Source organism: Trichosurus vulpecula, chromosome 2 (genome assembly GCF_011100635.1).
Source record: "Trichosurus vulpecula isolate mTriVul1 chromosome 2, mTriVul1.pri, whole genome shotgun sequence".
In the NCBI taxonomy this organism is placed as follows: domain Eukaryota; kingdom Metazoa; phylum Chordata; class Mammalia; order Diprotodontia; family Phalangeridae; genus Trichosurus; species Trichosurus vulpecula.
Genome location: NC_050574.1, coordinates 111,136,281 through 111,712,996, shown reverse-complemented (window position 1 = coordinate 111,712,996; position 576,716 = coordinate 111,136,281). Strand labels below are relative to the sequence as shown.

Below are 576,716 nucleotides of genomic sequence, written 5' to 3'. Positions count from 1 at the left end.
AAAACAGAGATAATAACACACTTACCTCTCAGGGTTGTTATGAGGATCAAATGAGATGATATTTGTAAGGTACTTTACAAATTATAAAGCATTATGCAAATGTTATTAGGTAATTATAATAATAATTACTATTATTGGTTTCCTTTGTAATCTTACCTATCTTATTTTATGCATTAAAAACATTAGTCTAATAATAGCTCTATTGGTTTCACCAAATGACTAATGGGATCCATGGTACAAAAAAAAAGTTAAGAATCCCTGTGCTAAAAATATAAGTTGAAGAGAAAGTGGCAATCTGAATTCATGAAGGGAGTTGCCTCACCTGGGAATTCCCTATACAAATGAAACCACAAGTACAATCTTTTTCCACTTTGTTCCTGGCCCTTATTTATATTTAACTTTTTCCAAAAGTTGAAATAGATTGATGAGTGCTAACCATAAAATAAACCCCTCATTAATTACTTGGTTATTGACATGTATGGAGAAAAAACACTCACAAGTGAAGAGAGAAGTTGCTATAGAGAAAGGACTATTGGATGAGGTCTTATGTTTTAAACAAAAAAATCAGCCACACACCTAAAGCAACTTTCCCAAATTTGTCCTTGTAACTATAGATAATAATGACAACTAGCATTTACAAAGCACTTTAAGATTTCCAAAGCACAAACACCTTGTTTTAGCCTCACAACAACCCTGGGAGGTGGGTGCTATTATTAATTCCATTTAATAGGTGAGGAAACTGAGGCAAACATCAATTAAGTGACATGCCCAGAATCATACAGTAAGCGTCCAAGGCCAGATTCAAACTCATGTCTCCCTAACTGCTGCTTCAGTACTCTATTCACCTAAGCTGCCTCTGATGACAAAATATCTCCTTAGAGAGAGCTATATGTCATCATTAGATGGAGTAGGAGTAGGAGCTAAGAGACCCAGGTTTTACTACCAACTTTACCACTAATTTACTGAGTAAACTTAGACAAGTCACTTCACCTTTACCAGCCTTAGTTTTCTCTTCTGTGAAATGGGGAGTTTGGACAAGATGAACTGTAATATTCTTCAGCTTTAAATCCTAGAGCTTTCCTTCTTCTAGACCTGACTTCCTCATCTATAAAATGAGGGATATGAACAAAATGATCTCTAATATCCTTTCTAGATCTAGGACAGGGTGTCCATAAAGTCTGTGTGCAATTTAAAATAATTGTAACTTTGTAACTACATGTGATAGAAAGAACCTGTAAAAAGCAAAAGAAAGAAGAAACACTTAATTTTTTTATTGTTCTTGTTAATTTTCAACACATCCACCATCATTACTAATACAAAGGGCAATACGATTCTGTAGTTCGTGGAAAGCATTTTCAAGCTGATTTTCAGTAATGCCGGCAATCACATCAGTTATCCTAGCTTGCAAGTCTTCTTTAGATCGAGGTTTGGTTGAATAAACATGAGTTTTCACTTGTCCCCATAAAAAGAAATCCAATGGAGTCAAATCTGGTGTGTTGGCAACCAAAAATAGGCTCCTTAGCACTTAGTCAACAAGTGGCCTTGACTAGTTTGGCTTTTTCCCCTGAACTGAATGCTGTTTGTATGTTGGACTGGAGTAAGCTTGTCGGCCCCTTCACCTTGCTTCCCTTGCTTAAGCTGATGGAAAGAACCTGTGCTTTCCCGGTCAACCCCTTCACCTTGCTTAAGCTGATCGAAAGAACCTGTGCTTTCCTGGTCAACCCCTTCGCCTTGCTTAAGCAGATTGAAAGAACCTGTGCTTTCCCCGGCGTACCTTACACCCCCGCAGAAGCCGGATGGTTAAAAACAGCTTCTGTTGGAGCCAGAGGCTGCTATAGCCACAGCGACAGCCACAGCCGAAGCAGGAGCTGCCAGTAGCAGAGCTGACCTACGGGAGGAAGCTGAACAAGGACTTGAAGCCAGTGTGTAATCTTTTTACCATAGAGGGGGAAGCATGATTTTGTTTTACACCATCATGCTTCTCTGTAGCCTCCTGGTTACTCTTGTAAGGTGTACTTATTGGGCCTGGAAATTTTTCATTAATATGTCAAAATGGGGATGCTGGTTCATGGGTTGGTTACTGTGGATCCTAAATATATGCTTTGATTCTTCTGCCTCCTACTTTGAGAGTTTCTTATATCCGGCGGTTCCGAACCTTTCAGACAGATATATGATCCTCTTTGAGATTATAAACTCTGCCCTCCTAATACATCTGGCGAACGTGGAGGCCAAGAAAATGGTAGACTTTGGATGGCGGTGATAGATTTTAGTTAAGCCAACCAAAGAACAGTTTACTTTCTCTTCTAGTGAAGCCATGGGTCAACAGTGCTCCTGGAAAAAAAAAGTAATTTTTAAGTTGAATTTCTAAAAATAAAATAAACATAAAACTCCTAAAGACAAAAAACTAGATACATCAGTCTTTCTAATCCTTGTTACAGATTCTTTCTATCACATATGGTTACAAAGTTACAACTATTTTAAATTGCACACAGACTTTATGGATACCCTCTATGTGTGTGTATATGAATACATACACACACATATGTATATACATGTGTGTGTGTATAAAATTCCTCTGTCAATGTAAGTCAGTACCTTCTCAAACACTTACAGACTTAGCTGGGGCATTGAGGTTAAAGTGCCTTGCCCAGAGTCACCCAGCCATGTGTCAAAGGCAAGACTTGAACCCAGGCCTTCCTGAATATGAGGCCAGCTTTTTATCCACTACATCAAATAGAAACAGATCCCTACAGATCCCATGTGGATTAGTAAACCACAAATTAATATTATCTAAGTTGCATTATATATTTAATTTGTTAACCATTTCCCAGTTACCTTTTAATCTGATTCTGGCCATAACATGAGTTTTGCAGCCTGCAGAGCCATGAGTTTCACACCTCTACAGCATGCTGCCTGTCATGCTATGATTTTTTATGATTGTAAAAATTGAACTAAGCTGAAAAAACTCTCCATCCTTGCTGTAAAAGTGGGGGCGGGGCAGGGAGGGAAATAGAATCATGTTGTTAATTAGGCTCTACCTCACTAGATCATTTGGTCCAGACACCTCTCTCTAAGCAAGAGATGCTGAAATGTATGTCTCTCATATTTCAAAAGATTTCCATGGATTTTAGTCAAGAAAATCCTACTTTATATCCCATTCTTTCCTGTGATCATTAAAAAGAATTCTCATTAGACCAGTCTTCTGTGGCGACAGAGCAGTCAGAGTCATCCTTTTAACAGCCTTTTGCAAACTTGGGACCAGTTACTAAGTCATCTTCTTCATTTAGCCAAGCACCAGCCCTTTCACTGGCTTATCAACACATTCTTTTTTTCTTTTTTAGCACATCCCATCCCATGGACACATTTACCAGAGGTTATTTTTTTTTTCTTTTAGCCGCATCTTTGTCTCTGCACTAATGTTTCAGAGTTCTTTTCATCATGGTTCCCTCTCACCTTTGGATGTTCTGCTACTTCCTCTCTACGCGTAGGAACAAATTGAGAGGAACATCTTCCCCTAATTGATTCTTCTTCTTTCAAGAGGGAGAGACTGCACCTGATGGACTTAGAAAGCCAGGCCTGATAATCTTTTAACTGAATCTCTGCCGAACACAACAATTAGGAGTGATTTCAGGGCAATGGAAATGCCCTATGAAGTAAGACTGGCTTGGTGGCTTCTGTCCAGCCCCAGGCCCTGAGGTGAGGAGCTTTTTCTAACCTTATGCTACCTGACTACAGTGACGGTAGTGTGCTTTTGGATTCACTTACAAAAGCGATTTGAACTTCCTGCCAGAATTTCCTTGTGAGAAGACACCTCAGAGCCTAACCTATTGTCTAACCTATAGTTTTACAAGTTACCGGATAAGAATTCACTCAGTTTTGCCTCAAAGATCTTCAGTTAGAAAGAATCTACTAACTCCTGGCACAGCCTATTATATTTGGGGGGAATTTTAATCTTGAGTAAGTTTTTCCACACGTGAAGATTATTGTGGGCTATGCCTAAATCTGGTGTAATCCAGAAGGTTCAAGATTTTTGCCTTGAGGGAAAAAAATTCAATGGAAACTCATGAATCATAAAATCCAATAAAACTTTAAAAGCTGAAGATTAAAAGCATGTAATGTGAGAATAAAAAAGGATATGAAATGCAACTCCCATTCTGTAGACACTAAATCAGGAATCACAAAAAGCAATATACAGGTGTTTAGAGTTCAGGGTTAAAAAAAAAAGTCCAATAACATTTCCTGTTCCCAAGTTAATAATCATTTTGTAGTTCATATACCAGGTGGTTAAATCACCTAGTAGGGTCAGCATGCTTAAGCGACCCGGTCGAAGCTAGTCAAGCTATTATAGCTAAAACAGCTACAACAACAAAAAAAATAGCTAAAAATCCAGGAGACCACCCAAAATTCCACTACCAAGGCCAGCTCTGCCTTGTGCTCCTAGTGCTGACAGAGCAGAAAAAGTCAAATCCCTCTTATATATGACAGCCCTTTACATTCTTGAAAACAATAGTCCTGTTTCCCTGAAATCTTTTCTCCAGGAAAAATGTTCTCATTTTCCTCAAGTGATTTCTCAGATGTCAGGATCTCATGTCTCTTCACCACCCTGGGTGCCCTCCAGTGCTTTCAGTTCATCAACATCCTTCCTAAAATGTGGTGCCCAGAAAGGATGACAATATTCCAAATGAGATCTGATCAGAACAAAAAAGGATTCAACTCTCACCTCCATGATCATAGAAACCATATTTTCCTAACACAGCCTAACCAAGAAATAACATCAGGCTGCTATATCATACTGTTAATGCATATTGAGCTCGCAAGCTATTAACGCCATCTTTTTCAGAAAATTTGCTGTCTAGCCATGCCTCCCCCAGCTTGCACTTGTGAAGTTGATTTTCTGAATCAACAATCAATCTTTTATTAAACAGTGCCAGGTGCTGTGCTGAGAGCTAGGGAAACAAAGACCTTCTAATTATTAATAATAGCTAACATTGATATAGCGCTTACTATGTGTGGGGTACTGTGCTAATTGCTTTGCAATTATTGTTTCATTTGATCATCATAACCACCCTGGAGGTTAGTGCTATTATGATCCCCATTTTACACATATGGAAACAAGCAAGCAGCAGTTATGTGACTTGCCCAGGGTCACACAACTAGTAAGCATCTGAGGCCAGTTTTGAGCCTGTATCTTCCTGATTCCAAACCCAGAGCTCTACCCATTGTACCACCTAGATACCCCAGCCACATAAATGAAATGGTCTCACCCCTCAAGAAATATTATATGGAGGGAAGACTACATATGTGCGCAGCTATGTGTGTGTAGCTATGTATATACATGCATACATACATATATGTTTATACATATATATTATGTGTGTGTACATATAGATTATTATATGTGACTATATAAAATGCATAATTGGAGTAAGTAGGCGCTAGAAGGAAATCAGAACAAAGCTCAAGTACAAAGTACTTAGCTTTGAAGGAAATTGGGAATTCAAAGAGGAAAAGATGAGGATGGAATATTCCAGGCCTGAGGCAAAGCCTATGTAAAAGTACAAAGATGAGGAGTCATTTGTGAGGAACAGCAAGAACATTTTGTCTGGACTAGAAAGCGTGTGAAAGAGGCTGAAGTCAAGCTATAAAGGGCTTTGGATGCCAAACACAGGAGTTTATATTTGATCCTACAGGTAATAAGGTACGCCCTGCATTTACTGAGCAGACAGGCAACACATTCAGATCTGTGCTTTAGAAATAATAGATTGGGATGGATTGGAAAGGAGGGAGAACTGAGACAGGAAGACCAAATAGGAGGGCATCACAAAAACCCAGGCAAAAGCTGATCTCAGCCTGAGCTATGGTGGTGGCCAAGAGAGAGGGAAGGGTGTGAGAGACAGTGTGAAGCTGCACCTGACAAGACTTGACAGTGATTCAATATAAGGGGGGAGGAATTGAGAAAGAGCCATCTAGTGTGAACCAGGACAACTGAAAGGATGATGTTGTAGGCCTCAACAGAAATGGGGAAGCTTAGAAGAAGGCTTGCAAGAGAGAAGTGGTGAGGGGAATGAGGAAGGGGGGCAAGATAATGAGTTCTCTAAGGGACATATGGAGTTTGAGATGCCTGCGGGAAACATGTGTTTTGAACCCAAATGTGAACATTTTCACTTATCCCAATCACATTTTATCTTATTAGATTCAGACCAATGTCCTTGCCTGCCAAGCTCACTTGGATCCTGATTCTGCCATCCAGCATATTCAGTTTTGTGTCATCTGCAAATCTGATAAGCATACCATCTCTGCCTTTACCCAAGTCACTGACAAAAATGTCACACAGCACATGGTCAAACCCTGATCCCTGGGATATTCCACTGGAAACCTCCTCCCCAAGCAGACACTGCACTCGTTTTATCCAATGACCTCTGAATCCACTTAAGTGGACTATTGTCTAGCCCATGTCTCTCCATCTTTTTCATAAGAACAGAATGAGATACTTTGCCAAATGATTTAATTATATTAGCTGATATTTATATGATACTTTAAATATGGCAAAATTTACACACATTATCTCATTTGCTAAAACCTAGATAAACTATATCTACGGTATCCCCCAATCCACCTAATAACCCCCCAAAAATGAAATAAAGTCATTCAATTAGATTGTAAACTCCTCGAGGACAATCTTTTGCTTCTTTTTGTATCCCTGGCTCTTAGCACAGTGCCTGGCATATAGTAGGTGCTTGATAAATGTTTTTTGGTTAACTGATTTGGGAATAAACTATCTTTGACAAAGCCCCGCTCCTTGGGATTATCACTTCCTTTTCTAGACGTTCATAAAGTATCCCTTTAATAATAAATACTAAACATTTTCCAGGAATCAGACAAGATGATTGACCTATAGTATGTAAGTTCCAGTGTCTTCCCATTTTTTTAAATAAGATTTACCTTTGCCTTTCCCCAATCCTATGGCCCCTCTCCCATTCCCAGCTAGGAGACACCATAGTGCACAAAGTGCTGTGCCTGGAGTCAGGAAGACCTGAGATCAAATTCTAACACAGACACTTAGCTGTGTGACCCTGGGTAAGTCACTTAACTTCTGCTTGCTTGTTTCCTCATCTGTAAAATGGGGATTATAAAAGCACCTACTTCCAAGATTGTTGTGAAGGTCAAATGAGATAATTGTAAAGTATTTAGCACAGTGCCTGGCACAAAGTAAGTGCAATATGAATGTTAGTGATTTATCATCCTCACCATCATCATTATTGTTATACACAAACCTTCAAAGTTCACCCACTGGGGCCCCCTCTCACATTTGCCAGCTCTTTCAGGACCCTTCCATTGTAGCTGTTCTGAGCCAGGAGAATGGGATTCATGAAGGGCAGCCAGCTAGTCCCTCGCTATCTCCCTCCTTACTTTGGATATTGCTTCCATATTAGCCTCATTTTATTTTGTCCTTTTTCTGTTTGAAGGTCTCAGCAGAGGAGAAAAAAAAGGAGCCATTTTGAGTGATTTTGTCTTCCTGTCTTCATCTACAATCATCCTCCCATTCTCCCCAAGGAGGAGTGATTAACATTTACTTGATCCTTCTCTTTTCTACAAAATTCTCTTTTTTACCAAAAACAAAATTCATTTTTTGTTTTCCTCACTATTGTTACAGAACCAGACTGTGCTTTAGTATTTGCCACCTGTTACCTCTCCCTTCAGACTTCTTCCATCCAGGCTTTTGTAACATCTAAGTAGATTAGCAAATTCCTCAAGTCTTTATCAGTCTCTTGAGACATACCTAACACCTTCCACACCCTTCTTTGTCTCCAGAATTTCTTTCTTGAGAGCTTCCTATTCCTCCTGAGATGACTTGTCCTATATCTATGGAATCCTGCCTACCTTTTCTTGGAACTCTATGAAATCTTGCTCACCTAGAACCTTTAAAAATGATAATAAATAATAAAAATAATAATAATACATATGGGTCTGTAGGGTAATTTAAGATTTACAAAGCACTTTATAGATGCTATTTCATTGGGGCATCTAGGTGGCATACTAGATAGAATGATAGACTTGGAGTCGAGAAGACCTGAGTTCAAATCTTGCCTCAGACACTTACTAGTTGTGTGACCTTGAGCAAGTCACTTAATCTCTTTTCATCTTCAATTTGCTCATTTGTAAAATGAAGATAATAATCCTACTTAGCTCAGGGTTATTGTGAGATAATATATGCAAAGTGCTTTACAAACTTTAAAGCACTATACAAATACTAGTTATTATAATTAACCTGACAACTGCCCTGTAAAGCAGGTGCTATTATTATCCCCATTTTACAGATGAAGAAGCTGAGATTTGAAAGAGATTAAGTGACAAGATTATAGCTACACAGTTGGTAAGTATTTGAGGCTGGATTTGAACTCATGTCTTCCTAACTTCAAGTCTAGTTCTCTAGCCACTACACCATCTAGCTGCCTTTAAGTTACCTAAATTTCTTCTTATATTTTATTAAATGTAATATGTAGTGACCACTTCTCACCAAAGTTTTTATTATTGCTACTTTGGCAACCAGTTTCTCCTTGTTGGTTAAAATGAGGTGTAGACTAGCAGTTTCCCTTATTGGTTAGTGAATCAGCTAGTCAATAAACATTTATTAAGCACCTACTATATAACCAGCACTGGGGATACAAAGAAAGACAAAAGAATGTCCCTGATCTCAAGGAGCTCACAGTCTAATGAAGGAAACAACTTTGTCTTCTCCATTTAACTGCAAACAATTATATATAAACAAGCTATAGACAGGATATATTGGAAATATTCAACACAGGGAGGGGACTAGAACTAAGAGGGATCAGGAAAGACTTCCTAGAAGAAGGGGGATTTTAGCTGAGACTTGAAGGAGGCTTGTTTTTTGTTGTTGTTTTGTTTTGTTCTTAAGATAAAAATAAACAAGCTAAGAAATCACTTACTGCTACTTTTCCCCCAAAAATGAGCTTCAGCAGACATCTTCCATTACTACTATTAGTCAATTAATCAACAAGCATTTATTTAGTTATCATTATGTGCCAGGCATTGTGCTAGGCCTAGAGCTGTAAGTACAAAGAACGAAACCATTTCAACCTGCAACAAGCTTACATTCTAATGATGGAGTGACCAAGTATATGTATAAATATGTATAGCCTAAAAACAAAGTTAATAAATACAAATATTCAGAGTATGTAAACACAAGGTAGCTTGGGTAGGAGAGCTCCAACAGTTGGGGTGATTAGCGAGGGCTTCATGCAGAAGATGGTGGCAGAGCTGTGTCTTATATGAAGAGAGGGACTGCAGGAAGTAGAGGGTAAGAAGAGAGCCCCTTCCTCTTTTGTTTTTGTCTTTTTTTTTTTTTGGTTTTGTTTCTTCTTTCTCATGATTCATTCCATTGGTCATAATTCCTCTTTACAACTTGACTATTGTGTAAATAAGTTCAATGTGAAGTCATTCATAGAAGATATATTGGATTCCATACTGTCTTGGGGAGGGAGGGGAGCAGGGAAGGAAGAAAATCTAGAACTCAAAGTTATGTGGAACTGAGTGTTGTAAACTAAAAATAAAACATCTTAATCATAAAATAAAAGAAGATAGTCCTTTGTAGGCATGAAGGACAACCAATAGAAAGGCATTGAGAAGGGAGATTAGTATTCTTTCTGAGTAAAAGAGAGAAATGGAGAACAGGGTCTAGGGTGCAGGAGGAGCCATGTCCAATGAGCCTGGAAAGGGAGGTTGGGGCAGGCTGTAAAGGACTTTCAAAGCTAAGCAGAGGAGTTTAAGGGTTTATATTTTATCCTAAAGCCAATAAGATGTCAGTGGATTGCCTGAGTAAGGGATTCCCATGGTCAGATCTGCCCTTTAGGAACATTACTTCAGCAATAGTGTGGCGGAGAAGTGCAATGGTGAGAGACCTGAGGCAGGGTAGACCAATTGGGTGGCTATAGCAATCATCTAGGTGAGAGGTGCTGCCTGAACTAAGGTGGCAGCTGGGTGAGGGGAGAAAGGGGGTCAGAGGAGAGAGATTTTGTGAAGGCAGAAATGTCAAAATGGGAATTGAGTGGATTTGTGAAATGAGGGAGTGAAGAGTAAGAGTATAATTCTGAGGTTACAAACCTGAAAGACTAAAAGAGTGATGGTGCCTTTGATGTAAATATGATCACCTGCTAGGCTTGTGGTCTATTTCATGTCCATGTGGTATACCATATACCCTGATTACAGTAATTTTTCTGTTTCTTCAGTGAGAAAATGGAAAAAATGTTGGATTTGGGGTGAATCTGGATTTAAATCCTGGCTTGGCCATTTCTCTTTTTTGTGACTTTAGGTTACCTTTAAGCTTCCTCATCTGTAAAATGAGGGGGTTGGACTAAATGATCTCTATCCCTTCAGGCTCGAAATCTCTGACTATGCTCTTCAACCAAATGCTTTCCAGGATCCCCATCCTTGGATCACTGAATTTCCCCTCCCTTTTTACTCATCCCTTTTAAGGTATATGAGGTGTTCCAGGAGGGCTAGCACCTTTGGTGTGAGGGTTTGCCAAGACCTTTTCAGGGCTGCCCATCCACCTTTAGTAGCACTCAACTCTCACCTGTGGTTCCAAGAAGCTGGAGCATTCACAGCAGCCATAGCCCAATAAACCATCTTAGCAGATAAGCTAAACCATGTTGAGGGTAACCAACTGTAATGGCAAGCAAAGTGGAACTTTTTGCTGTTTTTTTCTTTTGGATTGCTTCTCAGCACTAAGGCAATCAAGTGCCTTTGATTGAGTCTTGCCTTTGTTTGAATCAAGAGTCTTTGATTGAAAACAGTATATATAATCTGAGGTTAGCATTTTGCTTTGGGGCTCACTCATTGGAAGAGTGTTTGTGTAATTTGACCATACAAGACTCTGGAGCCCCCTGGCTTTGAAAACCCAGATGCTGTTGCTTCTCTCTCTGGTAACTATGTATGTGTTGCTATGGTCAGACAGTTTGAAGCCTGTCTCTTGATTTGTATTATTTTCTCTGTTTGTATTTGCTATGAATTTCAGGGTGCTAACTTTTTCCCATGAACTAAGTGAATGATACATGTATATTTAATTAAAGTAAGATTGTTAGCCCCTTAAAGTTGCTTTCCTTTAGAAAAGCAGATCAAAGAACCTGTGCTAGCAGCCTTCCTGTGTGTTGGTGTTATTGACCTTACACCTCCACAGTAGCTGTGAGTAACATTGTTGTTACACCAATAGACCTCAAACCCATGGGTGAGTTAGAGAGGTATCTTCCCCAAGCATGTAAAGACTTCCCCTGGTGGAATGGGTAGATGAGAACAATTTGTTCCAATGGCAGAGTGCTTGGTCAGAACTCAATGACAGCAATGTCATCCACTGCATCCCAGGGCACTGGCAATCATCTTGCCTTTTGTCTTGCCCCTGGACTTCAATGACTCTGGAAGAGAGAGGGAGGCTGATGGCTTTGTGCAACTCTGCTTCACTTAAATCCAATTCATGCATGAGTCAAGGCATCACTGCATGACATCATTGGTCCTCTTTGAAAACAAGGGATGGACAACAACAACCCATGCTTTTATCTACCTTTACCCATTGTCCCATGGGCTGCTTCACGGGGTAGTGAGGTGCTCATCACTAGAGATTTTTTTAAACAGATATTGGATAACCATTTGTTGATGATATAGTAGAGAGGATACAGGTGACTAAAGAATTTTGGGGAAGATTGGACTCTACCTCTCAGACAGTTGTCCTGTAATTCTAAAATTCTATGAATTAGAAGGGGAAAAAATTCCTCTGGAGCCAGAGGTCCAATCCCCATCCTTGGTGCCCCAGATGTCATACTTCTTCCCTGGCAAATGGATTTGAGAAGCTTAGAAGACCATACCCCTTCCAGCCAGCCTCTTCCCCAGGATGTTCACCCCTTTTTTTTTCCTGAGCTGGGTCCTATTGTAGCCAAGGAAAAGATCATCAAACTGAAGAGCACTCAGTTGTCAAGGTTAGACAAGTGTTTCTGGGTTGACACACAATGCAAATGTAAACTTACACCTGCCAAGTGAAAAGAAACCACAAACAATTTGACAGCTTTTCTAATACCTATTACCGACTTTCTTCTGAAAGCATGACATGTGGGCTTTTTATTTTCAAATTTGATCAAAAGTACACATAATTCTGTGGGGGTCAGGAGGTGGGTGCTATATTGCTCCATAAAAGCCTATTTTAAGCTTTCCCTTTCATAGTGCTATTATGTCATTAGAATCAACCAAATTGCAAATAGGGCATGGCAGAATACAATCTAGAAATAGAAAAATAAAAAAATCCTGAAGTCCACAGCAAAAACATAAAACTTGAATAAAACATCCATCAAAAAAATTTGCCTTCCGATTGATGATAAATGCCTCACTCATCACTTTTATTGCCAGAGTCAAATGAATACCAGATGGTTTTAGCGATTAATTTGCATTCAGCACTGAAGGATTGAACATTTGACATGCATTTAGTGCAGTTTTCATTGGTACTTTCTCAACAAAATGAATGTGAGTTTAAATAATCCATGTTCTGTTATTCTTCCCAAAGATCATACCCTTACAATTCCTCTCTCCATTCAAAGCTTTCTCTGCTTCCTGTTAGCCCTCTGTTGTGATTTTGCCCCCATGTTTAGGACCAAAGGAAAATCTTCAGGTAGTACATTCACATAGTTTATCCCTCTGATACCACAAGTGTTATTATTATCTCACCATTGTTATTTTGGATAATCATATATATATATATACACATATATTTACATATATATTTACATATATATATACATATATTTACATATATATTTACATATATATATATGTTTGTCAAGTGGCATCAAGGAGATAGTGCATGAAACATTGTGCAAATCTGCAAGTGATAGATAATAGATAGATAGACAGACAGATAGATAGACAGACAGATAGAGTTAACAAAGAGACAGACAGATAGATAAACAGAGTTAAGAAAGAGACAGACAGAGTTAACAAAGAGACAGAGAGATAAACAGAGACAGACAGACAGAGTTAGCAAAGAGACAGACAGATAGATAGAGTTAACAAAGAGACAGACAGACAGATAGCTAAACAGATACAGACAGAGTTAACAGACAAAGAGACAGATAGACAGATAGACAGGCAGATAGACAGATAGATGATAGTATACTGGGGCAGTTAGGTGGTACAAGAGATAGAGTGCTGGAATCAGAAAGACTCATCTTCTTGAGTTCAAATCCAGCCTTAAACACTTACTAGTTGTGTGACCCTGGGCAAGTCACTGTTTGCCTCAGTTTTCTCATCTGTAATATGAGCTGGTGAAGGAAATGGCAAAGCACTCCACCATCTTTACCAAGAAAACCCCAAACGGAGTCACAAAGAGTTGGACACAACTGTAAACAACTGAACAACAATAACAGAAGCTAGATGGCACGATGGATAGAGTGCTAGACTTGGAGTCAGGAAGACTTCAATTCAAATCTGGCCTCAGACACTTATCAGCTGTGTGATCCTAGGCAAGTCAATCAGTTTCCTCATCTGTAAAAGAGGGATCATAAGAGCACCTCCTTCATGGAGAAGTCATGAGTATCAAATGCAATAACTTGTAAAATACTTTGCAAACCTTAAAGCACTACATAAATGCTAGCTATTATCATATGCATAGATTACATGTTCTATCTCCAGAGAGAAGCAACTAGGTAGTGTAACAGCTAGAGCACCGGACTTGGAGTTGGGAAGATTTGAGTTCAGATCCTGCCTGAGACTTTTCCTATTTACATGCAAGCACCTTGTTTAACCTCTCTGATCCTCAGTTTCCTCATCTGTGAAATAGGGAGAATAATAACACCTCCATCACAGGGTTGTCCGATCCACTATAATGTATGAAAATATATGTAGAGATACTAAATAAACCTTAAAGAACTCTAAGAATATTAGCTATCATCCTTCATAACAGCTCATTTTGTGGTTAGAAGAGCCCTTTCATTTGTATACTTTCAGGTAGATGATACAAGCATTATTATCTCTGTCATATATACATATTGTAAAACTCAGCCTCAAGAATAGGAGTGACTTGCCCAGGGTCACATGTAGAGTCACTTCTATAGCCAAGATCTGAAACTTGGCCTCCTAATGGGAGCATGCTCTCCACTATACCAAACTGTGCCATATACTTGTAATATAAAGCACGATGTAAATAGTAGTTGTTATTATCATTAACCAAAAATATATTTCATGACTTGCATTAAATGTAAGAGAAATGAGAAAAACCTGACAGAGGCAACATGACATGGCAGATAGAGAGCAAGACTTGGAGTCTAGAAGACCTGGGTTCAAGTCTCACCTCAGACATTTACTATTTCAATGACCTGAGACAAGGAAAGGAAGGAAAAGAAATCAATATTTATTAGGCACCTACAGTGCGCCAGGCACTGTATACTAAGCACTTTACAATTACCATCTCATTTGATCCTCACCACGACCTGTAAAGTAGGTGCTATTATCTCCATTTTACAGATGAGAAAACTGAGGCAGACAGAAGTTAAGTGTGACTTGCCAAAGATTATTGGGCTAATAAGCGTCTGAGGCAGAATTTGAATTCAAGTCTTCCTGACTCCAGTCTCAGTACCATATCCACTGTGCCACTCTCCACTTAGGTCCTGTCCATAAAAGTCCCTTGATGAACACAAGGTCCTATGTTGAAGAGAAGCTTTCACAGACATGCTGAATTAATCCACAGTGTTCTTGACTAACACCTTACTGAGCATGTCTCAAACAAACTGGATAATCCACTGGATGACTTCTCCGATTCTCTGCTTCCAGCCACCACTGGGCTTAATGCTCAAACGTGACTGTACTATCCATTACTTTCTGGTTCAAGTTTAGTTGATACAATTCTGAAATCTGTCCTATCCCTTCTCTCTGCCGTCTTGTCTTCCTGAGTTCAGATTCTGGGTTCTCTCTGGGAACAAGCTCACCTTAGTTTAAGGTTAATAATACCAAATTCTCATCTTCTGTCTATAATCAGATAAGTTATACTTATCTCACACTCAATGCAATTCTGGGGTCCCTCTCAAAATGAACAACTGTCTCAGAGCTCTGAATCACTCAGCAACAAACTACTTCATATGAATGGACAGTACTTGAAGAAAAAACAAAAACAATCCCATAACATACACATAAAATGAGGGAGTGGGATTGGAGAGACTCTGAGATCTCTTCAGCTCTAAATCTATTTTCCTATGTGCCATTAATTAAAAAACCAATTGACAATAATTTATTAAGCACCGACTATGTGCCAGGCACTATGCTAGGTTCTAAGGATGCAAAGATACAAGATGAAAGATGAAAGCCCTTGAAAAAGCATGGGGAGGAAGGACAATCCCCATCTGGAACTGGGATGGCAAAATCAGAAATGGAAATAGAGGAAGATAAGCTAAAAACCCAGACCATCGGGTTTCAGGTTCCAAGGACTGAGACAGGTGAGAACTAGCCAGCATGAAGATTGAGATGAGAGAAGTCCATATGAGATTTAGGAAGCCAAAATTCAAAGTGTGCCAGGAAGGTTGTCATTGGTTTGACTTAACCTGCTTTTGCAAAGCTTCCATTTTTCCCCTCACTTTGGCAACTTAGAGTCCCCACTTGTAGCTAGCACTGACATACTGGTTTTTCAGAAGTGCAGTATTCCCAGAGGTTCCCAGAGGTGTGCTGGAGCCAGCTTGAACCAGTTCTGCAAAGCCAATTGTTAAATTTTTAATATGAGCATTTACACCTCAGAAATCAGCAAATGCTACGAGTCGAGGTTTAATTTAATATTTGGGGAATTACCTAGATTTAAGAAGGTGATGAAGAAAATATTAATAACGCAGATTAAGCTTAAAAATGTGCTGTGTGGGGCAGCTAGGTGGCACATTGGATAGAGCACTGGCCCTGGAGTTGGGAGGACCTGAGTTTAAATCCAGCCTCAGACCCCAGGTAAGTCACTTAACACCAATTGCCTCCCCCAAAAAAATGTGTTATAAATACATTTTTCCCCCAGAGAGCTAGTAGTTACATATTTAGCAGCATAGCACCAGTTCTTCCAAAGCTCACTCTGACTCAGCAACTCCCTGGCACATAAATTTTTAGTTTTCATTCTTGGGCCTGCCTACTGAGTTGTTCCAGTTCTTTTGGGCTTTTCCAGTACTTCCATTCTGGATGACATTCTAGCTTTTAAGTATCTTTTCTGTAACTGCTCAGTTAAGTCTTGGAACTTCTATTTTGTCTCCAATCTTAGTTCAACCACTCTTGTTCCTTTCTTGGGTTCCGAACAGCTGTCAACAGCCCCCTGAGTGGACATCTTCCGGCTGCTAACCATTGACTTCTTGCCACCTACAGGAAGGACATGACAGGTGGGAGCCTCCTGCCCTCTTTTATGGAAATATTTCATAGGCTCATAGATTTAGAGCTGGAAAGGATCTTAAAAGTTATCTAACCTAACCCCTTAACTTGATAGTTGAAGCCCAGAGAGATAAACTGATTTGCTCAAAGTACCACAGATAATCATAGTTTCTGAATCTAAATTTAGCACTCTTACTACCACTCTATTCTGTTTTCTATGCTTGCATAATTTAGAATATTCACGCAGTGGTGTTATACCTTCACCTTTCCCCTTCTCTGGATGTGGGATTCAATTCTTAAGGTAAAAAATAAAATTCCTTAATAAGATACTTACCTTTAACCAATCACCAATCGTTGCTAAATGCCTACCACGCACCAACACTAAGCTTGGCTCTGAGAATACAAAGACAAGAGCAAAATAATCCCTGCCCTCGAGGAGCTTACATTCTATCCAAGGAAACAACATGTGTGTATGTATGTGTGTGCTTATATGTATATATTTGTATGTGTAAATGTAAATACAAAAGACATACAGATGATAGTCTGGACAAAGGCAGAAGGATGGGAGCTGGGATGCCATTCCATGTTGGCTTGACATTCTCCTCCACAACTCCCTGTACAGAACACAGCTGTGACCACTATTTTACCTCAGCTCCCATCTTTGCCTTTCTGTTCCAGGCTCTGAACACAATTCAGGAGATTGAGCCACTGCTGCCTCTTAACCACTGATTCTGGCCATCTAATAGTGGGTCGTGACAAGCGGAGCCTTCTGGGAGTTTTTATGGGGAAGTATTTCGTGAGATCCTAGATGTAGCACCAGAAGAGACCTTGAAGGTCATCTAATCCAAGCGCTTCATTCTGTAGTTGATGTAATGCATCCAGAGAGGTGAGATGATTTTCCCAGCATCCCCCAGATAGTAAAGACCAGAGCTGAAATTTGAAGGCCCATGTCCTCTGAATCCAAATTCAACACCCTTACTATTTCTTGTCGTCGTTATTGTTTAGTCACTTTGGTTGTGTCCAACTCTTCATGACCCCATTTGGGATCTTCTTGGCAGAGATGCTGGAGCGGTTTGTCATTTCCTTATCCAGCTCATTTTACAGATGAGGAAACTGATACAAACAGGGTCAAGTGACTTGCCCAGGATCACACAGCTAGTAAGCGTCTGAGGTCAGATTTGAACTCAAAAAGATGAGTTTTCCTGACTTCAAGTCCTGTACTCTATCCACTAAGCCAACTAGCTGCCTCTACCCTTATTACTGCATGCTGATTTTCTCTCTGCCTGAATCATTTAAACATTCACTTGTACTTCATCCTTATCTTTCCCTCAGTAGATGTAAAATCCATTTTCTAAATTCACAAAAAATAAAAGTAAAATTCCCTAGTAGGGTAGCTAGCTGAAATCCAGCTCTCAGAAGCACCACTGATAAGAGATTGCCCATCTGTGCCAAACGGCTACCCTAGGTTGGTGATCCATGTTCCTGAAGTACCCAAGGTGATGAATTGCACCAAGCCAGACAGCATGGCCCCAGCCTGGGTGTAGAAACAGGCTGATGACCATAAGAGCAGAGTTGGGGTAATAGCAGGAGTCCTGGGCCTGGGTTTAGAGGAACTGGGATCAAATCCAAGCTTTACTACTTACCAACTGTTAGTAGGGCCAATTGTTCCACCTCTCTAGGCATCAGTTTCTTCAACTCTAAAATCTGAGGGTTTACAAAGCTCTGATTTCCTCTCCCTTTCGACCTGGACCTCCTAGGAGCCCCACATGAATCTTTTCCTACTTCAAGATTTACCAAAACACTTCCCAGCTGTTCTGATTTCATAGCAATAGCTCCCCAACTAAGCCTGCAAACCTCCCTAAAAAAACAGTGAAGGGCTGGGACGTCAAAGAACTACAGAGAGTCAGAGACAGAAACAGAAAGAATAAAAGTGTAGAGACAGAGAAATGGAGAGGAAGGGAGAGAAGGAAAGAGAAAGAAGGAAAGAAGGCATGCGGTAGGCAGGAGTCAGGAAAGTCTTTGCATAGGAGGTGCTAGATCTGAGTCCCCTGAGCCAGCACATTCCCCTTTGGGATAGCTCTAGTTGTTAGAAAGTATTTCCTTAAATAGATCCAAAATTTGCCTCTTGACAACTGCCATTCATTGATCTCTTTGGGGTCAAGAAGAAAAAAGTGTGTTTCCTTTTCTAATGCTTCAAATATTTAAATATAGTTGTCATACTCCCCTTCATCCCCTGTCTTCTCTTCTCTAAATTTTCAAGTGGAGACTAGGTGGGCTACTAGTTAAGAAAATTATAAATATTTATGTCTTGGGTAGGAGTTGGTCTATGATCTCTTAGATGATTAGTCCTTTCCATTCTAAGAGCCTAGGATTCTGTAATTTTACAAAAGAAAATGTGAAGGACTCAAACAGGAAGTAAAGAAATGTGGGTGATGTTTGCAAGGAATGTAGCTATCTTAGTATGAGAAATGTGGGTGGATGGTATGGGAGGGAGAGGATCTAGGCCTATATTCATTTGTCTTCTAACCACTCATCCCTGCCTCATGTGTTTACTGGATGGCATCTGTTCACTGGTTCCCCTTTTTGATTTCACTCTGTTTAGGAAAGGCTGTGCTTGTGATAAATATCTGTTATGGATCTCCAGGACCTTCTTCCAACAAACTCAGGAAGTACCAACAGCTGAAATATTATTCTCTCCTTCATCCAGAGGCTAAAAACAAGCTTTCAGAACAGTGTGTCTCCCATCATCGTCCAAGAGAAAGATGCATGATAGAAAACAGGGGATTTCTCCATGATCCAACAAATCAATTTTCTAAATGGCAGGAAAATCACCAATGTATAAACACCTGACTTCCAAAATATAGGCAAATGCAGCTGTGTGGTACAGAGGACAGAACAGTAGCTTTGGAATCAGAAGAATCTAGTTCAAATCATCCCTCTGACAGTTATTGCCTGTGTGACCTTGAGTCTTACCTCCCTGGACCTGTTCCCTCAACTGTGAAATGAAGGAGTTGGGCTACAAGCTTCTGAAGTTCTTTCCAGTTCTAGATCTGTGCTCCTATCCTCTTGCTCTCAGAACCTCCCTTTGTTCTGATTCATCACAGACACAAACATTCACACACACATACACACGCACACACTCACACACAACTAGCAATTGACCCTAGAGAGTCAACGTAAGTGAAGACATCTACCCTCTGCCTCTTCCTTATTCTTTCCCGTTGCTGGATGGAGGAGCAATGTGTGCTTGACATTGTAAGGTGTAGCTCAATACATTTCCCTTAGGAACAATGCTCACAAAATCCAGTTTTGTTTGGGGAGCAGAATGGTGGTTTTGTTCATATAGGGAACTCCCAGAGAGAAGATTCTCTCTACTAGTGCCGAGTAACACCTACTTGACAATTTATTAAGAGCCGCCTGGGTATCTGAGAAGTTGTTACTTGCCTAGAATCATACAGGCAGAATAAGTAGGAGGCAAGACTCAAACACAACTATTGCCGACTCCAAGGCCATCTCTGAATCCACTACACAACACGAATGTTCTCTCATTTAGAAATTAATCTCATTTTAACTTTTATTGGGGGAAGACCTATGATTAAATTGGTATAGGGAGTTCTGGTGTGGGAACTCCTTCCACCAGGGCAGATAGACAACTGACCAATAGTTATAGAAAGTTGCCTGAGTAATTAAGAAGTTCGGTGACTCGTCCAGTAAGCATGTTTCAGAAACCAAACTTGAACCAGGCCTTCCTGATTCCAAGGCCAGAATTCTATTTACTCTGACATTCAGCTTCTGCCAATAGTATTACCAACGATTAGTAGTAATAGTGTTAACAATATTAGTAACAGTAATATTAATAGTATTAGCATACTATTGCAATTAATAGTACTAGTACTATTATTACTTAGTACTAGTATGATTAGCATGCCATCAGTAAGAGTAGTATTACTATAATAATACTATTAATAATTATTAATATTCTATTAATAGCATAATATTATGGGGCAGCTAGGTGGCATGGTGGAGTCAGGAAGACATGAGTTCAAATCTGGCCTCAGACACTTACTAGCTGTATGACCCTGGAAAAATCACTTAACCCTGTTTGCCTCCATTTCCTCAACTGTAAAATGAGCTGGAGAAGGAAATGGCAAACCACTCCATTATCTTTGTCAAGAAAACCTTAAATGGGGTCACGAAGAGTCAGACATGACTGAAAAAACTGAACGACAACAACAAATACTATTACATTAATAGTATAATAATGCTCTTGATCATTATAATAATATTAAATATCATTAACAATCAATACATTATACAACGTTCTATTGTAAGATCCTTCTCCAGTGACCAACGAGGGGGCAAGACCTCGGGCAGGAACTGTGCCGTTTTTTCTCTTTGCCTTTTTATTACTCAGCACAGTTCTTTACACAGAATAAGAATTTAGTGAATGTGAGCCAAATGAATAAATCAATAATAGCCATGTAGTCAACTCTTGCGTTTTCACTTTATAGATCATCTGTAGTAAACACTTTAGCCTGAGAAGGCATCCTTCCACCAAACACCCACCTCAGCTGGATCTCACTTGGATGGCCAACAAGCATGTGCTCAGGAAAGACAAATTAAATTTAATCTTAGCCAAGGCAAAATGCAATTAGGAAGGCAAATATATTCCTGCCCCAAATTGCATAATGCATTCCAAACTGCAGCATGAATGATTTTTTGGATCATCTGTTGTTTGGGTTAGAAATTAAATCCAGCTCAGCAAACACTTCTTAAAAGCCTACTATGTGCCAGGCACTTGTCCATGTCCCAGTTCTCTGTCAATACTAAGGATAGGCAGAATATGATTGTGTTTCAAAAAAAATTTGCTATCAAAATTCCAGTTACACTGGATCAAATAGCAAACTATGATTCAATGACAGTCTGTTAAATTGAAGTAAAATTACAGCATCTCAGAGTTTTAAGGGAAGCTGGAGGCTATTTACTCCACCCCCACCTGAAGCATTAATCCCTGGTACAACATCCCCAACAAAGGAACACCCAGTGAAAGGGAACCTCCTGTCTCCCACAGCAGCAGCCCAATCTATTTTAGGACCTCTAAGTAGAGAGCCATTCCAAGGTAGAAACAACTAACTCAGGAATTCTTTTTTTCTCTAAATGGGAGGGAATATTCAAACACTTAATATCTTCCATACTGCTGTGAGAGAAACAGGTGGAATGAATCTCATTTTGCAGATTAGCCAAAATTTTTATTGATCAGTTTGCCCCAAATCACCTGGTATGCCTCTTTTCTTGCAACAATTCGGTGAAATAAAAAAGGCTCTGCATGCTCATCCTCCGGAACAAAAATGTATTTTAATGCTGTGTTTTAATTTTCTTTAATTTCTTTGCTTCACAGAATAACTACATTCCAGGAGAGCAGGAAAGGTATGTAAATCAGATTTATGCAAATTAAATACATTATTTTCCTCCTCACTGGCATCATAGTTTCATATGTGTATTCCCAGAGCAGAATCACAGCACCAAAATATAAAATTCCAGAATTCAACAAACTTTTAAAATCACACTTTCAACTGAAGATGAATGGCTTTCAAAACTCAGGTAGATATGTATGATCTTAATTTGAAAGTTCCCTCCAATGCTGGTGATCCCAGTCCATCCAAAATTGCCCATCTTGTATAATTCTGGTCCATTTCTTCCTGTAAGCCTACCACAGAAAGCCTACCCAAACTGCTAGAGTGATGGGCCTAGGATCAGGAAGACCTCAGTTCAAATTACAAAACCTCTGTCTACATCAATTTCCTCATCTGTAAAATGGGGATAGCAATGGCCACTTCCTCCCATGGTTGTTGTGAAGAACAAGTGAAATAATATTTATAAAGTACTTAGTAAACCTTAAGGCACAATATAAATGCTAGCTTTAATTTCATTTAATATTTATAACATACTGGAGAGGTAGATAGTAGGAGCCATTTTTTATTCCCATGTTACAGACAAGGAAGCCAACATAAAGATGCAGAGATGGTAATAGATTTGCCCAAGCTCACACATGTGGGAAGTAATAGATCCAGGTCAAATCTGATGCCAGATTTGTTGGTCTTCTCCAGTGCTATAAAATTCCATAAACCTTGATGATTTCAAGTGAGCTGTGAAAAGAAACAAGTTTGGTTTTATTTTGTTTTGTTTTTTCTTACAAGATAAGCGATCAGGGTGTTCTTGCCAAAAAAAAAAAAAAAGGAAAGAGAAGGGAAGGAAGGAAGGAAGGAAGGAAAAAAATTCGGAGCTAGTTGGTTTGAACAGTTTTTCCCTCTGAACAGTACCCATTAGTCATACATTTCATTTTTTGTTCCCATTCTACATATCGCTCTGTATTCTGCTCTGCAGTAATGTGTTTAGTCTGAGGAAAGACAATGATAATGTGGAAAGCATCCAGAAGAGCACAACCAGGATGAAGAAGAGCCTCTGGATAATGTCGTATAAGAACTAGATGAAGGAACTTGGCAAAGGTGTACTGGTAAATGTTTAACAACTGACTCTTGAGGGGTTGGGGGGTATAACATAGCACACTTTTAAGTTTAATCTGCATTATTAACATTTTCTCCCTCACTTTCTTAACTCTAGACAATGAACAAAATAATAATTCAAGCCCTCCGACTTGCAGCATTTGCTGATTTCTGAGGTACAATTGCTCACACTGAAAATTTAACAGTCAGCTCTCCCAAGCTGGTTCAAACTGCCTCTAGCACACCCCTGGAACTCAGTATGTCTAACCTGGAGAAGAGAATACTCAAGGGAAACCTGATAGTTTCCTTCATGGTCTTGAAAAATTGTTACTTGGAAGAAGGATTAAATTTGTTCTGCTTAGCCCCAAAGGCAGCAGAAGGAAAAACCAGTAGAAGAGACAGGCAGATTTAGGCTTGGTGTAAGAGAGAAAGTCCCTAATAACAAAAGTTGAAGGGAACTACTCAGGAGATAGTGGATTTCACATATTTGAAGGTCTTCTCGCAAAGGTTGGATAGTTATTCAAGTATTTGGTAGACTAGAGGAAATTCTTGTTCAGGTAAGGGCTGATGGCCTCTGCCATCCCTTCTAGCTAAGATTCTGTGATTCTGAAATCTTTAACACTACAGTGTTTGAGGAAACATTTCAACATACTTGCATAGGGACAGCACATCCCTTCATTACTCAACAATCAAGTTAATTCTCCCCAGTCTGTACCTTCCTCTCACCCCCAAATCCAACCTCCCCATTACAGCTCTTCTCTGCAATATAGGCACAGCCTTCTCCACAACACATTTCTACACAGACCAGTTCCTCCCATCCAGAATTGGAAGCTGCCTAAGCTAATCCTATGGAGCAAAGTCCCTTTGCCAGTCCAAAGTAGAGAGCCATGATTTTCTATTTGCTAGCAATTCAGGTATTGCCGACCTCCATAGTACAAGTGTCATGGAACCGGGACTTGATACCAATAACTCAGAGTACACTAAACATACACTAACACTTTTTAATGATTTTTTTGCATGTGTCATTTCTTTTCCCAGTTTTTCTTCCACCTCCCTTATTTAGTTTTTAAAAAATCTTTTTTGAGCTCTTCCAGGAATTCTTTTTGGGCCTAAAGAGAATTCACATTTTCTTTGAGGCTTTGGATATAGCAGTTTTGACTTTCTTATCTTCTGAGTTTGTGCTTTGATATTCTCTGTCATCATAACAAATTTCTACAGTCAGATTCTTTTTCTTGTTGTTGTTTGTTCCTTTTTCCAGCCTATTCCTTCACTTTTAACTTTATGTTAAAGTTGGGCTCTGCTCTGAGGTTTCAGGTTTTTTGTGCAGTTGTTCTCAGAACTAGTTCTGGGGGTTTGTAACTTTTCAGTTCTTCCAAAATGGTATGATCTAAGGAGAGATATGTTTACTACTTTCTTGGCCTATGCTCTGATCTATGAGTGACTATAAGCACCCTTTTCAGCCCTGGAATTGTGACCAGTGTCCCTGCTTCCCTTTGACCTTGAGTTCTGGTGTTCTAGTGCTCCTCCTCACCCTGGGGCTGTGTCCCAGGACTTCAATCTGGATCAGAGCATGGGCAATGCAACAGAGTCCTGCACCAGTGCCAGCAAAAGGACCCCTGTAATTTCCTGCTTACCAGTTGTCTGACCCCCTTATCAGCTATGGACTGAGAACATGGAAGCTGCCACTGCTGCAGCTGATTCAATCACCAGCTCCTGCTGCTAATTTGCTGGTGCAGCCTGTGTTAGGCTACACTCCACTCTTACCCTGGTGTGACAGACCTTTCTTGCCAACTTTCTAAAGTGCCTTGGCCTGGAAAATTGTTTTACCCCATCATTTTGTGGGTTCTGCTGCTCCAGAATTCATTTTGAGGTACTGTTTAAAGTTGTTTGAAGGGGAATTTGGGAGAGTTCAGGCCTATTCTCTACCATCTTGCCTCTTCCTGTATTAGGAGGGCAGAGTTTATAATCTCAAAGAGGATCATATACATGTCTGAAAGGTTCGGAACCGCCAGATATAAGAAACTCTCAAAGTAGGAGGCAGAAGAATCAAAGCATATATTTAGGCTCCACAGTAACCAACCCATGAACCAGCATCCCCATTTTGACATATTAATGAAAAGTTTCCAGGCCCAATAAGTACGCCTTACAAGAGTAACCAGGAGGCTACAGAGAAGCATTATTGCGTAAAGCAAAATCATGCTTCCCCCTCTATGGTAAAAAGATTACCCACTGGCCTGAAGTCCTTGTTCAGCTTCCTCCTGTAGGTCAGCTCTGCCACTGGCAGCTCCTGCTTCGGCTGTGGCTATAGCAGCCTCTGGCTCCAACGGGAACTGCTTTTAACCATCCGGCTTCTGCGGGGGGGGGGGGGGGGGGGGGGGGGGGGGGGGGGGGGGGGGGGGGGGGGGGGGGGTAAGGTACGCGGGGAAAGCACAGGTTCTTTCAATCTGCTTAAGCAAGGTGAAGGGGTTGACCAGGAAAGCACAGGTTCTTTCCATCAGCTTAAGCAAGGTGAAGGGGTTGACCGGGAAAGCACAGGTTCTTTCCATCAGCTTAAGCAAGGGAAGCAAGGTGAAGGGGCCGACAAGCTTACTCCAGTCCAACATACAAACAGTATTCAGTTCAGGGGAAAAAGCCAAACTAGTCAAGGGCACTTGTTGACTAAGTGCTAAGGAGCCCATTTTTGGTTGCCAACACACTTCCTTCCCTCAGAGTGCATATAAAGCGTAATTTTTTCTTTCCTCTTTTTGTTTTTTTCAGAATGTGGCAGATGCAGAAATGTTTTACATGCCTTCATATTTGTAATGGGTTTTGTATTTCTTGTCTTCTCAGTGAGATGAGGGGAATGAGAAAATCTGGACCTGAAAATAAAATTGAATGAAAAATAAAAGACTTTTTGTACTGAAGAAAAGATTTTTTTACTTTTCTTAGCCTAAAAGACAATTTTCCCTGAAATATATCTGAACTGTGCAGCAGAAGCTGCTGGTTTAAATAAAAATCAAAAGATGGATAGGATGATGGAGCATAAGGAATATCTTGCTCTTATGGCACCCTCATCAAGCTTATGTACAGTGCCTTGCACATAGTAGGCACTTTAGCAAACAGTAGCTAAATTCTACTGAATTGTCCAGTAAAGACAGAACCAAGTCTTGAAATAGGTGCAGCCTTGGATTTTGACTTCTGCAATTCTGAAGTATTTTTTCCTATGTGGGATCTCTCCCCAGCAGAATTGCAGGACACATTCCTTGTGGCAGCTGCTTTCACAACAATAGCCAGCCTTGGAAGAAAATGTCATGAATGTAAGAGCTGGAACGTGTTCTTGAATTGCCAGCCTGAGCTGAGAAGCTGAGAGGGCTGGTTGCCTTCCTCAGCAGGACAGCAAGAACAAAGGCATAGACCAAACAAGAAGAAAGGAAGAGAGGAGCAAAGCAAACCACAGCACCAAGAAAACACATGTGAATCTATTCAAATCAATTCAACCAACATTTACCAGGCAGTCACTGAGCATAGTGTTGGATGCTAGAGAAATGGCATGGGCCCTGTTCAGTCAGTCAACATTTATTTAGCACTTATTATATACCAAGCACTGTGCTAAGTGCCATGGATGCAAAAATTTTTAAAAAAGACAAAAAGAGTCCCTGCCCACAAGAAGTTCCCAGGAGACAGAATGCAAACAATGATGGGCATAAAAGATGTATACAGAGTGTATTTTTAAAAAATAGAGAGGGATTGGCACTGCCACAGATGTAGAATGTTATGTGGACTCTCAATTGAGCTTTTCATATGGTTCATTTTCCTTTGTTTCCAGTGGTCTCATAGAATGAGGGGTAGGGAGCCAGGTCTAGTAGCAATTAGATCTTTCCCACCCATTAATAGGTCATAGGATCTGCTATGTCACAGGAAGCCTAAGACATTTGTGGTGGGAGGAGCTTCCTGACAGGAAAAGGAAGTTATGTCACACAAAATGCTGAGAGAGAAAGATATTATGGCTACTAATGACTGCTAATGGCCACCCTCATGATTGTTAGAACTGAACAGGCTGACTTAGTTGCACTGTGAGTCTGTTTTGGGGGAGACCCCAGCAGGGGGTCAGAGAGGTTTTGGGATGGCCAGGCTCCAGGCTGTGATATGGTATTTTAAGTTGTGATAAAGTGGGCTGACTGGCTGTGGGAGCTGAACATTTGGTTATGGGATATGATTTCCTGGTGTCTGAATAAATGTTATACTTCTTTTACCTTCTTTATGGAGAGTCTCTCATACCTTACAATACAGAACTACATAGGCATATTCATGATTATCACTGATGTTTCATTTATTGCCTTACTGTTTCACAGGGGTAACTAAGATAGTGTAAGAGATCTGAAAGAAAAGGGTAGAGGGGTGGGAAGACTTGCCTGAGAAAGACTTCCTGTAAAAGATAATATTTCATCTAAATCTTAAAGAAAGCCAAAAAGGCCAAGAAGTAGAGATGAGGGAGAGTATTCCAAAAATAAGGGACAGAGAGTGAAAAAGCACTGAGTCAAGAGAAAGGGATTGTCATATGCAAGGAATGGTGAATAGACCAGTGTAACTGGAATGTAGAGTGTTTGGAGGGGATGAAAGTGCAACATTGGAAAGGTAGAAAGAGGTCAGTTTTTTGAAGTGTTTTGAGTACCAGAAGACTTTATATTTGATCCTGGAGGCAATAGGGAGTCAATGGAATTTATTGAATAGAGGAGAGGAACAGTGTGAAATAATCAGACCTGGACCTTAGGAAAAATTGCTTTGGCAGCTGAATGGGGAGAGATGAGGCATGTAGACCAATCACAAAGGAAATGAAAGTCTTACTACAGTGTGTCTTTACTTATCACTACCCATGGAGGGAGAGAGCCATCCAAGAGATTCTGTGAATGTATAAATAAGATTGTGCTGTGAAGTAAGTACACATGAGGAGTAGAGCAACCCTGAGGTTGCAAGCATTGGAGACTGGAAAATTAATGTTGCCCTTGAAAGTCATAAAGAAGTTTAGAAGAGGATAGGGTTTGGAGGAAATGTCTTGAAGACACTGAGTTTGAGATATCTACAAGACATCTAATTAATCTAAGAAGTCCAAAGATTAGTTGATGATCCAGGACAGGAGCTTCAGAGAGAGGATAGCATTAGATGTATATAAACATGGTAATTAAGTGCAGAAAATGATCATTGAACCCATGGAAGCTGATGAGGTTACCATATGAGAAAGTATAGAAGGAGAAGAGAAGAGAGTACAGGACAGAGCCTTGAGGGACATCCACAAATAGTGAGCATGTCCTGAATGAAGATTCTGCAAAGGAGATTAAGAAGGAGTGGTCAAAAAGGTTGGAGGCAAACCCAAAAAAGACAGTGTCAGCAAAATGTAGATGAGAAATTATCTAGAAGGAAAGAGTGACTAATAGTATAAAGTCTGCAGAGAATTCAATAATGATTAAGACTGAGAAGATATTATTAAATTTGACAATTAAAAGAACATTGGTAACTTTGGAGAGGGGAATTTCAGTTGATTGATGCAGTCAGATGAGCTTATAATTTAAAAGAGGGACAGACATCTGACACATCTAAAAGATTATGTCCAATACTGGTATAACAACAATCTTACTAGCAGCTACTGTGGCTATGTAAGACCAACAACAACAGCACACAGGAAGGGCTGCCAACACAGGTTCTTTGATCTGCTTCTCTGAAGGAAAGCAACTTTAAAGAGTTAACAATCTCAGTTTAATTAAACATACGTATATCATTCACTTAGTTCAGGGGAAAAGATCAGCCCCCTGAACTTCAGGGCAAATACAAACAGCAATTACAAGCATCAAGAGACAGACCTCATCTGATTCAAATCACAATTCATAGTTGCCGGAGTATGAAGCCGGGGCAGGGGAGTTGTTTCAATGGTTTGCCCAGAGTCTTGTCACCCTTTCAATGAGTATACCCCTAAAAGTTAAACACTAACCTTCCAGTACATATACCCTGTCCAGGACCATGAGGGCTCAAGGCTCACCATTTAGGGTATGAGAAATCACTAACACCAGAGTGTGGGAGAGCTCCAACCACCAGTACCACATCATATACAATTCAATGATTCTCGATTGTCTTAGTGCTGAGAAACATTCCAAGACAAAAAAGATCCCACTTTACCTGCCCCATTCAAACAAAGGCCAGACTCATTAAAGGCACATAAGAGAACAGCAAAAAATCGTTCCCTGATTACCATTACAACTAGACACAATTTAAGAAAGATATTGACCATTGGAGCAAAAGAGAGTGACTATTATGGTAAAATTTTCACTGGGGACCATTCCACATGAGGATCATGTGAAGAAAACACATGTGTTTAGGCTAGGGAGAACAAGGCCTCATGAGGACAGCATCACTACCTTTAAGTTTTTGAAGGCCTGTCACATGAATAAGAGACTAGATTTGTTCTTCTTGGGCCCAGAAGACAGGCCCCTGGGAGAAATTGGTGAAAGTTGAAAAATGGCACACATTAGTTCAATAGAAAGAAAACTTCCTAACAAGTAGAGTTATCCAAAAAACACAACAAGCCATCTCAGGAAGTAATGTCTTCGCCCTCATTGGAAGTCTTCAAGGAAAGACTAGTTGGTATCTTGAGATACCAGTGAGGAATGTTTTGGAGAAGCTTTTTGTTCAAGGACAGAACTAAGCAACTAGTGCAAGCGCAAGTGCAAGACTAAGTAACACCACTTTAAGACCAAGTATTTGCAACAACTTTAAAGGGTTAACAATCTCAGTTTAATTAAACATACATATAACATTCACTTAGTTCATGGGGAAAAGATCAGCTCCCTGAACTTCAGGGCAAATACAAACAGAAACTACAAGCATCAAGAGACAGACCTTGTCTGATTCAAATCACAATTCATAGTTACCAGAGAAGCACCAACATTTGGGTTATAAAGCCAGAGGGTGGTTCTGCTATATGTACAAATACCTATGATATAAGAGAGTGATATAAGTAAAACGCAACTGTCCAGATAGAATGCAGAAGGGAGAAGGCCATGAGGGAGAAATCACTTTCACCAGATGAGTCAAAGCAAATTTAGTAGAAAAAGTGGCATTTAAAGGAAGGGAAAGACTTCAAGACAGATGGTAAAGGAAATGGTGTGAACAAAGACACAAGGACAAGAAACCAAGATGAGAATGAGGAGAAGAGTTTGGCCGAAACGTAGAGAACATGAAGGAGTAGTAGAAAGTAAGCTTGGAAAGTAAAATAGAAACAGAACGTGGAGGGCTTTAAGTGGTTGGATCAGGAGTTTGCTCCTCTTTGGGGAACTACTGTAGGTTTTTGAATTGGAGAATGTTATAGTAATGAAAAGAAGAAGTACCTTCCCAACCTGGTGCTCACAGATTTGCAGGTTGGGTTCCCAGAGAAGTGACTACTCCCAGATTCAAAGTTACTCCATTTGTCCACATTCCTAAAACTAGAGCTCGGGAGCCCCTACCTGTGAGTTTACCTTTTATAGTCAGCTATGGAGAAAAACTAATTTTTGCATACAGCAAATGTGCTAAATAAAGTTTCTTGCGTACCTCATCAGAAAAAGTATTAACTTTTTTCCAGAGGAAGAAAAATCTTTTATGGCTAAAGTAATTCCTTTTAAAAAATGATTTTCCTTTTTCATTTAAAAAATGTACTTTTATCAAGTGCATTCTGGAACATGATTAGAAGAAAAGTGAAGCTGTTAAAAAAGCTTTTACAACTTTCCTTTTCATCATCTTATTACAGAGAATAAAATCAGTCCTTATTACATACCAAACTGAAAGCAGCTCTTGCCTCCTGAGTTTGATAGCTTTCAGTCCCTCGTGTTGTTATAAACAATGATACAGCATGTTATTCATGAAAGAAAATTACTTTCCCAAAGAAAATACTAAAGCAGCCTTCTCAAAGGTGAAGCTTCAGGTTTATGAAGGTCACTTAGCCGAGGGCAAAGTCACAAGGCAATCTTCTCAAGCATCTGTAGGGCAATATATCACAGGAGTGTCCAGGCTCTGCATAAAAAGCAGTGGGAAGGCTTATGTGCTGGAGGAAGATCATCTACTCAAATCCCCATTGGCAAAACAAAACAGATAGAGGAAATTACTGCAGTCTGCTTCAAGCCCACCCATTGAAGAACTTCTCTGAGTCCTCAGAAAGAGGTCATGACCCTGTAGCCAATGAAATAGGAGAGGGGGAGAGGCAGTTTCCATTTCAGAAAATCAGACAAAATTGAAGTGTATACATCACAAATTCAGGAGAACAAGTAGCTGAGTTCATTTTAATCACCACTTTTAGATTTTCTAACGTGTATCAATAATTATACTAATGAATAAGACTATTTCATCATATAGGTTTTAAGTACTGCCTTTGCTATTCAAAATGCAAAGTAATAATAATGCCTTATATAGTGCTTGTTAATAAAGTAGTAATAGTTTGTATTTATAGGACTGCTTTTAAAGTGTTTTACATGCATTATCTCCTTTGATCTTCATGACTCTGTGAGGTAGGCGTGATTTTTATCCCCACTTTACACTGGAGGAAACTGAGTATCAGAGAGGTAATGACTTGCCTGGAATCACATATCTTCTAAAGGTAGGGGGCTGGATTGTAACCCAGGTGTCTCCTGATTATAAGTATAGGGCTCTTTCCACTAGACTATGAACTAGATAAAAGCCATAGTTGTACTATAGACTATATTAGGCTGGGTAAACTAAAAAAAAATAGTTATAACTTAACCTGTCATCAATAAAAACTTATCTTAAATACTATAAAAAAATGAAGATTTATAGGTATCATCAAGATCTATGTATTAGAAAAAATATAATCAAACTATCTGAGAATATATATATAATATGTATATATATATATATACATATGTATATATATATATACATATGTGTATATATATATATATACATATATATATATATACATATACATATACAAATGAGTGTAAAATAGTAGGGAGTTGACACATTTACTCTAATGGCCCAAAAGATTTCAAGAACTCCTTTAAAGTCACTATCCATGGTCCTTAAGTGGGGCCTCAGACCTACATTCTCCAGTACGAATCTGCTCATGATAGTTTAGGGTCAGTCCTCTTCAGTGACCATATCACTCCTTCCGGATAACCTGAAGGGTATGGACTATTTCCTTATCTCCCTCTTTCCAACCACAGACGCTGACCAATAGGACCTCACCAAGGATCCCTCTTCTCTTGAGGACGCTAGTACCTAAATGCAGAAACAGGAGACAAACGTTAATAATAAAATGACAAGGTTGTATCCAGTGTACACTGAAAATTACAAGAACAGAATTTCTCAGGGCACCATGAGCTTCCCTGCTCTATCCATGTATACAAGTACCAATCTTTAATGCCTCTCCTGGAACACAGTACAGTTACTAGAAAGAGCGCTGGATTTTAAATCAGAACCCCTAAGTTTGTATCTTGGTTCTACTACTTCCTAAAAACACGTATGTCAATGAGTAAGTTACTTAACTTCTCTAGACTTCATTTTCCTCATATGTGAAACCATGGAGCTAAACCGGATGATATTAAAGATCCATTCTCACTCAAATCCCATGATCCTATGCATCAGTATCCCCAACCCCAGGAAATCCTACATGCTGACTTGCAGTCCTGTTTCTGGCTGAAGTTGGAGAGGGGGGTTAGCAGGTGATGTTTAGGTGTGATTAGAGCTTCAATAAATGAGAGATCTATGACTTTCTCAAGCAGTCTAAGTAGGAAAAAAAATACACAAATACTCAATAACCTGTCTCTGACCTAGCATAAAAGTCACGGGAATATAGAAGTTCTGAGTAAGTGTTTAACAACTAGCTCTCCCCCCAAAAAATATTCACAATATACTTTTAAGTTTAATATACATTAACATTTTCCATCACTTTCTCAAGTTTGTATAATCAATGAAACAGTAATTCAAGCCTTGATATAGATAGAGGAAATTACTGCAGTCTGCTTCAAGCCCACCCATTGAAGAATTTCTCTGAGTCCTCAGAAGAGGTCATGACCCTGTAGCCAATGAAAAAGGAGCATTTGCCAATTTCTGAGGTGTATATACTCACACAGATATTTTAACAAACTCTCATGGGTCAGTTTGAGCTAGATTCAATACACTATTGTGTAGTAACCATTTATTAGCAAGTTCACTATTAGGAAGTGTAGTTTTTCCATCTAGAAGAAGGGACTGGAGGTTCATGAGAAGGAGCAGGAAAAATCTAGTTATCCCTGAAGGGGAGAAAAAGACAGGGCAGACATAGCAGTACTACCTTGAACTGAAAATAAGCATGAGCAGATGGATCCTTGTCTGGCTCACTTAAATAGTGGCCTGCCTTTATAAAAATTTGTTGTTTTTTATATATGTCTGTTTCCTACACTGTGGAACATGGTGAAGTTATCCCCTCTTCACTTTCCCTTGCTTCAAAACAACCTGGCCAACTAGAATTTCCTGATACATATAAGTATATGTGTGTATACATACATACATACACACATACATATATATGTGTGTGTGTGTATATATATATATATATATATATATATATATATATATATATACTTACTATCTGTATTTTAATAAGGAGTTTTGTCTCTAGACAGTTAAGCTGGTTTTGCTGCCTTCCAAGCAATCATTTGCTACAAAAAATTAGACCACAAATGGGAGGGAAAATCAAAAAGGGATTTGAGATCAATTGCCTTAGATCTACATGAAGCTCCTATAATGACTGTATAAAGAGGGGCTTCAATGAGGTGAAGGGTCATGCAGCTGGTAAGTGGAAGGTAGAACTTGAACCCCAGTACTTCTACCTGCAAGTCAAATGCTCTAACCAATACAGCAAGCTGCCTCTATGCCAGAACAAAGAGAAAAATAAATTAACATCCCCTTCTTCATCACGCAAATCAACTTAATAAAATGTGAGAGCGTCGTTGTGCTTACCCATTGTCTCATTTGCTCTTTCCTGCTAGCTCTGCTCGATAACTTAGAGCATATTCTAACTGATTGAATGGAAAGTTATATTTAATTGGTAAATCAATGAGCAGGAATGGGGCACCAAGGTCACACAGACTGTATCATCCTGACCAATCTAACTCACTTGCCCTTTCCATGGGTTCTTCATCATCATATCAAACTTGCCAATTCCTCAGCAGTCTTAATTACAGACACAGCCATTTGTCTTCAAGTATCACACACAGCAGTGAAATCCATGCATCGATAAATGCAGCTCAAAAGCTGTTTTCCACACTGCTGAAGAGTTAATTGCTTCCTTGCTAAAGCAAATGTGACCATTTCTTTTCTATTTTTTTCACTTGAGGGAAGATTTTCAAGGTTGTCCATGTGGCCCATTCATAGAACCAGAGGAAAGGAAACATGCCCAATAGAAAATCTACCTTAAAGACCAAGTGTTCATACCGAAAGTAAAAAGCAAAAAAAAAATCTACTTTAATTTAGTTGAAATGTGTTGGGGACCAGACAGAAACAGATAATCACGTCAGTTCTGTTTGCTGTTGGCAACAGAAGCCTGTCCTTTTTCTAACAATCATTAAAATGTACAAAGGAAACATTTCAGAAGTCGTATCAGTATCCAAGCAACAATATCTTGGCTACTTCTCCTTGCTAGACCAGCTGTAACTATCATCATCATTTTCATCTTTTTCAATATATCATAGATATGAAGCTAGAAAGAGATTTAGAGGTCATCTGACCCAACCCACCTATTTTACAGAAGAAGAAACTGAAGTAACTTGCCTAAGCAGGAGAAAGGGAAGAGAAGAAGCATTATTAAGTACCTACTATATGCCAGGCACTGTGCTAAGGGCTTTATGGATATTATCTCTTTTAATTCTCACAACGACCCAGTGAGTAAAGTAAAGTAAAGATCATAACGATCCCATTTTACAGTTGAGGAAACAGAGGCAGACAGAGGTTAAACGACTTGCCCAGGGTCACACAGGTAATATGTATCTGAGGTCAGATTTGAACTCATGTCTTCCTGACTCCAGGCCCAGCAATCTACCTAGCTGCCTCTAAGGTCACACAGGTAGTGAGTTAGGAGTCAAAGCAAGGTCCTCTGCCACCTAATCCAGTCACTCTTTCCGGAGTATTACACTGCTGCTGCTGCTTCCTCTTCCTCATCTTCATCATCAGATCATCCATCTAGAGTCTGAATACTTTGGAAACCATCATTATCATCATAGCTTCCATTTATATCAGTTTGTAACCCTTACAGAACATTTACATTGCCCACAGTCCAAAGAACCCAAACAAGAGGAACAGGAGGAGTTGTGAAATATTAATATCCCTTTCTGACATGAAGAAAATGAGGCTCAGAGTGGTTAACATCCTAGGTCATACAATTGGTAAAAAATCAATCCCGGAATCCAAGAGAGCAGAACCATCTCAATACATAGCTACTTGGACTCCAAATCCTTGTCCCTTTAAAAGGCAAGGAGGAGCACAGGTGATTAATTGTTCTCTTTTTCCTCCCCAAAGTTAATGATGTTTCCCTTTTGGAACCAACATGGCATTTAGTTCTAAACCTCTCTAGTGCACTTAGCATGTAACATTTTATGTTTTAGTTAACTTTGAATATATCACGTTCTGCTACTCTATGGTAAGCTTCATGAGGGCAGATGATGGGGTTTAAGCTGAGTCTTGAAGGAAGCCAGGGAAACAGAGAGGAGAAGGGAGGGAGAAGATTCCAGGCATGGAGCTGGGTTAATGACAACAATAACGATGATAACTAACATTTATATAGCAATTTAAGGCTTGCAAAGCACTTTACAAGAAATGGGGTACCACATAAGAGGAATAGCAAGAAAGCCTGTGTGACCAGATTGTAGAGTGTTCAGAGGGAAAGTGTTGAAGAGTAGCAATAAATCACATGCATATAATGTTTGAAGGTTTGCAAAGTGCTTTCCTCGCAATAGTCACGAAGGTATTATTCCTTCACTAAAGTCCTACTCCACTACCTCCTTGGATTCTTCCAGTTTATGTCAACCTAGGGAGATTCAAAAAGGGTCATCATTTGGAGGTTGGCCATCGGGGTGGGTGGAAGCCATCTCTTCATTGCTGGACCCAGTCATGACATGTCTGACTCATGACAGCATTTGGGGTTTTCTTGGCAAAGACACTCAAGTGGTTTGTCATTTCCTTCTCCAGCTTATTTTTCACATAAGGAACTGAGGCAAATGGGGTTAAGTGACTTGCCCAGGGTCACACAGCTGGTAAGTTTCTAAATCTGGGTTTGAACTCAGGTCTTCATGATTCCAGGCCCAGCACTCTATGCACTGTGCCACCTCGCTGCCCATAGAGGACCTTAGAAATCATCCAATCTAACCCCATTATTTCACCGATAAGGAAGCTGAGGTGCAGAGAGGTTAAGTGATTTGACTGATCACACACTTGGTGAATAGAACAAACTGGATTTGAATCTGACCTCAGACACATACCAGCTACATGGCCATATGCAGACCACTTAATATCTCTGAGTTCCAGTTTCCACATTTGTAAAATGGGGATAATAGTGGTACCTACATATCAGAGTTGTTGTAAAAATCAAACAAGATAGCATATGTAAAATACTTTACATAGGGCTGGGTCCCAAAGAGACCATAAAAAATGGGGAAAGGACCCAGATGTACAAAAATATTTATAGCAGATCTCTTTGTGGTGACCAAGAACTAGAAATTGAAGGGATATGCTCATCAATTGGGGAACGGCTGAACAAGTTGTGGTATACGAAGGTGATGGAATACTATTGTGCTATAAGAAATGATGAGCAGGCAGACTTCAGAAAAACCTGGAAAGACATATATGATCTGATGCTGAGTGAGGGAAGCAGAACCAGGAGAACGTTATACATGATTACAGACACACGGTATCTGTGGATGACTAACTTTGATAGACTTGGCTCTTCTCAGCAATACAGGGTTCTAAGACAGCTCCAAGAGACTCATAATGGAAAATGCTATCCATTTCCAGAGAAAGAATTATGGAGTCTGAATGCAGATTGAGACAAACTATTTGTTCTCTTTTTTCCTTCTTTTTTGTTTTTGTTTCTTCTTTCTCACAATTCATTCCATTGGTTATAATTCTTCCTTACAACTTGACTATTGTGTAAGTAAGTTTAATGCAAAGGTATATGTAGAACGTATATCGGATTACATACCATCTTAGGGGCAGGGAGGAGGAGAAGGAGGGGGAGAAAATTTGGAACTCAAAAACTTGTGGAACTGAGTGTTGTAAACTAAAAATAAAATAATTAGTTAAAAAATAAAATACTTTATAGACTTTAAAACACTCTATAAATGTGAACAATTATTAAGTAGAAGAGCTAGGGTTCGAACCCCAGTCTTCTAACACCAAACCAAGTGCACTTTCTACTGCACTACACTCCCTCTCTAAGTAGGACTTACCTATATGAAGAGAGGTGGAAGGAAAGGTAGGAGCTGGTGATAACTGACCCCAAATATACAAAGTAGGGTGCTGGGTAACTATCCCTAAGAAGAGTGAACCAATTAGACTAGAAATATCAAGATATTATCGTCACAAATATTATTTTAGTTTGATTATTGCAATTCTTGTAAGTGAATAGTGTTCCAAAAGTCCATTTTAGAGTATGTTGTTTGGAACTTTAAACAAACTAGAGAACATCCAGAAGGGGACAAGAAGGCACAATGGATAGAGCACTGGCCCTGGAGTAAGGATTTCCAGTAAGGAAATGCAGCCTCAGACTATTATTAGCTGTGTGACCCTGAACAAGCCACTTAACCTCTGTTTGCCTCAGTTTCTTCACCTACAAAGTGGAGATAATAGCACCTACTTAGCAGGTTTGTTGTGAGGATCAGACGAGAAAATATTTGCAAAGTGCTTCATAAACCTTAAAGTACTATACAAATGCTAGCTATTATTATAACAAGGATGGTTAAAAAACATAATTGAAGGGAAGGAGGACAGGAAGTCTGGAAAAGAAGACTTGGAGGGGGTATGATCGCTGCCCTTAAATAGTTGAAGACCATCATGTGGCAGAGAGATTAAATGAGGTCTTGCTAAAATCTACTTTCCCACCAAAGGGAATAAACAACTTTCCTGTAGTGGATCATTGTGGATGATTATCTTATTTTCCTATTCCAGGGAAGCCCCAGCTATGCTTCATTTCATTTCTTCCTCTCTGGTTTTGTCCTCCATAACCTCCTTTCCTCTTCCTTCCTCGCTCCAATTCCTGTTCTAGAACTATGAACCATAATCAGATCAATCCTGCCACAGTTTCTGCATGATGAGTGTCAAAATGGTCCCACTCATCATCCTGATAAATTTTCAAACCAAATGCCCCTCCCTGGCTACCACTCACCTGCGTTTGTTATTTGGGGAAACAGGGCAGGGACTGTCTTTGCTTTTGTATGTGTATGTCTGGAACCTATAAGGCACAGATCTTGGCATTCAGAAAGCCCCTAACAAATGGTGCCCCTGACAGTAATAGAGAAGTTAGGAAGAGGACAAGGTTTGGGAGGAAAGATAATGCGTTCAATTTGGGATATGTTGAGTTTAGGATGTCTACAGGATATCTGATTCAAGGTGGCAGTTGAAGATGCAATGCAGTTGAAGTTTGGGAGAAAGACAAGGGCTAAAGTAACAGATTCAGAGGCTCTCTGAACCTCAGGCAACTCCTTAAGACTTGTCTATTAAGTTATAGATCATTGATCTGCTGTTTTCACATTGGCAAAATATCACTTTACCTATAAACAAAGTGCTATGTTTTCAGTGTCTCATTTTATGCTCTAAATTGTCTCACCCAATCTTCTTTAGGGAGACAAGAGCTATTTTTGTTCTCATTCCATAGACGAGGAAATGAAGCTCAGACCACTTAAGGAGTTTGTCCAAAATCATACAGAATGATTTCAACATGTCATAGAATAATAAATCCTGAGCTGGTCGGGGCCTTAGAGGTCATCTAGTCCAACCCTCTAATTTTATATATGAGGAAACAGAGGCCCTGAGACAAAAGTGACTTGCCCAAGGGTATGTGATGGTACTGTGGGAATTCAAACTCAAGTTCTCTGATGAAAATCTAGCATTCATGCTACTGAATGCTGCCTTTCATGCTGCCTCTCAGATACATATGTCACTATTTAAATTCCAAGTTATAAGAGGTTCTACCTATCTTCTATTTCCATCATAATTTTCATGCCAAGCTTCTTGTGATTAATTATTTTCATACAAGGAGCAGTTATCTGAATTGCTCTAACACTTCAGGCATCTCCTGAAAATTATCTCTCCCTTGAATTGCTAAACCACATGTAATCAAATCCCATTCTCATAAATATTTGATTTAACAGAAAACAATTGCTATCCCTCTTGGTTAACAGTGTTTTTTCCAACTTATCTTTGACTTCCTTCATTATCTGTTATCATGTAGGGATTCCAGGCCTCTCTTCTTTCTGTTATCATATCAGTATTGTATTTTATGAACTGACATCTAGGTATCTATTTCCTGACATCTGAAAGAGTCTTAACTTGGTAAACAACTCTCCTGGATTCATTAAAAGTTTTGTACTCATAACGGTTCTGGAAAAACTTTCTCCATTGTTCCAACACATTTGGGGTTTGTGAGAGTGTCAGTTTGGTGCAGCTGTTTCTATCTCTATGCAAGAAAAATCAAAATCATCTAATATCCCCAGGCTTTTGTTGAGAGGGGAGATTTCCCAGGGTTTCTAGGTACAGCACCATCATAAGAAATGAGAGTAAAATTCCCTAGAAGAGAGGTGAGCCAGGCAATCACACAGACATGCAATATTATTCCCAATGTGGACAATCCACTGGGTCTTGTCCACAGAATTCTGTTCTGTGCCTTATTCACAGAAAAAAATATATATAAATGAGAGCAGAATACAAATGACATAGAGATAAGGTGTTTGACAATGGTAAAAGAAGAAAGAAAGGGAAAATGCTATTATTAAAAAACAGAGAAGTTGGCTTTTAAAACTCATCTAACCATGTCACCCTTCCCTACATGGTAAACTCAGTGGTTCCTTAATACCTCTAGGATCATATATAAAATCCTCAGTTTGGCATTTCAAGTCTTTCACAACTTGGCCCCACCTTGTCCAGTCTTCATGTGTTTTCCAACCTTCTACACACTCTTTGATATAGCCATATTGGCCTACATGCTGCTCCTCAAACAGGAAACTCCAGCTCCCATCTGCTTCTCCATTGGCTAGCCCCAGTACCAGGATGCTAGCCCTCCTCACCTCTGCCTCCCAATTTCTTTGGCTTCTTTCAAGACTCACCTCAAATCCTACCTTCTACAGGAGGTTTTTCCCAACCTCCTCCACCTGTTATCCCCCTACCACTACCAAGCAACTTCCCTTGGAATGGCCTTCCATTTACACTTACATTATACATATACTTTGTACATACTTAGTCCATTGTATGATGTCTTCTCTATTAGAATGTTCTATTAGAGCTCTTTATATCCCTGGTACTTAGCACAGTGGCTGAGACCTACTAAGCAATTAATAAATATTTATCTGACTGACTAGATGATTTACAGGAAGAAAGTGGGAAGTTTAGCATAGTGCCTCGTATAATCTAAATGCTTATTAAATGAATGGCAGAAGGAAGGAAGGAAGGAAGGAAGGAAGGAAGGAAGGAAGGAAGGAAGGAAGGAAGGAAGGAAGGAAGGAAGGAAGGAAGGAAGGAAGGAAGGAAACAATCATTTATTGAGCAGAAATTAGACTTGTGTTTGTGCAAACTGTCATTCCATTAGCTTACTCCATTGTTCTGCCCAGGCTCTATTATAAAGATGTGATCACTGTCACCAGCAGAACCAAGTGCTGCTACAAGGACCCAAGGTCTAAAAAGAAAGAAAGGCAGGCCTAGTGAGAATCAGACACTACATCAAAGGTTCTTTATCTTGTTTGCATCATGGACCTCTCTGGTAGTCTGCTGAAGCCTATAAACCCCTTCTCACAATCATGTTTTCAAATGTTTAAAATCAAATTCATATGATCACAAAGGGAAACTGTTATACTGAAGTAAGTTATTAAAATATTTTAAAATGAACCATATTCATGAACTCCATGTTAAGAACCCCTGAATTATATGTAATAAGAAACAGAAACAGGTCATGGCTCCCTTCAATTCCTCTTTCCCTTTGACCTTCAAGAAGATGAGTGCTCAGGGGAGAATCCTAAAGTTTTGGGGTTTTTTTTAAATAGGATGATCAGATATGACCAAATCCAAAAGTTCCCATTTGATCTGGTTCATACCTGAAGCCATTTAGACATGGATTGAAATCCTAACATTCTTGAGGATGAGTCTAGAAATTGGCAGAAACAGCCCCAGAAATCCAGGTGAACATGTAAAATCAGAACTACGAGTTAATGGCTCAAAACATTTAGATTGAGGGACCCACAGAATGTTAGAGCTAGAAGGAGTCTTAAAGCATAGAATATAAGAATGAGAAAGGACCTTGAAATATAGAATGTCAGAAAATAGAACATAAAATCTTAACTCTAAAAGGATCTCAAAGGTCATCCAATCCAATCCCCTCATTTTAGAGATGAAGAAACCCAAAGGGATTAAAGTACTTCCCCAGAGTCATTCAGCTAATGAGTCCCAGTCCAGTACTGTCATCTCATGTAGCCACATCCTTAAAGGCATATCGACATGCAGACCAAGTAGGTTTCTATTGATTAAACTTCCTACATGAAAGAAATTGAAAAGAATGACAGAAATAATTACTGTCAAGTTGGCCTAGGATTTATGCTTATCAACTACCATTTCATGCACTTCTTTGTCCAGACTATAGAACCAGAACATAAATTCTAGCCTTAACTTGAAAATAAATCCACTCTATCTGAAGTAAAAGGAAAGACACAGAACCCAGCCAAATATACAAAAATAAATCGCTTAAGTGTCAGCAGTCATTTGTTGACTACAGCCTACTGAGCTAGCCAGTCTCCAAAAATAATTCAAGATGTCCTTGAATTTAAAAAAAATAAAATAAAACTCTCTGCTTGAAATATTGCTACATATTCTATCAAAGCAAAAGTAAAATACATTTATGGTACTGTATAATCTGACTCCCTTGGAGCTTCTGAAATAAACTGTGAGAATACCAATTTCTTGGGACTAGGGGGTAAAGGCAGATGCAGGCTTGAATACCCTGTGGCTTTGCAGTTCAGACACCATTTAAAGGGTAGATATTTTCGGATATTCCTAAACAAATATAACAACTGACAAATGGTGTTGTATTGTTTGTGGAATGGAACTATGGAGTACAGTTTTCTAATCTATAAAACTAGGAGGTTGGCCAACACAATTTCCAGTCCCCTTTCTGTCACTGGCATTCCATGTTCTAAGATCCCTTCTAGCTCTAACATTCTATATTCTGTGTTCTAACACTCCACATTCTGAGGTTCCTTCCAGCTCTGCTCTTCCAAGCTCTGTGTTTCCAAGTTCTACGCTCTAACGTCTCTTCCAGTTCTAGTGTTCAATGGTTCTATGATAATTAATTCAGATGGCTTTATAATGATTAATTTAACCAAATAATTCAAATGGGTTTGGTCCCACACAGTAACATCAAACTAGTAAAAATAAAATGCTACTTGTTTCAACTGACTCAGTAGTCTTTAATAGTAGAACAATTCATAGTAAACCTGAGATTATCTCATGGAAAAGACCAATAGTTTAAGGGAAGTAGGATAATAAAGTGGGGAAAGCACCGCTCTATAATCATTGGGCCTGAATTCTAATCCTATGCCTAATGCTTACAATTTATTTGACTGGGCAAGTCATTAATTCTCCCTAGGCCTTAGTTCCCTTATCTGTAAAAGACGATGGGACCAGGTAGCCTCTGAGGTCCCTTCCATCCAGGGGCAGCTAGGTGGTGCAGTGAGTAGAGCACCGGCCCTTGAGTCAGGAGGACCTGAATTCAAATCCCACCTCAGACGCTTGACTTACTAGCTGTGTGACCTTGGGCAAGTCACTTAACCCCAATTGCCTTGCCTTCCCCCTCAGGAAAAAAAAGAATCAATTTTTAAAAAGGCAATTGGACCAGGTAGCCTCTGAGGTCCCTTCCATCTCTAGATCTATCACTTTTTGATTAAATTGCCTATAATCCTCCTGCTTCTAGTCCCTCTCTTCATCTCTGTCTATGGCCTTCTCTGGCTTCTTTCAAGTCCCAGCTAAAATCCCATCTTCTATAGGAAGCCTTCCCCAGTCCCTCACAATTCTAGCTCCCTTTTTCTTTTAATTATTTCCTATTTGTCTTGTACATGGCTTGTTTGTACATATTTGTTTGCTTGTTGTCTCCTCCATTAGATTGTGAGCTCCTTAAGGGCAGCAACTGTCTTTTGTCTCCTTTTGTAACCTTAGTGCTTAGTACCATGCCTAGCACTTAAATGTTCACTGAATGAATGATAAACTTGGAGAGCTGGATGCAGAAAAATTTCCTGCAGCTTATCCCCTTGCTTCAAATAATTAAATTGCTACCAAATTTACACTGCTTCAGCTAAGTATAGATAGGGTGATACTGTGTAACACAGCTAATAAAGATACATCTCATTTGGCCAGCTAGCATTGGCTAGGTAAGATGCCAGAATATAGGAGGTCATTATACATGCAGAGGGGGTATGGAGCAAGAGCAGAGAGAAGCCATGCAGTGGTTAGAATCTGAGCTTAAGGTCAAATGAGAGAGAGACAGAGATAGAGACAGAGACAGACAGGAAGAAAGAAAGAGAGACAGATAAAGAGACAGAGAGACACAGAGACAGAGACAGAGACACAGAAGCAGAGACAGAGACAGAGAGAGAACCCTGGAGATCAGATACTCAAAACAGGGAACTAGAATGAGAACAACTCAACAAGTCACAACTGAATGATAATTTGCCATGTTTCATACAAATCCTCATGTAGTGTCCTTCTGACTGTGTCTTACTACTACTGCGTCTTGGCACATGCTGGCCTAGCTCCCTTCTACTTCTTAAAGGGGCAAAGCTTTGAGAATCCACGGTTCATAAGAAAATAAAACAAACAATTCACAACCAATAAAAACACTATCTCAATGATGATGGGAATGATCCCAATAGGAAAACATGCTTGGACTGAAGTCTTCCTCCAATGCCTCTTAGAGACACAGAGCTAACCCTAGGTTCACAGAGGCCAAGACTAGTAAAATGCATTATTCAACATTCAAAAATTAATTGTTAAGTGCCTATTTAAAGAGACAGTGAGACATAATGGATAAAAAGCTGGCCTCAGAACCAAGAAAACATGGGTTCAAGTCCCACCTGTGATATATTTATATATATATATATATATATATATATATATATATATATGTGTGTGTGTGTGTGTGTGTGTGTGTGTGTATGTGTGTGTGTGTGTGTATGTGTATATATATATATATACATATATATATATGGCAAATCATTTAACTTCTCAATACTCTTAACTCTCTAAAACTCAAAGTTTCGAAGAAGGTTACAACCTACATTGGATAATTAATAAATAATAAGAGCATTTATACAGCACTTTCAAATTCATGAAGTGCTATACCTCATTTTATCCTCACAACTCTAGGAAGTAGTTGCCACCCACTTTAGCCATGAGGAAAATGAAGCAGACAAAAGTTCTATCGGCTCTCTTTGTGGTGGCAAAGAACTGGAAACTGTGGGGATGCCTCTCAATTGGAGAATGGCTAAGCAAGTTGTGGTGTACGATTGTGATGGAATACAACTGTGCTATAAGAAATGATTAGCTCAATGATGTTAGAAAGCATGGATAGACTTGCATGAAATAATGAAGAGCAAAATGAGCAGAACCAAGAGACGGTTGTATACAGTAACAGCAATATTGTTTTAAGAATGACTTTGAGTGACTAAGTCATTTTGACTATTATAAAACTCAAATTACCTACAAAGGACCTATGAAGGAAGATGCTATCTGTATCCAGAGAAAGAACTGATAAATAGAAGTGTGTATAGAATGGTTTTATATGTGTGTGTGTGTGTGTGTGTATACGTGTATACATACATTGTGTCTAATGGTAGCTGTCTTTCAAGTGGGGGAGAGGGCAGAAAAAAGGGGAAAAAGTGATGATAACTATTGTATACTTAAATGAAATAGCAAGTTGTACATAATGGATTTATAGTTTCATGTACAATCATCTTTTTTTCTATTCTACTGTTATAGAAATGCTTGTTTTATTTCTTAAGTTCAGAATAAAACAAATTAAATTTTAAAAAAAAGTTAAGGAATTGGCCCAGAGAGCTAACAAGTGTCTGAGATCTGAACTCAGATCTTCCTGACTGTAGGCCCTGATCTAGTGCTCTATCAACTGTACCCCAGATGAAGCTTCTCCACCAGGGGGTTCCCTCTACTGATGAATCACAGATCTGGTCCATTTAATATTCTGTATTATCCCTGGGAAGACAAAGTGTTTACTTATAAGCCCAATGACAAATTGCCTTTATCCAAGGAACAGGCTACCTAAATGAAGAGACGTTCATTACCAAAAAGTTAACCAATAGGGTAGGAAGTGTTTTTCTTTTGTCCACAGCAATTCAAAACAACCTTCTAGTAGTACAAGGAAGGGTTGCCAACTGTATTCGGTACCCAATGATGCCCCCTCCAGTGTACTTTGGGAAGTACATCCCAAAAATTGGGCAGCTAAATGGTTCAGTAGAGAGTTCACTAGGCCTGTAGTCAAGAAGACCCAAGTTCAAATCTAGCTTCTGATACCAACTGGCTGTGTGAACCTGGGTGAGTCACTTAAACCCTACCTACCTCAGTTTCCTCATCCATAAAGTGGAGGTAATAATAGCAACTATCTCCCAAGATTGTGGTGAGATAATATTTGTAAAGTGCTTTGCAAATCTTAAAGGACTATATAAATTCTAGCTACTAGAAAGAACTCACAATTCAACCCTGTCTTTAAAAACAAAAAACCAGAAGGTACTGTCATTCAAAATACATTTATTAAACATCTTTTCTATGCAAAGAACTGCCAGAGAGCCCAAGAACCTATGGGGAGTAGGACAGATAGGAATACATCCCTCTAGAAAGAGAAAATAAGTTTTCAGTTTCATTTCATTTCCCATTCCTACTGATACTAACTTCCAGGCAGCAAAACATATTGCAACAGAGTCATGGGTAGACTGCATTCATTAACAAAAGCTGACCTATTAAGGGTCCTGATCAGCAAATCTATGACCAAAGGCTTTGACAGATGGCTAGGCTCAGACCAATCACTTCACTACTCCCTTTTTTTCCTCGAAGTGTCTCCATCTGTGAGATAAACTTTAGTTTTTTGCTGTCATAATAGAATAAAAATGTCTCAGGCTCTGAGGATGAGATCTGAATAACTCAGAAAGTGACTCTGGACAATCATTTAAGTTCTCTGGGCCCCAGTTTTGTCATCTGTGAAAAGAGGGGAGACTAGACAACCTCTGAGGCCCTTTCCAGCTCTAAATCAATGAATGAATAAGTGGGTAATGTCAAAATGTCTTTCTATTCCATGATCTGTTCTAAGACTCTATGTTTGAAGATTGATTCTAACTCTAACAAACTATTCTGTAAACTACATTCTTCAGAAATCTTCAGATTTTCATCTTCAGAAAATCATGGAGTCTCAGCCTTAGAAGGGCCCACAGTGACCATTTAAGCCAACCAGTACCTGTCTACAATGTACCCAACAAGAGGTCATCCAAATAAAGAAAAATCCCACTGTTTATATAGATATACACATATACACACATATGTGTACACATATGTATGTATGTATGTATATGTATTCATATTATATATATATATGTATGTCATTCTTCTTTTGGAGAGCTCTCATTATTAGCAAGATTTTTCTTATGTAAATTTTAAAATTATCTCCTTGTAAATCCTGTTCATTGTTCCTAGTTTGACCTTCGGGGCCCCAGAGGTATGTCTACACTCATTTCCACATGATCCTTCAGAAACTTGAAGATGCCTCATTGTTTCTCCAGCCCCAAATCCCTTCTCAGTCAATCAGTTGACAAATACTTATTAAGTGTTTACTATGTGACCGGCACTATGCTAAATGACAGGGATACAAAGAAAGATTAAAATGTGGTTCTTACCTTTAGGAAGCTTATATCCTCCCTATTTTATGTAAATAGCTGCCTCCACTACATGGTCTCCAGTGACTTCATCATCCTTGTCATTCTCTTCTGGAAGGGCCCAAGTTATCCATAAGGCTGCCTGAAATGTCGATCCCAGAAGTGAGTGCAATATTCTAGATATGGTCTGACCAAAGTAGAATACCATCACCTCCTTCGTTCAATGAACCTATATTAAGGTCTAGATGAATGATCCTTGCTCAACATGGTACTCTGCTCATCACTACAGATGTTTCCCTTCTAGTCATATCCATTTATTTACCTTATGGACTTTCAAGAATTTGGTTAAACTTTCTAATTTCTCTTCAAATAACAATAACAATAGTTATCATACAGATAGCACTTTAAGGTTTGCAAAGCGCTTTACAAATATTATTTCATTTGATCCTCACAACAACCCTGGGAGGTAGATGCTAGTATGATCTCCATTTTGTAGATGAGGAAACTGAAGCAAACTGAGGTAAGTGACTTGCCCAAGGTCACACAGCTAGTAAGTGTCTGAGGCTGGATTTGATTCAGGTCTCAGGTCCAAAGCTTTATTCATTTCGAAATTTGAGAGGAAGTTTGTTGACTATCAGGCTGTGACCATTCGTCATCAATGTGTCCCTCTTCTCCTTGCGCAAGCATTTCCACTGCCATTGGCCATTGTTGTTCCACTAGAGATACTGCCATCGTTCAACTCTGACCCCTAGTGAGACCACTGGTGAGACAGATTCCTGGTTCTTCAGAATTCAACAAGTCACGAAGACACTTAACAATAATAATAGTATTTCTATAGCATCAACTACGTGCCAGACACTGTGTTAAGTGCTTTATAAATATTATCTAATTTGATCTCAGTATACTTATTCAACTAAGCTTGAGAAAGGAAGAGAGAGAGAGAAAGAAAGAGAGAGAGAGGAAGGAAGGAAGAGAGAGAGAAAGAAAGAAAGAAAGAAAGAAAGAAAGAAAGAAAGAAAGAAAGAAAGGAAGGAAGGAAGGAAGGAAGGAAGGGAAGGAAGGAAGAAGGAAGGAAGGAAGGAAATGAAGGAATGAAGAAAGGAAAGGAAAGGAAGAAAGGAAGAACAAGGAAAAAGGATGGAAGGAAGGAAGGAAGGAAGAAAGCAAGGAAGGAAGGAAGGAAGGAAGGAGGAAGGGAAGGAAGAAAGGAAGGAAGGAAAGAAAGAAAGAAAGACAGAAAGATAAGACAAAGAAAGAAAGAAAGAAAGAAAGAAAGAAAGAAAGAAAGAAAGAAAGAAAGAAAGAAAGAAAGAAAGAAAGAAAGAAAGAAAGAAAGAAAAGAAAGAAAGAAAAAGAGGCAGCCTTGTGATCACATCCAGGAGGGAGACAGGGTCCTTGCTGCCCTTCTCCCACTAGCTCTTAGATTAGCAGTGCAAAGTAGTCTTCTTTTATGAGAAGCAGCAAAGAAAAGGAAGAAATCAGGAGGCATGCTGTCCCTTTTGTATATCCACTGAGGTTTGGCTAAGCCACCCCTAAGTCATTAGTACTTTTGGCTTCAGCCAATTAGAGAAGTATTCACATCTCTCATTGCAAACCCTCAAGCCATCTTGGCCAGAAGAAGGCTAACCCCGAGCTTTCACATGGGTCATTTGGCTTAGAACCAGATGGGAATCAAGCGCACATACTCCAAAGACAGCCCCCACAAACCATTTCACCCCCACCAATTATAGAATTAAGTGGAAGGAATTAATTATCACCGTTTATTCTCATTTGGATGAAGAGGTTAAGGCTTGGCTATTTTAAGAGAATAGCACAACTAGTTAGCAGACCAGGATTGAAATGCAGATCATCTGCCTCCAAGAAGAATGCTATTTTGCTAGGAATTTAGGGAGAAGAAAAGATGGATCCTTGTCCTGATTTCTTTGATTTCTTTTAAAGTCTTGATCATATGTTAATCAAACACCTAAAATGCTGAGGTACAGAGGTGCAAGGAGAGAGTCAATAGATGGATGGGAAACTCATTTATCTACATTAGCCTGAAACAAAGGAGACCTGTATACGTGGATGTTATTGACTTCACCGACAAGGATTAATGACAAGAACTCTGACACTGTGAGGACTTGTCAGGTTGGGGAAAAACTGCTGTTTCCCAAAAGGGATTGTCAATGTTATCTTAGAGGGAATGTCCTTCACTTTCATATTACCAAGTGAAGGAGATATAGAAAGATCAATGGATTGTAGGAGAGCAGCCAGAGGAGGACAGTTCATAGAAATCCTAGATTTAGAGGTGGAAGGGACCTTAAAAGCCATATAATTCAAATCCTTCATTTTGGAGATGAGGAACGAAGGCCTAGAGAGGTTAAGCTTTTGCCCAACTTCCCAAAAATAGTAAATAGCAGTAGTCAAGATTTGAAACCTGGTTAAATATGGGATTCTTTCTCCAGACTACCAGGGTGGCACAATAGGAGAATCATTTGAAGGAATTTGGAGTGATATTTAGGGACTTCATTCATATGTGCACATTCTGTCCTCCCAAGTAGAATATAACGTTGTCTTTGTATCTCCATCACTGAGCAGAGTGTCTTACACGGTGGGCCAGACAGTGATTTCATTGATGTGGGGGACCTTCTGGTTAGGGAACCCTTACCAAAGCAGACCCCAAATAAACCTACAAGTGTATAGAGGGCTAGTGTGAGGGCTTACCAAGCTGCTCATCCACTTTAGGTGTCACCTGGCACCCAACTCTCACCTGTGGCTCCAAGAAGCTCTAGCATGGGAAGTGGCCACACTCTAGTAAAACCATCTCAGCAGGTGGGCTAAACGAGGTTAAGGATAACTGACCAGCCTCAAACCTATTGGTGAGTTAGGGAGATGTTTACCCCAAGCATGTGAAAACTTTCTCTTGGATGAATGGGTGGGTGAGAATAATTTGTCGCAGTGTTCATGAAGGTGGCTGTGGAGCTTTTAAAGTTTGGTCAAACATTGAAGATGCCAAGGTTGTCTACTATATCCTGGGCCATTGCTAGTCATCTTGACTCTTGTCTTGCTGTTTCACTTCAATGACTCTGTAAGACAGAGTGAAGCTGACAACCTTGTGCAACTCTGCCTCACTTAAATCCAATTTACATGTGAGTTAAGACATCACCCATGATGTCACTGGTCCTCTTTGAAAACAAACGACAAACAAAAACACCACCAAAACAAACTTAGAGACTTACCTCGGTCATTTGGAGGTTAAATCTTGCACAGGGGCACATAGACAATATGTATTCTGAGGTCAGTTCTAGATATACTATGCCAGACTCTAAGTCAGTCAGTCAAAAAGCATTGCTTAAATGCTTACTGTGCCAGGCTCATTCTAATTCCCAGGAATACAAATACAAGCAAAAGGAAAGATGGTCTCTGGCCTCAAAGAGCTTACATAGTAATGAGGAAGACAAGAGTTAAAAGACAGATGAAGGCAGAGTGCGGATGGAATAGGGTTGGAGAATAGTAGGCCTTCGACAATTTTTTGTTGCTCCTTGGCCTCTTCCAGTGGGTAGAGCTAGGAGCAATGGGGAGAGAGAGAAAGGAGCTGAAAAAAAGCATTCTCAACTTGATGTAAAGAAAAAGTTCCTAATTTTCAAAACTATCCAGAAGTGGAATTAATGGACTGCCTCAAAAATAGCGTGTTCTCCTTCATTAGAGACCTTCAAACAAAGGCTAGGGAATCATTATATCATATACGTATTCTTGTTCCCTAGGAGATAGATGTGATTATTATCTCCATTTTGCAGTTGAGAAAACTGAGACCAATAGAGGTTAAGTGACTTGCACAGGATGATACAGCTAATAAGTATCTGAGACTGGGTCTGAACTGAGTTCTTCCTGATTCCAAGCCCACTGGTCTATCCACTAAGGCACCTGGATGCCTCTTACAACCTAAATAATTTCCAAGGATCCTCTGTGATTCCAATCTCTTTGAGTATCTAAGAATGACCTTGGTTTCAGTCAACTACTGCAGCATCACCCTGAATACCCCAGTGAGTATCTGAAATTCCTCCAAAGTGTCCATATCATGGTGTAACATCCTTTAAATGACATCATCATCATAGTCCATAAGTCCCACCAAAGCCAGCTCCTCAGTGAGGGCCAAGAGCTGCTTGAGCCCCACACCTGCAATCACCAAATTCACTCCAGCCCACATTTTAACTGTAAGAAATGTCAAGACCCATGCAAGGCACAATGATAGCTGAATCGTGTCCCTCCACCATTATTATGCAGTACATTTAAGCCAAGTTATATTTGACTTCAACAAAATTGCTGCTACCAAATATACAGTGACATTTCAGCAAGGTACATACTGTCATTTCAACAAAAAACAAACCCCAACACACAAGGACACTTCAGCAAAGCAGGCAATGTCACCTTACCATAATTATGCACTGGTTCCTTTAATCACCGCCCCTGGAACACCAGGGAGACCCACTCTGGAAAAAGAATCTTTGCCAAATTACTTCTAGACTCTGAATGAAGAAAATTTTTAGATTGTTTCAGCATAATCTATAGACATTGTCACCCCAGATGCCCCTTTCTCAAACTGTAATGTATGTCTTAAGTCCAGAACCCTTTCCCACCCCAGATTCAGTGAGTGTTTGGAGGGAAGGGGAGAGGAGTAAATCATATTTATGTATCTATGACTCAAGCCACCAATCCAGCATGTTCTCTACCAACAGATGAGAAAGGAACTATTAATTCTTTTTAAAAAGAAATACATCTAATTAGGAAGGAATAGCAATGTAAATTATCAAAAAATTAATAAATTCAATAAGCATTTTTAAGCACCTACTATGCATCAGATACCATGCTAGAAACTGGTAATACAAAGATAAAAATTAAAATAATCTCTATATTCAAGGTGCTTACCTTCTGCTAGGCACAAGTAACATTTCTGCAGATTGAAAAGTTATACACACATATGTATATATATATATATATATGTATATTATATAATATAAATTACATATATATGTACATAGAGACACACAACAAATGCAAAGTAACTTCAGTGAAGGTGGAATCCCTAACAATTGGGGAGGATCACAAAAGTCCTCCTGGAAGGGGTAACACCTAAGCCAAAGTATGAATGGAGGGAGGCATTCAAAAAGAAAGAGGTGATAAGGGTGAGCATTCAGGCATGAGGTTTTCCTGTGCAAGGTCAAGGAGGTGGGAAACAGAATTTCGTGTACAGGAAACAACAGGTGGAGCAATTAGGCAAGAATATAGAGAGAGTCAAGTATCTCTCAGGAGGCTCTAAAGGCCTACCTTGCCTACAGAATGGCCCCCAATCCTTACTACTAGATGAACATAGTTGGACCATGAAAGTATAATTTAAAATGATTATATTACTTAAGTGAATTTACAGACTTAGGGCTAGAACAATCAAAATACCAAAGGGTTACTTTATAGAAACAAACAAAATAATAACAAAATTCAGTTGGAGGGGCAAAAGATCAATAATCTATAGAAAAAAAATTAAAAGCAGGGAGAGGGGTTGAAGAGGCTTACCAGTACCCACCCCAAATCGTACTATTAAGTAGTTACCAAAAACTATTTTGGTAATGGCTAAAAAATAATCAAGTTGATAGAGGGAATGGATTGGGTTCACCCCCTATTTGACAAAAACTGCTTGGGAAACTGGAAAGTAATCAAGTTAAATTTAGATTTAAACCAATATTTTACCTTATTTTATACAATAAACTCCAAATACATATATTACCTAAACATAAAAGGTCATATCATTTAACAAATTAGAGGAGAAGGAAGCAAACATCTTTCACAATATGGATAAGGGAAAAATTCTCACCTAAACAAGGGATATAAGTGATCATCAGAAATAGTCATTTTCAATTATATAAAAGTAAAAACCTTTTGCAAAAACATAACTGCAATTAAAATTAAAAGGGAAACAACTATTTAGGAAAAATCTTCACAGCAAACCTCTCTAATAGAAGGCTTCTATCCAAAATATGCATAAAATTAATACAAATCTATATAATAGCTAATATTTATATAGTGCTTACTGTGTGCCAGCCACTATAATAAGTGCTTTTACAAATACTGTCTCATTTGATCCTAGGTGCTATTACTTTTCCCACTTTGCAGACAAGGAAATTGAGGTAAACAGCAGCTAAGTGACTTGTCCAAGGTCACAGAGGTAGTAAGCATCTGAGGCAAGATGTGAACTCAGGTCTTCCTGATTCCACACCCAGCATTCTATCCAGCACAAGAATAAGAGCCATTTTCCAAAAGCTAAATGGTCAAAGGTCAGCAATAGGCAGTTCTCAACTGGAGTGCAAACTATTAACAGTCACATGAAATTCCCCAAAAGAAAAGAAGAAGGAGAAGGAGAAGAAGAAGGAGAAGGAGAAGAAGAAGAAGAAGAAGAAGAAGAAGAAGAAGAAGAAGAAAAGGGGAGGAGTAGGAAAGAAAAAGAAAGGAAGGAAGGAAGGAAGGAAGGAAGGAAGGAAGGAAGGAAGGAAGGAAGGAAGGAAGGAAGGAAGGAAGGAAGGAAGGAAGGAAAGAGGGAAGGAAGGAAGGATGAAAATCAAAGAAAAACAGCAAGTGTTGGAGGGTTATACAAGAATAGTCATACTAGTACATGACCGATGAATTGCAAATTGGTTCAAGAATTCTGGAAAACAGTTTAGAACTATACTAAAAACATGTAAAATTTATGTACCACTTGACCTAGAAATACTACTATTAGGCATATATCCCAGTGAGACCAAGAGTAGTGGGCAAAGACACATACATAAAAAATTTCCCAAGTCTTCTGCCCCTGGGTGAAGTGTTCTTTCTATAATACCAGACTGTCACTGGAAAACAGGATCATAAAGGTAAATATGGCTTGGCAGTTGAGTTGTGAGTATCCCCAATATTTGTTCACTGTTTAAGTAAATCATCCAAGTTTGCCATTTCACACAAAAGTTCTGCCAAATGGCACACAAACCTTCAGTAGCTCCAATCCTGCTCCTCTAAAGTTGGCCCCTAACTAAGGGCACACAGGCACTGAAATAAAATGAATTCTAGGTAAAATTCTACTCCAAATTCTGGCTAGTAACTACAGTATGACCTTATTTTGCTCACCAACCCTGGGGATCCTGGGATCGATTTATCAAAAGGACAGCTTAAGCCCTTTTGGGGTGGCATGGAGAGTACCAGGCTGACTTCTAAGGCCTAATTCTGGCCACACTGATTTAAGAGGCTGCCAGATGGCCACATCTAAGATGGAAGGGAGGTCAAGGTTTGAGAGCATACTGGAATGAAGCTGGCATACATGCACTTGGGCAAGGAGCCCCCAAGTGTGACTGCCAACCAACTCTCCACACCAGGGTATAGGGAAACAACAGAGCACAGCTGCCATTGGATAACAGGGGCTGAGGCAGAGAAGCAGAGAAAAGGACATAAACAAGAAAGCCCAATGCACCCAAGTTACAGGGAGCTATGCATTTAATGTCATACCTAGAGTAACACCTTACAATCACGGAGAAAATCCTACCTTCAGTAGCATAAATCTGAAACTAGGGCCCTGAAGAAACATTTGAGAAATAATTCTTTTTTTCCCTCTCTTAATTTTCCCTCTTTTCAACGTTCTAGCCCAAATTGCACTGTATTGGAAACAGTGCTAAACTGGGTTCTAGTCCAGGCTCTGCCCTGAACTAGGCCCTGAAGTCTTGTTTTTATCACTACCATGCAATGGAAATTCTTCTCTGAAATTCAATTCAACAAACATTTCATATTATGCAGACCATTCGGACCACTTCTAGCCTGGTCCTCCAACTCTAGTCACACTCTTCTGATTGGTGAGATTCACCATGTCTGGACAGACCTAGGTCCAACATACTGCACTCTAGCCGTCTTCTTTCCATGACTCTGCACTCCACTCTCAACCTCCAAACCAATCCTCCAGCTCCTGTACTGAACACATATCACCCCTATCCCTGCTGTGATCACTACCCTCTTGTTCTAGGAGCAGCAATTAAATCAGTTCAACCATTCCTGGAAATGGTGCATCAATAAATTTCCTTATGATTCCACTCATCATTCCCTTGACTGTCCTAACCAAAACACTTCTCCCTGGCCACCACTCTTCCTCTGGATGTTGTCCTCTATTAAAACACAAGATTTTTGAGGGCAAGAATTGCCTTGATTTTGTATTTCTATCTCCGAGGATTAGTACAATGCTAAGCATATAGTTCTTGTGGTTGTTATACATCCTTTTTCAAAGAGGATCAATGACATCATGGGGTGATGTCTTAACTTGCACATGAATTGGATTTAAGTGACATAAAGCCGCTAAATGAGTTGTTCTCTTAGAGTTTAACAAGCTAGTCATCTGGCATCAAGTTTGTTTAAGTACATACCAGACCCACTCATGCCACAGATCTGACCAAAAAGCAGGACTCTGAAAATCAGGTGCCCTAGTCCAGCCAATCAGATGATCAATAAGGATTAATTTAGCATTTATTATGTACCAGACAATGTGCAAGCACACTTGCACACTGTGCAAGATTCAGAATATCAAAGCTGGAGCCATGAGTGTAGAAACATGGATACATGTTTGGAGGGCTCTCCCTGGACTGGATCTTACTCTGACCTCAGCTTTGCCTTACCCATATGATGCTAGTATTTTCAGGTACTGAAGCCGTAGCACCTGTTGGACATTGGGGCTTTAGTGCAGAAAATAGCAAATGCAGGATAATGAAGAATTAAAGTCTATATGCCAAGAGACAGCAGTGCCCCAGGCATCAAGAGTTCAGCATTCATCAGCTAGTCCAGTCACTATAGCTTTTCCCCCTAGCTTTAAGTGCTGTACTGATAATGTAGAATGGGGAACAGAGATGAGGAAACCTCACCTACCCAGGACTGGAGGCATGGGAGAAAGTAATTTTAGGAAATAGGGGATGGAGTACCTGCTGTTCATTTTAATTCCTTGTTATTTACCTTTTATACTGTATTAAGTAGAAATTATTTTCCATACTATGATACAATATGGACAATATCACAGAGTAGGTATAGCAATTCAGCTTATATAAATCAATTGTCATAATAATACCAAGACAGATTTAAAAGTACCTTAGTCAGCAAACCCCTGACCCACTTGCCAAATGGGAATATATGGCAGCCAGAAGCAATGCTGGTTTAAAATATAAACTTGTACAAATCTTTGACAGCAGAATGATAGAAGATTATGACCAGTAAAGCCTCACCAGAGAGAAGTAGTAAAGTATAAAACCAACTTAAATAAGGCTTGGCAAGAGATCTGACTAAACAAAGTCATTCCAAAGGCATTTAAGGATGGAAAAGGAAGAAGAGAACAAACTGAAGAAAAATGGAAAAGATCTGTAAAGATTTAACAATCCTTTTTACCATCAAAGACAGTAGATCCACCACACTTGGACTCTAGAATCACAGTACTGGATGTGTTGATAGAGCAGAAAGAAGTAACATTAAGGGAACAAAGATGGGAAAGGCAACCAGATACAATCAAGTATACATAAACAAGATCCATGCTGGATTGAGACATTCATGAGACTGCTGAGGAATTGATTTGCAAGGTACGTGAAGAAGGAGAAGATATCAAAGGTGGAGGCAGGGATATTGGACCTTATTAATATTGGGAAAAAAAGGAAACATGAAGTATATCAATACCTGCCATCTATATAGATTTTTATGAAAATTATTTCTATGTACATCAAGGAGTATTCTCAGCTGGTATATTATCAAGCATTTAATAAGCATTAATTATGTGCCAGACACTATGCTAAGCTCCGGGGACACCAAAACAAACACTACAGATTCCAACCTGTCCCCACCTTCTCATCCTGTGTGATTCTTGCTCATGTCCACTCATAAATGCTCAACAACATCCATGATATATAGTTATCTAGCCTCCACTGGAAACCACCATGACCAAAGTAGCCATTTCCATTGCAGGACAGATAACTTAATAATAGCTAACATTTCTGTGGGGCCTTAGAGTTTTCAAATATCTTTGCAAATATTAACCTTACAACAACTCTGGGATGTAGATGGTACCATCATCCTCATTTTACAGATAAGGAAACTAGTGTGACTTCCTCAGTTACACAGCTAGTAAATGTCTGAGTTAGGAGTCACACTTAGGTCTTCCTGACTCCAGGACCAGTGTTCTCCACTGTACCACCGAGCTATTAGGAGGCTGGTTTTTTTTTTCCTTTATGTTAAGCCAATAATTTTAATTTCCATCCATTTGGTCCTAGGTCTACTCCTGAGGCCCAGAAAGAACAAATAGAATCTCTCTACCACATGATAGCCTTTCAATTACTTCAAGAAAACAATCAAGCACACACCACCCACACCAGACAGTCTTCTCTTCTTTAGGTTAAACATCCCCAATTCCTTAATTCAACAAGTGTCTGTGGAAATGAATTGAATGAAGGGGAAATGAAGTGAATTACTTCGGACAGAAAAAATACAAAGCTAACTGCTTCTTCCTCCCTTTATGTCTTTATCATAATAACGTTCTCATCCAAATTCACCAGGGACCTTCAACCTCACTCTTTACTAATAAAGTCCTAGACTGATCTAAATATTGTCTATACCCCAAAATGAAATTTCTCTGAAACTAAAACATATAAGCATGTATGTAGGTGTTTTATATATACATGTGTGTTTATGTGTACATAAGTATTTATATACACATACACATACACATACATATACATATGCATATCTCTACTACAGAGAGCGAAACCATGATGGGCTGGCCACGTTGTTCAAATACCAAGCATACACTTGCCTAAAAGACTATTTTATGGAGAACTCACACAGGGCAAGTGCTCACACGGTGGTCAGAAGAAGCAATACAAGGACACTCTCAAGGTTTGATTGTGTGACATGAGAGACATTGGCACAGGACCATTCCTCATGACATTCCTTCATCAGAGAAGATGCTGTGTTTGAAATAGCTCAAAAGAAACACAAGATGAGCAAATTTAGAGAATCCACCCCAAATGTTCACTTGGACTATTTGTGCCCAACCCGTGGCAGAACATTCCCAGCTTGTATTGGCCTGATCAGTCACAATCAGATGTATTGTAACTTGAATCTAACTTAGTGGTGCCATTTTGGTCCTCTTTGAGAATGAAGGGCAGCCAACATATGCATGTGCGTATGCATATACATACTGAGTCTTGTACCAGGAGCTGAGATGCTCAGGAGTGGCTGGCTATAGGAGCTTCAAGCCGTGGCTTAACCAACATAAGGGCAATGCCAGAAGAGGCTGAGGAGGAGAACAGGAGAAATAAACATATACACTGAAAAATAACAGATTATTAAGGTGGTATTGTTGGGTTTCAGTTTTGATACTTTCGCTTTATTTTGGTTAGCAAAAAAACCTATCTCTTAACATGTATAAACCATTTAAGTATGGAAAGTGTAGTTTATATTCAGTCTACCAAGGAAACTGCTCCCTCCAGGAATAATTACTAATAAAACTAATAGAGAGGTGTGACACCTACAGGGAGTCATTGAGAGCAAGGGGATTTTTGCCACACATAACGCTGAAGTAGGAGGTCACACTTGGCAGGAGGAAAGTTCTCATTTTCTGAACACTAAAATCTTCATTCTTCCCAAATTGAAGTAAACAGTAAGGCAGAAAGAACCAAGCAAAAAAAGGGGGCGGGAGGGAGCGGGGAAGGTTCAGTTCAGATAGCCCTTTAAACAAAGAAAAATCAACTCCATGATGTCTTAACTGGCAAAGTTCTAATTAAAACTTAAAGGGACACTCCTTCCTATTTGGGTATGCTAAACCTGCCCCCCATCACCTTGTGTCTGACTCCATGTTGTGTTCCCTGGTGGCCGGCAGAGCAATCAATGCTGCCATCTGGTGTCCACCTTGCCGCAATACAATAGACCTAATCCAAGTGGTTAAGTAATTCTCCCAACACCCGGCCTTCCTTTGCTGCTTACTGCTGTTCTTTGCTGACACATCAACACAATTCTCCCAGCATCCTCCACATGAAGACACCAAATTAGCAAGCTGATGGGGTCCTCATGTTTGCCAGCCCCCCATTAAAAATGCTCATTCATTTTTTTTTTATTTCACCCCCAGGTCCTTACCCAACCTCCTACCACCACAGGTCCTACCTCTTATTCTGGGAACTTAATCAAATCAATGCCACCATTGCTCCTGGACAGCGTAGTCAATGCTCAATTGTTCCAACTCACCAACCCTATTACTGGCCAGAACAAAACACCCTTCTCTAGCTATCCCACCCGTATATTGTTGTGCTCCCCTCTTAGAATATACTATTATTCCCCAAGAGCAGAGACTATCTCAATTTTGAATTTGTATCCCTAGCATTTAGTAGAGAGCCTGGTACTTAGTAAGCATTTATTAATGTTTTATATTTATTCATTCCCCTCTTGGCACTTCTGGTGTTTCCCTTCCAAAACACATATTAATTCTACATTTAAGTTTCTTCTCATGCTTTCTGCTTGATTCTCTCTAGACAGCTGCCTCATTTTTCTTCTTTAATTCAAGATTCAATGGCCAGAGTTTATTTCATAGCTACAATTTATGTCTGGAAAGGGACCATGTTAAAGGGACTATGTCCCTTTAACCCTCTCCCTCCACCCTATCCTCACCCACAAGTTTTAGCTAACAATGGTTTAAGGTAGACAGATTTAGGCTCAAACAGTCATAATTAACACAGGGTGAAGAGTATTTTGTCTCAGGGTGCCCATATCTGGGGGGGAAGGGGAAGCAAACTTCCTCTTTGCAGTCATAGATGACCATCCTCATACTTCATTCCACAGTGCTCTGTTGTTTTATACTCCCGTGTTTTATACTGCCAAATGGCCTTCAGGCCACTTAACACACTGTATTGGTAATTAAGGTGGGACTTTTTTACTGTTTTCTCTTTTAGAATGCTAAATCAAGTGCCTTTGATTAAGTCTTACTAGGTGCAAAGCCCCAAGCCCATACCCTTTTGCTGATTAGGTATGAAGCCTTCGGGCCCTAAGGAAGGTATATAAATTCAGAGGTTAGCATTTTGTTTGGGGCTCTCACTCACTGGAAGAGTGTTGGTGTGGAGACTCTGGGTAGCCATTAAGGAGCTCCCGGCTTTGGAAAACCCAGATATTGGTGATTCTCTGATAAATATGTATATTGTGATTTGGCTAGACAGAAATGTTGATCTGTTTATATTGTCTCTGTAATTCCTGTTCATGTTTGCTCTGAAGTTCAGGGTGCTGGCTTTTCCCCCTTAACTAAGTGAATTATATATGTATGTTTGGTTAAAGTGAGATTGTTAACCCCTTAAAGTTGCTTTCCTTAGAAAAGCAGATCAAAGAACCTGTGCTGGCAGTTCTTGTTGCTGGTCTTGTTGGGTCTTAAACCTCAGCAGCAGCTGCAAGCCACGTTGTTGTTATACACATCCTGTCCCCCCTCCCCACACTCCATAACCCTATCATGCAATCCCTTTCCTAGGCTGTCTTCCCTGCCCCCAATCCCCAGTGGATTGAGAGCTGGACCGATCTACACCAATCATAACTACACCTGAAAGCTGTTACTCTGAACTATCAATCCTCCATACACACACACACACACACACACACACACACACACACACACATATACACACACACATACACACACACACACACACACACACACACCCTTCTTTAGGTTTTCTCAAAGAGAAAAAATTTCTAGTGACAGCTCTGGTCTTCACACAAAGCACAATCTATTAGAGATAGAACTGTTCAAAAATGAAATGGGCTGTTTTCTAAAGAAAGAAATCCCCTATCACAAAAATTGTTTAGCTTGGATGATCTCTTGTCAGGTGTGCTGTCCAGGAGATTCATGCTTTAGGAAGAGGTTGGAATGGATAATATCTTTCCTAAATCTGAGATTCTTTGATTGTTATAACAAAAGAGTTCAAAGTCTGATAGGGGATACAATATGCAAACATCTATATACAAACACGCTATATCCAGGGGAAAATAATTAGCAGAGGGAAAGCCCTAAGATTAAGGGAGCTCAGGAAAGGCTTCCTGTAGGAGGTGGGATTTTAGCTGGGACTTGAAGGGAGCCAGGAGGTGGAAATGAAGACAAAGGGCATTTCAGATGTGGGAGCTCAGTTTCTCTCTCCTCTGTAAAATGAGGGAGTTGTATTAGATTGTTTCTAAGATAAGATGATTTCAATTTGAAGTTCTCTGGTCGTTATTATTATTAGATGGGTTTCAGTTTGCACTGAGGAAGGGAATACCCACACCCATTTATCCCTTAAAGGGCTGATGAATTATTATCTACTCTAATGCTGATGCACAGAGGCTTCCACATCATTGTGGACAATCCACATCCAGATGTTTGCTGAATAAATAATGACAATGCCTTACATTTGTCTAATGCCTTGTAGGTTACAACGTGCTTTCACACACATTATCTCACTTTATACTCATAATAGCTCTGTAAAGAAAGCAAGGTAGCCTTCCCTTCCTTCACCGTCACTGCCGTCCTGCAGTTCCCACCGAAAATACCCTCAATAAGAGCTTCTTTTTCGCTGATTTTCTTATCCAGTTCTCTTTTTCCCTTTCTGAAAAAGAAACACCCTAGTTTCTCCACCTCTTTCAGAAGAAATGAGCCTCTGGATTCCCTATACCAGGCTATGATATTTAGCACTTAGGCTACAGTGCCATCTGCTGGTCACAGAGTACATATACAGTGTTGCCTTTTTTGTTGGTCAGTTGTGTCCACCTTACATTTGCAATATAAACCATTGTTTCGTGGGGAGGGGCAAGGGGGGGAAGAATAACTGACATTTATATAGTGTTTTAAGGCTAAAATGTTTTTATATACCATATCAGTTCTGTTATAAAACAAGAGTCCTGGGAGTGCTGGCACTCTCCAGACCATCAGTCCTGCTTCCAGGTCAGAACTCACTCAGCTCCATCACTGGGAGAATCAATTCCCAAGGAGAAGCCAGCCATCCCCACCACCCACTACTTATGGGGCAGGCAAGCCAGGCTCGCTGAAGCAGCAGGACACCCTGAAGGAGACACAGGAGGAAGCACATATCGAGCAAGTCAAACCATCACCACCACCTTGACCACCATCTCCCCTCTGATCCAAGTGGAAACAGCACGGGATTGTGAACCCAAGAGCCTTGGGAATAGCAATGAGTGCCTGCAACTGTCACCCTGGGGAGCAACACCTGCAGATATGCAGCCTGGCGATTACTCCTAGCTACTGAAGACCCAGAAGAGAAAGTCCCTGCCACCAAAATCCTTGGTGTTGTCAAATAATTCGACATGAGAAACTGATACAGTGCTACCAGTGGAGATAACGCCAAAGAATCATATTAACATACGCTTTGCTGATGCACCCGAAAGACCACAGGACTCTTCCATGTGACTTGCCGCTGAAAACTTCCATCTATGTTGCCATCCCCATTAGAATGTGAGCTCCTTGAGAGAAGGACTATCTTCATCTTCTGTTTGTATTCCCAGCCTCTATCACAGCAATTTGTACATAATCAACACTTACGAAATGCTTTTTCATTCATTCATTCTAATCACTCTGTGAAGTAAGTGGTTATTCTCCCCATTTTACAGATGGGAAAACTAAAGTTAGAACAGGGCCCAGGGAGGTCTTTAAGTCAGTTCAAAGGTTTTAGAGTTCTCCCAAAATAGGACCCTACATATCTCTATATATGCGCTTTATTTATATTCACATAAACACATATATGTACAGATACACAGATATATACACACACAGACCTAGACCTGTAATTTCATCACTATAGAGAACTCTCATTGTGAAAAGTCATTTCACCTATATGTGTATAATATATAGTCTTAGAGAGTTGCCTAAAATGCTTAAAAGTTAAATGATTTATCTAGAATCACATTTTTTATTATTGTTCAGTCATGTCTGTTTCTCTGTGACCTCATTTGGAATTTTCTTGCCAAATATATCAGAGTGATTTGCCATTCCCTTCTCCAGCTCATGAGGAAACCGAGGCAAACAGGGTTAAGTGACTGGTCCAGGGTCACACAGCTAGTGTCTGAGGCCAGAGTTGAACTCAGGCCTTCTTGACTCTAGGCCCTGCAGTTCTATCCACAGCACCACCTAAGCTGTCAGTATCACACAGCTAGTATGTATCAAAGGCAGAATTCAAACCTAGATCTTCTAGACCCCAAGTCTGGGCCACTATCCAGTAAACCAAGGGGCTGTCAATTTAAAAATAGCAAATGCTAAAAAAGTTTTTATTCAATGAACAAATGAATGGTGGACAATCTTTAAGACAAGGCTGATGAATCTGGACTTGAAATAGGATCCGATAGACAAGAGAGTCAGATACATATATTGTTTTTATAAAATAGTATTGATTTCTATTGAGCAATTTCATGTCCATGAAGGTTGGTGGCATTTATTGTAGATGTTATGCATTCAACTAATGATATTTTGCCAAAAAAAAAAGACAAAAATGATAGTTTGGGGAAAAAACTGTGTCACAGAAAGTAACTTCTTCTCCCCCTACACATAGGACAGCATCCAAGATGATCCCACCTTGACTGAGCTTCCAATCCCAGCAGAGCAATGGTCTCTCCATAACAACAGGGGCTCTGGGTCTATATGCATAAGGCTTGGGCCCCTTGTATACCCAAATTATTCATATATAGGTAAAAAGCAACTTGATATAATAGAAAGGCCGCTTGCTATAGGAGAGCTATCACATTAGGACAAAATGAACTTATCTATTAACCATGGTTATTTAATGGAAGAAGAAAGCTTATGGGAATGGAATGAATGATTCATTCAATATCTAATCAATATTTATAAGGACCTACTATGTTCAAGGCACTATCTGTGCTCAGTGCTGGGGCAAATACAAAATTCTTTAAAGACAAGGGCCTGACCTTCGTGGAACTTATTGTCTAGCAGGTGAATGAATAAGTTTTGATAGAAGAAAAAAAAAGTTTGGAGTATAGAGCCCTGTGTGAAGGATTACTTTAGGAGAATCCTGAAAAGTCTGAGAGAAGCCTGGGGGTCCTGGACACTATGGAGAAGAGATTCCTAGAACTTTAGGACTAGAACGAATCTTAGACATAGTTTTATAAATGAGGAAACTGATATCAAAATAGATGGAGCGAGTTGGCAAAGCATCACTGAATCACAGAATAGAACATCTTCTATCCCAACCTCTTAATTTTACATATGAGGAAACTAAGGCAAAAAAGACAAGAAGTTTGCCATAGTGGTTTGGAAAAAAAACCTGTGATTTAGGGGAGCCTCAGATTCATAAGGCCCCTGTGGGACAATTTAGTTGTCTGAGCTCTATACAAGCTCCCTCCTCCAACCTGGCATCTTATCTTCTTTTTCTGGAATTTTCCAAGTAAGAATATTCTGTACTAGAAACTTCCAGGCTCATTCAGTAGTCTGGCATCTCCATGCCTGCAACATCAGAGGTAGGTAAGCAGAAGCATGTGCTAAAGTCTTCACCCCTTCCTTATAAAACCTAGGCCCATTTAAAGGTAGCTAAGCTCCCCAAATGTGTGGAGGACAGATCCCAAGCTTCCCCACCTGGAACTAGGAAGCACAACGACAGCCTAGCAAGACTTACAAACCAGCTCCAGAGGACAGCTTCATGCAGGATCACTAGCCCGCTTCCTCTAACTGCTGTGGTCCTATGATCATTGCCTCCAAGGACCCTTCCAAAAGCTGAGTCACAGCATTACCTTCATCTCCTCCATGACTGAGATCTGGTTGTACCTCCGTTGACCTGAACCCCTTTTCCTTTCCCCAGCTCCCTTACACATGACTCCGGGTCAGGAGTGGGGAACCTGTGGCCTCAAGGCCACATGTAGCCCCCTGGGTACTCAAGTGAGGTTCCAGGCTCCTCACCCCTGCCCTGGGTGTCTCATCTGGGGCTTCATGCCCTCCCTTGCGTGAACCAAAAACACTCCTATAACAAAGGCCTATTGCTTTCAGAATCACTGGCCAATCTGCCTCTTCTTCTGTAATACCTCAGTCCAAAAAGGAATTGTAGGATACTTGTCTATATAGCAAGTTCTAACCACCTAGCAAGTGGCAGAGCTCAAATTCAAATCTAGGACTTCAAAGCCCTAGACAACCAGGCACTACAGTAGTTAGAATGCTCAACTTAAAATCAGGAAGACCTGAATTCAAATCCTATCTCAATACACTTACTTAGCCATCTGATTCTGGGCAAGTAATGTAATCTCTCTCAACCTGTTTCCTTGTCTAGAAAATGGGGATTTTAATGGCCCCTATCTCACAAGGTTGTTGTGAAGATCAAATGAGGTTACATATGTTAAGCTCTTAGCAAACCTTAAAGCTTTTACTATCTACTCTCTCCCTGCTTAGATTTCATTTTAAGGTTGGTTCTTTTAACCTCAATGGAAAGACCAAATAAACAACAGATATGCCCTCCAACCATGAATATTTACTGATTTGATTTTAATCCAAATGCCCCCTCCTCCATGAAGGCTGTTCCACTTACCCCCAGCTGGAGGGCTCACTCCTACTAATCCCCATAATGCTATTTCTGCCTGTCTTACAGCACCTCTACTGCTCTTTTTAAATGGGGATGGTAATTCTTGCACTCTGGAAATGAAAGTTATTGTTATCATTATTTTTGTCCGCATTATATTCCCCCCTTTCTGGAGTATCCTTATGATTAAGGGCCATGAGTATTTGTCTTACAGAATTGTAGATGTGGCCCTGGGAGAGATCTTAGAAGTCAACTCCCATATTTTACATAGAGCCCAGAGAGGTTGTGGTCTTTGCTGAGATATGTGTGTATGTATATGTATATGTTTATGCCTATGTGTATGTGTGTGTGTATATATATATATTGTGTGTGTATTATATGTGTTTGTATGTATATATCTATATATGTGTACATGTATACCTCTATCACCTAACCCAATGCTCAGCAGAAATATTTGTTGAACAGAATAAATAAAAATACCTAATATTTATAGCACAATGTGCCTTCCAAAAAAATTTTACATCCCTCTTTTGATTATCCCTCTAGCCCTGAGTTAGTCAAGATCAAGGCAGCTGTTCCTCTCTTACAGTTTCTAAGCCTATCACCCCTTTTTCATCACAGCATCACAAAATCTCATTATTAGATCTAAGCTGGTCACCAGCCTGTCAGCTCAACCCTCTGCTGTGGGTTACCCCTCCTTTGACATGTTTGTCTAGTCTTTGGGGTTTTTAAATTTCTTTTGATTCTTCTCTAGTCAGTTAGCTTTATCTTCGGAGGTGAGAGGAACACTTAACTCTGAGACTTGGGCCTGAGATCAAGTACTTCTCCCAGAGTCCCAGGGGAAGCCAGAACTAAAGGCTTTTATCTCTCTTCCAGGAGCCTGAACTATTATGGACAGCAGCTCTGTCTGACCCAAGAGTAAATTATCCCAACAAAATGAAATCAAACTAGAAGAACAGCAAGGAAGGGATTTTACAGCTAATCACCATGGTGAGTGAAAGTACCAATTAGTCACTCCTCTCCATTGCCACTGAAAGTTCTGACAGAAACAGCCAGCTACATTCTAAAGAATTGGGCCCTAATGTTCCAGTGGAGACCATGCTCCTGGATAAGTGTATGAAACAGTGAGAAGGATGGAAGTTTTACTAATAAATGCCTTGCAATCTAAAAAAACAAACAAAAAAAAACTGTTCTCATGACCACTCTGTAAGGAAGTTAGAGCAAGCATCAGAGTAGTCCCATTTTACAGATGTGGAAACTGAGCTTCTGAAAGGCAAAGTCTTCGGGGGCCCTTCTTACTGCCCACATCTTGAGATTAAGGCTTTGGAGGCAGAGCACTAAGAAGTTGAAAACAAGTGTTCTGATATGCCATCTCTACACTACATCATGATTTTTCAAAGGAGCATACCCTTTCAGAGTTAGGAGAGAGCTGTGCTTTTGTATCTGCCTCCTGTGTGTGTGTCCCCTCTCCCTCTGTCCTTTTAGATCTCACACTCCTTTAGATTAGGAGCCAAATTTACATTCATCTGCACCATAACCAAAAACACAATAAAGAGGGTTTCAGGATGTTGGAGAAGGATTTATGCAGGGATTTTGGACATGAAAGACCTCAGAAATAATTGTGAGGAAACAGAAGAGTGTAGTCAGAAGACCCAGCTCTGTCCCTGTGACTTGGGATCATCTCCCCTCCTGCTATGGTGATAGAGCCAACTGTATCAACAATCCAGCTAGCAGCTGCTGTGGCAGTGTAAACCAACAGCAACCAACTCACAGAATGCTGCTAGTCCAGGTCCTTTTGATCTGCTTTACTAAGAAAAGCAACATTAAGGGGTTAACAATCTTACTTTAACCCAGCATACAAATATCATTTACTTGGTTCAGGGGAAAAAAAAACAACACCCTGAACTACAGACCAAATACAATTCATAGTTATCAACATCTGAGTGTTCAGCCAGGGAGCTCATTACAATGGCTGGCCCAGAGTCACACGCCACTCCTGCTGTGGCGCAGAGCTCTGAGAGAGAATGCCAACCTCTGCACTTATATATCCTGGTCAGGGCCCTGAGGGCCCTGACCTCACCCAGGCTGGGTGTAGAAAAGTTCCCCACCCCCAATATCACATCAGATACAAATCAATCAACGACTCCCAATTGTCTCAGTCCTGAGAAATACAAAAACATCCCACTTTATCTGCCCCATTCAAACAAAGGCCAGAATCATTAAAGGTCAACAGCAAAAAGTCCCACCTTAATTACTATTACACCAACACAGGCTGGTGATGGAAAGCCATTAGCAGATCCAATGGAAGAGATTCTACTGGAAGGGGTCCAACCTGTGAGACAAGAGAAGAAACAAAATTCTGAGACCTCATCAAAGAGTTTGCTGGCATCTGGCAAATCCCAAGTGCCAGGCAGGAGTAATCAGGTTGGGAAAGGGAAGAGGGTAGAGGGAAGGGAATGAGCACCAGAGATCACAGTGAAGGGAACAGTCAAAAGAGCTGGCGGATGACAGCTTGTCACCACTGGCAATGTCAATGCAGCATACTTATGGCAGCATATTAGCCACACTTCTTCCTTGATGTTGCTGCCATTATAGGTCTTTATACAGAATTATAAGTTCACAGCCTAAATTTTCTCATCTGTAAAATGAGTGTAGTAATCATTGCACTACCTACCCCCTGCTCATAGGGCTGTTGTGAAACAAATACTTTATAAACCATTGAGTGCTATAGAAATGCGAACTATAAAAATAAATTAACAAACTGGAATTTACTACAGTGGGAAGAAGAAACTGCCTCTCCCTTTTTCTACCAGCATCGACAATTCAATCAGCATCAGGCCTAGCCAGTCAGTGACAAAAGATACAAGAACTTGGGAATATGCTTTCACCCACCCCTCCTCCTCTTCCTCTTTTCTGGTTCAGCACCAGAAGGATTGTTCTTTCTTAGCATGCTAAAAAAGCAAACTGTGTGCTTCACCTCTGGAAGGAGAGGGCAAAAAGAGACAAAGACAAGACAGATAGTGAGGATTTGGAAGCATATGTTAATGGAGACTTTGGGGCTTCAAAGTTTTATCACCTGTTATCTGCTGTTATGCAATTAAGACATGCAATTAGCCAATGACCTATTGTTGGAGCTCCTTACCTACCCTAATTCTTTAGGCTCTAGAAGCGCCATGCTGAATAGTACACACCAGATTGTTCTTAATATCTCTCCCTTGGTACCTCACAAGGTGGGAAGAAGGGAGAGAAGGAAGAGAGGAGCTTCCAGCTAACTCCTTCCCAGGAGACCCCAAATGGCTAAAACAATAGCCACGTAAGGCAAAATTCTAACAGAGGAAAGGAAGGAAAGAAGAAAGCTAAGTGTGAGGAGAAGGAGTACATTTCAGGGAGGAGCCAAGACATATTTATTTTGGGTAACCAGAGCATCTTGATAGATAAACAAGCATAGGTGGGCCGGAAAGTTAGGGGACCCTTCTCACTAAGGCTGTACCCCATAGCACCCACAGAAATGCCACGAACATTCAAGATATTGTTGATAATTAAAAGAGTGATGTGTGGTGTTGCATGAAGACCGGGCCTAAAAGCCAGGAAGTTGTCATCCTATTTCTAACCTATACTGACTCTGTGACCCTGGCCAAATGTGCTAGGAAACTCTTGAAAACTGTAGGTTGAAGAAAAAGTTACCCTATATTGGTAAAGGGGCATTTCCTCCTCCAGAAGTCCCCTATACTGATGAGCAGTGATCATGAATCCCACAAATTATAAAAATAAATCATATTTCTCAATCAGTTTAAGGCTTTTCCTCATGGCAACCTTGTGAGATAGTGCAAGCATCATTACGCCCATTTTACAGATGAGAAGATTAAGGTCCAGAAAAGGGAAATGACATTGGAGTTATGATTTGAACCCAGGTCCCCTGACTCCAGAAACAGTTTCTTTCCTCCACAGTTAGGTGATGCAGAGGATACAGCACTGAACCTAGAGTTATGAAGGCTTGAATTCAAATCCAGCCTCAGATACTTGCTAGCTGTGTGACTCTGGGCAAGTCAGTTAACCCCTGTCTGCCTCAGTTTCCTTGTCTGAGGATAATAATAGCACCTACTTCCCTCAGTTGTTGCAAAGATCAAATGAGAAAGTATTTGTGAAGCATTTGGCAAACCTTAATACTCTATATAAATGCTAGGTGTTCAATCCTTTTTCAGTCGTGTCCAAACCTTCGTGACCCCATTTGAAGTGCTGGTTTGCCCTTTCTTTCTCCAGTTCATTTTACAGGTGAAGAACTGAGGCAAACTGGATTGAGTGACTTAGCCAGGGTCACACAGATAGGAAGTGTCTGAGGCCAGCTTTAAACTCAGAAAGATGAATCTTCCTGACTCTAGGCCCAGCACTCTATCTACTGTGCCACCTAACTGACCAACACCATAACACTTAGCAGTTATATTAAACCTATTATTGCATCATGTGATAATAATGATGACTGAGAGTTTCTGACAAGTAAAAACATTTTTCTTTTGAAGCCATGGACCCAAACAAAAATAATCAATAAAGAGATGTAGATAAAAAAACAAGTTAATTTGGGTATAAGGCTGTTTTTTTCTTACAGAGGGAATTAGAAAACACTCAATCTATCTGCTTTTAAAATCATAAACAGGAAGCATAAAAACTTTAATTAACAGAACTTGAATTCCTCGGTGGATATCACAAGAGTGGGCCCTCTCTCTTCTGGAACAAACAACAAATAACCTTTTCTATCTAAGTATCTTTTGTCTGTGTCTTTCCATGAATGCCCTCCACAGAGCATCTTTGCAGTTTCTAAACACCTTCCTTTGGTTTTTTTAATATTTCATATATCACCAACTTCCTTTCCATACAGGTAGCCAAGAAAAAGATGGAGAAAGACAACAAAACAGTCTTTGATGAAGGGAGAGAGAGAGTGAGAAATGGGAGAAAGAAATAGACCAAAGAGAAAGAGATAGAACAAAAGGAGGAAACCGAGTCAAATAAGAGTAAAAGAAAGGAAGGAAAGAGTTTTAGTTGCTCAGTAATTTGGGAGGTGAGTTTTAATAAAGACTGTGAAATTCAAAGTTTTATTCCTGTTAAATACAATGTTATAGAGGCAGCATAACATTGTAGATACAGTGCTAGATTCAGAATTGAGAAAAACTAAGTTAAAATTCCACTTCTGGTGATTAATAGCTGTGTGTTACTCTCAGTAATCAGTCAACAAGCATTTATTAAGCACCTACTATATGCCCAATACTGTACTAAACACTGAGAATATAAATACAAGTAGAAAGAAAGACAGACCCTGCCCTCAATGAGCTTACGTTCTAATGGGGGTGGACAACACATAAAAGGAGGCAGTCGGGAGGGAAGGGAAAGGGACAGGAGAGGTAGACATGGTGGAGAAAGTCTGGAGCACAGTAGAAAGGAGTGAGACGTGGATGGCCTGGGCACCTCCCTTACTAGGGGGTTCTGAGAGGGAGAGGCTGAGGGGGAAGAGATTACTTCCAATATGTGAATTCCAGATCTGGCATGAACTTCAGGATGAAGAGCTAGTATGATAGAAGCTATAGGTCAGTCTGGGCAAACCACTTAGCATCTGGATCCCCAGGAAACTCCCTCAAACTTTAAGGAATGTTAAGGGGTCCCCTGAACTTGTCTTTTTGAGTTGTCATATTTTCCAGAAACACTGGACCCAGAGCATGCAGGAGGCCCTGAATGTGTCTAGGACAAAGCCCCACCCCCCCACCCCCCCAGATGACATAATTTGTTGTTTGCATCCCAGGCTGGACTCCCTGTGAAAAGTCAAGATAGGCACCAATCAGTCTGCACTAGGCTGAGAAACTGCTCAGTTAGCTGGGAGCCTTGTAGATAATCAGACCATCCTAGCTTCATAGTCTAGCAGTTCCTAAGGGAAAAGAATATGCTTTTACTGTCACCTTGTTCCTCCTCTCTAGGAGGGGTTTTGTCCTTTTCCCAACTTTACTGCACTTTTCCCCTCTCTTGCCACACCCCTTTGGGTAGAGATTTTCGTTTCCTCCTTCTTCCCTTTGTCCTGCTATCATAAATACGCAAATGTCTGTATGTATTGTGAACTCTTTGGGTTCCACACGCATGTTCATTTGTCTTGTAATAAACCTAGTTTTCACCTAAGTTTCATGAAGTTATAATTCCCCATTGACATCCACTCCATCATAGGCTGGTAGAAGAAGTCCCCATGAAATTATCACGAATTCTAAATAGTGGAATAACGCTGTATTAACTATTATTCAAGAGTCTTCACCTCCTCTAATCCTTAAGCCCTGATAGCTCCACTCAGCATCAACCACGGCAGCCATAACGGTGGCAATCACTACATAGACCACAGCAGCAGACAAGAGCCTGCCACCGCTCGGGACGATACGAAATCAAGACAAAGGTCACATCTTAGTCCCTGCTTCATGCAGGGATTTATCATCCACATTACTCATTTTGAAACTTCATCCCACATTGCCTTGAATGGCCATTTCACAACTTCCTGTTTACATGTCTTGTCTCCCTGAAAAGATTTATGGAGCCCTTCTTGAGGCTTGGGGCCATCTCTTATATTTACTAGGAGACTTAGGTGATCTATGATCTCACCTCCCCATGCACACATTTCACACATCCTTTCTCACCTTGTAGAATATGCATCCTTGCCTTTCTGTAAATCCTCCAAAGAGTAACTCCCCAACATGCTGGTTCTTTTTGATACCTTGGGGGTACCAATGTACCCCCTCAAGTTAGCCATCTTTTGTCCCTCAGATTGTTCTTCATTCCATGAATGCTCTCCCTCCTTGCTTCCATCTCTTAGAATTAATTAGTCCTTAGTTTACTTTAAGATTCAACTCAAACACCCTCTCCGGCGGGCCTTTCCCGGTAACATCCCCTCTGCCCTCCCCAAAGGTATTGCACTCTAAAATTATCTTCCATGTACACCGTTTGCATTTTGTATATCATACCTATTCATTTACATCTCCCCTACTTAAATGAAATCTCCTTGAGGGCAGAGAAGTCTTTTTGCCTTTCTTTGTATTGCTACCACTTGTCTAGTTAATAGTTCCTGGCACAAAGCATTAAATAAATGCCTGTTTACTGATGACCAGCATGCTTCCTTTTCTGTCACTCTCATCTTTTATACCCCTCTTCTGAGGCAATAATATTGCCGCTTTTGACAATAGGCTGTGCCCAGTTCAGCCCAGTGCTGGACACAGAGAAGATGCCAAATAAATCCTGTTCCTAGGAAATGAACAGCACGTCTCCCAGTGGTGAATTCAAATCCATCAGCAAAGCCACTAACACCCAATGAATATGCAATACACATGGTGCCCATCCTCATCTGGTGCCCAGATTAACTCTCAGGGAGGAATTTGTTCCAGGATCTGTTGTCCTGCTCCACTCCCACCCTGTGAATTCTTTTCTCGTCATCAGGACTCTTTGATTAATTGAGCCTTCTTGCCTTCTTTGCTTTAGTCAGGGGGCTTTTAGACATTAGTCCATTTCCTCATACCCTTCAACTCCTGTTATTGATCTGTGTTGGCATAAGTGATCTGTTCCCCTGTCACTACCTGGATGGCCCTAAGGATTTAGTCATGCGGCATCCTGAAAGTCAATGAGTCATCACAGAGCTTCCTGCCTGCCATCTCCTTTCACAAAGTTACAGTGGTTTAGTATGGCCTGAGCACAGGGCTGTAGTTTGCTGGGCTAGCTTGGACTGAGGTACTGGAGGTGTCCTTTCTCTGACCCAGGAAAGCATAAAATGGGCCCGGAGCAGGGGAAACATCTATGGAACCCAGAAGGTCCAGGTTCCGTTGCTTTTCCTTATGTGGGGTTAAATGGGGTCCAGCAAGCGCTTCATTTCTCTGAAGCTTAATTTCCCCATATAATAATAACAACTAACATTTATATTATGATCACTATGTGCCAGGTGCTGTGCTAAGTACTTTATAATTAATAATAATGATGATAATAATAATAGGTGGCCTTTATATAACACCTCCTATGTGCCAGGCCCTATGCCAAGCTTTTTTTATCTCATTTGATCCTCACAACAACCCTGGGAGGTAGGTGCTATTAAACTGAAGCAAACAGAGAGTAAGTGACTTGCCCAAGACCACATAGACAGTAAGTGTCTGAGGCAGGATTTGAATTTTGGTCTTCCTAACTCTACTCCCAGCACTCTATTCACTGTGGCACCTAGCTATCCCACAAAATGGAGCTAATATGGGCTCTGCCTACCATCCAGGGCTATTGTGAGGTTTCAGTAAGAAAATGGAAGTAAAAACCATAGGAAATGATAAAATGGTAAATAGATGTGAGTGGAGGCAGGTTGGCCAAGGCCACTTGTTAGGGATATTGTAGAACTTGGGACTTGGGCTTCAGGTAGGGGCTGGATTGGAAGACCTCTGCCATACCTGCTAGGATTCACTTGTTCCTCCCAATGCTCAGCAGCCAGGCTAATGAAGACTGGAGAACATCCCCAGAGTATTTCATAGGACGTAGAACTGAAAAGGAACATAGAAGACATCTAACCTTACCCCGTGCCCCTTTTGCATTTGAGGACACTGAGTCCCAGGGAGGGGGAAAATTTGCCCAAGGTTAAATAGTAAGTTAATAGCAGAGCCAGGATTTTTTGTTTGTTTATTTCACATCTCTCAGAGAGTCTTAACTTGGAGTCTCTTAACATTTTTTACAAAAATATTTTGTAAACTCTTTTCCAATATGATTAAAAAGATTCCTTTGTAATTCTGGGAATTTTATTTCATGCATTTAAAACTATTATTCTGAGGCTTCACCAGACTGATAGCCAAAGGAGGCCATAACAGACAAAAAATGGTTAAGAGCCCTGCTCTGCTCTATCCTTCAGACTGATGTCAAAACAATCTCCCTCATGCACAAGCTTAGCCATGACATTCCTCTGTTCAAAACCCTGTAGTGGCTCCCTATTGGCTCTAGGATGAAATAGAAAGTCATCCTGACATTAAAGGCCCTCCACAGATGGGATCTACCTACTCTTCCAGACCTCCTTCATTTTACTCTCCCTCCATGCACTCCTAGGTTCCAGTCAAACTGGACAATTAATTATTCCCTGATCTTGTCCTGTCCTTGCCTACAGGCAGGTGTTTTCTGGTACCAGTTCAGCTCAGGAGAGTTGACTTAAAATTTCAGCATGCACGTTTATACCTCAGATATTGGCAAATGCTACGGAGCTTGATTTATTGTTTCACTAATTGTCTAGATTTAAGAAAGTGGTGGAGAAAACATTTGCCAGTATACTTCTGCCTGGACTCCGCCTAGAATTCCTTCCCTCCTCATCTCCATCTGTTAAAATCTTCCTCTTCCTTCATGGTCTATCTCAGGTGCCACCTCCTCCATGAACCTTTACTTACTTAATCTCCATCACTTGAGAGTAATCTCACCATCCTCACAATTTCCCAGAGAACTTCGGATCTCCCCTTTGCCCTCTTCAGTCTACCCTGTAACATCCTTCTTTATGGGTGTGTTGTATCCTTCCTACTAAATATCCCTCTCTCATGCTGAATCATTATGCCTCCTAGTGCCCATCACTAGGCACTAAATAAATGTTTGTTGTTTTGTCAACTCAGGGTCACAGAGCTAGCAAGTAGCTGAGCTGGACTGCCACAGACTCATACCTGACCTTCTAAGATGAGAAAATGTGTTGTCCATTGGTTAGCAGCTGTGGTTACTGATGAAAGAGATTGGGAGTGAATTAGCCCAAGGATTACCTATCAGTTCCCTTGCTTCTCCAGCAATCAGCAACCATGCTACTAAAGGTTTCAGAATAGCCTGGGGGAATTTCATGGGCTCATAGGTTTAGAGCTGAAAAGGTACCTCAGAGGACATCTATTCCAGCCTCCTTATTTTACAGATGAGAACACCAAATTCCAAAAAAGGAAAATGACCTTCCTACGGTCACATATTAAGTAAACAGTGGAGCCAAGATTTGAACTCCATCTCCTGTCTCCAGATCCAAGGCTCTGCTACATCTCTCTTTTTATCTCTCTTTACCACAGACACTCTCCATCATGCACTTTTTTAGGAAACCTGTTCTCTGTGCAAGCTAGAAGTATGAGTAATAATAGTTAACAGTCCTGGGGGATGAAGAGGGGAAGAGGAGGAAAGGAAGACACTAATTTCTACAAGCTGTTGAGAGCAAGGACTGAGGGTTTTGTTTGTTTGTTTGTTGTGTTAATATTGCAAGAACCTAGTAGAGTGTCTGGCTCAGGACGGGAAACATGTAATATATTTGTTGAATTGAATTGCATCATGGCCTATAGTCTTAGAGAGATGTCTGGGGGTGCTAAGAGGTTAGGAGATTTAAACACTGTCACGCAGCAAGTAAGAGTCAGAGGCAGGACACGAACCCAGATCTTTGAAGTGACCTATTCTATCACAGAAGCCACCAAATTGAAAAGAACAAACACATTCACACTCTCCTTCCCTTTGATCCAGGTAGCCACCTTCCAAGGAGGTAGTTAAACTTCTTGTTGTAGATGCATGTTTTTATTCTATGAGAGTTACGCATGCCACTCGGAAGATGGCCCAGCCACCATCTGGCTCCGTCAGTAAAACCTGCCAAAAAACCAGAGAAAGTAGCCATTAACAAAGTGAGGACAATTCACCATCAGCAGTTGGCTTGGGCCTCCTGGTGCACTACACACCAATTAAGAGGACTAATTAAGCTTCAGTGGAATCCCAATGGGATTTATTAAAGGAAAACCTTGTAAAACATTTCATTCCAGCACATGTATTTTGATTATCCAGAAGAATGTTTTAATTAAGGGATAAAAAGCCAATTGAAATGCAGTCCATAATGGAATTGTTTCCATCAAAGCTGCATGGAAATGGCTGTCCCAAGGCTTCTGCTTCAGAGATAGATACAAAGAGAAGGGCCAAGACTTCCCAGTGCCTGGGCCTCCTTTCCTTTTTTTTTTTTCCTTTAGTGGACTGATGGCTGAAGCAATAGTCATTTCCCAGCCATTAATGTCCATGCCCAGGAAAGTAACTTTATTGAATCCTTCTTGTCCTGTGTTGAGCAGAGTCCGTAAGGATAAATGTGGACTTTTCTGCCTAGAGCTGCCTCCTAAACAGGTCCTCTCCTTAATAGGAGTAAATGGGCTGCCCTGGGCAAAATTATTAAGTGGGCAAAGTTTTTCTTTGTCCCTCCAAAGGAATCACAGAATGCACTTCAGAGAAGGATCCTCAGAGGCCTCTTAGATCCTAGAAAGGATCATTTCTTGAATGCTTAAGACATCCAGAGTGCCAAGCTAGGGGTGGGTGAGATGAAAACTTCAAGACAAAGGCAGATCACATCCTCAAGAAGTTTCCAAACAAATCAGGACTCTTCTATATCCACTCCCTCTGACTACCATTTCCTGTCTGCCTAAGAAGCCTGAGAGGCTAAACGATTTGTCCAGCAGCTAAGGTAATTTGTCCAGGGTCACACAACCAAGAGATGTCAGGGCTGGTACTTGAACTCAGGTTTTTCTGACTCCGAAACTAGTTTTCTATCCACTAGCTCAGCAGTTCTCAAACTTTTAAAATCTCTGACCCCTGAAAACTCTTAAAAATTATTCCTTCCAAGAAAGCTTTTGTTTATATGGGTTGTATCTAGCAATATTTACCATATTAGAAATTAAAATGCACTGGTATTATTGTGGAAATAGTTATGATATCACAGACCCCCTGAAAGAGTCTCAGAGACCACACTGACAACCAGTGCACTAGATATTTGTATGCCGCACATTAACATTAGGCTCTAAGTCCCTAAAAGAGCAAGGACTATTTTTTTTTCCTTTCTTTGTGTCTCCAAAGCTTAGTAGGTACTTAATAAGTGCTTGTTGACTAGCTGGCTGCCCTGGCTTCAAGCTTTCAACTATGCCTCACACTTTCCCTTCTCTCTGCTCCCACTTGGTTTTCTATAACTGGCACCTTCTTCCTTCCCACTGTGGCTAGCCCTCCTGCAGAACTGACCTGGGCACTCTCCCCATGGTGCTCCATCCATTGTGATCGAGAGCAGCCTATTGACCAGCCTGGAGAGACACTTGTACTGCTGTCTGCTCTCCAGTTACGACAACACTAGAAGTTCCTGACCTTCTTGCCCAAAACCCTGAAATCTTTCTTAGGCCAAGGGTGCCTTCACTCCTCCACCTCCTTCTCCTAGCTGACATTAAAAATCACATTCGGGATTCTTTCAAACTTAGCATAGTATGAAAGAAAAGTACCCTGGACTCCATGTCCAAAATTCTGGGTTCAGGGGCAGCTAGGTAGCACAGTGAGTAGTGCACCAGCCCTGGAGTCAGGAGGACTTAAGTTCAAATCCGGCCTCAGACACTTGACACATTTACTTGCTGTGTGACCTTGGGCAAGTCACTTAACCCCAATTGTCCTGCCTTCCCTCCTGCAAAAAACAGTTCTGGGTTCAGTTTCCTTCCCTGCCTTTGACTGGATGCATGACTCTGGGCAAGGTTCTTCCCCTCCTTGATATTCAATTCCCTAATCTGTAAAGTGGAAGTAAAAATAATTACACCCCATACCTTGTAGAGTTATAGATTCATTAAAGCTCTTCATAAATTAAAAATTGTGATGTGCTTGGGATTCATCCCATCACAAAGGCTGCAAAATTTTTTCATGAGAGGATCATAGATGTACACCTGGGAAGGACCTCAGAGGCCACATAATCCAATGCCCTCATTTTGCTATGACTTGCCAAATGTCACATGGGCTGTAAGTAATGGAGTTGGAATTCAAACACAATTCCTCTACCTCTAAATCCAGCACTCTTTCCACTTAAAATGGGAAGGAAAGAAAAGGAAGGAAGGAAGGAAGGGAGGGAGGGAGGGAGGAAGGGAGGAAGGAAGGAAGGGAGGGAGGGAGGGGAGGAAGGAAGGAAGGAAGGGAGGAAAGAGGGGAGGAAGAAAGGGAGGGAGGAAGGGAGGGAGGCAGGAAGGGAGGGAGGGAGGGAGGGAGGGAGGAAGGAAGGAAGGAAGGAAGGAAGGAAGGAAGGAAGGAAGGAAGGAAAGAAGGGAGGAAGCAAGGGAGGGAGGCAGGAAGGGAGGGAGGGAGGAAGAGAGGGAGGAAGAAAAGAAGGAAGGAAGGAAGGAAGGAAGGAAGGAAGGAAGGAAGGAAGGAAGGAAGGGAGGGTGGAAGGAAGGGAGGGAGGAAGGAAGGGAGGGAGGGAGGGAGGAAGGAAAGAAGGAAGACAGGAAGAAGGAAGGACGGGAGGGAGGGAGGGAGGAAGGAGGTGAGGAAGGAAGGAAAGGAGGGAGGGAGGAAGGGAGGGAGGAAGAAAAGAAGGAAAGATGGAGGGAAGAGGAAATAGGCATTGATTAAGTACCTACTGTGTGCCACGTGGAGTACTAAGCCCTTTACAAATATTATCTTGTTTGACCCTGGGAGGAGGTGCTCCTGGGAGGTATCTTCTTCTTGTATTTCTCTCTTTGGAATATACCTATTATCTATTTCCCTGCCGAGTGACGGGGTATTTGGAAAATGTCAAAATGAATTGACAGAAATTCTCAAAATACTTTCTTGAAGTGTCTTTTATTAGCCATTTAGCAAATTGCAGTTTTGCCACCACCCCTAGGGGGCACCATAATGCACAGAGCATTGGTGCTGGAGTCAGGAAGACCTGAGTTCAAATTGCCCCAGACACTTTCTACCTGTGCAACTCTGGGCAAGTCCCTTAACCTCAGTCTGCCTGTTTCCTCATCTTTAAAGTGGGATAATAATGCCTAGTGAACATCAAATGAGATGTTAGTACAATGCTCTACGAACCTTAAAATGTTATTATAAATGCTAGCTATTGTTATTATACCAGATCAAATTTCAGAGTTCTTTTAAGAAAATACACTGCCCTCTTTTTCAGCAATCTAACTACTGTGATGTTGAATGAAAAAAAATTATACCTTATACAGATTAAAAAGAATGAAATAGGTACAGCTGAGAGCCATATGTTTACTTCTACGGAATGTTGGGGGGTGGAGTGAGGCTCATTGCATTCTCCTTATTGTTTTGAAAAAGGAAGCAGAGGTGTCAACACCAGGGTGAAAATTTTAAAAATCCCTTCATTATCAATGATTGTGATTTTTATTTGTCTTTAGAAAAGGAGGGATTCACAAAGGTGGATGATTAATTGTACTATGCCCCCCACCCCGCTCTGAGAGTTACATCCCATGTAGTTTGATATCCAAGATCCAAAAAGATTCTCCAACCCCATCGGCCTCTTAGAAACTCACTAATTATTGATATGAGCAGTTAATTTTTTCCTGCTATTAAAGAAAAGGATGGAAATGTATAACTTCAAATCCCATTCAACAAAATAATATAAAATAATATTTTAGGAATGTCTCTGAAACTTTTTTAAAACTTTTTTTTAAGGAATGGATTTGTCTTGTGACGTGGGGTAGTAAAAGAGTGGTAGTTCTAAAGCAGGGCAATGACTATGAATATTAATATTGGAGAAGTATTAATAGAATCTGGATTTAATTTTTCTAGCCCATTTTATCTGACAATCAAGTCATTTCTTAGAATCCCATGGTAATTTTGAATCCTACTTGATTTTGAAAGTCACGACTATCTTCATTTCAAAGAGCTCAATTGTGCATCTATTGAGTGTTAACAAAATCCAGTGCTAAAATTATAGTTTAATTGATATGTCAAATTAATTTTCGGAAACTCCTCCTCTAAATGTCTTTTATATCAGAAGGTACCTCTTTCTCCCATCCCTCACTTCTCCAAGCAGCCAGGTAATACTTATTATTAATAATAATTAGCACATAACAATATTTACAATTTAATATTTATAAAGTACTTTAACGTTAGCAAAGTACTTTATAGATATTATCTCATTTGGTTATCAAAACAACTATAGAAAGCAGGTATTATTATCCCCATTTTACAGATAAGGAAAGGGCAGCCCAGGCTCACACAACTAAGAAGCATGTGAGGCAGGATTCGAACTCCCTCCTTCTTGACTCCAAGTACAGAACTCTAACTACTATACCACCTAGATGCCTCAGAGTTGATTAGTGACTAAAAATCAAGGAGAATCAACTCTTGTCAAGGAATCTCCTTTTTCTGTCTACCTCCAATCCATGGTATAAGAAGAGATGAAGAGAAAGGACCCTGCCCTTCTCCTATGAACCCTTTTCTCATTGTCCATGATTTTCTTTCCCTTAAACTACCAATAAGGGGACAAGGATGGAATTATTCTCCTCTCTCCCAACCCCAATTATAACAGTGGCTTGTAGCATAAACACATAGCTATGGGAGCCATATACTTGCTTAGTGAGGTCTGAAACTACATCCTGAACCCTTGGCTATTTTATTTTGCTTTTCAGTTTCTTTATCTGAGTACATGAAGGCAACTAGCCATGCTAAGAAACAGACTCAACCTTGGCAACTTCCTCACAGGATTCAGGAATCAGCTAACCAGAGAGAGGGAGATTTCTTTAATATCACACTTCTCAGAGAAGATGACCACTTCTGGATCATTCTATTGCCTTAAGAAAAGCCATATATTGACACTAAGCATTGTTGGTGGAGTTGTGAACTGATTGAACCATTCTGGAGAGCAATTTGGAACTATGCAAAAAAAAGCTATTAAACTGTGCATACCTTTTGATCCAGCAATACCAGTATTAGGTCTGTATCCCAAAGAGAGCATAAAAATGGGGAAAAGATCCACATGTACAAAAATATTTATAGCAGCTCTTTTTGTGGTGGCCAAGAACTGGAAATTGAGAGGATGCCCATCAATTGGGGAATGGCTAAACAAGTTGTGGTATATGATTTAATGGAATACTATTGTTCCATAAGAAATGATGAACAGGAAGACTTCAGAAAAACTGGAAAGACTTATATGAACTGATGCTGAGTGAAGTGAGAAGAACCAGGAAAACATTGTACACAGCAACAGCCACATTGTGCAATGATCAACTTTAATGGACTTAGATCTTCTCAGCAATGCAATGATCCAAGACAACTACAAAAGAGTCATGATGGAAAATGCTATCCCCATCCAGAGAAAGAATTATGGAGTCTGAATGCAGATTGAAGCTTACTATTTGCTCTCTTTTCTTTCTTTTGTTTTGTTTTGTTTCTTCTTTCTCCTGGTTCCTCTCATTGGTTCTAATTCTTCTCTATGACATGACTAATATGAAAATATGTGTAATATGAATGTATATGTAGAGCCTATATCAAATTGCATGCCCTCTTGGGGGGAGGGGAGGGGGAGAAAATTTAGAACTCAAAAGCTTATGGAAGTGAATGTTGCAAACTAAAAATAAATTAATTAATTTTAAAAAGGAAAAGAAATGATGAGCAGGTGGATTTCAAGAAAACATGGAAAGACTTACATGAACTGATGCTGAGTGAAGTGAGCAGAACCAGGAAAACATTGTACATAGTAACAGCAACATTGTGTGATAACCAACTTTGACAGACTTAGCTCTTCTCAGCAATGCAATAATCTAAGACAATTCCAAAAGAGTCATGATAGAAAATTCTATCCACATCCAGAGAAAGAACTATGGAATCTGGATGCAGACTGAAGCATACTGTTTTCTCTTTTTTCTTTTTTGTTTTTTCCTTCTTATGGTGTTTGCTTTTGGTTCTGATTCTTCTTTACAACATCCCTAATGTGGAAATATGCTTAATATGATTGTACATGTATAGCCTATATCATATTGCGTGCTGTCTTGGGGAGGGGAGAGGAGAAAGAGGGAGAGAAAATTTAGAACTAAAAATCTTATATAAGTGAATGTTGAAAACTAAAAATAAATAAGTAGATGATAGATGGACAGATAGGTAGATAAAACTGTGTGTACCTTTTGACCCAGGAATAACACTACTAGGTCTGTTATCCCAAAGAGATCAAAGAAAAGGGAAAAGGTCCTCCTATTTATACAAAAATATTTACAACAGATCTTTTATGTGGTGGCAAAGAATTGGAAATTGAGGGGATGCCCATCAACTGGGGAATGGCTGAACAAGTTGTGGCATATGATTATGACAAAATGCTATTGACTATAAGAAATGATGAGCAGGATGGTTTCAGAAAAAAACCTGGAAAGACTTACATGAACTGATGCAAAGTGAAGTGAGCAGAACCAGTAGAACATCATACACAGTAACAATATTGTATGATGATCCGCTGCAAATGACTTAGCTATTCTCAGTAATACAATGATCGAAAGCAGTCCTAAAGGACTTATGATGAAAAATGCTATCCACATCCAGGGAAAGAACTAACAGAGTGTGAATGCAGATTGAAGCATACAATTTTTTCCATGAGGTTTTTTTGTCTGTATTTTCTTTCACAACATGACTAATATGAAAATATGTTTTACATGACTGTACATGTATAACTTATATCAAATTGCTTTCTGTCTCAGGGAGGGGGTAGGGAAAGGAGAAAAAAAGAATTTGGAACTCAAAAATTTTTTAAAATAAAAGTGATTTTATACATATATATATGTATACACATATACACAAAATTTGTGTCTAATGGTAGCCATCTCTAGGGTAGAAGGAAAAAGAGAAAGTTATATGATAACTTTAATATATATTTTAAAGATATTTTATTTATATTATATTTATGTTATAAGTATAAAATGAATATATCATAATAAATATATTTAAATAATATATACATATATTATAAATAAAATCTGTTATAAAAATAAATAATATATAAATCAAAATAAATATGATATATTCTAAATATATATTTATAATTGTATTATAATTTATATTTAATTTATTATATTTATATATAAAGGTACTTTATTATATTTTAAAGGCATTTAGAAAGTAAGATATACATAATAGATTTGCAGTTTTATGTGTAATCATCTTTTTTCTATTCTACTATGTTATGGAAATGCTCGTTTTATTTTTTAAGTTCAGAATAAAATAATTTTTTTTAAAATATGATCAATTTATACCTAACAACAGAAAATTAATGTGGCATGTTATCCTTTGTGGCAATAAAAAATTGTTTTTACATGTAATTGGAAAAAATCAAATATTAATATTAAACATGAAAAAGAAAGAAAGAGAAAAGAAAGAAAGGCTGACCAGGAGACTCAGATATTATGAGTTGTTCAGACAGTGTAGGTCCAAGGCGAATGTAAAATATCTATTCAGGAGTCCCACAGAGTTGTCTTTAATTTCCAGGGAGAGTATAACAAACAGCTTATAATGAACAAAGGGCAATTAGGTGGTGCAGTGGATAGAGTTCCAGGCCTAAAGTCAGGAAGACTCCCCTTCCTGAATCCAAATTTGGCCTCAGATGCTTACCAGCTATGTGACCCTAAGCAAGTCATTTAACTCTGCCTCAGTTTCCTCATATGTAAAATAAGCTGGAGAAGGAAATAGCAAAACACGCCAGTATTTTTGCCAAGAAAACACCAAATGGAGTCACAGTCAGAAACAACTGAATAACAACATAATGAGCACAATGGAATTTTTAAGTGGTTTCTATTGTTTAGATTTATTTCTGTGTGGCTTTGCATCTTGTGCATTTTCCACGAGATAAATTATGCATGTCATACATTAAATATCCTTATGGAAGAAACCTCTCTAGGTCAAAGGGTATACTTTTTGACCCATAAAGCTCTGGCTAATGACTATGGGGGATAAGCTCTAAGAGTAAAGTATAATTATAATTGCCCTCACCTCCCAAAAATCTAGGATTTCTTATTTACTAAGGTACTTTTCCCCCTTCTGATGATGATGAGAGCCATTATTCCTTCCTCATCTCTACCAAAATGCCTCAAACTAAGTTCCAGAATGCCACATCTTTATTATTTACCTTTATATCACTGGCTTACTTTTACAAAGTCCTGTATATACCTAATTCAAGCTTTGGGGAAGAAACTCTTCTGTCAGGAGTCAAAGGAGAGAAGTAAATAAATGGGGGACGGGATAGGATGGAGGGAAATAGAGTCTTTCACAACATGACTATTATGGAAGCGTTTTGCATAATGCTACATGTATAACCTATATTGAATTGCTTGCCTTATCAAGGAGGGTGGGTGGGGAGGGAAAAAGGGAGAGAATTTGGAACTCAAAGTCCTAAAAACAAATGTTGAAAATTGTTTTTACATGCAACTAGGAAATAAGATACACAGGCAATGGGGTATAGAAATATCTCTGGCCATACAAGAAAGTAAGGTGGAAGTGGATAAGGTGGGTGGGGAGTGGCATGATAGAAGGGGGGGGGCAGACTGGGCAAAAGGGCAATCAGAATACATGCCATCTTGGGGTAGAGGGGAAGGGTAGAGAGGAAGAGAAAATTTGTAACTCAAAACCTTGTGAAAATGAATTTGAAAACTAAAAATAAATGAATAAATTAGTGAAAAGATAAGCAAGACCTCTTTCATATGCCCACCCTCCCCGTCTTGGGATCCCTGACCCTACTCCAGGAGCTTCCCTGAGGCACTTGCCAGTCTAACCCAGGAGTACATAATCCTAAATCAGACAGTTCATTTATCGCTACTATGTAGGAACTCATTATTGTTATTAATGAAATCAAAAGCATAAGATTCTCACATCAATTGGCCCAACCCTCATCTAGGGAAAGAAAACACCAATATTCTGGAAGAGATACAAACACATGCCGTGTTTAGTTCTGGGTATGTCAAACTAGTTATTGGCATCCCCCATTTTGCTCCCCCAAATGCAACTAATTAATAGCTATGTGTCACAATTTAATTAATTATGTTCAGTTGTTTTCAGTCACGTACAACTTTTCATGACCCCATTTGGGGTTTCCTTGGCAAAGATACTAGAGTGGTTTGCCATTTCCTTCTCCAGCTCATTTTACAGATGAGGAAACAAAGACAAACAAGGTTAAGTGACTTGTCCAAGTTCACGCAGTTGGTGTCTGAGGCTGGACTTGAACTCAGATCTTTCTGACTCTAGGCTTGGCACTCTATTCTCTGTGCCACCTAGCATACATTTAATTATGACTAGTCACAATTTGTAGGATTCAAAAAATAGGAAATAGAAATAACTTTAATAAATAGAGAAAATCTTTTGTAAAGTGTCTTCTTACTATAGGTACAAGAGAAGGGTGCTAATCAGTATAGTCCTTTCATTGCTCCAAGGAGGAATAACAGCCAAATTTCAGTTCAATTCCAATTACATACACCCTCTCTGGAATTTGAATGGGTGGAGCAGCAAGCAGGGAAGACTGGCCACATCAACAAACCTATCATAAGTCTCCATTCAAAGTCCCCAGTGGAACATCTCTCTCTTTCTAACCCTCATTATACTATTAGCCCTGTGCTTGCTGCTGGTGACAAACATCCCAACAGCCAAGTGCTCATTATCTCGGCTCCAGGATGGATTAAAAGCTTCCGTTGCTGTGGATGTCTACCCCTGGCTCAGAGCTTGCAAAAGTCTTGCTTCCAGGGTCCTGACTTGAGGCCCAGCATTCTATCCACTGAGCCACCTAGCTGTCCTTGACATCAAGAGTCTGCATGAGAAATAAAAAGACCATTGTGTCCAAAAAGCTATGCCTCTTCCTCAACATTCGAACTCCCACTTCCACACCTTTGTGCTAGCCATCCTACAGGCCTGGAATGCCACCCCTCCTTATCTTTACCTCACAGAGTCTCTATCTTCCCTTAAGTCATAGCTTAAGCGATATCCTCTACACCAAGCCTTTTCTGATCTCTGCAATAGCTAGTGCCCTCTCTCCCTAACCACCTTTAACTTAACTATCTTATACTTATTTGTATTTATTCACTATATATTTGCACTATATATACTATTATATACTTATTGTCTGCCCCAATAGAATATAAGTTCCATACGGGGAGGGATTCTTTCATTCTTCCCACTTTTGTCCCCACCTATCACAGTTCCTGACACATACTAGGCACTTTAAACATGCTTGTTAATTGATTGATAGATTAATTGAATGAATAATAGTTTAAATAGGATTTAACAAAAAAAAGTGGTCCTTAATATATTTAGTCTATCTTTCCAGGTTTCTATGACTAAGGATCACACATGTACTTTAAGTGATTAACAGCATGCATTGTGTTGTTTTCTTTGTCCTACCTCTTGCATAGAGAGACCTTTATGTGTAGGGGGCACTTAATATCTGTTGCATTGAATTATAATGAATGTAATGGGGCTTTGGCACGTGACCTAGGATGGAGGCACCTATGCATGAGATATCAAGGACCTGCTCCTGGGAAAAGATAGCCTGTGTTTGCTTACCCCATGAGTGAAGGCAGCCTCTTACTACTGGTTACAGGACTGGGAACTGGCTAAGTCTTTAGGTCTACCTGAAGAAGGGCCAGTATCTCTCTTTTTCCTGGTGCCATCCAGGGTTGAAGGTCTCCTTCACTCACAGCATGGACTAATCTGGGCAAGAGGAATGGCCAACTGCCCCTTCCTTTGAATCCCATGGCCCCTGAGAAATGAACTTGGGGTTATATTCTGCTTCATTTGTCCTTTTTGGTTCTGGGCACAGGAAGTGGAGTCCTCAGTCCCTAGAGCTTGGGCACTAGCTTGGATCCAGGATTTCAAACCAGAGGTTGCAACTAGCCCAACAAGGAAGCCCTGAGAAACCAAGATGCCAGGAAGCAAGCCCTCGAGAGCTTTGGACTTGGGACTTGATGGGACCAATGCTATACAGGAACTGAGTTAAACTATGAACTTAAGGCCCCTCCCCTTCTCAGAGACCAAGCAAGTTTAGGAGGATTATGCCCCAAGTGCTAGCAAAGAATGTTTGTTCTTGTTACATGTTTGAAGTAAATATTCCTTTGTAAAAGCTAATCTGGACCCCTTAAATTGAAGGAACACAATCAATGGGAGCTTAAGTCAACGGGAGAGATAGGAGACAACCCCCCCAAGGGTGCTGGACAACCCTGGGGAAAAGGGGAAATGTGACCTACCTGGCCTTCAGGCAGTGGGTGCCACTGTTGTGTATGTTTACAGCCAAAGTCCTACTGGATGACAACTGGCTAATGTGTCAACCCTCCCAGATAATATTGGTTCTTCAGGTTCTATTAACCTAAAAGAGGGAATACTGTAGGAATTTCTGTCCCAGCATCATGGGATATAGGAAATGGGAGAAATACAGTCAATGCCACTCTTCCTGAATAAAAGAATGCCATTGGGGGCAGCTAGGTGGTGCAGTGAGTAGAGCACCCGCCCTGGAATCAGGAGGACCTGAGTTCAAATCCAGTCTCAGATACTTGACACACTTACTAGCTGTGTGACCTTGGGCGCATCACTTAACCTCAATTGCCCTGCCTTCCCCACTCCAAAAAAAAAAAATAAAGAATGTCGTTATAGCTGTTGTTCTTCCCTCAGTCAGCTTCCACTCTCACATCCTGGTTTGCCTACCCTTGAACAATGAATTTTACCTGAACTCCAGTACCTGCCTTTTGTCTTGTCTTGGTTATGTCATGCCAAACCGCTAGTCTAAACCCCAAACTATACACAGTTCCTGGGCTCGTTCTCTGATATGCTGCATCAACCCGCTTCATTATCGGTGAAGGGAATGTGATGTCTGGTACCGTCCCTTATTTATTCTAGGACTCAGCTGCCTTGCCCAAGTTCAGGCTTTATATCAGAATTGTCCAGCAACACGGGAGAAGCCGAGGCTAACATGGCCCCATCACTGATCCTGCCAATGCCCAAACAAACAATTCTCCACACTACAGCAAGGCTAGGGGAGGTGGGAGTAGTAGGAAGTAATTGAGTGGGGTGGGGTGGGGTGGGGAGAGATTGTGAGACAAAAAGACATTCTTCTAATTACACCAAATCCCCAATATAGAGGAGAACTGTGCAAAAATACCTCAACATTTCAAGAGATCTGACATTCTTCCAACCTTAGATGGGTTTATCTGAGATCAGCATGGTGCAGTGGAAAGGATAATGAATGTGGACTTGGATCTAAGTTAACTTTAACTCCTCTGGGCCTCAGTTTCCTCATCTGTAAAATGAATTAGATGTGGCCCCTAGGGCCCCTTCCAATTCTAAATCTATGATCTTATGAATTCAATGGGGTACCCATACAACTGCATGTCAGATGGTGAGCAATAGATAGTCTTCATCCATTTTGATTTTCCCACGCATTGTTAAGCAAATCTCTAGTAGTCTTGAATTCCATTGAATAGGACAGGGAGTAATCTGCCGCCACCAATTTCATTGATGTTGGGAACTTCCAGATTAGGAAACTTCCTCTACTAATGTAGGTCAGCACCTTAGAGAATTGCCTAGATCCCCAAGAGGACAGGTAACTTTCCCAAAATCACGCATCCAGTATATGTCAGAGGTGGGACTCGAATCCAGGCCTTCCTGGTTCCAAGGCTAGTTCTCTCCCCACCACCCCATTAAGGGAGCCTTGTGGTGTTCAGGAGCTTAATGCAATCACCTTGATATCATCTGCAAAGAGGGGCATTTGGAGCACATGGACCAGGAGTCCCACTTCTGGTTGAATTCTATAGATGGTGCCCTCCAGGACATAAACAAACATATTCAGCAAACTCATCTCCTTGATTTATGGCTCACTTGATGGTGATCATCAGAGGACCATTGAACAATTAGCTCTGAGATTAACTCTATCAAGGAATATAATATGATTTTCACATTCTTAGGAGACTCTTCATTAGGAAAAAGCATTTCAGACTGTATTTCGCTCTACAGAGAAAATGTTTCACCTTTATAATTGCAAATATTGAACACGGCAGAATCTAACATTATTTACACTTTTCCCTTTAAAAAATGTATTGATGTCTTTTGTTTCCAAATGATAGTCATTTCCAGCTATAGTCCTCCCCTTCCTCCCCCCTCCCAGTGAGCCTTCCCTAATAACAAGGGGAAATTTTATTAAGCAAATCCAACCAGCATATCAACTATCTGCCTAAATATGCAACACTACACACTTAGGGTCGCCCACCTTTCCAAGAAGAGGAGAGTGATAAATTTTTTTATTTCTTCTCTGGGACCAAGACTGGTCACTATAATTGCATAGGATTAAAAACTTTGGAGGAGGCAGAGGGAGGGCAGGGGGGCAGAAGACTGGCTCTTTCTAAGTCATCCATGCAGGAAGTGCAGTAGCGCTTACTAACCCAACCTCATAGGGGTTTTTATCAGCTCTACTTCTGATCTGGGTCAGTTCTCTCCTCCTTAGGCATCCTGGTACCCAAAGCCCATTCCCAAGGAGGGAAAGGAAAAAAAGAGGGAAGAAAAGAAGGAAGGAAGGAAAGAGGAAGGAAAGAAGGAAGGAAGGAAGGAAGGAAGTAGGGAAGGAAGGAAGGAAGGAAGGAAGGAAGGAAGGAAGGAAGGAAGGAAGGAAGGAAGGAAGAAGGAAGGAAAGAAGGAAGGAAGGAGAGAAGGAAGGAAGGGAGGGAGGAAGGAAGGAAGGAAGGAAGGAGAGAAGGAGAGAGGGAAGGAAGGAAGGAAAGAAGGAAGGAAGGGAGGGAAGAAGGGAGGGAGGGAGGGAGGAAGGAAGGAAGGAAGGAAGGAAGGAAGGAAGGGAGGAAGGAAGTAGGGAAGGAAGGAGAGAAGGAAGGAAGGAAGCAGAGAAGGAAGGAAGGAAGGAAGGAAGGAAGGAAGGAAGGAGAGAAGGAAGGAAGGGAGGGAAGAAGGGAGGGAGGAAGGAAGGAAGGAAGGAAGGAAGGAAGGAAGGAAGTAGGGAAGGAAGGAAGGAGAGAAGGAAGGAAGGAGAGAAGGAAGGAAGGAAGGAAGGAAGGAAGGAAGGAAGGAAGGAAGGAAGGAAGAGGAAAGGAAGAAGGAAGGAAGGAGGGAGGGAGGGAGTGAAAGAGGGAGGGAGGAGGAAGGAAGGAAGGAAGGAAGGAAGGAAGGAAGGAAGGAAGGAAGGAAGGAAGGAAGGAAGGAAGGAAGGAAGGAAGGAGAGAAGGAAGGAAAGAAAGAAATAACCATTTATTGAGTACCTACCATGGTCCAGGCACTGCGCTAAGCACTTTACAAGTATTATTTCATTGGTTCCTCACAACAACCCTGGGAAGTAGATGCCATCAGTATCACCATTTTACAGCTGAGCAAATTTACAGTTGAGGGTTAAGTGATTTGCACAGGGTTACACAGTTAGTGGCTGAGGCTAGATTTGACCTCAGGTCTTTCTGACTCCAAGCCCAGCATGCTATTCACCATGCCACTCGGCTGCCTTCCTTCTTTACTTCCTATGAATATTTTGGTAGATATGGGATCTTTCCTTCTTTCCTTAGTTTCTCATCTATGTAGCCTAAAAACAGGACCTCTGGAGCAAAAGGACAGTAATGGTGAAATGATTTTTTTTACATAATTCCACATTGTTTTCCAAAATATATGGATTAATTTGTACCCTCAACAACTGTGCATGAGTATGCCCATATTCTCACAGTCCCTCCAACATAAACTATTTCCACCTTTTGTCATCTTTGACAAATTGCTGGATGGAAGGTAGAAACTCAGAGCTGTTTTCTGTTTTAATTTGCAATTCACTTATTATTAGCAATTTGGAACTATATTGTATATAGTTATTAATAATTGTCAATTTTTTTAAGAATGTTTTGACTATTTTTATAATGGCTTGGTTTTGTATATTTGTTTTATTCCCTTCATATCTTTAATGTCAGACTTTCATCCACATGCATTTGGTACAGATATTTTTCCCAAATGACAATTTTCTTTTTATCCCAACTGCATTGATTTTATTTTAATAAAAGCTTTTCATCTTCATATAATTAACATTATGTATTTTACAATCATCTCTATCCCTTGTTTGGTTAAGAATTCTTCCCTCCCATCCCTACCCCACCAGTCATAGTTGTTAAAGGTACTTCTACCCATTTCCTCCAATTTTTTATGATGTGTTCTTTTATGTTAAAGTCATTTATGTATTTGGAATATATCGTGGTATATAATACTGTACCTTTTAGTCAACTGAGTAACTACAACAATTTGGTCTGCTTAAAAAAATGCTTTTAAAGGCCTCCTGGTTATTTATTTTCCTTTCAACAAAGATGTCATGAATGTGTGGGTATAGATCATTCTGAGATGGGAAAATCTGAATATGTGTTGGTAGGTTACTGATGTCTAACTCTTTAAAATAATTACTGTCATAAATAATTCTTTCCAATTAGGTATCTTTCCCTCTTTCAGGTATCATGAAAATATATACCTCAATGCCTTCAGAGAGAATTCACCTCTTGTTGGTTGTTGTTGCTGTTTGTCCTTCTTTATTGAAGAAGACAATGACATCAGAGAGGCAATGCCTCTTGTACAGATTTCTTCATTGTATGCTAACTGGTTCTCATCTATCTGCTCAATTCATCTTCATTTTCTGAATTGCCATGGCCATTTCCTTTGCTAACATGTATTGGACTTCAAATGTGCATGGTGCCACTGTTGTGAATGAAATTAGATGACTGTAGAAATGATGGCACATTTGTTTCCATTTTTCATCCATTTGGTGTCCCTCCAGTCCCTTCAGTTTCAGAAATGCTATTGGGATAATCTGGCTCAATTGCATCTTACCACAAGTGATCCACAGCCTCATTTTCACCTCCATCCCTTCCCTCCCAACTTAAGGAATCCATAAAACTAAAACTAAGAACAAATTGTGTTTTTATTCTCATTGCTCACCCCAGATGTGAACAATCTCCCAACTCCCAAAGGACATTGAATGGGACATTCCCATTCATTCATTCATTCATACATTAAACCAGCATGTATTGAAAACCAACTTCATGCAAGATCCTGTTGTGGACACTTAAAGATAAAAAGAATAGGACAGTTACTGCCTTCAAATATTTCCATGTAAGCTTAAATTGTTTTTTGTTTTCCCTTTTTATTTTCAGGTCTTTACACATGGATTTAATACATTCTTTTTTTAATTAAGTTAACTTATCTATTTTTAGTTTTCAACATTCACTTCCATAAGTTTTAAATTTTCTCCCCCTGTTCCTTCCCTCTCCTTACCCAAGACAGCATGTAATCTAATATAGGTTCTACATATACATTCCTATTAAACATAATTTCACATTAGTCATGATGTATAGAAGAATTAAAACAAATTGGAGTAACCATGAGAGAGAAAAACATAAAACAAAATATAACAAAAAAAGAAAATAGTCTGCTTCAATTCACATTCAGACTCCATATTTTTTTCTGGATGTAGATGGCCTTTTCCATCATGAGTCTTTTGGAATTGTTTTAGGTCCTTGCATTGCTGAGAAGAGCTAAGTCTATGAAAGTCAATCATCCACACACTGTGGTTGTTACTGTGTACAATGTTCTCTTGGTTCTGCTCACTTCATTTAGCATCAGTTCGTGTAAGTCTTTCCAGGTTTTTCTGAAGTCTACTTGTTCATCATTTTTGTAGCACAGTAATATTTGAGCACATTCATATACCACAACTTGTTCAGCCATTCTTCAGTTGATGGGCATCCTCTCAATCTCCAGTTCTTGGCCACCACAAAAAGAGGTGCTATAAATATGTTTGTACTTGTGGGTCCTTTTCCCATTTTTATGATCCCTTTGGGATACAGCCCTAGAAGTGGTATTGCTGAGTCAAAGGGTATGTGCATTTTTATAACCCTTTGGCATAGTTCCATATTGCTGTCCAGAATGATTGGATTAGTTCACAACCCCACCAACAATGAATTAGTATTCCAATTTTCCCATATCTTCTCCAACATTTATCATTTTCCTGTTTCGTCATATCAGCCAATCTGATAGGTGTGATGTGGTAACTCAGAGAAGTTTTTACTTGCATTTCTCTAATTAATAGTGATTTAGAGCATTTTTTCTTATGACTATAGATAGCTTTAATTTCTTCCTCTGAAAACTGCTTGTTCATATCCTTTGACCATTTATCACTTGGAGAATGACTTGTATTCTTGTAAATTTGACACAGTTTTCTATATATTTTAGAAATGAGGCCTTTATCAGAGACAGATTCAATACATTCTTGTTGAATGAATGAAAACATACATAAATAAATACGTATCCCTTGAGTCAGAGGTTCCCACAGAGACATTGAAGACAAGGGTAGAGGAAGTATAGATTTTCTTTTTCCTATTGGCTTGTATGTTCCCACCCAGGAAACCTGAGATAATGAATGATCTGATACAATATACAGAGATCAAGTCCCTACTTGGCTGCCATACAATTCACAATATTTTAGAAGAAAGATTTATCCAAGTATCATTCAACAAATATTTATTAAGCATCAACTATGTGCCAAGGATTATACTGACAATACAGAGGAAAAGGAAAAAAGCAAAACAGAAATGCTTGAAACCATCAGTTCCAATGATTTCCAATGTACATCTCAAATTCAGTGTCCCAAATATAAAGATTTCTCCCATCACAAGCTTTAGGTTCAGATACAGCGACCAAAAGTTTCATGTCTTTTTCCCTTCTGACTCAAAGAATGGGTGCTAGACTCCCATAGAATGGGAATTTACTCCTCTTCTAGATAAGTGTCCCCAGTTCTTTTAACTAATCTTCATACGGTATGAATGTAAATCGTTTCCATTACGGTTGCTTCCCTCTGGATGTTCTCCCATTCATCATTCTCCTTTTCCTGGATACTATGTCTCCCTTTGTGCAACCTAAAGTTTCCATTGGTTTTTATGTGTGTGAATGTGTTTGCATTTGCTACCATATCATTATCTTGACTCATCTTGCACATTTGCTGCTGTTCAGTAGTTTTTCAGTCATGGCCGACTCTTCATGACCCCATTGGGTGTTTTTTGGCAAAGATAATGGAGTGTTTTTTCCATCTCCTTTTCCAGCTCATTTTACAAATGAGTAACTGAGGCAAACTGGGTTAAGTGACTTGCTCAGGGTCACACAACTAGTAGCTGTCAGAGCCTGGATTTGAACTCAGGTCTTCCTGACTCCAGGCCAGGTACTCTATCCACTGCACCAACCAACACGCTTAGATCTTTTTCTTTTCTCTCCTCTTCATCTCTCTTTTCTCCCACATTTATTGAGAACATGGTGGCTTCCATATGTCCCTTAACACTCTGAATTCACACTTTGCTGAGTTTATGACTTGGTAGTACCCAGAGTTGGTTTCCCTCCTTCTATACTAGATCCCTACTTCTTCAATTCTTTAAAAGTCTACCACTTCTACTAATATGGGGAGCTAGGTAGCACAGTGGATAGAATGCTAGGCCTGGAGTCAGGAAGATCAATCTTCATGAGTTCAAATCCAGCCTCAGACACCAACTAGCTGTGTGACTTCAGTCCCTCATCTATAAAATGAGCTGGAGAAGGGAATGACAAACCACTCAAGTCTCTTTGCCAAGAAAACCCAAATGAAGTCATGAAGAGTTGAACACAATTGAAACAACTGGATAATAACAACAACAATACCACATATATATATATATATATATATATATATATAGTGTATGTGTACATGTACATGCATACATATAGATATTCATAATGCTATTAAAGTTTTAAAATGCACTAAAACTATTGAGACATTCTATATACATACACATGTGTATGTATATATGAATACATACATGTATGTATAGTATATATGTGTATATAAAATTTCATTTGACCCTCGCAGCCCTGGAGGGGAAATACAAAAAAGCATCATTCCCATCTGACTTTTGATGGAACTGATCCTTAAAGAGGCTAGTGATTTGTCCATGGCCACACAACTAGTAACTATCAAAGGTAAGATCTCAACCCAACTTTCCCTGACTCTAGGTCCACCATTCCTCACCACACCATCATGACCTTCATGGATAGGAAATTTGGCCAAGCCTTCACTTGTCTGTAAAAGGACAAGAAAAGAACAGTGAAATGAATATCAGGAGTCTTGCGTCCTGGTCCAAATTTTGCCACCAACTACCTGCATGACTACAGGCAAGTCACTTCCCATATTTTGTGCTGCAACAATACAGAAGTGAGGGGAAAAACCAAGTCCGGCATGATCTAGAGTCACCATCAGCGGCTAACTGGTTTCTCAGTCAGCATCAACCAGCACAGTATAGCAACCAAGAACAGTCACCTTCTGGTCAGTGAGTCAGACAAAAAATATTTATTAAGCACCTACTATGTACCAGGCACTAGGGAGACAAAGAAAAGTAAAAGACAGTCCCTGTTCTCAAGGAGCTCACATTCTAATAGGAGAGAAAACATGCAAACACAGTTGAAAGAGTTACATACAAGATAAATTGGAAATAATCAACGGAGAGAATACACTAAAATTAAGGAGGATCAAGAAGGCTTTCTGTAGATGGTAGGATTGTAGCTGGGAAAGTAAAGGAAGCCACTGAAACCAGGCAACTGAAATAAGGAGCTGGAACATTTCAGACATGGGGGCCAACTGGTGAAAATACCCAGTTGAGAGGTAAGAGTTTCTTGTTTGAGGAATAGCAAGGAGGCCACTGTCGCTGGATCAAAGAGTACATGGGGTACTATAAGGTGTATAAAAACTGGAAAGTTGTTGGGGAGGGGAGACTATGAAGGGCTTTGAAGGCCAGTGGATTTTATATTTGATCCTGGAGGTGCTTTAGGAAGATCGCTTTGACAGCTGAGTAAAGAATAGACTGGAGTGGGGGAGATACTTGTTGTAATAGTGAGACCAACTAGCAGACTATTGCAGTTGTCCAGGCCCTGATAAGGCCCTGTATCAAAGTTCTACCAGTGTAGTAGGAGAGAAGAAGGCATATACAAGAGATACGATAAAGGTAAAATCAACAGGTCTTGGCAATAGACTGGATATAAAGGGTGAGAGGAAATGAGGAATCAAGGATGCTAATGTTAGGTTGAGATCCTGAGGGGCAGGAGGAACTCTACTACTGGAAATCCAGTTGAAGATATCTGAAAGGTAGTTACAGATGCAAGACTAGAGGTCAGCAGAGAAGTTAAGGCTGGACAGGTAGATCTGAGAATCATCAGCATAGATGATTACTAAACTTATTGGATCATTAAATATATGGGAGCTGATAAGATCACCAAGTGAAGTAGTATAGAGAAAAGAAAAAAGGGACCAGGACAGAGCCCCGTAAGACACACTCAGTTAAAGGACATGACCTGGATGAGGATCCAGCAAAGGAGGCTGAGAAGAAGCAATTAGATAGATAGCGGGAAAACCAAGAGAGAAGAGAGTATCAAGGAGAAAAAAGTGATTGAGGGTATCAAAGGTTACAGAGAGATAAAGAAGAATGAGGATTGAGAAAAGGCCATTGGATTTGGCAATCAGGAGATCATTGGCAACTTTGGAGAGGGAAGTTTTGGCTGAATGATGAGGTCAGAAGCCAGATTATAGGGAATTAAGAAAAGAGTGAAAGGAGAGAAAGTATGGAAGCATCTATTTCTGAAGATAGTCTTTTCAAGGAGTTTAGCCACAATGCATTCAGTTTTGAACATTTGAGTTTAAGATACTGAACATTCAAATCGAGGTATTCAATAGACAGCTGGAGGTGTGAGACTGGAGGTCAGGCAAAGAGGTTAGGGCTGGGTAAGTAGAATTGAGAATCATTAACACAGAGATGATCATTGAATCCATGGAAGCTGATGAGATCACCAGGTAAAAAGACGAGAAAAGGAAAAACAAAGGGAGCCCTTTCGACCACACTGTCCTACTACACGACTACATTTCTTCCTCCACAGAAGTTCTAACTTCAATACTATGCCTCAGCTGTTCTCACCCTGGAACTTGCTCCAGTGCCTGGGGACTGTTGGCCCTAGAACACCCACAGAAGTCCTTCTTATCCTGGAATGTCCGCCAGGCTGGCCCCTTTCTCTCACTGATGAGTTACTCAAAGGGCTTTCATTTTGTTCAGAGACCCAGGCTGGCTTTTTGAACTTAAAAACCATACCCCTCATAAATACTTCCCTCCTCCATTATCTTTTCAGCTACCTCTTATATGTTGTCTTCTCCCATTAGAATGTGGGCTCCTTGAAGGAAACAACTGCCTTTCCTTTAGTTTATATTTGTATATGCAGTTCCACAGAGGAACTATAGGATTATATGAATTAATCATTCCTCCCTCCCCCACCCCATCCCTTCCTTTCCCTCCATGAATAAATCATATTATTCAGAGTTGAAAGTGACTTCAAGAAAGTCAACATCCCCAATTCTTTCCTTATAGAAAAATGAAGTCAACCAGTGACATTCTAGCTACATTTTTATGTTGTCCCGGACTGGTTGTTGTTTTCAGCCTGTTTTTACATATCACCTACAGATGCTTTTGCTTCATTCATATCAAAAGAAAATCTTCTAATCAGGAGGAAAAAGATCCGGCTTGTCTGTCCACAGAATGCTGATTTGCCAAGTGATTCCAAAACAACAGATTTGACCTTTCCCATCAGGACACAAACCTGAAGAACAAAATGTGTCATTTCCTCATTTCACCACTAGGAGGCTCTGTGGGTCTTTGGTCTGGGTCACTGAAGTGTGCTGGGAAGGTGAGGTGATTTCGTTGAAACAGCAGAATAGGATTTTCCAGTCATTTGAGCAGGACTATTAATGGCCTTTTCCCTCCGAGGCCTCCTCCAAAGAAAAGGCCTGGTCTCGCTTCAGCCTATGCCAGAACAGTCCAAAAAGAAAAGGAAAGTCAGCTCCGTGAAAAGGGCTGCTCAGCCAGTCAACTGGAAGCCTAGCCCTCCCAGCCCAGGGGCACTGGACTGAGAATCCAAAGAAGTGGGTCCCAGCCCCAGAGCCTTGCCACTGACACTCTGAGCAACACTTCAGACAAGTTAGCTGACCTCACTGTGCCTTCATTGCTTCATCTACTAAACAGGGACAGGAATAATGATTTAGAATCATGCTTTGTAAAGCACTTTAATTTATACTTTCTTATTGGATCCCCTTAACAACTCTGCAAAGCAAGCAATGTAGACTTTATTATGTTTGTTTTACAGATGAAGAAATTGAGGCACAGAGCAGTTTACTGATTTGATCAATGGTGGACTTGGGAATTAGATTCCAGGATTTCTGACTCCAAATTCAGTGTATTTTGTTACATTTGAGGTACCACATTTTAGGAAAGGTATTGATAAATTTCAATATGTCCAGAGGAAAACAGCCAGAATGTTTGGAGGACTAGAGACAAGAGTGTGCTGGTAAATATTTAAAAGTCAACTCTTTGGGGACACTGGCCACATTTTTTTCAATTTAATCTGTTTCATTAATACTTTCTCCATCATTTTCTCAAGTCTAGATAATCAACAGAACAATAAATCAAGCCCTGATTTTGGATAGCATTTGTTGATTTCTGAGATGAAAATGTTCACACTAAAAATTTAACAATCAGCTTTCAGGAGCTGGTATAAACTGGCTCCAGCACAGCCCTGACTAGAGAACAGGCTCAGTTAATGGAAACAGAGATGTTTTGCCGAGAGAAGATTTAGTGATGACATAATCCTGTATTCAAGCTTTCTCAGGATTATAATCTGGAAAAGGCATTAGACTTGTTCTGTTTGATCCCCAAGGGCAGAACTGGAAACAATGAGTGGAAATTTCGGGAAGACTTTGACACAATGTGAGGAAAAACTTTTTAATAGTTAATTTCTCCAAAAGTTGAATGAATTACCTAAACATATTGATTTCCCCATTACCGGAGGTTTTAAGGTAGCAGCTAGATCAGAGGTGTCATGGCTGTTAGGCCACATGCGCCAGCGAAGCCATTGTTTTGTTCATATCAACAAGCAGCACAAATTTAGAGCTGGAAGGGACCTCAGAGGTCATCTAGTCCAGCCTCCTGATTTTACAGATGAGGAAACTGAGTCCCTAAGAAGTTAAGGAACTTGCCCTACATCACACAGGTGGGTAATGCAGGGCTGGAAATTTGAACACAGGTCCTCTGACTCCAAATTCCATATACTTTCCAGTGCCTAATATAGTGCCTAACACATAGTAAGAGCTTAATAAATGTTTGTTGAACTAAACAGAATTGTTGAGAACAAGACTGGTCATAGAGTGGTCAGTATATGTCATTAAGAACATACACTAAGTAAGCATTAAGTCAGAGCCAGATGAACAGATCTCAAATTGTAGAGCGGAAGACCCCAAGTTCAAATGAGAAATCAAGGTCCAGATATGTGGTCAAAAACTAGATTGCCAACAAATACAGAAGAGACGGGACAGGCAGAAACGTTGAGCTAGAGAAAAAAAAGTTTTAGAATCAAGTGGACTTTACTTACACCAGCCTTTACTGCCTTTATTCCTGCAATATAGTTGTGAGAAACAAGTGTAGTGAGGCATGAAGCAGGGGGTAGAGCTGTTGTCACTCTGGACACTATGTCCTGTCCCCCGTAGGCTATGTCCCTTGTCCATGCCAGGAGTACTGAGAACACCAACCAGACTAACTCTTCTGCCTGGAAATGTGGCAATGGGGTATTTGAGGATAGGAAGCAGTGCAAACAGATCGCTACTTCTTTTGAAGCAACAGGCAGATACAACTCGGCAGCATACAAAGAGAAACTGGGTAAGAACAGTGAGATCATGAACCAGGCGAGGCTTATAGGTGTGGCTGGACCACATAGTTAAGATGGTTGGGAGGCCCAGAATCATGGGACTTTGGAGCTGCAAGGCACTTTAGAGATCATCTTGTCCGCACTCATTTTAGAGATGAGACTATCGAGATACAGAGACATAAAGTGACTTAACACATAGTCACCCAGCTAGTGACAGTTGGAATCTGGACATGAACCCAGGTTTTCTGACTCTTAAGTCCAATGTTCTTTTCCTTAAGCAGCGTTCTTTTGTGCATTTTTGAGTTCCTCCAATTTCTTTTCCTCTTGGAACAGCAATTAGGGGAGGTGGGCGTGTGTGTGTGTGTGTGTGTGTGTGCATCATTTGAGAACTTAATATGAGTTTAGGGATAATGTCAAGAAAATTTGGTCTGCACTTAGAGGGTATGAAATTCAATATTAAGTTGAGTAAAAGGGAAAGAAAGGATTAACAAATTTGTCCAATCCTGCAGTCACTCTGTAAACGAAAAGAGGAGTGTGGCATGGTAGAAAGGGTCCTGGAATGGAAACGAGGAGACCAGAGCCTCAGTTTCCTCACTGATAGCATGAGAGATCTCTTGGGCCACCAAACATCTGTCTCAGCTCTCCTCGGCAAAAAGACACCAGTCACCTCCATTTGGCTCTTTTTCCTCTGACCCCTTCCTCAGTTGAACACTCCTGGGGCCTCAATCATCATTGCTTAGAAGAAAACCAACTCCTTCCTCAACAGTAAGAGCCTCAGATTTATTTCATAGCTTCCACTATTCAGTATTTTTTTTTCTTATTTGTGCAACATTCTTCCACTCCTATGTTTGTATGTTGGAGAGAAGGGTGTTCACACACACACACACACACACACACACACACACACACACACACAGTCTCTTAAAGGGACAGCCTTCACCTGATTGGCCATGAGGGCTGACTACCATACCCCTTGGTTATTATAAAGACATATGGATTATACTGATAATTCTGAAATTGAGCTTTACAAAAAAATTTAAATAGTATTAAAAGAAACTAGACCCAGAAAAATTTAAGTAATGTCATTCTTTAATGCCCAGAGACAAACTTGGTAAAGCACAGTCTCTAGCAGGCAGCCACAAGTATTCGATCATCAATTAGGCTGGTGCTTGAAGAAAATACTGAATGATCTTTTCAGCAGCTATCTAAACTTGGAAAGATGCAAATGTCCATAAAATTAGGCTGAAAGAGAAAGAGATAGAGAGAAGGGGCAGCTAGGTGGCACAGTGAGTAGAGAACTGGCCCTGGAGTCAGGGAGACCTGAGTTCAAATCCAGCTTCAGACACTTAACACATTCACTAGCTGTGTGACCTTGGGCAAGTCACTTAACCCCAATTGCCCTGCCTTCCCCCTTGTAAAAAGAAAAAAGAAACATGAAAGAGAAAGAGACATATTAGAACAAGGACATTTACATACATCCCTACTGTAGCAGAGTAAGGAAGTAGTACCTACCTTTTCCACTTCTGCAGCATAAATACACAATATGCATGGATGTGTATATATACATATTATATATATATATGCAAGCACACACATGCAGATATACATTTGTGTATATATGAATCATGAGTCAGAAGGAAACTTAGAGGCTACCAAGTCCAGCCTGCTCATTTTACAGATGAGGAAAGGGACGCACATGTGACCTGACCAGGGTCAAATAGCTAATAAGTGTCTGAGTCAAGAGGTGAGCTTGTTTCTTGATTCTTAAATCAGGTAATACCCTATCTAACACAAGCCCACATACGGAAAAGTAGAGGCAATTTTGATAAGGATTTATTCCTCTCTCTCAATCTCTCTCTCTCTCTCTCTCTCTCTCTCTCTCTGTCACTGTCTCTCTCTGTCTCTTTCTATGTCTCTCTGTCTGTCTCTGTTTCTGACTCTCTCTCTGTCTCTCTGTCTCTCTCTGTGTCTCTGTCTCTCTCTGTCTCTCTCTGTCTGTCTCTGTCTGTCTGTCTCTGTCTGTTTGTTTCTGACTCTCTGTCTCTCTGTCTCTCTCCCTTTCTCCCTCTCTGTCTCCCACCACCACCACCAATTTGGTAGTGTACACAGCTTCTAGCAGGCAGCCACAAGTGTTCCATCGTAAATTAGGCTGGTCCTTGAAGAAGTTACTGAATGAACTTTTGAGTAGCTATCTAAATTTATAAATGGAAAGAAGCAACAAATATGCATAAAGTCAAATTAAAAGAGTAATGATTTTCAAAGGAAGATTTGTTCAAGTGGAATACAATCTTCCGAGAAGCACTGTGGCCCAAAGCTAAAAGATTCCAGTTTCATAAACGTCCAGAAATATATTTAAGATAAGCATTTGTGCAGAAGAAAAGTCATGCTAACAAGCCACAAAAAGCATCTTCTCTCTCTTTCGAACAACAGGCCTCCAAATATTTGAGGATAGTGAACGTGTTCCTCAGTCTTCTCTTCCAAGCTCAGCATCCCCAATCACATGAATTGCAGATGGGCTTACACAGGGACCTTATATATAATAAAGAGGCAGCATAGCGTAGTGGATTATGCTGGCCTGGGAATCAGGAACACCTGGGTTCAAATTCTGCCTCTGAGACATCCTGAATCTGTAACCCTGGGCAAATCATTTAACTTCTCAGTGCCTCCAGGAGCTCCTCTAAGATGAAGAGAAGGTGCCATCTGCAGAGGTACATAGAATGTTCCTGCACGAATGAAAACACAAGTTTAGACCCCCCAAAAAATGTGTGTGTATTTTATGTGTGTTTGTGTATGTATATACATAAATCCTTCCTCTAATGGTTCCTCGAGGTGGGAAAGCGACCAGATTCTCAAAGGCCCTGCCAGTGGAAGCCACAGTCTGATAAATCCTACCAAACTAGAAAAGTTTTGAATATTATTCTGTCAATGACTTGTTCTATAATTTGTACAAGGACCAGCCTTGGTACTTCTAAAAGGACCTGACAACACAAGGTCGGCCTCTAGGCAGTGAGTTTTTTTTGCATGGATGGGGTGTGAGCTGCTTTAGTAGAGGGAGCACTCACACTAATTGAATCATTGAAGCCTATAAATATAGAGACATCATTTGGGTTACTTGTCCCTTGCATACAACTGTTATGCAAAAAAAAAAGTTGCAAATGTAAAGACTTGGCATCCTTCAGTAAAGGGGCCATTATTGGTGTCCCAGTACTTCCTGTTTCCTGTCTCCATTGTGTGTGTCCACAATGCCTTTTCTTACAATGTTCTGGCAGCTCCACATGACCCAGGAACTGAGCCAAGGTGATTCAGGTTCTGTCTGAGTTCTGGGAAGCCGTTCAAGTTTGTTCTGCATTTCTCCAGGCCAGTTCAAACCCGGTCGTGCTTTAGAAACCCTGTTGTTGTGAGATGAATTGATTAAGAGATCTATCTCTGGGCAAATTTCTTCACTCCAAGCCCTGTGTGTCCATCCTCTGACTAACAGAAAGCAAAGATCACCTGTGCACCAACCTTACACCTACCCTCTCCTTTCAGATCTGTCTGGAGGCCTCCCCCAATCCACTCTGGGAAAAGAAAACATAAAATTCAGATGTCTGCCAGCATATACAATCCGCAGCTTCCAGACCTGAATTTTTGGTTTTTGTTTTTGTCTTCCATGGTAAAAGGCAAATTATGTGCTCTTCCTTTACAATCCAAGTAATCTAAAGAGAACTTTTAGTCATAGATTCCCTGTTATTTTTGGAAGAAGAACATTGTCTTGGCCAGTGCTTCCATCAGCCTTTAAAATATTGAGAGGAAAATATCCACTTCATCACTAATTCACAATGAGTTCTGTCTTGTTGGACACTATCCGAAAAAGAGGTGAAGAAATCCATGGCTCATTTTCTGCTTCCTTCTTCGAGCTTCACTGCATAATTTTGTGTATTATTATGGTTTCAAGACTAGGCTACATTTTTATTCCATATTTACTTCCAAATTCACAAGTCAATTATATATGTGGGTGTGTATGTGTGTGTAGTGTGTGTATATGCATACACATGTATACATATATATGAAAATTTTATTTTTATGTGTGTATATACATTATATGCATATGTAGATATATACATACACATATAAACCTACTTTTTTCCTTTTCAAAAAGATATGAAAAAGAGAAGACTTAGGAGGAACATGGCAACTGTCTTCAGGTATTTAAAGTGTTTTCAGGGAGGCAGCTAGGTGACTCAGCAGATAGAGCACCGGGCCTGGAGTTCCACAGACTTGAGATCAAATCTTGCCTCAGATATTCATTAGTTGTATGATCCTAGGTAAGTCACTTAACCTCTGTTTGCCTTAATCCAATGGAGAAAGAAATGGCAAACCATTTAGTATCTTTGCCAAGAAAACTCCATATGGACTCATGAAGAGTTACACAAGGCTAAATGACTAAAGGACAACATGGGAAACAGGACTTAGATTGGTCCTGGTGGGAAGAACCAGGAGGAATAGATGAAAACTGCAAAGGGTAAATTTCAGACTACATATTCCTCAACTATACAGCTTTGACCTTGCCATCACCCACAAGTCATCGATGATCTAGAACTCTGGAATTCCTTATCTGGTCATAATATTGTATTTATCCCATCTCTCCCTATATCTTACTCCCGATCCCCATAGCGATCTACAATATCGATTTCCGATACTTTCCTAGGCTAATCCCACTACTTTCACTCTGCTCTCCTCTCTTCCCAATCTTCAGTTACCAGTTCCCCTCTACACTATCCTCCACTCTCAAGTGCCTTGCCCCTTTATCCTAGAGTGGCTCATGATGCCTCACCAAACTCCATTCCTAGACTACTGCCACCATCTTTCTCCTCTTCTCCCACTTAACATGCAACTTGAAAGGAGATTGGGATCAATACACAGTAGTGATAATTGAATCTGCCACAAATTTGTTAGCTCACTTGACCTGGGCCCTGACAGGCAGCAAGGCAATCCTTTAACTCCTCCCCAACTGATTCTTGATTCTGCTCCCCGAAGCAGCTCTTCTCTTCTCTTCTCTTCTCTTCTCTTCTCTTCTCTTCTCTTCTCTTCTCTTCTCTTCTCTTCTCTTCTCTTCTCTTCTCTTCTCTTCTCTCTCTCTCTCTCTGTCTCTCTCTCCTCTCCTCTCCTCTCCTCTCTTCTCTTCTCCTCTCTTCTCTTCTCTTCTCTTCCCTCTTCTTCCCTTCCCTTCCCTTCGCTTCCCTTCCCTTCCCTTCCCTCTTCTTCCTTTCCCTTCCCTTCCCTTCCCTTCTCTTCTCTTCTCCTCTCCTCTTCTCTTCTTTTCTCTTATCTTCTCTCCTCATCTCTTCTCTTCCCAAGGTAGCATGAGAATACCACCCTTTCTTCCACTCTCTTAGCTAAAGTCCTAATCTCATACATTAGCAAGAAAATTGAGGTCAGTTGCCAAGAGTTCCCTCTTGTCTCTGCCTCCACATCTCACGATCCTTTGATTTAGCCCTCACCTTTCTTTTCCTTTCCCCCAGTATCTGATTAATTGGTGTCCCTTCTCTTCTCCAAAGCTAATTCTTCTATATGTATCTTTGATCTCATTCTCTCCCCATTTTCTTCAAGAGATTTCCCTGCAATCATCCTTCTCTCCCTTCTAATCTATGTTTTCTCTTTCTCTATTTGTTCCTTCTCTCCTTCTTTGTCTCTTTTGCTGTGTCACTGTACACATCCTACCTTCTAAATATGGGTGTACCATACTTAGGGGTATGCAGGTAAATGTTTAACAACTGACTTTCTAGAGGGAAAATGTATGCATCACACACTTTTAATTTTAATTTACTTTATTAACATTTTCTCCAACACTTTCTTAAATCTAAACGATCAACAAAACAATAAATCAAACACTGATTTGTAATGTTTGCCGATTTCCAAGGTGTAAATGCTCACACTGAAAATTAAACAATTGGGCTGACTCCTGCACGCTTCTGGATGTACTCCAAGGTTCTACACTGGGCTCTCTTCTTTCTCAATACTCTATCTGGTGACTTCATCAACTCTTATAGATTCAGTGATCATGTCTCTGAAGAGGACTCTCACATTAGTATATGCAACCCTAGTCCCTCTTCTGACCTCCAGTCCTAAGTAACTAACTCTTATTAGATATTTGACACTGCACGTCCAGGGCAGCCAGGTGGCACAGTGAGTAGAGTACTGGCCCTGGAGTCAGGAGAACCTGAGTTCAAGTCTGGCCTCAGACTCTTGATGCACTTACTAGCTGTGTGACCTTGGGCAAGTCACTTAACCCCAATTGCCCTGCCTTCCCCTCTCAAGAAAAAAGAAAAAAACTACATGTCCCATAGACAACTCAAGGGAACAGCCAGAGAAAAGGCCCAGAGTTGAGAGATGGAGTGTCTTGTTTGTGGAACAGACAGGAGGCCTGTGTCACTGGATTGAAGAGTATATGTTGATGTGTGAGAAGATTGGAAAGATAGGAGGGTGCTAGGTTATGAAGAGCTTTGAATGCCAAACACAGTATTTTGTATTTGATCTAGAGGCAATAGGAATCTCCTGGAGTTTACTGAGGACCTGGGGAGGGGATGACATGATCCAACCTGTGTTCTAGGAAAATCACTTTAGTTGCTGAATGGAGGGTGGATTAGTGAACTAAAGTGGGGAGAGACTTGAGGCAATTAGACCCACCAGCAGGTTATTGCAAAAATCCAGGTGTGAGGTGATGAGGGCTTGCACCAGAGAGGTGGCAGTGTCAGAGGAGAGAAGGGGGCATATTCAAGAATTTTAAAGACATTAAATTGACAGTCCTTGTCAACAGATTGGGGTGGGGGGAGGTTGAGAGATAGTTAGGAATCCAGGATAATTCCTAGGTTGTGAGCCTGGGGACTGAGAGGATGGTGTTGCCTTCTTACAAAAGCGGGAGCGATGATTTAGGGGAAAATATGATTAGTTCGGTTTTGTACATAATGAGCTTAAGATGTCTGCTGGACATCCAGTTTGAGATGTCTGAAAGGCAGTTGGAAATTCAAGATTGGGAGTCATCAGAGAGTTGGGGCAGGAAAGGTGGACTTGAGAATCATCAGCACAGAGATGGTAATTAAATCCATAGGAGTTGATGAGATCACCAAGTGAAGTGGTCTAGAGAGAGAAGAAAAGAGGGCCCAGGACAGAACCCCAAGGGACACTTTCATGTCAGAGGGCATGATCTGGAGAAGGATCCAACAAATGAGACAAAGGAACAATCAGATGGATAAGAGGAAAACCAGGAGAGAGTGGTATCCTAAAAATGTGGAGAGAAGAGAGTATATCAAGGAGGAAAGAGTGATCATCAGTGTCCAAGGCTGCAGAGATAAAGACCGAGAAATGCCCTTGGATTTTTTTGGTTGTTCTTCACCCAGAGCCTTCCATCTCTGACCTCGATGTCTTTGTATAGGCTATCCTCCAAGCTCAGGATTCATTCCCTCTACATTCTCAAGATCTGTAGTTTCCCTCAACATTGAGCTCAGGTGGCATCTTCTGCATGATGCCTTCCCTGATTTCTAGAGCTGCTAGGACAGCTAGGTGGCACAGTAGTTAGAACTCTGGGCCTGGAGTCAGGAAGACCTGACTTCAAATCCTGTCTCAGACACTAATGAACTGCATAAACCTTGGCAAGTCACTTAACGTCTGTCAGTTTTCCTCTTCTGTAAAATGGACATATTGACGCTACCTACTTTCTAGAGTTGTTGTGAGGATAAAATTAGATAATAATTATAAAATTCCTGGCATATAGTAGGTTTTACATAAATGTTAACTATTGTTACCCTATCAAAAATTAACTTTTAATTTTATTTTGAATATGTTTATTTTGTATATTCTTCTATGTAGTGCCTCCTTTCTAAAGAATGTAAGCTGCTTCACTTATTTCTTTGCATCTTTGCATCCCTGGCACATAGCACATGGCTAGACACAGAGTAAGCATGAAATAGATGCTTGTTGATTGATTGTAAGACACTACTCCAAGCATCAAGGATACAGAAACAAAACAAGAAACAGGCCCTAGCCTCAAGGAATTTGTGCAACAAATATTTGCTGAGCAACTCTATCGGGCTAGGCCCTATGACAGAAAGAATGAAGTCTGAGATACATCTCTGACTACAAAGATCATCTAAACTAGGAGAGGAGATAAGATTTAAACATCATCATCGTAAAGGTACAAAAGCAGCATGACTTTGTCAGGGATGTAGGAGAGGAGATGCCTACTCATGTATAAGTCAGATTAGGGGCAGCTAGGTGATGCAGCAGATATGGCGCTGGCCCTGGAATTAGGATCAAATCTGGCCTCAGACATTTACTAGCTGTGTGACCCTGGGCAAGTCACTTCACCTTGTTTGCCTCAGTTTCCTCATCTGTAAAATGAGCTGGAGAAGGAAATGGCAAATCACTCCAGTATGTCCGCCAAGAAAAACCCAAAAATGGAGTTGGACATGACTCAACAACCACAAAAAAAAGTCAGATGAGGTAACTTTGGAACTCCTTTCCATCCCCAAAATTCCCCTATTCTTTGTAAACAAATCTAATCCTTCTCCTATATAGCAAGCCTCCAGGGATCTGAAAACTAACTTCTAGTCATGTCTCACATTGGACACTGAGTCTATTCTTTTCCAAGATAAATACCCTCGGTTCCTGCAACTAAGTCTTATATGAAATGATTTGAAGGCCCCTCTCCGCCTAGTCACCCTCTTCTGGACACTCTGCTGCTTACAAACATTCATTATAAATATGAAACTGAGAAGCAAACTCAGTACTCCAGAAGCTGGTCAATGAGGGTGGAGTAAAATAGGGCTATCACCTGCTTCATTTTGTACCTTACATTACTATTAGCAAGAGCTAGCATTAATATATCACTTGAAGTTTGCAAAGGACTTTATAAATATCATCTCAATTGACCCTCAAAACAACTCTGGGAAGTAGGTACTATTGTTATGGCATTCACTTTACCGAAGCAGAAAGCAAGGCACCTAGCAAAAATATCTGAAGCCAGATTAACTCAAGTCTTCCTGACTTCAGGTCCAGCATTCTATCTATCTATTAATACAGCCTAAGACTGAATTAGATTTTTCACCACTGATTCGTATATAACTTGTTGTCCACAGCTCATCATTCCACCAAAACTGCTCTCTCCAAAATTACCAATGATCTCTTAGTTGCCAAATCCAATAGCCTTTTCCCAATCCTCATTCTCCTTCGGCCTCTCTGAAGCCTTCGACAATGCTGATCACCCTCTTCCCCTTGGTACTCTCTTTTCTTTAGGGGTCTCCGTGACAATTGAAAGGAGGAGGGGACCACAGTGGTAAATTTCATTGTCAGCTAGTGTCATGTCCTTGGTCTGCTAGTGAAGTCAGTCTAAACGAGTTCAATCAAGTTCAATGTGACCTAATCTGGTCCAAACCAGTTCAATCCTGTGTAAACCAGCTCAATCTGCTTCAAACTGCTTCTACCCATAAACCTGTTTAGTTCAATCTGATCAATTTAATCCAGTTCAATCCAGAAGGAGGAGCAGGTTTTATGAGGAAAAAAAATTGTTTTATTTTAACATGCTATCTAGATAGAGATATCCAGTGGGTAACTGGAGGTCTGTCGTTCAGGGGAGAGATCAAGGCTGGAAGTTTTCTGAATAGCCATGACAGCTAAAGCCTCGGTTATAAATAAGGTAGGCTGACAAGAGAGATAGTATACAGAGAGAACATAAGAGGAGCAAGGACAGAACCTTGGTGCACGCGAGCGCGCGCGCACACACACACACACACACACACACACACACACAAAGACAAGGAGTTTGAGAAGAAATAGTTAGAAAAGACAATGACCAAGAAAATATCTAAAGTCTCTAATACAAAGAGAGAAGATACAAAGGCAGCAAAGGTCAAGTGCCAAATGTTACACATGGGCCAAGGAGAGAGAAGGCTGAAAAAGGCTATTGATTTCATGATTTAGTCATTGGTCACCGATGCCAGAGAAGTTTCCAGAGAGTGGTGAGGATGGATGCCAGATTATAAGAAACTGAGAAGAGGGTAGATAGTAAGAAAGTGGAACCATCGGATGTAGAAAACTTTTTCCAGTGGTTTGGTATTGGAGATGAGAGAGATGAGACAATAGCTGGGTGACATGCAAAGATCAAGGGAAGGCTTTTTTTATTTCTTAATGACTGAGGCATCCCTAATTACCACTGGCAAATCACTTTACCTTTCTGAGCCTATTTCCTCATCTCAAAATGAAAAGGTTGGACTTGGAGATCTTTAAAAATTTTTCCAAATCTAGACTTGTGTTTGAGGGAGGAAGTTTGGTGGAATGGGAAAACACTGGGTCGGGAGCCACAGGCCCTAGTTTCATATCCTGTCTCTGGCACTTATTACCTATGTGCCTCAGTTTCCTCATCTGTAAAATGAAGAGTTTATACTGGAAGTCTGAAGTCTTTTGGTCTGAAGTCCTTTTCAGTTCTGGATCAATAATCCCAGTGATACAATTAACTTGTAGCCAAAACTGTTAAACTACCAATCTCCTCACGGCCATACTCCCAGAAAACTATCGAGGCCCTTCAATATTCCTCTGGGAGATAAATAAAAAGCAATATGCACTTCCTTCTCTGCTGAATTAAGTCTCAAAGTTATAGAATGTTATTGCTGAAAGAGACTTTAGAGACCGTCAAAGGTCATTGCCCCACTTAGCTTCCCATTATTTCTGAACAAATTCTGTACCCCTAGCCCTGGCATTCAAGGACCTCCACAAACTGTTTCCATCCTAACTGCCTGGCCTTGTCTCCTACTACAACCCTTTATATATTCTCTCCTAGTTTAACTGGACTCCTCTTCACCCTGTGTTCATCCTGCTCTTTCCTATAGCCACAGCTTTTTTTCATATTGTCCCCAGTCCAGTGCCTGGAGTTTATTTTTCCATTTCCATCTATCGAAGTCCCTCCCTTTCTTCCAAATCTAACTAGGGTCCCACCTATTTAATGAAGCCTTCCCTGGATGCTCCAGATGAAAATGATGTCTCTCTCCTCAAATTCCTCCCAGCACTTTCATAGAACTCTCCTGATCTCTCTTTCTCTTACAACATGGCAATTTTCATATTTGCCTCCACCCTCCCCAACACCACCACCACTCCCATCTTACAAACTCCTTGAAAAGAAGGGGATGTGTATATCTAGAAGCTAGGTGGAAGGGTGAGCAGAGTGGTAGACCTGGAGTCAGGAAGTCCTGAGTTCAAATCTAGCCTCAGACACTTCTATCTGTGGACTAGTCACTTAATCTCTGCTGCTTGTTTCTTCATCCATAAAAGGGGGATGATAATAATAGCACCTGTCTCCCAGATTTGTTATTAATATCAAATGAAATAAAATTTGTAAAGCACTTTGCAAACCTTAAAGCCCTATGTAAATGCCAGCTATTATATTATCTATATCCCCGGGGTGTAGCACTGTGCTCATTTATCAAGACTTAAATGTTTATTGAATTTAACTGTCATTCTCAGAGAGAAAACCAAAGCATACAGTGGGAAAATGATTTGCTCAAGGTCACCCACTGAGTCTGTCATGGTGGTGGTGATAGCAACTCAGTGAAGAAGAAAAGGGGAAACTTGCACATGTATCAAGAACAATCTTGGGATTAGAGCAGGAAGGAACCATAAGGATTATCTAGCGTAATTCACCTCATTTACAGATGAGGAAGCAGTCCTAGACATGAGAAATGACTAGCTTAAGGACATGAAGCTCATTACTGGCACAGCCAGAATTCAAATCCCAATTACCTGGTTCAAAATCAATACCCAAAACTTAGAAGTCATGGGAGGAGAGATGCTGTTTTGCCTTTTGCCCTGAAGCAAGCTTTCAAGGAGAGAATGAGAGGGAAATAAAAAGTCACAACATTGTGTCTCCCCAGAGCCTCCAGAATCACCCTCTAGACTCTCAGGCTCCTTATGTGCAACTTTATTCATGCTGAATTTTTTTTACATTAGTCAAATGATTATTGGATAATATCATTGAATCCCTCTTGTCCCCTAGGCTTTCCAAGATCTTCCTGAAAGAAATCCAGTGGAAATCACTTTGTTTGAATGGCCTGCTGCAGTACTACAGAGAGAATGTCTATGTTCCTCTGATAAAGGAATTCAGAGCAGCAACCCTTATCCAACATTCTGAACATGCATTGTCCTGTTTCAGAAGTTTGGGATTTGGGAATAGAATTTAAAATTACTTTTGGTGTTCCTTTTAATTGTATGTGCCCAGTTTGTTTCCACCACCCTAGTGCAGTCCCTCATCCTCTCACACCTGGACTATTGCAGTGACCTTTGAACTGCCTCAAGTTTCTCCCCACTCTACCCTATCCTCCACTCAGCCATTAAATTAGATCTAAATCTAAAGAACAAATCTGACCATGTCACCTCTCTCCCATTCAATAAACTCCAGTGGCTCCCTATTACCTCCAGGATCAAAAGTAAAATCCTCTGTTTGACTTTTAAAGCCCTTCATAACTTGGCCCCTTCCTACCTTTCCAGTCTTCTTACATGTTATGCCCTGTCACATACACCGGGATCCAGTGACACTGGCCTCCTCGATGGTGCTCACACAAGACACTCCATTCTGACTGCATTTTCACTGGCTAATTGTTAGCGCCTTTCCTTTATTGACTATCTACCATTTATCTGGTATGTAGTTTGTTCCTACATAGGTGTTTGCATGTTGTCTACCCAATTAAACTGTGAATACAGAGAGAACAGAGACAGTTTAGGTGGTCTTGGAGAGGGTTGCCTTTCTTTGTATTCCCCAGCACTTAGCACAGTGCCTGGCATATAGTAGACGGTTAACAAATACTGGTTGACTTGATTTAACATGTCCCTTCCCAAAAATATTCCCATGATTTTAATCAATGCAAATACCAATGGAGAATGTTTAGATTTGCCACTTCAACAAATTGCTTTAACTTCATGTCATGTGATTTTGTTACCATTGGTCTAGCCCATCTTTAAAGAAAGCCCCTGTTTGCATATGTCATATAACATATCAGACAGTAATATCTATATTATCTTTACTTAATGACCTTAGTTGCTTCTGGGAACCACAGAGCTCACCAGGCAGCCAGCTAGGCACCACTATTGTTCTACTCCTAACTTTGAAACCATAACTCTGCCCTTCTTCTGCCAACCGAAAAGCCCTGCTGGTGCCCAATTTGGGAAAACTGAATGCTGCCCAGCAGAATACTTCCATGGCAAATAACAACACTCCCCAAATCTTCCATCAGAAGGCAGGCATCTGTACTCTAGCCTCTTCTTGGAAATAGGAACTACCCTAATTCTTCTGACTACTAAAGCTGCAGGATCAAGATGGAGCCACCTTTTTATAGCTAAACAGAAGACCATCTACCACCACCTACCTGCCTACCAGTGTTAGAGTTTGGGGGGATGTGGTTCAGAGAACTTTCCAAAGGAGGTCTGAGCCCAAAGCAGAGCTAGGAGGAAGATACAGGAAGAAAGGAAAAGAGTATAAAAAAGAGCAAATTAATAATGGAGAGGGATCCACAGAGTAAGCAGGATAAGATGAAGAAAAAAAAAAAATAGAAATGTATAAGGAAAAGGTCATTGCAGAAAATAGGGAACAGAAATGAAGAATGGAGGAAAAGGAGGAAGGAAAGAAGGAAGGCAAGCAGGAAAGGAAGGAAAGAAGGAAGGAAGGAAGGAAGGAAGGAAGGAAGGAAGGAAGGAAGGAGCAAGAGAAATAAAGGAATGAAAATAGAAACTGCTACAGGGAAGAATGAAAGAGAGGACAAAAAAACAGAGAAACCAGTAATAGATAAAATACAATGGCAGGAAACAGTGAGACCCAAAACAGAAGGAACTCTGTGACCATGAGACTTTCTTTATCTGGTAAAACATCTGCTCTAATCAATATTAGGAATAACATGTAAAACTACCATCTAGGAAAACACTCCAAGAAATAAAATATTTCTTTTTATTATTGTTCTAGTATGTTGAAATTCATAATCCACTTGAGGTAAAAACCACCACCACACATACACATAGAGCAGTGCACTAAATTGGGAAAGGAAAGGAGTTAAATACAACCGAACTGGCCCTAGGTTTCTGGAAATCTGGAAAGGGCAGGTAAAAATTTAAGGCCCTCCCCCTCTCTGCCTACAAACTCTAACTGCATGTACTCGCAATTTGTTTTACAAGAAATATCTAACTTATTTTTATGCTTTGGAATGGGGTGAGTGTAGATGATTATCAGTCTTCTCATATTTCCTTTCCAAAGTTTCTCCCACCCACCCACCCAAAAAAAAAAAAGTCAATTTCATTGTCACGTCTACTTTTTAATCGATCTTTTAGCTTAGAAGGGAGAGCGGCGCCTTTTCGCCCACGGCCGAGTTACGAGTACATACAAGGGAGTTCATGTTACACGATTCCTCCCTCATGGAGGTCCCCTCTCCCCAGAGTCCAATCTCTAAAGTCCAGAATAAGCAACCCGGCTGTACCCCACCCCGTACTCATAAGGCATCTGGTGGGGAGGAGGTGGGGTTGGCAGGGCACAGTCTGGGAAGAACTGGGCGAAAGGCGTCAGGTGGCCCGCGGTGTCCTCTCCCCCAGGGGAACCCAGACTGGAAGCAGCGGAGTCTGAGGTGCCAGGGTACAAGGGGCGCAAAGTTTCGTTCAAGGTCAAGCTGCCGCCCCCGCGGTTGGAAGAAGGGGCAGGCTTCTTGGCTGGGGGGCACGGGGTGCTCCAAGGCTCTGAGTATAGCAAGCCTGCGACCACGGTGGGGTGCGGATCATACAGGATGTGTTCCAGCTCCTGGGGGGCCCGCACGGCAGCCGGGAACAAGTCGAGAGGCTCAGAGGGCAGTAACCCCCCAACCTCTCCACCCACACAGTAATCAGGACTCAATAGCTCGAAAAACTCCACCGCCTCGCTGCCTTTCTCCAGCTCGCGAAGGGTCACACCGCCCCCCGACGGGCCGCAACCACCTGCCCTAGACGGTTCAGTGAAGAAGGACGGAGGCAGATTGCGATTCCGCAAAGGGACTTTCTTGCCCCCACCGGCCCCAGCCGCGGCCACAGGTGGACCGCCTCCTTCGGCTCCCACGCCGCCGCCTCCACCTCCTCCTCCAGCCGCCGTAGCCAAGGTTCCAGCTCCTCCTTTCTCACCACCGTTGCCTCGAACCTGGTGCAAAGAGTCGAAGAGAGCAGCCAGGCTCTTGCTCTGCAGACTGGCGGCCGCCTGGGAGCCCTCCCGCCTCGGGGGCGCTTTACCCTGGGGACCCGGGGCTGCTGGGGAGGCAGCAGGCAGTCGCTTCGGGGGTGCCTCGGAAGCCCCAGCCGGGACAGCAACTGCGGGGCCAGGGGACGGAGAGACGGAAGGTGCAGGGCCCGAGGCAGAGGCCGAAGAGGAGGTCATCATGCCAGTGCAGCGCTTGATCTGCTTCTGGAGATATTTACGGTGGTTCACCTTCCGCTTGGACTTGACGGGCTTGTCCAGAGCCAGCTTGATGTTGCTGGACGCCGAGTCAATGAAGCTCAGCAGGTCCCGCGTAGCCTCTCTGAAGTCCCCACTGCCACCCCCTCCGCCGGCTCCCTCGGCAGCCACAGCTTCACCAAGCAAGGCGACTCCAGTGCCCCCCGCCTCGTCCTCCTCGTAGCAACAGCCCTTGTCCAGGTCCCCAAAGTCCATCCCTAGCGCCCCGGGAGACCCAGGGAAGCAAAAAGGGATGAAGTGATGGGGACTAAGGATAGCCGCCTGTACAGCCATCCTCGCGGCTGCCCGGGCCCGGCGCCGACTCTCTCTGTCTGGATCTCAGTAGCGAAGTTGGCGCCGAACTTCGCTTTCCAATGGGAGCTTCTTGGACCCCAGGCGGTTGCTCCCTTGGGCGTCCACAGCCACTCTCCCACTCCCCAGGCCTCAGTTCAGCTCACGCCCCGTCCAGGATGGGCTTCGCCGCAGCAGGATCCTTGCTCCCGCTCCCGAGACTGCCTAGCGCTGCAGACTGGAGTTCTCCGTGCGCTCCGAAGCCGGAATCTTTTCTCTAGCTCCCAGGGGAGCTCATTAGATCTTGTAAACGGGAGGGGAGGGAGGGAACGAGCGAGCGGGGCGGGTGAGAGGGAGATGCGTGCTGACACTGTGAAGAAGGGGAGGAGCCAAGAGCGCCTTCTTTTAGTTCAATTTGAGTCTCTCCCCCCCGTTCCCCCCACCCTTATCCTGTCTCTCCTACTCCTTGTATTAACCCTTTGGTTTCCCACTCCTCTGGAATTTCTCTCCACAGCTCCCAACGGGAAAGGAAAGGAGATGGAATCTCCTTGTCTCCGCCTCTTCTCCCACCCTTAACCCCCTACCGTTTACCCTAACCTAGCCTTACTTAAGTATCCTTTGCCCTGCTTCACCTCTGTCAAAGAGCATCTTCAAGACACATACATTCCAATTTTCGAACAGGAAATTTTCCTGCTCTCTCCCCCTATCCTTTCCCCAAGCCAGAACAACTGTACCTAACTCTGTGGTCCACCCAGCCCAGGGCCCCAACTGAAAAGAGAATCAGCAATAGGTTAGCTCCAGAGCAGCACAACTGGCCCTGGAATGGAGAGACACAGGCCTCTGGCCCTAACCCCAGCACTTTGGCCATAACTCTGCCTTTATTCCCAAGTGAATCCATTGCTACACGCCTCTGTACCTAGCGGTGTAGTCCCCGCCACAGCTTGGAAACCAACAGGATAGAATCCCACTCAATCATTTTTAGGTTAGTTTGAAAGATCTTCTGGCCGTTAGCATCCCCTCTTGATAGGTTTTGCTCTTTCTCACTCACACCTCCCATAAGCAATAATGTATGAAACATCTGTGACTTTGTCAATAACTACAGGGAAAGGAGTTTCCTGTACACATAGAGGTCACAAACAACTCCTCGATGAGGAGTTTATTCCTAGAAAGTTATTTGAAGCACATAGAAAAGTTATATTACTTGTTAATCACAGTGTAGCATTGTAGTGTAACATGGGTGCTAGGCCAAACTGTGCAATCTGCTGGAGGATACATCCCTCCCGGCACAGCCAAAGTATACATGCTCTGTCGGAGGGGAGGAAGTCAAGGAGGGTCTGCACAGTCCAGTAAATCAGAGGTTCTATTCTTCAACCCTATTATACTCAGAAGTGTAAGAATGGGAATTTTAACTCAGAGCTTCCTGACATCAGTCCTAGATCTCCATCCACTCTGCCATCATCACCTGACTGGATTGTTCCAACAGCCCCCTCCCTACCTCCACTCTCTCCCCTCTCCAATTCTTCTTTCACACATCTACCAGATAATTTCCACATACATAGATCTGGTCATGTCATTCATCTCAGGACCCTTCAATGGCTCCCTATTCCTAACACTGTCAGGTCCAAACTCATTCATTTGATATTCATGAAACTCCATGGTCCAGAACCACTAATTCTCTAATCTTATCTCACACTTCTCCACTCTAAGGATTCTATAATTCCTCTAAATTGCACCACCGACTGCCACCCACCACTCCTATCATGCTCAACCTTTGCTTGCCTGTCTCCAAGAGCAAAAAAGACCGAGAGAAGTCTGTATGGGAGAAGGGCTGGGGGAGCTATAATTATAAAATGATAGTCCTTGAGTCTTGATTTTATAATAAAATGGAAGAATCAAACAAAAACTGAGATAGCTGGTTGGGGGGAGCATGGTGTAGCAAAGACAGTTGGCAATATGAGTCAAAGCAACTCTTAAGTACTCCATTTGAAAAGTGAAAAATCTTAGTCTTAGTGAAGATTGGTATCTATTTATCCACTATACCATGCTGCTTTTCATATTAATACTGATAGCAATAATAATAATAAGTCAAAATACCTGTTGGTAGTTTGCTTCTATAAATCCAGCCTCAGTTTCCAATGGCCTTATTACAAAATTCACCCTTCCTAAGCTACCTCCATGCATCTTACTTTTGCACAGTAACATCATACCAGGGTTGCCTAAGTTTAGATAAAAAGACTGCCCATTAGCTCCTTCCCCTGTTCGTTGAGTGAGCATGCTCAGTTGAGTGGATGTGACATTAATACGTTTCACTTCCTATTGGGAAGAGAGTGACTTTCCGATCCAGCCTGCTCAGGGGGCTGTTTACAGAGCCTTCAAGTCGAAGCTCTTCAACACCAGTGATGCATAACACTGAGCAGAGTGAGGATTAGTTTCCTTAGGAACCAAGCCCCACAGGGGCCCAAGAGAGTGCATTCACCTCCCAAAACAATTTTGGAGAATTGAGATTTCACATTGTTCTTTCACACTTGGATTTTCCAAATGTCCACCTGGAATCTGCCTTCTTTCTTGCAGCTCAGTAGGGCAGTAGCAGCAAATTGTGGCTTATCTATTTGATTTTCCACTTTGCAACCTGGAAAATATTCCGTAAAAGACAGTGAATTGTGACTGTGAGTTGTGGGAGAGGGATCACCATATGAGCCCTTTTTAGACTTCCAAATAGTTATTTCTGAAAGAGCTACATCAGTTCATAGTTAAGAGTGTACTTTACATCATAAACTTTGGAGAAACAGTCCAAAGTTATGGGTTTCCTCAGAAAAGTGAAATGAATTCCATGAGAAAACAATAGACTGAGAATCTTATAATCAGAGAGTTTAGAGCTAGGAAGGACCTTAAAGAACTTAGATCTCCCTCCTTGTATAAATGAAGAAAATGAGGCCCAGAGAAGGGCAATAACTTGTCTAAGGTCACACAGCTAGTATATGGTTCTAACTCAGGTCTTTTGAAACCACACTGACTCTCCCAAAGCCTGAGATTCCAGTCTTTTGTTCTTCCCGCCACCCCCCCCCAAACCAGAATAATATAAAGCACTTTTACAGGTTTACCAATCACTTTCCTGCGGCAGCTAGGTGGAGAAGTGAATAGAGCACCTGCCCTGGAGTCAGAAGAACTTGAGTACAAATCCAGCCTCAGACAATTGACACTAGCTGTGTGACCTTGGGCAAGTCACTTAACCCCAATTGCCTTGCCTTCCCCCCTCCAAAATAAAAAAGAAATGGAAATTAAAAGAAAACAAATCACTTTCCTCAAAATAACCTTATTTGGTACTCCATTTGACAATGGAAGTTTCTGAGTCTTAGAAAGATGAAGTCACTTGCCCAAGGTCTCAGACCAATTAAAAAGCTAAGACTGGAGTCCTGACTGGCCAACTTTAAGTCCAATACTCATTCCACTGCACCAATACACTGCTTAAAGGTTTGTTTCTAGAACTTATGTGCTTCAGGGGCAGGGGAAGGCAAGAAGACTGTGTGAATTGGTTTTTTCTAAGGTTTCTTAACTCTTTTCATGGGCCTCTTTGGCAGTCTGGTGAATCCCAGGGACCTCTAAAAATTTTCAAGGCATAAAATACAAACAATCACAAAAGAAATCTGTTTTATTGAAAATCTATTATCAAAATATTAAACCAGTTCATGAACCCCAGGTTAAAAACTCCTGGTCTATTGGGAAGGATTGCCTGTCTCAGGCTAGAAGGCCCTAGGCCAGGGAATCAGGAGACAAGGATACCAGTCCTAGCTTTGCCAGAAAGAAATTGCATGACTTTGTGTCAGTCATTTCACATCTAAGGGCCTCTTTTCCCACAAGGTTATTGTCATGATATTGAATAAAATCATTTATCTTTAAGCACTTTGAAAAATCAAAACTGCATCTGATGTTCCATATCTCTCCTCTGCAAAGAAGGGATAGAAGTGAATTTCATAATCTCTTCCCTTGGGCCAAGCTTGGACATCATAATTAAATATCATAATTAGCTTTGTTTTTTTTCTTCCCATCCACATTATTGTAGTCATTTTCTATGTTGTTTTCTTGGGTCTGCTTACTTTTTGTTGTTCAGTCATTTCAGTCATGTTCTGACCCCATTTGGGGTCTTCTTGGCAAAAATATTGGAGTGGTTTGCCATTTTCTTCTCTAGCTCATTTTACAGATGAGGAACTGAGGCAGAAAGGGTTAAGTGATTTGCCCAGAGTCACGCATCCAGTAAGTATCTGAGATCACATTTGAACTCGGGTCTTACTACTGACTCCAGGCTCCGGGCTCTATTCACTGAACCACCTGGATACTTTCTTTAGTTTGCAACAATTTATTTCTTTCCATGCTTCTCAGAATTCTTCACATTCACTGTTTCTTATAATACAGTATTATATCGTTAGCCTTATATACCATAATTTGTTTGCCCATTCCCAATACATGGGCATCTACTTTGTTTTCAATTCTTTGCTACTACAAAAAGTCCTGCTATAAATTTTTTGGTATACATGGGACTTTTCTATCTAACTTCCTTAAGGTTTGTACCTAACGATGGGATGTCTGGGTCAAAGGAGATGGACATTTTAATAAAAATGTTTAGCCCAACTCCAAATTAATTTCCAAAATGGACCAATTCACAATTTCACCAACAATGTATTAGTATGCCTACATTTCTGCAGCCCCTCTAACATTGGCTATTTCTATCTTTCATCATCTTTGCCAACTTGCTGAATATTAGTTAAAATATCAGTTATTTTGATTGTATTTCTATAATTTAAAATTATTTAAAATAATCGTTCATATGGTTGTTAATAATTTCCTTTTTTCTTTTCAGAACTATCTGTTTATATTCTTTGACCACTTTTCCATTAGGTAATGGATCTTGAGATTATATATATTTTAATGACTTTTATATCTTGAATAACAAACTTATCAGAGATATTTGACACTAAAGGGTTTTTTGTCTTATCTTAGTCACACTAATTTGGGGGAATTTTTGTCTTATCTTAGTCACATTAATTTTAGTAATGTAAAATCTTTTCAATTTCATGCAATCAATATTACTTATTTTATCTTCTCATTCTTTGTTTATTAAGAATCTCCTAAGCAGCCATTGTGGTAAAAAAAAAAAAGCACTTGACCTAGTTCCCTTCAATCATGTTTTATAGTGTGACTTTTAATATTCAGGTCACATACCAAAATAATTTGCTATATGTTTTATAAAATGATCATCTAAACTTAATTTTTGCCAAACTGTTCTCTAGTTTTCTCAGCAGTTTTTGTCAAATAGAAAGCTCTTCCTCTAAGTGGTTTATGTTCTTGGGTTTATGAAACACTGAATTATTTAGTTTAATTGTTTCTGAGTCTTATTTGTCTAGTTTATTCCACCAAACTACTTTTCTATTTTTTAACCAATGACAAATGGTTTTGATAATTACTATTTCATAGCATGTTGTGAGGTCTAGAAATGTTGTACCCTCTTCATTTCTACTCTATTATTTACCCTGAATTTCTAGGCATTTTATTCCTCCAAATGAAATTTTATTATTTTTTCAAACTCTAAAAAGTATTCCCTCAAACATTTGATTGGTAGAGTATTAATCTGTAAATTAAATGGCATTGTCATTTTTAAAATATGGTACAGCCCAATTATGTGGCATCATTCATTTATTTAATGAGTATTTTATAATAATATTTACATAAAGTTTGAGTATGCCTTTGTAGGCAGACTCCCAGATATTTTATGCATTTCCTGGTCATTTTGAGTGGGACTTCTTTTCCGTTACTTCCTCCTGGATTTTGTTATTGCTATATAAAAATGGTTTTTTATTATTATTGTGGATTAATTTTGTATCCTGTTACTTTCCTAAAGTTATTGTAGCTCTTCTAAGCTCTGGGAATCTTTATCCCAACCCCTTTTCACACTAATGAGTTAGTTAGACCCAGAACAGGTCTAACTACATCTTCCCTTCGGGGTTCTAGGGGTATCCTTATGGGATTCAATTGTATCTTTCAATTGCTATCAGCTCAAGCCCTCATTCTAGTGTGTCCTCCCCAATATTACTCAATAATTATAGTTAGTATCCCCCTTATCATTGAAACCCTTCAGTAATTAATACCCCAGCATCATTTACCCAGTTAAAATCAATTAGCTTTTTTTTAGTGGGATATTTACTGAGAAGCTACAGAAGGAACACGAGTACAATCATTCCCTCCCTCCTCAGCATCCAGGGGCACACTTTCCTCTATGCTACCATAGTCCCTAGGAAGAATGGGATCAAACTGAAAGCATTTTCTACATAGCAATCACATCATCATGTTCACATCCACTTCTCTTCTGCATCAAACAAGTCACTTCAAGCTTTTCTCCTCACCAGACTCAGTTGTCCATAAAATCTGTCATGGACACAGCTCCTGGACCTGCTTGCTTTCCCAGCTTTCTGAAACTCCCAAGGTCTCAGCCTAGTCTGTTGTGTCTCCAACGCCACTTCACCCAGGAAAGGAAAACTAGATATAAAAGAAACCATATGTTTGTGGTGACCCACTGCCACTTGTGCTCTCTCCCTCTCCCTCCCTCCCTCCTCTCTCTCTTTTCTCTCTCTTCTCTCTCTTCTCTCTCCTCTCTCTCTCTCTCTCTCTCTCTCTGTCTCTCTCTCTCTATCTCTCTCTGTCTCTCTCTCACTCTATCTCTCTCTCTCTCACTCTCTCTCTCTCTCAAAAAAAAAACACACTCCTCTCTGTCTCTCTGTCTCTCTGTCTCTCTCTCTGTCTCTCTCTCTCTCTGTCTCTCTGTCTCTCTCTCTCTCTCTCTCTCTCTCTCTCTCTCTCTCTCTCTCTCTCTCTCTCTTTTCTCCTCTCTCTTTCTTTGTCTCTCTACCTCTCTCTGTCTCTCTGTCTGCCTGTCTGTCTGTCTCTCCTCCCTCCTTACAGTAGTCCTTCTTTCCTCACTCAAATGCAGTCAGGCAGGAAAGAGAGGCCAAATCATCCAATTAGTGCCTTTTAGGAGTGTTAATATTCAATCAAAAGGCTCCTCTTCTTAATGTGTTATGCAAATTGGAACTAATAGCTGCACATGCTCTGAAATCCACATAGGGATTGTATCAGCAGAGCATTCTGCACAGCCTTATAAGAACTGGACTCTCTCTTATTGACCAATCCACATTCCCCATTATACTGTTAATTTTTTCTTTGATGATTCTCTGGTAATATCTGATAATATTAATATGATATTAATATTATACTATAATATCGTTAGCAAGTAGATACAACTTTGTCTCCTCTCAGCTGATGCATTGGTTTGCTTTGCTGAACTTTTCTTATTCTTCATTTTTAAATTCTTTGTTTACGAGGGATGGCTTATCATAGGATCTCCTGATTTAGAGCTTGGTGGTACCTTAGAGACCACCAAGTAGGAGCCCCTTATTTTGCAGACCAGAAACTAAGGCCCAGAGAAGTTAAATGACTTGCTCAGGGTCATATAATAAATATCAGAGGCAGGACTAAACCTTGTCTTCCTGACTCCAAATTCAGTTCCCTGGTCATACCATGTGCTTGTGGTGTAGGGGAGAGGAAGGAATACATCCAGAAATGGAAGTAATGTAAACACAAAAGATAACAATAACAAATTTAATTTAAGGAAAGTCTGAAGTGTTACATACATATAAATATGCATGTTATTTTATGCTTGTAACTCAGATGAATCTGTTATAAATTACTTTTAACAATTTGGTCAGCATTGGTTGTTTCTGAGACTCTTTTACGTGTATTTACAATTTTCCTTTTTAGTTTCCTAAACAACGTGTGACTTTGTGGGTACCCTCTGCTACTCAAAGCTCTGTGATACAACATTCTCAATGAAACAGACATGCCCTCCCTGCTTAGTGACCTAGACTTTCTCTGGTCTCCTCCTTCCTTTCAAATTCTTCCCTCCCTACTTTGGATCAACAGACCAATTGGATACTTGCTCTGAGAGCCCTGCCAGAAGACAATTGACTCAAAATTGGAGAGGAGCCACTGGGTACCACCACTTAGGGGAGTCAAACTTCCTCCCTAGAACAGCTTCTTTCCTTCCTGATGTGTCCCAGAGACTGCCTCGAGGAGACAACTGTCCTGGTGCTTTATGGTCTTCCACCACCCTATGTCTGGCAGTAGGATCTGGCTCCCTATCCCCACAGACCCTTTGTCTCCCTCACCCAGACTTGCCATTCTGCCCTCCCAACCATTCCTGCAGTGCAGATAGGTCAGGAGTGGGGAGGGGAGGGCTGCATCCTTTCACCCTTTTTCAGAGAAAGTTCAAAAGCAACTGAACTATCTTCTGTCTAACTGCTGAAGCCACCCTCACTTCACACTGTAGGACTGTCCTGTCCTCTGTGATGTGACTCACACCACCACTGCCTTCTGCGCTTCTGTTGCTAACACTCTTTCCATTATCCCTCTCCCCATTATCCAATTCTCTACCACTGCCTACCACCGGTTTCTTTTTAAAAAAGAAAACCTACATTATAATCAAAGCTGAACTTGGTGGGGGGAGGGGGAAGAGGCACATTTAATAGCCAGTGTGATCTGTGGTTTCAGGATGAATAAAGAATTTATGGCGAAAAATTTGTGAACTCAATGCCAGATAATGTAAAACAAGTGATTACAGTGAAAGGAAGATATAATACATATTAAACATTTTTAAAGATGTAAAAATGTAAGTGTTTCGCAAATCTTTAAATCCTTCTTGAGTCAGATATTATTACTACTACTAAGATTCTGTTAGTAGGCTTGTTTATACTCCTTTAATCTAAGTGGAGACCATACATCTAGGCATTGGCCTATATAATTCCTAAGGTCTCCAACTCTCCAGTTCTATGATGTTACTACAAAGGACAAGAAAAAGGCCAGAAAAACTGATTTATGAGAACCTATCAAGAGAAACAAACACAGACTGTCTAGTGTGGTTTTTCACCTAACTTCTTCCCCCAATACCACATCATAGCTGGAGGCAACCTCGGACTCTCAGGGGCACATACGCTCTGGCAGGTCCCACCAAGTTGAAAGGGTTTCAAAGCTGAAGAAATGATAGGTTCTGTGTCTGTTATCCAAGAACCAGTCTAGCTTGGTTCAGAGAAATCACCCATAACACTATCTGCAAAATGAAGAGCATTTTTGGCCACAGAAACTCATGGAGCACATCTGTAAGGTTCCTTCCCTCTAAAACTACCTCTGTTTATCCTGAATATGTCTTGTTTGTACATGGTTGTTTACCTGTTGTCTCCCCCATCAAACTGTGAACTCTGGAGAACAGGGACTGTTTTTTGCTCTTTTTTGTAACCTCAGTGCTTAGCACAGCACCTGGCACATAGTAGGCATTTAATAATTGCTTATTAACTGATTGACTCCATATGATCTACCCAATGGGCTAGAAGACTTCCTCTCACTACATCAGTGTCCTACCACCTGTTAGCCATCCTGACCTCCATGGATCTGTGATCTCTTAAGTGCAGTGATCCCTTCCAATGGTATCACACAGCCTATCCAGTCCTTCTTCCTTACCTGTCTTATTCTTTTCCAGGTCCTCTTATCAGTATTCTATAGAGGATCTACCCAACGTTCTGGGAGCTTTCCTCTAGGTTGTTTAACATTCTTTAGGCATCAATGTCCCTTGATTACTCATTGGTGTCACTGCAGGGGAGATTCTAAAGGTCACACCCATAGTTCGCTGTTGTTGTTGTGCGATCATTTCAGTCATGTCCAACTCTTTGTGACTCCATTTGAGGTTTTCTTGGCAAAGATACTAGAGTAGTTTGCCATTTCCTTCTCCAGCTCATTTTACAGATATGGAAACTCTGTATACATAGCACAGAAAGGCTTCAAGACAGCAATGACAGATCTTATATTCAGAGCCTTAGAAATAGGGACTAAGCCTGTGATTTCTTCTGTCTGGTGAGGAAATTCCCTCTCTCAATGCAAATGACACCTTCTCTGCAACTTATAATCTTAGAGAGTCACCTAGATTATTGAGAGGTTAAATGACTTGCCCTAGTTCACACAGCCAATAAGAATCATAGATGAGACTTTAATTCATATCTTTCCGGCTTTGAGGCCAGTCCTCTATCTGTCTCTTTGTTCAGAGGCATTAGTAGAAATATTTCTACCGGGGACAAAAACAATAATTGGGGTGTGGGGGGAGGAAGGAAAGAGAGGAAGTGGAAGGATATAGCTCAGGTGCAATTATATGAGGAGAGATCAACTGAGCCACATAGTGGCCTGAGCCATTTGAGGGACTTTGATTCAAGACACTAGAAAGCAAAAGGACCAAGAGACAAGAGTTGAGGCACATGAATGGCAGTTTCCAAGGAGAAGAAGCCCCATGGAAGAAGGAAGCCCTCCAGAGAAGGAAGGGCATAGAATTTAGCGTCAAAGGACCTCGGTTTGAATCCAGCTCTGTTACTTACCACCTACCTACTAGGACTGTTTCCCCCCCCAGGAAGGTAGCACAACTCACCTAATGTTTGGTAGATAAATCATAAGGAGTTGCCCAATGCTCAGAAAGCATTTGTGACATTCTTAGGGTCTGAGGTTTTCCCAACTCCAATGTCAGCTCCCTAACCATTACATCATACTGATTCTCAGGGTAACCCTAAACCTCCACATAAACTTGAGTTGTTATTACTATATTGCTACTTTACTAAATGAGAGATACAGCTTTCATTGTACTCTCTTTCCTGGAAAGCAAAGAGCTTAGCCTAACTCTTTCATTTTAAAATATTTTATCCAGACAATCTCATAGAGATGTTGTTGCTGTTCATCCTTCATTCTCAAAGGCTTCAGGAGAGTGACATCTTGATTTGAGAGTGAATTGCATTTCCAAGTGAGGTAGGGTTGTGCAAATTCATCTTAACTTCTGTTCATCAGATAACTTAGTGTACTGTGACTAACATTTACAAAGCACATTGAGATTTGCAAAATGTTTTACAAATGTTAGCTCACTTTATCCTCACAACAATCCTGAAGGTAGGGGCTATTGTTACTATCCACATTTTACAGATGAAGACACTGAGGCAGATGGAGGTCAAGTGACTTGCTCAGGGTCACACAGCTAGTAAGTATCTGAGAACTACTATAGATTTGAACTCACATCTTCCTAAGATCAGGTCCAGCACTCTCTCCGCTGCCCCACCGAGATGCTTATATGCTTAAGCCTCACAGCTAAACTTTGAAAGTTCACAGAAAAGTGTGAAGCAATTTCACATCCCACACTGGAATTCAAGAATCTCTGAATCTAAGAATTGCTTTAGCCTAGATGTACAGACCCAACCCCCCAAGACAATGAAGGGTTTAATGAGTCGGGTAACATTGCATCCCAAGTGCCTGAATATCCGGTATATCAGAGAAAACCACTTAGATCCTAGATCCTATTATATGAGGTTGGATTCCATCCAGCTTAAGGAGCTCAGCTAAAGTTTGTTGGAAAATTTTAATGTACCCTAAAAATTGTCTAGGATTAAAACAATGGCCCAGCAGGCCATCAAAAGTGTGCATTCATTTGAGCTCAGCAGCTGGATTTACATACCATAGACAAGATCTGGAGATTAAGACTCCAGCATAATTGCATTAAACATTGCATGTTCTTTCTCCAGCTAACCCAGCTGGTCACCTCAAAAGAAGAAATGAATGCAGGCACATTTTCAGGATCATGTGATGTCAACCTTAGCCTCACTCCACTCTGCAAAGTATCTTACAGTGAAGAAATAAATAAATAAAGCCTTAGACTACCTTGTCTTTGAAAGTACCAGATAGCTTTTTGCAACCATGCATACCATGCAACCTCGTTGACTCTTGAAAACAACTCAATTGGACGTTTAAAATCATACTCCTTTGACTCTTTTTTAAATTAAAACTTTAGCTGGAGGAAAATAAATTTTTGTTCTCTCCTAGAGAATACCTGACGGTTCACAGTCTCTTTATGTAAATATTCTAGATGGCCTAAGAAGACAGAAATAGAAGGTAGTTTGGCCCAGTACAGAAATTACTGAACCTGGAGTCATGGGATATGTGTTTGAATCCCAGCTTACACACTTACTCCCCGGGCAAGTCACTTTACCTCACTGGGCCTCAGTTTCCTCATCTGTAAAATGGGGAGATTGGTTCCTTCTCGCTCTAGATCTGTGTTCCTATGATTCCTATATGAACTAGGGCCAACAACAATAATAGCATTTGTATAGCACTTTACATACGTTATCTCATGTGGCTTTCACAGTGACCCAGTGGGGTAGGCAACATTCGTATTCTCACTTTATAAATAAGAAAACCAAGCCCGAGAAGGATTAAGCGACTTGCCTAGGGTCACCCAGGCAGGATTCAAAGTCAATTCTTCCTGACTCCAAATCCAGTGTTCTACCACTGCACTACATAAGCTGAGAGTTATGAGAGGTATACTGAGGCAGATGCTGGCTCAGTATAAAAAATCCTTAACAAGCAGAGCTATCTTTCAATTCAATTCACCATAAATTTGTTGAATATCTACTATGCGCACACCACTGTGTTCAGCAATGTATGTGAAAAATGGAAATAAGATGAATGGGGGAATGAAGCCTTTACTACGCAGTAGCTAGAGCGCAGGGCCCGGAGTCAGGAAGACTCATTTTCATGAGTTTAAATCTGGCCTCAGACACTGACTTGCTGTGTGACCCTGGGCAAGTCACTTAACCCTGTTTGCCTCAGTTTCCTCATCTTTAAAATGAGCTGGAGAAGGAAATGGCAAACCATTGCAGTATCCTTGCCAAGAAAACCCCAAACGGAGCCACAAAGGGGCAGACACAAGTGAAAACAACTGAATGAGATGACTTACTATGGAAAAAGCATTTTGATAGGCACTGGGGGTACAAATAGAAAAGTCAGATGGTCCCTGTTCTCAAGGAGCTTACATTTTAATGGCTCCTTCTCCAAAGGCAGATACAGATCATGTCCTCAAGGAATTTACAATCTAAGGGGGTGGGGGGTTTCAGTAAATATGCAGATACGTATAAATGGAGCAATGGACATAGAGTCAGGAAGACCTGAGTTCAAATCTTAACTCAGATACTAAACTAGCTCTATGATCCTGGGTAAGTCACTTATCCTCTCTCAACCTTGGTTTTCTCATCTATAAAATGGGTTTGATAATAGTAACTACCTCACCTACCTGTTGTGAGGGCCACACAAAATAAACTATGTAAAGTGCTTTGCAAACCTTAAAGTGCTTGTATAAATGCTAGTTGTTGCTGGTATCATTACTATTACATGACAGGGACCTAGGACAGACCCAAAGTATCCTTCAACAAAAATTTGTTAAGCAACTACTATGTTAAGCACTTGAAGAGATCCACAACAACTAAAATATGGTCCTCTGTTCCCAAGGAGCTCATAATCTACCAGGAAGAAAGCCATACATGTCTCTGTATATTGCAATAACACTACTATACAACAACTATCTGGAAATGGTATGGGAAGCTAACATGGAACAATATAGTGGCCGTGAGGGTCTGGCTGAGATGAGATTAACAAAATTTGAAATGGACCCCGTCAGGGTGACTATTTGACTTCCTCTAGCACCGTTCAACAGCATGTAAGTGGGAAAGAAGAAAGAAGATGGTGAGTGAGAGTAATACGGAGTCAGAGCTTGGTGAGACATGAGCTGCTATAGGACAAGGGGAAAAGAAGATTTAAGATTACATGACAATGTATACTTAAACCAATCAATCAACAAGCATTTGTTAATCTCCTACTATGTACCAAGCAATGTGCTGTGTATTGGGGATACAAATAAGAAAAAAAATTAAGTTATCCCTACTCACCACTTACCTATGGGGTCAAATATGGGAAAGGAAGAAAGTGAAACCAGAAAAGAAGTGATGATCTGGGAAAACACCAAGAGAAATACACATTGGAGTCTCCATAAGGAGAGAGAGAGAGGGAGACAGCGAGAGAGCAAGAGAGAGAGAGAGAGAGAGAGAAGGAGGAGGAGGAGGAGGAGGAGGAAAAAGAAGAAGAAGGAAGAGGAGGAAGAAGAGGAGGAGGAGGAAGAAGAAGAGGAGGAGGAGGAGAAGAAGAAGAAGGAGAAGGAGAAGAAGAAGAAGAAGAAGAAGAAGAAGAAGAAGAAGAAGAAGAAGAAGAAGAAGAAGAAGAAGAAGAAGAAGAAGAAGAAGAAGAAGAAGAAGAAGAAGAAGAAGAAGAAGAAGAAGAAGAAGAAGAAGAAGAAGAAGAAAAATTGGTAGAGTATGGTCACAGAGAGGAATTTCAGGGTTCCAGTTTGTGATGTTTATATGTGATAATAAGATCGAGAACATGAGCATCCTTGTGTTTGAGTAAGATAGAGTGAAAGGAAAGATCATGGGAGTTCAGGCGGTTGATGATATAGGTGCTTGAGGAAATACTCAATGTATGTACTGATGTTTCCAAGTATAAGGACAAAGCTTGGGGTGGAAAAGAAGACTGTGAGTCAAGTACTACACTCCATGAAAAAGGAAGAATGATATGGATGTCGTTATGTAACTGTCACCAGGGTCTGCATAGAGTGACATATCTGGATGGGGTGATTCTCAAGGAAGAGAGGCTGCTGAGTGATGATGGCAGAAGAAGGGCCTGGAAATGGCAATGGGAAGCAAGATGTATGCTTACTCCTCCTGATTTCACTGCTTAGCACAGCACCTGGAACCTAGCAGGCATATAAGATCTGTTTATTAATTGATTGATTCTTTGTACAAGAGAAGGTATATCCAGAACTAGAAAATATGATTAGGGATACAGTATTTGAGTACAGGAATAAGAAGGAACAGGTCTCCATATGGAAGGGCAAGGGAGGACAAGGTCTAATATGTATGGGATGAAATTCATTCTGTTGCATTAGCTTTCTTTGCTGCCTCGCAGTCCTGACTTTTATTGTGCTTTGCAGACCATTAAAAACTCCAGATCTTGTTCAGATAAACTGCTTGCTTAATCATATTTCCAATATCATTGAATCAGAAACTTAATTTTTGAAAACCAAACATAAGATTCTACATTTACCCCTAATGATTTAAACTCACTAGATTAATTAAACATGCATATTCCAGCTTTAACTCAGGTTAAGTGACTTGCCCAGGGTCACAGAACTAACTGGGAAGTGTATGAGGCAAAATTTGAACTCAGATTCCACTGCCCCACCTAGCTGCTTCTATGAATGAAAATTATACAGAGGCAGATTATAGATCAATATAAGAACTCCCTAACAAACAGAACTATCTTTCAATGCAAATTAATTAACATTTATTAAATGCCCACTAAGTGCACAACAATGAGCTTAGTTGGTATACTCCTTGCTCCCCATTGCCATTTCCAGGCTTATTACACATTACTCCCCTTTACACAGCCCATGGTCCAGTCAAATTGATTTTCTAGCTGCTACTCAAACATGAGATTCCATATTATAAAACAACTAGCTAGGTGACACAGTAGGGAGAGTGCTAGACCAAAGTCAGGAAGATGTGAGTTCCAATTCCACCTCAAATTACTTATTAGCTCTGTGACTCTGTTATTTAATTTTTCTCAGTCTCACTTTCCTTGTCTGTAAAATGGAGAGAAAAATATGACCAGCCTCTGGGTGGTTGTGAGGTAATATATGTAAAGCACTTTGCAAAATTTAAAGTGAAATATAAATGCTAGTTATTATCTCATCTCCATTGGTTTTTCCAGTCTGTCCCTCTCATGCCTAGAATATACTTCCTCTTCTCTCCCCTTCTTAAAGCACCAAGCTTCTCTGAAGCTTGAGCTCAAGGGCCACCTCATACATAAATCCTTTCCTGTTCCCCCCCACTCCAGCTACTAGTACTTCTCCTCACTCCCCAGCAAATTATACTGTATTTATTTTATATATAATTATGCACATAATTATATATATTTATAGACATAATTATACTGTATATATATATATATATCATATATACAGTTATCCCTTCCACACCACAGGGGTTAGGGGCATGGCACTCCTGAAACATGGAAAATCTGTGTAAAATTTTTTGGCCCTCCATTCCTACCAGAGAAGAAGATAAGATACGTTGATATTATGCAATATTATACATATATTTTATGAATTTCTGAGTTTCTAAACTTTTTCTGTGTCATCTGCTGGCCTTCATGTGTCATCTCTGGTTTCCACAAAACTCCCCCAAAATTCCCATCCAATTTCTCATGCCAACCCATAACATATCTAAACCGTGATGGGGAAAGTTGCAATGTGGAAGGGATAACTGTAATATGTGATTCTATATTACATGATATATGATACAATACATAAGTTATATATAACTATGTGTACGCATAGTTTCCCCCAAAAGAATGTAAACTCTTGGAGAGAAACGATTGCTTCATTTTTGGTTTCGCATCTTCACTGCTGATCACAGTCCCTGCCACTAGCAAGCACCGCTTTTTAAATGAGAACGTATGAATCACCTGTTATGTGTCAGGTACTACTCTAAGCACTGGGGATACAAAGACATAAGTGATATCATTACTAAATGCTTATTGACTGACTGATTGAATGATTAGTCCTATCATCGTTGCTCACCATTCTGACCTCTAGCAATACAGAATAAGTGTAATTCCTCTTCCGCTTCACAACTTTTCACATATTTCAATAGAGCTTCATGTTTCCTTTCTTTCAACTTTCCCAAGTTTTCTCTTCTCCAGTTTCTAAGGAAATCCTTTAGGTTTCATGCACGCAAATCATTGAGCTAACATGCTATAACTTTTGTTCACCATTCACCTTCTTGTTGCATGGTGAGTTATTATCCCTCACAATTCTTCCAAGAGGCAGGGTGGCTTAGTGTAGAGAGCACTGGCTTCAGAGTAAGAAGGTCCTGGATTCAAATCCTACCTTTGACACCAACTGACTCAGTGATCCTGGGTGAGTCATTTAGCTTCTTAGTGCCCTGGGCAATTGTTAAGAACTAACTTTTCAGAGAGATGGTGCGCATCTCCCTTGAAGGAGTTTCTTCACTAAGAAATTCTCTGTATAAGGGAAATCACAGGTCCAGTCCCCATCTCTGGCCTGAATTGTTCTGCAACTGTAGTTGTTCCATGATTCATGTCCATATCAATGGCCATCATTGGAAAACATCACTGTTCAAGGCTCCTCATTTTGTAGTGACAACCTATATCATTGAAAGCACTGAAGCTTCCCAGTTAGGATCTAACTGAATTTCCTTCTATTTCTTGGTTCTAGGCCCAGATCATTGACTATTCATAGTATTTGTCCAAGAAATATCAGCTGGGTGAACTAGATTAATAGGCTGCCCTTCTAGTTGTATATCATGCAACGTCTGGGAAATTTATACTTTTCATCTGTTTCTTTTTCCCAATGCCAAAGCTTATAATGCTCGATTTCTCTTTTCTGTTAGTATGTAAGGGTTGACAGTAAAGTGGTTCTTGTTTTTTTCTTCATCAGCATAGCACCTGGAACAGTGTCTCATGTATATATAGTAGGTGCTTGGTAAATGTTTGCTGATTGACTGATTTCGATTAATAGGTCTGCACCTCCTTTCCTGTGTATCCCAACCAAACTGCCACTGCACAGATTTAAATCTGGAATGGATCACAGAGGTTATCTAACCCTACTCTCTCATTTTGCAGATGAGGAAACTGAGGCCCACAGAAGAGAAGCCCCTTTTTTCCATACTTGCCCCTATATAATAAGAGCTGGGATGAGAACAGGTGACAGGGAGTAGTTCAATTTGGCTGGCATTCATAGTAACACAAAGCATAGTTCAAAACCAGATAACAAAAGGAAGCTTCTGGTGAAGGAGGATCATCAAGAAGTATTCTACTTGCATTATTTATATCTACTTACATGTTAGGTTGGAATCAGTGTATTCGTGCCAAAAAGGCCAGTAGGTTTCTTTAGCATAGATTACATACAGTTGTAGAGTTTTGGAGTTGGAGGAATGTATGAAAAAGCATTTTAAAGTAATCATTATGTGCCAAATACTGCACTAAGCAACAAGTTACAAAAGAAAAAAAGCAAGACAGTCCCTGCTGTCAAGAAGCTCACCCTCTAATTGGGGGAGACAACATATAAGAGAAAGTTCAGCTGCCGGTCAGATGGAAGGGTCAGTAGGTCAGATGACAGGGCAGGAATTCTGGAGGGTGTAGAAGCAAAACAGAAGGTAAGGCCTAAAGGATCTTAGGCACAGTGGCAGGACAGATGTTAAGGTATGGTGGTCTTCCATCTCACCAGAAAGAAGACAGTGGGTGAATCTCACCTCATTCAAACTATGTGAGCAGTCTTTGCATCCTGGGTAGGTTATGGCCAGCCCTAGGCAATCCAAGGGAGGGAAATGAAGGGAAGGTAAGCAGTAAAAAGTGCCATAGAAGTGTCTGTTACCAGTGGAAGTAAATCTACAACACAATGCTTAATCACAGAATTTGGAATGTTCTCACTACAAGAGACTTTGAAACACAGAATACTAAAGCTGGAAGGGGACAGAATACTAAAGCTAGAATACTAGAATCCATGAGGTACTTATGAGTAGGGATTGTTTCATTCATTATACCTTCATTCCCAAGGACTGGCACACTACTTGGCACATAATAGGCACTTAATAATACTTTTTATTGATTGAACACGGTATCAGAGCTAGAAGAGACTGTAGAATGTCAGAGCTGGAAAGGAACCCAGAAATCAACTAATCCAAGGATCCTTAATTTTTTGTGTGTCATAGACCTCTCTCACAGTCTGTAGGAAGCATATGGATCTCTTCTCAAAGTAATGTGTTCAGATGCATAAAATCAAATGCATGGTATTACAAAGGAAACCAATTATACCAAAATAGTTATCGAAAATATTTTAAAAAACCAAGTTCACAGAAACCAGGTTAAGACCCCCTGATCTAGACTAATACCCTCATTTTACAAAAGAGGAAACCACAAATCAGAAAACTGAAATTTGTTTCCTCTGGTCCCACAATTTGTAAGGGACAAGACTCTGATTCAGAATTCCAGGTTCTCCCACTAGACCAGACTGGCTCTGGTCTAGAAGGCTAAAAAATGAATTCACTTTTTTCTTCTCTGTGTAGCATAGTCCCAAAAGAAGGGAAACCTCCTGGGTACTCTGGTAGATTGTCCTGTTGTTGTTGGGTTTCTGTTTTTCCCCTCCTGCCCATCCCCCCACCCAGTCCCTCCTTTGCTCCCCAGTCTAACCATGATCGAGTTATGGGAAAACTGCTCTGCTCAAACAGGTGTCACTGTTCTAAACCTACAGTCTCATTTCCTGATCGTGTCTTAATCTGCTCATTGGTTGTGAAAGTTGATTTCTTGCACATTCTTATATCAGTGGGAATTTCTGCCCTTCCCTGACAAGCATTATAGACCGCCTTTGACATACAGCCCTATGGGACCTAAATAGGCCGCTATTCTTTTCCTCCCCTGAAAGGGAGCTTTGTGCCAGGGATTCATTAAACTGCACTGCACAGCCCTTCATAAATGGGGCTCAATAATGAACAGTCGATTTAACTGGAAAAGCTGCTGGAGCCGTTAAATCGAAAGGAAATAAAGTGCACTTCAGGCTCAGTCTGCCAGAAGAAATGTTGACCTAAAAGAAAAAAAATCTTCATTTTTACTGAAGCTCAGTTTAAAAAAAAAGTCTCAAATGTACAGGAAGGTCCCTCATGACGGTGCGTGAGATTTCCAGGCTTCTCGACAAGTAGAGTTGTGTGGTGATGGTGGGTGATGTTTTTGTGTTTGTTGTCTTTTTTTTTTTTTGACTAAAGACATCCAAAAGAAATCTACTGCAGGACTGGAAGGCATAAATTTATCCTGCAGTCTAGGAGACAGTTTGTCTGGCTTAAAGGAGAGAAAAAAAGGCATTCTCCAAAAATCTGACTCTGAAATGCAACTAGGAGAAATGTGTGAGACTTTCCCTTTCCTTTTTTTCTTTTTAAATATAACTAGTCATGGTCAGTCACACTCTTTCATGCAATACCACTTTGGAAGTTTCCAGAGACTATTCTTCTTTTAGATGTATTCCTCCACAATGTAATCTAGCCAGAAGAAATATCAAAAGCAGGAGGAATAATCATAGTGGATATCTACATAGTGCTGTTTTAAAGTTCAAAAAAAATGCTTGAATCGACAAAAGAAGAAAAGGATTCATTTGTACAAAAATGTTTGTAACTTCTCTTTTTGTGATGACAAAGGACTGGAAACTAAGAAAGCGCCCATCAGTTAGGGAATGACGGGACAAATTATAGTATATGAATGAAACAGAATGCTATTGTGGTGTAAGAAATGACAAAAGGGATGGTCTTTTTCAAAGAAGACTTTTATGAACTGATTCAGAGTAATATGAGCAGAACCAGGAGAACATATTTTTTATAAATAAAAACAACATTGTAAAGGCAAACAACTTTGAAAGACTTAAGAATTCTGTTCAATGCAATGACTAAATATGATTCCAAGGGACTGATGATAAAGCATGAAGCATCTCCCGACAGAGAGGTAATAGACTCAGTGTATCAAATGAAACATACTTTTTTGTATATGAAGAATGCAGGACTTTTTTTTGTTTGGTTGTGCATATTTGTTACAATTTCTTTTTCTTTCTTTTTAAATTGGGAGAAGGGGTAGTATTAGGGACTAACACCAGCACCTTGTTAATTCAGCTTCAATTTTGGGATGAAATCAGACACTCATGAATCATTGAACAGTTAATAAAAGGAGGTTTACTTTGCCCTAACATGGTAAAGATATGCAACAAGAATACAGTGGCCCTGAGACGGGCCCCTTCCCCTTTTCTCCATATTGAAATGTGTCTGGTCGGAAGCCTGCTGGCTTGTGTCTCCATAGTAGGAGGGAGCCCTATCCATGTGCATGGGGCTTTTTATGTCCTTAGGTCAAGGAAGCATCAAGGAAGGAAAAAGCCAATCATGTCAAAGGAAGGCTAAGATACCTTTCAGGGAAAGCCAATCCCTATTACCAGAGGAGAAAGGAACCCTGGCATTGATATAAATTCAATCCAAGATTACCACAAATATTCAAATACCTACAATATGCAAGACCCCTTGCTTGTCCTGGGGAGACACAGAGGAAAAACGAAACAGGCCTAATTCTTAAGGAGCTTAATCTTGCTGTTTCTAACTCCAGAACAGCTCTGGCATTTGACCCCTTCTTTCTACTCACATAGCAACCACCTTAATTCAGGTCCTTATCATCTTTTACCAAGATTATTGCCTCAGCCTCCTAACTGGCCTCACTTCCTGTGTCTCCCCAAATCAGTCCATATTCCACACAACTGCCAAGGGGATTTTCCCTGTGCTCAGATCAGAACATGTCGCTATCCTATTTAGTCACCTCCAGTGGCTCCCCATTACTGATAGGATCCTATCTAAATTCTTCTGTTTAGCTTTGAAAGGGCTTAACAACCTGACCCCAACCTATATTTCCAGACGAATTGAACATTTCTCTCCCTCTAGCATTCTGCAATCCAACAAAACCAGTCTTCTCTCTGTTCCTCACCAATGACACCTCCGTCTCCCAACTCCTTGCTTTTGCACCGACTTTCCCGGAATGCTCTCATAAAATCCCTCTCTTCTTTTGAGATACTTGCTCAAACACCACCTCCTACGCAAAGGCCCTCCCTGATTCACTCAAATGCTAATGCTTCTCCTACCAGTGCAGTGGGTAAGATTTGGAGTCAGGGAGACCTGAGTTCAAGTCATGCCTTGGATACTTAACTAGCTAGGTGAATGTGGGCAGGTAAGTCACTTAACTGCTCCGCCTCAGTTTCCTCATCTACAAAATGGGGATAATTATAGTCCTACCTCACACAGTCATTGTTTGCAAACCTTAAAGCAATTAAAGCTATTATTACTTAACCGTTCTGTGTAGATTTGTATTTATTCTCTTTATATTATATACATTTGTGTACATATGTATGTACATATGCAAACACACATGTATACATTTATATGTATATATACATATATATACATATATATACATATACACTTATCTTCCCCATTAAAATATAAACTCCCTGTGTTTCAGTTTTAGTACTTGTATCCCTATTACCTAACACATTGCCAGGTACATTGTAGGTACCTAGTAAATGCTTGCTGACTGAATGATTACCATCTACTGGGGCAAAGTATTGTCTCAATCATTAAGAGAAGATATCATTACTCAACATCACCACACAACCCATCCTTCCCCAAATATAGCTAATAAGTTCCAGTGGATCCCTATTGCCTCTAGAATTGAAAACAAACTCCACTGGCATGTAAAGCCCTTCACAAATAAGCTTCAGCCTTCCTTTCCTGATTTATTACCCATTAATCCCTTATAATTGTCTGTCATACCCTCTAGAGGCCAGCCAAAGTGGCCTTCTTGCCATTACTCCTGCACAATATTACATCTCCCACTTCTGTGTCTTTGCATGCCGTCTTCACCTCTCCTTCTTGGATCCCCTTGTTCCTGTCAGGACTCAGCTCAAGCCCTACCATTTATATGAAACCTTGCTTCATGCCCCTACCACCACCAGATGCTAGTGCCTCCTCCACCAAAAAAAAAAATCTGTATTTACTTTGTAGAAATTTCCTGTAGACTTATATGTGTATATGCTACTTCCCCTAATTGGGCAGGCACTGTTTCATATTCACCATATCCCAAGTCTCTGGCATAGTGCCAACACATAGCAGAGACATAATAAATGCTAATTGACTAATTTATTAAGACATATCAGTCTTCTTTGTTGGATCATCATTGGTAATAGACACACACTCCCCCCAATGTGAGTGCTCCCCCAGACTCTGTCATGAGCCTTCTCTTCTCTCTCTACCCTCTCTTGGTGACCTCAGCAGCTCCCACGGGTTTATGATCGTTTCTTTGCTGATGACTCACAGATCTACACATTCAGTCCAAGTCTCTCTCATGAGCACCCAGCCCCACATTACCTACTGCCTAATGGACATTGCAAATGGGATATCCCTGAGACAGAACAAATTTAACATGGGGTCATAGAGCTGAAAGGCATTTTTTAGGTCATTGAGTCTAACTCTTTCATTTTACAGATGAGGAGATCTAGGACCAAATAGGTGAGGTGACTTGCCTAAGTTCTCACAGCTAGTTTGAGGCAGAATTTGAACACATGTCTTCCTGACTTCAAGTCCAGCCCTCTATCCTGGCCTATACTGCCTCTGCGGTACAAAACAACTTTTTATCTTTTTCCCCAAACCTTGTCCTCTACCAAACTTTTGTATTTCTGACAAGGAAACCACAGTTCTTTTAGTCCCCTAGATCTATAGCCTAATTGTTATCCCTGATTCTATATTCTCTCTCCACCCATATATTTGATCTTGCTGCTTCTAACTCTAACTCATTTTCTTTTTTCACATAGCCACCACCTTGTTCAAGCCATGTTGGTTTTATTATGAAAATACTATTGACCTCACAACCCTCCCCAAAGGTCTTGGAATCTTAAAATCTCCCTAGGAAGACAGTTTGAGAACTGATGCCTTAGACCAGTGGAGTCAAACTCAAATAGAAATGGGACCACAAATGGGACATAAAGATTCCTACAGGTCACATATTAACTAAGAAGACCACACACATTTACATATTTCTTTATTTACTGATACACCAATACATTAAAATCAGATGGGAACCACATTTTAATCTGGTTTGGACCACATTGGGGAGTGTTGTAGGCCACATGCTGTCAGCTGGCCCCATGTTTGACACCTAGGCCTTAGACTAATGGGACAAGCATTGTCGCCCACAAAGAGGCATAGCAAGGGGATGAAGGCAGTTGTTCTGTGAAAATCAGAGAGCTTGGCATTTTCCAGGAGCTCCCTCTGGCGTTGGGTGAAGTGCACAACAGCTAGGTTAGGCACTCGGCCAAGAACATTGGTTGGCGATTAAGTGAATGAACTTTTAACTCCTATCAAAAGGTTCTTCTCGTTCATAAAAATAAAGTCAATCTTTGTCTCTGGACGGCATGATTTACACCACAGGGAGTGAAGGAATGGAGAGGGGGGGGGGGATTGTTTAGTCATATCCAGCTCTTTGTGACCTCCTTTGGGGTTTCTTGGCAGAAATGCTGGAGTGGTTTGCCATTTCTTTCTCCAGCTCACTTTACAAATGAGGAAACTGAGGCAAATAGGGTTCAGTGACTTGCCTAAGGTCACACAGCTAGTAAGTGTCTGAGGTCATATTTGAACTCAGAAAGATTTGTCTTCCTGATTCTAGGCCGGCCGCTCTACCCACTGCACCACCTAGCTTCCCACAGATAGATAATAGCTAATATTAATATAGTGCTTACCATATGTCAGGAACTATGCTAAGCCCTTTATAATTATTATCTCATTTGGTCCTCACAAACAACATTATGGAGTGTTATTATCTCCATTTCACATATGAGGAAATTGAGGCAACAGAGGTTAAGTGACTTACCCAGGGTCACACAGCTAGGAAGTATCTGAGGTCAGATTTGAAGTCATGTCTTCCCAACTCCAGACCCAGTGCTCTATCCACTGTACCAAAAATACACATATCAAGTGCAGGGCACTTAATAAGTGTTTGCTGACTGAACCAAATCATCGATAGCATCAACGGTCCTTTAAACTGAAAATGTTTGACAAGGATTTAGTTGTTCTTAACCAAGGCTCTTCTGTTGTGATGGTTCATTTCATTTGACACACCTATATTATTTATTCTACCTGTATCTTCCATGGACTTCATTTTCCCTGCCATAGTCAGGACCTTTTTTATTTTCATCCCCGTGAAACTTATATTAATCAATCAATAAACTAACAAGCAAGCATTTATTAAGGGCTTACTGTGTGCCAAGTACTGTGCTAGGTCCTGAGCTTGCCTTCAAATAGAGAAGACAATATAAATAAATCAAAGCACAGAAGGAGATAAATACAGAGTAGATTAAAGGTGATCTGAGAGAGGAAGGCACTAGCAGCTGGGGTGAGAAGAGGAGATACAAAAGGCCTTCAGGAGATGGTGCTTGAGCTGAGTCTTAAAGGAAGCCAGCCAAGAATGATGAAGTCACATCTTTGGGGGACTTGAAAAACAGCACAATGAAAGTCCAGTGACTAAGAGACAGATAATCTGCGTTTGATTCCCGGCTCTAACATTTACTAGCTGTGTGATGAGAAATGCACTTGGGGAATTGTGTTTAATCAACATTATCAGACTCGACTTTTAGCTGAGGACTTCATTAAACTAGCTTGTATTAGTAATTTGTTAGAGTTTAACTTCCCCACTCCTATGAGCCTAAGTCCCTTGATTTATAAGCTTTCACCTTTTCTGTGTGAGTCAAAGTTCTTTTTTATATGAGTTAATTCCTCATTTGGACTCAGAAAATCACACTTTCCACATGATGCTAAACTCAGATACTGAGGTTGTTAGTAGCCTATTGATCAATAAACTTTTGAAATGTCTAGCTAATCAGAGAAATGGAGTGTTTAATACTCAGAGACTAAACAGTTTTTCAGTTCCCCGTTCCCAGAAATAGGTTTCTTGTTCTTAACCTATATCCAACCATAATTTCCCTATTCTTGTCCTTGTTCAAGGTATCCCAAGATGTGTTAGCCCACCTTGTGGCAAACTGACACCACTTGTGTTTAGCACCCGCTGCACCCACCAATCAGGAATAGATAACACCCATGTTACTCAAGATTTTGTGATTTGTCTCAGGTCCTCTTTATCAACCATAAGATAGTTCTCTAAACTCTCCATGGGGTCCTTGGTTACTGAGGAGCCTTGGGTCCCACTTATTGGCAATGGCTAGTGTTGCTAATAAATGGAATGTGCTCAGATCTTTGCTGCCTCAGTTTCTCTTTATTGCATATTTCAGTTGCAACAGTGATACTGAGCACGTCTAAACCTCCCTGTGCCTCTGTTTCCTTGTCTGGAAAAAGTCTTTCTAATGTTCGCATTCCATACCTCACAGGCTTGATGTGCACAAATCACTTTGCAAACCTTAAAACTCTACAGGAATATAAGTCAAAGGTAGTATGCCTTCTTTTAAAGGAGGAATAAGAAATGGAATAACATCTTTCAGGCCCATTTTTCTCCAATCTCTGATTATTTTTTCATAGCAACACTTAAGTAAAGATATGATTTTCTTTCCAGACAATTTAATTTTCCCCTCCATTAACTATTAATCTGAAATTCACACTGACCAAATTCATTTTTAATGAAGCTTCATTATACAATTTCAAGCTATTGTCAAAATACTCTTTTGTACAAGTGAAAAATTACTATCTTCATTGTGTATTATCATTATTGGGACAATTTTTAAGAGAAGCAGTAATACAGCATAGTGGATTGGCCTGGGTTCAAATCTTGCCTCTTAGGTATACTAGTCATGAAACTCTGGGCAACTCACTTGACCATTCAATCAGTGCCCTAGGCAATATGAACTCCCTACACTGATGAAGTCACTAGTATGATACGGGTGTGGGTGCATATGCATATACATACATATATACGTATATGTGAGGAGGAGAGAAACGAGAGACAGAGGGAGAAGGGTGATGTCTTTGTTTTAACCATTTTCTGCCCAAAGCACCCTATTAATGATTCAGGAGTTAGTCCTAAATAGACCAGTATAAACCACCATGCCACCAGACTTAACATTTTTTCATCAGGGCTAAATGTCCCACATGTGATAACTTCCCAGGGTTTCCTTTTTGAATGGCCAATCGTAACAGGCTTCAGGGGCTTGCAGAACTTCAATGAGATGTACCCACTGCCTCCCGAGGCAGCCCATTTTACTTTTGCACAATTTAACCTAGTCCAAATCCTTCTAACTGTACTGCCATCTAGTCTAAAATTCTCCATCTTTTGCACAAGACTAGCTTATGAAATATCACTAAATATTTTGCTGAAAACAAAGGAACTATATCTATCAACCATATATATCTATTGATACTATGAATGAATGATAAAGCACTTATTAAGCACTTATCATGTGCTAAGCACTAGGGGTTCAAAAGTAAAAAAAAAAAGACAACTCCTTCCCTCAAACAGTTTACATTCTAAGGCAACATATATACCTGCAGCATAGTGTCTTCTATTCCTTGTGCAACTCCTTGAGAATATTTATTTCCACCAAAACAAACTTCAATTCTACCTTCTTAAAACTCCAACCAGATCAGTTCAATATTCAGTTTAAGACTAAAAAAGTAGAATATAGGCCATTTGGAGGACAGTAGGAGTCTCCATACATAGAATACTAATACTGGCCTACTTTTGGATTTTTTCCATCAATTCAATTCAGCAAGCATTTATTAAGTGCCTACTATGTGCTGGGCACTCTGCTTAGTGCTGGGAATACAAAGAAGAAAAAAAGGCAGTCTCTTCCCTCAAGGAGCTTACAATTTAAGAGGGGGATGTGGCACCTACATAAATAAATACATTGAAGCTACAGTCTAATGGGGCAAAGAAGGGTTCCAGACAAAGTGCTCTAGGAAAATTAGAGATGGAAGAGATCATTTTCGGCCTGGGGAATGAGGGAAGGGCTACATGGAAGAGTTGGCATCTGAGCTGGGCCTCAAAGGAAAAGAAGGATTTCAACAGGCAGTGACAAAGAGTGATTCCAGACCTGTACCAATAATATTGTAAATGCAACTTCAAAAGCATAATACAATACAATGTAACAGTTACAATATATACATATATTTTATACATATACATATGCACACACATATACATATACATATGTATGTATGCATGCATATATACATATGTATATATTCTTATTTATATGTATATGACATGGCCAATGAGGGAATTTGTTTTGTTTGACTACACATATTTGTTATGAGTTTTTTAAACAGGGACGGAGAAATGGGCTGGTGGTCCCTTTTGCACGCACACTCTGGTCAGGCTCAACAGCTCCTGAGTCATCAGCTCTTCCAGCTCTGCAGCCAGTTAGAAGACATGTCATCTTCACATATCAACCCTTGAATCTCTCATGGTTGGAAACTGGCTTCCCAAAGTTACTGCATGGCTGTACTGGAAGCAAGTAGAGAATCTGTGCATGCTCTAAACACTAAAACTGGGCAGCAGATACTTACATATACTGCATGAACTGGGCCCTCTTTTCCAGTCCTCCCATTATACTCTTATCCCTTAATTCCATGATTAGAAGCCCTTAAACTCTCAGGCCCCTCAGCACAAGATCCATTCCTCTTTGGAGCCTTCTCTCAAGCCCCTTCTGCCATCCCACACTTCTCTCCCAGTCTGGCCTTTGTTATTCACTTTCCTTCCCACTTAACTCCTGGGTGTTCTTCACCAAAATATGCATTTTGCTGTCTCAAGGCAACTCTATTTAAGATCAGTCTTGCCTTGGCCAATAAGGGATGCCTTCAAAGCACACATTAAGTGAAGGCAGTCATTTATTCAACCAACATTTATTAAGAATCCTCTATTTCCAATGTACTGTTATAGATACTGCGGCAGGAATAAAAAGATAACGACACAGTTCCTACTCTCAAGAGGTTTACCATCTAATCTGTCAAACAGAAATATGATGCAAGATAGAAAATAAGAGCACAAAAGAAACATTCTAACATCAGATGAGGGAAAGGCCACTTCCCAGTAAGAAAATCAGAAAGAAGCTATATGAATGAATCTTGAAGAATGAGCAATAATAATCATAATAGATAATCTTTAGATAATGCTTTATGGTTAGCAAAGTACATTCAATCTAGCCATACTGGCCTGTTTGCTGTTTCTTACATGCTACACTCCACCTCCCATCTCTGCCTTCATAGTTGCAGTATCCCACGCCTCATGCCTCTGGTGAATAATGAAATAAACAAAGCATTTAATAAAAGCATGTACAAGGTGCTAAGCCCCAAAGACACAAATGGAAAAGTAAAAGGTGATGCTCTCAAGGTGTTCACATTCTAATGGTGGAGGCAACACAAATGGAAGGTTTCGGTTGTGAGTCGGATGGAAAGATCCCATGGTCCTTAGGGATTAACAGCAAATCAGGCGACAATGCTTCTTCTTTAATGCCATTTCCACGAATAAAATCACATCCATTTCTGGTGCTGAACCATCTGACAGTGCCAAGGACTTTGGTGAAAAGACCTTTCTTTTTTGGGTTCTTGGGCAGCTGTGTCTGTAGCACCTGCAGGGGCAGTTGCCAGGCTGCATCTCCACAGGAATTGCTCCCCAGGATGACAGCTGTGGACAATAGGCTGCTAAACCAATTGTTCTTGGGCTCAGAGTCCTGGGCCATCTCCATGAGGGCTCAAGTGAAGATGGTTTTCAAGGCAGTGGTTGGTGGGGGGTAGTTTGACTTGCCTGATACTTGCTACCACTCTGCTCTCCCTCTTCATCTCAGCCTTTTAGTTTCCCAAGTTTCCTTCAGGTTTTTACTCAAATCTCATCTCCTCCAGGAGGCCTTTCCCAGTCCATCTGATATGTGTACCAAGTACTTTCACCTCACTATCCCAGAGTACAGCTGGCTACATCACCTCCTCAGAGTTCTAGGGGTGCCACTGAGGGATTGAGGATGAATGACATTCACTCAAGCCCCTATTCTCATGTTTCACTCCCACTACTAGCCAGCAGTGAGTAGCACCCCATTCCATTTATCTAATTAGCATCAATTAGCTTTTACAAAGTGGTATTTTAAGATATAGCAAGAACAGAAGTACAAACATTTCCTCGCTCAACACTTGGGAGACACACTCTCTCCTTTACCACCATAGTGCCTGGGAAGACTGGGCTCATATCTGATGAAGTTTCTACAAAGCATTGGTCCCACTAAGTTCACATCCAAATATGACATCACTACTGGATGCTGGATGAGCATCTGTCTCAGCTCCTACTGCTCTGGATTCCTAAGGCCACTCCTCACTTCTTAGGGCCACAAACTAGACTGGCTGTCTGTAAATAGTGCTTTGGACTCCCAGTCCTAGAACTCCAATAGGCTCCCTTTACTGACCTTTCAAAACTCACAAAGTTGGAACTTCCATTCCTTTTTGTTCAGTGATTTCAGTCACGACTGATTCTTTGTGACCCACTTTGGGGTTTTCTTGGCAAAGATACTGAATCGGTTTGCCCTTTCCTTCTCCAGCTCATTTTACAGTTGAGGAAACAGAGGCAAACAAGGTTAAGTGACTTGCCCAGGTCCTACATCTAATAAGGGTCTAAGGTTGGATTTGAACTCAGGTCCTCCTAATGACTCCAGGCCTAGCACTCTATCCACTGAGCCACTTAGCTGTTCCCCATTCTCCCTTACCAAAAAAATATAATAACAACTACAAAGGCAAAGAACCCAAGCCTATATTCATGTGCCACATCGCAGTCTTGGATGAGAAGGGCTTAAGGTCCCTTTACTCACTTCATTGCTTCTCTTTTTCCATCCAGCATGTTATTGGTCAAGAAGAAGTAAAACTAAGAGGAGGCACAGGTTATGGTTAACTGATGTCTCTTGAACACACCCCCAGTTCTGGCTTCACAGCCATCCAACCACCTTGTGGTTTACAGACCAGAGCCCAGTTGCAGAATGTCTGCATATTCTCCAAAGTCCACATGGAGATTCCACCAACAGAGCACTCTGCACAGTCATAAAGACCGGGCTCACTGGCCAGTTCTCTACTGGAGCTGTATGTCATCTTCTACGAACTATTCATTTAAATGTTATCTCACCACCACCCCCCAATTAGAATGTAAGCTTTTTGAAGGCTGGGACTGGGTTTTTTTGGTTTGGGGGGGTTTTAACAGAGCTTAGCCCAGTATCTGTATATCCCAGTCTCTTAATCAATGCTTATTGATTAATTAATTGATTGCTTGCATTGTCTAATTTGGTGCTCGCAACAACCTTATAAGGCTGGTGCTATTATTTTATCTGTTTTCCAGATAAGAAACCTGAAGTTCTTCTAAGTCAAGAGACTTGTTAAAGGTCACACCCAAGTAGTAAACATCAAATATGGGATGAGATTTGAACTCAGGTCCTTTTATTCTAGTGCCCATATTCTTTTCAGTATATCATATGTAGTGCTTTGGGGATTACAAGATCATAAGAGCTGTAAGGGACCTCAGAGGACATCTAATCCAACCCCTCATTTTACAGTCAAGGAAAACGAGGCTGAGGGAGATTACATGACTTGATCAAGGTCACGAACACAACGAATGTCAGAGGAAGGATCTGAACCCAGATGCCCTGGCTCCAGACCCAGAGCTATTTCCACTGTATCACGATGGACTTTCCTTACTCTCTCTTGTTGGAGCCTCTCTGACAAGGATGATAAGTATGACAGGCACCCATATTTCTGTAGTATTTTAAGGTTTGCAAAGGACTTTAATCCCAACCCTGTGAGGTTGATAGTGCAAGTATCCTAATGCTCATTTTACAGATGAAAGAGCAGAGGCTCAGAAAGGTCAAGTCATTTGTCCACAGTCCTTAGGCTAGTGGGACTCATCCAGACCTCCAGATTCTACCTCCAGCATTCTTCCCACCATAAACTGAACCCCACATTCAGGAAGAAGCCTTTGGAGACATATGACAGTTAGTTGGCATAGTGGATAAAGGGCAAACCTAGCTGAAATCCTGCCTTAGTGTCTGACTAACTTTGTGAACCTGAGCAAATCATCCTCAACCTCAGTTTCTTCATCTTTAAAATGGGGATGATAATAGCAAGGATCAAATGAGATAATAAATGTAAGGCATTTTTAAAACCTTAAAGACCTATATAAATGCTAGCTATTATCATCATTGTCATCATCATTATATTTGCTGCAGTCATTTAAAAGATAGAATGCATCCAATGTCCAGATTTCCCAAACCAAAAAACCAGGACCAGGCCTGACAAAGGATTGTTTTCTGATGTGTATCCCCAACAGGCCTCCCAGAAGTATGTTTTGAGCCAACTTTGCATCCTGATTAACCCCAAAGAATGCAAACCCACATCCTCCGGATCATGACGAGCCATCTCTGAAAAGCCTGAATGGGAACAGAGAAGCTCGGCTGCCCATTCGGTTTCCCTCAATACATGAAGCGCACGTTCAATAACAGCCCCCCTGATCATGACTGCAGCGGATGCAAACCACCCACAAATGGAGGGGAGGGCCTGCCCTGTTTGTGGGTGAGTCCCCAAGTGACCGCCTTGAGGGGGGAAGTTGGGGTTTGTTAAAGGGGAAAAAAGAGGAGTCCAGACTGCCATTCTCATGTAAATGGTCCCCGGAGGAAGAAAGGACAGGGAAAGGGATGGCACTGATCTAATTATCTGCCGGCCAATATCGCCCAGTTACTGAAAGGGACCCACAGAAAAGACTGACACAGAAACACAAAAAACGGCCCCAAAACAATCCGGAACTTAGCAACAGTGTACAAACCCGCTCCTCTCAATGCAGAAAGAACCATTTTATGAGCATTTCTTCTTGCCTGCAATTAGCCTCCCTGCTCCCCCTCAAAAAAAAAAAAAGTTAGTTTACATTACCACATTTTAAAATACATGTCCTGTTTCCCTTCTTCCCTGAAATCTTCCATGCCACTCCAATTCCCTTTCTTTGTTCTCTAAGAGATCTATCGATCAATACCATTTTAAGGAATAGTTTTAAAATAGGCATGGTGTGCTTACAGGGCCATATTTTCAGAACCAAAAGTAGGACATGAAGAATCATAAAATTGTAAGATACAGAGCTGGAAGGAACTTTAGAGTCCAAACTTCTAATTTTATAGATGAGTAAATTGCGGCCCAGAGAGATGAAGTGACTTGCCAGGAGCTTCGTTGTCTGACAAAAGAAGGCTTCTCAATTTGTGTACTCCATTTCAAAATTATTTCACAAGTTTTTACATTAGCTCCAGCAAGGAGGCACCAAAAGGGCCAAGGCATTACAGCCAATTGTTAGCACCACCACCTGGTAATGCTACCTGGCAGAAATGCAAATAGGCATGTCATCAGGTGCAGAAAATTCAGTTGAACTGGAGGTGAGAGGAGTAGGAGCAAAAGGTCTTAGGTGTGATCATTCTTCACAAGTCTAAGATAGATCAGAGACCAGGGTCATGGGAGTCAGGGAGCTTGAGGAAGTGAGGGGTGAGGGGATTTAAAGAAGGCAGGGTCTTATTTTAGGGCAGTAAAAATCATTTGTAGGTCCGTAGGCAGACACGACAAAGAACGGCATTGCTAGAATCTTCTAAGGGAAAAATGATAGTTGTGGTGATAGTGGCAGGAGGACTTGAAAGTGGCAGCATCCTGGGAGCAAGGAATATACCAGCTCCTCCCCTCGGCCCTATGGGGATAAAGTACCAAGAGTTGGAGTGATTCCAGGAGAAAGCTATGTTTCAGAGAACACCAGAACCAAAAAATAATATGAGAAGAAAGCTAGGGAATTCAACAATAGAGGAAGATTCTAGAAGGCATAGTGGAAAGGGAGAGTAGAGGAGAACAGGGTCTGTGAAGGCCTAGGTTGTAGTTTTTAGGGGGTGGCGAATGGAGTCATGGCTAGCTCTTACTGTCTTCCCTACTGATCCCTCCTATCTCTCCAGCCCATTGTGGACTTCTGCAATGCCACAGGCCCCTTGACTAGGAGAACCCTTCAGTATGATAATCTGTCAAGGAGGCAGAGGGAGTAGGGCTGGGAAGCAAGCACATCTCAAATGTCAGCACCTGAGACAAAGCCCCTGCTGTCCCATGATACTTCTTGTTCTGCCACCCAACTACCTCCACACACTATTTGCATCCATTTTCTAAGTATGTTTCCCTATCCATGATACCAAGGCTGTCTCTCAGCAAGCTATTGTAAGTAATGTAATTTAAATTCATTTAAAAACGCTATTGAATCCAGTAGCTTTTTCTCATTGTGTATTTTTGTATTGTATAGTTGTATTATTAGCATCTGTTGATGCTAATAATACAACTATCACATGAGAGTTCATTTAAATTTTTTATATTTCAAAAAAGATCCTGATATTCAAAGAGGTTGGGGATCATTGTCCTATATCAGAAGATTAGTAATAACTAATATTTATTGAGTTGTTCCTACATGCCAGATGCCTAGAGGGACACAAAAATACTATTTCTACCCTCCAGAAGCTTAGAACCTAGCAGCCTAGCAAACACACATTCAAAGATAGATAGAAATACAAGGCAGTAAACAGTCAGCGCTGTAGGGCTTCTCAGGAAGGAGGAAAATCCTTTGGGCTGGGGTGCTCAAGAAAGGATTCCTAGAGAAGACTCCAGATATGCTAGAGAGCGTTCATTCAGAGGAAAGCAGCAAAGACAGTTAAGGACCTCAACCCTTGCCACATGAGGGCTGGCTAAAGGAGCTAGAGTTTGGTCTGGAAAAGATAAGGCTCTAGGAGGATGTGGTAGCTGTCTTCAAAGATTTAAAAACCTTTCTTATGGAAGAAAATTTTGATGTGTTCCATTTGGGCTCAGAGAGTAAAACTAGGAGTGAAGGAAGTATCAAAGGTTACATTTGGGCTAGATACAAGGAAACTCTATCTCTGATGTAATGGGCTGCCTCTAAGGGAAGTCTTCAAGCAAATACTGGACAATCACATCAATCAATCAACTAGTGTTTATCAGGTGGCAACTATGTGCCAGGCACTGTGCTAAGTGCTGGGACATAAAGCCAAAAGTTAAAATCTCTGCCCTCAAGGAGTTTACATTCTAACAGGAAGGACGTATACAAATACAGGTATACATAACATATGCAAAATGAATATAAGGTAGTTTTGAGGAGGGCACAAGCAGCTCCAAGAATCAGGATGGGTTTCATGTAGAAGGTGGTTCCTGAGCTGAGGGTTGAAGGAAACCAGAGATGTGAGAGAGGTGGACTGTTAGCAGTTAGGAGGGGGTGCATTCCAGGCATAGGGGGCAGTGAGTACTCAGACACAGAGCCACAGGTCTGGGATGTCAACTCTCTTTTGACCTAAATGGCTGAGCTCCTTTCCAACTATGGAATTCTGTGATTCTTTAATTTATTTCTGACTACAAGATAAGCTTCAAAACATTCATTTATCGAATGCCTGTAAAGAACACAATGGGGCAGAGTACCGGGCCTGGAGTTAGGAAGACATCAGTTCAAATCTGGCCTCAGACACTTGCTAGCTGTGTGTCCCTGGGCAAGTCGCTTAACCCTGTTTGCCTCAGTTTCCTCATCTGTGAAATGAACTGGGGAAAGAAATGGCAAACCTGTCCAGTATCTTTGCCGAGAAAACACCAAAAGGGTCACAAAGAGTCAGACATAACTGAAAAACCACTAAACAATAAGAACAAAATATCTTGAACATGATAGGTACTTTATGTGTTGTTGATTAATTCTCTCTTTTAGTAAGAGGAAGGCCCAATTATGGTTAGTGACTGTACCTAGGCAGTCAGATTACTGTCTCTCTCCATGAGTTTATAGGGAAATAAAAACTCTAATTCAGTTAGATTCAACAAACAATTATTAGGTGTCTGCCACATTCTAGGCAGTGGGTGAAATTCTAAGATAAAGAAGACAGGATCCAAATTATGACTCTCTCTCACAGGTAAGTCCCTCCCTGTCTTAGCTCCGCTCTGATCCCTTGGCTTTGTGTTCGCTCCCCTCCTCCTCTGCCAATGCACCAGAATTCCCGCTTGTAGAACAGAGGCTCAATGGGTTTTGACAACATTTTGTTGTCAGCATTCCTTTACTGTGGGTCCCCTCAGCTCATGACCCAACTGCTGCCATAAAAAGTAAAGCAGGTTCCCAATGGAACCCAATCACACTCTATTGGCTGCAACTTCAGTAAATTCTTTTCATCCATTCTAAGAATGAATTGAGATGTGAATTGATTGTTTCCTTTAATACCTGGCCCTCAAAAGGAAGCTCTCAGAGAGGTTAAGTTCTTACTATGGAACAAACAATTAGAGAGATAATCATAAAAGTGAGACAGATGTCCTCCCTTCCAACTCTTATATTATATGTAGTGGCAGGTCAATAGTGTGAGAGAATGATAACAAGGGAATGGCCATGGCAGCAAATAACAGGGACTCAGTTCCTAAAAGGGAAAGTGGGGGGGGGGGAGTAGATGGGAAGTTAAGCGACAGGAAGTAATGTGTTCTATCACATAAAGTTTGAAGCTCTCTGCTTATATAACTTTTGTATCTAAGGCTCTCACATCATCATCATCATTGCTAGTATTCATATAGGAATTAAGGGTTTGCAAAATGTTTTACAAATATTATGTTATTTGATCCTTACAACAACTTCAGGATATAGGCACTATTATTATCCCTGCTTTACAGTTAAGGAAGCTGAGACAGAGATGAAGTGTCTTACCCAGGGTCAAACCCAGATTTGAATTCAAGTCTTCTTAACTTCAGCCCTCGTGCTCTCACATAACACAAAAGGCCCAGGTATGCTTTTGGGGAAACTCTAGCTCATAGCTCCCATTCAGAAAATTTAGGAAACTTACAATATGGCACTACCTGATGTTTTGTCACCAACACCCCCTCGGAAGCTTTCCCAAAGCTCAAAGAATATAAGTTTTATTGACAGTTGGAAAAAACAGAACCTACCACATAGCTCATGGAAAATAAATATAACTTAATAAGTAATCTCTTTCCAGAGACCTGTGTAACAATTACTCTTAATAATGTAGAAGGTCAAATTGTTAGCACACATCTTCTTTTCTGTTTCTATGATTGGCTCCTGTTGTCATTCTGCACAGTTCCCATCAGGTGACATCAAGCCATGAATGCATGAATAAACGAAAAGAATTTATTGTTTTTAATATGTGTAAAGCTCTCATAGGGGATCCTCCTGTAGTTTTTCAAAGATGAAGCAAGTTACATCAACATTATTCTACCTTGCTTTACTGACTGCTCTATTCAGTGTGGCCTCTCAAATGTGGCTCCTTTTGGAAAAAAAAATAACAAAAAAAAAACATTTCTCTGTCATGGGAGCTACCCAGTCCTGCAGAAAGAAATACTTAAAAGCTTCCTTGTCTTGGCAAGAAACACACCTCTCCTTTTGTCACCATCCTAAAAATACCAGATTTCTTTTATTTCTCCCTCTTGCCTTGGTCTCCCTCAATTGAGAAACATAAATTAAAACCTGGAATGGACCTCAGAGGTCTCAACTCCCTCATCTTTAGAGATGAGTAAACATGGACCCAGAGAGATTAAGTAAAGTGTCCAAGATCACCCAGGTGGAAATAGTATATAGCAGAGCTGGGATTCAAACCTCTGGTTTTAAAATTTTTACCTAAGAATCAGGAACCCTTCCATCTCCAAGTAGTGCTCCATCATCTTTACCATTGCATCCTGGGCCATCCTGATGAATATCTGGTCACTGGGCCAGATGGCTCTGGAGGAGAAAGTGAGGTTGGTGACCTTGCACAGCCCTCCCTCACTCAAATCAAAGTCAACTGCAAGTCATGTCATCATCTCCCTGATGTCATGATCCTCTTCAAAAACGAAGGACAAACACAACAACCCACAACAAGTCATCTTTACTACATTCAAATATGGTGTCTTCCAAGCCTGGTGTCCTCTGTCTATCTGACACCTATCTCAGAGTATGTTTCTCTCTCTCCTAACTAGTATAAGTACTTGACAGAGAATTCCCATTTCTTCCCATCTCTCTCTCAATGCCCTAGAATCTTCCTGGGGCCAAATGGGTAGAATTATTCAGATTGCCCTAGGCTGCTACCCATCACAACTAGGATAGGCAAGTTATGGATTTCCTAAAGATACTATCTCTATTAAGCATGGAGAGGGAAAACAATTCTCATTATACAGCCCTCCACAAACTGACACCACCCTTCATTTCCCACCCTATTTTACATTGCTACCTTCCAAAGATTCTATGCTATATACTCCAAGTGAAATGGATACTTTTTGCCTTTCCCAAAATACTCTGCTTCATCTTTTCTAATCTCAATGCCGCCTATTCCTCCTCTTCAGCTGTTAAATTCTTACCTATTCTTGAAACCAGGAAATTCTTAACCTGGGGTCTGTGAACTTTTTAAAAAATATATTTTGATAACTATTTCAATGGAACTGATTATTTTTTGCAATCCTATATATTTTACTTTATGCATTTGCATTGTTCTGAGAAGTGGCCCATAGGTGTCACCAGACTGTCAAAGGGGCCCATGACCCAAAAAACGCTAAGAATGCTTACTTTAAACCTTAATTCAAATACCTAATTCTTTTATAAAGAACTCCCAGCAACAAGAATCTTCCCCCCTCAGGATTCACAGAGCTTTTTTCTCTTCCTCTGTAATGAATCTATCATGGAAAATTTTGTCTTCTACCTGTTTATATTGGTGCTTTACCTGCTCCCAGAATATAATTTATATAAGAGCAGGTACTATATTTTAGTTTTTGTTGGTTTTTTGAGATTGGGTCTCCCTGTCTTGCTCAGATCAGAAGTACAGTGGCCCCTCACAGGCCCAATCCCAATAATAATCAGCAGAGAACCTTTCATTTTCTCCACTTTTTCAAGCTGAGTTGGTTTGCCCTTCCTTAGGCAGTCTGGTAGCTCTCTGCTTCTGGGGGCTCACCACATTTGTGCCAGACTTAAGGTGGACACCCAGTTGGCTTCAGGCCTACTGCAGCTCACAATTAATTGCTGAATTCATTTGATACAGTTTCACCTCCTTCAGCAACCAGGATAATAGACATGTTGCCAACACACTGACTATATCTTATCTAAACTTTTTTGCTCCCCCAGTGATCTATACATATTACCTACCTACCACAGTCCTCTGTACAAAGCAGTCATCTAGGAAATATTCAACTGAATTGATTGATTGATTGACTCTGACTCTCAATGGCACAGGGAAGATATATGGTGCTGAACTTACACTGGGTATTCTTCAGAGTATAAGGTCTGAGTTGCCATGAGTATCTTTCCCAAGACCTAAATGAAGCAGAATTTACTAACTAGCCTTTCCACCATCAGTTGCCAACACTGCCTTAAACAAACAACTCCCTGAACTCATCCGTGGAGCTCTGTAAGGCATGGGGGGAATGGCTGAAAAGATTAGGGAAGAGGGAGTGTTGGGGTTGAAGGCAACAAGGGGGCTGTGGCTAACAAAGAAATACCCTCCAACTGACAGAACAATTTGATATTCTCATAGGGTTTTTAATTTGACAAAACAATTGCTGGTGAGAATGGTCTGAGATGAAAAATTGGCTGCCTCTGATCACTGTTAGCCATGGTGATTATCTCCCAGCCAATGTAAACAGGCAGCAGGAAGATAAGAGATACTGCTGGACCAACTCTTCTATTTACATTTTTTGCATATATGGGGAATTTAATTTATGCAGGCTTTGAAAGCAGGCATCTAATCACCATTTCCAATGGGCCCTCAATTCTGGCAGTTCCCTCCCACCTTTCCCACCAGGGAGGGGAAAGGGCACGAGACTCTTCCAGCAATTTCCAGTCCTATGTGAAAAGAAACAAGAGTAGCAAGTCCAATGAGAGCATCATTTCCAGGGCTAAGCATTGAAGGAAGCAGCCTCCATTTATAACCTGTGCCTCACATTCACGTCCCCCACCAACACGACACTGGGCAGCTGCTTCCCATCTGCAATGACCGCCAAAATGACATCATGAGAGAAATAGCTGACATTTTCCCTGGTCGACATTCAGAGTCCACTTGGGAATGAATAGAAATGTTGAGAGAAGCACAAAGATAACTATGAATTATTGAACACCAAGAGGGGTTTCAAGGGGCCCTTGGATTACTAAAGAAAATCGGTATAGTGCAGTTGGATGTCTAGCTGGAAAAATAAATCATGTGAAACTTCTACCTCCTCTGCTCTCCCAAAGCTGCTCTATCAAAAGTTTCCCAATAATCACCTCCTCACCCAATCCAACAGTCTTCCCCCAGTTCTCCTCCTGAACTGTTGACTGTCCCCCTTCTACTGAATACTCTTTCCTCCCTTTTCTTTGGCGACATCACTTTCCTGCTTCTCTAACCACTCCTTCCCTGCCTCCTAGTTCTCTTCCTAACTGTAGGTTGGAGGGGGCACTTAAAAGCTAATTTCTGATTAGATAAACCCACAAATCAATATATACATTGCTAACAAGTCCATGTTGCTAGATCTCAGAAAAGAGGATAGAAAGTAGCTGACTCTAAGAACAGAGAGTGCATTCTCTGTCTCTGTCTCTCTTTCTCTCTCTATCTCTGTCTGTGTCTCTGTGTCTGTCTCTGTGTCTCTGTCTCTATCTGCTGTCTCTGTCTCTCTGCCTCTCTGTGTCTGTCTCTCTGTGTCTATCTCTGTTTCTCTCTCTGTCTCTGTTTCTCTGCCTCTCTCTGTGTCTCTGTGTCTCTGTCGCTCACTCTCTCTCTCTCTCTCTCTTTCTCTCTCTCTCTCTCTCTCTCTCTCTCTCCCCAAGTACACCCAAGTACAAACCACCAGGGAATTCATCCTGGTGAATCCACCTAGGATGAATCTAGCTCCTGAGCCTTCCCTTTGAACAGGACCCAGATAGCGGCCCATAGTATCAGATGCTAGTTAAATATAGTCTTTGTATTTAATCTCTGAGGTAGCTAGGAGGTACAGTAGAGAGTACTGGATAAATGGAGTTCAAATCCAGGCTTGGTCACTTACTAGCTGGGAGGCCTTGGACAAGTCACATAAACTCTATCACATAAACTCAGTTTTCTCATCTATAAAATGTGGATAATAATAGCACCTATCTCCCAGGTTTGCTATAAGAACAAAATGAGATATTGGTAAAGTTCTGTATAAAAGCTATTTTTATCACTATTATTATTACTATAATCTCCACTCATGCAGACCACATTACCCTGTGCACAGTTAAGTGCTTAATTAGTTTTCATTATTCAACGAATGAATTGTAAAAATAAGAGTTTACACTTAATTTTATGGTTACAGCATCCTTTATAAATATTGTCTTATTCAATCCTCACAATGTCCTTATGAGTCAGGTCACAAAGATATCATTATCTTAAAAATGCGTATTTCACAGAGCAAATAGGACTCCAACCCAAGGCAACAACATCAGAGAGACACACTTCCTCCCCATGTTGACCACCATCTCAAGACCTTGCCTCAAAGTCTCACACAGGGAGGGCCATACTGCCACAGAGCATGTCCACTCCTGGGCCACCAACCCCAAAGTCCTATAACTGTGGCACGCATCTCCAACAACCCTCTTAGGGGCATGAGCCAGGCTCTTCTGGGAGAATGGGGAGTGGAGAGGAAGGAATGGGCTACTGCATGACTATACCCAAAATTGGATTGTCCTCCATGTCAACCATGCACTGGTGCCACCAACTGAATTTGACCCAAGTGTAGTAATTCTCAACTCAGCATTAATCTCATTTTTCAAATGAGGAAACTGAAGCTTAAGTGATTTGCCTAAAGTCACAAAAGTAATGTAACAAAAGTGAACAGGGGTACTTCCCATAGATCTAGGTATACACTCTGGCCCCTTTCTGGGAGAATATGTGCTCTGGACCCTTGCTAAAGGATGTATATGATCAAACAATTCCTGATTGGTCTCCATGACTTGTATTTCATCAAAGATGATTGACCGTTGAAGAATGTTTCATCTCCCTCAACCCTCTCCCCCCTCCAACCCGCCAACTGTCTTCAATGGGGTATATGGAAAGCTGTAGGGAGGTATCACTTTATTTGGAGCACATGGCTTTGGGACTCCACCAGCTCTCCCAGTCATGAGACTTCCAGTGAAGAAGAGAAGAGATTTCTCTCCCCTACTCCCCATCCCCCATGCAGCAATTCTCATAAGATAATAGTATTATACATCTAGACTTGGAAGGAAACTCAGAGGCCTTCTGGTCCAACCCATTCAACTTACAGATGAGGAAACTGAGGCTCAGAGAGATTAATGTGTTTGTCTAGGTCATCCTGATGTCCTCTTCTGACTTTGTCCTCTTCCTGGAACACGTCTACAATCAGGAACCAGCAATCCTTGAGAGATGGCTGTTTCCATCCATGGTGGTAAGCCAGTAAGTTCAAGAGACCCCAACTTCCTGAACTGGTGCCAGCTCCCCAAAAAGAGGTAATTCCTTTAATTGTATTGATTATTGGACCCAAAAGAACTTGAGAATGATGCCTGGCTAGCTAGAAGATCTGGACTTTCTGAGGCATTTGGAGAGTACAGGGTAGAGGCAAAACTGAAAAATTTATTCAGACTCCCAGCAAGTGCCTTTACCTTATAATGGGTTATTGTTTTATATTTTAGGTATCAATGTCAATGTACATTTCTGAGTCTTCTGTTTATAAACATTTCTTTTGTGTTTAAGGTAATAAATATCTGTCCTATACCTGATATCTATTTAGTATACTAAGTTTTTAAGGATAAAACCTGCTTAATCCTTCTCACAGAGACCCTAAACATGAGTTACACAAGTGGGCATCCAGAGAGTTCCCTGGAGTTCCAAGTTCTGCTCTATAACAAGTCAGAGAGACTGAGAAAATCCTGATGCCCTCTCTTTGGGATCAAGTCACACCCAGTATGAATCAACATGAACTTAGGAAGGGGCCTCCCCTGAGCCATGGATCACACTGGTAGGTTGCTCAGTTGGGATTCAAACCTATGTTTTCTGACTCCAAGTCTAGATCCTTGTCACCTTCCCCTACCCAGTTTCTCAGAAAAACAAAGAAAGTGATGAAGAGGGAAGCCTGCTCCCTGATAGATCTGGGAAATCTGAATATCTTCCAATGAGAGTAGTAGTGACATCCAAGACTGGGTGAGATGGTTTTTGACAAACGCAGAGATGCAAACTATGAAAATGGGTCAAATAAATAATAGACTAGGAGTCAGAAGTCCTGGTTTCTAGTTCCTTTTCTGTTATTAAATTTCTATGTGACCCTAGACAAATAATTTCCCCTCTCTGGACTTCAGTTGCCTCCTTTTTAAAATAAGGAAGTTGTATTAGATGAGCATTAATATCCCTTACATCTCTAGTATTCTGTGGCTCTATGGGGAAAAATAAGAATGAAACCGAATCCTTTGAAATTGTCGTGGTTTTACTTTGCACATTGGCTCCTAAAAGAAGTCTGTCAAGTTGAATTGAAATTGAAATGGTTCCTTCTCCCAATATACTAGCATCCATAAATCGCCCACCAAGTTTCATCTTATAAAATCAGAGGATTTTGAGCTAAAAGAGAGCTTAGAGACGATCTACTCCAATTATCTCATTTTGTAGATAAGGCAACTGAAGCCCAGAGAGGGAAGATGACTGGCCCAAATTCACACAATAGTAAATAACACAGCTGGGATTTAAACCCAGGAATCTTCTGACCCCAGATCCTTCTGACTTATACGCCATAAGAATATGGGTCACCATAACCATTTTTCTTTATTGCGCCTGTTTCTCCAGAGAGTGTTCTATTGAAGGCATAGTTTGGGAAAATTACAATGTTACAAAAAAAGTTTCAATAAAACATGTTTTAAATGGCTAACCTTAAATGATCACCAACACCAGTGGAATTTCACTATTTTTTTATATGTTGCCTTAAACATTTCCTGAAGATTGCCTTTGATAAGAACTGGCCCCAAACTATTGACCTACATTTCCTCGAATTTCTTAGTATGCTGCTAGAACCCTGTATTCTACAAGGAGGAAAAATTACCTTTGTCTCTACGCAATCACTTACCTAAGCCTTCAGTTTATCAGAGCTATAAGGTACAGGTTAGAGTAATGGACCTGGAGTCAGGAAGACCTGAATTCAAATCCAGCCTCTGACACTTACTAGCTATGTAACCCTAGACAAGTCACTCAACCTTTCTCAGCCCCAGCTTCTTCATTTATAAAATAAGGATAATAATAACACCTACCTCACAGGGCTTTTGTAAAGATCAAATAAGATAACATATGCTAAGGGTTTTGCAAACTTTAAAGAGTTATATAAATACTAGCTACTATTATTGAGGTACTAATGAATCCTGCTACCTGAATGGAACACTTTTTAGTGACATGAGAATCAGTGTGGAAATAGTAAACCATTTAAGATAGACCCATATATATATATTACTCAATATTTCCTATGTTCAAGAAAGATACTGTGTGAGAAACAGATATTTCAGTAACCTACAGTGACACACATCTATTAGGCACCAAATGTAGACAATACACTACAACAGGCAATGTGGGAGATGCCAAAATAAATAACCAGCAATGAGAAGAAGTTATGAAGAGGCAAATTTAAGCAGGATCAAGGAAAATCTCCCTAACAACTAAAGCCATCCATAAATACAGTAGGCTGCTTTGGAAGGTTAGGGGGTCCGCTAACTAAAGATCTTCAAGCAAAAACTATATGACCTTTTATAGTGTGGAGGGGATTGGATTCTTTTTCATGTAGGAGTTGTGCTAGGTACAACCTTTTCAAATATGAGCACCTGTGATTCTGTGAAGACAAAACACCTCTGTCTTCTGTTGTTCAGTTGTTTCAGTCACGCACAAGTGTTTGTGACCCCATGTGGAGTTTTCCTGGCAAAGATACTAGGGTGGTTTCCTTTGCCAGCTTGTTTTACAGGAGGCAAACAGGATTAAGTGACTTGCCTAGGGACACACAGCTAGTAAGTGCCTGAGTCAGGTTTGAACTTGTGTTTTCCTGACTCCGGGGCCAGGAATCTATCCACTTTCTAGGAGTTTACAATCAAGGAAGAAAGATTCAAAGGTACACAAATAACTCTGATAAAAAACGGAAAACAAGTTCACAAGACAGATACCCTCCAAAATTTTTCTTTGAGAGTTCTAAGGAAAGAAAAGAAAAGAACAACATGCCTGACTAGAGAAATCAGGGAAGTCTTAGTGGAAGGGTTAGCAGAATCTTGAAGGACTGCCTTCAAGAAGATTGCAATCTGACTGGAGAAATTCCAGTCACAAACACATAAAAAGACAATAATAGTTTGTATTTAACAATACTTTATGATTGTAACGTTTTAAATTCATCATCTCATTTGATCCTCACTCAGCCATTCAAAACAATTAATTCCCCCACGATTTCTAAGAGAGGAGGATTTATTGTCCTCTCTTGCCTGAAAATGAATTATTCATTTGTAGAAGGTTATTCATGTGGCTCTGAAAAAAAATGGGAAAATGGAAAACATGGAAAATGAAATAAATACTTCCTTTTTATCTTTCCACAAGTGAGTTACAAGCAGTTCTCTGAAATGCAGGCTTCACTCAGTGCAGCTACAACACCTTGTTTGTCAGAATTCTTGAAGTCTAAAATGTAGGCATGCCAATGAGACAGGTGATGATGAGATCTGTAAAGTACTTTAAAGTCTGCAAAGTGATTCCTCTGTATCAGTTTCCCAAACTATGGGGCATGCTCCTGTGATGTGAGGGATGGGATGAAATCCTCCAGACGTGAAGGAACAAACAAATATGACTAAAGTTATTGAATATTTAAAATATAGTTCCCACAAAAATTCAACCACTTTTTTCAGCAAAAACAACATTCAGATCAGAGTCAACAAAAGTAAGATAATATGGTGAATTTGCTCTAGCTGATAGTAAATGAATCACAGTGGTTAGTTAACATAATATGCATAAATGAGGTTATATATGAGTTGTCAGGTGTGGAATCTCAGGGGAGGCGTAATCTGTCATCATCACCATTAGTCAGTTTGCTTATGACACCAACAGTATTGTGTTACTTGCTAAATTTGAGTAGGAAACATATAAACTCAAAGTTAAACAATTGTTTGTGGAAGTCAAAAGTACTGTAATATCTATTATATTTTTAAACGTCATTCATTTTTATGTGTATGGTATAAGAAACTGATTCATTGAGGGGAAAATAACTTGGAAAAATTATAGATTATTGTTTCAAGTTTTAAAAAGTTAAATGTCTTAAATTTCTTATTATCTCTGACTTTTGAGTAAAATAATGTCCTTTTTTGAAGGATAAATATATAGGTGGTTTGAAGAGAAAATCCACTGGAGCAGATAAAACTAGTACAAGCAAAGAAAGGAGACAATTTCAATAGCAGAAATACGGAAGTACAAAGTTAAAATGCACACAAACACAAATACAGAAAATACCATCAACTCTATCTGTAATAGGGATTCACAAGTATTATTACTCATGGAGATGAAATAACCTCTGTATTTGTAAAAAAAAAAAACCTGTATTTGTTTTGTCTGGATACATTAGCTGCGTATAACGAAACCTGATCAATTATGACATCTTGAAAGTGTACAAGTAGAATTCTTTAGCAAGATGAAATTTTTTTCTGTAGAAAATAAGATTCTTTTAATAAATAGAAATAAACATTTTCAAAACTGATGTCTATGATAACAAAAGGATTGCCTGAATAACAGAAAGTTGATTACAGAATTAAGAAAAAAAATCTCTCATTTAATCAGAAAAATGTGCTACCTCCAGGTATTGAGGGTTTTTCAATTTCTTTTACATAACCAGATAAGGGGCAACTAGGTAGCATGGTGGATAGAGCACTAGCCCTGGAGTCAGGAGGACCTGAGTTCAAATCTGGCCTCAAACACTTACTAGCTGTATTACCCTGGGCAAGTCATTTGATCCCAACTGCCTCCAAAAAAATACATAAATAGATACTAATATGGTAAAAATAATGCTTGTCAAATAATATGCAAAACTTATTGTTCCATTTTCAAATAAGGCAGTAGGAAGGAGAATTGTTCATATATCTGAAGCCCTTTCTTTAGATTGCTACTTTCGGAAACCACTGCATATATTATCTCATTTGTTCCTTATAACAACCCTATGACATAAATACTACAGATATCATAACTCCCATTTTACAGATGAGGAAACTAAAGCTCAGAAAGAGCAAGTGATTTTCCCATAGTCAGCCAGCTAGTGTTAGAGGTGAGATTTGAACTAAGGTCTCTTGTGACTCCAAGTCCAATATCTTTTCCATTACACTAAGTGAAATGTCACTGATGGAGTTTCAAAATATACACTCTCTGCCATTTTCTCTACATATAAATAAGTAGGTAGGCAGGTAGGTAGAAAGCTTTCTAGATTTATGTGGATATAGAAAGATATATACTATAGGTATGGATATATGTGTGTAGATATACATACATATACATGTATTCAATGATAAATAAAGGGAGAAAGAGTGGAGATGAAGTCCAGGACTTTTGAGATGAAGAGTGAAGAAAAAGAAACACATGTCTCCATTTTGTCTCTATTTTCTCAGTGAAGATTAAGGTGAGGAGGAGAGAAGGATGGAGGGTTATATCAAGGAGTTTTGGGGTAAAGAGTATGAGAGAAAAGAGAGCTCTTTGAAAATTGCCTCTATTGATTAATTAAGAAACTAAAATCCTGATATTTTGTAATACAAGTTAATAAAGCAACAGATATAGGTACAGATGCTCATATCATTACATGTGTATGACATTGTAGAAACTAATGTTAGGAAAGATTTGTTACTTTGCAAACATTAATGATAATGGCACATCAAGAGATATTTTCAATAATATTTAACATGTTTTCATTAAAATTATATAGCCTAGAGGAATTGCATTGTCCTTTGTACTGACAGATATCAAGTAATGTCAAAACTAAATACAGGTCTATAAGCCTAGTCAAAAATGTGACCTTCTTCTGCAATTTGGACATTACTTATTTCACAGAAATTCAGTTTTAACAACAAATGAGTCAAGAGCTCATCCTGTTTGTCTGTCCCATCAAAAATTAAAATGGGATAGGAGACAGGGCTCTTAAAGAGCCTGCCTGCTGAAGCTCTCCTGGCACAAGGTGGAACTAGATAAGCTAGGAGGAAGTGAATCTTCCTGAAGGCATCTGCATGACTGTTGCTATAGATGTAGCGATAGCAGTTAGGTTGTAACTTCCCTGGCCAAGGATGGGGGAAAGATGAGAGCCTGAATAGCAGAGGAAGGCAGGGAAAGAGGGAGAAGGGGGGCGTGTTGAGAGATCAGAGTAAGAGTGGTTGTGATGGCTATCAAGAGAGGATATCCTATTGGTTGATCATACAACCTTTGGGATCATTCCATACCCCCTGAGGGGGCAATAGCCCCTACTTTGGAGACAGCTGTACTGGGAAATAGATCATCTGGGTCTGCTAATGAATTCATTGAAGGCAAATCAGTGTTTTCTTATTACCTCTTTCATCTCTGGTATCTATTCCTTACTAATCATTTTGTATTTAGTCTTCCCAGTGTGAAAACCATTTTTAGTAGAGAAAATTGAGATGAGGGATAGCTTGTGGAGAAGGCATTTAGAGAAAGAGGTGAGACTTCAAACTTAGAGAGAATGGAAAAGGTTCAAAAAAGTCTATGTGGGGAAAGAGAATCCCAAGCTTCCTTTTATTTGCTCTATACATTTTTTTCTCTTGCATATTTAAACATGTGCATACTGTGTCTCCCTGGATGTAATGTAGGTTCCTTGAGGGCAGGGAATGTTTCTTTTAAATTTTTCTATCCCTAGCACCCAGCACATAACCAGCACTTAATAAGTGCTCATGGATTGACTAAGTGAAATAAATGAAAGCATTGTTGAGAAGCAAAGAGGATCCAGTTAAAGTAAGGTAAAACAAATGTAGTATCTTTTCCCTTTGCTTACTCATGTTTACTTTATTTTATTTTATTTTTTTTTTATTTTATTTATTGTTGTTGTTGTTAGAATCAGCATCAAGTTTTAATTCTGAATTCTCTCTAGGGGCTCAACCTCAGAGACTTCTCTCCTAAGCCACAGTTAGGGTCCTCATGCAGTCCCTGCAGCCCGCAGCACTCACTGGGCACGTGCTCCCTCCTCTCGCTCACAGCCACAGCCAGGGATCACTTCTAGTCAGCACCGCCAGGCTTGGCTTCTGGAAACAGCTGGGGAGGGGTGTCCTTCATTCTTGCCCCTCTCAGACTCTGCTGTTCCTTAGAATGGATGATAGTTTATGAGGTCAAAGTTTGGGAGGTGAAATTTGTTGAGGCCTAGGCCTCCTCCCTCAGGAGCTATACTCAGGGCCTACTGTTTACTGATTTAGTGGTGGTACCTGTCTACACTTCATTCAGGCCAAATCTCAGCCCCTAGAAGTCCTGTCTTTTCTGAGGTCCTCTCAAGTTATCTTAGGAGGACAGCTGCTTTAGCCCCACCCCCCTTATTTTTGCTTCTCTATGTTCATTTCATTGCAGTTTTCTGTCTATTTGTGGAGGAAATCTGGAGAGCCTGGAAATTTCTGACCTATTCTGTCATCTTCCTAGAGTACCCCTCAAGATAGATAGCTACTTTAATGTAAAAGAAGATCGGGTTTCATATTCAGAGGAAGAAGATGAGGTTTAAAAAAAAGCCACTCCTACCTCAGAGAGTAACATCAAATGGTCACAAACCCAAAAAGAATTCTTGGAAGAATTTAAAAAGGAATTAAAAAATCATATAAGAGAAATTGAGGAAAAATTGGGGAAAAAAAGCAACCCAAGAAAATTATGGGAAAAAAGGTTAACCAGTTAGAAAAGAGATACAAAATCTTAAGGAAGAAAATAACTCCTTGAAAACTAGAATTGGACAAAAGGGATCAAATGACATTATAAGATACCAAGAAATAATAAAACTAGAAGAAAATCTGAAACATCTCATTAAAAAACAACTGATCTGAAGAATCAGATCAAGGAGAGACAATATAAGAATTGTCCAACTACCTGAAAGTTATGATAAAAAAAAGAATATGAATACAATATTACAAGAAATTATTAAGGAAATTTGCCCTGAAGTTCTAGAACAAGAGGGTCAAGTAGAAATAGAAAAAAAAAATCAACTGTTCACCACTTGAAAGAGATTCCAGGAGGAAAACTTACAAAAATGTCATAGCCAAGTTTCAAAACTCCCAGGTTAAGGAGAAAATATTGGAAGCAACAAGAAAAAAAGCATTAAAATACTGTAGAAATACAATCAGGATTTCACAAGACCTAGCAGCTTCTACTCTAAAAGACCATGGGTCTTAGAACATTATATTTCAAAGAGCTGGAGTTTCGTCCAAGAACAACTCACCCAACAAAGTTGAGTATAAGACTGAATGAAAAAAATTGATATTTGGTGAACTGACTTGTATCAAAAAGTATTTGTATCAAAAAGATGAGAACTCAATGGAAAATTCAATATAAAGATCCAGAAGAAATATGAGGAAAACATTAAAGACAATTATAAGGCACTCATTAAGGTCAAACTGTTTACTTATTATACATATGAAAATGTTATCAGTATTCTTAAAATTGTCATCAATACGAAGGTAGTTTGAAAGAATGGTTGGGGCTAAGTTGGGTATGATGGGATGATTCTAGAAAACAAAATTGGATAGGAAAAGGCAAAGGGCATGAAACAAACACAGATGAAGCAGGTGGAGGTGGAGGGCTGGGAATATTGGAACCTGACTCTCATCTGAGTTGAAGAGGAAACAAGTACATCTGGATGGGTTTAGAAAACTTCTGAACTTGTAGAAAGGTGAGAAAACTCGGGGAGAGGGTGGAAAAGGGACTTTTAGAGGGATATGTAGATTGGGATTGGGAAGGGTGGGGTGAGAGGGTGTGGGGGGATTCTTGGAGGGGTGGGTGGCGTGGGCAATGAGAAATTGAGGGGAGAAGATAAGGCAGCAGGGATAGCATAAAAAGGCTGAGAAATAAAATAGTGAATAAAAATAGGTTGGAGGGAAATTCTCAAATAGTAGTTATAACTTTGAATGTGAATGAGATATTTATAGCAGCTTTCTTTGTGGTGGCAAAGAACTGGAAATTGCAGGGATGCCCATCAATTGGGGAATGGCTGAACAAGCTCAGAATAGGGTTATAATGGAATACTACTGTGCTATAAGAAATGATGAGCTCCATGATCTTAGAAAGGCATGGAAAGACTTATATGAAATGATGAAGAGTGAAGTGAGCAGAGCCAGGAGAATGTTGTATGCAGTAACAGCAATATAGTTTTAAGAACAACTTTGAATGACTAAGTCATTTTGACTATTATAAATACACAAATTAAAAATAAAGGACATAAGAGGCAGCTAAGTGGCACAGTGAGTAGAGCACTGGCCCTAGAGTCAGGAGGACCTGAGTTCAAATTCGGCTTCAGACACTTAACTAGCTGTGTGACCTTGGTCAAGTCCCTTAATCCTAATTGCCCAACCCTCCCCCCTCCAAAAAAAACCAGCCAAAAAAAAGGACATATGAAGACACTATCTGCCTGCAAAGAACTGATAAATAGATGTATAGAATAATTTTACACACACATACCTATTTGTGTCGAATGGTAGCCATCTCTAGGCCAGGGTGGGGGGAGGGAAGAAAAAAGGGAAAAAAGAAATTTATATGATAACCTCATTATATATTTAAAAGGCGTAGCAAGTTGTACATAATAGATTTGCAGTTTCATGTGTAATCACCTTTTTATCATACTATATTATGGAAATACTTGTTTTATTCCATAAATTAAAAATAAAATGAATTTTTAAAAAAATTTTCAAATGTGGTAGGAACATAATGGAGTATTATCGTGGAATGAAATATTATTCACCTCCCCTTAGCTTATCCACCTCTTCCCTTCTAGATCACCTAGGGGCTGTACCAGGAGTTCATCAGCAGCCATTAAAAAATGATGAACAATTTCAGAGGAAACTAGGATGACTTCTATGAACTAAAGTAGAGCAAAGTAAACAGAACTAGGAAAATAATTTATGAAATGACAACAATATTATAGATGTAAACTGCAACTCCAAGTTCATTTGCATTAGACTTTACTGATTGGTGGAGATTGTACTCAATGTTCCACACCTACATGAGAAGTGGAGTTGGTGAGAGCTTGGGAGAAGAGAAAACCTGGTCTTCTGGCTTCCAACTTCAAGAGAAAAGACATACAGTTTCACACTTTCTTCAGAGAGAGAAAGACTTTGGGAAGAAGTCGACTGTACAAACAGCCAATGACTCCATCTCATGTCCCTATCCTTAGTTCACTAAACTAAAGACTTTGAGGAATTTTCCCCTTGGGTGAGAACTGGGATTGTCTCTTGGTTCACCTGAGATAATCTCACTCCCAGGGGGAAAGTTCATTCCCCTTGTGTACTGAGTGGCATGTATTCATATGTGTATACTTAATCTGATTCCTGTTTTAATAGTGACTTGAACAAATGGGTTTATGCATTATCCATTATGCATGTTCATGGCAGAACTTGCATTTGGTTGGAAGAAATCAAGTCTTTGGTAAATAGCTTGGGGCACGCCTTCCTCATTAAGGGATGATGATCAGGAGGGCATCTTGAATCTAAAATTATATCTCCTAGATTAATAACATTTAAGGGAGCAGATAAATATGGTTCCAACCTGGTACCCCATCTCTCTGAAGAGAGCAGAGTGGTCAGCCTCTGAACCTAACCACCTCCTTTACTTCCTGGTAGGAATCAAAATCTCTCTTGGAAGAGGTTAAAGGGGAAGAGATACTACAGTTGTCTAGTTCCATATTTAGTTCTTGTTATGAAGTTGTTTTTTAATCATAATCTTAAGTGTTTAGACTCCTTCCTTCACACATGTAGTAAGCACATAAGATTTGAACCCAGACCCTTTGCCTCCAGAGTCAGTGGTTCCACTGTACCATACAACCTCCTCTACTTATTCAAGGTCACAATACTAATAAGTGACAGAACTAGAACTTGAACCCAAGTACTCTAACTCCAATTTTAGTGCTCATTCCACTGTCATGTTTCCTTCCACAGTCTCATTATGCTTCAGTTTCTCTATCTGTAAAATGGGAACATACTTCCCACTCACTTTATTCCTGGGTATGATTTGAAAATAAACACCTTCAGAATAGCATATGACTAGAGAGGTGGCATGAAGCAATGTGGGGCTGTGAAAAGCATACTGGATTTGGAATCAAATGACTGGGGTTCAAATCTTCACTTTGCCATTTAATGTCACACTGCCGTGTACCTTTGGGCAAGTCACTTAACCTCTTTGGGCCTTAGTTCCCTCACCTGAAAAATGAGGGGGCTGAACCAGTTGATCTCTAAGCTCCCTTTCAGCTTAATATCTGTGATTCTGTAAATATAAAATGATTGATAATAAGGTCCCCAGAATGTCACATGCTTCTTGGAGAACCATCCAGGTAGCAGGAAATTCATATGGGGTAGAAGAATTGAATGAGTTAATAGGGCATGTGACAAACTGAAGACCCAAAAACCTAATCTCAACCCCCTCTGCCCCCAATCACCCCAACAAAAGTTCCCCTTTCCCCTCACATACACATACCACCTCTTTTTTTCTCTTTCTATGGGAAGGTTGGGGGCTATTTCCTATTTCATCCAAATTGCTTCATTCATGGCCAATCACTGGCATGGGCAGGGGGGAGTGACTAACTCTTGTCTTGGCTCAGACTGTTGGCAGGTGTCCTAGCTGCTGTTCTAGCCCATAGTTTGGGGGAGGAGGGGTGGCTATAGATCATGGTCATGGATAAAGCCTGCTCCACTATGTAAATAGGATTAATGGCAATGTCCTCCTGAAGTTTTATTGGCTCTGGGATCTCTGGACCAACCTGCTTAGGAGAATGTACCATCCACAAACAAACTTATTTTCTTTTCCTCTTCCTCTTCTTCTTTCTCTCCCTGGTTCTCCTCTCATTCTCTTCTTCCTCCTATTCTTTCCCCATCCTTATTCCCCTTCTCCCCCTCCTCCTTATAGTCCTGGGCAAAAAAAAAAAAATTAGGAACTGGGTTTGCCTGCTCCAGATCTCTCTTTTTCTGTCCCCACCCCCTCCTTCTCTCTCTTTTTTTCTGGTGTGTGGTCTGATTCTCCATTTCATCAGGCAGACAGTACAGGGACTCAGGGTCAGCCAGGTCATCAGAATGCTAATAAGAAATCTGATTGATGAGCAAGTGTCTGGAAAAATGAATGGGATACTTAATTAATGACTTCTGCTGTGTTTAAAAGAAACTTTCCTCTATATTCATCCCTCTCATTTTCTGGGGAAGAAGAAAAAGTGGGGGTAAGAAGGAAAGGAGAAAGGGAGAAAAATTCCACCAATAATCCCAAGTTTTCCAAAGAACATAGAGGAGACTTCAAAGACAGACATGGTCAGTTTTTTTTGTTTTGTTTTGTTTTTCTTCTCTGTTAGGCTGGTTCAATGATTCTTTCCTCCCTTTGTTGACTTGGGCAGCCAGGCTTGATTCCAAAGCTGGAAAATAAAAGAGGACATTGTTCCTGGGGAATCTGGGATTTTACAAGAAATTTCTTCCTCCCCAATGAGGCACAGTAGCTGCTTCAGCTCTGGCTAGTTGCAGGGCACAGGGCCAGGAGGTAGTTCAAATAGCATGCTGGTCCATGGGGAAATCTTTGCAAAGACCCAAAGTGGAATGGATCATCTCACCACCATATGTTGCCTCTCATATTCAGGAAATAGGCTATGGGCCACTGGACAGACCCATTCTATTTAGAGAGATTGACCCGGATTTTTCTCAAATAAAAATCCAGGTTTTAAGCTCAGAAAATGACAGAATCTCAAAAATAAGAAGGAACTCTGAGGACTCCCTTCTGCAGCATCCCTGAAAAATAATCATCTAGCCTCAGCTTGAAAAATTTCAATGATAGGGAACCCACTACCTTCCAAGGCAGCCTATTCTAAGCTACAGTGGTTTAAAAGATTTTCCTTATATCACACCACAATCTCTATGACTTCCAAAGATTGTGGCCAGAAATTGGACTTCTAGCTAACTCCACTCTGCATCTACAGCTCTGCTTGGTTTCAACCCCATGGAACAAGGTGCCTCCTGCTATCTTCCCTCTCCTCACCCCTTTCCAGTTTCCTTTTGTGTTGCTTCCCCCATTAGATGATAAGGTCCTTGAGGAAGGGACTAGCTTTCTTTTTCTTACTTATATCCCTAGCACTTAACACACTGACTGGCACATAGTAGGCACCTAATAAATGTTTATTGAATTGAATTGCTGTTGCCTAGATACAAGTCAAAGAACTGAGTGATGGAATTTTAGAACTTGAAGTGGTCATTTGTCTAAGAAAGAGTTATTCAGGTATGTGTCTTATCTCCCCTAGAACTACAGAATCTGAGTTGGAATGTACTTCTAGTTAAATTCATAATAGAAGAGGAATTTACGACATTGTTGACAAGGAATCATTCAGCTTCTACAAAAAGGAAACTTATGCCTCCCAAAGTAGCTTAGTCCTCTTTGGGATATCTCTAACTGTTCAAAAGTTTTCCAGGCTGAAATCTGTCCGTTCTGCTACTTCTACCTTTTTCTCCTCTAGGGAACGTCCATCAACCAACCAATCAGCAAACATTTACCACATGTCAGGCACAAAGACAAAAGTGAAACAGAATCTGACATCAGGGAACTGACATTCTATTGTTTCATAAAGAAGTATACACAAAATAAAAATAAGGCAATTTTTTAGGGGAGGCACTAGTAACTGGGGTGGGGTGGGAGATCAGGAAAAAAGCTTATGTCAAAGGTGGTACCTGAGCTCCATTTGGAAGGAAACTTGACTTCCAAGAGACAGAGACAAGGAGAGAATGTATGTCAAACACAGGGCACACCAGGTACAAAAGCATGAAGATGGGAGATGGAGTGCTGTAAGTGACTAAGGGCAAGAAGTCCAGTCTGGCTAGACCACAGAATGCATGAACCAATCAACTAACAAGCATACATTAAGTGTTTTGTATGGGCCAGGCATCACTTGACGCTAGTGAAACAAAGACAAAAATAAAACAACCCCCACCTCCAAGAAGCTTGCATTCCATCAGGGGAGACAACATATATAAAATATATTCAAGACAAATATAAGGTAAAATATTTAGGGTAAGGGTACTAGCAGCTGATGGGATAGGAAAGGCTTAATGTTGGAAGGTATCACTCGAGCAGAGTTTTGAAGGAAACAATAGATGCTAAAAGATGGAGGGAAGGTGGTTGCATATTCTAGGCTTAGGGGGCAGCTATTGCAAATGTCTAGAAATGGTAGGGGGAATGTCATGTGTGAGTAGTAATAATCACTAGCATTTACGTAATGCTTTAAGGTTTGCGAAGTGCTTTATAAACATCTTATTTGGTCCTCACAACAACCCTGGGAAGTAGGTGCTATTTCTATCCCCATTTTACAGTTGAGGAAATTGAGACAAATAGAGATTAAGTGACTTGACCAGAGTCACAGAGCTAGTAAGTATCTAAGGCTGAATTTGAACCGAGGTCTTCTAGACTGCAGGTCCAGCACTCTAGCCACTATAGGATCAAGCTTTAAGCAAGAAGGCTGCTGGTCTGAAAGGATTTATAATGCTGGAAGGGGAGTAATGCATAGGTTGAAAAGATAGATTAGGGCCAAGTTATGAAGGGCTTTAAAAACTAAACAGAGCTTATAACTAATGCTAGAGACAATTTTAGAAGCTATTGAAATGTATCGAACACAGGAATTACATAGCCAGAAGGCAAATAACGTCTGGGAGGGTAGTTTGGGGTCAAGTTGGAAAAGGATTAAGATGCCAAGCAGAGGAGTTGGTATTTGATCCTAGAAGTAATAAAGGCACTGGTTTACACTGAATAGGGGAGTAACATGAGCAGACCTCTGCTTTAGGAATATCATTTTGGTAGCTGTGTAGAGGACAGGCTGGAAAGAAGAGAGACTTGAAGAGGGAAGAGCCGTTAGGAAGCCATTGTCATAGACCAGGAAAGAGGGTGTGTGATGAGAGCATGAACTAGGCTGGTAGCCATGTTCATGGGCCACCATGAGTAGAAAAAAGGGGAGAGATGAGAGATTTATTTTGGAGTATAACTTCTCTTCCCACTTGACAATACTTTGGTTGTTTAAAAATAGCTATCATGTCTCCCTGTAAGTCTTCTGTTTTCTGTGATAATTATCACTACAACATAACTTTAGTACCCTCACCATCCTGGCTATCTTACTTGAAATGTTAACAACCATGGATGGATGGATGAATAAATGAACAGGTGAATGAAAAAGCATGTATTAAGAACTTACTATGTGCAAAACACTCTAAGCACTGGGAATTAGAAATAGAAAAGCAAGTTAATCTCTGCTTACATTCTAATAGGACAGAAAACTCATACCATGATGGTATATTAATCTTCTCTCTACCTAGTTCAGTGTCTTACACAGAGTGGGGACTCAATATCTGCTGCATTGATCAATGAATGAATAAAACTTAGAGATCACTTAGATCTTCTCAATTTAACAGATGAGGGCACTGAGACCAAGAAAACTTAAGTAATTTTCCCAAGGGTCACTATTTATGGGGTACAATCAATTCTAGAATCCAAGTCACCTGATTCCCAATTCAGTGTTCTTTCTAGCATATTCCTTCAATGAACACAGTAATCAAATAATAATTATATACTATTATAATAATTATTATAATATATAAGTATAGTTAATTATAGTTAAATGTAATATAGTATATTAATATATTAATTGTGCATTAATATGATCATATGATATAATATGATAATACAAATATAAAATAATAATTATAAGCCAATAAAAATGAGAGTTCTTACTCTTATCATTGGCTTAACAAAAATTTATACCATTTCAAGTTATTGCTAAACCTGAAGCCAGAGTATTCAGTACAGAAGTATCAAGAAACCTAAGACAGTCATCAAGATCCCTCTAAGCATGGCCTATAATTTTGTAGCCAGGATCTTGTTTGGTACAGAATTTTACAATCCTGTGCAAAAGAGAAGTGACTGGCAGGTTCAAGCCAACAGACATTAACTAAATGTCTGCAATATGCATGGCACTGTTCTGGGCACTAGGGATACAAAAGAAAAACAAAATTATCCCTACCCTCAAGGAGCTTACCTTCTACTGGAGTGATACACGTCCACAGATAAGAAAACACAAAGTATATGCAAAGTTGGGAGAAAGCAATAACTAACGGGAGAAGGAAAGGTCTCACTTGGGAGGTAGCAGCTGAGATGTGCTTTGTGCCACCCTTGAAACAGACTCAAAAACATGTATGCTGAACCTTTGGCTGAGTATGGCTAACCAAACTATCTTTTCTGTTCTGAATGAGGAAAAAAAACATTGGAAGTGTTACCGAACAATTTAAATCAAGTAAATGGATCTAATCTCTAAGGCAGGAGCCATTAATTTTTTTAATAGAATTTTTGGCAGTCTAGTGAAGCCTACAGACTCTTCAGAATAATGTTTTTAAATGTATAAAATAAAATACATAAGATTAAAAAGGAAATCAATTATATTGATATCATTATCAAAATATTAAAAAAAAAACAAGTTTGCAAAGCCCGTGTGAAAATTTTCTGATAGAAGGGAAATGTAGGATATTTCTAAACCTCTAAGGTAACCTCCCTTCAAACTTTGGGAAAGGAAAGAAGATGAAAGAAATGGAGATAAAACAAGAGCTCAGAAGAATGATCTGTTAACATTCTGGCCAAAAAAAAAAAACAAGCTGGTTGATGTCCCAGGGTAATTTGCATTTCTATTGGACACTTGGAGAATACTGATAAAACTGGCTTTTAAATTTTTTCCTGGACAGATGGAATATCATCTCCCACATCTGTGCAGAAACACAAAAGGGAGTAGGGGAAAATATTTCAGTGATGCAATCCTTTTGCAGTGGGGCTGCATTTTAGAAATACTATAATTGCTCCAAATATACCATTTCCTCCTTGCTCCTCTCCCCCAGATCATTTTGAAAGAGAAAATATATACAGGCATATGCTGAAAAAATATCAACAATTGTAAGCTATACAGGATTTATACAAGCCAGATTTGCAGAAGGAAAGCAAAACCTATATTCAAAACAGTATAGTATATACATATATATTTACACACACATACGCACACATGTATACTTATTATGCCTTGCTCTTTCATCTAGCTTCAGAACCCCCAAAGAAAATCTATGTGATTATTTTGTCCATGGAAGAAATCTGAGCGGCTACTTCCAATGATAATCTAACAACTAGCATTTCTATAACTCTTCAATGTTTTTAAGATGCTTTCTTTCTGGCACTCCTGTGGAATATACAGTACAGTATATTTATTCTTTGTACATCATTTGGTAGATGAGAAAGCTGATGCTCTGAGACGTTAAGTGACTTGTCCAGTAGGATTCAAATCCAATTGGTGGAAGAAGTCCAAGAAAATGTAAACTTAATCAGCAGTGAGGGGCAAGGAGTATAGGTAATGGGGGCTCTGGAGATATTGTAGCCATCAAAGCTGTAACAGGGAAACCAGCTTCTTCTTTAGTGGTCTTTCTATCTGCTTACCGAACATTTTAAAAATGCCTCCCTCCATTGGCACAGCTTAAAGAAACCTTGTGTGTGTGCCTGCACCCTGAGCCAGGACAATGACTCACTACCATTCAGGCCAAACATTAGCAGAGCCAAAAAGGGGCCTCTAGTGATCCAAATCCTTTGAAGAAAGAAAATAAAGGCAGGAAGGCAGGTGGTACTTTCAGAGTGTTTATGGGCAGCCCCTCTGTCCATCTCCCTTCCCAAGTTATCTTTGTGGGATCTAGTTATGACCACCCCCTTCCTTTCTTGGCTCCCTGCAAGGTAAAATAAGGCAGTGAGGAGGGGAGAAAGTATCAACTCCCAACTCCATATGGTACCAAAGAGAAGAAATGTGAATTATCCTGGAAAATGAAGATTTTTCAGCTGGGTTAAATTTCTGTGTTCTCAATCAAGTCAGTCACACAACTGCGCTCAATATATGCTAAACTTTTCTCAAAGCTACTTTGTCTAGCAAGCCAATTGTTTCTATAGAAATTTGGAGTTTCTTGTGAGAGAAGAGGCAGCCTAGGCTGGCTATCATGGTGGAAGAGGAAAGAATTGGACATGACAGTGGAGAAAACCGGGAGCTCAGTGAGCCTTTCAATTGTCTAACCAAAGTGGAGCACATGGTAAGAATCCACATGGTTCACTGAAATCCTCTTGGGTGGATTCCCTATATTGGATAGACTCCCTATGGTATACTTACAGGAGCATATGAACTAGAGTCTCTCAGGATGAGCAAGCATGGGCATTTGGGTCTACATAGTTGCAAGGAGTACTCATAATAGCTCACAGATCCCTTGGAATATTGGAGGGCATCCAGAGCAGGAAGTCTGTATGTATTCTTCTTGGTAAGACCCATCTGGAGTATTATGCTTAGTTCTGCTCCTTAAATTACATTTCAGGAAGGACATTGACAAGCTGGAATTTCTCCAGAGACGGATGACCAGAATTGTGAGGAGGCTATAAACTATGCCACACTTCTGTTCTTATAAACGTAGGATCCATGTGGACAATCTATAAATTCAGCCATCATCCTGAGTCTTCTTCCAAGAAAGCAGACAAAAACTTTTTAAAAAAAAACAACAATAAATTGGAAAGCATTTTTTAACAAATGGAAAGTAATCTGCTGCTCTACTAAATAATATCTATAAAGTTTGTAAAGTTTTTAAAAATCAAACAGATTAGAAACATCAAATAAATGTGGCAGAATTAAACTTAGACACATATTGTTTAAAGGAATAGAAATGTTTAGTCTGGATAAGAGAAAACTCTGGAGAAATGGTTTCTTTCTTGAAATACTTTAAGGATTGTCCTATGGAAAAAAGTTTAAACATATTTTGCTTGGCCCCAGAAAGTAAAACTAAGAGCAATAAATGAAAACTCAGAAAAGCAACATGATTTAGTGGGAAAAGATTAAAATTTGAAGTTAAAGAACTTCAGTACATATTGTATCACAGTCTCCTTAATATGTGTCTTTTCCCCTTAATGTATTGTAAGCTACTAGGAGGCTGCAACTGCCTTCTTTTAATTTTTTATTTCTTATGGTATCTAGCAAATGATTGCATACAATAAGATCTTAATAGCTGTTTGCTAAATGGTCAAGTTTATCACCTGCAGAATGCAGATAATAATTGTACCTAAAGCAGGCTGACCTAACAGAATGTTGAACTTGGAGTCCAGAAGACCTGGGTTCCACTATGACCCCTGACACTTTCTAGCTGTGTAATTCCAAATGAGTCACTTACTGACTCAGATAAGCCCCAAACAGTGATTTATTATTTTTATGGCTCCATATAAAGATTTTCCTATCAATCACAGTGGTTCAAATGTAGACTGGGTTGCTGCACAAGGGCGTGTGGGTTTTTTATCACTGGATCCTTTCATGTGTGAAATGGGGTGGGGGGGCCACTTGTAGGTGAGGGTGGAGCATCGGGTTAAACTTTTTGCTAGATCATAAGATCATAGATTAAGAACTGGAAGGGACTTTAGAAGGTTTTCTAGTCTAACCTCTCTCATTGTAAAGATAAGGCAACCCAGGCCAAGAGAGGATAAGTGACATTCACACCCTCCCCAGCCACCAGTCCCTTCCTTATATTAGTTGTCCTTCCTTCTTAAAATATAAGCTCTTTGAAGAAAGAATTCTTTTATTTTTGTACACCCAGCACTTAGCACAGTACTAAATGCTTTTCCATTCATTCATCATTCATCATTCATTCATTTCTACTACACAGATAGTATTTAGAAGAACTAGGATTTGAATCCAGGTCCTCTGAATATTTCACTCTAACATTCTGTCTCTCCAGGCTAACTCAATGATGCCCCTTCTAAATCTCAGATTTAATGATTGTGTCTTTTCATGACTGGTTCTCCTTTTCACTCCATCACCACCACAAGCAATCCCTCAAAAAGTGAGTTTCTGCCTACCTTGAAATCTTCAGGTTATACAATTCCTCTTCTTCCCACCGCAGCCAGGAAGAGTGTGGCCTCCATAACCTGCCTAATCGCTCTTGTTGGGCATCTGTATTTGAGAATTCATTGGAAATTTCTACATCCTGAGGAACTTTTGAGGCTTATAGGCCCAAGGTCTCATTCAAGGAGAGAAGCCAAAAGTCAGCCTTCACCTAGTAGAGGAGCAGGAACAAATCCCCTATCTTTTTTTGTAGACATTAATTCCATTCAATGAAAATTTATTAAAAGTCTATTGTATACATATCATCAGTCTTGGCAAAATGCAAAATTTAAATAAGTTAAATGTTATGCTTAAGGAGCTAGGATAAGATACATGTACAAGAAGCTTTAATATATAATATCAATTTATTAGAGAGGTGCAAAACAAAGCGGTGAGATAAAAGAGGCAAGAAAATGCTTTTACAATGGAGGGGAAGAGGGAGGAGATGAGGGTGAGTGAGTGAACCTTAGTCTCATCAGAATTGGCTCAAAGGGGGAATAATATACATACTCAGTTAGGTATAGAACTCTATCTTTCCCCACAGGAAAGTAGGAGGGGAAGGGGATAAGAGAAGGGGAGAGGGAATATAGAAGGGAGGGCAGATGGGGGGAGGGGGTAGTCAGAAGCAAAACACTTTTGAGGAGGGATGGAGTGAAAGGGGAGAGAGAATAGAATAAACAGGGTTTGGAAATATGATAGAGAGAAATAGTTAGCAATAGTAACTGGGAAAAAATTTTTGAAGCAAGTTTCTCTGATAAAGGCCTCATTTCTCAAACATATAGAGTGCTGAGTCAAATTTGTATAAATAAGAGCCACTCCCCCAACTGATAAATGATCAAAAGATGTGAAGATTTCAAATGAAGTAATCAAAGCTAACTATAGCCGTATGAAAAAATGCTCAAACTCACTATTGATTGAAGAAGTGCAAATTAAAACAATTCTGAGGTACTATCTCATATCTATCAGATGGACTAATAGGATAAAAAAGGTAAATGACAAATATTGGAGGGGATATGGGAAAAATGAGACATTAATGCACTGTTGGCGAAGTTGTGAACTGATTCTACCATTCTTTAGAGCAATTCGGAACTATGCTGAAAGGGCTATAAAATCATGCATACCCTTTGACCTAGCAATACCACTACTAGGTCTCTATCCCCAAAGAGATAAACAACAAAAAGTAAGCAATTTTCTGGTGACAAAGAATTGGAAATTAAGGGGATGTCCATCAACTGGGGAATGGCTGAACAAATTGTGGTATGTGATTATGATAAAATACTATTGTGCTATAAGAAATGATGAGCAGGATGCTCTCAGAGAAACCTGGAAAGGCTTACATGAGCTGATGCAAAGTGAAATACACTGTGTACAAAGTAACAGCAATATTGTAAGATGATCAGCTGTGAATGGCTTAGCTCAGGGGTGGGGAACCTGGGTCCTCAAGTGTGGCTGATTCCACTTGGATTCAGTCAAAGGGCCACACTTGAGGACCTAGAGGGCCACACGTGGCCTGGAGGCCCCACCCCTGGCTTAGCTATTCTCAGCAATACAATGATCCAAGACAACTCTGAAGGACTTATGATGAAAAATGCTATCCATCCCCAGAGAAAGAACTGATGGTGTCTGAATACAGATTGAAGTGTACTTTTATTTGCTTTCTTTATTTTTCTCAAAGCTTTTTTGTCTATATTTTCTTTTACAATGTGACTGTTATGGAAATGTTTTGCATAACTATACATGTATGACCTATGTCCAATTGTTTGCCTTCTCAATGAAGGGGGATGGGAAGGGTAAAGAAGGTAGAGAATTTGGAACTCAAAATTTTAAAAACAAATATTAAAAATTGTTTTTACATGTAACTGAGGAAAGATAAAATACTAAACAGAAAAATTAAAAATTTTTAAAATTAAGAAAAAAAACAAAGTGGTTAGGTAACAATAGAAGTAAGCTTGAAAAGATAGGTAGGAATTAATAGACAAAGACTGGGTAGAGGTTACTGCAAGCATAGGAAACCATAAGAACAAGGCACAAAGGTAGGAAAGTTCAGAGAGTATTTGGGGGACAAAGAGTACTTCTGTTTGGCCGAAGCACAGGGAATATGGAGGGGAATAATGTGAAATAAGGATGAAAAGGGCAAGTAGCCCCATATTCTGGAGGGCCTTGAATGGCCATCAAAGGAGATTGAACTTTACTTGGTAAGCAATGGGGAATTGCTGAAGCTTCTTGAGCAGAGGAGTGAAATGATTAGCTCTACGGGTAAGGAAGAGTAGTCTGGTGAGAAAGAACAAGACCTTTATAAGCATCTGATATGTTCATGTACTCAGTAAAGCTACAAAGATAAAGTTAAATGTCATCAAACAGAAACGGGAGTTATCAGAGGAGGTAAGAGCACCAGGGGACAGGAGATGAGTCTGAGTGTTCTCCTCCTTCCACTCACTAAGTGTATGACCTTGGCCAACCAAAATCAACAAATATTTAATTACCTCATATGGTCCAGCACAAATTACAATTTATTATTGCTATCACAATATTATTGCTTCATCTACAAAATCGCAATTAAATCAGACCTGCCTAAAAGCAGAATAAGTACATCTACAATCTCTTCTATACTTCAAATTTCCACTCACACAATCACCACCTTAGCTCAGGGCTTCATCATTGATTGCTTAAACTACTGCAACAGTCTTCTTCTAATTGGTCTCATTATGTCAAGTCTCTCTCCACTGGAATCTATCCACTTAGCTAACAAAGTGATTTTCCTTAATTATAGGGGTGTTGCTCTCCTCTCTCCTCTCCCCCTCTCCCCCTCTCCCCTCCTTCTCTCTCTCTCTCTCTCTCTCTCTCTCTCTCTCTCTCTCTCTCTCTCTCTCTCTCTCCCTCCTCCTCCCTCCCTCTCTCTCTCTCTCTCTCTCTCCCTCTCTCTGTCCTCTGTCTCTCCCTCCCTCCCCCCCTCCCCTCTCTCCCTCTTTCTCCTTTCTTGTCCTCCTCCTTCTATCTCTCTCCCTCCTCCCCCTCTCTCATCCATTCGGCTCCCTATTACCTCTAGGATCAAACATAAAGTCAATTGTTTGGCATTTACAACTCTTTATAGGTCAATATGGTAATTTCTTTTGCTTGATGATGCCTATTTGTTATTTTCTTTTCTTCAAGAAAAAGTAAATGTTATAAGAGGCAATGATAATGATTAAGCTGATGATCTTTTGAGATCTCTTCCAGACCGAAGAGAAATGATTCTGTGAAACCAATGAACCCTAAAAGGCAAAAGACAACAAGGCTGTTATAATAGAATCACAATTACTTACATTTATTATAGTTCCTTAAGTTTTACAAAGGCCTTTTGTCAGAACAACCCTGAGGAGTAGTGATACAGTTCAAAAAAATGTTTTCTATTTCTTCTTCCTTTATCCGACAGGTTGTCCATTCCCTTGATGCCTACTTCCTTTCTGCCCTGCACCTTCTAGAGAACCAGCCATAGCTGTGTAAGGATAGGAATGGGTTGAATCAATCCCTTCTCCACTTAACTAACAAAATGATCAAGCCCTCAGGATACCATTGTTGGGTGAGAACACCTCTAAGAATAAATCAAGGGAAATTTAAGTGTGAACAATCTGCATAATCAAGGTAGAAAGGAGCGAAATACTTCCAGTCACTGGATGGAACAAAATAACTCTATGAACAAAATGTATGTTGGAACTGGCTAAAGAGTTCAGTCAATCAGTGCCTTATGACACTTATATGAAAAAGTAAATCAGTTTGGATTCCATCCTTAATAATAATAGGCATGTACATAGTGTTTTAAGGATTGCTAAGTGCTTTACAAATCTCTCATTTTATCCTCACCACTACCCTGTGAAGTAAATGGTTATATAATCCCCATTTTACAGATGAAGAAACTGAGGTTGAAGACAGTTGTGTGATGATCCCTGGTTCACACCCATAGCGTCTGAATCTGGATTTGAACTCAGGTCTTCCTGACTCCAGGTCCATCATTCTATCCATTGTTTCACCTGAGAGGGAGTCACTTGGAGATAGACAGAGAAGATCTTCTATCTCCAATGCTCTCTCCCCGACTCCAACTGGAGGAAGACCTTCAAAAGGTCTAGGACACTTGGAATTCCCATGCATCATGACTCTAGAACATGTGAGAGCAGTATCTGCCTCTGGAACCAGGGACAAATTGGCACATTAAAGAAAAGCTTTAGGATTCTTCAAGGAATCCAAAAAAGTTATAACATGCCTAAAGGAAACTTCATACAGAGCTCCACAAAAGGCAAAAAAAGGACCTCCATTGACCAGGAGTTGTGAATTATACTCCATTGCCACATAAGCTCTCTAAGCTTGTTCCCATTTTCCCCCTGCTCTGTATTTGCTTTGCAGCAGTGAGTCCCATACTTTGGGGATGATACTTGTACCAACTATTTTTACTATATCAATTTAATAAATACTTTTTTCCAAAAACTAATTAAGTCAGTCTGGTTAATTTATATCAATGGATAATCATCGAAGAAGCATATCAGTGGGGGCTCATGAACTACATAGTATTAGAGAACCCCCTGCCCAACCCTTCAGAGTTAACCCTTAGCATCCTAAATGGGAAAGTAGGAGACCCCCTCTGAGGACTCATCCTGCCAGTGTGAATATTTCAGAGCATTCACTATATCTGAAATCTTTTACTGGGGGCCATATACTTCCAGTCTCATGGTTAATTGGTGTTTCCCTATCGGTAACCTCAGGGATGAGAAACTAGAGGCAGCTAGGTGATATACTAAATAGAGCTCTGGACCTGGAGTTAACAAAACCTTCAAATTCAGCTTTAGACATTTACTAGCTGTGTGACCCTGGGAAAGTCACTTAACCTCTGTTTGCCTCATTTTCTTCATCTGTAAAATGGGGATGATTATAGTACCTCTCTTCCAGGATTATTGTGAGGATAACATGAGATTCATTAAGGACTTTTCAAGCTTTAAATCACTCTATAAATGCTAGTATTTGTATATTGTCCAATCCACACACAAAAGGAATCTCTACCATAACATATCTTACAGATGGTCATCCAGTCTCCCAAGGTAGCACATTCTATTTTGTTGTTGTTGAGTCATTTCAGTTGTGTCTGACTCTTCATGACTTCTTTTGGGGTTTTCTTGGCAAAGAAACTGGAGTGATTTGCTATTTCCTTCTCCGGTTCATTTTACACATGAGAAAACTGGGGCAAATAGGGTAAGTGACTTGCTCAGGGTCACATAGCTAGGAAATGTCAGAAACTAGATTTGAATTCAGGTCTTCCTGACTCCTGGCCCTGCACTCCATCTACTGTGCTGCCTACATTCTATTTGGGGGGAGCTCTAATTATTAGCAATCTCTTCCTGACAAGCCCAAATTGGCCTCTTTGCACCCTCCCATCATTGTTTCCGGTTTTTCCCTCTGGAGTCAAATAGAAGAAGCCTAATCCCCTTCTACATTACAGCCCTTCACATACTTAAGGACAGTTCTCACATTCCTACCCAAATCTTCTTTTCTTCAGGCTAAATATCTTTTGTTCCTTCAGATGATCCTTAATTGACATGGACTCTAAGCCCTTCACTATGCTCGATGCCCTCCTTTGGACACTGCAGCTTATCAACATCTTTCTTAAGCTCTGGTACCCAGATAAGGTACTATGCTACAGATAAGGTATGATGAGGAGAGATTACATTGGAACTCTCACCTCCATATTTCTGGAAGCTCTGTCCCTCTTAATGCAGCCCCAGATCGCACTAGCTTTTTTGGGTGTCACAGCACAATACTGACTCATATTGACCTTGCAAGCCCACGAAAACCACTAGATCTTTTTTTTCAGAACTTCAGTCTAACTAGGTGTCCTGTATCTTGTATTTATGAAGTAGATTTTTTTATGCCCAACTATAACACTTTACATTTATCCCTATCACTTGCTCACATAGAGAGGTTTGCCTTGGAAGGGAGAAGGGTACCTCTTCTTTGAGATAGGAGTGAAAAAGAAGAAAGTGGAAGAATGCATTTGGATGATTTAAGCAGAAAGAAGAAGATGGAGTTCTCAGCAACTGGCCTAACTTTTTTCAAGGAAATGTAAGACAGCTGAGAGGGTGGGGGAGGAGGAACCATAGGAGGTTTGAAGAGGAAAGAAGCCACTGTGATGAGTGGGATAATGAGTTAATTTGAGGAGGTATAAGAGGATTGCCTTGCCATACTGACAGTAGAGTTGAGTTTATATAACATAAATTTGCAGTGGACGCACTCAACATAGTTTTGTGATTTTCTTTAGCTTCATTCAGCCTCTAGGAGAAGTAATCCAAGGCTGAGGTTAACTAGAACAAGATTGGTAATACCATAAAAGAGCAAGGGACTTGAGGGAAAAGGACAGTGTAGTTGAACTGGTTCACAAAGGAGTCGAGATGGGCAAAGGAGGTGAGTGTAAATAGTTCAGGGGTGATGGCCTGGGAAAGAAATGAACAGTCAAGAAATGTGATCTTGCCAAGAGGACAAAAAACAGGGTTTATGGTGGCAAGGCAGAAGAGGAGGTGGAATTGTGATCAAAGAAGGAGATTTCAAAGTTCAAATACATGGAAGTAGAACATTTGTGTGTGGTAGGGTGATCAAGACCATCTTTGTGTGTAGCTGAGGTGACATAGAAGAGTAGTTCATTTGAAATGAGTAAATTGAGAAATTATGAGATTAGATGTTTGAGAGAGTATCAAAATGAGTGAAGTCTTCCAGGATGAGAGCAGGAGTTAAGGAGGAAAAATTATAAGCCAGCTCATTGAGCAAAGGCAAGGAGTATCCTGGGGGAGCATCCTACCAGATTTTGATTGGGTAATTTAAGAAATCAATTGAATGAACCTCAAAGAAAGAGAGGTCACTGGGTGGTGGTGGTAGAGAGTCTGGATGTGGAAATGGAGAGCAAAAAGTATTCCAATTCCCCCACTATGACCAGTGAATGGGGGGATGAGTGAAAATGCAACCTTTGCTGGAAAAAGAAGCTAGGGAGGCTATGTCATTTCATCAGGAGGGAGTCAGATGTGAGTGAAAGTCAGAAGATGGAAGGAAAGTATTTAAGATCGATGTAAGTTTCTTACAATGGAGCAGGCATTCCACAGAGCAAACTGGAAGGTCTGGGTAGCTTGAGAATTGGACATTACAGGGTTTGGGTCAAAGGGAATGGGAATAGGGACAGTAGGAGACAGAGAGTGGAGTTTTAATGACAGCCTATGTTTCAGAATAGTATCCAATTACAATCATATACAGCCATTCCCCAATTGATGGGCATCCCCTCAATTTCCAATTCTTGGCCACCACAAAAAGAGCTGCTATAAATAGTCTTGTACATATAGACCTTTTCCTCGTTTTTCTTCTTTTTTTACTATCTCTTTGGGAGACAGACGTGCTGCTGAATCAAAAGGTCAAAATGGCTTTATAGCCCTTTGTGCATTTCCAAATTGCTCTCTCGAATGGGTGGGTCAGTTCAAACACCATCATTAGGACTTTAATGTCCCAAATTTTATTTTTGGATCTCTTTCAGAAAGTAATGAGTGGATTATTTCAACTTCTATTTTACCCTCTGGTCTAGAAAACCAGGTCAGTTTTCCTTGATAGAAAGATAATGTCTAGGTTCTTTTTTCTTTTTTTTTGGACAGTGGCTTTCAGGCAGTCCAATAATTCTTAAATTATCTCTCCTCAATCTATTTTCCAGGTAAGTTGCTTTTCCAATGAGATATTTCTCATTTTCTTCTGTTTTTCATTCTTTTGATTTTGTTTTATTTTTCCAGTGAGCTTTTGTACCTCCTCTTCCATTTGGCTAAGTCTACTTTTTAAGGAGTTCTTCTTTTCAGTGAATTTTTGTATATCCTTTTCCATTTGGTCAATTCTGCTTTTTAGAGAACTGTCTTCAGTGGATTTTTGTGCCTCTTTTACCATTTGGCCTATTCTATTTTTTAAGGTATTATTTTCTTCAGCATTTTTTGTACCTCCTTTACCAAGCTGTTGGCTCTTTTTTCATGATTTTCTTGCATCACTCTCATTTTTCCCCCATTTTTTCCTCTACTTCTTATACTTGATTTTTAAAAGCCTTTTTTTTGAGGCTTTGGATATAACAATTTTGACTCTATTGTCTTCTTCTGTTTGTGTTTCGATCTTCCCTGTCACCAATGTAGCTTCATATAGTCAGGTTCTCTTTTTTTTTGCTGTTGTTTGCTCACTTTTTCCAGCCTATTTCTTGACTTTTAACTTGATGTTAAAGTTGGGTTCTGCTCCTGGGATAGAGGTGGCACTGTCTCAGGCTTCACTGTTTTTGTGCAGCTGTGTTCAGTTAGTTCTGGGGGCCTGCAAGTTTTTCCAGCTCTTCCAAGGTGGTATGATCTAAGGAGAAATGTGGTCACCACTCTCCTGGCCTATACTCTGCTCTGACTGATGCCCTAGAACTGTGACTAGAGTCCCTGCTCCTCTGTGGCCACAAGCTCTGGTGTGTTAGTGCTCTTCCTTGTCCTGGGACTGTGACCCAGATCTGTGTATGGGCAATGCAACAGAGTCCTGCACCCAGTGCCAGTAAAAGGATGCCTGTAATCTCTTTCTGACCAGTTATCCAACCCCCTTTATCATCTGTGGGCTGAGAACTCTGTAAGCTAATTATTCAGTAGCCCCTAAGACCTGATGCTGTCTTGCTGAAGTGCAGCCTGCTGCTGCCCTCCCTGGGCATTGCCTGCACTAGACCATGTTCCACTCTCACCCCAGTGAGACAGATCTTTCCTGCCAACCTCTTAACTTGCCTTGGGCTAAAAAATTGTTTCACCCTGTCCTTTTGTGAGTTCTGCCTCTCCAGAATCCATTTTGAGGCATTATTTAAAGTTGTCTGGAGAGGAATTTGAGAGAGCTCAAGCAAGTTTCTGCCTTTTCTCTGCCATCTCAGCTCCTCCCCTCCTAAAGTGATTTTCTGAAAATGTAGGTCCAGCTGTGTCACCTCCCTACTCAATACACTCAATACTCAATACAGGCTCTCCACTGCCTCCAGGATCAAATACAAAATACTCTATTTCACATTCATATCCCTTCATAGCCTTGCCCCCTCCCACCTTTCCAGTCTTCTTATCCCTTACTCCTCTACATATATGCTTTGACTCGGTAACACTGGCCTCCTGGACATTCCACAAATAAGACACTTCATCTCTCAGGAGGTAGTTTCTCCAGCTGTCTCCCATATCTGGAATGATCTTCCTCATCAACTTTATCTATTGGCTTCTTTAAGTTCCAACTAAACTAATATCCTCTACAGGAAGCCTATCCCAATCCCTCTTAATTCTAGTTCCTTCTCTCTCTTACTTCCTATTTATCTTGTACATAGCATGTTTGTACATACTTGTTAGCTCCCTCATTAAACTGTAAGCCCCGTGAGGGTAAGGAGTAGGTACTTAAATGTATATTGACTATCTATTGACTTTCAAACCTAAATTCCTAAAAAAAAAAAGCCATCTATATCCATAGCTTCCATTCCTCACCTCTCACTCACTTATCTACTACCCTTTTCCATCTGGCTTCCAACTGTACCACTTGACTAAAACTACTCTCTCCAAGATTATTAACAACATCTTAATTGTTAAATCAAATAGCCTTTTCTCAGTCCTCACCCTTCTTAACCTTAAGTAGCTTTTGAGACAATAGTCACTCTTCCTCTGGAATACTATTTTGTTTTGGGTATGTGTGTGCAACCCCATTCTCCTGATTCTCATGCCACCTCTCTGAACAATCCTTCTTAGTCCCCTTGTTAGAGTCCTCATTCTTGTCCCACTCCCCAAGTGAAAAGGCTGCAAACCAAGACTAAAGCAGAGTGTCTGTTTGCAGATGATTGTACACTCAGTGCAGCCTCTGAAGCTGAGATGCATCAAAGAATGGATCAATTTTCTGCTGCTTCTGCTGATTCTGGCCTAACAGTTGACACCAAGAAAACATAGGTGCTCCATCAGCTACCACCATATCATCCATTCATGGAACCACTGGTTACACAGCAAATGGAGAAGTTTTGAATGCTGTGGATAAGTTCACTTACCTTGGTAGTGTACTTTTCAGGGATGTACACATTGATAATGAGGTTGACCCATGCATTGCTCAGTGTTTGGGAGGCTCCGATGGAAAGTATGGGAGAGAAAAGGCATTAGACTGACTACCAAACTGAAGTTCTACAGAGCTGTGGTGCTGACCTCATTGTTGTATGCCTGTGAAACCTGGACAGTCTACCAGCACCATGCCAGGAAACTGAATCACTTCCATCTGAATTGTCTTAGGAAGATTCTGAAGATCATCTGGCAGGATAAGGTACCAGACACTGAGGTCCCTTACTCAAACTAAACTGCCAAGCATTCAAACTCTGCTTCAGAGGTGCAAATCCGATGGGCTGGCCGTGTTGTTCAAATGCCAAATGTATGCTTGCCAAAAAGACTATCTTATGGAGAACTCACACAGGGCAAGTGTTCACATGGTGGTCAGAAGAAGCAATATGAGGACACTCTCAAGGTCTCTAAGAACTTTGGATTTGATTGTGTGACATAAGAGACACTGGCATAGGACTGCTCAGCATGAGGTACCCACATCAGAGAAGGTGTTGTGCTCTATGAGCAAAGCATAATTGAAACAGCTCAAAGGAAATGCAGGATGTACAAATTTAGGGTATCCAACCCAAATGTTCACATGGACTATTAGTGACTAATCTGTGGTAGAGCATTCTGAGCTCATATTGATCTGATCAGCCACAGATGGACACATTGAAACTTGACTCTAGCATAGTGATGTCATTTTGGTCTTTTTCAAGAACGAAAGACAACAACCAACCAAGTAAAGGTATACTCTATAATGAACAGATGCTAGATCATCTATTCTCCTCCTTCTGACTCTCATCCTTAAATGCTCTCAAAATTATCTGCCTTAATTGGGCCTCTCACTGAACATTTATATAAATTTGTTTTTCTTTCTACTGCTTCTTATTAGTTTGAGGCAACAATGTTCTTTATCTTCCATCATCCCCGCTCATAAGATTTTACAGAGGAGTTTATATTCTAAAAGTGTTGCTCTTAAGTTGCTATAATTTCTATGCTTGGTGAGGAGATCAAATGTTTCCTAGGTGGAATGATTTCTAGGCTCATTGTGGCAAGTGGCAAGGTTAATCTGTATTGATGTCTATTCTTTTATCTATTTCCTATTTTTTCCCATCAGAAGTCAATTGGGAGTTGTCTCAATTACATGCCATATGTTCTCATTTTACTCTTATTTTGTATTATCATCTTTGCTTGAACAAAAGTTTGACTAAGCACCAGAGCTGATTCAGAAATAACTCTTACATTGGTAACTAGTCACTTTTTGTTGGTTAAAATACAATCGATTTCATTTTTTATAATACTCTTTACTGCTGGAAATAAAAACTTCAAAATTTCCTAGGTCTTCTTTGTATATTTGTTTGAGCAGAAAGAAGGTGAGGTTTGAATATGACACCCTTTCCCATTGGCAGATTCCTCAAAGGTACATCTGGGTTAACAAAGGTTGTGATCTCAGCTGACTAAATCCCTTAGTGGACACCACCAATTACTCTGATCCAGTTAAAATGCTAGGGCCACTTATTCCCACACTATGTCAAAGAAGGTCTGACATTGTTCCTTAGATGTTAATTTAAATTATTCTGAGGGGGGCCTAGAAACCATTTTCCATCTGTCTCCATGGGGCCTATTGCAGAGAGTCTTTGATATAAATTAGTTGACATGGATGGCTCTGTTTCCTCTCCACCAGCCCATCCCCCAAAGCCATCCTCCTAAGCAGTCTGCACTGGTACCATAAGGGGCAACCAGTGATAAGGACTGACTTGCACAGGCTGGGGGGTTTTTTGTTGGGATTTTTTTTTGGTTACCCACACAAACAGCCAGTTAATATTGCTTTTGGTTTTGTTCATCAGCTTGGTTGCCTGTTTTGTATTTCTTTGCTTCACACCAACATCCTGCTGTTTGTTGATGGTATTAATAACATAATCAGCAGGACGCTCTGTGCCCCCGGAGTCTGGGCTGTCTGAATAATTACTGAATGGCATTAGGACCAGTCTGTAAATTACTTTGTGACCTAGGAATTCAGCAGGTTACCACGATAACTCAGGCCACTCACTTTATTGCTCCCACCTCCTGCTGCACCAACATTTATTAGTCTATTTTACATACAGAGTGCTGACTTCATTTTTCCTCCTCCAGTAGAGAGAAAGCCATGGGCTCTTCTTTGGGGTTGGTTGGTACACAGGGCAAAGCAGGTAGGGAGACACTGGGCATGAGATTTCCTTTGTGTAGATGTATGATCTCCTTGCATAACAATAATTATATAGTTACAATATTTAGATGAACCCATAACCTCATCAATATGGATATTCTCTCTGCCAGTGCAGACTGCAGTCTCTTCATATCTTCTCATTTTGTAAGGTTCAATAAATCACTATATATACATATACACATACACACAGATGTATATGTATGTCTCTATATGTAAATATGAGTATGCATGTGTATATGTGTGCATACACACATGTATAATACATTGATATTATTAAACCATTCACTAAGCAATTATTTGTTGTTGTTGAGTCATTTTCAGTTGGGTCTGACTCTTTGTGACCCCATTTGGGGTTTTCTTGGCAAAGATACTGGAGTGGTTTGCCCTTTCTCCCACTCATTTTACAGATGAGGAAACTGAGGCAAACAGGGTTAAGTGACTTGCCTAGGGTCACACAGCTAGTGTGAGACCAGATTTGGACTCATGAAGATGAGTCTTCCTGACTCAGACCTGGCACTCTACTTTACCACCTAGCTGCCCCTGCCACTTAGCTGCCCTAAAGAATTGTTAGCTATCTACTATATGTAGAGTACAGTAGTAGGGGCTGGAGAAGCTAAAACTATCACTATCCTCATGGAGTGTACAGTCTGGCAAGTAACAGCCTATTCATTTAGGTTCATATCTTAACAAGGGGCAAGTGAAGCAAAATGGTTAAAAGGCTGGCCTTGGTATCAGGAAAACCTAGGCTCCAGATCTGCCTCTAATACCTAATGGCCATGTGATTATGGGCAAACTACTTAACCTCTCAGTGCTGCCCCCCACACAACTCTCCAAGACTATAAGTTACAGACAAATTGCTCTTCGTTGGAGAAGGGAATTTGTACATTGTTTCCTATAGTCATAAAATCACAAGTCCAGACCAAATAAGTCTTGTTACCTACGCTAAACTTATATAGTGTCATGAAACAAACTATTCAAACCTCAAATACATTTTATCACATTAAACATATCCAAGGTGGTAGCCACTCCCATTTAAATTATTGAACATATTAACCTGACAGATGGGAATAAATCTGGCAGAGGAAGTGAATGAATAAACAGAAGGGGTGCTATCTTTGAGTCTGAAGCTATCTCCTCTACAGACTCAGCTGCAATTTAATAAAGATAAAAGCTAAAGCCTGCTTTAGGTTAAATGAGTTAATAGCATCAGGCTAGAGAGCAGATCATATAAAAAAGACCTGAGAGATGTAATGGGCTAAAAACAACAGGGTCACGTGACTATCAAAAAACCTAATCCAGCTTCAGCTTTACATCCCAGGAATGCAGCATTCAGATAAGAAAGGTGCTAGCCCTACTGTACTCTTCCCTGGTCAGACCTAATGCAGAACTCTGTAGTCAATTTCAAACTCTAGATTAAGAGGTACATTAAGAAATTAGAGCATGACCAGGAAGGCATGCTGAACAAAAAACATGCTCTATGGGGTCTTCATGGGGCTATTGTGGGAAAGAACTTGGTAAGCCATAAAACATTATATGAACCAACTATTATTATTATTATTGAAAGATGAAAGGATGGAACCCTACAGAGTACAGACTTGGACAATGCAATCCAAGCCTTTTCTTTCATAGACGTATAGATACTTGGGAGGAAGACATGATAGCTATCCTCAGTTATCTGAAGGGCTGTCACATGGAAGAGGGAGTGCATTTCTTCTCAAAATCAAGAAGAAACAATGAGAGTCATCTAATAGGCTGCCTCAGGAGACAGTGGGTTCCCATCACTGTAGGTGCTCCAGGATTAGTCAGGTGACCATTTGTGAGGGAGGGTGGAGATCAGAAGAAATTCACAGTTTGAATTAGTACTAATTAATGTCCTTCATGATTCCTTTCAAACCTAACATTGCATAATCATGACAAAAAAAAATGTGCATTCTTAGCTCAATAGCCCACTAAGAATTCAAGAAATATATTTAAAACCTAGGGATAAGGGACTTAGTTAACATTGTAAAATTCTAACAGCCATTCCAGTAATTTTTGCAGGTGGTGAGAATGAGAATTTAGATATATTCACTTTTAGCAAAAGAGAAATATGGAAGGCCATAGGTCACAGAGTAGAAGGACAGGATGAACAAAAAAAAAATCTTCACAAAAGATGAATAAATGACCATTCCTTAGCAATTAAGCCTTTGAATTTCAAAGAATTATGCGTCCATCCATCCAGTACCTAACACTAGCAGGAGCTAGGTCTAGTGCTTTTTTCATATAACAGTCTAGTCACATCTGTGGCAATTGCTTCTGAGATGTTTCATCTCCTAGTAGCTGATGATGAGGCAGAGAAAGCATTTGCTCCAGAGTAAGTTTTGCCTTTGGCTATCACAGGAGAAGCTGTCTTTCTGTAAGCTCTTGGGTCCCTTTGGGTTTTCCCTGTGCTTTTGTGCTCTTTAGAAGGTGAAGCTAAGAGTATAAAGTGCTGCAAACAGTCCCTACCTCTGGAGACCAAGCATTTACTGCAAGAAAGAAAGACCAATAGCTTCCCAGAGCATTGTTCACCCACATTAGAGAAAGGATTAAGCAGATACATTCAGCTATTCTAACAGATTTTCTTTAAGCCTTCAATACCCCTCTCACAGTCACTCGGATAATCACATTAGTTTTGTCATTAAAAGATCCCTTTTATAGAAAGTACCTAAACCGCTTAAACCACCCAGAGAGGTTGCATATATTATCAAACACCAAGACAAACGGAAGGGATTTTCTGTTCCTCATTTCAGTTTTCCCTATTCCTACTTGCTAAATTCAGGAAACCAAGTTAAAAGATTTTGCAAATTACCAGTAAAGGGAAAGCAGTTCTCTCTCGTTCCCTCCCCCAACTACCCCTACTCCAAGGCTGAACAGCAATGGACTGAGAACTCTTGTCAAGAATGGGACTGGATGGAACACACAAGATAAAAGTGGAAAACAGCAGGGGAAGGAAGGTGTAGAGAGAGTCACACTAAAGAACACTTAACACCCATACAATTAGAAATTGGGATTTTTTTTGGCCTAGGAAAGAGAAGACAGAGGTATGACTCAATAATAGATGTCAAAAATAAAGTTATCACAATATGCAGTATATAGATGATATGGAGTATATAGATGATAATGGAAAATGGAAAGAAGGCTGAATTATGCTGTTTTCTCCACCAACGGCTCTTCCAGGGAAAGACCCAATGATCTCTAAAGTTCTTTCCAGCGATAAAGACTGTAGAAATAGATTGTCATCCTTTGATCTTTATATCTAACAATTAACCCAGAGCTTAATAAAAGTTTGGTGAAGGTGAAATTATTTTTATAATAACTTAGGATCTAAAACCTTTCCTAAGAAAATTTGGCCAGTCAGCAGAATATCCCTCCAATAAAATTGTCTAGAAAGTAGATTTAGCTAAAAATTTCTGTCTATTTGGAGTGCAAAGGATCAGGAAAATTGGCCTTGGCTCAAATTAATCTTATACTATCCAACTTGTTTTGTAGTTAGAAAACAATGGCCTTTTATTAATAATTTATAATCACGTTGTTTTCTGATTTTTTTTCATATCTTCCTCTTTTCAAGCTAAACTCATTTATCCAAAAGAATATAGGCCTCTTTATAGCAGGGACCATGCTATACATTTATTTTTGATCCCCTGCAAACACCAACCACAGTGCAAGGGACACAAGTAAGCACATATTAAACACTTGTCAGATGGAACGGTACAACTGAACAAAATCTGAAATTTATACTAAAATCTAATTAAACTATCACTTTATACAAAAATAGCATCTAATTTGAAGCAAATGATATTCATTCATTCAACAAATGGTAAGTGCCTTCTGTATGCAAGATCTGTGGAAGGACACAGACAAGAATCTGACAGGATGGAAAAAGCATGCGTGGGTCATAATCTGTACTGCTCAACTAAGTATTCATGTTAGTAAGAACATGGACCCATTGAATTATTAAAGTACTACATGTAGAGTTCTCATTGAATTTTATTTCCCAGCCCCACACCCCCCAAAAGGCTGCCCAATGTTCTTAATCTTTAAAAGATAACAGATAAGCCAAATCTGATTTGAAATCTACTTTTCCCATCTTCTGTAGAGTATATAGTTTTTCTTTCAAAAACTCTTCCCCATTAAAAGTCCCAGCATCGCACATGTCAACTTGAAGTAGTTACTACATTATATCAGTACAAACTTTTAATGACGGCAAAACTAAACTGTGAAAATCTTAACTACTGTTAAATGTAAAACTGTCATTAAATGTAGTATATTTAAACCACATTTCAGTCAACGTTTTCATCTGTTTCAAAATACACAGGAAAATTCAGACTAACTAGTAACTTGGGTAAGTCTTTCTTCACCTCTTTTGGCCTGTTTTCCTATACATAAAATGCAGTGGTCCAATGAAATGATCACTAAGTTCCCATTCCCCTGTTATAGTCTGTTCCAGGTCCTAATATTCTGCATATTGATGGATCTAAGGTTCTTCTCTGCTCTAACAGTCTATATTCTGTGTTCTAACATTCTATATCGTTAGGTCCCTTCCAAGTCTAACAACATATGAAATTATTGGGGATTAAATAATATTTACTGGGTCTTAGAGTATTTTAAGATTTTCAAGGTTCTTTTTTTAAGGGGAGAAGGCAGTTGGGGTGAAATGACTTGCCCAAGGTCATACAGCTAGTAAGTGTGTCAAGTGTCTGAGACGGGATTTGAACTCAGGTACTCCTGACTCCAGGGCTGGTGCTCTATTCACTGCACCACCTAGCTGCCCCCTTCAAGGTTCTTTATACACATATTTCACATGCTTCTCATAAAAATAAATGCTACAGATATTAATAGCCCCATTTTATCTAGGTAATGAAACTGAGAGGCTTGGTCAGGGTGACACAGTTACTAAGTATCATCTGAGTCAGGATTCACACCCAGGTTTTTCCTAACTCTAAGCCCAACACTATCCATGATGCCTAGCAGCCTCTCAAAAATACCAGGTTGTGGAAAATATTATTTAAAGGTTCCCCCACCACCAAAAGCCACTACATTCAAACAATATCAGTCGAAATAACAATGTTCTAAGGATGGTTTTAAACTGTGCTTGGTAAGTGTGTGTGTGTGTGTGTGCGCGCGCGCGTGTGTGTGTGTGCATGCACACACACACACATATATTATGTGTATGTATGCATGTACAGGATTTTTAACAAAAACTTTCTTGGGCCTAATTTTCATTAAAATTCATGGGTGCGGGGCAGCTAGGTGGCGCAGTGAGTAGAGCACCGGCCCTGGCCTCAGGAGTACCTGGGTTCAAATCTAGCCTCAGACACCTGACATACTTACTAGCTGTGTGACCTTGGACAAGTCACTTAACCCCAATTGCCCTGCCTTCCCCCATGCAAATAAAAAAAAAATCATGGGGGTGTGTGTGTAATAGAGAGAGAGAGAGAAGGAGAGAGAGAGAGAGTGTTTTTAATGAAAACTTTCTTAGGCCTAATTTTCTCAGGTAGTTAATAGGTAAAAATTTTCTTTAAAAATCCCATTTATATATGTGTATACATATATACATGAGTGTATATGTGTATATGCACACATATAATATACACATATACTACGTAGGTATAATATATAGTATAAAATGGACATTTTAATGAAAATTCTCTTCGGTCATTCACACATGCATTATGGGAAAAACTTTAATTTATAAACTCTGAATTACATAACTACTCATGGGTGACAACAGCACTCATTACACTTTGGTCATAAGATCCTCATGTCATAGAATTGTGCTGAATTTAAAATGAAACCAGTGACTAAATGATTCAATACAATGTGGAACTGAATGCTTCTAAAAAAGGACAGTTATCTTCCTATAGTTCCTAGATCACACACACACACACACACACACACACACACACACACACACTTGTCCTTGTATCTGAGATAGAACCATAAACTGGCATCTTTTTAAATGATTAAGCTTTTTTAAGTGATTAGTACATTTTTTAAAGAACAGACATTGTTCCCAAGGCAGGGCAATGGGAAGAATCCTGAAGAAAGAGAACAGCAGAAATAAGAGAAAAAGGCTTTCAACAAAGTAGAAGCTGTTAAGAGAGTCCCTCTCTGTCCCTGAAAGGTTTTGATCCGGCCCTATTTGCTATCCTAAAAAAGCTCTCAGAAAGAAAGGTTTCAGTGTAAGTGCTGCATGAAAGAAGCCAAAAGCCTGAAAATAGGAACAGCTCAGCCATTTATTAATGTCAAAAATGCTGTCTCTCTGAATTGGTCAGTTGGCCTTTTTGGATACCAAACAGGAAACTTGTTGTGCACCTGCCCCTGTGTGCTGCAATACCCCGGGCTTTCGTGACACCATCCCAACCAACAACAAAAAAGGAAAGGTAAATGTAACTGATTTTGAATAGTTAATCCATAATTTTAAGGTCTATATTGAAACTTCTACAGGTGCCAAATCATATATAAACAAGCCTCTCAAAAATATAATGGGCAAAGTTGAATCTTTTTTTTTAAACCAGCAGAGCCTATCAAAAGTATCCCAAAACTGAGCTAAGAAACCAAGAGAAACGGAGCAGAAAATAGTCAAATTTCTCTCTGGCAGAACCACTGTGGCAAATATCCCAGAATTAAGAGAAGATGCCAAGAACTGAGAAACACATAAAAGAAAAAAAAATTACACAACCAACCAAACTAAATATGTGCCATGTTAAAAGACAACTGGCATGTCCTTTAATATAAACAAACAGGTATAAGGTCCAGCCCTATTCCTTATTTACAATAACACAACCCAACTTACATCCTTGGCTAACAACTTTAGAACAAGAGAAATGTTTTCTATGTTCTAGATGTGGCCTAATAAAAGCCTGTTAAGAAGATTTTCACAACAGTAGGCATCATTTTTTTCATCACCCCTCTGCCCTTAATAACATTTTTGGTTTGTTTGTTGGTTTGTTTTTACAAAATTCCCTGGTTAGCAGTGACAAGTAGCCCCAAAGTGATTTGAAAAACTTAACCAGTGAGGAACCAAAAGCTATCAAGCTATCGCTCAGAAGAGTCATTCCTTTTTCCTAAGACAATCAGGAACCCTGATATTCAGGGAGGACACACCAAGTTAGGTTTTTGGCAATTTGTAAAAACTGAAAAGAACCTCCTTATGGACATGGAATATGGAAGTCCAGCACCTGCAAAATAAAAATCGTGCTGAGGAAATTTTATTACAGGTACTTTTCCTCTCTTGTCCCCAATCTAGTAACGGAAAAAGACTACACAGAAAAAGTACAGAGGGTGATGTTTGGGGAAAAAAAAATCATGACATTATTATGTGGCATCCATGTCACTTTTCAGCGATGACCCTGAAACTGTGTGATCCATTTCTTCATGTAGTCAACTTCCATGGTTCGGGCTAACAGCACTGACTCAGGGTCATCAGCATTCCTGGCACGTAGATCTAAGTGATGGGCCCCATCTGGGATGACTATCGAAATGAGAGTATCTGTGATGTTCTCATTCACTCCACCTGCATACCAAGGATCCAGGGCACCATTGCTGCAGGAAGAAGTAGGGAAAGACGATTAGTTTAACATCTTGACAAGTGGTATTAAGAACCTACTATGTATTGCGGTAAAAAAAAAACTACATTATAATCACAACTTCATCTGGGTCTTCCTTGTTGCTCAGAAATTCATTTACTCTTCACCTCAAAAGAGCCGTTGTTTTCATCCATCTTCTGCTTACCTTCCCCTATTTCTGAGGAAGAGTCAGTTCTAAGTCTGGTCAAGGTTAATTCTTCCACTTATACCCCTAGTTCCCATCCCCTCCCGTCTTCTTCAGTCAGCTAACAGCATTTATTAAGCATCTATCATGTACCAAGCACTGTGCTAGGTACTGGGGAGATAAAAGTAAAACAGTCCATCCTCAAGTTTACATTCCATTGCATATGAAAGTATATACAAAATAGCATAGGGGGAATTTGGAGGGAAGGCACTTGCTGCTGCTGAGGAGAGATTAGGAAAGGCTTCATATAGAAAGCAGCCTTTCAGCTGAAGGAACTCTAAGAAGCAAAGAAAAGAGAATGCACAGGAGACATGAGGGATAGTCCAGGGCAAAGTCATGGTGGCAGGAAATGGAGTGCCAAGTATGAGGGAAGTAAGAGGTCAGTTTGACTGGATCACATTAGGTGTGAAAGGTAGTAATGTGTAATAAGACCAAAAAAAGAGCAAGTTGGGGCCAGGTTCTAAAGGATTTTGAAAGCCAAATAGAAAAATGAATATTTTCTATCTCTACTGTTGCATCTTCAATCTCTCCTTCATAAATTCCTTTTTCTATGCCTGAAAAAGTTTTCTCTATCATAATTTTTTTTGTCTCTTGACACCATCCCCTCAAATGATTGTCCCAACTCATCTCTTTTCCTATTAATTGTTAAACTTTCAGAGTCAAAGTTTCTACTCATTGCCTGTACTTCCTCAGTGCCTACTCAATCCTGAGTTCCTTGTACTCAGTAACATCTGCCCCTGAGGACTATTGGAGCCACTCTAAAAGCCACTAAAGGCTTTCTAATTGCCAGGTCCAGTGTGTTTTTCTCAGACCTTATTCCCCCTTGATCTTTCTTTTGACCAATCCCTTTCTCCTTAGGATTCTCTCCTTCCCTGGCTAGAGAAATACACTAGGACCTCCAGAGACTACATCCTTGGCAAATGAATCCCCTCAGCTTTATATCTCCTATCCTGAGGATTGAGCCATTCAGACTGGTGAATTAATGAGTGCAAATTCAGAGTCCACTGTATCTGGACAGCCTCAGCCATGCTTCACATTTCACCTAAGCTATCTTCTTAGCATCCACCCCTACCCCTGCCACCATTAACATAACCTCCCTCCTCCCACCCCACCTCCACTGCTCTTAAATAGCTATCAAATCAACACTGCCATTTCCTAGAAAGAGAATGTCAATCAGTTTCCCCTATGGCTCCTCTCACTATCCCAAACACCCTTCCCATAAACAGAATGTCCCATGAGTCTTAGTGCAGTTTTAAGCTTTAATAGCTTAAAAGAATCCTAAAGGTTTGTTTTAATAGCTTAAAACTGCACTAAGATTCATGGAATGGCCTGTATATGTGGCCTTCCCTATTAGATTATAACCTCCTTGAAGGCAGGCACTGTCTTCCTTTTGCTCTTATATCCCCAGTGCTTGCCAAACGTTCATTTATTCCTAATTTTCCCAACTATTGTTCCTCTTTCTTATTTGTGCCTTTAATGTAGTCATTCTCCTAAGGTGTTGCTTAGTTGACTTTTCAACTTTAAACCTGTTTTCCTCCTAGCACTTCTCAATGTTTGATTATGTGAAAATGTAAACAATCTTAGGATCATAGAATTAGAGCAGGAAAGAATCCTAGAGGCCATCTAGTACCATAATTTTACATGTGAGGTAACTGAGGCCTATCTTTAACCATCCTTTATATTCTAAACCATTGCTATTCTTAGCTGCCATCTCTTTCCATGTGGAAAGAAAATCAAGTATTTACTGGCTAAGAAAGCTTCTAGGCTCTTTTTAGTCTCTTCATTAAGACAACTGAGTTATATCTAAACTTCTATGGGAAAACAGTATGATCAATCTTAAATAAAGTTTATGAAATATAATTGAATTATTACTCTGAAATGGTTACATACTAGTTAAAGCATAGTACAAATGAGGCCAAGGCAATTAGTTTAGTGTCAACATTAGATAGTTAGCTTAACATAACAAAAGTCTCTACTGTACAGCCACAAGCTGTATCACACAACCAAAATCACTACTGAAAGAGCTAAAAAGTGCCAATCCTCCTGAATTACACCTAATACAATGCCTTTACACAAAGGTATTTAATAAATGCTTGTTGGATGATGGAATCTTTGTAAAGAGACAATGGCACCTTTTCTACTGTGTTCTCAAATATGTATAAGATTATGTCCCTTTGAAAAGGACCTACATGTACAAAAATAGTTATAGCAGCTCTTCTTGTGGAGGCAAAGAAATGGAAATTGAGAGGATACCCATCAATTGGGGAATGGCTTGAACAAACTACGGTATGTGATTGTGATGGAATCCTATTGTACTGTAAGAAATGATAAGCAGATAAGAAATGATGAGCAGACAGACTTCAGAAAAACCTGCAAAGACTTGAATGAACTGATGCTGAGTGCAGTGAACAGAACCAGGAGAACACTGTACACGGTAACAGCCACAATGTGAAATGACTAACTTTCATAGACTTAATCTCTTCTTAGCAATGCAAGGATCCAAGACGACTCCAAAGGACTCATGATGGAAAACACTACCCACATCCAGAAAAAGAACTATGGAGTCTGAATACAAATTGAAGAATATTATTTGCTCTCTCTCTCTTTTTTTCTTTTTTTTGTTTGTTTCTTCTTTCTCATGGTTTCTCCCATTAGTTCTTATTCTTCTTTACTAACTTGACTAATGTGAAAATAGGCTCAATATGAATGTAAATGTAGAGTCTATATCAAATTACATGCTATCTTGGGGTGGGGGAGGGGCCAGATGGGAAGAAAATTTGGACCTCAAAATCTTATGGAAGTGAATGTTGAAAACTAAAAATAAATAAATTATTTTTTTAAAAAAAGAAATGACGAGCAGGCAGATTTCAGAAAAACCTGCAAAGACTTACATGAACTGATGCTCAGTGAAGTGAGCAGAACCAGCAAAACATTGTACACAGTAATAGCAACACTGTTCGATGATCAACTATGAGAGACTTAGCTCTTCTCAGCACTACAATGATCCAAGACAAATTCCAAAAGACTTCTGATGGGAAATGCTATCCGCATCCAGAGAAAGAACTATGGAGTCCAAATGCAAATTGAAGCATACTATTTTCACTTTTTGGGAGGTTTTTTCCTTCGTGTTTTTTTTGTTCTATTTCTTTTTTCACAACATGACTGATGGAGAAATATGTTTAACATGATTGCACATTTACAACCTATATCTGATTGCTTGCTGTCTTGGGATGGGGGGAAGGGAGGGAGAAAAATTTGGAACTCAAAATCTTATAAAAAATGAATGCTGAAAACTATCTTTACATGTAATTGGAAAAAAAATAAAATTCTATTTAAAAAAAGATTATGCCTCTTTTATGGACAGTGTTACAAACAAACCTAAAATGAAATTTTCAAAGTCAAATTGACAGATAAGTAATTCCTATAACATGTGTATATGCTTATATATGTACATCTCATGACTAAAATCATGTTTTAAGTACCTAAGTTTGTATGTATTACCATCATGCAAAATAAAGATAATTATATGTACCAAGTCACACTGCTCTTCCCTATAGAATACAGACCTATATTCTTTTTAAAGACCATTTAGTCACTATTACTCGCTGTTGTCCCAAACAATTCACTTAACTTCCTTATAGCTACTTTGCTATGTATGGGTGACAGACAATACTAACATTACTCAGAGGTAAAAAAAAAAATCAACACAAATCATGTTATTTGAGCCCTACCTCTATCACTTTCTGAAAATTGTTTTAGATAAACACTAAGTTCTTAACATTAAAAATACAGCTAGTGAACTTCTGTGTGGAATCATTTTACTTTCTCTTTGCAAATTCAAGTAGCTCTTAGCAATAATGAGTTTTCAAAGTGCTATTTTCAAATTCCATTAAATTATTATCATGTTCCCTAAGGAATTTTCACTAGTAACTCAATAGTACACAAGAAAGACTAACTCCAAAAAAGAGCACTGTTCTGCTTTTGTCACACACAAAAACAGAATAAAACAAAGAGTGAACTGCCCCCTTCAATTACCCAAAGAGAGTTCTAAAACAAAGAGGGGCTCTGGTTTTCAATTATTTTTTAAAAATGGAAAAGTAAACTATACATCCACAGGGCTGGATTCTTTTAATTGACAAGTAACCTTTATCGTCATTCTAATTTCACAGACCTAACATAGATAGGAAACACTACATTATTTGCAAAACAAAAAGGCCATCCCAAAAGCAACATAATAAGCTAACTGCATTTGATTTCAAAGGTCATCTGAACCAACCTAGTGGCTTAGCAACACTGTTTTGAGTTGCTGAGAGACCTAAGATGTTCATGGACTTGATTTCTTGGTCCTAGTCATGTGAAAACTAAGCCAATCACAGAGAAATATACAAATGTATTTGCTTTCATGGGGGAATCTGGCTGCCCTGTGTAAAGATTCCTATCATCCAGCTAAACAGAATAACTGGCAGCAGTTACTGGGCCTGCGAAATGATGGCAAATGAGGCAGTTCAAAAAGGAATCCCTCTCTCATTTATATTTAGAGACTCTACACAGACATAAGTGAAGTATTCCTTTTAAGATGTGTGAAAAAGAAATGTTTAGCATTCTATTAAGCTATCTAATGGGAAAGAAAAATAAATTTAAAAAAAAATTCTGTGCTCTTCTTAAAGCCGAGTCACAGAATGGGTTGTGAAAGTAATGGGTAGTAACCAAACACAGGAATTAAGTGAGAGCAAAAGTGAGAGATACATTCTCCACATGCCGTTTTAGAGCCATGATCCTCTGATAGGAGGCCATCTGGTTCCCCAAACACAGAGTTAAAATCATGATAATGATGATGATCCTATTGGACCTTTTCATACTCCTTTCTTTTAGATGCTTTAAAAAATATATCCTATAGCTGGTGGCCCACACAGAATGAAAACAGAAAATTGTGAGCTCCAGAAAAGTATTCCCAAGGTTGCTTCCCTTCTGCCTTTGGGGAATGTGTACTCCTTAGCACAAAGAGAAGAGCATTTGAGTTGATTAAAAACCACTTCCTATGATTATGAATGTTAGCTTTTAACTGATCTACTAAACTATTTTTTATACTTGACATCCAATTTAAAGATACTTTTTTGACACCCATGAAAAAAGCACCAATTTTCTACTACCATGCTGTAGTCTTTCCATCTGTCTTCTTTCCATCCTACCTTTCTTTATATTAAAGAATGAAAAGCATTTACTGTTTTTCTGGGATTATTTCATTTGAAATATTAATGGTGCAGTAATAGAAATGGCACTGTTCACGTGAAGAAATCTTACAAAACTTGTGAATCTCCCCATGGTCATTTATATATACTTGTTTTTGTCCCTCAGTAAATGCTGCTGGAATGCAGTGTTGGTGTTCCAAGCAGCAAAGGAACCCCGCAATAATGAGATACTCTGAACTGGAGTCTAATAAGGGCCTGCTCCATAGAGAATTTCTGTTCTATAATAAATATCATAATATCCAGTCAACACGACAGTAGAAAGTTCATGGAATTTGGAGTCCAAGGATTTTGGCTCAAATTCCTCACCTATGTGAACCTTAGCAGATCATTTCACCTCTTTTGAGAGTCTCAGTTTCATTATCTGTACAATGGGAAAGATTATCTAATCCAAATCCAAGTTCATTTCCACCTTTTAATCATATGATTCTAAAGTTATAACAGAGACATATATTTGTGATCATCCGGTTCCCATTAAGTGATAAACTCTTTAAGCTCAATGGTTTTTGCTTTTCCTACATCCTTTTCAACTAATGCTTTATATTTAATACACAAGCTATCAAAATGTTGGCAAAAACAATGGAGAAATATGAGGCCAAATTCATTAGCTCTTAAGCTTACACAGGGGTAGACAGAACTTTGTCATTTGAAATTGGACCATGATGTTGACAATTAAAAGTGGTAAAACTCACCTTGGTGCTTACCTAACAGAAAAATCACTGTACTGACATAGTTCAAAGATCACTTGATATCATCAATGAGGTCTCTTCTTTACCCATGCAGATCAAAACAGTTCTAATACTTGTTGAGTTTGAGAATGGCTACGCCCTCATCACCACCAGCTCCACCCCAAAAAGAAATCTACAGTTTCTTGGGCCCAACCATTCCAATTGTAGCAAGGCTGATCTTAGGTGATAGATAATACTCTTAATGTCTCTCTGAAGAACTTTGGAATTGATTTGTGACATGAGAGTAACTGGCAAATGACCACCCAGCATGGTATACACACATTGAAGAAGTCACTGTGCTCTATGAGCAAAGCAAAATTGAAGTAGCTCAAAAGAAATTTGCTAGATGCACAAATTTAGAGGCTCCACCACAAATGTTCACATGGACTCTTTGTGCCTGACCTGTGGTAGAGCATTACAAGCTCATATTGGTCTGATCAGCCACAGTTAGACACACATAGTGATGTCATTTTGGTCCTCTTCAAGAACAAAGGACAACCACCAATTATAGAAACACAGACAGACAGACAGACAAGATAAGATAAGATAAATCACTTAAGTTAGAAAGGCTTTCCTTGTGATGGAGTGTGTTTGTGTGTACAGATATCTTGATAGAAATAGATATACAGATATCTATATATAAATATCTATATATCTAAATAGATTTATCTATCTAGATATACAGATATAAATTATACATACATATATATACTTAATCACAAAGATCATGCTTAAAACCTCTCTAGCTTAGTAGGGCCTAACAAAACTTGGGTTTTAAGAGCACAGAAGAATCTTTCAAGATCCTAGGGTAATATCCACACCAAGAATAGGTATTACAAAGAGCTTAGTTACTGCAAGTTTTCACAAAATATACTTTGTGTTTTTTTTAAACCTAGACTACTATTTAGACACTAAAAACATCAAAGTCTATGGAAAACACAGGAAAGTTTGGGAGTATAGTGATATTTTGCCCAGAGAGAATACCCCATCTAAATCCTCGTGAAAGTTATCTATTATCCTCCAGATCTTTCTTTCTCCTTTACCTCAAAATTTAGTACCTGCCACACAGTCTTTCTCTCCTCTCTAACCAATACTCTTACACTAGGGAACTTTGACATATGTGTTGATGTTTCCTCAATCACCCTGGCCTCTCAATTCATCAACATCCTCAACTCTCCTGACCTACATCATAAATCCAGTTTAGCTACACAAAGACACAGTCACAACCTGTATTTTGTCATCACCCAAAGTGTTGCATTTCAATGATCAACAATTCTGAAATTCCTCCATAAAAATGGTATTCTATCTCCCTCTATGCTTCCTTCCTAAACTTATTCATTCTCACCGTGACTGTCAGTCCCTCTACCCCTCATCTTGCTTTACTTTATTCCCTTCTTGATCCTGACCCAACTGTTAACCAGTTCAACTATATACTATCCCCTTCTCTCAAACCTATTGCACCTTTTTTCTATATCTGTTCACACATTGTCAAACCTCCGCTGTGGACTAATCCACTAATAACAATTCTCAGAGCCTGACCCGCTTGTCAGTCATGTGTTTATATAACAGCATAGTGCTCTAGATAACATAATTGTGGACAGAATTTTTAAAAGTTGAAGTTAGATTACATCCTGTCATTCTATCTAGGCTGCCACTTTATCACAAAAGGAAATTAGATTATTCTGATGTGTCTTGGACCTTTGTAGAGCCATTCTGTTTGTTACACAGTAGCTTATCTTCTTCAAATAGTTTAAATTTTATTTTGCTATTTATTTTATCCTGTATCCCACCATCTACCTTTTCTGCTCCTCCTCACATATTGCTGAATGGTTCTGGAGGAAGACATACAACTCTTTTGACTGAGTCTGCTACAAATCTATGCTACACAATCTCAAGTGGATCTCACTGCAATCTCACTGCAACAAGGTAATCCTTTGACTCCTCCTTAATTGATCCTCTACTTATGCACAGGAGCCATTCCAAATATTCTCTTCTCTCTATCCTGTCAATAGAGAAGTCTCTCTTTCTCAGCATTAACCATTTGCTCTCTCTTCTCCCCTATTCAACATGATGTTATGCTCCATTATTTCTTTCTCTACTCCATTCAATGATGATGAGGTGGCCCTTCTCCTTGCCAACGTCAACTCCTCTAACTTGTATTCTTTATCTTTTCTCCAGCAAATTGTCCCCATAACCATCCCTTCTCTTCAATTAATTTTCATTTTGTTCCAGTTTTCTGGCTTCTTGACTGCCATCTACAAATACGCTAGTCTTCCCCATCCTTGAAAAACCCTTGCTTTCCCTGATCATTTCCTCAAGCTATCATCCTATATTTCACCTTCCTTTTCACAGACAAACTTCTAGAAAAAGCTCTCTATACTCACTGCATCCATCTTTTTATTCACTTCTCCAATCCTTACAATCTAGCTTGTGACTCCATCATTTAACTGAAATTGCTCTCTCCAGTCGCTCAGTCAATAAGCATTTTTTAAGTGCTTATTATGTATAAGGTATTGTGCTAAGTGCAAAGACAAGAAGCAAAGAAACATATACAAACAAGATGTATACAGGATAAACAGGAAGCAATTAAAAGAGGGAAGGCACTAGAACTAAGAAGTGTTGGGAAAGACTTCCTGGAAAAAATTACAGTAGGTAACTGCAGTTACCAATGATCTCATAATTGCTCTAATGGCTTTTTCTCAGTTCTCATCCTTATTGATCTCCCCTCAGAGACTGAGGCTGTTGACCACCCTCTAGTTCTGGATACTCTCTTTTCTATATATAGTTTCTATAACACTACTCTCTTTTGGTTCTCCCCTTTTCTTTTCAGGGTCCCTTGCTGAGCATCACCTATGTTCAATTCCCTAAATGTAGATGTGTCCCAAAGCTCCTTCTTAGGTCTTCTTTCTCTATATTTTCTTTCTTGGTGATCTCATGAGCTCCCATGGGCTCAGTTATCATCTCTATGCAAATGACTCGGATCCATATATCCAGTCCTAGTCTCTCTCCTGAGTTCCAGATCTTCATTACCAACTTCCAACTCAAAATTTCAAATCAGATGTACCCAAAGCACTTCAAATCAACAGGTACAAAATAGAACTCATTATCTTTCCTTGACCCCCCAAATCTTACTCCTCTTCCAAACTCCCCTATTTTTGTTGAAAGTACTGCCATCTTTTTAATCAATCAGGTTTGTAACCTAGCTGTTATCCCAACTCTCCCTCACCCCACATGTCCAGTCATTTACCAAATCTTATCAACTCTAATTCTATAACATCTCTCACATCCATCCTCCTTGTTTCCATAGCCATCACTCTAGTTCAGGTCTTTATCACTTCTCTCCCAGACTATTAGAATGGCCTCCTAATTGGTTTCCCTTCTTCAAGTCTTTCCCATATCCCATTCATTCTACACAAGCTGCCAAAGTTATATTCTTAAAGAACATGTCTAGCCATATCACTCCACTGCTCAGAGAGCTCCAGTGGCTCCCTACTGCCTCTCAGATACCTATTCCTGCCTTCTCCTCGGTCTAGCATGTCAAATTCTTAACAATCGGGATCCAATTTACATTTCCAGGCTTGTGAGGTATTCCTCCCCTACATGCATTCTGTGGTATTCAAAATGGCCTCCTTGCCATTCATAATACATAACATCCCACTTCCTGCCTCTATGCCTTTAACAAGAGATTGCTCCTCACAATGGAAAGGCAGTCCCATTTTAATTTGACCTCTTAGAATCCCTGACTTCCTTCAAAACTCTACTAAAGTGCTGCCCTGATCCCCCTTCCGGCACCTCCCTATTCCATGTATTTAGTCTGAATATATTTTATATTTGCCTCTGTATAAATGTCATTTCCTCCAATAGAATACTAGCTCCTTAAAGGCAGGATCTGTTTCATTTTTGTCTTTGTAGTCCCAGCACTTAACACAGTAACTGATACATTCTCGGCAGGCACTGAATATTTGCTGATTATAAGTATCACCAGTAATGCTTGCACTAAAAAAGAATGAGATGGGCATGCAGCACTTCCTACATGAAACTATCATACAAAGGCCTACGATTCCATTTCAATCCAACCATGATTGCCTTTTGGCAGGAGCAAATGAAATATAAAACTTATATTCACCACAAAGATCCCTGAGGAGGAATTTGAAGTGTTAACCTGCTAAACTGTTAGCTTCTTGAAGGCAGGGACCATGTACTTTACATATAAGCAGATACTTGTAAGAACTTTGGTTGAATATATGTATCATTCAATTGATGTTAAAATGGCATTCAACCACTTTAAAAAAACAACCACCAGACAGATGCTGTAGTGAAGGTAGGTATCTGCCTCTGAAAGGAAAAAGGTGAGCTCTGAGTGTGGCAGTGTTGTGTTTAGGCACTTACTTCTTTTCTCATTCATTTGGTTGCTTTCAGGCTTTTCTAGTTGCAAACACCCTAATCTGGCATAGACTCTTTAAATACCTTACAACAGGTTTATCTGTTCAACTGCCATTTTATAAAGCTGGGTAGTACAGTATAGTTTTACAGAATTATGATGAAGACAAGTAACTCAATTTAAAGAAATTCAACAAGATGGAGTCGTAAGTTTTCCATCAAAGTAATGCAGTTTTTAGTTTGGGGCTGAAACCCTGCTGAGCTAGTAGCAGCAAGAGCAAAAGAAGACAGCAGCTCTTTAGCAAAACCAGCCAATGCCTGCCTCTGAAAGCCCCAGAGTAATCCTCCAATTCAAGGCAGTACTTCTCACTTTTAAAAGACTTGGCTATTTCCTATGACCCAACAGCTAATTTTGACTTTTGTTTTAAGAAGTTTCAAAAAGAAATGAATTTGCAGTTTGAACAAAGACCCTGAATTGGAGGGTCTGTGTGTGTCCCTCATAGTGTATTTTTTACAAAAACAAGGAAATTTGCTGGAGGCCACGGACTCTAAGTGTGTGGTGAAAATATGCTTAACTCTTACCTTTTATTGGGAACTCTAGTGTTCTAGGCAATACTTAGAAATTCCAAATTCCCAACATATGTACTCATATATACATTTCACTCTATTGACTTTGACATAAACACATCCCAAATGCTTAGCTTGTTAAGACAAAATGGGAGGAATACATGATGCTTCGATTTAATGTGACATGATATTTGGCCCCTGTAAAGCTATGTAAGCAAATGGGGTAAGAAGTACAAAATATATTTATTTTCTGCCTCTTTTATCTTTCAAGGAAAAGGAAAAGATAGCAAGATTTCTAATCCAAACTACACTGCTCACTAGTGTTTTCCAAGGCATATTTTCTCAGCTGTTTTATTAATGTCTTATTAGACCAAAATGCCTCTGCAGTTCATGAATATACTCACCTGAAGATGATGTTACTGTGTGAACTGATGTTTTTACCACCAAACATAGTTGGAATCCATGAAAGTCTAGGTCTCACACCCCATTCTTGGAAACACTGGTCAGAATATGCAGCAAAGTCCCATGCCTGAGGTTCAAACATATCACTGATACCAGTAGTACAAATGGGCATTACCATTTCTGTGCAGGCCTGAAAAGCAAAGACAAAAGAAATTAGACCTGCTTTACCCAAATCACTATCTTTGGTTTTGTCTTGGATAAACTTTGCAAATAGGCCTTCAAGTAAAAACTAGGAGCAGTGAAATGATAAAAATTAAGTGAAGTTATTAACATAGCTTGTAATATCTTGAACTGAGAATTAATAGCAGCTGATATTTAAAGAAGGCTCTTTTGTAGGAAAATTATATATCTTTACCTGATAGCTCCAGCCCTGGATCCCAAGATTGCTTGTTGCTGTTTGTGAGGTATTCAGGCAGCTTGCTTCTCCAGAATAATTGTAATAGATATTCACTGCTTGGAAAATATTCTGTACCAAGACTTTATCTGATGCACTGGGATCTGTCAAATATTTGCATACCTCCTATTGTTTTAAAGAGATTAAAAAGGAGAATATCAGGAAAGAGAAAAATATGAATGTAAAATTGAATTTTGTGTAAACTATATGGAAAACTTGCCATTAATTCTATGGTGTCTTTTGATGAAGATAAAACATATTATTATTTTTGTTATTATTATTATGTTCTAGATTTCTCTATGGTGCTGAGGCTACTGAAATAAACAAAGTTCAGCTTCCCACTTTGATAAGTAGCCACAAAGCTAATTTTACATATAAGGACTTGCCTACTAGATGTGATTTCTGGAACATTAAAAACGCCCCTTGCCCCACAACTATCTCCCCTACTATAACAAATGCCTGGAATTCCTTCATTAAAGGTCACAGAATATATATGAAGAATGCAGAGAAGCATGGAAAAATTTATATAAGCTGATGGAAAAAGAATAGAACCAGGAAAATAATAAACAAAATTACTATGACAATATAAAAGATACAATGAAATCGTATAATGCTACGAAATGTTGTATGATTAAAATAATCAAGTTTGGCCCCATAAAGAAGAGAAGATGCATCTCTCTCATTTTTTTGGTAGAGGAAAATGAGTGTGGAACACTGAATATTCTATCAAATTTAGTTGATGTATTGATTAGCTTACCAACAATGCAGTTTTTCTCTCCTTTTTTATTCCCTGTTATAACAGATAACTCTTTAGAAAGGGGAGAGAAGAGGGCTATAACTAGAAACTGGCTCTAAAGGAATAATATATTTGGAAATGAATGTGAGGCAAAAACAAAAGATATAAAGGTCACAGAATCATAGAACAAACATTACCCCTACTAAAATATAATGAGGAGGGCAATACATTAAGCTATTATAAACTATGAAGACCTCAACACGAATTTGTTTCTCAGCTCTTTCCAGTATGGCAGCTGACTGGGAACAGCTTCTTGCTGTGAAGTAAGTAATAGGGAAGTTTGGAAAAGAAGAAGGGAAAAGAGATAAATCTGCAGTCAACTGTTTTGCAAAGGCAAGTCTGAGTTAGGGATGTATAAGAGATGAGAAAAAATTTGCTGCAAGGGACTAGAGGAAAAGCACAGAAGACATATTTTGCACATTGCAAAATTGTGCCTTTCCTTAAAAAAAAAAATTAGTTACTAACCTCCCCAAATGAGGTATCATTAAGGCTTAGCCTGAATACCCCCTGCTCATACTTAAAGGTCTTAAAAAATTAAAGAAAGAAAAGCAAAAACAGAAAAATTAAGAAAATCCAACAAGCTGAGGGAAATTAGAGGAAGGTTCCACCAACCCTTTGGGGACAGGGGCTGTGTCCCATTCACTTCTGTGTCCTTTAAACTTTTAAGTGCAGTACAATGCTAAAGTAGGAGGCACTTGAGTGGCACAGTGAATATAGAGTGCTGGCCCTGAAGTCAGGAAGACTCATCTTCCTGAGTTCAAATATGGCCTCAGACACTCACTAGCTGTCTGACCCTGGCAAGTCACTTAACCCTGTTTACCTTAGTTTTCTCATCTGTAAAATGAGTTGGCAAAGGAAAAGGCCAACCACTCCCATATCTTCGCCAAGAAAACTCCAAGTGGAGTCACAAAGAGTCAGACAGAACTAAACAACGACAATGCTAAAATTCTATTAAACAGAGTTGACTAAAATCAATGTTGCACGATCCATTCAGCTGTGGAATGCAAATGAGAATGCGATAATAAAATAAGAATTAATCCTACAAGGAAATGAAAAAGTTTTTTGGGCAGATTTTCATTTTTCTGGCAAATCTTTTTTATTTGGAGTAATAATACTAAGTCCTTATATTTTACACAGTGTCTTTAGAAGAAAGTCTGGGCATGAAAAATGCCAACCAGAACTTTTCAGTAGCATTTGAAAATTAGGAACTAATCACAGAAGTTATCAAATGTTCAACTACTAATTAAGGTATATACTTTTTGAATCTGAACACTAACACTTGGCTCAGTTGTCTCAAAATGGAGTAATTAAAAAAACACTCACCCAGCCAATTAAGCAAACTTCCAAAATCTTAGACTTTATTAGTAAAAGTATGATGTCTACAATGAAGCAGATGATAAATAATACCACACTACTCTATGATCGTAAGCCTACATTTGGAATAGTGTGACCAATGCTAGGTGTCCCATTTAAGAAGGAAAACTGAAGAGTCTAGAGAAGAACAACTAGAATGAAGCATAAATGGGAATGAGGGAGAGGAAGGTATTCGGGAATGGTTGGGGAGATGACAATGTGACAGTTCCATATAAGAAAATTTGCCTCAAAAAGAAGAGAGCTCTCTATAATGGTGGGTGTTCAAGCCTTGACAGTAATGTCTGTAGTATTGATGTGATCAAAGATCTTCCCCACCCATCCAAAAGGCCTCTGGTGGGGCTAGGTGGGAAAGCTGGATTATATCTTTGTTTGTAAATAGGCCTAAAGCCTCTACTTAACAGGTACTAAGCTGATTTGGGCGTGAAGCCCTCAGGGCCCTAAGGGGAGTAGCTAAAACCAGAGCCAATGGTATGTGCACTGAGTTCTAGTCAATCATGAATTCAGCCAATCAGAGACCTGAGTTCTAGCCAATCAGATGTTGGCTAGGACTGTATATAGGGAGATCCCAGAGTGTGAGAGAGCCAGAACTGAAGATGGACAGAACTGAGAGCAGTAGAACTGAGAAGAAGACATTGAGGCAGCAGACATTGAGAGAGCCGGCATCAACAGAGCTGCAGGAGAGAGTGCTGAGGGAAGAGTTAGGATTCGTGAGTGATTGTTTACAGGAAGGCCCTAGCAGGAGGGAAGGTTACAGGACGGCTTGATTCCTCTCTATAATACTGTGTTATAATTTCCTTGTTGCTATATTGAGGTGGGCTTACTGGTTTTGGAATATAATTACTACTATATCAAACTGGAGTAGCTGGTCTTGGGATTTCATCCTCTGGAATCTAAATAAATGTTATACTTCCTCTGCCTTCTAGCTAGGGAGCTTTTCGTACTTTGTGATTCTCAACCATACAGGCATGTTCATGGTCATCCTCAACGTCATGAATCTTGCCTTACTGATACATTCTCAAAGAAAGAAATTGTGTGTTGTGAGAGAAGGCAGCCTTGCTTATATATACACACATATTTTATAGAATACTTAAATACTTAAATCTTCCATTTCTCATTAAAAAGCACAAGAAAGGACTCTGCCCTCAAAACAAATTTGAAATCTCTTGTGATAAAATGGTTCCTTGGGTAGTGTTCATCTAAGGAAAGGGAAATAGGATACAATTGTCTGGGTCCTTCACCCTGAATTGGATGACCTGGGTTGAAGTTCTGATCCTTTAATTTTCTACCTATGTGATCTTAGTCAAGTTCCTTATCCTCTCCTTTGGACTTTCCTCATTCATAAAATATAGATGATAATGATATCTGCACTACCTTTCTCACAGAGTTGTTGTAAGAATCAAATGAAATAAGGTATTTAGATGATTGGTAATAAAGTGCTATATAAATGTGAGTTGTTATATATACCTCTTATGTTGAAGTTTCTATATAGTAATATATAACTTCATGAATAATTCAAGCATCCCTTCAGCTATTAAACTAATTTTGAAAGCTTTTTCACTTCTTAGATTGTTTGGCTATTTTCCTGAGTAGTTCTAGGTATGCTAAGTGAAAGGGGCACTATGTTGTGAAATAATATAAAAGACATTAAAGTTATGTATTACTAGAGAATGAGGCACGTCAATTAGTTGTACAGTGAGAATGAGAATGAAGAAGTACTAACCAACCAAGGGCTCTCCTGTTATCCTTGAAACATTACAAGAACCAGAGGATCTTACACTATATTCCACAACAAATTCTAAGTGAAGAAAGAATATAAATATAAACAATTGTACCATTAAAAGAAAATTGGAAGTTATATCATTCACAACTTTGAATAGGAACAAATTCATACACAAGTTGCAGGATGGAGAAAATAATAGATGATTTTGATCATATAAAATTTAAAAGCTTTTTTCCAAACAAAACCATTGTGTCAAAAAAAAGAAAAAATTATGGATAGGGAAAATATTTTCACTAAGTATCTAGGATAAAAGTTTAATTTCTAAGATGTGTAGAGAAATTACACAAGTCTATACTATTTGCAGCCCTTACCAAATAGATAGTAAATGGTCAGCAAATATGAACAGTTTTCAAAAGAAGGAAAACATATTAGCAACCATCAGAAAAACTGTTCAAAATCATTAATAATCTGAGAAATGCAAATTAAAATAAGCCAGAGGTAACACTTTGGATTCAAATGGGCAGAAATGATAAAATAAGAAGGAAAAAAATCAGCATTGGAGAAATTGTGGGAAGGCAGGTACTGCAAATGTAGAGCTGTCGATTTGTCCAACCACTCTGGAAAACAATTTGGATTATGGAAAAAAAAAATGAACAAACTTCAGATCCATTGACCTAGAAATCCCACTAGTGGGTTTATGCCTCAAGTAAGTTAATGAAAGTAACAAAGTAAGAAAGTTCTATGTGCAAAAAATTAAGTAAAACAACAACATTTGTAAAAGCAAAATCAATTATATCTCCAATGATTGGAGAACAGCTGTTTGATCAAAGTGACATATGATATCATGCCATAAGAAACAACAAATAGGAAGAATGCAAAGAATTTTGGTAAGAATTACATGAAGTGATGCTGTGTAAAGGAAAAAACACTAAGAGAATATACAACATAACCACAGTAACATAAATAAAAATATATACTATATAATATAAAATGTAAAAAATAAAATAAATAAAAGACTAAACCGAACAATACTCAGATAAAACATAATGGACAATATAGATATCAAATAATTCAAATTGAAGGGGGCGGAGCCAACATGGCAGCTGGAAAGCAGGGACTAGCGTGACCTCCCTGCTGAGTCCCTCCAAAAACCTATAAAAAATGGCTCTGAACCAATTCTAGAACTGCAGAACCCACAAAACAGCAGACGGAAGCAGGGCTCCAGCCCAGGACAGCCTGGATGGTCTCTGGGTGAGGTCTATCCCACACGGAGCTGGGAGCTGGGAGCGGAGCGGAGCAGAGCCCAGCGTGGGCTGCGCAGACCAACCAAACCAAGAGCCGGGCGGAATGTGCCCTAGCGCCCTGAATCAGTGAGCTGCGGCAGTTACCTGACTTCTCAACCCACAAACACCAAAGACAGCAGAGGTTAGTGGGAAAAGCTGCAGGAGTGGAAGCAGTTCGCTGTTCGGCTACCAGCCCTGGGGGCAGCAGAGGTGGGGCAGCTACAGCTGTTGTTGCTTCCGGCCCCAGGCCCACCTGGTGGGAGGAATTAAGTGGCAGATCAGAGCAGGAGTGCACAGCCTGCTGAAGATCTAAGCCCAGTCCGGGTTGCGGGTTCTTGGGGAAGGAGCAGTGCTGGTGTGGCAGAGCTGGCACATCCCCCCCCAGACATGGAACATAGAACTCTCTAGTCTACAAGCACTCATACCCCACTGAAAAACTCAAGGGTCAAGTTAGTTGGTTGGGAATATGGCCAGGCAGTGAAAACGCACCCAGATTCAGTCTCAGAGTTTGCATTCTTTCTTTGGTGACAAAGAAGACCAAAACATACAGACAGAAGAAGTTAACAAAGTCAAAGAGCCTACAACAGAAACCTCCAAGAAAAACATGAACTGGTCCCAGGCCATGGAAGAGCTCAAAAAGGATTTGGAAAAGCAAGTTAGAGAAGTAGAGGAAAAATTGGAAAGAGAAATGAGAAGGATGTGAGAAAACCATGAAAAACAAGTCAATGACTTGCTAAAGGAGACCCAAAAAAATACTGAAAAATACACTGAAGAAAACAACACCTTAAAAAACAGACTAACTCAAATGGCAAAAGAGCTCCAAAAAGCCAATGAGGAGAAGAATGCCTTGAAAGGCAGAATCAGCCAAATGGAAAAGGAGGTCCAAAAGACCACTGAAGAAAATACTACTTTAAGAATTAGATTGGAGCAAGTGGAAGCTAGTGACTTTATGAGAAATCAAGATATTATAAAACAGAACCAAAGGAATGAAAAAATGGAAGACAATGTGAAATATCTCACTGGAAAAACCACTGACCTGGGAAATAGATCCAGGAGAGATAATTTAAAAATTATTGGACTACCTGAAAGCCATGATCAAAAAAAGAGCCTAGATATCATCTTTCAAGAAATTATCAAGGAGAACTGCCCTGATATTCTAGAGCCACAGGGCAAAATAGAAATTGAAAGAATCCATCGATCGCCTCCTCAAATAGATCCCAAAAAGAAATCTCCTAGGAATATTGTTGCCAAATTCCAGAGCTCCCAGATCAAGGAGAAAATACTGCAAGCAGCCAGAAAGAAACAATTTGAATATTGTGGAAACACAATCAGAATAACCTAAGATCTGGCAGCTTCTACATTAAGAGATCGAAGGGCTTGGAATACGATATTCTGGAGGTCAATGGAGCTAGGATTAAAACCAAGAATCACCTACCCAGCAAAACTGAGTATCATGCTCCAAGGCAAAATATGGATTTTTAATAAAATAGAGGACTTTCAAGGTTTCTCAGTGAAAAGACCAGAACTGAATAGAAAATTTGACTTTCAAACACAAGAATCAAGAGAAGCATGAAAAGGTAATCAAGAAAAAGAACAAGAAAAAGAAATTGCAGGGGACTTACTAAAGTTGAACTGTTTTGTTTACATTCCTACATGGAAAGATAACATGTATGATTCATGAGACCTCAGTATTAGGGTAGCTGAAGGGAATATGCATATATATATATATATATATATACACACACACACACACACACACACACACACACACATATATATATGTTTATGTATATATATATAAGTGAATGTGTATGTATGTATATATCTATGTGTGTGTATATATATATATATAGAGAGAGAGAGAGAGAGAGAGTTGAAGATGAAGGGAAGATATCTAAAAGAAATAAAATCAAATTAAGGGATGAGAGAGGAACATATTGAGAGAGGGAGATAGGGAGAGATAGAATGGGGTGGATTATCTTGCATAAAGGTGGCAAGAGGAAGCAGTTCTGTGGGAGGAGGGGAGAGAGCAGAGGGGGAATGAGTGAATCTTGCTCTCATCAGATTTGGCCAGAGGAGGGAATACCATACATACTCAATTGGGTATCTTACCACACAGGAAAGAAGAGGGAAGAAGATAAAAAAAAGGGGGGGGATGATGGAGGGGAGGGCAGATGGCGGTGGAGGTAATCAAAAACAAACACTTTTGAAAGGGGACAGGGTTAAGGAAGAAAATTCAATAAAAGGGGATGGGTTGGGAAGGAGCAAAATACAGGGAGTCTTTCACAAAATGAGTATTGTGGAAGGGTTATACGCAATGATACACATGTGGCCTGTGTTGAATTACTTGACTTCTTAGGGAGGGTGGGTGGGAAGGGAGGAGGGGGGAGAATTTGGAACTCAAAGTTTTAAAAAAAAATAATTCAAATTAAAGTCTATATCCTTCTTTTCCATTAACCAGCAGTAAATGAAATATGGAAAGTAACACATATTATCTCCATCGCAGCCATTTTTTTAAGGAAGTTTTGGAAAACTGTTTTGAAGGCATACATTTTACAAGTTGTGGGCTTGCTGGAGTATATGTTTTTTTTTAAAAAAGCATCAATTAAAAAATAATAACTGAAAAGAATACTGGGAGCAATACTTTTAACTTAAGATATTTTCAAGCCAATATACTTCAATCGGTAATAAGGTGAAATTGGCTATATCCCAAAGAGATCAGACAAGTGGGAAATGGACCTGTATGTACAAAAATATTTATAGCAGCTCTTTTTGTGGTGGCAAAGAATTGGAAATCAAGGGGATGCCCATCAATTGGGGAATGGCTGAACAAATTGTGGTATATGAATGTAATGGAATACTATTGTGCAACAAGAAATTAGAAACAGATGAACTTCATTATAACCTGGAAAGATACATATGAAGTGATGCTGAGTGAGGGGAGCAGAACCAGGAGATCATTATATACGATTACAGACACACTATATCTGTAAGGACTAACTTTGATAGACTTGACTCCTCTCATCAATACAAGGTTCAAAGGCTGCTCCAAAAGACTCATGATGGAAAAAGCTATGTATACCCAGAGAAAGAATTACAGAGTCTAAATGAAGATTGAGGGAAAATATTTGCTCTCTTTTTTTTTTCCTTCTTTTTTGGTTTCATTTCTCTTTTCTCATGATTCATTCCATTGGTTATAATTCTTCTTTACAACTGGACTATTGCGTAAATAAGTTCAATGTGAAGGTATATGTAGAACCTACATTGGATTACATGCTGTCTTGGGGGGTAGGAGGTAGGAGAGGGAGGGAGAGAAAATTTGGAACCCCAAAACTTATGGAACTGAATGTTGTAAACTAAAAATAAAAAATAAATTTATAAAAAATAAATAAATGAATAAATTGACAATTTAACCTCAAACATAAAATTATAAAAGAAACTGAGAAATGCCACCAGAATGTGTTAGTTGGACCATTTATGGATGACGTATAGAAAGCTAGGGGCAAGAATCAAACAGTATCACAAAGTTGTAGCAATCCGTACTGGTGGAGGGAGGACCCATACCCAACAAGGACACAGATTCCAAGTATCAGAATGTTCTAGGTAAACACTCAAAAAGGAGAGATTATTCCTTGTGGCTACAATAGTAGGGACAGTACCAATACAAGGTAGTGAAGGGAGTGCTAAAGGCTTCAGGCATCACCATCTGAAATGACTGGACTTAAGTTTATTTTACCTTCCTTTTACAAATAATTATAATGCCACTTAGCATTTCTATAGCACTTTACATGGGTGATCTTTTTAGGTTTTCCTTCCTTCTACAGCTATGAAGATGGAGGTAAGAAGAGCATTCAAAAGCCCACTTTATTAACCTCCTGATCACAAGGAACCAAAAAGGTTAAAGGAAAGGAAAATTCTAACTTGAGACAGAATCTAGTCAACTTTACACCCAAATATCAAAGAGATAATACTTGTACAGTGCTTAAGAACAGTGCCTTGAATATATTAGGCATTTAATAAATGCATGTTCCCTTGCCCACAAATGTATAGGGTTCTATCCTTATTCCCATTCATGCCATGAAAAGCAAAAATAATAATTATTTTTAAAACTTCCAGTGGTCCTACATCTGAGAATAAGTGTTTGAATAAGATAAAGGGGTGGGAGGAGGCGGGAAGGGAGGAGAGTTTTAGAGAGACAAGAAGGAAAGAAGATAGTTGTTTTTCTTAAAAGCTAGTTTCTTCCCTTTAGATTATGGTCCATCCACACTGCAGAAAAGATTAAGCAGATACATTCAACTATTCTAACAGATTTTCTTTCCCTCAGCCCTCAATACCCCTCACTCTCACTCAGATAATCACATTAGTTTTGTCATTAAAAGCTCCCTTTTCATAGAATGCACCTAACCCGCTTAAACCACCCAGAGAGGTCGCATATGTTGTAAAACACCAGGACAAACGGAAAGGATTTTCCATTTTGTGTCTTATTATTTCACTGTATCTATCTGTATGCTCAGAAGACTAAGCTAAAAGGTTTCATGAGCTATTCCCTAAGAAAAAATGCAGGGGGAATAAAATCTGTACAGTGTCCCTTAAGCTGTTATTTAGCCTGACAAGAGATCCAGTTTTGAAGGTGTTTATGTTGATTGAACAATCAAATGACAGGGGTATTTCTATTTTCTCCTCTCATTTTATTTTTAATCCATCAGCCCAATCCATGATTATTTTGCATGAATGCTATGGAAGCTTTTGTTAACAACAAACAAAAGGAAATTGAACCCATCTACACCAACAAAAATGTACAAAACCAATCAAAAGGAAATTATTTAAAATGAGATGGAAAATGAAATTTGGATACTAACAAATAATGATTCCAAGCATGTGATATCCAGGATTTGAATTCCCCTGTACTTCAGAGATATTTAAATATGTCATCTGTAACATGCCACCTTGAAATTCTGAGTTCACAAACCAGAAAAGGATAGCTGTTTGTCAACCTTTTAAAAAGGAGGAAATGGATCAGAGGGAGGAGGAGTTCTGAATAAATGGAACTATTCAAGTGAAAGAATAGTCACCAACTGGTTAGTGTTCCAGGGCTTAGTGGAATAGGAGAACAACAGAAAGAAGGTCAGGAATGGAGAAATGGAATGAAGAGTTGAGAGAAAGTGATCCAAAACTAGAAAACTGGAAAAAAAAGCCGGCATTTGTGATTTTTTGAAAAGCAGGAAAACAATACTGAAACAAAATTGAAAATATACAGAAGCAACAAATATTTCCATACATGAATACAAGAATAGAGTATGTCATGGGTTTTTTAAAAATTATATCAAAAAGTGTAGTTCAACCACTCAAGAATTCCTTCAACTTTGAAAAGTTAGGATAAAGCTAGTAAAAATGGACTGAAATGAGAATGATGAAAGCTAGATCTGATCAAAAGAAGTAAAAAGAAGACACACATAGAAAAACAGGAAACAAAATTTTATGACCTTAGAAAAAAATTAAGAACATCAGCAAGAAGAATATTGTTAGATGAGGAAAAAAATGTAAAATGTATAGAGTATACTATATTGGCAGTGGTGAGAGGCTTCTGAGAGCACCAGATTATCCTTTTATTTGTAATTAGTACACTAATGTCTTAATTTTTTTAAAATGAATATTTAATTACACAGATTATAAAATTTGGGGAAAACAAAAGTCAGTAGTCTAGTCTCTTACCATAGGACATCATGAAGCTGGACCAACTAACTCTATAAAACAAAGTCCGCTAAGTTTGTACTTTTAAAAAGAATGACAGTACATTGTAACAGCTCCTAAGCACTGAACATACTTTTATAATTGCTGTCTTGTGATTATAACATTCCCACGAGGACAGAGAAGTTCAAGCATTACTCCCATTTTATAGACGGGAAAACTAAGAGAAAGAATTTAAAATTACCATCCCACTATGGTGTGTTGTAATGCAATGGTTACTAAAGACTGGCCTAACTCTCAATTCCAAAGGTCTATCCACTGGACTATTTTGTACAGAGAAATACTCTACTATGAAAAAAAACTAGCTAGTTTGAATATTGCCCCCTCATTATTTTGATGCCAGGTCTCCTACAAGAAAAACTTTTTACAATCAAAACTCACTGGTGATTCTGCTTCTCAGATTTAAGAAACATTGAATCTATAAGAAGTTGAATAGTTATTCCTTTCACAAGTCAGCCTCTCAGAGCTAGAAGTTACCAACTTCAAAGACCATGTGGTCCAAAAGTTACCTGAGCAAGAATCTCTTCTACATCACTATGAAAAAGCTGGTTATACAGCTTTTGCCTGAACAGTCTTGATGAGGAGGGAAATCCATTAACCCTTGATGCAACCCATTACACTGTGAAACAGTTCCATTTGTGGGGAAGGTTTTCTTTTCATTAAGCCCCAATCTGACTCTACAATTTGCATATATTGCTCCTATTTTTTGCCTTCAGTGAACAAGCAGAAAAAATTTTAGCCCCTCTTCCAGGAATGACAATCCTTCAAATTTTTGAAGATTACTATCATATTCTCCACCCCACCTTCTAAGCTCCCCCTGTGCCTCAAAGTTTTCTCTTCTCCACATTACACATTCCCATTTCTACTAATCAGTCCTTGCATTCCAAGGTCTCCTCTCCCCTATCCTGGTAAGTTTCTTCTAGACATGCTCAAAACTGCCTGAATTCTTTCTGAAATGGGCTGAAAGAACTGAACAGAACACTCCAGATGTGGTTAGACAGAGTACAGCATGATTACCATTTCCTTTACCCTGGACACTATACAGGAAGTAGAAATAATATTAAAGAAAACCAAGTTGGAAAAAAAAGCCAACAGGTCTAGACAATGTATACACAGAAGATATCTGGGCTGGAGGCTACACAGTTCTGAGGGTGTTCATAGATTGATTCTCGAAGTATACGAATAGCAGGCAGTAAGATGGCAAAGCCATGAAAAAAAGATCTCAGACCTTACTATAAAATAAAGGCGATTGAGAGAACATCTATACTAATTCATCTATACAAAGTTTTGATGAGAACAAGCTATACTCTCTCATAAAGGGAATCACTGATGAGGACATTAAAGAGAAACAATCAGGTTTTTGCAAGTGATATTCCCACAGTACAGGACATATTTACCATCACACAGCTGACTCGAAGGATGCAGAGAATACAAGATCTCACTGTGCTTCTTGTTTGTTGACTTTATAAAGACATTAAATTTTATAGAGTAAAATACCACCTTAAAGGCTCTTCAACAAAATGTCTTCCAAGCTAATGGTGACAGTGAGATGCATATTAAACACAAAAGTATCACTAAGAATGACTCAAGAACATGTTTCTGTTACCTTAATAGGCCAAGCAGGCAAAGGCATTAAAAAGTCTGAACTATATGGGTAATCCACCATTGCCAGGTTCACCCACGTTTCAGCTAGCCATGATTTCAACATGATTACATCAGTTTGGCTTCTTAATGGGTTGCACAGGTGAAATGCTTCAGAAATCCATTGCAATCCTTCACCTGTGGGAAAGAACAGGATCATTTGCATTTATTTCACTTGGTAACTACAAGTCAGCAAAAATATTTGAAAGATGGCAGTTCATTTCACAATGCTTTATGGCAAATGTTGCCTCAAATAATAGAAGATTACAACCTCAAAGCTACAAAGGACCTCTGAGGTCCTACAGAGTGTCCCAGAAGTCTTAGTTTGGTTTGAAGTTCTAATAGCTTAATCCTAGCCACTCCTCTTCTGTGTTTTGTATATTTGAGATTCATGAGCTTGCCATTATCCTGAACTCCTCACTCTTCCTTGCCCAACATATCAAATAAGCTGCCAAATGTCATTTCTATCTCCTCAACATCTCTCACATCTTTCCCCTTGTCTCTTACAAAGCTATTACTTTAGTTCAGGTTCTCATTCCTTCTCACTGGCATCAGCCTCCTTCATTGGTCCCAGTCAAGGTTTTCCTCCTCTCTCTAGTCCATCCTTCATTTTGCCGCCAAAGTCATTTTCCTTAAGTGCAGTGCTGATCACACAAGTCCCCTACTCGCCCAACTCCAGTGGCTTCCCATTGCCTCAGGACAAACTATAAGTACTTCCATTTGGCTTTTAAAGGCCTACACAACTTGGTTCCAACCTATCTTTCCAGCCTCACTGGACATTTCTCCCTCTCTGGAACTTTCTGATCCAGCCAAACTGGTGTTCTCTCTTTTCCTTGCACAAAGCCCTCCCATCTCTCTTCTCTGTGCCTTTGAACTAGCTTTCTGCCATGCCTAGAAAACACTCTCCCAGCCCCTTACTTCTACCTCATAGATCATCTTTCTTCCTTTAAGATGCAGCTCAGTCAACATCTTCTTCTTGAATCATCTTTTTCTGATCCCTTCAGGCTGCTAGAGCTCTCCCTCCCAAAACACACATTTGTATATGCTAACATTATTTTTATGTTTTATGTATGTGTGTGTAAAACATATACTATATGAGCTTGTCTCCCCCATTAGAACGTAAGCTCATTCCAAATGGTGATTTTTAAATTCTTTGTACTTGTATCCTCAGGAGGTAGCACGGTTCCTGGTATTTAAATACTGTTGACTGGTTTTGTTTTTTAATCCAAGTATAGAATTTAGATTCATCCCTAGCAGATTTCATTTTCTCCAACTCAATCTTTTTAACCTATTGAGATCTTTTTGGAACCCAGACTCTATCAGCCTCCAGGGTATGTGTCATCTGCAATTTGACAAGCATGCCATCTGTTCCACTAAGTCACTGATAAAAAATGTTGAACAGCACAGGACCAAGGGCATATTGCAGGGCACTTCTCTAGACAGAGACTTCCCTCAAAGTTGAAACACTACATTTTGGGTATGATCAGTGGCCTTTTTTGGGTAGTGGCAGACTCTCCAGGCATCTGTTCTTCTGTTTTCATTTGGTGGGTTTTGGGGGAGCAAGGGGAGGCTGAGCCAAGGGGCAGGAGTAAAGAGAGAGACCATAGTACTATACAGTAGAGTTAACATAGATTTTTTTTTGGAATTCAGACTTCTTTCAGAATTCTTTATGTAAAGTTGAATTTGTGTAATACAACTTTAAGTAATGTGAGAACTGCCCATAATAATAATTATAATAGCTAACATTTGTGTGGCACTTATTTATATAGCCCAATGCTAAGCACTTTACAATTATAATAGCTAACATTTATAGAGCACTTACTATGTGTCAGCCATTGTTCTAAGTGCTTTAAAATCAATAATAATAGTTAACATTTATATGTTACCTACTATGTGCCAGGCACTGTTCTAAGTGCTTTACAATAAAAAAGAATAATAATAATTAACATTTATATATCACCTACTATTATCAGGCACCATGCTAAGAACTTTACAATTATTATGTCATTTGATCCTTGCAGCTATCCTGGGAGATAGGTGCTCTTATTATCCCCATTTTATAGATGAAGAAACAGAGGCAAACAGAGGATAAGTGACTTGCCCAGAGTCACGCAACTAATAAGTGTCTGAGGCCATATTTGAATTCAGGTCTCCCTGATTTGAAGCCTGGATGCTCTGTCCACTATACTACCTACCTTCCCCTTTATCAAAACTGACTCCTGGGCTGGCAGAATACAGAATGTAAAAGGTAAGGTGCCACAACAGATCGTCTTTGGAGAGAATCAAACAAGCAGAATAAGAGAATCCCAAGGAAACGCTAAGAGAGAGAGCCTTCCGTCCTAGCAAGGAGGCACAAGACTGTCCCTGATGTGACCTGATTTGATCAGAAGTAGTAGAAAGGTCTTCAGACAAGTGTCCTGGGTCTTCTCCCTTGACCATGTGGTGGTGGTAGACAACGAGAGGCTCTATATTTTCTATTTCTTGATAGATGTAGCTCCACTTTAGAAGCGGTCTCCATTGGCAGTCACATCTAGACTCTATGTTTTGCCTTCCTGTACCTCAATTCTTGTGCAAGGTCAGCTGAAAGATGGAGTCCATCCTGTCTCAGCCCCGCAAGGCCAATAACGATACTAGCAGATCAGGATATCTCTGCCTCCCTTAACCTGAAACACGACAAATGGCTTTCAAGGTCAGTGACTAACCAGTGGTGAAACCAGCAGAACCATGTGTTCCCTGTGAAAAATGTCGCATATTCAGAAGCTCATTTGCTCCATAGAAACATCCTTCTCTATGTAATTTAATCCTTCTTCCTACCTTGGCTTATATCTATGAGTAAAATAAAACCTTTTACTTGTGTCCTAAATTGTAAACAATGGGTTTTCTATGACAACCCTGACCTCTTGTCTTTCCAGTCATCCAGAAGGGAGCAGTAGCCTGACCTTGCTCTCTGTTCCAGCTCTCTCTACTTCTAAAAGATGAATCACTGGGAAACCTAAAAGTCTCAATTTTTCTGTGGATCTCATTTTCTTTGATTTTCACTGTGTGGCCTCATATCAGAGTATGCCCAAAAGACAATTCTATAAATCTTCCTAACTTTGTAGTGTTTCATATTCCTAGAGTTGTTAAAGTTTTTTTTATTATATCACAGTCATTGTTTCATAGATTTCCGCATTCATTCATATTGAGCTAAGGAGTTCCCTTTATAATCCACGTGCTTGAATACTAAATTAGGTTTACTAAACCTAAACTTTAGAGGTTCATCATTGAGATAACAACTTTCCCTCGTAATTTGAATGCTTGATAGTCATTATAAATAAATCTCTCAAGCAAAATGGGTCTATATTTTGTGAGGGTCAGTCTCCAAGTCTAATGCCTAATCTAAAGACCATCAATAAATCTGGGGAGCAACAGACTAGACAAGAATGGCAAAAGATGCCAAGAGTCTCTTGACCAAAGCTTCCTCCTCTTCTAGCAAGCCTAGTAAGAGTCCATTTTTTTTAAACAGTACTTCTGATCAAGAAAAAATTTATCTCTAGACAAATAAATAAATAAATTCTAGATAGGTAGAGTGAATTTAAGCACATAACTATTTCCATTTTTTAAAAAAGTTCAAGAATGAATTCAGCTGATTAAGTGTTATGAATATTATTATCAGAGTAAATAATAAGCTAAATTTCCCTCCTCTTTAGAGTAAAAGGTTCAGGAAATGAGGATATATGTGCTTTTACAATTTTTAAAGATCCAATGAACCACCTTTTCCTCATCTTTGTTGCTGCCATTATCATTATTATTCCCAGCCACCGTTTCTAAACTATGCCCTCTGCACTCTGGCCATCTCCCCCCTCACCAGAACCTTGAACTCCTCCCCCGGAACCTCCCAGGGCTCCAAATGGTGAGTTTTTGCCTTATTTCGCCCAGAATCAGCTCTCCACCTCACTTCCTGGCACCTTTTCCAAACCATGCCACAACACTTGACTCTCCACTCCCCAGACTTCCAGATCCCTGTTATGTGTTGTCTTCTCTTTGTTAAAGAATGTAAGGCCACGGAGGCCAGGGGCTGTCCTGTTTGCTTGTATTTTTATCACCAGCACTTTACACAGTGTTTGACACACAGTTAAATGCTTAATATTTTATCTATACTATATATTGATGTCAAGTACATTCTCTACCTTCCTCAATAACTTCAGCTTTCTTTTTCTTTACTAACACTCCTAGCACCATCCTTAGTGACGTCAACATTTACTGAATCTTTGATGACATTTCCAACAATTTGTTCTCAGTTTCTTTACCTTCTTAACTCTAATGCCCTCCATATATTTGTTTTACTTCACCCACACCTTGAACATTGTCATCACTCAAAATGTCTCCACTTCCTCAAATATAAACTTTGAAACTCACTTCTCAAAAGACAATCACCTCATCGATGCCTCCCTCCTACTGAACCAGGTATTAGCTCTCATCATAACTTTCATTCTCTTGATCCCTCCCAGCTCACTACATTTCCCAACTCAGTTTACATTCATAGCCAATTCAACTATTTCTTTACCAGCATCCTAAAATCCCTCATCCCTTCTACTTTCAACCATAGCACCCATCCTTGCCAACTCTGAGTACACTAACTGCCAGTTCTTTCTTCAGCAATGCTCAAGCACATGGAGGCAAAGTTACATAACACTTCTGATTAATGCCATTACAAATTCCTGTTATCTAATCTGCTGTTTTCAATGCACTTTTGTATTCATTTACTCAAATTTATGTTAGTGTACATAACATGCTACCCTGAGCTCCAAGGAGCTAACTTTACTAACTAGTGACTATTCAAACATTTTCCACTATCCTCGAGGCACTAAAATCACCCCTTCCCACATCACTGTCTTCCCACTTTAGAGGAGAGGGAGGGAACATGTGTTTATTAGCACACAGCACCTGCTATGTGCCAGAGATTATGCTAAGCACTTCACAAATATTATCTCATTTTATCTTCACAGCATCCCTAGGAGGTAGGTACTATTATCCCCATTTTACAGTTGAAGAAACTGAGGCAGACAGAGGTTAATTGAGTTTCCCAGGGTCACACACCTAGGAAGTATCTGAGGCCAGACTTGTACTCAAGTCTTTCTGACTCCAGACTCAGCCCTCTGTCCACTGTGCTGCCTAGCTGCTTCAGATAAAGGCTATCAAACACAAGCTCTTTCAACCCATCACCAGGCAGTCCTCATTCCCACAGAAATTTTTTGCATGACATCTCTTCTCCCCCCCCCCACTATCACAGAGGAAGAAGTGTCCTCTACACTTCCAATGGTAATCCCTCTGACCATTTCCTTGCTCTCGTGTCCTTCAATGATCTCATCCTCCAATGACCTCGTACCATGAAGAACCCCTTCTTTATGACATTTTCAATCTGTTAGTCAATGAGTCAATAAACAATAAGCATCTCCCATTTCCTTAATGTTTAATGTCACTGTGTTAAGCACTGGAAACACAAAAAGAGTTAAAAGATAGTCCCTACCCTCAAGGAGCTCACAATCTAGTGGGGGAGACAACATGCAAACAAATATATACAAAGTGAGCTATATAGAAGATAAATAAGAAAAAATTAAAAGAAAGAAGGCACCAAATTTAAAAACTAAAAGAAGGAATTACAAGGGGTTAGGAAGGTTCCTTGCAGAAGGTGGGATTTTAGTTGGGATTTCAAGAAGATAGGGAAGTCAGTGGTCAAAGCAGAGGAGGGAGAGCATTCCAGGCATGGGGGACAGCCAGATAGAACGGCCAGAGCCAAGACATGGAGTGTCTTGTTTGTAGAACAGCCAGAAGGCCAGTGTCACTGGTTTGAAGGGTATGAGCCAGGGAGTAAGATGCAAGAAGACTGGAAGAGGAGGGAGCTGAGTTATGAAGGCCTCTGAATGCCAAACAGAGTATTTTATACTTGCTCCTGGAGTCAACAGAAAGCCACTGGAGTTTACTGGGCTGACAAGATCTGACTTGCATTTTAGGAAAACCACTCTAGTGGCTGAATAGAAGATGTACTTGAGTGGGAAGAGACTTGAGGCAAGAAGATCCACCAGCAGGCTATTGCAATAATTCCTCTCCACTGACTTTTTACCCTTTGGCCATATATAAACATTCATTTCCCCTACAGTTAAAAAAAATTCCTTCTCTCTGTCATGTTAAGCTACTGTCCCATCTCTCACCTCACTTTCACTAAAAAAAAAAAACCTTCTTAAAATAGTTTATACTTAGCTGCCTCTACCACTCCTTCAATCCCTTGTAATTATGTTCTAACATTTACCATTCTCCAAAAATTGCCCTAAGATCACCATTGATCTAATTGCCAAATTTATTGGCTTGCTTTTTGGTTCTCAGCCTTGGCTTTTCTCCAGCACTTTCCCCTGACCACCACTTCCTTGAAACATACTCCTCCCTTAGCTTCTGTGGCAATGTTTTGTTTTTCCTCCTACCCCTCCAACTTTTCTTTCTGCCTCCTTTCACTAGTTTGTTTTCCTCTTCCTCCCCTTTCAAAACTTCAATTGTTGGCCCTCTTCCCTCAACTATCTTTATATTCTTGCCCCAGACAACTTCACCAACTGCCAGAGCCTCAGCTATCATCTCTATTAAATGATTCTCATATCTTATATCCAGTACTAACATGAGCTCCAGATCCATAATTCCAACTGCCCATTTGACATCTCTACTATAAGCACCTCAAATTCAACACAGCCAAAAAAAATCAAACTTGCTCACTAAACTTGCTCTTTTTTCTACCTTTCTTTTCTTTGTTATTGGCATCATCATTCTCCTAGTCACCTAAGCACAAAAGATCAGTCATTTTTCTTCCCTTGCCTCTCCCTTGCCCTTAATAATACATTCAATTAGTCATTAAATACTATTAATTTAATTTCCAAATCTTTCTGGCATCTATCTTTTCCCTTTCATTCCCACTGCTACACTTAATTTAGGCCCTCATTAGCTCTCACTTAGACTAATGCATTAACCTTCTAGTCAATATTCTTGACTCCAGTTAGTCCTTATTCCAATATATTCTATGTACTGCTGCCAAAGTAATTTAAGGAAAAGCTATTAACATGTCATTCTCATGATGCAGACTCCCTATAGTCTACAGAATGAAGTCCAAGTTCCGTTGCATGATATTCTAGATCCTACATACTCTGGCCCCAACTTGGAAGTCACATTGCCCACTATCCACCTTCACACATCCTATTCTTTGGCTGCTTTGAACAGCCTGCTGTTCCACAAATAGGCCCTATGACGTCCTACCTTTCTTCATGTTACTGTACCTGGAATGTCTTCTCCCATCCCTAATTTTAAAATCCTACCCATCATTCATGGCTCAATTCAAATATCAACTGTTCCTTAGAGTTTCTCTAATTCTCTCTCCTTCTCCTCCCCCTCCCATTACCCATAATCTCCTTCCTCTATATATGTCTTATGTACATCTTACTCCAATGCCTCACTGTGTAACAGAGGTGACCCTAGGTTTTTGGAGACTATGCCAGCAGGGTATATAACCTCTGTAGGTTAGTCCAGAAAGGTTCCAAACACAAGTGCAACAACAGGCTACATGTCTGTTTCCAAGGTACAGCTTAGCACTGTTCTGAAAATGTCATCACCAGAAAGTAAGCCATTAGATAAATTTTTGGGGACCACAGCAACTTATACAGGCCATCTACTAAGGTCAGTAAAGGGATAGGAGATTGGGGAAGAAAGAGGAGGTGGAAGAGGAAAGCAGATTTTGATCTACACTGGTAATGAGAATACCCAAATTGTTGAAATCTCACGTTTGAAGTTTTGAAAAAAAGTATGACTTAACTCCCCTATTAAATTAAAAATCTCCTTGACAGCAGGAACTGGTTCTTGTTCATTGTTAAACCACAGTATCTTAAACACAGAAAGAGATTAATAAAATCTGTTTAATTGAAATTGAACCTGCTTCATATACGGCTCTTTGCCATATCTATCAATCAGATGGCCATGTTTGATATAAGCAGAGGATTTCAGAGAACTAGAAAAGTGTTAATCAAAGATCCAGGAAAAAACAAATACATGCAACATCATTCTATAATTCAAAATCTTTTCTCAGATTAAACCTCTAGTTCTTAATAAAAATCACTGAAAACGGATTTGGGTACTTTTAAAAAAATCTTCTATTTGACTTGGAAAATCAATTTCACCTACTCACCTGTAGATGTTAGCCTATCAATTGCTTTCCAGGAGCCCTGGATGGTTTCTGAACACTTAGAGCCACTTTTTTTGAAGTCATTGGTTACAATTTCAAAAAATTTTCCACAAGAGACCAAATCCGCAAATTGCCAAATGGGAGCGGAGGCTGCAAGAGCTCTGAATAATTAAAGGAAAAAGAGGGAAAGTAGAAAAAAGGAGGAGGGAAAAAAAAACATTAATTAATCAAATTTTAACTTTAAAATGTCACATGAGATTGTATAGGTGATGAAATAAGGAAAAATTATTCATTGATGGAATCTAAACTAAGATCTACAATACAAATTAGAATGAATAATTCTTAATGTAAAATATATCTGTAGATTTGCATTTAAAATCTTTAAAATGTACCACCATTCAATGAGTTTGCACTCACCCAATCACTACATGAGGATATTTCATTCTGAACCAGGCGGCAAGCATCCCTCCATATGAGCCTCCTATAGCAATGACAGGACTGTTTTTAGCACCTGGGATTGTTTTTTTCAAGTATTCAATTAAAACTGCAAAGTCAGCCAGAGCCTGCTCTGATGTCAGATAATTCAAGTGCTTGGAATCCTAAAGAAAAATTACAAATAGGACTATAAATGGCAAATAAAGTGCAGCTTTAATCTAGCTAAGAAACAAAGGATCACTGAGAATTTTGTGCAATCAAGTCAGGGTAGCTGATCAATGCAATTAGTATCCTTAATTAAACAATTGCTATTGCTAAAGTACTTTAGGGTAATGAAACAGCACATGTATATGATACTTAGACGTAAAATCTTTGTTATTGACGAAGTTTCAGTTACACATCAGTGTTAGTAAGTCTTAAAAAAAAAAAGTTCTAGGATACTTTTAACCTGTGAAGCTTTGGTAGATTTCAGGAAAGAAACAAAATGTACACATGGCAAAAGCTGATTCATACAAAAAAGTTTAGAGTAACTTCATCACACAATTGGTCAAAACATATTCTTATCAGATTCTGAGAAGTGAAAAAATAGATATTTAGATGAGAAAGTCAAGAAGGCTTTCCCAATCCTCCAAATTCAGGCACTTTAGCTCTGTCAATTAGCTCTGATTTATCTTGTGTATAGCTCATCTGTACATAGTTGTTTGTATGGTGTCTCCTCTATTAGACCGTGAGTTCCTTGAGAAAAGGGGCTGTTTTTGCCTTTCTTTGTATCCCCAGTGCTTAGCACAGTGCCTGGCACACGGTAGGTGCTTAATAAATGTTTATTTACTGATTGAGTACTGAAACTGATTTAAGCTGTGAAAATAAATTTTACCAAAAAGATTACAGATCACATTCACATCATACCTAAAATCAAGTTTAAAATTTCACAAGGACTAAATACACAAAATTTCTCATAAAGATCTAGAAAGCTTCATATAGAACACTCCAGAATATTATACAAAAATAGTTGAACTTGTCATGTAATACCAGAAAAATTTCCCAAGCTACCATGTTAGTTTAATTAAGCAATCAAATATCTGTTCAGGAGCTGTCTCTCCCTTTGATGACCTGGTTCCTCCTAGAACCTCCATTTCAGTTAGGACACCTCAGTTCCCTTCCACCACCGCCCTGCCATTCCCCACCCCCAGTCTTCATTCTTCCCCAGGCAGCCCAGAAGATTCTCCACTGGGGTTTCTCTACTCTGCCCAAACTGGATGCCTTCAGTTCTCCCCACCTCCCTTTTCATCTTCTTTTCTCTTGTTTTCCCCCACTGGAATGGAAGCTCCTTGAGGGTGTAAAGGGTCTTTCTTTTCTGCTTGTATGTGTATTCCTAGTACTTAGCACAAAGCCAAGCACTTAAATGCTTGTTGTCCCACCAAAGGCTCTACGCTAGGCACCTAGGGACTACAAAGTGTAAGCTATGACTGAGAGATTACTACAGCTTTCTAATTACTATGTCTGCAAAATAGTTCATCTTTTATGTATTTTTTTCCACATAAAAAGACCTAAAGAAGGTTTCTAACAGACTGGGTAGATGCTCTATGGATCTCTATAGGAGAAAGTGAAAAAAAAAGTGAAGAGGACAAAAAGGTTTGGTCAATTTGCAATCTACACCAATGTTAGGAACACTCACATCAATGAAATTACAGATTCATTAAGTATTGGCATATTTTCACACTTCCTTCAAGAGCACAATCAACACTTTAACAGGCTCTTGAATAAATGTCTCAATGATAAGGACCTCTGGGCAGGTACATGTAAGTCACCTACTACAGAGCTTGAGTATCCAGAGAGAGTAGAGAGGTAAATTAGAATGCGGGTGAAGCCAATGGACCCTTTCTCAGAATTATGTTTTTAAATGCATAAAATAAAACATATAGGATAACAGAGGAAGTCAATTAAGTTGAAATAGCTATCAAAGTATTAAGCAAGTTTATAGACCTCAAGTTAAGAACCCCTGCTTTAGAACCTGGAGAACGTTGTACACAGTAACAGCCACAGTGTGAGATTACTGACTTTGACAGACTTAGCTCTTCTCAGCAATGCAAGGACCTAAAACAATTGCAAAAGGTTCATGATGGAAAATGCCATCCACATCCAAAGAAAGAAATATAGAATCTGGATACAGATTGAAGCATACTATTTGCTCTCTCTTTTTGTTTTGTTTTTTCTCTCTCATGGTTCCCCCCATTCAAATTCTTCTATACAACACGACTAATGTGAAAATATGTTTAATAAGAATGTATACGTAAAGCCTATATTGGATTGCATGCCATCTTGGGAAGGCAGGAGGAGGGGAGGGGAGGAGGTGGAGAAAATTTAAAACTTAAACAAGTGAATGTTGAAAACTAAAAATGAATAGACTAATTTAAAAAAAGAACCCCTGCTTTACAACTTCATGATCACATATTTACCAATCTAGGGGACAATTTCATTCCTATCTTTTTGATGACTCCCATTATTGTATGAAGCTTCCTTCACAACTTTTGTTATCTTCCTTCTAGTTTTAACCTCTATTCTTTTGCAATTAACATTTGTCCTTTGTGCCACCTTCCTGAATCAAGAAGTATATTCCTGTACTTCATTGTTTCTATTCCTTTTAGACCACCTATTTATTCATTTAGTTCCCTTCTATATTCTCTTCTGAAATCCTCCTTGTGGCCTGACTTCTGACCTCCAAATACTACTGTTCTTGCTTCATCATTTCACGGAAATATACAGCTGATTAAAACATATTTCCTAATTCTAAGAAGATATTATACAATTCCCCTCATTTTGCTGATACCACAAATTTTGTTACCACATGAATGATAGAAGAGGATCACCTCTAATGACAACATGCATAGCATTTTATAAAATCATGTAACTTTGGCAATAGAGCATGTATTCTCTGAGTATATGATGCACAGAGCTTTTTTTTTATCCAAAATGACCATATAGTTTCCCCAACCATTTTTAAGGCCCATCAACCTCCAACCAATTAAATGGTTTTGTAAGTCAACAAATAATAGAGTGGATGTTATTTCAGATTAGTATATAATGATTTTTTGGTGTTATAATACAGAGATGCTTCAATTAACTAATCTTCAGGGCATAAAGCTCCTTTTGCAAACTGAATGAGCTAGCCTAGACCAGTGATGGGCAGGTCTGAACACAGAGTGGCCCTGTTGCTGAGGGTCAGGAATGCATCATTTGGGTTACAGCCAACTAAAGCCTCTGGATTGATGAGGGACTAATCCACCTCTTCTGGAAGGGAGACAGGAAGGAAATATCTTACAACATTAGAAGTAGGAAAAAAGTCTTCCCCACCCCACCCCAGAAGAACTAGTTACTGGCAAAACTGGGACAAGAAGCCAGGTTCCTGAGCTGCATTAAACAGTATCGCCAAGTTAACAAACATACACTTACACTGAATGACAGGTTACCAAAGGGTAAGGACTCTCCGTAGTAGCGATGTTCAGCAAACACCAACATGGCTTTCAGCTCCTCAGCCACATCCCACATGAAGCCCTAGAAACAGTTTATAAATACACAAGATAACAATTGGTTCTAAGAAAAAAGCTAAATGCATGTACAACAAATCTAAGAAGATCTATTTTGAAACTGTAATTCCTTAAACACTCTGAGAAGTTGCTTGGTTTGTGCCTGTTCTACAGATGAATGAAACTTCAATGCCTCATTTTTGATCACTGAATTCATATTATAATGTGATCATTTAAAATTACTACAATCTGCCAAATATCTCAACTTCTGATTTTGACCCACAGCAGAACGATCAGTGTAAATAAAAGATCCAGTCAAAAAATATTACTAGATGCTTCAGGGAATCATTGAGAATGCTGAAGACAGTTCCCATGCTCATATTTATAAACCAAAGGCAAAGGAAGTATAGATATTAAGCTATATTTGAAGCATTATAGAAATCTTTTAAAAATGAGCATGAAGGATTATAAGTCCTCAGTCAGGAATGTGGGCCTGTTAAACTGGAAAATTTTAAAACATCCACTTTGGCGACTCCAAAATAAAAGACAAAAGGCAATTATAATTTATCCTTTAATATACTCATGTGCCTTAATGAAGTCTAAGACCCCTATCTTTTTTACTGAAAAAAACTATTAGAGCAGTTCAACCCATCTGGTTGAGTTTAAACCAATATCTACAAATAAATTCTTTCATTACTTCAGTGATCCCTTACCTTCTTTGCCATCTACCTAATTACAAGCATTCACCTACTCAACTGTTCTTCTTCCTCAGCTTAGTTCATTACCCACATACTTTCTCCCCAACCGACTGAGCCACATTCTCACCCCATTATCCGTTTCCCCTACTAAGTGTGTGATGTGTACCCTATCTATATACCTACGTGTTTATATACATGGGAATTAACTGAAAGTGAACTCAGGAATCATCCTGTCCAATATTTTGGGGAAGAAAGTGAGGGCCAGAGGGGGAATGACTTGTCCAATGTCACAGAGAGAGTAAATAGTAGAGATGGGATGTGTGCATATGGTTATAAATGTGCACGCACAAGTGTAGAAGTGTGTATATGAGCATATATATGCATTTTTGTGCATGGGGTGTATAATACTCTCATATACTACTGCTTGTCTCTGATTACAGTGAAAGAGGAAAGTGGAAATCAATCTACATCAATAGCTCAGGATGAGGACAAGTTCATTTTTTCCCCAAACAAATTAATAAAAACTATAGAACAAGACATCCTTTTAAAGATGTAGTCAGCTATTTCCTGCTTTTTCCCATTCCCTCTTGAAAGGAAACCTCTATAAATAAGTTCAAACATTTATATTCACCATACGTGACAAAAACAGAGACCAATGTTTCTTTCATTCCAAATACAGAAATAGGGTCAAGAAGGTTAGGAGTGATTGGCCGTGTGAAAATAGTTGGTCCTGCATAGGAATACCAGTACTTCAATATGCCCCTGACTGAATTAGATATACAGTCAATTCCCAATTATTCATACTAATTGTAAGGCTTAGAAAGTTCAAAAAACATAATGTAATTAGCTTTTATAATGTGTTTTTGTACTTAACATTTGAATATGTGTGTACAGCATTCTGGGATTTTGGTCTAAAACAATCACGATGCCTTAGACTGAGGAGATTTGACTGAGGAGCTGGGAAAGCATCCAATTTCCCCATCCAGGCCCCATGCAGAGAATAAATAAATAAATTGTATTCCCTTTCATGGCTGCCTCCTCCATTGCCTCATCATGGCACAGAGATGACCCTGGGTTCCAGAATGTTATTATAGCAGAATGCAAGTTCTGGCAGATTCTACCAAGCAAGAAAGGCATCAAATACGGACTTGGCAAAAGACTATCATCTTTCGAACCAGACAACCAGACTGGCTAAAATTCCATGAAGTTCATCACCAGAAGCTTAGCCATTGGGTGATAATTTTATTGGGGGGCGGGAATCACATCAACTCACAAGAACCACCTTCTAAAGTAAAGAGGAATTGCAAGGTATGTTGGGAAAAGGAATACCCCCCTCCAATAAGTCACATATCCTTAAAGTATGTATTTGCCTGATCTAACTTCCTGAGAATGAAGCAGGTAGTCAGATTTGTGTAACAGACTAAGTTTCTCTGTAGAAGAAGAGGTAACTGAGACAATAAAAATGTGATCCAAAGTCTAAATCAATTCACATTAGTTCTGGCAAACGCTTACACCTCAGAAAAGTGGTTGTTTTTCTTTAAAATGATGGTTGTTAACCAAAATGAATCATTAATTGGTAAAATCTCAGGAGTCATGTGAGGGAGAGGGAGAGGATGCCAGCATTGTGTTGGAAGAGATCTGGGGACAGGACACCACAAAATAAACAAATCAGTCCAGTCTGAGAATGTATACTGTCCCTTTTTATGGCTCATTCTTCCTTTCACTATGCCCTAACCAACAAAATTCTCTAAAAGATTAAAGTTTTTTTTCACATGGAAACGAAGTATGTCCTTCTTACCTAATAAAGAATAAATATTTATGGAAGTACTTGGAAAACTATAGAGCACTTTATAAATGTAAGGTAGTGTCACAATTCACAACTGCTCCCCTGGCAGTGGCAGAGGGTTTTCAGTACTGTCGGGGTGGAGTGAGGCAAGGCAGAGCACCCCTCTACAATGTTCAGTTATTTGTCAGATGGAGGCTTTAAACCTAGGACTGGCTGCACTGTCAAATGCAGTCAATAAGCCTGAAAACAAAATTTACCAACCATAAACTAAAATATAATGACCCTGTTCTCACTGTCAACAGTCTAGTCTATATGTGTACATACATACATACATAGGGCAACTAGGTATTACGGTAGATAGAGTCCCAGGCATGGAGTCAAGGAAGATTCATCTTCCTGAGTTCAAATGTAGCTTCAGACACTTACTAGCTGTGTGACCCTGGGCAAGTCTCTTAATCCTGTTTGCCTCAGTTTTCTCATCCGTAAAATAAGCTGGAGAAGAAAATGGCAAACCATTGCAGTATCTTTGCCAAGAAAACCCCCAAATGGGGTCACAAAGAGTCATACACAACTAAAACAACTGAACAAGATACGTACGTGTGTATACATATGTGTATATGTATACATACACATATATACACACAGACATACTTACATTTTAGTCATTCTTCAAATATTAAATGACACGTATGGGATTTAGCACCACAAGGGACCTTAGTCTTCATCTAATCTGACCAGATAAGGAAACTGAGGCCCAGAGAAAACAAGTGATTTACCCAAGATTACACAGAAAGGAAGTTGTGGAGGTGGGTTTTAAGCCCAGATCCTCTGACTCCATGTCCAGTGTTCTTGCCACGAGGTGAAGCTGCTTCATGGAAGTAGAAAATCATGTAAATGGGTTCCTAGAGAAGATCAATTGGGTCTGAGAAGGTGCATAAAGAAGTTAACGAGAATTTCTAGTAGAGGAAAAAACTTAATTTCTTTATCAAGTGATCTAATACAATTGAATAGCTTTTCAACAAACATAATAAATGTGAGGACATTTGAACAGAATCTCATAGTTCACAAAAGTTTATCTCACTTGAACTACACAATTACACTATGAGGTAAGGAGAATAGGAATTATGCCCAAAGATGAATAAACTTAGGCTTAAAGTGGCTGAGTGATTTATCCAAGACCAAAAAGCTGACAAGTAAATGAAAAGGTACTCATCAAGTGGGTTTTGGGTTTGTTTGGGGTTTTTTTTGAGATTTGATTAATTTTAGTATAATTCCTTAAATTCTTGTAATTATAATAAAAACAAAAAACAAAATTCAAATTTCTGGTTTCAGTACAATTACAATATAATTAGATTCACATCTTCCTATAGAAAATAGAAAGTTCTAGTTTTTCTAAATGCTACTGTGGGAAAATAGAAATCAGGGCCCTTCCCCAGCCCTGGCAGTCTCAAGGCTGTGAGCAGGTGGCAGCTGAAGCTCCTGTCCTGCCCATGCCAGCCTTGGCCTGGGTATGTAGCTGCCTCTTCTGCTTTGCTTCTTTTCTGAGTGTGGATGACTGAGTAGTGCCCCTAAGGTGCATTTCTAGACTTACAGGCATCTTTGTGAGTGATCTAGAAGTCTTGGGTCCCTCAGACAGAGGAGACTGGTATAGTTGTACACTGGTCAGTCCCTTCTAGCTCAAAATTCTATGATCTTATAGGTGTCATTTAATAATTATAGAATTTCTTCAACTTCTACGACTATTCCTATGTTGGAGATGACTGCAGACAGGAAGAGGAGCTCCAAGCAGTGGCTTGGACAGTGAAATACACATTAGCTCCTATTTGCTCAGGAAAAGGCTGAAAGGGGTCTGACTTGCTGGTGGACATCAGAAATGTGTGCAGAGGTAGTGGTGAAGGTGGAGGTCAGAGTCACTCCTTTTCAAGGAGGATTGCTTCACCATTTCAAACTAATTTACCACTTTCATACCTACCATAGTAAATGCCATGGGAGCTCTGGCCCATGCTCTATGAGATGGCCCCTATGTACCCATCCCCACACATGCTCCCTGAAATGCAACCCCCCAATACACGTAAAATGAAAAGTTTGGATTAGGTGATCTCTAAGTACCCTTCTACTTCTAAAACTTAATCCTACAAAAGCAAGCTTGTAGTTTGTTGTTATGAACTTGCTACCACTAAGTATATAAATAAAATTATAAAACAAAACATATTAAGTTAAAATGGAATCTGCACATTCCTGCCTTCATCCAGTCCTATTAGAAAGGCAAATTTTATAAACATGATAAGTTTCATAAGCTTATGCATACCGTATTTTTGCAAAACCAGGTAATGTCCCCTTCATTTCCGGTGTAGAAAAGTATTGCACCATTATCATTCTTCCAGTATTGATCTGCTATTAGGTACCGTTGTTTAAATGTTAAATTAACATCAAATCCAAAATGATCAACCTGTAACCAAAATAAATAACATTTCAAAAAAGTATATTAGAATCAAATGTAGTTGAAGTACTTAAATAGCTATCTTTCATAAAATTAAAGCCTACAGAAAAAGACATATATACACAACGACAAGTCCATTTTTTTTCTTAATTTTCCAAAATGAGACTTTTAGATGTTCTTTCAAGTTTAGTTGTCCCATCAGGATAGGAAATTCAACACATTCAAAACTGAACTCACCATCTTCTATCCTACACCATCTCTCCTCCAAATGCCTCTATTTCACTGAGGCCAACAGTGTCTCAGTGCTTTAAATTACACTTTGCACACCCAATAAATGACCATTTGTATGGCATATACACCGTAAAGATCTCTCTCTCTCCACACACACACACACACACACACACACACACACACACGATACTCACCCCTAGCCTATGACTATACAAAAACACATAACAGAACATTAACTGAAAATGTAAGGATTGAGTTAAAAAGACTTAAAAAGATTCTATTTTCTAAGTGACTTTGCCAGAACAATAAAATCAAGAAATAGAGAAAACGACCTCTTATCCATACCAAACACCAAATTTGTTTGAATTTCTCATTACCAAAGATATGTACCTGAAACTACTGAGACCAGCTAATAATGAACTGTCTCCATTCTCCAATTGATAGAAAAGGGCTGGGACTAGGTGGGAAGAGGCTGCCCTCTGCTGGCAGATTGATTCAACCTTTAGCTCTTCAAAGATAGCTATAATAAACATTTTCTTGATTTTGAAAAATAATTTTGTTTGACTCAAAACAGAAACCTACCTCATTTAAATATAAGCGATATAAAAGCAGCATCAAAAGAAGAAAATATAGTTCAGTTCCAACAGAGTTCTTCCCAAATAATGATGTACCCTTAATACTAAAAATTAATCATTAAGAATGATTTGATACAAAAAAATAAAAAGGGAAAATTCAATAAACATGAAGTATCAATATAATACCATTCTAGTTCTACTCTGAAGTCTCATTAGGACACAGAATTAAGCCTGAGTTCTTGAAGGCAACATCAACCTACCTAAGCTGTGGCATCTCCTTCTATGCTGAAACACCTTGAAATATGTGCCTGATGATCTGAAGTCCAGCCCAGCTAACTTTGGAAAAGATCATCACTAAGATGGCTCTATCTTGGTAATTACTATTTCAGTCAAAGTAACTCACACAGAGGTCCTACAACATAGAAGGCTTACAACCTGCAACGTGGAATGAAGGGAGTTTTATCTACAACAAACAAACCACAAATTCTTTAAGTGCTAAAGTCGTAATAAGAATTTTAATTATAAAACTGCTAGAAAATAAATTTCACAGAATATGTCACCACATTCAAATCCAAAGTGTTATCTACACTTTGGGGGACAGTTACTATTCTTGTAGCCCTTGAGAAGATAGTGATGAAGAAGATCATAGTACTGAGGGTGCCATCATTAACTTGTGTGAACAGACACACTTCTACATGATCTGAAGACTTCTAATAAACTATGTAAGGATCTAGTAAACCAGTTAATCCCACTTTCCATTATTTTACTCCTGACCATCACCCAGTCTTAAAGTTATTCCATAACTTCTATAAAACAAAAATGAAATTCTAAATACCTCACTTAGTTGTGACATCACATTATTAATTTTAACTGGATCTGTGATTTCATCTCTTATTGAGAAACTCCTCTATAAGTGTACCTTCTCTGAAGCCCACAGTTTTATGGGGCACTTCAAGGTTAAGTGACTTGCCCAGGGTCACACAGCCAGTATGTGGCAGAGGCAGGACCTAATCTCTCTATCTGCCTTTCTCATATAATTCTCAAATAATTCTTACTTCTAAGAAAAAAATATATGGATATTTATTGAGTAGCAACTATATAATGAGTTTTGTGCTAGACCCTGAGAAGGATATATGTCCCTGGCCTCAAATGGAGTTTTTAATCAGAAGACACATTCACCTAAAAAGACAACAATATAAGGCTAGTCATCAGTGTCAAATTAATTAGATAATCAAGCCATTGGTTCATTTAAAAAAAAACATATGTAAAATTTTGCTGAATAGCACAAAAATACGGAACAGATACAGTGATGTAGGTTGGATAATAGTATAATTAAATGGACTCAGAACTAATTCAATGGCCAGAACCAACAACTAGCAATTAGTGGCTTAGTGACAGCATGGAAGGAGGTTTGCAGTTGGGTGCCCCCGGGATCTGTCCTTGGTCCTACAATGTTTAATATTTTCATCAGTGACTGAGATAAAGGCATAGATGGTATTCCTATTCAATTTGCACAAGAAATAAAATTGGGAGGGATGATTTACACACTTAATGACAAAGTTGGGATTCAAAAAGATACTAACAGGCTAAAAAACTGGGCCAAATTGAAAAATATGAAATTTTATATAAACATAATATAAACAGTCCAAAAATTTGCATTCACAAATATAAGATGGGTAGAGAAGTAGTTTACATGAAGAAGATCTGGTTTTGGTAAACTGAAAGTTCAGTAAGAATCAACAGTGTGACAAGACAACCAAAAAAATTAATGGGATCTGGAGCTGTACTGAAAATCAGAAAGCAGTCAGAAATACACAAGTGAAAGTACTGCCCTGGTTAGATCACATCTGGGGTACGTAAAGGCAATCAGTGAATGGGAAGATCTTCCCCGCCCATTTGAGCGGGCTTTGGGGGCAGGGCTCTCAGGGTCCTGGGAGGGATGGCTAGGACTGGAGCCAATGGTAGGCACCTGAGTTCTGGTCCATGTAATGACATGAAGCCTGTGGTGGGAGGAGCTTGCTGAAGGGTTGAAGCAGAGCTGTGAGGCAGTTGGTGAGAGCAGTTAAGAGCTGAAGGAGAGAGGAAGCAGTCATCTAGCTGGAACACAGCTTGGAGATTGAGGCAGAAGTGGCAGCAACGGCAGCAGGCACTACAAAAAAGCAGGACTGACCCTCGTGGAGACCGGAGAGTGCTGAGCAGGGGCTTGAGGCCAGTGGGTGGTCTTCTTGCTGGAGGGCCCTGGCATTGGGGAGGGGAGGGGAAGGACCAGTATGGCTTGGCTTGCTGCCATAATGTTTTTCTGTGGCCTCCTGGTCACTATTGTGAGATGGGCATACTGGTTTTGGAAGGTTCTTGCCAGGATGTTGAATTGGGGACACTGATCCATGGGTGCTACTTTTGAGTTTCAATAAATGCTTTAACTCCTCTGCCTTCTACTTAGAGAATTCCTTATATCCTGCGATTCTGGACCATTCAGGCATATTCATGGTTATCTTTGAAGTCATGAGTTCTGCCTTAATGATATATCTGGCGATGAGGTGGATGGGATCGCTAGGTATAAGATCCCTATTTAGAAGCAGAAGAACTTCAGAGGAAGAGATGAATGTCCCAGGGTGGGAGGATCCATTTTATTCCTTCCTAGGAAAGGAATGGGCTAAAAGAGCCAGGCTCTGTGAAAACTGAGAACCAAGGCTACAGAGAGGAGATCCTAGGGATTTGGAAAGATGTTTACAAGAGGTTAGAATTCAGTCAGGGGCATCACTATCTAGGCAAAGCTGGATAGTGTTATCAGCCTACTGACTAGTATATGAAAGATTGAGATTAAGTGAAAGAAATGGGGGCACTCCTGAGCTATGGCAAGAAGGGGAATCTCAGATAGCAGGAGAACAAACTGTTGCTCAAGAGTCTACTAACTCAAATGCGAATTTTTCCATTAATGTGGCTAGAAGCAACAGGAGGCCATATAAGCCAAGAGCACATTTTGACCCAGTCCAGGTCAAGCCTGACTACCTGCTTTGTCCTTGCCATGGTGGCAGGGGAAAGGAGTGGAGAGAAAATGAGACAATGTCAGGGGCTGAGGCACAAAACACTACTAGGGTTCAGGATGTCCCTCGCATAGAGAATAAGAGATGGTCAAATACTCAGACAGACGTTCGTCCCACACAAAGGAGGAGGACAGAAACCCAAGGTGACAATTCAGTTACAAGGGAAATTCAGGAAGATTTTTCACAGCAGGAAATCACAGACATTTTGAGTAGATTCACCCAAAGAATGGGAGGACTGTTAATATCTTGGATGGTAAGACTCAGTAGTCAAGGGGCCAGTGGAATATCAGTAGATAGGGTGGACTGTATGAGATTCATAGGTATCAGCCACGATCCTCTAGTTCAGCAAGCATTTAGGGAACATCATCAGCAAAGAGATGGTGATAGCAAGACTAATCTGTTGGCGTTAGCCACTGAGGGATGTAATAAGAGATATGCTACTGATTCTATGTGGCCCACTGAGAATAAACCTTGGTATTCACTTAGAGATTGTATCATAAAACTAAAGGAGGAGGTGATGAAGACTGCTATCATGACAGGAACTGCAAACACATATTACGACAATTCTTTGGAAGTCCCTCTTAGGAATTTAATAGGACAGCTCCTCCTGCTTACAAACACCTAGTTTTGACTCTGTTACTTGGGGAAATACGGAGCCATCTGTCGGTGGTGATAGATAAGATTTTACAGTTAAGTGACTTAGGAGACTGGGGAAGGGATAGATCTCCCTGAGAGAGGAGAGTGAATAGCCAGCAAATTTGGTGCCAAAATAGAGTGACCAGAAAAGAAATGTTCACTGCTCTATTGAGAGCAGGGGTAGACTTTGAAATGATAGATGGCATTCCAACCAATGAACTGTACAGAATGTACCGAGACAAAGGACTTGATAACAGAAAAAATAGGGAAATAAGAACTGCTCCTGTAGATGCTACAGACCCCGAACCCTCATACCCAAGTGAGTCACATGTTAGGGAATACTAGGAAACAGGCCAAGACCCAGTCCAAATTAAGGAAATACACAGGCTGGATTGCAGACCTCACATTAACTTGACCATATATTGGAAAAATGGGTCAAGTATGGTAACTAGGGCATTAATAGATAGATAATAGGGCAATAATAGATAATAGAGGCCACCCTTATATATGGAAATCCAGACAAGTTCAGCCATGGAACTCCTATTACCATCACAGGATTAGGAGGGCCTGAAATATCAGCCAGACAAGTTAAATTGATGATGAAAATTGGACAGTTGCCCAAGAAAGAATATACTGTAGTTGTTGTGCCAATTCCTGAATACATCATTGGGACAGATGTATTGAATGGTATGACCTCAAATTTACCTGAAGGGAAATATCAATTTGCTGTGAGGAAAATAAGTGTTAATGCAGTTTTAGTGGGGAAAATAAAGATGGATCCAATCACTTTGCCCAAACCTTCTGAAGTAATTACTTTGAGGCAATATCATGTGCCAGGTGGGCAAGATGAAATTGCCAGTACTATAAAAGAATGTGTTGAAGCGGGAGTGTTAGTCCCTACAACTACTCAATGGAACAACCCTGTCTGGCCAGTTTGAAAGTCAGATGGAACGTGGAAGATGATGGTAGATTATAGACAGCTGAACAAAGTGACTCCTCCCCTGTATGCTGCTGTTCCAGACACTGTTACTTTAATAGAGAGGATACAGAAACATGAAGGGACTTAGTATGCAGTTATTGATTTGGCCAATGCCTTCTTTACGATCCCAATAGACCCCAAGCAATGGGACCAGTTTGCTTTTACTTGGCAAGGCCAACAGTATACATTTACATGCCTGCCACAAAGATATCTTCATAGCCCAACTATTTGCCACAGGATGGTAGGTGAGCATTTAGATGAATTAAAGTTACCTGGGGCACAGCTTACCCACTACATAGATAATGTCATGATAAGGGAGAAAATACAAAAGAAGCAGAGAAGAGTTTGACACTATTAATTGACCATATGAAAAACAAAGGATGGGAAATTAACCCCACAAAGGTTCAAGGGCCAGCTCGAACTGTAAAATTTTGGGGGATACACTGGAATAAAGGACTGCAAGAAATTCTCTCACAAGCTCAACAAAAAATCCAGGATTTTCCTACTCCTACTAATAAGAAAGAGGCCCAAAAGTTCATAGGGCTATTTGGTTATTGGAGACACCACATCCCACACTTGGGACAGATTTTGAAACCCTTGTATAAAGTCACCAGGAAGAAATACGAATTTGACTGGGGACCTGAACAAAGTAGAGCTTCTGAGGAAGCAAAGGCTGCTATACAATTAGCCCTGGATTTATGGCCCATACAAAATGGGCCAGTGGAATTACAAGTGACTGTGCAAGATGAACACGCAAATTGGAGTTTGTGGCAAAAGCAACAAAGACAAAGTGTACCTTTAGGATTTTGGTCAAGGAAACTACCTTTGTCTGGAATGCAATATACACCTTTTGAGAACCAGCTGTTAGCTGCATATTGGGCTTTGGTAGAAACTGAGCAACTAACTCTGGGTCATGAAGTGGTATTAAGGCCTGGAATTCCAATTATGACTTGGATAATAAGTACCCCAGCTTCCCACAGAATTGGACATGCGCAAGAGGCAAGCAGAATCAAATGGAAGTGGTATATTTGGAATAGGTCAAGAGCAGGCAAAAGTGGAGTTTCTGCTCTACATGAATCTGTGGTGAACATCGACACTGAGGGAAATGAAAACCCCCCCTGAACCTAAGCAACAGTTGGTACAATCCTTGGTGAAATGGAATAATGGATATGATGGGCTAACTGAGGAACAGAAGAAACATAATTGGTTTTACTGATGGGACAGCAAAATATTTGGGACACAAGAGACATTGGAAAGCAGTAGCCTATAACCCCTGTACTAGACAAACTCTGGAAAGTTCTGGGATAGGTGGAAGTAGCCAATATGCCGAACTGATGGCAGTGCATCAAGCCATCAAAACAGAGAAAAGGAGGACAGTGTCATATATTTACTGACTCATGGGTGGTAGCTAATGGGTTAGCTATGTGGATGCCTATATAAAGGAATCAGAATTGGGAGATTCATGGCAAACAAGTTTGGGGTAAAGAGTTATGGGAAGATATATGGGATATGTCTCTGGTTACGAGTTTGCCAGTTTTTCACGTTGATGCTCACGCAACCCTGACCACACCAGAACATGAGTACAACGCACACGCGGATCGGCTAGCAAAGATTGCTACTGAACGTATTGTCCCTACTCCACCTCCAACTGATGACCAAGCCTTAGCAAAATGGGTCCATCAGACTGCCGGCCATTTAAGGGTCCAGGCCACCCATCTATGGGCACAGGATCAAGGTATTAGTATCTCTCATGCATTGTTAAAACAAATAACAGAAAAGGGTTGTATATGCCAATTGGAAAAAGAACGAACTGTTCCTAGGATAGTAACTGAAGAAATAGCAAGGGGAAAAGTTCCAGCCCAAATCTGGCAGACAGATTATATTGGACCACTACCCCAGGATAAAGGATGTAAATATATATGTACACGTGTTGACACCTATTCAGATGTACTAGTGGCTTGTCCTTATAAGGATGCAACTCAGAAAAACACCTGTAAAACCCTAGATATTGTAAGTTTATACTATGGAACCCCAATGCAGATTCAAAGTGACAATGGGTCACATTTCAAGGGTAATGAAATGAAAAGATATTGTGTATTGAATAATATAGAGTGGATATATCATATTCCATATTACCCACAAGCATCTGGGCTAATTGAAAGAATGAATGGATTGTTGAAAGAATAGCTAAGAAAATTAAGCTCTAATAATTCATATTGACATTAGAAGGATAATTTGTCTATTGCCTTACATAATTTGAATAACAGGCCCTTAGGAGGGAGTACACCTCTAGCCAGAATGATGACTCCAGATCTGCAGATTAGAAAACAGCAAACACGTAAGATCCAAAACATTGAATTTTGGACTGTGAGGGAAGATGTCCTACCACCATGCCCAGGAACACCTGGCTTGGCAGGATATGATTTACATTGTATAGAGAATTTTCAGTTGAATAGGAAAGAGATAAGAAAAACCTCTACTGGGGTATGTATGAGAATCCCCAGGAATCATTTTGGATGGATATTACCTAAACCAGGATTAGCAGCTCAAGGAGTACATGTATTGGCTGGAGTGATAGATTCTAATTATCAAAGAGAAATTTTTGTGACACTCCAGAATTTGGGTAAAAAACCTGTACAATTTTGTAGAAATGATAGGATAGTCCAAGTGATTATCATCCCCTGTGAAAAAATACCCTTTGTGAAAACTGACCCTCCTTCCAAAATAACTCTCAGAGGAAAGGAAGGCTTTGGTTCTACTGATGGAATAAAATTGGGAGCTAAGGTATGGGTAAAACAGAAGCCAGATGATATTCCAAAGGCTGCAGAAGTCATAGCCCATGGGAAGGACCCTAGTTAGACACAAATTCATGTCTATTCAGGGGAAGATAATTACCGAATCATACCCCTGAACCATATATTTTACCGTGAATAGGGTTATAATAATAGATTCATGGACTCCAGAAGTACAGCTGATGCTGATAAGTGCCACAAGCCACTCAGAGAGAAGTCTTGGCTTGACATAAGGAAAAACTTCCTAATGATTAGAACTATCCAAAGATGAAGAAGACCCACTTGATTAGTGAGTTTCCCCTTATTAGGGCCCTTCAAGCAAGTGATAGATAACCATTTCAGTGGGTAGCTAGTTTGTATTCTGTCAGATGGTTCCTTAGGTCCCTCCCAACTCTGAACTTCTAGAACATGAATTTGTGTCTAACTAGAGTCAATACATACAACTTCTTTGTGATATCTGTGATTGTTGTTAACATAAAATTCTATGCATTTACCTTCTACTCTCTTTTCTTATCTACTCCTAAAACTAGGAACATCTCCTTTCTGGCAAGAAAGGAGATTTAAATTGCAAGTAAAAGAATAAACTTTTTTTAAAAGTAACAAAAGTAGAAGGATTAGAGTTTCAAGGAAAGAAAAATAATGACATGGGGGTGGTGGAAATTTCAGGATATAAGAGGCCTTATACCATTCTACAACATAACCATTTTTTTTTCCTGATATGAATTCCTTAAAAGAAAAAAAAACAGTCAACATAGCACAACTGGTCTTACGCTAAGTGGGTATACAATAAATATTATTTCAATTTAACATGCATTTTAAAATTTTAATGGTTGCAATGTTCCAAAATAAGAACAACCTATGTCTACAATTTTCTGGATACAAAGTGGACAATTATCAAAACCAGGAAGTAGCAAGTGGAGCCAAATAGTAGCTAAGTATTTCAACAGATGAAGAAAGCCATCATAGTCTAACTATACAGTCACTTCCAAGGAAGAGGAAAAAATATGTTTTTCACTAGAGAGCCTGACTAGTAGTAGGAAACAGAAGTAGTAGGCTTATAATTAAAAGCTGAAGCTTTAAAAATTAAGTTAGAAAAATAATGCCCTACATACACTAAGAACAAACCTAAGATCAATGGCCCCTCCCCCAAAGGCTATTACTAAATAATGTCATGATAAATATTTTGAAGGAGAGAGGCAGTGAGTATAATGGAGGGAGGATGGACCTCAGAGTCTGGTTTCAAGTCTTGCTTCTAATACATACTGTCTATGTAACACTGGCAAGTCAATTAACCTCTCAGCTCTCCAGGCACCTCTCTAAGACCATAAGTGACAGAACAGGCACCAATCTGCACCAGAAGAGGGAGTTTCTTCACCAGAAATTCCCTACATCAACAAAATCAGAGAGTTGACCTCTATTCTCCCCCAAAAAACCTTTTAGAAGCATCATTTGTGTCAACATCCAAAGAAACAAGAGTCTAAATCTGTGATTATTAAGTCTTCATATTAAGTAACAAGAATACACAATTTCCAATGACTTCAATAAGCTCTGAACCAGTAAATTTCACAAATGTTAAGCCCACAAGCCAATAACTATGGACCTAGCACATACACCACCTGTGATAAAATTAAAAGCAAAGCAAAAATGCTTTTAAAAACCACAGGGGGGTGCTATTGCACAATACAGCTCTTCAGATAACTAGAGGAAAAAAGATGTTAAAGCTCATTGATTTGGATTTTTGTGGAGTGTTTTGGTTTATGTTTTGGTTTTGGTTTTTTTTGGGGGGGGGGGCTGAGGGCTTGAGTAGGGAGGGAGCCTTAGAAATACTTTATTTTTATTTATTTTTATTATTTTAGGCCAAAATATTTTTAAAACAAGATGTCACATAATTCAAATATGGCTCAATTAACCTGACTAAAGGGAGACTTTAATAATTAAATAGATTTATATCTAGATATAATTACATATCCAGCTGGAAAATGTTCCAGTATGGCCCATTATATGCCTATTGTCCAAGGAACAGCTTTGGCAAAGTCAGAGGCTCCTCATTAGCTTAGCTGTAAAGTGATTAATTTTTCAGCCACAGTAACTCCAGAAAACCATTTCCTAAGTTATAGGAAGGTCATGATATGTTCCATAATATGTTTCATAATATCCTTGGAATACTTAGTATATTTAGGAAGTTGGATTATACAATGTTTGTATATACTATGATACAATTTTGCATATAGATATATTTAGGTATGATGTGTTTAGATATTATTTACATTTCAACATATTTCATTTATAATAATACTACATAACGATACATAACAGAACTGTGATCTTGTTCACGTGAGTACTTCCTCCACCAAAACAGATCAAAGTCATTCTTGACTTAGTCTGGAAGAGTGGCTATGTGGGAAGAAATCTTTACCCCACAGCCAACCTAGTGACTTAACTAGGCAGATCTATAGACAACAAATACACATTAAGTCACTAGGCCTATACTCAAAGATTTGCCAGTTTAGTATGACCTGCCTAAATCTGCATTCTGCTACATAGCATTTAAAAATTCAGGTTCACTTCCACAATATAATGAGGTACCACATGAGGGCTTTTTTTTTTTTGAGGCAATAAGGGTTAAGTGACTTCTCCAGGGTCATACAGCTGGTTGAGGCTGGATTTGAACTCAGTTCCCTCTTGACTCCAAGTTTGGTGCTCTATCCACTGTACCACCTCGCTGCCCCCACAGGAGGACTTTCATGGAGGGTTTTAGAATAACAAACTAAATACTTGCACATTAGAGTCCAACCAAACTGGCCTTTTTACCATTTCTCATACTTGTCGCTCCATCTCCCATCTCTATGACTTTGCTCTGGTCATCCTCCATGCCTGGAATGTATTCCCTTCTCACCTCTACCCCGTAAGAATGCCAAGCATCCTCAGCAGCTTAAATGTCACCTCCTATATAAAGCCTCTGTTCATCCTCCCAGCTGCCAGTGTCTCCCCCTCAGTATGTCATATGGTGCCTCCCTTCACTCAGTGGGAAGCTCCTCCAGGACAGGAACTATTTCATTTTGTCATTGTATTCCCAGGACCTTGTGCTTAACAACAGGGGTTCCTATTGACACGTGCGTGTGCGTGTGTGTGTGTGTGTGTGTGTGTGTGTGTGTTTACACAACCTATGTCTGAAGAGAAATCTAATAAAAATTCTCAAAACTAAACCCACCATGAACAGATCAGGTTCGTGACTATTTTTATAGTCTTATATAGCATAACATTAAGAGGGCACTGAAATACCTACAATAGCAATGATGGACACAAAAAATCCCTAGAAAAATCACTTTCACAAATGTTTACTATGTGATTCTGAGTTGGTGGTGAAGTAGATTGGTAGGGCAGGACCTATGTTTAAATGGCGTTTAGGGAGATAACACAGGTCTAATGAGGTTGGAGGAGGGAAAGAGGAATGTTGTTTTGCCCACTGAATTACGTGCCTAAAGGAAAGATAATAAGCAGGTAGGATTAAGAATTGAGAAGTGTCATTGCCAGAACATCTTTAAAAAGGCTCCTAGGAAACAACAGGACTCAGAGGAATAGACAGAGAAGTGTCAGGAGAAAATTAACTAAAAATAAAGCAGAAAGAAGCACGTTAGGAAAGCCTAAAGACTCCCAATTTATGGCATCAGCACGATGTATGTACCCCTAAAATAATATGGGTGTGTGTATATTCAATCCAAAGAACAATGCATAGAGTAAGAGTAACTACACTGGAGACATAAAGGGGACAGAGAATGTCTGGAGAAGGGATCTCTTGGGAGTATAATAGATCTTACCAGGCAAAGTAAGGTAGGACCAATATGAGATAGAGGTTACAGAGAAGAAAATTTCAGCTCAATACAAGGAAGAACTATATATAACTATAAGAACTGTCCAATAATACAATGGGCTGCCTCCTGAAGGAGTGCATATTCCCAGTCACTAAAAGCATTTAGCTTACAGCATAAGTATGATGATTTGTTAGCCATGAACAAGGTAGAAAAAAATACTACGCTAGGTGGGATGGGTGGTACATAATTAGGCCTCTAAGGTACCCTAGGGCTGATTTGATTGAGATATGGCATTTGTTTGCCCTAGGCAAGTTTAAAAATCCATCCTTGCTAAATCCCTACCAAGTGTTACCATCTCTAGGAATGCTGAAGCTTCACTTTATAAATAGCTATGTGCCAAAGAAGTAAGTTTTTCTGACATTAAAAATGTGCTATTACAAAAAAGTAATATGAAAACATATCTTTCACTGTACTCTACTTTGGGGCCCTAGTCAGATACTGCAGAGGCATCTGTACCAGCAAGGCAACTCAAGATCCAGGGAGATCTCCAAAGGGTGGAACTGAGAAGTCACAAGGAATAGCAAGGCACTGTGCTGGATCTGGGGCAGCTAGGCAGCACAGTGGTTAGAGCACTGGCCCTGAAGTCAGGAAGACTCATCTTCTCAAGTTCAAATCTGGCTTCAAACACTTACTAGCTAGGTGACCCTGAGGAGTCACTTAACCTTTGCCTCAGTTTCCTCATCTATAAAATGAACTGGAGAAGGAAATGGCAAACTACTCCAGTACCTTTGCCAAGAAAACCCTAAATGGGGTCACGGAGAGTCATATGCACCCAGAAAAAACAATTAAAATAAACAATGAATGTGTGGCACTTGAGGTTGTAAAAACTCCAACAGGAAAGGGAGGCCAACTGCCAGGCCTTTTTCCCTTAGAAGCAGTGAACTTTCCCCTTCCCCTTTCCCGGATGAGTGAGGCTGTGGAAAATTGTACCCTTTCCTGTATGGGGAGTCTGGGGATTGTCACATTACTGGATTTCCTCATTCGGTTTGCTTTCTGGTCCCAATTAAATACTTTGATACTTGAATTATAGTTTCTGTCTGGTAAAGCTGGCAACAAATGCACTGAATGGGGGCTCCAGTTAAATATCAAACTAAGTAGTAGTATGATTCCAAAATTGAAAAAGATACCCATTACATGCAATAATTTTTAAAATCAAAACAATGTACAATGAGTAGCTGAGAGAGGTGCAAATACCATATTATATAAGGTACAAAGGAGGAGAAAGAAAGGTCACTATCAACTTAACGGATGATCAGTGAAAATTTCCTAGAGGAAGCAGAATTTGAATTAGCTTTCAAGAATGAGTAGGAAGTCAACCAGGGCCATTTTAGAGCTACTTTGTCATTTTATCTTGCAGTAGATGTGAGGGGTAAAGCAAAAACACCAACAAGAAAGACAGCTACTTTTAAATGACAACAAGGTACAAAGGATGAAGAAGTAAATAAATTCTATAAAGAATTTTGTAAGATCCTCCGAACCAAAACATAGGTAACAGAGCTAGAAAAGTAGAATGAGCTATTTCAGGAGGTTCCCCCTCCCTAAAGATCTTCAAGCAAAGGCTTGTCAGGTACATTTTGTAGAAGGAATATTTCCACGCTCAGGTTGGATGAAATGGCTTCTGAAGTTCCTTCCAACTTGGAGATTCTTCAATACTTTGAAACTCCAGTGGCTCCCTCATCTCTCTAGCACAGGACTTTGTCATGTTCCCCTCTAGGGAAGCCTATGGATCCCTTCTCAGAACAAGGTTTTTAATTCATAAAATAAACTACTCAAGATAAAAGAGGAAACCAGTTATATTGAAATGTGGTTATCAAAATATTTTTCAAAAACAAGTTCCCACACCCCTAGTTGAGAAGCTCTACTGTAACACATGATACAAACTCTTTTTTTTGGCTTTTAAAAGACCCTTCCCAACCTAGCTACAGCTCTCTTGTGCAATTTACCATCCAGCCAAACCAGCTAACTTGCTGGCCCTCACAGACAACGTTCCATCTCCCATCTCCATGACTTTGCACAGATGGTCTTCAGTTCCTACAAAGTAATTCCTCCTTATTTGACCACTTAAATTCTAGCTTCCTGCAAAGCTTCAAAGTGCTATCTTTTACACATCTGTCCTTAGGCCACCCCTACCCTCCAGCTGCTAGTGCCTCTCCTCCAATGAACTTGTACAAGTATGTAGTTTATATTTACTTAAATGTGCATGTGTTGTTTCACGCTATAGGGCTGTTTTGTTTTTTCTTTGTATCCTTAGCTACTGGCACCATATGCATTTAATACATGTTTGTTGATGGAGTATTGCAAACACTTGAAGGAATAAATGAACAATGAGCCTCAAAATACAATCAAGGTCTAGATTACTCTGTATCACTTAGATAATATATGACTCCTTGTTTTAAGATAAATTATTTGATAAAATAAAACCTATACATGCCACCATCAAGGCTTTTAGTACTCTGAAAAATAAACACTCCACAGAGTTCTGATACAGTAAAAAAGAAAGCAAATGTCTACGGGGAATTCCACAATAAAAAGTACAAGTCTGAGTCCATTGTCCAAAGGTCTCAGGAGGCTTACTTATAATGTCAAAAACTATACCCTACACCACAAAAACACGAACCTCATTGTTTTAAATCTTCATCCTGCCTGAATGATAAGGTCACTGTGAAAAGATACAGGAAGAAAGGAGGATATCCTCACATGAAATCAAAAAGTACAGCACAATGGCCACAAGGTAAAGAATTAGAGAACAGCTTCCTGTGATTAGACTCTGGTTCCTTTGCTATGGGATTACTATCTTTTCGAACAACTGTTGGCTGTTCCTGAAGATAAATGGAGAATTTCTTTTAATGGTTATGGATTGCTCCTTAATTCCCACCAGCCATCTTATTCAGGGTGTCTTAAGGTCAAAGGGAGTCACAGGTGACTCCCCATGTGTGACCCTGGCAGGCCAACATGAACTAGACTGAATAGAGTCCAATTCAACAAAGACAACATTAAGGACCTAAGACTTGTACTAAATTAGTTAACTCAATTCTGCTTCCTTAAAAATCACATTTTTGACTCTATCATCTTACCTTTATATTAGAAGTTTATCATTGAAAAGTACAAACCAACCCTGAAACGATCATGGTATAGTTCAAATTATATTCAGAAACTCAGAAAGGGGGGGGGGGCAAAAATTAACTCAAAAGTTTGTTTTCCTTAGAGGAAAATTATTGTCATAGGTTTATTGTCATAATACTTAATTTTTCACCACACAAAAAATTTTAAAACTATGCAGGTATCTTCATGACACTTTTCGATACTGAACCATAGTACCATGGTATTCTGTATTCTATTAAAAATTCTAACATTCTACTAATAAATTTTTATCACACAATTCTGCCATTATCTGGCAAACAATGATAAATATTTCCTTGATTTAAGGTACCTTTTCAATAAAGCACATTTTAAAATAAAAAGAAAAAACATTTCAAAAATTATCATGAAGACAAGTTTCAATTCAATGTCATTTCTTTTAAAATATCTCAGTAACTTTAAGGCTGGAGACTCAAATAGAGTAAGGCAGGTGTTGCCACACAGCACTCACTCACCCACCTGAGCAGTTTATGCATAAGGGCTTCTTCCAGACCACCCACAAAACCAGAACTATTTTTGCTACAGAAGTAAATAGGCCCAACGAAGGGCAGTCCTCCAGTCCCATAAACAATGCCATCCCTCCCATCACCTAGAAACAAGCTCTTTAAGAAGCAGCACATGTCTTCTAGCCATCTGCTAGTTAAAATCTTAGCTCACTGGGGTTATTTAGTATACTGACTCTCAATCTCAAACTATCCTTGTAGTTATGAGTGACCCACATCAAGCCCCACCTCACCTCTTATGACGTGAATTTTATACAACTCAGCCAGGTTCCAGAATTTTAGTCATTATCAGGACAGAGTTGTCTTGTTCTTGTCCCTAGAGAACTAGTTCCTACCATGAAACTTCACTGGTCTACGGGTTCTATTGAGGAGGGGGCAAGATTATCTGAAGAAATCTAATTTAGCAGAGCTGTGGCATGAGAGATAACTGGCAGACTGTTTTGTTGTCTGAGGAATCAATCTGAAATATAAGCAAGGAGGGGGGGTAAAGGAATGAAGAGTAGGGGGAAGAGGGAAAGCCTGGCTAACTATAATAAATACGAACTAAAAACAGCACCTTCTAAAGTAAATTCCTCAATTATCATAATTATAGTATCTGGTTACTATAACCATATTCCCTCCCTTTACAATTATCAACTTTATAGCCTGAAATTACATGGCAGCTAAAGCTACTCGCATGTGATGACTTTATTTCAGACCCTGGAATCCCCAAGGTTTTCTATTTTAGAATATTCCTTTTCAACTGTTTTAAATTAATAAAGAGTGTTTAAGAACACTGGACTAATCATCCCTTCACAAAGTCCTGGTTTCCCTTCACTTGATTAGAATAACCACTCAAAAGGAAAACCTCAGCAAGGAACCCTGCACCATAATGTAAACATATGAACAGTGCAGGAAAACAATGCGAAAGCCCAAGGGAAGCCAGGAAAAGGAAAGGCACGAGTACTATTCATGGCTGTCACTGTTTAAATCACAATGAAACACAATCTAATAGAAAGATAATTAGTGTGTAAACAAAAGTAACCAAGAGCTGGGGAGAATCTAAAATGATCCTATATAGAACTAAGCATCTACTGTAATGGGAAACACCAGGAGACCTTAAAGATTATTTTAAAAGTTTTCCTTCCACATCATATCTATCATTTTCTTTATCTTGCTTAGTCAGTCAGTTAGGGTTTGTTAAGCACCTACTACGTTCTGGAACTCCAGGCACTGAGCTAAGTGCAGTGGATACAAAAATAAATAAAAACAAAGACATTCCCAGCCCTCAAGAAGCTTACTTCTAATGAGGGAAGTAAAGATGTGAGGAAACTGAAAAGGGGAGGGGAAGGGGAAGGGGAAGGACCCAGAGTGAGGGCATGCAGGAAAGTTCCAAAGAAGTGCCAAAGCAGTACAGCTGTGGGAAATGGGGAGAAAAAGCATGCTGAGGTTCCTCTTTAAATAGAACCCATGGCCCTACCCTCCACTCAAAGGGAAAAGGGGGTACTGATGAGATAAGTACCAGGCAGATTTAATTCTGCAGCATGATGAGATTTCCCAATGATGAGTTCTCTGGATGGAAAACTAGTAGATCTATTATGACAGTTTATTCCTCTTTCCCATTTAAAGCTCTCTTGATCACACAAATATATTGCTGCTAACCTTCATTAGATGCATTCCATTAATCCTCCTTCAGGCGAGAAATTCAAATCACATTCTTTGATTCCATATTCAAAACCATATCTTCCTTTCTCTTCTGGAGTCCTATCATCTTCTATTTAATAGTAATGATTAAAAAGCCACCACCTATATGCTTCCTGACCAGGACTTCATCTCTCTTGAGAGGCTTGCTAAGTCCCTTCTGGTGACATTATTTATGTCCACATGAATCACTGGAAGTGGGCTTGGTCATCAAGTTAAACAAGTCTTTCTATCAGGTCCCAGATACATGATAACAGGCCAAAGTGTCAGCAAAGTGGTCAGATACATGGGATCCAGGAAAGTGGACACCAACATGAACAGTGACAAAAGTAAAGGAAGGCCCAGAATAGCCTTTTTGCTTACAATAATCTAGAATTGACTGGCCTTTCTACATTGCTGCCAGCCAGGCTGCTGGTGATCACCGGACAACTCATTCCCAGGGAAGGCTTAGAGCAGTGGTATCAAACTCCAATAGAATGGAGATCCATTACCGGCCACCACATACTGACTTAGAAATTATTATTTATTATTATTATTAATTATTATTATTATTAACATTACTATGTCCTATTGTATTTTGATTTATTTTCTTAAATATTTCCCAATTATATTTTAATCTGGTGAGCCTGTGGGCAACAGCCTGTGTTTGACACCTATGGCTTAGAAGAATATGGGTGGTGTTGGGAAGCAGCTTGATTTCTAGCAATAGAAAGTAGATGAAATGGTCTACCCAGACACCAAAGAAGGAGGCCCCAGTGGCAAAGGGAGGACCAGTGCAGTTGTCCCTGTTTTATTACTGTAATCTGGAACTGATAGGTCCCATTCAGATTGCTACCAGCAGTACCCAGGGGTTGACCATTAGGAAATTCTTAAAGGGTAATTCTGGCCATTGACCTTGACAGTGGGACATGCTGTATGTGAGACAGTAATGACCTTTTAGTTACATGACTATAGAAAATTCCTGTGATGAGGACTGGTGAATGTACAGGAAGCGTCATGCTTTTCCTAGTGCTGCTCTTATTCATGGTCATCCATTTTATCAGCAGGCCTACTATAAAGGGCAAAGACATGGTATCCTTCCAACATGGAGAGATGAAGCCTGGGGCTTCTGGTCTTTGTCTTCCTGTATTCAGTCACTGTTTAAGGGGGTAATTAATTGTGCAGCCTGTTTCTTTTTTTTTCTTTTTTTTTTTTTTTTTTTGCTGTATTTAGTTTTTCCCTCTCCGGTGCTACTTAGGATAGGCTTTTTGCATCCCCAAGGTCAGGGTTGTCCAATAATAGTCCTAAAACCATATAAGTGGTTATTCCAGACCCTGGAATCCCCAAGGTTCCCATATGGATCCCATAAGTTACTCTGAAAGAGCTTTAGAGCCTTGTCACCAAGGGTGAGTAGAATGGGGTCAGTGTAACAGCTAGCAGAGACTCACTGCACACAAGCTGGGCTAGTTCTTTTCCTTAAAAAAGGGAAAAAAAACATTGAAACCATCTTTCAGACCTTAGCTCAGGGAATTAAAAGTTCAGTCCATTCCTAAATAGAAAAAAAACCACTACGAGCTCCAGCTCCTTCCTGACATATACCAGCAGACCACCACAACAATGGGGAGGCAAAAGAACTGTGATCAGCTGAATCAACAGTGTCCTTGAATATCCTTCCCCCAAACACAGATGAGTCAATCTTCTGTTAACTGTCAGACCTTCTATGAATGTTCCATTTCATTCCAATATTGAACCAAAGCTCCCAAGAGACCTTTCCTACCATGCATATCAGAGAAAGACTATGTATCTTCCTCCTGTTCAGATATATCTTCCTACTGTTTATATAAGATCAACTTGCTTTCTAACAATCAACAGTGAGACATCAAACTGCCAGACCTCATCTCTTCCTCTAGGACTCAGTACTAGATGACCTTTCTCCAGAATCTATGAATCTTCATCACCTAATTATGAAGAATGAGAATTTGCTTCCTCCCCAGAGGGTCCAGCTTTAACCTCTATGACAGAGTTCCTTAAAATTTTTTGTGTCATGGTTCCCTTTGGCTGTCTGGTGAAGCCTATGGACATCTTCTCACAATAAATTATTTTAATTCATAATTCAAGAAAATGCTAAAATTAAGTTAGAAATAAAAGAAAATAAAGATGTAATCTTTCCCCTTTCAAATTGAGAGATGCCCTAAAATTTATCCATTATCTTCCTGAGGGCCCATGAACTCAAGGTGAAAAACCCCAGCTCAATTCAGTGGTTCTTTTTCTTCCTTTCTTTTACAATATCACATTCTTCTACTCTTCAGTTTTCTGACACAGGGTTAGATTTCCTTTAGCTCTCTCCATGATATTCCTTCTTTTCCTTAGAGTTCTTTTCCATTTGTTCAAGTAATACTTAAATCTCCCTGATAAGAAAAGACAGGTAGCTTTCCATTCCTTTGAACTAGTCCTCTCCAGCTGAGATGACCTGCATTTTGATTTTTTAATTTTTTAAACTTAGTTTTATTTTTTCTTTTCAATGAACAAAAATCTATTTTCTATCCTTCCCCTCTCCCTGCCTCCACCTCTCCACCCCAAAGTTAAACAAAATCAAGCAAAACCCTTTTAACTACTGCTCTGGCTCCTACCTTACTATTAACTGCAGTGACAACCAGTTAACCACACCTGTCAATGGATACCAGAAGGCTTTTATATAGCAAGCATTCCTTCCTTTTCTCAGGTTCAGTGGCATTTTTTATCCAGGTGGTTTTGATCTGCAGTCTTCAAAATCTTCCTTCATAGTTACCATACAGACCTTCAGGAGAAATCCAATTTCCAGCCACTTTTTGCCTCTTTCTTTCTGTTCTTTTCTCTGACTGCTTAAAAGACATCAGATGCTATCTACTTGCACCTTGCTTCCTAACTAGTGGAACCACCATTTTTTTTTCTCCATTCCTTTTCATTCCTACTGCTACTACCTAAGTTCAGGCATAAACTTCTATCTCCTAACTATTCTCCCTTCATCCAGTAGCTCTTCCCTCAAATGTACCCTGAATAATACCTTCTCCCTGCCTCTTTGCCTATAGAAATCCTAGTAATTCCTCAAGACCCACCCAATTTCCCTCCCTTCTTAAGATCTTCCCTGGACACCTGAAGCTAAATTTCTCCAACCTACATAGCACTATTCATCTGGCAATCAATATATTACTTCATGACATTTATTCTCTTACACAGCTGTTACTGATATGTTATTTAACTTTTCACATGTTTCTCTAGGCTCTTGGGCTTCTTCAGCAGAGAGACTAGACTGTTTTTAATACTTTTGGATATCCCCATATGACACCTAGTACCTGTGTTCTGTACATTCCAGAAACTCAATAAATATTTGTTGATTTGAGGAAAGAAAATTTCTTCAAAATTTCTGGCACAGCTTCAACCACTTTTAAAATTATTTTACAAAAACATTTTTCTATCATCTTATACTCAGCAACCACAATAGAGGGCGAAGAGCAATGGAGTTCAAATCCAACCACCTGAATTTCAGTCTTGATTTTGTTAATTACTACTTGTGTGACCGTGGCCATGTCCCTTACCTTCTCTGAGCCTCAGTTTTCTCAGCTACAAAACACAGGAACCAAACTTGATTTCTAAGATCATTCCAATTCTTAATCCTATGAATCTTGCTAGAATATTGCCAGCTTCAGAGACTCAGTAGTCATAAACCTGTGATTATTAAGTTATATTTTTCTGTTACTGTATCACTTCAAAGTGACAGAGTCTCATCACAAGGGGGAAAAAAGAGTTTGGGTTGAGACATGTAGGTAAGCCAACCAGGTAGAAATAGCCAATAGAATGCTGGATTCTTAATATATACAATCTGTGGCTGTAGTCATTAAATAGGTTTAACTATACTATACAGCCCTGCCTCCTCCCCTTGCAGGCTGCTGGTATCTGTTCAAAATTACCTGCTCCATTTCTTCTTGCTGCTTTTCTGATTATAATGGTCTCTGGTAGAAATCCAAACTGAATAAAATGAAATTTCACTTCAACATGTTGCCACAAGGCAGGAATTCTTGACCTTTTTTGTGCGTCATAAAAAGGGGAGAGGGTGGGAAAGGGTATTGTAGAAGAGTGCATAGATTGGGAGTGGGGAGGGTGAGGGAGAGGATGAGGAGGGACTCTTGGAAGGGTGGGTGAAGTGGAGGGTGGGATGTGGGGGTAGAAAATAAGGTAACAGGGATAGCATAAAAAGAGAGGCTGAGAAAGAAAATAGTGGAATACAAATGGAAAATAAGATGGAAGGAAGTTCACAAACAGTAATTATACACACACACACACACATATATGTACTGAGATGTTTATAGCAGCTCCCTTTGTGGTGGCAAAGAACTGGAAATAGCAGGGATCCCCATCAATTGGGGAATGGCTGAAAGTCGGGGTGTAAGGTTGTGGTGGAATACTACTGCTATAAGAAATGATGAGCTCTATGATCTAAAAAAGCATGGAAAGATTTACATGAAATGAGAAAGAGCAAAGTGAGCAGAACCAAGAGATCATTGTCTACAACAACAGCAATATTATAAGAACAACTCTGAACAACTACATCATTTTGACTACTATAAATACACAAATTAAAAATAAAGGACATATGAAGAGAGACAAAAAAAAGAAAAGAAGCCACATCCAAAAAATGTTCTTAAGAAACAATAAGATTTGGCAAAGGATAGTATATGTGAGGTAAGAATGAAGAGTCCATAATGAAACTAAGATTGTAAGACTGAGTCACAGTGAGAGTGGTGCTGTCCTAGGGAAGTGTGGGAGGGGGGAGTAGGGAGGGGATTCGAGGGAAGGTAATGAGTTCTGCTTTGTATATATTCAGTTTGAGATTCCTGTGGGATATACAGTTCTAAATGTCTAAGAGGAAGTTTGAAATGAGACTAGAGCCAAGGAAAAAGATTAAAGCTGGACATATAGATCTAGGAATCATATGCATAGAGATGATAAATGAACCTATGTGAGCTGAAATTATCCCCGGGCTTCTTCCAAGTCTCCATTCAAATCCTACCTTCCACAAGAAGCCTTTCCAATCCCCCTTAATGCTAGTCTCCTCCTTTGGAGAGTCTCTCTGATCTACCCTTTACATAGCATTTGCATATAGGTGTTTACATGATTTTCCCCCTTTAGACGGTGAGTTCCTTCCTTGTGGGCAGGAACTATTTTAGCACTTAGCACAGAGCCTGACACATAGAAGGTGCTTAATAAATGCTTGGTGACTGTTCACTGACTGAAGTGATAACAGGATTGAACACTGCAGAGGTCAAGAAGGATGGGGACCCTGGAGACAGTAAATGCCTTGCCCAGGGTCCTATAACTAGGAAGTAGAAGGATTTGAAGTTGGCTGTCCCTAGCTCGGAGTCTGAACTTTCTACTCTACCACAACTGCCAAAGACGAAGCTTCTGTTTACTAAAGAGTGCTGAAAAACTCTGGCTATGTGTAGTTTACATACACCCCTTTTCAAACAATCATCAGGCTACAGCACAAGGCTGACTGCAAAAGTGTCATAATCTCTTGTATGTTTTTGCCTAAGCGTTTTGCGAGGCCATTCTTAAGTGATACCTTCAAGATATTTTTAATTATGCTCTTAATTCCATTGAGTGCTCAAAGGCCTGAAGCATAATCAAACTCCTGCTTTTGTAGGCCCTTTTTATATAACTGTAAAACTGGGAGAATAAAATGATCCATTATATCGCCCTACTTCACATGCCTAGCAGTGGGTAATTCTGACACAATCCAACATGACACGGAAAGCAAGCAGCCTTCAGATTTCAAACTAAGCTTGCTCAGTAACCAGTGCCTGGGCCCAAGTTTAGTATGAAAACTTTATTCAACTCCACCAATTTGTGAAGAATGGACTCCAGAGGGATCCTGGAGCTACTCAGCATTCCACAAATCCATAAGGTAGTCATTCTGATAGCTTTGAATAAACATAGCTTCTGTCAACTATATAATGTCTCCCCCCCCAACATACGCACATATATTACTATTTTTCAAATGTATAAAGATACTGTTATAATTAAGAAAATAATTCTTTTTAATCAAATTTAATTTAATTTAATTAAAAAATAATTCTTTTTAATGAATAAAAAATTCTTTTTTGGCTCTCTTCATTCAAAAGTGTCACTAAGTTTATGGAGGTGTTTTGCCAACATCCCTTTACTCAAAGAGTACTAAAAGTACAACTGGTAATAAATTTAATATTTAAAAAAAAGGTGCTTGTATTGCAAAAATTTAGAAATCATTGAGCAAGATGAACATAATGTATCCTCATCATTAAAGCTATTAAGTAACATGTTATATCTTAGATGTGTACAAAGCAAATTAAAGACATGATCCTTCCTGGAGCTCATCTCCTGGAGATAATGACAGTGACATTAGACATTCTGGTATATCATTAATAGGAGGCAGCAGGTAGAGCAATCAATAAAATGACAGAAGTGGAATTAGGAAGACCTAAGTTCAAATTCAGCTTCAAACACTTTCTAGCTGTGTGACCTTAAGCAAGTCATTTAACCTGTCTGCTTGTTTTTTCATCTATAAAATGGGGATAATAATAGCACCTACCTCCCAGGGTTGTTGTGAAGATCAAATGAGATAATATTTGTACAGCATTTGGCAAAACCTAAAAGCCATACATAAATGCTATTCATTATCAATCATTTATTCAATAAACATTTATTAAGTGCCTACTATGTGCCAGGCACTGTGCTGAGCGCTAGGGATATAGATTCAAAAAAGGACAGTCTCTGCTCAAGGAGCTTATAATCTAATGGTGGAAAGACAACATACAAAAGGATTGGTAGTTCAATTGAACTTAACTGCCTAATAATAAAAACACATTTACACAGTATGGTAAAAGCTTTCCTCACAATAATCCTGTAGTTAATGCAAAATATAACCTCTATTGGAGAAAACTAAGACTGGGAAAGATGAAGTCACACACACACACACACACACACACCCATCCCCAAATTGTATATAGTTTTAGATTAATTTATATGATTTCTCCCCACAGAAATTTACTTTCCTATGTTTTTACCAGGCTGATAACTAAAATTATTTTGAAGTCTCTAAACAATCTCTCTGACAACAAGCAAGGTAGCCTGGGAACAAGCAACAAGGCTGGAAGAAACTTAAAATTAAAAACTGGGCACATGTTAGCCCACTGCATTGAATTTATGTGTTAAGTCCAAAATTAACAAACTATTATTATTTGCAGCTAATCAGAAAAGAATCCCTAGAGGAATGATTTAGGGCTTTTTGAATTACATAAAAGAATTGAGTTGACAGCTGAAGGCCAAAGAATCTTCTAAGTAAATTTGAATCAGAGGAGCTAATAAGTTAAGTGAATGACCAAGAAAGCAAAAAGAAAGAAGTATTGTGGAAACAAAGTTAATGAACACTGGGAAAATTTCTTCTCTGCTAGATGAGCAATAGCCCTACCTGAAGAGCTCACACAACACCCTGGCAAAAATAGTGTGTGGATATAATTTCTCAAGCCTCTGTCAGAAGAGAGGCTATAGATTAGAAATATTGCTATGCTCATTAAAATCCCTGACACATAGAATAGGACTTGAAATGAAGCAAAACAAAAGGCAGGTTTTTAAAAAATGAATTAATAGCTATTTACTGAACACCTAATATGTTTAAAAAAAAGTAATTTATAAAAGTTAAAATTATTTTTAATAGAGATAAAACCAAAAGACAAATCCCATAAAGATCATTAATATTTTAAGTCAATTGTTCATGAAAAAAGGAAATACTCGTTGCCAAAGGGAGAGGAATAATTTTCATTACTTTCTGTAGATGCTGTACTAACTTCTCAAAGAAAGGAAGAAACCCTCATTGTAAAGGAAGTAACCGTTTCCGAGAGTTTTAAAAGGGAGTGTCTGCAGTGTGACCCATAGTATACAATGCATAAAAATAAAAATTCACTAACAAACAAGTACTTCCTCACTTTCCCATCTGCTGAGTAAGAACCATTGTCTTGATTGTCATTCCTTGTTTAAATTAGGTTATTAAATCACAGTGCTCTTTGCCAAATACTCCAGTTGTATACAATTGGGAAAACATATCAAAGTAAGCCAACTCTATGACAAATACCAACACGATTTTAAAAAAATTCTTAAGATTTTTATTTAACTGTTACTTAATTAGCACCAAGGGCAGCTTTAAGTACTTTGTTTTTTCCTTCTCCTGGAGATTACAAACCCACTTATGTATTATTAGTGCCCCTCTTTCCATTTCTATCCCCCTTCCCCCTTCAAAAAAATCCTGGCTCTGTTATTACCTATGTGACCTTCAACAAATCACTTACACCTCTCCAGGTCTCTATCTCGACTTATTTATAAAATGACAGATGAAAACTGCATAGCACTAGTAAGTTGGATAGGTAACTAGAGCGATAACACTAATAGGTCCATAACCCAAAGAGATCAAAGAAAGAGGAAAAGTGCCTAGATGTGCAAAAATATTTATAGCAGCTCTTTTTGTAGTGACAAAGAAACTGAAGGAACAAGGCACTCTGGAAGAGACAAGAGGCAACATGTACCAGACAAATCCAACCACCACCACCTTGACCCCCATTTCCCTTCACATCACAATGGAGATAGTCCAGACCCTGAGTCCAAGAGCCTTGGGAATAATGATCTTAAATAATGCCATTAAACACAAAACATTACCACCAGCTTTGGTGTTGCTCTCTAAGGACCATAGGACTTTTCCATCTGACTTGCAGCTAAAACTATCCATGTGTGGTCTCCCCCATTAGAATGTGAACTTTGAAAAGCAAGGGCTGTATCACTTTTATATTTATAGCCTTAGCACAGGGCTTTCCATATTGTAAGTGCTTATTAAATGCATCATGCATTCAAAGAACTAGAAACTAAGGAGTGCCCATCAACTGGGGAATGACTGAACAAAGGATGGTATATGAATGTAATGGAATATCACTGCATCATCAGAAATGAAGAAAGGGACACTTTCAGAGAAACCTGATTAAGGCAATGGCCCACCATGATTCCAGAAGACTAATGACAAAGCATGCTACCTACTCCTCCTGATACGGAAGTGATGGTCTCAAGATGTATAATGATACATATGTTGTACATGACCAATGCAATCATTTGTTTTGCTTATCCATGTATACATCTTCCAAGAGTTTTGTTTTTATTTCTGTTCAATGGAAAGAGAGACGTGAGAAAAAATATATATATATATATATGGTTGTAATTTTTTTTAAATGACAGATGATTTCAAAGAGCCTTCTAACTTTTAATCCTATTTATTGCTAAGGTTCTCCAAGTGCTGGAGAGAGTAGTATGACAATGGCTGGGGAAGCAAAGGCTTCCTATACTTGAAAATGTGTTTCTGCCTAGAGGTTGTGCATCATCTGCTTATTAATTATATAATCTTCAATTTTTGCCTCGACATCCTAGACATCAGACATCACTGACATCTGTCGTTGATATGCACAGAGAAGTCTTTAGGGCAGCACAGTGTCAGATATCTAGAATAATACACATTAAGAATTTATTAAAGGTAGAGACCCACATTCTTATAATTAACTAATACTTATGTGAACATTTTATCTATAAATAAAAATCAGAGGGACCTATGATATTATTATTACTACTTTATCCTATTGAGGGAATTAGGTCTATAAGTCAAAAGAGTCAAGTTTCTTATAGAAGTGGTTAACTGAAATAAATTAGTATAATTTTTACATTCAATAGTGCTTTTTTAATGAAAAGAGAACCACTCATTGTATAACTGGACATAACTAATAATATTCCCTTAATACTTTGATGGATTCATGATCTCATCAAGGTGAATATCCCCTCCATTGCAATAAATTACAATATATCCATGCTTTCTGAGCCCAGGCAATTCTAATTCTTATTTATTCATAGATCTTCCAGAAATGATCCCCACATGCTAAAGGCTTTTGGTTCTCCTTTTGTTATCTTCACTCATATTACATGGTGATTTAACTTCTTTTCCAATGTATTTCTTCACTGATAATCCTTCTGTAATTTCATGTAGAAGGAACCATACAGGTCACTGAATCCAGTCCCCTAGTTTTCCAAATGAGAAAACTGAGATACAAAGAGGAGAAATGACTGGCTCCAGGTCACGCAAGTAGCCAGTGAAAGAGCTGGGATATGAACCTAAGTCCTCTGACACTAAAACCGTTGCTTTTCCCATTATTCCTGCTGCCTCCTGGTGCATAGGTCATCATCCAAAACATGCTGTAGATTATTTGTGCCCACCATGTATTTCTCCATTGCCCTTGGGGTTAAAAGAAACTTTACTACCTTGGAGATTGTGATATCAGTTGATAGATACTTATTAAACACTTCTTATGTACCAGACACTGTTTGAAGCATTGATGTTTCAATATTTGCTAACACAGAGCATCACGGAGAGAAATTTGTATTGAAAAGTTAGGTCTGGTGCATGACCATTGTGTTTATTCATTTTGCTTGACTATCATCATTTGTTATAGGGAAGAGAAGGAAGATATTAGTGGAATGTAGCAGTGATATTTTGTAAAGAGCATCCTTGGGCCAGCTAGGTGGCACAGTGAGTAGAGCACGGGCCCTGGAGTCAGGAGGAACTGAGTTCAAATTTGACCTCAGACACTTGACACACTTACTAGCTGTGTGACCATGGGCAAGTCACTTAACCTCAATTGCCCTACCCTCCCCCCTCCAAAAAAAAGAGTATTCACAAAACATTATAAAGTCAGGTGTGTGCACTGGATAATTTATGATCATTAAAAGAACTTGTCCATTGATTTAGTATATCAGTACATATATTTGGGAAAGGTTCCAGGATTAAATATGAAGAAGAAAAGCAGAATGAATGCATTTTACCATTTGGGAAATTGTTCAGTGCTTTAAACCAGTAGTATTGCTAAACAGTTTTTTTCAAAAAATATGCATCTTAAATGCAAGTTTAGAGAAAATGCACATAGGCACAATTAAATATTTTCTCATGAACCTTTCAAAAGTAGGCAGATGACAAATACTCCAGTTTTTCTGGCAATCTGAGAGGTATAGTGATTGAAAGCAGGAGGAGGAAACACAGCAGAGGTCAGTCAATAAACATTTAAGTGTCTACCATGTGCCAGGCACTGTGGTAAGCCTTAGGGATACAAATAAAGACAATATAACTATGTATAAACAAACTATATTTACAGGCTAAATTGAAAACAATCAACAGAGGGAAAGCACTAAGAATTACATAAACCTATAATACTAAACTTCTGGAAATCATATAGAAAAAAATTCCCAGAAATATAAGAAATAGATGGCAAAGTATAATCCACAGAATACCAGTAGGATGAAATTCCATTCTTAGTTCAGCAAGAAACATTGTAGTCAGATTTCAAAATTACAGCATCAAATAAACTCTACAGGAATCAAGGGGAGGAAAAAAACTTTTCGTATTCCAGGGAGAATTATTCGAAGATTAATATGTGTATGCAAAAAAAAAGTGAAAAATTGGAATATGGTATTCTTAAAAAGCAAAGGTCAGCTGGTACCCTAAAAAACATAGCTTGCAAAGCTGAGTCTAACTAATTATTACGGAAAATAATTGGACATTCAGCAAAAGAGAATATGTCATTCCTTCAAAAGGTGATTAGGGCCATGTGCCATGGATTGCTAAACCCTGCTCTACTCCTTAACTGTTACAAACTTAGTCCAACATTAGCATTCTGCAAAACTCATTAATTCAACTGGAGATGTAATTTTGACCTTTGCTCCATTAGGACTATAAGTCTGTGTATTTAAATAACTTTGCTATGACATTCTGCCTTGTATTGGAGTCATTTGTATATCTTCTCATCTAATATTATAAACTTATTAAAGGAAAGGATTTCATCTTGTTGATCTTTATGTCTCCCATGATATATTGCACATAGTTCATGCTCAGTCAATACCTGATGAGTGAATGACCCAGAGTCATTCCTATACCACAGGATTTAAGAGACTGTGATGAGAGAGTATGGTGTGGTAGAGAGCTGGCCTTGGAGCCAGGAAGACCTGGATTCATTTCCTACCTCTGATATACACCAACTGTGTGATCCTGGGCATGTCTCAACCTCTTAGAGCTCAAGTCAACTGTTTCAGGCCACAAACAGCAGAGAAGACATTGACTTACATTGGTCAAGGGCATTTCACCACCCAAGAGTTCCCTACAACAATGAAATCCTAGGTCCAGTTGCTCTTGCTATCCCAATCCTTTGATTCCATACTAGGTCATCATTAAAATACCATAGGCACATGATGTTTTTTGCTTCATGCTCTACAAAATGAAGTAAACAAGAGAAGGCATCAGCACTACAGCAGTTAAAACTAGACCATCCCCTGGAACAGTGCTTCTCAACTACACTGTGAGGAGGCAAAATATCTGCATTCTCTGCCATGGACTTTATCTGCCCTATGACTGTCTCAGGATGCAAAGGGAAGGGATTGGGAGCCAAAGAAAATAACAGCTTAGAATGGAACGAACAAGAAATAGGGAAAGAAAGATTAAGTGAAATTGTGCCTGAGTACACAGTAATCTATAACTTCAACACACTGAGTTATATTCATATGTGCATTCCTGATATCTAATCTATTCCTGATTATCTAATGGTCCTATGGGACCTTAATAGAATAGTCCTTTTCCCACCCAATCTAAGCTGGGAAATCAACATTATGTAGGCAGTGAAAAAAGAGGTTGCATAGATTCATTTGTTTTAGCCTCTAAAATGACAATCAAAGTGTGATGCAAAATGGCTGTGAATCATTTGTATATTAATGTCAATTAGATATAAGAACTATATATGTGCATATAGTCATATATAGAGATATACACCTATAAATGTTTTAAATTGGGATTAAGTAAATCAAAACTAGGATTCAAACAAAAATAAATAACAAGCCCACACTTCATCTCCAGCACTTAGGAGAGTGCTTTGAATAAATGCATAGTAAATCTTTTTTCATTCATTCATTAATAAAAATGTTAAAGCAGTATCTGAACTTAGGCCTTCCTGATTCCAAGCCCAACATTCATTACTACTACATGATGTTGCCTCTGGATTAAAGGATCCAAGAAATTGGTTTCATTGTGTAACCAAAGGTATCAAGAAATATTTTATAAGCTATATTATCTTCTTTTCCTTGCACTGGTAATAATTATCATAAATAAACAGACCATCAAGAAGATAATTGCAACCTTTGTGCCAACACCTGTGGCAGAAGACTAAGAAGAAAAAGGCAATGAAAAACTTGGTAAGATTCTACAAACCTTGATACTTCACCATGAAGGTGGATATAGGGGAAGAATGAGAAAACTCTGTTGGAAAATATAATCCAAGTTCAGAAAACAAAAAAAGTCAAAGACTTATAGAATTTTCAGGTGCCTAATAGCTGTATATCATGAAGACTTTGGTTTCAAGAATGAAAGTCAGAAGTCCCTGGACATGAGAAATACTAAAAATCATAATCAAAATGAAACTGATTAAATCTCAAAGGACAGGATATGACTACTTACATCACTTCAGAATCTGCTGTGTGGTCAGATTAAACTGACATGGCAAAATGGGCAAAAACAGACACTGATTTTACTACCATTTCACAGAGAATTTTAATTGTTGTACAACAATAGCCACAATTGGAAGATCAAAGATAGTTTAATTAGCAAACATTTGCCCAGCAAAGTCATGGCAGTGAGGAAATTAAAACAGCAAGTGGTAGTGGGAATTAAGTGAACCATACTGATTCCATCTTGTGACTCAATTCTGGAGCTAGCTCAGTTCCCTTTCTGCTCAATTACGGGTCTAGTCCAATTTATGTCTTGTGAAAAGACAGAATTCAACTCAATTGTATTCAATTATATATAGTGGGCATTATATATAATTCAATTATGGGAATTTTGAGAAAACTTTATTTTATTGTTTGAATCGAGCCCTGAGTGGCTAGGAAGCTGGACCACCTCTCCTTGTCATTTAGAGACTCTTAACTAAGGATCTAGGTTATGCTGACCAGAAACCCAATCATATCTGAAAACTGATGCAAGGAGCTTTCTCACAATTATACATCTCAAGCAGCCCCTATGTCTTATCTGAAAACTGGCCCCATACTGGTTAATCAGTTGTTTCCATGTTCCTTAGATTGAATACAAACATTGATGGGGAGTGAGACACCTCTTTTTCTAATTTCAGGGAATTGCACCTGTTGACTCTCCCCCTCCCAACTTGGAAAGTCTCTAATCCTTCCTCCAATTAGAAATCAGATTACCTAATTTTGTATCATGGCATTGTTTTTTTTAATTAATTGGTCTTATTTGATTAATTGTTTTTAATGCATAAAAATCTGCCTCCCCCTGTATTTGGGGGTCCAGTGCCAAAGCTGAGGAAGTCTGATCCAGATTCTTATGCAATTAGCATGCATTGCTTAATAAATCTATGTGCTTGGAAGCTTGAACCTTTGTTTCCTGGGTCATTTCATCTCTCACCCACCACAGCAACCAAAGGCAATACCAGTGTCTAATACCAACCCATTTGCAAATAATAATAGAGAAGAATAATGAAATATTATAAACTGGATTTTGTCACAAAACAGTGAAAAGTAAGTTAGGAAAAAAGGATCTTAAAGAACTTAGAATGAGATCCAGGTAAACCAGACAATCCTAAAGAATGGAACAGATCTGCTATGTTCCCACTGTATCCTATTCTTATCAGCACTGTTATTTGAACCACACTTTTGGATTCCCTCCCCTCAATAGCCAACGTACTATGTGAGGAATTTCCAGTATCAAAAATGAAAAAAGAATTCACTACCTATAAAGAGTGAATAAAAAAATTAGTAGAAATTATTTTGCCCAATCATATGCCAGCAAAGCAAATAAATGGATGACCATTTACAAAAATATAAAGGGATAAGGACAAACACAGAGACAGGGACTGGATCCGTGATTTCGTTGGTATAAGCTCCCAATGAGAAACATTCTCTACCACTGCAAGTTAGCACCTTCCCTGCAATTTATACTTTTAGGTAATTGCCTAGTATGCTGAGAGATTTAGTGACTTGCCCAGGGTCACACAGCCAGTATGTTTCAGAATTGGGATAAAAATATAAAATACCCAGCACAACAGAGCAAGAAACAAAAAATTTAAATAGTCCAATCTCAGAAAAAGAAATAGAATAAGACCAAAATGAATTTTCAAAGGGGGGAAAAAAACCAGGACCCGATGGATTTACAAGTAAATTCTACCAAAGATATCCAAAAATAAACTAAAACTTTGCAAAAATAGAAAAAGAAGAGAGCCTACCAAATTCTTTTCATAATACAAATACAGTCTTGATATTTGAACTAAGGAGAGCCAAAGCAGAGAAAGAAAACTATATTTCTAAAGAATATCAAAATGCAAAGATATTGAATAAAATATTTTAAAAGAGGCTACAGAAACATATTATAAAGATCATACCCTACGACTGGGTTGGATTTATACCAGAGATACAGGGTATGAAACTATAAACATGGTAGGTCATATTAATAAAAAAACAAAAATTATGATTACATAAATATGCAGGAAAATCTTTTAACTCAATATTTAAATACTCAAATGGATCTGTAATGTCAATTTGAGAGTTCCCTACAATAATGCAGATCACAACCTATCCACACCTGACCATCCTGTGCAAGTCTTGCCCACATCCTCCCCAAAATTTGCTACAAGGAGTTCATGCAAGGTTGTCAAAGCCTTCCTCCATTTCCCCCAACATCACAAAAATAGCTAATGTAAATGCCTTGAAATCTGTACAATCATCTTAAAATGCAATTTGCAAAGCTCTTTTAAGATAATCACACCCATTTCAAAGATGAAAATGGAAAGAGGACTACAAATAGAAGCATGTGGCAAATAGGTATGGTTATCTTATCAAGCTTTCTTTAAATAACTTTTAACCTCAAAGGCTTCTCTCTGCTTGATGAGACAACTCTACTCACAAAGATCCATCGATCTTCTTTGTAGGACTTTATAGGCAAGTCTATATCCTATTCCTGTGGCAGGCAAAAGATGAAATGACTAAGGAAAACAAAGATTCAATCTTCTCAGCATATTGATTTATTAAGCAATGCTTGCCAATTGCCCAAACAAATTGGGACCAAGTCCTTTTACATACTAAAAATAATCAAATAAGATCAATTAATTAAAAGGAAACAACATAACAGGTAATCTAGTTTCTAACAGGAAGAAAAATTAGGGATTTTCCAAGTTGGGAGAGAGTGAATAGGTACAATTTCCTGAAATCAAAAATAGATGTCCCACTCCCCCAAGTGTCCGTGAACAATCAAAGGAACATGGAAACAATAACTGATTGATCAACATGGGCCAGTTTTCAGATAAGAAATATGGATTGTTTGAGATACGCAATTGTGAGAAAACTCCTTGCATCAATCTTTGAGTCTGAGTTTCTGATTAACATAACCTAGGTCCTTGGTTAAGGGTGTCTCAACAGCAGGGAAAAGTTGCTGAGTTTCCTAGCCATGAGGGGCTAGGTTCAAACAATACAATAAGATTTTCTCCCAAGTCCCACAATTGAATAAAATTTTCTCATGAGATAGAATTTGGACTAGGCCCATAATTGAACAGAAAGGGAACTGAGCTAGCTCCAGAATTGAGGCATAAGATGGAGCAAGAGTGGTTCACTCCATTTCCACAATTAAACAATTGCTGTCCTAATCCCCTCAATTTCCTCAACCCAGAATGGCCCTGGCAGCCATCTCTTTCCATTTGGCAAGTCAAATGTTAGCTGACTAAAGCACTTTCTTGGCTCTTTTGGTCTCTGTTGTAGAGGAGATAATAATTTCTGTAGGAAATTAGTATAATCAGTATTGATATCATTTCTGTTGTCCACTTTCTATGCTTGAGTTTCAATAGCTTTTTTAAATAATTGAGTTAAATCTTCTTTATCATGTTCCACATCTTTTTCTCATTATATTCTTCTTGTTTATTACAAATTCTGATTTTGGCTCTGATGAATCAATGGTCTGACTGTGTGCAGAAAGCCAAATCAGGAGTATCTCCCATGTCAATAATAATGTTTTTCCTGTCTATTAAGATATAATCCATTTCATTCTTTGTGATGTCTTTTGCTGGTGGGCCTACCACTTTTTTTTCTTTGAAGAAAATGTTCACATAAAACTTAAAGTCATTGGTCTCTCTCACTTCTTTTTCCTGAACCATAGTTTCCCATATATTTCTGTCTATCTTCACCCTTTCCCACCTTTGCACACATATGATATTCTTTTTTGCAAATACTTGTCAGTGGTAAAGGAGATGCAAATACAAGCCAAAGAGGAAGGTGAGTGAATCAACTATTCTGCAGCAAGAGAAGGCTCAGACACCAGGTCTCTCACCAGCCACCTGCACTGGCCCTTGGCCACACAGACCAACCAGATCCAAAGACCCATCTTGACCTCAGAAAATCAAGTTAACATCCTAATTGGGGTCTGAGGCACAGTTCTCATTTACTGGAAAGTGTATGACAATCTATAGTTTTATAAACTGTAATACTTCCTAATGGGTCTTCCTGCCTCCAGCCTCTCCCCTCTCCAATTCATTCTTCAAATAGCTTGTCAAATTGAAATTTTTAAAACAAAGGTACTATTATATCATTCCTCTGCTCAAGGAACTTCAGTAGTTCCCTATCACCCTGAAGATAAATTACAAAACCACATCTGTCAGCATTTAAAACCATTCACAATCTTGCTTCAACCTATCTTTCTAAACTGAATACACAGTTTACTGCGACCTCACACACACATTATTTCTCCTCACATAGTCTACATTCCAGTCAAACTGGCCAAGTTGCTGTTTCCTATACATAACATTCAATCTCCAACCCCAAACCTTTGCATAGGCTGACCCCCACCCCAGACCAAAAATGTGCTTCCTCTCTCCTCTAGCTCAGTGCCTTGCACATAGCAGGCACTTCATGTTTGTAGAAATGAATCTGTAAAACAAGGTAGAATTACATTAGATGATTGATAGAGCTATTACAACTAATTTATATGATTATCTGACCCAATAAATGCATGATGCATAAATATTTATCTCAATATTCACATAACATTATACAAATGATCTACAATTAAAGTATTTGCTATTCAAATTCAGTTTTGTTTTAGGTCATTTCTAACAAATGAGCACAACATCAAGACTTTGAGGAACTGAAGAAAAACACCGGTACAAAATGGACAAAGAAAAAAAAGGGAAGTAATCCTTCTCAGTGACACAAGCACACTGACATAAGCACAGTAGCAATTAAGTGATTTAGTCTTCAGTTTTGTTTGGTTTGGAGCTTCCTTTTGTATGAACTAAAGCAGGTTGTAACCTGAGTCTAAAAATTTTAGAGGCGAAGGAGCTTTAGAAGTCATTCAGGAAAAAAAAACCTTCATTCTATTCTTTAAGGAATCTGAGGCTCTGGGAAGTTATGATTTATCCAAGGTCACACTGTTAGTTCATGGCAAGCCTACAATTTAAACCTATAACTCTTGACTGTATAATGCCATGCTCACTAAACCATAAGTATATAGTGGATGAAGTTACGGATTCTCAAGCTCAATGGAGTTTTTAATCACTTGGTAATTAAAACATACTTGAGTTAAATGTTTAAGAGTTTACACATTTTTCTATCTTTTTAAGAACTGAAAGTATTGCATACTTAAAGAAATGAGGGCATGTAAATAATAGGTAAATAACCTTTTTAAAAATATGACAATTCACTTTAGCTATTGACTCTCAAACATTTTGAAATAATAAATAGAGATCACGTTATAAAAATTTAAACTCATCAATATTAATAGCGTCATGATGTATTTTGTTTTATGAAAAAAAATTAATGATACAAATAATATTTGTTTGAAAATCTGCACACTGAATAACAACAAACAGAAAATCTGTGATTCAGAAGTTAATCACTGCTAATATTGTAACAAATAAAAAATGTATGGATTGTTTTCTCCAAAAAACAACCACTTGTAAAAATCAAAGTGATCTAGCAGGTGAGGAAGAATAGTTTACAATAATTTTAATTTGTTACTGACTAATTTAACTAGTTATTGTTTTGTGTTCTAAAAGATTTGATATCTTGCTAATATAAACCCATGAGCAAAACCCAAGTTGACTAAAGATTTATTTGATACATGTCTTGGCTACTTCACCCCATCGGCCATTTATAACTTGCATAAGAGAGGTTAACATAAAAGTTGCTTTGGGCAACTCTCTAAATTACAGAAGTTACAAATCTGGATCATTGTAGGGACTTTTTTTGGACAGAGAATTAACCACATGTATGAAATCACAAGCCCAATCAAAACATAAAAATAAAAAAGCAAGAATTTCACAATTCTTTCATTTGCTTTGTACTTCCCCATTTATGGTCACTTTTCTATACTGTAGTCCAAAATCTCCTTTTCTTCTTTGAGCCATTTCTCTTCATCATAAATAACCATTTTCTGAACACTTAAATCACATTAACTCATCAAACAATAAACCTAGAAAGGACTTCAGACTGATAATCATTTAATATCAATTTAGTAACTTCAATAAGGGTCAGAGCCTGAACTGATTAACCAGAGGAAGAGTCTGAACCTAACAACCTCTTTGTTCTCTGAGTAAACTCAGAGAATACCCTTTCCTATGTCAACAGGGCCAGATCAGGCTGACTTAAGAGCATTCTTTCCTCTGTCTATTAGCCAACCCTTAACCCTAGAAACTATCTTAATATTTTATGGGCATATACTGTGTTATGGAATGTTAACGGTAAATTAAACACAGAAACACTGGGTTGTAGTTTCAATTGGCCCTTGTCAACTCTCTTATCTTATTGTATTTACAACCTATTCAATTTAGAAAAGTCCTTCTCTTGTATCATGGTTAAACATACATGGAGATCATAAAATTGAGTAACACAGACATGCTGAGTTGTGACTGTTCTAAACATGTATTTAAACCTTCTCATTCTTCTGTTCAGGCAGTCAGATTTTGTCTGGCTCCATACATGTATGTATTTGCTAGCTTTAAGGGAATAAACAATGTGGAGTTACATATCACCTGGCCTGTTTGCCTCCTTTAACCAAACTTTCAGGTCGACAAGACATTATCTGGTCCAGGCTGCTGCTCAATTTAAAGATGAGAAAGCTAAGGCCTAGAGAAGTTATGTTATTTGCCTAAGTTCGTTCACAGAGTGAATTAGTAGAAGAATCTAGTTTCCCTACTTTCTCTCTCCAACTGAAAATATAGATTGTGTGCTACCTCAAAAATTATCTAGTCCAAATCCAACAATTTACAGATGAAAGCCAGGTGAAGGGAAAAAATTTAACCAGTCACAAATGACGGTAAGGCTGAAACTCAAATTCAAATTTTAATTCCTAGTTCTTTCCAATATGCCATAACGAGTCAAGAAAAACCACTATGCTTATTCTAGATTAGAGATTCACTCCCCTCAACTCTAAACTGTAGAACAATAGAACAAGCTCAGGTGAGTAACAAAGCTTTGAGGGAGAAGAAAATGGCAAACCACTTCTGTAGCTTTGCTAAGAAAACCCCAAATGGGGTCACTGAGAGTTGGACATGACTGAACAACTATGAAGCTTTGCTTTTTTTATCCCTATCATTCCACCAATGGAGAAATCTTATCATGTTTCCACACAATACCTTTAAACCCCAAATCTGTCTAGAAATGCCTCATCCTGTAGCTAAGCTAAACATAAAATGCATTCAAGCCTATCTTAAAACTCTAAGTTCAAGTTTCATAAGAACAATCTGTATTCAAAGCGTCTTACAGCCACAAACAACCCTAGCAAACCCCACACTGGGATTTCTTTAGCTACTTGGTTAAAATAGATAGAATTTGGAATGGAGCTAGGAGATGGAGGAAAAGAGGCCTCTTAGACTAAGGAAAGAGTGGTGAACCCCTTGAGCCATAGGTAGAAAAAAATGAGTTGGACTAGAACTGAGAGATATGTCAAACTCAAAGCCCCAAGGCACAAGCCTTCCACAAAACTGGTTAGGCCAGAACCAGATTAAAATGTAACTTGGAAATGTTTAACAAAATTAATTAAAATACATTATTGCATTTGGATTTGTAATGGATAATGTTAATTTGTAGTTTTCTAAATCAACATGCCACTTGAAGGGATCCATTCCTACTTGAGTTTCATACCACTGGCAGGGTGGTACAGGTATTTTAAAGGGGAGAATAGAAAAGAGGAAAATTAGAGGGATCTCTAACTAACAGAAGAGGTTTCAAATTTGGTGGGGAAGATGGAGTTAGAGGGATCCCTCAGACTGAGGAAAGAGTTTCAGACTTACATCTGTCTGAAAATGCTTGTGTGGGGAGAAGAATTAAGCTGGGAGAGTTTGGGGCATTTTTAGCTGCTAAAAAGGAAAGGGCTGAAAGAGGAGAGTAGGATAAGGAGAAAAAAAGGCCTCTAAGGATAAGGAGAACAAGTTAGGTGGTATAGTGGAGAGAGTGCCAGGCCTGAAGTCAGGAAGACTCCTAAGTTCAAATCTGACTTCAGATTCTTGTGACCCTGGGTAAGTCACTTAACTCTGTTTGCCTCAGTTCCTCATCTGTAGAATGAGCCGGAGAAGAAAATAGTAAAGCACCCAAGTATCTTTGCCAAGAAAACCCCAAATGACCCCACAAAGAGTTGGACATGACTGAAACAATTGAAAGACAGCAAAAGTCTAAGAAAGGCATTTCAGATCCCTGGTGCTAGAATTAGGGAGATGAATTCTGGAAGGTAGAGATGTACTTTTATAAGCTGATGGGCTGGGGAGGGGGGGAGGAAGGAAAGGAAAAGAAAGAAATCTGGCAGGATGACCCTGGGGTCACTTGGCCTAAGGAAGGGGTCTTTAATTTGATGGAGAGGATGATGTTACAGGTATTTCTTGTATGAAGAAAAGTGTTTCAGACTTATATATGCCTGCAAATGTTAGGCAGAAGAGTTAGACTGGGAGAGTTGAAGTCATTTTAAGCATGTAAAAAAAAAAAAAAAGGAATTGGTGAGGGGCGGAGATAATGGAACAAAAACAATCTATTCAACTAAGGTACATATTTCAAACCCCTGGACCTCACTAAGGAGAGGAGTTAAGCTGGAAGAGGGAGGTTCAAGTATTATAAGCCAATTAAAAAAAAAAAGGAAATTCAGAAGGATGGAGACTACTAAAAACTTTGAGGAGAGGGGGGAAGAATGAAGTCAGAGGGCTCTCTTCGACTAAGGAAGGAATTTCAGACCTCACATCTGCCTGGGAATGCAGTGAATGAAGACATAAGTTAGTCTGAGGAGTTTCGGGCATTTAAAGATGGTATAGGATAGGAAATGGGGGAGGGAGAAATAATGAAAGAAAAAGGGTCTACGACTAAGGAAGAAATTTCAAACCCCGGGAACTAGGGGTAGGGAGATGGATGGGAAGATGCAAGTTTTAAAAGCTGGTCGGGAAAGAAAGAAAGAAAGAAAGAAAGAAAGAAAGAAAGAAAGAAAGAAAGAAAGAAAGAAAGAAAGAAAGGAAATCTAGCAGGATTCACGGAGAGGGTCTCTTGGACTGAGGAAGAGGTTCCAAACCCCCGGAGCTGGGGAACTGCGCCAGTGCTCTGGGCTGGCTTTGGGAAGCGGTGCGGCAGCTCCTTTTTTGAAGCACTTAAAAGCTGAAGGAACCCTTTCCCGATGGAGAACAGGTTTGGGGTATCCTCTGAGGGGATGGAGATACAAATCCAGCGAGCTTCCGAGCTAGGATTTGGGGTCACGGGCCTGGGTGGCAGGAGGAGGCTTCCTTAGAGGACAACTCTCCCTCCCGATCAGCACTTACCTGCTGGACCAGGTAGTGGGTCTTGTAGCTGAGCCCTGCGGCGGGGGCGGGAGCAGGGGCGGGGGCGCGGCTGGGCAAGCTGGACAGCTGGAGGGTCTGGGCGGCCCGAGGCAGGTGGGGGGCAGCGGCCGCCGGGCTGGGCAGGGTCGGGCCCAAGGCAAGGAGGAGGAAAGCAGAGGCAGCAGCCGCGGAGAACGAGGCCCGGCTGCCCATGGCTCCCAACACTAGTGAGGCTAGGGGAGCCAGAGCCGGGGTACAGAGCGGTACTTCCTGCTGCTCCGCCTCGGCCCAGCCAGGAACCAATCCTCGCCCCGGAGTGGGGGTAGCCCCGCCCACTTCCCCACCCACCAGGCCCTAAAGAAGGGAGTAACCCCGCCCACCAGGCTCCAAGAGCCAGCTTAGCCCAACCACCAGACTCCCAATGAGGATGGAGCCCCGCCTATGGAGCCCCCAAATAAGAGAGTGGCCCTGCCCACCAGGCACCAAATGATCTTTTAGCGCTATCCACCGGACTCCCAAGGGGGGAAAAGGCATACTTACCAGGGCCTGGGAAAGAAGAATTAGCCTTGCCCTCCAGGCCCCCAGTGAGAGAGAAGGCCCACCCATTCCTCCACTTGCCCCAACACCATCCTTCCCTTCCTGTCACCTGCCCCTCACATACCTGTTTCTACGTGTAACGCCCCCCCCCCATCCCACCCCTATTATAATAAGGCTACTAGAGGTGAGGAAATTCCAGCTGCTTAAAATCCTAAAAGATTTTGCTGTTAAATTACTGTTCTTGTGCCAGCAAATTTGGAACACTCAACAGTGGCCATTAGATTGGAAAAGATCAGTTTATGTCCCAATTCTAAAGAATGGCAATGCCAAAGAATGTACAAATTACTGAACAACTCTTCTCATTTCACACATCAGCAAGATTAAGTTTACAAATCTGCAAGCTAGGCTTCAGCAATTGTGAACTGAGAATTACCAGAAGAGCAGGCCAGTTTCCAAAGAGGCAGAGGAACTAGAGGCCAAATTGCCAATATTCAGTGGATTATGGAGAAAACAAGGAAGTTCCAGAAAAACATCTACTTGTGCTTCATTGACCACACTAAAGCCTTTACTGTGTGGATCACAACAAAATATGGCAAATCCTCAAAGAGATGGGAGTATCAGATCATCTATACTTGTCCCCTAAAGAACCTATATGTGGCAAGAAGCAACAGTTAGAACCGAATCCAACATGTACAAGGCTGTATATTGTCACCTTATTTATTTAATTTATATGCAGAGTACATCATTCGAAATGCCAGGCTAGATGAGTCAAAAGACAGAATTAAGGTTGCTGGGAGAAATATCAACAATCTCAGATATGCAGATGATACCATTCTGATGGCAAAAAGTGAAGAAGAATTAAGCCTCTTGATGAGGGTGAAAGAGGAGAGTGTAAAAGCTGGCTTCAAGCTTAACTTCAAAAAAAAAAAAAACTAAGATCTTGGCAAATGGTCCCATCACTTCCTAGCAAATAGAGGGAGAAGAGATGGAAGCAGTTTCAGATTTTATATTCTTGGGCTCAAAGCAAACAGCTACCTCAGCCATGAAATCAAAAGATACTTGTTCCTTGGAAAGAAAGCTATGGCAAATCTGGAAACATACTAAAAAACAGAGGTATCACCTCAATAACAAAGGTCTGTATAGTCAATGCTATGGTTTTCCCAGTAGCAATATATGGCTGTGAGAGTTGAAATATAAGGAAAGCTGACCATCACAGAATAGACACTTTCAAATTGTAGTTCTAGAAAAGACTTTTGAGAGTCCCGTGGACAATAAGGAGATTAAATTAGTCAATGCTTAAAAAAATTAATTCAGGCTATTCACTGAAAGGTCAAATACTGAATCTGAACCTTACTCCGGCCACGTTAAGATAGGTCTCATTGAAAAAGACCCTGATGTTGGGAAAGACTGAAGGCAGAAGGAACAAGGGACAGCAGAGGAAGAGATGGATGGTGTCATGAAAGCAACAAACATGAGCTTGGACAGATTTCAACAGATAGTGAAGGATAAAAGTCCCTGGCCTGCTATGGTCCATGGAGTTATAAAGAATTGGATATGACTGAATAACAATAACAACTTATTCTCTACTGTCATCCCATATCCATTTCCTTATTGCCATCCCCAACCCTACCCCTCCATGTCACTTCCCAAACCTTACCTCTATTTCAGGTCACCTCCATATGCTAGTCTTTACTGTCATCCCATTTCCTATTTTTAATCACCATCACTTTCCGTCACTCCAAAGCCTATTCTTTACTATTATTCCCAAGCTCCACCCTTCCTACTATTCACTTTGTTTATGCTTATACTACATTGTATTTCACTGTATTTATACTGTATATCCTTATATCCATGTCTCCCCAATTAGAATGTAAGTTCTTTTCAAATGAAAATTGTTTCATTCTTTGTATCTGCATCCCCAGTGCCTAGCACAGTGCCTGGCTTACAGAATATGATTAATAAATGCTTGCTGAATGACTGATTAACTTCTTCACATCACCCCCACATTCTTGTTTTTAACGTCATCCAAAATTCCACCCCTCCATGTCAACCTATATCCTATTTTTTACTGTCATTCCCTCCCTGCTTTCCCAGGCATTAATTTCTGCCTTGGTCTCCTGTTCCTCCCTTCAAAATCTCTCAACCTTTTAATTAACCAGTTCAACTTTATTCCACTCTGGACCCCTGAATCTCTTGCCCAATTGTCTTATCACTGCTACTCCAGTTATATACTCCAACCCTGGATTACTCCCACCATCCACTTCTCCAAATATCAAAAAAACTAACTGACTAAGTGTACTACAAATTTGTTAGCCAAACTCAACAGGGTCCTCACGTGCCTAGATCTCTCCCATCCTAAAAAATAACCTTCACTTGAGCATCAAGCTATACTCTACATTTTTTTCCATTTCATAGCCAAACTCTGACAAACACTATCTATGCTTGTTGCCTGTTCTATCTCATCTCCCATTCACATCTAATCTGGTTTCCAACTTTATCATTTAACTGCAACTGCTCTCTCCAGGGCCACCAAAGATCACTTTATTGCTAAAGCCAAATGCCTTTGGGAGTGAATCTACCAAGACACACCCAGGAACTAAAGGAATCCAACTACAAAACACTCTGCAGAAATAAAGACAGACCTAAATGATCAGAGAAATATTAATTTCTCATAGGTAGGTAGAGTCAATATACCAAAAATGACAATACAATACTGTGTAAATTAACTTATTTATTCCACAGCATACTAACCAAATTACCAAAAGATTATTTTTTGGAGCTAAAAAAATAAACATAACAAAATTCTTACAGAGTAACAAAAAGTCAATAAATCTCAAGGGAAATAATAAAAAAAAGGTAGCAAAGAAGGTGGTCTAGCACTACCAGATCTCACACTATATAAAGCAGTGATCATTAAAATTATTTGGTACTGGTTAAAAACAGATAGAGAAATCAATCAGTAAACCAGACTAAGTATACAACATACCAAAGCAAATGAGCACAGTAGCACAGTATTTGATAAACCCTGCCAGTTATTAGAGTAAGGACTCACTATTAGGGGAAAAGAACTGGTGAGAAAACAGGAAAGGTCCCAGGCAGGATACATGACTTAAATACAGGCATACCTCAGAAATATAGCAGGTTCAGCTCCAGACTACTACAAGAAAGTGAATATCTCAATATAAAGTACACAAATTTTTTGGTTTCCCAGTGCATATAAAAGGTATGTTTATACTATGCTGTAGTCTATTGAGTGTGCAATAGAATTTGTGTGTCTTAAAAAAACAAACCAAGGTATATACCTTAATTTAAAAATATTTTATTGCTAAAAAATGCCAACCATTGTCTAAGCCTTCAGCAAATCATAATCTTTGTGCTAGTGTATGGTCTTGCCTCAACGTTGATGGTTGCTTGACTGATCAGGGTGGTGGTTGCTGAAGGCTGGAGCAGCAATTTCTTATAACAAGTCAATGATTAAGTTAGCCACATTGATAGCCTCTTGCTTTTATGAAAAATTTCTCTGTAGCATGTGATGCTGTTTGATAGCACTTTACCCATAGTAGAACTTCTTTCAAAATTGGAGTCAATCCTCTCAATCCCTGCTGCTGCTTTATCAACTAAGTCTATGTAATATTCTTAAATATCGTTGTATCTCAGGGAATAAGGAGGCCTGAGGAAAAGGAGGGAGGCAGAAAACAATGGATTGATGGAAGAGTCAGTAACACACACATTTATCAGTTAAGTTTGTAATCTTACATGAATATGGTTCATGGAGCCCAAAACAATTACAATTGTACAAAATCAAAAATCACCATAACAGATGTACTAACAAGGAAAAAGTTTGAAGTACTGCAAGAATTAATAAAACGTGACACGGAGACTCGGTGTGAACACATGCTGTTGGAAAAATGGTGCTGACAGACTTGCTCAATGCAGGGTTGCCACAAACTTTCAATTTGTAAAAATAAAGAAATAAAATGCAGTATCTGAGAAATGCAATAAAGCAAAGCACAATTAAATGAGGTATGCCTGTATAAAAAGTGACATCATAAGCAAACTGGAGGAGCAGTAAAGAAATTAATTTTCAGATTGATGCTTAAGAAAGTCATAACTAAACAACGGATAGAGAGGATCACAGAAAATAGACAGTTGTAATGCTATAAAATGTATAAACTTTTGTACAAACAAAATATAGTTAAAATTAGAAATGAGAGGTAACTGGAAAATATCTTTGCAGCAAGTTTCTGAAAAGATCAAAATTAACATTACCTTGAGTTTCTACTGTATTGCTTCTCCAATGTAACTGATTTTGTGCTGTATTAATTTTATAATTGAGTCTGCATCAGCCTAAAGCCACCTTATTATACCCTTGAGTTGGGCTGAGGAATCTAGCTTTCCCTCTGAGTTAGTTTGAAGGTATACTTAAAAGAAAAGTTGTTATCTCTCATACCTGTAGCCCCTGAAATATTTGCAGGGAATCAATTTGTTTTAGCCCCTGTAAAATTAGGAGGTATTTTATCTCTTCCAAGAATAGAGCAACTCTGGTAGTTTTGAGCCCCTAGCAAAGATTACAAGATACAGATGGGTCCCATAAAACAATTAACACTCCTTAAATGTCAGAGAGGGGTGTGATTAACCTCACCTGAATGCCAGCCCATTTTTCTTGTATAGCCAATTATAATGTTCCACTGGACTACCAAGACTCCTTTTTTGTGTATCAGTAGAGTTCCCCCCTCTCCTTCCTTCTCATTGAGGTCACTGGCTTTATTGAGGCGGCCAGTCTGACCCCTTTGTTAGCAGTTATATGAGTCACTTTTCATAAACTGTTTTTGCTGGGAGTATTATCTCCATCTACCTTTATTAAATTTACTTAAGACATTTCTCTAATAAAAGCTTCATTTCCAAGATCTATAAGGAACTGATTCATATTTCTAAGAACAAGAGCCATTCCTTAATAGATAAATGGTCGAAGTACATGGACAGTTTTCAAAAGAAAAAAATCCAAGCTATCAACAGTCATATGAAAAAATGCTCCAAAACACTAATAATAAGAGAAATACAAACTAAAGCAACTCTGAGATTCTACTTCATGCCCATAATTTTTTCAAAGATGACAAAAGAGGAAAATAATAAAAGATGGAGGGCTATGGGAAAATAGGCACATTAAGGCACAGTTGGTGGAACTATGCATTAGTCCAACCATTCAAGAAAGTGATTTGGAACGATGCCCAAAAAGACACTTAATCCATACCCATCCTGCTCCTTCCTAACTTCCTTATTCTCAAGGGCACCATCAGATTCACAATCTAGGAATCATCCCCATCTTCCCTCATTCCCTGTACCAATCAGCTGCCACATTATGTCATCTCTCACATCCGTCCCCTTTTGTCCACTCACACCAAAACCGTCCTGGTTCAGACCCTCAAAGACCTCTTAGCCACACTATTGCAATAGCCTCCTAGTTCATCTACTCCAGGCTATTCTCTCTCCAATATATCCTCCATACAGCTGCCAATTGATATTTTAAAGGCACAGTTTTGACCATCTCACTTTCCTGATCAAAAATCTTTAGTGGCTCTCCATAGTCTTTAGGACAGGAGTTCTTAACTTTTTATGTGTCATGGACCCCTTTGGCACTATAGTGGAGCTTATGGACCCCTACTTACAATGTTTTTAAATAACTGAAAGAAATGCTAAATTTCAGTTACTGAAAATAAAGATGTAATTTCTTCCCCATCCAAGTTTATGAATCAAGGGGTACCTCTTGTTTCCGAACCCTTGCTTTAGGATAACATACAAACTACTACTTGGCATGTAAAAACCCTTCACAATCTGGCTCCACCCTCTTTCCTGGCTGATTATTCTTTATGCTGCAGCCAAACTGAACAATTTGCTGTTCCTTACACACAGCATTCCATTCCCACCTCCATACCTTTGCACAAGCTGCCCTGAATGCCAGGAATGCTGTCCCATCACACCTCATCTTCACTGAACTCCTGGACCTTAAAGGTTCAGCCCCAAAGTGCTACCTCCTTCAAGAGGATTTTCTTCATTCCCCCAAATTGTTAGTTACTCTCCTTCAAATCATTATATACTTATTTTGTATATACTATTTACTTATTTGTTAACATGTGTCACCACAAAATGTAAACACCTCAAGAGCAGTCATTTTTTCGTTTTTCTAGTTGTTACTCCATCTCCTAGCACAGCAGCTAAGGTTTTGGGTTGGGTGCTGGAGTTATAAATCGATTGATTGATTGATTGACTGATCTTGTTACTCCCTTACCCTGTTTTTAACCCATTCCTCCATTATTCCCAGAACTGCCCTTTTGCCCGCTCCTCTCCTAAATCCCACCCTTCCTATGATGCCATTGTAGCTCACTCTTCCATGACACTTCTTTTTTCTTTCATCTTCCTACATCTTCTACAAGGTATAGCTCAGTGGTCTATGCTGAACCTGGAATGAAGAAGCCTCGAGTTCAAATCCTACATCACACAGCTAATAAGTATCTGTAAAACGGGGATAACAGCATCTACCTCACAAGGTTGTGTCAAAGATCAAATGATGTACCAGATGTAAAACCCTTTAATAAGCCAGTTATTAGTATATTTAGCATCAGATAAGGGTAAAGGGCATTTTTCAAACCTTAAAGAGACATATAAATGCTATCATGATTATTATCTTTACAAGTCATAATTATCAGTGTAAATGAAATAAAAGAAGAGGCATCAACATTTACTTTGGGGGCTTTTTGCGTCTGACTCGGAGCTGGAACTTTCCATGTGTGTTGTCTCCCCCATCAGAATGTGAACTCTTTCACGTCTGTAAACCAGAGCTCAGCAGAGTGTTTTGTCCTTAAGAAAAGTAAGCGCTTAATAAATGTCCATTCATTCATAAGAGATTCTCCTCTCTACCCCATAAGCCTGCACTCTTTCTTCCCCTCTCCTTTTCTTCCATTTCTAACAATGCAGCCTCCTCCCCATAATACCCCATTTTCCTAAGCACTCTGTATTCACAACCCCATGCCTCAAAGTACGCCCTCTTTACCCTCTCAGTCCTGCTCTCCCCTAAATCCTCCCTTCCATGCTCTCCCTCTTCAATCCCCACAAAGGTCTCAATCCAGAAGATCCTCTTAAAGTTCCACCGCTTGCCCTCTGGATCAGAACCCGGCATCTCTCGAACTCAGACGGGTTCTACCACTGCTTCCCTCGGGGGGAGGGGGACGAAAGATTCCATTCCGACACCCCTGCGGAGTGGGCATAAATGATTCGTTCTCCAAATCCGGTCTCGAGGCTCCGTAGCTAATCCTTTCTGTTGCTCCTTGCTGTGATTGGTTCCATGGCGCTGGAGCCTTTTTCGTCACTTCCGGAGAAACGGCTGGCGGGAGATTCTATTGGTAGGAACTGAGGAAGTAAAGCTACCGAAGTCGAAGTGAGTGAGTTTGTTTGGGTTCGGTGGGTTACACCCCTTGCTTTCGCCTTGGGTCCTCTAGGTCTCCTCCACATTGGCCGTCTTCGGTGGAAGGGCCGGAGGGGCTGGAGTCCCCCGGACAGCTGGTTTCCTTCATCCTTAGGAACCGATGGCCTCCTGGGGGGAGGGGGGGGGTTGTCTGCCTCAGTTTCCTTCTCCGTAAAATGAGACTGCTGGAAGAGACCTCAGAGGCCGTCTAGCTCCACCCTCTCGTTTTACGGTTGGGAAAACAGACCCGGGAGAGACTGATTGCCAAGGTCGCACTTCCAGTAAGTTGCAGCGCTGGGATTTGAACCCCAAATATAGCGCCGTTAGCACCCTACGATACCACGTCTACCTTGGAAGGCGGCGAAACCCGCTCTCGACCATAAAACGTCCTTCTGCTGAGCAAGCCTGGGGCCCTCGGTAAGTTATTTTGTCACGTAAAGGGGGATAATATTTGCACTGGCTACCTACCTCACACCGTTGTTTGAGGGCCTTCTCAGCCTTTTTGTGTCATGGACCCCTTGGGTAGTCTAATGAGACCAATGGACCTCTTCTCAGAATGATGTTTTTTAAATGCATAAAATAAAACCTACAGGATCGCAAAGGAAATCAGTTATGTTGAATTCGTTATCAACATATTAAAACAACAACAAAGTTTACGGACCCGGGTTAAGAAAACATTGCCCTATGTCGTAAAAGAAGAGATACGAGAAAACACTCCCAACCCACCCTCTTGCGGAGGTGGAAGGTCCACAGGTTGTAGAAACAGCACATATTTTCAGACTTTTTCTGTGTGTAGCTCAGTTAGGCTGATTTTTCCCTCTTTTTTTTTTTTGTCTGTAAAAATAAACTGTTTGTTATATAAGGTGGTTTTCTGCAAGCGGGAGGAGAAAAGATACTGGGGAAAAAACTATGGTGATATAAAAAATAAAAGACATCAAAAAGTTATTTAAAGAGAACATGCAAAAGAAGATTCCATGTCTGAAACTGTTCTAGAAATGTGGGCCATGATTATTATAATAGTTTTGAATGCAATTCAACAAAAATGTCAATTTCCTACTTAGTTTAAGGCACTGGGTTAGATTAGTGAGCACTGAATCAGGACCTCCCATGCTGTTGGTACTAACTGTGGGATGTTGAACAAGTTGCTTTCCTCTTTGTTTTGGGTTGTTCATTTGTAAATGGAGGAGTTTGACTAGATTGTTTCTAAGGTCTTTTCTACCTCCAATATAAGAAAAGCCCTTGCTGTCGGTTTGGGAAAGGGAAGAAAAGACATTTAATACAAATGCCATGAAGAAGAGACACTAATGTAAATAATTTTAACATGGGTAGAGTGAGATGACTAAAAAATGTTCAAGTTCAGGCAAAGTAGTATGAGAAATTTGAAGAGGGGGCAGTTGCTTTTGAAGGAGTGGGCCTGAGGAAAAGCTGCATAAACGAGATAGACTAAATTGGGCTTTGACAGAAAGTAGGGACTTCAACAGTAGGAGATGATTGTGGAATGGAATATGATGAGAAGTAGGATAGAAAGGAATTTAGTGTGGCTAGAGCTCTAAATATGTGGATGTGGAATTATAAGGCCGATTAGATTGCTTAGACCTTTGTAGCAGCATTAGTTTATACTTTATACCGAATAACCGCATTAGTTTACACTTTATTTTGTAGGGAACATATAGGGTCACTAAAAGTTTGTGAAATAAAGAAGTGACTTGATGAGGGCAGTGCAGTTTGGAAATATTTGTGGTCCAGGCTTGGAATTTTGTGGGTTAGGGAACTCATGAGAATTTGCAGTACAATTTAAGAGTCACATAAGAGCCACCAGAACGTATGTGACAGAAGTGAGACTTGAACTGACGCTGAGGCTGCCTCCTCTTGGGAAAATTATTCAGTATAAAGGATAGATTAGGTATTGGGATAAATTGGAGGCGGTTATACTAATTAAGAGACTTTTCCAATGATTTAGGCAAGAAAATATAACCTAAAATGGTTGCAGTGGAAGCAGAAAGAATAGCATGAAAAGGAGAGTTACAGCAGAGACAGAATTGACAGGACCTGGCAAGTGATTGGATATAGCTCACTTTTGTACTAATTGGTTGAGAGTTCAGATCCACCTCTGCCACCAACCACCAGTGTGACATTAGAAAACTCGTTTAAACTTTATAGGCCTCAGTTTTCTCATATGTAAAATTAGCAAGTTGCATTAGATCAGAGATTCTTAACCTTGTTTGTGTCATGGATGCCTTTAGGACTCTGCTGAAACCTATATACCTATTCTCAGAATATTTAAATGCATAGAATACATAGAAGTATAAAAAATATATTGAGATGAAAATGTAATTTTTTTCCCATCCAAATTCATGAACCCCCTGAAATCTATCCACAGACCCCTTGGGGTTCTTAATCCAAGATTTCATTATCTGTGAGACCCCTTCCAGGTGCATGGAGTGTTCAGGAGGACTAGCATACCTGGTGCGAGGGCTTGCCAAGCCCTTTTCAGGGCTGCTCATCCGCCTTTGGTACGCACCTGATTCACCCAGCTCTCACCTGTGGCTCTAAGAAACTATAGCATGCACAGTGTTTTGGCAGATGGACTAAACCAGACTGAGGGTAATTGACAGGTTTCAAAACCATTAATGAGTTAGGGGTGTGTCTACCCTAAGCATGTGAAGACTTCCCCTTCCCCCCTTCAGTCTCTGCTCAGTCACTCCCACTGCTCTTGTGCAGGCCCTCATTACCTCATGCCTAAACAGCAGGCAGCAGCCTTCTGGTGGGTCTGCCTGTCTCAAGTCTGTCCCCACTCCAGTCCATTCTCCATTCAGTCACTAAAGTGAATCTTGTCTCCTCCCTCCTCAATAAACTTTAGTGGCTTCCTATTACCTCCAGGAACAAATATAAAATACTCTGTTTGGCCTTGCCCAAAGAGGACCAAAATAACATCACTATGTCAGGGTCCAGGTAGAGTGTGTCCTACTGTGGCTGGTCAGACCAATATGAGCTTGGGAGGCTCTACCTAGATGGGGCACAAATAGTCCAGAGGAAAATTTGGAGTGGAAATGTCTCTAAATTCGCACTATTTGCTCATACAGCATAGCATCTTCCTTGTTGAGGGCAAGCCCTGCTGGGTGGTCCTGCGCCAGTGTCTCCCATGTCTAATAATCAATACCAAAGTTCTTTAGAGAAACTTTGAGAGTGTCCTTGTATCACCTCCATGTGAAGGCTTGCTGTGTGTGAGTTCTCTGTAAAATAGTCTTTTAGGCAAACATATTTGACATTTAAACAATGTGGCCAGCCCATTGGAGTTGCACTCTCTGCAGTAGAGTTTAAGTGCTTGGCAGTTCAGCTCAAGAAAGGACTTCAGGGTCGAGTACCTTGCTAGGTGATCCTCAGAATCATCCTAATACAATTCAAATGGAAGCAATTCGGTTTCCTGTCACGTTCAGGCTTTGCAGGTGTGCAAAAAGGAGGTGAGCACAATGACTCTGTAGACCTTCAGTTTGGTAGGCAATCTATAATACTTCTTCTCTCCCACACTTTCCTTCAGAGCCTTCCAAACATTGAGCTAGCTCTGGCATTGTGTGTGTCTTATCTATGTAGACATCCCTGGAGAGTATACTTCCAAGGTATCCACAGCATTCTGAATCTATTTGTGTAACCATTGATTCCACATATAGATGGTGTGGTTCAGGCTGGTGGAGAATCTCTCTTTTCTTGTTGTTAATTGTCAGGCCAAAATTAGCACAAATTGCAGAGAATCAATCCATACTCTGTTGTATCACAGCTTCAGAGGCTGCATTGAGTGCACAGTCTTTTTTTTTTAAATGTTAATACTGTTTATTTAGTTTGGAAAACATTTTAGCATTCTAAACATAAAAAAAAAATGTACCAAGTATTAGTTATAGAATGTCAACTTCCATTGCTGCATTGTCCCTTAGTTTTAAAAAAAAAAAAGTTTCCATTTAAAAATGACAGCATTTAACAACCACAACCAAAAAACCATTTTTCATGCCAGCTGAAACCCTACCCCCTTGCCACATCTAAGAATGGCAGCAGACTGCTATTTCACTATATACAAAATGACAACTTTAAGCTAGGTGGACAATCATCGTATAAAGCTACTCTAACAGTGCATGCTTTGGGCCATGGCACCTAATGAAAGATCCAAATTAATTTTCCCTTTCTAAGGTGTCATATTTCCAAACATTTATGAGAAGAATTTGTCTAGTACATATAAACACACACACACTTACATGTGGTGTATGTTTATATGAGTGTGTGTGGATATTTACATACCCCCTCCCCTCCAGATATACAGAGAGAGTTTAAGTTTACATCCTGGGATTTCTAATCAATAACCGTATTTATTACACACAAAAGCCTGTAATTTTAAAAAAATGTTTTGTTATAGCAACAGCAAAGTGCACAGAGACAGGAAAACACTAAATTTCCTTTTCATTTTAAAAATGTTTGGAAATATATACAACTTTGATACAGTTTCATAACACCTATATCTATGACACATAAACCAGGTAAAATGTCTAGAGCACCTGTTTCCAATTTTAAAAGTTAAATGCTACAAATGCAGTAGACGCTGTATCAATAAAGGTGCTTTAGTGTTTACCCAACTCTGTGGTATTTAAGACAAATAATGTAGTTTTATTCATCATCATCTTCTTCATCGTCCTCCTCTTCCTCCTCTTCTTCCTCCTCTACCTTTTTCCAGGGAACTTTAGGTATTCCCTTTGCACTATCAAACTTTCCTTTGGATTTGTAATCAGCAACATCCTTTTCATATTTTTCCTTCAGTTTTGCTGCCTTATTGTTGTATGGCTGCTTTTCACCATCACTCAGATTATTCCATATCTCACCAAGTTTTTTTGCTACATCCCCAATGGATATCCCAGGGTTTGTAGATTTTATCTTGGGGCGAAATTCTGAACAGAATAGGAAGAACCCAGATGGGGGCCATTTGGGAGCATTAGGATCCTTTTTTTTTTTCCCTCCTTTGGCTGGTCCATAATCCTTCATCTCCCTGTCATACCGCAACTTATCAGCTTTTGCCATTTCATCAAACTTGGATTTTTCCTTTCCAGACATATTCTTCCATCTTTCTGAACACTTCTTTGAAAATTCTGCAAAATTGACAGAAACTTCAGGATTTTTTTTCTTATGTTCCTCACGGTATGTTTGTACAAAGAAGGCATAAGCAGACGTTTTGCCTTTTGGTTTCTTTGAGTCACCTTTAGCCATCTCTAGTGTGTAACTGAATTGTTCACTAGTCTGTATAACGCAGGGCACAATGAGGGGAGTGCACAGTCTTTTGTGAACAAAAAGTTGCACACCGATTCTCCCTCCACTTTAGTCTTGGCTTGTAGCATTTTCAAATTAAATAATTTACTCATCCTCATCGAAGGTGTTTGACAACACTGCTGAAAACATGCTAAAAAGCCTGGGAACAAGCACACAACCCTACTTCACTCCATTGCTGATAGGGAAAGCATGAGAGCTTTGTCCATTATCCAGAATCCTGACCCATGCTGTCATGGACCTGGCGTACAATACTGATGAACTTCTCTGGACAACCAAATTTTACCACATCTTCCACAAAGCCTTCATGATTGACAGTATCAAAGGCCTTCATGTAGTCAGTGAACATTGTGCACAGACCTCTATTCTGTCCCTGGAATTTCTCCTGGAGCTGTCAGGCAGTAAACACCATATTGGCAATTCCTTGGTCCTTTCTGAAGCCATACTGGCTCATGTAGATGACCATTTTCCAAGTGAAGGGTCACCCTATGAAGGAGAACTCTGGCAAGAATCTTGCCAGCAGTAACTAAGAGAGAGAGACCCCACTGTGATTGTCACAGGGCAATCTATTTCCTTTTCCTTTATAAGGTTGTGTTTGTCCTTCATTTTCGAAGAGGGCCATGACATCACGGAAATGGTGATATGACTTGCACTTGACTTTGATTTGAGTGAGGGAGGGCTGTGCAAGGTCACCCAGCCTCACTTTCTCCTCCAGAGCCATCTGGGTCCAGTGGCCTGATATTCACCAGGACTGGAGATGGCCAGGATGCATTGGGAGACCCTGCTCCTTTAGGCTAAGGTCTTTTCAGATTCTTACTTTGATTGAGATAACACCAATTCAGTGAATAGACCTCTTCAAGAAGTTAATCCAGGGATGGCCCCTTTAATCAAAACTCAAAAAAAAAAAAAAAAACAATCAAACTAGGAGGGGTAGGCCCTCCAGGTTCTTGGCCAAAAGAGAAACAGTTACTATTTAGTATTTACATTCACTCTGTGCTAGGAGGGCAGGGACCTATTGTCCAATCTATGAGCTCCAGAATGAGTTGGGTTTAAGGCTTGGTTTTTGAGAAAGAAATCTAACCACCAAACGCGAAGTTAGGGAGGCAGCCTTCAGCCATCCAAATGTACCTTCCTTTGGGCAGAGCAGGGAGAGAGAGAGGCTACTCACAGGTTGCATTTGTCCTTCGTTTTCGCAGAGGACCATGACATCAGGGACATAATGACATGACTGGCAGTTGACTTTAATTTGAGTGAGGGAGGGCTGTGCAATAAAGATGGACAATGGAGGCATCCTACAACTCCTGAGGGATAATATCCTCCTCTTGCCATATAACCTGAAAAATTTTGGTCAGCTTGTGTATAAGCAATGGACCCCCTGCCTTGTAAATTTCAGCTGGAATAGAATCAGCACCAGGTCCTTTGCCACAGGAGAGGAGCCTCATGGCATTCAAAACCTCTTCTTCAGGTGGAAGTTAAGCTAGAGAGGGATAGACTTCAACCTGAGGTCTAACAGTAGCTGAGATACACCATAGGTCTTTTGCTTATAAATAGCCTTCAGGGCATCATAAAAGCACTTTGGATTGTTACTACCAGAGTAAAACTGAATTTTATCTACCTTGTTACTGAGCCAAGAGTCCTACATCTCTCTAAACTTTGCTTGTGATTTACTTTTGGAAAAAAAGAGTTTTAAAATTTGTATTTATTTTATTCTGAACTAAAGAAATAAAACAAGCATTTCCATAACATAATTGAATAGAAAAAAAGATGATCATACATAAAGACGCAAATCTATTATTTGCACTTTACTTTTGATAGAGTAAAAGCCTTCTTAGAGACAGATGAAATCTCTGCTTGTAAACCCTATGGAGTTCTCATTTTTTGTTTAGCAATTTCTGAATTTCCCCATCATTTTCATCAAGCCAGTCTTGATGTTTGTAAGTGTTCTGGCCCAGATGAATAAATGTGGTGCTCTACACCAAATCTCTGAAACCTGCCCAATCAATTCTGCTCCACTGTTGCCAACCATGTGTTGGCTCAGCTTTCACTCCAAGTTAGCCGCAAACTATTCAGGCTGGGAGAAGTGCCTTGATCTGTTGACATTAAGTCCTCTGTTAGTTTTCTTGCCTTGAGGCAACTGCTTTTGTTGAATGTGGATGTTTAGCTTGGAGAGGATAAGTCTATGATCAGTCCAGCACTCTGTGCCAGGCATTGCCTTTGTCACTCTCACATCCTGTCTATTCTCCTTACAATGACGTTGTCTTTTAAACGCCAGTGTTTGCTGTGAGGGTGCCTCCAGGAAGTTTTATTGCTTTTAGATAAACAGAAGACAATGTTGTTGATGAGAAGGTCATGAGACACACAAGTCTTCAGTAGTAAGTGACCCTTGGTGCTTCTGACTCCATTCTGTCCAAGGATTCTGCCATGTCTGATAGTTTGTCCCTACTCTGGCATAAAAGCCACCCAGAATTACAAGCTTATCCCCTTTGGGTACTTTTATGATGAGGGTCTCCAGGTCTTCATAAAACTTTTCTTTGACCTCATCAAGGTTCATTGTGGTGGGAATATATGCACTGATGATTGTGGCATGGTGTTTTCCTGCAAGTGACAATCACATTGTCAGGAACTTGCCATTCAGTCCTTTTGGGAAGCATATAAGCTTGCCAACTAGATTAGTTTTGATCTTGAAACCTACACTAGCTTCATAACACTCCCAATTAACTGCAACCACTCCAGAAAAATGTGTATCCAGCTCTGACTTTGATAAGCTGGCCTTCATTTGCCAGCCTTATTTCACTCAGAGCTGCTATTTAAATGTGATACCTGCTTTGTTCTCTCAAGAGAACAAGAGCTGTACTCTTTCAGGTCTACTGGATTTCATATTGTCCATAAGCATGAGTACTAATGGTGAGTGGAATCTTCTTTGCAAAAGTCTTTTTATATATGTTTTGTGTTTCTACCACAAGGTAGGATCCCCACCTGCCATGGTAATCCAGTCAGGCTTCGGTTGGGTAAAGCAGACAATTTTTAGGGCACCTTTTCTAGCCCCTTCCTCACACTAGGAGATAAGCAGTGCAGTCCTTTAAAAAGGCTACTCAGAAACCCAGGAAGCTACTGAATCCCACTGCTGCTTCAGTCCAGTGAGAAGATGATACTATGGCCTGGGCCATCTGTGTGTAAGGTTACTACTTCCCCTAGTGTATCTACCCAAGCTTTTTTATCACTTGCCTGTCGCCATAGGACTTTGAGGTAAAAATAGTAAAATGGTATGGATAAGGTCTTTCAACTCACAAATAAATTGGATTTTACTGAGGCAGTTGCTTAAAGTCATCAGCCTCACTCTCTCCATCAGAGTCCAGTGGCAAGACAAAAGTCAAGACAATTGGTGATGGTCCAGGATGCAGTCAATTACCTTGGCATCTTCAATGTCTAACCAAGCTCTCTAAGCATTACTCAGAACCTTCTTCAGCTGTCTTCATGGCCATTGGAACAAATTGTTCTCATCTACCCATTCACCAGGGGAAGTCTTTGTATGCTTGGTGCAGACACCTCCCTAACTCACCAACAGGTTTGAGGACCATCACCTCAATCTGGTTTATCCCAACTGCCAAAATGATTTACCAGGGTGTGGCTGCTGCATATGCTGCAGCTTCTTTTAGCCACTGGTAAGAGTTGAGTAAACCAAGTGGACACCAAAGGTGGAAAGCAGACCTCACACCAAAAGTACTAATCTTTCCTTAAAACCTGTACACTCTAACCCCCTCCTACCTTTCCAGCTTTTACACTTTACTCCCCAACACATACCATTTGATTTAGTGACACTGGCTTCTTGGTTTTTTTTGTTTTATTTTGAGGGGGGAAGACAGGGCAGTTGGGGTTAAGCAACTTGCCCAAGGTCACACAGCTAGTGTGTCAAGTGTCTGAGGCTGGATTTGAACTCAGGTCCTCCTGACTCCAGGGCTGGTGCTCTACTTATTGCACCACCTAGCTGCCCCTTCTTGTTTTTTTTTTTTTTTTTTAAACAAACAAGATATCCATCTCTCAGCTCCAAGCATTCTCTGTGACTGTCTCCCATTCCTGAAATGTTCTCCCTGCACCATTCTGATTACTGACTTTCTGGCTTCCTTTAAGTCCCAACTAAAATCCCATCTTCTACAGGAAGCCTTTTCCAACCTGTCTTAATTCCAGTGCCTCCCTTACCTTAATTTTCTCCTATTTATCCTGTATATAGCTTGTGTTGTTGTTCAGTCATTTTCAGTCATGTCCAAGTCTTTGTGACCCCGTTTTGGGTTTTCTTGGCAAAGATACTGAAGTGGTTTGCCATTTCCTTCTTCAGCTCATTTTACAGGTGAGGTAGCTGAGACAAACAGGATTAAGTGACTTGCCCAGAATCACAGCTATTAAGTGTCTGAGGCCAGATTTGAACCCAAGAAGATGAGTCTTCCTGAATCCAGACCCAGCGGTCTATCCCCTGTGCCAACTAACTGCCTCTTCTTGGCACCTAGTACTAGAGTCTTAATAAATTATTGCTTGATTAATTTGAGCCCCTCAACAATGTGAGATTGGTAGAACAAGGATTATTTTCCCGGTTTTATAGACTGGGACACCAAGGATAAGGAAGGTGGATTGACTTACCCAAGGTCATATTGCTACTAATATTGTAATAATGATCAACTGTAAGACTTAGCTACTCTGATGAAGACAATTGCAAAGGACCCATGATGAAAAAATGCTTCAACCAAAAAGAGAACTGATTCACTGTGAGTGCAGATTGAAGTATACTTTTTTAACTTAATTTTCTTGGGGGGTGTGTGTGTGTGTTCCTTTGGCAATGTGGCTAATATGAAAATATGTTTTTGCATGACCTCACATGTATATCCAATATCATATTGCTTGTTTTCTCAAGTGGGGAAGGCAGGGAGAGAATTTGGAACTCAAAATTTTTACAAAAAATTTTTCATGTAATTGGGAAATATTTAACAAAATGAATAAAAAAAATTTTTAAAAGATGATATTAGTACTAAGTAGTGAGTCTCTTATTTGTATGCCTAGTTCTCTTACCACCCTGCCACACTACCTTGATAATATGTTGCACATATTAATATGCTGCCTGGTAATATTCTTTCATTCTTCATCATCTGTATTTTAAGGACCTCCAAGGCATAACCACCTTTCCCCTCACCCTCCTTTGGTGTCTTCTCCACAATCTGTTGGCAAAGCCCACATAAAACTAGATGATATTTAAATACTTTTGTGAGATCTATAAAGTTCTTTGCTTACTCCATTGAACCTCACAACATCCTTGTAAGGTAAATACCACAGATATACCCATTTTTCTGAGAAAACTGAGGCCCAGACTTAACCTGTGGTTACAAGGTTAATGAATGCTGGGGAGATTCAAATGCTGAGGGAATTCAAACCCACATTTTCCTAATTTGAAATCCATCCAGCATTCTCTGCCTACTATGCCATATTGCCTTGACACTAGCATAGAGCATGTAGACAGAGCTTAGTGCATAGGATCATAGGATTTAGAGCTGGAGGGTACTTTGGAGATTATCTTGCTTTACGAGTAGTGCTATTTACTGTGTTGCTTGTTGGTGATGCCTCCCAAGGTCAGTTAAGAAGGATTTCCTGTTGGGTCAGCAACTCTATTATGACTACTTTTTGCAAAAACTGGAATTAGTTGGCAGTGCATGCCCTTGGAGCTAGTTTCTAAACATGATTAAAAACCAGTTCAGATTGGTTTAATGTAAGATCTATCCTCAGCACAAGTTTAGATCTATTAACATGTGAAATAGAGAATATGATTAATGGAGAATCACCATGATAGGTTTCACAGCAGGAGCAGTCCATGGGAACTAAAGAAATGGGCTTTGTAATCCATGAGCACCAGAATCATAGAATTTTAGACCTAGAGGAGATTAGTGCACATATTGTACAAACAAGTACATACAAACTAAATAGAGGGTGGGCTAAATTGCATTTCAGGAATTACATGACAAGCTGCTCTCTTGAACAAAAGCCCATCTTTTCAAATCAGTCTTCTCTCAGTGCTTCTATACAGTTTCAAAACATAGAAGGAGCATTGCTATCTCTAAAAAAGCAAAATTACTGGTGACCTACAGGGCAATGGAGAAATGCTTAGTGTGTATAAATAGGCTACTTTGTATAAATATAGGCAAAAATGCTATAATATACATCATTACAGACAAAATATGACTGGAGACTAAATGTAGTCTGACTAGGGCAGAGGATATTGGAACCAGGCTTCTCTTCAATCAGTAAGTCCATCCTCTGGAAGATTTATGGAAAGTTATAAACTACACCAGATAGGAAGGTATTGGTAGATTGCAGCTCCCCCAGGTGGAAGGAGTGTCCACATCTATGAAATCATGCCTGTGTTGACTGTTAAGGACACAGTGATAAGCTAGTCTAGTCCCCTCTTGGAACAGATGAGGAAACTGAGGGTTCAGAGACATAAAATTGATTTAAGAGCGTTACACAGATTATTAAGTAGCACAGTCAGGGCTAGAATTCAGGTTTCCTGAATACCAGTACTTTTTCTGTTGTATCATCCAGTTGTACAGTATACGGAAAAGAAAATTTCAGTCTGTATCAACAGGTGTTATGCCATTCTCTTGCATTTTTTACTAATCTTATTTTACTAAATGTGTCTCTCAAACTTTAGAATAAGTTTCTTAAAGAAATAAGATATGTATTATACTTATGTATTCTTCACTTTCCAGTTAGTTGCCCCGTCAGTATTTTTTTCCCTTCGTGGGTATGCTGGGAAAAGGAGATGGAATTTCCCAATGGTAACTTCAGAGCTATAGCTGTAGGTGTCCCATCAGGGGTTAAATTAATTAAAAGTGTACTGAGAGACTGACTTGAGACTTAAAAGCAGAAGGTTGGATATTTGGAGTGGGAGAGGTGGTGTTAGGCTGTAATGGTAAAGAGTGGGTGTGGTTGTGTAGAGACAAACCATGATTGGCTATTATGAGGTTTCTGCCCAATTATGGAATTCTGCCCATCTCCTCAAACAATGGTTAATCACACACCTCTTTAGTGTTATATCATGCTCCACCCCTGTAATCTCATATTTCTGGCCTCAGAAATTCTGCTTTTAAAAAAAACAGCATTTCAGGCAACCACTCAAAGACTAGATGATGGAGTCTGGGTTTGCCAGTGGGAAGAGCACAAGATTTGAAGGCGAAGGATTTGGGTTTGAATCCTGTCTTTGCTAATTAATCCCTGTGTGACTTCCAACAGTGGAGGTGGTGTGGGATATTGGAAAGAGCACAGGCTGGAGTCCAATCTGGGTTCAAATTCAGCCTTTGCTTACTTACTATTCATGTGACTTTGAGCAAGTTCCAGTCTCCCTGAGCCTCAGTTTCCTCATGTGTAAAATAAAAAATTAGACAGCCTCTGAAGTTCCAGCTCTATAGCTCTGATTTCAGAAAGTGAACTTGAGCATTCTAAGAATCATTTTTATATGAGTACTTGGAGGAGCAACATGGACTAGTGAATAGTGCAAAAGTCTTGGGAATCGTTGAGATCTGAATTCAAGTCTCCCTTCAAATATTAAATAGCCTTGTGACTCTGGGCAAGTAAGTCACTTCACCTCCACCTTAGTTTTCTCATAATGTGTGTTCTACCTCTAAATCCCATGATTTATGTGGTCCACTAGAGGGCAGCCAAGTCTCTTTCCACAGCCTGTTTTCGGCTGTTAGAGCAGCTATCTCTGTAAATTGTTTACCAGTTCTCAGGCACAGTACAGATCTGGAGGGCTCTTCTGTTGCTTAGCACTGTTCTTGGGATCTAATTGTTGGGTATTCTCATTTTGATATTACTTAGCCCTTTATGCATTTTTTTTTGTGCCCCTAAGTAGATTGTAAGTCTTTTTCTCATCCTTCTTTGTACCAAGGAAGAGAAAGGAAAAGAAAATTACAGCACCAAGGAGAGTGGTGTTTGCATAACATAGGTGGTCAAATAAATATTTATTGATGAAAACATGCCTATTGTGATTTATAAATGAAAAACTCATGTCTCCTTTGTGACTGAAATCTAAATAGAACTGTGGTATTGTTGCTTCACAGAGTTATAGGGAAGCCCAGTGTAAAAACGTTAGTAGTTATAGTAGCTGTTAAAATACATCATCACCACTAACATTTCTGCAGGACTTACCATGTACCAGTTACTGTGCTGAGCGCTTTACAGTTATTATCTCACTTGATCCTCACAACAATCCTGAGAGGTAAGGAGCTATGATTGTCCCCATTTTGCAGATGAGGAAACTGAGGCAAACAGAGCTTAAGTGATTTGCCCAGTATCACACAGCTAGTAAGTGTCTGAAGTCACATTTGGACTTGGGTCCTCCTGACTCCAGCCAGGCCCAGTGCTCCATCTAGTGCACCACCTAGATGTCCTTTACACATGTTTTTTAAGTTATTGGCCAAAGATTTTATACATTCTGTTATCACACTGTCCACTGTTTGTAATACAGTGTAAGAAGATTTATAATGATATTAAATCAGAGTCCCTGCCCACATGTAGAGAAAATATAAGCCAAAGGAAAGCTGCCAGTAAAAATTAAATAGAAACAAGCTGTTCATCTGGATGCATGGGATGAAGGGAACAATTGGCTTAAGTTTTATGGTTTTTTTTTTTCATGACAGAGTTTATTGAATAGGAGGAAAATTTCTGAAAAGGCGTTAGGATATTTGCCAGAGGAAGAAGGGAAGGTATCAGGACAGTTTGTGGAAGGAATACAAAGATGAATAATGGGAAGTAGAGTATCCTAAATGAATGTTTCTTAAAAGGATACATTCTATAGTGTGGGGAATCAGAAGCAAGTTTGGTTAAATTCTTTTAACTGTTAAATCAGTAAGCATTTATTAAGCACCTCCCATGCTAGCTAGGTGCTTATGGTACAGAAACAAAAAGCATTCCCTACCTTATAGGACCTTATATTCTCCTTGGGGCTAGACAACTTCCATTCAGATTAAGTATATACAAAATCATTTGGGCAGAAACACTAGATGTGAAATCAGAGGAACTAAGTTCAAATGCTTCCTCCGCTTCTGTGCCTGTGTTATATTAGATAAGACCTTACATCTCTCTAGGCCTCACATTTTTAATCTGTAAAATGAAGTGTTTTTACTAGACAGCGAGCTCGAAACCTTTATGGAGAGAAGGGGAGGAGAGGACTACCACCTGATTGCCAAGTCGTGTCAATTCTACCTCTCCCTTCTCTTGAAAATGCTGCCATCCTGGAGCAGGACCTCCTCGCTATTGCAGTAGCCTTCCAGTTGATCTCTCTGCCTCATCTCTCCCCACTGCAGTGTATCTTTCACTTAGTTGTCAAATTGATCTCCCTGAAAAGGTCTGGCCCCCACCCTGCCTCAAAAAAAAAATCAGTAAACTCCAGTGGCTCCCAGTCACCTCCAGGATCAAATATAAAATCTTGTCATTCAAAGCCCTCCCTAATCTGATCCTCTCCTACTTTTCCACTTTAAGTGTAAGTGTACACACTTACACCTTACTATTACTTTTATCTTTCTTGCCCTTTGATCCATTGATACTAGCCTCCTTGTTACTTCTCACACACAAAACACTCCATCTACCAATTCTGGGCATTTTCATTGAATGCCTAGGATTCTCACCCTTCTCATCCTCACCTCCTAGCTTCCCTGGCTTCCTTCAAATCCCAACTAAAATCCCACCTTCTACAAGAAGCCTTTCTGGATCCCTCTTAATGCTAATGTTTTCCCTCTGTTAATTATCTCAGATTTATTCTGTAAAATATCTTGTTTCTACTTAGCTGTTTGCATGTTGTCTCCCCCATTAGACTGAGAGATCTCCTTAATAGCCGGAACTGGTTTTTGCCTTTCTATCCCTAGCGCAATGCCTAGTACATAGCAGATACTTATACTTAATAAATACATATTGACTCACTAACTGGAGGAGCAGGCAGAGGCCTCTTGAAGGAATTAGCACTTGATTTGAGTCTTGAAGGGATCTAGAGGTCCCAAGAAGAGGAAGTGAAGAGAAAGCATCACATAGGAGAAAGAGTAGTACAGTGGAAAAAAGCACTGGATTTGCAACCAGAGGGTTCAAATCATGCCTCTGCCCCTAGCTATCTGTGTGACCTTGAACGTACCATTTAAATTCAGCTTTGCATTTTTCCCATCATCTACTATCCTCTGTGGTCTAGCTGCCTAGAGGAAGCTAGGTGACAAGAGTTTTAAGATGATCCCACTCACCATTGGTACATAGAATGTGTGCATGCTTATGGGTAACAAGAAATCCTGTAGTAAAAGAAATGTGAAATGTGCAAATTTAAACACTTCTCCACTCCAGATGTCCTTCTGGACTATTTGTGCCCCACCTGTGGTAGAGCCTTCTGAGCTCATATAGGTCTGATCACTCAAAGTCGGACACATTATACCAAGACCCCATCATAGTGATGTCATTTGGTCCTCTTTGAGCTCGAAGGACAACAACTAACCAGATAGAATGAAGGACCTATTACATCAGGAAACCTGAATTCAAATCTAGCCTCAGATACTTACTAGTTGAGTGATCCTGGGCAAGTCACTTAACTGCTGTGTGCCTCAGTTTTCTCTACCTTAAAATAGAGATAACAATGGCACCTACCTCCCAGGGTTATTTATGAATATCTTATTAGATAATATTTGTAAAGTGCTTAGCCTGGCACATAGTAGGTACTTAATAAATGCTTGTTCCTTTCCCCCTCCATTGGCTTTGCTTCTATTTACATCCTACTGAATGAAGCTGAGGAAAATCACAAAACTGCTGAATCTTGCATATTTATGACTTCTAATCTCAACTGGGACCTCACTGCATCAAGACAGTACTTCTATACCTCCCTAATCCATTCACAGTCCCATTCACTGCAGCACGTTTTCCAGACTTTTTTATCTCTTCTCAGACCTACCATAAATCCCCCTTCTCTCATCCTCTCATCTGAGAACCTTGCCTCTTATTTCCCTGAAATAAATGAGGCCATTTGAAGAGACGTCTGTCTTCCCTCCTCTTCATCTCACGTCACTCAGATGCCTTCTGCTGCTATCTCCTCCTTCCCCTCTATCTCACATGAAAAAATGACCCTTCTTCCCAAGGAAAACCATTCTGCATGCACAAGTTCCTTCTAAGTCTGCATGCCCTCATTCTTTCCTTTCTTCTTCAGCAGATTTCCCCCTCTGTCATTCCTTCTCTCTCACTAATCTTTGATCTTTTCCTCTCTACTATATGTTTCCCTACTGCCTACAAACAGGCCCATGTCTAACTCATCCTCAAAAAACTATCACTTGATCCTTACATACTTGTTAACTATTGTCCAACATCTCCCTTTTGTGGCTGAACTTGAGAAGGGCATCAGCAATTAGTTTCTCTACTTCCTTTCCTCTCACTCACTTCTTAACTCTGCCACAATCTGACTTCCAGCATCATCATTCAACTGAAACTACTCTCTCCAAAATTACTCTTAAGTGCCAAATCTAATGGCCTTTTCTCAGTCCTCATCCTTGACCTCTCTGCAGCCTTTGATACCCTTTTCTCCTTGATATACTCTTTTCTCTTGGTTTTCTACTGCCCTTTCTTGGTACTCCTACCTACTTGATCACTTTTCCTTAGTCTCCTTTGCTGGATTTTTATCCTAGTCACATCTGCTAACCCAAGGCTCTGCCCTGGGCCCTCTTATCCCTACTATTTCACTTAGTGATCTCATCAGTTCCCATGGATTAAATAATCTCTTGGTGAATGGTTCTCAAATATACTTACCTAGCCCTAATTTCTCTGCTGACCTCCAATCTTGGATCTCCAGCTGTCTACTGAACATCTCAAACTGCCCCATAGCATCTTAAACTCAACATGTCCAAAACTGAACACAATTTCTTTTCCCCCCAGACCTTCCCCTCCTCCTAAGTTCCCTATTAGAGTTGAGAATACCACCATTCATTCTCCCAGTTTGCAACCTAGCTGTCATCTTTGACTCTTCACTCTCACCACCACCAACTAATACAAAGTGAAGTAAGCAAAACCAGAACATCATACACAATAACAGTAGTATTGTACAATGACCAGCTGAGAATGACTTAGCTATTATCAGCAATACAGTGATCCAAGACAGTTCTAAAGGACTTATGATGAAAAATGTTATCCAGCTCCAGAGAAAGAACTGATGGAATCTGAATGCAGATTAAAGCACATTTTTTAAAAAAACTTTGTTTTTCTTATTTTGTTTTCTTTTGCAACATGGCTAATATGGAAATATGTTTTCTATGACTGCACCTGTATAATCTATATAAAATTGCTTGCCTTCTAAAAGGGGGAGGGGGGGAAAGGAGAATTTGGAACTCCAAATTTTAAAAAAATGAATATTAAAAATTGTTTTTACATCCAATTGAGAAAAACAGTTTAAAAAAAAAAAGATCCCTTAGTCCAGCCTCCTCATTTTAAAAACAAGAACACTGAAAACTTAGAGGGGTTAAAAGGCTTGTTCCAGATCTCCCAGGTGATAATAGCAGAATCAGGATTCAAATCTGGGACCTGATATGGTGTTCATTTCCATAAGTTTAGATGTGCAAAACTTCAAAATTTGTGTAATTAGGATATAATTTGTCATTCACTTACAGAAACTGATTCTTGTTTTCTTACAGAACAGAGTGAACACATGAATAGAAGAAAAAAGTTTCTCATTGCTTCTATAGTTGCTGTTCAGAACTCCAGTTTCATCTATCCATCATGTCAGAAGTGCTTCTCTAGAGTAATCCTAGTTTCTAAAAGGTAATTTGGGGTAAATGCTCTGACTTTGGGGGTTGAGTCGGGAGATGAGGGCAGTTTAAAATAGTTTAATAGTGAAGGAACCCTAAGAATAGAAAAATACAGATTTTCAAGTTCCTGTGCAGCAAAGCATTCACACTCCATGTGTGTTCATTCCACGTGCTAAGGTATTCCTTCTACTGTAAAACAAGGACTTGGGGGCGCCTGTGCGGCTGCATGAGGCTTGGCCGCTCGGACTGAAGGAGACTGAAGCATTTCTATCCAAGCCGGGCTCAGCCTCCAAGTAGTGCAGCCTCCCGCGTGCAGAGCGCAGCCCCCACCAGGCCTGGCCCAGCTGCCCACGTCTACCCCGCGGGTTCCCAAGCGATGATGATCCCCTCCCAGATCTCCTACCCGGCCTCCTAATGGCCTACTACATCCCTGGACAGGGCCATTCCACATATGTTGTCCCGACCCAGCAGTATCTGGTGCAACCAGGAGCCCCCAGCTTCTATCCTGGAGCAAGCCCCACTGAATTTGGGACCTATGCCAGTGCCTACTACCCAGCGCAGGGTGTGCAGCAGTTTCCACCTGGCGTGGCCCCCGCCCCAGTCATGATGAACCAGCTGCCCAGATTGCTCCTAAGAGGGAACGGAAGACGATTCGGATCTGAGATCCCAACCAGGGAGGGAAGGATATCACAGAGGAGATCATGTCTGGGGCCTGGACCTCCTCCACCCCCACTCCTCCCCAGACAGGAGGAGGTCTGGAACCTCAGGCTAACAGGGAGACCCCCCAGGTTGCTGTCATCATCCGCCCAGATGACCGGCCTGAGGGAGTGACCATCAGGGCCCGCCGGGGGCTGCCCCAGAGCACAGCCCCTCCGAATCTCAGTCACAGCCATCCTCTCCTTCCCCGGCCCCATCTCCACCACCTCCAGTTTTACAGCCAGGCCTCTCAGGCCTCCCCATTACTGAGGGCACCATGACAACCACAGTGGTCATGCAGATGAGTGTCGAGGAGCCTGCCTCCACCGCCCATGAGCCCCAGAGCTGCCCTGCCCTGCTCTCCAGCAGCCCTGTGCCTCCCCTGGACCCTCCCCAGAGGCAGAAGTGACTAGTCCTCTACCAGCCCCCGAGATTGCCACTGCCCAGGCTCATAGCCTCCAACAGCCTCCAGACACCAAGCTTTCTCCCGAGCCTGAGGCCCAGCCAGAGGTAGGCCAGGCTGAAGCAGTTCTGTGCTGCCACCCGCCGCCCCCCCCCCCCAGCCTATCCCCAGGAATTCACAGTTGTGGCCCCTACGGCCCAGCCTGAGGAGCTGCCCAACGGGGCCCCCTCTCCTCCTGCCATGGACCTGAGCCCTATTGCTGAGCCCGAGGAGCCTGTTGAGATGGTGGCGGTGGTGGCGGCGGCACCAGCATCAATGCGGGCACTCCCCACCCTCCCTGCCGACCTTCCCGGGTCATCTGCTGCACCTCCTGCCCAGGAGGAAGAGCTAGAGAATGAGGAGGAGGATGAGGAGGACAAGGAAGAAGGGGAGACTGAAGGGGAGAAGGGAGGAGAGGAATCGTTGCCCCCTGAGGCTACCCCCACCCCAGCCCCCCTTCCCCAGAGCCTTGATGAGACAGCCACCTAAGTGGTGGCAATATCTGTGCCAAAGAAGAGACAGAGAATCAAGGAACTGAACAAGAAGGAGACTGTGGGCGATCTGCTGGATGCCTTCAAGGAGGGGAATGAAGGTGTGCCAGAGTCAGAAAGCCAGTCGCCTGTGGGCGGTGTGCCAACCTCTGAGCCTCAGGGTGGCCCATGGAGCCCTAGGCCCAAGAAAGCCAATGAGACCTGGGAGGAAAAGGAAGACAAGATTGATGATGCTGAGAATATCCAGCCTGGGGACCAGAAGTACTAGTACAAGTCAGTTCAGTGGAAGCCTTTAAATCCTGAGGAGAAGAAGCGTTATGATCGGGAGTTCCTGCTTGGATTCCAGTTCATTTTTGCCAGTATGCAAAAGCCAGGAGGCCTGCCTCACATCAGTGATGTGGTGCTGGACAAGGCAAACAAGACCCCTCTGCGGCCACTGGACCCCACCTGGCTAACCATCATGAACTCTGGCCCTGACTTCACCCCATCTTTTGCCAACCTGGGTCAGCCCAACCTTAGCAATCGAGGCCCCCCAAGGGGGGAGCCTGGCAGGGGACCAGGCAGGGAGCTACCCCAGGGACCGCCGACCGGTCTTGGCCCCCGGCACTCCCAACAGGGCCTTCAGAAGGAGCCGAGGAAGATCATTGCCACAATATTGCTCAGTGAGGACGTGAAGCTTAACAAAACCGAGAAGGCCTGGAAGCCCAGTAGCAAATGTGGCCCTACAGAAAAGGACCAGGGAGAAGAAGATGCCGATGGCAGCAAAACTCAGGACCTATTCCGAAGGGTGCGATCCATTCTGAACAAGCTGACGCCCCAGATGTTCCAGCAGCTGATGAAGCAGGTACAGCAGCTGGCCATTGACACAGAGGAGTGCCTGAAAGGCATCATCAACCTCATCTTCGAGAAGGCCGTCTTGGAGCCCAACTTCTCAGTGGCCTATGCCAACATGTGCCGCTGCCTCATGGGGCTGAAGGTGCCAACCACCGACAAGCCCACAATCACAGTCAATTTCCAGAAACTGCTGCTAAACCGGTGCCAGAAGGAATTTGAGAAAGACAAAGATGACAACGAAGTATTTGAGAAAAAGCAAAGGAGATGGATGAGGCTGTAACGGCAGAGGAACGGGCTGCCTGAAGAAGGAGCTGGAGGAGGCAAGAGACATTGCCTGCCCATGCTCCCTGGGCAACATCAAGTTCATAGGGGAGCTTTTTAAGCTGAAGATGTTGACGGAGGCTATCATGCACAACTGCGTGGTCAAGTTACTGAAGAACCACGATGAGGAGTCTCTGGAGTGCCTCTGCCGGCTGCTTACCACCATTGTCAAAGATCTGGATTTTGAGAAAGCCAAGCCCCACATGGATCAGTATTTCAACCAGATGGAGATGATCATCAAGGTTCATGCTGCAGGACGTGTTAGATCTCCGAAGAAGTAGCTGGGTGCCCCGCCGGGGAGACCAGGGCCCTAAGACCGTAGACCAGATTCACAAGGAGGCTGAGATGGAGGAACACCACGAGCACATCAAAGTCCAGCAGCTCATGGCCAAGGGCGGGGACAAGCGTCGGGGGCCTCTGCCAGGCAGCCGTGAGGGTTTGATTGTGGATGATGGAGGCTTGAATACTGTTCCCATCAGCAAAGGCAGCAGACCCATTGATACCTCCCGACTAACCAAGATCACTAAGCCTGGATCCATTGACTACAACAACCAACTCTTTGCCCCTGGGGGACGCCTAAGCTGGGGCAAGGGCAGCAGTGGGGGCATGGGAGCCAAGCCCTCAGACTCAGCCTCTGAAACGGCCCAGCCGTCCACCAGTACCTTGAACAGTTTCTCAGCCCTCCAACAGGCGGCCCCCGCAGAGAGCACCAACATACAGGGAGTAGTACAAAGGAGCAGTCTGAGCCTGGAAGATGGAGAGAAAGCTGGGGATCGTGGAGATCACCTGGAGCTTAGTGAACAGGGTGGGGAGTGTGGTGACCGCCCGGACCGAGCTCGCGCCCAGATCCCCAAGCGGAGCTTCAGCAAGGAAGTGGAGGAGCAGAGCCGAGAGTGACCTCTCCAGCCAGAGGGTCTACGCAAGGCGGCCAGCCTGACTGAGGAGCGGGACTGCAGTCGGGACTGCAGTGAAACGGAAGGGAGCTGCTGCCCCCCCAGGTCCCCCAGCTGCCACCATCTCCCAAGGCTGCGCTGTCTGAGGAAGAGCTAGAGAAGAAGTCCAAAGCCATCATTGAGGAGTTCCTGCATCTCAGTGATATGAAGGAAGCGGTACAGTGTGTGCAGGAACTTGCCTCCCCTTCACTGCCTTTCATTTTCGTTCGGAACGGTATCGAGTCGACCCTGGAGCGCAGCACTGTTGCTCGGGAACACATGGGACAGTTGTTGCACCAGCTTCTCTGTGCTGGTCACCTGACTACCGTTCAATATTATCAAGGGCTCCATGAGATCCTGGAAGTGGCTGAAGACATGGAGACTGACATCCCCCACGTGTGGCTGTACTTGGCAGAACTGGTGATGCCCATCGTTTGGGAAGGTGGGGTACCCATGGGGGAGTTTTTCAGGGAAATATCGAAGCCGCTGAAACCCCTAGGCAAAGCTGCTCCCCTGCTGCTGGAGATCCTGGGGCTCTTGTGCAAAAGTGTGAGTCACAAAAAGGTCAGGGTGCTGTGGCGAGAGGCTGGGCTCAGCTGGAAGGAATTCCTACCTGAGGACCAGGACATCAACGCCTTTGTCATCCAGCAGAAAGTGGAATACACACTGGGAGAGGAGGCCGAGCCCCCCAGTCGGCGAGAGATGTCCCCTGAGGAGCTGAGCCAGCAGCTGAAGAAGCTGCTTAAGGAGAGCACCAGCAACCAGCAAATCTATGACTGGATAGAGGCCAACCTGAGCGAGCAGCAGGTGACTTCCAGTACGTTGGTCCATGCGCTCATGACAGCTGTCTGCTACTCAGCCATCATTTTTGAGATCCCCCTGTGAGTGGATGTGGCAGTGCTGAAGGCGCTAGCGAAACTTCTACAGAAATACGTGAACAATGACCAGAAAGAGCTGCAGGCGCTCTACGCCCTCCAGGCACTTGTGGTCACCCTGGAGCAGCCAGCCAACCTACTACACATGTTCTTCGATGCACTCTGTGATGAAGACGTAGTCAAAGAGGAAGCCTTCTACAGCTGGGAGAGCAGCAAGGACCTCCCCCCCCCCCCCCAACAGCAGGGCAAGGGTGTGGCCCTCAAGTCTGTCACTGCCTTCTTCACGTGGCTGCATGAGGCCGAGGATGAGTCTGATCACAACTGAGGGCCGGCTAGCCAGAGCCCACCCAAATGGATGCGCAGACAGTGGCTGCACAGACTGCAGGGGGGGGGCTGCGGCGTGCGCCTGTAGCGCAGTGTGTGTCTGAGCTAATAAAGTGGTGGCTGAAGAGGCAGGATGGCTTAGGGCTGCCTGGGCGCCCCCCTCCCTCCAGGACGATGCCAGGTGCCCCTCCCTCTGGGGGCATAGAGATATATATAAAGTCATAAAAATTGGTGTGAGGGTGGGGTACCACCGCCTACCCCTGGGGTCCTTTTTTTTATTTTAAGAAAATCACTTTTGGGACAGCCGTCCTCGCTAATGGGAGTGTTCATCCCCAGCCCCCGCACCAGGTCTGCTGCTGCCTGGGCAGGGGAAAGGGGGGGCACAGTGCCTGTAATTATTAAACATGAATTCAATTAAAAAAAAAAACAAAAACAAAAACAAGGACTTGGACCATTTAAGTATTTAAAACAGAATACTTGAACATTGTTTTTCAAGATATACTATTCCTTAAAGCATTATAAGGTACTACAGTTCTTATGACAATCTCTTGCTTTCTGTTTTTCTTACTTAAATTAACTGTAGAAAATGAAGGAAAAAACAATTCCTCACTTTTACTTCTACTCCTACCTCACTCATTTTTGTCAGATAGTTCCACATTCTAGCCTCTACAGAAGTACATAAAAAGACTCAAAATCTTAAAGTCACTACTTCTCTAAGCCCTTAAATTTTAGTGATTTTCTTTGGTTTAGGTTTTTAACTTTATAAAGAAACCTGTGCTAGTGAATCAATTTGCAGGTTCAATTCCTGTGTGAACCAAATAGTTTTATCTTGTTCTCTGGGCAGACCAGATTGCAGCCAACCAATTTGGAGATGAACACTGTCATTTATCAAGGAGAGTATGAATGAAGCACTGCAAATCAGTCATGAGTATTTGAAAATAAAACTGGTTGTTTAGTAATATCTTTCCTAAATTGGCACTTTCGGAGTGTTCTCATTTTTCTTTGTCTCTTCCTCCTCTTTCTCCTTCCCCCTTCTCTCCCCGTCCCCCCCCCCCCCATAAGCATCACTCAATACAAACTACAATTTCCAGGGTAACTTTTTTGTACTACTTGGATGGTATCACTTAGACCTTGGTGTTGAAGGGGTAAATGCATCTCTGGTACAGAAATCTATACTATAATATCCCTGACACATGGTTATCTAGCTTGTGCTTGAACATCTCTAGCAACATTACTGCCTTATGAAGCAGCCTATCCCATTATTAACAACTGTGATTACTAGTGTAACAACAATGCTGCTCGCAGCAGCTATAGAGGTGTAAGGCCAATAACACCAGCATACAGGAGGGCTGCTAGCACAGGTTCTTTCATCTGCTTTCCTAAGGAAAGCAACTTTAAGGGGTTTACAATCTCACTTTAATTCAACATACATATATCATTCAGTTAGTTCAGGAGGAAAAGTCAGCACCCTGAGCTTCAGAGAAAACACAAACAGAAATTATATAAACAGAGCAAATAACACAAATCAGCAGACAGGGCTTCTAACCTTCTGTCACAGCACATACGTAGTTACCAGAGAGAGAAGCACCAACATATGGGTTTTCAAAGCCAGGGGCTCCTTAACGGCTACCCAGAGTCTGGTCTGGCCAAATCACACAAACACTCTTCCAATGAGTGAGCCCCCAAAGCAAAATGCTAACCTCAGAGTATATATACACTTCTTTAGGGTCAGCCTACAGAGGGCATCACAACCATGTGACTCAAACTTATGTGACTTAGGCTTTCTTGTGACTTAAGCAGGTCATGAAAGACTCTTGATTCAATCAAAGGCAAGGCTCAATCAAAGGCCCTTAATTGCCTTAGTGCTGAGAAGCACTCCAAAAGGAAAAAACAGCAAAAAGTCCCACTTTGCTTGCCATTACAACTAGGAAGTTATTTCTGATGTTGAGCCAATATCTACTTCCTTGTGATTTCCATCCATCAGTCCTAATTCTGCCCTCTGGACTCATTTACAATAAGTTCATTTCCTCTTTTAGGATCATAGATTTAGATATGGAAGAGACCTCAGATACTACCTAGTGAACCCCTCTCATTTCGCAGATGAGAAAACTGAGGCCTAGGTAAGTTTTGACTTGCCCAAAGTCACACAGGTAGAAAATGTCAGAGGCAGGATTTGAACCCAGGTCCAAAACTCTTTCCCTGGTGCCATGCCAGTCCTTGAGATAATTTCACTTAGAATAATAGAGTTTGAATATAAAAGAAGACTTTTCTCCAATCTAAACATCCCCAGTTATTTTCAATTGTTCCTTCAACATGGTTTCTAGGCCCTTTACCATCTTGGTCATATTTCATTGGACAATATAATTGGTGACCATCTCAGGCTGAAAGACAGGTCTGTTACATATCCTTCAGATCACTTAAATCGTTGCCTTAAAGCCCGTATTTACAAGGTTTTAGACATTTGCATTTTACCACCAATTTTGGAATACTTTCAACAAACATCTATTACTAAGAACCTTTTTACAATGCATTCTGCTAGGTGTTGTTCTTATGTTTATGTAAAATACTATACCTAGCCACACTGAATTCCTAGTGTAGTACAGGGATAAGACACAAATGCAAATTACTATGACAAAATTATGAGTGCATCAGGTATAAAACAAAGTGGTATATGATGTTCAAAAGGGAAGATTATTACTAATAGAAAGGAACACGGCAGGCTTCATGGAGGAGGTAGACTTCATCAGGACTTTAAAGGATGACTAGAAATTCATTTGGCAAAAAGAGAAGGGGGCAGACATTCCCAGAATAGGGGCAAGGGTGAACAAAGGAATGGAGATTAAAAAGTAGTTGTCTGGCTGGAGCTTAGTATGTGGAGGGTAGTTTATGAGTTGTCTGCAAAGGAAGTAGTGCCAGATTGTGGAGGGCCTTAAATACCAGAGGAAAAGTTTGGATTTCACCTAGTAAATAAAAAGGCAGTACAGAATTTTTTCAGCAGAAAAGTGGTTTGACTAGATCTGTGCTTAAAGAAAATTAATGTAGTAGCAGTGTGAAAGATAGATTATATAGGAAGGCCTATCAGATGAGTATTTTACAGGTAGGTGGTAAAGAGTTCCTGTACTTCAACTTTTGCAGTTGACATAAAGAGTAAGTAACATATGTGAGAGATATTGTGGAGATGGAATTAATAAGCTAGAACCCTTCAAAGATAACCCCAAGCAAAGGAGGCTGAAAGAATCATTAAATTGATCGGGGCAGGGGGAAGGAAAGATTGGGTTTGTTTGGTTTTTTTGTTTTTTTTTTTTACTTTTTTGAGTTTGAGCATCCAGTGGAACATCCAGGTGGAAATGTTCTAGAGGAATGTTCTGGAGCTCAAAGAGGTAGGAATATTGGAGCTAGACTTGGGAGCTATCTACATAAACATGGTAATTGGGTCCTGTCAGTGTAAGAAAAGGAACTTGAAATAGAAGAAAATCATGGGAAAATCTACAAGAAATATATTAGTCAGTAACAGAAAGAAGAGGCATGATGTGTTAGGAAGAAAGCTAGGAGAATGTGGTATGTTTGAAGACAAGACAGTAACTCTGGCAAAGATGGTAACATGACAGATTCTAGATAACCCACTACAACTATCGCAGGAACCATGAAGAGGTAAATACCAACTAACAGGAGAGATGAGCTAACAGAAACAGCATTGAACTAATCCACACAACAAAAGACATAATCGCCAAGGAGTACACAAGCTCTGGATCTGAACTGATGTCAGAGGCCCTCATTTTTCCCTTCGCAGTTTCCACATAGAAGACAAGGCTCAAGGATCAGGTTCTCATCAGTTAGCGACAGCTCTGTAGCTGCTTGCAAACTTCTATTTGGGAAAATCTGGGAAATCTATCTGGGAAAAATCCAGAGGAACAAAAGTGATATAAATTCAAACAGTTACATAGCCAAGGAAGTTCAGAAATAGCAAAGGAGGGGACTTGCCACCCCTAGGAGTCACTGGAAAAATGAACAAACAAAACTAACAACAACAACCCCCCCAAAATGCAATGGATTAAGAGAACTTCAAGAAAAAATTTCAGAAAAGAAAATAATTCTGCAATTAAAAAAGAATAGATTGTCAGCAAGAACTCCCAAGAATGGCTTGATGGCCTATTAAAAGAAATAAGGCATTGAAGAAGACAAAGAATGAAATTGGAGCTCTTGATGAAGAACTAGGAAAGAGAACAGTTTAGAACAAAAGCTGGGCAACTTTATCAAAGTCGTGGACACTCTGAAAAACAGAATGGGAAGAGAACTTATATCAAATTCAGTGAAAGAACAAGAAATCCTGAAACAAAGTCAAAAGACTATGAAATTAGAACATGTGAAATATCTCTTATCAAAAGAAATTATCTAGAAGAGGTATTCAGCTGTTTTAAATGCTGCAGAGTGAGACCAAGGAAGATAAAGGGGGAAGGGGAGTACTATCATCATGATCAATTTTTGAGTGAGCAAGTTCAGTAGAATGGTGGGGGTAGAAGCTATTGCAATGGATTGAGGAGACAGTAGTTAGAAAATAGAGGCATCAGGTGAAGACAATTTTTTCAAGAAGTTTAACAATGAAAAAGAAAAAAGACCTGAGATAGCATCCAAGATGAATGATGGTCAAGAGAATGATTTTTTAAGATTCAGGAAACTTCAGTGTGTATGTTCACCAATAAGAGAGGGCCGGTGGAGAGGAAGAGAATGAAGATGCAGTAGAGGCAGTGACTAGAACAAGGTGGTTGAAGAAGTCAGAGACCAAGGGCTCAAATAGAGGGATTAGCCCTAGGGAACAGTGTGCATACCTTTTTGGTCTTTATGACCAGTGGGAAAAAAAGAATAGGTGACAATTAAGAACAGTCTTAAGGAAAAGAGAAGTTGGGAGACTTCACTAAGACAGCCTTAATATTCTCGGTGAAGTAGGAAGCTGTCATCTACTCCCTTCCTCATACTCTATGATTCAGTGACTCTGACCCTCTTGCTGTTTCTTGAACAAAGCACTCCATCTCTTGACTCTGTGCATTTTGATTGGCAGCCCCCCATGCCTGGAATTCTCTTCACCTCTTTCTCCTGGCTTTCTGGTTTCCTTCAAGTCTCAGCTAAAGTCCCACCTTCTGTAAGAAACCTTTCCCAGGCTCTCTTAATGCTAGTGCCTTCCTTTTCAGTTTTACCAGGTATCTTGTTTGTACATCGTTTGCATGTTATCTTCCTCATTAGACTGTAAGCTCCCTGAGGAGAGAGACTGTTTTTGCCCTTTTTTTGTATTCCCAGTGCTTAGCACAGTATCCAGTGCTTAGTAAGCACTTAATGAATGCTTCATGCTAGGGGGCAGAGATGCCAAGAAATCAATAAAAATAGAATGAGATTGTTGAATTGTAAGATGCCAACTACGGTTATGTCCAGTAGGACCACTGATTGATAATGAGAGGAAACATCTTGACTTTTTGTGCCTTTCCTCCCTTAATACCCGGGAGGCTAGGACAGGACAGAAAAATTGAATTCCTGGGCTCAGGAATGAAAATCCTCAGGTTAGAAGAGGGGAAGATTTTGGAAGACGGGAGGAAAAGAAAGATTTTATTGTATTACTATGGGGGGGAAATGCTTAAAAAAAAAAACACCTTATCTTTTCTCAGTAAATATGTCAGGGATGAAATGAAAGAGAACTCATTTATGCTCGTTAAAAATCATGACTGGAAAATGAATATCAAAGCAAGCTGTATATAATAGTACTATATAAATATTATAATAGATTCACAGTTTCATATAATCCTAGTTTTATGTTCTTTGTACAAAGAAATATTTGTTGATGTTAAGTTTATAATAAAAAAAGAAAATTTTTAAAATTTAATTTATTTGTAGTTTTCAACATTCACTTTCATAAGCTTTTGAATTTTAAGTTTTCTCCACCTCCATCCCCTCCCCCCTCCTCAAGATGGCATGCAATCTGATAAAGGCTCTATATATACATTCTTATTAAACATTTTCATATTAGTCATAATAGTCTTCTTGTCTTCTTGTATAGAAGAATTAGAACAAATGGGAGAAACCACAAGAAAGAAAAAAACAAAATAAAAAAGAGAGCAAATAGTATGCTTAGAGCTGCATTCAGACTCCATAGTTCTTTCTCTGGAGTTGTCTTAGGTCTTTGCTTTGCTGAGGAGAGCTAAGTCTATCAAAGTCAGTCATCATACAATGTGACGCGAAAAAAATTTTTAAATCAGTACTAAACTTTGATGAAATTTTTGCAAGCAATTGGTCATTAGAGGGAAAATGTTATATTCAAGATGGTAATAATTATAATATGTATTTAGTTCTTCAAAAAGCTAGCAGTACTTCATTATATAATTTTTTTTAATCTAATTAATTCTCAGTAAAGTTGATAAAGGGAAATTAAGTTATTCCCATCTGTGGATAAGGAAAATGAGGGACAGTGTGTGTAAAAGAATAATACGGTACTAGTCACTAAATTCTTGGCAGAAAAATAAAGGTTAGAACTTTGGTCTTCTGTTAGTTTGGTGCTGGCTTATGCTGCCCCTAAAACAGTAAAATGTCACTAAATTTACAGGGGTGATTTGGGTACCTAATATATTCGTGCTACATAGAACTTTTCATCAACTTTCTTTAATCCCATACATGCCTTTTCCTCATGAAGTAGGCCCTGGCTATTAGTAAGATCAGTATTTTGAAAAGAGCAGTTAGGTATGAGAGAGTCTGAGAGGAAGCTAACTTGAACCCTAATATTCTGCACTAAACACAAGTAAAAAAGAAATTGCCATTTTAGCTTCCCTTATTTACTAGAGAGGTGCTTTTTATTGGAAAACGAGAAGATAATGATGATTCTTAACTATGCACAAGTGATCACCATTTTATTCTGCCATTTTTTTTCTACTTTTCCAGGTTTGATTGCTCCAGATGTGGCTATACTGGTGAAGCCAAGAATGTCACTTATAGATACAAACTGTCCTTAAAGGTTTCCGATGCAAACAGATTGTTTGCAATCACTGTGTTTGGAAGCTGCTTGGATGCATTTTTTGGCATCACTGCCACTTGCCTAAACAGGTAGAACTATTTAATGTATAACTTCATTTGTTTCTTAACATTCTGTTAATATGTCACTATAATAAAGATATGAGTATATTTTACATCCTGAACTTAGTGAAATATTATAATATTTCATAGAATTAAAAACTTTTAAAAAATCCTTTTGTCATAAATTCTTTCACAAGATGATAAAAGTAAGGCATACAAAGACAAAGGATTGTTATTTTCTTTTCTTTTTTTTGGAGGGGGGAAGGCAGGACAATTGGGGTTAAGTGACTTGTCCGAAGTCACACAGCTAGCAAGTGTGTCAAGTGTCTGAGGCTGGATTTGAACTCAGATTCTCCTGATTCCAGGGCCAGTGTTCTACTCACTGCACCACCTAGCTGCCCCAGATTGTTATTTTCTGGATACATATAAATATGATTATTGATATCCAGGTGCCATTGATTCAAACTGGACCTCTAAATTAGGATAAGAAGTTCAGTTATAAAGCCTGCATATAAAGTGGAAGGGAATAGGAAAATAGAATAATGATCCTATCCAGTAAGGATTACCTTAGTTGGGGTCAGAATCCAAACGGCCACATTCTTTCGAGGAATAAGCTATTGGGAGAGCTGTCTGCCAAATTCCAGACCACGTTATTTAATTGCTTTTCCACTGTTGCATAGTTTGACCTGTTAAAATGTTCACAGTGTATTAAAGTGCTAAGAATTCCAGGAGTGTCACAATACTAATAGCCCACATGGTTTACAAAGCATTTTCCTCAAAATAGTCATTTGAGGTAAATAATGCAAAATAATGTTATCTATTTCCTCTAGTTCTATCTGCCGCATCTCTCTTATTTGTCCCTTCCTCTTCAATCCCATTGCCACCATCCTAACAAAGACCTTCATTTCTACCCACCTAGATTATTATAATATCTTCTCCTTATAAGGTCTTCTACCAGCAGTCAGTGCTTTATGCTGATGCCAGAATACATCTGGTCACGTCACTCCACATTTTGTCCTGTCAATTCTGAAATAAAGTTCAGACTCCTTTGTGCCTCCACAGAAAGCAGGACTTCTCTGGTCCCCTAACACACACCATATTCCCTGTGCCTGGAATGCCCATCTCCCCCGTACTGAATTCTTCCCCATCTTTTAAAGGCCTTTCCAAACACCACCTTCTCCAGAAACCTTTCTTCTGTGCACCTTCCTCTTTAGTCTTCACGGTGTACTTTGCTTTATTACTCTCTGATACACTTATCAATTGCTCTCCATGATGGTCTGTTATAGTCATCCTAGAATATAAATTCCTTAAGGACTCTGCCCACTTCTTTTGCAAACTCTAGCTCCCCTAGTACCTAGCACAGTGCCCTGTCCTAAGACATAAGCACATATTAAATGTGTTACAGCTATTTTTTTTTGGAGGGGGGAAGGCAGGGCAGTTGGGGTTAAGTGACTTGCCCAAGGTCACACAGCTAGTGTGTCAAGTGTCTGAAGCCGGATTTGAACGCAGGTCCTCCTGACTCCAGGGCTGGTGCTCTACCAACTGTGCCACCTAGCCGCCCCATGTTGCAGGTATTCTTAACCTCATTTTATACATGTAACACTTGCCCATGGTCATGTTACAAGTATCAGAAATGAGACTCACACCCTGGTTTTCTCCAGTAATTTTTCTACTACACCCCTTGCATTAATAGTTCACATTTAGATATAGCACCTTACGTTTTATAAGATATTTTCCTTGAAACAGCCTGGGAGAGATAGTACAAATATTTTTAATTTTCATTTTACAGATGAGAAAACAGGTTTCAGAAAAGTTGACTTGCCCAGAGTCACATGATCAAAAAGTGTCGGAGCCAAGACTCAAACCCAACATACCTAATTCCAGATCCATTGCATTTTCACCTTTGTTGCCTCTTGTCAGTAATTGCAAACTTTCTCATTCTCTTACTTCTCTACCTTCCATCCCTCATCTTTAAAATGGGGGTACAGTGCGGTTATACTTGATGTCTAAGGTCCCTTCCAGCTCTAAAGCCTTTGAACCTATATTTGCCACAGAGCTATAAATTGCTGGGATACAAGTCAGTGTGTGCTGACCTAGGGTTTCCAAGTGCTTACAACTCAGTTCGATAAAAGAAACAGTGGGGGATTCCAGGGTTGCTAAGGAAGAACGAGAGTCCCCTGGGCTTTAAAGGCTTTAGGCTACAGTGCCACTGATAGAACAGTACCCCCCTCAGTTGTCAGGGAAACTGGTACTGTCATTACTGTAGCCCCCTGATAATCAGGACCACTCTAAAACCACATATTTCATTAGACCCTAGTTTATAGATATGGATAACATATCTATATAGATAACAACATATTCCCTAAATTACTCCCCCCTCCACATGTTATACTTGATTATTGTGTTTTTTTTTTTAAACCTAATTATGAAAAGTTAACTTCCCATCCTCTGTACTTTTGGTCCCCAAAGAATATACTGCAGGTGGATTTGCAAAAGGCAGTTTTTGTTTCAGTAATACTGTTACGGAAGTTAGGGCTGTCGTGCAGGCCTGCTCTAGTGTGAAACTGATAGTTTCTAAATTCACCATGTTTCCATGTATAAATCAAAAACTAATTCTGATGCTCTCAAGATAATGCATTTTGTTGTCTCTCATTTTATCACATGATAGTATTTTAGAGTTTTTTATGTTCATATTTTAATTTCTTTTCCATTCAAGGTATATAAAAGATTCTAATCAAATTGAAGGAACATTGGACAGTAATTCAATTCAGGATTTATTAACTCAAGCAGTCCAGGTGTGCTTCGTTGGGAGAACCTTTATTTTTGGAGTAACGGTAATTAAGACTAACACTTTTTTTTAAAGTATTCTATTTTTGGTAGTATTCAAATTATTTCATTTTACCAGATAGTTTTGAAGGGATGCCTTATAAGGGCAGGGACCTGCTGTAATACTCACGTCTATTAAAATAGCGGGATCAGTACGTTAAATCATTCAACTGATGAAATTTAACACCTGTGGCAACTTCCTCTTTATGTATCCAGGAGGGGGCCCTGTTCTAGTTAGGGTTTTCACAACTCCAAAGACTTAAATTTAATATTATGATAATATGATCTTGGAAGTGTTTTCTCTTCTATTCTGATACTTGGTACTTTTTACATTCCAGATTTTGTTCAGATTCTATGAATTAAAACTTCAGTATGCTTCTCTGCTCCTCTTTTTAACTGAGTAGACCCTCCTACAGTATATAAAAGATGATTAAAGGAAGACAAGGCACAGGTTATGTAGCCATTTTATGAATTGTTGATGAGGACTCCTCGCTGAAGACAGGAGAAAAAATATTAGTTTGAAAAGTTATAAGGCATGTGAAATCTATTACTAACAAATTGAGTCTTTTCTATAACATAGTTGTTAGCTACTGTTCTGGAATGATATGACTGTAGTCCTTATCCATGAATATGTATTGAATTTCATTAATGTGGTGTTGTAGAAAGAACATAATTTTGAAGTCGAGACAACTCAGTACTATTCCTGACTCTTAGTTTACTATTGCACAGACTCAAGTGAATTGCTAGGCAGACTTCACTTTGTTCATCTCTATGTTAAGAATACAATGATCACCCTACCAATGGCATAGGGGTGTTGTGAGAGTCAAATGAGATAATGCACAGGAAGGTGCTTTATAAATTATAAAGTGCTATGAAACTTAAAATAGTATTTTTTAAACTGTGGCAGTGATTTCCTTGGCATAGGGAATTCTCAGTGCACAAACTACTTCCTCCAGGGCTGACCTGCAACTTTTTGACAACTTTGTAGCCCTTCAGAGTAGCTATTAGAGCACAAGGGACTGTTCCATATCCATTGGGTTAGGGTGAGGATTCCCCAAGCAGTAGGTCTTACAGGAATGACCTGAACTTAAGTCTTTAGAGTCTGAGACCAGCACTCTATCGTCTAGGCCTCTCAAGTTATTATTATCATTATCGTTATTAGTATTGATCTTTGCAGACTAGAAAGTTGTGTTAGTTAGAAAAAACTACTGTCACTTGCGTAAAGAAAAAGCATTAGGTTTTTCCCCCATGCTTCATGTATTTTTCCCAGTAATGAATATTGACATAAATGGAACTATTAGAGAAAGGTGGTTGTTTATTCTCATTTCAAGTTCTTTCAAGAAAAAGTGTTCTAAAAATGCAATTAATGTTCATTGAGCATCTTCTGAATATCATAAACATCTCCTCTCCCCTCACATAGCTATTACCCTAGTTCACTACCTCTCACCTGGACTGTTGCAGTAACCCTCTAATAACTGGTCTCCCTTCCTCATATTTCTCTCCATTCCAAAGTATCTTCCACTCAGCTGATTTTTCTAAAGTGTATAAAATAGCCATGTAACCCCTCCCCCCCACTCCCTTAGTAAATTCCAGTGACTTTCTATTACCTCCAAAGTGAAATATAAACTCCTTTGTTTGACATTTAAAGCTCTTCATAACTTGGCTCCTTCCTACCCTTCCAAACCTCTTACACTTTCTTACCCTTTACACATAAAGAATACCTAAGGAAAAACTATTTCCAAGAGATAAGTTCCCACTCATAAAAGAAGATGAAAAATTTGAGAATTCATATGACTCATTCTTCTATGTGAAATCGTATCTTCCTTTAGCATCCTAAAATTTTGCTGGGAAATCACATTACTAATGTCAACTCATTCATTTTTCCTGCAGAATTTTGAAAATGAAGGTGAACGAGCTTCAGCTTCTAATAACTTTTTACAAAAATGCCCTCACAATGACAGACACATTAAAGAGTTAGTAGCCTGCCAGATTTCTCTGCCAAACTCAAATATCACAGGGTACACAGTTATCAACTACTTTGATCAACTTTTGCAATCTTCTAATTTCAAGAATATCCACTGTGGCCCACAGCTCTCTGATAGCCATTTACTGGAAGGTGATCACCCTAGCAGTGAGCTCAGCAGCTTAGGTAGCTCTGGCAGCAGCTCTTGTTTTGTTCAGTCAAGTGGCAGAGATCGTCTTTCAAGGCTTTGGCAGCAGTTCCTTGGACTCACTCCAGTTGTTACACAACCAGCTGATGATGAAGATTTCTCCATTTCTGAGCAAAGTAAGGACGATGGTGTTATTCTACAGCAGAGAGAAAGGGCCTCCTCTGCTGAGGTCACCCATGTCAATAACTATCATGAACCCATTCAGGACTGTCACAGCCCTCACTTGTCTCTGGGTGAGGAGAGTAAAAGGGGAAAGCTGGACACAGAATCTGGTTTACCAGCTAGTCATCTGACTGCCACTCTTAACAATTATCATGAGATCGGAGCTGCCAATAACTGGAGTAGTTTTTGCCCTTTAGAAGTGAAGCAGTCACCTGAGGAAAGCAACACAGATCTTTTCCCTAGTACTCTGGAGACAGAAGAGAAGTGTTCCCAACCTAAGTTAACTCATCACCAAGGTCACAAATCAGACCTCTCTTCAAGCTTTCAGAAGAGACCACCATTTAACACATCATCTCCTAGCCCTGAAGCAAATGCTGGCAATACCCAGGAAGGGGACCCTGAAATTTGGGATGACCTGCCATTCTCTGAAAGCCTAAATGCTTTTATAGCAGTCATTGAAAATGAGAACACTATAGTCCAGGCCACAAAATGTCATAAAGGTAAAGACATCACTCCAGTGGATGATCACTGTGACAGATCATTAGCAAATCCACAGAAAGCTACTGGGAGTATGCATGTGCCACATGTGAGGTCAGAGGTAAAACACAAGAACTGTGACAAAAGTAGTGTTTTTTCCAGCTGTGGCCCAAAAATGATCTCTACTTCACAAAAGGAAATACAGCAAGATAACACGGCCAGTTGCTTTTCAATAAGTATTAATGGAAAAGAAATTTCTGACTGTGCTATACCTAATGCCAATGTGTCAGTCCTATCTCAGGCTCCAAAAGACTTTAGAACATACCTTTCTTTTAAAAAAAGTGACAGTTTTCCACAATACAAAGTGGAAATCATTCCAAGTCCTAATACTTCCGGAAATGTCCATTCTTGTACCAGCACAAAGTATTCTGTGAAACATGGAGAAAGGCAATCTTTAAAAATGGATGGAACAGTTACTTCTTTGTGTTCTGAAAAACATGTGTTTTCTGATGCTTGTGCAAGAAATAAAGGACATTCTATTTGGCTACAGAATCAAGAAGGAAGTTTGACAACATGCTGGGGACTTGTGCAGAACCCAAAAGCTCATTGCAGTAATAAAAATGTGAGTACAAATGTGTTTGCATTAATGCCAGAACCTCAAGGAATAACTTCTACAATTGTAAAAGAAAACTTACTTCAAAACTATTCTCCTACTAGTGAGAGCAGTTACAATGCTTCTGCTGATCTCTTTGATGTTAGTGCCAAACAAATGGAGGCTGTGGCAGAATATATTGATAAATCACAGGGCATTTTGTCAACATGGGAAACTGTTTTGACAGCAAATCATCCTGAATCTAATTTTCCCCTTAGTCCTGTAGATGATAATTGCAGCCATTTTCAAAGAAGGTCTTCCTTGCAAAATATACTTACACATCCAGGAACACATTCTTCACCTTATTTTCAATCAGATTCAGACTATGACCTGGGAGATAGCCAAGAATTTGTTCCATATTCGCAGTCAACTCCTATTGTACCACTTCATCATAGACTAAGAGTCCATAGAATGAAAGAATCTTATCAAAAATATCCCAGACTTTATACCAATCTGCACTCCAACTATAAAAACTCAGCAATGACCTTTGAAGATGGCATACAGCAGCCTACCCAAAAGGGCCTTAAAAATGAAAACACAGTGAGCCTGAGGTCTAGGAACATTTCCATAGCTGATGATTCACAGCCAATGTTAATCAATAGTAGTCCTACTATCAAGTTCTTTGAAACTAATTTTGATGATTGGGTTCTCCCTACTACAAAAAAAGCATTTCCTTCACCTGTACTTCCCACCTCAGATATGCTTGGATTAGGTTTCAGGGTCCCAGGTAAATGGCCTGCTGCTTGCAGTACTCCTACTCAAGCCAAGGGACCCAAAAATAAAAAGAGGCAGATAGAACACAGGACTGCCAAAGATTTAATTGGGAAAGAATTTCATCTGGAGAACAAGGACAGAGTGACAGCTATGAAACAAATTACTCCTGAACTTAAAAATTGTAAAGACAGTAGGGGCTGTAGTTCCAAAAATGCAGCTCTTAGGAATGATTCCCTTTCAAATGTCAAATGTCGACTTTCGTTTTCTGAAAATGAGTCCCTTCCAGCTGCTGAAGTTGCAAATGACTGGTCTCCTGAATTGTTCACACAAAGTCAGCCAAACCCAATTTCTAAACACTTAAAGATTCCTGTTTGGAAACTTTAGTATTTATTGGTATTGCAGTCTAATCATTTTTAGACTTCTAGAAAAACAAAAATTTTAAATGTGACCTTCATGTGAACCTGATGCTTTTAATGTTTTTTGGCATGATTAAAATGGTGTAATGTTAACTTGTAAATGAACTCTGATCACAATATTCTGGCACTTTATTTTGTATTATGAATTGTAGTATGGTGATATTAATTTTATTTCTTAAAACATTATCACAACAATACTTTGTCCAAAGAATAAAACTATTGCTTTATTATGTACAGATTGTTAGGTTTATATGTAAATAAAATGCAAAATGGGAGAACAAACTATGAGGAGGTACAATCTTCTGATTTCCGTGATGACTATTCTTGGTCATTAAAAAGAAAAAACCTTATACTTTACCAACTGCTATTTTTCTCCTAGAGCAGCTTTCCTTTCCTTTCTTTTCCTTTCCGTTGAATAGAGTACCAGGCCTGGAGTCAGGAAGACTCATCTTCCTGAGTTCAAATCTGGCCTCAGACACTTAGTAGCAGTGTGACCTTGGACAAGTCACTTAACCCTGTTTGCCTCAGTTTCCTCATCTGTAAAATGAGCTGGAGAAGGAAATGGCAAACCACTCCAGTATCTCTGCCAAGAAGACCTCAAATGGGGTCACATCAGACATGACTCAACAACAAAATTTTTCTCCCTGTCCAGATTATTTTTTTCAGTTGATTACCAGATTCCCAAGTGCTTAGGACAATTATTTTGTAAACTAAATAATAATATAGGTAGCATGGTGTAGTGGACAGAGAGCTGGCCCTGGCGCCAGGAAGACCTGAGTTACAAGTTTGCCTCCAATCCATGCTGGCCATATGGCGAGTCACTTACTTTGTCAGTGCTCTAGGCAGCTATCAAAGACTACAAGTCGCAGAGAACGCATTATTCTGCATTGATAGTTGCCAATCCCAATGAAGTCACAGGTCCAATCTCTGACACTACATAATAATAAAGCTAGACTTTATATAGCACTTTCAGGTTTTAAAAACATTTTACATATATTTTCTCATTTGAAAGTAGGCTGTCTTCAATACATTCCAAACCTTGGAACTCATCAAGGCTTCTTCTCTCAAAAGGTTCACTGATACAATTCCAACAACAAAAATATTTTTGTAGCATATAATTATCCCATATGTGACAAATGAAAAACCTGAGAGTTGCTGGGTAATTAATAATTTATTGGGCTATCTGATAATCAAATTGATGGTCAGTGGTTTCTCTCAGAAAACCAAAGATCCCCCCCCTCCGCCCCCGTCAGTGAAGACATCGAATGCTTTGAATACTTTGTAAAAGAGAATATCCCCAACAAGTGAAAATCAACCCTGATTGATGGACATTTAATGAGGAGGTAGACTAGAAGTCTTCAGCTTCTCCTGCTGAGAACATGGCTTGATCATGAGACTCAGCTGCCTCCATCAATGTGGTCAGGGGAATCCATCTCCAGAGCACTCTGGATGGTTTTCTTCTTCATGAGCTGGCTCACCCTAAATTGTAATGGAGGGTTACAAGGACAGGGGCTCATTTCTTTGGGTCAAGAACTTGCCTAGACTGAATTCTATTTGCTCTCTAAATAGAGGTAAGGTCCTCTAGTTTGGTGGGGTCCAGACCAAGATCATGAAGCATGTTCCCCAAGGGTTAGGGCAGGAGTCATATCTTTCAGAGACGGACCTTCCACAGTGTCCAGGCCATAAATGAGGATATATAGGAGAAGAACCTGGATCCTAATTTAATAATTGCTTATCAGTATAATAGCAAAATAATAATTTCTCTCACTTATCAACCAGGACAGCTCCATATGCAACTTCGAACTGGTAATAAGATACAGTCTACTTACACCCACTACATATTTGTCTCTCCGTTGCTCTTTGGGTCACCTGCAATTTTGATTTTTTGGAGATTGTAGTGTTCCATGTTTTCTATACTGAGTTAAAAATCTGCTTCAATTTAACTTCTATCCATTGATCCTGATTGTGCCCTCTGAAACAGAGAAATCATGTTTATTCCTCCCTTCAATATTGCCTCCAATATTTAGAATTCTCACGCTATGAGAAGGTCTACAGTCTAAACCAGTACAGGGCCAGTTATGTTCTTCTAATGATCTTTAATAGTTTATGGGACAGACTGTCTTTGATAGTTTATGGGATGTTATACCCTGTCAAAAAAGAAGTCCACATTCCATAGTTTAGCATTCCAGACTTTCTGTAATGTGATGCTTCTTTTGCAGTCATTCTCATCATAAACTCTAGGCCTTGAGAAAACTAGACTTCTTGGACTCTGGAGTACATCTGGCTCTTTCCTGCCTCATGGCCTTGGTTCATGCTGTTCCCTAGGTCTGAAATACTCTCCTATCCCATTCTCCACATGTCAGAATCATACCCATTCTTTGAGATCCCTCTTTAATGCTACATATTCCATAAAGCTTTATGTGATTATCTAGTCAGAAATTATCTTTCTCAGAGCTTTGATGGCATATGGTACTTTGAACCTCTCATGGATTTGTTATTTCCTTTGTCCCTCCCTCTGCCTTATTCTGGTCGTAGGAGTAATATAGACAAAACTTTAATTTATTTAGGCAATTTTTTGGCCCACTAAACTGGTTAGCAGCAATGGGAAGCAAGCTTGTGGCACACAACATAGCAAAGATTTGCCTTTCTTCAAGAAATATATGACTTTATATTCCCTTCAATCCTTCCTCTCATCCTCATGAGACTCATGGATATTGTTCCATTCTTTTCCATCCCCAAACAATAGTTTATGTTGCTCTAACATTCACACACGTTAGCATTCTAATTCTCTTGCCAAGATCCCACCCAAGCTTAGGAGAATAGACTGTCATCCTGGTATCAGTGTGAATGTGCTTTATTATCATTGTCTCAGTTCACCCCCTGGTTTTCCTGAGCAGGGTCCTGCTAGTTTAGCATTCCTTTGGCATTCTAGAAGACTACTCCTCATTTCCTAGAAGACTACTCATTTCCTTCCAGTATGAAACTTCACTCCCAGGATTCTTTTTATTATTAGCACCTGTGTTTCTTGAGATAAAATGCTTGTAAATGATAAGGCAAAATAATCCAAATGGTAAACTGAGGCTACCAGGGTTATTTTTTTCTTAAAATGTAGAAGCCCATCCTTGAGTCTGGTTTAGCTGCTGCCCAAACATAATTTGAGGGGTACTCCTAGCTTCTTCCATTTCCCCTACAAGTTAACTTCTTGGCTATCATAATGCTGTTTTGCACTATTTGTATGTATGTCTAATTTCCCCCAAAAGATGGTAAGCTTCCTTAGGGAAGGATATGTTAGGTGGGACTAGTGAGATCAAGGTTTTCCATCTATTTAGGAGCCATTGTCAACCAAATTCAAGACCCTTCCTAATTGGGTACCATGATTCTTCTTGATGCCCTGCAATTATGAGATGCAGGCAAATGGATAGGATGTAAAAATCATTTGAAGGAACTGGGGATTTTTAGCCTGGAGAAGAGAAGGTGGGGGAACATGAAGATGTCTTTAAATACGTGAAGGGTTTTCATGTGGAATAGGGATTAAAATTATTCTGCTTGACCCAGTGGGCTAATAAATGGAAGTTCCAAGGAGGCATATTTCAGCTTAATATCAAGAACAGCTTCCTAAGTATTAAATATGTCCAAAAGTAAATTGAGTTGCCTTGGGAGACAGTGGACTCCCCACAAGTGGAGGCTTCACATGGAGGCTGGATGACCTCTTATAAGGAATGTCATAAAAGATTCACACTTCTGGTAAGAAGGTTCTTTGACTCCAAATCCAGTGTCTTTGACTCTCTGAGTATTTGTTTAACTTACATTTGTTGAATTTAATTGGGAAAAATGGAGAAAATATAGATCTGTCACCACTATAAGAATACCCAAAAGCTCACGCCTCCTCCCTGATAATCAATAGTGTCATCTTATATATATGGAGCAGTTTATAGGATCTCAAAGTTAAAAGATACCCCAGACAACATCTAATCTATAGCATCATAGAACATTAAAACTGGAAGAGACCTTAGAGATTATTTAGTTCAATTTGCTAATTTTACAAATGAGAAAACCGAGTCCCAAAGATGCCTATTTGAAGCATGAAGTCCCTCTACAACATCTCCAACATGTATTTATCATCATGTGTTATATCGTAGCTGTCTTATGTACATAAGAGATCCCTGTGTATAAAACTCATTTGTTCTTGCAAATATTAATAGTTATATGAACCGCAAGCAAAGGAAGCATTAAATGTGTATTTACACAAAGGTACAGGTATAAGCAATTTTCATCCAGTTTTTTTTTAAAGCTTAACTACAAGTAAACAAATCTTCATGGGCAGCTGGGTGGTGCAGTGGATTGAGTGCTAGGCCTGGAGTCAGGAAAATTCATTTTCCTGAGTTCAAATCTGGCTTCAGACACATAATAGCTGTGTGACCCTGGGCAAGTCACTTTTGTTTATCTCAAGTTTCCTCATCTGTAAATGAGTTGGAGAAGGAAATGGCAAACCACTCCTGTATCTTTGCTAAGAAAACCCAAATGGGGCCATGAAGAGTCAGACACAACTGAAAACAACTGAACACAACAAAATAAGTCTTTGCACATTCATCCTTTTCACAAAATACACTTTTGCTCCATTTTTACTCATCATGATTATCTTCCTTAATAATGAAAACTTGGAATATAATGAATAGTCTGATGGTTTAGCATTTCTACTATTCTCTTCAACTAGTGAACTTATTTTCCTTCAGCGTTCTCTCTTTGTTCAGAGTATAGAACTCATGTGTATTAGGCACTCAGTAAGTATGTGTCGAATTGAGTTGAACTGAATTGAAGATGAAAACACAGTATTTTTAAGGATGAAGTCAACGTATGAAATTAGTCCTATATTTTAAAAATCTCCTTCAAAGGACAGAAGGATGAGAAAGAAACCTTGTCTCCCATATTCTTAGGCTCATAGGATTTAGAGCTGGAAGGTGAGAAAAGTGAACCCCAAAGAGATGAAGCAACTTGCTTAATATTTATAGCTACTAAGTATTAAAGCCGGGATTTAAGAATCCAGGTCCTCTGACTCCACGTCCAACTTTATTTCCACAAGAACATGCTACTTCTGATAAGATAGCTATATATTTGATCAGTATAGAGGACTTCCTCCTGAAATTCCATTCAGTGACAACTTCATCTTTATGAGACTAAACTTTCTCCTCTATTCCCATATCTAAAACATGGCCTGATAAGGGACTTTGGATGGACCAATGGGTTGTCCATTACTGATTGGAACATTCGAATTGTTTTACTTATTTAAAGTTTTTACTTGTCCCACCTGGCAGCATGGTGGAATAGGAAGAGGACTGCACCTGAAACCAAGAAACTTAGGTGTGAATTGTGTCTCTGACATTCAGTAGCTGTGTGAAAATGGGCAAGTCATGTCACTGAGCCACTATTTTCCTATATATCTCCTATGGAGATAATGATAAAATGTGTACTACCTACCTCACAGGGTTGTTATGAGGAAGGCGCTTTGTAAATTTTCAGTGCTATGTACATGGGAATTATTTTTAGCAACCTGAATATGTTGTACCCAGTGATCTCTAAGCTCCCTTCTAACTCCAGCGTTCTAAAGGACTTGAGGTGAGTGCCTTTAAAGTACAACAAATAGTAAAACAACTTAATTAGGCAGTTGCCTCAAAGCCAAAAAAAATTATAAATAATTTTTATGAGAATTATTTTCTTCTGACTCAAAGCGTGATTTTTCTTTTTTTTTTTCATAATGGTCCAGTCTTTTACTAGTTACCTTTCTACAAAATTTTTCCTGACAATTGTTTTTGAGGTACCACTCCTCAATTGTATAAGATCCATTTTGGCCTTTAAAGAATTACAAAATCTATTTATGATCTTAATTTATGAAAACAAAAGGACTGGATTAACTATTAACACTTGTCAGTACCACTTAAAATCAATCCTCAAGGAGCTTTTGCTTAACTTCAAAAATCAGAGATGCTCAAGGGAGAATGAATATGTTATTTGTCATCTTGGTATCTCTAGCCCCTAGCAGAGTGCCTTGCGCAGAATAAGAGACTATTAAGTACTTGATGAATTGAAGATTGAGAAATAACTTCACAGTATGCCATTGTAAAATCTGCTCAGCAAAGTCAAACTAGGTTTTTGTTCAAGAAATGTGTTTTTACTAAAAAGGAAGGTACAGTGAGAAAAATCCTAAATGTCATCAATCTTAGTCTAACTATTTTTCTGAAAAATTTTCCCAGATAGTAAAAACATGGTATTGGTGTCCTAGAGTTTACATCAGAATTATGCCAAGAGCCATGTGTCATTCAGTTATGTAGATGGCCTGGGTTTTTGCATTAGGCCCACTTTTCTGCTTTTGATTCCCTAATTAAAAGTATTGGTGAATGTACCAACAGTCCACCTACCATACCTTAAAAGATTTAAATTTTCTTGGTATGTACTTGTTGACCTTCATTTTTGTCAGCCACAAGCATGCACTTGCTACTAACATTCAAAAAACAGTGTGATCCATCGCTATTCCCGGAAAGTGGCCCTTTAGTGTTGTTCCACTGTTATATAAGTTCAGCTATTCTTATTTCGTCTAATTCTGTCTGTGTAAGTCAAGTTAAACTAAATTCATTCATTGTTTCAATAAGCTAGTGACCGCTAATCCTAATAAATTAAATTTTTCTATTTTACCTTATCTTTGTTATTCTGTAAGAGACTTTTGAATTTTGAATGTATCTATGCTTAGTGCACGCATAGGAGGTAGAAAGCAGCAATAATCTCATGTTGTAAATTACATTCATCCAATGTGTGAAATTCATGTATGAAACTGAATTTCTTATTTATCAATGGAGAGGTTCCCAAGGGTCCAATGCAAAGGACAATGTGTATCATCTTGGCAGGAACATATAACAAATGAGAGACTCTTCTGAAAGAAAGCAAGAGTAATCAGATAAGGCAAAGTAGACATGCTGTATGCTATTACGAGAAAAGACATTAGGTGATTTGCGTAATGAGGATAAGGGACTGGTTGGATCCCATAGAACCAACAAGGGCAGACCAGGAAGTTGAAAGTTCAATGGGAAGAGCTAAAAATCCAGCTATTAAAAAAGAGAAGAAAATGGCAAGCCAAGTATTGTCAGTTCTCATGGATGTTGAGAGAAACCCACAGCTACCCCATGACAAGATGTCAATAAGAATTAAATTCTACTGGCAAATCTTAAAATTAAGACGCCTAACTATTTTTAGTGAAAGAGAAAAAAATTCATGAAACCAAAAATAACCATTTCTGAGCAAATAAGTTTAGAGTGAAAAAGATAAGGTAATATCAGGGTTACTGTCTCCATTTTATATACCTGGGAGCTAAGGATTGAAAAGGTTATGTGACTTACCAAGGTTATATGCCTGTTAAGAGTTAGATCTTCTAACTCCAAGTTCAGTTTGCTTTCCACTATACCATGGTACATTTTTGATTTCTGAATGGAAGATGATAATCATTTCCTGTTCAGATCTCTTTTCTTTACTAATCTACATTAGTATGTTCTTAATTAAAGAATTCTTTTTAAAAAATGATAGCCCACATTCAAAAAAGATCTGCACATTTTATTCTTATTTCAATATATTTATATTTTCTATTTATTTCAAGACCTAGAATAACTTGTTTTGAAGTCAGTTCTTAGGTGCTTCTCAACACCTGACTCGTTCCCATTAATAAGCATCTATCATGACAGTACATTTCACATTCACTCCTTGACAACCAGTTAGTGAATATTAATTTTTTGGGGCATAGACTTCTCTTTCTTTCATGGTGTCTTGCCTTTACTAGGCAAACTGTTAAGTGTATGTTCAAGTGCAATGAACCCGAGGAAAAGCAATATTAGAGGACAGATCATTTTGTGGCCATAAAAAAATTACAAGGGGAAAACTTAAAAACTTGAAAGAATAAAAAGTAGGCATTCCTAATGGAGGAATTCTGGAGAATTAGGAATTCTGGGGGTTTCTTTTAGAAGGGACATATGAAAAGGGAATAATTTCATTCTGCTTGACCCCAGAAAGCAGAACTTGGGAAAATAGAATTCGAAGAGGCAGATTTTTGCTCAAAATAAACACCGTAATAATTGTATCTATTTAAAGGAAATTCCTGTTCAGGTGTTGACCAGGATCATTACCTCTAAGGTCCCTCTCAGCTCTGAGATTCTGCCATTTTGAATTAATTATCAAAAATTAGAATGAGCTGCCTCAGCAGACAATGGCTTCCCCATCTCTGGAGACCTCCTATTAGGGGCTAGAAGACCACTTGTCAGAGATGCTTTAGAGAGCAAAGGTTCTTAACCTGTGGACCAAAAACTGATTTCAGGAGAGCTATGAATTGATATATATATATATATACTTGCACATTTATGTGTATATATATATATAAACAATTGTATTTCAATATAATTGGTTTCACTGATAATCTTTTTTACTTTATTTTATGAATTTAAAAACCTTATTCTGAGTAGCGCCCATAGGTTTCACCAGACTGCTAAAGGCATCCATAGCATAAAAAAGGTTGAGAACCCATACTATTGAGAAATCATAGATTTAGATCTGCAAAAACCTCAAAGGCCATCTAATCCAACCCCTAAATCTTAGAGATGAGGGGACTGAGAGAGGTTAAGTGACTTGCTGAAGGTTATGTGGGTAGAAAGCGTTGGTGATAGGATTTGAATCCAGGTCCTCTGACTCCACAGCCAAGTGCCACACAGATTTTTGCTCAGGTATAGACAGGACTAGAGAACTGTAGTCATGAGGTCCCATCCAGCTCTCAGAGGCACATGGAAACGTAATAAGCTTATGACACGACAAATATTGCCACGTAAGTAAGGTCCTTCTGTTCGGAAAGTAAACAATTTACAGGTTGTCCACTGCATTATATTAACATCTCTTCCCATTTCTTATGTAGCACACAGTGTTTTGCAGCCTTGGTCGACAGCTACAGTTATACTTGATATCATTGACTTTACTAGCAGAGGTTGCTCATAGCTGCCTTTCCCAAAATGAGGGCTTTTCTTTCTGTTCTTGTCTGCGTTGAAGTTCCCTTTTATTTACTCAGTTCCTCATTTTCAAATCAAGTTTGCTCATGTGAATAAAAACCAGCTCACCTGGTTTAGTTTTATGTGAGAATAGAAACTCAGTGGTTACCCAAAGCTTACTGAAACTTATAACCATTTCTTATGCCTTGCATTTCAGAACACTGTTTAGTGGGAAGAGTTTGCACTTGGTCAGAAGACCAGGATTCAAATATTTGATGTACCACAGTTAACTATGTGACCTTAGGTAACTCACTTATCTCTTCTAAATCAAAGTTTCCTCATGGTAAAATGGGGATAATACTTTTTATTACTCACTCCCTAGGGTCCTTATGAGGATCAGGTGAGTGTAAATGCTTCAGAGCACACTTTATTTGGGTATTTTTGTGTAGTTTTTAAATACATGTTCAAATTCTACTCTCCTGAAAAGACCTGCTTTGAAATTTCCAAATGACATCCGTCTAGTATGCCATCTCCCAAGGCTGGGGCTAAGTGTTTTTTAATGTGTTTTATGTTGGGCCTTTATGTTAGGACTAAGTTGTTTATTTCCATTCTGACTATACTGAAAGGGCCACACCATGAGAATCCTGTCATGGCAACCTTCCACTGTTCTCCAAGACGAGGAAATCACTAATAGGATATAAACAGGTCTAGAATGAGAGAAGACCTTAGTGACTGAGAACAAGCCTGCTTCATTTTACAGCTGTCACCCAGAAAAGTCAAGTTACTTGCTCAGAGAAACAGTTAAGTACCCAAGTGGGATGGGAGTTATTTTTTGCAAATGAAGAAAAACTTTTGAGAAAACACTTCAATCAACAGTTACTTAGTGAACATTATGCAAGATGCAGAACACTGTGCTATATAAGATATGGGAAGAGATGATAATATAATGCAGTGGACGACCTGTAAATTGTTTACTTTCAGAACAGAAGGACCTTGCTTACATGGCAATATTTGTCATGTCATAAGTGTGCTTAACACAAAGAGACATTGTGATATAATAGAGAGAGCACTGGATTTGAAGTCAGAAGACCTAGCTTAGAATCCCAAATCTTTTATTTACTTGTGTGTGACCTTGGACAAGTCACTTCTGCACTTTAGACCTCAGTTCCCTCCTCTACAAGTTGGGCAGGTGGGACTAAATGGTTTATAAGATACCTTCCTTCTCCAAATATTATGATCCTATTATCTCACTTCCAAAAGAAAAAGAAACAGCTGGAAAATTCTTGATCTACAAGCTCTTTTGGGGCTTGAATGTAAGCTCTCGACTCCCGTGCCAGAAATGGGCTTTGATGGCCTTGACTTTAGATTAAATTTTCTACTTGTCCTGTTAGTTCCTACTTAAAGAGCCAGGGCCAATATAGCTTTCCTGGCCACCCTTGAGAGGTGACAAAAACCAGTTCCTCATCATAAAAGTTAAACCTCATGAGAAAGTGGGGACAAAATTCCCTATAAGCTTAGGAGAGCAACTTTGTTATATATGTAAACTATTTCACTTGAGGGATGAAATGTAAACTTTTCATTGCTTTTAATTTTCTAGTTTGTTTCCAATGGTTCTTTTACACATTTATAAAAGACAAATATATCTGCAGGGAATTGGACTGGAAATTAGACTTGATCTGTTACAAAATCAAATGTGATAAAAACTAGTTAAGCTCTTCCAGAAATATTGCCCAAAGAATGTGTATGCAATATATGTAACTTGGTGTAGTAGAAAGAACATTGGACTTAGAGTCAGGAGACACCTGTGTTCAGATCCTGGTTCCCACATTACTTATGCAAATATGGACAAGTCACTCAGTCTCTTGGAGGTTTAGTTTCCTCATCTGTAAAATGGAGGTGATAATACTTGTGCTGCCTACCTCTCAGCCTTGTGATAGAACATTTTGTAAGCACCACAGAAATGTGAGCTGTTCGGGTTTATTTCTTAATCATAGCCCCATTACTAAGTAATTATTACTGGGTAAAAATATTTTAATATCCATATTCAAAATCACTGGGTTCTACATGTATGGAAAAAAATTGTCACATTTTCAATGTAGTTTTTCTCATCATAACAGATGCAAAGATCTTGAGTGAGAACTTAAAATTACAAAATCTCAGGATTTGAAGAGAGCTTGGAGGTCATGTCATCCAATGTGGACCTGAGGAGGAATCCCTAGCAGTGGTTGTCCAACCTCCACTTGAATCTGAACTGATAGGGACAGCTAGGAGGTGCAATGGATAGAGCACTGGCTCTGGAGTCAAGAGGATCTGAGTTCAAATCTGGCCTCAAACAAGTCACTTAACCCAATTGTTCCCCCCCTCCAAAAAAAGTTTGAACTAATGACAAACCCACTTCCTCACATGGTAGCCTATTCCACTTTTCAGCCGCTCTGTTAGGAAATATTCCTCATATGGAGCCAATATCAACCTCTCCACAACTTTTCCCATTGATTTTTTTCTTCTCTATGGGGCTGAGACAAATTTTTTCCTCTATTTCTCCATATGATTTTTTTTTAACCTGAGTGTAGGACTTTACACTTAAATTCATTGAATTTTCTTCTATTATATTTAGCCTCATAGCTCTAGCCTGTTGAGACCTTTTGGTCATCCATATAAATTATCCCTCCAAGCTTCATGGAATCCCAGTAGCATGCTGTCTATACCTTCATCTAAGTCATTGATAAAAATACTGAATAGTACAGAGTACAGGGCAAATTCATGGGGCACTCCACTAGAGATCTTCCTTCACGTTGACCCAGTCACTCAATCTGTTCCAAATCCACCTAATTACAATATGATCCAACCCACATATCTCCATCTTATTCATAAAAAAATTATGAGAAACTCTTATCAGCTATTTTGCTGAAATTTAGGGTAACTATATTTACAGTATTCCCCTGATCTACCACTGCCTAGCACGTAACAGTCACTTAATAAATATTTGTTGATTCATTGATAGTCTAGTAGTCCGGTCAAAAGTAGATGAGATCATCCTTTCATTTTCTGAGTGCTCCATTCAGTTCACTTAGCTAAGCCAACCTTGGCTTAGAAGTTGGTGGAAATGATGTTTTTGAAGTCAGAACACCTCAAAAGGATCTGCACCTCACTTGTACCCAAAACAAAAAAAGACACTGTTTTTATAGGCCATTGGATCCAACACATTGGCAGTGACATTTGTGTGAGTGGAGAGATTGGAGAAGTATGGTGAGGAGAGAGCAGTGTGGCATAGTGGATTGGAAAATAAATGTTGGAAGGAGCCTGGCTTTGATAGCACCATTTTTTCAGAGTCATAAAATCTCTTTATCTTTTGCTTCAAAAAACTTACCTATGGCTATGCTGCAAAGTAACAGCAAGAGTTTAGGTCTTAGCATTCTTGGGGCATTTGGAGGGGCACTGAAAAGATGGAGCAGACCTAGAGGTAGGGAGGACTGGAAATGATGTCATATGAAGACTGGCTGAAGGAACTAGAGATGTTAGTGGAGAAGAGAAGACTTTGGGAGGTTGACATGATAGCTTTCTTCAAGATGTAGGAGCTGTCATGAGGAATTTGACTTGTTTTGCTCAGTCCCCCTCACCCCCTTCCCAGAAGGTAGACCTAGGAGCAACAGATGGAAGTTGCAGAGAAGCAAATTAAAATTCAGAGTAAGGAAAAATTACCTAATAATAAGTTATATCCTAGTGGAATGGACTATCTTAAGAGGTATGGGATTCAAACAAACAGGATCTATTCCTGAACCAACATCTGACCCAGTCCCTTTAGCCATGTGTACAGCTCCTCAGATGGAGAAGTCTAGATGAAAAGGAAAATGGGCTACCCTCAAGCCCAATGAAGGAATGCCAGAAATGTCTTTTCAATACCATGTTATGATACAATTCAATTCATTAGCTTTTGAATGTAATCTTATTGGGACTGAGGTCCTCTTGCATAACCACAGACTCACACGATCCCCTTGTTCCGTTATCCATCCCCTGTCACATCCTAAATAGCACACTGCAAAAAGGTTCACAAGGATTGACAACATACAATGGTAAATTTGTTTCCAGTTTGCATTTACGTCAATGAGTAAAATGAAACATGTTAGATATATGGCACTAAAGAGGGCATAGCAAAAATAAGGAAGTGCTTCCATTTTTAGTTGGCTTAGCCAAGTTATACATACATAGGAGTTGGAGACTTAAAACACAAAAGCAACAAGAAATAACATGAAAGGTGATGAATCAGAAAGTTATTCTATCACATGGAAGAAGTACCCAAATCATAACTGAACTTGCTTCTATGAACTAGAGTTTCCTAAGGTGATTGAGACACACACGAAAAATAGTTCTGGATATGTCTCACCTATTTCCTCACTCACTTAACAACATATTTTTTAAAAACCTACAAATCACATCTGGTTCTTGGTGGGTATGGCAAGAATTATCTCAATAGGCATTAATTATTCAAAGGCTTGGTGGGCTGCCATCAAGACTGTGCTCTGCTTTGAACCCTGCATTGTCATCAGTAACCACAGTATTTTGGTCGGCTGTGCTCTATACATTTAACGCTATCCTTAATTTCTTGGAGCTAATTTGTTACCTTAGAACAATATTACTTATTTGCTGAACTTTTTTTTTTTAATCATTTTCAAATGTTTTCCTCTACATAGGGTTGGGGTTAGGGAGCAAGGAGGAGGAGTAAAGAAGGAAGGGCAAAATGGCGGACAGTAAGGAAGAAGAAATGGTTCCCCTTTGCAACACATCAAAAGAGAAGTATAGCTCCTTCTGAACAACTCAGTTCTAATTTAGAAAAGGAGGTAATGAGACGTTGAGAAACAGCACTTTTTATCATACTTCCCCTATTTATTTCTACATAACACATTCAGAGGATACTAATGTAGTAAAAGGTTTGGTCTAAGGAATTGTCAGCTGAACCATTAGCACCAAAAGGAGTCACCGGGCCTAATAACCTTGTTAACCATGATTGTTACTGTTGGTTGTAGATCAAAGGTCCTTTGAATTTCTCAGTTCCAAAGTTCTTGAAAGGGTATATGGACAAGAGATATAATACTTTTCAAACTCATTATGGAGTCGGTGCTGAAAATCCCTCAGGACGTGGCAGACCCACCATAGATATTGTAGTTGGCCTTCCCAGTGTTCGTTTGGCTGGCAGGCTAGAAAACTGAGGTGCTCAAAGGATCCCAGAGAAGACCCTACCCATTCACCAAGTACTAGGAAGAATCACTCCTTTGGAGGGCAAAGGAGGGAAGTTTTCCCTCCACTTAGTCCAGAAAGGCTGGCTTGGGGGGTTATTTTTTGCTTTTTTAAAAACAAAAAGCAACTATCACAGCACATGCTCAGCATCTCAGGGAGTTCCTAGTGCAATCTTCCTCTCACTCCAGCCCAAGCCTGCAAAAGGGTCAAATCATATGAATGTTCTGCTAGTGTTGGCCTGTGGACAATGCCCTCGGCCTGCCATGCTTTTTTAAGCTCAGGAACCTGGAGAAGTCAGAAGGTCCAAAGAGCAAGAACCACCATCTTTGCTCTACCTCCCAGGAACTCCTGGCCTATCAGAGCAGGCATGGATTCTTTTTTCCTTCTCTGCCTTTTACCAGCTTTTAATTGAAATTACAACAAGTCAAATAGCTGATGCTTTTCCCTTCTCCTGGTAAAGGGGAGGCCACATTGTTCACAAGAGTATTCTGCCTGGCCTCACTGATCAGTCGGCATGCCAAGTCCAGGAATAGTTTCTCCACATTATCAGACTCCTTGGCTGAGGTTTCCAAGTAATACATGTCCTGAGCCTCGGAAAATTCTTCAGCTCTTTGCTGAGAGACTTCTCTCCTTTCAGCTAGATCAATCTTGTTGCCTGTAGCAAGAGAAAAAAAAAACAGAGGAGTCACCATTTAGAATTTAATGAGCTCAGAAATATCTCAATTGAATTCAGGCCTTGAAGTCAACTCCAATTGGTGAGAAAAGAAAAGCTTACAGTTACTCTTACTGCCATTTATATTTTAGAATGCCACTGCCACCTAATGTAGTCTTTCACACAGAACTAACTGGCTCTTACCCCTCTAGTCTCTCTACATCTTCATTTAATGTCTTTGGATGAAATCCCAGAAAGCAGTGTTTTGACTCACAACCTTTGAAAGGTCTCTCTGTGATGTAAAACCTTCATTTTCCAGATATTGTGACTTACATTTTTACCTGGTAAAGTGTTTCAAGCTTTTATCTACATTGACCCAAATAAAGGGGTTCCAGATTTTCCTTAGTTATTTGCAAGTTTTTCAGTTAAGCATATAGACTATACTATTGGAGGTTTATAACAGTGAGTAAGTCTTGCAGCCTGGAACCATGAGCCACTAAGTTAAGTCAATCAGCCAGCCACTAAGGAAAAACCCAGCATTAAGATTTATACTGTAACAGTGCCAATAATTCTGTTGCCTGGATTTCCAAAATTTGGGTTGCTATTTCTCATTTGGTGAGACTGCAGCAAGCATTCTTAACAGCCAGGCTTGCTTTCATTATTGAAAATTGACTACTAGCACTTTTACATGGCTGCTAAAGAAGGTAGCTCTGAGGGACAAATTTAGAAGTCAAAAATGGTCTTGGTATATTTCACTGAAAATCTCATTTCTGCTTAGAGCATGTACCATTTCAGGAAGCCGAGCCCTTTCAGAATGCAGTTCTGACTTCCAAAAGATCAACAAACAAAACACAGCAATTTCCCAAGTGGGCTCCTCCAATAATTTCGAATTGTATAAGAGCAAGATTAAATGTGAGAAGGAAAAAATAATTGAAGCCACTTAGATGTTTTACTGATTTAAACAAAAACAACTCACATTTCTTTAGTGTTCTGGTATACAATGACTTGCTCCAGGTCTTACAACTTATTAGGTAAAAACATTATCTTTTTTAATCTTCATTGGTATTGTATAAAGAAAAGGCTTAAGGTAGAAAGAAAACCAATTAAGCTGGCTGTACCATAGCCACAGCCCTGGGGTGGACTTCTTTTTAGTGCTATGCTTGATCTCTACTGGCCTAAATCCCAGAGCTGCTGGGGTGAAGGGTAAACTGTGCATGACTGCTGATCAGAACTCCCTTTTCCCATATTTTCTTGACCTTATCTCCTCAACCTGATATCCCTTTAAAATTCACAATGTCTTCTCCTCAGGATGTCACTGTGAGGTGAATAGTTAAGAGTAGTGCCATCTCCATTTTACAAATGAGGACACTGAGGTTTCAAAGTGAAGTGACTCACAGAGTTAAAATGCATCAGATTCATGATTTGTAGGAACACAGATTTAGCACCGGAAGGGCCCTAGAGATCACATAGGCCAAGGTCCTCATCTTATAGTTGAGGAGATGACCAGAGATGAAGTGACCTGCCCAAAGTCATATAAGTTATAAGTAGCAGACTAAGGATTAGAACCCACATTTCCTGATCCCAATTCCTGACAATGAAATACCTTGTAAGTTACCTCAAGAGATATATTTTATAGTCTGTGTTTCCTAGAAATTTGAAGTCATCTTTGTGGATTATGAAGGCAATAAATGAGAGAAAAGTCACAGGAGGGCAGGCTCTATTATTAGCTGTGTAGGGGGAGCGAGGTTAGGTGGAGAAGGGGATAGAGCACCAAGTCTGGAGTCAGGAAGACCTGAGTTCAAATTTGACTTCAGACACTAGCTGTGCAACCCTGGGCAAGTCACTTAACCCTGTTTGCCTCTGTTACTTCTTCTAAAAATGAGCTGCAGAAGAAAATGGCAAACCACTCCAGTATCTTTACCAATAAAACCCCAAATGGGATGACAGAGAATCAGACAAGACTGACAGATGACTGAACAAACTTTGAGCAAGTTATTTCATTTCACTGAACCTTAGTTGTCTTAACTATAAAATGAGTATAATATTCACAATCTATCTCACAGGGTGATTGTGAAGAAAGCCCTTGTAAAGAGATTTGTATATGGGAACTCCTGTTACCCTTGTTATTAAAATGGATTACAAGGCATGGTTTTAGTACATTGACTAAATCTCTGATACCCAAGGATCAGTATCTTCTTTGCAAATAAAGACAAAGTCATTTTCTTGGTATGATAGGAGCAGTGGATTTAGAATCAGAAATTTGGGTTTTACTGACAGCTCAGCCACTTACAAGGTGAATGAATAAGGGACATGCTTTCTTCAAACTTAAGTTTCTTCATCTATAAAACAGGAATAATAACCCTTGCACTGCTCCTACCTTACAGAATTGGGAGGTTCAAATGAGATTTTATTTATATATTTATTTATATAGAATATATATAGTATATATTTTATTTATATATAGATATATATGATAACACTAATAATAAGATAGCATAGGATATATAAATATACACACACATATATATATAAGGCCTTATAAACCACAAAGGCCAATGTAAATGTGAACTCTTTATTAACATGAGTTATTTTTGAGCCTCACTTACCCACTAATACAGTGATGACCTTGTTGCTGGCATACTGCTCTATTTCTCTTAGCCATTCTGGAAGACATCGAAAGGATTCCTCACAGGTGATATCATAGGTGAGTATCAAGGCATTGGCACTGCGGTAGTAACTCTGGGTAATTGATCGGAATCGTTCTTGTCCTGCCGTGTCCCAGATCTGCAGCTTTGGGGATATAAGAAAAGGAAAGTGTTGGGGACAGAAAGAAAGCACTGGTTACTATGCCTTCATTTGGAAATGGCAGGGCTTCCAACCAAATGCTTCCATAGTCATTTTCTATCCGAGAAAGACACATAACACTTCTTATATCTTATGAGTGTTTTAGGGTGGGAACCAGAGAGTGAAACGAGGGACGAAGATTCTTTTTTTTTTATTTGTAGTTTGGGTTTTTTTTTTCCCCCTGTGCTTGCTTTTTTTTAAAATCCCTTTTCAGCTTTAGTCCTCAAAGATTTTTAAATTCAAGGCACAGAAGAGTCAGACATTCCAGCTTATTCCCTTGGAAGCTGAAGGGCCATGCTCTTTCATGTGACTTTTAGCATTTCAATCAGCAATTGGAGAAGCAAAACAGAAAACCTACAACCCTTTCCAATTCTCCATTTAAAAGGCAGTTATTAACATATATCCTCAGCTGATGACTACAGGAGCAACATGTGATAAGATCAAACAATCCACAAGCATCACTGTATAAAGACAAAGGTAAAACAGTCCCTGACCTCTGGGAGTTTGCCATTTAGCTAGGGGAGATGTACAAATAGAGACCTATACAAAATATATATAAGCGAATTGGGGGAGGAGGGGAGAGACATCAGCGGCTGAGTCAGGAAAGGTTTTATGTAGAAGGTGATTCTCGAGCTGATCCTTGAAGGAAGCTAGGAATTCTATGAGGCTTAGGTGAGGAGGTAGTGCAGGTCAAGCACATGATTAACGACTAGTAAAAAGGCCGATTTGGCAGGGCCACAAAGTTCTTGAAGGAGAGTAATGTGTAATAAGGCTGGAAAGGTAGGATGGAGCTGAAGGACTTCAAATGCTAAACAGAAAAGTTGAAATTTAATCCTAGAAGTAATCAGGAGCCACAAGAATTTGCTTAGGAGTGACATGGTCACTTTAGGAGAAGTCACATTGGCAGCTGGAGAGACTGGAGGAGAGACAGAGGCTTGAGGCAGGGAAACCAATTGGAGGGCTAGGCTCCTGCAACAGTCCAGGCAGGTGGTTAGGAGGGCTTGATCTAGGGTACTGGCTCTTTGAGGGGGGAAAAGGAGGTGTCCGTAACAGACCTTGGAGAGGTAGAAACAAGATATGGCAAATAACTTGATAATAAGCTCTTTCCTAATAATTTACTAGCAGTATGACAACAGGCAAAGACAAAAGGAAGACATAGTAAATCTCTCTGTGGAAGTTTGTCTATACAATCCCATGATAATGGGGAAAAAATGGAAACTTGCACATACCACAGCAAATTCATATGATATTATATATTACTGTGTATGAGTACCTTATTCCCTTACTATACTGTAAATTTCCAGAGGACAGGAACCATGTCTAGTCATGTCTCTTCTCAATTTATTATCTATCTGAGTAGATAGCATACCACTCTGCAATCAAGAGGCACTTAATAATTGTTTGTTGAATCAAATGAACTTACAGCATGAAGGATCATGCGATCATGGATTTAGAACTAGGAGGCACCTGGTCTAAATACCTCATTTTACAGACGAGAAATTGAGAGTGACTACCTATGCTAAAAAAAACCAGGCATCTTTCAAAGTATCGTAAAGTCAAAATAGTCAGATTTGGTTTTCCCTGGTTTTTCTGAGAAGGAGATGGGGAACAATGACTCATTCATCCAAACGTATGGAAGTAAATGCAGCCAACATCAGAACTGTGAGAGATGAGAAATGTTTAACTGAGTATTATCAGTCTGGACAAACCTTGCAATTGGTGATGGCCAGGAACTTTGAGCACAAAGGAACTTGGAAATGGATTGGGCTTGACACTTGCTCTGGGAGTGTCTCTTCCAAGACAACTTGATGACTGGTCACTTATCACCCAGTCCTCCCATGGTACACACAAATATTAGTGGTCTGTAAATCATCTCAGCAGTCTTCTACCAGATCTTCTACTGACTCTATTTACATTCTATGTAGTAGACATGTAGTTAGTACATGTCTTAAGTTCTTTTTAAGTTTCTCTTTCCTGGGGTCAACTAAGTAATGCCTGATTTGTGACCCCAAACTAAGGCCAGCAAGTATTGCTTACCCTGAGTTCATGTTCTCTCCAAGGTCACGGAAACCTGACTTTCAGTCAATTAGCATTTATTTAGATCTGGCTATGTGTCAGGCACTATGCTAAGCCCTGGGGATACAAAGAAAGGCCAAAGACAGTCCCTGCCCTCTTGGGTCTCACAATCTAATGGGAAAGACAACATGGAAGCAACAATGACATGCCCTGAGTAATCAGGAATTTGGGGTCTCAGGTTTTGATCTGATGGTTCAAGGCCTGCAATGATCTCTACTTTTAATTGATGAACTGTTTAAACCTACCATAAACTTGGCTTCATTCTAGCACTGACAGTCTCTCCTATGGTCACTTATTACACTTCTTAGGTCCCAAGATTTCACTGATTTCCATGGTCCATCAGATGAATGTTCCTGTTAACAGTGCCATTTAACCCAAGAAGTTATGCTGACTTCCAGGGCTTCCTTAGGGCTCTTCCAGACTCGGTATGCTAAAGCCTTTGTTTCTCTTCTTTTTAACTTTATTCCTTTAGTCAGTTGTAAAGTCCATTTTTTTTTAACCCCAGCCTCTTTCTTGAGTACATTAGAAAGGCAGGAGAGTATACTGAAGAATGGACTTGGAGTCATCAGATCCCACTCCAACACTAACTAGCTACATGACCTTAGACAAGCTATTTTACCTATCTAAGCCTCAGTTTAGTTTATTTATAGAATGGGAGGTTTTGTGGGGAAAGCACTTGGTAAATTTTAAAGTGTTAAAGATAGGAGTTACTATTATTTAAAAGAAGAAAGGTAAGGCCAGGCAAATATGGGTAGGGAGGCAATCAAGATGCCCCAGTGATTAGGCACGGGCCAATGGCAATAGGAGACACAGAAAAGATCTCAATCCTGAGAATTCTCTGAAGGTTTGCTGAGTCCTTTTCCTGCCTAGGGTCTGAAAAATTGAAAAAACAGTTCATGTTTCCACTAATTCTATGTGGCCTTGGTCAAGTCATTCACTGGAGTTCTCTAAGCCTCTGTGGAAAGTAATAACACTTTAGTTGCTTAAAGGCAGGGACCTGGATCAGATGATTCATGATTATAATCTCAAAGAGACAGTGAATATCTTAACCCCTGTGTTCTCAGTTCTTGGAATACCCACAATAAGTATGATAGATACTTGATGTTCTTCCAGAGGAAATGGTTCTTAGCCCTGGAGTCTCTGGCATGTTCCAGGCAATGCTACTATAGATTTAGAGATGGAAGGGACTTTGTACATCTAGCTCAAAGGTGTCTTTCTGTAGATGAGGAAACTGAGCCTCAGAAAGGTGAATAACTTGCTCAAGGACATAGGTAGGAAGCGGCAGTGAGGCTGCAAACTCGGGTCTTCTGATCCCCTCTTAGTCTAAGTTACAACTGAACTACCATTCCATCTTCCAAGCTGCACTAGAAAGAAGACCTCACTGAGTCCGAGGCCCACCTCAGCTGTTACAAGCTGTATGACCTCTGACCAAGCTTTTAACTTCTTTGTAACTCAGTTTTCTCATGTGTAAGAATGGAAACACTTACGACTAGTCACCTAAATGCTACAAATCACTGGTTATAAAAAACATGCAAATCAAACAACTGTGAGGTTTCATTTCACATCTGGCAAATTGCCAAATATGACAAAAACTTTCTCATGACAAACCTAAACAGAACGTGAGCTCCTTGAGGGCAGACTTCATTTCACTTTGGGGGCTGTTATACTGTTTTGGGGTTTTTGTCTTTGTATATCCCCAGGTATAGAGATCCTAGTAAAGTGCCTTGCATGTTCTGGGTGCTTAATAAATATTTAAATAAATAATCAACAAAGTTCTCTTATTTTTTTTTTCTCCACAGGCCCTGAAATTGATGTGCTAATAGCTTAGAGCTGTTTTTAATAGTAGGTCCCTTGATTTATGCTCAAACTAATGCTATTTATGAACTAATTAATAAATCAACATCTATTAAATGTTGTACCCCCCACTGTGCTAAGTACTGAGGATACAAAGAAAGGCAGAAAAAACTAAAACAATCCAATCCAATTTAACTATTACTATGGCAACTTAAGTGCTACTATATCCTTCTCTAATCCACAAAGCATACATGTTAAGCACCTACTATGTGCAAGGTACTGTGGCAGGCACTGAGGATACAAAGACAAAGAGGCAGTTAAGTAGTACCTGGAGTCAGGAAGGCCTGAGTTCAGATGTGGCCTCAGATATTTACTAGCTATGTGACTCTGGGCAAGCTACTCTGTTTACCTCAGTTTCCTCAACTGTAAAGAGGGGATAATAATAGCACCTACTTCCCAGGGTTGTTGTAAAGATCAAAATGAGATAATAATTATGAAAGTGCTTAGCACAGTGCTGGCACAGAGTTTTATTGTTATTGTTGGGTCATTTCAGTTGTGTCCAACTCTGCATGACCCCATTTGGGCTTTTCTTGGCAAAGATACTAGAGTGGTTTGCCATTTCCTTCTCCAGCTCACTTTACAAATGAGGAAATTGAGGCAAACAGGGTGAAGTGACTTGCCCAGGGTCACACAGCTAGTGCCTGAGGCTGGATTTGAATTCATGAATTTGAGTCTTCTCCAGGCCTGGCCCTCTATCCACCGTGCCACCTAGCTGCCCAGCATGTAGCAGATGCTATGTAAATGCTTATTCCCCTTTTCTTAACTGAAAATGACCCTTGCTTTCAAAGAATTTATACTACACTCAAATGTCTCAGCAACATGTCAAATAAATTATTTCCCCAATTATAGTATTATAAGGACCATGATTTAGAATTGGAAGAGAGCATCTGGTCCAAGGATTCTTATTTTGTGTCATGGACCCCTTTGGTATTCTAGTGAAGCCTAATGGACCCCTTCTCAGAATAATGTTTTCAAGTGCATAAAATAAGGTAAAATAAATAGGATTACAGGGTAAGCCATTTGTACTGAAACAAAAATGTGATTATTTTCTCATCCAAGCTTATAGACCCTTAAAATCCATGGGCCTCTTGATATCTGGGGTCCATGGACCTCAGGTTAAGGACTCATAATCTAGTCTAACCCCATCATTTTATGGTTAAGGAGCTAAGGCCCAGAGGTTAGGTGACTTGTCCAAGGTCACCCAGGTAATAAATAGCAGAACTAGGATATAAACCCAGGACCTCTAACTCCAAATCCTAAATACTTTTCCACTGTATGACACATTTATATAAGTATTGCTGGTGTCCTCAAAAGAAAGTGGATAAATGGTGTTGTTTTCACATGTATTGATTCACTAGTTTTATTTTTATAGGAAGTAGCTGTTACAGTGACTCTAGATAAGTTACTTAACCTCTCTAAGTCTCAGTCTCCTTTCTGTAAAATGAGGACAACAGTACCTGTAGTACTTATATTACACGGGGTTAATTGTGAGGTTCAAATGAGATAAAATATACAAAGCACTTTACAAATTTTAAAACACCATATAAATGTCAGACCTTCTAACTACTAAGGTACCTCAACAAAAATAATGTTCAAATGAGGACTGTAGACATCCTCTAATCAAGCTTCCCTTATTTTCAAAGATGATTAAGGAGAAGTAAAATATGGAATGAAAGAAAGCATATGTACAAAGAAATCCTTTGTATTCAACTTCTTTCTTTTTAAGAGCCTATTCCTAAGGTTTCCTGGGTTAGCAATCCCTTCCCCTCTTCTTCTGCAAGCATCAGAGTTGCAAAGGCCTTCCTCTACCCGATTCTCTTCCTCCCTCCTCCCCCTTCACTGTCACCCCAGTATGCTGAGCTTTTGAATTTTCTATTTGGCATTCACATGGCTTTCACATCCTGCTTTTGTTTTCCAGTACACTTAGCACACCATTCATTATTGTATTTGGTATGGATTTCATTGCTATGAGGTACTAATTTGAGGAGTAGAGCCAGCTGACTGCAGGGGCTCCCAGGACAGCCTTCCAAAAGGCCTGCCCCTCCACTGTTTCTATCCCTAACTCAGGAAACCAATAATTTTAAAACTAACTCTCTCACACTCACTCTCTCTCTCTCTCTCTCTCTCTCTCTCTCTCTCTCTCTCTCTCTCTCTCTCTCTCTCTCTCTGTTTCTGTCTCTCCTTCCCTCCCTCCCTCTCTGCCTCTGAATTTTTCTGTGTCTCTCAGCACAATGTCTCTAAAGCACCTAATGTGAAGGAAGGATTTTATCTTAGAAATCCAAAATGTTTAGTGTTAAATCTTCAGTGCTTCAGTCAGTATCTTAATACTTATTGTTTTCAGTTGGAACCTTGGAGCTGCTATTTTTATTATAAATGCTTTTCCTTTAAGGGACCTCAACTTCACTGTAAAATCCAACCACCCTCATTTCAAGACCTCTGTGAAGTGGGGCAAAGGGCATTGCCAGAGGAACGATTCTATACTGATGGAATTTCTGGTACTGTAACACAGTAGGGATTTTCAAGTAAGGGGCCCTTATCAATACTACTAAATGACTCAGTTTACTTAAAAGGTAAGTCCTGTAGGTTTCTAAAAGTTGATTGGAAAGTTACTGTTTTGAAGTCAAAAGACATACAAAGAATTTGTAGCTAGAAGTAGGGTGTAGAGGGACCAAAAAAAAAAAAGATCTATATATGACCTGCAGTTATTAATAGAACATAATCTTCAGTGGGCTCTTTTTATAAAGTCCATAGGAGACAGTACTGTTTAGTAGGCTGAATCTAGGAATTACTAAATTGTCTCTAGTATTTCATCTCTGAAATAGGATAATTCAGTTTTAGGGCTGAAAGGGACTTTATAGACCTTCCAGTCCAGTCCCTTCATTTTACAAATGAGGAAAATAAAAACCACAGTAGGGAAGTGTTCTTCCCAAAGCTACTTAGCTCATGTATCACAGAACCAGGGTTCAAACCTAGTTTAGCTCTAAATCCAGCACTCTTTCCACCAAATCACAGTTGTCTCTAAGATGAGAGATGCTGGGCTATTTTATAACCACCCCCATTCTAATATGCAGAATCTTCCCTTTCCCTACGACAAAAATTGTGATCCATATTGACTTACCTAGGATCATGGAATCAGAAAACTGGAAAAGGCTTGCCCAAAGTATAAATGCCCTCAACAGCCTAGCTCAAGCAATGGTGATCTGTATTCTGATTCAGCACCTTGGATGATGGGAAAAGGCAACCTATTTCATTTATAATACCTCATATTGTTAGGAAGTTTTCCAAATATTCAGTCAAAATCTGCCTCCCTATCATTTCAATCCACTGAATCTACTTCTGCCCTTTGGGACCAACCAGATGATGTCTAGTTCCCCTTCAGCATCATAGTTCTTCAAAGATCTAAAGAGAAAAATCAAGCCCCATCTACAGTCTTCTTTTTCTATGCAAAACCTCCCCAGGTTCTTCCACTGATCCTCTGATAGAATAGTTTTAAATCTTCAATCCATCCCAGTCACCATATGTTAAAAGCATCCCACCTGCTTTCACAGCCGTGCTGGAAGGACTCTTTTTGTTTTTAGAAATAAACACCTTCTGCATGGGCTAATGGTTATAGTTTACTTTTTTTTTTGGAGGGGGGAAGGCAGGGCAATTGGGGTTAAGTGACTTGCCCAAGGTCACACAGCTAATGTGTCAAGTGTCTGAGGCCAGATTTGAACTCAGGTCCTCCTGACTTCATAGCTGATGCTCTACTCACTACACCACCTAACTGCCCCTATAGTTTTACTTTAAAAGGCAAGTTTAAATCAAGTGACTTAATAGAATACATTCTGTTATACTATATATATATATATATATATATATATATATATACACATATATATACACATATATATAAAACATATAATGTATTACATATATAATTTATGTCATATCATCTATTATATATATTTTTAAAAAAAAAATCTCTCCTTGCCTCAGTTTCCTCATCTGTAAAATGGGGACAATAATAGTACCCATCTCTCAGGGTTGTTGTAAGGATCAAATGAGATATTTGTAAACTGCTCAAACATACATATATATGTGTATATAAACATGCATGTGTATATAGAGACACACATGTTATATATACATACAATATGAAATATGTGTACCATCTATGATATATATATATATATATATCACATGTGGTATCCATATCATATGGTATACATTTATGTGTACATATATAATGTATTATAGACAAGCTGCTGGCACAGTGGATAGAACACACAGTGGATTACTTGCCTGGAGCCAAGAAGATCTGAGTTCTAATCCAGCCTCAAACACTTACTAGTTGTGTGCCTCTGGGGTAAATCACTTAATTTGTTTGCCTTAGTTTCTTCAGGTATGAAAGGGGAATAATAATACCTACCTTCCAGAACTGCTGTGAGGACCAAATGAAATAATAATTGTAAAAGGCTTAGCACAGTGCCTGGCACATACTAGGCACTATGTAAATGCTAGCTATTTTTATCATTGTTATCATCATCATCGCCAACAATAAAGTTAACTATTCCCCTAACTTCACAAACAACACAATGAGTGTCTCATTAAAATTCTAGAAACTTACCTTGACTTTCTCACCATTAATTTCAACTGTTTTAATCATAAAGTCAACCCCAATTGTGGCTCCTTGACCTGGTGGGAAAAGACCCTAAAAAGAAAACAGTGGAGTTAAATAAACTCTGCAGTAAAATGGTGCCATACCAGACACGTAGATCCTTTGTCTGAACTGAGCTGATAGGCTGATGTTCCTAAATGCCAGGACCAACCTAGTCATTCCCCCTGCTCACAACCAAAACTCTTTTGTTTGACATGTGAAGAAAGCCCTTCACAGTCTGATTCCAGTCTACCCCAACATCCTCACTGAACCCTACTCTCCCTCACAGACCCTACAGTTCAGCCAGACTAGCCTACTTGGTCTTCCTCATACACAATATTCTATGCCTTGCATGCCTCTCCAGGTCTGGATTGCATGCCTTCCTTGACTCAGCATCACAGAATCCCTAGGGCTCAGCTCAAGCACCGCCTCCTTCATGAGGCCTAGCTGGATTCTCTCCAGGTGCTAGTTCTCTTTGCCCCCAAATTGAATTACTTCATATATATTTTCAATTTACTTGCATATGTTCATGATTTTTTCCTCTTGTTGGAATGTAAACCATTTGAGGACCAGGACTGTTGAATGTTTGTCCTTGTGTCCCCAGGGCTTAGCACAGTACCAGGCACACAGTAAGTGCTTAATAAATGATTGTTGATTTGTCTTCTGTAGAGAGACACTCCTGTTTCTATGAGGGTTGCCTCATCTTCACCCTGACCCTAAAATATCTACTCATTCTGAGTAAAGGGGAGAAATACTAAGCAATTAAAAAGCCATCAAAATAAAAATGAGAAAGGAAAAGAAGAGGTGGGACTGAAGCTAGAAAAGGCAGGAAAGGATTGCTATTGAGACAAGACCATGAAAATCTAAAAGTGAATATCAAGAAGTGTAGATAAGATAACATGAAATACAATCCACGGGATGTTGTAGACAAGAGATATTAATCAAGAATTCAGGATGAGGGACATGGTCATGGAATTAAAACCATGTATAATGATTACAATCAAAATTGGAGTTTCCCCTATTTTTATGACTTCCTGATACCTCCCTCACGTGGCATTTTGTTTTGTACATCTCTGCATGTACTTGTCTAATATTTTTGTTGCATTTTGTATGTAATATCTTCCTAGTAGACTATAAATTCAGTGAAAGCACAGTATTCTGCATCCAGCTGGTATCTAATAAATGTCTGATGAATGAATGACTGGATGAAACTTGATTTTTTAAAAATTTTATCTATCATCAAAGGCATAACTAGAGAGGGAAGAAGTAGAAGGAGGCAGGAAAGGGATAGGGGGCTAAGTTGAGGGAATCGCTCCCCCCACATTCCTATCATAACCTGAGTGAAACAAAATATAATAATCAAGTTCCAAGAAATATGCAGTGTCATCTGTACTCAATCATATCTCTGCATCACTCACTGTACTCAAGTTGAAGCACTGAGGAAAGATCCAGCTCCCCTTACTATTAGCATCTGCTTTCTTCCCCCCAAACTTCAGCTGCCTCAAGGAAAAAAAAACAACCCTCCTACGCACCTGACCAAAAAGCAACACTTTTCTTTCCATCTATATGGATAACTCTTCCAATGATGCAGGTCCAAACCCATCCATACCGGCCCATCATGTATGTATTACTGATTTTTAACACCCTCTGCCCCATTTTTTGCCATCCTGCCAGAGCCACTGCAGAAAGGAAAGGGGCTTACCCAGGACTGAGGAAAATTTTGTACTGTTCTTTCGTTGCATGGGTTGCACAGCCAAAGAATGCACCACCAAGCAGCATAGTGAGGAGCCTCCCTTCTGCTGATAGGTTGGTCCCAGGCAAGCAGACACATTCTGCTGCTGGGACCATTCTCAAAGCTTTTTCATCCTGGCATGATTGGCCAGAGATGAGGCTCCAGTGGCATAACCTTTGAGAATACAGAGGTGCCCTCCACACTATGATAAAGCATTGGAGTGTGACTTTACTCCTCAAAAACGTTTCCAAATAGAAAAGCAGCAGTGTGCAACCTTTGAATGGGAAATTGGAGCTGGAGGAAGAATGGGGCAAATGTTTCATGGAGGCATCTTAGGGTAATGAAAAGAGCACACACAGGCTTGGGAGCAAGGAGACCTAGGTTTTTGTTTTCATTCTGCCATATGACCAGCCATAGTAACACTAACCATGTGACCTGGGGCAATTCATTTCACCTTTCCATCTCAACTTCCTCATCTCAAGAATAAGGCTAATGATCTCATTTGTGCTACCTCCAGAAATAAGAACAGAAATAGCTCACGTGTAAATAGGACTTGATCACTTGCTAACCGTTTTCCTCATAATAGCCCTGTGAGGTGCGGTAAATACCTAAACGCAATCATTGTAAGGAAAATACTTTGTAAACCCTAAGTACTACCTAAGTACTTCCTAAAAATGAGCTAGTTTTAGAGTCTCTTCTTTTTTATTTTTCAATTCAACTAGCATTGATTAAGTGTTCTACCATAAACAAGGCACTATACTAGGTACTGAAGATACAATCACAAAATGAAATGGTCCCTACCCTTCAGGCACTTACACTCTAAGGCGAGGGGGAGTGGGGAGCAACATGTACACAATTAAATTATCAATATCAAGGACTAGACTGTTTGGCTCAGTAATAGAGCAGAAAGACTGCTGGATTTGAACCCAGGCTTGAATTCTGACTGTTGCCACCTGTGTATCTTTGGACAAGTCCCTCAACCTCTTTGGGCTCCTGGCTCCTGCCAAATGGGGGAGAGGGGTGGGGTTGAACTCAGTAATCTTCAAAGTCCCTTCTAATTCTAAAACTCTGATCCTATGAATCTCCCAATTTCTTTATGATTTGCCCCTGCAAGATATGACTGAGGTCAAGGTCATAAGTACAGTCTTTTGATAGGCCATTTGAGGATGTGTATCTAGAGAGGGTGGGGGTGGGAAGAAGACTGGGTAGAAGAAAGGGGAGAGGATAGGAATTATGGTCCCTTCTACACTTAAATATTTGGCAGGGTAGATGGTAGAATGCAAAGTATGCTAACTCTGGAATCAGAGGACCTAGTTTCAAACCCTAGTTCTGATGTGAATATGTGTGATCTTGGGTAAATCATTTAACTTCCTGGGCCTCTGTTTCCTCATTTGTAAAATGAAGAATTAGACTAGATGGTACCTGTGCTACCTTCTAGCTCGATATCTATCATCCTGTGATTTCATGATCATGAAATGATGGGAATTTCCAAACAAAGGGAGCTTTATCTTGTAGAGTCTTAGATTTTGAAGGAATCTTAGCAGTCATCTAGTCCAGAGGTATCAAACACGTGGCCCATTGCTGCCCACTGGAGCTCTCCAAACCAGATTAAGATGTATTTGGAAAATATTTAACAAAATAAATAAAAATACAATAGAACATAGCTAACATCAGAATGCTATTTTCTAAGTCAATATGTAATGCACAGGGATCTTTGTATATGGGTTAGTGGCCCTGTTTCTATTTGAATTTGAAACCACTGATCTAGCCCACTCCTCTATCTAGGTGAAGCATGAATCCCCTCAACAGTATTCTTGACTAAGTGGCCATCCAGCCTGTCTAGAAGTACATCCAAGGAACTAGGGACTTGATGCTTAATGAGGACATCCATTCTAATTTAATGGTAGGTAACTATTTCTTGTAAGTGGAGGGCTTGGTATTCTTCAAACTTGGCACAACACAATTAATTAATCTAAAGCTGGCAAAAATGAATTAAAGATAACAATAAAAATGATAACAATAAATAGCCCTACAACCACCCCACTCCCAAGTATTCCTAGATTCCTACCAACAAAATTAACATGGACTATGTTAGGGACTTTTTAACTGGCAGCTGTAACTGGGTCATCCTTAGTTAAGCTTGTCCCTAACAAGAGAGCTCTTTAATTAAAGTTTGCCCCTCCCAAACAGAGCCTGGAACCAACAGAAAATGTTCCCCTGCATGTCTGCAAAATATGTAAATGTAAACATTCATAACTTTACACACAAATATTGAAGTAATTTCATTCTCATTTGGCTCAACTGAATCAAAGGCCTGCCAAGCTTCAAGTTTATAGCCCCAGCTGTTTTGTAACTTAACAGATGCCAAAAAAATTTTAAAACTTCTCAATGTTCTTCCCTGTCTTTTTTCCAAATTCACATAACTAAAAAAAACAGCTGAATCAAATTTGTTCAAACCTTCTAGTGAGCAGAAAGTACTGAAGCAAAATGCCTCTTTTTTTTAAACTTTAAGAGTGAACAGAAAACCAGAAGAGAAGAATAGGCATGCAGTGGGAGAAGGGAATGCAGAATGAATCATGGAAATGGAAAGTACTTTAAAATTTTCATTATATAATTGAGACTTTTAAAGATGTGGTTGTGAGTCCTATAGAATCACAAAGGCTGAGAATTATTCACAGTATTCTAATTACTGGACTGGCAGTGAAAAGACCTGAATTCCAGCTCAGGTTCTGGTTCACCAACACACCATTTCATCTTAGGCAACTCAGTTGTTTCTCTGGGCTTCAATTTCCTCTTCTACAAAATGGGCAAGGTGATGGCTAACATCCTTTTCAACACTAAAAAGCAGATTTAATCCAATAGAATGTAAGCAATTTAAGCACAGAGAATATTTCTTTTCTTTTATAATTTTTGTCTTTTTTATTCCCAACACCTAACACAATGCTTTGCACATATTAGGCTTTTGGTTGGTGGATTGCAGTCTTCACCTAGGCACCCTCCATTAACCACCTCTGTGATCAAGACATAGAATTGATGCTCTTTTTGTAGTTTCATTCACGTTTGAGCAGCAGAGGAGATTGCTGAGGTTCCCGTGGACTGAAACCATTTCTTGTTTCAGTCAAGTTTCCAGTTGAGTTCTGGGGCTGATTAGGCCTAAATGCCTGTTGTTTACTACTTGCTTTTATGATCTCACACACCAAGAGAAGAGGGAAGATGGGGAGGGGAGAACCTAGCATTCAGTTTCCAATTAACTTAATGGGGAAAACCGTGACATTTTCCCAATGACCCCCTCAGCTAATCCTCCTCCAAGGTTACCTCCTGGCTATGTTACCCAATCTGCCACATGAATTTTCCTTTGCCCCAGTTTAGAAGTCAGGCTTGCTCTTTTCCCAAACCACCTCTCATAAAGGCAGAAGAAACACATGGATTTATATCGGCAGAGCCATCTTTTCATTTTCCTCACAGAGATAGCATGGTGCAGTGGAAACTCAGCACTACGTTGGATCCAAGTCCTGACTCCATCACTAACTAGCCATGGGACCTTGGCCAAGTCACCTCATTAAGTCTGTTTCCTCATCTGCAAAATGAGGGTGATAGTGTATATGAATTTTGCAAGCGTAATATGAATGTTAACTAAAAAGTTGGGAGAAATACAGAAAGACAGTCAAATTTAGAAGCCTCCTTTCTTTTAAACAAAAGATGTTTGAAACTGATAAGTAATAGTTCTCAAAGCCCACAGTACAAGGCTTCTTTAAATGATGCAGGCACTGGTCTTTTTAGTAGAGTATTTATGTTTATGCCAGGTAGGTATGCAAACCAAATAACATGCCATTTCAGCACAGGTTTGGTCCAGAGAATATTTCTGGGTTTTCATTCCAGCCAAATAATTTTAGGAGAAATATGTAAATATGATTGTGAATATATATACATATATACACACATTAGGTATGTATGCATGCTTTGGATCCCAATATTATCCAAATAATATCCAACTCAAATCCAAATGTGTTTCTATATATTCATATACATACATATGTATGTGTGTGAGTATATATGTGTGTATACATATATATGTTCATTTAAATTTAAAATGGTTCACAGGACACTTTGTGTGTTTGTATATATGTATGTATGTTTAGTACTGGATTGTCATTTGGATATTAAAATATATATACATATATATATATATTTTTTTTAGGTGCATAGGCTAGAAGGGACTTTAGAGACCATCAAGATGTACAGCTACTTCGTTTTACAGATGAGGACACTGAGGCACAGAGGTTAAGTGACTTGCCCATGGTCACCCACTTGTGTCTGAGATGGGATTCGAACCTGGGTCAGAGGAAGTCCAGTACTTCCTCTGAGTTTAGTGTTCAACACAGTTGGAACTAGGAATTCTAGCAGGAGGGCAAAGAACATGACATATGTCAACAAATTAACTTTGTAATTCAAAATATGAAAGTAATCCAAGAAGTAATTAAGACAAATTCATTTGATCAGATGGGAATTTACCATTACAGAGGCTCACAGATGACTTATTCCCACAGCACGGTCTGGTAACTTCCTATTTTAGCTAATTATTCTCGATAAGGTGTTAAATTCCTAGTTTGTAACTAGGTGTTTCTATACTACTAAGTCAGCCCATGTTAAATTTTGTGCCCTCTAAATTTTGTGGTCCTTAAGCAAAGCTGAGATAGCCCCAACTTAGTTACAGCTCTGGTCTTCAAAATAGTTTTTGGTTCTATTGTACTATCCAAGTCTCCCATTTATGAACAAATGTTTATTGTTGTTTTAGTGAAGTCCCACATCGATGTGTCATTAAAAACAAAACTGTTTTTCTCATTCATTCTAAGAAGTAACAAATGGGTCTAAATAGATAGCCCATGGAGTTTTGTTTGTTTTTTTTTTTGCCTTGCATTGTCACAAATATTAGAAAAGTCTGAGAATGACTGATCACCATATAAACCTGCTACATTTGGAGAGACTGAATTAGAAGTATGAGCCAATGCTGGAATTTTGGAACCAGTTACCCACCCCATCAACTGTCCTTACCTATGACTAAAATTAACACTCCATTCCTCCCCAGACTTCTCCATCCCAGGGCAACTCCTTCTGTCCTTGCCAAGAGCACCTTACCTGAGTAAAACGTCGAACTAGGCACGTCTTCCCCACACCAGCGTTTCCAATTAAAACAATTTTGAACAGGAAATCATAATCTTCCATACTCATTGACACAGCTGCAAGCCAAAGAAACGCAATGATTAGGAGGAATTGTAGAAAGCAGCTCAGTCAGATGGGACAGGAGAGGTTTATCTACTCTATTCCCGTCTCCTCAGTAACCACAGGCCTGACTCATCTGAAGAAAAATATGACTTTCCTCTTCAGGTCACACCACAGATCTGAGAGTGACAAATATGTTCTGTCACTGGTGACCTTTAGTTCTCCAGGCAGTCAAAATACAGGTCCTCAACTGATAAGTTCTATTTTCTTTTGGAGTGAGAAGGAGGCATGGGTTCAAGGTCCGAAGGGAAATACAAAAACACTGTTGGTGCGTGTGAGATAAGACAGAGATCACTAGAAAGCTTGTTTTTTTGGTAGGAAAGAAGTAAGATGAGAATCAGAGGAAGAGGACTGTGAGCCAAAGTTAAGAGGTGTCCTTGAATCCCCCATAGAGCTTTGGCAGAATGGAAGTTCTTTGAGAGCAGTCACTCTGCTTTTCTCTGTAACCCCAGGGTCTGGAGGCAATGAGGCATAGTGAGATAGAGCCAGCCTTAGAATCAGGAAGACTTGGGTTGACTCTTACCTCTAAAACACACTGGCTGTGCCACCCTGGATAATTCACCAAACTCCCCCATCCCAGGCAACTCTCTAACACTAAAAGTTCCAGAGCAAATGCCGGTCCTCATTGAGGGAGGAAATTTCCTCACCAGAAGTTCTTTACACCTATGAAATCACAGATCTGGGTTCCTCTCTGTACTCAAATCCCGAACATCTTGCCCTACACCTAGTACATGCTTAATAAATGCTTATGGAATTTAATTGCTTCTTGCCTGTCATTCATCATATTCCCTGTTCTAGTGTGGTTAAATGTCCCCCTCTCTTATCTGGGTCATGTGGTAGAGTGGAAGAGCCCTGGCATTAAGAGTCACGAGACCCAGATTCAAGTCTCAAGTCTGCCAATTCCATTGTTTTCAGCCATTTTTCAGTTGTGTCTGACACACTTCGTGACCCCATTTGGGGTTTTCTTGGCAAAGATATCAGAGCAGTTTTCCATTTCCTTCTCCAGCTCAGTTTACAGATGAAAAGACTGAGGCAAACAGAGTTAAGTGACTTGGCCAGGGTCACACAGCTAGTAAGTATCTGAGGCCGGATTTGAACTCAGGTCTTCCTGACTCCAGGCCCAGCATTCTATCCACTGTGTCACCTTGCTGCCCAATTCCATTGTTTAAGTGATTAAAAAAAATAAGACTTGAAGAGGTTAAATAATTTTTATCAGAATTCCATGGTTTAAATGATAAACACTATTTAAGCTCTCTAAACCTTATTTTCCTTAATTGTAATAAAATAATAAATCAAGTCCTAAATGGAGCAAGTCCCAGAAATGGAGAGCTCATTACCTTCTGAGACAGCATGTATTATTTTGGGACAGCTCTAATTGTCAAGAAGTTCTTCCTTACATGGTGTCAATATCTGTCTTCCTTTAGCTTCCATCTGTCTGGCCTACCTCGGTCTATCCTTTGGAGCCAAACAGAATGTCTCTCTCTTCCCTATTATTGCAACTAGATGGCACTGATGACGATGCTGGACTTGGAGTCAGGAAGACCTAAATTCAAATCTTGCCGCAGATATTTAACTAGCTACGTGGCACCAAGCAATCCCCTACCCTCTCTCAGTCTCAGTTTGCTCATCTGTACAGTGGGGATAATAATAGCACCAAACTCACAGGGCAGCTATGAGGATCAAATAAGGCAACATATGCAAAGTACCATGTAAATCTTAAAGCTCAGCTTTAATAAATGCCAGCTATCATATTCTCCTTATGTAGCAGCTTTTTAGACATTTGAAGACCTCTGTCATGTTCCCACCAAGTTCCCCCGCCCCCAAGCTAAAAATGCCCAGTTCTGACAGTCAATCCTCCTATGACACCATTTTGAGCCCCTTTGCCTCCCTAGTCACGGGCTTTATCAGACGACTAAGGATGACAATTCCAGAGGACCTTCTCTCTGCCACCTCAGAGAAGTGATAGACTCAGACTATAGATTGAGGGTATATTTTTTGGGACACAGCCAATGTGGGAATTTTTATTTTGCTCAACTATACTTATTTGTAACAGGGAGTTTTTTTCCCCTCAGTTGGGGAAGAAGGTGAGGAGAAGTGAGAGGGAGAAAATGCCAATCTGAAAATAAAATTTAATTAAAAAAAAAGACGACTAAGCATGGAGTGAAACAGAGGCTACATCCTGCTTAAAGGCAAAAGGCTACTTGACAGAGTTAGGGGTAGGTAAGGGATTGGGAAGGTAGAAACAACATACCCACAATGGTGGTCTGTCAATAGAAAGTGGCAGTGAGGACAGGCCAAGTCGGGGAGGTGGGGAGGGGCAGGGAGCAGTGAGGTGGTGGGGAGAATGTGAGCTAAAGGCAAACCCTGCTGAATGGAAACCAATTCTAGAGCCTTAAGGGCAAAATCTTGGAGATCATTCCAAATGGATTCTGAGGTCTCCTTGGAATGATTACAGACAACTTTGCCAAGGTCCAGATGCTGTTACAACCCCATCAAGAGGGGCCACCTTCTCAGCCTGAGGGCAAACATCAGAGCAACTTCAGCCAACTTCATTAAATATTTCTCCTTTGGAGCATCTGCTTATCACAGAAGAAAAATTGGCTAGATTATTTCCTTCCCTTTCCCTCTCTCTTGTCCCTTGAGTTAGAAAAATCATCCGGAGTCCAGGGGAAAGCCAATTATAAGAAGAATGAGGGGCCTCTTTCATGAAGTAGTTTTGGTTGGTGGAAATAATACAAGACCCGGAACCAAGAGTTTGGTTCAAGTTCCAACACCAGCTGTGTATGACCTTGGCCAAGTCACAGAATGTTGGAGCCAGAAAGGATATTCCAACACAAATTGTTGGAATAAGGAATGAGAGAGCTAGATGGGACCTCAGAATAATAGAGTTAAACTCAAATAGAAATAGATCCCTGTGGCCATATGTTGATTTAGAAAACCACAAATTAACATTCTATGTTGTATAGTATTTTTATTTATTTTGTTAAACATATCCCAATTACATTTAATCTGGTTTGGGCTGCATTTGGGAATTTTACAGATAATGAGCTTGATGTCTCTTAGAAGTCTTCTAACTCATAATTGTTTAGAGATAGCATGGTATATTCAAAAGATCTCTAAGGAAAAGACCTCTTATCTTTAAATCAGAAAAACCTTCAAATCAGAAGTTTGAGTCTTGACTGACACTTATTATCAGTGTGACCCTCAGGCAGGTCACTTAGCCTGAGCCTCAGTATCTTTGTCTATGAAATGGGAATAAGAATGCTTGTGCTATCTGCCTCACCGGGTTGTTGAGAGCTAAGTATCTCATTAATTGTAACTCACTATAAATATGAGGTTATCATTATTATATTCCCACTTTCCCCAGAGGAACATAAGCTCCTTAAGGGTAGAGAAGGCTTTTTGTTTTGTTTTTTATACCCTAGCAACTAAGCACAGTGCCTTGCATATAGCAGGCACTTAATAAATATCCATGAAATTGAACTATTATTATTTTATAGATAAGGTAACTGAGACCCACTGACATTAAGGCATTTGTCTAAGGTCACACAGCCTAGTGGTAGAAGCAGGCCCAGAACCTACGAGTCTCTTGACTGTTAGTCCTATACTCATCCTACTAAAAAGGTTGATTTCTACCAGATCACATTGTCCTCCAAGACCCACTTTAGTACTTAATTGATTCCTCTAGCAAATGGACATTCCTTCACTATCCAAAAATGCACAAACACTCCCTAAGCACCTATGACATCGTATACACTGCACTAGGATCTGTGGGAGATGCAAAGATAAATAAGAAATACCCCTGGTCCATCAATTGAGGAATGGCTGAAGAAGTCGTGGTATATGAATGTAATCATCCTGCTTGTCATTTCAGATTAGAGAGAGGAAATTTCCAGCTAGGAGATTCAAGGATGTCTTCATAGAGGAGGAAGTGGCATTTAAGCCAGGCTTTGAAGATAATTAATAATGAAGGCATCTCACATTTATACCATATTTTGCAATTGAGAAAGCACAAGGAATTCTCATCAACCCTGTGAGGTAGATGGTTCAAGTGGTCTTATCTTCAGTTTACAGATGAGGAGACCGAGTTTCAAAGAAGGTTAAGTAACTTGCCCAAGGTCATAATCAACTAACAGAAGTCGGATTTAATCAGAGAACCTCAACTTTGGAGGGAACCTGAGACAACTTCTATCTATTCCAACCCAGTCCCTATGAGAAGTATCCTTTACAAGTGATCGTCTTGCCTCACTTTAAAGACTTCACAGAGAGGGAACCTATAACCTCTCAAGAAAGCCTGCTCCACTTTCAACAAATGAGATAATAATAACAATAGCTAACATCTACATAGCACCTACTATGTGCCAGGAACTGTGCTAAATGCTTTACAAATATTATCTCATCAGTGCTGTTATCATCCCCATTTTACAGATGAGGAAACTTGAGGCAAACAAAGATTAAATAACTTGCCCTGAGTCATACAGTGAGTAGGTGTCTCTGGTCAGATTTGAACTCCAGGCCTTCCACTCTATCCACTGCAGCTCTTAGCTGCCTCTAATAATATTTGTAAAATGTTAATTTAGCACAGTGCCTGGCATGTAGCAGGTACTGTATAAATACTTATTCGCTTCCTTTTCCCTTTTCCTCTAATTGTTAGGGAGTTTTTCTCACATCAAATCTAAATCTTCCTCTCTGCATCTTTCACCCTTTGTTCTTAGCTCTACCCTCTGGGATCAAGCAGAATAATTCTAATCTCTCTTTGTTCCAAACTGGAGTAAAGCTATCATGCCCCACCTAAGCCTTCTCTAGGTTAAACGTCCCCAGTTCTATTAACTCGTTACCTCAGCTCACTTTCTTCAACTGGAGGTCCAGTTGTTTCTTCCAGACCAGGTTGTCCATCATGACTAGGATGGTAGATAAACACTAGAAAAGCATCCTAAGTTGTGGACCATGTGGAACACAGCAATACTGTACCTCACAGGGTTATTGTGAAGATAAATTTGGGTAATGTATGTGAAAGTGATTATTCGATTGGAAATTCCCTGAGGGCAGAGATTGGTTTTTAACTGTTTTGGCATTCCCAGAGCTTAGCACAGTGCCTGGCATATGCTGAGTCGTTTTAGTCATGTCTGATTTTTTGTGACCCCATTTGGAGTTTTCTTGGCAAAGACGCTGGAGTGATTTACCATTTCCTTCTCCAGTTCATTTTACAGATCAGGAAGCTGAGGCAAACTGGGTTAAGTGACTTGCCCAGGGTCACTCAGGTAGTAAGTATCTGATACCAGATTTGAACTCAGGAAGACTGACTCCAGGCCCAGCACTCTATCCACCTAGCTGTCCCACCCTGGCATATAGTAGGCCCTTAATAAATGTTTATTGATTGATTTATTATCATTTTGCATTCTTATTTCTTGAATCTGTACTCACATCTCTCTTCTCCCACACATGTCATACCTCCTTCTGTCTCTCAGCTCATTATTAGTAAGTTGGCTAAAGAAATTATTATGACTAAATTTACATTTTATCACCTAGATTCACTTACTATATATATATTAAATGTTGAAAATGACCCATCACCCAAAAGAATAGCTTCACCAACACTTAACATGAGTCAATAGAAAGAACACTTCTGTGAAATGCTGTGACTAAGCTTGGCCCAGAAGAAGAGATATGAGAATGTGCCTCCCAGCTGTCTTTGCAGAGGTGGGATACTATGGGGTGGAACACTGCATATGATGTTATATCTCCTTAATATCACCTCTACCCTCTGCCTCTGTGATTGGAGAATAGGACCAGGAAATCTATATCTCCATTTAAGGAGAGAACTCAACTCAGACATCTCTTCATTTCTGACTGACTTGTCCTATACCTTCTCCTTCTGTCCCCTACACCCAAAATTTCCAGTTTCCTTTTATGTTTTGTCTTCCCTCAGACTGTAAGCTCCTTGAAGGCAAAAGACAACCCTTAACCTCAAGGAGCTTACCATAATAGGGGAGAAAACATGCAAGCCAATATATACAACAAGCTATATACACGATAAATAGGAAATAATCCACAGAAGGAAGACATTAGGAAAGGCTTCCTGTAAAAGATGAGATCTTAGTTGGAATTTAAAGGAAGCCAGGGAAGCCAGTAAGTGGTAATCAGGAGGGAGAGCATTCAGGCACAAGGGACAGCCAGAGAAAATGCCCAGAGCTGAGAGCTGGAGTGTCCTGCTCAAGGAATAGCCAAGAGGCCAGTGTCACTGGATGAAAGAGTAGGGGATGGGGAGTTAGGGATAAGAAGACTAGAAGGATAGGATGCGGCTAGGAGATGAAGGCCTTTAAGCATTTTGTGTTTGGTCCTGGTAACAATAGGAAGCCACTGGAGTTTATTGAGTAGGGAGTCATGTGGTCAGGTCTGTGCTTTAGAAAAACCACTTTGGTGGCCAACTAGAGAATAAATTGGAGTGAGGAGAGGCTGGAAGCAGGCAGACCCACTTGTAGCTATTGCAGTAATCTAGGTGAGGAGGGCTTGTAGTGTCAGAGGAGAGAAGGGGGCATATAGAAGAGATGTTGCAGTGGTACCACTAACAGGCCTTGGCAATATCTTGGATATGGGAGGCATGAGAGATAGTGAGGAATCCAGGATGACTCCTAAGTTGGGAGCTTGAGGTACTGGGAGGATGGTATTGTCCTCTATAGTAATAGGGAAGGTAGGAGGTAGGGATGGCTTGGGAGAAAGAGAATGAATTCTGTTTTGGACATGTTCAGTTTAAGATATCTACTGGACATCCAGTTTGAGATGTCTGAAAGACAGTTGGAGATGGGAGACTGGAGATCAAGAGAGGTTAGGGCAGATCAGCATAGAAATGGTAACTAAATTCATGGGAACTGAAGAGATCATCAAGTGAAATAGTATAGAGGGAGAGGAGAAGAGGACACAGGACAGAACTTTGTGGAACACTTAGGCTTTAAAGAGCGTGATCTGGATGAGAATCCACAAAGGAGACAAAGATTGGTAGGAGGAGGACCAGAAGAGAGGGGCATCCCAAAAACCCAGAAAAAAGAGAATATCAGGAAGGAGAAGGTGATCAAAATTGTCAAAGGCTGCAGAGATGTCAAGGAGAAAGAGGACTGAGAAAAGTCCATTGGATTTGGCAACTAAGAGATCATTTATAACTTTGGCAAGAATTGATTTCACCTCCTTATTCAATAAACTCCAGTGGCTCCCAGTTATCTCGAGGACCAAATAGAAAATCTTTGCCCTTCACACCTAGCCTTTCTTATGTTTCCATTCTTCTTACATTTTACTGCCCTCCACGTAGTCTACAATCCAGTGACCAGCCTTCTCCCTGTTCCTCACATAACATTCAATCTCCTGATTCTGTCTTTTCATTTGCTCTCTCCCATGCCTGGAATGCTCTCCCTCCCCACTTCAGTCTCCTGGCTTCCCTAACATCCTTCAAAACTCAGCTCAAATCCCACCTTCTGCAAGTGGCCTTTCCTGGTTCTCCTTTATGCTAGTACCCTCCTTCTGAAATTATCTCCAATTTACCTTGTGTATGCCTTGTTTATTCATAATTGTTTCCAATTGACTCCCCTCCACATATTCAATGATCCAATGACATTCTTCTTGTTCCTCACATGACACCCCATCAACTAACTCTAAGCTTTTTCCCTGGCTGTCCTCTATTGAGTATAACATTCAAGATATCCAATTCAAGATGTCCAATAGGCAGTTGGAGATGAAAGACTTAGAGGCCAGGAGAGCGATTTGAGCTCAAGAGAAAGATTAGTACTAAGATCACCTCACAGCTGCTCTTAAAACCTACTATGGTTTGTCTCCATGGCTTTCAAAATGTACAAACAAGGAAAAGAGAATGGTGTTTTCAGGTGAGAGCCTGTCTGCAACAGAGTCCAGGATGTAATTGCTGCCCTTGGAGAATTCTGTTCTGGAGAGAAAAAGCAAGCTCAGTTCCCTTTCAGCAAACCACACCATGAGAAAGCCTTTCTGCCCCTGCCATAGGAATCATTCACAATGATGATCATAGCAAGGACTGGTATCTGGATTTCTCTTTACAAAAAATTTTCTGTGCTTTACCTCTTCAATAACATAAGAGGTAGGAGCCATGAGGTCTAATTATCCCAATTTTATAGGAAATTAATGATCGGAGATCCCAAGTGATTTTTCCCTAGCTCATGTGACTAATCTGTAGCAGAACCAGGCCTCGAACTCAGGTCTTCTGCCCTGGCTCCTTTCACTTCATCAAACTGCCATAAGGCTTTAGTAAAGGCACCATGTTCCACTGAGTGGCGACTTATCTGAACTTTACCTGGGGTGCCTAGGAGTCAGAGTAATGGATCACGAGAGTCTGAAAGGACCATCTTAGTCAGAACACCATAGGATTTAGACGTGAAAGGGACCTTCGAGACCAAAACAATATAACCTCCTCAATTTACAGATGAGGAAACTGAGGCCAAGGTCACACAGGCATTAAGTAGTAGAACCAAAATTGGGCTCTAGGTCTCTTGATTCTACTTTTTTACTTTCTATTGTACCGAACAGAGCTTAGTGATCATCAAACCAAACTCATTTAACAAAGGGACATTTGAGATCCATACAGTTTAGTTGCACACCTAAGATCACATGCCTAGCCTAGCTCTCCTTCTACCAGTGAGGAAACTGAGGCCCAAAGTGCTTTTAGTGGCATAGCCCCACTCTCATTTTATCAGTGAGAAAACCGAAGCCCAGACTTTACCCAAAGTCACAGAGCTGACGGCAGAGTTATTGTTCACACTCTCACATCTAATTACTATGAAGTATTTAATATGCATTATCTCATTTGAGCCCCACAACACCCCCCATGAAGTAGGTTATGTAAATATTATTTTTATTTCAAGTTCTAAATTCTCTCCCTCCCTCCAACCCCACCACCCATTGATAAGGCAAGCAATGATATCTCTCATACATGTAAAGTTATGTAAAATATATTTCCATATTAAACATGTTGCAAAAAAAAAAGCAAGAAAAATAAAATGGAAAAATATATGTGCAAGCATTTTTACAACTCCCACTTTACAGAAGAGGAAACTGAGACTCAAAGAGTTAAAGTGGCCTCCCCATGGTCATGTGGCCAGCATGTGACCAAGTCAGGACTGGAACCCAGCCTTTTGACTCCCAGTCTAGCTCTTTCCACCATAAGCAGTACAGACTAACCTTGCAAACCTAGGCCTATGGGCAACTTCAAAAATGATGCCATTGTGAGGATAAGAAATGTCCTGTATGTGATGATTTTGGTATCTGCTGGCCTGAAGACAGGGTAGTGAACTAGATGTGGCCTTAAGTTCCCTTTGAGCTCAGTATTCTAGGATTCTAAGTTCCTCTAGAGACATCTGGCCTACAGTTACCAGTGCTCAGGGTGGGCCCTTTTTAAGAAACTGGACCCAAAGCAATAACTCTGTTCCCCTGCAGTGAAGTCATGGCAGAATCCCAAGTAATACAAACCAAGGAACAGCTTCCCACAAGTGCATACACCCAGTTGAGATGCAGAAAAGCTGGGGAATTTTAAAGAGATGAGTAAAGAAAGGGTATGGGAAAATTTTAGTGGAAGAGGCCTGAAGTAAAGGACTGCAGACATTAGTTGCAATTCTAAACAATGCTGATTTTGGCAACATAAGCCATTTATCAAAATGACCTTTTTCAGCAGATTCAGGGTTACATGAAAGTGCATTTTTCCCTCCCTTCCCCTTCTGTACTGACTCAGTTCACGAACAGTAAGATGAATAAAATGGAGACTCCTGCTGAGCTGGGGCTCAAAAAAATAAATTATACTTTGTGGATTTTTCATTGTTCAAACAGAATTTACACTAACGTGTGACCACCTACTTAGAGATTCTCTAGCACTGGAGAAAATCCAAGCCCCTTCAAAAACCCATTCTGTCTCCCTTCCTCTCTATTCCTTACCCTCCTGTCCTTTCTGCCTATCTTCTTTCCCTCTTTCTTGCTTTTTATCCACCTCTTTGCTCTTTTCTTCTCTCTCTTATCTTTTCCATCCCTCTCTTGTTCCCTTCTGGATGTCTTCTATCCCTCTCTTTGTCCTTGTTTCTCTTCCTTCCCTTTCCCTCCTTCCCTTCCTTTTCTCCCTCCTGACTTACATGCCTTTCTTTGCTCCTTTCTTCCTTCCCCTCTCTTTTCCCTCCCTCCCTCCCCTCCTGACTGGCTTCCTCCCAGAAATATATACTGAGCACCTACTATATGCACACACTGCTAAGCAGGTCTTGAGGGATATATAGAGGAAGCAAGTTATGGACCTCACCCTGCAGAACTTTACAATCTAGTTGAGAAGACACAGTTAAGTAACAATGCACCTCTATGGTTAAAGGACCAAAGGAGTAATATAGATAGTAATTGCTATAGGAACTGAGAGAAGACAGAGGAAGAGAAAGGTCCCCATGGGCTAGAGGGACCAGGGAAGGCCTCATGGAAGAAATGGAACTTGAGCTAGACTTTGCATGAGAAGGATTAGGGTGAGGGGGTGGAGGAGGGAACACCAAAAACAAAATAACACTGAACGATGGGTCAGAGGGCCTGGGCTTGGGTCACGGCTCAGTCACTTACTAGCTGTGTGAGCTTGGGAAGGTCATTATCCTTTCTAAGCCTAGGTTTCTTTATCTGTACAAAGGGAATCAGTATTTGCCCAATCTATTAGAGTTGCTGAGAGGGTGAAAAGAAATATCTATAAAGCCCTTTGTAAACTATAAAGCTCTATATAAAGACAAATCATGATCTAGAAGAGAACAAAGACCAGAAGAAAGAGAACACAGGACAAATGGGTTTTGATGGGGAGGTAGGAGGTCAGGAATGGTCTGGAACAAGGGAAAAGCAGGGATCTGTAGCAGAGAACCCTGACTGTTTCAAGAGCATTGAGAGCCTGGAGGGGAAATCATAGACTCATAGAATATCAGGCCTTTGGGATTATCTGCTCTAAACTCCTCATTTCCACAGAGGAGAAAACAAAAACCTGGAGGGGTCAGGTGGCATATCTGAGGTTACATGGCTAGTTAGGAACAGAGCCCTGCCTAGAACTCATGTTGGCCAGCTCCTAGGCCAGAACTCTGGGAAGGCTAAGGCCCCTTTGCCTCTAGGAAATCTGTCTCCTTCCTGTCCTCTCCCAGCTCTGCATTTTAGTAGGTGACCCCTCCCCCCACAACACACCCACATACCTACACCATGCCAGGAACATGCTCTCTCCTCATGGTAGCAAGGTAGCTAGCTAGCAGAGGGGATGGAGTGTTACACTTGCAATATGGAAGATGTAAAGTTCAAATCCTGCCTCAGACACTAAATCTGTAACCCTGAGGAAATCACTTAACCTCTCCATGCCTCGGTTTGCTCATTATGTAAGCTCCTTGAGAGCCGGGACAGTCTTTTGCCTCTTCTTGTATCCCTAGAGCCTAGCACATAGTAGGTGCTTGATAAATGTTTACTGAATAATCTGTAAAATGGGGATGATAATAGCACCTACCTCATAGTACTTTTTGTGAGGATCAAATAAGACTATGTATGTAAAGTGCTTTGTAAACCTTATAGCACTATATAAATCATTACTACTATTATTATTATTAATATTATTTACCCAATCCTATACCAATAGACTACCTTCATCAATGACCTTCCATGAGCTTTAAAGTCAGAAGCACTTACCTCTTACTTTTCCAACAAGGCCTAACTCATGCACCACATTGCCTGCTCTTTCTAGCTTAAAATGTTCTCTCCTGTCTCAAACTTCCTAGAACTTTGCTTTGTTCCTTCCTTTGTTCTTATCACACACTATGCCTTTATATTATTGCTATGTAAAGGTTATAATTGACATCCCATCCTTCTCTATAACTCTCTTCCTCCTTCTCCCCCACTCCATGTCCCACCCACTGGGAGCCAACCAGGTAGCATAAGGAATAGAAGGCTGGTCCTGGAGTCAAGAAGACCTGCATTCAAATTCAGCTTCAGATATTTACTAGCTGTGTGACACTGGTCAAGTTGCTTGAACCTCTGTCTGCTTCAATTTCCTCAACTGTTAAATAACACATAACACCTACCTCCTACAGTTGTGGGATTCAAAGGAAATAATATTTGTAATGCACTTATCACAGTACCTGGCACATAGTAGGTGTTTCATAAATGCTTGTTTCCTTTCTTCCTTCCTTCCACTGTCCTATCTTAGACTGTAAGCTTTCTGACTTTTCATTTCTTGTCTTGGTATTCTCAACACCCAGCAATAGGCCTGGAAAATGGGAAGAACTTAATAAATCTTGAGGTGATGAATGATGTGGCACCAGACACACTTCACAGGCTTTCCTCTTGTGCCTAGCGCTAGCCTGCTGGGTAGTCTCTCTGCCTAAGTCCCTCCCCACTCTAGTCTATCCTGCATTCATCTTCTCTTCCTGTGCAGGTCTTTCATAGCATCCATGTGGTTCTCCTAGGAACTCCTCACACTCCAACTTTAATGTCAGTTGTCCTTGCATTTGTCTTGCCTTCCTGCCCAGGTACCAAGCTCACTGCAGACAGGCACTATGTCTTACTCACCTTTGTAAGTTTGAGCATACCTAGCATAGGTATGGTAAATGCCTAACAAATGTTTGTTTGTTGCTGTTGAATAATACCCTGATAAGGTTGAAAATTCCATTGAAGTCTTACACTGATACTTCATCATGGTGTTAAGAGATTTGTAAAGTCTGTGCCAATGATCCACACCATTAGAGAGGATTTAAGTATGAGACCTGGTAACCACTGGTAACAGATAACAGTATCTGAGCAGTGGGATGCTCATCAGAAGAAGGTTGGCAAGCTGGTGACAACTTTTTTTATCCACTACAAATGATGGAGACCATGTTCTAAGATCTGGATGCTACTTACATTAATTAGGGGAACACTCCTAGAGCAAGGATTCCTAATCTTAGGTTAGTGCACTTGGTTTTGGGTTTTTTGGGTTGTTTTGTTTTGGTTTTTTTTTGCTATTTCAAAAATATTTCATTATAACTAGTTTCCTTTGTAAATCCCATATTTAAGACTTTAGAAGCATGATTCTGATAAGGAGCCCATAGGCTTCACCAAGATAGCTAACGATGACAAGGATGTACCCACATTAAGTGGGGTAATTGTCATTTGAAGGTGCTCTTTGAAACTGCCAACTCCCCCTTCCCCACAACAGCCTGAATACTAATGTTTCAGTTACTTCTGCACAAACTCCGGTTCATTCCCTACATGCTCAGCACTATTACCTGGAGAAAGGGGGTAGAGGGTGGTATAAAAGGAAGAGCAAGAAATAGGACATAAGAATAGTGGAACCTTGGCTACATCTTCCTGTGCCTAGTAATTGATCCTTAAACCCAAACCACAGAATCACATAATTTCATAGTTGGAAGTGACCTCAGAGGCCAGCATTTCTACCTGATAAGGGATTCCTTCTCCAACAAATGCTCATCCAGATTTGCTTGAGGACCTCCAGTGAAGAGAGATCCCATTGCCCCAGAAGCAGCCCATTCCCTCTGGGACACATCTGGTAGGTAAGAAGTTTTCCCTTTCATAAAATCTAAATTTGTCTCTAATGGGAGCAGCAACAGCAGTTATAGTAATATTGGGGGTTCAAGAACCCAGTCTGTGCTCGCCTTATCCATATTTTCAGGATCCTGCCTCAAGTCCCTTCCCTCAAGGAGTATATAGCCTAATTTGAGGGTATGGGTGGGTATATGCCACATACAGGCAAAGCATTGCTATTTCCATTTTAGGCCAACTAGTTATGTGACCTCGTAACCTTCTACATTTCTTTAACAAATTACTTAACTTCTCTGGGTCTGTTTCTTCATCTGTCCTTACTGACTGATCTACAAAATGTGGAGATTGGACAACATGAATCCTAAGGTCCCTTTTGGATCTAATGTATTATGATTCTAGGCCATAGAGGGCATTCCTGGATCAGGAAAGGGAGAGGAAGAAGAGAAGGCAGAATTATATGGTGTTTGAGATCCTTCATGCTTAGATCCTTTGATTCCAAGAATCTTTTCCCTTCTTTAGTAACTTTACAATAGGGGTCCCCTAAATCATCTTAGTCTACACACTGACAAGCACACTACTCTCTACAAACCCCACCCCCATTTCAAAAATAACAAACTCATTTCTAAAGTGCTTTGTGTTTTGACCCACTTCCCTTCCCCCTGAATTCCTCCCAAGACTTTATATAAACTGAGGATTGTTTCTATTTTTTTTTCCTTGCGGCACATTTTCCTGCCTCTGGACAGAAACGGAAAAGGTTTTCTCCTTATCTCTGTCAACCTCCTATATATTGAAGACATAGCATGGGGCCCTTTTGACTTGGTGCCCAAGCAGCTAAAGTTCAATGCTATCAATGAAATAGAATCCAGCCGGGAAATAGTGCAGCAACTGCCCATGTCACAATCTACCAGAGCTTCACATCCCTTAATGTTGGAGGGACCTGGGACTAAAAAAATATCAACAGAGACAACTCCCTCTCATACTGGAAAGCTGCCATCTCTGAAGAGGGTGGCTTCAATGGTATAAATATCCAAATTAGGAAAGCAAAATGGACCTTAAAACATACTACATGGTTAGAGCTGGAAGGGACTCTAGAACACAGAATGTAAGAACTAGAAGAGACTTTAGAAACCAAAATATTAGAGCTACAAGGGAACTTAAAACTGATGCCATTACAACACTAAACACAGAACTTGAGATCTGGAAGAGACTTAGAACAAAGCATATTTTTATATACACACACACACACACACACACACACACACACACATATATATATATATACATACACACACACATATATATACATATATATATACATATACATATATATGTATATTGACTTTTTCATGGTCACTCATCTATGGAGCACAAGAAGAGTCAGAAAGCAGCACCTACTTTGGAACCCCAAGTGTTCTTCTGACTACATCATGCTATCTTTTCTGAAGGTCTCCACCCTTAGTCCTGGCTCTGTTTCTTATTAGTCACTCAGTTAATAAATACTTATTAAGCACTGTCTATGTGCCAGGCACTATGCTAAGTGCTGAGGAATTAAGAAAGGGCCTGAAGGAGTTCACGTATTGAAGAAGATGACATACAAACAAGCATGTACACGTAAATGGAAGGTCATCTCAGAGGGAAGGCCCTGGCATTGAGAAGAACCAGGAAAGGCCTCCACAGAAGGCAGGATTTGAGCTAATTCTTGAAGGGAACCTGGGAAGCCAGGAGGTAAAGAGGGCAAATAGACCCTTCCAAGTTCTCAAAGAAAAACAAATCACACCCTCCATGATGTCTCAGCATGTGAAAGAGGATAGCACAGTCACTGCCAAGGTCCATTAGAAGACCGAGAACCAACAGTCACAGAAAAGGCATAGGGCTGTTTCTATATTATAAGCTCCTGGAGGGCAGGGATTGTCTTTTGCCTCTTTTTGTATCCCAATTGCTTAGCACAGTGCCTGGCACATAGTGGGCACTTAATAAATGTTTGTTGATACTTCATGATTCATGATAAGAAAAAGGAGGAGGGTGTAACAAAAGAGAGGGCAATGCATATGAGGCCCTCCATTAGATTCAGCCTCAGTTTTAGAGTGTTCCTCAACTGTCCTCTTTACACCCAAATAGGGATAAGAGCAGACAGAGACTAATGACAGGAAACAGCAGAAGAATGGCAGGGAGCCCAGTGTCTTGAAAAGCTACAGGCTATTGTGGAAACAAAAATAAAACCACACATGCTGAATTTGGCATCAGAGTTCAAGTCTCAGATCCACCCCTTTCTAATTGTGTGGCCTTGGACTCGTTGCATTATGTCCCCAAACCTCTGGTACCTCATCTATAAAATAAGGAGACCAACACTTGTACTGCCTACCTGGCATGTTTGTTGCAAACTTCAAGGTGCTACAGAAATGTTTACCACCATCTCTAACAACATCATCATGAGATGAGACAGCAGCTACAAAGTACTTTGTAAAGGGATACACAGGGTGTCCCAAAACTCAGTGCAGTTTTAAGTGATTAAATGTTATTACAAACTAAATGTTTCACAGGTTGCTTTCATTTCATCAATTTCAAAATAATATTTAACTGCTGAAGCAATTTAGAGTTTGCAGAGTCAAGTATATGTGTATACACACACACACATATAGTCATACTATTTCATTTGGTGCTCACAATACCCCTGGGAGGTGAGCATTATTATTTTCCCATTTTAGAAATGGGAAAACTGAGGCTCAGAGAGGCTAAGTGACTTGTCCAGGGTCACACAGCTAATAAGCATCAAGGCAGGGTTTGAATCGAGATTTCCTTTCTCTAAAGTCCAGCTCACTATCCATCATGGCATGTTGCCTCTCAGAGAATGCTTTTCAGGTGTGAACTAATTTGAGCTTCACGTCAACCCCGGTTAAAAAAAAATGGTACTACAAATAGTATTATCCCCATTTTATAGATAAGGAGACTAAGACTCACTAAGACTAAGAAGTTAGGTGACTTCCCCTGGGTCATAATTGTCAGGGGCTCGGAAGAATGGGATTTGGACCCTGATCTTCCTGACTCCAAATCCAGTACTGTATCTATGATGCCACTGTAGATGGAGGCATCGGGAGAGAGCAGACACATGTTGTGTCAGGGTCTACCATGTCTGTCTGGAAGGAATACCTGTGGCACTCCTTGTTGCAAGAGATCATCAGTCAGTGCTAAAGCAAGAACTAATCCAGGTAGCTGGACTAGCCATTTATGGGTACTCTGGTAGAAATTATTTGGGAAATAAGTCACTTCACCTCTCATTTGATCCACACAGTATCAGCTGTGATGTAGCTAGTACCAATATTATTTAATAGATGATTATTGATAATTGTGGCTGAGATGGATTAAATTACCTTCCCAGAAGCATAAAGTTGGTAAGTCCTCAACTCTAAAACCACTGTTTTTTTCTAGTAGACCTTGCTGCATCCCATAATTCTGTGATTCATTCATTTGTCCAGTTGATTTCACACACAAGAAGTTCATTGGGCAACAGATGGATAGGTAGTACTGAACTTCCACTTCTCGTTGATCCTGGCTCTCCTTATAATCTCCATGGTACTAGATTGATAAAGGGCACCATGGTCTTTCGTCAGGGAGTGACTCATATCTCACCAAATCAATACACATTCTACACTTGTGCGTTCAAAGACAGCACTGCTGACAGCTAATTAGACAAACATGCAGGCATGACTAGCAAGATGAAAATGTGAGTCACATTCTCTCTCATGCATCCTACACCATTCTCTGTGTGGTGACTGCCCCCTCTTCAGTAAGGGTGACTTTTTTTGCAAATCTTCCACTTTTCTTAACAGTTGGCTAAATGAGCTTGCTTGCTACCAACCACCCCTTCTCCAACTGCTGGAAATCAGCCTGGTCAATTCGTACCACCATTTTCCAAATTGCCACAAGCAGTCCCACATCACCTGAGACCACTATATAAATCTGAGTTGTGTCATGGGTAATTCTATCCCTGTGCTAATCTGTTAACACTAATCCTACCAGGGGCCAGTCACGGGCAGAGAGGTTGTTTATTCATTCATCATGTCAGGGATACACAGCTGACATACCCCTCAATGTAGACACTTGTGCATTTGACAGGCAGTAAATATAATTACCTATAATTGGCAAAGGCTACTATGTCATGGTGGAAAACAGGGCTAGATTCAAAGTCAGAAGACAGCACTTTGAGCCCTAACTCCCACACTCCCCACTAGTGCATCACAATACCTATACACAAAGCCTTTCCAACTTGGTAGGACCTATGCCATTCTGCTAGCATAACAATCCACTTTGACTTCCATGCGACAAGAGGAGGACTTTGGTGGAAAGTGGCAAAAAGGGGCATGTAAATAAAAACTTTGTCAATCATATTTAAAATGTCCTATGTGCCAAGGAATACAAAGGCAAATCATTCTTTCAAAAATCATACAAGTCCATATTTTCATATGTTGAATTTGGTCATAGGAAAGCACAAAAGCTTCTCCAGTCGTCTCTCCTTTTCTGAGAGTTTCCTAAACATTGTTGTATCACTCCTCCCAGCATTTCCTACAGTCTATGGCTGCCTCCTTTTACAGACAGCCTGCCTAAGTTAAGTCCCATAGGCCATTGAAATTTCAAGCCAGCGAAGAGAAGAAAAAGAATGTTGACCCTTGTCCCACTTTTCGGGTGTTCTAATTTAAGAAAAGGGAGCCAAAGTCCAGTTCTGAGAGCAAGGTGGCAGCAAAGTGTACTAAAGAGAAATGCTAACAGGGCCAGCGTAAGTATATAGCCATCCACACCCATTCCATGCTAATTAAAGAGAGTTTCTGAGCTATGTGTCAGCACAGCACTATGGCCCTGTAGAAAGGTACCTGGACTTTGAGTCAGGAGAAACCTGGGTTTAAATTCTGGCTCCCCAACTTACTAGCTGTACGATCCTGGGTCATTCCCCTTCTTGAGACTCAGTTTCCTCATTTGTAAAATGGATATAATATCTGTGTTGCCTACCTCCTGCAGTTGATGTGAAGAAAGCACTTTGCAAACCTTAAAGTACTATTTCATCGAGCCTTTATAAAGTGACCCCATGACAACTGCCACTTCGAATAGAACTAGTATCAGATGAGCAGCCAGGAGACCCAGGTCCTAGTCTTGGCTCTGACACTTAATAGCTGTCGATATTAAGCAAACCACTTTATGTCTATAGGCCTCTGTTTCCCCATCTGTCAAATAGTAGTTTGACTAACTAGAGTAGGGCTTCTTACCCTGGGGTCCATAAACTTGGGGGTTTTTGTTTGTTTTTAATGGTGGGGAAGGAGAAGGTGGTGTAGTGGATAGAGTGGAAGATCTTAGTTCAAATCTGGCCTCAGACACTTACTAGCTGTGTGTCCTAAGGCAAGTCACATAACTTTGGCCTGCCTCAGTTTCCTCAGCTGTAAAATGGGGATAATAATAGCACCCCTTTCCCAGCATTGCTACGAGGATAAAATATTTGTAAAATACTTGGCAGACCTTAAAGCACTATATAAAAGCTAGCTAGAGTTATTGTTATTATTAATTATATCTCAATATAATTGGTTACTTTTATAATCTATCCTATGTGTTTTATTTTATGCATTTAAAAACATAATTCTGAGAAAAGGTTTGTAGGTTTCACCAGACTACCAAAGCAACCCATGACACAAAAAAGTTAAGAGCCTTTGGACTAGAGGGTAGTTGGAGTCCCTCTCAGCTCTGGCATTCCATGTTTCTACAGGATTAACTAACCTTAAGTCTGGTAGGTTATCGACGCCAAAGTCAAAAAGTTCAGTGTAGACATCCATCTCTTCTCAGTTCTAATCTGGTAACCTACTATTGGCCTAGATTATTCAGACATGCCAAAACAAAGAAAGAATTTGACTTTCAAAACCAAAAAGTCTTCAAATGTTCCCAGAATACTAGCTAAGGATTAAATTGGCTTAACAGCTTATAGAACTAAATAAGAATGAATGTTATAAAAATTCACCATTCTTTAATCTTCACGCAGACACATACAAATAGTTACTCATATGGGATTAAATTTCTGGATCACGGCTTAAAACATAGAAAAGATGGGCTCTTAGCAAGAACTACCTAATAAGGACCTTTTTTTTTTTTTTGCCTAGAGCCTATAATCAAGAGGGTTATAAACTGAAGGGAAAGACAAGAAGACAAGTACCCACAAAGATCTGACAAGCCAGATGCCAAGAAGAGCAGCAAGTATAAAATAGGAGGAAGAATAGTGAAAGAGAGACCAGTGATTCACAGGGACCATATCTAAGAAGAGAACCAGCAATAAAACCCATAGCCTTAGATGCTTATATTCCAATGCACAACGTGAGTAATAAGGTGAACTGGGTGAACTGAGAACAGGAACTGTTTTACCATTTTGACTTCATATCCCTTACACCTAGCACAATATCCTGCATATAAGAGGTTGGTTAGTCAGTCAACAAGCATTTATAAAATGCTTACTATGTGCTAAGTAGTCAGTTAGTCATTCACTCAATAAACATTTATTTATTAAGTCCCTGCTACAAGAGGCAGCTAGGTGGCAGAGTGGATAAAGTGCTGGATTTGGAGTCAAGAAGACCTGAGTTCAAATCCAGTCTCAGAAATTTATTAGTTATATAACCCTCGGCAAGTCATGTGACCACTGTGTGCCTCAGTTTCCCCATCTGTAAAATGGAAATAATAATAGTAACACCTACCTTCCAGGGTTGTTGTAAGAACAAATTGAGGCATTTGTAAAATGCTTTGCAAACTATAAAGCGTTGTAAAAATGCTAATTATCATCATCATCATCATTATCATCATTATTATAGCACTAGGAATATAAATAAAGGCAAAAATATAATCCCTGTCCTCAAGGAACTCAACAGTAGGTGCTTAATAAATGTTTGTTGATTTGAACTTGTGATTCCAAATTTAACCTATTAGGTATTCCTAAGACTTGATCAGGTGAGACTCATAACCGGACTGGTTCTGACAGGGTATGTCCTGTTTAAAATCCATAAAGGAGCTTGTGGAATAGCATCACATATTAAAAATATATATTCATAGGAAAATATCTAGAAACCTGGGGGGAAAAATATTGCTGAGAGGATTTGGGGGAGTAGCAATAGAAGTAGAAAAAGAAATTATATTGTTGCAGGAATATACTAGAGACCACCAGGACAGAAGAAAGAATTAGATGAGGAATTTGGGAAATAGATGCTGCAGAAATCTGCCCTAGAAGCACTTCTATGATCTGTATCATCTGCTGGCACTCCTTCTGCCAAAAGCAGAACAGCTGATCAATTTCTGACCTGCCATAAAGATAATTTCATCTTTCCAAGGGCAGAGAAAATCACAAGAAGTGCCATTCTGGATCTGATTCTGACCAACAAGGAAGCCCTGCTTACTAATATGCTCTGGGTCTATCATGTGTGAGCATACTTATTTACAAGTCATCTCCTCCATTAGAATATGAGCTCCTTGAAGGAAGGGGTAGTGTTTTTGCTTTTTGTTGTATCCCCAACATTTAGCAAAGTCCAGGGCGCATAATAAGCACTTGACAATTGCTTGTTGAGTGGAAAAGTAGAAACAGCAGGAAGTTGGGCACGAGTGACCACTTGATCATAGAGTTCTTGATGGGCATACTTGGTCATACTATTAATGGGCCACTTACTGGAATTCTCATAAAAGATATTTTGTTGTTGTTCAGTCATGCATGACTTTTCATGACTCCATTTGGGATTTTCTTGGCAAAGGTACTGAAGTGGTTTGCCATTTCCTTCTCTAGCTCATTTTACAGATAAAGAAACTGAGGCAAACAAGGCTAAGTGACTTGCCCAAGATCACGCAGCTAGTAAGTATCTGAGGGCAGATTTGAATTCAGGAAGATGAGTCTTCTTGACTCCAGGCCTGGCACTCTATCCACCGTGCCATCAAGCTGCCCCCATAAAAGACATGCTGAAATCATAATAATGCTTCCATGTGGCACATAGCAAATACTGAATTCCTTCATATGGATATATGGCAGCATTGGGAAGAATTGGAGAGGGAATTTTAGGAAGCAGATTTTCTGATGATCCTTTGTTTTCCTCCTTTGAAAGGTATGGCTCCCATCTGGTTGACATGGATATATTACACTCTTGGGTAGTGGTATGAAGACATATTGCCTGGATTAACGATTCTGAAACCGAACTTTACTCAGAATTTAAACCAGGATTAAAACAGGACAAGAAAAACGATATATGTTCAGACCATAACTCCCAGACCCAAACTTGGCAGAACACAATCTACAATATGTCCCCAAAGTTGTTCTCACTCCCTTTCACACTGAATTAGGATGGTCCTTGAAGACACCTAAGCTACTTGTAACCATTTTTCAGAATGATACCTAACTTGGCTATGTAGAAAAGAAACAGTGATTGCAAGACCAAACTACAATAGAAAGAGATATGATACAACAAAGACTACTTCTAGGTACTGTAGCCCCACCTTAGGAAAGTAGAGAATACTCTTGATCCCAACAATGATAGGACAGTTTGCAAAGCCTGTGGACTTTTATTTTTTGCTTTTTAATAAAAAGCCAGAAGACCATGACCTTGAAGAATTCAGCCTGTAACAAATAATAATCGCAAAAGCTGTATTTCGTGGTCTGAAATATACAGCATCCCAAAAGTTTTAGTATTAATTTAATAAAGCCTAAAATGGCACTAAGACTCTGGAAGAGTGTGTGTGTGTGTGTGTGTGTGTGTGTGTGTGTGTGTGTGTGTGACAGACAGAGAGAGTTGAGGAAGTTTGAGGGCTCTTTTATTTAGCTTCTTTTCTGAGTGAAGAACTCAGAGAACCCTCCTACTTTTCCAGTCTTCTTACACCTTACTCCCCACTACCTACTCTTTTTATTTTTGGAGGGGGGAAGGCAGGGCAATGGGGTTAAGTGACTTGCTCAAGGTCACACAGCTAGTAAGTGTGTCAAGTGTCTGTGGCTTGATTTGAACTCAGGTCCTCCTGACTCCAGGGCTGGTGCTCTACTCAATGAGCCACCTAACTGCCCCTCTACTACCTACTCTTTGATGCAATGACAACGGGCTCCTGGCAGTTACATGAACAAGACACTCATCTCTTGCTTCTTACTTCGGTGCATTTTCTCTGGTTCTCCCCCATGCCTGGAATGCTCTCCCTCCACAACTCTGCCTACTAACTTCCCTGGCTTCCTTTAAATCCCAACATGCCATTTTTTACAGGAAGCCTTTTCCAACTTCTCTTAATTCTAGTGCCTTCCCTCTCTGTTAATTATTTCCTTTTTATCTTGTAAATAGCTTGCTTTGTAATATAGGTGTTTGCATATTGTCTCCCTCATTAGATTGTGTGCACCATGACTGCACAGACTATATTTCGCCTCTTTTGTATCCCCAGTGCTTAGCACTGTGCCTGGCATAAAGTAGGCATTTGATAAGTGTTGACTGAATGATTAATTATTAAATACTTTACTACCTTCCTAGGCTTGGTGCTAAGGACCAGGGATACAAAGAAGAACAAAAGCCTGCCCTCATGCAGTTTACAGTCTAATAGGAGATAACATGGAAACAATATACATACAAGAAAAACTAGAAGTAATCACAAAAGGAAAGCACTTACATTAAGGGGGACTAGGAAATGCTTCTAGAAGAAGGTGGGATTTTAGCTGAGATTTAGAGAAAGCCAGGGAAGCCACCTACAATATGCTTGGATTCTGAATAATGACAATATATTAAAAATTATTTCTGGAAGATTTGTGCCTAAATGCAGAGTATAAGAGTAATAGTTTTTCTTTGACATGATCAATGAATATTTTAGTTTTGTGTGCTTAATAAACCTAGCCTCCTGTTTCCAAGGAAAGGCATATGTAAGAATATGAATTGTTGGGTGTAATATGCCAAAATACATTATTGCCAAAGCTAAAGGATTTAAGTTTACAAGACTGCTAGAATATGTATAAAAGAAACGAGAATCCATGAGGGGCATGAACAGTGAACTCTATATTTGAAATGACAGATTTCAAAGGATTGTGATGTATTTTGTTTATTTGTGCTGTATTAAATTTTAACTTGTCCACAGAAAAGTTAGATAGGATCCAATGGCTTAATATTTTGAGGAAGGAAATCAGACTTAGATGAGAAGTTTTTAAGAATGAAAACTTTAAGACACAAGTAGAAATTATTCAGGTGAAGAAAAAGGTGGGGGACTCACAAAAGAGATCGAATCACGCACAAGAAGACAAAAGATACATCGACAGATTTAGATTTTTAAAAGTCATATATGGAAGACAAAAGCACAGCCACGTAACCATTAAACAGTGGAAGGGCAGATGACAGCATGAAGGCAGACGATTTAATCCTTACTTTGTTTCTATCTTCTCTTCCAAGGAAAAATTTTCTTGGGACTGGGAAGCATGGGATAAAAAAAAAAGTTACCAGGGAATGAAAATTCAGGGTAAGTGGAGAACAAGATGAGCAGAGGTCAGATAACTTTTAGCTGCTTCCAGTTAGTTCAGATCACGAGTTCAGGTTGGACTACATCCTGGAATATTGGAAGAACTGGCAGAAGAGATTGCTGAGCTGCTGTAGGTGTCTGAGGTCTTAGAGAATGAGAGGGGTGCCATAAGATTAGAAAGGGACAGATGAGCCAATTTGGCCAAGAGTGGGGCAGAGGAGAGAAGAAACTATAGAACAGAAATCTTGACTTTTATTCCTGGCAAAAATCTAGGGTAGATAATTGAGGAAAGTTTTATGGACACTTAGAAAGGAAAGGAGTGATCAATTAGATCATAAACATATATTAAGTACCTACTATGTGTTAGACATTGTTCTTAGCACTAGGGATACAAATACAAATAGAAAGTCTCTGCCCTCGATTTTATCTAATGGGGAAAGACAACACAGAAAAGAAAGCTGAAAAGTAGGGATGGGGGAAAATCACTAAAGCACAGCTTTGGGTAATGTCATCCTAATTTCATTTCTCTTTTTGACAGAGCACCTATATCAGGAAAAAGTGGTAGACATTGTATACTTATGTTTCAATAAAACATATTGGCAATGTTTTCATGCTATGGTAGTTAAACTAGATTCAAAGAGACTACTTAATTAATTGAATGATGTCAGTTTGGAGGCGAGTCTCTAGTAGAATGTTTCAGGGATCTGTACATGGTTGTATGCAGTTCAATATGTTTATTAATTATTTAGATATATAGCAGGGTTGTCAGATTTGCAGATGACATGAAACTTAGGAGGGTTGTTAACACATTGTGTGACAGAGCTCTGGTCCAAATTAGATAACATAAGTGAAAAGTACTTAGCGCAGTGCCTGGCACATAATAGGTGCTATATAAATGCTCATTCTCTCTCCCTTTTCTCCCTTAACATAAATATAATGAAGGATACATGTAAGATTCTACACTTAAGTTCCAAAAATCAACTTCGTGAGTCTAGGATAGAGGAGGCATAGAAAGCTAAAAAAAAATTTCCTGTGGAAAAGATCTGGTGGGTTCAGTGGACTACAAGCTCAATGAATAAATGATCTGACCCAGCATCTTTTTAAAAAATTACTCTCTTAGGCCACACTCAGAGAGGCAGTGTTCAGAATGATAGAAGTGATAATCTCACTATACTTTATCTTAGTGAGACCATACCTGGAACACTGTTAAGTTCTAGACATCACATTCCACAAAAAAAAACACGAATAAACTGGAGCAAGACTAGAAGTAGGCCACTAGAATGGAAAAATGATTGATTGGCTCTTTTTTTTGTTTGTTTTGCTTGGCTCCAGAAAGAAGAACTAGGAGAAGGGGGGAAAGTTCCTGACAAGCAGATTTAGGCTGAATACAAGGAAAAAGTTCCTAACAATTTTGTGGTTGTTCAGTCATTTCAGTCATGTCTGACTCTGTGATCCCATTTGTGGTTTTCTTGGCAAAGATACTGGAGTGGTTTGCTATTTCCTTTTCCAGCTCATTCTACAGATGAGGAAACTGAGGCAAACAGGGTTAAATGACCTGTCCAGGGTCACACAGTTGCCTGAGGCTGGATTTGGACTCATGAAGATGAGTCTTCCTGACTCCAGGCCCAATGCTGTGTGCTACCTAGCTGCTATTCTAACAATTAGTGCTATCCAAAAATAAAACTACAAAGGTGGAGCCAAGGGTGCCAAATAAAGGCAGAGACTGGACTGAGCTCTCCCAAATTTCCCTCCAAACAACTTTAAAATAATGCCTCAGAATAAATTCTGGAGCAGCAGAACCAATAAAGGAGTGGCAAAACAATTTTCCAGCCCAAGACAACTTAGAAGGTCAACAGGAAGGGTCTGTCTCATTAGGGTGAGAGTGGAGTACAGTCCAGTACAGGCTTTTAGGACTACTGCATTGGAAGAGGGAGCAACTTCTGGAGCTATCAGTCCACAGGGAGCCAAACAACAGGTCAGAAGGAGATTACTGGGGACACTTTGCTAGCACGGGGTGCAGGACTCTGTTGCATTGACCATGTGGGGGTCCAGGTTGCAGGCTGGGGTCACACTCCCAGGACAAGGAGGAGTACTAGCACACCAGAGATCACAGCTTCAAAGGAGTGGGGACCCCAGTTATAGTTCCAGAGTGGAAAAGAGAGTTTTTGGTCACTGACAGACCAGAGCACAGGCCAGAAGAGCAGTGACCACATCTCTCCTTATATCATACCACCTTAGAAGAACTGAAAATTTATGAGTCTCCAGAATTAGCTCTGAAAGTAGCAGCACAAAAAAACCTGAAACTTGGGAGAGTGTCCCCTCTGCCCCAGGAGCAGAGCCCAACTTTGACATAAAGTTAGAAGTCAAGAAATATGTTGGGGAATGAGCAAACAACCACAATAACAAAAAACCTGACTACAGAGAGATACTATGGTGATAAAGAAGATCAAAACACAAACTCAGAAAACGACAGCAAAGTCAAAACAGCTACAAAGCCTCAAAGAAAAAATGTGAATTGGTGTCAGGTCTAAAAGAATTCCTGGAGGAGCTCATAAAGGATTTTTAAACTGAAATAAGAGAAGATGAAAAATTGGGAAAAGAAATGAGAGTGATGCAAGAGAATCATGAAAAAAGAGCTAATAGCTTGGTAAAGGAAGCACAAAATATGGGAAAAGATGTATAAAAATTCACCAAAGTAAACAACTCCTTAAAAAGTAGAATTAGCCAAATGGAAAAGGAAGTACAAAAGCTCACTGAAGAAAAGAATTCCTTAAAAATTAGAACTGGCCAAAAGCAGAACTAGCTGTCAGGGAAGCTAGCAGGTTCCCCATCACTGGAAGTCTTCAAACAAAGGATGGATGACCACTTACCAAGAATGTTATAGAGGGAATTATTATTTAGATACAGTTTGGACAAGATGGCCCCTGAATCCCTTCCAGCTCTTGGATTCCATGATTCTTCAATATTTTGTACATATAGCTGATTCATATTTGCTCATTCAACAATGTGTCAATTAGAACTCAAGTCTCCTGACTTCCAGTCCAATGTTCTAATATACCATTTGTTTTTGTTCTTCCCCTCCTTTCTCTGTTTGCCTGTCTTCTCTCCATCAGTGTCACTGCATCATCCCCACACATACTTTCCCACCTAAGGGAATTCCTCTCCCAGCATTGGGGGTAAGGGGGAACAGGTGAATAATGTGCCAGGCACTGTGCTAAGTACTTTACAAATATTACCTCATTTCATCCTCACAACAACTTGTTATTATCCTCATTTTACAGAAGAGGAAACTGAGGCAAACAGAGGTTAAATGATTTGCCGCAGGGCCACCTAGCTAGCGAGGCCAGATTTGAACTCAGGTCTTCCTAACTCCAGGCCCAGCACTCTATCCACTGTACCACCTAGCAGCTTCATTGCTAACTCATCGCTTTCCCATCAAAACTGTTCTAAGACTCTCAGAAGTGATCACTAATTTAATCAATTAAATCTCCATAAACTGTTAATCCTCACAAAATTACAGAATCCAACTCAGATGGAAAGAATGAACCCTTAACAAGTAGTTATCCAGGCTACAGTAAAAACCTTCAGGGAATTCTCCACCCTCTTCAGCAGCACATTCCATTTTTGGACAGCTGTAAGGGTTAGAAGTTTTCCTTGGAATGGGCCAAAATCTGCATCCCTATAATTTAGAATTATTGTTCCCAGTTCTGCCTCAGGGGCCAATTAGAACAATGCTAATTCCTCCTCCTCCTCGTGACAGGTCCTCCATGTTCTCGAAGATTCTTATTATATCACCCTAAAAGTCTTTTTGTTTCTAGGCTAAATGTCTCCATTTCTTTTAATGAATCCTCATAAGATAAAGCTTTAAATTTTCTCATTATGCCAGTCAACTTCCATTAGATGAGCTCCATCTTTTGAAAATATGGTACTCTGAACTGAATACAATACTCCAGATGTGGTCTGGCCAGAGAAAATTACAGTGAGATTATGGCCTTCCTTGGCCTAGACATTATACTCCTCTTTAATGTAGTCTCAGAATACATGAATTTATGTGCCATAGGGACTAACAACAATGCCTGGCACATAGTAGGTGCTTAATAAATGTTTATTGATTGACTAAAATAAGCATTTAATAATTGCTAGTTGACTAACATTCATATTGAATTTGTGGGCTACTAAAGTCCCTAGGTCTTTTCCATAATAACCGCTTCCTTAGCTTCTGTTTTTATGCAGTTGATTAACTGAAGCCAACGGCAGGACTTGACAATTGTACTTACTGAATTTCACCATCTTAATTTAACTTCAGCCTACTTACTCACCCAGTCATAAGGATGAGGTCTTTTCTGATCCTGAATCAGTCATGTATTAAATTATCTCTTCTAGCTTCATGCCATCTATGCCTTCACCCGCAGTCATCGATAAACATATTGAGCAGCACAGGGCCAAGGACAGCGCCTATGGGCACTTGACTAGGAATCTAGCCTCCAGGCTGACATCAATCCATTTGGCATTTGATCAATAAGTCAGTTTCTAAATCCACCACACTATATGCCAGTCCAGTCCATATCTCTCCATCTAGAACTCAAGTGACTCTACTTCCCAGGCAATATATTTGCATTTCAGTGGGGGCTCCCTAGAGACAATGTTTTGACCTTTGTTGTTGTTCAATCTTTTGACTCTTCGTAACCCCATTTGGGGAGTATCTTGGTAAAGATGTTGGAGTGGTTTGCCATTCCCTTCTCTAGCTCATTTTACAGATGAAGAAATAGGGTAAAGTGACTTGCCCAGGGTCGCACAGCTGGGAAGTGTCTGAGGCCAGATTTGAACTCATGAAGATGTCTTCCTGACTCCAGGCCAGAACTCTATCCACTGTGCCACCTAGCAGCCCTGTGCTTGGACCTTAGGAAAAGACCAAGAGTGATACCTACCAGAAGCAAACAAGTATCTCTTCTGATGTGAAAAAAACAAAAACAAAACCAATAAAATTAAAATAACGAAGGCAACGTTCTTAATCCCAGAAATGATGGGCTTTGGGAGAAAATTTGAGGCAATGTATCTCCAGGAGGAACATTTTGCCGACTAAAGAAGATCTATTTAGCCCGAATAATAGTATGTATAGAGTACCTTAAAGTTTACAAAGGCCTTTCATACAAGTTATCTTGGAGACACAGCTCTAGAGAGGGAAAGGGATTTGCCCAAGGACCCAGACCAGTATCAGGACTAATCTTTTCTTTCCTAATCTTTTCACAATTCCATCCTGCTCAGCTGATTCTCACAATAGGAATGTGAGATAATACTGACCTGGCTATCTCCAACTTTAAAGATGAGAAAATCAAAGTTCACTGAAGATAGCTGAATTTCCCAAGGTCACACAGCTAATGAATTGCAGAGCCAGGCCTACAGGTCCGGGTTTGTATCTTCTAGTGCAGTGTCTATGGCACCAATCCCCATCTCCCAAGTGTCTAAAATGTGGCCTGTGACCCAAATGCAGCCGGCTAAACTTCTAGTTAGATCGACCCGCTGATTTTTTAAAATTGTTACCTCATTATGTTAGCACATATCAACTAAAAGGCCAGCAGGGTCTAACCTGCTGCTTGTTAAAATTGTTATGTAGCTGCCTTCTGGAAAGCTTCACCTTAACAGATTTGGATTCAACTCAGTTCAACAGACATTTTTCTAATGTGTTGAACACCATCCTGGCTAAAGTTCACAAACTATTAGGGTTTAAACATATAATTATAATATTAAATAAGTATGAGAGACATACAGAAAACAAAGTAGTAGGTGAAAGCTGAGGGGGACAATTGTGGTCCAACAAGCAGCATCAGGGAAAGTTTCATGGAGATAAACTCTATGAAATGGGCTTTCACGGAGGTGGGGACTTAGCAACAGAAGAGAGAACCCATTAGGGGTTGTCTCCCAGACAAGTGAAAGAGATCCTGTCTGCCTGGTACCATGGAAATCCCTGAAAGAGTAAGGGAAAATAGGAAAAAGGATGATGAGAAAATAGAAATGGGGATTAAAAGAGAAGGGAAAAGTTAGAATGTCTTTAATTAGTTACTGTAAAAATTCTATCTGGCTTTCACACATGGATTTCTGGTCAGATGGCTCATTACTGAAAAAACCTCAGATGCCCCTGCTCTGTACTCACTTATCAGATTTCTGACCTTAATTTTGTTTACCAAATTAGCTTCCTATTTAAAAGAAATATTAACCAAGAGATTGGCTTCTCGGAATGATTTAGTATCTTATGAGACTGGGTGGCGTGTGTCAGATTTTCTTAGGTCCTAATTATCCCTGGATAAGCTAGCCCATCGGGTTTCAAATCTCCCAAATTCTAAGAGGTCACAGCCACCTTGGGGAATTTCCTGACATCAACTACCTAACAAAGCGCCCCCTTGCATCACCACCACCCCTACCACTAATCAATTAATCAGTCCGTCATTAAGCATTAAACAAGTATGTACTATTAGAAACTATGTTAAGCAAGGACCTACTATTGGTCCTTGGCTTTTCTATGAGACAGAAGAAAATTTCAAGCACAGGTCCTTCTTGATGATAACAACAATAACAGCTGACACTTATAGAGCTTCTCTGTAAGGCAGCTAGGTGATGTAGCTGATAAAGCACTGGCGTGGAGTCAGGAAAACCTGAGTTCACATCCAGCCCCAGAGACTTCCTAGCTGTGTGACTCTTGGCAAGTGAGTTAGCCCTGTTTGCCTCCGTCTCCTTATCTGTAAAATGAGCTGGAAAATGAAATGGCAAATCACCAGTATCTTTGCCAAGAAAACCCCAAACAGGGTGACAAAGGGTCAGGTACCATTGAACAACAACAAAAAAGAGCTGCTCTAAGATTTATAAAATGTTTTACATACATTAACTCATTTGATTTTCACAACAATCCTGTGAATGGCAATTGCTATCAGTATCCTGATTTTATAAATGATGCAACTGAGGCTGGGACAGGATATGTGACTTGCCCACAGTCACACTGATACAAAGTATCAGAGGAAGGATTTGAACCTAGGCGCATTATTCTTTCCACAGAACCTCTTCATCTCATCCTGGAAGATTATTTCTTTTTATTTCTTTTTTATTTTTAGTTTACAACACTTAGTTCCACAAGTTTTTGAGTTCCAGAGTTTCTCCCCCTCCCCCCCAAAACAGCATGTAATATGACATAGGTTCTACATATACCTTCACGTTAAACTTATTGGAAGATTATTTCAACCCTAGAACTCACGCCTGGTGTGAACTAAGCACTGGTGCCCCTGGGGCACTTCTTTCTGATTGAAAGGCTCCACAGAAATGGAATATCATTGTACTGTAAGAAATGATGAACAGGAGCGTTTCAGAAAAACGTGGAAAGACTTACATGCACTGATGCTGAGTGAAGTGAGCAGAACCGGGAGAACATTGTACACAGTAACAGCAACATTGTGTGATGATAAACTATGATTGACTTAGCTCTTCTCAGCAATACAATGATTCAAGACAATTCCAAAAGACTTATGATGGAAAATGCTACCCACATCCAGGGAAAGAACTTGGGAGTCTGAATGCAAATCAAAGCATACTAATGTTTTTGGTTGTTTTTTGAGGGTTCTTTTTCCCGTGGTTTTTCCCTTTTGTTCTGTTTCTTCTTTCACAACATGACTAATGTGGAAATATGTTTGACATGATTGCACACGTATAACCTATATCAGATTGCTTGCCATCTTGGAGATGGGAGAGAAGAAGGGAGAATTTGGAACTCAAAATCTTATTTTAAAAATGAATGTTGAAAACTATCTTTACATGTATTTACTCCCTGATATAATGGTCCTCTTCGAGAACAAAGGATAAACACAATCTGTGAGTAGTCAGAGCTGCCTGAATGGGGACCTAGCCAGCTGGGTAACTCAGCTCAGCACCTCTGCCTCTGCCTGTCCTTTCCAAAGGAAGGTAAATTTTGATGGCTGAAAGTTGCCTAGTTAAGTTGGCAGATCTCTTTCCCAAAGACCAACCCTTAAACCCATATCTCTCTGGAGCTCACTTAATGGCTATTTTTTGGGGCTTCCTGGCTCAGAGTGAATGTCAATAGTAACTGTTTCTCTTTTGAACAGCAACACTGAGGGTCTCCTCCTCCCAGTTTGATTTTTTTTATTAAAGGAGCTATCTCTTGACTAACTTCTTAAAGAGGCCTATTCAGTGAATAGGCATTACCTCACTCAAAGTGAGAACCTGAGAACCCTTAGCCTAAAAGGGCCAGGGTTTCCCAATGTATCCTGGGCCATGTCCAGTTGTCCTGATGAATATCTGGCCACTGGACCCAGGTGGCTCTGGACGAGAAAGTGAGGCTTGTGACCTTGCATAGCCATCACTCACTCAAATCAAAGTCAACTGCAAGTCATGTCATCATCTCCCTGATGTCATGGTCCTCTTTGAGAACGAAGGACAAACACAACAGGAAAAAAATACTATTTACCAAAAAAAAAAAAAAAAAAAAAGTCCACTGAGTACCTTCATTTAAGGAGAATGTCTAAACCAGCTATCTGTTCATTTCTCACCAGGCTGTACTCCTCCAGATATCTCCACCATATCCCATCCATTACCACCTTCTTCTCCTTCCGTCCTGGCCATTTCTTATCTTCTCCATTAGCATGTCATCTGCTTGAGGGTAACAACTGTCTTTTTTACTAATATTTGCATTCCCAGCTTTTAACACAGTGGCAGGCACATAGTAAGAGCTTAATAAATGCTCGTTGACTATTTTATCAGTAAAACCAAAGGTCTTTTCTTCTCATCTATTTTTTTATTAAGTGAGAGGCAATGATACAGAGAAGGCATTAGATCTTGGAACCTCAGATACAAGTCTTTATCATGGTAATAAGGAATGTTGCCCCAGCTAAGCAGAATAGATATATAATTTCTTAGAACAGGCAAAGATAGGTCACCACTAGTGAGGTTCTCAGAGGAGAGGGGTGCTTGAGCTGTGGAAGGTATCCTGGCCCCAAGGGAGAAGACTATGGACCTAGCATTGGCATGGTAGAAAGAACACTACATTGAAGCCAGGGGATATTGGTATGGATCCAATTCTGTCATGTGACTTTGAGCAAGTTACTCCTATGTCTGAGCTCTACTTTCCTTAAGGATCCATAAAATAAGGGGTTTGGATGAGATCAGACATTCTTAACCTAGGGTTTATGAACTTAGTTTTCTAGGCATTTTTATATTAGGAGATCTGAGTCTTGAAATCCCAGACCTTCTATCAACAAATTATATAATTTCACATATTCATGTGTTCATGACTGGACCAAATGACTTCTATGGATCCTCCAGAGCCAAAATTCTGTGATTCTTGGTTAGCAGTCTTAAGATACCAGCTAAATAGAGGAGACATTTCTATTCTTAAAGTAAATCTAATCATTCCACAGAATAACATTTACTGTCAGTTAACATCATAATAATGATTATATCTTTGTCAAGTGCTGTGATGGAGATGACATAGAAAAGGAAATACCAGACTTTCACAATTTAGAAAGCAGTAAACTTAAACAAATGTAACCCAGGGAGTCTGGCCAAAAGGCAGAGCATCCAAAGATATGCAGAATCAAGTGACTCTTAGGGCAAATAAATACCCCTAGCTTCCCAAAAAGTATGTTTAATGAACAACTAGCCCCTCTTTTAAAGTGTTGCAATTCATAGTTTCATCATTTATGAAAGATATAATGCAATCTAGACTTCTTGCAACGAGCAAAGTTTCTGTGGGGAATGGGAGAAGTACTGCTGGATTGGAGAAGGGCAAATGTTGTCCCAATTTCCAATAAAGGAAATAGAATAGAGTTGTAAAATTAAAGGCTAGTGAATTTGAATTTTATATCTGGTAGAATTCTGGAACAGATTATTAAGGGATAGTTAGTAAACATCTGGCAAAGGAAGGAGTACTGGCCCACATAAGTCAGCTTAGTTTCATCAAGAAGTGATGTCAAACTAACTTTGTTTCCTTTTTGATAGGGTTTCAAGACTGATATATCAGGGAATGCCATAATGGAGATAGAAAAGTAAAGATGAAAAAAAATTTCTGTTCATTAAAAAAACTAGGGGCAGCTAGATGGTGCAGTGAGTAGAGCAATGGCCCTGGAGTTGGGAGGACCTGAGTTCAAATCCGGCCTCAGACACTTGACACACTTACCTTGGGCAAGTCACTTAACCCCAATTGCCCTGCCTTTCCTCCTCCAAAAAGAACGTGATTAAAAAACTTAAATGAAACAAACAGATGTAATTTACCTAGATTTTTGGAAAGGATTTGATAAAGTCTATAATGGTATTACTATGAATAAGTTGGAAAGATGGGGGCTAAAAATATTACAGAACTGGTTGAATGGCTAGATCCAAAAAGTAGTCATTAATATTTCAATATGAACCAGCAAGTAGGTCTCTAAAGGAATGAGTGTTATCATTGAGTTGTTTTTCAGTTGTATCTGACTTCTTCGTAATCCCATTTGGGATTTCCTTGGCAAAGATACTAGAGTAGTTTGTCATTTCCTTCTCCAGCTCATTTGACATTACAAATGAGGAACTGAGGTAAACAAGTGTCTGAGGCTGGATTTGAACTCACAAAGAGTCATCCTGACCCTAGGTTGGTACTCTATCCACTGTGCCACCTAGCTGCCTAAAGTAATACTCCAAGCATCTCTGCTTGGCCCTATACCATTTTTTTTAATCAATGATTTGGATAAAGGCATAGGTGGACTTCTTGCAAAATTTGCAGATGCTTCAAAACCAAGAAAGCTGATATATGCTGTAACATTCAACCAAGGCTGTTAATTCAATGTTAACCCTAATCTAATAAGAAGAATTGCAATAAGGGTAAGTGTAAAGCCTTATATTTGGATTCAAAAACACAACTTCACATGTACAAAATGGGGTAAGACTCAACATGTCAAATAAAAGGGATCTAGGGTTTTTAGTGGACCGCAAGGTAGTCAAAAAAGAGACTTCTATCTTGAGCTGCTTTGAGAGGCTCAGTTTTCAGAAAGAGGAAATGATTAATCCTATTGTACTTTGTACTATTCAGATCACAGCTGGAAGACTGGGTTCTTTCTAGTCACTACATTTTATTAAAGACATTGATGAGAAAGAAACAGAGAGAGAGAGAGAGAGAGAGAGAGAGAGAGAGAGAGAGAGAGAGCGATCAAGTTGATAAAGAGTTGGAGTGACTATATTTATCCTGGGAAAGATTTAATGAGGATATATTCTTTTCTTCAAGCATCTGAAGGCCGCTTATGTGGAAAAAGATTTTGATTAATTCTTCTTGGATCCCACTGCTAAGCACATACTCAAAGAGGGCAAAGATAGAAGGAAAAGTCCCATATCTACCAAAATATACATAGCAGAACTTTTTGTAATAGTAAAGAACTAGAACATAAATGATTGTCCATCATGGGGAGAATAGCTAAACAAACTGTAGAGATCAAAATAACAAGTAATACATGTCTACTATGTACCAGCAACTATGTGAGGTGGTAGGGATACAAAGAATGACTAACCTCAGGGAGTTTGCTTTCTGTCAGGAGAAACCACACACACATATGTACACATACATATACTTATATGTGTATATATGTATATATATATGTGTGTGTGTATATATATATATATATATATTATATAATGAATACAAGGTAATATTATAGTTGAGGAACTGAGACATAGGTTAAGTGACTTTCCCAGGGTCACACAGCTTAGTAAGGTGTCTGAGGCCAAATCTGAACCCAGGTCATCCTAACTCTAAGCCCAGTACTCTATTCACTGAGGTAGCTGCCTCTTGGGAATTTATAATCTGGCTAGAAAAGTAGTTTGAAGCTAGCTTGTGAAGGGCTTCTAATGACATGTAAATATAATGGAATATTGCTCCTTGGTTAAAAACAAAGGATATGAAGAATTATAAGAAATATAGGAAAACTTAAGTAAAGTAATGTTGAAGTAGGCAAAACCAGGATAACAATATACTTACTGAGCACAACATAAAGAAAAAGAACCAAAAATTTTAACATGAAGGTTATGCAATTATGATTACCAAGCTTGACTTCTAGAGTTGTCCCTCCCCACGAGAAGTAGGAGATAGTCTCCTACTGTACAGAATACTAGATAGAGAATATCTACATATAGAATACTATAGAATGTCTAGAACACTACATACGCTGTCAGACAGAGGTGATGTGTTAGGTGATTTACTAAACTACTTCCCCTGCGACAACACCCCGCCTCCCATGTCTTTTTTATCCTTTGATCCAAGGGATAGCATACTGGGTAGGTAAGGAAAAGAGAGATACAGTTATCTCCTCCACATGGTGACTTTCCTCAAGTTTCAATATATGACGGGTTGGCAAAAGAAATTAAATGGGAATTCTGGGGGGAGTTTTGCAGAAGCCTCTAACAACACACAAAGTCAACAGACAAGACAGAAAAAGTTGAAAATGAAGAAATATGTAAAATATATGAATAGTATTATATAATAACAACATCTTTTAATCTCTTAATACTGTAGTAATTCAGACCTTCTTCTCTAGTATGAAGGGAGGGCCAAAATATTTCATGTGGATTTTCCAGAAAGTGAGGATGCTGCCCCTGACCCCCACGACGTGGGAGGGATAACTGTATTTAGAAACGAAGATGATATAAAACCAAAAAATATCAACAGAAATAAGATTCTTTAAGTTTTGGGGTTTTTTTTCTTCCCACTTGATGCCAGAAGGTAAAACTATGACTGGTGAGTATCTTCAGAGAGGCAAATTTGGGCTCGTGTGTCAGATTGACCTTTTCTTAGTTTGTTAACTTGTTTACCAATCGATTTCATGAGAGGAAGACACCCCTAAATATGCAGCATGAAAAGAAGTTTTGCGTGATTTATTAATAAGTTAAAAAATTCTCCCTAAGATCTGATCTCGAAATAAGTCCCTCCCCTGTCATTTCAGACTCACCTACTTCCAAAAGCTCCTATCAAAGATTCTCTTCTCCTTTTTAAATTAAATGTCGGGTTGTTCAATAGAATCACCTTTAGAAAACAATTGGTAATAGTTTTTTGGCTCTCTAAGACAACAAACTAAAGGAATCAAATTAGTTACAAAAATTAGCAATTGGTGGAGGAAGCTAGGGATTCTAAGAGTTAGGATGTGGAGGGAGTGTATTGCATGCATAGGGGCCAAGCAGTACCAAGATACAGAGACAGGGGATGGCATATGTGCATGAGGAACAGCTAGCTGCCCATTTGATCGGGACATGAAGTACATGAAGAGGAATAGACAGTAATCATGGACAGATAGGCTGAAATCAGGTCGTAAAGACTTTAAAAGCCAAACAGAACAGTTTCTATTTTATCAGAGAAGCAAGAGTCAATACCCCCCCAAAAATTTTGTTCCATCATATTTACCATCATATGAGTAAGTTTTGTGGGTCATTTGCTTCTCATTTTCTGGTGTGCCCATCAACATACTACCAAAGGCACACGTTTAGAGTACTTACTGATAAATTATAAAGCCCACCCTCAAAATGGCTTAATATAAGAAAAATTTCTAATAATTGATTCCTTCAAGTTTGGATTGGAATCAATGGCCTCTGAGATCTCTTCCAACTCTAAGATTCTATGAAGTTGTTTATACCCATCTATTCATATGCCCCCTTCCAACTGTCTCATTGATTAATTCAGTAAACAATCACTGAATTTAAAAGTGGGAGGAATCACTTTTTTTACATCAAGCAAACATTAATCTAGTTTTGTTCATTTCATATCCACAAACATTTACCAAACACCCATTATATGCAGTGTCCTGTGCTAACACTCTGGATACAAATATGAGTGAGACACAATCCTTGCCTTCAAGAAGCTTCCAGTCTAGTAGGGGAGATAACACCTGTACACAAATACCAGAATGCCACTCTTGTTGTGGTTGTTCAGTTGTTTCAGTTGTGTCTGACTCTTCATGACCCCATTTGAAGTTTTCTTGGCAAAGATACTGGAGCAGTTTGCCATTTCCTTCTCCAGCTCATTTTATAGGTGAGGCCAGTCAGGGCATAACAAATTCGTTGGAGATATCCAGACAAAGTGCTATTAGAGATCTGAGGAAAAAATTTCTTCTAACTATAGTAGAGAGACCAGGAAAAGAAAATATCCTTTTGGAGGCAGTAACTGAACCTATACTAGAGTAAGGAAAGGATTTCAACAGCAGATGTTGTTTGGTAGGGTTCAGGAGGAATCCTGGGAAACAGTAGGAGGACAGGCATAAAATGCGAGATATCTTAGGGTAAGAGCAGGGAATAGTAAAGAGTTCTATTAATCTGGGAAACATGAGAGAAGATTGGGAAAGTGTTTGGGAGCAGATTATAGAGAGACATGAATACCAAAAAGGAAATTAGATCTCATTTAGTTATCAATGAAGATTTTTGACCATAGGAATGGCACTTGCTCATTAGAAAGATAAATCTGACAAAGGGAAAGGAAAGGAGGGAAATGAAGGGAATAAACATTTGTGTAGCTCCTGCTATATGCCAGGCACTGTAATAAGCACTTTTTAATTTTTACAAATATTATCTCATTTGATCCTCACAACCCTGAGAGGTAGATGCTATTATTATCACCATTGTGCAATTGAGGAAACTGAGGCAAATAGAGGTTAAATGACTTGTTCAGGGTGACACAGCTAGTAAGTGTCTGCAGCCAGATTTGAACTCCAGACTTCCTGACTCCAGACCCAGTGTTCTGTCCACCAGACCACCTAGACCACCTTCATAACAGAAACATGAAGGCTAGATTACAAGGGTGGGAGAATGGGGGTGGGGGTGGAGGACAGCAGTAGGGTGACAGTTTAAAAGGCGATTAGATGAGTCCAGGTGAGAGGTAATGAGGCCAGAATTAGACTGAGAGCAGGAGGAATAGTAGAAAGGAGGGATGTATTTAAGAGAGTGGAGAAACAGAATTTATCCCAACACCTGCAATGGGCTAGGAGGTCTGTGATATAGACCATAAATTTGAGCATTTTTTTTTGATTCCCAGATGCAGAGGCAGAGGTAAGTTAAACTCAGGAGACTTCTCTAGGATGAGTATCATGAAACATCTGTGTTTGCTGCACAGGCAGCCTTCACACAGTCCCTCAAGAGCAGTAAGAAAAGCATGGCTCATCCCAGCAAGTCTGTATGTGAAAGACCATAAATCTCAAGCCTCTAACTTGGAAAAATGATTAATATGCTTTTATTGTATTGTTCCAGGGAGAAAAAAATACAAGTTGTCCCAAAGAATAGGGCCTGCTTTAGTCATGACCAGGAGACCCAGAGCCTCCAGTTAATATTATTATTCATAATTATATCAACAACAGCATTTCTATGAGGCTTAAGATTTACAAATCACTTTCCACAGCTTCCTCCCAGTTAGCTCAATTAGTTGTCTGGATAGAGAATCATTGAATAATGAATGTGAAAAGGGAATTTAGAAATGCCAGTCACCTTATTTAAAAAAATAAAGATTCTAAGCTAAAAAAAGCTCCCGCTTATATAATACTTTACAGTTTACAATGCTTTTTCCTCACCTCTCTGTAAGGTGGATATTATTATCCCCATTTTACAGATGAAGACATGAAGGTCTTCTACCTCTAAGTTCCATATTCTGCCCCTCCCCCACAATGATCCCCTTTTGAGGTCTGAAGGGCTCAGCTTCTCCACATCACCAAAGAGAAGGTTGACCAAGGTCTGATGGCTTCCGGGAAATCTCAGTACATCCAGAGCACCAAGAACCAATTATGTCCCCAGCAATGACACACCCCTGATTTATCAAAGCTTCCCTTTTCTGCCTATCTTCTCCCTTCTCAGTTTAAGACCTGAGCACTAACAAATCCTTGCCCACAAGAGTAAATAGGGAACGGGCCTAACAACACAGGACGTCAGAGCTGAGAAAGACCTGAGAACGAGGGACAATAAGTCACAGAACATCAGGGATCTCAGACCTCATTTTAGCCCAATCCCCGAATCTTACAGGTAGGGAAACTGAGGTTCTGTGGATATAGGAATTCTCTTATTACTAACATCTCTATTTAGGACCTCACAGCCCTTCATCATCTTAATATTTCCTTTTTCTCCCAGGAACATTTTATTCCCATTTGTAATTTTATGGGTATGCATAGTATTAGAGGAAAAAAAATACTGCAAAGCCACCGGGAACACAGAAACAGTTATGGAACAGTCTTGAAAACCATCCAGAGTATTTTAATGAAAACCATAAACCCCCAGCCACTAACTTATACAGTATTTCATTCCAGGCCCATTGCCCCACCCCCTCCCAGCTCAGCATCCCTAGGCAGCTGAGTCAGCAGCAATCCAAAAGAAAGGAAGCTGGGTGAAATCTATTTTACATTCAGCAAAGACTAGAAAAGCTTGCAAGGGCCAGGGAGATAGGAGAGAGGTAAAGTCAATCCAGCTGCACCCAGAGACCTTGAGGAACTCTAAGGAGAGCAAAAGCAGGTTAAAATCCAAGAGATCATGAAACAGTCATGCTGGGGGAAAACAAACAAACAAAAAGCTCCTGGAGACCACTCAGCCAAAACTGTCTGCATGCAGCCACACTGAGTATAGGGAGGGATTTCTAGCATAAGGAAAGGGAACAGATTTCAAGGCTCATGGGCAGGGACCAGGGGGGTAGAGGGAGATTTGGTGGTTCTGTCACTTGGTCAGGAAGAGTAAGGGTAGGTTAATACAGGAGTTCTGGGGTGGAAGAAGGAAGAGGAAGAGAAGGAATGAAGAGAGAGAAGAAGAGGAGAAGGAATGAGGAGAGGGAAGAGGAGGAGAAGGAATCAGGAGAGGGAAGAGGAGGAGAAGGAATGAGGAGAGGGAGGAGGGAAGAGGAGAGAAAAAGGAGGAGGGAAGAGAAGGAGAAAGGAGTGAAGAGGAGGAGGGTGTAGTGAGGGAGGAGGAGGAGAACTAGCATTTATATGGAGCTTATTATGTGCCAGGCACTGTGCTAAGTCCTAAGGACCAAAAGGCCTAAGCAAAATGGTCGCTCCCACAAGGGGCTTACATTTTATAAGGGAAAGACATGTGCTCATAAAAGAATATATGGAATAACCACAAGGTAATTTCAGGTGGGGAGATGCTGACAGCTCAGGGGACCAGGAAAGGCCCAAATTAAAGAGGAGCATTTGAGCTGAGCTTTAAAGGAAACTAGAGTTTCTAGGAAGCAGACCCATCTGTGCCTCTTCCAGAGCAGAAGCAGTCAAGAGAGGGAGAGAGAAAGAAAGGAAACAGGAAGAAAAATATAGGAAAAAGGACAATAAGGTATATTTTAGGATATCTATTTTGAGAAAGGTCAGGAAGCCTTCCTTCCCCCATTAATATAATAATTCTAACTCCCACTTCAATAATGCTTTATAGTTTTATTTATAAATTTTATCATTTAATCTCATTGACTTTGTTACAAGGAAGTTAGTACAAGAATCATTAACCATATTTTACTTATAAGGAAAGTAAGGTTGGGAGAGGGAACATGATCAGTAAGTGATGGATACAGGCCTTGAGTCAGCTCTTCCGAGTTCAACTCCAGTTTTCACTATTCCACGCAGCCCTTTAATATGATATACAAATATAAAATGGCTTTCCAGCAAGTGAAGTTGCCCCAAAATGGAATGAGTTACCCCAGGGAGTTTCCCATCACAGGCCATATTCAAATAGAGCTTAGATGAACACTTGTCAGGGATGTTACCGAAGGAATTGGGTTTTTTAACAAGCACTTATTTAACAAGCATCTATGTGCCAGGCACTGTGTTAAGCACTTTACAGACTTTACCTCATTTTATCCTCACAACAACCCTGAAAAGTAGGTTCTATCATTATCCCCATTTTGCAGATGAGGAAACCGAAGCAGACAGAGGTCAACTGACTTGTCCAGGGTCACACAGCTAGCGTCTGACACAAAATCTGAACTCAGTTCTTCCCAACTCCAAGTTCGGCACTCAAGCCACTGCACCATCTAGCCTGGTATTGGCCTGAGCCACCCCTGGAATGATCTCTTGGGTCCTTGGCCATTTTGAGAGCTTGTGTTTCTAAGTCAAAATCTGGATCTACCCTACCACATATAGGCCCTGACTCACTATGTGACGCTCCACACCTAAAATCAGCAATCACTGAGAACAAGGGAGAGGAATTTCCACAAAGGGCTCCCTCCACCTTCGAACTCTTAACTCAGGTTTTGCGGATGAGATGTGAGACTCTTCCAACCCTCTGTGTTGTCTGTCATTGGAGGGCACCAGAGCTCGGCCTCTTGGGGATACTGGGCCAATCACATCACATCTCCTCATCAGTAAAGTGGGGGCAGCCACATGCGTCCCACACCCTCACAGGATCTGACAAACCACCCGAACCTATAAAGGCAACACGGTACCCAGAAGCATGGAAATAACTGGCTCTAGAGAGAGAACAAAGTTCACTCCCATCTCTGCATCTTCCTTGGTCAAATCACGTCATGTCCCTGTGCCTCAGTTTCCTCATCAGTAAAATGAGATGGTCTTTGAGACCCTCCCAGCTCTAGACTATCATGCTATGATGCTAGACAAATGTGAGCTGTTGCTATTACCATGTTTTATACCTGTGTCTTGTCTTCTGAACACAGAGCTTGGAGGGGGGCCCAGGAGTGTGTTTCTCTGTCCACCATGTTTACCCCTTCCTGCAACACTGAGGCCTCCTTTTCTAAATCTGCAGCTGCCGATGAGAATAATGTCATGGTTGCTGCCAGACACTGGATTCTGCTGAAACTGGTTTCACACAGCTCTGTATGTCTGAAGAGGCCTCTGAGCCAAAGCCTGTGGCCTCCTCTGGCCCGCTGCAGACTCACTTGATATTCTTAGGAGACATACAAGGGCCTGTTCCCTTAACAATAATTATTTCCCTGGAGAAAGTCTCTGTCTAGACAGAGCAGTCCAATTTACCTTTGCTGCTGTGGCAATGGCATGCTACTTCACATTTCAGAAAATGATTCTGGGGTTTGTGAATCATGACAGTGAAAATGTTAGACCCAGTAAGGTAAAGTGGTCTAGCTGTAGGCCACACCTCTAGCCCAGAGGCCAGACGGAATGCCATGGCTTTAGGAGAGCTCCCCACAACCGTCAAATAGTAGCAAGACACGATACTGCTGGGCAAGTACACAAATAAGGTGTCCAAAACTGGTCAGGTGATAGTCCTCCTGTCCTCTACTCTGTACTCCCAAGTAAGAGAGAGAGATGATGACTTAGTGAAGATATGATGTGATCCCCATGTATTTCAAGGACTCACACAGAACAAGGAATAGATTTTTTCTGATTGGTTCCAGAACAAGGGACAATGCGTCTTTGTTGTAAAGAAGTAAACATAGTTTTGAAGTAAGAAAACTACATCCTAACAATTCGAGTTATCCAAAAGTGGAATGGGCAGCCGGGGAAGGAGTAGGGTTCTCCTTACTACTGTAGGTCTTCAAGGAAAGGTAGATGACCACTCGTCAGAAATATGGGACAGGAGGTCTTATTCGATTATGGAATGGACTAGATGGGCTCTGAGATCACATCTCTGAGCCTCAGTGTCTTCATCTGTAAAATGGAGAGGAGACTTTCAACTGCCTACCTCACAGGGGTATTTTGACCAAAGTGTTCTTTGCCAGCCTTAAAGTATTACAGAAATGTGTGAGCTTTGTTGTAGTGAAGAGTCAGCTGTTTTTGGCAGGAATTAGACTAAATGATCTGCAAGGTCCCTTCCAATATTAAAATTCTATTATTCTTTAACAGCAACCATGTTGGGGTTTTTTCCTCCACTAAATAGTATTTTGTTTTATTTTTTTCCAGTTACATGTAGAGACAGTTTTCAACATTCATTTTGGTAAGATTTTGAGTTCCAAATTTTTTTCCCTCCCTACTCTCTCCCCTCCCCAAGACGGCAAGTAACCTGATACAGGTTATACATGTACAATCACATTAAGTATATTTCCACATTAGTCATGTTGTGAAAGAAGGATCAGAATAAAAGGGAAAAACCACAAAAAAGAAAAAAAAAGAGAAAAAACAGTATGCTTTGATCTGCATTCAGACTCCATAGTTCTTTCGCTGGATGTGGATAGCATTTTCCATCACAAGACTCTTGGAATTGTCTTAGATCATTGTATTGCTGAGGAGAGCTAAGTCTATCAAAGTTGACCATTGCATAATGTTAATAGCAACCATGCTATCACACACACACACACATATCCCCAAATTCCCTACCATTCAACTGCCTGCCATATTTTGAAACAATAGGCATTTTTAAAAATCCATTTAGGTTTTTTCCTGCAAGGATAATCAGGCTGCTATTTTGAGTCATCATGGATGTCACTGGGGAGGCCCTTGTAATGCTTGGGGGTTTGATGCAATCAGCACGATGCAACCTGAAAAGCAAGAATATCTAGAAGGCCTCCTCATTGATAGGGAATCCTTCTTCCACTTACACTCTGGGCAGGGCATCTTTCTCGATGGTAACCTTAGGATCCTAGACCTAGAACTGCAAGAGACCTCAGAGGCTATCTAGTCCAACTTTCCCATTTTAGAGACGAAGACACTGAGACCCAGAAAGGATAAGTTATTTGTCCGAGGCACACAAGTAGCAGGTGAAATTGAACTAAGGTCCTCTGATTCCAAATCCAGTGTCCTTTCCACTACACCACAATGTGGTTATTGTTTTTCAGGGTGGGGGGGCTGAGGGTGTTTTTTTTTAAATCAATAAAAGGCATTAGTGAGTTGGCTCAGAACAGAGAAGAAAAGATTTATGGCAGGGAGGGGGAGTATAATAGCTGTCTTCAAATATCTGAAATGTTCTTGCGTGGAAACGACATTAGACTTATTCCTTAAAAGAGTCTTTCCAGGGCCTCTCAACTTGTAGTACTTTTCTTCCCAAGCTTGTTTTTGAGTCATTTTTCAGTAGTGTCCGACTCTTCGAGATCCTATTTGGGCTCTTCTTGGCAAGGGTACTACTAGAATGGTTTGCCATTTCCTCCTCCAGCTCATTTTACACGAGGAACCAAGGCAAACAGGCTTAAATGACTGGCCCAGGGTCACACAGCTAGTAAGTGTCTGAGGCCAGATGTGAACTCAGATTTTCCTGATGCCAAGCCTGACACTCTATCCACTTCACCATCTTGCTGCCATTAGTTTTTATTACCTACCATGTGACAGGCACTGTGCTTGACTTTGAGATACAAAGAAAGGCAAAAACAACACCCACAAAACAAACCAAAACAAACAAAAAAACCCAGTCCTTGTTTGTAAGGGCGCCTAAGTGATGCAGTGGATAGAGGGCAAGTCCTGGATTCCAGAAGACCAGCCTCAGACACTTACTAGCTGTATGACCCTGGGTGAGTCACTCAACCCTGGACTAAGAAAGGCCTCTTGAGACTTTAGCTCAGACTTGGAGGAAGCCAGGGAAGGTAGGAAGTAGGTATGAAGAGGGACGGCATTCCATACCCAAGGGATAGCCAGTGAACACTCTCTGAGTTGGGAGGTGCAGAGTCATGTGCAAGGAACAAGGAGCAATTCAAAATGTAATAACTTCTCTTACGGGAGGTGTTTTAAGTAGTAGCTAGACAAACAAGATATTATAGAGGGGAATTCATGTTCCTGGTGGGGGTTAGACTCAATACCCTCTGGCTCCTCCCAGCTCTGAGATCCTATGATTCTACTGTCTTACAGTGTTGCTATGAGAATCAAAGAAGATAATATATATAAATGCTCATGCTATATAATCAATTTAATGCTATGTAATATATGTAAATACAAATTATATAAATGTTATAGAAATTCTAGCTATTATTATAATGTGCAAATGTTTTAAAACAGTAAGTACAGTTTAAATATCACCTCGATTGGACCAAATACCCACAGTAATGAGATTACAGATCCATCGAAGCATGGAATATTATTAACTATTATTCTGCATTCATTAAACCAATATCCACAAAGCAACAACTGTAGAAACAAGCTGGAGAGTAGCTTGAAGTCAAATTTTTATCTGTCCCCAGTTTTTCTTCTAGATGCCCCAGGCCACCTGACCTACAAACCTTGGGATGACTCACAACAGCATTTGAAAACTACTGCCTTAAAAATCAAGCTGAATATCAGAAAATACAGAAAAACAGTTGCCAACATTATATGTAGAGCTAGTCTTCAATTTCATTCAACAAGCATTTCTCAAACACATATACATGCCAGGGAGGGACAGAAAGACACACACAAAAAGAAAGTTTCTGACTTTAAATACACTTTACTAGGGAAAATACATACAGGGAAGTTAGGTGGTGCCATGGATAGAGAGCACTGGCCCTGAAGTCAAGAGGACCTGAGTTCAAATCTGGCCTCAGACACTTACTAGTTGTGTAACCCTAAGCAAGTCACTTAACCCCAATTGTGCCATGCCCCAAAATACATATAAAGTAAATATAAAAGAATTTGGGAGCAGGACAGATTACTAGCAGTTAAGAAATATCAGGAAAGGTCTCTGGTAGTATGTGACAATTCAACTAAGCTTTGCTTTAACGGAGACAGGGATTCTAAGAGACCTATATGAGGGGGAACCAGTCCCTTCATTTTACAGGCATGGTAGAATAACCTGAACAAAGATACAGAGGTGAACGATGGAATACTATGCATGACAAAAAGCAAGAGGACCAGTTTGGCTGAAACACAGAGTGTGTTAAAAGGAATAACATGATATATCTAGATAATAGATAAGTCAGGCTAGATTGTGAAGAGCTTTAAATGCAAAACAGAAGAGTCTGATTTTATTCTAAAATCAATAGGGAGTCACTGAAGCTTCTTGAGCAGGGAAGTGACAAGGTCAGGCCTATATTTTATTTTATTTATTTTTAGTTTTCAATATTCACTTTTATAAGATGTTTTAAATTTTCTCCCCCCTCAACATTCACTTCCATAAGTGCATGCAATCTAATATAGGCTATACATATACATTGATATTAAACATATTTTCACATTAGTCATGTTGTAAAAAAGAATTAGAACCAATGAGAGAAACCATGAGAAAGAAGAAAAAAAAAAGAGAGAGAGAGCAAATAGTATGCTTCCATCTGCATACAGACTCCAAAGTTCTTTCTCTGGATGTGGATAGTATTTTCCATCATGAGTCTTTTGGAGTTGTCTTGGGTCGTTGCATTGCTGAGAAGAGCTAAGTCTATGAAAGTTAGTCACTGCACAATGTGGCTGTTACTGTATACAATGTTCTCCTGGTTCTGCTCACTTCACTCAGCATCAGTTCATGTAAGTCTTTCCTGCTTATCATTTCTTATGGAACAATAGTATTCCATTATATTCATAAACCACAACTTTTTCAGCCATTCCCCAAATGATAAGCATCCCTTCAATTTCCAATTCTTGACAGGCCTATATTTTAGAAGTATCAGTTGGATAAGTGGGTACATGGTAGATTGGAGATGGGAAAAGTGGAGGCAAGGAAGTGTAGGAGGACACTATTACAGTTGTCTAGGAGAGGCAATGAGGACTTGAACCAGGGTGAAGGCTGTGTCCGTTTAGAGAAGAGGTAAAAGATGTTATGGAGGTAGAATAGACAAGATTTAGCAACTGGTTGGAGTACAGAGAAACCCACTAAATTTTATAAAAGCCCAACTTGGCTAGCACAGGTGAGGGACTGTAGGCATCAAAATAGAATCTACTGAACAAGAGAGTCAATCTGACATATTAGAAAGAACACAGGACAAGGCACCAGGAGAGATGCATTAGAAAGAGCAGATTTGAAGTCAGAAGATTTGAATTCAAATTCTTCCTCTGCTAATGTGACCCTGGGCAAATCACTTAACCCTGTTTACCTCAGTTTCCTCGTCTGTAAAATGAGCTGGAGAAGGAAATGGCAAACCACTCCAGTATCTTTGTCAAGAAAGACCCTATTCTTATTCTAGACTCTAGAAATTCACTTCCTTCAACTCTAAACTGTAGAACAGTAGACCAAATTCAGGTGAATAATGAAGCTTTGCTAGAGAAGGAAGTGGCAAACTACTCCAGTATCTTTGCCAAGAAAACCCCAAATGGGGTCACAAAGAGTAGAACATGACTGAAAAAAATGACTAAACAGCAACAAAATGAAAAAATTGGCTAGACAGAGAATCAAAGAGCTAAAGCTTGAAGGAATCTCAGAGTCCAGCTAATCCTCATTTTACAAATGAGGAAACAGGCCCAGGTAGGTCTTGTGACTTACCTACTGTCACATAGTGTTTGAAGTGGGATCTGAATCAAAGTTTTCTGAATGCAAATCCACCATTCTTTCCACTATGCTAATCTCAAAAGTCTCCCCCTCCCCCCCAACTCCAAATCTTATTTTCCCATAGGACCAGAGTTCCAGCCCCAGCGCTGCCGTAAATTCTGCTGCAATACCTTAGACAAATCACTTCACAGGTATATTCTGGGCCTCATCTGTAATACAAACACTCAATGGTTTCTAAGGTTCCCTCCAGTTGCAAAATGCTATGATTCTATTATCCATCTTACAAGGTTAGAGTAGTTCTTTTTGCTACATTAATATTCCTCCCTCAAGTCTATGTGTAACTAAAAAAGGAGAAGAGACAGTCGTGAAAAGCAAGAGACAACAGATGGACAACTTGGGTGTTACAGCAGTGCACCAAGATATTAAAATATCCAAAAGAAGGCCTGGAGGGCATTGCGTAGGAATCATCTTTTCATGAGTCACATACTAGTGGTGAGAGTAACTGTTTCTGATCAGATCCATCAAAGTTTCTAAACATAGTGGCTCCAAATAGCAGTTCTCCAAGCAAACCACTGTGCCCTGACAAAATTCATCCTTTCTAACCTCTAAAATAATTTTCCCTCTGATTCCTGTAACCACATTACTCACTAAATTCATAAACAGGCCATGCACATGGCACCAGGAGGTAAGGGACAGATTGTCCCTGGTTGGTAAGCAAATACCCACAGGAGAAAACTAGGTCTATGCCGGCTGCTCCCCCAGCTACTACCACACTAATTTATTTCATTTTGTAATAATTGCCTAGGATTTGGACAGGGAGAGGAAAGGGAGGTAGGAAGGAGAGGGGGTAGGATGCTTTTCTCGGCCTGTCCCAGAGTCAGGAGAAGCACATGGCAAACTGCCTATGCTGAGACCAAGAAGAGAGCTTATGTATCTCAGGTTCCTGGAAGGTTTCTCTCTCATCTCTTTTTTCCAACAAAAAAGTAACTAATTAATTAAACAAATCCATAAAACTAGAATCCAAATTATATTCTATCCCTCCCTTCCCCCCTGCAAAATGTCAATATATTCTTGTAAGTTGATTGATCCAGAATGAATTTAAAAATAGTATCCAGAACTAGGGAGGTTTCTGCCCTAAAGGAATTTATATAGTATAGCTGGGGGAGAGAACTCTTATGTTTATAAGCATACACAAACAAGAGATAAAGTAATTTAGTGGGGAAGAGACACTAGTAGCTATGGGGAGCAGGAAAGGCCTCATGGGTCTTAAACTGAGCCTAAAAGTAAATTAAGGATTCTGAGAAATGGAGGTACAGAGGGAGTGCAGTCCAAAGGTGGGAGTTAGACAATGAAAAAGTAGGGTGGCAAGAGATGGACCACAGTGTGTGAGGTATAGTAAAAAGACCAGTTTGGCTTGACCACACACAGCGTGTGCAGAAATCACAGGCCATGTATGATAAATCAGGAAAGGAAGCCAGGCTGTAAAGTGTTTAAATATCAAAGAGAGGAGTTCATACTTTTGTGTAAGAGAGGACCCCCAGAATTTATTCTGTAGGGGACTGATAATAGTCAGACCTTAGCTTTAGGATAATTTAATAATTTTTTAATAATTTGTTGTTGCTTTTGTTACAGTAGTGCCCCACGCCCCATTCTGGTGTCCTCAAAGGCATCCATACACGTATTTCTGCCTCTCTGTACTCCCCTCCATAATCCAGGGACAGTAGCATCCATGCTCTTCCTCCCACAAGACACTATCTCCTGACTACAAGCATTTTTACTGATTATCCCCCATGCCTGAAATCTCCCTCCTCATATCAATCTCCTGACTTCTGTGACTTCTTTCAAGTCTCAGCTCAAATACCATCTTCTGCAAGAAAACTTTCCTGTTCTCCCTTAATGTTACCGCCTTCCCTCTGAATTTATCTCCAATTGATTTTATATGTGTGTAGATATAGAAGGAGAGAGAGAGAGAGAGAGAAATGTGAATGCAGTTGTTTCCACATTTTCTTCCCCATTTGACTGTTAGCTCCTTGAGGCCAGGGATTTATTTTGTCTTTTTTTGTACCTCAGAACTTAGGATAGTGCCTAGTGCACAGTAGGTGCTTCAAAGTGCTTGTTGACTTACTTGTCTCAAGTAAGAAAGTTTTGGAAAATAAAGCATGTCATTGGAATAAATCCTCCTTGTCCACAGTATCACAATTCTGCTAGGAATGGAGATCTAAAGACCAAGGGTAGGATTTAAGGAATATCTGTGTGCCATGGGATTAAAAGGACCTAGGCCTATAAATGTCTGAATGCTGTCCTTGCTTCTTGGATATAGGAAAAAATGATAAAAATAAGAGCATTTCAGTTACAAGAGACCTTAAAGGTCATATAATCCATATACTAACTCAATGCCATGAATCCAGTAGCAGTGTACCAAGTGGACCACAGACACGTGACAGAGAACACACTTACTACTGGTTGTACATAGAACTACAGAGAACACATACACTGCTCTGATTATCTTCCCAAGAGTGTTGCTGTGCCAGTAAGGGGTTCGATGGGCTCCTGGCCCAGCTAGGAAAGAAAGAGAAAGGAACATGGTCATGCATCCCAGTACAAGCAGGTTCTGTAGCTGTGTGGAAGCTGTTCTGTAGCTGTGAACTGTCAGTTTTGGAGGCTAGGTCTAGGTGGCACAGTAGATAGTACCCTGGACTCGGAGTAAAGAAGACCTGAGTTTGAATCTTGCCTCAAACACTTACTAGCTGTGTGAACCGAGGCGAATCACTTAACCTCTCTCAGCTTCAGCTTCCTCTTCTGTAAAATGGGCATACTAATAACACCTACCTGCTGGATTACCATGAGGCTCAAATGAGATTATCTAAAAAATTATTTGCAAACCTTGAATACAGCTATACAAATGCTAGCTGTTATTAGGACAACTCAGATTTCCTCTACATGTGTTTCACCTTTCTACCCAGTTCAATTACTTTTCTTAGAATTCAGCTTCAGCCTGTATTTGTCGGTGGTAGCTGTGCCCCTAACTATGATTCCCGAAGGCAGGACAAATCACACTAATGTAAGCAGAGAAGAGGGTGGTAAACACCCAGGGACCCAAAGCCAACAGCCACACTGCATCACTAGAATAAATCCTACCCAATTCTTCCCTCCCAGGTAGTAATCTTTCCAGGATTAATATGTTTATTTTGTGTCTTTCCCTTCTAGTCACAATAGTTCTTCTTTCCACCAGTTACATACACACCAGCAAGTACTATTCAGTTGTTTCTCAGTCGTGTCCAACTCTTTGTGACCCCATTTTGGAGTTTTCTTGGCAGAGATGCTGGAGTGGTTTGCCATCACCTTCTCCAGATCATTTTACAGATGAGGAAACAGGCAAGCAGGGTTAAGTGACTTGCCCAGGGTCACACAGCTATTAAGTGTTTGGGCTCACATTCGAACTCAGGTCCTCCTGACTCTGGCTGGCACTCTATCCACTACACCACCTACCTGCCCAGCAAATATTACATTGCCCATTCCATATTACACTGTCCCGCACTTATCACAGTACCTAGCACATACTGTTGCTGTTGTTTGGTTGTTTCAGTCATGTCTGACTCTTTGCAGCCTCATTTTGGGGTTTTCTCAGCAAAGAAACTGGGTGGTTTGCCATTTCCTTCTCCAGCTGATTTTACAGATGAGGAACTGAAGCAAACAAGGTTAAGTGACTTGTCCAGGGTGACATAGCTAGTAAGTGTCTGGATTGGATTTGAACTCAGGAAGATGAGTCTTCCTGACTTCAGGCCCAGCACTGTGCCACCTAGCTGCCCTTAGTAGGAACATAATAAATGTTTGTTGATTGATTCATAGTTTGCCTCTCCAATTTCAATTCACTGTATGCATATTGGTTGGAGAGAAATCCCTCATAGAAAACACTCATGTCTAAACAACAACATTTCTTAATTCCCTGCCTCTTAAGTTCCTATGCACTTGCCTTCGCCATTACACAGGTACAGCTATACTTGATACACAAATGCCCCCTACGATATCCCCAACAAATAAGTGTTCATTCAGCCTCTGCTGGGATTAAGAGCTTTAAAAAACAAAACAAAACACTATACTGATGAGTAGAGGTCTGTGCCTGTTTAATATGTCTACTATAGTGCCCCATCCAAGCAGGGGCGAATTGCACCTTAATAAGTGCTTGTCAGATAATGACAATCTTTCTCAAACAGAACTTTCCCTCTCCTACTATAGGTAACAATAAGGATTCCACTAAAGTCAAATGTTCTACACCTCTTCTGCCTCCAGTGGCCCATGAGCCATTCATTCAGAGTCTGAGGCTCCAGGCAACTCTGTGAGAAAGGGCCAACCTCTAACCTCTAAAAAAAGGCAGGAATTTTTAGAGGTGGATGTGAGAAGGAAGCTCCCTTCAAACATGGGGTGATCTTCCGTGATCCATCAAAGAGGATCCTGTGTTAATTTGCCACTTGGCTTGATGTGCCATTTGGTCATACACTAGTGTTCTCATTCAACTTTGGTGTCCTGGGGTGAGTAATTTGCAAAGGTTGCAATCTTATCAACTGACTCAAAAAGAAGATACAAAATAAACATGTAACAGTTCTGGAAAGGGAGCTCCTTAGTTTATGTTTCTACAGCAAGTCATTAAAATAAAATGTTACTTTTCCTTCTTTCAATTTCTCCTGATTTTTGTTAAGTGACATACAGAAATGTAGGTAATAGATGAGGGGTTTTTTCCCTTGGGTTTTTTTTCTTGAATTCCCCTCACTTGGTTAAAGTCATTGATGGTTCAATTTTGTTGTTGTTGTTGAGTGTCTTAGATTTTCCCAACACACAATCCTGTCATTTATAAGTGGAGGTATGCTACTGTCTTTATTGCCTATGTTCATTCTTTAATTTCTCTTTCATGCCTTATTGTTATAAGACAATATTAAACAGGAGTAGACAGATGGTGCATTTGCACTAATTTTGGTGAAAATCTTCTAATGGTTCTCTACTGCCTAGACTGATACTGGTTTCAATATTTAATATTTATTTTATCATATTAAAGAAATATCCTGCAATGCCTATATTTTGTCATTTTTAAAAACATAAATGAATGTCGTACTTTGCTGAAAGCTTCCCCCACATCTAGTAATATAATCATTTCATCCATTTTTCTCCTCTTCTTGAGATAATTATTATGTTGGTATTAAACCATCCTTGTATTCCAGTTAATAAATGTTGCTCAATCACAATGGATAATGAGGCAATAAAATAAGCCTTCCTCATTTTATGGAAAGGGGAGGTGATAGATGTGTGATGCCATGGAAGCTCATTTCAAAACCTTAGGGGTTTTAAGGACTCCTCCTTCTCCCTTAATGCTCATAGTTGATTAGTTACCAAGTTCTGTTGACTTCAGCTCCCCAACATCTCTTAAATCTGTCTCCCCTCCTTTCTATTCCCATTGTCACCATCCTAGGGTACCAATATGTAGTTGCGTTCATTTCTCATAGCAGTCTAAAAGCCACTATCCCTATGCCTTGTGCCTCAGTCTTTTGCCGGTTTGTGCTGTATAGTACAATCATGCTCCTTTCCTTCCCACCTCCAGGGTCCCATTACTCTAGAACCCTTGGCCAAGGTCTGCCTTCCCAAAAAAACAATTCAGGGACATAAACGAGACTCTTTGTCAGATGAGTCACCATGGTAATACATGGTTCCTCCTTCATTTAGAAAGAAGAGCAATGACTTCACTGGTGATGTCTTGACTTGCATATGAATTGGATTTAAGTGAGATGATTTTGCAACTCCCATGGTGACTACACATATGATTGAAGTGTCTTTTGTGTAACTAATGCCCCAAATGAAAGAATTACTAGTTATGACTCTGCAGGCCTTCATTCCCACTCACCTAGACTGCTGCAATAGCCTTTGAACAAGTCTTGACACCTCGGCTCTTTCTGCACTCCCGCCCAATCCATCCTTCATAATCAGTATGCCTTTACACTGGCTGTCTCCTATGCCTGGAATTTATTACTTCCTCATCTCTGCCTCTTAGGATCCCTTGTTTCCTTCAAAACTCCAGTGAAACCTTTTACCAAAACCCTTTCCTGAACGCATTGGCAGCTAGTGCCCCACCTATATTTTTGCACATGCTTACATAGGTGGTGCATGTTATCTCCCTTGATAGAATGTAATTAGGGAGTGTTTCATTTTTATCTTTGTATCCTCAGCACCTAGGACAGTGCCTGGCACAGAGTAGGAACTTAATAAATGCTTGTTAATAAATAAATGGAAGGATGGGTTGGTGAGTAGATGGGTGGGTGGAAGGATGGATGGAGGGATGAATGGGTGGATGGATGAATTTGGTAAAGTCATTTCTCTGTTCAAAAATCTTCAATGATGACCTATTCTCTTCTGAATAAAGTTAAATCTCTTCTGCCTGGCATTGACTTCCACAACCTGCTGCCACTCTACTTTTTCCAGCTTTATCTTTTATGACTTACTGTTCCATTCCACTTACTCTATGTTACAGACAAAATGAATTCCTCTCTGTCCTCTGAACAAATCCTGGGCTTTCTTACCTCCATGAGCCTATAATCAGAATGTCTTAACTCTCCTGCTTTGTTTATTGATTACTTATCCATCCTTTGAAGGCCAAATCAAATGCTACTGCATTCATAAGCCTTACCAGATCCTCACTGTGATAAAAACTTTTCCTTTAAACCTCCCATGTAACTTTGTTTTACACACTTCTAATACCCTGGATATAATATTGTGTATTACAATTATCTGTTTGGTCTTATACCCCTACCAGGATGTAAGGTTCTTGAGGGCAGAAATTCTATTTTATTCAAGCTTTATATCTCCCCCAGCACCTATCACAGATCACTATATAGAAGAAGTCTTTAATAAATATTTGTGTTATTTAAAAGACCTAGGTTTACTGGAAAGACATGATGCAAAGTGAAGTGAGCAGAACCAGAAGAACATTGTACACAGTGACAGCAATACTGTATAATGACTAACTGTGAATGACTTAGCTATTTTCAACGATGCAATGGTCCAAGACTATTCCAAAAGATTCATGATGAAAAATGCTATCTGCCTCCAGGGAAAGAACTGACAGAGTTTGAATACAGATTGAAGCATACTATTTTTCACCTTCTTTATTCTTTTTCATGGATTGGTTTGTGGGGTTTTTTTTGGGGGGGTGGTTTTTGTCTTCTTTCACAATAAGACTAACATAGAAATATGGTTTACATGATTACATATGTATAACTTGTATTAAATTGCTTACCATCTCAAGGAGGGGGAAAGAAGGGAAGAAGGAAGAAAATTTGGAACTCAATTTTAAAAAAAAATGTTAAAAATTGTTTTTACATGCAATTGGGAAAAAATAAAAAATTATTTTAAAAAATAAAATAAAAGGGGGCAGCTAGGTGGCACATTGAGTAGAGCACCAGCCCTGGAGTCAGGAGGACCTGAGTTCAGATCCGACCTCAGACACTTGATACACTTACTAGCTGTGTGACCTTGGGCAAGTCACTTAACCCCAATTGTCCTGCCTTCCTCCCTATAAAATAAAATAAAAGACCTAGGTTCAAATCCCAGTTGGTACTATTTACCAGCTTTATGATCTTGGTGAGAAGACATTCAACCGCTCTGAGACTCAGTTTCTTCCTCTGTCAAATGAAGATTATAAGGCTTTCATTGCTTATTTCACAGGGCTGTTATAAAGGTCACAAATTAAATAATGTACATGATAATGCTTTGAAAATTGTAAGGTAAAGTATCGTTATTTTCATTAGAAGCTTCACAGAGCAAGTCAATATCATGGGAGAAGAAATAGAGAATCCTGTGGTGTAGATGCCAAACCATCAGGCTAAATTTAAAACTCTCCAATCCATTAACATTGAGAATTCCCTGAAATCAATATTCAGTTTGGCAGGATCTTCAGTTCATACTACCCCCCCAAATACACACACACACGCACACATATGTCCTTGTGGTATTACAAAGAAAAATGAAAACATCCACATTAGCACTGAAGGCTAGGGAAAACACAAGAACAACTCCATGTTTGCATCTTTTTTCAATTGAGCTCTGACAGTGAGACTCAAACAAGCAAACAAAGATACAGACAAATGGAGCCTAGTGGGCAGGATGATGTACTGGGATCCAGAACACCTGGTTTTGAGTCCCAGCTCTGCCATTTACTTTCTCTGTGACATTTGGTAAAACATTCCACCTTCATCAGCCCCAGCTTCCTCATCTGTAAAATGCAAATAATAATCCTTAGTTTACCTAATTCACAGGGATTTTCTGGAGAGCAGTCCAATGGCACAACCATTTATCACATGCCTGCTATATGGCAAGCATGGGACCAGACACTCTTAGGAATACAAAGAAAAAAAACCAAAATGGTCCCTGCACTCACAGAGCTCGGATTCTATTGGATCAAATAAGATAATGCAGATAAAGTATTGTGTAAACCTTAAAGCTCTATATAAATGCCAGCTATTATTACAGAAGCTAAACCTGGATTAAGGTTTTTGTTTTATTTAAGTAACTGTCTCCTGAAGAGAGAGGGTAAAGTACACTTGTTAATTTTTGGAAGAGTAATAATGTGCTGCTCTTCATAACTGAAGAATAGATTTCTCCCTATCCAAGACATGCTAAGAAGACCCACTTTGGGGACAGGTGATCTTTGCCCTTGTCCTACACTTGTAGGGGGCAGGGTGTCTACCCCACTGCAGGAACCAGCAACCTGGGGTCTGAGCAGTGTTTCTTGGAGGCAAGTGACACCCCCACCCAAAAAAACTGAGGTCTGTGAGGTCCTTTCCGGTTCTAAATCTATGATCCTGTGAATTATTGGTGAAAACCATTATCACAACTCACCCAGTCAAAGGCTGCTTCTCCCTCATTTCCACATAGCTCTGTCCCCATCCTTAAGTTTCCCTTACACCTTTGTATACACCTACATCCTGACTTAAAATGCACACCCAGGGCCAGCTATACTTGGAGGCAGTTGCCTACAGTGTGTTTTGAGAGGCATATGGGAAGAGACAGTAGAGAGTGTTGGAAGGAGTCATGTATTTATTTGGATTCATAGTCTGGGTTTGAGTTCTGGCTCTGTTACTTGCCACCTGGGCAGCTAGGTGGCACAATAGATAGAGTACCAGGCCTGGAGTCAGGAAGACTCATCTTCAGGAGTTTAAATCTGACCTCAGACACTTAGAAGCTGTATGACCCTGGGCAAGCCACTTAACCCAGTTTGCCTCAGTTTTCTCATCTGTAAAATGAGCTAGAGAAGGAAATGACAGACTACTCCAGTATCTTTGCCAAGAAAACCCTAAATGACGTCACAAAGAGTTGGATGTGACTGAAACAACTGAACAACAACTTGCCACCTGGTATGACCTTGGGTAAGTCATTTAACTCTGGATATCAGCTAACTCATTTGAAAGATAGAGAAGGTTAAACTGGATCAGTGGTATAAACTTAAATAGAAACAGGCCATTAGAACATACATAAGCATTTTTGTGGGCACATACTGACTTAGAAAACCACATAATTTATATTTCATTGTACTTTTATTTATTTTGTTACATATTCCCCAACTGTATTTTAATCTACCTTGGTCCACACTCAGGAATGTTGCATGTTTGACACCTCTGAACCAGATGGCCTCTATAGTCCTTTTAAACTTGAAATTGACAACCCATGCTAACAGAATTCTACATCATTCATTTCATAGATAGCCATAAGACTCTGAACAAGTCCCTTAATTGCTCATCCATAAATTAAAGATACTAGTCAGGGCTCTGCCTGGTCTTCCTCACTAGGCTCTGGTGAGAATCAAAAGAAATAACAAGTACGGAAGTGCTTTGAAAACTGCAAAAGTGAGATGCAAATGTAAATCATTATTATTGTCATTGAGTCATAGGGGTAGATGTGCCCCTCATCTTCCTCTTCCATACTTCAAGGTTCATTTTAACCCTTTTATACATATACATTTATACATATGTTTTCCTTACTTAACCTCAGGGCTATCTATGAAGTCCTCTTGAACATGATGGCTGGAGGAGACACAATGTAATTTGCCCCCATAGCCAATTAGGATAGACTCTGTGTTACAAACCTCCACTGGGATAAATCCGGGATGCTTTCTATTGGCTGTGTGTCCAGATCCCCCAAGTATTTCTCCATTGGGGGTAAAGAGTGGGGCAGAGAAGGGGGATAGATTCTTCTTCAGCTGTACTTCTTTAGCATTCTATCCACCTTATGACTCAAATTCCACTCTGGTCATAAGACACAAGGACAGAGTTAAGAGTGTGTCTGTGGCCAAGGAACAGGAGAACCAAGCAAAGTGTTGCTTGGGAGTCCCTTTGCATAAATATCTACTCCAGGAATAAGAATAGAGAGATATATAAAAGAAAAAAATCAATTTGTGGGCTCTGCCCAGGGAGGGAGGGGAATAGGAGGAAAACCCAATCCAGATTAAACATAACTTAATTTTTAAATGAAAGAGAGGAATCCAAAAGATGTTTGGCTGTTCTCCAAAAGAAACAACCAATGGAGAGAAGAGAGAATGACAAGAGGAAAAGGAAGAAGGAAAGAAACAAGATGGAGAGACATAGGAATGGGAAGGAGAAAGAACTAGATGAGAAATTTAGTTCAACAAATACTAGGTACCTACTATGCACAAAGCATTGTGCTGAACATAGTCTCATTTTTCAAGCAACTTAGAATAAAATAACAGGAGAGGAAATGGTGAAACTCACAGTCAGAGAGAGAGAGATATTGAAGTTGAGATGGAGGGGAAAAAACAGGATGGGGGGGTGGAATTGAGAAAAAGGTGAAGATTTAAAAGATCTTGAAGTGTTAATAAACTTCTCTTGTCACATTCCACTATTCTTTTGGGCAGTAGGCTCCAGAGTGTTATCATCCCTCAGCACAAGGGTATTACTGCCCTTTGAAAAGCTCATTAGCTGACTAAAGAAAGTTCACAGTGTCAACTTCTCTTTACCCCCCAGGGGCAGGAGATCAGGACCATGAGGGAGAGAGAGATGAAAGGCTGCCACCTGGGTATGAAGATTACCACCTCCCTTGCTATCACCATCCTGAGGATTAAACGTGCCCCACCCCCAAAAGGGAAGTGACTGTCAGATCTAAACGATGTCAGAAAAAACTTCTCAACATTTGAAATGATGATCCAAAAATGGAATAAGCTGCCTTAGGAAGTAGTGAGTCCCCCTTTACTAGTGAGGTATTAAGAGAGGATTCTCTATGGGTTGGATGAAATAATCTCAGATCTCTTCTGACTCAGCGTCTGTGACTGTAATTTCACTAGAAGTATTTAGGGGTGTCAGGAGAGTGCTGGTATAGGCAGCAAGAGGAGCTTGGAAGCTGGCCTGGATGGATTAAGTATCAGAGTATGGAAGGAGAAATAATAGTTATGTTGAGTATGTTTCACACATTCTTACCCTGTATCTCCTTACCCGATATAGTCATCATGGTGTATACTGATGTCTGCCTGGGTGCCGGGCTTGTCACTTGGTTGCTAAAAGCTAATCCTCCTCCCAACTTCTACCTCCATACTTGCTGATCACGTACCAATATGAACCAAGCAATGATAACATTTAGCACAGTGCCTGGCACACAGTAGGTGCTTAATAAATCTTGATTGATTGAGAGCTATAATCAGATTCTGTCTGGTCCAGTTTATCTGAATACTGGATACAGCTAATTTAAATTCTCAGTTACTATTCCCAAACAAGAACTCTCTGAGGCTCCACCACTGATCTAATACCTAAACCTTCCCCAGCTCACTTATGATTGGGTAGCTATTGGAGCCCACCATAGGAGAAATTATGCCCTTCGTTATAGCTGGAGACTTCTAAAGTAATATTATTCCAGTACCCAGTGAAATAAAACTGGAGGCCCATGCTTCCTGAAGATCTCTCAACCCTCCTAACAGCAGCAGCCAAGCTAACTAGACAATGCTAGGCTATGAGTTTTGAAACCTAGGGAAAAGGAAACCATGGAATTCTCAGATAACCAAGCAGATAAGGAAATCAGAAGTTCAGAAGTCCTGGAAGCTGCATGGTCCTGGGCTTGCTCATAGGAGTGGGCTTCAAGAGGGCCACTTGCTGAGCTCCATTATCAGAAGGCAAAGTGTAGTAGGAAGAGCCCTAGAACAGGAGTCTTAGGATCTAGGTTCTAGTCCTGGCCCTGTTACTTACAGGCCATATGACCTTGGACAGCAGAATATAATAGAAAGAATACTAGACTGAGATTAAGTCAGTGGGTCTGGCTCCAAATAGGAGCTTTGCCACTAAGTCTCTGTATGTCCTTGCACAAGCCACTTTGGGATGTTTGGCCTCAGTTTCCTCCTGTAAAATTGAAAGGAATCAGACTGCATGATGTAAAGTAACTTGAAATTCTAACTCTCATGATAATAGAATGATACATCTAGGGCTGGAAGGGACTTCTGTGGTCACCTAGTCCAACTTCTTCTTTTAACAGATGAAGAAATAGGCCCAGAGAGGTAAATTGCTTAACTTCTGTCTGTCTCACTTTCCCTGGCTGTAAAATGGGGATAATAATAGTACCCACATCCCAGGGCTGTTGTGAGGATAAAGTGAAGTGATATTTGTAAAGCTCTTTGCAAATCTTAAAGTATTATGTAAATGCTAAGGGATGAAGATCACGATGATGGATGGTGTTAATGTTGATGATGATGATGGTGATGATGATGTGACTTGCCTAAGGTCATGCAAGTAGCTAGTAAGTAGAGCTAGTATTTGAATCTAGGTCCTTTGAATCCAAATTCTTTCCACTACACCACAATCCTGTGCTCTCCTCTGTATTTAGTATTCCTAAGTATTAAATAATTGTCAAAGATAAAAAGTAGCCTTCAAGGCTTGTTGTTGTTCAGTTATTTCAGTTGCGTTTGACTCTTTGTGACCCCATGTGGCATTTTCTTGGGAAAGATACTGGAGTGGTTTGCTATTCACTTCTCCAGTTCATTTTACAGATGAGGAAACTGAGGCAAACAAGGTCAAGTGACTTGCCCAGGGTCACACAACTAGTAAGTATCTGAGGCCAGATTTGAACTCAAGAAGATGAGTCTTCCTGACTCCAGAACCAGGATGCTATCCATTGTGCCACCTAGCTGTCCTCAAGGGCTACTTGCCCAGACACATGAACAAAAAAAGAGAGCAAAACAAAACAAGGTAGAAAAAGGGACAGAGGAAGGGAGAGAAGAGAGATTGTTTTTTAAGCCTCTATTTCTGGAATGTCTTACTATTGGATGTGGACTTTTGGAATACATTATCTCACTCAGTGTCCTTTGGAGGTGCTTTTGTAGGTTTGAAAAATGAGGCCCCCACAGGGGAGTAACTAGCTCAAAGTCACATAGGTGCTTATTTTTGGAGTCAGGATTCAAATTCAGGTCTCTCCTAACACCAAGTCCAGTACTGTTTTGACTATCCCACACTTTCTGTTATCATTTATCCTTTCAAACCATGATATCTATACTTTCATAGGCAATGAAATATGTATCTAAGATCCACTACTGTCTCCTGAACCCAAAATTAAATTAACAAACATTTATTAATGATTTATTATGTGCAGAACACTTGTTAAGCATGGAGGAAGGGGCAATGATAAATAACTTACTGTTCCTCCCTTCAAAAAACTAAGCAATTAGTGGGGATGGTAAGATACATACACGATAAACAGAATACTAATTAGAATAAGCAGAGTACAAAAGGAATACATATGCTGAGTTCAGACAAGGGAAGGACGTGGTAGAAGGAATTTTACTCAGGTCAGCTTAACCCCGATGGCCTCTGTAGGCCTTCCTAACTCTCAGATTCGGTGGAAGCACTTCCAGCAGGGGAGAAGGGAAAAGGGAAAGCTTCATGGGGCTACTGTCATTGAATGTGATCAAGTAATCTCCTGGGTAAATTGTATAACTGAGTCACAGAACGTGAGGGTCGGAAGGGACCTCAGCACCCATCTAATCCAGTCCATACAACAAAGGAATCCTCATAGCAAAATATCTGCCTCCAAAGGGGCTGAACCAATGACTTTCCCCGGAAGCCTATTCCCCTTTCAGACAGCTCTAATGGTTAGATTTTTCCTGACCTAAGGCCTAAATTTTCTTCTTGGCAACTTGTATCCATTGCTCCTGGTTCTGCCCTCTGGAGTCAAATAGAACAGGTTTGCTCTTCTTCAAATATTTAAACAGACCAACATGTTTCCCCTCCTCCACCCTGAGGCTTATCATGTCTGGAGTAAACAGGCAATTAGAATAAGTCCTTTCAACTCATTCTAATATGACATGGGGTCAAGACCCTTTGTCCACTTCATTGTCCTCCTCTAGATATGCTTCAGCTTATCGATGCCCTCCTTAAATTGTGGTGCCCAGAACTGAGAATATCACATATAATATAAAAATATAGAAAACAAATACATATAAAACTACAGGCAAAGCACTGAATGCCAGAGCCAGAAAGGCTGACATCACCTAATCTAACCCTCTATTTTTTTAGATAAGGAAAGTGAGATCCAGAGAAGGAAAATGACTTGTCCAAGGTGACATAGCTATAGCAATCTAAAAGTAGCAGTTAAGGCAGCTAGGTGTCAATTTATTATTAAGATTCATTTTAATAACTTTATTTCAATATTTATTTTAATATTTTAATCCTGTGCATCCTATTTTGTGCATTTGAAAATGTTCTACTCACTAAACAAACTTGTTTCCATCTGGATAAAAATCTGAATTTGTTTTTGACCCAGTGCCTTTTAGAATAGGCAATGCTCACTTCTTCTGTTCAGACAGGTCACATGTCGAAGACAGGATCCTCCCTAGATTCAAGGCTTGCTACACTGTTCTCTTTTTTATTTCTTCATTGTGATTTGTTTAGTAACATTAAACTTAAAATGTAGTTTTAAATGAAGTTTGGAATCGTCTGTAAAAAAAAAAAATGTTCTGAGAAAGAATCCATAGATTTCACCAGACTGTCAAAGGGGTCCATAGCAAAGAAAAAGTTAAGAACCCCTGTACTACACTGAACTGCTTATCTGTAAAAATGTTACAATGTACGCTCTCAACAGCATCATCATTACTGCAATTATCATTATTACTATTAGCCATTCAGGCAAATTGATGACTAAATCCAAAGGTCCCTAGTCAACTACCAAGCTCTTCTCAGTGCTTTTCATAAACCATCTTGTTGTCCAATGTTGTCATCAATATTCTTTCCATCCTAGGATTATTTTCTAAGCAGTGATAGTCCAGCCTTAGGGGTTGATAATGTATGATCATCATCTTTAGGAGCTGGAACTCTCCAGTACAAAACCCAAGTACAATTTACAATAAAAACAAGCTCTGCTCTTCACAAGATTTATTGGGGAATTTATCCTAGTGTTGTTCAAAATATTGAGGTAATTACTCAGGGATAAATGGTTCCTAGCATGAGCACAGAGCCTTGATCACAGGATATGTTAATAGATCAAGGGGCAAAATATCCATCAATCAAGGAGGCTTCTGGGAGAATTTACAAGATTCTAAACACTGAGATAAAAGAAATAAACAAGGAAATAGCACAGGAACTACCACCTTCAGCAATGCAAATGTTTCCCCAGGAACACATTCCTCATGATGTGTGTATGTGTTCTACTCAGTTTCCATATGCATACCTATTACAAAGCCTAACTTGGCAGATACTATGGCTCACAGACTACAGTGATAGAGAAACCAGTCCAGCTAAAATGGATTGTTCTACCCAGGGCCCCTTATCAATAACATTAAGCAACAGGTCTCCAGGGGACCTGAGAAGTAAAAGGAAGTGAAAAGCAGTTTGACATTTCATTGCTTAGGTATGTATACTATCTCACTTTGTTCTTCCAACAACTCTATGAAGGCAAGCAAATTATAGCTGAAGTGAGTCAACCAGAGGCACCTAGCTAAGAAGTAGTAAGGACTTGTACCTAGGTTCACAGAACTTCAGACTGTTAAAGCTGTAGGAGACATTAGAGATTGTCTAATCCCTTCATTTTGATAGATGAGGAAACTGAGGCCCGGGTAAATTCAATCATGTTGGATTGATTATCAGTTGGTTTTCCTGACTTTTTTTACCCTATCTTTTCACTCTTTTTTTCACCTCCTCTTACTGTTCTTTGTTACAAGGGATGGCTCTCTAGGTAGGATAAGAAATGAAGGTAACATAAAAACAAATGACACCAATCTTTTTTTTTCTTAATTCAATAAACCTGAAATGATAACCACTTCTGATAACTAGGCTACCTAAGGAATCTCTGCAGAGGGTGGGTGGAAAATGGCATGGATGAGTTAAGGGTTAAATAAGAAATTCAGGCCACAGACAAATTTTGGCACCTTTATTCTTTGTATGAGCTCAATACTACTTATACAGGGGAGAGTGTTTCACAAGCCTAGCCAAAGCCTTGAAGACAGGTTCCTATACCTATGAAAACAAGCCCCAAGTCAGCCATGAGATGAGTTAGATTCTCTCTGTCTCTCCTTTGCCCCTATCAACCAGTTATGCTCAGAAATCACAAAGCATAGATCTGGGAGAGAGGGGACAGATAACACTTTGCTTCCCTACCAATTATTACCCAGAAACTCCCCAGAAGCAGAGATACAACCCACCTCAAAGAGACTTTCCCTGTAAGAAAGGGGAAAGTTAGGGATCTTTGGAACTGTTCCATCAACAGCTTGCTCTCTGAAGCTTCCCATCTCTGGTCTTCCTAAGACTGTAGTCAGCTCTACAGCAATTATTTGCAAACTTTATGGTCTTAGGACCATATAACTTCCTTAAAATTTATTAAGGACCTCAAAGAGCTTTTGTTTATGGGTATTATATCTGTCATATCAATATTTGCCATACTGAAAATGAAAATGGAAAAAAATTTAAATATTCATTTAAAAATAACAATTATGAACTCATTTACATATCAACATAAATAACATATTTTATGAAAATGACTATATTTTCCAAAACAAACAAATTTAGTGAGAAGAGTGGCATTATTTTTATATATTTTTGTAAATCTCTTTAATGTGTAGCTTAATAGAAGACAGCTGGATTCTCATATCTGCATCTACATTCAATCTATTGCAATATGTTGTTTTGGTTGAAGTATATGAAGAAAATCTGGCCTCACACAGATATGTGTTTGGAAAAGGGAAGAGTATTTTAGCAGCCAAATAATGTTTCAATATTTTTATGACAATAGCTTGACCTTGTAGACTCTCTGAAATGATCCTGGGGACCCTCAGGGGTCCTGAGACCATGCTTTGAGAACTGCTGCTCTACAGAGTAATATTTAATAAATTTAATTTGGAAACTTAAGTTTTGCGTGTGGGTTTTTTTTTTCTCTTTCCTTTCCCTGGAACAGATGCTAAATTACCACATAATCAGTCATTTGGAGTCAGAATATAGCCAAATGTAGGAACTGAGGTAGGAAAAATTGATCAATCCTTCTCATTTTAAAACTCCTACAACTCACACAAAGAGCCTTCATTCAAATTCCTGTAGTGAATGGGCCCAATTCACTACCTCAGGAGGTGGCACATTCCATTCACTAGCAAGCTCAGATTATCTGCAGATCATCCATTCCATTTGTTCACCTTCAGAACCAAATCTGGACATCTTACCCTAGACCTCTAGACTATGGGCCTTGTACTATCTCACCTCTTACCCAGTACTACTTTGCCTCTATCTAGACTTTCTCAGATACTTGGAAGAGGATCCAAACCCTTTAAGTGTTTTGCCATTCCTTTCTCCAGCTCTTTTTACAGATGAGGAAACAGAGGCAAACAGGGTTAAGTGACTTGCTCAGGGTCACACAACTAGTAAGTATCTGAGGCCAGATTTGAACTCAGGAAGATGAGCCTTTCTGACTCCAGGCCAGCACTCTATCTACTGTGCCCCTGGTCCACAAAACACTGAGTATCAGGCCATCAATTTTTTTTTTTGTTCCAATAAGACCTTATTGGACCAAAATCTAACTCACCAAATGCCTCATTCAATCAAACTTTTAAAAATTTCCTTTTTTTAAGGAGAGTCAAGGCAGTTAGGAGTCAGGGCAGCTAGGTGGTACAGTGGACAGAGCACTGGACCTGGAATCAGGAAGAACTGAATCCAAATCCAGCCTCTTACTAGCTGGATGCCACTAGGCTTACTGCCACCCCTAGCATACTAGGGGTGCTCTTACTAGCTGCATGACCCAGGCCAAGTCACTTAATCGCTGCCACTTGCTTCAGTTTCCCCAAATGAGGCTAGTAATAGCATCTACCTCCCAAAGTTGTTGTGAGGATGAGTTAAGAATTGTTAAAGCACTTAGCACAGTGCCTGGCACATAATAAGTACTATATAAATGTTAGCTGTTATTAAGAGACCCCAAAAAATTTATATTCAGGGTCATAGGGTCAGCTGTAGGGTCAGTTTCTAAGTCTCCATGGGAGCAGGATTTATTTAGCATCAACCTCTATTGACAACTTAGGACTAGTCCAGCTAGTGGGCAATACAAGAGAAAAAAGTAACTCATGTACCTACCCTGGAGCTTATGAATTACTGCCCATACCTATGGGAACTCTGCCCCACTCATCTGGAGGTAACATTAGATAACGAAATGAGTGCTGGATTGGGAGTCAAAGGCCTTGTGTTTGAGTCCTGGCTCTGTTACTTATTGGCCATTAGACCTTGAACAGACTGTCTGACCATTCTAAGGCTCAGGTTCCACAACTATAAAATGGACACCATAATATTTACACTATTCATCTCACAGGGCTATCATGAGGCACAGTGGAGACAGCACTAGGCCTGGAGTCAGGAAGACCCAAGTTCAAATCCACCTGCAGACATTTCCTAGCTATGTGACCCTGGGCAACCTGGGTAACCTGTTTGCCTTGGTTTCTTCAGCAGTAAAAAGGGAACAGTAATAGCACCCACCTCCCAGGGTTGCTGTGAAAATAAAAGGAACTATTTGTAAAGCACATAGCACAGTGCCCAGCATGTACTAATCACTATACAAATGCCAGAGAGTATAATTATTTTATATCAACTGTTTTATAAACTCAAAAGCTCTATACAAATGGTTGCTATTACTGTTGTCACTGTCTCCAAGTAGCCAAATTGGCATAGCCATAAGCCTAGAGGAACCTAGAGCTTCCTCCTGTGCAAATTCATGGCATCATGGGATTGAGAGCTAGAAAGGAATTTAAAGAAGAGCAGTTAGTTGGCACAATGGGTAGAGTAACAGGCCTAGAGGCAGGAAGACTCATCTTTGTGAGATCAAATCTGGCCTCAGACACTTACTAGCTGTGTGACCCTGGGCCAGTCACTTAACCCTGATAGCCTCCACAAAAAAAAAAAAAAAAGGAGAAGAAAGAGAAAAATAAGAAGGAGGAGGCAGTGGATGAGGAGGACAAGAAACCTTAGAGATCATGTGGTCTAACCTTCTAATTTCATAAATAAGGAAACTGGGACCCAGAGAGGTTAAGTGATGTACTCTAAGTCACACAGTGTGAAGAAGAATAGCCAGTATTTATTTAGTGCTTTAAGGTTTGCGAAACATTTTTTGTACCTTGTCTCATTTGATCTTCATAATGACAACCTTATGAAATCGATGCTATTCCTAAGAGATTTGCCCAAGATTCACACAGCTAAATAAGTATCTGAAGTGGGATTTGAACTCAAGTCTTCTTGATTCCAAGTCCAGCACTGTACTCTCTGCAGCACCAAGCTAGCAGTACCTAGTACTTGGCCATAAATCTTCCTGTTTCAATAAAGCCCTTTATTGAATTAATCAAATCAACCAAAGCAGTAGACTGGGAAAATCAGCAAACAAAAAAAATAATCCCATCACAAAAAACTATTATGCTAATGGATGCTAATTAACCAAAATCCTCATTTAACCAAGATTTTTAAAATTCACCTTTTTTTTTTTTAAGGAGAAAGAAGCAAAAATGAAACGAACCCATATCCTCTAACTTGAAATGTAGCTAGCCCTCTTTCCATTAGACCACAATGGTTATCCTTCACCTGGAGGCCTTCCAGCTGTGCTGAATACTTATATAACATTGTCTCAGATGAAGAATTCCACCTCTGCAATGGCCGCTGTCCAGCCTTACTTTCCCCCAGGGGTGTGTGTGTGTGTGTGTGTGTGTGTGTGTGTGTGTGTGTGTGCGCGCGCTAGCTTTTGGGCTGCTGTCCTGGGCACTGGTCTAGGGAAATGTATTTTATTCTTTGTGTCTTCGGGAGACTATAGATCCTGGGTAGGCTTGTGGGAACTCACTGGTTTATGTCTACATCAAGGCAACAGGGATCTGGGAGAGGGTCCAGAGTAAAATTACAGGGATTGCAGTCCACAGGGGAGAAGTGGCCTCAGGCTGGTGTGATGAGACTCAGGCCCAAAAATTTGGTTCTGAGGTTCTACCTAAACCTAAAAGGAATAACAGCTGGAGAAAGGGAATTATATTCATGCCAATTTTAATACCACACAATCAGAATTAATTTTCACAATGCTGACCTGGTGGCACAACTGCCTGTAAGATCCTCAGCACTCAGGCTCGGTAGACCTTACTAGGATAGGAAAAATTATTCCTGTATTATGTTATGTTGTTTTTTATTGGTATTTTATTTTTAATATTACATTCATTTCCAAAAATATCCCTCCCCCTCTCCTACTCAGCAACTACTAATCTCTTATTAAAAAAGATATTATTTAAATTGATTCAACAAAATAACAAATCATTTATGTCTCACAGAGTATACAATGTCCCCCATCAATAGTCTCTTACCTCTAAGGATTCATGTATTTTATTCCATTTTTTAAATTCAATTTTATTTTCTTTTCAGGTCCAAATTCTCTCCCTCCCACCTCCCACCTTCCCCACAGTGAGAAAACAAGAAAAACAAAACCTATTATAAAAATGTATGGTCAAGCAAAACAAATGTCTGCATTGGCTATGAACAACAACAACAAAAAAAAAGACATAAGTCTCAATCTGTACCAAGAGTCCATCACCTCTCCATCAGGAAGTGGGTAGCATGTTTCAACATGAGTTCTCAAGAATTGTGATTAGTCATTGTTTTGCTGTGAGAAACACTTTCTTCTAGTTGTTTAGTCTTTTGAATTTAGTATTTCTTATTCTTTTATGGAGTCATTGGCTTCTATCTGGTCAGTTCTAATGCTCAGGGGTTGTGTTGCCTGGGCAAGGTTTTGTACCTATTGTGTCAAGCTGTTCATTTCCTTTCTAATTCTTTTTTTCCATAGTCCTTATTTCTTTTCCAAATTTTTCCTCCAGCATTCTGATTTTACTGAGAAAAACATTTTTAACTCCTTTTAAACTCTTGCTTCAACTCTTCCAAGAATTCTGGTTGAAATTGTTCCCAAACTGTGTTTTTCTTTGAGGTTTTGCTTGTAGATGTTTTGGCATCATTCTCTTCTTCCAGGTTTGTATCTTGAGTGTCCATCACCATAATAGTTTTTTTTTTTTCTTTTCATGATGGGATTCTTTTTTGTTTGCACATTCTTCCAATCTACTGCTTTGGACTCCTTGTTAGGGCCAGGCTTTGTGCACTTTTGTACAAAAGATCTGGGTTGGTCTTGTTGCTACTTTCTTGGGGTATTTAGTGTTTTGTTGTTCCATGAACTCAGGCTTGGGATCTACAAGATTTCAGTGCTTCCAAACCAGTCTGATGCAGAGCAAAATCTGATTTCTGCCCCTCTGGTCTGAGCTCTGTAAGTTCCTGATCTGGATTTGGTCTGAGCAACAGTAGATAGCCACTGGGCTCAGCCACTGTCAGCCAGTTAGAAAGTTCTGTTGGTTCAGAGGGATAGAACTTTGGTCTGGGATTGACTGGACTGGAAACTAGAAATGATACCCTGCTCTGCTCTTTGGATAAAGATTCCCTCTTCAATTCGCCCTGGATCTGTGACCTAGAACTCAATATTTGGCAAGTTACCAGTTTGCATCTGAACCCAACATGGTGTCCCAGTATGGGTCTGGGACCTCTCCTTGCCCTAGAGCTGGGGTGCTCTATGCCTGACCTGCTCCATAGTAGGGCCATCCCCAGTGTTCCCAGACTTCTGCCTGTCTCCCTATGCCAATTTGGTCTAGAAAAATAACATTCATATACCATAACTTGTTCAGCCATTCACCAATTGATGGGCATCCCTTGGTTTCTCATTCTTTGCCACCACAAAATGTGCTACTCTATTTTTGTACATATAGGGCCTTTTTCCTCTTTGATCTCTTTGGGTATAGACCTAGCAATGGCATCACTAGGTCAAAGGGCTTAATGGCTTTTTGGGCACTCTTCCAAATCACTTCCCAGAATGACTAGGGAGTTCACAGCTCCACCAACAGTGCATTAATATACCTATTCTTCCACATCCCCTCTAGCATTTGTCATTCTCCCATTTTGTCAGTTCAGCCAGTCTAATGGGTTTTTTCATATGGCCATTGATAGCTTGGATCTGAAAATTGTCTATTCATATCCCTCAACCATTAATCAATTGAGGAATGGCTCTTATTCTTATAAATTTGGAATTCATACATTTTAGAAGGATGTTCAAAAAGCAGTTTCTGTTGAATCAAAAATGTCTATATAACCAAAAAAATTCCAGTTTATTAAGCCAAAAATTGGAATAAAACACCCTCTGCTATGTCTTAGCAGTAAAACTGAGGCTTTTTCTTCCAATCTGTTACCTATTAAGTGCAACACAGAAAAATTAGCCAAGGAGGTTGTTGAGTTTCCATATTAGTTATGTTTGCATTTTTCTAATGTTAACCAAAAAAAATTTTTTTCTCATGAACTGTGGGATTTTTCTGGGACGTAGAAAGAAGGGGAATTCTAGACTGTTTCATTGTTTCACTTCTTTTTTTGTTTCAAACCATGACACTTCTCTGGAGGAAGAGAAAATACATTTATTGCAATTTCTTTCATTTCTTTCAATGGTTCCCTAATATCTAAGAGAAATTCAAACTCCTTGGCCTGGCATTCAAGGCCCTCCATTATGTGACTCCAACTGACCTTTCCAGCCTTTACATCATACTGTTCCTTGACTTAACTGTACTTTTACTCACACTCTTCCCCTACCTACAATGTCCTTACCTCTTGTTTCTGGAAATCTAAAAGTTTCTCACTTAATTAAAGAGCTCACACCAGACATTAGAGCAGAAAAAGATCTGGCCTCAAGGTCAGGAACATATGGGTTCTAGTTCTACCTCTGATGTGTTCTGGCCTCATCCCCCTCAGTAAGCTTCCTAAGCTCTCAGTGTACCAGGTGACTCTAAATTGCAGAGCGGGTAACAATCTGCCCTGGTAGAGGGTGTTTCTTCACTGGGAATTCCATACCAATAAAATCATGTCTGTTGGGTTTTTTTTTTTAAGATCGCTCCTCCAAAACAGAAATTGCCTTGATTTTTCTATTTGTATCCACAAAGTTTAGCACAGTATTTTTGGCACAATGAGTACACAATGAGGCATTTTAAGCCTTTTCCTTTCTTCATTCATTCATTTTAAATATATATTGATAATGATAACTAACATTTGCATAATGCTTACTATGTGCTAGTCACTGTCAAGTACCTTTTTACAAATATTATTTGATTTGAGCCTCTCAACCCTGTGAGGTAGATGCTATTATTATCTCTTTTTTATAGGTGAGGAAACTGAGGCAGACAGAGATTAAGTACTTGCGGACAGTACCATAGCTACTAAGTGTCTAAGGCTAGATTTGAATTCAGGTCTTTCTGACTCCAGATGCAGTGCTCTAATCCACTTCACCACAAAGCTGCTATAACATAGAGGATTTTAAAGCTGGAAAGGATTGAAAATATCTAGTCTAACCTCCTTTTTTCAGATGAGGAAGCTGAGACCCAGAAAGGTCAAGTGACCTGTCCAGCTACTGGCAGAGGTGGTGAATGAATCTATATCCTATAATTCCAAGTTAGCGCTTTTTTCTGCTAAACTAAAAAATAGGTCCAGAATGACTTAGGCTGCTGAAATCTATTTCAGTGATAGAAGCTTTATACTCATCCCTTCACACACACACACACACACACACACACACACACACACACACAATTTTTAAACTTCTTTGAGAACAAACCCTATCCTAGGTCACCAAAAGTTGAGAAGCACAGAATCAAAGAATCAGAGTTGAAAACTTCTTCAGGGTCATCTGGCCTACTCCTTCCCGGATGCTTGAATCATCCCTCTAACACATGGGTTAACTCATCCGGTGGTAACTAAAGATCACAGAATCTCAGCCTTGGAAAGGTCCTCAGAGTCTATCCAGTCCTATTTATACTGTTAAATGAATGGACAGGAGTCTCCTCTACAATATACCCTTAATAAACAGAACCCATATGACCCCTTATCAGGGGCATCATAGAGGAGCCCAGCTTCAGGTAGGGATTGGATTGCATGCCCCATAAAGTTTAACTATGACTGCATACTTCTGATAAGGATTTGCCAGATCTCTAATGGAATACTTCAAGTGATTGGAAGCTCAGTGCAGTACAGATAGAAGGTGCAATGGATAGAATGTTCGACCTGGAGTCAGGAAGACCCAAATTCAAATCCAGCCCCAGAAACCTCTTAGATTTGTAACCCCAGGCAAGTCACTTAACTTCTGTCCACCTCAGTTCCCTCACGTGTAAAATAGGGATAATAATAGAACCTTTCTTCCAGGGTTGTTGTAAGAATCATATGAGATAACATTTGTAAAGTACTACAGGAAGGGAACGGAAGAGATAGGAAAAGAAGGGAAAGGAAAGGGGATAGGATAAGGGGAAGGAGAAGAGAAAGGAAAGGGATGATATAATTATAGTTGGAGTTGGAAGGAACAAGCTGGAGCAGTAGACTTCTCTTGCATTGGATTCCTGTCATCAAGAGACAAGTCTAGCCAAGTTCATCAAGGCTCTTCACCTTAGGGTGATGGATTTTCTAACCACAGTGACTCACAAAAGGAGACAGAGGTTGCTATTTATATTGGTGGAAGGAGCACACAAGCTGATAACATTACATACAGATTGCTGAAGTGCTCCAGAGGGAGGCTGGCCATGTATCCACCTGACAAGAGAAATATACTATTAAGCAATTCATAGATGATTCCCCAGGGCTGGAACATAAAGCCGACTGGCTAGGAAAGTATAAAAGAAATAAGGAAAATTATTGTCTTCATGAGGCTCTCTCCTCCCTGTATAACTGAGATCACCCCTTTCTCCTCCACTGCTACTCACATTATGTGCCAAGAGAACTTTCACTAAGATTTTACTTTTGTACCCACTTTCTACCTATCTGCTAGGAGGGAAAGGGAATTTGGAAAAGGGGAAGGAAAAATGATCCCCAGCTTCAGGGACCATAGGATCCTATGATCTTCCCCTGAATTTGGGTGTCCCTTTTCTCCCCTTCTCTAAGCTTCTCCTCCCTCCTCTTGTGAGCTTCTAAAGTGATTTTCCTTAAGCACAGGTCTGAATGCCACTCCTAGACTCAAACTTCTCAGCTATCTTCAACCCCAAGTCTGCCCACCTTCTCCTTTATATCCTCTGGAATTTCCATTCATTAATTAATCAACTTCCCTTCACTTGCTATCTCTTCCTCTTCTCTTCCTTCCATCTTCTGGCACTCATAGAGACCTTGATTTCCTCCTGGCCATCACCTCGACCCTCTACCACTCAGATGACACTGTCTCACTGCCCATCCTTTTGAACAGACTGCACCTTCATTCATGACTCCAACACCACTTCTTTAGGAGAAATAGGAATACTCCTTGCTCCTGACTGACACTTCTAGACTCTCCCCCTTGCTGCCATCGCTCATCAATCTCTCATCCTTTGTGGTTCACTCTAACCAAGTTTGTCACACAATTCAGATCTCATTGGAAGTTACCTACTGGTCCTCAAGTCATTCTCTCTCATTTATTGAGGGGCATAGTACCTTTCTGCCTCACAGTCCATTCCAATTCTCATCTTCATACTAAGGAACTCCAAAATACATGTTAGTGTCCCCTCAAATACCCTAATTTCTCAATTCCTTAATATCCTCAACTTTGATTAACTACAGACAGTTACACATAAAAATGATTACACCCTTGATTTTGACATTATCCACAAATATTTTACTGCTCCAATTAAAAAACTCCAAAATTCTTTTATCATCCCATCTCTCCTATGCCTTACCCTTCCTAAACATATTCTTCATCATCCCTGTAGCCTCCAATCTCTCCATCCCTAGGTACTCTCCCAGGTCATAACCTCTGTACTAACTTCACTTTTCTCCCTTTCTAATCTACACTCTGTAGTCAGTTAGATTCTATACCACCATCTATCCTTAAATCTCTTGCTCTCTTGTCTTATCCATGCTCAAGCCTCGCCAAACTCCAACTCTGGATGACTCTCATCATCTGCCTCCTCCACTCCCACTCACATGCTGTTGAACAAAGCTGGAAAAGAAAGTCACAGAACTGAGCCAACTGAGCCCACTACGAATTTATGTTATCTAATCTCAACTAGGCCCTCTTTTCAGGAAGGCTTTTTTTTTTACTCCTCCCTAATTGATTAGCTATCCAACTCCTCAAGGGTATTCCAAACCTCCTCTCTCCCTCCTCCAGAATTTCCACCAAGCCTTCCCTTACCCGGTGAGTTGAGGATCTTACCTTACACTTTATTGACCAAATAGAAACTCCTTATCTTCACCTCCTTCTTTTCCCCTTTCTGACATTATCCCTCATTCTCTCCTCCTTTGCTATAGTTTCTTGAGGAAGAGGTGCCACTTCACCTCACTAAGGCTAACTCCTCTATATGCGCCTTCAACTCCATCCAATTCTGTCCTCTAGCAGATCACCTCTGCAAACACCCCACCTCTCCATCATCTCCAATCTCTCACTTTCTACTGGCTCCTTCTCTGCTGCCTATAAATACAAAGTCTCCTCCATCCTTAACAAATATTCACTAGCCCCTACTATCTACACATCAGGTATCATCCTATAACTCTATTCCCTTTAATAGACAAGCTCTGAGAAAAAGTTGCCCATATTTGTTGTCTCTACTTCCTCCCCTCATCCTTTGCAATATGACTTCTAACATAATCTTACCCTTCTTCTCACTCTTCTCAACCCTTTGCAATCTGGTTTCCAGCCTAATCACCCAACTGAGATTGTTCTTTCTAAAATGATCACTGATCTCTTAATTGCCAAATCCGATGGCCTCTCCTCAATCCTCATCCTTCCTACTCAACCTCTCCGTACCATTTGACTCTTGGTGACTCTCCTCCACAATACTTTCTCCTCTATGGGTTTTAGTGACAATGCTCTCTTTACTCTCCTCTTATCTGACCACACCCTATCATTCTTTTTTGCTGGTTGGACATCAATATCGCCGGATCTATTCTGGGTCTATTTCTCTTTCTATATTTTCTCAGTTGCTGACCTCATTATATACTAAGGGTAAAATTATCATCTCTGTGAAAGTAATTTCCAAACCTATAAATTCAGCCCTAGTATCTCTTCTGGGATTTAGTCACACATTTGCAATTGTCTATTGGACATTTCAAAAAGGACATCCCATAGACATCTCAAGCTAAACATGTTGGAAACAGAACTCATTTTTTTTTCCCCCAAAACCCACCCCTCTTGCAAACTTTGCTGTTTCTGTGAAGGAGACCACCATTCTTCAGTCTCAGGCTGACAAACTTGTCATTGTCCTCAACTCCTAACCTTACCTCGATGCACATACCAAATCAATTACCAAGTCTTTTTGTTTCTATCTCCACCATCTTTCACAGCCATACCCTTCTCCTTACTCTCAAAGTCATCATCCTACTTCATGCCCACATCACCTCTCACCTGGATTACTGTAATAGCCTCCTATTTGGTCTTCCTGACCCCAGTCTCATCCCATGAGAATCCATCCTCCACACAACTGCTAAAGTTATTTTCCAAAAGCGTAGATCTGACCATGATATTCATCAAACTCTATTGGCCCTCTATTGCCTTGAGAACCAGCTATAATCTCCTTTGTTAGACTTCTGGAGGTTTACAATCTGGCCCCAACTTCCCTTTCCAACCTTGCAATGCATTATTCCCTTATCCTCATTCTCCCTTACAGTCAAACTGGCCTTCCTGCTCCTCCTCTCACACAACTCCCCATCTCCTGTCTCCTTGACTTTGCCCTGATTGTCCCTTATGCCTGGAATACTCCCCCACCTCACAATTGGCTTCTCAGAATCCTTTGTTCCACTCCAAGCTCAGCTCAAGTAACACCTTGTACATAAAATAAAGCCTTTCCTCATCTCTTCTGATGCTAATGCCTTCCCCACAAAATTATCCTGTATGTATTTTTACACATTTTCCACATACTTATATATGTACAGAAATCTCCCCAGATAGAATATAAATTCCTAGTGGACAGGAACAGTTTCATTTTAGTTTTTAATATCTCCAATGCCTGAGTGCTCAGCACACAGTTTGGACTTAGCAAATGCCTAGAGATTAAAAAATCATCACTTCTAATCTCACCACCATGCTGCTAACTCAAGCCTTGAGTGACATCACCTCCTTCAGCCTCCTCTCCCCTCAGATTGGGAGGCTAGAAGGCGGAGGACCAAACTCCTCCCAATGCCTTCCTTTATAGAGGGCAGAAACTGGACTCTCAGCTCCCTCCACTTTGCATCTACTACTCTGCCTAGTTTCAACACCATGGAACAAGATGCCCCCCACTGGTTACCCCCAGTATCCCTTCCCTCCTTACTTTCCTGCCTCTTTTTGTATGCTGTCCCCCCCTTTGGACTGTAAGCTTCTTGAGGGTAGGGGCTGCCTTTCTTTTTCTGTTATTATTAATTGTATCCCTAGCACTTTGCGCAGTGCCTGAAACACAGCAGGTGCTTCATAAATGTTTTATTGGATCAGACTTGAAGTCAGAAGAGTCCTGGTTTCAAATTCTGCCTCCAAAATGAATAGATAACTTAACCAGTCTAAGGCTCAGATTCCTTGTCTGTAAAATGAACACAGAAATACTAATAGTACGTAAAGTGCTTGATAAATGTTAGCAATCACACTTTTATTTATCTCAATCTAATAAAAGCTTATTAATAATGATAATAATGGGAATGAAAGCTTATATCCATAGAGTGCATCAACATTTTCAAAGCACTTTATATGTATGATCTCATTGATCCTCCCAACAGCAGTATAAATGTTATCCCAGTTTTACAGACAAGAAAATTGAACTCAGAGCAGTAAAATAATTTACTGAAGATCACATAGTTAGTAAGTGACAGACAGAGCCAGGCCTGTAACCCAGGTCTTCTGATTTCTAGTCTAGACATCTTTTCACCAATGGAAAAATTTCCAAAATGTATTATCCCCCAACTCCACATATCAAAGAGTAATTATTGCCCTAAGAACATCTCTTATATATCCTCCCTTCTCTCATTGGCCACTGTAGGGAAGGGGAAGGAAATAAGCATTTTTAGAGTGCCTTCTAAGCACCAGGCACTGTGTGAAGCACTTTGCCATCACCACAGTGTAGTCCCTCATCATCTCACATCTAGACTACTGCAGTATCCTGATGGTTGGTCTATAGGCCACAAGTCTCTCCCCATCCCAGTCCATCTTCCACTCAGCAGTCAGAATCATCTTCCTAAAGCAAAGGTCTGACTATGTTGCTCCACAATATTCAATTAACTCCAGTGATTCTCTACAGTCTCCAAGATCAAATATAAAATCCTCAGTTTGGCATTCAAAGCATTTCGTGACCTGGCCTGCTCCAATCTTCCCAATGTTCTTACATCTCACTGCCCTCCCCACCCCATCCTTCCACACATTCTTCAACCCAGTCCCATTGACCTTCCTGTTCCTTAAGCAAAACACTCCATCTCCAGACTGGGCATCTTCACTGTCACCCATGCCTAGAATTCTCTCTGCTCATTTACACCTCCCAGATTCCCTGCCATCTTTCATGTCTCAGCTTTAAAGAAAATCCCATCTTCTACAAGAAACCTCTCCTATTGTCCCTAAATGTGCGTCCTTTTCACCTCTTGGTTATCTCCAGTTTATCCTGTATATATATATTGTGTGCCCGTAGTTGTTTGCAGGTTGTCTCCCCATTATACTGTGAGCTTCCAGAGAGCAGACACTAGTGTTCTATCTTTTTTATTCATATGTTTTTGAAAAGTAAATTCATACTGTTTTTTAAAAGAAAAGCAAAATATATTACCCACTTTCCTGCCCTGGTAAATAAACAGGGTCATCCTTCAATTACTGACTTAAGCTCTAAGATGATGATGATGATGATGATGATGATGATGATGACGACGACGACGACGATGATGATGATGACGATGATGATGATGATGATGATGATGACGACGATGATGATGACGATGACTCCAAGCGTTCTTGAGGTGCTAGGACTGTTGCTCCTGCATAAAATGGTCCTTGTCTCTTCTACTGTTATACTTCTTTTCCCTCCCATCTGCTGTCAACTATCACTTTTCACTGGCTACAGCTGCTTCAAATCAGCCACCTTATTACTCAATGGTCTGGGCCACAAAAACAACAGCCTGAGGACAGCATCCTCTTGTCCTATAGTACATGAGCTTTGTGACAACTCTTTGCCTTTTCTTTTTTTTTTCTTCTGTGTTCCAGATGGTTGAGATTATCAGAAACCTAACTCCTGGATTACTGGACCATTACATGATTAATTTCCTTTAACTGATTTCAAGCTAAACAAGTTTGGTTTTTTTTCCAAAAGACATCTGGTAAACTAGTTTAAATGCTAACAGGACATATATGTTTTCTAAAACTATTATACTGAAACATCAAGATAGTCTCTGAACTGACATTTCATTTGATTTGAGCCCCCCACACTGCAAGTTGGATAACACAACACTCTCCTCACTCTGAAATAATATCACTTGGGGTTTTATTTAGTGTTTTCATTTAAGCCAATTAAAATCAATTTTCTCTAAAGAAGACAACACCTTTGGAGTTAACTGCAGACACCTGAGGAAGCTAGGTAGTCCTGAGGAGAGAGCCCTAGGCCTAAGTACAAACATGACCTCAGACATTTACTAGCTGTGTGACCCTGGGACAAGTGACTTAACCTCTGCTTGCCTCAGTTTCCTCATCTGTATAATGGAGATAGTAATAGTCACCTCCCTCTCAGGGTCATTGTGTGGATCAAATGAGATAATAAGTTTATCTCACTAGGCACTTGATAAATTCTTGAATCCTTCTTCTTTCCCTACCCTGGAGCGTCACGAAACTACTGCCTAGGATTTCTAGCTTTACAACTTAGAATTAGAATCTAAAGTGTTAGAAAGGACCTGTGCTATATCAAAAGCCCTCCAGAACATCCCTATTCATCCAATCCCCACCTGAAGACACTCAGCGATGGGAAACTTACTGCCTTTGAAGGCAGCTCATTGTACTTTTGGACACCTACAAGTCTGGAAGTCCTTTCTCATATTAAATTTCCTCCTGGTAACTTCTGGCCTTTAATCCTAACTCTGCCTTCTTGAGTAATACAGGATGAGTCCAATCCTTCTTTCCTGTGGTAGCCCTTTCAGTATTTAAAGACAAAGATCACATCTCTCATAAGTCAGCTCCTGACCAAATATTTATCATTCTTTCAAGGGATGGTGTGGCCTCAAAGCTCTTCACTGCCCTGGTCACCCTTCTCCCCACACGTCAGCCTTTTGGCATTCTAGAACTGAGCACTGCACTCCAGACGTCCTCTGACTAGAGCAGAGTACAAAGGCCTCGTCATGCCCCCTAATCTGCACACTGTTCTTAACATAACCTGAGATCACATTAGCTTTCTTGGCTGCCATAAGAGACACTGCCAGTGTCTCCCCTCTGTTAATTATTTCCATTTTATCCTGTCTATACCTCATTTGTATGTAGTTGTTTGCTTGTTGCGTTCCAGATGGTATTGTTAGTTTCTCAAGGGCAGAGTCTGTCTTCTGCCTTTCTTTGTATCCCTAGCACCACATGGTGCCTGGCACATAGTAGGCTCTAAATAAATGTTCATCGACTGACTTATTGACTCATATGAGGCCAGGAGACCACCACACTGACAGGTTTTTGTAAAGTGAACTATCTTTCAGCCACATCTCTCTCACCTTGAACCTTGCAGAACTGATTTTTTACCCTTTTTACATTCATGCTCTCCTTCACTCTGACACTTCTATAGTACTTTAAGGTTGACCCAGAACTTTACATCCATTATCTCATTTGAACCTCACAACAACCCTGTGAAATACCTGCTACAAGTATTACTGCTCCCATTTTATACATGAGTAAAGACCCTCAGGGAGGTACAGCGGCTTGGCCTACAGTCACACTGCTAGTAAGTGTCAGAGATCAAATCTGAACCCAAGTTTTACTGACTCCACATTCAACCCATTACGTCATGATGCCCCAAGAGTGACTCGTGACTTGTGACTTACCCAAGGCTACAAAGGTAGAGACAGCAGAGCCAAGACCAACACCTCCAACTCCTAGCTCCTGCTCCAGCTACTGTACTTCCCTCTACACCAGGGCTTCTTAGACTTTTTCCACTCCTGACCCCTTTTTGGGTTTCTTCATTGCTGTTACATGGACTGAGGACATAAGTAGTGTAAAGTGCGCACGCTTTGTGTTCGGAACCAAGGATGCAGTGAAGTTGTGCAATGCGACACAAGCAAGTGCTGCCAGAAACACCTCGGATTCATTGATTTTTAATTAATTAATTAATTTTTGGTCACTGCATCTTCAAAAACCTTTTACTGTTGCCAAATTTTTTGTGACTCCATATGGGGTCATGACCCACAGTTTAAGAAGTGCTGCTATCCTGCCATTAGCCCATAAACCATGGTGCTGACATTGTCTCGGTCTCATCCAAAGAGTAAAAAACAATTCATGCTGCTAATCAGAGTGACTATTTTCACTAATGAGAATAGAGAAGTATCACAAAGTCCCTCTTCCAAGGTCAGGAATAATATCAACCAATTAGTTGATCAACAAGCTTTTATTGATGCTTCTTAAGTGCCAACCACTGTGCTACTCACCAGGCATACAAGTAGAAAGAATAAAACAGTCCCAACTCATGAGGAGCATACAAAATACATATATATGTATATGTGTATGTGCGTGTATGTGTGTATCCTTACAACAACCCTCTAGGGTAAACAATATTATATGGGAAATTTACCTTCTTTAAAGGTAGCCTGGTGCATTTTGGGACAACTACAAGTGTAGAAGTTCTTTCTCATATTAAACTACCTCCCTGTAACATCTGGTCATTAATCTTAGCTCTGTCTTCTAGAGCAATACAGGATAAGTCCACTTCTTCTTTCCTATGATAGCCCTTTCTATATTTAAAGACAAAGATTCTACAGATGAGGAAACTGAGGGTGAACTAGATTAAGTGACTGGTCCAGGGACACATAGCAAGTAAGTGTCTGAAACAGAATATGAATTCAGGTGTCCCTGACTCCAAGAATCTTTTCTATGCTATCTATTTGCTGCTAATTATATTCTAGTGGGGGAGAAAATTACACACACACACACACACACACACACACAAACACATATATACACATCTATAACATATATGGACATATGTATATAATGACAGCTAGGTGGTACAGTGGATAACATGTCAGGCCTGGAGTCAGGAAGACTCATCTTCCTGAGTCCAAATCCAGCCTCAGATATTTACTAGCTATGTGACCCTGGGCAAGTCACTTAATCCCTGTCTCAGTTTCCTCATCTGTAAAATGAGCTGGAGAAAGGAATGGCAAACTGTTCCAGTATCTTTGCCAAGAAAACCCCAAAACAGGGTCACAAAGAGTCAGACACGACTGAAATGGCTGAGCAACAACAAACATGTATGTACTACATCTGACATAAATATAAAGTGAAGAAATACAAATCTATACAAGGTAGTTCAATAGAAGGTAGTTTGGGAGACAGGGCACTAGCAGTTGAGGGAACCAGGAAGGGCATCATGCAGAGATGGTACCCAAGATGCCTCTTTAATGAGGAGAAAGACTCTGTGAAGGGGAGGTAAGGAGAGGGAGCATTCCAGGCATGGAGGACAGCCAGTCCATGCAAAGTCACTGAGACAGGAGATGGAATATGGGAGGAATAGAGAGAAGGCCAGATTGGCTGGATCACACAGAGTACAAGAGGAAGAGTGATGGACCATGAGCTTGGAAAGGTAGGTTAGGGCAGGTTGTGAAGGGCTTTAGAAGATAAATAGAAGAGTGTCTATGTTATCCTAGAGGCAACGGGGGAAGCTTCAAATGTGGTGTTTCAATACCACGGTGATAAAAATGAGTGTTTTCATGATTGTTTCCTCTGCTGCTTCTCAGTGCCCTCTGGACTGAATGGGGAGAGCTTCAGAATGTTTACTGCAAAGGGCTGCATTCGTGCAGAGATACATTTTAATTCGCTGACATCAGCAGAAGGGCATATCTCCATTTGGATAGCAGGAGGTGGCCACAACATATTGGCAGGTCAAACTGCCAGGGGCTGGCAGCTCTATTCCATTATTGGGGTCTAAATAGAACACAGTATCTAAAGGAGTTATTGACTTTAGTACACATCTGGGCACCTATTTTTTCCAGAGTGTGACCTTGGCTAAATCACTCCACCTCTTCTAATCCTGATCTCTGTGACCCATAGGATAAGAGGGTTGGACTAAATGATCTCTAAAGTCTCTTCCAGAGTCATGGAGAGGGAGTAATCAAGGCCTTGTCCTAGGGTATCAAATTAACACAGTTCTGATAGCAATTTCGATTTTTCAGGAATATGGAAACGGTAGAGCTTGGCATCTAGCTAGCCAAAAATAATTATGTAAGAAGTTACCAGATGGAGCGAGGGGTGAGACGAACTGGTGAGCTCTTCCCAACCATGGCTGGGTCACTCCTCCACCCTCCAGACTCAAAGAAGGGCTCCCTTTCTACTGCTTGCCCTTAGTGGGATCTGTGGTTCTTGCCCTGGGCACAAAACTTTTTCATTATATATCTGAATTTGATGATTCTATAAGAAGGGAGGTAGATTCTATAAGAAAGTAGTAGAGCAAAAAAAAAAAGTACTGGATTTGTAATTAAATGATCTGGGTTCAAATGCTGACTCTGCCACCCCCTACCTGTGTGAGTCTGTGAAAATTACTTAATGTCTTTGGGCTTCAATTCTTCATTTGTGAAATGAGGGGATTTGATTACGGCCTCCAAGTTCTTTCTAGCTCTTAATCTATGATCCTATAATGCAGTACACCTGAGGGTAATCTCTTTATCCTTCTACTTTGCTGATGAAAAATGTTGATGTGGAGAAAGGTCATGTTAAATCTCATTGCATTTGCACAAAAGCCACAGGAAAATATTAAAAGAAGCAAAAAAAAGCCATGAACTGGGTATATACATTTCTCAACACCAATGGTCCTTCAGCCAACTATTTTCAGGAATCACATGGGCTTATAGTGTAGAGAACAAATCAGAGAGAGCTGGGGAAGAATAAGAAGGAAATTAAAATGGAGATAATGGCAAGCAAAAGCTATTTCAGTGAAATATATATCATGTACACACACATATATTTTCTTTTGGGCCAGAGAGTAACTTCCTCTACCAACACAAACTAGCAATACCTTTTCTCCCTTAGAAAGTTGCCTGAAGAACTAAGAGGTCAAGAGACAACCACAGGGGGCACACAGCCAGTATGCGTCCAAGAGAAGATCTTGCTTCTTCTTGCTATATCTATTAGACCATTGTACCTTTCTCTACATCCTACCCCACTCCCCATCACAGAGAGAGAAGAGACAGAGACACAGAGAGAAACACAGAAAAAGAGAGAGACAGAGACAGAGAAACAGACACATACCTATTTATGGATTAGAATTTTAGAATAGGAAGGAATCTTGGAGATCTAAATCTCTAGATGAAAAAGGTATCTCAAGGTAAATCCAACCTTTCCACCTGATGGATCAGGAAGCTGACACCTGGACCAGGTGAAGCAACTTGTCAAGGTCACAGAAGTACTTAGTCACAGAGCCTGGCAGAGAGCTCAAATTTTCTGATCTGCCATCTAGTGCTATTCTTATTATATCACAGGACCTACTGATGGGGGAAAAATTACTAAATAAAGCAAAAATTTCCCAAGCAAATTTTTTTCAATAGCCCTCAGAATCCTCTTTCATTTGTCAAGACAAATGTAACAAGGTCAGTATGATGATAGACTACATTTAGAGGAGATTTTTTTTTAACTTTCTCATTTTTTAACCCTCCTCATAGACTAATACCTAATAACAATGTACTTTCTTTTACTTTATCTGTATCAATTTAAATACCTTCATCAGTCCCCATTCCCCTTCCAGGAGATCACTTCACAGGCTGCTGAGATCTGGCTACCATGAAGCTAGCTATCTCTTACAGGTGTCTAAACCACTCTTTGTTATCCTTCACTTCATTTTCACTTATTCACTTATCTTCATCATATTTACGAGCCTGTGGGCCCTAAGATAGCTTAACCCACAGGTACCTTACGTTAATCTCATTTGGTTTGTCTGTTTCCTCTTAGTTTTCATGGTCATGAAGTATCTCGGGGAAGACCTCTCTTAAACTCAAGGAATGCTGGAAATGTGACCGAATAAGGTCATCACTGGTCCTTGTAAATGTCCCATAAGCCCAAGTTTGATAGTCAGTTCTCATACAGAGATAGACTTGCTGATACAGCCAATAAGAGACTCATTCATGTCCATTCTAGACCATTTGGATTATTACCTTCGAAGAACTGTTTCTCAAGTACTAGCGATTTTTACAGTATGAGTGCCCCTTCCACAGACAGTCCTTCAGATGATCTTTATGAAGTGCTGTGGCTCAAAAAAAAATTCCCCCGGTAGGCAGTTTTCTTGTGGTGAGGCTCCTCATCCTCAGAAACTTTCTGACTCAGTAGCATCTTCTACTAGTAGAGCATGACTCTACCTTCAAGAATCCAATAGCATCTTGACACCAAGAGGAAGCATCAGAAAAGGGCTTTACTGGAGATTTGAGTATTTAACCCTTGAAATGAGTTTTAATGCACTTCTCAGCCTTTCTGGTCTCCTGGGTAGTTTCTAATGGGTTTGTTGCTTAGGTTATTCAACTTAGCCAATCAGAGGCTACTTGGTATTTCTATAACAGGATCATAGCATTTAGAACTGAAAGGGCTCTTAGAGAATATTTAATTCAATCTCCTCATTTTACAGATGAGGAAACTGAGGAAAGACAATGATAAATGAGTCTATTTTTTTTCAAGTTTGTCTGACCCTTCAACTAGTTTTACATAGCCCAAAATAGTTTAATTAATGTCTCTAAAGGACTTTATTCCCCAATGGAGGAAATAATACATGCACCCAAGTAACAATAATACAAAATAATACGTGTTAGGTACCATAGAGTGGTACAAAATTAAGTTATATATGAGTTCAAAGAGAAGAGCCTGGGTGAATCAGGGAAGGATTCCTGGAAGAGGTGGTCTTTAGGCTTTGCTTTGAAGAAAGAGAAGGAATTGAGACCAAGAGCCATTCCTCAGTGGATAAGACATCAAAAAATAGAGTCTTCATAAGAAGACTTGTAAACTAACAACCATATGAAATACTCCTCCAAGTTGCTAATAAAAGAAATAAATGCAAATTAAAATAATTCTGAGGTTTTCCTTCACACCTAAAAATCAAAAAAGACAAAAGACAGAAACAGTCAATCTGGCTAAAAGAAGACAGGAACACTAATACACTTGATAGAGCTATGGAATTGGAGCATATGTTTTAGAAAAAATTATTTGGAATTAGAAAATAAAAGTCATTAAATCATTTATACTTATTGATCCAGAAATGCCGCTACTGGACATGTAGCCCAAAGAGATCAAAGACAAAAAACAAAGGAGTTATAGACATATAGATGTAGATATAAAATGTTCAAAAAAGCATTTTTGTGACAGCTAAAAAAAAAGTGGGGGGGGAGACAAAGTAGTAAGTGGGTATCCATTGATTGTAGAATGGTTAAGTAAACTGGAGTATATGGATGCAATGAAATATTACTGTACCATAAGAAATGATGAATGAGTTCAGAGAAAAATGGAAAGATTGGTATGAACTCATGTTAGTAAAGTAAGCAGAACCAGGACAATTTGTTTTATGATTATAATAATATAAATGAAAAGAATGATAAAAATGAAGCCCAATGCTAAATAACTGGAGAAGCGATGAAGAACACCTTTCTTCATTCAATAGGGGTAAAGGACTACAGGTATAAAATTTCCCATACAGCCAGATATAATAAATACTTCATTTGGTTTTGCTTAACTATTTTATTTGTTACAACTAGAGGCTCATTTGGTGGTAGAAACTATAGGCATATACTCCTGCCCCCATTCCTAGTAATACATCCAGGAATGACTCCCACGTGCTTTCTGCCACTATCTCTGCCCTCACCACTGTCACATATAATGAGGTGACCCTTCTCCTTGTCAAGGCAAATTCCTCTACATGCACAAGTAATCCCATTGCTTCCCATCTTCTCCAACAGATTACTTCTATCATCCCTACTTTTCCATTTATCTTCATATTCTCCCTGTCTGATGGTGGTGTCCCTATTACCTACAAATATGTCCTTTTCTTACTCACCTTCATAAAATCCTCATTTAAGTCATTCATCCTCAGTAGTTATCATCTTTTTATCTCTCCACTCTTTTGTGGCTAAACTCCTTGAGAAGGCTACCTAAATTAGGTACTTCCACTTACTCCCCCTCTCACTCCCTTAATTTCCTACAGTGTGTCTTCTGACCTCATCATTCAACTGTAAGTGCTCTCTCCAAAGTTACCAATGAGCTCTTAATTGCCAAATCTAATGGACTTTTCTTAATCCTCATCCCTTTTGAGCTGTCCGCAGTCTTTGACACTGTTGATTGCCCTCTGTCCTAGACTCTCTTCTCTCTAAGTTTTCAGGACACTACTCTCTTCTGATTCTTCTCTTACTTAAATGACTTCTCTTTCTCGGCCTGGATCTTCACTGAGCTCATACCTTCTAATGATGAGTACCCCCAGGACTCTGTCCTGGGCTCTCTTCTCTTTCAATACTATTTCACACAATGATCTCATCAGCTCCTATGGATTCAATTATTATTTCTTTGCTGATAATGCTCATATCTATTTATCCAACCCTAACTTCATTGTTGTCCTCAGTCTCATGTCACCAATTGCCTATTGGACGTCTCAAATTGGATGTCCGGTAGTCATATTAAACACAGTATGTCTAAAACTGGACTCATTATCCCCTGTCAAACCCTCCCTTCTTTTTCACTTCCCTATAACTGTCAGGGGTATCCCCATCTTCCCAATCCCTTGAGCCTAAATCTAAGTGTCATCCTGGACTGCTCACTCTTTCTCACCTACCATATCCAATCTGTTGCCAAGGCCTGTTGATTTGACTGATTTTACTTTAGATCTCTGGTATATGCCTCTTCTTTCCTTTGACACTCTGGTGGAGGCTCTCATCACCTCACATCTATTCTACTACAATAGCCTGCTGGTTGTTCTACTTGCCATGAGTCTCTCTCCATTCTAGTCCATCTTCCACTCAGCTACCAAAATGATCTTCCTAAAATGCAATTGAAAATTGCAGCATCAGTACTTATGAGGTACTGATCTTGCCACCCTCCCAGTCACCTCTAGAACAAAATAAAATCCTGTTTGGCATTAAAAGCCCTTCATAACCTGCCATAACCCTTCACATTTCCAGGCTTCTTATACCTCAGTGCCCACTCCTGTATACCCTATGATCCAGTGACATTGGCTTTGCCTTCTTGCTATTCCTTTTGTAAGATACTCCACCTCCCAATTCTGGGCATTTTCATTCACCATCAGTCCCCTCATTCCTAGAATTCTTTCCCTCCTCATTTCCACCTTCTTTACTTGGCTTTTTCCAAATCTCAGCTAATCTCACCTTCTTCAGGAAGCTATTCCCAATTACCCCTTCATTCTTATGCTTCTCCCTTGTTGATTATTTCCAATTTACTCTATATATATCTTTGTCTATACAGAGTTGTTTGTACATTGTCTCACTCATCAGATAGTGAACTCCTTAAGAGTAGGGATTCTCTTTTGCCTTACTTTTTGTCCCCAGAGTCTGTCACATAGTAGGCACTTAATAGATACTGACTAAAAATAAAATGTATCAACATTACAAAAAAAAGAATTGGTATAACTGGGGGAGATGGCAAGAAGGCCCTTCCAGATGCATAAAACACCATAAGCAAAGATATGACTGTTAGAAAATATAGGGAATCTTTAGGAAGAACAATTTCTAGGACCTAGGGCAATAACAGGAGATAAATCAGAAAACATAGGTTGGATCAGAATACATTGGTATTGGTATTGGTATTACATTGGTATGTCAGATTAACTGAAGCAGGTAGAAATATCATTATACCCCTTTTACATATGGAAAAACAGGGTTAGGGAATATTTCAGCAATAATTCAAGGTCACTAGAATAGCACCAGTACAGAACAAGTCATATACTTCGGCTCTGCCTTAGTTACCCTAGAGTGCTTAAATTCTGGCTATCACTAACTACTTTCAGAAGTTTAGCCAACTACAAAGATAAGAGTTTGCAAAGTGTTATACATTTGTTGCTTTGATTCTCATAACAATCCTGTGACATAGGTATCATCCTCATTTCATAGGTGAAGAAATTAAACTCACAGTGTTTAAAGTGACTTGCCTGAGACCACACAAGAAGAATATAGAGAGCAGTAAGGATTGTCAGGTCAGAAGATAGTTTCCAAACACCTGGAATACTAGCAGTAGCTGCTCTCAGACCAAAACTGCTGTCTGATTTCCAAAGCTAACAGAATTGGTGCTGTAAAAGAATTCCTTTTTATAGCTCAAATGAGATAGCTGTATATAGTTACACAGTCCTTCCCTTCCTCCAAAAAAAAAAAAAGGAAAAATGCAGCTACAGGACCCTGTACCATACTCACAAAGAAAGGGCAGTTGGATACCTTGGATACATATATCGTTCCTTAGTAACTCAACAGGGAACAGGAAGGAAGGGAAGAGAAAACCTTCTCACCACTCACTCACCCACTAGAAAAAAGGGAAATGGGATTCAAAAAATGTGAGACGGAAACTGCTCTGAAGAATATTTATTCTTTGAAAATTACATGATAAGTACTTATGAAGTGATTGTTTTAAAATCATGATGTCTAGACTAATATAAACACACTGACTGATGGAGAATGCCATTGTCCACAGAGTGCTCTCTGGGATAGTAGTTCTCTGGAATGTCAAAGAGATGGACCTGTCAGGGGATCAAACTGTTACACAAGACAACAGGCTAGAAGCAGAAGAATCACTTACAGCTTCTTTAGAGCTGAGTACAAGATTGAGGAGCAGCAAATTTCAAAAGGGACACTGATGATTTTATATTTTTATAATACAGGAGAAAAAGTATTAGAGGGGAAGACAGAAAGAGAAGAAAAGGGAGTAACAGAAAAAGAGGAAAGGAGGGGAAAAAACAGAGAGGAAAAAGGGGTGAAACAGGTGAGTGGGGAAAAGGGAAAATGAAGTGAAGAGGATGGAAAAAGGAAAGACAAATGTGAGAAGCCAGATAGGAAGGCTGAAAGAGAAATCCACAGAGAAACAGACAACAGGAACAGATAAAGGGGGTGGTTACAACAGTACCACTCTAGAAATATTAAAACTTCCCCAAATTTAAAAAGATACTGACTCCTGCCCATCACAAATCCCCCTACACACAAATCCATAAATCTGAATAGATTTTCTATTTGTTGAATCAAAGCCACAAATATTATATAACAAACTCTCTGAGCCCTGGAGGTATCTTGTGAAATGAATCCAATGTGGCTCAGAGAAAATGAAAAGCAATGCTTGACTTTCCCCCCAAATTGATCCCATTGTGAAAATGTGGGGAATTTTAAGAGTTAATTCTAGTCTAAAATGTACAAATTTCTTGTCCCCTTGACATTCCAAAAAGGGGTGTGGTGGCCAACTCAAGTCATCCCCTAGGGTTTACGATTTATGAGAGATCGTCCACATCTGTTCTGGAACCAGCCAGCTGTTTATTTTAAAGTAACATATTTATTAGGCTAGTCACCATAATAATTCTTACAAGACAAGAGCCAATATCACAGAACTTAAATGATCTTTTGCCCTGTTAATGGGTCAACTCAGGAAAAAAAAAACTCGGCTCATTCGTCCACTTACCTAAACTGTGCTCCCTGTCTCATCTCTGTCCCTAGATACCAGTAAGTAACGGCAAATTAAGGTTAATAGCATTTGCAGCTATTGCGATCCCTAACATTGCTAAGCGGAGCCAGGGCTTCCCTCATCGATCCGCATGCCAAACCCGTTACTTGTGACTGACTGGAAACTGCGACTAGGGAAACTGCTGGTTATCACTGTCTTATTGCCAGTGGCGTGAAACCTATTATAATGTGACTTAAAAACACACACACACATACACACACACACACACACACACATCTGTGGACTAGTCTTCCAAACCACTCTGAAGCATAGCAGAGTCAGGAGGAATTGAAAACACTGAACAAAAATGCTGCTTCTACCGTTTGGAAAGGACCAGTGCCATAGACACGTGAACTACTTCTGACTGGCATAGTGCTCGCCTCTAAGGACACTGTCACCTCAAATGAGCAGAGAGGGAGAAACAGAACGGGTTCGCACACAGGCACATAAGCCGCACAAAACTTCACACACCCAGGAGATAATCTCATCTTTGAAAATGAGTTGGCCGCTTTCAAACCTCGAAATCGAAGCGTGTTAAAGCAGTCCCAGTCATATTGAAATCAATTATCTTCATTTCTTGCCTCGCATCATCCCCTTCCCACTTAGATAACTGTGCATGCAGGGGCCAGCGCTGCCTGGTGAGTGAGGATGGTGCAGACGCAGCTAACTCTGGCTTCGTCTCATTTTCCAAAAGCAGTTCTCTCCATCCTCCCCAATTCCCCTCCCCCATCCCCAAAGAGGGATGGGAAGTGGGGTACCCTAGGGAATGCGCAGGCACCCGTCCTCTCCAGGAGGGTTACTGGAGCTGTTCTTCGCAATGACCCACATCGCATAGTGCCTTTTTATTTTTCTCGTCAGTGACTCCCAACCCCTTCACTCCACCTACCCCCAAAGAAAGAGATCAGAAGAAGGCACAAGTTGGTATGAACCATTTCAATAAATCATTTCAACTCACCTGGTTTGGGATTTGTCCCCCCACCCCAGGCATAAACAGAAACAATGTGTGAGTGAACCAATCACCCACACATGGGATGGTGCTGCGATGCCCCAGCTCCTATGTCCTAGAGTTGGAGTCAGTCCCCGCCAGGGCTCTAAGCTCAGCAAGAGCAAGCAGCAATAGCAGGAGGAGCAGCAAGCAGAAGGGGGATAGACCTTAGCACAATGAATGCAGTGGGGTTTTTTTCAATGACATCATCCCTCTGGCCAAAAGGCCCCAATAGCCATGCTCCGGACCGAGGCATTCTGGGAAAGGTAGTTCCACAGTCCTAGCCCAGGAGAGCCCCGGGGCAGCCTATGGAACTACCACATCCGGCATGCGCCGCAGCCGGGCGCACCCTGAGCGGACTGAGGGAGCGGGTGGCTTTGGCGGCCATGTTAGATACACACACACACGGAGACAGCCGCGGAGCCGGGAGGACCAGGGGGGCGAGTGAGCTAGCGAGGGAGCGCCGGGGGTCGGGGCAAGAGACTGGGCAGATGGAGGGCTGAGGGGGAGGGCCGGGCGGCTTGCCTAGGGCTTCCCGCCTCTTAAGTCGAGCTCTTCAGGGCCCTGGCTTGGGGCGGGATGGAGATCCGGCCCGGTCGATCGGGCCTGGTCCAGGACTCAGTGGGATGAGCTTCTCACTCGAGCCCGGGGATCCACGGGTTGGGTAGGCCTCATTTGCCTACGAGGGTTTGGAGCGGCTTGGGTCCAGGTACTGCTGATTCCGGGGTATCGGGACGGCTGTGGGCTTGGACCCTTCTCCCCTGGTCGGGGAGAAGCGGGGTCCACTTGAGCCCCTTTCCGCCTTGGGGCCGCCTCCGCCCTGGCACGCCGCGCCTGCGGCCTCCTCTCGGCCCGGGCTCCTTGTGAGATGTTTATCTCCGTGGCTCCTGCTCCGCCCTCCCCCTGGGGAGGTTTCTGGGCCTTTCCTTGGATTTTTTTTTTATCTTATCTGGGATCCCTCCGCTTTTCTCTCCCCTCAAAAAAAAAAAAAGGAAAAGAAAACAAAGAAGATTGGGAGACGCTACTTGCAGTCTTTAAGCTACTTGGTCAGGTTTGGACTTTGGCCAGCCAGATGTTAAATGGCCCAGCAGCGGGAAGGGGGGAGGATTAAGGTAGTGTTATTGAGATACCCAGGGGCTCCTGTCTATCAGCAAATGAGGGCAGATGTGGTAAGATTTTTTTTCTTTAATGTAAGGAATGACCTTGGTGGAACGACTGACTGTTGGGGTAGAGATTTTTCATCAGTAATGCCCCTTCCTAGAGCTGGAGAGCAAGCTTTTCCGGGAAAGTGATAGCAGACCCCTTCACATGGGAGTGAAGAGGGAGGGTAGTGATGGAGTTTTAATTTTTCCCTTTAGAAAACGGTTTTGGGTTCAATTGTGGGACTCCCAAATTTGGTGTCTTTTTTAGGACCATGATTTTGCTTTTTTGCATTTTCCTAAAAGATAATGGAATCTGAAATGAAGTATCTGAACTATGATTTTCAGTTATATAATTAAAGCCATCCTGTTTTTGTTCTTTTTCAGAGTCTGTCAACACAATGGAAATGGAATGAAATTTGTTTTCCTCTTAAGGGTTTCTGAAAACCCTTCTGATCTTCTGTGTCCCCTTTATCCTCCTATTCAAAAAATTTGAATCAGTAAAAGGGTATACTTTAGGTCTTGGTGATAGTTGAATAAATAAAAGTATATTTGAGGTTATCCTTGGACAAAAGGGGAAAACTAGAAGAAAACATTTGGAAACTAATTAAAAGCTCTTTCTTTCAGATGTATGCAGGTGATAAAAACAAGTTGTCTTTTTTTAAATGTCATGATTTTGGGAACAGCTTAACAAAAGGAGTGGGCTTTCTTTGGTTTAAGGTTTTGATGATCTCTTGGCATCATTTGTAATGAATACAATGATAAAAAAAGGCATATGGGAATAAGTTTGCGCTAATACATCTGGAAACATTTTCATTCTAAAGTGATTCTTGTAAGTAAAAATGGTAAGTACAAGAAAAAAAGTACTATGTATATCTCTTTTGCTTCTAAAACTCTTTAACTGCACACCTTTGGGTAGAAGTAATAATTCTGCCTATTTTTTCCATGTTTGTTTGTTGTGAAAAAAACTTGAAAATTGTTTCAAAGTAGGTAAGTTTCCTTCTCACATTGGTGTGTGGGGAAAAGGAGGAGAATGTAATTCAACGTATCATATAATCTGATGCATTTTGCAGCATTTTGAAATTTTTCCAGCCTTCACTAATGCACATACGGGGTCCAACTAAAATAATGAAACAATTTTTTTTGTGGTATTTGTGCATACGGTCTTATTTCTTTATAGTCACGTGTTTTGTTGACATCACAGTTAAAGAGCCATGATGGACTGTTTGATCTAGTGTCATTTGCCTTTGAAAAAAGTGTGCTATGGTATACTTCTGGGAGTTTAGTATCAGTTACATTTGAGGAGACAATGAGACGGCCTTTCTGGGAAAAGCTACTGATGATGTCTGTTCTTCTGGCGAAACTTCTGTTTGTGGCTATGTTCTGTGTGAGTTAATGCTTCAAAACTGCTGTGCGTTTTTTCCTACTATTTTATTTAGGGCATATTGACTATGGTTCAGAATGCCTGATCTTTCCTCATTTTAGGAACTTATTTCTCCCTGAGCCTCTTGGAACATCCTAGATGAGATTGCAACTTTATGTAAACACTAACTTTAAAATGCTTGATTTTTATATTCATAATGCTTCAGTGAAATTTTGCCTAAAAATTTGTCAATTGAACAGCTGTCATTTTCACCATGTCATTCCATTATATGGAAGGGATTTGACATCTTAAGGCATATTGTTGAACTAGAACTTTGCTATTTATAAACCCTAGCCTATTGATAGGGAAAACTGTATAAAAGAGAAGATCAAAATTCACTAATTAAGCAGCTTCTATTCCCCAGTATTTTTACCCATATTGCATTGGATGAAAAAGCTTTAAGAAGACTGGTACATGTGTGAACTTTAGATTTTATTGGGTCACAGTACTGGCAGCATTCAAAAAGTCCCTTACCTTTTAACAATTTAAAATATCACCTATTAAACTGGGAAAACTTACTACCAAGGAGCAAGGTGGGTCAAGACCAAGTATACCATGTTTCATCTTGATATCACACATTTCCTTTCCTTACCGACAAATATAGCAGGAACCCCTGTGATTTCAGTGAGTCAGTTACATATTCTCAGTTGCCCATACCACATATTCTTTAATTCAGGGATTCTCGATTCTTTAGAAATCAAAGGCACTGAAAGGAAACATGTCAATGTATTCTAAGTTATTGGTCTACAAGCAGAGGCTATATGTATTGTGGAGAAGATTTGTGTTTTGGGCATGGGTTGGACTGAATGATGTATTTGGGGATAAATGGGGCCAGGACAATTAGTCATTGCCTAGATAGGATGGAGGGAATATTTTAAATCTCAATTGCCAGGCCTTCTGGCAGCTAGTGGTTGGATTCCACTTAATATCCACAACAAAAAAATTACTGTAAACAAATGGAAAACACCATACTTGTCTTACTGTAAATACTTGAGTAGTGAAATGTCAGCAAAGAAGAGGCACATTGTTTGAAAGTATTCTGAGCACTTAAGAGACATTTCTATCATTCCCATTTGTGTACAAAGCAAAACTTTGTAGCTTCCATTTACAGATCTTCATAGCATATCATGCCTATTTTATATATTAAGGTAAGTGGCTTTTTAACATAGAATCTTTTAGAATGGAACAAAACTTTTCAGTTTCTACCTCAGTATCAGACCTGTTAGACGTTTCCCACCCCCAGTGATAGTGCAAGTCTAATTGGTGATGGAAATGTTTTATTTTTTATTTTTCAGGCATAATGAAGTCAAACCTAATAGAATTTTTTATTTCCAAAGTGAAAATGAGAATAGTTATTTAAAAATTGTTGTATGTGGGAAAAAAGGTTTTTGTTTTAGATTGTATATCCTTTTGAGAAAATGTCAGGATTTATACAGTTTCACCATTTAAGTCTTTCTGTGACATAGTAGCAAAAAATCACAAGTTTTCAAGCTGGGGATTCAAATCCTGGCTCTGAATTATAGTTGTGTAACCTCAGAGAAGAGTTTGTTTCAGATCTACCCCAAGTACCAGAGTATTTTCCCTAAACCCACAGAACTATGCCCAAATTGTAAAGCAAGTTCTTTTGTAGGATTTCTAAGCCTTATGGTGTAAAGCAAAGAACCAGATTTCCAAATCCTAGCTCTGCTAGCTGTATCATCTTTGTCAGGGTACCTAATCTATTACCTGATCTGTAAAATGAGGGGTTGTAACTAAACCTCAACAAGGTAGCTTTTAGCATAGAATCCTATGGCTTATAAACAAATATATTGAGTTGGAATATCTAGCTTACCGAAAGTGCATAAGAAACATGAGTCCATGCTTAGGTAATGTCAAGTAGAGGGTCTAATTTATTGAAGCTTGTATTAAAGGGAGGGGGTGGCATGAAAACATCAGTTACATAAGATAACCTCCTCTGGGTTGTCACCCCCACAAAGTAGCTCACATGTTTCAACCAAACTTTCTAAGTGAGAAAGTGAAGAGTTGAACACTTCTGGTAGTCCACACATATCCCTTCAAAAATGGGCGAAATTTGGAATCTTAATGCTGTACATTTAGAATCTAATCATGAAGACATAATGTTATGAAAGTAATTCATTTGAGGAAGTAAGCAAGTAGTTTAATAAGTGTTCAATAATTGTCCCAGTTTTTAAAAAAAAATTCCCACAGTATTTACTTGGGATTGGGTTTTAGAGAGAAAGATAAAGCCTTTAGATTTTTGTGCCATTTTCAGGCAAGGCATAGTGCCTATCTCTGCATTGGGGTAAAACACACTAATTGCCTTAGGAAATAGCAGCAAAGTTGAAACAGGTAATTAATGCTTGGTCTTCAAAATCCCCCTCCCCTTTTTTTTTTTTAACAGGTGTGGCTAAATGCTGGTGCTGACAAATTACTGGACAAGAGTGGCATGGACAACTGAAGTTACCTTTCTGAATAAACTTACTGAGGGAAATGGGGGTTTTAAAGAAAACTACAACAATATGGACACCGAACCAGATTGCATTGGAAATGTCTAAAAGATGTATATATTTCAAAGTCTAAGACTAGCACAACATTTGAGAGTGGTTCTGGGTCAGTGTTTGAGTTCTCAAGGTAGCACTCTGACATTTAACTTAGGAGAGCAGCCTATTCATTTACTTGGATTTACCCAGTGATATAATGAGCAATGTACTGAATGATTCCAAAAGACTTCAGTTTGAATTAGGGTTTGTTTTCTACATTTCCCAAATTCATTTGCCCACTTACTCAAAGGTAGATTGTGTGGGAGAAAACTGGATATAGGGGTTACCTGAATTCCAGCTTTGCCATGATGTGATTTGGCAAATGACAAATGTTTTGGACATCAGTTTCCTCATAAAAGTTATAGGATCTCATAGTGAGATTAAGTGCAGAAACTGACTTCTATTCTGATCTGACCAATAAGATTCACCTCACTCAGCATCAACATAATCCTTAGGATATACCCTACAAAAATTTTTCATCTAAAACAAATGGTAATAGATGGCTAATAGGATAGACATCCGAAAAATAGACACTAAGGAGAAGAGATTGTGTTTTTGGAGCCAGTTACTCGTTTCAAAATTTTACAGGATTACGTACACGTATTTACATTAGTTTGAGAGAAGTCAGGTACACTCAGTATCTTACCAGAGAATGTCACAGTTAACACTGAATTTATGAAAGGATCTGCAATATTGTAGCAGGATGTTCAAAGTTGTGCTTTGTTGAACTGCTATGCTTTGACCGATTTAAAACTAGTTTGCTGCCTAACTAGCACCACCTATATCAGTTTGATCTCTACACTATGCACGTATTCTGCTTTCGCTGTCCCTGCTGTATTAGTGTCTGTGTCCATATGTTCGTCATACTAACATGTTTATTCCTCTGTAAGATTCTTTATGTTGAGATATTTATAAGCACTTTTCTGTTATAGCACAATCTTATAATTCCCTAAGCGACTTTTTCTGTAGGGGTGGTTTTTTTTTTGAGGGGGAGGGACCTTACAGTCTATAATCTAATTTTTTTTCTTCCCCTCTCACCTGACCTTTTATCCTGCATCTGGTAATTTTTTGTGTTTCTGGTTGAGAAAAGTATGACAGCCAATTTTTTATAATGGTGTTTTTGGCTACCTGAGCACTAAAATTTTTCCCTCAGTTTTTTTTTTTAAAGTCCTTTTCATTTGATCTTCTTGCCTTCCCAATATCCACTTTATTTCACACTTCCTTAAGAAGTTTAACTTCACCTTTTAAATTCTTAAGAATTGTTTTTATAACTTCCAAAAAGGTCATTAGTCCTAAAACTATTCCGATATCTACTTAGAGAATATTGGGATTGCAATGTTGGTAAATGAGGTTAGTCCTCTTCGAAATCATGTCCAGCTTTGTTCCCCCTCACTTGTCCCTTAATCAACTGAGGAAAAAAAGTTAGGTGTGCTTTAAGTGGAGGAGGAGGACTAGGTTCAAATGGTGGTTACATTGGCTTTAAACATACCTTATGTTAGCTTAAGTTAAAAATTTTCTCAACTTATGCCAATGTTTGTTTACTCAAGTCCCAGCTCTAAAATCTATTACCTAAATTTCATGTAAGCTATATAAATTATTGCTCTGTCTCTAGCCCAACACCTAAAGCTAATATTCTTAGAAAAGATCATTAACCTTGTAAAGAAAAGCAAAAATAGTTACTGCCTTCAAGGAATTTACGTTCTAATGGAGACCGCTGGTCTTTATTAGTTGAGGCAGAGTTGGATTTATTGATGAGATTTGAGAGAAGTCTCAAATCCAGAGGTTCCTCTAATGATAGTGGGGGTGGAAGAGGGTGGGCCTGGGGAAGAGGGAGTGCAGCAAAACTTGCCAAGGATCACGAAATGCCATACAAGTAAACTAGTATAGCACTAACATCAAAGCAATGGCATTTTTCTTTATCTGAAGACCCCTTTGCCTCCATGTTAGCTAGTTAGGTAAGCAAGAGATTACCTGCCTTGTATATACTGGTTTCCATATGTATACTGGGAAGGAGACAGTGCACAGGCAAGTGAGGATAGTTTTTGAAAAGAATATTGAGGGGAATTGTTGATGTTAGATCCTGGAGGTATATCTAGGATTTTCACATTTGATTCTTGGCGACCTCAGGCAGAATTTTAAAGGCCTACCATGCTCTCATTTTTATGACTGAACAAAAGTTCACTCCCCCTGCCTGATAATTGCCTTATACTAATATCGAGTAGCCACACTGGTTTGTTGAATGGGTGACATGTACCATCCTGATTCCCAAAATGCTTTTTGCTTTGGGATAGGTTACCTGGATACAAACCAGTTCCTCTTCTTGAAAACAAGTTCACTTTAAAGATTGCTTGATGTCAGTGGTCTGTTATCAGCTGTAGAGGGCACTGAGGCCCAAGTTTTGAGGAAAGAAATTGGATAAACTAATACCAACAGTTCTTGGTAGTACTAAATTTAAAGGCTAATTGTTAAGTGAATTTCTCCTGCTTAAGGAAATTTAAATGGTGCAGACCATTACATAAGTTAACCCTGAATGAATGCCTGCTACTAATTTTGATTATTCCCTAATGTATTTGGGCCTGTGTATATGGTCCTAAATTAAGTAATACACAGATCTCTTTAAGGTTTGCAAAGCACGTATGTTTATCATTTGAACTTCGCAACTCCAAGGTAAGTACTAGAGATATTATACCCATTTTGCATATGAAAAAACAGGCTTAGAGTTCTCTGGTTGTAACTAGTGTCAAACATTTAAAACGAAGTCTATCCTGCCTCAAATCTAGTAAATTTACTCCTTGCTGTTATGCCACACCATTTCTTGATAAAGCCCTAAAAATTGCTTGGTTTTTACCAGTACATAGGAGGAAATGAAAATTATTTGCTATGACATATATGAGGTAATTGTTATATTTGAGCATTGGGAACATCACTGCCCTTTGATATAGTTCTCCAATTTTCACAGTGTACATGTTCTTTTAAATTCTGATGGTTTTAGATGAACTCATCTGTCATGTTAGAGGTCATTTTTGTTACTTTTATCAAATGTTGCTGTTTTAGTTTCCAAGATATTCCACTAGATATGTGACAGAAATACTCATTTTCTTAGAGAAACTTTTCCCAAACACACACTTAGGATCAAAAATACATCTTTGTCCTAGTCCATTTACTGAACACATCCAACAGTAATGCTCAATGTACAATATGAAATATATATTGGGAATTACTGTATGTGCCATAATGCCATGACTTGAAAACAGGAAAAGACCCAACTATAAAAAGGGCCACATCAGCAATCTTTATGACTCTATAATTCAGTTTTCAATGCATTGATATATGGTCTTCAAACTTTGAATTCACTTAGAAAATGGAGATCATTGTTGTCTTTATCGACATGTGTTAAAGAAGCAGATGATAGCCTATCAAAGCATACCAATGGAAAAATGGGTGAATTTTTTTAATGGGTTTGCTTAAATGAGTGGAAGTACAATAGGAGACAGATGGGACTTGAGCTGAATAGAATGGCACCTGAAATGAGGAGTGGAGCTATTGTATAAATCCCTCCAACTAGGTCATGACTGACCCACTCCTCTCTTTGATATACATCACACACACACACACACACACACCCCAACTCATTTAAGCACTTCTTAGCCAGACCATTCTATTTGGAGATAGTTCTTAAGTTTTGATTGAAATATGCCTCTGTACATTTCATTGTTGGTTCCAGTTCTATTTGACTTGTTTTTCCCAGGCAAAATATTTTTTCTTAGTAACTTCATCATCCACAGTTTCAAGACCATTCTATTCTTCCCAGAGTATGGTGCTTAGAACTGAGTATTATACTATAGATGTGATGTGACTAGGGCAGAATAAGAGAATTATTTCCTTTTTTTTTTCTGGGTACTATATGCTATTAACTGGATAGTTTGCATTAGCCAGGATGATAGCTATGTCATGTTGAATGTTCACTAAGGAAGGATACAAGCATTGATTAAACCTCATATTGTGTCTTAGACACTGTGCTATGCATTTTACAAATATCTCATTTGACTACCAAAATAACCCTGTGAGGTATGTATTATCCCCATTTTACAGTCGAAGAAGCTGAGATTAATTGAATTGTCCAGGGCTACACAGTGAGGCCAGATTTAAATTCTGAGTCCAGGCCTAACTTTCTATCAACTGTACTACATAGCTGCCTCTAAGTCTTTTTCTTTTTTTTTTTATTATTTTATTTTTTTGTTAGTTTTTTTGGGGGGGGCAATTGGGGTTAAGTGACTTGCCCAGGGTCACACAGCTAGTACATGTGTCAAGGGTCTGAGGGCGGATTTGAACTTAGGTCATCCTGACTCCAGGGCCAGTGCTCTACTCACTGCGCCACCTAGATGTCCCCTCTCCAAGTCTTTTTCATTTCTCCCTAAGTCACTGTACCTGTGATTAGGGGAAGGGGGAAATTAAGTACAGAATTTTACGTTTATCCCTATTAATTTTGAGCATTAGTTTCAGTGTAGTATTTGTCAGTTGATATCTACAATTCTTCATTCAGCATCTCTCCTAGCTTTCTTTTCATCCATAAATTCCATACTCTCCTTTTGTGACTTTAAGTTGATACTGTCTAACAGGATAAATATCTAACAGGACCTTCAGTTTGATACTGATACATGAATACTGTTTAGCTACAAATCTACCCAATAACTATAATTCAGCTCATCTTGTCCATGAGACTTTTAAATATTGCATTGAAATCCATGTCTACTGCATTCTCATCTAGGGGTCTTAGAACCCTCTCATGTCTATTACTCATTTTCAATCTCTCCCTTTCTATTGGCTGGTTCTGTACTGCCTACAATCGTGCCTAAGTCTCTCATCCCCATCCTGAAAAAGCCCTCCCTTGGTCCTTTTATCTCTACTACTTATTGTCCTAAATTTCTTGTTCCCTTTGTGGTCAAACTTGACAAGACCATCTACACTATGTGCTTCTGATTTTTCTCCTCTTTCTTTAACCCCTTACAATCTGACTTTGGACCATAACTGAAACTGCTCTTTCCAAAATTACTCACTTTTAGTCATGTTTGACTCTTTGTGACTGCATTTGGGGTTTTCTGAGCAAAGTTACTGGATTGATTTGCCAATTCCTTCTCCAGCTCATTTTACATATGAGGAAACTGAGGCAAACAGGGTTAAGTGACTTGCCCAGGGTCACACAGCTAGTAAGTGTCTGAGACCAGATTTGAAATCATGAAGATGAGTCTTCCTGAATCCAGGCCAGTACTCTATCCACTCTACCATCTAGCTGCCTTGCAAAGTTAATAATCTCTTAGTTGACAAATCCAATGACCTTTTCTCAATCTTAATTCTCTCTGACCTCTCTGCAGCCTTTGACAATGTTGATCACCCTCTCCTTCCTGATACTCTCTTCTCTCTAGATTTTTAGGATGCCAATCTCTCCTGGTTCTCCTGTTCCTTCTCTGTCTCCTTTGCTGGATGCTCATTAAATCACACCATCTAATCATAGGTGACAGGAGATGCTTAGGATTTGATCCTGGGTCCTCTCTCTACAGTGTTTCATTCGGTGACCCTACCAACGCTGTGGATTTTAATTACTGTAGTTAGGCTGATGATTGTCAAATCTACCTATCCTGCCTTAAAGTAGTCTTGCATCTCCAACTGCCTTTCAGATAACCTTGAAGTAGAGGTCCAGTAGACATTTTGAACTCAACATGTCCAAAACACAACTCATTACTTTTCCCCCCTAAACTGTTCCCTTCCTACTTTCCCTACCGTGGAGGGCAACACATACAGTCTCTCAGGCTCACTACCCCTTATCCTTCACCCCTCATATTTAATCTATTGCCAAGGCCTACCGATTTCGCCTTTATAATATAAATACTTTCCTTTCTCTCTGACATCACCACTCTGGTATAGGCCTTTATCACCTCATGCCTGGATTATTGTAATGGCTTGCTGGTGGATCTGCCAACAAGGCTCTCTCCACTTCAATCTATCCTCCAGCCATTAGAGTGATTTTCCTAAAGCCCAGATCTGATCATGTCACATCTCTACTCAAACTCCAGTAGTTTCCTATTGCCTCCAGGATCAAATCCAAAATGCTATGTTTGGCCTTCATAACCTAGACCCCTCTTATTTTTCCAGTCTTACAACTTACGTCCAGAGATGTAGTTTTTGATCTAGTGTGGCTGATCCCACAAACAAGATACTCTATCTCAACTCCTGGAATTTCCTCTCCAAATGCTCAGAATCTTCTCTCCTCAACTCTACCTTCTGACTTCCATTTAAGTCCCAGTTAAAATCCTATGTTTTACTGTAAGCTTTCCCTAACCCCTCTTAAGTCTAGTGCCTTTCCTCTGTTAATTATATCCTTTTTATCCTGTATATAGCTTGCTTTGCATGTATTTGTTTGCATGTTGACTCCCCCATTAGATTGTAAGCTCCTTGAGGGCAGAAAGTCTTTTGCCTCTTTTTGTATCCCCAGCACTTCAGATTCTTGCCACATAGTAGGTACTTAATATTTATTGATTTATTATAAAATGAAGTTGGCTTAGTTTGGCATGACCAGTTCAAAGTGAACCCATGTTGGTTTACAGTGACCATCACTACCTTTTTTAAATGCTTACAGATCATTTGCTCCAGATCACAGAATCTCAACAAGTCTCAACAATCTCAAAGTGTTGGGGTCAGGGAATTATATGTTGAGGCCTTCTTATAGCCAAAGAAAAACAAAGTTTATTAAAGATTCCCCCTAAGAGTCTGAGCTTTTATGACCCTTGCATTGACAAGCAGGCCAGATTGAATCTGAAGTAGATTGAATCTGAGTGCCTTCATGATGGCAAGATGAGACTTATATACAGAAAGACTGGGAAGGCTCTAGGGGTGGTTCTGGGGTGATGGGAGGAGGGGTTTAGGTCTTGAGGAGTCTAAAGAGGATCTTGACGGGACTGGTGTGACTAGGGGTTAGGCTCTAAGAATCAAGAAAATGGGATCACCTCTGTATACTTCAGGAGGGACTACCTGCTCATAACTTTAATTCAAAGGTCATTATGCCTGGAATACGTTGTGGCTTGGCTTTAGATGATTTGCTGAGGCTTGAATTAAAACTAGCCTATTTTCTGATTATTTGACAATTGGATAGGAATATGTGGCCTAGAAGCTGAGAACAATCATCCCAAAATGAAAATTTCACCATAAATAATGCATTTATGAGTAAGAATTGATTATGAGATGTCACAAAAGTCTCAGTGCAGTTTTAAGTTTTAGAAGATTAAAACTGCACAAAGACTTGAAACACCATGAATAATCATAAAAGGTTGAAAGAGTAAAATTCAACTTATCTCTGCATCCTGGAGAAATGGTCTCTACAATGCTGAAAGTGATCACTAACTCATGAGGTAATCGTTTTCATTCTTAGCTCTAATTATTGTAAGATTCTCATATTAAGCCAAAATCTGCTTCTTTGTAACTTTTTAAAATTTATTATGAACTTAACCATTCTTTTTGGAACTTACACCCATTAGTCCTAGCTCAATGCTTTGGAATAACAGTTGCTCATATAAACAGGTAAAAATGAAGAAAAAAAAACTTAAGAGCTGGATTCAATCCTTTTACAGGTGAAGAAACTTGAGGACTCAAGAGGTAAAGTGACTTGCCCAAAGTCACACAGCTAGTAAATTAGAGGGACAGGATTTGAAACTAAGTCTATTGATTCCAAATCTAGGGATCTTGCCAATATAGCAGGGTTGCTTTTATTAAGAGAGTTAATCCTGTCACCTCCATCTTCAGTCCAAACATCTTGAATTCCTTAAATTATTCTCTTTATTACATGTGGGGTTTTTATTATTATTATTTTTTAACCCCTCTCTATCCTGGCTGGTTATCCTCTAGATTCACTCCTAGTTTGCTGGTTTTCCTCTTCAATTTAATTCATGAAACATCAGGCAACTAGTATGGTTATGTAACATACTGGGGATACAAAGACTTGCTCCAAAAGGTTATAAGCTAATGAGAGGCAGGGGAAACAAGTAAGTAAATATGAGCATGTGATAAATGCAAGGAAAACATCCAGACTAAGCACCCTGAAAAATTTGAGAATGGAGGAATTTTATCTGGGAGACTCAAGGAGGGCTTTGTAGATGAGGTGGTGGCTGAGATGGAACTTGGGAAAAAAAGGAAGAAACTAATAAACACATAAATGAGAGAGTAGAACAAGGATGGGAACATATGATCATAATGTGAAGAGGAGTTTTATAGTAAATCTTGACATATAGGCCTTCCAAAATCAGGAGTCTAAACCTTAATTGGTGGGCAATGGCAGGGCAGGGTACAATGCTACTGAAGGTATTTCAGTGGAAGAATGACAAGATTATAATGTTAAATGAGGAAGATAATTTGAGCAGCAATACAGAGAATAGGTAGGCAGGGAGGTATCCATGAAGGGGCTAGGTAAGAAGAGATAAGTGACTAAATAAGGGTGAGCATACTTGGAATGTAGATTAGGCTCCAGATGGAAGAGATATACAGTAGAGGCAGGACTTGACAATTGTTTGGAGATATAAATGAGGGAAGGGAACAATCAAACATGATTACCATTTTATGAGCCTGGGGAAGATGCTGCTGATAACAAAAAATAGAAAAATCAGAGGAACCGATTTAGGGAGGCAAATCATAGGATTATACATAGAATTTAGAGCTAGAAGGGACCACAGATAGCATCTAATCATCTCCTTCACCCCCCATCATTTTTTACAAATGAGAAAATAGGCCCCACGATGTTAAGCAAAGAGTTGGACACAACTGAAAAATGACTGAACAACAAAATACGCTAACGGTAGCTTTATCTTGGACCTGACGCTTTCATCTCCGAATTACAGAATTTTAGGATATATTTAAAAAAAAAAAAAGCAATGCAGTAGAAGGGGCATTAAATTTGGAGTCAGAAGACTTGGATTTGAATCCTAGCCTTATTTATTTTCCAAGTGACTCCATGCAAGTTGTTCTGGGCTTTAGGTTTCCTCATCTGCAAAATGGGAGTGGGGTAGGCAGGGCTGCAATAGATAATCTCTAAGCCTCCTAGCTCTCAGTCATATGACTGATAACACACCAGGTCAACGCCCTACCTGAGGCAGGGATCCCTTCTACAAATCCCTTCTCTAAAAAGTGGTTGGATCTAAAACTATGTTGGGAAAATAGCCAAGAGGAATCTTTTGTCCCAAGGCATCCCACCCTTGGAGTACAATTTCAAAAATGTTTCTTATAAGGGCGGACAAAGAAATGTGAGTAGAACAATCACACTAGTGTCCAGAGGCACGATACTCACTATAAACACTTCAAGAATTTACTAAGTGGTGTCCAGTCACAATCATCCCCTTCCTGGATTTCTCAAAAAACAGTTGCTCAATGTAACACTCTCTTGGCTGCTTTCCCTCCACACAAACCGTGAACATTTCAATTGGCTACATATTTCAAATCTTGTTTGATGCTTTGTCTTCCATGGAAACCATTTAGATGTGTTTCTGTTTGACATAGCCCTTAATGAAAGACTTTTGGGTGGGAATCTTCAATATGCAGTAGTTGTATTTCTGCTAATATTTGGCCAACTAGTTTGCAACCCAAGTCTCTCTTTTAAAAATCCATTTTTATTTATAATAAAGAAAAATATCCAGTTAGAGAATTTATCAAATAAAAGTAGTAGCTCACATACATCATCTATTTCAATGGATAGGAAGATTTCTTTAAGGTCTGTAAAGCATTGTCCTAATATCATTCCTATGAGGTAGATAGGAGAAAGAAGCCCAGATCTAATCTTGGTCACAGCATCTTACTAGAACTAGAATGTGGAACAAGTTCTGGCTTAGTGGATAGAATTCTAGGCCTAGAGTCAGGAAGACCTGAATTCAAATCCAGCCTCAGACTCTGACTAGCTGTGTGACAGGGGCAAGTCACTCAACTTGTTTGCCTTAATCTACTGCAGAAGGAAAAGGAAAACCACTCCAGTATCTTTGCCAAGAAAACCCCATAGACAGGTCATGAAGAGTCAGACATGACTGAACAACAACAAACAACATCTTACTTGGAATTTGGTGTTCTCTCCACCATACCGCATCAATTTTCATAATAATGCTATCAAATATTCAAATAGAAGTGAAATCTGATGTGGCTATTCCTATCTAGTGATACAGATTGCAACCCTCCCTACCTGTACATCTTATGCAACAATTCTGTGTCCTCCCCTAAGCTCTCCACAGAGAGTTTACCCTCCATCCTGGGAGCCTTCTTTGATTTCTCTTGAGATCACAAGAATGACAATGGGGCACACACAGGCCATCCAACAGTTATCCTTGATCCTTGACACATGAGCAACTCATCTTTTTCAGTCATATAGTTCTTTCTACTCCAGTTCCCTGTTGCTCCTCATATGTTATATATTATGACCTCATATATACCACATGCCTCTCCATTGCCCTTTGAGTGGTGCACAACTTTAATTTTTTAGAAATTATAGTTTTCCATGTCCAAGATGCAGATAGTGCTTACTGCTACTGAGTTGAGCCCCGAATTAGGAAGAGGAGAATTGGCTGGATTGCCTACAGGAAATGACAGATCTCCTTTAAAGGCCCTATGCTTCTCCCTGCAATGAAGACCCATATTTTTAATACTAATACCTGAACAGTACCATGTGACATGCCACAAAAAAGCATTTGATTTGATGTACTGAGGGATGAGCTCCCTAGGTTGTCCATTTAACAGAGGGTCCTAATTCAAGGTAGTCTCTGTTGCTATGCCTTTTGAGAAATTGACTGTTTCGATACATATATGTGTGTGTGTGTGTGTGTGTGTACACAGGAGACCCCTTAAAGGGGTCATTTTGTTCTGCTAAATAAAATTTTGCTTGTTTGTTTTCCAGGGAAGGAAGTACAATACAATGTCAAGAACACTGGCTCTGGAACCGGAGGACCTAGCTTCAGATTTTGCCTCTGATCTTTACTACCTACATGACCTTGTGATCACAGCCTCCCTAGGCCTCTGTTGATTTATGGATAAAATGATGGGATAGATTAGATGGCCTCTGAAGTCCCTTCTAACTGTAGATCTATGTTTCTATGATTTAATTTATTCTCATGGCTCATTTCACCTTATGGTCAACAAACAATAAGCACTATGGGATCTTATATTTCTACATCTTTCAATCAATTGAGTGGTGATAATATGTGGTCTACTGTGCAATATCATTTGCAAAAGCCTGCCTGTTCCCTACTAATACCCTCCAGTTGGGTTATACATTATTCTTATTAAACTTTTGTATAGATAGGAGAATAGGCACATAATTTGGTAGTTGATGATACTCACTTAGTTACCATTTTCCAGGTATTTATAAGGTCTGAAATATTTTCCACACTTTTGAATTCAGTTACCTTGTGAATCAATCCTTCAATGCCCTCGTGATTAAATGATTGCTCTTCAATATGTTTCTCCTCTGTAGACATCCTGTTCTTATCAACTACTTTTTCCTATCCTTGTGATCTCTTATCTACTGTCTCTCTAACCACATCTGGAAGTGTGAAGTTAAAGTTTCTAAGTATGGTGCCTCTACTTTCCTTGAGGATGAAAAGAGTTTTTGTTTATTTGCAAATATTTTATAAATTAGATCTTTTCTGTCTTTTGTTTGTTTGCTGACCTCCATACTTCATCCTTAAATGCTCTCAGATGATTTTGCTTAGCTAGGTCCTTCACAAAACTTTATTTAAAATTGTTTTTTTTAATTGTTGTTGACATTTTTTCTTATATTGCCTTCATTTTGCAACACATCTCTGTCTTCCCCTTCCCACAGAATTATCCCTCATGACAAGATTAAAAAAACAAAGAAGGGGACAAGCATTAATTAAGTAGCTATTATGTGATAGACAGTGTGTGAAGGGGGAAAAATGTCAGTTCAGCAAAACTAACCAATAAATCGAGTCTGTCAGTCCAGAATAGTGGTCCATATTCTTAGTCCCCATCTCTGCATAGAAGGCAGGAAGATGCATTTTCTCATATCTTTTCCAAAGCCAATCTTGGTCATTACATATATACAGTATTTTCATTTTTTTCATTCTATCTACATTGTTGTACTCAAACTGCATACATTCTTTTCCTATTTCTGTTTACTTCACTCTATTTCAGTTTATCTAAGTCTTCCCATGTTTTTCTGAAGGCAGCTAAGTAGTGCCATGAATAGAGCACTAGCCCTGGAGACCTGAGTTTAAAACTGACTTCAGACTCACTAGCTGTGTGACCCTGGACAAGTCAATTTTACTGCTGTCTGTCTCAGTTTCCTCATCTGTAAAATCGGGATAATAACAGTGCCTACCTTCCAGGGCTGTTGTAAGGATCAAACAATGAGTTAATGTGTGTAAAGTGTTCTGCAAACCTTAAAGCATTATATGAATCCTAACTATTCTTTAAATTCATTGTTTTTTATAATACAGTAATATCCCATTATATTCATGTAACATATTTTAGTTAGCCATTCCCTAATCAATGAATATCTGTTTTATTTCTAATTATTTGCTAGTGCTGCTACAAATATTTTGGTATATAGAGGACCTTTCTTTCAGTCTTTGACCTCCTTTCCTCAAGCTTTCTATAAACTATAAATCATCCACTGCTTTCTCTAGGTTTCATAAGCCAATGTTACTTATTGTTTCAATAATATTTTATTTTCCCCCAATTACATGTTAAAACTATTTTTAACATTTTTTTAAAATTTTTTGAGTTCCAAATTCTCCCACACCTCCCCTCTCCCTGAGATGGTAAGCAATTTGATATAGATTATACATGTGCGGTCATGTAAAATGTTTCCGTGTTAGTCATTTTGTACAAGAAGACTCAAACAAACAAAAGTAAGAAAGAAAGAAGGAAAAGAAAGGAAGAAAGATAGTATGCTTCAGTCCGTATTCAGACAACATCAGTTTATTCTCTGGAGGTGGACAGAATGTTTCATCATGAGTCCTTTGGGATTGTCTTGAATCATTGTATTGCTGCAAACAGCTAAGTCATTCACAGTTATCTTCATCGTACAATGTCAGTGCTATTTATAACTGTTTATCATCCAATAGAATATAAATGCAGATGCTATAGAAAGAACATAACATTTGGAGTGAAAGGAAGTAAATTTAAATCCTTAACCAAGTCACTTAATCTGTTTGGGTCTCTGTTTCCTCAGCCATAAAATGAGGGGTTGGACTAGGGGATCTCAAATGTCTCTTTCATCTCTTAATCTATGATTTCTTGAGGGCAGGTACTGCTTTATATTTGTATCCCCAAATCATAACACAATGCCTGGCACATAGTAGGTATTTAATAAATGCTTTTTGATTGATCTATCCCCTTCTGTAACATTTTATAAATAAATTAATATTACAAAATGGCTGCCATATTTCTCTGCTTGACAATTTGGTCAAGTATTTCTTGAAGAAAGTACTAATGATGTGGTCTACACAGTTTCTACATGGTCTACAAATCTTTGGCTTCTTTCATTCCTCATTCATACTCCATTTTTTTCCAACATATTTTTTGCCACCCTCCAATATTTCCAACTTTGCATTGCAGTCACTGAGCATCATAGTACTGAAGAGTCTTATTGAGGGGCAGCTAGGTGGTGTAGTGAGTAGAGCACCAGCCCTGGAGTCAGGAGTACCTGAGTTCAAATCTGGCCTCAGACATTTGACACACGTACTAGCTGTGTGACTTTGGGCAAGTCACTTAACCCCAATTGCCCTGCCTTCCTCCCTCCAAAAAAAAAGGAAAAAAAAAAAACAAGGAAAAAAAAAAAGAAGAGTCTTATTGAGATTTCCATAGACCTTCTCTATGTCTTTGTCTACTGAGCTGGATATTCATGGATAAACTACAATCATTTTCATGGTGTTCTCTTTACAAACACGTATCATGAGCACTGGAATATATGCCCAAATCGTTAGTGAAAGGTTTCTTGTTGCCTCTGAATGCATGCTAAAAACAACTCCATCAGCTCCTTCATTTGCCTTTCCAAGGAGAACTAGTGACTCATCTTTCCATTTAGCTGCCGCTTGTTTCTTTTTTCTGTATAGTTTATAGCAAGAATGTCAAGACTGCAATGATTTAGCTCCTCCAGTGACATGTTCACTTGTTGGACCTCACATTTAGAATACCAATAGCTAAGTCAAGTATACAGACTATCTAAAGTTATTCTCAGCATGCTCTTTGCCCTTTTTACCACCACGTAAGTCTAAGGGGGCCAAACACATAAGATGAAGGTGCATTTTGCATTTCTCTTTACTTCATGGGTTGCAATGCCCAAAGAATATATCCCCAAGACTACTGCTAATGGGAGTTCCTATACTTAGCTAGGTTGGTCCTTGGAAAACAGAGGGTCCCTACATGAAGCCTTTCTAGCACAGGAGGACCTGTCAGTGTTTGTGCTCTGCTGGCACAGCTTTTGAGAGCTCAGGGTCACCTCCACACCCCAGCCCTTGATGAGGTATTGGAGTGGGACTTTGTGGAGGGTAACAAGGTTATTTAATAGAGTGGTGCTGTCCAACCTTAGGTTTTTATTGAAACAATAGGCAATATATTTTGATTTGCCATTTTAGTGAGAGCTCTGTGGTAGCTCAGCTTCCTTTACTAAAGCATTTATGCAAATTTCTGTGCTTGTAGGCGGCTACATAAATCACACTATGGGCTGCATTTTGGACAGCCCTGTAATAGAGTATAAGGACTAGACTTCTAATTTCACTAGCAGAGAAAATGCCCAAGTAAGGAAACACCCTGTAGTACTGCAGGACACCTTCTTTACAAATGATAGCCCTTGGGGCAGCTAGTTGGCGCACTGAGTAGAGCATCAGCCCTGGAGTCAGGAGGACCTGAGTTCAAATGTGACCTCAGACACTTGACACACGTACTAGCTGTGTGACCTTGGGCAAGTCACTTAACCCCAATTCCCCTGCAAAAAAAAAAAAAACAACCCAAATGACAGCCCTGAAAATCTGCGTAAAGTCTTGAGAAATTAAATAATGTGCCCAGGTCTGTATATGGCAAAGGCAGAAGTAGAACTTTAATTCAGGGCTTCTTGGCTTCAAAGACTACTTACTCTTTATCTATTATGCCATGCTACATATTATCATAATGATAATTTAAATGTGTATAGATTCATTAGAATCCACACAAAGTTCAGAAGAATTAGCTTAGGGGTTTTTATAAATATCATGATGTTTTAGGCCACCACAACATACACATTTTATTAAGTATTTCTTTTAAAAGCTTCTTTGTGGCTTGGGTTGGCCCTCATGAAAATATGTATTACTTGCCAATAATGTAGAGTCATGATTTTTTTTAAAAAAGTAGATAATTAATCAGCAAGCATTTATGAGGTATCTACTATGTGTTCACCAGTGCACTAGGTTCTATGGAGAAAAAGACAAACATAAAATATCTTGCCCTCAGGGAGCTTACATTCCGTAGGAGGAGGCACTATGCAAATATAAGTGTATAAAAATAAATGTAACATAAGGTATAAGTACAATGGAGGAGGATGCTTTAGAAGTTGGGAGGAATGAGCTAGGCCTCACATAGCAGGTGGTATTTGAGCAGAGCTTTGAAGGAAACTAAGGTTTCTAGGAGGCAGAAATGGGAAGGGAGTACATTCTAGATATGAGCACAGCCTGTGTAAAAGTGTGGAGATGAAAGATGGAAATTGTGTGTGAAGAACAGCTAGAAGATCCATTTGCCTGGATTGAAGATTGTGTGAACACACACACACACACGCGTGCACACACACACACACACACACACACACTCTTTCAGATGTCCTGAAAGCTTTCTGGCTTCCCTCACTCCTCAGCAACTGCCCATTGGCTACATTACCGGTATATAATAACTCTTGTATTAAAGCCTGGACCCCAAACATCAAAGTGCTCAGGAAGGACCAAGTAAAATTTAAAAATTTAAAAGTAGCAAGATTATTGTACAACTCCCAGGGGGCAGAGATAATCTGTATTTAGCTTCAATCTCTACCCCCAAATTCAATCACCCCAGTTTTCCTGCAGTGTGAGCTGTGTAGAAAGAAAAAGGTAAAATATTATACTGTCAGCCTTAATTTTGGGTGTCTTACAAAAATACTTTCACCTATACTACCAAATTAGATCCTTGTTATAACTTTATCAAGTAGGTAGGGCAGGTAGGTACTGTTCTCCCTTTTTTCCAGATGAGAAAATTAAGGCCCAGTTAGGTGAAGTGGTTCACCCAAGATAGCACAGCTTATTAATTAGTGGCAAAATTAAGACTAGACTGAGTAAAACAATGTTGTGGTAGGAAAAGCACTAGATTTAGACTCAAAGGACCTCATATCAGTAGACCTTGGTCAAATTATTTAACCTCGCTGGGCCTCAGTTTCCTCATCTGTAAATTGAAAAGATTGAACAAAGATCCCTAAGGCTCTGTCTACATTAGCTCTCAATCTTAAATTTTCATGAGCCCTAGTCTCCTTGGTTCTAGCCTCAGGCTCTTTTCACCATGAGAGACAAAATCTGTAAATCCCAATATCTATGATCCATGGTAACACCCAGTCTTTGGGAAATAGGGTGTCTGTAACTCACAATTCAGAAAGCCCACGATTTGAAATTAAACATATTTCCCAAAATCAAAACTAACAAGAACTCCATTTATATAGGACTTTAGAGGTTTATAAAGCAGTTTCCTCACCACAAATCTATGAGGTAAGCATTATGGGAGATGTCTTTGACAAATGGGGAAACTGATGCAAAGTTATCTTTGCCAAAACCCAACTCTAGAAATGTCAGAGCTGGGATATGAACCCAGATCTTCTGACTCCAAGTCCAGGATTCTTTTAATCTCACTATGCCTCCCCTCAAGTTTGATGCCTGTAGCTCTGTGCCCTATTTACTGAAGGGATTAGGACAGAAAGTCCTTAATTGTGGGAGCTGAGTAAACCACACTGAATCCATCCTGTGACTCAATTTTGGAGCTAGCTTAGTTTCTAGTCAATTCTGGGTCCGGTAAAATTTTTACTTTGAGAAAAGTTTATTCAATTGTGGGAATTGGGAGAAAAACTTACTGTATTATTTGAACCTAACCCTGTGTGGCTGGACCACCTCTCCCTGATACTTAGACTGTTAACCAAGGCCCTAGGTTATGCTGGGCATCTAGGTGGCACAGTGGATAGAGCACTGAGCCCAGAGTCAGGAAGAGTTATCTTCCTGAGTTCAAGTCCAGCTTCAGACACTTGCTCTGTGACCTTAGGCAAGTCACTTAACCCTGTTTGCCTCAGTTCCTCATCTGTAAAATGAGCTAAAGAAGGAAATGGCAAACCACTCTGGTATCTTTGCCCTGAAAACCCCAAACAGGGTCATGAAGAGTCAGACATGACTGAAAAACAACTCAACACAAACGAATAGGATGTGCTGACCAAAAGCCCTGACTGACACAAGGAGTTGTATTATTTCCTTTTAATTAATTGGCCTTATTTGATTAATTGTTTTTAACGTATAACAGTCTGTCTCCCCCTGTACTTGGGGTCCAGGCTTAAGCTGAGGAGATCTGTTCCTGCTTTGTTAGGCAGTTGGCATGGATTGCCATCCATTGCTTAAATAAATTGATATGCTTGGAAGATCGAACTTTTGTTTTCTTCAGTCATTCATTTTTCACCTGCCATATTACATACAGCTCACTGTTTTTGTTTAACTGAATTGAATCAGTAAAATGGGAATAATAATAATGTTTTCCACCTCACCCTGCTGGCTCCCTAGATATGGTCACTATGATTTTGTTGGGGCTTCAGATTATCCAAGAATGATTTACAGAATGTTTATTTGCTATGCCATTACAAGAGCTATGTGTGTATACTCCTAGCAATGTTGACTTTAGTTTTTTTAATGATGAAATAATATTTTGTACTGATAAGGGTTTTTTCCTCTAAATACCTAGAAGCCCTTTGTAAATATAATAAGATCATATCACAAGAATAGCTCCTATTGCTTTGCAACCCCCCCACCTCACATGGTTGGTAATGGTTGACTGGAAGAAGCAGATGCCTTCCTTGTCCCACTCTCCTAAGCCCCCTAGAAAAGGCTACTCAGGTGAGTTCTAAAAAAAAGTTATGGACTCCATAAGCATCCAAATGAGTGAACCTAGAACTACTCACCCATCATGACTTGGCACACATCTGCTCACTCTTTCCCCACTTAACATCTGTCTGCCTCGGTTCTCTTAATATATAAAATGAGGACAGAAATAGTACCTACCTCCAAGGGTTGTTGTGAAGATCCAATAAGGGAATATTTATAAAGTGCTTAGCACAGAGCCTGGCATGTTGTTGTTGCTGGTGGTGAGTAGTGTCCAACTCTTCGTGACCCCGTGGATCATAGCATGCCAGGCCCTTCTATCCTCCACTATCTCCTGAAGTCTATCCAAGTTCATGTTCATCGTTGTAACAACAATGCTGCTCTGGCTGCTCTGGCTGTGTAAGGCCAATAACACCAGTGCACAGGAGGGCTGCTAGCACAAGTTCTTTGACCTGCTTTTCTAAGGAAAGCAACATTAAAGGGTTTACAATCTCACTTTAATCAAACACACATATATCATTCACTTAGTTCAGGGGGAAAAAGTCAGCACCCTGAACTTCAGAGAAAACACAAACAGAAATTGCAAGCAGAAATTATATAAACAGAGCAAATAACACAAATCAGCAGACAGGGCTTCTAACTGTCTGTCCACAGCAATACATACATAGTTATGAGAGGGAGAGGGAGAGGGAGAGAGAGAGAGAAAGAGAGAGAGAGGAAGAGAGAGAGAGAGAAGCACCAACATCTGGGTTTTCAAAGCTGGGCGGTTCCTTAACGGCTACCCAGAGTCTCATCTGGCCAAATCACACAAACACTCTTCCAATGAGTGAGACCCCAAGTAAAATGCTAACCTCAGAGTATACATACACTTCTTCAGGGTCAGAGGGCATCACAACCATGTGACTCAAACTCATGTGACTTAGGCTTTCTTGTGACTTAAACAGGTCATCAAAGACTCTTAATTCAATCAAAGACTCTTGATTCAAACAAAGGCAAGGCTCAATCAAAGGCCCTTAATTGCCTTAGTGCTGGGAAGCACTCCAAAAGAAAAAACAGCCAAAAGTCTCACTTTGCTTGCCATTACAATTGTTTCCATGATACAATCTATCCATTTTGTCCTCTGCCATCCCCTTTTCCTTTTGCTTTCAATCTTTCCCAACATCAAAGTCTTTTCCAAAAAGTCCCATCTTCTGATAATGTGGCCTAAGAATTTAAGCTTTAGTATTTGACCTTCTAGTGAATAGCCTGAATTACTTTATTCAAGTTTTGACTGATTTGACCTCCTTGATGTCGAAGGGACTGTCAAAAGTCTTCTCCGGCACCACAATTCGAAAATGGTGCTCAACTTTCCTTACAATCCAACTCTCACAGTCATACATTGCTAATGGAAAAACCATAGCTTTGACGATATAGACGTTTGTCATTATGGTGATGTCCCTGCTTTTTAGTATGCTGTCCAGACTTGTATAATAGTAATTAAGGTGGGACTTTTTGCTTTTCTTCTCTTAAGTGCCTTTAATGATTCTGGCCTTTGTTTGAATGGGGCAGATAAAGTGGGATCTTTTTGTCTTGGTTATTTCTCAGCACAGAGACAACTGGAAGTCATTGATTTGTATATGATATGATACTGGGCATGGGGAACTATCCCATACCCAGCCTGGGTGAGGCTCTGACCAGGATATAATTGAGGACAGCTTGGCGTTTGACTTTTGGGGCACACTCATGGAAGGAGTGTTGAGGCTCTGAGCAAGCTGCAAACTGCCCCCTAGCTTTGCAACCCAGAAGTTGGCGCTGGTCACTATGTATTGTGATTTGAATCAGACAAAGTCTTTCTGTTGATGTTTGTATTTGCCTTGAAGTTCAGGGGGCTGATCTTTTCCCCCTGAACTGTGAATGCTGTTTGTATGTTTGATTAAATTGAGATTCCCTTAAAGTTACTTTCCTTAGTAAAGCAAATCAAAGAACCTGTGCTGGCAGCTTTCTGGGCGCTGGTTGTTGGTGGCTCTTACACCCCCACAGAAGCTGCTGGCCAGATTGTTACAACAGCTTGCCATAGCTTACCTTCCAAGGAACAAGTGTCTTTTAATTTCATGGCTGCAGTCACTATTTATGGTGATCTTTGAGCCCAAGAATATAAACTCTGATACTGATTCCATTTCTTCTCCATTTGCCAGGAAGTGATGGGAACGGTTTTTTTGTTTGTTTGTTTTTGAGGGGGGAAGGCAGGGCAATTGGGGTTAAGTGACTTGCCCAAGGTCACACAGCTAGTAAGTGTGTCAAGTGTCTGAGGCTGGATTTGAACTCAGGTCCTCCTGACTCCAGGAGGAGTGCTCTACTCACTGTGCCTCCTAGCTGCCCCAGTGATGGGAACAGTTGCTAAGATCTTAGGGTTTTTTGAGGTTAAGCTTCAAGATAACTTTTACAGTCTCTTCTTTCACCCTCATCAAGAGGCTTCTTAATTCCTCATATCTGAGATTGTTGATTTTTCTTCCAGAAACCTTAATTCTATCTTTTGATTCATTCAGCCTGGCATTTCACACGATATACTCTGCATATAAATTAAATAAATAAGGTGACAATATACAGCCTTGTTGTATTTTTTTCCCAATCTTAAACTAATCAGTTGTTCCATGTTTAGTACTAAATGCTGCTTCTTGGACTGCATACAGATTCCTCAGGAGACAAATAAGATGATCTGATACTGTGGTGCTGCAGAAATCAGTTATTGCTAAGGAGAACCCGCCCCCAGCCCCTAACTAAAAACCCCAGTTTGCATAAGAAAAACAGACTTAGTTCCTGCCATTTGGTTCAGCAAATGTCCCTGGCCCTGTGAATGTTCTAAGGAATGTAGACTAATTAACCAGAGGAAAAGCCTGATGCTAACAGTCTCTTTGTTTCACTGAGTGGGCTCAGAGATGTCTCTATCTTGTGTCAACAAACCCAGCTGGAGCATCCCTTGGTCTCTCTTGGCCATTAAGGATGAAAGCCTCAGCCCCAGACATTCTCTTGAATTATGTGACTTATCCTCATCTTATGAGTATATACCATGTTGTGGGATGTAAATGGCAAATTGGACACAGAGATCTTGGGTTGTAATTTCAGTTGACACTTTGTCAGCTATCTGATTTGTTGTATTTACAATCTATTCCATTAAGGAAGTTCCTCTTCTTGTATCATGGTCATAAAAAATGAAATAACACAGGCTTGCTAAAATAACTGCTAAAATAACATATGTAAATTTCAAGAGATAATTAACCACTGCACCCTGTATTTTCTATAAATACAACTTTCTCAGCCCTACTCAGGGCCATTCTAATTTGGGTTGAACCCCGAATGGCCTCCAGCTAATAAATTCTCCATTTAAAACTTATACTCTGTGGCGTGTCTCACTCGCTCTTGGTACAACAATACTCCCATCTCTTTGAGGATTTGCCACAATTTGCTATGATCCACTCAGTCAAAGGCTTCAGTGTTGTCAGTAGTAGACATAGATGTTTTTCTGGAACTCCTTGCTTTCTCCATAATACAGTGAATATTGGCAATTTGGTCTCTAGTTCCTCTGCCTCTTCAAAAACCAGCCTGGTCTTCTGGTAATTCTTGGTTCACATATTGCTGAATGGTACATAGCGGGTACTTAACAAAATGCTTGCTTCCTTCCTTGTAGACAAAAATCACAGGCAATTAAAGAGACTTCAATACCACACTATAGATAGTGGTGAGAATATTGGGTTGGAGGTCATAAGACTTGCCTTCTACCTGCCACTTTCCAGCTGTTGGATCATAGGCAGGTTACTTGACCTTCCTGAGCCTGGTTCCTCTTCTGTAAATAGGGATAGAGCAGAGCATCCCAAAAGCCACTACACTAAGACTTTTGGGGCATCCTGTATCATTTCCCCTGCCCACTGCACAGAATGGTCATGAGGAAAGAACTTTTTAAATTGTTAAGTGCTAGATGAATTTGGACTTATTATCTGGTCTAATCTCCTAATACTATATATGAGGGGAGAAAGTCCAGTCAAGAAGAAGTAATTTGTTCAAGGTGACACAATCTCTGGTTGCCTAGTCCCAGCCTCTGTCTTCACATTTCTTGGTACTCCTCTGTGTATTCTTTTTTTCAAGTCTTTTTTTTTTTTTTGGAATCAAGACATTTCTTTCTCCAGAAATCCTCTATTGAAATGCAAACCCAAGTCTTTCCTGAGTCCAAGTGCTGGGCTTTTCTCCTCCATCCTAGTCAATAGAAAGCAGTAAAAGCTGGAATTCCAGCCCAGATCTTTTGACTCCAAGCCCAGAGCTTTTCCCATTGCATCAAGCTGTTGATCCCACCTGTCCTGGAGGCACCTTCTTTCTTCAGAGCTGTTTTTCTAAATCACTGCCTAGTACCAGCTGTACCCTCTCAATCCCACCCATTCCTGCACTTGAGCATTTACCCCTCCTCCCCCTTTCAACACACCCTAGGGGTGATTCCACCAATACAGCAGGTGTCCCTGTTATTATTTCAAAGCTAGCTTTTCTTTTTGACTGTGCAGAGAGACTCTCAAGAGGGAAGGACTAGGAAGAGTCAGGATTAAGTATTTGCATAAAACATACTCAGCAGCTTCTAGCTTCAAACTAAGAAAATGTAGTCTGTTCTTCTTTGTAGTAGAAGCCCCAGGGCTAGCCCTGAGCTAAATTGTGAAGACAATTAAGTTTGGCTTCAAAGCACTACTGCCTTCTTTTGCTGTGCTACTTTCCCCAGTCCACAGAGTGCTTTTCCAGGGCCTGATCTTCTCCCTAGACCTCAGAGGAACCTGGCAAGCTGATTTCTTTCACACTAGAGCCATGAACATCTTTGTGTGAATGAAGACAATTCAGACAGTGAGACTGGGGCGACCCTGTCCTGTGAGGATCAGTTCAAAGATGCTTAACATGGACAAAAGAAGATTTAGGGTTTATGTTATCAACTGTCTTAAAGCATATGAAAGACTGACCTAAAAAAGAGGGATTTGGCTTGCTCTGCTTCACTCCAGGAAGGTAGAACTTGGAGCAAGAGGTGGAAGAGTTTTGTAAAGAGGCAGATTTGATTTGATTTAATAATTAGCAAAAAAAAAAAAAACCAACTGTCCTTGAAACTAGAGCTATCCCAAAGGGTAATGGGCTGCCCCAGGAAGTAATGAGTTCTCCCCTCACCAGAGGTCATCCAGTAAAAGCTGGATGACCACTTATCAGATATATTATGGAGGGGATTTCTGTTCAAGTATGAGTTGTGCTAGATGGCTTTCAACTCTGATGTTCAGTCATTCTATAGTCTCCTCACAATCCAATTAAGCTCAATAATATCTTACTGAGCTCCTACTGTATACAAGAAACTGATGGATCCTTGCTGGAAATGGTTTGTAATTTAATAGAAAAGAATGCAGCATTTACCCAATAAGTACAATGCAAAGTAGAATAGGAATGGGCATGAGAAGTTCAAAACAAAAGAAAACCAAAAACTCAAAGATTTAGGAGTATTAGTAGGAGGGAAGAATCACTTCTGACTCTGGGAATTGAAGAAAACTACATAAGGGAGCATTTGAGCTGGCCATTCCAGGAACTTTGAAAAGGCATGGAGGCAAGAAAACCCCAGGTTTGTTCTGGAGATGGCAGAGATTGGTTTGACTAGAATTCAGAGGACCTGAAGAAGAGTAGAGTAAGTCTGGAAAAGCAAGCTGAGGCCAGATTTTAAAAGCTTTAAATATTATTATAAAGAGTTTAGATTATATTCAAACATGCTTACAAATTCATGGAAGCAAAGGAGAACCACTGGAGGGTTTTGAGTATGTAGACAGATATCTATATCTATTTATCTACACACACACACACACACACACAGAGAGAGAGAGAGAGAGAGAGAGAGAGAGAGAGAGAGAGAGAGAGAATTTATGTAGTATAGTAATGTGATGATCAGGCCTCAACATCAAGCAGGTTAATCTGGCTACTATATATTCATCTCTCTCTCTCTCTCTCTCTCTCTCTCTCTCTCTCTCTCTCTCTCTCTCTCTCTTCCCTTTGCCTTCCTCTCCTCTCCTTTCTCTCTGTCTCTCTCTCTCATAGGTTACCAAAGTGGGTGATACTGCCCCCTGGGGGCACTGGAACATGTGGGGGTGATAGTAGCCTTGGGTGCAATTGAGGGGCATTGAATAAAAATAAGGTGGCTGTGGAAGCACAAGGAAAGAAGATATAAAAATTTCCAAAACCATTTGTACATGTTTCAACTGTTGTGTAACAGTTAAAGTCATAGTAATTACATTATTTTCCAAATAAACACACAAAATGCAAGTTACAGCCAATCAGTGCTCGAGTCTGCAGATAGGTCTTAAGCAAACGTTGGCAGGCAAGCAAGTTGCAAGAAGTCCAACATGCATCGTCAGGAATATGTGCATGCAATGACTTGTTTACAATATGATATAGAGTTATATGACACAACACTGCATCATCAAAATTTCAATGCAGGAAAGAACCCACAAATTCGCAATAAATTATCAATTTTAAAATGTATCATTTAAAAAATATTTTATATACTTTTGAAATGATGCAAATTTCAAAAAAAAAAAAGTCAAAGGGTTAAAGAAAGCAGATTTCCAGGGGGATGTTGAGTAATATTTTTTAAAAGGAGGCAATAGGCCAAATAAGTTTGAGAACCTCTACTCTAGTATCTCCCTTTTCCATTCCCATTATGGTTAACCTGGCTACTGTATATAAATATGGAGTATATGGTTGTCAGGGAAGACTAGTACCTCTGGTGGGGGCTGTCAAGAAATTCAGATGAAATTCAATTTTATGTTAATAACAATCCAAAGTGCTTTTATGATGCCCTGAAGGCTATTTAGGGGCCAGGGACCTATGGTGCATCTCAGCTACAGAGTGCTGGTAGAGCCACATTAATTAGTGTTGCAACATTCTGGCTAGCAGGTACTGTGGCTGTATAAAACCAACAGCAACCAGTAGACAGAGGGCCACTAACACAGATTCTTTTGATCTGTTTTACAAAGGAAAGTAACTTTAAGGGGTTAACAATCTTATTTCAATCCAACATACAAATATTGTTCACTTAGTTCAGGAGGAAAAGCCAGCAATCTGAACTTCAGAGCAAATACAAACAAATTACAAACATACACAATATAAATAGACCAAATCACAATTCATAGTTACCAGGGAAGCATCAACATCTGGATTTATGAGCTTGCCCAGAGTCACATGCTACTCTTCCAGTGATTGAGAGCCCCAAAAGTCAAAGGCCAACCTCGGATCTTACATACCCGTGTCAGGGCCAGAAGGATTCATACCTAGTTAGCAAAAGGGTGTGGGCCTGGGGCTTTGCACCTAGTAAGGCTTAATCAAAGGCATTCATTACTTTATTTCTAAAGTAGAAAACAGTTAAAAAAAAAAGTCCCACTTTAATTAATGTTACAATTAGTGATAAGGATGTGATCCTGGAGAGAAGGGCTGAATACTTCCATAGTGTTCTCAACAGAGTGTCATCAGTCAATGCTGAAACCATTGACTATCATACCTGAGGTTGCAGTCTATTCCTTTCTAGCTGAACTTCCACCTGAAGAAGAGGTTTTGAATGCCATTAGGCTCCTCTCATGTGGCAAAGCACCTTGTACTGATTCTATTCCAGCTGAGATTTACAAGGCCTAGAGGTCCACTGCACATTCAAAAGCTGACTGAAATTTTTCAGGTTATATGGCAAGAGGAGGTTGTCCCCTAGGAATTCAAGGATACCTCTATTGTCCATTTCTATAAAGGAAAAGGAAATAGGTTGTCCAGTGACAATCATGTGGTGGTGGTGGGTGGGGTCTCTCTCTTAGTCATTGGTGGCAAGATTCTTGCCAGAGTCCTCCTTGATAGGCTGATCCTTTACCTGGAAGATGGTCATCTACCTGAGAGCCAGGGTGGCTTCAGAAAGGGCTGAGAAAGAGTTGATATGGTGTTTGCTGCCCAAGAACTCCAAGAGAAATGCCAGTAGAACAGAGGTCTGCACACAAGGTTGATCTGACCAAGCCCTTTGATACTCTCAGTTGTGAGGACTTGTAGAAGATCATGGCAAAATTGGGTTACCCAGGGAAGTTCATCAGTAATGTGCATCAGCTTCTTGGCAGCATGCCTGCACGGGTTCTGGATAATGGAGGATGCTCTCATGCTATCCCAGTCACCAATGGAATGAAGCAGGGCTATATGCTTTCTCTCACGCTTTTTAGTATGATGTTGGAGACCTTCGATGAGGATGAAAATAACATAAGATCAACCACCCTACTGATGGTAAATAATTTAACTTGAAAAGGCTCCAAGCTAAGATGAAAGTAGAGGGAGAGTTGGAGCATGACTTTCCGTTTGCACTCAGTGCAGCTTCTGAGGTTGAAATGCAACAGGGTATGGATTGATTCTCTGCCACTTGTGCTAATTTTGGCCTGATAATGAACACCAAGAAAACAAATTCTCCACCAGGCAATCAGCATCACATCATCTACATACATGGAACCATCAATTACAGCAAATGGAGAAATTTTGAATGCTGTGGATAAGCTTACTTACCTTAGCAGTACTTTTTCCAGGGATGCACACACAGATGATAAGGTTGACGCATGCATTACCAGAGCTAACTCAGTGTTTGGAAGGCTCCAAAGAAAAGAAGAGGCATTAGGCTGCCTGCCAAACTGAAGGTCTACAGAGCCCTAGTGCTAACTTCATTCACATGGCTGTGAAACCTGGACAGTGCCAAGCCAGGAAACTGAATCGCTTCCATTTGAGTTCTTAGGAAGATTCTGAAGATCACCTGGCAAGATAAGGTACTAGACACTGAGGTCCTCTCTTGAGCTAAACTGCCAAGCATTCAAATTTTACAGCTGAGAGTGCAAGGCCAATGGGCTGGCCATGTTGTTTGACTGTCAAATGTACATTTGCCTAAAAACTATTTTACAGAGAACTCTCACAAGGCAGGTGCTCACGAGAAGGTCAGAAGAAGCAATTTAAGGACACTCTGAAGGTCTCTCTGAAGAACTTTGGAATCATTTGGGAAACATGGGAAACACTGGCACAGGGTCATCCAGCATGGCCCGCCCACATCAAAGAAGGCACTGTGCTTTATGAGCAAAGCTGAATTGCAGTAACTCAAAAGAAATGTGAGATGCACAAATTTAGACATTTCCACTCCAAATGTTCATATGGACTATTTGTGCCCAACCTGTGACAGTCTTCTGAGTTTGTATGGGTCCAATCAGCCATAGTTAGACACACTGTGCATTCGCCCCAATATAGTGATGTCATTTTGGTCCTCCATGAGAACAAAAGACAACAACCAACCAACCACACACACGCGTGTGCGCACACACACACACACACACACAGGCAGCTAGGTGGTGCAGTGGATAGAGTACCAGTCCTGGAGTCAGGAGGACCTAAGTTCAAATCTGACCTCAGACACTGACTAGCTGTGTGACCCTGGGCAAGTCATTTAACTCTGCCTCAGTTTCCTCATCTGTAAAATGAGCTGGAGAAGGAAACAGCAAACCGCTCCAATGTCTTTGCCAAGAAAACCCCAAATGTGTGCTCAAAGAGTTGGATACAACTGAAATAACTGAACAACAAAAATACACTCACATAGTGTATTGGTGATCAAGATGGCCTCTTAGCACTTATTCAACCAAGTGCTCTTGAAGAGTTTTGGCCTTTATCTCCTTGATTAAATTAGGTAACTACCATGGGGCTCCAGGTGGGGTCCTGAAGGGAGGTCTGATTATATCTTTGCTCCCAAGTAGGCCCCAAACCCCTAGCTATTAGGTGCTAAGTCAATGTGGGCGTGAAGCCCTCAAGGTCCTAGGGGAGATGCTAACTCCATAGCCAATAGTAAGAGCTTCAGTTCTGGTGGCTCAGATGACATTTGATGATGGCTAAAGAGTGTATAAAAAGGGAAGACAGAGTTATTTGCTTAGGGCTCTCACCTTGGTGGCATGCCATTGTGGAAACTCCAGGCAGCTGTAGTAAAACTGGATGTTCAGACTTTGTTAAACTCTGGTAACTATGTATTGAGATTTGAATCAGACAAGGTCTGTCTGTTGATGTTTGTAATTTGTTTGTACTTGCTCTGAAGCTCAGGGTGCTGGCTTTTTCCCCTGAGCTGAGTGAATGATATTTGTATGCTGGATTAAAGTAAAACTGTTAACCCCTTAACATTGCTTTCCTTAGTAAAGCAGATCAAAAGAACCTGGGCTTGCAGCGTTCTGTGAGCTGGTTGTTGTTGGTTTTGTATCCCTATAGCAGCTGCTAGCCAGATTGTTGAAACACATATATACATATGTAAAGTGTGTAAATATAATATGTGTGTATACACATGCTATATACATATGCACTTGATATAGATATGTGTACGTATACACATATACATATGCACACGTATGGAAAAAGGTGATGCTGGAGGTAGGGAAGCTTATTAAGAGAATATTGCAAATGGTCTATAACCTCTTGGTAAGGGAGGCATGAGTGGGGACAGTGGCCTTGGGCAAGAAGAGGAGTGGGATGATTAGAGAGATTCTGCATTTGCAGACTTAACAGGCTAAGCGACCTTAAAGGTTAGTTTTGGTGAAAGGGTTGGCTGGAGTTTCTCTTGACCTGGGAAGGTGATTTCTTCCTTCAGGGCATAAAGCCTCTAGATAGGAGTAAGGGCCCCCCCTAGGCCTGTCCCTGCAGATTGAACTCTTACTGTAAAGCACTAGGGGAGGTACAACTGACCGCTGAAGGAACACACACTAAGGTCAAGATGCCAAACCTATCCGCAATACTCACAGGGGCCAGGACTCAGAAGAAAATAAAACAGCACTGTATCCTTGGATACCCCACAGGCTAGTCTTTGTGTTGTATTTCCAGTAACTTCCCAGGATCCCAGGCTATGAGAGCTGGAAGGCAGGTTTAAGATCATTCGGCCTAAATCCCCTCATTTCACAGTTGAGTAAACAGTCTCTGAGAGGTAGGCTCAGGGATTTGCCCAGAATCACCCAGCTAGGAGGTATCTAGAGTTTATCCACAACTCTGCTGCCTTCTGTTGCCGAATGTGGACAGGTTGCTTAACCCACTAAACCTCATACCTCAAAGGGAATAACGGACATTTGCACTGCCTACCTCACTGGGTTTTCTGAGAAAAGTGCTTTGTAAACCTTCGAGGGCTCCAGCTTTTTTCTTTCAATGATTATAGTAGTTTTAGGGCTGGAAGGACCTCAGAGGTCATTGGATTCAACCAGCACCCTCTTTTTACAGATGAAGAAATAAGCCCAGAGAGTTTGGGTGATTTGTCTAAGGTCACACAGCTCCTGAGGTAGGATTCAAGCCCAGTCCTTTCTGATCCCAAGTCTAGCAATGAAACATAGACCCCGAGATTTCTAGAAGCTACATCCCATAATGGAAAAAGCCTGAGACTAGAACTCAGGAGAACTGGGCTCACAGGATCTTAAGATTTAGACACGATAGAAGCCATAGAGATCAATTTGTCTAATACCCTCAGTTGACAGATGAGAAAATTGAGGCACTGAGGCCAAAAAGGCCTCCTTTATAGATAAGGAAACTGAGGTCCTTTTTAAAATTTTAATTCTGTCTCTCATTGTATCCCTCCTAGATTAACAAATAACATGTCACCTATGCTTTCATCCAAATTATTTATAAGTAGAGGACCTCAAGCCTTAAGTCAAAGTAACAAATTAAGTGACTGAATTCTAGGAATAAGTCTAGTGGCTGTTTAAGACCCTTGGGGGAGAGGGATTGGAAGGGTTATTGACAGTTCGTTTTTCTTGGGGATTCTCAGATTACACTCAGAAGAAGCAGGCCCCTCTACAATCCCTTCACTTTAGGGTGACTAGCCAGTAGGGTTGTTACAGCTGCAGAAAATGAGATTGCCTCCTAGGACTAACAGTTGCCCTATTCCTCTCTAACACTAATTACTTAAGCAGGGGTTAGTTCTCAGGGCTTATCTGACATCTGCTCAAGTACAACCAGTACTGTCATATCACTGACTCCATGGTGGAATTCTTCAGTAGGATCACAAGATATGCTGATTAGTTTTGTGGAGCTTCTTTCCCCTTCTTTATTCCCTATTGTAAGGTGTGGCTCTCTTGGAAGGGGAGAGAGGAGGAATACGTTGGAAAATGTAGGTTATGTATAAACAAAAGGTTTTATTTTTTTTTAATTAAATTTTATAAAAATGTAAGTTATTATTAAAAATTAAAATTTTAAATTAAAATTAAATTAAAAATTAAGTTATTATTATCCCCTTCCCTATTTCCAAATGTTCTCCTTTGTGAAGTGGAAATCATTTTGTAAGACTTCTCTATATCACAAGAAAAGAGGCTTCATTATTCTGAAGAATAAGGTTTTTTTTTCCTCCATTAGGAAGGCTTATGCCTCTTTCTCTATGTAAGAATGGCCATGACTTCTATGCTGAGGAAATGACTAAATTTACTTGGCACCAGGAGGAAAGATATGTCTCAGAAAAGGCCAGTGCTCCTTGCTTGATGCAGATTCCTGTCCCCAGAGCTTTTCCCTGTCATGAATGTGTATTGTATTCCCCAAAGTGAAAAATAATTCAGATGGACAGTGACTAACACATTATACCATTAAAAAAAAGTTTTCTGGATTTTAAAGAAATAATTTGAAATTTAGTTCAAATCAATAGACAGCATTGCTCATCCACTGTGTTAAGTCCTGCTAGAGGTGGAGGGAAGCATAGAAAGATATCTAATAGTAATAATAACTCCTATATTCAGAACACAAGCTGTGCAAATTACGTTCATCAGTCAGTCAAAAAATGTTCATTAATCAATGTCATCTAAAAAGCTGTGAGGCAGAGGGTATAAGACATGATCCAGAGGAGAGTAACCAAGCTGGTAATGTATCTGCCAAATGACAACTAGGTTGAAGGAACTGGAGATATTTAGCCTGGAAGAGAGAAGACTTAAGAGTATATGACAACTGTCTTAAAGTAATTGAGGGATTGTACTATGGAAAAGAGATCAGACTTGTTTTGTTTGACCACAGAGGGTGAATTAGGAGTGGTAAGTGGAAATATGGTAGATAGGAGAATCTTTGCTTAACATTCTAATGTCATTTTCACTCCAGGAATCTATACTAGTCTCCAGCATTATACTAAGGTATTATACTAAAGTCTTGGTCTCCCTCAGGAAAGGAAATAATTTTGGGGGTTGCGAGAGTGAGTACTTCCTTCCCCTCAGACCTGCATTGTACAGTAAGTAACTCATGGTTTGTAGCATAGCACAAAGTTCTGGTCTCTCATCCCTTTTTATCAGGTATCAGTCCCTTGCTACTCCTCCTTCTCCCCAAGAGGCTAATGCTGCCCAGGAACGCCTCCCTTTCTCTCTAGAAGTCTAGGTCTTAGAGTGATTGTAGTTGAGATTACTTGCTGTTTGTCTTTTGTTGAGAATGTAGGTGATGTAAAAACAAAAGATATTAAATAAAAATATCTTTAAAAAAAAAACTTTAGATGTCCCAGTAGGCATGCCCCAGTAGACATTCCCCCAGTGTTGTCAATGGATATCTCTACACACTCCACAGAAAGAAATAAAGTCCCAAATAAAGGTTCGCCCTGTCCTGCAAACTCATCAAGTTTATCGAGGAACTCCCCTGATCAACTTCCTGCACCTTTTGTACATGTATAGTATACATGACAATGCTCTATTTATGAGAGCTTTACTTTTACCATAACAGAGAGCAAGCTTAAGATATTGTAGGTAGCACCAGGATTCAGTGTTCGTTGTGACACTTCATTCAAAGAGAATACATTGGGAAACTCCAATGTTATTTCTCCACAAGAACATATCTAGTCCTTAGAACACAATTTTGTCTTGTTTTTACCCTGCATTGACTATTAATGCATCTATCAATAAGCAAGCCCCTGCTATATGTCAGGCATTGTTCTCAGCACTGGGTATACAGAGACAAAAAGGAAACATTACCTGCCGTCAGGGAGCTGACATTCTATCTTATTCTATGTCCATTCCTATGCTAAGTGTGTTAAAGGTGACCAAAGACAGAGACTCTGTCCTTCTGGAATCAACAAAGATGGTAAAGGACATACACTTTGCCTTCAAGGAATTTATAATCTAATATCTAAGTAAATGTAATTATTTATTTATATAACATATCTCATGTCTCAGTGGGGAGGGAGCATGGATACAGCAAATTCCCAGAGAGAAAAAGGGCCGTCCCTGGCAAGTTTTGTCTTGTTTTCTTTCTTTCTTTCTTTTTTCTTTTTTTATCACAACTCCAAAATGACACAGCAACAAGCACTACGGGCTCAGCAAGTTCCAGGAAAAGGTCTGAGTTAGCTATGCAGTCCAGGGCAAGCCAGTTTCCTTTTCTGAACTGATGTTTTCTATAGGTAAAAACCTTATTTTTTTTCCCCCTTTAATTCTTGCCAAAGCATGTAGAAGAATTGGGAAACCTTCAGAAAAAGAGCAAAATGTAAAGAATTTGGGCATATTCTATGTGGAGCTCCTTTCCCTGGCAGTTAGGATACTTCTAGAAAACTAGGTGGCAGAAGGAGCTTGATGGCTCAGTGGATAGAGCCTGGAGTCAGGAAGATGTGAGTTCAAATGTGGCCTGAGATACTTATTAGCTGTGTGACCCTGGGTAAGTCACTTAACCTCTATTTGCCTTAATCCATTGAAGAAGGAAATGGCAGACCATTACAGTGTGATACACGGGGTCACCAAGAGTCAGACATGGCTGAACAACAACAACAGCCTACGGGACTACAGAGCCTGGGGGAATGCTTAGGTACTCTGTGGTTGGGAGGAGACTTCTTATATAGAAAGTATGGCTTATATTTGATTAGATTCTCCTTGAGGGGAGAGGCAGAGATTTTTTCACCTTTGTATCCCCATACCCAGCCTTGTGCCCTACATGTAGTAGGGACTTAATAATTATATGTTGAATTCAATGGAATTGGGGCGGTTATATTATAGTGACAAGAGACTAATTAATACGTATATAAAACTGCATAGTCACACATATATACAGACCTATATGTACATATAGATGCATATATATGTGTATGTATACCCACATATATGTGGGTATACATGTGTATGTATGTGTACGTGTACACGCACACACTCATATCTCACATACATACACAGACAGACAGACAGACAGACATAAGGCCTGGGTTTCAAATTCTGGCTCTGCTGCTTAATATCTACGTGACCTTGGCAACTCACTTCCTTTTCCTGGGCTTCAGTTTTCCTCTTTATAAAATGAGGGGATTCGACCAGATGATCTCTGAGGTCTGTTCAAACTCTACATCCTATGAAGCTTATTTTAACAAACCTTTTGCAGGGAGAGGCAGCTGAATTGGACATGAATCTGAAAACCTAAATACATTTTGAGAAAGAAAACTAAGCCAATAACTCATAGCTTTGGCCTGAAAGGACATAATCTGTGCGATGGGTGAGGAATTCAGTTATGTCACTTACTTTTTAAAGAAAGTCTCGTACTAAGATTAGATTATAGTGGGTTAGCTGTCTAGAAGGGAGCCAGGAATGCTGTGAACAGGATGGGATTTCATGTTTGTTTTATTTTTTAAACCGTAATATTGGCAAATCAAAGGGAAACTGATTTAGGACAACCTAAGCAATGCTTCTGTGGGCAGTAATTAAATTCTATTAAAAACAACAGCCACCACCGCAACACAGATCATAGACAACTCTAGGCATTTTTTTCCCCATTTCTTCCCCCGCCCCCTCCAAAGATAAGAGGATCAGAAAGAATGGGATCAGATCTTGGCTGAGAAGGGTGAGCTGGAATATCTCCCCAGAAAGCAGAATCTCTTCATCGGGCTAAACATCTCCAGTTTCTTTTAACTTATCTTGAGGCCTTTTCCCATTCTGGTTGCCCTTCTCCAGGTGCTCTCAAGCTCAATGTCCTTTCTGAATTTTGGCAACCAGAACTGAACATGCAACTGACTGGAACGTTCCGCAGATGTGCTCTGGCTGGCAGGGAGCACCGCAGGGCTGTGGCCTTTAGAGGGTTTGCTTCTCTTACTAGAGCCAAAGTTCCCTTTTGCTTTCTTGCCTGCCCACTGTCTTTCACTGCTGGATTCTTGTGCTTCCACTTTATGTGACAACAATTCGACTAGCAGCTGTTGTGGGGCATAAGACCCGACAAGACCAGCAACAAGAGCTGCCAGCACAGGTTCTTTGATCTGCTTTACTAAGGAAAGTAACTTTAAGGGGTTAACAATCTCACTTTAATCACACATACAAATATCATTCACTTAGTTTTGGAGGAAAAGCTAGCAACCCGAACTTCAGAGCAAATACAAACTACAAACATACATCATAAACAGACCAAATACGGACCAACATCTGGGTTAGCAAAGCTGGGGGGCAGTTACAGAGGCTTTCCCAGAGTCACTTGCCACTCTTCCATGAGTGAGCCCCAGACAAAATGCTAACTCCTGAGTTTTTATACTCTGTTCAGGGCCTGAAGGATTCATACCTAATCAGCAAAAGGGTGTGAGCCTGGGGCTCTACACCTAGTTAGCAAAAGAGTGTGGGCCTGGGCCTTTGTACCTAGTAAGGCTTAATCAAAGGCACTTAATTAATTTAGCATTCTAAAACAGTAAAAACAAAAAAAAAGTCCTACCTTAATTACTGATATACTTCACTAAAACCTCCAGTTGTTGTTTCTACTTAAATGGCTTTGAATTTTGGATTTTGTTTTTCTGAGATTATCCCCAGCCCCTCTGCATCTGGTGGACCAACATTCTCAGTTCAACAAATTGTTCTGTGATTTATATAAAAGGGTTAACTGATGTGAGTGAGATAGGATGAAAGAAGGGACAAGAACCTAGGACTAAGGACTGGAAGAGAGCAAGGATCAAGTAATGTGTCTGACATTAGCCTGTAAACCTTGGCTAGTCACTTAATCTCCCTGAGCTTCAGTTTTCTTATCCATCCATCAAATGAGAATATGAAGGCTTGTGCTAACTACTTCACAGGGTATCTTTCATCCATCCATCCAGCCATCCACCCATCCAGTCATTCATCATATATTTATTAAGAGCCTGCCATGTACCAGGAACTATGCTAGGCCCTGGGGATACAAAGGAAAATATGAAACAGTCCTTGTCCTCAAAGAGTTTCTCTTCTATTGTAGTAAAGTAGTTGAGAAAGTGTATTGCATAACTCTCTTCTTTCTCTGGAGAAAAAACTGAAGTTATGGGTCTGGAATGTTAGGACAGTTAATGTGACTATTGGTTTTGCTTGACTGAGTTTTTCTTTGTCACAAGAAGGCTCATGTTTATATCCAGAAACAACTGTGCTGCAAAAGGCATCATTAGCTTTTTTATGTGCATTAAAAACTACAAAGCCCTCTAGAAAAATGAGCTATGTCATCTTTGCTCCCTTATTCATTCTTTTCCCATTTTAAGGGAGACTATTTCTTGTTCATATTTAATTGTTGAATCTTTAGAATTTTTACTTGACATATTTTAATTGGATTAGCCCTAATATGAAGAATTCTTGGTGGAATTGTTTCCTTCTGCATGATAAAAAGCTTAATGGGCAGGACTTTGCAGTATTTGGTCTGAGTGATATTTTAAACTGTGTAATTAAATCATTAAAGGAGCAGCCTGATAAAGTGTAGAGAGAGCCAGTCTGGAGCCAGAAAAACCTCTGGCTTAAGTCCTGCTCCTGGCACATACGGATGGGGTGACTTTAGACAAGTCACTTAACCCTGGTAACTCTTTAACACTATAAATTAACAAAGAATTTTCCAATTCCATCAGTGGAGGGAGTTTTTATTAACAACAACAAGTATTTATATATTACTTTAAAGTGCTGTATATATGTTACTGGGATTTCTTCCTACTGATAAAAATCACAGATCCAGGTGATCCTACCCCACTCTCCAAATATAAATTCTTACCAACACTAAATTTACACATAAGAAGTTGTAAAAAAGACAGCACTGAGGATTTTTATAACCAGAAAAGGAAGTCAGCCAGTAGTGTAATAAGAATGAGAGATAATAGATGCCCAATCTGAGTGCTACATTGAGACTCCTGAGATATTGTTTAATAAAACAAAACAAAAACAGAGGAAGGTTTTCAGCTTATTGTATTCTACGGAGGACTGATAGAAGGACATGGAGAAGAGTTCACAAGGGATGAGAGGACATAGAGGAGTTGAATTCTGTACTGATGGAGTAAGAAGTAGACACACCAAAGAGATCATAGACCCAACCAAGTTTCACAATTATTTGAATTCTTAGTACTTAGATTGGCAGAGTAGATAATAGGGAAAATAAAAAATAAACAAACCAACCCCCTTCCCCTTAAAAAAACAAACAAACCCAAAACCAACAAGATTTGCAGTCAGAAAACCTGGATTTGAATCCTGGCTGTTTGAATTTGGGCAAGTTGCTTAACACCTTTCCTCTGGGCATGGCAGCATATGCCAATAATCCCTGATCCTGGGGAGTCTGAGACTGGTGGATTTTTTGAGTTCAGGAGTGCTAGGCTTCAGTGGGTGAAAGCGATCCAGTATCCAAATTGAATTTGACATTAATGTGGTAGGTCTATAGGATGGAGGTTGAGAGCAGTAGAGGAACAAATCAGCACAAGCCAGAGGCAGAGCAAGTTGAGGTTTCTGGGCTAATCAGCAGTGGTTTAGAGATATGGCTGATGTACTTCCAGCTTGGGTGAGATGGGGAAACCCAATTTCTAAGGAAAAAAATCGTTGGACCTTAGTTTTCTCATATGTCAAATGAAGGGGTCAGATTCAATGTCCTTTGAGGTCCCTTACAACTTTAAACTGTGATTCTATGATAATACCTGGTCACTGCACGACTTCATTCAACTTCTGATTTCAAAGATACATCTGTATTTTATATTTCAATCATCTTTGGCTGCCTACAGTAGGTTCGTGGCTTTTTCATATATGTAACGAAGAAAACTCACTTGTCTCTCTGTTTCACCGCCACATCTTTTTCTCTTCATGTGAAAAGTTGGGTTAGTTGAATTGCAGTACCTTATATTCAAGTTTAAAGCAATGTGGCTGACCAAGTTCTCCTAAATTCTATTCCTTGTATCCTGATCCTGATCTTAAAAGTTTCAGGCTCTCAGTGCATTTTAAACCAATAAGTACTATCATAAACTAACATTATTGCCACTTGATCTGATCTTTTGGATGACCTTCAGCTGTTGTCCATTAAGGATAGGGATTGGACCCCATGACTTCTTTGGAGTAGGGAGCTTCTGGAGAACTCCTATAAATGCAGGTTGGTACTTTCTCTTCAACTGATAGTCTTAGAGAGTTGCCTAGAGTACTAAGAGGTCAAGGGATAGCCAGTGTGTGTCAGAAGCAGGGCTTGAACTCAAGTCCTCCTGGCTTCAAGGTCAGCTCTCTATCTACTATACCATACTGCTTCTCTGTGATTCTATGACAGGGATTTTTCATCTGGGGTCAGTTTATGTCAGAGTCAAGAACCTGTGTGTTCCTGGCTCTGAGGCCAGATCTTTACCCAGTGTACCATTCCACTTGCTGACCCTTAAATTAAATTTATTGAACACTTTTAAGGCACTATCCGAGATGCTTCTGGGGATATACAAAAGACAACTGACCCCCAAGGAAATTTACAGTCTAGTAGGGGATGAGGGAAGCACAAAGGTAGCCACAAGGCAGAATATGATAAGTCAAGATTGGTACAAATAAAGTACTATGGTGATTCAGAGGAGGCAGAGATCATTTCTAATTGGAAAGAAGCAGGAAATGTTTCATAAAAGAGGTGACAATTGAAGTTGGCCTTTAAAAGTCAGTAGGATATCAAAAGGCAGAGAGATAGGAGTGAAGAGGGCATTCTCAGGAGAAGGAAGAGTATGAGCAAAGATATGGAAGGTAAAATACCATAGACTATAGGTGAGTTTGAAATGTCTTAAGTGAAGCATTGTCTTTGAGTCTAAAATGCAAGAAAATTGGGTTTTTCACATTAATGGGCTAAAAGATACGTCCCAGAAAATGTGGAGTATCCACTTTCAGACATCAATGAGTAAGAGATGTCCAATTTTGACATCCTGAGAACCAACTAGGACTAAAAGTCTTCAAACAAGAAGCTGTAACATGGAGGTACAGCCAGATTCCCTTGCAAGAGATTTGGGCTACAGAGATAGATAGATGTCTTTGAACAGAAGTAACCCTTCCAGCTCTATAGCTCCATGACACTGGAAGGAGGTGGTGCTTTGCAAAGCTCAGAGAGGGTCAGTGAGGCTGGAAGCTGAGGGATAGAACTTGGCAGAGTATCCAGGCACACAGTCACACAGTGTGATTGGCTCCAGGCTCCACAGACTCTAGGGATGGCCCTGATTGTCTTAAGACTACAAATGACCTTCCCACTGAATCTGAGCCACATATCACACAATTAAGCTTTGTCTAATTTTTTTTAGCAAGAGGAGAAAATCCACTCCTGAGGAGCCCTCCCCAGCAATGTATTCATCATTGAGAAGTTTGTTAGAAGGATAACGTGTGAGTCAACTGATCCCAGATGCTAAGTTATTGTCTGGGAGCTATCTAAGGCACTCGGTATCATTGGCTCATTGCTGTCTTTAGCATGATGTCATTTGTCCTTGATGGTGATGATGTTATTCTTAGTGGATCTGAACACATCCTGTAACCTTGTTCTAAACACTGAGAGAGCCATAGCCCCAGCCCATTAAGTTTGTGGTCCCGAAAGCTGCAAATTAACAAGGGTAGGCTGACAAAGCTTCTGCCCAGTTCATTTATTGAGCATGACTTCATAACATCTTCTGGTGAGCTGGTATTCATTACCTCATATTGGAATAGATACCTGCCATGCACAAAGCAGCAATAATCAGGAAATTAGCAGAGTTTGTTGGCTTGTTGATTCTCAACCTAATGAGCAGTTTATTTATTTAATTGTCCTCATTCAGGGTTCTTGAAGGTCATGCAGACAGGGATAGGGAAGGGACCTGTGATTTCCAAAATAGAGGAAGCTCCCAGTTGCAGAAACTCCCTCTGCCAATGCCACCTTCTTTGCCACTGGTTGTCTTAGAGAGCTTGCCTAGAGCACTTTGCCCAAACAGACAAGATGAGTCAGAGACAGGGCTTCAACCCAAGTCTTCCTATCTGAGGCTTGCACTCTATCCACTATGCTTTGGTGCCTCACAAAAAGAAAAAAAAGGTAGCATGAGGTAATGGAAAAAAAGGAAGTCTTCTCATAGAGAAGACACCCCTATTTACTTCACTCAGTTTTGGAACAGCCACCTTGCTGTTCCAATTGAAGAGTTCGTGCCAATGCACATGGCCCATTATATCTAGCTGGCTCCAGACCCAGAGCATCCTTCACATCTCATCCAAATGTTCACCCTGGTCATCTCTTTGCCATATAGTCTTGCCACACACAGTCTCTCCCAATTTGCACTTCTCATTCTAGGCATAACAATCAAATCAGTCCTTTCATTGTTTCTGAAAAGGGCATGCCAATTAACTCCCCTATACCCCCTCTCAGTAACTCTAGGACTTTCCAAAACAAAGTACCCTTCCTTGCCTATCACTCTCTTATATATGTTGTCATCTTCTCCTATTAGAATGTAAGCCCCTTGAGGGCAGGAATCGCCTTGCTTTTGTATCTATATCCCCCCAGAATTTAGCACTGTATTTGGATTATAAGTGCTTAATAAATGCTTTTATTTGCTGACTCTTGGATCTGCCTTTCGCTAGCCACGTGATCTTGGACAAGTTTCCATTGCTCTAACCGTTCAGTTTCCCCATCCATAAAACAGGGGCAATAATATTCATGCTACTGTAAGAATGTGAATAAATGCGAGCAGTTATTATTAAAATAGTGACCTTCTTTCTTTAAAAGGGCAATCATAGCCTTGAGAAGAGGAAAACAAGCCCAAGCACAAGTAATGGAAACATGGACGCACCCTGCATTGTGTTTTCCTACCTGGCAGGTGGGAGGAGCTTCCTTTGATCATCTAATAGCTGGAACAGGCATTGTCTTTAGAACTGACCAGACTGGACAGTCTCTCTTTCCTTTGAGGTCTTTCCTGCAACACACAGTTTGGGCACCATGAATTGAACGTAGAGGGGGATATCTTTGTCCCCCTCTATTTTATCCAAGCTCCCCTGAGAACTGAGGTATTTGTTTCTGTCCCTTTCTGTTTCATGTGCTGGTGGCAATCCCCACTGGACCCATGAGTTGGAGCCATGGTGACCTTGGGGCCAGAATTCCAGGAGAGATGTTGCAGTCAGTCACCCTGGAGAAACCAGGGTGTCTGGAGCTCTAGTATGAGGAGGGCCTGAGATCTAGTCTGAGGACTTGGAGTTTAGGAATGGGCTCCAAACTAATGGGAACCAAACTAGGCTATGAACTTGTTCCCCTCCCCCTCCCCAAAGACTGAGGTGGGTGTGGGTGTGTGGGTGGGGGGAGGATTAAGCCCTGTATGTTGGAAGAGTATATTTATTTATTTGTTATTATACCTTTGAAGTAAATATTTCTTTGTAAAAAAGCATTTACCAAGCACTTCCTATGTAGAAAGCATTAGAATATAAAGAGCAAAATATAAATACCTGCGCCCAACTTCCACCTATCCCTCCTATGTTACCCTCTTGGAAAACCCTGGACAAGTCCAATTAATTCCCCTTCTAGTTATCCTGCTTCCCTGAGCTGCTTATGAAGGTATTCCCAATTCCTCCAATAAAATCTAAGATCCTAGACCTGGAGCTGGAAGCTACCTCAGAGGTCACCTAGTCCAACTCCTTCATTTTATAGATGAAAAAAACTAAGGCCCAGAAAGTTTAAATCATCTGCCCAAGGCTCCACAGGTAGTAAGGAGGTTTTGAATCTGGGTCCTTCAACCTCGGAGCCAAAGCTTTCTATTGCAGCATGCTGCTTCCAGTCCTCTTACCATCTTGGTCACTCTTCCCTACTTGCCAGAGGGCTTTGCTTTCCTCTTTATTGGCAAATGTAGTATCTGTAAAATGTGTACTTCATGAAATAAACAAAAACCAACAAACAATACTATGCACTCCTTCTGCCCACCATCACAATAGATGCCCATTCAGTCACTGGATAGCTCCACAAGTAGATATAATCTAGTAATGCAGATGTTCCTTCTAGCTCCAGAAGGCAAACTGTGAAGCCTTTAAGTTGTTTAGTGAATTGCTATATTTAAGCTAAGGTGAGGAGGGGCAGCTAGGTGGTGAAGTGAATACAGCACCAACCCTGCAGTAAAAAAGACCTGAGTTCAAAATTGCCCTCAGACCCTTACTAGCTGTGTGGCCCTGGGCAAGCCACTTAATCCCAATTGCCTCCAAAAAAAGAAAAAAATAAATAAAAATATGATAGCTCAAAGAATAATCCCTGATGGGAATTATACAAATGTGAAACTATACAGGAAAATTCCTGTCCAAAGTGCTGGGACCATGGAAAAATACTCACAATTGCCTAATAGACTTAGCCAAATATTGGTTCATGGAATATCAATATATCATATTGATATATGATATATAGCCATATTATAATGTGTTATTATTCTTGATGATAATGATTTAACTTTAACTTAAATACTATGAAATATTAAGTATTCCAATTTGGCTGGAATATAGGTACATAAGGGAGAATAATGTGAAAAAATTCTAAAAAGAGAGATGGAGGCAGGTCATGAAGGACTTTAAATGCCAAATAAAAGAGTGAATTGAGTTGTTCTACATATTGTCCTCTAGGCAAGAGGAAATGATGCAAACCTATTGAGCAAAACTTTGATTGACATCATACTTCTGCTTTAGGAATATGAATTTGGAAGCTACATGGAGGATGGGCTGCAGAGAGGAGAGACTGGAGTTGGGAGACTAATTAGGAGGCTACTACAAAAGTCCTAGTAAGAGGTGATGAGGGTCCGAACTACACTAATGGTCATAAGAGCGGAGAGAAGGGAATGGATAGGAGGGATACTGTGGTGGTTGAATTAGCAATTGATGGGATATGAAAGTCCTTGAGATTATGAGCTTGGTTGTGTAGTGGTACCCTTAACAGAAACAGGGAAGTTAGGGAGAGTAAAAGCTTTGGGATGAAAGGAAATCATTTCTTTTTTCTTTTATTTTAATTTTTTGGAGGTGGGGAGACAGGGCAATTGAGGTTAAGTGACTTGCCCAAGGTCACATAGCTAGTATGTCGAGTGTCTGAGGCGGGATTTGAACTCACGTCCTCGTGACTCCAGGGCCCGTGTTTTACTCACTGCACCACCTAGCTGCCCCAAGGAAATCATTTCTGCTTTAGCCATGTTGAGTGTGAGATGACTATGGTACATCCAGATGGAGATGTATAGCAGGTGATATGGAACCGGAACTCAAGAGAGAGGGAGGTAAATAGGTAGATACAAGAATCACATGCATGGAAATGATAGTTGAACTCGAAGGATATGATACAGTTCACAAAGAGAGAGAGAGTAATTACAGAGAAAAGAAGAGGGCTCAGGACAGAACTCTTGGGTATGCCAAGACAAAGAAGGCAGGACTTTGATGTTGATCTACCAAGGCACACTGAGAAGGAGTGGCCAGACAGGCAGGACGAAAATCAGGAGAGAGCAAAGTCATGAAAACCTGGGGATGAGAGATAGTATCCAAGATGAAGGAATGATCAACAATTTCATATGCTGCCGAGAGGTCAAGAAGGAAGATGAGAGATCACTACTGGCTTTGGTGATTAAAAGACAGTTGATAACCTTGTTAAGAGTAGTCTCGGTCCCATGGAAGAAAGCCATATTGCAAGGGTCTGAGAAGGGAGTGGGAGGTGAGAAAGTAGAGGCAATGAGTGTAAAAAATAATGATAATAAAACAGGTAATATTTATATAATGCTTTAAGGTTTGCAAAGCTATGCACATGGCTTTTCTAGGAGTCTGATTTTTAAGAAAAAAAAGAGTACTATAGCATGATAGCTTGAGGTTATGGCAAGGTCAAATGAAGGTTTGTTTTTTTTTAACGGACAGGTAAGATCTATATATGTTTATATGAAGCAAGGAAGGAGCAATGGACAAACTCAATTCACACCCAAATGCATTTATTAAGATATATTTACCACATGTCAGGTGTTGTAATAGACAATAGGGATACAAAAATGAAAATAAAATATCTTCTGCCCTCAAGAACCTGGCAAGGATGGAGAACTTTTTAGGTATGCAGTACAATCTGTACAAAGAAATGAGAGACAGGGAACATCAGGTACAGCAGATTGGCTGGAACCATTGAATGAGTGGATAAGATTAAAGGATAAAGATTGAAGGAATGAAGGACAGACTTTGAGAGGAGAAAAGGAAGGATTAGAATCCAGGGCATGACTACAGCAGCTGACCTTGGCAAGGAAGAGAATGACTTCTTCCTCACGGATGAGAATAGGACAAGAAGAGTCTGGGGATTAATGATGATGGGATTTGAAGTATAGGCATGCAGAGAGAATCATAGGATCATATATTTGAGAGATAAAAGGCACCTTAGAGGCCATCTGATTCAATGACCTTACTTTATAGATGAGGAAACTGAAGCTCATATAAGTTTAAGTGACAGAGGTAATGATGGTTGACCTCAATTTCTCAGTAAAATATGAGGCAAGTTTCTCCTACAAAGGGGTGGAGGGGAGGTAGTTTAAGGGGAGGAAGTTTGAAATAGGTGCTATGTGGTATGTGTGTGTGGGGGGGGTGGGGTGTGCAATTACGAGAGCATAAGAGGACTGATGTGGAGCAGGGAAGATCCAGTTGCAATCAAATAATATTATAAAAATGAACAATTTTGAAAGACTTAAGAACTCTGATCAACTAAATGATCAGCCATGATTCCAGAGTGAAAAAGAATACTGCCTGCCTCATAACAAAGCGATGATGGATTAATACATAGGACCAAAAATGCTTTTTGGACACACCATAGGAATTTGTTTTGGTTGACTATGCTCATGTCATTTAGGGGAAACTTTTTCACTGGGCTCAGCAGCACAGAAAGAAAGAAAAGAAGATGAAATAGGAATGTAGCAGCAGCAGTTGAGAACAAAAGAGCACATCATTTCCCAGGTGGCTCCTTGGTTTTTGCCATGCTGAGTACTGTACCCTAGAGAAGCTGACAGTTCAAAATGTTATATCAGAATGTGTGCTTTCAATATGGTCCACAAGGAAAGAGACTGGTATGACACAGTGATCTTTCTTGTGGAACATTTTAATAGCTACCTCCAACATTCACAGCAGGATCTGAACTGCTCAGAAGAATTATTTGTCACCACATTCTTGTTTCAGAAGGACTTTCATCATAAACTCACATAAAAAAGCAGCATCAGTGAAAATTCAAGTGACATGGATCACTGTGCGATTTGACCTAGAAGGAGATTTTTTTTCTCTTAAACTATGAGTCTCTGACTTTTGATATCCATATTCTTCCAGTGATACCATATGGCTGCAAATCATAGAAAACCATATCACTAAGGAGTCAACATTGCAAATCATCCAAAGGCCAGTGGAGAGATTGAGGGGCCACCACATGGTACAGTCTACAACAGAGATGTCTAATTTGCAGCCTATTTGTGACCAGCAAAACTGCAAAACTCCAAGTGCAGAGGGAACCAGATTAAAATGTAATTGAGAAATGTTTAACAAAATAAATAAAAATAAGCAGAACACAGATAATGTGAATTTAAGGTTTTCTGAGTCAATTTGGGTCCACCAAGATCTCTAGTTGAGTTTGACATCATTGCTCAACAATATATGATAACTATCCAGGAGATATATTCCTGGAAAAGGAGTTAGTTACATCATATTGATGAGGGCACAGTCTCTGGGAACCCCCTGAACCCTTGAACTCTCCTTGAATCTTCCCACTCTACCTGGCCTTGGCCTGAGGCTATAACCATTAAGCCCAAATGCCTACCTTGCCCAGTCCTCTATTGTCCAGCTGTTTCCTACCCTTAATCTTGTCTTCCCAACGACCTCCTGCCCTTAATCCTGTTTCCCATCCTTAAACCTGATCAAAATATCTATACCCTAGCTCTGCTACCCCAGCCCTTTATGGGTTGTCATTTCCATATAGCCTTCAGCTATTTCCCCCACCCAGGAGTCTGACTTCATCCCAGTCCTTTCAGGTTCCTCCTTAGACTCCTCCTTAAGTCCTTCCCTAGACCCCTCCTCTGGCCACCCCAGACCACCCCTCAATCCCTCCCACAACCTTTGTGTATATAATCTCCATCTTGCCTCCATGAAGGTGGTCAGATCTAATCTAGCTCAGGTTGGTCTGGCCCACTTTCCTTACAGGCGTCGCAAGGGGTGGGATGTCTTGGGGGCAGGCCTATGTGGCTAACTCTTAATAAACTTTATCTTTTCCCTTGGCTGAGAAAGCTTGAGTCGAATTCTTTCGGCAGGACCCGGTGTTTCGGTACTTTGGTGTGTCGAGCACCTCTCACCCCAAACCCTCATCAATATTACAAGAATGAGGTACAACAGACTGCCTAGTGAGCTCCATTGATAGCAATGCAATACCAAGAAATCTAGAGCAGGAGGAGACTAGATTTTGGGGATCCATAAACTTGGATGAGAAAAAATATATACCTTTATTTCACTAACATTTTGTTTCCATTGTAATGCCATGTATTTTGTTTTATGCAGTTAAAATATTCTTCTGAGATGGGGAAGCTAGGTGGCACAGTGAGTAGAGCACCAGCCCTGGAGTCAGGAGGACTTGAGTTCAAATCTGACCTCAGACAAGTGATACATTTATTAGCTGTGTGACCTTGGGCAAGTCACTTAACCCCAATTGCCCTGCCTTCCCCCCTGCAAAAAAAAAAAAATATTCTTCTGAAGAGCCCATAGGTTTTCATTAGATTGTCAAAGAAGTCTACGATATGACACAGGGTAAGAAACCCTGATTTAGAGGAAAGTCCCCCAGGAAATTGGGTGGAGTGTCTTTGAAATATTTATAGAGGAATGTGGGCTACAGTTGCACAAGATGAGGTTATATGGATGAGTTTCAATCTGGGTTAAGGAGGGTGTTTGTATCAATGAGATCACAGATCCATTAAACTGACAAAATTTTCTGATAAAATTTCTACCTTTCCTCAAAATAGAACAGATTTCTATTTAGTTTCAATAGTTTTCATCAATTCCTACAAACCATATCAAAGACATACAAACATACAATTCCTACAAACCATATATCTCTAGAATACAAGCTCCATGAGGGCAGGGACTTTAAAAAAAAGTCTTTGCATCTCCAGTGTCTGACACATAAGGAGGCTTTTAATAAATGCCTGCTGACAAATTGATTTGGATGTGGTAGTAAGTTCATCTAGTCCAACTCTATTTTACAGATTAGGAAATTGAACCCCATTAAAGTTAACTAGCTATAGATTATGCAGCAAATCTAGTGGTAGCCGGGATTCAAGCCCACTCCTATTTCTCTTTACTTATTTTTCTTTTTCCTTCCTCCTTGTCTCCCTCATTCAGTATTGTTTATTGAGACTGGTCTCAGTCATCAATTAGACATAAGCAATTGACATTGAAGTTTAAGTGATTTTTCCCGGGTGGCAAAGAAGTCTCTTAACACAGTGGGGTCTCTAATTCCCCTTGACTTTTCTTTGTTATTGCCACTATCTGTTCTGCACCCACTGGAATCAATAATAAGAAAGCTTGAGCTGGAAAAGAACATGACTGGGGAGAGAAAATTCTAGGGTTTTTGGCCTGGGAATGTGGAGGATAAGTCTTTTTATGGGAATTTCTGGGGGCTCTCTAATGAAAATACAGTTATGGGGGACAAAACAATTTGATTTACTGGGGTGCATGTGTGTAGGGGAGTTCTGCCCAAGTAATCCCTGATGGGAAAAATTTCTTCATATCTCACACTGTGATTATGGGCACCATCAAAGCAAAGCAAGCCAGCTTGGCTGAAGGAGCTAAGGGTCTACAAGGAGATATCAGAAGAAGCATGGGCCAGGCAAGTCGAACCACCACCACTGCTTTGACTACAACATCCCCTAGGATCCCTGTGATGAGGGCACAGTCTCTGGGAACCCCCTTGAATTTGGAATACAGTCTCTAGGAGCCCCCTTGAATTCTCCTTGAATCTTCCAACTAGATCTGGCCTTCCCTTAAGGCCATAAACCTTACATTATCATTAGGCCCAAATCTCTACCTAGCCTTGCCCTCTATTGTCCAGCTACTTCCCACCCTTGATACTATCAATATCCATGCCTTCAGCTACTTCCCACCCATAATCCCATTCTCTTGGTTCTCATTCTCATCTTGTTCTCCTTAGACTCCTCCTCAAGACCCTCCCTAAAGCCCTCCTCTAGTCACCCCAGACCACCCCTCAATCCCTCCTACAATCTTTGTGTATATAATCTCCATTTTGCCTCCATGAAGGCGCTCAGATTCAATCTAGCTCAGTAGATTGAATCTGGCCTGCTTGTGAAAACAGGTGTCACAAAGGGTGGGATTTCTTAAGACAACCCATTATGATGAATCCTTAATAAACTTTGTCTTTTCCCTTGGCTGAGAAGGCTTGAGTCAAATTTTTTCGGCAGGACCCCATGTGTAGGTATTTTGGGGTCTCGAGCACCCCTAGAAACCTGTGGTTCCCTACCTATCATCATTTTGCTTTAACCTCTTCACCTGGGGAGTCAGCCTAGGCCCCAGAGTACAAGATCCCTGGGAACTAAAAAGCCCGGCTCTGAGACCATTTGTCCCATTTCTAGTCAGGACCTTATAGCTGTCATTGATGGGAGTGACTCTGGTAGAAAAGGATACCACTACCATCAACACCAACTGTCCAACAATTACCACTAATAGGCAGATAAGCCTAAGAGTCCCAGGAACAACAATTCCTCCTCTACTATCAACTCTGCTACCAGCCTGGCTCCATAAACATCAAACAGAGGAGCAATAGTTGTGGTATGTCCTGGCAACTGCGTCCAGAGTTGCTGCAGTAAGTAACACTCCCCTTCCCACCCCCTCACCCCCAAGTCATGGCTATTGAAGAAGAACCTGGAAAGAAAATGATTGATTGCCACCAAAGTCCTTGGCATTGTCAAATGGGTCAACATCGGAAACCAAAATGACTTTATTCATGAAGCAACAATAAAGAAGATACCTTACCATCTCTTTTGCTGTTATGCCCTAATCAATTGGACTTTTAGCTTAAACCTCTTAATATGTTCTCTCCCCTTATTAAAACATGAGCTCCTTAACAGCAAGACTCGTTTCCCTTTCTATTTCTATTCCTAGAACTTGGCACTGTGCTTTGCACATTGTAAGTGTTTAAGAAGTACTTTTCGTTCATTTGTGGCACTGATGAATTAGGCTATAAAAGCATAGGCTATGAACCCCCTCTTAATTTTCTTGGTATCTTCTCCAGCTCCTGACACAGATCCCTGCATTCTGAAGGCACTTATATGGGCTAACTGTCTGAATGGAAGACACAGTCCTTGCCTTCAGAGGGCAGTGGTAATTACTATCTTCTGTAGCTGTCAACACACAGAAACAACCGAGCCTTGGAAGCTCCTCCAGCACCTAGCACAGTCATCTCTGATTAATTTTTGCTGGATACATGAATAAATATTCCTTCTATTTATTTCATAGTCTCTCTCTTAGGTAGTGCTTGATCATCTATTTAACTGAGTCTATGGATGCCTTTGCCAGATATGTATCTGAAGCTTTCCCAGTTTCATAGGACCTAGGGATGGTTGTGCTCTGTTGACAGTTTCTAAGACAGTTTAACCTCCAAGCCTCATGGCTACTGTAGGAGAGAAGGACTTGAGTGCAGATACAGAGTTCATATATGTAACTAGGGTGATCAGGGAAACTCCTGATTACAGGTAGTACATCTCCCCTGGAACTGGGTGAGCACTCCAGCTCTCAGCAGAATGCAGAGAGTAAGATCTAGCCCTCACTCCCAGAACCAGGCTTGCTATATAGCGCCTCATGGTAGAGATCTTGTCTTATTTGACCCTTTTTTATTTGTCTTCCATAACACTTAGTGCCCAATCAAATATAATTGATATTAATCTTGTCACCAGGCTGCTAACTCAAGCCTGGATTGACACCACTTCCTTCAGCCTCCTCTATCTATCTGATAGGAAGGTGGGGAGGGTGGAGTACCAAACTCTTCCGAATAAAAGGACTGGAAAGAAAAAAATCTTTCTGCCTCACTCCACTCTACATCTGCTGCTCTGTTTTCAATTTCACAAAACAATTCCCCGCCCCCCCCCCCAAAAAAAAGAGTCTCATCACTTTTCTGAGCTTTATTCTCCTCCTCTGTTAAATGACAGGATTAGACTAAATGTTCTCTAGAGTCCTTTCTTTTGAATCTTTTTTTTTTCCCCTGAGCTGACCTTCAGTTTCTATCTGATACTTCTCCACTGACACATTCCTGGAATCTTCTCTTTAAAGGGCCTCAAGGAAAACCACCTCAAAGGAAGAACATCCACATGTTTACACAGCTCTTAGTCATTTTCAAGTGTCCTACAAATGGTACTTAGTTAAATATCACCACTCTACTAGGGGGCAGCAAGCTAAATCACTCTCATTAATAAGTATAATAGCACTTGCTCAGATTCTGGAAAGAGTGAGGCCAGCGTCCTTAGTCTTGTGAGCTTCTCCACCATCTTTTCTTATAGACTCACAGAATGCTAGGTATCTAGAAGCAAATTTAGAAGTAAGTCATCTAGTCATACCTTTACAAATGAGGAAACAAGTTCATAGGTGATTGACTTGACCAGGCCTGGTCTCCTCAAGAGAAAAAAATTTCTTACCTCTAGTCCAATAATCTAGTTGCCAACATCTCCATTTGGTTGTAAGAAAAGCTAAAAATTACCTTATCATATAATGAACTCACCCTCTCTACTTTTCTGGGACAGACAACCCTTCACAATTGCGTTGTTGTCAGTAGACACCACCACCATAACTCACTACTCCCACAATCAGAAAGTCATTTCTTTATTTCTTTTCCTGTGTTTTTCTCTTTTCTTGCATTTTCTCTGGCTGTCCCTCATGACTGGAGCACTCTCCCTCTGCTCCACCTAGTAACCTTCCTGGCTTCCTTTAAGACCCAACTAAAATCCCAACTTTTACTCTAAACCTTACCCAACTCCTCTTAATTCGGGTGCCTTTCCTCTCTGTTAATTATCTCATATTTGTCCTATATAAATCTTGTTCGTATATATTTGTTTGCATGTTGTCTCCCCCTTTAGATAGTAAGATCCTTGAGACCTGGGACTGTCTCTCCCCTCCTTTTGAGCCCCCAGCATTTAGCAGGGTGCCTAACATATAGCAAGTGCTTAATAATTGTTTATTAATTGTTTACAGAAGTCTGATGATTAACTGGTGAGTGGTGGCATGATGCCTCTCTTTTTCGGATCCCCACAATACCTAATTAGTCACTAACCTGCACCTTCCTTCCCTCCTCTACATCTCCTCCGATCTGATCTCAGGTTTCATCATCATGTGTCTGTGCTATTATTGCAATAGCTTCCTGTCTTTAAAAAAAGGCTTATTGAAGTCTCTTGTTGTTTCTATTTCACACCACAGTAATTTCCTAATATAACTCTGCCCCTGATTGAACCTTCCCCTGCAACAAAGAAAAGCAGTTATCATAAATGACAAAACAACCAGCTTGACAGCATGCACAACATTCCACTCCCTAAATTCTTCTCCTCTTGGTAGTAAGAATATTTTATCATTTGTCCTTGGGGAACAAGACTGGTCTTTACATTTCATCTGAGCCTAGCTATTATTTAATGGCATTTTCATGTATATTATTGCAGTAATTGTGTATATTGTTACATTGTGTCTTTCTTCACTTTAGTTCATATGGCTTTCTATAGTTTTTTGAATTCTTCATTTCTGTTGCTTCTTACAGCATTGAAATAGTCTATTAAAAATTGTTTATCATGATTTATTAAGCCAAACTCCAATGCATAGATACATTCATTCTTTCCTTCTTTCTCTTCCTTCTTTTCTTCCCGCCTTCCTTCCTTCCTTCCTTCTTTCCTTCCTTCCTTCCTTTCTTTCTTTTTGCTACAACAGAAAGTGCTGCTGTAAACATTTTGGAAGCTTTTTGTATTTGACTTCCTAAGGGTATATATCCAGTAATGAGATTCCAGGATATGAATAGTTTAGGGATTTTTCTCAAATAATGTCTAATTGTTTACTAGAAGGGTTAAATCAATTCATAGTTGCACCAACAGTGTTAATGTGTCTGCCTTTCCACAGTCCCTCCATTATTTATGTTTCTTGTTTAAATTTATTTTTAGTTTTCAACATTTGCTTTTATAAGATTTTGAGTTCTGAATGTCCTCCCTTCCTTTACTCCCCACTCCCCAAGATGGCATGCAATCTGATATAGGCTATAGATGTATGATCACATTAAACATATTTCCAAATTAGTCATGTTGTGAAAGAAGAATCAGAACAAAGGACAAAACCATGAGAAAGAAAAAACAAAAAGCAACAAAAGAAAGAGAAAATAGTATGCTTCAATTTGCATTCAGACTCCATGGTTCTTTCTCTGCATGTGGATAGCATTTTCTATCATGAGTCTCTTGGAATTGTCTTAGATCATTGCATTGCTCAGAACAGCTAAGTCTAACAAAGTCTATCATCACACAGTGTTGCTATTACTGTGTACAGTGTTCTCCTGGTTTTGCTCACTTCATTCACCAACAGTTCATGTAAGTCTTTCCAGGTTTTCCTGAAATCTGCCTGCTCACCGTTTCTTACGGAATATATTCCATTACATTCATGTGCCACAACTGGTTCAGCCATTCCCCAGTTGATGGGCATCCCCTCAATTTCCAATTCTTTGCTACCACAAAAAGAGCTACTATAAATATTTTTGTACACATTTATGTTTCTTTTACTATCTTTATTTCTGGAAGCTCTTTTCTTCCCTTTTCTCCCTCCTCACCTTTTCTTCCTTCCTTCCTTCCTTCCTTCCTTCCTTCCTTCCTTCCTTCCTTCCTTCCTTCCTTTCTTCCTTCCTTCCTCTCTCCCTCCCTCCTTTCTCTCTTTCTTTCTTTTTCTTTCTTTCTTTCTTTCTTTCTTTCTTTCTTTCTTTCTTTCTTTCTTTCTTTCTTTCTTTCTTTCTTTTTCTCCTTCCTTCTCTCTCTCTCTCTCTCTCTCTCTCTCTCTCTCTCTCTCTCTCAGATCTCCTTATCTCATCTATGCTGAAAATGCACCAGCACACCCACAGGTCCCATCCCAATTCTGATCAGCAAGAAACTTTGACCTGCTTTGTTTTGACCTTTTTTTTTTGCAATCTGGATTGGTCTGACTCCTTAGGCAGCCTAGTGAGCCTTAGGGGCTCACCATATTGGTGCTACTTAGTGCAGACACCAGATCAGCTTTAGCCCTACTGAATAGCAGGACTCTAGAGTTTAAGCAACCCACCAGCCTAGGCCTCCTGTAGCAGCAAGGATCACAAGTGTACATTACCATGCCTAGCTCCTGGATGTTTCTACTGCTTTCTGTCCCTATTTCCTACCAATTAAGATCCTTCACATGTACTTTTGAAAGAAAGACCTTTCTTAAACATTTTTTCTCCTCTAGACCAGTCAACATGCGTTTATTAAGCATATTTTGGAAACTGTGCTATGTATTGGGAATACAAATAATGGCAAAAACATGGTCCCTGCCCTCAAAAAGCTCACATTTTAATGGGGACTGGTTCTTCTAGAGTAGTGCTGTACAACCCATAGCCTGTGGGCCACAGGCTGTGCAGGCCTCTTCTAGAGGAATAGATGATCTCTAAGCTCTCTTCTCAGTCAAAATTCTAAAATTCCACAAATAGTGGCTGGTTATTTCCTATCTTATGGTATAATCCTTAGACTCAACAGTCTTTCAAGGCTTTCCAACAACAGACCTGCTGCTCCAATCTCAGTTCTTGTGATTGCCTGCCTTACAAAGACTGTCTGATTCAACCAAGTGAATCTATTTGCCTCACTCCACAAAACAGCTTGCTCCGCTCCTGCCTCTGTAGATTGGCATAAGCCATCCATTCTGGACACATGTATCCCCTTCTCCGCTCTGCCAGCAGTCCTTGATCCTTTGCCTACTTCAAAAAGTCAGCTCAAAACTCATTGCACTCAGCAAGGCTGTCTATGGTTCTGTTCACTCCTTTATTAACTCTTCCCCATGCAATTACACTATTAGTGCAATGTTGCCTTTGTAAAAAGTGTACTTTGGTTGCTTCTTGAAAAGTTTTTGGTCATTTCAGAAAGACTGTGAGGTCCTTGAGGTTAGGAACTATATTTGTAGGATTTTAGCAGAAGAAATCATAGAAATGATCTAGTCCAGCCTCTTCATTTCACAGAGCAGGATGCTGAGGCCCAGAGAACTGCAGTAGATCACCTGATGTCGCAGAGCAGTTGGGTATCAGGGTTGAGACACAAACAAGATCCCCTGGTTATGAATCCAGACCCTTTCTACCATGTCTGTCATAAGCGCCTCTATTCAATTCTATTCAATTAGTATTTATAAAGTACCTACTGTGTTAATAATAATAACTAGTATTTATATAACAATTTATGGTTTGAAAATTTTTTACAAATAAATATTAGTTCATGATGAAGAAACTGAGGCAGACAGAGTGACTTTCCCACAGACAAAAATTTGATAAGTTCCTGAGACTGGATTTGAACTCTGGTCTTCTGACTCTAAGTTCAGAGATCTGTCCGAGAGGATATCAAGATACAAACTAAATAGTGACTATCCTCAAGGGTCTTGTATTTCTACTTAAGGGATGGTAAAATATAACATGTATGCAAATAAGCCAATACAAAATAATATGAAGCATTGTTCAGAGGGAGAGTGCTACTAATGAAAGGGATGAGGAAAGGCCTCACACAGGAGGTGGCTACGAGTCTGTGCTTCAGGAGATGTCAGGGCTTCTGTGAGGGGGAGCAAAGGTGGGAGTCTGTTCCCATTAGAGGGAACAGCTTATTCAAGGCACGGACATAGGAGGTAGAGCTATGTGTGTGGAGAAATAGCCAGCCAGTAAGTGTGACGAGAGTAAGTGAAGGGAGGGTATGTGGAATGAGATATGAGCTTTGAAAGGGAGTTAGGAGTCACATTATATAGGGCTTTCAATGCCTGGCACAGTGAGCATTTTATATTTTATCCTAGAGGTAATAAGTTAACACTAGCTACTTGGAGCCACTGCTTCATCACTGTGTGACCATTGTGTTGACTTCATTGCATTTATGCTTGTCTTTAAAAGTTTTCTTAGGGTCCTTCACCACTTGACCTCAACCTATTTTGGTACTATTCCTCCCATTCATTTCATCCCAGCACACCTTGTCTTTCTATATTTCAAAATATGCCATTTGCCTGTAGCAACTGCATATGCTCCCTCTGGGAAAATGTCTAAATCTCACCTCCTCAAATCAAGTTATTTTATCATCCTTACCTGAAGGATTGGAAAAGTAGATGGGGCCTGAAGGTGATCAGTGAAGGATATAATTTCCAGACGTATTTGACTTCAAAATCCACCTCCAGAAACACTCTGATTGGCTCCAGCTGATTCTGTTTGCCCAGGTATATTTCTTCTGGTTTGTGTCTATTGTCTTCTTTGATTCCTATGAGCAGGTACCATCTAATTCTAGGTTTCACATGGTGCTTCCCGCATCTTTTGGAGTCATCAGCCTTGTGACTAAGGTTAAGAAATTTATTAGTCAACAGAATGGCCTTCAGCCTTCTCTCATTGGATATACATATATACCTGTGTGCATGTGTGTGTATATAAATAAAATATATGCATATAATATATAACATATGTATCTATACACATATAGATATATAAAGCATGCTACATATGTTGTGGGTATATATACAGGTATATCTCAGAGATATTGGGGGTATCTCTGTTTTAGTGCCACACCACTGCAATAAAGTGAATCTCACAATAAAGAGAATCATGTGAATTTTTTGCTTTCCCAGTGCATATAAAAATTATGTTTGCACTATGAAGGGTGCCATAGTATTATATCTAAAAAAACCAAGGTACACACCTTAATTTAAAAATATCTTATTGCTAAAAATGTTTAACCATTGTCTGTGCCTTTTGCAAGCTGTAATCTTTTTGTTGGTGGAGGGTCTTGCCTTGATGTGGATGACTGCTGACTAATCAAGGTGGTGATTGCTGAAGGTTGGGGTGGCTGTGGAAATTTCTTAAAATAAGACAACAGAAGTTTACCATATCAATTGAGATTGACTTGTCTTTTCACTTGAACACTTAGAGGCCATTATAGGGTTATTAATTGGCCTAATTCCAGTATTGTTCTGTTTCAGGAAATGGGGAAGGCCAAGGAGAGAGAGATGGGGGAATGGCTGGTTGGTGGAACAATCACAACACACACAACATTTATCAACTAAGTTTGCCGTCTTATACAGGCACAATTTGTGGAACCCTGGAACAATTACAATACTAACATCAAGGATCACTGATCACAGATCACCATAACAGATACAGTAAAAATGAATAAGTTTGAAATAATCTGATAATTACCAAAATGTGACAGAGACATGATGTGAGCACATGCTGCTAGAAAAATGACACTGATAGACTTGGTTGACACAGGTTATCACAAACCTTCAGCATGTAAAAAACTCAGTATCTGCAAAGCACAGTAAAGTGGAGCAATAAGGCAAGCTATGTTTGTACAGACATATACATACATATATCTGCATGTGTGTATATACACATACCATATAGAAATATATACGTATGTCTAAATATATGGGATACTGAATATGAGATATATATATGTATATGTATATATATATATATATGTACCACATCTATACCACACATATACTCATTATAAATATATACATACACACATATACCACATGCATATACACACATATATACCCTACATATGCCATGAGAAAATTTCTACTTCCCTCCTTTTGCTAAAACTATTCTTCTTGCCTTGAATGCCTTTCCCTGACCTTTGGTGTATTGAATTTCTACTCAGCCTTTTGAAATACAAGTGAACTATACCATAAAATCCTCAAAATCTTCTCAGATTTCTCTCATCCTTTCCCCAGTTAGATATGACCTTCCCCTTAGACCTCAAATAGCATTTTGCATGTCTTCAGTGTACTTATTATAAAGTTCTGGATATAAGGGGTATCAGTATTGGTGCATCTTGTCACCTGCCAGGACATAAGCTTCATGAAGATAGGAATAGTATCTTACCTAAATTCCTATCTCCCCATTTTCCTGGTACAGAGTTCTATATACAGTAGATACTTAATAAATATTTGTCAAAGGAAGGAGCAAATGCTAATAAAATAAATAAAACCTACATCCGTTTCTACTTATTGAGCATAAATATGGGGTTGTTTTTGAAAACTTTCCAAGGTTATCTCTTAATATTAATAATATATTTAAAACAATGCATCAGCTTAAACATATGCTAGAAGCTTTATGGAAATTTAGAGACAAGAACATTAATAATATTCAGTCCTTGATATATGATCATTCTGATACCCACATTTCCATTCACATTCATTGATTCAATAAAAAAAACAAAACTATGATTCAGTTGTTTCAGAAGAAATACAACTAGTTGAACAGAATCAGCCGGAGTCAATCAGAAGATTTCTGGAGATGAATTTTGAAGTAAAAGACAATAGGTTAGAAGAGGAATCTGGGAGTTATATATCCATCATTGGTTACCTTCAGACCCAGTCTAGATACACATAATAATAGCCAACATTTGAACAGGCCTTTAAGATTTACATTATGTATAAATATTTCATTTGATCCTCATAAAAACCGTAAGAGGCAGTTGCTATAATGATCCCATTTTACAGATGAGAAAATGGAGGTGGAAAGAGGTTGAGTGGGGGCAGGGGCAAGATGGCAGCTGGAAAGCAGGGACTTGCTTAAGCTCCCCACCAGGTCCCTCCAAACACCTATAAAAAATGGCTCTGAACAAATTCTAGAGCTGCAGAACCCATGAAATAGCAAAGGGAAGCAGGGCTCCAGCCCAGGACAGCCTGGATGGTTGCTGGGAAGAGTCTATCACACGGAGCTGGGAGCAGAGAGGAGCACAGCCCAGCATGGGCCACACCAGGACCAACCAGACTGGGAGCCCAGCAGAATAGGCGGTAGGGCCCTGAATCAGTGAGCTATGGCAGTTACTACACTTCTCAACCCACAAAAACCAAAGACAACAGGGAAGGTTAGTGGGAAAAGCTGCTGGGACAGAGGGAAAGGAGTTTGCAGTAGGCCACCACCCCGGAGGCAGCAGAGGTGGTGCAGCTCTGAGGCTGTTTTCAGAGCTACAGCTACAATTGCTTCCAGCCCCAGGCCCACCTGATGGGAGGAATTAAGCTGCAGATTAGAGCAGGAGTGCAAAGCCTGCTTTGCCCTGCCTGGATCTGGGCCATAATCCTGGTTGGCAGTTCTTGGGGGAGAAGGAGCACTGCTGTGGCAGAGCTTGCTGAGTAGCAGTAGCTCTGAAAACAGCAGCACAGCCCCTCAAGCTTGGGACAAAGTACTGTCTACTCTACAAGCAGTCATACCCCGACAAAAAGCTCAAAGGTCAAGTAGTTGGCTGGGAATATGAACAGGGAGTGAAAACAGATTCAGACTTAGACTCAGGCTTTGGAATCTTTCTGGTGACAAAGAAGACCAAAACATACAGCCAGAAGAAGTCAACAAAGTCAAAGAGCCTACATCAAAAGCCTCCAAGAAAAATATTAATTGGTCTCAGGGCATGGAAGAGCTCAAAAAGGAATTGGAAAAGCAAGTAAAAGAAGTAGAGGAAAAATTGGGAAGAGAAATGAGAGTGATGTGAGAAAACCATGAAAAACAAGTCAATGACTTGCTAAAGGAGACCCAGGAAATACTGAAGAAAACAACACCTTAAAAACTAGACTAACTCAAATGACAAAAGAGCTCCAAAAAGCCAGTGAGGAGAAGAATGCCTTGAAAGGCAGAATTAGCCAAATGAAAAAGGAGGTCCAAATTACCACTGAAGAAAATACTACCTTCAAAATTAGATTGGAGCAAGTGGAAGCTAGTGACTTTATGAGAAATCAAGATATTATAAAACAGAACCAAAGGAATGAAAAAATGGAAGGCAATGTGAAATATCTCATTGGAAAAACCACTGACCTGGAAAACAGAACCAGGAGAGACAATTTCAAAATTATTGGACTACCTGAAAGCCGTCAAAAAAAGAGCCTAGACATCATCTTTCAAGATATTATCAAGGAGAACTACCCTGATATTCTAGAGCCAGAGGGTAAAATAGAAATTGAAAGAATCCACCAATCGCCTCTTGAAAAAGATCCCAAAAAGAAAACTCCTAGGAATATTGTTGCCAAATTCCAGAGCTCTCAGATCAAGGAGAAAATACTGCAAGCAGCCAGAAAGAAACAATTTGAGTATTGTGGAAACACAATCAGGATAATACAAGATCCAGCAGCTTCTACATTAAGGGATCGAAGGGCTTGGAATATGATATTCCAGAGGTCAATAGAGCTAGGATTAAAACCAAGAATCACCTACCCAGCAAAACTGAGTATCATGCTCCAAGGCAAAATATGGATTTTCAATAAAATAGAGGACTTTCAAGCTTTCTCAGTGAAAAGACCAGAGCTGAATAGAAAATTTGACTTTCAAACACTAGAATCAAGAGAAGCATGAAAAGGTAAACAAGAAAGAGAAATCATAAGGGACTTACTAAAGTTGAACTGTTTTGTTTACATTCCTACAGAGAAAGATCATGTGTGTAATTCATGAGACCTCAGTATCAGGGTAGCTGAAGGGAATATACATATACATACATACATATATATATAGATATATGTACATACATACATACATACATACACACAATACATAGATAGAGGGCACAGGGTGAGTTGAATATGAAGGGATGATATCTAAGAAAATAAAATCAAATTAAGGGATGAGAGAGGAACATATTGAGAGAGGGAGAAAGGGAGAGATAGAATGGGGTAAACTATCTCACATAAAAATGGCAAGAAAAAGCAGTCCACTGGAAGGAAAGAGGGGACAGGGGAAGGGGAATGAGTGAGTTTTGCTTTCATCAGATTTGACTTGAGGAGGGAATAACATACACGCTCAATTGGGTATCTTACCCCACAGGAAAGAAGGAGGAAGGGAATAAAAAGGGGGGACAATAGAAGGGAGGGCAGATAGGAGGAGGAGGTAATCAAAAGCAAACACTTTCAAAAAAGAACAGGGTCTAGGGAGAAAACTGAATAAAGGTAGACTGGATAGGAGGGAGCAAAGTATAGTTAGTCTTTCACAACATGAATATTGTGGAAGGGTTTTACATAATGATACATGTGTGACCTATGTTGAATTGCTTGCCTTCTTAGGGACAGTGGGTGGGGAGGGAAGAGGGGAGAGAATTTGGAACTCAAAGTTTTAAAAGCAGATGTTCAAAAAAAAAAAGTTACTTTTTCATGCAGCTGGGAAATAAGATATACAGGCAATGGGGCATAGAAATTTATCTTGCCCTACAAAAAAGTAAGGGAAAAGGGGATGGGGGTGAGTGGGGTGACAGAAGGGAGGGCTGACTGGGAAATGGGACAATGAGAATATATGCCATCTTGGAGTGGGGGGGAGGGTAGAAATGGGGAAAAAATTTGTAATTCAAAATCTTGTGGAAATCAATGCTGAAAACTAAATATATTAAATAATTTTTTTAAAAAAGAAAGAGGATGAGTGACTTGCCCAGGGTCACCTAGCTAGGAAGCATGTGAGGCAAGGATTCAAGCTGAGGTCTTCTAGCACTCCATCCTCTATGTTACCTACCTGCCATGTAAATTAAATTCACAATAGAGACATTAAAATCAATCTACAGAGATACAATTAATAATAACTGTTGACATTTGTATAGTGCTTTGTGGTTTGCAAAGCACTTTATATACATTCTCACTTAATCCTCCCAACAACCTTCTTGGCTCATAACATAGCCGTTATCTCCATTTTACAAATAAGAAGCCTCAGGTAGAAAGGTTCATAGGGTTATAAATTTTAAAGGTGAGAAGGACCTCAGAGTTCTTGCAACCTTTCATTTTAGAGATGAGGAAACTGTTTCCCACAGAGGTTAAGTTACTTGCCCAAAGTCACATAGTGAACGACAGCCACTATTTGAGCCTGTAATTCCAGACCCAGTCCTCTTTCCACTATACAACATTGCTTCTTCAGAGAGTTTAAATGACTTGCCCATGGAATTATAGCAACTAATAAATCTAAGAGTCAAGATTCAAGTTTACATCTTTCTTAATTCTAGGGTTTGCACTTGTATTGGTAAGCAAAATGGCCTTTGTTTTCTTTGAGTAATCCTTACTAGGTGCTAAGCCCCAGGCCCAAACCCCCATTATGTGTGGAACCTATGTGGGTGTGGATTGGTGACTGGGGTGGGGCCCAAGGTGGGGCTGGCTAAGGGGAGGTGCTAACTCCAGAGCCATGCCTTACTATTAGGTGTTAACCTAATCTATGTGGATGTGAACCTCCCAGTGTCCTAAGGGGAGGGGCCAACTCAAGAACCAATCACCAGAGCCTAAGCTCTGGTCATGGAGACCACGATGCTTGATGATGTCCAAAACTCTATAAGAGGAGAGAGGACAGCTTGAAGATTGATTTTTTTTGTTGGAGCCAGAGACAGCTACAGCCAAAGCTGAAGATAAAGCCGAAGCAGGAGCTGCCAGTAGCAGAGCCAACCTGACCCGCGTGTGGACCGAGGAGTGCTGAGCAAGGACTTGAGGCCAGTGGATAATCTTCTCACTGAGAGGGGAAGCATGAATATGATTTGGTTTAATGCAATCATGTTTTTCTGTGGCCTCCTGGCTACTCTTGCGAGGCAGACTTATTGGTCCTGGAAGCTCTTGACCAAGATATCAAAATGGGGACGCTAGTTCGTGGGTTTGCTACTTTGGAGCTTGAATAAATGCTTTGATTCTTCTGCCTTCTACTTAGGGAATTCCTTATATCTTGCGGTTCTGAACCATTCAGACATGTATGTGATTCTCTTTGAAATCATAAATTCTGCCTTCCTAATACAGCACTCTTTTCACTATACTATACAGTCCATTTAACAGGGATCAAGATAAAGTCCTGTACTTAATGTTAAAAAAAAATCCAGTCTGGTCTCAACTTACTTTTTCAGGCCAGTCTTACTTCACTCCCATATTATTATGCTATTGCTCAACTACTTGCTGCCCCCTAAACATATCCCATGCTTTCCCACCTCTCACTTTTGTTCACATTTATTTCCTATCCCTGTAATGCCTTTTCAACATACCAACCTCTATTCATTATTTAAGGCTGAACTAAAATATTGAGCTTTCCCTGATTTCCCTTGAAATAAAATTTTCCTTTATCTGATCACATAATATTTCATATTTTTATAGACTTACCACATTCTAATGTATATTTGGGGCTTTTTTTGTCCATGTCTTCTTTTCTCTTTGGGTTATAAATTTCTTGAGGATAGAAACTATGTTTTGTTGGTTCTTGTATCTGGCCAGCATTTTGCATAGAGCATCATATATAACAAGTATTTTGTTATATGAATAGATAAATTCACCTCTTTCCCTCTGCACCCTCACCTCATCTTGTTATTTCAATAAAAGTGTATTAGTGAAACTGTGGTAGTTGAAACTATCTTTAAGGACAGGAAATTCTCCTCTTTAGCAGTGCTTAGCAGAGCTATCTTACATGTTGTCAGAGAAAAGGCTGTTATTGTGAACCTGAGTGTACTTTATGTAGGATGAACTCTTCTTAAATCATATTTGGAAGTACTGCCTGTTCTCCAATCAATGCTGGAAGGGTAAGTCAGGAACAAACATCTCCTCCTAAAAGAACATTTAAATGAAGCTTCCAGTATCCAAAGAAGGCAGCATCTCTGATGTGAAGCAGGATAAGGAGCAGAGCAGAGCTGTTTGTCTGAGGCTCCATATTGACAACAAAATACCTTTAAGATCCAAAGTGCTATGTAAAGGCTAAGTATAAAAAGCCCTGGTTATTATGGGGTTGTTATTTTTTACTGTTAACACTTTAATCTGCTAGGAGACTTTGAAGTGAGCTCCTTATTAAGATGAAGAGCATGTTGGGAACAGAATTGACACTGCTGGTTTTCATACTTCTTAACTAAGAACAGTTTGGACACAAAAACATGACAGGAAAAAATATAAATTCTAGAAAGCCTGTAGGCTAGTTTTCCCTTCTGTTCTGAGAAGGGAGTTTACTAGGAGAATATCACATTGTATTGAAAACATTTGGGGACTTGATGGAGGCAGGGCTGGACTTATAAGAAACTCTAGGTGAGGAAACTTCCTCAATCAAGGAAGATTGACAATAATTCTGTAATTTATAGTCATAGAAGTTTCCCTGAAACCCTGGAAGGTTAAATACCTTGGCCAGAATCTCACACCTACTGTCAGAGGCAGGAATGGAACTCAGGTCTTCCTGACTTGAAGGCTTGCATTCTAACCACTGTCACATAAATGAAGAAAAAAGACCCTTTTTCTTTTTGGTAAAAATATCCCTCTAGTTCAAGGGTGAAGAAAAAAAATGGTCATATCCTGAGGTCTTCAGTGGATCCCCTATATCCTCAGTGTGGGGACAGTTCAAAGCCCACACAGGTCCCCTCAGCTATGTATTTTCTGTAGATGATACACCTAACATACTGGAGGCCTTTTTCTGGTTCTTTCAATATAAAACAGAAAAATATTGAGCCTAAAAAATAGAGAAATTGGGCTTTGAAAGCTTGGGACCTAATCACCAAAAAGTGTGGATAAAAAGTTGTTAAACTTAACTGTAAAAATGTAGTCCATTTTGATGGTTCTTTAAAGAGGTGCAATAAGTTCCTGGAGTAAATTAGAAAGGAAGCAACTACTAGTCAAACAATGATAGATCACAGCCCCAGGTGACCCTTAAAAAACACTGGAATAGTCAGTTGTGTGAATACGGGCAGAAGCCAGACTCCAAGAGATACTCTGTTCCCAGTGGGGCGCTTAGATGACACAGAGAATTGGATAAGGAGAGAACCTGAGAAAACTCTGTGGGAGAAGAAAAGTAAAAACTTCAGGTAGGCTAAATAGCGGCCAGGATTCCAGGAGTAGGATTGTATAGGCTTGAACATAAGGAAAAGGAAGGTCCCAATAGATGTAATATTGCTGAACTCCCCTAGCCCCTATTAGATGCCCTCATGGAGGCTTGAGCCTTTTCTTCTGGGTACAGGGAAAGTCTTTTACCATTTTTTTTTGTTTTAAACATTTACTGTTTGTTTTAAACATTTACCATAGGCATTTACTAGCTTGGGATTGAAGTAGAGAGGAGGAAAAGAAGAGGGGAAGCATCCCAACGAAGATGGGGAGATAAACAGAACACTGCCTTTGGCTGGGGGCTCAGAGCTAAAAAATGGAGAGACATATAACCTTGTATTATAACTTCCCAGAACTGAGAGAGAATATTTATACTAGGAAACCCATCTAGGCAATGAGTCAATAATAGGGTGGGGGGAATGAGCTTGAGTCAATGTCAGAATAAAAGATGAACTTCTCAATAAACCCCAGTAGTTCTTATTACATTTAGGATCAAATACAAATGCTTTGTAAATGCCTCTGTTTGGCATTGATAACCTTTTGCAACCTGGCCCTGGACTACCTCTCTGATTTTATTATACATATAGTGATACTATTACACATATTATGTTATTACATATTACTATATTATTATACGTGTAGTAATATACACTTGTATATTACTCCCCTTTATGTATTCTATAGTTTAGGGGCAGCTAGGTGGCACAGTGGGGATAGAATAGCAGACCTGGAGTTAGGGAGACTTGAATTCAAATCTGGCCTCAGACACTAGCTGTGTGACCCTGGACACTTAACCCGTTTGCCTCAGTTTCTTCTTCTGTAAAGTGAGCTGGAGAAGGAAGCAGCAAACCATTCCAGTACCTTGCCAAGAAAACCCCAAATGAGGTCTTGAAGAGTCAGAAACAACTGAAGAATATAATAATCTAGTCAAATTCACTTTCTTACAGTTCCTCACACATGAGGTTCCAAGTCCTATCTCTATGCTTTTGCATAAAACTTCCTTAAATTTAGAATACATTTCTTTCCTATAGCGCAATCTTAAAATCCCTGGTTTCCTTTTAAGAAGCAGCTCAATAACCACGTTCTTTAAGAGACTTTTCCTGATCCTCCCCTTCTCTAACCCCCAAATTCCCTTCATTTGGTTTGTAGTCAGAAAGACCTGTGTTCAAATCCTGACTGACATATTGGCTATGTGACCCCTGGGCAAGTCGTTTAAATTCTCAGTACTCTGTGCAACTTTAAAAGATGATAAACTGAAGAGAAGGGGCCAACTTGCATCTGTAGAGAGGATGTCTTCATCCAGCAGTTCCCTACACCACTGAAATCATAGGTTCACTCCCTATCCTTATATTTTGTATATTTTTATACAGGGTGTCCCAATAGTCTTGGTGCAAAATGAGAGGTTTGAACATGATGTTGTGGAAGGTCCCTCCTAATTCTAAATCTCTGATCTTGTAACTCCAGTTCCAGGGCTCTCACCACTTCACCAAAGACTTTCGCCCTTTGTACTGTGGTTACATTTTTGGACAAGAAGGTAATATGCAACTGAAACCAATATTTTGGTAGGTTCATCAAATGCTGCCTTATGATGACCAGGTGTTGGACCAGTAAACAAACACTGGGAACAAAATAATAGTCCACAAAGAAACATCTATTTTTTTTCTTCCTGAATCCTGAAGATTAGTGAGTCCTGGGGAAGGTATATTTTTCTAGAAAACAATAGAGCAGTTCAGCAAAGACTGGATACAACTTGGTCCAGATTAATGTGACTAATGAATCTCCAGAAGTGATCACATGTATTCAAATTCTCACTATTTGAAGTCATAATTATGTAAAATGTGGTCATTGATTCCAGCCCAATGACCTAGTAGTATTAGCTTTCAGCACTTAAACCCAGGACTTCAGTCAGTACTCTCAGCAGGACACAATGCTGTCTAGTATGAGGTGGAAAGAGTCTTGGAGTCAGAAAACCTGGGTTAGAGTCCTGGATGTCACATTATCTGGTTCTCCTTGGGTGAATCATGTCATTTCTCCGAGTCTTGGCTTTTTTACCTATAAAATTAGGGCATTGTACTAGATGACTTCCAAGGTATTTTCCAGCTCTAACTCAAGTGGTCTCCACTAAAGCCCATAGATTAAATAAACCTTTCTATACCATGGTGTCTCTTTACCAAGACAGAGGTTTCCCTCAGTAAGTTGAAAAAGAGAGATAGAAAGTAGAGAGCGGAAAAATAACTGTCAAGATCATCTCCTTCATTCTCCTGGATCAGGCAAGACCATTCTTTTTTTTTTTAAATATATTTAGTTTTCAGCATTGATTTTCACAAGAGTTTGAATTACAAATTTTCTCCCCATTTCTACCCTCCCCCCACTCCAAGATGGCGTATATTCTGGTTGCCCTGTTCCCCAGTCAGCCCTCCCTTCTGTCACCCCACTCCCCTCCCATCCCCTTTTCCCTTCCTTTCTTGTAGGGCAAGATAAATTTCTACACCCCATTGCCTGTGTATCTTATTTTCTAGTTGTATGCAAAAACTATTTTTTTTTTGTTTTTGAACATCTGTTTTTAAAATTTTGAGTTCCAAAAAAAAATAAAAAAAAAAAAATTTTGAGTTCCAAATTCTCTCCCCTCTTCCCTTCCCACCCACCTTCCCTATGAAGTCAAGCAATTCAACATAGGCCACATGCATATCATTATGTATAACCCTTCCACAATACTCATGTTGTGAAAGACTAACTATATTTTGCTCCTTCCTAACCTATCCCCTTTTATTGAATTTTCTCCCCTGACCCTGTCCCCTTTCGAAAGTGTTTGTTTTTGATTACCACCATCCCCATCTGCCCTCCCTTCTACCATCCCCCCCTTTTTTATCTTCTTCCTCCTTTTTTCCTGTGGGGTAAGATACCCAATTGAGTATGTATGGTATTCCCTCCTCAGGTCAAATTTGATGAGAGCAAGATTCACTCATTCCCCCTCACCTGCCTTCTCTTCTCTTCCTACAGAACTGCTTTTTCTTGCCACTTTTATGAGAGATAATTTGCCCCATTCTATCTCTCCCTATCTCCTTCTCTCAATATATTCATCTCTCATCCCTTAATTTGATTTTATTTCTTTTAGATATCTTCCCTTCATCTTGAACTCATCCTGTGCCCTCTCTCTCTCTCTCTCTCTCTCTCTCTCTCTATATATATATATATATATATATACACACATACACATACATATATACATACATACACACTCACATATACATATATATATACATAAACATATATATATATATATATATATATATATATGCATATTCCCTTCAGCTACCCTAATACTGAGGTCTCATGAATCATACACATCATCTTTCCATGTAGGAATGTAAAGAAAACAGTTCAACTTTAGTAAGTCCCTTGCAATTTCTTTTTCTTGTTCTTTTTCTTGATTACCTTTTCATGCTTCTCTTGATTTTTGTGTTTGAAAGTCAAATTTTCTATTCAGCTCTGGTCTTTTCACTGAGAAAGCTTGAAAGTCCTCTATTTTATTGAAAATCCATATTTTGCCTTGGAGCATGATACTCAGTTTTGCTGGGTAGGTGATTCTTGGTTTTAATCCTAGCTCCATTGACCTCCAGAATATTGTATTCCAAGACCTTTGATCTCTTAATGTAGAAGCTGCCAGATCTTGGATTATTCTGATTGTGTTTCCACAATACTCAAATTGTTTCTTTCTGGCTGCTTGCAGTATTTTCTCCTTGATCTGGGAGCTCTGGAATTTGGTGACAATATTCCTGAGATTTCTTTTTGGGATCTATTTGAGCAGGCGATCTGTGGAATTCTTTCAATTTCTACTTTGCCCTGTGGTTCTAGAATATCAGGCCAGTTCTCCTTGTTAATTTCTTGAAAGATGCTATCTAGGCTCTTTTTTTGATCATGGCTTTCAGGTAGTCCAATAATTTTTAAATTATCTCTCCTGGATCTATTTCCCAGGTCAGTGGTTTTTCCAATGAGATATTTCACATTGTCTTCCATTTTTTCATTCCTTTGGTTCTGTTTTATAATATCTTGATTTCTCATAAAGTCACTAGTTTCCACTTGCTCCAATCTAATTTTGAAGGTAGTATTTTCTTCAGTGGTCTTTTGGACCTCCTTTTCCATTTGGCTACTTCTGCCTTTCGAGGCATTCTTCTCCTCATTGGCTTTTTGGAGCTCTTTTGCCATTTGAGTTAGTCTATTTTTTAAGGTGTTGTTTTCTTCAGTATATTTTTCAGTATTTTTCTGGGTCTCCTTTAGTAAGTCATTGACTTGTTTTTCATGGTTTTCTCGCATCCTTCTCATTTCTCTTCCCAATTTTTCCTCTACTTTTCTAACTTGCTTTTCCAAATCCTTTTTGAGCTCTTCCATGGCCTGAGACCAGTTCACAATTTTCTTGGAGGCTTTTGGTGTAGGCTCTTTGACTTTGTTGACTTCTTTAGGCTGTACGTTTTGGTCTTCTTTGTCACTAAAGAAAGAATCCAAAGTCTGAGACTGAATCTGGGTGTGTTTTTGCTGCCTGGCCATATTCCCAGACAACTAACTTGGCCTTTGAGTTTTTCAGTGGGGTATGACTGCTTGTAGAGTTAAGAGAACTATGTTCCAAGCTTGAGGGGAATGCGCCAGCTCTGCCACACCAGCACTCCTCCTTCCCCAAGACCCCCCAACCCAGACTGGACTTAGATCTTCAGCAGGCTGTGCACTCTTGCTCTGATCCACCACTTAATTCCTCCCACCAGGTGGATCTGGGGCCAGAAGCAACTGCAGCTGTAGTTCTGTAGCTGCCCCACCTCCGCTGCCCCTAGCAGTGGCTGAACTGCAAACTCCTTTTTTCACTCTGTCCCCAGCAGCTTTTTCCACTAACCTTCTCTGTTGTCTTTGGTGTTTGTGGGTTGAGAACTGCTGCAGCTCACTGATTCAGGGCGCTAGGGCACGCTCCGCCTGGCTCCTGGTCTGCTTGGTCCTCGCCATCCATGCTGGGCTCTGCTCCGCTCCGCTCTCAGCTCCGTGCGGGATAGACCTCACCCAGAGACCATCCAGGCTGTCCTGGGCTACAGCCCTGCTTCCCTCTGCTATTTTGTGGGTTCTGCAGTTCTAGGATTGGTTCAGAGCCATTTTTTATAGGTTTTTGGAGGGACTCGGTGGGGAGCTCACACTAGTCCCTGCTTTCCAGCCACCATCTGGGCTCCACCCCCCAGGCAAGACCATTCTTAAGCTTAGTTGAGGCTTTTAGATGTTAAAAGGCCTCCAAAGAAGAATATTCTACAACTTCCCTTCCTTACTAAGTCATTCTAGTATTTGATAATTCCAAACATTGGAAAAGTCTGCGAAGCTCATACTTAACTTAAAGTCAGAGTGCCATGGGGTTATTCAGTCTAATTGAGCACACATCAGCCGAGTGCCTACCACAAACAAAAAAATCTGCCAGCCATTTTTGGGAGATGAAAGGTAGTAGATTTGGTCTCTTCCCTCGAGGAGTTTACTACAATAATAAAAATAGTAACTAGCCTTTATAGAAAGCTTTAAGATTTTGCAAAGCATTTCACATTTTTTATCTTCCTTAACACTCACAATAACTCTAAGGCAAGGGCTATTATTATACCTCTATTTTACAGATGAGGAAACTGCTAAGATAGCTTAAGTGTTTTGCTTAGTATTACACAGGTAATAAGTTTTTGAGGCAAGATTCAATCTCAGGTCTTCTTGAATCCAAATCCCACACTCTCATCATTGTACTATCTAGCTGCCCCAAATCTGGCAGCATAACTGGTAAATGTATAAAAACATCTATAACACCAAAGAAAATGTCTTAAATACCTTTAGAGCAAAATAAAGTGCCATGGGACATCAGCAGATAGAGATCACTTCCATCTGAGGAGGATCATAGAAAGCTTCATGGAAAAGGGGGCATTTAGGTGAGTCTTGAAGAAAAGTAAGGATCTCACCAGGAAGACTTGAGGAAAGAGCACTCTAGACAAAGTGAATGTTCAATCAATCTTTATTAAATATGTACTGCATGCCAGGTACTGTGTTAAGTGCTGGGGATACTTCTTGTTGTTCAGTTTTCTCTGACTTTTCACGACTCCATGTAGAATTTTCTTGGCAAAGATAATGGAGTGGTTTGGCATTTCCTTCTCCAGGCAAACAGGGTTAAGTCACTTGCCCAGGGTCACACAGCAAATGTCAGAAGTCACATTTAACTCAGGTCTTTCTGACTCTAACCATTGTACTACCTAGCTGCCCTACAAAAAGAGGCAAAAGATAGTCCCTGCCCTCAAGGAGCTTTCAATCTAATGCAGAGACAATGTGCAAATATATACAAAGCAAGTTATATATGATAAACAGGAAATGATAGAGGGAAGGCACTGGAATTAGGAGAGGCTGGGGAAGATTTAGGGGTAGTATTTTAGTTGGAATTTAAAGGAAGCCAGGGAGATCATTAGAGTGGAGGAGGGAAAGCATTCCAGGCATGTAGGACACATGCAGGACAGCCAGAGACAATGCCAGGAGCCAAAAGATGGAATGTCTTGTTCATGGAAAAGCCAGGAGGCTAATGCCATTGAATTGGAGAGTACCTGTTAGAAGAGTAAGGTGTAAGAAGACTGGAAAGGCAGGAGTAGTCTAGGTTATGAAGGGCCTTGAATGCTACACAGAGCATTTTGTATTTGTTCCTGGAGGCAAGTGTAGCAACAATTGGGCTAGCTGCAGCTGTAGGCATGTAAGACCCAACAAGACTAGCAACAAGAGCTGCCAGCACAAGTTCTTTTGATCTGCTTTACTAAGGAAAGTAACTTTAAGGAGTTAGCAATCTCACTTTAATCACACATACATATATAAACTCACTTAGTTCAGGAGGAAAAGACAGCAACCTGAACTTCAGAGCAAATACAAACAAACAAAAATTACAAACATTAACAGGCAGACCTTGTCTGATTCAAATCATAATTCCTAGTTACCAGGAAAGCATCAACATCTGGGTTCACAAGCCAGGAGGCTCTTAAGAAGGGCTGCCCAGAGTTCCCACATCAACACTCCTCCATGAGTGACAGCCCCAGACAAAATGCTAACTTCTGAGTTTTTATACTCTGTTCAGGGCCTGAAGGATTCACACCTAATCAGCAAAAGGGTGTGAGCCTGGGGCTTTACACCTAGTTAGCAAAAGGGTGTGTGCCTGGTGCTTTGTACCTAGTAAGACTTAATCAAAGGCACTTAATTAGTTTAGTTAATTAGTTTAGCATTCTAAAACAGTAAAAAAAAGCCATTCAGATTTATTGAGTAAGGGAAGTATATGACAATCAAATCAGCATTTTAGGAAAATCACTTTAGTGGCTCAATGGAGGATAGATTAGAGAGTCTTGAGGAAGGCAGATGCACCAGGAGATTATTGTAATAATCCATGTGTGAGGTGATGAAAGCTTGCCCTAAAATAGTGCAATGGCAGAGGAGAAAATGGCGGCATATTGGAGAGACATGCAAAGGTGAAATTGACAGGTCTTGGCAACAACTTGGGTATGGGGGATGAGAGGTAGGTTGGGAGCCTCAGGGACTGGGAGAATAACATTGTCCTCTACAGTAATAGGGAAGGTGGGAGGTGGCTTTGGGGGAAAGGTAATGAATTCCATTTTGGACATATCGAGTTTAAGAAGTCTACTGCACATCCAGTTAGAGATGTCTGAAAGGCAGGTGGAGATGTGAGATTGGAGATCAGCAGAGATATTGGGGTAGAACTGGCAGATTTGCGAATCATCAGTATAGAGGTGATAATTAAGTCCATGGGAGCTGATGAGATCACCAAGTAAAGTAGTATGGAGGGAGAAGAGGGCTCTGGATAGAATTCTAAGGTACATCTATGATTAGAGGACCTGATCTGGATGAGGATCCAGCAGAGGAGATAGAGAAGGACTGGATAGATAGGTTAAAGGAGAACCAGGAGAGAGCGGTATCCCAAAAAACCTATAGAGAAGATAGTATCAAGGAGGAGAATGATCAACAGTGTCAAAGGCTGCAAACAGGTCAAGGAGAATGAGGACTGAGAAAAGGCCATTGGCTTTGGCAACTAAGAGATCATTAATAATTTTGGATGAAGTATAAGGAGATGAGGGGGGAGAAGCAGGTAGTCCAGTTTAGATACAGTAGAGAATACAAAGAAGCTCAGTAGAGATTTAGTGAGTACTAAGATTTCCTCCCCTTGTTTCCATCTTTGGGAAAAATAAATAATAACTACATGAAGATATGTATAGTGATTGATGGAGCTGCTAAGTGGTAGGAATGGAGGAAGAAAGGGCCACCCTTTCAATAGGGTGGCATCTGGAGAGGTGACACAGATTGATTGAAGAAGCTTGAGACTTGTTCTTACTGAACCTGAAAAACTGGTAGGTAGACATGATATTGAGATTGGGAAAGTGATAGTCCCAACAGAAATGTCATGGAGAGAAAAGGAAAAGAAACAGGAGAGAAAGATTCCACTATCCCCTAAATTTAGGACTGTCAATCAGATGATTTACATACATTAGGATTGCTTCAAGAATCACATTCTTGAATTTAGCTTTTAATACAATTTCCCTCTATAATATTTTGAATTACATACTTGCAATGAGGAATATTACAGTATGCCTAGGGAGTATTCTGTATATATCTCCTCAGGTTTCCTGGCTAGCAGTTACAAGCAAGAAATGTACTTAGGTCCCCCAAAATATACCTGAGTCCCCTGTGTCATTAGAATCTATGACACCTAATGATATCACAGAAATAAGGCTATAAAGACTGGCTGGAGCCAGATCATGGAGGGTCTGAAATATCAAGGATTTTCTTTTTTCCTCTTTTCTTTCAACAAAATGTTATGGAGTATCTAGAATGTGCCACGTACAGTACTATGTACTGGGAAAGATACATAAGTTCTTAGTATTGGTCTTCTTGTAGCTTACAGTTTGGAAAGGGATTAAAATGCACAAGTTAAGTATAATACCCAATCTTATTTGTCTTAAGAGTGTAGCAGAAAAAGAATTAGCCTTGGAGTCAGACATCCTGGTTGGAATCCCTGGCTCTTTTACTCACTTGCTTCACCAGTATGGGCCTCTGTTTTATCATCTGGAAAATCAGGGTGTTGTACTTGATAATTTTAGGTCCTTTCTAGCTCTAACTCTCTATGAGATCTCAAAGAAATCAAACGGAAAAAAGACCCATATGTACAAAAGTATATCAGCTATTTTCATAGTAGCAAAAAAACTGGAAAACAAGAGGTATATTTTTCAGTTGGGGAATGCCAAAATACACAGAATAAGTCATAATCAGTAACCACTCAGATCCCTTCTTAGATAAAAAGGCAATATGGTGTAAGATAGAAGGCAGAGTGGTACTGTGTAGGAATTCCTGGCTGTCACTATCTGTGTGATCTGGGTCAAGTCATTTAAACTTTCTGGGCTTATTTCCTCACCTGAAAAATGAGAGGGTAGAATTAAATGACCTCTGAGGTCCTTCCAGTTCTAAATCTATGACCTTATTATGCTATGAACTCTTATTTAGCAGAGGTTACAAGCAGAGGTATGTTGGTGTCAGTCGGACTGAACTGACCTCTAACCTGTGGATGGTCAGAGTAGGGAAGCAAACAGGAGTTTAATTTCAAAGTGAGGGAAATTTCTTGCATGCAAGGAAGGGATCTAGACACACGTGCCGGGGCCCTGTCCCTAGGGGAGGACCCAAGGCAGCGTGGGGAGATCTCAATACTTATACCAATGGTTGTATAGTGAGCTGTAGCCCTGACAATGAGGGGTAAAAAAGCAACAACGAAACAAGTTTGATTCATAGCAGGGCTTCACGACCAGAACTTGTCCAACCAAGCTTCTCTGGTGCTTGTCAGAGGTCAAAGAGTACATGATATTGGTCAAAGCAATGCAATAATTATGTGATTTTCCCAGAGGGTGAGATCATCCAGGGGTGAGTGCAAAGGATTGTTGTTATGCCGAGCTCAGGCAACAGATTGATTGCTGGCTCCAGCACATCCCTCAAAGACCTGGGGGAACACAGACATGCACATGGGATCTTGACTGTCTTCTCCATTGGTATTGAAGGCAGGGCCACATACAATAACACTGAAAGAAATGGGTAGGTAAAAGCTGTGCCACCACACCTGAGTCATTAAAGGTTCTATTTTTCGCTCAGCCTTTTTTCAATTATTTCCTCTTTTCCCCACTACAAAAAATGTGACTCTTGTTAAAAAATCAGTTGGTCTGACAAGGGTACACCAGTATTATGAGCAGTGTAAGCCAATTTCTTGCTTTTTTCCTTTATCAAATATGGGTATAACCTTTCACACATCTCTGGTTCATGGTCTCTACTGTGCCTGTACCTACTTCTAATAAAGAGAGAGAGGAAGGAGAGTCTCAGCCCAGGAGAAAATGTGAGGAAAGCTAGGGAAGTAGGAAAATTTCAAGGGACATGGGATGTTCCAGTTTGGCTGGCATAACTATATGAAGGGAAGTTGTATGAGATAAAGCTAGAAAGCTGAGTGGTACCAGATTTTCACAGTTATAGGATGATAGATTTACAGCTGGAAGGGACTTTAAAGGACATTGACTCCAATCCTCTGATTTTAAGATGAGGAAACTGAGATAAGGCTGAGAGAGGTTAAGTGATTTGGCTCAAGGTCATATAGCTAGTATGAGTCTGAGGCAGACTTGGAACTCTTTTCAACTCCAAGCCCTGCAATCTACCCATTGTTCCACTTTAAAAGACTTCGAATTTCAGATAATGGAATTTGAACTTTACTCCACAGGTAGTAGGGAACCACTGAAGATTTAAAAGTAGAAAGAACTGATGTGATAAGGTTTAAGTCTGGACTTTAAACTCTATCCCTCTTATTCTTTGTAGAGAAAGATACCATTAGCCATAATGTTTTGGGCCCCCCTTGCATTCTTTTCCACTTGAAGAACATTGAGTCCCACCTAAGCTTTCTCCTTCAGACTAAAACAAAGTCTCAGTTCCTTTCATGGTTGTGTAGGAGGGTAAGTTTTCAAGGTTGCTAGCTGATGAAGTACGTCAAACATACCCAGTGTGGCATGAAGATAGAACTTTAAAATAAAGGACAGCCTTGAAAAAGCTACCTTCCAAGTGGTTGTACTCAGTCATCAAGGTTCTTTTCTTTTTGGTCAGCTTTTCCTAGGGGTCATAGTTAATATAAATGCAAAGACTAGATTATTAAATCTAGGAATGCAGTTAGTCTAGCAATGCTGAAGCCATTTTTACTATTCCAACCCATTTTCAAAGGGCTAGATACATTCGGATACCCATGTTGCCCATAGAGTATCTTGTACCCTGTCAAGGATTTCTTCTTCTTTTGTTGGTGCTATTATGGTAATAGTGATTATGGCTCTATAGGTAACCTATCAATTATGCCAGCCAATCAGCAAGCCAGCAGTGCATTGTGCTGCCATTGTACTGCTCACTCTTTGCCTTCAATCTAGTTGAAAATGCACACGCAAATTATGATTAAAAACTCACATTTTAAGAGCATAAGTGATTTCCTCATAGCAACCTGGTGAAGCAGTAGAATATTATTAACCCTGTTTCAGAGATGAGAAAACAGTTTAGTGACTTACTTACACTGACAAAGTTAGTATCAGAGTTGGGATCCAAATATAGATTATTCCTGAATTCAGGTCCAATAATCTTTACATTATTCTAGGACTCCTCCTTAGAATGTGATAAATGTTTTAGCAAGATACAATATTTATACCAATGGTTACACAGTGAGGCGTAGCCCTGACAATGAGGGGTAGCAATAACGAGACAAGTTGGATTCATAGCAGGACTTCATGATTGGAACTTGTCTGAGCTCAGAGAACACCTGAGGCTGGTCAAAGCAATACAAAGTTGATTTCTTTGGATGACTCTCGTGACCTTGCCTGAGCCGGGCTAGAATGGTAGCTCTCCATTCTTAGTGGCCACTGCCTTTTGCCTGCTCCCAAATTGCAGGATCTCAGAATTCAAAGGAATTATTACTATCCCTGAAAGGTGGTCATCTGGCCTCTACTTGAAGAGCTCTAATGAGGTGAGATAGAACACTTCCTGAGCATGGGCATTCACAGGTATGCCAGGATACCTGGGCATACTCTGGGGCAAGCTATACAACTAGCTTTTCCTCTTTCCTTCCTGCTAATCACATCCTCTCAGTTCAAGGATCAACGATAATGCTTGCCCAAGAGTATACTGACACACTCTACCCACGATGTGTGCATGCTTATATTCCCCAAGATGTTGTGGACAGCCTATAGCACTCTTTGGACAGCTCTAGTTGTTAGGAAGTTTATTCTGACATTAAATCTAGATTTCCCACTTTGTAATTTCCTGTCATTGTTTCTGGTTTTGCACTCCCTGGCCAAGTAGAACAAGTTGAATCTCATTTCCTTATGACAGTCCTTCAGATATCTAACAAAGCAAACTGAGATCACTAAGGAAACTTTTCAGTAACAGACCTGACAAGTGGTCACCTAGCCCATGCTTAAAGACCTCCAGTGTGGGGAAACCCTCTGTAGGAGAGCTATTCAATTCGCTTTCTGACATGAATTCATGAGAGGGACAGATTGCAGTGTCTATGAATAACCCGGCCTTACTCAAGTTAAACAGGACACAGGCTCTGGGCCCAAAGGTCTTGGAGTCTACACAATAAACTCCAAAACATTCCAGTGACTTTGAACATAGTAACTTGGTTTTCAATGAATGTGCTTAATAAGTTCTTGTTTCACTGATGATTTCTTACCTCTTTTCAAAATTCTTGAGAAGATCCTACATTAATTTCCTACTTCCAAACTTCTACACTTACATATTTCTCAGTTGAACAAGTACTCACCTTCAAAATGAGAAGACCAAAAAATTAAGGTCCCGCAGTGTGGGTGAAAGCAAAGACTCTGGGCCCAAAAACAAAGTAATTACATCAGAGGCTGAGAAGGTGTCTATCTTCAGCCTGCCAGTAAATTTGAAGACTAGGCGAGTGGTATTAAAAGTGATAAGAATACCTTGTATTTGAAGAACATTTTGAAGTTTGTGAAATGCTTTCACCTACAATCTCTCATTTAATGCTATATGTGGAAACTGAAGCAAGGCCAGCAGCTTTAGTGTGTTGTGTTCCCCTGAACAGCTTAATCTTATTCTCAGCAGTCTATAATTGGATGTTACATCTATAGGTGGAAGTGGCTGATCCCTAATTCTTGAGTATTTAAAGTAGTATACTCTGGTTTCCTTTATTTCAGTGTAAATGACAGCATAGCTTTTTGCATAAATATAAAAAGCAATATTTAGTTGATAGCAATGAAACATGTAAAGAAGTGAAATTATCCAGCCTGTCATACCCTCATTTGCTGATCTCAGCTATAGTTTAGGAGGCAGGACTTGGAATCTAATCTTGTGCTGTTCATTCTAAGAGAAAAGCTTATAGCATCAAATATTATTTATTGAGACAATCAGTCTTGATATTATAACATGAAAATTTAAGAGTTTGAAATATTAACTATTTCTCAAGGAAAAATTTCCCCCTTCTTTTTAAAGTTGGTCTAAAATGTTGGAGGGGCTATAGGAAATAGGCACTATTTAAAACACTGGTGCACTGTTTGGTGGAGCTGTGAATTGGTCCAGCCATTCTGGAAAGCAGTTTGGAACTTTGCCCCCAAAAGTAATTAAACACTGCACTTGACCTTTGACCTAGGAATAACATTATTATGCTGATGTCCAAAGAGATCAAAGAAAGAGGAAAAGAACTCATACGTACCAAAATGTTTATAGTAGCTTTTTCATAGCAGCTCAAAACTAGAAACTAAGGGAGTACCCTCCTATGGGGGAATGGCTAAATACATTATAGTTTATGAATGTAAAGGAATAGTATTGTGCCTTAAGAAAAGCAGGTGGCGCAGTCAGTAGAGCACCAGCCCTGGAGTCAGGAGGACCTGAGTTCAGATCTGGCCTTACACACTTGACACATGTACTAACTGCGTGACCTTGGGCAAGTCACTTAACCCCAATTGCCCTGCCAAAAAGCAAAAAAAAAAAAAAAAAGATGAAAATGATAGTTTCAGAGGAAACTGGGAAGACTTCAATGAACTGATGTAGAATGAAGTGAGCAAAATTAGGAAGACAATTTATATAATTACTTTTTTTTCTTGTTTGGATGACCAGTTCAAACTTTTTTTTAAATTAATTTTTTAAAATCAATCCAAATCTGCCTTCTTTTCCTACCTTGACCTCATCCCAATGAGAGAGAAAAATAAACCTCATGCTACAAATACGTATAGTCAAGCAAAACAAATTCTTACAGTGGCCATGTTTCCCATCCCCTCCCCCTCAAATAAAAATAATTTCAATCTATATTCTCTCAGGAGTGGGGAATAGTTTTATCACAAGTCCTCTGGAATTGTGGTTGGTCATTTTTCTATTCAGAGTTCCTAAGTCTTTTAAATATTTTTTTTTGTCTTTGCAATATAGCTGTTATTGTATAACTTGTTCTCTTGGTTCTACCCACTTCAATCTGCATTCTGGTTCTCTGAAACCTTCCCCCCTTCATCATTTTTTACAGCATTATTCCATCACATTCATATACTATACCTTGTTCAGCAATTCCCCAATTGATAAGCACCTTCTCAGTTCCTAATTCTTTGGCACCATAAAAAGTGCTGCTAAAAATATTTTTTGTACATTCATAATTAGAGTTTTGGTTACAACTACTCCCTCACTTAATCTATCATCTCTTTTATTCCTCCACCCCACCTCCTCCACCCCCACCCCCCCAACCCCGCCTTTGCTTTGATTCTCCTCTTTCCCTCTTATTCCCTGGAATGCAAAGTATTTCTGTACCTCCCTCCCCATATATCTGTGCCTCCAACTCTGTGTGTATATGTATATCCTTCCCTCCTTTGACTAGTTCAGAGGTGAGGTTCAAATGCAAGGACAACAACATAGAGAAAAGCAACTTTCGAAGACTTTTGAACTTGATCAGTGCAATGATAAACCACGAATCAGAGGATTCAATATAAAACATACTACCCACCTCATGGCAGAGAGGTGATGGAATGAGATGCAAAATAAGACATAAATCTTTGGACACAGTAAATGTAGAAATATGCTTTGCTGGACTATGGATATTTATTCTGAAGGTTTTCTTTTTTCCTCCTTTTTTAGTGTTCAATTAGGAGGAGGTAGTGTGGGGATACTAAAAGCTTTGTAAAAATAAAGGAAATTTTTTAAAGAGCTGGTTTAAAAATTGTGAGATTCTTAGAATCCTCTGCCACCTTTTCCATCACTATGCCACCAATGCTGTAGAAACAGATGGGCTGCAAATACATTTGATGAACATTTTGCATTTTTTCTTTGTTTCATGTGTTGTCATGGCTAAGGGATTAATTATTAAGTAGTCAGTGAACTGGTAATTAATGTTTCTGAATTTAGCTAAGATTGTCCTTGGCAAGTGGAGTCTGTTGTCAAGACTGTATTCAAAAGCCTTTCCAGCTTGGTAGAATGTATATGAATTTCACTGGTATAGCTTTTGAGAACCCAGAGTCACATCTATGCCAACATGAAGCAGGGGAACAGGACTTTATGGAAATAATCACCCCACAAATACAGTATTATATACAAACATAATAGTGACCAACTAGGAGCTGCTGCTGCAGCATCCCAAGGCATAGTATATTACTTCCATTATGCCACGATGCCTCCAATTCCAATGGAGATAATAGGCATAATGGATAGGGTACTGGACTTGCAATTAGGACAGTCTGACACTATCAGATCCTATGCTCTATCCCTTAGTTTTCTCATCTGTAAAATGAAGGGGTTAGACTTGCAGGCCCCTAATATTTCTTTCAGCTCTAAATCTATGATTCTATGATCCATGTGCTATCATGGGAAAGATCTGATATGCTGGAATGGACCTTCTCCATTAGAGCTGGAGATGTCTTCTGTCTCATTTTTGTGGGACATGTACATTGACCTCTTACTGAGACATATACACAGGATGATGTAATAACTTCTTATTGGTGGATGTTCCCCTTTAATTTTCAAATTCTAGTTATAGACAAAGCATTGAGGATACAAAAGTGAAAATAGAAACACAGTAGAATGTAAGTTCCTTGAGGATAAGAGATATTTTTCATTTTGTGTCTTATCTACAGCCTTAAAACTGCCTTGCATTATCTAATAAATGCTTGTTAGACTGGATTGGAAAATGTTAACTAGCCTAAATTATTTAGGTATTATACAAGTTCTTTCTGAAAATGTAAGGAATGTTTAGTATGTACTAATTTTAAAGGAATTATTTTAACTATAATGTAGGAAGATATGATTCCATCCTCCTTCAGCTATATAGTTTATATAAATTATGAGCTATATATTAACAAGTAGAACATTCTGTGATCCCTTTGTGAGATGCTAACACCTCTCTGAGTCAAAAAGGGAATTACAACTGAATTAGTTGAGTAAACAAATTAGCCATACTATTGAAGGCTTTAAATAACTAAATCCTGCATGAATTCCCACCCTCTCCAGTATATATATGTATGTATGTATGTATGTATGTATGTATGCATGTATGTATTTATGAAAGGAGAGCTATTAGATTAATAGGAGACACTGTCATCAGCCTGGAGCAAAGATACATACTCTAGAAAGACATGGATACAGAGACAGTCATTTGAGAAAGCAGCTACAAGGAGAACGACCTCTGGAAGCAGAGAAAAGACTTAACAGATAACCAGCCCTAGAAGTTGAGAGTTCAGCTATGGAGAGGAAGTGGAACTCCAACTGAGCAACTTGCCTAGTAGAGATATTGCACACAACAGTAACTGCATGGAGATTCTATAAAAAGAGAAAAGAATTCCAGGACTTGAACAACCAGGAGTTGAGTTGCCTTTGCTGTACACATTTACCTTATATACATAGCTTACTACCATTGGTTTCTAAGTTTGGACATTGTACATATTTGTGAGACAGTAATTCCCAAATTTATGGAAGGAATGTTTTGCAGTAACCTTTCTTACTATATTATGTTAACAATGCCTTAGCTAAGAGCTAATTGTGTATTATCAATGGGAAGCACACTGGTGGGGGCTTGTGAGTCAAATGTTAACCACAGATTAGAGCATTTCCCCTAAAACCTGAGGTAGTTGCTCCTTGGTAACCCAACTTGCAAACCTATGAGTGGGAATTGGGGAATAGCCCAAAGGAAATACTATACGATACTTTGTAAAATTGAAAAAGGGCCAGAACAGGAGCACAGGCACTGAGGCCATGATAGTAAAGAAGGCAAAGTTCTGCTAATTCTAATGTCACAGATTCTGCCTACTTACTTCCTACCCCTCTACTGCAATAATGACCAAGTTTTCCACTAGTAAGTATTATACAGTAGAAAAGCCCCTGTATTGTTATCTGGAATCAGATAATCTAATTTAGATTTTAGGCTCTGCTGGTTACCACCTGTATGACCAAAGGTAAGCTACTTGCCTTCTCTGGGCCTTAATTTTCTCACAACTGGGAGAAGAAGGGGTTGGACTAAGATTACCTTTCAATTCTATATGTTTCTAGATACTACTTAAAATAATATAACATAAACAACTCTGAAATTGGTTTAACAAGCTATGAAATGCAGAGTAAAGTTAGGTATGGCAGTTTTTCTTTTGGCATAATACAGTTGGAGCATAGTTGGGGACAGAAAATTATTTATTAGTAGAAATTCTGGTGAATTAGGGCCAATGGCTGAAAACATGAATGAAGACAGTTTTGGAGTCAGAGTAGTTGAGCTGCCATGTTGATGATGTCTAGAAGTTGGCTGGGGAGATGAAGCAGAGGTCATAGGATAATCATAAGTATGATTTTTAAATAAATCTGATTTAAATATATTATCTATGTTATATATTTTTATTACAGTTTGAATAGTGCTCATTTTTTTGGTCAGGGGTCTTTCAAAAGCAACGTTACAAACTTTGAAGTATTATATAAATGCTAGCTATTATTATCATTACTACTATAATCTACCATGCCATGTTGGCTGTACATCTCTTCTGTTAAGCAGACCTAATAACATAAATGTGTTTGCATAAATGGCTCATAAATGAATAGATCAGGGCCTTTTGAGATCATCACACACAGTAGCGTCAAATTCATTAGAAACACAAACTCAATAAAAAAGGAAGCCACTAATCTATACATAAAAATCTCTGTGGATAGCACGCTGACTTAGTTTTAAGTATGCTATCTGTGTTTTATTGTATTTTCATTTATTTGTTAAATATTTTCCAATCCCAATTCCAAAAATCTGGTTCTGGCACACTCAGGAGTGTTGCAGGTCAGCTACATGGGTGACCTCTGACCTAGTCTACTTCACTGTTAGGGAAATTGAATCTGAAAGGGCTTTAAATGACTGGTCCAAGGTCAGATGGGTAGTGAGTAGTAGAACCAAGACTTGAATTCAGTTCCTCTGAGTGTAAATCCCAACTCTTTCTCTACTATAGCATACTTCCTCCAATAGCAAGGGAATCAGCATGATGACCTAGGTATCTGTTAGAAGACTGAGAGGCTTGTTCTTGCTTTAGCACTTGTAAGTTATCGGACATTTATTTATAGATTTAAGGTTGCCATGTAAAGTGCTTTACAATCTCATTTAACACTATCAACAACCCTGTAGGGCAGGCACTGTTATGATCTTTATTTTACAGATGAAGAAACTGAGGCAAAGAGCAATTAAATGTCTTGGCCAGGGCCACACAGTTTGTTAAATGACAGAGGCAGGAGTCTGAATCTGGATTTTCCTAATTCCAAATCCAGCATACCTTCATTGTGCCAGGCAGCCTCATATCACCTAATTTTTAAACTCATCTGTTTTTTAAAAAAAGAGTAAAAAAAGACCTAGGGTTGTTGTGAGGTCAAAATACATACACACATATATATGCACATATACATACACACATATGTCTACATATATACGTGTGTATACATATGTATGTATATGTACATATACACATATATACATATATGAATAAAAATAAGATATTTATATCTATATGAAAGCCCTTTTGCAAACTGTAAAGTGCTATAGAAATATGAAATATCACTATAAATTATTATGGGATGGTTTACTCATTTGGTAATTGCCGTTGTGGCTGTCCATGGCATGCAATAGTATAGAAATAAATACATGTTATAATATATAATTATACTATACAAATCAACTTATGTTCCTGCTAAGCCATAGTGATTCCCAAGAGGCAAATGTATATAGTTACAAAGAGGCAATGTTGCATACTAGATAAAGGGCTGATTTGTGAGTCCGAGACCTGAGTTCTACTCTTTCCTCTGACTCTGATTGACTATGTGTGATTCCGGGTAAATATCACTTAGTGAATGAATGAATAACAGAGCAATTTATTAAATCACTTACTCTGTGCCAGACACTATATTAAGCAATGAAAATATGAAAGCAAGAGAGTACCTACCCTTAAGGAGCTTACATTCTCATGGAAGATAACATAAGAAGAGAAGTAGTGGCCCACAAAACTCTCTAATATGCATTAGTAGAGGAAATTTCCCCACTAGGAGTTCCATACACAAATAAAATTATAAGAAATAATTACTGGAAATAATATCCCCTTGGCATAAATCACTTGAGCCTAATCTATGGCTAATCCTATCCAGTCGCTCAGGTTCACAACCTAGGAGCCACCCTTAGATTCCTCACTGTCTCTTAATTCTGCCCCCATACCCAATTTATTGCAAAGACCTATAGATTTCACCTTCGCAACATCTCTCAAACATGGTCTCTCTGGTTCTCTCACACTGCCACTACTCTAGTGCAGGCCCTTATCACTTCATCCCTGGATTACTGCAATAGCCTACGGAAACCTGACTCAGGTTTCTTCCCACTCTAATCCACCTTCTATTCAGCCACTGAAGTGATTTTCCTAAAATGCAGGTCTGATCACTCTCTCTCTCTGAAGTAAACTATAGTGGCTTCTTATTGCCTCCCAGAGAGTCATTTGGTTATCTGGCTCTTTCCTATGACTCTCCAACAGGTACTCGTTTGATATAATGACCATGGCCTCCTGGCTGTCTCTCAGCTTGGGGCACTGTCTCTGTCCCTCAAACCTGGAATGCTTTCCCTCCTCCACTCTATCAATCTCCCTGGCTTCCTTTAAATCCCAACCAAAATCCAACATTCTACTGAAAGCCTTACCCAACCTCTCTCAACCCCAATGCCTTCCCTGTTTTAATTATTTCCTATATATCCTGAAAATAGCTTGCTTTGCAAATATTTGTTTGCATGTTAGTCTCTTTTGTTAGATTGTAAGCTCCTTGAAGGCAGGGACTATCTTTTGCCTCCTTGTATATACCGCACTTAGCACTATGCCTGGTATGTGACAGGCACTTAATAAATGTTTATTGATTGATTGATATTAAATATACTTACTGACAAATTTTAAATGAGTATTTTAAAAGCTACTGAGTATTAGCACAACATCAACTGATTTGTTTTTTTTTCTTGCAAAGTGAGCCTTTTAAAAATTTATATAGGCAATTATGTAGTCTTGTTAAATAAAGAATAATCAGTCTTTATGGAGGTAAAATTCACAGATTTATAAGTCAAGCACAGGTGGTATCAATACATTCTTTTATTTTTTCCTGACCAGCCAGAACCTCAGAAAAATTGGCTAGGTTAGTTTCAAAGAAGGCCCAGAGTGGATGCAAATAAATATTTCAACTGAGAGTTGTTTTATGATGATGCTTTACATATATGTTGGCTCCTTTGGCAAAAGGACAAAAAGAGTGGCATTACCATTGCAAAGATGGATGGATACACACACACACACACACACACACACACACACACACACACACATATACACCACCTCTTACTTCAATGAAGTAACTCTTTATTAAGTATTTATTGTGAAATTTAGCTCCATAATTCAATATCTGCCTTCTGGGAGCTTATAGTCATACTTCTGAGGCAAGTGCATACCTAAACAATTAGAGATAATACTAGGAAGAATTTGATAAAATAGCCAGAAATCAATGTATTTGGTACAGAAAGTGAATGACAGTGTAAGGATGTGCCCCTTTCAAACTCTGGCAAAATTTCAGGATGTAACAGGTAACAGAGACAATGAGATGTAACGGTGTGTCTCATTTAGACTACACTTACACCTATGGGTAAAGGAGTACCATTTATTTTTGAGTGGATCATTTTGTAATTTGGAAAAGGATGAAAAACTTTGAGTAAATTCATTTCATCTTGTAAACTTGGACTGGGTTTTGAATAGTTCTTTTGCATATAAAAAGGCCAATAATGAAAATGAACCTGACCCAAAGGGCATAGATTGATTTGGTACTCATTTGCATGGAACAAGTGGATGCATTTAAGAGGTTGTTTTTTTTTTTTTTTCTAATGGGGACTCCTATACCCAAGAGCTTATTGGGCATGTGACTTATAAAAATGACAAAATAAGCATTCAAATACAAATGGAGGGGATTAGACTAGATGGTTATTGAGGTCCCTTCTTGATTTCTGTCTATGATCATAATTATGATAGACACTGAACCATCTACATCTTTATATCGTTTCATCCTTCGGTTTCCATGATGTTGAAGCCTCATGATTCTCCTCTTATCTTTCTCCTGACTCTTCTGTCTCTAATGCTCGTTCCTCAACCTCCCTTTGCCCCATTAAATTTTGCTATTTCCTTAAAAGTTTTGTCCTAGGCCCTTTTCTTTTATTTCTTTCCATTCCCTAACACTTGGTAGTGATTTTAATGACAAGGATGATATCTATTATCGCCATTATGAGGACGACTCCCAAATCTATGTCCCTATATATCTCTTTTCAGAGCTTTAGTTCCATGTTTCCAACTTCCTCTTGGATATATCCACTTGGTTGTCATACTGGCCACTCAAAATTCAACATGTCTAAATTAATTTAAGGTTTATAAAGTATTTTGCGTTTAACGCACTCTTGAAATGTTAAAACGTACCTGTAAGGTAGATGTTATTATTACCAAATTACACATGGAGAAAGCAAAGCTCAGAGGAGAGGGGTTAAATGACTTAATTTTATATAGCTAACAGTATTTGGAGGAGGGGATGATAAATGGACTAAGGTTTTTCCTGAGCATAGTACTTTTCTAGGAATTGAGGTGGTACAGTGAGTAGAAGCTCTGTATTTGGAGTCAGGAAGACCTTGGAGTTGAAGTTGTAGAACTGGGGCTCCTATGGTGATTTTAGAATTGGTGAGCTCCTTGAAGGCAGGGACTGTGGGTGGTTTTTTTTTTTTTTTTTTGTATCTCTAATGTTTAGTAAGTGACTACTTATTGACTTCATTTGACTGTGTAATTCTGAGCTAGACAATGAACCTCCCAGTCTCCTTAGTTTCTTTAGCTATAAAATGAAGAGTTTGGGCTGCATAAGTAAGATCCTTTTTACAGAGGACATCCTATGATACAGTTACCAAGTGAATTCACATACAACATTATTTGGAAGTAACACAAGAAAACATTTTCAAAAAGAAATATTTACATAAAAAGATTTTTTAGATACATTAAACATACCCAGGAAATATTGTTACTGAATTGCCTCTAGGGATAGGGTATAAGTTTCATGGGGGGAAAATGTGGCTATGCACCAAGACAGCAAGTTGTTTTGATATGGATCTCTAAACTAAAAGCCTGCTTTGTAAATAACAAGATGATTGGATCAGGCTGCCTTTACACAGAACCCATTTCCCAGATTTTCTGGATTGTTAAAACTTTTGGGAATCAGCATAATGGATTCTACTTTCCTCCACCCTTTACGTGCCTTTTTTGTTTCTCTGAGCTCCCTTAAACACCCAGCTTAACTTTAGTACAGCCCCGTACCAGGAAGTGACTTAGGGGAAAAGAGTTTATTAATGTGTCAGTGAGTTAAAATGAATTGAAGGGAAGTGAATAAAGGACAACAATGTAGAGGGAAAACAAAAATATCTCTAACTACGCTGAAAATTTTTTACTTTATCTTTCTCTTTTCACAATCTGAAAATTAGTAATCCATATTATTTAATGAGTTGAATATATGTAGCTATATGAAATTACCTTAGAGTTAAATACACCAAAATAAGTTATATGAAATGAACTTGTGATTTCTTCGTTTTAATGAACGTACGTTGAATCTTAAGAAAGAATGATTTTCATCTCCCCCACCCACCCACCCCACTCCCACCCTAAGCGGGAATGCTCATTCAAATGATAGGCTTGTAAAGACAGTATGAGCTAATACAATCTCAGCAGTACTTAAAAATGTTAAGGATTTTAATTTATCTTTAAACACCTAAATATAAAGTGCTTTGCTAGGTGCTGGAGATACAAAGACAAAACAACTCCCACATGTTAATAGTCCCTACTCTGAAGGAGTTTACACTCTACTTACATTTCCTTGGGGGGAAGGGTATTGTGCTGCTTACTGGTGGAAGCCCTTCTATTCCGTAGTGGATCCTCTAGAGTTTCTGTAGCCAAAACAAAACAAAACAATACAACTAAACCCATCTCTGGGTGGCCAACTTTCTAGAGATAACACTAATAGGCCTTTGAAAACTTCTTTCTTTTTAGTCGTTTGCTTTGCACTTACATGTTTATAAACGACCACAAAGGATAAACTACAGATGTCAAAACTAAGAAAACACATTAACCTGAAGAATAAGGAGGTGAAATGTAAGGAACCTAGTGGAAACCTGGAATTTCGGTAGACATTGACTCCAGCCGCACTGATACTCCAGCGATGGTGACCCAACAACTAGAGATCAGAGCTTCACTCAGTACCCAATCGTATTTTTACCTTCAGAGAGTGACAAGTCGGGTCCCCCCCCCTTTTTTTCTCATCCTTTGGTTTCAGTTTCCCATTCCCGAGCTATGAAAACGAAGGGAGAAATGAAAACATAGGAAACACATATGGTACAGTTATGAAATGCTTCATTAGCCCAGCCTGAGCTGTTCCCTCTGGGGAACAACAAAGTAGCTTTTACTACACAGAATTGTACCTTAAGAAGGGAAACAATGAAGCATGCTGCAGGCAATTAACCCTGGAGAGGGAATTAACCGGGGGGCGTGAGACTTTTCCTACTGGACCAAACTCAGGATTAACATCTCTATCTTGGAGGAAAAAAAATGGTTCCGTGTCTCTTCCAGGGGCTTGCAAGTTTAGAGGGCTCTGTTGTTCTATTTTCTGTAGCTTATACCCAACAATTAAGGAATCGTAGATTCCTTACTTGGAGACCTGGCCTAGGAGCCCCCAAGATCCGGGCACCCGTGAACCAATAAATGCATATTAATTTCTTCCCCCTCCCCCGCATTTTCCCTCTGAGCAGATAGAGAGCTCTTGTGACTGCTTCCCTCCGTGCGGCGTAAGCTGACGAAGCCGTTGGACCGGGGGCTCTATGCCAACCGCGCGGGGGCCGCTTGGCTGCCCTTAGAACTGGACAGACGCCCACCCGGGTTAAGTGGTGCTCCTCCGCTGCCGACCGGTCCCCTGGGACTCAGCGGCGCAGGCCATGTTAGGCTGGTTCCTTGCTTTTTTTTTTTCCTCTTCGGTGGGAGACTACAAGGGAGAGAAAACGGCCTCCAACAAGGGGGTACTCCCGGGAGGGTGCGGGGACTGTACTGCTGCAGTGGTGCAGCCGTCATTGCAACCTGGACCTGCGGCCCTCGTGCACCTGAGACGTGAGGAGCGTGGACTGAGAGCCAGCTGCGAGGGCGGAGAAGACACCCTTCTCCTTCCCCCTCACCCTACAACAAGCTATGGCTTTCCCCGAGCAGAAGGGGAGGGTTAGTGGATGAATCACTGTTGGTGCCAGAGCAGGCTGTGAGAAGGGGAGGGAAAGGGGGCCGGAATTCGGCCACGCAGCTCCTCAAACTGGTTAGGTGAGGTTCCTGGGCTGGCCCCTCGAGGGGCGAATGGGCCTCTCTGAATGGGTTGTTATGGTAACAAATGACCGAACAGTCTCGTACAAACGAACCAATGAGAAGAGATTTCTCTTACACTCCACTCGATGGTCGGAGTTGCGAAAGCCCCTGCTAGAGGCTGGCAGCGCCCGAGGAAGAAGGCGGTGCGATAACGTCTTCTGGGGGAGGGGCACTTTCTGTCATTCTCGCGGAAGGTCCAATCAGAACTAGGCATCCTGCTGGAGCCCGCCCCCTTTCTGAGCGTCTCCCCTCCCCCTCGCTCATTTCGCACGACGCAGCGGTTGGGAACAGAGACATTTTCGGAGCTGGAGCCGCCACGGCCGCCGCCATTTTGTGTCTGTGGAGAAAGAAGGAGCAGCGGCGGCGAGTGAACTAGGCAGAAACCCCCTCCCCCACCCCGTGCGACGGCGGCCGTACCCACCCGAGGCTCCCTCCCGGTGTCGTCCCCAACCCCCCCCTCCGTGGTCAGCATGTGGTAAAGCCGGAGTCGCGAGTGACCCGTCGAGAGGAGGAAGAGGAGTCGCGAGGGAGGTGGGGTAGCGGGCGGCGACAGCTGCGGCGGATCTCGGAGGGGGGCCGCGGCGCGATGTCGGAGTCGGCGCCGGCTGACGCCGGTACCGTAGGGGCCCGGGAGGACGCCTGTCGGGATTATCAGTCGTCCCTGGAAGACCTGACCTTCAACAGTAAACCGCACATCAATATGCTGACCATTCTGGCTGAGGAGAACCTGCCTTTCGCCAAGGAGATCGTCACCCTCATCGAGGCCCAAACCGCCAAGGTTTTTATACACCCCGCAGCCTCCTATTCTTCTAATACCCTAATACTAGTGTCTGCCTCATCCCAGGTCCCACTCTGATTCAAGGGGGACAGTCTCTTCCCCCTCCCCCCCCCACCTCCGCTCAGGCTCATACACGCAGCATGGCGGGGCCTGTCCCTGGGGAAGGGAGGGGGGTGGCGGGCGGGGGAGGGTGGAGCCCCACTTCCGCTTACCAGCACCCCATTCAGACCTCTCCTATTCTATACATCTATCTCTCGGATGGACCTTGGTCGGGGTGGGGTGGGGGTGGGGCAGTTCCACTTCACGCTGGGAAGCTAAGAGCTAAAATGCAACATTTAGCCTTATGCAGTGGGAGTGGGTTCATCTCCCGTCCCGCCACATGATCCCCCCCCTTTCTGGTTAATGGTGCTTTGGGACCTGGGAGGAGGTGAAAAGGGTCTTGGGAATGAGCCGGTGGGAGGGAGTGGGGGGGGGTCTTAGGGCAATTGGCCCCCGAGTGGAGCAGCCGCTTGTAAGAGCCCAACATGGCGCCTGAAAGGCACATGATGCGAAGGGGAAGAGAGGAGGATCCACTCCCTGCCAGCCAGGCAGCTGCTCACACCCGTCAACCCCATATTGGGGTGGGGGTGGCTCGAGTATACCTTTTGGCGCTCATCCCTCCTATTGGAGATTTTAAGATATCCACAGATTGTGAGAAATGGGAAAACAATCTTTCCTCCAGTTTTTGGGATCCTAATTGTAGGGGGGAGGGGAAAGAACAGAACTTAATAGATGCCTTATATAGTGTTCAAAAAAAGTGTAGTTCCTGGTTCTTTTTCCTCTTCCTTAACTGAAGGTTTACATTTTATTCACCTATCTACGGAGGTGATTCTTTGTGCCACTTTACTTGGCTATAGTCTTCCTATTCTGTGGACCTTACTGGTGGGAGTGGGAAGAGTCTGAGTGATGTCATTTAAGTAGTTACTGTTAAATTTAGATATTACAAAAGTGAGCGATAACATAGCCTCCCCGTGTGAGTTTTAAAAGTAATTTTCAACCCTGTATTTATGGTTTAGTTTTTCCTAGTTAATGTTAGCGAGTACCGTTATTCAGGGTGAGCTCTCCTCTCAGTAGAGAGAAATCCTTTAAAAGGCCACTTTAACAACAACCACCAAAATATTGTCTAGAGACGGTTTCTGTCTAGTGTAAAATGAGTGGTCTGACTTTTTAAATAAATGGTTTTGAAATGTGTGACTGGTATTATAAAATTTGTGAATAAAACATATAAAATATGTATTTGTCTTTTTTATTTACCATTGTAAGGTGTAGAATCTGTTTTCAAGACTTATTTTTAAATAATGTGGTTGTGTGTTTAAAACAAAGTTCTTTAAATTCCATGACTTGGGGTTCATTCTTCCTTTAGGTTCCAATCTTTACAGCAACTAAGTGTTTGGTGCTACACTTTTTCAGATGGCCCTTTTCAGCCCTTAATTTAGAGGGGACAAGAAAGCAGTGAGCATTTTTTAAAAACAAAGGCCCAACATGCTAACAATTTGACAGCTAAATACAAGTATTTCAGGGTGCGAAATTTTGTCTTCATGTGGATAGCCTTTGCGCAACAACTGTTTATTTTTCTTTGGCCTTTTTAAGGCACAAAGTTAAAACAGGAAGGTTTGAAAATACAAGAACATTGCAGATAGGTTAAAATTCCCTTAGTTAATGGAATTCCTTTATCTCTCTATCACAGACACCATGGGACTTGAAGATTAAAATATTTTAGCCTTGTTGAAGGCCTAGTTCTTAATTCGAATTTGAATGCTCTTTTTAATTACTGAAACCTTAGCTTGTTTTGTGGTTTTTTTTTTAAGTGATCTGTTAATTTTACTTTCCAAATAGCCAGATTTTGTAGCTCAAGTTGACACTTAAAGAATGGTTTCGATGGATCCGGAAGAACTTCAAGATCTGGAAAATTAATCCCCCCAAATAGTAACCACATTAAAAACATCTAGTTTGTGGACAAATACACAGTGGTAAAATAGATGAACAGAGAGCTCTTGGAGCTCTGTGCTGATATGAGAGCTATGAGTTTGCTACACTTTTCCCAGTTAAAACCAGTTTGAGGAAAAGATGTAAGGTCTTCATTCTGCCACAATTTTGGAATCCGTCTTAGTGAGGGTTGGGACTGTTGAGGGTGAGGGGAGGGATGGGTGATGTTTCATTTTAGAATCAAAGTGGCTTGGTTTTGCCCTCAGGGAGTTTTGTATCCTTATGTTGTAGAATCACTGAACTACTAAACTTGAAATTCAGTTTTCACATATACTTTGACCCCTACCATGAGACAGCCTTAACTACAAATGACTGTGACTGTGTTGTTACATAAAGACTCCACCTACTTTATATACTACTTGCATACACAATAGAAGTAGCATTCTGGACAGATTTTGGTTTTAAAAAAATGATCTCAATGCCTCTCCACCACGTTATGAAAACAAGGATTAAAATGGTAAAGCAGTACCTTTTAAGGGTGAAGACATCCATAAAGTATTTGACATGTTTGATACTTGGCTATGGTTTACCAAAGTAGTGGCCATGTGGACCTTAAAAGAAAAAAGTATCCAGTTAGGACTGTAAGGAAACATTCCATGTAAGGTTATTCAGTTTCTTTAGCCAAATTTAGTTGTACAGGCATTAAATATACTTATTTTATATATAAAGCAAGAGCACTTCCACACACTTGTATGGGCACTTGGTTTTGTGAAATAAAGTGGCATTGTGTTCAAGAGTTGTGACTCCTACCCTAGCTACGCTTTGCTAGGGGAACGGTTGCTGGGGGTTTGAGAAAACTTGGACACTTGGAGGTGGGGTAAGGTGGTGGTGAATGGGGATGACTTAAGGTTTTTAAATCATGGGGGAATCCTGTGGAAATGAGGAGTATAATCAACACACAATTTGTATGGTTTGCCTTCCTCTAATGCTCCTCAACAAGTCTGTGTACCTGCTGATGCTTTCTGGAAGTTTGCTGTGCCTTCTGCTACTAAAAAGCCAATGAATGAATGGGTAGGCATTGCAATTGAACTTGGGCAACAGCAATTCTTTTGCATTGGAAGCCCTAACAGTATCAACATCACCACACTGACTGCACAAATTTAGATTCAGTGGTTTGTGCATGTCAGAAAAAAAAAACAGCTCGACGGAATGTCCATCCCATGAAGAGCATCTTCGGTGCAAATCAAATCGTGGTTGCCAGTGTCAAGTTCAACCTGACTTACATGACTCAACCTGCTGCTTGATCCAGTTTTTCTTGTATCCGTAACAAACCCCCAACTTGCTGCATGTTTCACATGTAGTGTAAAAAGTGGTTTGTCATTAGCCTCAGATGTGAAATCTTTCTGAGTCTTGTTCATTAGGATTGTAAAATAATTTTAGACCTTAATGTGTGTGTGACTTAATAGAAAACAAAGGCTACATAGAATTCAACATATAACAAATGCTTACTGAAATTACCTTGGGCTTTCTGCCAGAAATCTGAACTCTGTTATTTCATGAAGCCTAGGCACACTATTTTGAGTTTGTGTGGGTCATGAAACAACACTTTTGGGTTCCAGCAGAAGAGAATGATATTTTTTCTTTTGCTACCCTCAACCTCATTTTCTACTTTTAAAACACAGTTTACTACATGAACCTGAAACAACATTATGTCCAGTAATTACATTATGATTGCAGTTTTTTTCCCTTCCTAGTAATTGAGCTTGTTTTGCTTGCTCCACAAATGTCAGTATAAGAGAAATTAATTGAACATTTGAGCTTCATATAGATTAATGTCAACCCAGTGGTACTTAGTATCAACCAAAAAATAGGTCTGTATTTGTGGGTTTGGAAATTCATTTGCAAACAATTTAAAAATGATATTTCCTTATACTAAACTTCTCAGTTTCTTTTTATTACTTCAGGCTCCTTCTACAGAGAAGCTCCCTGTTATGTATCTTATGGATTCCATTGTGAAGAACGTTGGAAGAGAGTATCTTCCTGCCTTTACTAAAAACCTAGTTGCAACATTTATTTGTGTGTTTGAAAAGGTATATATGCATTTAGAAACATTCTGAGTTTTTATAAAAAACTGTTCCAGATTAAATAAATACTTGTTTTTGTGTTGGGTTTTCTTGGGTGGATAAATGTTTCTTTAAAAATTTTTCTTTTATCATTTACTATTTAAAAGGAAGTGGTTCTGTCAGTTAATTTCTAGGAGTTAAAAGTGAAGACAGTTTGTTTTTACAATTATTTTCAAGTCCTTGTTTTGTATTGCTCATGTCATTAATTTCAAATCTGTTGTTTTGCCACTTAGAATATTCACAGGAATGAATTGAAAGAGATGAAAATATGTTAAATCATATTTGTTAGTGGTGGTGGTAGTTTGTTGAATACCCCTATCCAGTGTAAGTGTTGGTCCAGAAATTTTTGAGGTTTTCTTTTTTTTTTTTGGTAGTCAGAAATGACTTTTACTGTCTGCAAGTAAAGGTATCCCAGCTGAGTTATGATTAAGTTTGAAATGTTAGTTTACTACACAGTCTTTTTCTCTTATTATTTGAGATAAAGTTTTTGGGGGCGTTGGTTCTTGTGCCCTGTGGATATGAAGTCATCTGAAATACTTTTGTATCAAATATAGTTTATACAGTATTTAAAATGAGGAAGAATGAGTAAAGGTTTGAATTGCTTAGGTAATACCTTGACTTTCAAATGAGTCTGTGTATCTCACAATTGTGGGAATACTTGAATTTTGACATACCTTGTGTTCTGATTCTTGCAAAGGGAGCGATGGTTACTTTTATGTTTTTATAGGAGTGTTTTTTAATCTGGAGAAATACTAATTTGGGATTGGGTTGTAGAATGAAATAGTGTTTAAAAACATCTTCAGTATTGGATTTTACATATTACAAGTTAATACTTAGGTGTTAATAGAAAATGTATCTTAGAGACTTAGAGGAAAGAAGTACCAATTGTAATATGTACTGAAATTGCATTGAAAATGAATATTTTAGACTATAAATAGCATTTCTGATCATTAGTAATAGTGGCTAGCTCAGATCTTTGTCAAAGAGGCTCATTTCTGGGAGGCTCTGATGAAGGGAAGAGAGACAACTTTGGAGGGTCCACATTACTTTTTAGATAATAAGGTTTTTTGTTTATCTTCATTTTTCATGTGACGTCAACCCTCAGTTTAAATTCATTTAGATCTTAGGCTAAATTCACATGTGTTTTTTCATAGTTGATTCCAGTAAATAGATTGTCAAATACACTTAAATAAATACTATGATAATATTTGATACCAGAAGACTCAAATTACCACTGGCTTTTATTATTCAGAGGCTGATAATCTGGGTTGTGGAAATGCCAGAACCCGTGATGCCTCTTCTAGCTACTAGGTAATTTTGACTTTTAACTACTTACTAGTATTGCCAAAGAGAGGGCAAGTAAAATAAAATGTGAAAATAAAGCTAATTAATTTCGCTGTTAGCACAGTTTTAGAAATAGACTTTTGGAAGGTTTTAAGCTTGTATTATGGATTTTCTTTATCCATTATGCTAACCTTTTTATACAAGTAATGTGAGAATTGGTGGACATAATTGTCTTTTTATTTCACCATTCTTTTCTAAGAAACTGTAATAGGAACTGTTCTCTCTGAAAGGAAAATTAAAATTTATGTAGAAGGTGCTCTGTGCTAGGGGCTGGGATAGTCTTAATTCTAACTTATGTCCTGACCATTTAAAGGTTAAAAAATGTATGCATTTTGATACACCTCATTCTGATACACCTTTCCCTTATGACTTTGGACTGTTCCCCGTGAAAAACAGTCATTTTAGAACCACAGTAAATTGCTTTCAGAGTATTACATTTAATGTAAGGGAAACTTTGTTGTACTGTGAATAAGAAACTTTTATAGTTGCGATTTTGAATTGTAGGGTTATAAAAACAAATTGGTTTTCTAGAATGAGATCCAGTAGTAGTAACAGCTTCAGCCTTGCCAGTTTACTTTTCTTGAAGGAGAAAAAACTAATTTTTTAAAACTCAAATCCTAATGATAACTTAGTGTATTTATAGAACAAAGGCATGGCTCCATACATAAGATAGAGAAGCAATTCAAAAGGATTAACTGCGTTTTATATATAAAACTTTTTATAGTTACTTAACATGCAATAGAATTGTTCTGTTGTTCTAGGTGGATGAAAATACTAGGAAAAGTTTATTTAAATTACGCTCCACATGGGATGACATTTTCCCTTTGAAGAAACTCTATGCCTTGGATGTCAGAGTTAATTCATTAGATCCTGCTTGGCCAATTAAGCCTCTACCCCCCAATGTGAATACTTCTAGCATCCATGTGAATCCTAAATTTTTAAATAAATCGGTAAGTTTTCATATGAATGCTACCTAGTTAACATTCTTTCACTAGTTTCATTTTTCTGCTGTAAAATTACTGAAATAAAACCAGGATATGGTACTCTAAATCTGTTCAATTGAAAAAGTTTCAATTTCATTTCATAGTTTGTTTTTAAGTTGGCATAATATTTTTCTTTTTTTAATTTAATTTTATTTTCGTTAAGATTTTTCCCTTCTACCTTCCTTCTCTTCCTGTCACCACCCATTGAGAAAGCAAGAAAAACAGAACTTAAAACGTGTAGTCAAGCAAAACAAATTCCCACATTGGCTATTTACAAAAAACTCTCTTGATCACCTGAGTCTATCACCTCTCATCAGAAGGGAGCATGTTTCATGAGTCCTTTGGAATTGTGGTTGGTAATGATCAGAGTTCCTAAGTCTTTCAACCTTGCTTCTTTTTACAGTATCATTATTGTATAAATTATAACACTTTTTACCTTTTGCAGTTTTGACAATTTAATATCAATTTTATGTGGTTAGATGTTTGTAACATACTTGAAAATATTGTAGGTATTAAATTTTCTTAAGTGAGATGTCATTTTAAAGCTGACAACTGGCCATTCAATTTAGTTCAAAAGGTGTTAAATAAGAATTTTAATGATTTAGCATATTTTTGAGCCACCTTTTAAATTCCAGTGTAGCTATAATGGTTTTTTCTTTTCACACTATTCTTTTATAGCCCGAAGAACCTCCTACACCTAGTACAGTGGTCAGTTCCCCTGGTATCTCCACTCCTCCAATTGTCCCTGATATCCAAAAGAATTTGACCCAAGAGCAACTGATAAGGCAACAGCTGCTGGCAAAGCAAAAACAGTTGTTAGAACTTCAGCAGAAAAAATTGGAGCTAGAGCTGGAACAAACTAAGGCACAACTGGTAAGTGGGACAGATGTCACATAATATGCCCCAAAGTGTCTTAATCTGATCCTTCCCCAAAGGGGGAATCCCTTTTATGTGTGGTGATGGTGGTTTTTAATCAATATACCTTAATTATATGCATATGGTTTCAGAATGTTTTCTTTAATGGTTTGCAAGTTGAATTATACTATTTATAAGTGTCATATAATAAAAGCTAATTTTAGTGTACATCGTTTTGTTTTCTTCTCTCAAAGAGACAGTTATACTTAATTCCTGTAAGAGCATATCTAATTACAATATGCTTAATAATTGTATTTACAGAATATCTGCTTCCAAATTGAATTCTATTATACTCTTAGTATTGTTATTGTTAAGCTAAAACTTGAAAGTGAGCTTAAATGTTGACTTATTCTAACATCTTATTGGGAAAAATCCTGTTTTTTCTATAATGATAATACCATCTAACATTTACATAGCACTTATTTTGTACTGGGCACTGTGCTAGCTCTTTACAAATATCTCATTTGATTTTCACAACCCTGGGAGTTGCTATTATCATCTCCCATTTTATAGTTGAGGAAACTGAAACAAATAGGTTAAGTGACTTGTCCAGGGTCATACAGCTAGTTAGTGACATAGGCTGGAATTGAACTCAGATCTTCTTGACTCCAGGCCTGACTGACTCCATCTACTGTACCACCTAGCTATCTTTTTTAATTTTTCCATACTTTATTATTTAATATTTTTTTAGTTTTCAGCATTGATTTCCACAAGATTTTGAGTTACAAATTTTTTCCCCATTTCTACCCTCCCCCCCACTCCAAGATGGCGTATATTCTGATTGCCCCGTTCCCCAGTCAGCCCTCCTTTTGGTCTCCCCACTCCCCCTGCCCGCCCCATCCCTTTTCCCCTTACTTTAATGTATGGCAAGATAGATTTCTATGCCCCATTGCCTGTATATCTTATTTCCCAGTTACATGCAAAAACAACTTTTTTTTGATCATCTGTTTTTAAGACTTTGAGTTCCAACTTCTCTTCCCTCTTCCCTCGCCACCCACTCTCCCTAAGAAGGCAAGCAATTCAACATAGGCCACATATGTATCATTATGCAAAACACTCCCATAAATAGTCATGTTGTGAAAGACTAACTATATTTCCCTCCATCTTATCCTGTCCCCCTTTATTCAGTTTTCTCCCTTGACCGTGTTCCTTTTCAAAAGTGTTTGCTTTTGATTACTTCTTCCCCCATTTGCCCTCCCTTCTATCATCCCCCCTTTTTTAACCCCTTCCCCCTACTTTCATGTGGGGTAAGATACCCAATTGAGTGGGTATGCTATTCCCTCCTAGCTATCTTCTTTAATAACTTCATAAAGCATTTGAGAGAGATCTTTAAAATGATCGCTTTGGTAGTACTGACCTTTAAATAGATTAAGTTTTGATACTGTAGAAGACATATAAATCACAATTTCCTTGTATGTTATGGAAAATGTTGGCATAGTCATTAATGTTTTACAAGCTTAATTCTGTTTTTTGAGAAATTAGGTCTTATAAGCCCTTTACAAAGGAAGCTCTTAACAAGTTTAGAGGAACAAGGAGACCACCTCAGACAAGTTAGTTAACCTCTCTTGGCCTTTTACTTCATCAGTAAAAGTGTGAGGGTTGGACCCTCTATAGGACCTCTAAGGGCCTTTCTGATGCTAAATCTATGACTCTGTGAGTGTATCTTTTTACTCACCTGTGCAAGAAATATTTCTTTACTGCTACATGGTACTTTCAGGGACGAAGACGTAAGGATAGGGCCTGTAGTGTGGGGCCATATGTATGTGGGTAATTATTTGTATGACTTACTTAGTGTTGGCTTGTTTGAACACTGAATTTTAGAACCTAGAAACTAGTCACAGAAAACATTCTTTGGGTATAGTCAGGTTAAAAAATATTGGAGTGTTAGAAAAAAACATTTTCTCTGCTTTCTGTGTTTGGTTACTTGGTGAGGCAGTGGGACCAAAAGGGAGAACTAGGCATAATAATGGTAGCTACATTCTAGCGTAGTATATGAAGCTGAGTTTTGAATTAGGATAATCTTGGTTCAAGTTCCATTTCTGACACATTTGACTGTGTAACCCTGAGCAAGTCTCTTAACTTCATACTACCCCAGGTAAATTTCTAAGGCTAAAAATTGCAAAGTAGTTGTTGATTTTTGTTGATGGAGAGTGTTTGACAGAAACCTAGAAACTGACAGTTGGAAGTAAACACAGTGGCTATCTAGTTCCATATATGAAATGAACCTTTGCTAACAGTTGTCCAGCTTCTGCTTGAAGACCTCCAAGGAGGGGGAATACACCACTTTATCAACTCTTTAGTCAGGCTTCAACTTTTGGACCTCACTAATTGTTAGGAAGTTTTTCCAGACATCAAAACTAAATTGTCTTTTTTGCAACTTGTACCCATTGTTCCTAGTTCCACCTCTCCAGGGCCACACAGAACAACTATAATCCTTCCTCTGTGTGACAGCTCTTCAGATATTTGAAGACAGCTATCATGTCCTTGAGTTATGTAGGACTGAGATTCTTTCAAACATTTCTTAAAAGACAGGTACTCAAGGCTCTTTATCACCCTCATTGATATCCTCTAAATATTTTCTACTTCATCAATAGCTTCCTTAAACCATGATGCCCAGCACTGAAGGTGATAATACTCCAGATGAAATCTAATGATGGCAGAGTATAGTGGGACCTTCCTATTCTTACAAGCTGTACCTGCCTCTGTGCTGCCCATGATTGTATTCATCTTTTTGTCTGTCACATCATCTGCCTCATATTGAGTTTGCAGCTCACTAAAACCCCCATCTTTTTCAGAATAACTACTCATTCTTTGTCTCTCATTCTTGTGAAGTTGATTTTTTTGGATCCAGTTCCAAGAGTTTACACATATTCCTCTTGAATTTCCTTTTATGAGATTTAGCCCAGTGTTCTGCCTGTCTAGATCTTGTTGGATCTTGTCATGCAATATGTTAGCTATTCTTCCCAGCTTTATGTCATTTACATTTGATGAGCATATCTCTATACCTTTATCCAAGCTGTTGGTAAAAATGCTAAGCAGCACAAGACTAGAAATCCCAGAGGGATACTTCTGGAGACTAACTGCCACATTGTTATTGAGCCATTAATAACTGTTCTTTGAATCCAGTCATTCAACCAATTTTTGATTCAATGACTGTTATTATCTACTCCCCATCTCTTCAACTTGTCCACAAAAATAGCATGAGAGACTTTATCAAAAGCTTTACCAAGATTTAGGTGAACTATAAAGACATTTTCTTCATCTATAGTATTATAATCCTGTTTAAAAAAAATAAGATTAGCATAACATCTTCTTGATGAAGACATGTTGGCTTTTTGTCACAGCTTCCCTTTCCCAGCCATTTCTTTAATTAGAGTTTTCTTATGAATGGAGATTAAAGCTTATTGGTCTCTGGTTTATAGACTGTTCTCTTTCCTTTCCTTTTTTTCTTTTTCTTTAAATCAGGACATTCACTTTTCAAAAAATGAGAATCTCCGATTTCCCTGTTGTCATTTAATTACATCTTAGGTACTCCAAGCAAAGGTTCTATTCCTTTGATCCTCTTTTTGCTTGAAACAACAAAAAAAAATCTTTTTTGTTGTCCTTTCCTTCCCTCACTAGCCTTTAGCATTCCTGAAAATATTTTTACAGGATGATGCCACTCTCTTATTCATCTCTTGTTAGCTTGTCTTCCTATTTTCTGCACATTTTTATTGAAATTTAGGTTGGTAAATTCCTTGTTTGTCCATATTGCTTTCTTCAGACAAATCACATTTTTTCCCTTACTGGAATTGTTCACCTGTATTCAGAATTTTTTTGGGGGGGTTGGGGATAGGATTACAAAACAAGTAGTGAAGGTCTGACAATATCAAACACTTACTCTCCCAAAATAATAAATTCTAGTGGCTCCTTATTATATCTCTAGGATCAAAAGTAAAACCCTGTTTCGTTTTTCAAGAACTTTATAACTTGGCTTCTTCCTATCTTTCCAGTCTTCTATTATATTCTCTTCCACAACTCTGCAATCCAGCGTACTGTTCTTAGTGTTCTTTACACAAGACACTTATCTCAGTAGTCTTGGGTGTTTTCACTGGCTGTCCCCTCCATTCTGGGAACTCTCTCTTCTTTATTTCTGACACCTGGCTTTCTCAAGTCTCAGCTTAAAGTTACATCTCTTGAAAGAATCCTTTCATTGTCCTTTTTAATGTTAGTGCCTTTTGAGATTTTTGCTAATTTATCCTGTATTTATCTTGTTTGCAGGTTGTCTCCCTCATTAAACTGTGAGCTCCTTAAGAGCAAGGACTGGTTTTTTGCCTTTCTTTGTATCCCCAGCATTTAGCACAGTGCTTGGTACCATAACAGATGCTTAATAAATGTTTGTTGACTTGAAGGGAATGTTGTGGATATAGTTAAACCATCTCATATTGGTTTTGTGGAGAAGATGGAGAGATTATTAAGTATCTCCCATCTTTTCTGACTGATTTCCCCTGAATCACTTGTTCATATGGGACCCTACCTATTTTTCCTCTGAACCTTTTGAAATCTGCTTTTCCAAAATGTAGGGTGCATGCCAGGTTATTCTTGGATTTCACCTCCTCAGTCACAAATTTTGGAGGGGGGTAGTCTCTTCCTCCCCTGTCCACATCACTTCCACCCTAGCAAACATTTCTTCCCTGTTTGTGAGAATCAGATCTAGAATAGAACCAACCTTGTTGGTTCCTCTTCCCACCTTTTGAAGGATTTGATTATCACCGAGGCAAGTTAAGAAGTTAATATTTACTCTGCTTTTGTCAAAGAGCTCAGCAGCAGATGTTTGGAGAATCTACAAGATCCTTTGCCAGGCTTGTGATGTTTCCCAGAATTCTCATCTTTTTCCTCTTTCGGTCCAAAAGGTCTGTAGTATACTCAGTGACAACTAGTTCACAGGGGGCTCTCTGCATTGAGGAAATCAGGATGGCTCAAGAAAATAGGTTGTAAAACACTACTTTCTTTGCACCCTCACTTAACATAATGTTACATATAGCATGGCATTAGGAATTCAGTGATTCTTGAATGGATGAATAATTGGACTGAGGTTATTATGGAATATTTGTTTTCTCTAGCTTCAGAATTTTTGACAGCTAATTTGCAATTTTTACAGTGTTTACACCGTAAAATTTATTTATTTTTTCAGGCAGTTTCTCTTAGTGTTCAGCAAGGGGTATCTAACATAGTTCCTGGATCGGCGCCTTCCAAATTACTTGTTTCACAAATGCCACCTATGGCAGTTAAAGCTTCTCATCAGGTTTCTGTACAGCCTGAAAAGAGTCGTCCCTCTTCTTCATCATCCTCACAGCTCCAGGATATGAAAGTAACAAACAGAGATCCTCGTCTTAATCGGATTAGCCAACATTCTTCTCATAGTAAAGAGCAAAGTCATAGGAAAGACTTTCTAGTAAATACAGTGAATCAATCTGATATCAAGGCAAATAAATCTATACCTACTGATAAACAAAACTCATCAAAGCAAGAAAAAAGTAAATCAAGTGAAAAAATCACAAAGAAAGAACTTGACCAGTTAGATACTAAGTCCAAATCTAAATCTCCTTCACCTTTGAAAAACAAATTTTCTCATACAAAAGATATAAAAAATCAGGAATCTGAAAGTGGTCGAGGGGTCCCTGAAATGAGCAAAAGAGATCCCCGATTAAAAAAACACCTCCAGGATAAGCCTGATGGCAAAGACGATGACTCAAAAGAGAAGAGAAAATCTTCAGAGAAAAAAGATAAAGAGGAGCACGTGAAGTCATCTGAACATAGACTTACTGGAGGTCGAAATAAAATTATAAATGGCATTGTACAAAAACAAGATGCTAATACTGAAGAATCAGAAAAACAAGGGACAAAAACAGGAAGATCAAGTACTAGAAAACGATCTCGATCACGATCTCCTAAGTCTCGGTCACCAATCACACATTCTCCAAAAAGGAGAGATAGGCGTTCACCGAAACGAAGGCAAAGGAGCATTTCTCCTTCTACTTCTACACCTAAAACTGGAAAGCTACGCCAGTCAGGAGTTAAACAGTCACATGTAGAAGAATTTACACAAGCTTCTCGTGATGAAAGAAATTCTAATAAGAGAAGTGCTAAGCAGGACACGAGAGATCCTAGGAGAGTAAAAAAGACTCAAGAAGAGAGACCACAAGAAACTGTAAATCAGCATTCTACAAAATCAGGATCTGAACCAAAGGAGAATGTAGAAAATTGGCAAAGCTCTAAGTCTACAAAAAGATGGAAATCTGGTTGGGAGGAAAATAAAAGGTAAGTTGTTACACTTTGATAAGAAAGAAAGAATGCACATGTTTTTAGAGTGATAATGTTTTTACTTTTATACACTTTTACTCAATCAGCAAGCATTTCTTAATGTATTGTAGGCACTGTACTATGTGTTGGGGGTGCAAAGATGAAAGTGAAGTAGTTCCTGCCTTTGAGGAGGTTATATTCTAGCCAAAGGAAATATTACATACATATATAGGTATATATAAAAGTTTTAAGATAATTTTGAAAGTGACATTTCTGGGAGGGGAGATAGTCTGGGAAAGACCTCCCTTCCAAAAGATATTTGAGCTGAGGCTTGAAAGAAGCCATAAAAGGTAGGAGGGAAGAGTTGAAGTGGGAACTTACACATTGCAGGAATAGAGGACAGCTAATGCAAAGGCATGGAAAATGGAGATGGAGAATATCATGCATGAAGAATGAGAGTAAGGAGAACTGTTTGGCTCATAGTGTGTGTGTAATGTGTAAATAAGATGGGGCAGGTAGGATGGGGCCCAGGTTATGAAGGATTTTAAACGTCAAACAGAAGAGCTTATTTTTATACCTAGATCACAGGATCCTTAAACATAGGATTTTGCTTATTTAAATTTTACTGTTAACATACTATATTTGTTTCAGCTTACAGCAGGGTGAAGAGCATCAAGGACTTGGTAAATCACCTCATCTAAGGCATAGAGAGAGTTGGGGTAGTGCTAAAGGAATTTTATCATCCCGGACCCCCAAACAACAACATCGATTAAGTGTAGATGCCAATCTTCAGATTCCTAAAGAACTAACTTCTGCAAGCAAAAGAGAATTACTTAAAAAGGTAACTATGTGTTTCATTCCATAGTACTTTTATTATTTTTATCTTTTGTTTTGAATTTTGTAAATCTTTTTCATTGAAACTACTTAATTTTCCTTTTTTTTTTTTTTAAATTTTTGTGCAGGCAAATGATAGTTTAACATCTGGTGAAATTACACAGGATGAATTCCTTGTTGTTGTTCATCAGATTCGTCAGCTTTTTCAGTATCAAGAAGGAAAACATAGATGCAATGTGTGGGATAGTCCTACAGAAGAAAATAAAGGTGGATTAAAAAAGAAACCTCTTTTATCAGATGCTGAATTAACATATTATGAGCATAAAGCCAAACTCAAAAGGACCCAGGTTCAGCATTCATTCCCGAGACTTGATCTCTTAGATCCTGATATTTTTGATTACCATTTGACTGATGCTTTGTTGTCTGGCATAGAATGTGAACCATCCAAAAGTAAGCATGCAGGAAGGAGTAGTGGAGCACCGTTTGACAGAAAAGAACAATTTAGTGAAAGGTCAAGGCGTCTTTCTCCAATATCTGGAAGCCGTGCTTATGCCGAGAATCTTTCCCCCCATGATGGCCGAAGAAGGCATGAAGAGCAAGTCTCTGCTAAAGGTACAAAGTGTAAAATAAATTACGACTCTTGAAATTGCTTAGGTGGTGATGGATTTTAATGGAAGAGAATAATTTGTATGATAATAAATTTAGGCATTTATTGTTGATAAATATTTACTCAATTTTAGTGTCAACAATAAAGGAGTTTTTCAGGTAATTTGATGTATGTGCAGATTTGAGGAAATTTAAAATTTTCTTTTCTCTCTGAAGGTGTCCGAGAGGAGCAAAGATCTCCATTCAGTGAACGTTTTGCACTTAAGAGGCCTAGATATGAAGATTCGGATAAAACATTTGCAGACAGCCCAGCATCAAGATATTCAAGCCTCGATACAACAAATCAGAGACTTACAGCCTTAGCTGAGGACAGACCATTGTTTGATGGACCTTCTAGGCCATCTGTAGGAAGGGGAGACGGTCCAACTAAAATGATTTTTGACGGACCTAATAAGCCAAACCCTAGAATTGATGGACCTCCAACACCAGCTTCTCTTCGGTTTGAAGGGTCACCAGGACAAATAGGGGGAGGGGGACCTATGAGGTTTGAAGGACCACAAGGTCAGCTAGGAGGTGGGTGTCCTCTGAGATTTGAAGGTCCTCAAGGACCAGGAGGGACTCCCTTGAGGTTTGAAGGGCCACTTGGACAGGCAGGAGGAGGTGGCTTAAGGTTTGAAGGAGCTGCCGGTTTGCGGTTTGAGGGTCCCACTGGTAGTTTGAGGTTTGAGGGCCCAGGTGGCCAGTCCGTGGGTGGTCTTAGGTATGAAGGTCCCCGTGGTCAACCTGTGGGTGGTCTTAGGTTTGAGGGACCTCATGGTCAGCCTGTAGGTGCTCTAAGGTTTGAGAATCCTCGAGGTCAGCCTGTAGGTGGACTCAGATTTGAGGGAAGCCATAGTGCGTCAGGAAGTGGAATTAGATTTGAGGGACCCCATGGTCAGCCAGGTGGTGGAATCAGATTTGAGGGCCCTTTGCTCCAGCAGGGTGGTGGTATGAGATTTGAGGGACCCCATAGCCAGTCAGTGGCAGGTCTGAGATTTGAAGGACAACATAATCAGCTTGGTGGAAGCCTTCGATTTGAAGGACCACATGGTCAGCCAGGGGTTGGGGTCAGATTTGAAGGACCCTTAGTCCAACAGGGAGGTGGAATGAGATTCGAGGGTCCTTCTGTACAGGGAGGTAATATGAGATTTGAAGGACCTCTAGGCCAAGGTGGTCCGAGATTTGAGGGGTGTCATGCTTCAAGATTTGATGGTCAACCAGGTCAGCCATCTCTCTTGCCAAGATTTGATGGCTTGCATGGTCAACCTGGTCCTAGATTTGAAAGAACTCCTGGTCAACAAGGCCCACAAAGGTTTGATGGGCCCCCTGGTCAGCAGGTACAACCAAGATTTGACACGGGCCCTCAAAGATTTGATGGTCCACAACACCAGCAAGCATCAAGATTTGATATTCCTCTTGGTCTACAAGGTGCAAGGTTTGACAATCATCCTTCACAGAGGCTTGATGCAGTCTCTTTTAGTCAGACTGGCCCATATAATGACCCTCCTAACAGTGCATTTAATGCACCATCGCAAGGAATACAGTTCCAAAGACATGAGCAAATGTTTGATACACCTCAGGGACCAAATTTTAATGGACCACATGGCCCTGCAGCTCAAGGTTTCTCGAATCCACTTAACAGAGCATCTGGACATTATTTTGATGAAAAGAATCTTCAGGGTCCTCAATTTGGAAACTTTAGTAATCTGCCCACGCCAATTGCAGTAGGGAATATTCAGCCATCTCAACAGGTAAGTGTCTTTAATTTTAATTGTTCTTCAGTTATGTGACATACAAATGAGTTAAGATTTATACTTCCTCACAAAATACTAGGAAAGATGAAGGAAGAGACCAAGGTATAAGAAAAATAATCTAAAACTTTGGTGGTGTCTTGAATTTATGGATCCCAAATTAAGGTCAAGATTTGAGGAAAACTTTCAGGAGAGACTGGGGCTATTTCAATAATCTTGACTTTGAAATCCCCTAGTTGCCTATATTTTGGGAAGGGATGGTTTCTGTGGTAGTAAAGTGGGATTAGTGTTTTTTGAGGTTGATAACTTCTACTCTGACCTGAAGATAAGCTATTGCTTTTGCACTACCAGAAACTAGGAAACTGGCACTCCTGTTTCGTTAGTATTCAGATAAAAGTCCTTACTATTTTGTGGGAACTTCAAATAAACCTCCTAACATAAAGTTCTGACAAGTAATCCTTGTAGCAGATTTTTAGAATTCCTTATCTTCCAAGAAACTCATTAGCCTGTTAATTTTTAAAAATTAGGACATTAATAGTTTTTAGTACTCTTTTTGTTTGTTGTTCTTAATCCTAACAATCCACTCTAGATAAAGTTAACCCATCAAATTTCTGCGTTTACTTACCCAAGGTAACCCTGTTTAATCAACCCGTTTTTTATTAGTTGTCTCCTACATCATAGATACTCAGAGTATGTACTCAGGGATTTCAGTCTAATTAGTTGAAGTAATTCCTTTTAAACTCAGTAGGACTTGTCATTTTGTCAAAATTCTCTAAATAATGAGAACTCCTTATTAAGTGGCCTATCTATCATTAATCAGAGTAGTAATTCTGCTAGGCTCTAGTTAATAATTTGTAAAAACCCTTTCATCAGAGGGTAGAGGTCTTTTATTATGGGAAAATATTTTAAATAATCAAGAATTTTTCAAATATTTTAGACGTAGCTTTTATTTGCATAACACATACATGTTAAAGTACAAAGCAGTCTTTTCTATTCATTAAGAACCAGGCTCTTTAATTTGCTAATTGTAATTTGAATAAAGGAATTTGTTTGCTCTTATAGGTTCTTAAAAATACAACTTAACAGTTCTTTGTGAAAATGCTAGAATTTGAAATTGAGCAGTTTTATTCTGCATTAATCTGAAAATTTTGACTTTTTTTTAAACACACAGAATAGGAACACAATTTGCACTATATAGGCCTGACGCATCGCATACATATCTTGTATGTATTCATATTTAACATAAGAGCAAGCAGGTATTTTTCTGAGTGCCCTGCTTCCTTTTTTGTTAGCATTTTGTTTATGTCCTCTTTTCAATTTTACCCTATTTTTATTCTCACTTCCACCATTTTCCTACCTGTCTTCTATAAGATTTAAATGGAGAGAGAACTCCAAGTTTTAGCTTCTTGAAAGAAGACATAATAATTAAGGTAGTGTGGCCTGGTGGAAAACACTGCATGTGGAGACAAAAGGACCTAGGTATGAATTCTGGATCTCATCACCTGCATGCCTTTGAGCATTTCATTCTTTCTGGCCTCATCTATAAATGGAGGAAGTTGGTATAGATAATCTAAAGTTTTTCCAGCTGTTAGTCAAATGATCCTATAAAATGGAAGGGGAGAACTACCTCTTTGGTTCTCCCAGACTTTATGTTAAAATAAATAGTTCAGTACTGTTTATTTCATGGTTGCTGATCTGTCTTTCCATGTGCAATTTCTCTGGATGGTATTTTGATTATTTGCAGTATATTTCATTTTTTAGAGAATGTTTAATCTGGTTACACAGCTCTCTCATTTCCTGTTATAGCATGGCAATAATGAATTATTTTGTAATTTTAATTGAAATGATGGTATCTATGCCTATGTCCTAACCATTTCTGAGATAATTTCTTCTTAGGGAATTATTAAACAGGTAGCATTTAATACCAATACAGGAAAAATTTTCACTATTCATGAATGTCCTCCTTATAACAAAGTAGTTTATTTTGTTAGTCTAATTTTAATAAATTCCAATAGGAAACTAACTAACCAGTTGAAAGTGATGCCTTAATTTTTACAAGGGGGAGAGAATAGGAAAAACAGCCGATTTTTTTTTTAACTGTTCAGCTTTCCTTCTTGCCTCTTATTCAGGCTCACAAAAATTCTACCTAAATCTAAATCCCAAGTCATTTACCAAAACACATCAGCTCTTACTTTCCTTAGTTCTTAATTTTTGTTGCTAACTCAACATAGAGAAGTTGGTTTTTTAATCTTATTTCCCTTCTCTGGACCATGCAGACTGGAAATGTGATTTCTTTTTGCAGTTTACTCATAAACAACAAAGAATTTGGAAATTTCAGTGAATTGGTTAAATTAGGATTTTGCCAATAATTCCAAGATTTAATTCTTAATAGACTTCTTTGTAAGGAACCATTTTAAGGTACCTTCAGGAGTTGTGCTTTGTCTAGGTTTCTGTGCTAATCACTGTGGGGTAAGTTGAAAAGACAGATTTCCTTCCCTTGACACTGAAGAGTTTTATGATCACACTCTCCTCCATAGGCTCAAAAATCATGTTGTAATGGGAAAAAATTGTTAATAACCCTTCATCTTTATCAGGGTCATGCCTCGTAACTGAGTGTCCCCCAAGGCTCTTACCTGGGCCTTCTCTTGTCACTTGATTTCCTACTACTATGGATTCACATATCTTTCTGCAAGTGATTCTCAGACCTACTTATCCATCCCAACCTCCAGATTCATATCTCCTAGTAGATATCTCGAATTCGATATCCTATAGATACCTTAAACTCAACATATACAAATCTGAATTCATTATTTTTCCCTCTAGATTTTCTGTATTTCTGTCCAGGGTACCACCATCCTTCCAGTCACCCAGGCTTAAAACCTAGGTGTTATACAATTACTCTGTCTCTTATCTCCATATTTAATCACTTGCTGAGTCCTATAGTTTCTACCTTCATAACATCTGTTATATGTCCTGTCTCTCTTGACCCTGCCACCACCCTGGTGCAGGCCTTTTTTACTTCATCCCTTGAGATTATAGTAGCATTTTGTTTCATCTCTCTCCCTCAGATCTTCCTACTCCAGCGAATTCTTCACTCACTTGTCCAATTTATCATCATAAAGTTCACATTGGGCTTAGGTTGGACTTGAGTATCAACCTCCCTCTTTCTGTACCCCTTTCCTCATTAAGTAAAGTCCAGTTGCTCCCTATTATCTCTAGGATCAAATACTTCTTCCTAGCTTTCCAGTCTCCTATTCCTCATTCACTTGAATATACTCTGTGATCTAGTGATAATTGTCTCTATGATGTTACTGGAGCAAGACACGCCATCTCCCCAAATTTCATTGGCTGGTTCCCGTGCCTGGAATGCCTTTCTTCCTCATCTCCATTTCCTGACTTCATTTCCTAGCTAAAATTCCACCTTCTACAAGAAGTCTTTCCCAAGACTAGTGTTTGATTATTTAGAATTTTTCATGTATATTTTCTACTCATCCATAGTCGTTTCCTTGTTCTCTTCTACTTTTAGTCTATGAGCTTGAAAGCAGGGGCAAGTTTTAGTTTTTCTTTGCTCCCTAGCCCTTAACACAGTGCCTGGCTCATACAAAGTACTTAATAATTCTTGTTGACCACTTGAAAGAAGTGAAAGAAGTGTCTCAACAGCTAAGTGATATTTAAATTATTTTAAAATAATTTTGAAGGCTGTTTTGATATTTCTGGCTCCTTAGAAAGATCTTTTCATTTTAATAGGTTGTTTTAATTCTCAGAAGTGATGTCCATGCCACTTGTCAATTATTGTTCAGATGAGATGTCATCCAAAATCTAAAATTTTCTTACATCTTTCTTTATAACTTTTCACTTGCCTTAACTTTGAATGATGGGGTGGGTGGGTGTGTGTGTGAGATTAAGTCCAGTGTAGTTCAGTGTTGAGTTAATTAGATTTCTGCATAACAGTAGAAAAATAATTATTGTTATTCCAACTTAATTTTAACCATATTTGAAAGTAATGATTAAATTTGAAAAATATATTTCCTTGTTGATTTCCACCAAAACTGTTCTCTTTTATCTATAATGCTGTTTCTTTTCTCATTTGCATTTTATTTCATGATTATATGCCTTCACTTGCCCCCCCCAAAGTCGAGATGTGTTAAATGAAATTTTCATGTAACATCTGTGTAAATTATAGCAAGCATATTTTAAAAATTTATGTGAATTAAATATTGAAATTCTTACATATAGAAATGGTACATGTTTACAAAATGTATTCTTTTAAAGGTACTCTCTGGTGTTACTCAACCTGTAGCTTTTGGACAAGGACAACAATTTTTACCAGTTCATCCACAAAATCCTGGTACTTTTGTTCAGAATCCAGCAGGTACGTACTTCTAAAAATGAGTCCTGGTGTTTGTCAAATTTATAGTATTTGCCTTGTTGATTAGTGAACTTTTTTCGATTTCAGGAAATGATGGTGTTTTTGAGGGAGCATATTTTGTTTTAGGGAATTCTTATCTAACACATATCCAAGTTATATATAAAAGTTTGCTTTTTTGTTCACACACTCAGCTTGCCTTATTTATGGCCATTCACACTCTATCGGCAGAAATGATTAGCAAGTAATTCTGTCCTGTGGTGTGCTCCAAGAAGAGGAGAGGAAAGTTGAGGAGTGAGTCTTCTTGGGGTAGAATTACATAAATAACAAATCATATTATAATCTCTAAATAGTCAATCAGTAAACATTTATTAAGCACGTACTATGTTCCAGGCACTTTGCCAAGTACTGGGGATACAAAGAGGCAAAAGATAATCCCTGCCTTCATGAGTTCACAATCTAATGGGGACAACAACAAGCGAAAAAATAATGTACAAACAAAGCCATAGGTTGGTTGTATAGCTTGTAACAGACACATTGATTATATTTGTATATTTGCATAGCTTTAACTTGTTAATATAGTCTGTAGCAGATATATAATTTTAACAGCCATAAAATAAAGTTCATAATTTGAGTACCTTTTGAGCTAAGTGCTCAATAAAATATATAACTGGTATCCCTATCTAGTTGGTCTAGTTGGATTCATTTATCCTGATGTGGACTGATCAGAAAGTTCCATAACTTGTCTTATAGTTGAATGAGAAGGTTTCCTATAATTTTAAGTTTTGGTATGTAATGAAAGGGAACAAATAAAAATTTCCAGAACTAAGAATCAGGCCAACATAGCCAGTTAGTTAACAAAGCAGTTGTTTTGGTTCTGAGTTATCCATAAAAGAACATCTTCAGAAGTATAATATTACACTGTGGTTAAGATATTTGAATGAATTACAAATTGTGGGAACGGCTAAAATCTCTGAAATGACTGAGCAATTCTAACCAAACTCCATTTTGTGTTTCTGGTTCATTAAATGTACTCTCTGAAGCAGTCATTGGAATTACATAAAGTTAAAAAGCATTTTGCCATTCCCATAAATTATCTCACAACTTGATAGGATAGGCTGGGGAATTACTATTCCCCTTTTACAGATGAGGAAATTGGACTTCACAGAGGTTAAATGACTTGCCCAAGGTTACACAGTACAAATAGCACAGGTCTTCTGGCTTTTAGTCCCATGTTTGTAATATACAGAATTGAGTTCCAAGCATTTGATCACATACAGTATAAACAAGAATAGTTATCCATGTCAAATGTTTCCTCTTGAAGTTTTAGGAATGAAGAGAACTGTCTTATTGATGAATTTTCTTGGCAAAGGGATAATGGTGATAAGATGGGGATGGAGGCTGTAGCTACTATCTAGAAACATAAGACAGAGTTCTCAACCAATTACAATTAGCTTTTTCATTTTTAAGGCTAACACCAGGTTGTCTGTCTCTTGTTCATTTCTGGCAAAGGAATGCAATGTGGCACTTAAGCATTTTTATAGAAGGATAGATTGTAAACCTGGCTTCATTGTTTTTAGCATTTAAATCAGTAGTTGGAAGCATGTTTCTTTTGGAGGGGGAAGTAAAATGTAGATAATGTTGTGGATTGTTGGGTAGCCTGTTTCACTGATTCATTAACTTCCCACTTCACTGTTAATTGTTTGGAACAGAAGTATAAAGGTTGATTGATAGTGGTAGTGATATGCCCACATGGAGAAAAAGTGGGCTACCTACTCTGCTCCTCGTTGGGTGTCTTATCAAACAAAAAGAAAGTTTTAATAAGAACTTAATAGATTTTATCTGTGGAAATTACTTTAAAGTGCACTTTTTTTTTTTCAACTAAAGGTGCTCTTCCAAGAGCATATCCTGATAATCATCTCAGCCAGGTCGATGTGAATGAACTCTTCTCTAAACTGCTAAAAACAGGAATACTTAAATTATCCCAACCTGATTCAGCAACAACTCGTAAGTATGCTTTGGTATACTCACAACACAGAGCTTCTTTGAATTGTGAATTACAAGATTTATGTCTCTTGGTTCTGAGATAAAATCTTAGCGTTTAGGAGCAGAGAGGATGTTAAACTTTATATGTAATTTTTCATGTTGTGTGAATTTATGATTTTCAGAAATTATAATGCAATTCATTGAGTATTAATTTTTCAAACTAGATTTTTTCAAAACTTGAGTTGTTTACCTTTGTCATCATTAGAAAAAAATAACAGTTTAACAAACTTCATGGTTAGAGTTTCTTCTGGTACATATTATGACATACCAGTTTGTATTTTTATTAACATTTGCATACTGATGATATATAAAATTGGTAGGCTTTTAAAATATTGCTTGTAGTGGCCTTTGATATTTGAGTTCTTCCCTGTAAAGAATCCATTCAAATGTTTCCAGAATGCATTAAGAAATGTATTATGTTATTTTTAAATTAAAGAAGTAAATGAAGTTGCTACACAGCCTCCCCCTGAGGAAGAAGAAGAAGATCAAAGTGAAGATCAAGATGTTCCTGACCTCACTAATTTCACAGTTGAAGAATTGAAACAGTATGTATACTAATGACACAACCCATATTAGTTCAGTGAAGTCTTGGCTTGAAAAAAAGTTCTATCAAAAAATCAGTTGCTATGCTTTTATTATTATAAAATGGCACCACTTTCATTGTATTCCAGAAACAATTACATTTTTAAGGTATCTTAAACCTGTTCTCTTTTTTATTATTAATGATTATTGTTACCCCTTTTGAAAATTCGGTAGGTAATAATGTTCTCTACTATAGATGGCACGATAGGATTAGTCCCTGTTTATATGTGCTGGCCTTTAGACCAAAGTATCCCCTTTGTATTGCTGTTTTTTGCCTTCCTAGTTTCAAATCAGTTGTGCTAATAGGATTCATGCTTATATAGGGTTGGGGACTGCTGGTATGAATGATAAATGTTAGGTACTACTATATTTAGTCACTTGATCTCAATAAAAAAAAGTCTAGTATATAATCAATGGCGTTGATCTTGATCTGGGCTCAATTCCTCTCACATAATAGTTATGTGACCATAAGTAAGTCACTGAGTCTTCTTTAATCTTCAGACTGATTATAAGACTATAAGCAGGTTGTGATATGTGCCATTAGGAGTTCCTGTATTGATTAAATCACTGTTCTTGATATGTTGGCATACAATAGCTCAAACACCATTTAAATGGTTCTTTTCCTGTTTTAGAAGTCTTTTAACAACTTAGAAGTGGGGAGGAAAGTGATAGGGAGTTTAAATAGCTTCTGGAAACCTGTTAATTTGGATTTCTTGTTCCTGATCTCCTTTTTCATTTGGCCTTCTCAGTTAACCCCCTCATTTACTGTTTTCATATGGTTCATTATAGTGACCTCTTTCAGGTTGTAGCTTGATTACTGAAATCTTCATAACTTTTGGGTAATTAAGTCATGTCCCTTGGGACCCACTATGTTGTCCATTGGCTAGACTTTGCTCCCAGTCTAAGAATAGCCTAACTGTTGTCTTGTTAGCTGGCAGGTGGTTGGGCTATTTTTAATGTGGAGTTTTAGAACAGGCTCACAACCAAAGGAGAGGGGACCCCACAGTAGAACATTTGCCTAAGTTTTTTTTTTTTAATACAACTTGTACTATGGGAGTGATGTATTAAAACTATTGAGAGACTATAGTGGATTATTTGGTAAACATATACTGAGGATCCCGTAGTAGAGGGCAGATTTAATTCGGTCAATTTGGGTTCAAATCATTCTCAGATACTTTGTAGCTGCATTTGCCAGAGGAGTTTCCTAATTTATAAAATTCTCTACTACACAGGGTTTGCAGATTTTAAAAGTGTTGTATGAATGTGAGTTGTTATTTATGTGGACTATTCCACAATGAAAGCCATCCATGCCATTCTAGAAGTCCTTTGTAGAGATCCACTTATACTACTGGAGGCCTTCCTCTGAAGTGTAATATTTTGTATGTGCCAGTGCAGTGCTTTTCATCTTTATCCACTGATCTATGACTGGTTAACCTTTTTTTATGCCATTTCTTACATATACGGCATCACTGGCAATATGTGATGGCATTTTCTTACCATTATCTCTGTTGCCATCATTATTATAATGTTGAAGAAGCTGATTATTTTATAATTTGTTACATTTCAAATATTATTGTAATTATTTTTAAGCACCTTACAAAAACTATAAAATGGCTTTTTTTTTTAAACAGGCGTTATGATAGTGTTATAAACCGACTGTATACTGGTATCCAGTGCTATTCTTGTGGAATGAGGTTTACAACATCACAGACTGATGTCTATGCAGACCATTTGGACTGGCATTACCGACAAAATAGAACTGAAAAGGATGTTAGCAGAAAAGTTACTCATAGGAGGTGGTACTACAGTCTTACAGTAAGTAATCTATACATGTTATAGTATATTTTTGGTTTTTGTTGTAGCATGCAAATGAATGGCTTTATTTTTTATGTTTTCTTCTTTGGGAATAAGTATGGCTATATATATGAAGATGACTAAATAAGCAAGGTCCTTAAGAGTAGGAACTATTTTTTGATTTTTGTCTTTATGATTCTATTGCTTATTTAGCACAGGGTTGCTTAATCAAAGTTTATTAAATTGAATACTGTTGTTTTCTGAAGTCACCTATATATTATTTGTTAATAGTCTGAATAGGATTATGATCCTATGTGTAGACAGACACTTAGACAAGCAGATCTTAATTCTGGTATTTTGAAATAGATTTTTTAAAAATTGGAGCTGAAAAGGTAATTTTGAGATCATCTAGGCCAAAAGTTTTTTTAACTTTTTTTGTGTCAAGCACCCCTTTGGCAATCTGGCAAAATTTATAAACTATAATGAATAGAAAAACTAAACTGGTATCCTGAAAGACATAGGATTACAAAGGAAACCAATCATATTGAAATACCTGTACCAGTATACTTTGAAAAGTTCAAGACTGGGTTAAGAACCCCTAATCTAGCTTGACTCCCTCGTGCCCCAGATAGGAAAAAAAAATTCATAGAGATGGAACAACTTGCCCAGAACTAGTGTAAGTTGAGTTAGTGGAAGAGCTGAAACTGGAATTCTGAGTCTTTTCATCCTCTCCTTTGGACACGGACTGAAGAAAAAAGCATGGCATGGTAAAAACAATAGTGTTGAACTGGAGTCAGGAGACTTGGGTCCTAGTTTTAGTTCTGCTGCCACCTGGCTATGTACATAATCTCTCAAGGCCTGAGTTTCATCATCTTTAAGGAGACTATAAATGAGATGATCTCACTTCTATTCTGTGACTGATTCTGTGCTTTCAAAACTGCATAATACAACATAATATTGTTTACATTAAATGGGTGTTTTTCTAGAGCTAGAATAAAGTTACTGATATTCAAAGAATTTTTTGTTCAGTTTTTCTGGTATGCAGCCATTTTGAGAGATTATAGAATAGTTTTACTAACTAAGTTTATATCCTTGGTGAACACTTTTACAAAAAACAATTGTTCTCTTTTGGTCAAAGATTTCTCATCAAATGTGGACGACCTTCAGGAGATGAAACTATGAATTTTGCTAGACATGTTCCCAAAGCTTTTCCCACTGGTTAAACCTCCTAGAGGAAGGCTTTAGAACCCTGGCTATTCCTTGATCTAATGCTATAAGGCAGTGGCATCAAACGTGAATAGAAATACTAAACTGTACCTATAGATTCCCCCCTGCAGACCACATACTGACATAAGTTTAAAATGCAATATTATTTATGTTTATTCATTCATTTTGTTAAATATTTCCCAGTTACATTTTAATCTGGTTCAGACTGCATGGGAATTGTGAATGCATGTTTGATACCTCTGCTGTAAGATATCAAGACTAAATTCTTTCCTTCTGCCCCTTAGATATGCTTCTACTGCTTAAGCTTCACACACATCTTCACCTACCCCCATTCTTTCTTTTGAACGTTTTTTGGGCCAACATTCTATTTTTAAAGGTGCAAACAGAAATACACATAAAATGTTTATCACTAAATGGGAAAAAAATAGTATTTCAATTAAGAGTTTATGGTATTATTCCTCTTTTAAGGACTGGATAGAATTTGAGGAAATAGCTGATTTGGAGGAACGTGCAAAGAGCCAGTTTTTTGAAAAGGTACATGAAGAGGTTGTGTTGAAAACCCAAGAGGCTGCTAAAGAAAAGGAGTTTCAGAGTGTCCCTGCTGGACCAGCTGGGGCAGTAGAGGTAATGGAAGCATATATGAATTTTTGCTTTTGACTTACACTGAGTTTTATAAAGGTAGGAGTAATGTAATCTCTGATTAATTCTAACACAAATCTTCTACTTTGTAATTATTAGGAATTTTTTAAACTTCAAAGAAAATTCTTATGTGATATACTTTTGCCAAAAAAGAAACAACAGTAGTTTTGTAAAAATTAACATTTAAAATATTATAAATTTTCTTAATATTTATAGAACTCTTGTTAAATTTCTTCCTTCTTACACTTAGTGAAATTTTGATAATGGTATTACTAGCAACTAGCACATTATCTTTATTTGATTTGTCTTATTTTCCAGAGCTGTGAAATATGTCAGGAGCAATTTGAACAATACTGGGATGAAGAGGAAGAAGAATGGCATCTTAAAAATGCTATCCGAGTAGATGGAAAGGTAATTTTGGACCCTTTTGATATTAGATATACTGAAAAGGTTTGGAGTCATTATTTTTGGTTTTCTGGAAATGTAAGGCTTATAATACTTAAAAAACTGGACTGTGGCAAAAATTAGCTTCAGGTTTTAGATTTCATTATCATGTAACTCATTTTAATTTTCAAAGTACTGGTGGCTTTAAGAGTTTATATTATGAATGGGAAGAAAAGTAATTTAGTTTTTTAGCTACTTGGTAAATAAATGAAAGACTTAAAAAAAATTGTAGGTATAATTTCTGGCCCAGATTGTTTCCAATTGAAATAAATGTGCATGTGAAGAAAATAAACATTGTTGCTTAACTATCTTTTTTCTTGCTTCAGATTTACCATCCATCATGTTACGAAGATTATCAAAATGTAAGTTTTGATATTTGGTTTGGTTGTGCTTATATATTAACATATCATAAGCCAGATGTATGTTAAAATTTTTCTCTTAAGGAGTTTTTTCCTTAGTGATATTTTCCCCCCATTTTAAGGCCTGAGGACTGTTTATGGAGTGATTTGTTGAATTGGATAAGAAAGTTCAGTGGCAAATTAGATTTGGAGATTTGGATACTAGTAGATTTTCCTCCCTAGTCTTTATCTCTAGCATTTTGTTGACTTAAATGTTGGTGTCATATTATGTCCAAAGGGAGAAGCAAGGGTAGAAACAGAGTTAAGAAATTAAATTGATAGGTTGTTATTTAGGATTTTTTCTGATTTTTTCCAAATAATCATGTAAAGTATGAGACATGAGATTGATCTTTTGAGTGAAAGTCCTAATTTGCTGTATGTGGTTTTAAAAAAAAAAAAGTGTTCAAGAGACAGACACACATGAGGCATCCCATAGCTTATTATTTCTACTGAAGGTCACCATTTGTCTTTTCCCAGCTCCTCCTATTTCTGATGGCATCTTCTTTTTTCTTAGTCATTAAGTTTGAAACCCAAGTCATTTTTCTCATTCTCTACACCGATTAAGTCCCTAAATTCTATTGAATTCTCTTGCCTTGTGTCATTTTAATTACCAATACCACCTACTTTTAGGCTTTGGAAGCAGGTCTAGTGTAGACCAAGAATAATAAGTTGAGGTTTCAAGAGATCTTGATTTTTCCTTCCTATTTTTTGTGTGATCTCGGGCCCAAATAGAATGTCTGGGCCTTGGCTGCCTCATATTTAAAATATGTAAAGTCTTCCAGTTCTTAAAAGTTTGAGACTTAGGATAGCTTTTTAACTGATCTTTCCACTCTAGCCTGTTCCTCTCTCTCCATCCTACACATTACTACTGGTAGATACTTAATGCACTTCCCATCACCAAAGAAGTCTCAACTCCCTTCTAGCATTTCAGGCTCACAGTATGGTGTGATGGAAAGAATATTGGCTTTAGAGGCATATATGACTTGGGTTCAAATCTTGCCTCTGACACTTCTGTGAACTTCGAGCTAGTTACTTTACTTTTCCAGGCCTCAGCTTCCTTATCTGTAAACTTAGGAAGTTGGACTAAATGGTTTTTAAGTCCGGTAATAAACGTGCATTTTCAGTCTTTGGTTCCCTCCCCACCCCCCTTCCTATGTCCCAGCTTTCTGGTGCTTGGAATGTTCTCTTCCTTAGTTCTACTTGTTGAAATCTTATCCCTTTTGCCTAGGTCCAACTCAAATGCAACTTTATCCACAAAGCCTAAAAGGAGTATTTCTAGATTAAGGAATATTTATCTTCCCTACTAAATAGAAATCTTGAGGATTTTCTGAATCAGCTTGTTTTTCTTCCTTCACTCTATAGTCATTGCCATAATTCTTGTTATTCAATTGTGTCTGACTCTTAATGACCCCATTTGGGATTTTCTTGATAGATACTGGAGTGGTTTGCCATTTCCTTCTTCAGCCCACTCATTTTTTAAAGATGAGGAAACTGAGACAAACAGGATTAAGTGACTTGCCCAGGGTTACACAGGCCAGATTTGAACTCAGAAAGATGGTTCTTCCAGGCTTCAGGCTTATCCACTGTGCCATCTAGCTGCCCCACTGTAGTTCTTACTGGTACTTACTGGGTACTTATTGATTATACTTGTGGGAGGACATGGGAAAGGCATTCCTGTTACATTTTTTTCCTATCACTTATAAATTAGGTATGTATAAGATTTGATAGCACTGTATAAACTTTATTAATAGTTGTGTTATACTCTTTACTTTTGTAGACATCTTCATTTGACTGTACACCATCTCCCAGCAAGACTCCTGTTGAAAATCCCTTGAATATTATGTTGAACATTGTCAAAAAAGAATTGCAGGAACCCTGTGACAGTTCCAAAGTTAAAGATGAACCAGTTGATGGCCCACCAGCTTGTACAGACGAGAGCATAGCTACACCTACTGAAATTAAAACAGAACCTGATACAGTTGAGTCAGTTTAAATAAAATGAGAGGTATGTTTTTCTTTAAAAAAAAAAAAAAAAGGAGCTGCTGTGTTAGTTGAATCTAGAAGGTGGAGAATTTTTATATATGTGTATATATATATAAGTATATATATATATAAATTACTTAGCTGAGGCAGGGTCCTTAGCTATCATTTGGTTAATAAATACATTTTAGTATTTGCATTTCCTACTGCCTGCACAGTTTCAGGTGCTCGTTGTGTGAAAGTTCTGTAGATGCGTGCAAATTTAACAAAATGAAATTGTATGTGTAAAATATGTACAATTTTCACTTGTGGAACTGTAAATTATAAATAAAAATATTTTTGCTATCTATGGAGTGTAATGTTTATGCACACCATCAAATAAAGACAGTGTTTCTGTACTTCTCATTGGGTGGAATTAAACAGCGACCTCAACATAGACCTTTTTACTAGTAGCCTCCCATGATTAAAAAGAACAAAAACCAAACGAACCTGAAGATAATTTTCATCCTTCAAAAGGGGATATCAGCACTGCAGGACCTTTCTCAAATAGTAAAGTCTAGATTTCAAAAAAAAAAGTTTTAAACTCAACAGGACAAACTTGCATACATATCCAGATTATTTTAAAAAAAAAAGTCAGTTTGACAGAAACAAATGAAGCAACTTTATATTCTTAAAAGTGGACACCAGTGCCATCAAACATTTGATTAAGAAACAAGTATATTTAGTAGCTGAAGGTGATTTTTAATGACATTTTTCAAACTGTCAGCAATTTAAAGCAGATAAACATAACATTTTTTATTTTAAGTCAAAGGCGGGAAATGTAAGAATGTTCATTTTGAAGCATGGTTAATCTTTTCCTTTGTTGATTTTGACTGGATTAGATGATAAATCAGATACCGTGAGATGTTAATATTCATACATGTAATAAATAGAATGATGAAGTAACTTTAAGGTTGTATCTCTTTATTTCATGAGTGGTTTTGGAATGTATGGCTAAATTTTAATCTGTGAAATACTTCATACTTTAAGATACTATTATGATCTGAATATGAATGAAAATACTGTATTGTGATTAGTTGGGATTGTTTTAAGGGTGGCTCTTTAAAAGCTACTTAACTTCATCTTTATAACAAAGGTTCTTAACATGGGGCCCACAGATCCATCCAGCTTGGAGGGGGGAAAATTACATCTTTATTTCATATAATTGGTTTCCTTTTAAATTCTTCTACATATATTTCCTATCAAACATTAAAACCCACTTTTTTTTGGAGGGGGGAAGGCAGGGCAATTGGGGTTAAATGACTTGCCCAAGGTCACACAGCTAGTGTGTCTGACACCACATTTGAACTCAGGTCCTCCTGACTCCAGGGCCGGTGCTCTACTCACTGCGCCACCTAGCTGCCCCCAAACCCTTTTAATCTCAAACATTATAAACAAATCTTAATAGATTATCTTATTAGAAAAGGACCTTGTTCAAATATCATTCTCATTTTAACAAGGGTGGCTATGTCTGTTACCCATAGCTTTTTTTGTCTTTTTAATGAGCAAAACTAGCTATCTAGCCTGAATGACAGCTAGTGCTTAACATATTGTTATAAACCTGGAATTAAAAGCTATCATTTATACATTTAATCACACTTTACTGGTTTCAAAGGTGTGAGGAAAGTTTCTTCCTTTAGGATCACGTTTGTGATTTCTTCAGCGAGGAGAGCTGAAAATTTTACTCTATTAATACAGTTGGCACATTCTCTGCAATTTATAGTTTTAGTTGCCTGGGTTCTGAGAAGTTAGGTGACAGTCCAATATTGTCATTGATGGGACTTATTTTATGTAGTTAATGTTGCTGTATTAATAACTCATCAACACTGTAATTCAAAACAACTCAGGAATTGCTAGCCTATAATTTACAACTTGAAGGGCTCTTTCAGGTCACACCCAGTCCTCCAACCACTCCAGACTCAGTGATATGTGGCAGCCTTTGCCAACTGGCCAATGTAAGGTCAGATCTTAGAATCGTTTTAATTTGTACTGAATATTCTTTCATGTGGCTTTTAATTATTTTGATTTTTCTGAGAACTATTTGTATCTTTTGACCCTAATGGAAGATGGCTCCTGATTATGTATTTGTGTTAACTTCCTATATATCTTTGTATATAAGACCTCTATCAGATTTCTTCCTTCTACAAATAAGGAAACAAGCTCAGAGTTTAATCACCTTGTTCAAGAGGTCATAGCCCTAGACTCAAATACAGGTCTCCTGGCTGTAGTTGAGTATTTTCTGTCATACCAGTCTGATCTGGCCCTAGTTGGAAAACTTAATTTAGAAAAAAAAATAGCAAATAAATAGAGAAAACATACTTGAACACCTAAAATGATGTGTCATTCTGGGGTACCACTTTTGCCAATGTGGACTGAAACCCACCCTCCCTTACAGGGTTTTAAACCAAGGGGAACCATAAACTTAAAAAAGAATTGATAATTTTCAGTACAAGCGATGTCCTGTGTAATTCTGTTTTTTGTTTTATATGTTTAGAAATATTCTGAGAATGGCATCCATAGGCAGTCAGACTGCCAAAGGGGTACATTGCACAAAAATGTTTAAAAACCCCTGCTCCATAAATTAGTAAATGGTTTTAGTTGCAG

General features: G+C 39.7%; 6 protein-coding genes and 1 pseudogene across 7 annotated transcripts; 3 read left to right on the top strand and 4 right to left on the bottom strand.

Annotated features, from left to right (window-relative positions):
- Nucleotides 1-114,329: 114,329 nt before the first annotated feature.
- On the bottom strand, nucleotides 114,330-116,074 carry FAM181B (family with sequence similarity 181 member B). The gene has a single exon (XM_036746833.1). It carries the CDS (start codon nucleotides 115,769-115,771, stop codon nucleotides 114,473-114,475), a length of 1,299 nt encoding a protein of 432 aa, XP_036602728.1. The 5' UTR covers nucleotides 115,772-116,074; the 3' UTR covers nucleotides 114,330-114,472.
- A 79,900-nt stretch (nucleotides 116,075-195,974) lies between these two features.
- On the bottom strand, nucleotides 195,975-279,585 carry LOC118835525 (prolylcarboxypeptidase). The gene is made up of 9 exons (XM_036742714.1): nucleotides 279,291-279,585; nucleotides 238,814-238,954; nucleotides 233,948-234,049; nucleotides 230,480-230,661; nucleotides 230,066-230,223; nucleotides 221,834-222,006; nucleotides 209,268-209,432; nucleotides 208,855-209,042; nucleotides 195,975-197,301 (listed from the first exon to the last, which is right to left on the bottom strand). The coding sequence occupies exons 1-9, from the start codon at nucleotides 279,501-279,503 to the stop codon at nucleotides 197,097-197,099; spliced, it is 1,527 nt and encodes a 508-aa protein (XP_036598609.1). The 5' UTR covers nucleotides 279,504-279,585; the 3' UTR covers nucleotides 195,975-197,096.
- An 8,075-nt stretch (nucleotides 279,586-287,660) lies between these two features.
- Nucleotides 287,661-324,904, top strand: DDIAS (DNA damage induced apoptosis suppressor). Its single transcript, XM_036747742.1, has 5 exons — nucleotides 287,661-287,703; nucleotides 305,268-305,394; nucleotides 317,215-317,376; nucleotides 320,063-320,180; nucleotides 322,063-324,904. Exons 2-5 carry the CDS (start codon nucleotides 305,282-305,284, stop codon nucleotides 324,730-324,732), a joined length of 3,063 nt encoding a protein of 1,020 aa, XP_036603637.1. The 5' UTR covers nucleotides 287,661-287,703; nucleotides 305,268-305,281; the 3' UTR covers nucleotides 324,733-324,904.
- LOC118840256 (high mobility group protein B3-like) lies at nucleotides 291,937-292,551 on the bottom strand. Its single transcript, XM_036747743.1, has one exon. It carries the CDS (start codon nucleotides 292,528-292,530, stop codon nucleotides 291,937-291,939), a length of 594 nt encoding a protein of 197 aa, XP_036603638.1. The 5' UTR covers nucleotides 292,531-292,551.
- Nucleotides 305,743-310,297, top strand: LOC118840254 (annotated as a pseudogene).
- Nucleotides 324,905-337,847: 12,943 nt separating the features above from the next.
- RAB30 (RAB30, member RAS oncogene family) lies at nucleotides 337,848-450,321 on the bottom strand. Of its 2 annotated transcripts, none has more exons than XM_036744601.1 (5): nucleotides 450,270-450,321; nucleotides 357,938-358,038; nucleotides 351,040-351,123; nucleotides 342,263-342,446; nucleotides 337,848-339,659 (listed from the first exon to the last, which is right to left on the bottom strand). In XM_036744601.1, the coding sequence occupies exons 2-5, from the start codon at nucleotides 358,028-358,030 to the stop codon at nucleotides 339,409-339,411; spliced, it is 612 nt and encodes a 203-aa protein (XP_036600496.1). In that variant the 5' UTR covers nucleotides 358,031-358,038; nucleotides 450,270-450,321; the 3' UTR covers nucleotides 337,848-339,408. The 2 variants fall into 2 exon arrangements, with proteins under 2 accessions (XP_036600496.1, XP_036600497.1); XM_036744602.1 differs by lacking the exon at nucleotides 450,270-450,321 and adding an exon at nucleotides 449,601-449,817.
- Nucleotides 450,322-543,267: 92,946 nt separating this feature from the next.
- On the top strand, nucleotides 543,268-575,006 carry PCF11 (PCF11 cleavage and polyadenylation factor subunit). The gene is made up of 16 exons (XM_036743454.1): nucleotides 543,268-543,755; nucleotides 547,685-547,810; nucleotides 549,949-550,137; nucleotides 550,849-551,043; nucleotides 556,259-557,385; nucleotides 558,019-558,208; nucleotides 558,330-558,813; nucleotides 559,024-560,597; nucleotides 564,870-564,969; nucleotides 566,851-566,970; nucleotides 567,446-567,554; nucleotides 569,223-569,406; nucleotides 571,081-571,236; nucleotides 571,570-571,662; nucleotides 572,022-572,057; nucleotides 573,871-575,006. The coding sequence occupies exons 1-16, from the start codon at nucleotides 543,564-543,566 to the stop codon at nucleotides 574,084-574,086; spliced, it is 5,091 nt and encodes a 1,696-aa protein (XP_036599349.1). The 5' UTR covers nucleotides 543,268-543,563; the 3' UTR covers nucleotides 574,087-575,006.
- Nucleotides 575,007-576,716: the final 1,710 nt, after the last annotated feature.

What these genes read in the sequence shown, in the direction of transcription:
- FAM181B (XM_036746833.1), bottom strand. Translation starts at nt 115,771, where the DNA reads ATGGCTGTACAGGCGGCTATCCTTAGTCCCCATCACTTCATCCCTTTT.
- LOC118835525 (XM_036742714.1), bottom strand. Translation starts at nt 279,503, where the DNA reads ATGGGCAGCCGGGCCTCGTTCTCCGCGGCTGCTGCCTCTGCTTTCCTC. An exon ending in TTGGTAACCTGTCATTCAGT is followed by an intron (nt 230,662 to 233,947) that starts GTAAGTGTATGT and finishes ATTTTTCTTTAG; the next exon opens with GATTCCAAGCACTTGAATTA. An exon ending in TGATAGGCTAACATCTACAG is followed by an intron (nt 222,007 to 230,065) that starts GTGAGTAGGTGA and finishes TCTTTCCCACAG; the next exon opens with GTGAAGGATTGCAATGGATT.
- LOC118840256 (XM_036747743.1), bottom strand. Translation starts at nt 292,530, where the DNA reads ATGGCTAAAGGTGACTCAAAGAAACCAAAAGGCAAAACGTCTGCTTAT.
- DDIAS (XM_036747742.1), top strand. Translation starts at nt 305,282, where the DNA reads ATGAATAGAAGAAAAAAGTTTCTCATTGCTTCTATAGTTGCTGTTCAG. An exon ending in GTAATCCTAGTTTCTAAAAG is followed by an intron (nt 305,395 to 317,214) that starts GTAATTTGGGGT and finishes CTACTTTTCCAG; the next exon opens with GTTTGATTGCTCCAGATGTG. An exon ending in CCTTTATTTTTGGAGTAACG is followed by an intron (nt 320,181 to 322,062) that starts GTAATTAAGACT and finishes TTTTTCCTGCAG; the next exon opens with AATTTTGAAAATGAAGGTGA.
- RAB30 (XM_036744601.1), bottom strand. Translation starts at nt 358,030, where the DNA reads ATGAGTATGGAAGATTATGATTTCCTGTTCAAAATTGTTTTAATTGGA. An exon ending in TAGTTCGACGTTTTACTCAG is followed by an intron (nt 351,124 to 357,937) that starts GTAAGGTGCTCT and finishes TTTTCTTTTTAG; the next exon opens with GGTCTTTTCCCACCAGGTCA. An exon ending in TTAATGGTGAGAAAGTCAAG is followed by an intron (nt 342,447 to 351,039) that starts GTAAGTTTCTAG and finishes ATATCCCCAAAG; the next exon opens with CTGCAGATCTGGGACACGGC.
- PCF11 (XM_036743454.1), top strand. Translation starts at nt 543,564, where the DNA reads ATGTCGGAGTCGGCGCCGGCTGACGCCGGTACCGTAGGGGCCCGGGAG. An exon ending in AGAGCAAGTCTCTGCTAAAG is followed by an intron (nt 558,814 to 559,023) that starts GTACAAAGTGTA and finishes TTCTCTCTGAAG; the next exon opens with GTGTCCGAGAGGAGCAAAGA. An exon ending in TTTTGTTCAGAATCCAGCAG is followed by an intron (nt 564,970 to 566,850) that starts GTACGTACTTCT and finishes TTTCAACTAAAG; the next exon opens with GTGCTCTTCCAAGAGCATAT.